We start from the raw sequence: 576,716 nt of genomic DNA, 5'->3' as shown, positions 1-576,716 counted from the left end.
TCTCAATCCTTTGACATAAGGGCGTACCTGAATTTCCCCGTGAGCCCTGTTTTACATATTTTACCATGCTTACTGGGGCTCATGCGGTAATCGAGATAAGCCCTTACATCAGAGGGACAACAAAAGGGGCTGTAATTTGCAATAGGAACTACATTTCTAGCCCATTTTAGAGACAACGCATGGCCATCAATTTCCAAATGCAGATGGATGTTTCTATGCATGAGTCGGGAATGGTAGTTCCAAATTGCAAAGTACAGTCCAAATAATCCTCGCCCTTTTCAGGCCAGGTTCGCGGTGCACCATGCCCGTGTTACGCTCGAAGCAAATTTCCAATTTCCACAATTTTCGTTTCAATTCAATTTCCACCAAACAAGGATTGGTTTCTTCAAGGCTGGATTAGCGCCGCGCCAAGGGGCGAAAATGCTGGATCAGGAGTCCCAAATCCTACAATTTAAAGGTCCTGTACGACACCCAAAATTCCAGGCTTAGGGCCTCTCAAGATCCGTCTTTTAGACTCCAGAGGCCCTGGAGGATCTGAAATTTAAAAAAGTAGCCAAAGGACCCGTAGGGCTGGAGGCCTGCAGCGGGTGCTAGAACTTTTATAAAATACTTAACGCACTTTTCCGGCATTTTTGACCTCTTTTTCCTCTCTCAATACTTTTGTGACGAAGATTCCTATCATTTAACACGGAGAAACAAAATTACGTAACGATCTCTTCGAGCCTCCCTCCCCCTATAGCGTTACGAGAGTTATGAGCCCCTAAGAGATGTCATTCAAGAAAGGAACGACATTTACAATTAGGAACTACAATTTCTGATTCATCCATAAAAACACATATTTGCTAAGAGACGCTGATGGTATATTCATAGGTATTTTCCGTTTTGTTCACATAATTTGCTCCGTAATTAGATCTAAATTATCTGAAAATTTTACGATAAAACATTCATAACTCTCCCTAAAAACAAACATTTGATTGGAGGAAATTTGGCAACTCTCGAATGGCCATACGGCGTTTTTTCTTAGCAGGGCAGTATACTGCCGTGCTAAGGAAGAACGCCGTATGAGCTTTTAGACGTTGCTAAGTTTCCTCCGATAAAAACCAAATTTACTGGGGAAATTGCGAATATTATTTTCGAAAATTTTTAGACAATTTTGCACGCAATTTACTCAAAAACATCTGAACTTTTCAAGGAAAAATATTCATGAATGTTTTCAAAAATTATATGTTTTATCAAGGGAAATTTGGCAACTCTCGAATGTTCATACGGCGTTCTTCCTTAGCACGGCAGTATAAGCCGCGGAGGTTTTCGCAGGAACGCGTGCTCGACGTTGGAGCGGCGGCGGTCGAGGCGTCGCGTCGCCGTCGATTTTGGGCGGGGCGGGGGAGGGGGCGGGGGTGGAGAGGTGACGGGAGTGGATCGCGGTGACAATCGAGCTCGGAAGCCCCGCCTCGCCGGGCTCAAGGCGAATGAAAACGAGTGACGCGCACTGTCGCATCGCCGCGCTTCACGGCCGACGAACGCGGATCAGGAGGTTTTTTTTTTCCACCCGGATGAACCGTCACCAACTACCTGAATCGCGGAGGATTGGTCCTATCCGATTCGGACCAATCGAGATCGGATGAGGCTCTGAAAATGGAGATCGCTCCGGCTGGATTGAGAGGGCGAGAGGCTAAGTTTTGGTGAGATTGGAGGAATTTGGACCCTGTTTATCCCGGCGGTCGACAGTCTGCCACGGGAAGCAGTCTTTTTTAGCCAGCATTTAGACATGTTTTCCAACTTTAAACCGCCCGTAGAAATGGTCGAGGATACTATGCCACCGCTCCTCAGGGATCGTTCAAGTATTACATAACTACTAAAAGAGGAGGGGGCCGGGGATTACTTGACGTAGTCTTAAGAACCAGTGTTGTGTCGTGAGCTCTCCATTTGAAAAAAAAAAAAAAAATCAAAAAAAAAAAAAAATAAAATAAAAAAAATAAGTCAAAATATTGCAAAATTTTTTACCTTTTCAGGTTCACTGTCATTTTCCAGAAAAAAATTAAATCGAGGGAAAGGGGAGAGTAAGTCTCGGGCCGGTCTTCCATAATTCAGAAAGGAAATGAGGGGTTTTCTTACGTGTACCTTACAAGGGGGAAGGGGGTAGAAAATCTGGCCATAATGGCTTATGTAATACTTACACTTTTTTTCAATTTAAAGAAAATTGGGAAAAGTGGCTTTGACCCTCTATCTGTACTATCAATTTAAACAAAACTATATAACCACATCTATCCTTGTGTCTCGTAGCAAAAAGGTACCAAACTTACCATTTTTAAACAATCGAGTTTTTATAGTTTCGAAGATCTCCAGTGCGGTTTCTATGTGTGTAAAAAGTTTCCGATTAGTAAATCTATTATAATGAAGTGCCAAGCAACAAAAACGGCACGAGGAGTTGAGAAGGGATCGGTGTGAAATACTCTTTTGTCTCCCCCTTCATCACCGGAGCCCGTCGCGGCGCGGCGGGTTGAGTGCATAATGAAGATGAAAATTAGGTCTCGAACGAGATCGACTCGTAGCTGAGGGCTGCGGATCAGGTGGGCAGGTTATAAATCTGGCGAGGCACCGAGGTGTACTCTGAGCCGCTTTATTAGTTATTAATACCAATCCTATCGCTCACCCAATGAGCGTGTCGTTCAGCGCACGGGGGAGTCCCCCACCCTCCCCCTCGAAGAACTCCCTCTCCTCACCCCTCTGCCTCTGCGGTCGGAGGGAGGGAATGTGGAACGTGCAAACAAATAAATCTCGTGGCGTAAATAAATAAACAATCGGGTGCAGGAACAGGTGAACTTTTAAGCTTCAACCAGCGTTTACCCCTTTGGACTTGGTAGTATATCATTCTTTGACATTCGAGCGCCGAAACCTTTTGGGTTTAAAAGTTGATTCTCCTCGTGATTCACCCAGCTCTGATGTTGAGTCCCTAGCGTTACACACATGGAAAAAGAACTTAACTCCGATTGATTATTTAGGAGAAGTTCAAGTATTATGTAAACCGTTTACGGGAGAGACACTGAAAAAAGTGGGTCGACAGTCAAGATTCTTAAAAAATTTGACGGGAAAAAGTACTCTTGATCTAATCGGATTTTTGCTTGAGTCGAAGGGAAATCCGCTTAAATTAAGAGATTTTGGCTCTCGACTCAAGCCAAAATCCGACTGAATCAAAAGTATTTTTTCTTTTCAAATTTTTAAGCGTCTGGACTCTAGATCCAAGATAATTTTTTTCCAGTGAGGAGTTTGCAGAGTTTCTCTCGAAATTTTACAAGTGGAGACTAAGACAGGAGGAGGGGGGGGGGTCAAGTTTAGTTTTACGGAATCCCCCAACTTAAAAAAAAAATATACATTTTGAACGAAAATAATTTTCTAATCTATTTTTCAGGCTTTCTCCCCTTTTCTACCATCTCTCCCCTCTATCTACGTTTAAAGAATTTTTCGCAGGAAATGAAAAAAATACGAGGAAATTAATAGTCACGGAATCGCAAGTATCGTGTTCCAGCAAAAAAGATTTTATATCATCTTATCATGCTAGGATCGCGCGCCTATTCTGCGAGTCTGGAGCCAGCAGTTGAATGCCCGATGACCCAAAAATTAATGCATCGTGCAGAAATTTACTTCAAGCGGAAGAAAAGCGGTGGATTTAGGTTAAAAAAACCAAGGCTGCGTTCATGCGTGCTTTGCGCGCTGCATGCATATAAATTATCATAATTTATCGCCCAGGAGCCTTATATTACAGATTTATAGTGGAACTCGCGGGGTTACTTTTGTCTTGCTGCGCCTTTACAATGCTCAGTGATTTATGCTTCCATCAATTACATATTCGTATAATACCATTCACAGAGTAATTACTTACGGCTGTAAGGTAAGTTATTCGAATTAAATGGCAAATTTCAATTTCAGGATTCCTTCGAGCTCTCCTGATCTGATCTGAGCTGTAGCAACGCAGACTTGCTCGGTCATTGCAGAAATTCTTGGTCGTTGTAAATAAGCAACGTGTGACATGATGCGTTTCTCCTCAAGCATCAGATGAGCATCAAAGAGTTACAATTATAAGACTGAGTTTAACAGAAATGAGTTTTTTTTAAAGGGGGGGGGGGGGTGAGTCTGAATTATTATTGAACAGGTGTAAATATTTCCCTGTTGAAAATGTCCAAGTCGAAAAAAAATATGTTTGACACGAAAATAGTCAAGTCTCATGAAAGAGTAAAACTTCAAACCTCTCTTCCTCAGTTCAAGATATGTCTCAATGATTTTCTTTTAACATTGAGATAAGTTGCAGAATTTAGAATTTAGCACCGTGCGCCCTCGCGCTAAAGTCTGAATAACTGAAGACAGGTTATAGGAGTGAGAAATAAAGTTCGCCTTCAACTCGATTGACGCAAATTGAGCGGCTCAGGAGTTGATATAGTTGTATCACGCATTTTGAGTTTGCGCGATGTTCGAAGGACGAATGACTTCAATTTTAAGCTTCAAGTTTTCGATATCTATCGATGCGGAACGTCCAGTAACATTTACTCGAATCTCCCCCACAGAAAAATATTTTGATTTTGAACTTTGTCCGATGCACTTCATGCATTTAATACAAAAACTTGTTGCACTAAAAGTATTCAACACACATCTACACAACAATTTCCAAATAGAGGAAAAAATGGGAAAATGGAAATGGTATGCTGTTCTAGCACCTAGGACGTCAAAAATGTGTCTGGTGATCCCAAGATGCCTGCCTTGACTACTCACGCAGTTAAATTTACATTCAAGGATGTAAAGCTAACTGCGGGGCAGTAAAGGCTGCATCTTGGAATCATCCGACACATTTTTGACATCCTAATTGCTAAAACAGCATATGATTTTTTTCAGCGGAAATGTAATATTTCTTTGATTTCACCCATCCATAAAATAGCGACATGCTCCAGTGCGGAACGCGCACTGGCGCCTACAAACCTAAGGGATACTTCACGCATTGCATTAGTTCTTTACCATATTACCGTTGTTACCATTTTAAAACGTGGAGGTATACCTTAAGGTCCTATATTCCAGTTTCCATTACACGGGAGCCCGATGATATGTTCTCCCGAAAATATTTGCCTCTTAAAGTTACCAATCCTTCATTACTCGGGACGAGTTCAAAGATATCATGCATCCGTAATGAATTGCGGCACGCCTCCTCCAAGCGTCGGAAGAACCACCGGTGGATACGTGAGATATTGCTCCGGTTTACGCGGACCATTCCGAAAGTTCTCCTCGTGGCGGAGGAAGGTTAATGACGTCAGCACCTCGGGAGATTTCCCACAAACGGCGGACCGTTCCTCGTCCGATAATTGGTTTCGATTTTTGAAACGGAGTCAGGAGCGGAGGGATAATGAGGGCCAATTACAGGACGCTGTTAAATGCGGTCGGTTCGGTCCCTGCCGACTCCGGTCGTGAAGACGGGAACAATGTGCGTTGACCACACGTCATGATGTTTGTGGCGCGCTGTGCTGTGGTCAGCCGAGAAGAGTCGTAGTCGGGCGAGAAAATTCGCTCCCGCGTTCCTCGCATTCGCACAATTACCGACGATCGTGATTAATTCTCCACTCGCTCGCCATCGTTGTCAGCTTCAGACTTGGCCCTAAAACAGACCAGTATAACCATGTTTTACCATGTTTTTACCATGTCACCATGTTTTTTAGATCGACCAAAACGATATTTTGATTTAAATAAACTAAAATCGTAGGTTATGAGACTTCAGGGATCAAAAAAGGGTCCTGCTGTCCGGTATCCGGTCACTTTTTCTCACGTGAAGTTATAGGAAAACGTTTTTGCGCCAAAGGCGGGAACGGAGTCGCAATTAAGCTTTATGGTGAAGATGGAGAGGAAACCTTCGGTTACAGCAACCTAGCTTATATTCAAAATTGCCCCTTCTTCATGACTAGAGCTTCGGTGAAGGAAACAAGTCTTGGTATAGGTTCCAAAAACTTTTGTAAGGCTTATGACCAAAAACTTCAGTTCCATGTGAAGCAAAGTTTCTCCGGATAAAAGTCAGAAGATGATAGTAGTAGAAATCAATCTGGCTTGTTGCCCAATGGAATAATGATCTAGGGTGATATTTTCAAGAGCTAGAAAAAAATGTGGTGACTTGAGAGGACCCGATTTTAAAAACTGAAAAATGTCAAAAATACTATATAACTTCAAAAAGGCACACGTCATAAATTGTGCTTAAAATATTCATTTTTTATATCTATTATCTATATAGTTAGAGTTTGTGTGAATCGCATGGTCGATTCTTTTTAGGTAGGGGGGGAGGGGATCAAACGAAGCAAAAATCTCGACAAGAATAGGAACGGTAAAAATAGTCCGACTGTTATCTGTCCTCGTAGAAGTATTTCTTACCGCAAGTGTCCTTACATGCACATGAAGTGAAAAGTGAGTAGGTCCAGCGGCATGCCACCGCTATTTCCATAAAGTTACGAGCCGTTCCCCGATTCTCACACGATACGGATGCAGCAGCTGTCACGGCCGGTTGTCGGCCGGGCAAAACGCGCCCCGGATCGCCCTCCAATTCGGACGAAATCCCGCTCAATCAGGCAACGCTGGCAACAGCAAGTGTGACAAATTGTTTTAACCTTTCAAGGTTCATCTTCTCGATGGCGCCTATATGCTTCTTTAGAACTGAGGAACATACGCCTGGCTCTACCCCTCCGCCTCCCCGCCTACCGGTTGTTTCTCTCGCTCTCTTTTCCTCTGGCACGTGTGCTGTTGAGTCTATCTTCGTCGCTCATTAATGGCTCAACTTTCAATTGAATCCTGATCATTTTCGCCCGGTCTATTTTCGGCGGCCAAGCTGCTCTGCTAAGTAGGAGCCGCATAACTTGCGTGGAAAACTAACGGATATATGCGGTTTAGGCGTGGCACGACAACGAGCTCGGTCGAGGCGGCAAAGAATGGCCAGTAAGTGGCTGGACGTGGACAGTTCAGCACACGAAGAAATGATATGTTCGAGGTTGTCTAGTTGAGATGTTATATTTTTTTTCTTGAAAAATTTCAACGGTCACTATAAACTACTCATGAAAATTCCTTGTAAAAGCCCCTGCGCAATTTTTCTGCAATTCCGAGGTTTTTCGATTTTTTCGTCCTGAAAAATATCGAAATTTCAATACCTGTAAACTCGCACCTTTTTCTTGTTCGTTTCAATTCTACATTTTGATCACATGCATTGAACATTCGGTTGAATGTCAAAAAGAATTAAATCTCTCAGTTCGAAAACGACCCATCTCGGAAAAATAAAATTTTTCAGGAGACTATAAAAACTGCGTAACAGCCAGAAAAGGCATGTTTCTTCGCAAAAAAATTAACATTGTAAAAAAACCCGGGTCGGATCGTTTTCAAACTCAGAGCTTAATTAAAACTTGATAAAGGTTCACCACAGTTTAAAAAAATGTCAAGATCCTTGATGGGGTTTGATACTCAATAGGATTTTAAATATGTATAGGTTTGCTATATTTTTTGTGTAATCAAGCTGGCTGTAAAATTTATTACGTAGTTTGGCAACTATGAATGGATTCTTACCTACTTTGTTTGTGCTTGAAAGTACGTGTCTTTCATTAATACCCAATTTCGGTGAAAGACCGTAAAATAAGTTTCGACAAAGAGATTTAGGGTCTGTGCGGATAGTGCGGAACCGCTGCGGTGGTGGGTCGATGAACCTCCGATAGATAGAGCTGCATTCAATCGGCTGTAGACGCCGCCGCCTCATGCGAACGCATATTATGTGCACATGTGAAACCGTGATTCTCAGCGTGACACCTCCTCAAAGATGCGTAAAGTTATGCCACATTCGTACAGGATTTTTCAGAATTTCTCATTCAAAAATACCCTTATAGACTCAGTCTATCAGCGGGCTGATTATTAAAATTGATAGAAAAAGCGATAGATAAAGACGAAAAAACGAGAAGGAGGCAAAATTTTTGCACAGCTGTTGGCGTCGAGTTTGTGTCCGACGGATCCGATTTTGAAATTTCGGCGGAAAATTTCACGGTGCCTTAAAAATAAGTTGCGGGTTTATAGTTAATTTTGGTTCAATTAGGGGCGTTGGATTGTAGGTATTTTAATCTGGCAAATGCGCACACTTATCATGGCAGTTTAGGATTTTGAAAAGATTTGTCTAGAAACTACGTGTTTTGACCTACAAACTTGAGACAGCTGGCCTAGTTCGCTTTGAATTTTTTGGGCGTATTTTGTTCCACAATTTTCGTAGACCACTCCTTGAGGCTCTGGTATCAATAATGGTTTTAAGTTCCACTGGATTTGATACATTTTCCCCTGGAAGATCTTAGTATAAGTACATCCAGTTATGATTCAGCTTTCTTCTCGTAAAGAAGTTCCATGTCTCCATGTCCGATCCGTTCTTAGAATCAATCGAGTAGTGTTAACCGGACCGAAATCGGAAGAATTTACTTATGACATTCATTGGCTTTAAAATTTAAATCCCCTCGTGCAAAAGCTCAGCACTCCTGAACAACACGAATAGCTTGCAGCGTTTTAACGTCCGTCCATAAAAGATGCGAGGGCGCAGTTTGTGTCGGGTTCTCTTAGCTGACATCGCGAGGCAGTCTCGGATCATCATTTTATTGGGCAGTTTTTATCCTGTATTTTGCGGACTCTCGCTGGTCTGCGCATGCGCTGCTTGACAGATGGTGCCGGAAAAGGAACGTATGCTCCTTCGCATTTGCCGATCCTGGTTAAGATACAGAAAAAAATTGCAATTTTCGGATTTTATGCACTGCTTGGATAATCTTGGGACACAATTGAAATGAAGTGACATGCCTACTAGATTTGAAAGAAAAAAAACTGAATCGATTTTCGCGTCCGTATAGGGTGAGAAGAATCACAGTCATTGGTTTGCTCACGATATTTTTTTGGTGACTTTTTACCGAAAATTTTAGTATAAATCTCGATCTTTTACAGTTACACGAATTGTGGAAGTGCAAAAACATTCTAAACATGTCATTTCTCGACCAAAAATCGTCTTAGGAAACACGCCGTACACCATGCGATAACTTCGAGAAAAATAGGTACAAAATCATTCAAAGCTGGATAATCAAAATGAATACATTTACTCTGAACTAATCCATGTGTGCACTACTTTAATACATTTTAGGAGTAACAAAAGAAACCGCATTTCTTCCCTGTATTCAGAACAGATTATTAAAGGTACAAAAAATTACTGAATCCTTAGTTCCGGTTTCATTACAAAAAGCTCAAAGAAGCTTATTTCATAGAGAAAAAATTTTTGATACAATGCATTATATCGTATTCTCTCTAATCATAAGAAAAAATTATTTTTCTGGGAGAGGGACCGCAGGAAGTGTTTTCTGTCCAACGCATACTGCAAAACTCGGTCGAAAATTGAAGGATATGAAGTGCAACACGGCAAGGGGGCTTTGGACTAGGAGTCGGATTTGAGCTCCTCGGCAAGGTTATTAACTACCTTTTTATTACCTTTGTATTCGGCGCGCCCCACCACACAGTACACAGCAGAGCCACGTCAAAAAGCACTTGGTCAAGCTATTAACCGATCATCTTCGGTAGATGCGCGAGATTCGCGGCGATGGGTGCTGGACGTTGCCGGTGTCTGTTGAGCCCCGTTGTTGGATGTTGTCTGTCGGGGGAAAGTGGCTTTGCATCACCGTTGCCGCTTTTCCATTGTAGCTAGGTTTCCACGGACAAAACCTGCTTTCCGGTTTCGGCGAGGCGCCTCTTAATTTTTATCAACAATTCAATTCTTGTGGCTCCTGGAAAAAATCACCAGAAGTTTCTTGGCGTTTCTGCGGAAGTTTCTACTTAAATCCCTGAAATTTCGGGGAATTTCGCCAGTTTAATCCCTCAAAAATTCGACTCCTCGATCTTTAAAGTTCCTGCAAATGTTCCCTCTTTTTTCCCCGGAAAGTTTCCACTACAATCTCTGAAGTTTCTTGGAGAGTTCTCAATATGGTTTCTTGAAATTTTAGGACAGTTCCAAATTCGGCCCTTGGAAAGTTCTCCCCTTGATCGTTCCCGTTAAGTTTTCCTTTCGATCCCCGGAACTCCTAGGAAAGTTTCCACCACATGCCCTTAGAGTTACCGTAAAAGTTTTCTTTCCGATCCCACGTAAGGGTTCTCTTTCGATCTTTGGGAAAGCTCTCCGTTCGATCTCCAGAGATGAACTTTTCCATCTTAATCTCTTGAGTTCCCAGGAGAAATTCCATTTGAATCCTAAGAGTCTGGACGACTTTTTAGTTGGTGCCCTAGGAGGATCTATATGGCAACATGAGGGAAGATCTAGTGTGCAAGAAAGTTGAGGATCTGTTGGTGGAGATGCTGGGGCGCAGCGATGAGATCGAGGCGTCACGACCCGGACTCGGCGGTGCCGCGCCGCCGCGGAAACCTCACCATCCGGACAGAGCTAGTTTCGGGAAAGCCCGCCAGACGGCAGCACTGCACGAGCGTCCCGGCTCCGAACACTTCCGCTACTCGTGACTGCGGCCTCCTACGCTGCTAATTAGCCCTCTGGCCGCTCTCACACTCAGCTGTAATTATCCTCGATTATTACCCCTCCCCCGCCGCAGCTCGGTCGTGCCCGGCAAAAACAACGTATCTGCATCGGCTTTTCACTCCGATTACGCGATTTTCCCCGCTATCACCTCCCTCGCAACCACCTCCGCCTATCATCTCATGTAAGTTGGGTTGTGCATATCGGGTACGGGTCTTCTGCCCGCTCCTCCTTGGTAGCCTTGCTCGATATCGCAATGCACCCGAGTATAAATTGGCGACTCGCTTTAAGTTCGTGTGGAATTCGTCGGGCTGGTGCGTGAGAAACTCAACCTTTGACGCCCCCCCCCCCCCCCCCAACAAACATACCTACTTTATTCGCAGAATCAGTATGACGTAGCGCGGAAAGATAAATATTTAGGTCTCGTGGTTTCAAAATATTCTTGTTCCTTTTGAAGTCGTCAGAAACAAGCTTTGCTCCTTTAAATGCAATTTGACAATATTACAGAAAACTTGTACAAAATCCATTCCAGACTGATCGAACCATTTTTTAAAAGAAAAAATAATAATAATAATATGAAACCACGAATCGTTTTGAAAGCATCGATTATAGGTCAATAAAAGTCGAAAAACACCAAGTCATCGAGGAGACAAGGTTTACTTGTAAAAACCTCTTGAAACTTCATTCAAAGTCAAAGTAGTGCAGAGAAGGGTTCTTTAATCTCTCTGCAGATGGACTAATGTTGTGAAACATTCTATTAGTTGTATCTGCATGGATATGCTCAATACCTTTTCAGCATCTTGAAAACTGATTAATGTATTTTTCGGCAATCGCTTAATCCTCCATGCAATGCGTGGTTGAGCGTCAAATCTCGCTAAAACCACCCTCCGAACTTTAACTCTAAAATACAAGCAATCCTTTATATAAAAGGTTCCTCCTGAAGTATCCTATTATACATGGACATATTTTGCGTAGATAAGGTATAAGGTCATCTGTTATTGTTATACATCCCTTATGAGCTCCATGCAGTATTGGTTTTAATTTCATTTGTGTCCTTTAATGTAGACGGAAGATATTACACTCTACCTTAGTCTTTGAGTATTTAGTATAGTTTCTGGTCAGAAATAATGCTTGACCTCTCGGTCTGCTCATGAACCTATTAATATTAGTCTAATCACCCTGCAACCTTATTAAATTAGAGCGGAGCCTTACCGTGAAGGTTCAAAGGGAGGGGGCGGCCGGGGCTCTGACAAGTTGGTGATGAATGGATAGCGAGAGAGATTAGAATGAAATTGTCGAGGCTAATGAATGGAAATTGTTGACTCATGAAGCGATGCTCACCAGGACGGAGCTGAGCGCGCATGCGCAGTGCATTTATTTACACGCAACAGTGGGGATGGCTCTTGGATGCCGCATATTAATAACCGCTCATAATGATGATTTTTTTAAGCACGTACTAAATAGGAGGAAACATAAACTCTGGATTCCACCTTTTTTAATGATTCGCTTGATGGTAACCGCGGCTATTAGCCGGCCGAGACGCCTGCGAAACCGTTTTCAATTGTGCTCCGACTGAGCAAGGAAGGAAACTTGCTGCGCGTCTACTATTCCCAGTGCCGGCTCCTGGAGCTTGCAAATCTCCGGTGGACCCTGCGTCACGGTGGGTCTAACGCTTTTTGTCGCGCTAGATTTCCTAACCTTACTCTGACATACCCATGGGTGCTGTAGTATGATGGAATTTAGAATTAGGGTCATACTCATTGGGGGGGGGGGGGGGGTCTAAAAAACACGTATGTGCAACAGCTGAGGACTCTTAACATTTATTACCTGGGGACGCTTTAGAAATCAGCAGCAAAAGATAGTAAGAACATAGGCAAGAGAAGAAAAAGTGGTAGAAGAGAAGAAGAAGAAGAAGAAGAAGAAGAAGAAGAAGAAGAAGAAGAAGAAGAAGAAGAAGCAGAAGAAGAAGAAAAGGAAGGAGAGAAGATGAATATGAAGAAGACGAAAAGAAGAAGAGTAAAAAGAAAAAGAATAAGAATAAGACGATGATAGAGAAGAGGAGGAATTCAGTTCGGAACAGTGGCGGAAAATGAACAAATAATCAATCAATCAAAAATTCTAAACTAAGGATTGGAGGGAACTATTGTGATCTAAAAAAAATGAACTATCTGAATATTAATGTGTTAAGTGCCAAATAATAGAATTTGAACCTCTTAATCCGGTTGGACTGATAGAATAATAAACTACTGAATAAATCTATATTGTAAACCAATCAAATTAATACATATAACTGATACACCAAGTGTATGTTGAGCTACAGTGGTATGCAAATAAAATGGATGTACAGCACGAACTAGTGCGTAGCATCAATTTCCTTTGTGTGAAGAAGCAACTAGGGTTGGCTGAAGTAAGTGCTAAATTTTTTGTCACACAAAAGAAACATAAACTTTCGACCGATCGAAGTCTGCAGATTGTCCATTGGACCAAAGACAATGCATGCAGACACGTAATGGAGGAGAGGGTAAGGTAAAAAGGCGCCGGGCCGCGGTTGGCACGCGAAAAACTATGCGGAAAATGCTCTGAACGGTAGGCTAGATCGGAAGATAGGTGTAAATGTGGAGGAAGAGACCAAAAACCGCATGCCGCGGCTTGTGGGGTGGTCGCCGTGCTCGTCCGCTCAGAGACTTTAACGCAGGGATAGGAAAAGTAACTTGTCAATCACAACGCTGCACGCGCATGAATCCTTCGATTAAGGGGCGTGCACTACGTTGCCATATATATCATTAAATTGACTCTTTTTGGTTTATATGACCATCAGTAAGACGTCATCAAGACAGTGCATGGATCAAGATTTTCCTAGGGAGGAATGTCTCTTAACATAAATCGTAAAATCAGAATTTTAGTCGGAAAATATGCCAAAGTTCCAAAGCATGAGATGAGAGGGGTCTAGTTCCTTTTCGTACCAATTAAGATCAATTTGTCACATTTAAATCCAAAATTTTGAGCTCCGAGAGCGGAAACTCCCAAACCACATATCTCGTTCGCGGTGTCTAAAAGTCGCCTTTCCTATTTTTTTTTTTTTTTTTTTTTTTTTTTTATTTTTTTTTAAGGAAAACAAATTGACATTATTCCTTGAAGTTTTATTCAAGATTTTCTTCGCATAGAGAAGAAAAATCACGGTAACATTTGAAAATTAACGTTGTGTGGTTCTCCATTAAAAAGATAAAGTATCTCAAGAAGTCTCCAACGTCGTAAACCGAGATTAAGGGTTTGGGAATTTCACCGTCGACTTTTCTTAAAATATCGTACTTGAACTCATGAGTTCAAACTATCCTAACTCCGATTTAGTTAAATGGTATTTGGACATTTTGGCCACCGAAAAGTTCGTAAAACACTCTGCCATATTTTCTTACCAAAAAATTGAACGATTCGGCCGCCTGACGCGGAAAACCGCGTCTTCTTGAACTCCATCCTATCCATGCATTCGGGCTAAGACGTTCAAGAGAAGGCGTGCTACACGGTTTGTAGGAAGGGCGGCCGACCATAATTCTATTATTTCCTTTTTTAATCATCGTCCAATACGCCGCTCTAATCACTAACCCATCCATGACGGTGTTCTTGATTGATCTCACTAATAGTTTCTCGGCAAATTAATGAACTCAGTCGAGCGAAGCGCAGGATTGGTTTCGTTGCGTACATTCATCGGATTCATCACCACATATGATGTAAATTTTGCTCCTTAGTCTAAAAAGATTAGGGGGTCGTTCATAAAACACGTAGCGATACTTTTTGGAGTTTTTCAACCCCCTCCATTACCCCTGTTTTTGCTTTTTTGGCGCAGTTCCTATATCTTTCAACATGCACGTAAAAGCCGCTCGACCAATCTATCCCAACCCCCTATAGCGTTTTACGTTATGAATTGCCCCTGGGAAATTTACAAAACTCAAAGGATTCCACAAAATATTTATGGTATATATGACTTAAACTGTAGTGGTTGAAAATTATTTGTCACATGATCGTGTCGAGAAAAAGAATATGAGGAGAAAAGGAAGAAAGAGAAAAAGAGGAAGAAAATGTGTTCTCCTCCTACGGATCCCTGCTGTTCTATCCCACTGCAATCATTTAACAATACTAACGTTCTTATTTAGAATTTTTTGAAGTTAATTCAAGTTATTCCGATGCAACCCGGATTTTTAAGCAAGAAGGAGGTGTATTTATAAAATTCGTGATGATTGCAAGGTTATACGTGCTGAAGCCAATTTTCATTTATTCAGCATCGCTATTGAACTATTCTCAGTGAGGGCAGGGTAAATAAAATCTATGGCAGGCGTCACAATGCATGTCTTGGAGAAAAAAATCAGAATGATGAAGTGAAAACCGCTCTGAGTATGAGACTCAGCGTCGACACCCAACCAAAATCGATACCTCTAATGATAGAGCGGAGTGTCTTTCAAAGTTCGATCCAAGATCCTATTTGCCGTTTGATGTTATTGAAATATATCGATCCGGTCCTCTTCGAGTAAAGAAATCGCTTACGTAAACCGGCTCCGAGGCAGACCTCGATCACATATTGATAACCGTGACATCAACTATTTTATCGTACGTGAGGAAAATCAATGTTTAACCGTGCACTCTCGCGTCACCCATAGCTCATTTTCCCTCCGACATGAGTGTCAGAGGATGGATTTTCGGACGGGTGTAAATGTGAGGACCTGTGGAAAATTGGATTTTCAGTTACAACCATGAAACCACGGTACTTAGCGGGTCTATCGATAATCTGACATCTATGAGGCCATGACTTTGCCGTATTTTCCTTTTTCCGTCTCTCCATACTAGCACTCACGAAACGGTCAAAAGATGAAGTGTGGCCATAAGATTCACAGATGAGGGTAAACTTGCCTAGAATATAATGAAATAAGATCCTTTGATGTCAATGAAGCTTGTTGTCAAGAGAAAAATTATAATGCGGTGAAGTAAAAATTTGGAAGTTTGGAAGTACTCGTATTTTACGGTGTATTTCAAATTATTGATACCACTTGATTAATTTGATGATTTTGCCTCACGATTGCCTCATTAATTTGCCTCGCGTATTTATTCTCTGTCCAGACGTCATACGTATTGTATTCCTGATACCTGGAGTTTCATTTTGTCTCCAAGACAAAAATCTAAAAATTAGCTCATATTGTTACAAATATAATTTTTTTTACAATATTTATTTCCTCGTAAAAACTATTCAAACTAGAAAGTCGGATAGCCTTTTCTTTTGAAAAATCTGTCTTCAAAGTTTCCAGTTTGGGAAGAAATATTAGGTTAATATGGACGATTAAATGAATTGACATTAAACTGATTCTATATTCAAACAATAAAAGCATAAAAATAAGTCGTGTTTCATTTGTGTGAATTTTGAAAATTCGTAAAATATAGATAAGATAAACTATCCAGTGGATTTTTTTTCTTCATTTTAAATTAATCGTGATGCAGCATTGAATCCGTCAAGAGATTGCGATATTTAGTGAAAACAAATAGAAGTTAATGCGTGATGTTTTGGTGTTCGTGATTCTGTGTAATTGAAGGAAGAATTTATCTTGAAATTTTAAATCTTCCATTAACCTAGACAGGATTCAAATAAAGTAATTTTCTCTATTCATTCATTTTCATAGATTTTACTGGCGTTCAAAACAGGTGCGTTAACGGGTTTCGCGCAACGTCCAACCTTCTCCCCGAGTGCTCTTTTGTCGCTTTTTCTTGCTCGTCGTTCTTAGCGCGAATTAAATATTCACGGCTGTCAATTTAATGGGAATTATCCGCTGGGCCGCGGGCACTCCACGTCGTGACATCTTTATTATTATGTTAAGTGTTTTCATTATACTATTAAACGATCCTTTCCAATAAACAAGGACCTTCGGAATAAAACGCAGATTATCAAGCCATGCTCGTGTCATCGCTTTGATTGGGATTCGTTCTATGATTTGCACGAGGAACTAATTATTTTGCAGTAAACTATTTTCTTCTTCAAATTGTCAGATTCTCTGTAATACTCAATTTTCAACTTATTTCTCAAACTTAAGCTTTTAAGGATCTCAGGATATCATGAGCCAAACGGTGCAAATACTCGGTGTTTACGTGAGGGCACTCCAAACAATTACTCCTTTAATTAAAGTAGCAATGCGGACACATCACACACAAATATATAAAAGCTTTTAATAAGTGCAGTCTGGCACACCTCTAAAAGTGCGAGTACATAATCTAATAGAGGAGAAAAAAATCTAAATAAGCACATTATCTCATTATAAAAAGTGACCATTTTTTATTAAGCAAGCATTATATTACCAAAAGCTCAATCTTCCTGCCTCATCTATAATATAAAATTTTAATCTAATTTTATTCCTTCAAATTGGGCAAACTGGTCTTAACATTTGGTTCGATGTTTGTTTGTGTATGATTAAATCTTAGTTTTTCAAAGATGGTCATCAGTTATTTAAATATTGAGTGTTTCGTCCAATGATAACTGTTTTATGAGTTTTATCTTCTTTCTGTTTCAGGCTGTAAAAGTTTTTTTAAAAGAAGTGTTCGAAGGAATTTGACGTATTCGTGTAGAGGGAGTAGGAGTTGTCCGATAGATCAACATCATAGGAATCAATGTCAATATTGTCGACTAAAAAAGTGTCTCAAGTCCGGAATGCGTAGGGAAGGTAAGTCATCGTTGTAGCAACATTCTTCTATATTCATTCACCTCTCTTCTTTTTTTCTTCCGTCATTCATCAGTTTTCCTCTGGAGCTCTTCATTTGAGATTTGTTGCAATAAAAAACTCTTGGTATACATTCTACATGTATTTCCAGTGTTGACTGGATCGGGAATGAATGAAATCCGATGTGCTCCATTGATTAATGAATGCTGCAAATGCGTTACTGCAATGTTGTTGAACGCTATAAAAATAATCAACCATAAATAATCGACGATTCATTGATAAAAAAGAGGGTCAAATGTTTGAAATTCGAATTAATTTGATAGCTCTTCAACTTTGATCTGGTGATAAAAAAGGCAATATCCAATAACAGCAGAAATTAGAGATTACTCGGAAATCATGATGAGTATACCATCTAAAGTATTCACGGGAAACAATATGATGAGACATTAAATTTTACGCTATGGAAACACAATGTTGCCAGGAAATGTCATTATTCTAATGTATACTTATTAAAAGTCGTGGAAATGTCAAAATAAAGTGTATTTGCATCGAATAGTGCATTGACAAAACTTAAATGAAAATATCAAAACAAAATTCGAAGAATACACAATTTCCATATTTTAATTTTTATTAAATCTAAGTTTGACTGTCATAATAACAGGCAATGCTTTAACACTTCTATTTCGATGAAATCTCAGTGGCTACTCTGTAAGGATTTATGGATAGCGATCCTATTAGCTGATTCTAAAGATGGTAAAAACTTATCCGCTGCCTCCTCTGCAACTTTCGCCAAAAATTAATTCGCACACATTTAGTTGGACAGGAGCAAATAATTTCCATCATTCTTGACTTTTCCCGGTAGAGCGCGGGCTGGCTCTCCTTCGAAGCTGTATCCGTTCGGTTTGTGGAACGTGAGAAAAAGCGAGATTCTCGTGGATGCTCCTCCATGAGCGCACCACGCAGCGTTGGTCGCATCTCTCGCGGCTTGTCCATACATCTAAACGCGCACCCTCATTCATAACCTAAAGCTTCCTGTTGCCAAGTTTAAACCACTGTCCCAAAGTGAGCAGCTTAAAGATCGAGGACGTTCAACACGCACAGCTGAGTTTTAGTTTCCTAAATATAATTAAATTCGCAATATTGCGATATCACACTAAAAAAACAAGATTGTTTTAAAAATGCTCCATTCTTAACTCCAAGAGACGAATTTTTAGGGAATCATTGACACATGTTTTGGTATCAGTTTTAGAGCTTAAGGGTATGCCTTGTTCATGATTTCAAGAAAAGTTTGTTATTTCAGTTCTAACGGTTCTAATAAGGAATTATTATGTGTAAAAATATTATTCTAAAACCCTTCTTTTTAAGAACACTTCCTAATTGTGAAAAAATATTTAATACTAATTTTGAGATGCATTTCAAAATTATTTTCTAATAATTTTCATAGAGGAACGCGACTTTAAAACTTGGGTCATTGGATGATATGGACATTTCTAATTAATTGTGCTGGTGCCCTCCAATAAATTAGGTTTTTAACCCTAATGTTGCGGTTCTATCACAATCAATTAAAAATGTCCATATCATCCAACATTTTTTTTTTTTTTTTTTTTTTTTTTTTTTTTTTTTTTTTTTTTTGTGTTCTGCGGCACCCAAGGTGGTTTCCAGAATCAAATTGGGGTAGCACCACAATTTTAGGAGATAACCCTAATACTTTTTTTTCCGTGAGCTGTTCAAAATCAGAATTGCGTCCTAACGAAGTCTCGAAAAGCCGCGTTTCCGGCAAACTCGGCAGCCCGGCGCGAGTTTTTCTAGCAATCCGCGCAAAAGTTGACGAACGAGAAGTTCTGGACGAGGCGCAGCGTACGGAGTCTGGAACGGAGCCCGCTTCCTTTCGTCCTGGCCTTTGCGCGCGATAAACGACGCTCCGCAAATGAGGCCCGACGCGCGGGTCCAAAGGTCGTGCCGATAATTAATTAGCACCGACGACTTTATTTTAATTAGCGCCTTGACACCGCCAACAACTCACCGGGCTGACTTTGGCAACTTCGCCCGGTCGCCGGGACCCGGTCCGCTCGATCCTCGGTTTCGGACGTCTGGAGTCTGGAGGAACCGACCCTGACCGCCCTCGTCCGCTAACGACCCGGCTGGACGGCCACTGATCGATGCATATCGTTTCTAAGGGAGAGTTTCTATGAGCGAGAGTGTTTGATCAAATGTCATCCAGTAAAAAGAGTAATTAACCGAGATCAAAAGCGTGGAGACCAGTTGATTGGGTCAGTTGCGACTGTCGTAGAATCATGTTCGCACATGGTTGAAATCGTCCGTTTTCTGGTTACGAATCAATTTACCGGATTAATTATTGAATTTGATAGACACACCAATGAACAAGGAAGACAAATGAAAATTGAAGCGACCCTGTTGGTTGGATGAGGCGATCGCCATTCACCAAGGGGAAATGATTGACTGTAGAGTCCCTCGTGGGGCACCGTTCGTTAGTTTCTTACTTACCTCCTTTGTCGATTGCAACCCCCCACTTAACAACCTAACAACACCAATAACAACAGCAGCAAATTAATCGGAAACGGTTACTGTGTTCTTCCTCCCATATTGCTGTACCAAATGTTGGCTATATACATTTTCTCACCGTGTCGATTTGCTTAAAAATTCAAATTTAATCGGAGGTGGATCGTAAAATTTTCCATGTTAATGGTCCTTTACTGAGGCCTCAACTTTAACAGCCTGAGCTCGGGTGTGGATTTTAGACAAAACCAAGAGCCCAATCATGTCTATGGCGAAATTCCACAAGTGGAAATCGTTTTTCTGACGGAAAATCCTCGGCACTCGCAGAGGCATTATACGATGTTATTTTTTCATAGATGTGCGCATGCGGAAGACATTAAAACCCTCTCAATCCCCGTCCCGGTGCGTAACGTCCATTATTCGAAGAATACCCGCTCCGCTGACGCAATCACACAGAACAATAAGGAGAGCCACTGGAGTAGAAGAATTCTTTCTCTCGGCGATAAAAAATTCAGGAAAAAAGTCGAGGTGTCATGAAGCGAGTCTCGGGAAAAAAACGGGACGTCAATGCTGATGAGGACGATGGACATCGGTCATTGGGCATCCGCAACGCATCGTGAACACTTTTTTCCCGGGGTTTCCCCGCTTTTCCCTCCGCCCCCCTCCGTCTTCATTAAGAACTTTAAAGTTAACGAGATGCTTACCCCCCCCCCACCCTCTCACCCCCATATCTACGTGCTGTCTCGCTCGAGAGCATTCGCGCTTGCTGTCTCACTCCAAAAAACGTGTCCACGTGGGGCATGTATCTCCTCGCGCCGCTGTTGCCAGATTGGACCACATTTTGCACTGAGAACTACAATTTCAGCTCATTTTAGAAACAACGTATGTGGTAGCGTCCCTGTGTGGAGTAAGGCTGTCGCTCCTCGTTGCAAAATGAAGTCTAACTGAAAAGCGGTAAACAAACCATTTGTATCTACATTGAGAGATTCGAAAAAAGTGACCAACCCAAAAACCACGTGAAATAGTGTATGATTCCTAGCATGAGTATGCCGGAAAAGGAACGCATTTGGATTCGTAAGAAAAAGAGGATTAGGAGAGAAAGAAAGGAGGAAGGAGAGAAAGAGAGAAGGAAAAAGAGAAAGAAAGAAGGAGGAAGAGAAAGGAGAGAGAGAGGAGAAGAATGAGAGAAAATAGAAGAAGAATTTGACGAAGAAGAGAAGAGAAGAGGAATAGTATGATAAAGGAGAGAAAGGAGGAAGAGGATCATAGAAAAGTACAAAATAAGAAGGCAAAAGATAAGAGTATACGTTTTTTCTGTTCCTTGTTTCCTCTACTTCATCTGCTATTTTCTGTGCAATGCTACTTGATTCAGCCTCTTCAAGTATTTTTTCTTCTTTATATAGAATTAAACTTGTTTTTTGCAGATCTGGCAACCTGCCACCGTGACGGCTCACGGCTCGTACCGCTCTTTTCTACAACTTGATCTTTATTCATTCGTATAAAATCAATTAACTCGCCTACAACTTTTTTGCCGTCTTTTTCATTCAGCTATGTAATTAATATATTTCATTTGTAGCACTCGTTTTAACGGACATACCTCATCCTCCTATTCCGTGTCTTTCCTTCCTCTTTGCACATCTCTGTTCTTTTATTTGCCTATAATCAGGCGTTGAGTTCCCTCGAGGCAACGTTTAATGTAATCTTGAATAGAATCAAATACAAAATGTTACCATGGGTGGTTTCACTTTAGAATTTTAAATTTTCAAAGGGGCCATATTAAGACAAACATCTATAAGTCCGGTCAAAGCACGGCGTCGGCGCTTGCGATGAATGGGAAAATCGTAAGGAATGTGCTGCGTAATCCTTAGACATTACTTAATGGGATCTTAGGAAGGGTTCATCTCCACATCACCTTATATGAGCACGGAAAAAAGAGGTAGGGTTTAAGCCCAAACTTGATTATAGAGAGCCTAAAATTGTGGGAGTACCCCAATAAATTAGGTTGATAACCCAACTGTTGTGGTGCTACCCCCTAACTCGAGTCGCGGTACTATCACAATTAATTTAAAACGCTTATATCAGTCAACAAATCGGGGTAGTACCACAATTTTAGCGGATTACCCCTAAAAAATGTTTCTCTGCAGACAAGATTCTCAGCCGCAGTAATTCTTGATTGTTCTCACAAAACCAATCAGTGATTTTCAGATGTAACACCACCCGCCTTTTGTATGAATTACAAACCTTTCATCAAAAAAATGTTTGCTAAGAAATGTGGTTCGAGCAGACAGCCAAAAACTTTTAGTTCGTTATTTCTTACGTTAGGAGACATCTCAGGAGAAAATTCTCTCTGGCCTCGGTCAGAAATGGAGCTCATTTATGTCACAAGGATTGGGGACTCAAGTATTCCATCCTATATACAAATTCGCGAGATGTACGATAAAAGCCATGAACTTCTCTGAAACGAATCAACTTTCAAGCCCCAAAAAGTTCTCAAATTTGAGACACTAAACGGGGGATGTCCCGCGTGTTTAGACAGTTTGTCTTGATTTAGAGGTGAAGAGGTGGACTCTCTCTCATACTTGTGAGCTTTTTTAAGCTTGGGTGTTAATCGGAAAAGAACAGAGGCATACCTACGCACGACAGTATTACGATTATAATCACTTCCACTGGAATCTTACAAAAACTTCATTGAGTACTTTGGAAAGTTAGCCCCGATTGGCCTATGTTGAGTGCCCACAACTTCTGCCCTATTCAGCTTTTCTCGGGGGCCAGTCATCTGGCCCTAACCCAGGGGATGTCGTGGTGGATTCTTCTGGACGTTTGGAGTCTGACGGACAAGAGGAAGACGCAAGATTTTGATTAGCCGCACAGTGGATCGAGTCAATTAGAGAGGTCGGACAAAATTTAAAAAATTTTGAACTCCGTTCACACAGAATTTACAGGCTTTAAAAGTGATTCAATTGGTTTTCTCGTGAAAATTTCTGTAAGAGATACCCCTTAAAATTTAAAATTAAACATCAAAATTTGCAGTTTCAGTTTTAAAACTTCCGTATCTCTCTGATTGACTCGATCCAGTGTGAGCCGTGAGCACAGGGCTCCGGAGAGAGTGGTCCGGTCGTCCGGTCGGTCACCGTAGTGGTCCGGGTCCGGGTGCGGGTGTGTGAGTGAGCGCTGCGCTGGTGGGCGTGCGCGGGCTCGTTGTTTGTGCAATAAGTTACCTATCATTTCCGAGGCCTACTAGATCAATCATACAAGTGTGAATGTTTCTCAGCATCCATCCAGACCGACCGCGCCATACCCGGCTCCCCCGCCCCCCGCCACCCGTCCACCCCCCCCCCACCGGCCGGAGACCTACGGCCATAAACTCATTTATTACATTCCGTGGGAGAGTGAGGCATAAAGCACCGCAGACCCAGACGCAGCGCCCGTACTCGCGCATCCCGCCAGGTTGTCACATCTCGTGTCCTATTTTCATTTGTGCTCTAAAGTAGGATCCCTTAAAAATTAAGAAAGCTCGTAAGCTGGCGTGAAGTTGGCTTACTGTTATATCTAGGCTACAATTGTTAAGTCTAGTCTGAAACTTAAAGAACAAAATTTGGACTTTTTTTTAAAAAAAAATAAAAACATCAATTGAATCGGCTCGTGCGAAAACCGCTAATGTCCATTTTTTTCAATTTTGAGATTTTTGGGTTAAAATACCCTTGGAGGTCAGACGCACTCATTAATGTAGTGAAAATGTTTGTTCCTTAGGTTTGAAGCCCTTTTCAGGGGGAGCCGTGGTCCGAATCATGCGAAAACCGCTAATGTCCATCTATCGTTGTATGCCTCATTACTGTACAACAAACCAAAATAAAAAAATGTCTCCTGGACGACATTAGGTGATCTTTATGCATTTTAAGGCGCTGAATCCGAATATGACCTCCGTTTTTTTCCATCACCCTCCAATTTTCCGGAAAAGCCGATTTTACTCGGAAAAATGATCATTTTTGGGTATTTTCGGTGTTTTTCCGACTGTTATCCCGATTGCTAAATTGGAGGGTGATGGAAAAAAACGGAGGTCATATTCGGATTCAGTGCCTCAAAATATGTAAGGCTAACCGTATTTTGCCCGAAAGGCATACTGAAAAATATGCGTTTTCGATTATTTAGAACCGACCATGCACGAATCATGCGAAAACCGCTAATGTCCAGTTTATTGCTGGTAGTGTCGTGATGAAACTTGCTATGAGTGCCGCAATTGTCAATAATTTTAGTTTTACAACTTTATTTGAATGATAACCTACCGTTTTAATATCTTTAGAATGAATTTTGAAAGTATCAAACGGCTCCAAAACTCGGCGATTATCACGAATCATGCGAAAACCGCTAATGTCCAGAGTCTTTTCTTTTTAATTATTCCGTCCCAGACAGAGGAGGAGCTGGAAACTGTTATGGATCCTTTTCTACAATCCTCTCCTGTAATAATTAACTTCTGAACATTTTTTAATTCCGCATTTTAAAGGCTTCTACAGTTTTTTGCAGTTCTCTCAAATTTAGAGAAAATGGACATTAGCGGTTTTCGCACGAGCCGATTCAATTGTGCTCGAAACTATATTCAGCCAATTTTATGGACCTTGTCGCCATATTAATCCTCTCAATAGACGGAAACTGTGTCATTCGCTGATTTGTTGCCCCATTTCCTCGGTTCTGAAGTCATTCACTCTTAGTTTTGGATCAAAGTAAACGAACAAGATAGCCAAAGAGCTTTAGAGCTTTAGCTAGAGTTAGTAGACTCTATTTCTGACATTGGAAAAAAAGTTTTAGTGATACTGAATTTTAGAATTTTCAGAGAGTCTGCCGCTTCTCATAAGCCTAGTGCCAGTAGCCAGGGGGGTAGCAGTCTCCAGCGCAAATTGTTCCCTCGGTTAAGAAATACGTACATACATAAAAGCCGCTTTAACAGCGATCATGGCCTTCTGGGATGCCTAGCCCCCAAAGTCTCCTATACTCCCAAAGCCCTTCAGGGAGTTACCAATCCCTCATTTCCTCTAAAAGCAGGGGGGACTGGCGAGCGGGGTCGCTACCCTTTCACTAGGCATCTCCTTTATCTTCTCCCAGGAGGCGCTCAATCAAGCATCTTCTTCGGCAGCCTTTCTTCCGTCATCCTGTTAACATGACCATGCTCAAAGACTTCTTCCATTCAGAATTCCTTCTAAAAATTTCGGTCTCGACATGGCTCGAGAAGGAAAAGGTATAGTTTGAAGCTATGGAGTAAAAAATCCGAATATTCATTTCAGTCAGCAACATGGCGCTAACGAATTCCTCACCAGCCGGAGTGGACGCGGCGCACGGCGTGCTTGCTGACTAGGGGGGGGGGGGCTGGGGGATGGATGCGGGGGGTACGGTGAATATTCCTCACCTCATTTTCACCTGCGTTTTCCCTCGTTTGGCGACCGGTCGCGGCCGAGCGGCCGCCCAGCGTCTTCTTTCGACAAATCATCGGCTCCTTCGCGCATTTCTATCGCGCGCCACTCATTCGCCGAATTTTTTCTCCCCCCTCCCCCTCCCCACCGTCACCGGGTCTTCACCGCGTGTTTCCGCCATTTCTCTGGCCCGCTTTTCGCGGTTCCCACGGCTCAAGGCCTCCGGACGCGCTCACTGACGCTCGGGAGCGAGACGCCGGAGAAATATGCGAAATTATTCACGGGATCGGTGATGGCTCGCCTCAGACTATTTTCGTGGAGGGCTTTTTATTTTTTTAGATTCAAGGGAATTTGAGCTCATGTCGTCGTTTTCACACGATATAATGTAATTACATTTCGATGTCGCCGAATTTCTCTTCGCGTCAACCGCATTTTTACGAGGAGAATCTTGGCGTTTCTAAATGAAATTTTCACTGATTTTACTTCCGATCTCTTGCATGAATCAGTCAAATTTTGGACAAAAATTGCGCAGGTGCATTTTTGTGAAATTCTCCATTACCTCGGAGTGGAGTTTCGTTCCTGCGTTCGAAGAACGACGATATGTCCGATTTTGGCTCATCTGACCGCACGAGAGTCCGTACTTTTTGTGCCTCGCGCGACCGGCCCGCTCAATGATGAACTGCTCTCTAACACTGCCGTGCTAAGAAAAAACGCCGTATGAACTATCAGGCATTGCCATATCTCCTTCGACGATAAACGAATTTACTGGAAAAATTGTGAGGGTTTTTTTCCGAAATTTTCAAACTCTTTTCCTTGCAATTTTATCTAAAATATCTGAAAATTTCAAGGAAAAATATGCACAACTTTCCTAAAAAAAAAAAAAAAAAAACATATTATATCCGGGAAATTTTGGCAATTCTCGATTGTTCATACGAGGTTCTTCCTTAGCACGACAGAACAATGCACTGGAAAAAAAAGTAGCTTGAATCTAGAGTCCAGACTCTTGAAAACAATGACAAGAAAAAATACTCTCGATTCAATCGGATTTTTGCTTGGATCAAAAGGAAATCCGCGTAAATTAAGAGGATTGGTTCTCGATCTAAGCGAAAATCCGATTGAATCAAGAGTACTTTTTCTTGTCATTGTTTTCAAGATTCTGGACTCTAGATCCAAGCGACTTTTTTTTTCTAGTGTGGTCATTCCGTCACCTTTTTAAAATTCCAACTTTTCTCATTCACCTTTCCGATGCATTCCTGAAGTCGAGTCATCGATACTTGCGGTTTTCCTCCTCACCTCATGCTCACCACTTATCGGAACGAATGATATCGGGCCGGGGTGATAACGGCTTAGTGCTGGATCCAAACCACGAGCCTGGCCATTTGCCAGCGAAGCCGCGGATTCGCTACCTGTGCACGATTTGCGGTGAGCGCAAGGACCGGCTCCTCCACTTCTGTTCGCTGTTTACACGATTAAAAAGGAGCTTAAAGCGGTGCGGCGTCAGTGTCACCGATGACCCGAAATAGCACCCGTTTCCTTCTCATCGGCCAATCGAATGGATGTATTTATGCTCAAAGGAACGACGTACAGGTAAATTAAATCAAAACACCTGAGTACTTGCGTTCTTTAAAGCTCTGTTCATTTGGACCGCGTTTAGCAGAAAGGAACGAAGCGACATCAGCTATTGCCAAATTTAAGTGGGCGATTTAATTTATTACCAGAGAAAATTTGTGCGGATTCGAAAAGTTTAAGGAATTTGCTTCATACTATTCAAAATATTCACATAAATTTGCACAAAAATCGGGACAGTTGTTTTTACGTAAAAAATTAAATTGTCCGATTAAATTTGGCAACGGCTGATGTTGCTCGGGTCCTTTTCCTCTGAACGTGGTCCAAATTGAAAATATAATTAAAGACCTGGATGAAATCTGGTCGTAGGCAAACAATAATTGTATTGTCTAAGAAACGACGTTATGAGCTTCAATTTCAAACCCATGTAGGAAGGCTCTTTTTGCAGAAATGCGTGGAATTATAGCAGTGGCGTGGCGTGAATAATCGATTATCGATAACTCCCCATTTGAAACTATGGTAAAGAATCGATTACTAAGGTGTTCGCTGCGAACACCCTGATAATCGATCTTTTTTCATAGGTTTAAATGGCATATAACAATCGATATATCGCAATTCACGCCACGCCACTGAATTATAAATCCTTTGCAAAAATCACACTTTGCATACCTTCATCGAGATATAGAGATCTGAACTAAGCCACCTTGCAACTAGCCGAGTCCTCGTAGGCTGCGAAATCGCGAAAAAATATTACTTCAAACGTCGTCAGTTTACATGAGAACCTCTGCACTATAGACATCCATCCCGATCAACTGTGTTGCCGGAGTTTATACAAATTAATGCAGAATATATGATTGTGAATGAAGGAGAAACGCGGAATTCTTCGAAGAAGCGGCAAGCAGCCCCGAGCGAGAACCCGACGAGGATTCGATTAGCCGGCCGCTCATTTGTTAATGATTCTTCTCAACATTATCATTAAATAGGAGGAGATGAGATGAGGCCTATTAATCAGCGCCAGCCTCCTCCATTTCTCATAACCTGCCTTTTTAGTTTTTCGGCGCTTCGGACCAGGAATGCACACCCGGAGAATGTCTAAGATAACTTCCTGCTGAAACAAAGAACATTCCTCCATCGCCGGTTCCTGCTCCCCGCTGTAACTCCTAGTTCGTCCTTCATAAACGTAACTCCATTCGGCGATTGTAAAACTGACCGATTTAATTCGAAAGTAATTACCTAATTGTAGCCAAACCACGGTCATTTTGATAATTTACCTTTGCTTTTTTAATACTTGCTGTAATTATAATATATTATATATTCTTCCTCACTAGTTCAAAAATGCACCGCGACTTGTTTTCGTTTCCCTTATCGTAGTTTTGTGCTTTGTATTTTCTTATATTGATACGCTGAAGATGTTTCCGAAATGCATCCATAAATGAACAGTGAATTAACATTTCTAATCGTGGTCGGGCTACAATTATTATTTTTTTCAATTCCTTGGAAAGTTACGCACTATATGTGATTCCATACGTATGAAAACAAATTCTTCTTCTTTTTTTTTACAAACGTATGATTGTGTACATACTATTTGTCCAAAACTTTGCTGATTTTAGTGAGGGACTAGACTGCAAAATCAGCGAAATTTTCACTAAGAAATGCTCAATTGTTTTGCGGTAGAAATACCGTTTGCGAGTAGGAAAGTTCCAACGTTCAAATTTAGCTACGTTTTTGCTCTAGGAAACGACAAGTTATGCATTAAGAATACATCATGATCTTTGAGTCATTGGAATTGGACATGGTCTGATATTATCTGACCGAGGAGTTGGTTTTTATGAATTTGCGCCAGAGTTTCATTGCTACTGGGCTAACCTTATCGATGCCCAACGCGAGTTTTTTGACGCATGGAGACACTATTTGAGAATGTTTCTACATGCTGAGCCACGCGAGGGATCTCCAAGACGGCAAAATGAGAAACCCACCCTGGAGACTTTAACGCAAAGGTAGAAAAGTAAGCGTGCCGACAAATGCGAATTGCTTGACACTTGGAGACATTATTAGTTAAAAATTTGTTCCATCTGAACTTCACGAGAGGTCAACAAGACGGCAAAATGTAGAAATCATTTCAGAGACTTTAATGCAATGGTAGAAAAGTAGACGTGGCGATTCTTGAAAAGTGACAATTTTGATTTACCTCCATCTAAATGTATGCAAAACAGTCGATCCTTAGTGAGGCAGCTAGCCTCACCTAAATCGATATTTTTAATGGATATAAATGGAGGAACAACAGTGTTGCTAATCTGCAAAATTGCCACTGGAGAGAGACGCGGAGCAAAGTTGGAAACGGTGGCTAGCCCTAAAAATAGGATCCTCTTGGGTATGAGCATGTTTATACTAAAAGGAACTATATGCATAGAGATTGCGCATGTAACATAGTTCCTTTCAGTATAAATACGTCCAAATGCACGAGAATGTACCGTGTTCATGCTCGCACAAGAATCCCCGACTCCCGATTTTCGAACGCAACGTGGTGCACGCGGACAGCGTATAGATACCATCGCTGGAATCACGTTTTGCATATTTTCTAAAATATATTGTAGAAGTGACGATATTTTACCCGCCGCAACTTTCTATAATTTACCAAGAATTGACAACGGCCCCCTGCACCCGGCCTCCGGATCCCCCGCTCCCAGCCATCGTCCCCGGGCTATTAACATTTTTCGCAGTTGTCCGTCGTCGCACAATGCGCATGCGCCGAGGCGACCGCGATTTCCTACTCAGAAACGTGCCAGATTGCCTTTTTAAATTGATGTTTTCCAAGAGAGCAAATCATTGAACTGAAGTGAGCTATACGGTTCACCCAAACATTTCACATACGATTCAACTGAACTTTCCCATTGATGGTAAAGTTATTGTTTTTGAATTAAAGACAAACTCATTTGAATTTAAAAGAGTTCTTTAAATAAAAAAAAAATGCTCAGCTCAAACAAACTCTCTTCAAATCAAAGAGATTTTTTTTAAAACTAAAGATAAAAAATATGTTGTAATCATTGTTTTTGAGCAATTAATCTAAATCTAATCTAAGAATTAATTCTTTACAGAATCTACACCGTATATTTTGCCTTTCATCAAAAACATTGGAAATCTCCTATTTCATCAACTTTTTTTAGAATGGAGAATTTGCATTTAAATGTTTTATTGCTTCGTCTAAAAGTGCATAAAGAGCTGATTTTACAGTATTTTTTATAATTTTTTTCTATTATGGAAAAAAGCATAAAAATAGATTTAAAAGTGAGAAAATGCACCGCCTAATGACGTCATCTGGCGGCATTTTCCATTTAAACACACGTATTTTAGCAGAATAGATAATTTGTCATATCTTCTCCATCAATTGTTCAATTCATGAATCACGGGTATCCTCGTGTTCATTTCACTCAGTAGATTCCACTTCACTGGAAGAAAAAAAAAAAAAAAAAAACATATTGGATCTAGATTCCAGACTCTTGAAAACATTGACAAGAAAAAATACTCTTGATTCAATCGGATTTTTGCTTGAATCAAAACGAAACCCGCTTAAATTAAGAGGCTTGGTTCTTGATTTAAGCTAGATTCTGATTGAATCAAGAGTACTTTTTCTTGTCGATGTTTTTAAGAGTCCGGACTCTAGATTTAATGTGTTTTTTTTCCAGTGTTAAATACGAATTTCATCAAATTTCAGACACCTACAAATTCTCTATTATTCCCGTACATAATGGGGTCCAACCCCTAGCGCTTCAGAGGCGCCCTCAAGGAATTTGTGGCCAAAATTGGCAAGACTGACAGCACGTTTGCACGGCACGGCTCTAGCAAGATACCATCGAGTGAGGACAAAATCGAGAGTGAGAATGGTGGGCTCGGGGCGCGCGGAAATCCGTCAACTTGGAACTGGCATTGTTTGCCGGATGTTATCACAGTCTATATCGATCGACCACGATCGGGACTCATCCTCCCCCCCCCCCTTTCCGTTCATGGGGCTCCTCGCCAAATGTGGGTGGAGGAATTCCCCGGATAAACTCCGGGAAAGTTAAAGTTTCAAGCGAGAATTTTGATCCGCACGGAATCAGAGATAAGCAAGAATGCTTTGACGAAGACCAGTGAGCAAAGGCTAGTCTCGAGTGAATAAATCACATCACAAAGTGTTTACCCCGGGGGGGGGGGGGGTGATACTCGACACGAGTCATACTGTGAACTATTTTTATTTTCATTATGTGAATCTCAATTGTTTTATACCGGTGAAATTTTGTGAAAAAACACTGGGAAAAAAACACATTGGATCTAGAGTCCAGACTCTTGAAAACGTTGACAAGAAAAAATACTCTTGATTCAATCAGATTTTTGCTTGAATCAAAAGGAAATCCGCTCAAATTAAGAGGCTCGGTTCTTGATTTAAGCAAAAATCCGATTGAATCAAGAGTATTTTTTCTTGTCGATGTTTTGAAGAGTCTGGACTCTAGATCCAATGTGTTCTTTTTCCAGTGCATATAAGCCAGCATGCAAAGTAAAGTTTCTCCTTTATCTCTGTCATTTCACGTGGAGAGAAAAATGTAACTATTGTCGTCTGAAAAATACATTTTTACGCGCATTTTTGTTACTCACAGGAAAAATATCAACACTGCCATTGCCGTGACTATAGAACAAGGATTAAAAAAAAAAAAAAAAAAAAAAAAAAAAAAAAAAAAAAAAAAAAAATCGAGGAGGAAAATCAATACAGGGACATAAGATAAAAAGATGTAGGAAAATTGCGATCGGAATGGGCGCTTATCCAGCGATGCATAGAAAAATCAGGGAGCCCCATACGATGAGTTCTCCCGGTGACGTCATCGATGGGGCCTCCAAAGGCGGGAAATCCAAACTCTGATATTTGATTATCGCGAGAGTCACGTGATCCGCGGGCCCCAAAGCCGCTCGCCGATCAACAAGGCTAGACGCGAGGCTACTCCCCGCGATTAATCCCTAAGCGATTAATTTTCAGCTCGCGCACTGTAATCCCGCGCAGCCTGTAATTATTTCCGTCAAACGGCACCGCTTTCCTGCCGTCCTACGGAGAACACCCGTAAGCCCATCCCAGGATGATCCCCGAAGCGCCTAACGCACTCACTAACCGCAGCTCCGTTCGAGATCTACTTACTGCTGTTTCCCGGAGCACGGCAGTTTTCCCACTGAGCTGGTCGATTTCACTCAAGTGAGTGCGGTTGTGATTCGACGGAAACGCAGCCGAAGGAAGAACCGCGTGGGACAAGTACGAACCCCTATGGCGTTAAGTGGTTTTTGCTGAGCACGGCGGAACATGGGGCAGGTGAGCGGGCATCGCGCCGCACTTCCTCCGGAGTGGTGCAGTATGTTCAGTGGTCAGGTCGAAGCCGACCGTAACCCCTGCTGGTCAGCCACCGTGACCTCTCTGCAATTAGTTCATCCCGCGTTTAAACGCCGACAACATGTCGTGCTGCATGCTGCATATCGCTGCGAAGAAAGTACTAGGGGGTATGCCCCCGGACGCTACGTGGCACAGCCCCCAAAGGACTGTCGCAGGCCCCGTGAAATGGACTGCGTTAATCAGAAAGGAACCGAGACACTTCAGCTACTGACACGTTTAATTGGGCATTTTAATGTTTAACATGAAAACGATTGTGCGGATTTTTGTGGCAATGTCTGTGAATTTCCTGTATAGTACGAAGCAAATTCCTTAAATCGTTCAAGGAATCCACACAAACGTTTTGTAAAAAATTTAAACCGCCTACTTAAATTTAGCGATAGCTCACGTGGCTTGGTTCCTTTCTGCTAAACGCGATTCTTCTTGCTAGGATCGAATATTTGATTCCAGCGACCGAACTTTTTTCTAAGAAGAAGAAAAAAAAGCAATACATTTTAGACGAATGAATCAAACTTTTTTTTCAGTGTCTAACAAAATTGATAGTATTCGCAACAGAGTTGACATGAAGTAGAAAAGGCTCAAGATGTCAAAAAATCATGGAGGTCCCTGCATGACCTCGTTAAAGCTTTACACGGCGTCGAATCCACGCTAGCATTAATCTGGCCGGAGATGGAGATGGTGAAAAATGACGGAGAGGGAAATGGCTCCTTAATGGAGAAAAAAGTCAAGATAACATCACGACTTGGAGCCGAGTACGTATTGGCGGGTCTATTAAGTTATTATCCTTATTCCTGCATAGAGCAGAGAGCCGCACGGCACTGACCCCGGGTTAAGCTAGATTTATTCGTTTGCGATAAAACGCATTAATTTCATCAAATTGGTGCATATTTTGACTTTAATTTATTCGCCGGGGAATGCGCGTATGGGACCGCGCTCTCCGGGGCTAAGCTCAACAATCACTCATTTGTAATCGAAAAAGCGCACAATCTAAGGATCTCCGGAGAAACGGAGTCCGCGCTCTCCGTGATTTATGCTCCCGGGCCCGATGTCAAAGCTAACCTCACCCACCTACCGCTCCCCCCAAGTTGCCAGATTATCCCTTAAGTAGTCCATATTCTGCTCGAGGCATTCGAGACAGAATTAACAAGAGCACCTTTCTTGGGAAAGTATGCACTGAAAAAAAAAAAATCTCGGTGTATTTACTAAGAAAAGGGTAAAATTACCAAGAATTCAGGGTTCTATTTGATCCCAGTTTTTTCTTGGTAAAATTACCATATTTATGGAATTGGTAATTTTACCGAGAAATCTCGGTAAAATTATTGACTTTCTCGGTAATTTTACTGGATCCCGGTAAACTCGACAATATTTTTTATCGACTGTGGTAGAATTACCGAGATAAAATGGCGAAGTTACCGGGAATTGATTACCAATAAAAGTGGTATTCTTACTCTAGAAAAACAGTAAAAATACCGGTTTTAGGTAAGCTTACCAGTCTGTCTTGGTAAAATTACCAATAATTGGTAAAAAAAGTGAGATGGTAAAGGTACCAACGGACCTTGGTAAAAACGCCGAGAATTTTTTTTCAGTGTGGACACTCAAGGATCCACTTCTGATACTTCCTATTTGATTCCTTCCTGTGATCTTCTTCCAATTTTAACCAAAAGTAACACAAGAGCACAAATTTTTTTATCAGTGTAGGAGTTAATCCATAAAACTTTCCTCTCTGCATCTAATAGGTCCCGTTTTTCGAATTTTCATTTCATCGCTTTCTCCCGATGTCTTGTCGATGTTTTCAAGAGTCTGGACTCTAGATCCAATGTGTTTTTCTTTCCAGTGTATGGAGGAATAAAACTTCAAACCTCTTTTCCCCAGTTTCAACCAAGTGTGGTTTGGTTTCTTTCTAACAAACTCTGTCCAAAATGGTGGTTTTTGTCGGAAAATCGACAACGATGCGCTCCCCCGAGTTTGAGCCGGTCCGCGGTCCAGTTCCGAGCCGACATCTTTTTATGCGTGCGGTCAACTTTTTCCCGGAGCTGATGAAGTGGCCGCGCCCGCGCCTTCGCCCGCCGTGCGAGAGCGCAAAAACCCCGCGAAATATTGCGCCCCGCCGGAGGTCAACTTTTTCCAGGAGTCCAGGAGTGATGGACGAAAGTCCGGCCGCGGGAGTTGGGAAAACGCTGTCCGGTGTCCGGCCCAAACAGTTTATGAAACGGCTTTCGCCGTTATCTCCGCCGCCGCCGCGCCGCTCCTTCCTCGTTTAAATATTCAATTTATTTTATTCATGGCTATAGAGTGCTCATGTTGATCCCGAGTTGTTGAAAGTGAGCGGTGCGGTTGTGGCCGTTACGACGGCGGCAGGGGACTCGCGGAGAAAGGTGGTGATAGAATCTGACTAGAAACATACGCGTGTAATCCGCATCTTCGTATCCTCCGGCCGCTCAAAATTCGTCGCTCCTATCACGTAAGGGCGTATCTCTCTTCCTGAATGAGCTACGGGAAGCATTGAGTTAGACGAAGAACGAGACTCATACTGGAAAAAAAAGACATTGGATCTAGAGTCCAGACTCTTGAAAACATTGACAAGAAAAAATACTCTTGATTCAATCGGATTTTTGCTTGAATCAAAACGAAATCCGCTTAAATTAAGAGGCTTGGTTCTTGATTTAAGCTAGATTCTGATTGAATCAAGAGTATTTTTGTTTGTCGATGTTTTTAAGAGTCTGGACTCTAGATCCAATGTGTTCCCCCTCCTCCCCCCCCCCCCCAGTGTACGTGGAAATCCAGATACGCCTTTACGTCGAATCGCGGGGGACCTGTATGCAGTCTAAGATTAAGCACCGCGTAGGACATGTAATCCTCATCGTAATTTCATTTAAAATTCGTTAAACATAATGGAAATGTAAGGCTCCACGACCACCGGTATGCGATTGTTCGAGCAGCACAATAATAAGACTTGTAAAATAAATTGCGAGTTCGCTTGCTTTCATTTTTCATCACCTTTAAAAACCGTTACATTTTAAACGATCAGCTGGGATTCTGATCATTTCATGTATCAAATCCTCATTATTCTAAATTTTTAATACATAATTCACAAAATCACTGGTCAATTTTTAGCATGGGGGTCTAAGTAGTACTTCCAGTGAAAAGAAATCAAACCGCACGATCATATCACGATCCAAGTTTGGAAAATCGATTTTACCTTTCTTTTCAGGCCACCTCCAAATAAAAATTCAATAAAAATGCGGGCACAAGATCCGTTTCTTTGGCGTCAGTTAACCCACGAGGTAAGAAGTGGGGGGGGGGGGACTGAGGTCATTCAAGTAGTTTGAGTTTTCTGTAAATATCATTTATTTCTCACTCGATAACGTAGTATCTCTCTAATTGGGATCTGTTTTTCTTCGGCTTTAAGAGCCCAACAGATGGCCGAAAATTGAATAGCCTATCAGAGAACAGACATGGCAGCACTCTCTTTAAATACATTCTCTGGAAATGGGAGTTTCCGACCACGATACTTCGAGGGATACTTAACCTTTTTCCTGAGCGCAAAAGCGTAACAAACTTAAAAGGGTCTGTTCGTATGATTTGTTTGGATCCAATTCGATATCCCCGACAGAGATACGAGTTAGGCTCGAGACATTTTACGAGAAGTCATCACCGAGTGTCCCTCCGAGTAAAATCAACGATCGCCGATTGATTTCACTCGTAAAATCAATGATAGCCCATTGAATTCACTCGTGTGTAATTTTCTGGCGAGACCGATGGTCATGCAGTCGCGAAAGCGCGAGACAATTTACTGCGATCAAAATCGTAACGTCTACACGGTAGAAGCGAGGCGTCGTCGGCGAGCGAGGGCGAGCATAGAATTGACTAAAATCCTTGCCATATAGCGAGAAAAAACACGCATTTCCTCACTAGAACCAACGTAAATTGATTGATTTTTTAGTAGAGTTGGCAAGGTGGCGAACAATGGAAATCGTGACGAGCCGGAGGACCAATCGCCGGGCGCCCGCCGCCGAGTTGGAGTAATTAAAATGTGAATATTTAACAGGGTGACGTCATATCTGTGTCAGCATAAATTGAAAAGAATGTCTTCCGATACGAGGCGGCCGGGGAGAAAACGCGTATGTGGAACAATCAGAGAGTTAATAGAGACAATCAAGCCAGTTGATGAGACCTCCTCCGTGCTCGCAGCAATCCATCGATGCCCCCCCCTTTCATAGCCCCCCTTTCCATAACCCCCGAGCTTCCACCCCCCGCAGCTTTTTCCGTTAATTTTCGTGGGAGCAGGTTTTAGAGGTCGCGTCTTCGCTTTGACGGACCATTACCCGTAGCTGAATAATTACGTCTCCAAAAATATTGATTATAGGTAATGTAATGTAGTGATAATATCATACGTCATATAAATACGTCATGTATTGTCAGGTAATTCATCAATAACGGATAATTTCCTCTTTAGTTTTTCGTAATTTTTTTTTTCGTGTTCTAATTTTTACCAATTTTTCAACAGTGTATTGCTGATTTTGGCCAGTGGTCCGTCAAAAGTAAGGAATACTACCTGTGCTGGAAGTTCTCCCTCTTTCGCAGTTTACAAATATTTTAAAAAAAAGTACAAATTGTATTATATCTGGCGTAGGTCTGCGGGGAAAAAATTAAATAACGGTAATGGTCATACATTCCACAATTAGTTTGAAACTTATTCACTTGAAATTTTACTAATTGAAATTTTATGAAGTTTTGCCATCCCGTTAAAATGATAGAACTCTTTTTATTCAATGCATTTACTAACCATTAAACTCGTCGCCTGTTGCCGTTTTCATACCTTCAAAATACAGTAGATGTTTTGCTTTGCACAATTTGAGTAGCGGCAAGTTTTTTTTTTTTTCTTTTTTCTTTTTTCTTTTAACGATATTTTACGCCAACCGAATTCCCCTGAGAATCTTCACCTATCCCAACAAGGTATCACACAACAGTGTATTTCTCGGGAGCCATAACAATCCGAGTTCCGTTTCATAACGTGTAAGCAATTACTGCCGATGTCCATCGGAAATGTGCGCTTTTTTACTACTTTCAGAAAACTTATAAGCGATCCTCCGCCTGCTCACCACGGCAGCTTACGAGCTTTTAGTTTTAATAATTATTCGAGTGCCTCCTCGGATAATTATATTTAATAAGCCTCATAACGCCGCTCTATATCGGGCAAACGAGCGGGAATCAGGTTAAGAGTGTCATTGACTCTAATGATTTTGAAAAGCGCGCCACAGCTACGTTCAAAATGATCGCGGGCTCACCGCAAAGTTATCGCAATGGAAACGGCCGAAAGGTTAACTGAAGTTGATTGCGTTTAAATAATACTATAATTATGGGCCATTTTGCGATACTTCCCTTTTTCCCTCGGTTTTCCCGACGTTCAATATTTTTAGCGTTCTTAGTAAATAACCAATTTGACACAACTCCGGCGTTGTCTGTTGCCATATCGCTTAAAAACTTTCATGAAATGAAGCAACACAACATTCAGGTCCCGAGTGATTTTGCTGAAATACCGGTTGTTTGTTTCCATTTTCGGCAACAAACGAATCTATAACGCCTAGATGTATATTTTAGCTAGCTATTTCCGAAAGATTTCTTATGAAAAGACTTATTTAAATGTCAAAGTGTTATGGCACCTACATGGCAAGCATTATTTAGTCCGATACAACGTTAAGGATTCTCACACTAAAACTCTCGGCTTCAATTCAGTAGTTTTAAAAGCGAATTTATCGTGAATTGTAGACCAAAACGTGAGACTAGATGTGATGATTTCGGGTTTTGGTAAAATTTCAGGGTAAGACTTGTATTTCAGGAAAATTGTTTCAATCTCATAATGTTTGCTTACTTTCAGTACACATTAATAAAATGCCCTGAAAAATTCTTGCTGCTTCATTTGGCGCCTGCCTGTCAGAAAAGATTAGCGTCTTAACGCGCTTGCCAAATTCCACTAGGCTTTGCTCGCAGGTTTGGCGTTAGAATTTAGTGGCTGAGTAATTCTTCTTCCGTATACACTTGAAACAACGAGTCTCCTCATTTCTTTCATTCCGAGCGTGTCTTTCTTGCAAAGTCATTCATCAATAAGATTAAAGGAGTTTTTACGTTCGCAGTACGAAACAAGAGGTATTTTTCCAACGATAATTATATAAATCAAATGTTAAAATAAATATACGATACGAATAAATATACTATGCATACCAAATAAATATTTTCCCTGGATAAAATCAAAAGTACAGCCTATTGCTAGTCAGTTGATAAAACCCTCCCTTTTTTCAACATTGCCAGTAGAATATTTTCCGTGTATTTAAAGTTAAAAAAAAAATCAAGAAGATAAAAACTCCTTGCATTGGTCAAATTTTTTTTCATCTCATTTTTTTTACAAGTCATTTTTTCCTTCTTCTTTTAACCGAGGATCTTTTGATTTTAAAACAGTTCTTTATCAACTTTCTAAGAGACAAAAAAGGAAATAATAAATAATATTGGATGAATCGTTAGAAAAAACCCTTTTTTTTACCGCACTCAGAATTTTACAGATGACCAAACAATTGCTTATAGTCAGTAATCTAATTAATTTTTACACAGGTTCTTTTAAATGCGGACCAAATGTGGCAATATCAGTAAAATATACCAGAAGCCGCCCGGGAGGAATTAAAAGTAAGTTCCTTGGGTCAAACCTGTGCCCCTCCGTTCATCCTCGCGGACGAAACGGAACGAACAAGTGGTCACCTCTCATCGAGTGAGTGTATGTAAATCACCCCGCGCAGTGAGAAACAGCCCCGAACGCGAAGCGCGCCCCAGTATTCAAATTAATAACTTAGAGGGCCGAAAAGGAGACGAAATTTTCCCAGAAAACGAGCGAAATGACCCTCCGATTCGCGGGGTACTTAATAAGGCCCCGCGAAACAAAACGCGCTGCATCTCGAGGGATGGACAAGACTCACCCCAGGGACGAGGGGAGAAGGTCAAGAGGTTGCAAAGGTGGCGGAGGTGATTAGCCGGGAACTAGATAAACCTGATCGATCGCTATCGGCCGGTTTCCGATACGGGCCGCCCGTGGGAATGTCCACTATCGGGACCGGCCCCCTGCCCTCGGGTCATCCCTGTGTCTTCCAGCTGCCGGTTTTGTCTTTGCCCCTCATTAGAATTTCTAATGCGCGTCTTCGAGTTCGATCCCCGTCTTAATTTTCCGACTTCGATTCCGGCCGATCAACCCCTCCGCAGAGTGCGTGGCCCCGTCCCGTATGCATTATTCAGGGCTTTAATTTCAGGGTCATATCCAGGGCTCGTAATTACGGCCCGTCCCGGGATCCACTTTCGGGTCACACATATTGGTCACCGGATAAATATTTAATTGATATTTGTCCGGTCTCGAGTCCTCGCACAACTGACCGTGTGATCTTTCTCGCTTTCGATGATAGCAGGGGATGATATGTGGGGTTGATTTATGTCCTGTGAATGCGCGATCGCGTTGGCCGTTTGGAAAGTCATAAATTAACCAAAGTAAAGTGTACAAATTACACTGGTGGAATGATTTCTTCAAAAATCTACTTTTTAAAAAATTCATTAGTAGTAAAAAAATTATAGTTAATAATAGAATATAATTCAAATTAAATCTTAAATATATTGAAATAAATAAATCCTAAAACTGATCAACTGAATTAAATATGAGTAATGATTGAAACATTGCACCTCTATTATCAGGGATGAGACAAATGTTTTCTTTTCTTAAAATAAGAAGGAACACTGAAAAAAAAAGTAGCTTGGATCAAGCATGATAATTCTTGAATTTGCCGCCAAGAATTTTCTTTATCTTGCTTTAAGCTGACTTTTTCTTGATTCAAGAAAAATAATGCTTGGGTTAAGCAAAAAAGTAGCTTCTATTAACCAGCAAAATTCTTGATTTAAGAAGAAATACTTCTTGGCGGCAAATTTAAGATTCTTTTTTTTCCAGTGAAATATAATATTTCTTACCGTTCAAGAGTGAAAATAAAAAGTTTTTACCTAGGTTTTATGCACAGAAATAATTTTTAAATATGCTGCTTCTGATTCCAATTGCTCTTAGAATTTAACACATCCGTCATGTTATTAGTATACTTGCTGATTTCAGAGCCCGATTTATCAGCGCAACATGTTATTTTTTTTCGAAGCTAGCGCTGCGATTCACCTTCACCACGAGGAAAAGTTCCACGCGGGTTGCGCATGCGTAGAGCCCAGCAGACCAGTACTGCGCCGAAGCGAGCTCGCTTCTGATTAGATATTAATGGTTTCGTGTAAACACGTGTTAAAGGCCCGAGTTCATTTCCAACCCGGATCGTAAAGTCGTGATTAAAATGACAACGTGATTGATTAATAACCTATCAGCGGGTCTCCCATCCAGCGTCTTGCGGTCAGCGTTGTCCATTCTCCTTTAAAGACTCTTCACTTTTTCGCCAGAGTTCCGGGGGGTTTCTGACAAATTGACAACATATCGCTCGCACTATCGATATTTGTCTCCTCCCACAATGATCGATCTTACGACCCCTGCTATGAGCTTTCATGCAGTAGTCTCGAAAGTTCTTGATCCTTCTAGGAGTGCTCATTAAATGCGTGGCGGATTTCGGCAGTTTCTTGTCCTCAATTTGGATTGAAGTTAGCAGAAAAGAACTGCCCTCCCTGCTTTCGTTAAATTTCCTTTTAATGGAGAATTCGCACGCAAATTTTTTATTGCTTCATCTGAAAGTGCGCTTAAAGAGCTGATTTCACAATATTTTTTATAATTTTTTTCTGGTATGGGAAATAGTATAAAAATAGATTTATAAGTGAGAAAATGCACCGCCCAGTGACGTCATCGGGCGGCATTTCCGATTTAAACACTTGTGTATTAGCAGATTAGGTAATTTTGTCATATCTTCTCCAATAATTGTTCAATCCATGAACTGAGGGTATCATCGTGTTCAGTTTACTCAGTAGTTTCCACACGGGTCAATACAACACCAACTTCTCGAACATGCCTTTTGGAAGGAAGAAGAAAGAGAAAGAAGAAAAAATAACATTCATCCGGTGTTCCATCGAAATAAGTATTTTGTGACGTCATCTTAAAAAATAAATTTAGGTACATGGATGGGCTTGCTCCTACTGGAACTGGAAACCTCTCTTCACACACAAGATCCTAGGATCGTTGACCATGGCGTCCTCGTAGTCGTCAGGACAAGCGTTCTCGCACAAGGAAACCAGTAAATTAGTGCAAATGTCCGAGCTGACGCCGGTTTGTTAGTGGCTATCTGCAACCTCACCGAGTTCACCGTTGCCAGGTCGCTCAAAACGTTCCTCCGATGTTAACCTGCACGGAATCAGCGCTTTCTCAAGGCGGCGCGGCAACACTGGGAGGGCCGCAATAACCGAGAAAGAGGTCCGTAATCGAGGATCGCGTCGGTTGTAGGAGTATCGAGTGTGCATGCGCGGTGCATCCCGGGCGCTGTTGTCGGGCTTGGCGGGGGTCCCGCGGGCCCCCGGGCCCCCCGGGTGCGGGCCCCGGAGATCTGGCGAGGGCCCGCGTCTCATCAGCAGGGACTTGGTGGACCGAAGACGTGTACCGCAGTTAAGGCCGCGTCATGGGCCGTGGCCAATACAATTACACTGACCCAAATCCCGGCTCAGGAATTTCTCCCGCGCAGCTACCCAAGGCTCCCGGCAAACGGCTCGGCGACAAATGCGCCTGTCTCATGAGGAAAATCAATTCCGAAGGGAAGAAAGTTCAATTATCCAAGTTTCATTTACGTTTAACTTAGGCCTAACGGGACGTATTTTTAAGAGAGGATATTAAAAAGACGAGGCGCCTTCTCTTTTTGACACGGAAAAAGAGTGTTAGGGATTATCCCCTAAAATTATCGTACTACCCCAATTTGTTGGATGATATCAGTGGCGTGGCGTGAATGATCGATTATCGATATTTCCTCATTTGTAGGTATGGTAAAGAATCGATTATTAAGTTTTTCGCTGCGAACAACCTGTTTATCGATCCTTTTCCATAGGTTTAAATGGCAGATCAATCGATATATTGCAAAGCACGCCACGCCACTGGATGATATCTAAATATCCAATTAATTGCCGTAGTACCACAACTCAAGTTCGGGTAGTACCGCAATATTTTAGTTAGTAACATAATTTATTGGGGTACTACCACGATAATTGGAAATGTCCATATCACCCAACAAACCAGTGCTCTTTTTGTCCGTGGGATTTGGACCGAATAAAAATTAGATCCTTTAGTGGATACCTTTCATCATTCTTCTTTTTTTGTGTGGATAATTTCACCTATTTTAACCTATTTTTTCCATTACAAAGCCATAGTCTCAAAAAGATTCGAATGTATTTCCTAAATAACAGATTTTCATTTTCTCACGGAGGATAAGGCCCTTTTTCACAGAGCCGGTCACCCATTAACCTTTATGGAAATAGAAAAACGAAAAAGAGTACTCAAAATTTTGAAAAGAAATCTTATGTCTGTTCTATATTATCGGCACACGTCCATTAACATCATGTATTTGAAATTTGAAAATTGGATTACATTTGGCAATTAGGAACTATAATTTCTGCCTCATCCGTGAAAACACTGATATGCCTCCCCACCAAAATGCACCATTTGTGATATACACCAATGGTGCATTCGTTGTTTCTCCACTGAACCGGAAATTGTAAGTTCCAAATTTCAAAATGTAGTCCATCTATCCTCTAGTATACATGTTTACTATTTTTAATTTTTTTTTTACAAAACTCTGCTTCTGGGAAGTGCGACTGCACTCTCTTACGAATGCAAGGCTTCCCGTTAAAACTCGATCGATTCCAAGAGCGCCGGGTAAAGATCGCGTGAAGCGTCGGAAAATGAGAGCGCGTTCCTCGATCGGGATCGAAGTCCCTGATCGGTGCGATCGGCGCGGTAGTGATCGAGAAGCGAGTTCCGTGCAAGACCCGATAATCGGTGGATTTGTAGTGGCACTCCGGTAATGATACCGCCCGCCGCCGCTGCCGCCGGGGGGGGGGAGGGAGGGGGTGTGCAGAGGGGGAGGAGAGGGTGAAATAGTACGAATGTTAAGTTAAAACTTAATTAGGAGGCTGTCGGAGAGGTAGGATGACTAGTTGCTGTTCTCCTTGTGCACGATTCCCCCGCCAGTTGCCGCGTTTAGCCGCATTTTCACCCGGCATTCCGTAAAAAAAACCCATACAGAGACAATACTTATATGTTAGAGACAACGCACTGAAAATCTAAGCAATTTTATTAGGTCAAGCAAAAGGTAAGTTAGGGGTACTGGAAAAAAAATTCGCTTGGATCTGGAGGCCAGGCTCTCATGTAGAATTATTGAAAAAAAAATACTCGATAGGCACTCGCTGGTTAAGCGAACGGACACCTCATGCGCCTTCAATTCTTTATTCTATGCAACGCAGACAACGGTCGAGCATGAATAGTTGTATCCAAGGTGTTGACTTCTCTGTATAAGTTGAGGTGAGTCCTCTCTTGTCAAGCGAGTTTTGGCCCATTAGGTTAATCAATATCACCGAACTATTTGCTCAACTCTTCGGTGATCAGTCATCATTAGACGAATCTGAGCGTTGAATTCCGGAGGTAAAATTCACACCATTTGGCCTTGTCTCCTGGGGAAGTTTCGCTGAATATGTCCCAGGGAAAAATCTGACTCGCGGAGTTGGAAAAAATACTGAGTTTGTCAATACTAATTACAGTACCAAGCAGAGTCCTTGTGGAGTTCTTAGAACGACGTAAAGAGAAGGAGAAGACATTTTGTTGTTTTGGTTAATGGGAAAAAGCTTGGAAGTCTCCTCACTGCAATTCGAACTTGGAACAATTCCCAAGAAACGTCCCGTGGAGACAAGGCCTTCGGAAGGTAGCAGAGTGGGGTTGAGGTCCCTAAAAATGCATTATCTCTGGCCGCATACCTGTTGCGGACAGGAGTTTTTGGGAGAATTAACGAAGAAATACATACGAATCAAGTTCAACGGGTATAGGAAAAATCGAATGGGGAAAAAAGACATTTTTCGAAAGATTCCCTTCCGCGTAGACTTGTTTTTGAACTGCCTTTCTCCTGTGAATATGATGACCCACTCATTATGGAAAAAAATCGGGGAGCGTTTGAAATTGGCGAGGTCCGGCGCGACATGGCAATGGACTGGCGATCGCAGTTGCTTCTCCGGAGCCCTTTTGTTCGGAGCAGGACCGGGGAGGCTCACGACGCAAAGCTCGGAGCCCGATTGAGTCGGTGGATGTTAAAAGCGAACACAGCCGGTATCTCAAGAGCCCCAAAAGAGGACATGCTTACGGAGCTCACGGCTCAAGAGGAACCGGGCTTGTTGGGTTTCAACATGGGAAGATTCGATTGTTCTCCGGGCCAGGCTACGAGCAGGATCCAGGATCCTGGATGTTGCACCGAGCACGCCGATCGGATCCTAACGAGTCCGCGCTGTTCCAAAAACCGCTCAACTCCAACGCGAACCCCGCGTCGATGCGTTGTTCCTGCTTAGCGCGGTCACTCGCGAGATTATCTCCATCAACGGGCAGCATCAATATCTCTCCGCGCGCTCGCCCTCCCCGCCCGAGCGAGAACCGCGTAAGTTGAGCGGGGAACGGGCGCACATGCGCGGTTTTCGAACGGCACCGCGGAGTTCTCACTCCCGACCAGCTTTCGAAATCATTCATAATTTGAAAGCTGAAACCCATTCCGTTGACTTACGCCCCGGTTCAGCCCCCCGGCTCTTCCCCCCACCCCCGAGATCCTTCGATGGAACGTGTTTGCCGGCTCTTGGACGCGTTTGGCCGAGATGTGGCTTTTCTAGGAGACGAGACTGCCGTGATCAGGAAAAGCCTTGTGCTTTGCCAAATTTCCTCTGATTTCCTCTGTAACTTACGATGAACATTCGCATCTTTACCTACATTCTTCTCCTTCCTGCTCCTCCTCCTATCATCATCTTTTTCTCATTTTTCTCCTTCCTCTTCTTTTTAATCTTCTATTCCATTTCCTCCTTCTGTCTTCTCTTTTTTCCTTTACCTCAGATTTACTTTCCTATTGCTTACTTTCTTTTCTTTTTCTCCCTCTTCCTCTTCTTTGTCTCCCTCTACTCTCTTGCTTCCTCTCCTCATATTCTTCTTCTTTCCCTCTATTCGTATTTTCTTCTCATTTTCTTCCTCATTTCTTTTTACTTATTTTTACTCGTCCCTTTCTCCGTCTTTGATCCTCTTAAAATTGATCGGCGGGAGAGGGTGTGCCAAAACTGCTTTTTGCGTCGATGACAATGTCCTCAGGTGACGACCTTTTCCGCAAGTGGATTTGGTCGACTTTCTCAACCAGATCGGCAGGATTGCAAACAAAAGGAGAAAAACGCTCTGCTGAAGTCCCAAACTAAACTCAGTTGCTTGATGAATTTGGCAACGTTTGCATCATCACTTTTAACCCCTCGGGCGTGGTCGAGATTTATACGTGGTCCAATGCTGCCAACATGAAAACCAAATGTCGTAGGTGCACCGTCGCCCGGAGGGATTTCGTATTGTCGTAACGGAAGTTGGCAGTAAGTTAAAAACTTCAACCAAATCCACTCGCAACAATTCGTCTCCTGCTGCTGTCGAACTACCGAAACTGCAACTTTCGCCTCGAAGTTGGTTGTTTCACGAATGTGAGGGCTTGGGCGTTCGGGGCCGGGCCCATGTGGCAGCATGGATGAGTGGTGAGGTCCGTGCGGAGTTGGACACCGAAGAGACAGCGACAGCGGTGCGATGCTGCCGACGCCCTCCGTCGTGACTGACCGAAATTTCGATCAAGATATTCGACATGCACAACTTAAATCGAATTACGTCAAGTGTTTCCGCTTATCAGTTCCCTGCCACACCCCCATCCTTCACCGCGCTTGTCCCAGGCCCTCCTTTCCTTCTTTCTCACGCAATTCTCCCGCCGAAGATCTTTAATTACGCGCCGTGCCTCGCCGATATCACCATCGTCCAGTCACAATGGGTCAGTTGCAATGGTCACAGAATCGCATTTTGATGCTTTGAGCTTATAGATTGCAAAAAATCATAATATCTACCCAAAACGCATAGTTCTTACATCAATATCAACGGAGATAACGTCATCCATCTCACTAGTATAAATTCCATGGTTTCTTCCACTTTTTATTTATTATTCTAGGTTCACTGAAAACACGAATGAAACCAAGGTGGAAGAAGCCATGTTATGCATACCACTGCGGTGTATGACGTTGTAGGCGTTTTTTTAAGGGCGACATCTACGTTATTATTTGACTTGAGAACATGCTCGGACTTGCTGTGAGAAAGTGCTTAAGCTTGGATAACAAAATGAAAAAATGTTGATGAAGAGGTCTCGAAAAATAGATCATCCTTCTATAGCATTTATTTGACTGGCTCGGAGACTTAAACGCAAGGATATAAATGTCGAAATCGTTTGAAAAGAAAATTACTTCTAGGGGGTGTTTTAAAACAATGTTGTGTATTATCCTTTACACTATGTGAATGATTTTTTCATAATTTGTTCAGCTTTACTTACATATTATGGTGTGTCTTGCTCCTAACCGCTCCGCGACTATTTTTTCTGCCTTTTCTTTCTTCGCAATAGGGAAGTTGAATGTATTTTGTCCTTTTGTAAACTCTTTATTTCTCACATGAAAAAAGAGAGGCACGAGGAGTTAAAAAGAGCTGAATGCATCAATCAGGGATGCACTTGCCAAAATCGTCTTCTCCTCATTTTCTTGTACGAGTAGATCACCATACAACTCGCAAAGAAACGGTGAGTTCTTTCCGTCATTCCGTTCTCGATAGAGTCCGAGGGGAAGAAAGAACGCGTAGAAAGCCGGTAGACCAGACACCCGTCAAGCGCACTGCAAGCTTGCGCAATGAGGGAGCCAAACTCCACGGCTGCAAGTCTGATCTCCGATCGCGAAGTTTGTCATAATTGCGAACACACGCACAGATTTAAAACACTATCAATCAAATATTCAATCAAACGTGCCGCGCGGACTGTTGCCACATTCTCGCGATTGATGATTATTTTTGCGAGGTTTCTGCCAATTGTTCGATCAGTTTTACGACTGTGACGATGTGTACCACCGCTGCAGCCGTTTGGCCCTGCAGCAGTGCCAACTTTGCGGATGCCAAATTGTGCGATTTCAAATGATCTCCGACAGAGGAGTCTCAAATTATATTCGCGAAATGGCAAACTCACGACTCGACGCCATCGTGTGTTTGTTTTATGATCATTAGAGATGTATTGTTTCATAATTCCGTATTTAAATTGGTTCCGTCTGCGCAGTCGCACAACGCTATTTTTCTGCTCTAAATCAAACAAACGTTATTAATTTGATTTCGCGATCAATTCGCCACTGGTGGTGCCATAATTTACAAGGCGAAGAGCTCTGTTCACTTAAACGATTGAGTTTCGATTATTTCCATTCATTCAAAGGGTTGTCGTTAAGCGATCTATCGCATATAATTAAAGGGAGGTCGTTACAATAAATCATCTCGTTGGGTATCTGGATGTCTAATGGTAGTAACAAGCCTGACCTTTGGGCTTTGTTAGCGGTCTCAAGGCCTGGCTAATGGGGAGCCCATTGATTTATTTGCCAAATCTTAAGGTAGAAATTCTTGTGTGGCCACTGGCCAGCTCACTATCAAACGACACCCTGCTTGGATTTACGTTACGGGGGATTATCCAGAACTTTCAGAATCGGATCATGTTTCTTTGCAGTCCAAAAAATAATGTCAAGATCCTGGACGTGACATTCCAAGAATTATGACATGATTAAATCGTATTTAACAGAACGTCTCTTCACGTGAAGGAAAAAGATGAAAAAAGTGAGGTGCTCAATGTTAGTGTGTGTATTTTGCAGTAGACATATGCCTCAAATTAAATTCAGTACATTGCTAAACGCGAAAATTAATCTAATTCTACCTAAACCTCCAGGATTTGTTGTTTCATCGGCCAAATTTCACACCCGTATAGTTTATACTTACAACGATCCCGTGATAGATCCTCCTTTCATTTTCTTTAAATACTTTAACAATATTAATATTAGTCTCAGTATTATTATTATTAGTCAAGTATTAATATTAGTCTCTCTCTGGAAAAAAAAGTCTCTTGGCTCCAGAGTCCAGACTCTTGAAAACTTTGACAAGAAGAAATACTCTTGATTCAATCGGATTTTCGCTTGAATCAAAAGGATGTCAGCTGAAATGAAAAAGCTTGGCTCTCGAGTCAAGCAAAAATCCGATTGAATCCAGAGTATTTTCTGTTGTCAAATTTTTTAACAGTCTGAACTTTGGATCCAAGAGACCGTTATTCTAGTGATTGCTAAATTTTGCATTGCCATTTGCAATAATTTGAATTTTGACAAATGAAAGACGTATGTAATTATATTCCTTTGAAATTCCTAGAACTTTAACCAGAGCAAATTGTCGAGTTAAGTAGTTCTACAGACGAAGGAGCCCGCGCATGGGTGTTCGGGATGCGTCCAGCATGTGGGCCCGACACACGCGGGGAACCTTGCAGTTTCCATAAATCTCCGAGTCTCGTTGGAGACATCTGCCTTTCTCTCTGCCCGGGCGCTTTTTACGCGATGAGTCTTCCCTTACTCACGAGAGTTAATTGTCAATTGGAGTTTGGAAGTAGCATCGTATCTGCGTCCCCGCTGAGGCTCCATCAGAAAAGCACTTGAGGCCGTCCCGAGGCTCGTAACGCGATGCACCCACGGCCCTCCCGCGAAACCCCGTCCAATTAGCCAGCGCGTCACCGGCGCGGTAGCTCCGCGGTCGCCCAATTAGCGGAGATGATTCAACCGCAAATAGCCGGAATCACTGCCAAACCCGAATAAAACAGACAGGCAAATTGGCGAATTAAAAAAGTGACCTTTGAAGCTACCAAACGACGAGCAGCACTCGTAAAGTGGCGGATGTCGCTTCGGGATGGACATTCACTGTCTTTACGTCACACGCGGGTTCAAAACTGCCGTACAGTGTAAAAACGCCGTATGAGCATTCAAATGTTGCCAGATTTCCTCTCAGAAAATATTTATCCTCGAAGAAAGTTATGAAAAAAATTTCTGGACATTTTCTCAGGCATTTTATTTATTCGAATTACGAACCAAATCCGCTGAAAAATCGGAATACACAAATTTTCCTGAAATTCGTGATTTGTCGAAGGAAATTTAGCAACGCCTGGTGGTTTATACGGCGTTCTTCCATAGCATGACAGAAGCGCATGATGAGTGTCCACTATTATATCTACCTGATTGTGGACGCTGTGGACTGCAAGGGGAAGGTACCTTTGTAACGCCCTATTGATATACCAAACAATTCTTTAAATCTACTGCAACATGGTAAATTGATGACTCTAATGCGTAACTCATAGCACCGTTGTAAGTCTTTGCTCATATGCTTTATTTTTTAAAGAAAACTGACCAGCATTTCCTATTAAAATTAACGGTGAATTTTCCTCACTCGTTGTGAAAAGTGCACAAAAAATCGCAAGGATACATTTCGATTTTTTTTTTTTTTTTTTTTTTTTGAAGAAAATAAAAATATGATGAAATGCAATAATAATAAAAATCCAATTGTGTTACGCATTTTTTGCGTTCAGCCATCTGAATAGTTTTTGTTACTATTATTTTTACTTCACTCATTCAAATACACACAGAGAAAATGTATAAGGATTTATTTTAATTAGACATCCCTTTCCGAGAAATCGAATTTATTACATTTATCATATAATATCATATCAAATTTATCCTGAGGATGATTGAATATTTCATTGCTGCTTTTGTTTTATTGATCTGACGGGTCCTTTATTTATTGATGATTTTGTATGCTCGGTCTTAGGTATCCTGCCCACAAGGCTATTCTGAGCGTTCTGAGAAGAGGATGCACATATATTTCAATATTTTACAACTTTACGATAGAGATAAGTATTTTCGACTTAAGCCATTGAAATTTCACAACCAACCTAATCTGCAAACACTTGCCTGGCAAAACGTTCACCCCGACAATCAGTCATCATTCGGCTAATTTTATTCTCAACAAGTTGCTCATCGATCATCACTGAGCCAGAGCTCCAAATTTAACTTTTGCCGCACCCTGTTGCAAAGCTTCAACTGGACTGCATATTGCAATTAGAAACTATAATTTCTGGCTCAGTTTAAGAACAACGCAAGTACCATTAGTTTTCCTAAGCACATAAGAGTTTTTACAGATGAGCCAGAAATTATGGTTCCAAATTGCAAAATGCAGTTCGACTGGTAGAGCGAGGTCTCTAAAATGCATTGCATCTGGCTCTACTAATTTCTCCTTTCGCAGCTTTTTCACTCGCGGGTGCGTCTCCCGTTGGCCGCTTACCTCGGGTCTAATGGTTACCGTGTCCCTCGGTCTAATCTCACTACTCGCGGCTTTTACTCGCAGGTGCATCTCAGTGGCGTGGCGTGAATTGCGATGTATCGATTATTATGCCCTTTAAACCAATGGTGAAGAATCGATTATTAAGGTGTTCGCTGCGAACGCCCTGTTTATCGATCCTTTTCCATAGGTTTAAATGGCCGATCAATCGATATATCGCAAAGCACGCCACGCCACTGGTGCATCTGCCGCGTAAAAAGCCGCATCGCCCTGCGCAGAGAGGAGGAGGAGGAGGGGGGGAGTGTGTGTTTTGAGTTGGGGTCCGAGGGAACCGGTACTAGGATGACGAAGGTCCCGGCAAGTGACCTTAAAACCCGTCGCTGTTCCGACGTAAGGACGTACCTCAATTTCCACGTGAGCCCTGTTCTCCGTATAACTCTATGCTTTTCGGGGCTCGAGTGGAATTAAAGATACGTCTTTCTGTATGAGGAGCGATGGACTGTGGAGCGAGTGCCGCGCGATGCGCGACGAACACGCGCGCGGACGAGCGACCACCAAGACCAAGTGCAATCTTGGTGCCGGGTCTTCCTCGAGCCACGGACATCCCCCCCCCCAGACCCCCCTTGGACCCCCCTCCCATCCCGGGTCTATGGACCAGTCCGCAATATCAACGTGCAGTCTCCTCTTCGCGACTCCCTGCAGTCGTCCTAGGTTGTCGCTTTTCCCTCTCAATGTCCATCCATACAGAGGCAAAGCCGTATTTTTAAGCTCTGTTTGCACGGTCAAAATGAGCCGACCAAAAGCCCTGGATAGACGATCAAATTCCGAACCAATTCCGATCAAAAGGGACAAGCTGATGACTGATGGTCACCATCTACCATCAAATTTTGACGGGCCGCACTTATTTGTTCAAAGTAAGATCAGAATAGAGTGCCACCATTCATCATTTCCTGCCACAGGAAACATTTCTGCCAAATTTTCATTTTAGAATGAAGCAAATTAATGAGTTTAAGACTGATGACTCTCGACACTTTGATGCTACTTTGATCGGAATTAGTTCGGGAATTTGATCGTCTATCCAGGGCTATAATGGGACATTGATGCAATTGTTGAGTGTTGTCCATCAAAAACCAAAGGCGCATCTTTTTTTTATTGTCATGTGCCGTTGACGAAGTATCAAGTGTATGTCTTTTGATACTTGATTCGCGATTTATGTTAGTAAAAAATAGATTCGCATCCACAATGTCTACATGGGGAGAGTATTGCCATCTCCATCCTGTTACCACAGAAAGCGTGCGCCGCTCTCTGATTGGTCGACAAAGTTTAGGCTTTTTAAATAGTCCCTCCGCTCCCAGTTAAGGACCAAGGTAAACAAACAAGACGGCGACAGTTTAGATTAGATAGGAATTTTTTTTTTATTTTCAACTTCGATATTAAGTTCTGAACAAATTTTCAATCTCAAAACGCCAGATGAACTGCCTTAGGCGACAAGAGCGTGTAAAATGTTTCACCTTCAGACTCGTTATTCTCGATATCATGAAAACAAAATTACCTATATAAATACATGCTCCTGGATACAGTCGCAAAATTTGGATGCCAAATAAAAAAAAATAATATTTTCAAAATGCAAGATGGCAACGATGACTCGTTGTTATCCGGGCAGATTAAACTCGGCGTGTTTTATTCGCAACGAGAAGAAATGCGCATATATCTTCGTCGAATCTGTCTTTGTGTCGAGAAGCGCATGCACCGCGCGCAACTTTCATTAAAACGCCGCGATTCAACGAGCTTTCGGTTTTCCTGGCGCCCAGCACCGAGTCACCTCTCTCGAAGCTCAAAGCTCAGAGCTTAGTGCTTCGAGCCCAAACTAGCTACTATTTGGAGTCACCCGTTAATCATAATCAACAGGTATGTAAGTGGCAAGATCTCATAGGAACTGAACTTGCTCAAAATTTTGAGAATGTTTAATCGGTTCTGATATCTTGGAATCCTAGATATCTTGGATTGGTTTGCCAAGGAAATGGGCCTGTTGCAAACTTCGAAGCTAGAGCTAAACGAACAATTTTTCTTTGTAGAAAATGACTCAAAAATCGTAATGAATCATCGAGAAAGTCAGCAATTCACTCCTAACTTTAAAAATTGTATTTTATCGAAGGAAATAAGGTCACGCCTATAAGCTCATATACTGGGTTCTTTCTGAGCACGGAGCTTGCACGGAGCACTGAAGCTTTAAAAAACGCATATATTTACGCAAATTGTGAAGTTAGGAGTGTATTTCAGACTTTTTCGACGTATTCATAGTGATTTGATGACATCGTGAGAAATAATTCTTCTCTCCGCACTGATAGCTAAAGTTTGCAACAAGCCCATTCCCTGAAAAATTGGAAGGATCATATTCACAGGTTTCCTTCAAAAAATGTATTTTATCGAAGGAAATAATGTAACGCCTATAAGCTCATATACTGACTTCTTCCTGAGTACGGAAATACGGCGCTGCGCATGCGCAGTGGAAAAATTGGAAGGATCATATTCACAAGTTTCCTTCAAAAAATGTATTTTATCGAAGGAAATAATGTAACGCCTATAAGCTCATATACTGAGTTCTTCCTGAGTACGGAAATACGGCGCTGCGCATGCGCAGTGGAAAAATTGGAAGGATCATATTCACAGGTTTCCTTCAAAAAATGTATTTTATCGAAGGAAATAATGTAACGCCTATGAGCTCATATACTGAGTTCTTCCTGAGTACGGAAATACGGCGCTGCGCATGCGCAGTGGAACTCGCGGCCGCGGGAAAGGCGTGAAGCGAGACACGCGTGATGGGGCTTCATTGATACACTCTCGAAAATTAATTCCAAACTCGGAGCCCGCCCGGGCCGGCTACCGGGGGATTTCAATTTTGATCTCGGTTGTAAATCCCACTGGCCAAATGGCCCATATGCACCGGGCACAAACAACGGGCAGTTAACCTGCAGGCCACAGGTCAAGCCTACGAGCGAACGCAGCACGCAGTCGCTTCCGTCTCATCCTTGTTGTCGGACTGTTTCGCAAATCGGTCGTGATTTTAATGTCTCCTCATTCAGCAGCTTTTGTTGAATTTTCTCGGGGACACCCTTAAAAATTGATGGCATGACTCAGAAAATGCGAATCTCCGATAGTGATGTCATAAATCACCGTTCAGGTTTCATTCTTATTTATAAAAACTTAACCAACAGTTTCTATCGGAATTTTTGGTGAAGTTTCTTCACGTATTTAATGGAAACGACAAGAAAGTGCAAGGAAACATTTTTATTAGTTTGCCCGGAAAAAAATTAAAAAAATTGGTGATTTCAATCACGATTCGTTGTTATTTGGACAAAAAAACGTACAGCTCTATCCCAAGGTGGAAGCAACATACTTTTTTTTTTTCATGATAATTTTACTTTGTAATATTTTTCCCTCAAATTTTCCTGATTTTTGTTGGCAATCAGAGGAAAAATTGGTAGAATTTTAATGTATGAAATCCCAATGGTTCCTTAATAATGACAATTTGCGAGTTGTAATTTTGCAACGTTTAAATTTGATCGCGTTTTTTCTGGGGAAAGACGAATTGGGCTGAATTTTGCAGTTAGGAACTAAAATTTTTACTCAACCCGGCGTAATAACATTCATATGCACAGGGAAGCTATTGGCACATACGTCGTCTCTAAACTGAGCCTGATGATGTAATTCCAAATTGCAAAATGCAGGTCCAATTGAGAAACGTACATATTTCGGAAATAGCCATCAAAATATTCTGAAGTTATGAAGAAATGATAATGTGATGAGAAAATTTAAACTTTACGGGTGGAAAATAGCCTCATTTTTTTTTATTAAAAAACAGAACAAGTTTTTCTTTTGCGAAATGCAGTATTGGTCACATTCTTAAAAATGAGACTTCACGCCACAATTGACTACATTGCGCTTTAACGTCTCAAGGCAGTGCCTATAGGGAACAGGAAGAAGGAGAGGAGAGAGAAGAAAGGCGGAGAAAGAAACAATAAACTAAATCACGATGATGAATGAACATATTAATGACAGTCACATTTAAGCAGACAACACTAATTGAAATACAAATACTAAATTATTTGCATACAGGGTGTTCCAAAACTACCTAATCGTATTTGTGCCACGCCTTTCTTGGCCGTTTCTACTCCACTCGTTCGATCTGAAAGATTCACATATGGAGGTAGGAACCAATAAAAGATACAAATTCGTGAAGCAGCGCGGAGTTTCTGATCGCATGTAATTCCACATTTTGATTGACAATTGTGTTCCGATTCTTTCTCATTGGTATTTCCTGTCATTCTTTTCTTTACAAACTCTAGTTTCTCTCTAATTTGACCTTTCTCTCTTTTTTGCAGGTATGTACTTCAGCCAATTATTTTTCTCCATTAAATTACAATCATGACGGTATGTAGAACAATTTAATAAAAGCCTTTACTTTTTTGTATAATTAATGATTGAAGTTATAATTCACATACAGATGGTGAAGTTATAATTCACATACAGATGGATTGAAAAATGAAAATTTAATCAGTGAACTGTTGCAGAGCCGCTTGGACTACACTTTTTGCTCCTCCTTTTGCCATTCAAGAAAAGGCGCGCAGAAAAGACATAATTCACGGTCATTGAACATTAAAAGTTACTTCAAAAATTTTTATTTTCTCACGACGAGTTATTAAATTTGTTTCATTGGAAAGAAGAGAAGGGCTCAGATCATGAATTTGTAAAAAGATCTGCTTACGAAAAACAGGGCACAGGCAAAGAAAATAGGGAAAAGAGCTTTTACGACCAAATTAACAATGTTAGATAGAAAATATTTACTGGCATTGCAAGAGTAGAGAGTAAAGTTTTATAATTTCATTTTTACGCGCGTAATGCTTCAAGGCTAGTTCTATTCAAAACTTCAATTATTCCAAAAATGTTCATGATCTGGATCCTTCGTTCGGCACTCGCGATGCCCGATTTTATGAGGTGTACAGAACTATTTTCGAAACATTCTGTATTGAAACGTAAAAGATGATTGAAATCGATTGATTAACCACAGATCATTAACTACGATGGAGCGAACCCCTTTGATCCCCTTCCCTCCTCCTTTATCAGATATAAATATGGAGAGTCCCTCGGGGGCTTAGCGAATAAGTGACGCGGCGCGGCGCGCGCGCAAATCCGCCTTCAGGTCGCAATTAAGTGAAATCTCTATTATTTAGTTGTAAATTTAATAATCCGGCCGCTTCCTGGTGCCAGCCATAAATTAGAGGCTCCCGAAGTGATTTGTAAATTTATCAAGCACTTTCCGTAACTCCCCTGTGTAAGCTCTGTGGGTGCGGTGTCGAAATGCAAATTGTATGCTATCGCTGATTATAAGTTTGAATTATTGCCACTCCGTGCGCTGAGGGTGTTCCTGGTTTCCTTCGACTAGTTGGATTCAACAAGGTTTTTAGTGGTGATTTTGTCCCTTGTTACTGGATCTTCAAAATGTTTTAATACTTCTTGTAGTCCTTTTGCTAAAAGAAACTGTGAGTGACCGTTAAAAAACATAATATTCAAAATACTTGAACATAAATTATTGTCACCACTGCTAACGTAGCATTTACGAACATATTGGCACAAAAAAAGTCCGAATGAAAATCAAACGAAGTCAGAGATACGACGATTTGTAGTTAAGAAAACTTCTAGTTTTGAGGGAAACAGAAGTCAAGTTTAAAACAATTTGGCCAATATTACTTTTAAGGAGAGTACTTAACAGATCCGATGTAGTCTCCGAGGTCTGAGATGTTTGCAGGAATCCATCTTCGCAAAAAAAATGAACCCAACTTATTTTGATGTCAAGGGCGGAAAGAAAATCGTTATGGCAAAATCTTGCTATTCATATGCGCCTAAAATGTTGCGATCGCTTTTCACACCTCTACGCTAAGAGCCTCCATATGTTCGCGCACATAGTTTTTATCACTATCTCTTGCCATTTCTGCAACATCACAAAGTCACAATCAAGAACATTCAAAACTACTTTGTGTCACTTCCGCATTCAAACTAAAAGGCCACTGACGCGTGGTGCATCAATGGGTGAGCTAATTTCTTGTCTCTCCATACTCGAATATCCCTTTGAAGTTCGAGCACGTGTTTTAATGTTATTATTTTATCGCTGGTTTTATATTGATAAAATATATAGGCAACACTTTCATTTTGTGCAAATGTTGACAATGTATTGCCGAAATATTTTTATCCAAATCAGGTAGTGTCCGACTTCGCGGTGACATAGACGTAGCACCTGACCAAAATAAATGGGCTGCTAGACAGAAGTAAGACCTAAAGCGCCCCAGTTTGCGTCTAATCGGAAAAATTGTATACAATATATATATAACTTGTTAGTAAAAATACCCAAAGATTACACAACACAGCGAGAGGAGCGTGTATTGTCCACACACGATCCAGAACTTTCAAACTTTCCACCATCGCTGAAAAAAAGAAGAAAACTCGGTCATTACAAATCAATCATTCAGCAAATAATTAGACTTTTGTTTCAACAATTTTTCTCCCTTCTTTGATACCCCGTCTCTATACTATAAACTTGTCAAAAATATCCAGCACGAAGAAAAAATTATTTCATTGTAAGACTCATACTAAAATGAGTTGAATATCATGAAGAAATGTAGAAAACACGAGTAGAGAAAATTAATTTCTGACCTCGTTCAATGGTCCATTTCAAGAGAACCAAATGCCAGATGAGTTGATCGGAAGTCGATCAGAGGCTTAATAAAGCTATACCTGCGACAGTCCGAGAATCACTCGGAGCCTGGAGGCGCTACAGGTCCGTCCGCATTACACGGTCATGAGCGGCATATCTGCATACAGAGCGCACTATCATCTAAATCACACACTTCGCAAAGGTCCTTAGTGCACCCAGAACCGTTGACCTTTTGCTTTTTAAGATTCACTTTCTAGCGTCTTCGTGTGTGGATGTTTTCAGTCCCGATGGGTCTCCCACCGCGACCAGTTTCTGCTATTGTAAATCATTCGCTCGGCTAGTTAATTCTACCGGTTCCGTTCATCCACGTCTTCTTTCCCACTTGGCGCCGCGAGAGGTAGGCAACTTCCTCTACGAGATGGTTATCGAAATTTGAACCCGGGCGGTGCCTCTGTCCGTACGCGCTATCTGTCACCATACGTGTAGCTGGTGACCGGCCCAAGAAGAACAGAAACTTTCGATTTGTCCTCTGTTGAACATTTTGCTCGCGGAATCGAAAGAGGCAAAATTTACGTCGTTACATCAAATTTCACTTTATATTCCACTCATCGAGATAATTATCAGTCCGAAGATAGCTTTCACTCATTAATACAAAGATACTGAGTATACATATGTAACCTCTGTGATAGCGGGTGGTTTCTTACTGCATTATTGTACCTAAGTATAATTATGATACTTGTCACATTATAATGTTATACATCCCTATGAGAAAACTTGACTGCACTCATAACTTTAAAATACGGGTACTTGAGTCTCGCCAACAATTTTTTAATACTGCAAGCCAAGGAATCAGCATCGCGCAGTACAAGTCTTAAAGATACCACTGAAGTCACGATACAAGTATGAACGTTGCAGAGTCTTTTGGAAGGGACAAAACACATCGAGAGCTGCCGAAGCTCGGCTCACACATCTGAAGTATGAAGCACCTCGGTGCTAAGTCTGGAACTTCTATGGAGTTAACCGAAGTACTGAAATTCTTTAGATGTGTGACCGGAACTTCAGCAGCTAGACCTTAAGTTTTTGAACCTCGAGCCAAAAGGTTCAGAGTGACCCGATGGACCTGAGGTTGATGTGACCTTAACTTCGGGTTCCATGCATGAAGTTAATCCCACCGAGCACGCGAGGGTAATGTTGACATGAAACTTCAAACACTACCCGTTGAAACAGTATTTTTCGTACGTAATTGAGAATGTTGAAAGACCCATAGTCTATTACCTCTCGTGCGTTTTCCATGGAGCCTGCACGCTGCACAAGACGATAAAAGCACCTATTGCTTTGTCGCGAACTTTTATCGTTGTGGGTACTTTTTCCGAGGCTATGACTTATTCTGTTGCGGACTGGAAGTTGTCTCAATCACCTAAGAATCTGTTGGCTCTCAGCGAGACCTTTGAAAGACCTAACGAGGCGAGTTCTGTTCGCAATCGCAGACTCGACCGGAGTGGGGCGAGTGTGAGAAAAAATTAACCGGAATCCACCTTCGTCCGGAAAGATGGTCGCTCAGCGAGGAATAACAGTGAATGCACCGATAAAGCTGCGGTAAAATTGAAAATAACGTTGAGATATTGATTAGAATTCAATTTCGTGTCGTCGAGGTGGCACAGTTGCCAAGTCTAGAGGAAATCATACATTTTTACGAGCTGAGCCAGGAATATGCGAAATTTTCATCGCCTCACCTCCTTCATAAAATAGAGTTGCATGAAAGCAACAAAGGCTTTTTGGCTGCAATCTTCAGTGGCATTAAGTTGCATCAAAGCAACAAATAGATTTTTGGAGGAAATGTGAGGGGGTTCAAAGCTCAATTTCCAACTTTTTCGTATCGGTGGAAAATTTTAAATCAAGGTTCTTGACGAAGATCACTCTCCCGTGAACCAAAGAATAATGCGCGGGCAATCAGTTTCTGTTACAAATTACAGGGTGGATGCTGCAGTGCAGTCCAACGATTTCAAGTCCCTACCAACGCAGGTTTTAACTATGACAATCTTCTTTGCAAAAATACGGCGTCATCAAACCGTCACAATTAAAGGTTGGTTTGATAGCGGCTGGTTGAGCATGTTTCGTGCCACAATTTTTGTAAAACACTTTTCTAACAGATAATACTAGTATCTCAATTTATATTTGGCCTGGCTCTTTAGGTCAGTTATAAGTGGTTTGCTAGGAACGTTTTACTTGGCGGACATTTGCTCGATTTTCTTCTTCTTTTTTTTACACTCGGTTGGTATTTGGCTCTGTAGTGTATTTTTGCGGCGCTGAATCGCTCGGAATCGACTTTTTCTTAACATATACTAAGACCCAACCTAACCCAACCCAATTGCCTATCCGAGCAGACAGGTTCGTCGTCTCGTTAACGATAACTTTTTGCTAAAAACTGGCACCCCTGGAGAGTATAGGGTTCAGGTGAAATGATGTGGAGGAGGATTCTAGACATCGGCGGTGCAATATGCATTTTGCGCGGCGCGGCGCGGTGTGAGGAGGAAATGAGTTGGTCGATGCTAAAACCTCACATTTGCATTTTCCCTTGAGCTGCCGAGTCCATAAAAGCGTTCACATCCTAGGGCCTAACAGAAAATGTGAATACGAGGTTTCAACATAAACCGATTCCAATAAAAAGTTGCCTCGAGTGATGATTATAGTCAGTCGCGGCCTCCTCGTCCAGTTCAACCATAGATCAATAACCGTTGCCGAACTTATTTTAAAATTCATAATAGTAAATATACCTTGATGGGGAAGTTAAGGCGTCCGGCAACACTGCGATAATTCTCTCGCTCGATATTTCACCCCACCTGCTGACATCCGAATAAAGCTGTAATCTTTGTGCGTTACCTCATCTGCATAGAATAAATGCAATTCCAGGTGAGCGACGCCTTACGCAGTTGAGGAAACGGTTAGGGGAATAATGCTCAAGTTCTGCGCGCGCATGACCAAGTTGAGAGAAAGCTCCTGGGGGCCGTCCATAAATGACGTCAAGTACTTATGGAATAGGGAGTTACTCCCCCGCCCTTATAAAGGAGGATGGGAGGGAGAGGGAGGGGTCGAAAAATCTGACAAAAACCTAACTTTATTGCTTAGAGAACGCGGAAGGAACAAATACCCCCCCCCCCTAAATTACGTAACGCTCTGAAGGGAGAGGGGGGAGCGTTAGGCCATTTTGTTTTTACGTGTTAAAAGATGGAGACCTACGTCACAAAAGCGTTACAAAGGAGGGGGAGGGGGAGGTACAAAATGCCGAAAAAGTACGTTGCGTAATTTAGGAACGCTTTATAAGCTTAATTGTCTGGATTTACAGCAGCCGAGAAGTTGTTGAAGTAGCTTCAAATGGTGAACAATTGAAAATATATTTAAACTTTAAATTGTAATGAGGCCGAAAGAATTGGACAGCGGTTTTTTCATAAATGTCTTCTTCCCAGTAATTGACCATAAGGAAGTTTTAGTATGCTCTCACCGGCACCGTAATTTTTCATGATGAGTCATAATGTGACAGGAGGTATACTTCAGAAGCATCTGCAACTGTGACAGCAAGTATATCCTCGGACTCTAAATGAGGTGCACTGTAGGACGCACGTATAACCATTAGCGAGATTGCAAAACTGAAACAAGGAGAAAAAAGTTGATGATTTGCATTCTCAGAAGCTAATTGCCTCCTTTTTATTGTGAACTAAAAAAACTGGCGAATTCTTTAAGTATGAAGTATTCATACTAAAAATTTTCCAAATTCCATTCAGTTGATTTTCTCAACAAGTTTAGATAAGCTTTATCTCATCATCCCTTCAGGAATGGGGTTCGGGAGCTCCCACAGTCTTGTCTACACTGATTGTGAGAAAAATTGCATCTCAGATCAACAGGATCTCTTGTTAAGAATATCGCCTAACTATCGCCTAGACTATTGCCTCTTGTTGATACAACAGGAAATCTCCTTCTTTCACTAAAAAAAAAATCTCGGTGTATCTACTAAGAAAAGGGTAAAATTACCAAGAATTCAGGGTTCTATTTGATCCCAGTTTTTTTCTTGGTAAAATTACCATTTATGGAATTGGTAATTTTACGGAGAAATCTCGGTAAAATTATAGAACTTTCTTGGTAATTTTACTGGACCTTGGTAAAAACGCCAATATTTTTTATCGACTGTGGTAGAATTACCGAGATAAATTGGCAAAGTTACCGGGAATTGATTACCAATAAAAGTGGTATTCTTACCTGGAAAAACAGTAAAAATACCGGTTTTTAGGTAAGCTTACCAGTCTGTCCTGGTAAAATTACCAATAATTGGTAAAAAAAAGTGAGATGGTAAAGGTACCAACGAACCTTGGTAAAAACGCCAAAAAATTTTTTTCAGTATTCAAATAGGATTCCTGGTGTTTTGAGGAGACGCGTTGTGACTGTGAATCAATCGTTGATTTTCTTTTTCAAAAAATTCTAGGCTGAAGAGAATATGTTGAAAATGAAAGTCGCCGAACTTTGTCCCTAGCATAGATTCTTATAGAGGAATAAAACTTTAAACTTCCTTTTCTCAGTACAGGATCTTTCTCTCCGTCAATGTTTCCCGATAACTGCACGTAAACGCATCTCGTTACTTGGTGACGTGCAATTGGCAACAGGGCGCGGTTTTTGCACGGGAGCAAGTGCGTTTCTAGTAACACCAACTCAGTGTAATTAGCGGTAATGAACAGGAGAATCGTCGTAGAGAATAACAAATTGTCGGGGAGCGACTTTCATGCTCCTCCGCGCCTGCAAAGGTTTTGTTTAGTATTCTCCTGTTATATTGTTCTTGTCATTATTGTAAAGGACGAGCGTAATGACTTCGGCCGTTACTTTGTATTCATCATTTTTGCTCCCCGTCTGCCGGAAGATGTGCCAGCATGATTTGTCCGTTTACTCATTCGTCGTACACAACTCGCATTTCAATAAATCTTACGTCGCACTCGGTTCTGAATGTATTTTAATTCTGCAAGTTTTGAACTTAACTCGGACGAGCCCTCTAATCTATACGGATATAAAACACATCGCGAGAGGACTTTCATCAGTGCCCTGATGGCGCACCGAAAAACAAGCGCGATTCAATAAAGTTTCATTTTCATCACCAAGACACAACCTTTTTTTTTAATCCTCAAACTTTGGTTTGTTGCCGGGCGATCATTTTTTCAATGTTTGAGTGTTCTTACTTTAAATGATGCAGAATATGTCGTTTCCTTCACGGAAGAATGTAACTTTAATTCAATGTTGCCAAATTCCCTCTTGCATAACACATTTTATCCAGAGAATTTTGGGCATTTCTGAGTGAAAGTTTCCCTGATTTTTCTCCTGATTTCAAGTAAAAATCAGAAAAAATTGGGGTAAAATTTCACAGGGACATTTTTGTAAAAAATGGAATGATTTTAGTCAATTCGGCAACCTTGGAATTAAGTTACGTTTCTTCGTCCAGAAAACGACGAGTCAATTCTCCTGAGCTTTGTAGAGCAAAATGTTATGCGTCCGCGTCTATGCATTTTATGCATCTGTAGAGTTGAAATATTTTCGGTGTCATCCTCCAACATTCCTCCAATAGAGGAATTTTTTTTTCGAAAGAAGTGACGCTCTGTGACGCTGAATCACTCTCCTCAGCCCTTCAAAGAGTTGTCTATCCATTTCATGTAAATCCCTCATCCAAGTCCCTTTGGGCTCCTCCTATGGTGCCCAATCAAGCAACTTCTTCAGCAGCCTTTCTTACATGACCCTGATAACATGCCAGCATCCTAGACTCCTTTCGGCTAGATCAAATTCATACCTGATGTAGATCCGTCGACCGCTGTGCTCACTGCTCGTTGCAAATAAACGCCTGTGTGAAGTGACCAGAGCCCAGCAGGAACCAAACGTATGGCACACACGCACACGCACACGCGACGCAGTCCCGATAAATTCCCTCAATTTATGCACTATTACATCCTCATAACACCGCATTAATTTAAACTGCCAGAGATGGCACATGGAAGCTACGGCGCTGAGCAATTAATTGCCTCCGCAGAGCTAGCCTTCGCACGGATGCTCAAAAGCTTCGACTGTCAACTTTGCGTCTTGCGTATTACCAGAACCTCGTCAGCGTCTTCAGAGACGCGGTAACGAACACGAAGACAAACGTCTTAGAGCGCATCAGACTTCTGCGAGACGACCGGAAAAATATGTCACTTTGAATATCTTTCGAAATCGATAAATCTTTCCAATAAACCTGTCCGGGAACAGTAAGTAGAGAGTATATGATTAGCCACTTATTTTGTCAGTGGAGCTTTTGCATGCCGCTGGGGATTTTTAGTTTAAGTCCACCTAAACTTTCGATGAGAATATGACGATGCCATTAGACTTCTTTGAAACGAGCTCTCAAGCTTCGATAAAGTTTCCAAAGTTCAAAGATGGACCCAGATACTTTTTACAAGGGGGCGGAGGGGAGGTCTGAGGGGATTCTTCAAGAAATTTTTCAAAATTTCAAAGCATTTAATAAGCATTTTGAGTCAATTTCGTCATGAACAATTGCCAAATACAAGCGTACCTCCTTCTTCTTCCCTTCGCTCCTCCCGTCTTTCTGGTTCCTTTTTCTTCGCTCCTTTTTTTGGGCGAACTTGAGGGGTGCACGCCCCCCTTGAGTCCGCCTCCGTCAATGTAGAGATTATGATTGAGAAGATAGCTTACGTTATGATGAGAGTCGTTAAATGATCATTTCTATTTTGACGAAGACGAGAGACTTCAGACGGATCTAGCACGTAACCCATTTGGATCCCTCTGAGCCAGATCGAGCTATCCACATTCCAACTTGAGTTCTAGGACGCATTAATCCCAATGCAAATTAAAACCCATGTAAAAATGCATTCAATTTGCTCTCGCTTGATGTCTGCATTTTAAAGACTGCCCCGCGGGTCTCGGACTCGGAAACGCGTGGCAAAATTACACCTGGCAGCGATCATAAACCTTTATCAAACATTCGCACGGCACCGGGCGATTTATTCGCGCATGCGTGGGGTTCGCAGCCCAATAACTCACCCGACGCGAATTTCGCGCCCAATCGTTTAATGACCGAGCAAGCGTCGGAATGTTACGTTACCGTGATCTTGCGCCGCGTCTTTTCTCCCCCATTTTTTCACTCTCCTTTTTTTCCGCTCGTGAATGCGGTCATAACTCACCGGCGCGCATTGGTAAACTACATTCATACACGCGTACCGCAGCGCCTCGAGAGATCCGCAAAAAAGCGTATCGCATTGATAGATGACCCCTAGGGTGTATGTATTAATATGGAGTTGAGGGTTCACAAAAATGAAGTTGGGTTTCTTTCGCCGGAGCGAGGGGTGAAGGACTCGATCCTTCGCCGTGGTTTCTGCCACCGCAGGCGTCGAAGGGCTGTCTGACACCTCGCCGTGTTGGACGCTAATGGTGAATTTGTGTTCGAATCTTGCCGAGCTCCTTGTGCGGCCGATAGAAATATCAAATTCCAGCAGCTAGTTTGACATCAAATCGGACAGCAAGCCGATTTGCAGTGCGGCGTGAGCCTTCAATTACAGAGGAGTGAACCTCGTCCGAGGTTCAAGCCGAAATACGATTGGACTTTTTCCACTCGAAGCGGTCCAATTGCAGCGTCGATACTGCCTTCTTTGGAATCGTGAGTGTGAAATGGTTCATGCCTGAAAATGTCCTGCGTCAGTTTCATGCCAAAACTAGACAATGGTGACCGGTAGGAGCTATTACTCAATTTGTCATTGAAACGTGCTGACTCTTGAAAAGGCTCTTATGTAATCTAAATTTGTCGCGATCGCGAGCTCCGTTCTTTTTAGAGAAGATTATACAAGGACAATCAAGTGAGCATTATTCTTAAACTTAGGAAAAAAGCTCGGTCATAAGAACCGAAAGCACGCTGTTTCATGCAGGCAAAGCTATTCGGTCCATGTAACCGTATTTTTGGTTCTAGGGACCACATTTTTGGCTCATGCAGCCGAACTTTTTCTGGAGTTCGGTCTGATCTGTAAGCTCGGTCACATTACCCGAGAATACAGTGCCTCGAAACCAGAGTGGGATTTTTTGAACTCAGTAGTACGGGTCATATGTAACGCCGTACCTTCGGTTAATACGACAGAAATTTTTCTTCAGCGTGACAGAGTTTGCATTCATTTTTCTTCGACGCAATGTGACTCTGAGAAAACTTAATACCTAAACGGGAAAACAATAAAGTTGTGTGCTGAAAGCAACTTACAAATTGACAAATAAAATCAGAATCAGCAAATAAGACGTCGCTTCATTTTTTTTCATGTTTGATTTCTTTGAGAGGAAACTAAGGAACGTCCTGACGTGCCTGAAGTTCATCTGCTTTGTCATCTTTTTTAGAAGTATACCATCAAAGGAAATTAATATACGTGTAATGCAATTAGGCTAATTCCGTAGCAATCTAATCAAACCTTTGCTGAATTGGTTCATATAACTTTAGTGAGAAATAGAAACTTTGAGATCTGTGATTCTTTTGAGAATCAGGGTTTTAAGATCGCTGTTAATTATGCAGAATTTTTTTAGTTAATACTGGAACTTACGTTTTGAATTTCGGGCGAATTGGCTCCTTTTTCGCCCGAAAATCTTATGCCCAGTAAAGGTGGGAGCGCGGTGCAAGGTCGGAGCCAGGCCGAGACTGATCGTAAAAATCGGAGTCGGCAGATCTCACGGTCGATTTGAGCATCAAATATTCACAATTAACATAAAACGGAATGACCGCATCGCCCTGCACAGTGCCGCGCCGCGCCGCGCGCCGGGGCCACACTCCGAATTTCTCGCGTCCGCACGGCACCCGACATTTTTACGATACTCCAGCTAGGTTGCTAGATCTAGGATTCTCAGCTTCAAAAGTTTCGTGAGCCAGTTGCACTCTTCATTCTTTGCGAAGGAAACTGGATCCTCAGATCAGTGGCGTGGCGTGAATTGCGATGTATCGATTGTTATGCCATTTAAACCTATGAAAAAGGGTCGATACCCAGAGTGTTGGCAGCGAGCACCTCAATATCGATTCTTTACCATAGGTTTAAATGGCATAACAATCGATACATCGCAATTCACGCCACGCCACTGCCTCAGATTGTCTCCTGTGCGCTATGAAGAAAAAATCCTCCACACAATGGAGTATCGTAACACAGAGTTCAATTTTAGTTGTGGCAAACAAAACGAAAGGTGTTCCACACGACGCTTGGAGCGAGTTTTACAAAAACGTACCGAGTCGCATTTTGGAAAATTGTGAGTTGGGAGTAGTTTTAAATCCAACTAGTCATAAATTTATACTTCTGAAAATGTACAGACCTAAAAAAATTATTCTGAAAATAGTCGTTAACATTTTGTTCTTAACATCGAGTCGTAGAAGGCGAACATTGGACGCAATTAATTCAAACTTACAGAAAATGAGGTTTTGTTGCTTGCATTGAAATTGAACGAAGTTGGGCGTATTTACTCAATTTAATACTAATTTTGTGCATTCCACTCGGAAAAATGGAAGGCGCTTTGGTTTTCTTAATATCATCCTGGATACAACTATTCGTACTTAAGGGATGACCGTGTTGCATAGACAAAAAGTTGAAGGCGCCAGCTTCTTAATTACGGTTTTATTACAATTCACGATCGGTTTGGCACTTATGTACGAAGTCTTCACATTACTGATAAGTTTTGATGCTTGGCGTCATCCTAGATCATGTTCCGAGTCAATTTTTGAAACAACAAAATTTCACTCCTGATCGCTACCAATCGACCGAACCTCCTTCTCTCCGAATATGAATTTTGCGAAGACCCTGAATTTGATGTTTAGTTTGGGAAGAGTTGGCTAACCTTTTCGGTTTACCCTATTTTGGACTCTCGTCCGTCCACACTCGAAACGGTCAAGTATTGGCAACAATACCCATCAATTCCGAGTTGCCGCCATTTTTTTCTGATTCCCTCGGGTCTTCACTGAAAAAAAAACTCCGGCCGTGGAAGCCGTAATTACGGGCTGTACAGCCACGCCGTCCACTTTCCAGCCTCAGCGGTCGAAAGTTTCGGGTGTAGCGCCCGGAGTCGAAGCTACGGCTCCAGCACCCGGAACTTTCGGCCTTAGAGCCCGGAACGGACGGTATGTCTACATAGCCCGTAACTTTTTTTCCAGTGTTCGTTTAGAACTTCGGCCAAACTTTCTCTACAAAAGCACCACGCCTTTACGTAACGGCAACGATTCCGCGAATTTTCGAGGCGGATCCGCAAGTGTCAACAGCGGCGGTAACATGACACCCCGTGTTTTCACTCACCCGGGGCGCCGTGTCGGACGACCGGCGGGATCACGGGGCGGCGCGGCGCTGGGTGTTGCAAAAGATTCAGTTGTCGGACACGGGTACACCTGTTTGTTTATCTGCTCGGTGTCTACATGCAAGAACCTCCTCCGTAATTGCATCCAGTAATGCATGTTCGTGTAGTACACTTGAGTTTCGGCGGATTCGGTTGTGCGGTTATCGGGTAATGGAACCGCCGCCGCGCCGTCCCGGCCTCAGCCATCGCGCCGCCCGCCGCTGCGGCACGTCGCAGTTAGGACATAATTTAAAGCGCTTCGGACATCCCTGTTGTCAAGTCGGGCATTCGTGAAATCATTCCTGGAAGTGCATGTTTAATTTTGGTTGCATGCATTAGCCCCAGTCTCGTAGATTTTGCTTTTCTTGATCTTCGGATGTGGGATTTCTGAAGTATCGACGGTGAAATTCAAAATCAAAGAGTACAACGCTACTGCTATATACTTCTTATAATAGTTGTAGAGGAAAAATCAGGGAAGATTCAAAAAATTGACACTGAATATTTTACCACTTAAAAAATGAAACTCCTATGTCAAGAGATCTGCCACTTCCACTGGAAAAAAACACATTGGATCTAGAGTCCAGACTCTTGAAAACATCGACAAGAAAAAATGCTCTTGATTCAATCGGATTTTTGCTTGAATCAAAACAGAAAGCCGCTTAAATTAAGAGGCTTGGTTCTTGATTTAAGCTAGATTCTGATTGAATCAAGAGTACTTTTTCTTGTCGATGTTTTTAAGAGTCTGGACTCTAGATCCAATGTGTTTTTTTTTACCAGTGTCACTCACTGAGGTACGCATTTCTGTAGTTTCACCGTTGATATCTCAGGTATGGGCGTAAAATATCTAATTAACATGGTGGAAGAGTGATTTTGGGCTTCACGGGCGTTCTCATGGAGGTGCAGTGGAGCCCCCCCCCCCCCCCCCGGAAAATTTGTGATTGCATTCAGCCCTTCAATACCATAACAAAGAGTAAATGAATGTTTCGCCCCCCTCTCTGCAAATTTTTTCTGGTGACCCTTGTTTCGGGAACACCCCCAGAGCACCAAGAGTGATGAAATTAGTCCTCCGAAAACATGTTTTTCTGCGGCATGAAAATTGTTATCAATGAAAACACAACGTATAGTACCTTTTTTTGCACTGTTCCTTGCAAAGCATTGTAAGTCAGGTGCTAGGCTGACTTGCCAGGCTGAATACCTCAACGACTCAATTTTTTAAAATACCACTCGGATCTTTCTTCTTGGATTCATTCAATTTACCATGAAATCAAGGCTGTGAGGTGAAAAATATGACGACATTACCCATCAAACGGCAACAGCAGTTTGTGTTAGGCCTTCACTTGTCGTGTTCATGCCGGGATCGCGTCTTCACTCTCCCGTGTTGCCATTTACGGCAGTAAATTCGTAATTTCCCGGCAGGAAAAAACTCAACGTTAAGGGTACGATCCGCACAAACGGCAAGGCTACCTTCGAATCCCGAGTTTTGCAGGGTTCTTGGCTGTCTTGCACTGGGTCGCAGCGGCAGAGCCGTGGTCCAACTGTTTAACTGATCGACCGAGTGACTGACTAGCCAAAGCCACTCATTTGCATGCCATCAGCGTCCACCGTGCCATGGTTCGTCCTCCCATAATTCAGTGTTCTTTCATTGCAGTTACTCGTCAAAATTTCAATTTACCTACCTCACCGCACAGCGCTCGGTAACGCTTCGAAATTGCGTTATTTTTCCTCGGTGATTCTGAGTATCCTCTTTACATCCAGGACCGTAAATACACTCGTATACTCGTGTATCCGTCTTAGTCATTTCCTTTCCTCGGAGAGATCCTATATGGATTGCATTTTACAGAAAGGAACCAAGAGCATTGCAATGTTGCTAAGATTATATAACTTCTTTTGGCTTGGAAAGAAAAACCTGATCATCTATAAAAATTGTCTATTTTACACGCTAAAACCTGTAAATTTAAGACAAAAATGTCCATGTAAAAGTCATATTTTTGCACGATTACAGTAGTCTTATGGGAAGGGTGAAGTGCCACAATCTTAGCGACACGGCGATTCTCCTAGTTCCTTTTTGCGAAATGCAATCCATATAGTCTACATTACAAATAGTTTAAGGAGATCGCAAAAGGTAGCATCATGAAAAGACAGTTCCTTCGAAATTCGAGTGAAACCAATCAAGTTTTGGAAGTGTAGAATTGCATAAGATTGCAGAATTAAATACCGCAGAAAAAGAAACGTCTTTTAAAGGCACACTGAAATCAAGAAGTGCTCCCTATCGACTGAGCGCTTAAAATACTCCTCGTTTCTCTTCCTTTCTTTTGGAGAGCGGATTCGGGAATCGGCGGGAGGAGTTGAGGTATTCTCCAAATTTCGGGCGATGTGTCAATTGCGCTATCAAAAAGTTGATTGTCCTTACCGGTGATTCCGATTTGGAGTCCATTTATGAGGAAGATAAACAGCAAACAAGAGGTGTTTTGGAGAACAATTAAAAAAAGCCAGACGGGAGTATTGTGTTGGGCCCGGCTCGGGCCCGTCTCTCGGTTACCAATTGTTCATCAGTCACCCGGGACCCGATGATTGATGAACCGCGCGTAAATTTTCCAAACTCCTTCACGGCGAGCACGTTTATATGCTCGCCTCCGCCTCCATCACCCCTGGCTCATTTTTTAATCCCCGCCACTCTTGCCAAACAGTTTCGATAAAAAGTAAAATTATCAAAAAGTTATCCGTTGAAGACAAAAAAACATTAGTTCCAGGAAAATTTCGGAAGGAAAAAATTCAATAATTTTGCATGAGAATTAGGACACAATATACATTAAAAACCTGTTTTTTTTTCAAACTTTTTTATGACCCTTGAATATTATGACTATATTCGTCGCTTTTTTCCGACGTTAAAAACAGGATGAAAGTGAGACCGAGGCGTTGACAAATTTATGATCTGGCACCATTGCGTCACTGCTATGGGTCGATTTTTGAATCATTTCCGAGCATTCTTCATAGATAAATCCCCATCTCAGCAGTGCGAATGCCAATGCCCAACAATCAAGGTCATTTATGACGATTAAAACATTGATTTGCTGGAGACTTAAACGCAAGGATAGAAAAGTAAACCACAAATACTCAGGAGAAATGCGTTCGTTGCTGGTCAAACAGGGTACGAGGACGAAATATTAGTGGTTGATTTAAACAAGTAAAGCATCATTCCATGAAATATTTTCAAACGTGTGAAATTGCCCCCAGAATTTTGATCTCTTATGTGTCCTCTTTCGGCTGATAAGCCAATAACCGATCGGCAAAACACGCTACCGGAAAGCTATTTAAATTGATCAATAAATCTATCTATAAGCTATCTATATAGCTATCTATCATTAATGAGCTATCTATAAATGAGTGGACATCCGTGGTTCCGTGGACGTCATCAGAAAACTAGGGGGCACGCCTCCTAAGCCTACCCCTTCGCAGTCCAACCCCTTATCGGCCCCTCGCGCCTCCGGCGTTATGCGTTACTCATTATACACTTATGATTTTCTATTATAGAGTTATGAAACACAAGTTCATCGCTACGATTTTAAAATGTTTCCTTATAAGACTGCATATTTATGACAAAGGTAGCTTCAACCATGCGCTTTTACTTAGTTACACATTTAGATTGCAAAAAAGTAGACAAAAGCTATCACTGCTCGCGATTATTCGGAAAAACCCCTGCGAGCTGAGGCAAAAACAGCGGTAAAACTTTTCCGCCTATCCAGTATTTGGTTGAAACTTTACAGGGTGAGGCGCTTAAAAGTTATAATACATTTTTTTTGGTGGTATAAGCTATTTTCCTCAATCATGACCCTTAGAAATATCGACCCTCGAGGGGATAGGCAATAGATCGTATTCGATACATCAAACAGGTGAGATTGTATCGATATCGATTGATTCAAAACATAAACATAGCCTCAAAAGTCAATTTAGAAATCGGAGGGAACGGGTCTTTTGTAACTGATATTTTATTTTTTTGAAAACCAAATGCCAATGCAAAGTGAAATTGTTAGAAATTTTCTCATTTTCAGCTTTTCCAACTTAAATCCTAATAGTTTGGGTTGAGGTTATGTTCTATTGTTTTGAACCAAACGATGCATCGAACCATTATCGAATACGGTCTATGATAGAGTACCTGTATAAGGAGAGTACCGACAGATCGGTTCATGGAGGGCTTAGGGCCCAAAAGTGCAGCCACCCTTCTAACACTTCTAACGCACAAAATTTCACTGCCAGTCTGCAGATTCCAATTCTAACCAAGATGGCCAAGAATGTACAGAAATGAGCGTTCTTCCGCGAAATTGAGTAAATTTATGCAAAAACTGAGTCAAACACGTGCTTAATAAAGGACGGTTCGTAACAATAGTATCAGTAAATCGCTCTGGATAATTGAAATTCATAGGTTGGCTGCCCTTTTGGGCCCTAACTTTATGCGCGGAGGCATCGGTGAAGGCCTGATGGACTTTCGGAGTTTCAGATCTGTCGGTACTCTCCCTATACAGGTACTCTAGTCTATGACCCTCATTGGGGCAGGTCCATCGGATGGCGCGACGTTACTGGAAGCCTTCGTGGAGCTCAGGCGCTTTGGATGAACTCTCGGACGAGACTTCTCCGGGTCCGATGCACATGCGGCGATAATTTTCAATTTATTGGAACAACTTTTGCCCGCCCTCCGCACTTTCGATGATCCGAGGCGATTAGTCGCGCTCGGAGCAGAGCGCCTCGCACGTCGCGGCGAACCGAGCGAAATTCCGAAATCCGGGCGCCAAGAACGAAACGGTACGGACCACTCGCATCTCCACGATCTCGCCCGTTTCCACGCAGCCGGGAAGAATAGATCTGAATTTCTTCCCAAGTGTCGCGCCTCGTACCGGAGGCGCGCGCGCAATCTTTTAATTGAAATACATTTAAGACGTAATAAATTACAAGCGGCTCCATTAATTATACCTACGCCAAGCTCTTGTCTCTACGGCAACGTTGCCAGTGGGTCTGCTTCAAACTTTGATCAAGGGTTGACGAAAACAAACGGAAACAAATTTTTTCCGAAGAAATTAACCCAAAATTGATGCCCGGAGATTTAACCACTAGACTGCACGCAGGGGCGTGTCCGTAAGATCAAAATAAGACTTTTTTTATTTTAAAAGTTTTACTTAAAAAGAGTTTGCAAATGGGACTTATCTGGACGTATTTATGCTGAAAGTAACTACGTGGAAGTGGAAAGATGGGGTGTGCTCGTGCAAGCTGCCTAAGAAACAATGTAGAGGTGGATATAATTCCTTTTGAGAATATGGAAAATCGGGATTTTACATTAAATCAAAAGGAACTGAGCGCTAACTCGTGAGCCATGGACTTGTGACAAGAGCCTTGTGGACGGCGTTCATGAGTCAAAGAGTCCTGCCACCGATCTCCCCGTCCTGCCCGGTTTCGGCCGTTACCCCTGACGTCACTGGCGCTTTTAAGGTCCCATTCATTCGTATGGCCCTTAACTAACGAGCACTCCCCATCTTTCCGCTTGTACAAGCTCCATCTAGCATAAGCACGTTCATCTTTAAGAATGCGGAACTGAGAACCCCGATTCAACGCTCATGGCAACTTTCAGGGCTCTTCAAAATTGTCGACTGTTCAGAGGTTTTTCCACATGAAATAACCCTAAAATTAGTCTCCACACGAGTGAATTTAATTCAGGTACATTCGCCAAATGGATACTTAAGCTCTTTTAAAAAAACACAATGCAGACATGATCCGATCAAAAGTATACGTATGGTTTAGAGCGGGAAAAATTTAGCAACATCGCAGGTTCTTCGTGTTTGTGTCGTGACATTTACCTGATAGATAAAGAAAAAGTTAACTAGCCTAGCGAGCGAGTACAGCACAACCGAGGAACCATCGCCTATCTACACTTCTACCCGGCCTTGATCGGAGTGTTCTCTTGCGGACCGGAGGTTCACGTGAGACGTTGGGTAGGCGAATGCAGTCCGACTACGACTGTTTGCGTTTCTGCAGGACCCAATTCTAGTTCAGATGTATATCTGGACGAGACCGCTCCGGGGTGTCGCTAACCTTTCAACATTTATACCGTTTTCTTGAAAATTAAATTATTAACACGTGCTTTATTAGCCGTCCGCACTCTTTCCCTCTTCTTGCCCTTTTTCCTCTTCCCCGCTCGCCGGACGTTTCCCGCGACTCGCGCGTGCCAAGTCGATCAATCGGCTCTCGAGCACCGCGCATTCCGAAAACTCGGCCCGACGCCCGTTCAATGCTAATTAATTGATATTGACTTCTCCGTGGCCGCCGCGCCGATCCGAGGGGCTCATTCTTTTCGCCGGATTTATCTTTCACGCGCTTTCCTTATTTGGCGTTTTTATTGCCCGGGCTCCGCGGCGCTTGCCAGCGGATCCGCGGTGTGAATCAGGGCCTCCGGCTAGCCGCTCGATTCTTCGCGATCGGGCATTCCGATTCCGACTCCTTGACCAGTTAAATTTTTCCGTGGCAGCTATTTTAGACTTCCACTATTCTTACTTTCAGTTTTTCAAGTTTTGGGGAAATTTATCATCCGGGCTCCCGCTTGTATTCTGCCGTGCTAAGGAAAAACGCCGTACGAGCAAATGAGGTGAGTAGTGGCGTGGACGTGCTTTGCGATATATCGATTGATCTGCCATTTAAACCTATGGAAAGGATCGATTCAGGGTGTTCGGAACGAACACCTTAATAATCGATTCTTTACCGCAGCATCAAATAGGGAAGTATCGGATCATCGATCATTCACGCCTCGCCACTGGAGGTGAGAATGTCACCAACTTTTCTCTCAGAAAATATTTATTTTTGAAGGAGGTCATGATTATTTTGCCTTGAAATTTCCAGACACTGTAGATAGACCAACCGACATAATCCTTTTATAAATTGGAAGACATTTTTCTAAAAAAAAAAAAAAAAAATGCGAGATTTTTCAAAGGAAATTTGGCAACGTCTGAAGGTTTATACTGCGTTTTTCGTAGTACGGCATTATTGCACAGGAGAACTTTACCGTTTTTTTGTCTTCATTCCTCTCTGTAACGATATTTACCTCCAGAAATTGCGTGGCCCCAAAAACCCTCCCCCAACACTAACAACGGCATCTCGCCGAAAATATGACTCAAGAGTACTTTTCGGCTCAAAAAGTCTGTAAGTATTTTTTTTTTTTGGCGAGAAGGGGGAAAAGAACAAAATATCTTTACGAGACGCTAGACGAGAGGTCAATGTTGTTTCAACGAGAAAACCCTGCTGCGAAATATTTAACAGGAATTCCTGTTGATCCAACAAGAAATATTTTCTAGGTGTAATACTCGAAAGCTCTCTTTGATATCTACACCTACTACAACAAGATACTTGGTGAGTAAAAATAGTTTGCCAGGAATCTGCAGCTCAGTGCCAGTAGCTCCTCGAGTGGTACCTCGTCATGAAAACAAGTTTTTTTTAATTTTTTATTTATTTTATTTTTTTTTTTAAATTTTTTTTTTGTTTCTTTCAAAACTGGGTTAATAAAGAGAGAAAACTTGGGCAACGCGCTGGAAATTCCGTGTGAATGAACTGCGATGCTACGATTTGGTTTTGCGCTAGCATTCTTCCACGTCTCCGTACTGCATCTGGGAAGAGCTGACTCCTAGCACCCTACCGCAATGAAATTATAATATTTTCTAATTTCATGGATCATCCGATGTTGTCGACACTGGAGTTTGACGTTGCAAAAATATATGCCTATAATAGAGACTTACGGAAATTCCATGGAGTGGTTTCGGAGGTGTGGCAAGGACGCAAATGATTCCAAAGGTGGATTAAATGGGAATAAGTTCGATTGGCGTCCCTCCTACTATCTGGGGGTGTGACGCTTCAGCGATTACCGATATTGCACGCCACGCGGCTGAAAAGCTTTCCTCGCTCAGGAGATTATGGAGGTAACTCTTCTTTTTCATGCTATTCCAGCAATCGCTAAGTGCAGTTCATAGAAAACAGTACTGCATTCAGAAAGGAAACTAGTTGTGACAGTCGCGTCTTTTGATGCATATGAATGAAGACAGTACTGACATCAAAAGTAATCACTGGCCGGGATGTTGATCACTTGCACGACGATGTTATTTATGAAAAAAAAAACTGTTGTTTTTAATAAAAATTATGATAAAAATGACGGAAAAATGTATTTTTAATTCCTTCATTTTTCACTTGAATCCTACATTATGCTGAAAGGATTTGTCGTCCTTTGTAATCTAAAGTACTATTGAAACGAATGAAAAAAATCAATATATATTTTAAGCTATGATTCTTTATTTTCATGGCAAATCCAAGTTTCAATTTTTTTTTTTTTTCCATTCAGTTTTTATCTTCTGTTTCTTATAATACACATTTTAATATTATATATTGAATATTCAATTTTTTTCGTTGTTTATGTGTCACAGCCATATTTTTAATGATTTTCTCTATACTTCCGTAAATCTATCATCTAAAAAATGAAAAATACCTACCTACCTAAACATCTCAACTACAAAAATCTTTGGCCGTTTAACCACATGCGTGCATGATACGCAAAATACACCGCTCTGCATTTTCACGCCTTCACAAGAAAATTAGAAAATCATTCCTCAGCCCAACACGATTTGTAATCAAAAATAGGCTCAGAGAGGTAAGCTTGTATAAAAATGGAGAAGTGGAGAAGAGAAAAAGAAAGTGATATGATTTATACGATAGGGTTCGTCGGTGGGAAAACGCATTAATATTCCACGTCTCACCTGTAAGGATCAGACTCGAGCTGATCGGTAAGAGGGCTTTCGAATAATAGAGGGAAGAATTGACCTTCCTTAAACGGGACCCGTCTAAGAGAGCCCAGCAAGAATTTAACATCATTTACATCATCCGCCCGGCTAAAAGGCTATTGTTGACACGCAAACGCACATCTTGACGCTGGTGTGAGTACGGCCCAACCATGTGTGGGACAGAGCTCCCCGCGGTGAGATTAGGTCAATAATTAATTTTTCCCTTTATTCCTTAAAGGAATCTTTGAATAGGGGTCCTGGCATTTCTGACACAATATGTAATGCCAGCGCTATCCCTTTTTCCTTTGATTCGTCCACGGGAGGTTTCAGGGTAAGTTCCGAATTAATTATCAATTTAACGGTAAATAATTCCGCCTGGATCCTGAGCAAGGTTTTGTTAAAACATTCGTGAGAATATTGTTGGGTTTATATTAAATACATGAAGTTCTTGGAGTCGATACATGCTATAAATGTATCATCGCAGACGTGTGTTTTAAAAGAATATTGGCAGACCGAAAAAAAAAAAAAAAAAAAACCATACGCACTTGCGTGAGCATTTTTAGAAGATATATAAGTTAGAAAATAAAAGTTTGCAAAATTTTATGAAATATCTTTGTTGGTTTACGTTTTTATGGTTAAAATACGGAAAGAATTGAATATTTCAAACTAACTCCAACAGAATTTCTAAATCAGAGGAAAGGAAACTTGGGGAGGCTTATATTGCGATCGCAGAGAAAGAATGCTAGTGCATTTCAAAATGATGCGGTTAAACTGCATCCTTAGAATTTAATCCGAGTGGTAAAACGTGGACTAAAGTAGTCTTCAGCAGATATCATCAGGCGGAAATAGTTGTCAACAAAACAAATTATGGTAACTGGCGAGATCTGTCGGCAATTATGGGTCGGATCATTCTTCGCGGAAAGCATCTCGAACTTCACCCCGTTCAGGAGGTGTTAGAGCAGTTGGTAATCAGCTCTTGATAAGCGAGCCCGTCTCACGGTAGGCAGTTTTCATATTTCTAATCGGACAAAAATCAGCTCTGGGGACTCACAGTGAAAGAATATATAACAGACCTTAATAGCCCAAACATCAGCTATTGCGAAATTTAATTGGACAATTTAATTTCTTACACGAAAACGGTTGTGCGGGTTTTTGTACAAATTTTAGTTAATTTTCCACACGTTACGAAGCGAGTTCCTTAAAAGTCTCAAAGGTATCCTTACAAACGTTCTTTTGTAAGAAATTAAGTTGCCCAGCTTTTGATAACAGCTGATGTGGCCTCGTTCCTTTTTGCCTAACGTGGTCCTTTAAAATAAAATCAAAGAAACCTGGTCATAGGACAAAAAATTGCAATTGATGGATAAAGCTACAGACAAAAAAGACATAAGGAGTATGGAGCAATCTTATTGCTTGAAATGAGTGGTTCCTATGGACTAAGGGAGAAAATGATGGACTAACTGTAGGGTCTTCCGTGGGTTGCCGTTAGTTAATCTATTACCTATATCCTTTTGTCCATTGCAAACACACGCTTACTTCAAGAGAATCGCCCTTCATATATCCTTTTTGTCCTCTTTCTCTATAGCTTTGTCTACCAATTTCAACAATCAGCCCGCTGATCACTTTAGTTAGTTTGTCAGCGCGATTTCTAGAATATACTTTCTTTGCGTCCGAAATGAGGTCGTTTTCGGGGCCCTGTGCGTCGGGACTTGAAACGAGCGTCTGCATGAAGCAGACGACGAGCAAGTTGAGGCGACATCAATGAACAAAACGGAAGCTCCGGGAATTAGCAGGAATCCTCAAGTTCAAGCTAACAGGACTCCGAGGCCAGGCACCCTGGTTGTCGTTGTCGTCGGTTTCGCGGCACCGTCGCCGCCGCCGCCGTCACCGGACAGCTCAAAGGGACGCAGCGTCGCGACGCCTCGGAAATCTCCGCGCCCGCAGCCTCTGTCGCCCTCCGGACCCGGGTTGCCGAACTTGGGCGGTTGCGGCGTTGCGGCCTCACCCGGAATCTGCTCTGTGTAGGGCTTTTCGTGCAAGGTCATCGACTAGTCCTTCCTTTGACTATGAAGGACTCGTACATGCATACACGGAATGAAAAACTTCGGTCGCACAAACAGTTCAGAGGGCTGATCATTGAAATTGATAGACAAAGATGACAAAAATGATATGGATGGGATCCTTATTGGTGGAAGCGGGTGGTTGCAATGGACAAAGGACGTAGGTAGAGAAACAACTTAAATCGGGACTAAGGCCGCAAATAATAAAAAGAACACATAAAATAAAATATAAAGTCCGGGACGTTTCACAGGGATCACACCCGCATTACATTTCCAACCGACCAACAGTCACAGTTGTCGGTACTGAGCTCCAGTATGGTGAACCGGGGGTAAGCACAACAGACCGCAGGTTGATTTTGTTCAATGCCGTCCATGTAATGTACTCCTTTTTGGACGTAATTGGCCGAAACCAATCAGTGTAACTACATCGGCGGGCTGATTTTTGAAATGTATCGACAAAGCTATAAACAAAGAGGACAAGAAGGAAATGGAGCGATCCTATCGGTGTAAACGGGGGTTCTTATGGACTAATAATAAAAAAGAAAATAATGGACTAACGATCTTGGTCTGTAGGAGGTTGCCGTCAGGTAATCTATTACTTGCTTCCTTTGTCCATTACAACTATCCACTCCCACCGATAACATCGCTCCATTTTCCCTTTGTCATCTTTGTCTATCGCTTTGTCTATCAACTTCAATAATCAGCCCGCCGACATCGCCTACTCTCTGTTCGTGTTTTATTTATTTTACAAAAACTGAAGAGTATTTTGACTTGAAATTTTTGTGAGCACTTAAAAATCTAGGGAAAATCACTGCAAGGGTTGCTTGGTTTTTCCGCTGAAATGTAATACAAGAAAGAGGAATGTAAGCAATTGGAAGTACAGTTAGACTGAATTTGACAGCGGGCTGATCATTGAAATCGATAGACAAAGAAGACATAGGGATTATGAAGCGATCCTATTGGTTGAAGTAGGTGGCTCCTATAGACTAAGGGAGAAAATGATGGACTAACTGTCGGGTCTCTCATGGATTGTCGTTAGTTAGTCTATTACCCACATCCTTTGTCCATTGCAACCACTCGCTTACACCAGTAGGATCCCTCCATATCTCCTTTGTCTTCTTTGTCTATAGCTTTGTCAATCAATTTCAATAATCGGCCTGCAGCCAACACGAAACCTATGTTTGATCCTGCTTCGGGTATCATCGGCATTTCTTCGGGGGAATGCGATTTTCCGAACTGGCAGCATCGGCGATGGTCCATCGGTGGTGGTTTGGCGCGTCGCCGGCTCAACTCAACGCACAATCAGCGTTGAGGGCACCGGTGTCCCGTGTAGCCGTGTTCTCGCTCACCTTTTTAATTTCGTTTGATTTACTGTGACTTAATTGTCAATTAAATTCGAACCCTGGGTTTCGCTACATCCACGCTTTAATTGGAACAACGCAACATGCGATCTCCCGTCCTCCGCTGCCGCGATCTTCCCGATCCTACGCCAGGCTTGCCAAATGTGACCATATGGAATCTTCTACTAATATCACCTGAAAATTTAGCTGTTGTCTTCCCTTTTTTTTTTGCTAATTTCTTTAAATTTCAGTACACGACGTTTTTACACAAGTGAGTGATAGTATTAAAAAGGAAATGGAGGTATTGCAGGTGTCTGAAATTTGATGAATTCCGTGTTTGAATAGACGCTACCAAGTGAGCTGAACACGAGGATACCCTCGGTTCATATAAGTTGAACGATTATTCGCTGCTAAAATACATGCGTTTAAATGGAAAATGCCGCCAGATGACGTCAATGGGTGGCGCATTTTCTCACTTTTAAATCTATATCTATACCATTTCCCATTGCCGAAAAATTACATAAAATACTGCAAAATCAGCTCTTTAAGCACTTTTAGATGCAGCATTAAAAAATTTGCGTGCAAATTCTCCATTGGGCATATGAATGTCTTACTTCATGTATGACCGAAGTTTTTAGCCATGGGAACCCGGAACCACCTTTCGGTTAGCTGTTTCTAAGTTCGGTTTTCTATAATCAGAAACTTCAGTTATCTGGACGGAGAAACTATGGTGCTCAGTACAAATTGCACTTGTAATCTCAGTGCACGGTAACTTCGAAGGGACAGAGTAGTGCATTTCCACGGGTGGACGGTGGAGGCATTTCAACAGCATTCGTAGTAAAAAACTTGATTACACAGCAAAATTTCTCGAGATACACGTCAACGGATTGGATAATTTTTGATTTTCTAATTGTGAGACATCCGTGCCTGCCATTTTGTTTCAGTAAGAGTCATCTGCATCCGTAACTTAGCAACTCTGTATCTTGGCCGGAGGATCGAGACGTAAGCCTTGTCCCCCATGTCTTCGTAAGCGCCGCCTCACCGCGGCTGCTTCCAGTATCATTTCATAGTCAGATTCGTATCTGTGTACTTTGCAATGCTCTACCGCGCTTAGGAAAAACAACGTATGAACAGGCGAACGTTGCCAAACCTCTTTCGATAAAACACAGATTTTCGTAAATTTTTTTGAATATTTTCTCTCTCAGTTTTTCCGTAGTTTTCTCTCGCAATTTGATCTACAGCATCTTAAAATCTCAAGGATAAATATTCATAACTTCTCGATACTATTAATGCCCACAAGGGAAATTTTGGCAACGTCCGATGGCGCATGTGGCGTTCCTCCTTAGAATTGCAGTACTATTGCGTTGCGCGTCTCACCTTGTGTACAGCTCACGTCTCCTTTGCTTTGCTAATATCGCCGACGCGGGCACGACGCGTCGAACGTTTTTAAAAGGATCACGAACGTTTTGAAATGAAGGTGAAAACCTTCATCAAAAAACTGCATGAAACGTATATTCCATGCGTTTGTCTCACCATACACTTTTTCGTGATAAATATTTGCAGTATCCGTCATCATGATTCAGTAATGATTACACATGGACACATGGTTTTTGAGAGGCGCAGTCAAGGGGTAGCCGTAGCGAAATTTTCAACTTTCTTACATTCCTTTTACCACCTTTTTTCTCTCCTTTTCATTTTCTTTTCCTTTTTTATTCCATCCCTGGTACTTTAACCGACGGGTGCAAGGTATCTCAATTGTGATGTTTCAATTTACCCTATCCTGCTTTATTTTGCGAACAGAAACAATCCAACTTTATAGCTTGAACTTCATGAAGAACACTCTGCCAACAGAGAAGAAAAATCAAGAAATTTAACAAGAAATTATACGTTGACTAATTTTACAAAAAAAAGTTAAAGTAAAGCAGGAAATCTGCAACGTTGCAAACAGAAACGTGGTTTCAGCAAGCTATATGAGGCCGTATATAAAATACGTAACGCTACTTTTTTTCTCAACTCTTTTATCCCTTGCAATGGTTCTGTAACGTATATATCCTTATCCTTTAACACGCAAAAACAAAAGAAGAGACGCTCTCCTCGACCCTCCTCCCGTCTATTGCGTCACGTATTTTATGAACGGCCTCTACTGCCAATGCAATTCCGAGCCGCACCAATGAATACATCAAGTGAAATTTCGATGCCTTTTAAGGGGCAGCTCAAAAAGGCCGTAGACAGGAGAAACAGAGCGGATACCTCACGATGCGCGAAGCACGTGAATTATGATTGGTTCTACGTTACGGCCTCACCTATTCTCATCCTCCTCCGCGCGTACCTCGAGTTTATAAATCAAAATCCGTGTTTGGCGTCACCAAGCCTTCGAATAACGTGACCGGGCCGCCGTTTTCGACAACTTTACGGTTTTCGAGACCGTAAAATTCAATCAAATCACCGGCCTCGCGGAGCACCCATGCCGGATTCCTTACTGAAAATATCCCTCGACCCGGCGTCGCACAGTTGACCGAGTTCATGTAAGAAGTCGGACAGAAATTTGAAACTTTAAAAGCTTATATTATATCTTTAATAATACCAAAATAAAAAGGTTGAAAAATGGTTTCATTGGTTTTATCGTAAATTTCTTTTATGAAAAACTCGTTTAAAATGCACAATATGACGAACTAGACATCAAAGTTTGCAATTTCAGTCAAAAATTTTACGTCCGACCTCTCTCGAAAGCTGTTCTATTGTGCGTCGTCGAGCAATAATGGTGCTATCTGACGTAGATATGGTCGAGGGTTATATATATGGGTCGCATGTTTCAGCGAAGAAGATATACGGATACGTCCCTCTATGCTGCTCTCAGATGCTTTTATTAATAAATATTCGCTAAGTTTACCCGCGCAATACGGATAACGTTGCTCGGGCTCACAACGCTGGATTTAAGCTCTCTATTAAAACCCGGTGAACATTGTATCGGGTCGTTAAAAATATTGGCTTTTGGTCGTTATGGGTTCGCTTGAGCATCGATGTTTCGTTGAGTAATGGAACGCGGACTTTCGGCCGTTTATAATCGTGTTGCGCCTTTATGTCAGATCTAGAGAGAAACGGCCTGTACGGTGATTCATAAGAGCCGAAAACAGAGCCGTACGATGTGCGTGAGGATCTCCTTTAAACATTCAGAAATTGTTCCACTCGTTCTACAGCATGCACTGAGGAACGCAGAAACGAAATATTTCAGACACTCCGGACTAGGAATCCGAAGATTTAGAATCCCGAGATCTAGACGCCGTTTGCTGCATCTACTACGGTCAGGTGACTCTTAACTGTGAGGATCAAACGTTAATGATAATGTCGAATTCAGTGGTTTGTATGGAGAGTCGAGGCTGTTGATAAACTTTTTTTTTTGTTATATTTTTGCTTCTCAACGCATTGCTCAACACATTTTTACGACAGTGCGAATTTAATATTGATGATCGCTACAAATAACGTTCGTTGCGTGAGTAGCCTGTCGAGCACCGTTTTTTTTTCTCTCTCTCTGTAAAGTACCATTTTTTCTACCGCAATTGGGATGTTTTTGTGTGAGACGACAAAATTATAAATATTTACACGAAAGCATTTTTATATTTTCCAACGTACTGACGTACTTAAGTCATACCTAAGACATACCTTTTTATAAGGTTTGTAAAAATATTTAGGGGAAAAAATTGTAATACTGTTGCATTGGAAGTGTGTCATCGAAAACATTCCGACTATCTTGATGGATCTTAAATACGTCGAGAAATATCGCTGATCCACAGGAAACGATGGCGAAATCGATACGTTCCCGTGACGTTGGTACGAAACAGTCAATTTCCAGTGCATGGAGGGTTGTATCAGCTTGCAAGAGCCGTTAGCGGGGATTTCTTGGCAAGGCACAAAGACCCAGGAACGGGGCTAAAGAAGTGTTTAAATTAGAAAGAACAAGTGATGCACAAACAATGTTGCAGAAATTCATGTGGGCAAGTACCCGCGGTCATCGGGCAATTCCTTTCTCCGGCCCGAGATCGGTCGATCGCCCGGCGATAAGCTCTATTGTTCCGAGTTAGTGCCGTTTAAAATCGCACACCTAACCGTAGGCGAAGCCCATCCGCGAGCCGAACGGTTATTGAGTGTCAGTTTCCACGGGCCGATCCCTCCTTGAAATACGAGCGGTTCCCTGCGTACGCAACTAAGTACAGTCGTACGTCCATTCAAGCGTGGCCAAATTGCCTCTGATGAAGTACGAATTTTCTGGAAAACTTGTGAATGTTTTTCGCTTAATTTTCCACAGATTTTAAATCGCACGAAAATCCATTGCCTCTGCAAGTTTCAAGGGAGATTGGGCATAATTTTTATCAAGATTAATTATTTCGTCCGGGAAAATTTGACAGCATTTGATTGTCCACACGTCGTTATTTTTAAGTGGTTCGTGTTATGAGCACTACCACTGTAAACAGTTCAAAATCTCGATATACTTGTACCACTCGCTGTTCGGCTAATAGCGCCCTACTGAGCGTCATTTCTGTAACCCTATACGCTCATATTTGTAAACTTGCTCACACGGCTGTTACAGTGTTACAATAGTTATATATGCAAATCTGCGCCCACAGGTGATAATTTCGATTGTTTCTCTTTTATAATGTTCAGAGAAAATTTCTCCCTCTCGTTGATTGTTGCTCTCTCTCTCCTCCCCCTCCCTCCCCCCTTCTCTCTCTTCTATACACAATTTCTTTTTCTGATGAGTCCTTATACTCTCGTCTGTCTCCCTCAAATTTCAGCATTTGCCTCCATTTGGCTCTGTTCTTTCTTGTTCTAATTTTCTAAAGGGTTGATTTTAGAGTTTTACACCGGATGAAAAGATATCGACATTGCCGTCAGATACGAATTTTTGAGCGCTTATGTCGCTTTTACTATACCCCCTCGAAAGTAGCATAGACGAACAGGGCCGGATTTAGGGGGTGGCCACATGGGCCGCGGCCCATGGCGGCAAATTTAGGGGGCGGAAAATTTTGCAATTTTTTTAAATGCAGCTATAAAGAAAAATCGGAATCAGAAAAAAATTACAAACGAGGAAAGGTGACAAAATCTCTCATTTCCTGAGAGTATATTTCTAATTTTGTCGTCTTTCTGTGATACAATAGACAGCACCTTTCATTAGTCCATTTAAGACTAAGAGAGAAACCGAACACGGAATTTGGCCTGGAACGGCGCGGCGCAGAGAGCAATGATGACGAGGACTTTAGATGAAAAGGAGTAGCCCTCGGTGTGGCGGTCGGCATGTAACACATATTAGCGCCTACAAGACTGCATGAATACTTCACGCATTGCGTCAAAGACAGTGCGTCGCTGCGGTCAGCAGCGCGTGAACGCGCCTACAGACGCATGATATCGCATGCGTCAAACACATGCGGAGCAGCGGTCGCGTGACAAGACATAGCTGTGGAATACTTCACGCATTGCGCCTAACACAGTGCGGTCAGCGCGGCGCGGCGGCGGAAGTTAAAATTATTAAACCACATTTATATTTGTTCTTTCATAATTTTTTCGTTCATTTCATATGAATGGAAGGCCTTGTCCACACAGAGATAGGTTTACGGAACTTAACTTTCGCGCCAAGTTCCGTGAACTTTTGCTAGTATAGTGTTGACAGGGCTTCGCCAAAAAATGTGTCCAACACGAGTAAACGCGTCTTATGAACCCCTCCCCCTCCGGCACGTTCACTTGATTGTTTTTATTGATGTTTCAAAACGTATGAGAAGAGGGCGGCAAATACAGGCGGCCATGGGCGGCAAGTAAGTAAATCCGGCCCTGTAGACGAGAAAAAAAAAGTTACAGCGATTCCCCGACTGTTAGATCTCGTATCCAGGAAATCTAGTTGCTGTGCCTACCCTGCCTGCAGAGTTTTTTTTTTATCAAACGTTGTCCAATCTTACTGGCAAAAATTGAAACCTCCAACCACTATCATTTGCGTTGACGAAGTTCCAAAACCCGCGAGCAAAGCGAAAAGGGTTGATTCGGGTCGTCTGCGTTGAAAGCGCTATGAATTTGAAAGGCCAATTAGGATCTATTATGACGCAGGAGGCCCCGACTTCGTCACATAAGTCACGAGCGGCGTGGGTCGACTCCTTGGGGGTGAAAGTTTGCTTAAAGGGGTTGGGGCGCTTGAACTTCTGCCAAAACATTCGCTTTTGATTGCTCAAGAGTCAATTTCCAAAACCTATCACGATCCCTTGACCGCGCCGCGCCGGCCGTGTCAATCTGCTTCCCGCCGGGAAAAAAGCGATATGAATATTCGAACGTTGTCAAATTTCTCGAGAATCCATTTCCAAAGTTTTACTGCTAAATTTTACTTACAAAGCGGAAAAATAGTCCTTTTTAAAATGTCATGCTAAAAGCCTCCTTGAAACTTCCCTTATCACAATGTAAACCGTTTGGGGTCCCCTTAGATTTAACAGGGTGTCTACAAGTCCGGAATTAGTACTGATTTTTTAAGGGCGGACCTTAAGTACTGAAAAATTCCGAAAATTCCGCAAGAGGGTCCAGAATTGCTTTCATATTTTGTTAAATTTGTCGCAATTTGAGCGAGAAATTCAAATTTTTGAAATTTTTCGCATTTCGTCAATTGGAGGTACTGAACACTAAAAAAAGAAACTCCGGCCGTGAGAACCGCAATTACGGGCTATATAGACATACCGTCCGTTCCGGGCTCAAAGGCCGAAAATTCCGGCTGCTGGAGCCGTAGCTTCGGCCTCTGAACCCGGAGCAATCGAAGCTACGCCCCCAGCAGCCGGAATTTTCGGCCTTTGAGCCCGGAACGGACGGTATGTCTATACAGCCCGTAATTGCGGCCGGAGTTTTTTTTTTTTCAGTGAAAAAGTACTGAATTTTCCTGCTGAGGAAGTACTGAATTTTTCGGGAATAGACTGAAAAAGTACTGTAAAAGCACTGATTTTTGGCCAGCCTATTTAAGTGGACACCTTGTTTAAGGAGGACTGTGAATACGACGCTAGGACTGCACTCTGTCAGATTCGTTTTTAAGCGCTCAGCCGATAGGCAGCGCTTTTTGATTTCGACTTGCCTCTAGAGTACTAGCATACTAGTGCTAATTCGTTTAAATGGCGCACCAGCTCATCGATGTGTAGGCTTTTTTTTGGGGGGGGGGGGGGGGTCCAGTTTTAAAATAATAAAGCTGTGAAAACCCGAATTTTACGCTTTTAACTTAATGCGCAGGTAGTTTCGATCGTTTGTCTATAAGAAAATTTCTTAGCGGTAGAGTAATTCTTATCGAAATTGATCGTTGAACTCAAATGAAGCTAAAAAAAACGCGCCTGATGAGCTCAACGGTGACTATCATTTTCGGGAAACGAAAAAAACGCGTTTACGGTTTCCTTGGTAACCTTTGTTTGCTATCAGCTGATGTTTTATTCCATTACTCAGCCAAGTCGACGGAGTTTATACTTCCTTTCTTCACTAAATACATTGACTAACACCTGAGCGCTTTTCTAATACGACAGTATAGATCGTATTCGATACATCAAACGGGTGAGATTTTATCGATATCGATTGGTTCAAAACATAAACATAGCCCCAAAGTAAAATCAGAAATCTGAGAGAACGGATCTTTTGAAACCCATTTTTTTTTCTTTTGAGTACCAAATGCCAATGCAAAGTGAAATTGTCAGGAAATTTCTCATTTTCAGCTTTTCCAATTAAAATCCTTAAAGTTTGGTTTGAGGTTATGTTCTATTGTTTGAACCAAACGATACATCGAACCGTTATCGAATACGGTCTATTAGAACTTTCCCGCTTGTTTTGTGTTTATAAATGTGCTGACAAGAGTTTTTTCTTGTTTGTTTCAGCTGTGCAAAGGGGGCGAGTGCCTCCGAGCCAGCCCTCGGGGCTCCCGGCGCAGTTCGCGCTGACCAACGGGGACGCGCACGCGGCTGCAGTGGCGGCTGCCGGCCTCAACGGCCACCCTTACCTCTCTAGTTATATTTCAATGCTGCTCAGGGCCGAACCTTACCCGACGTCCCGCTACGGGCAGTGCATGCAGCCCAGCAATATAATGGGAATAGACAATATATGTGAATTAGCTGCCAGGCTCCTCTTCTCCGCCGTCGAGTGGGCCAGGAATATACCTTTTTTCCCTGATCTCGAAGTAAGTATCCCTTTCCTCCAGGCAGGAATTTTCTCGAATCAAAGGAAGTTTAACACTGAAAAAAAAATCTCGGTGTATTTACTAAGAAAAGGGTAAAATTACCAAGAATTCAGTGTTCTATTTGATCCCAGTTTTTTCTTGGTAAAATTACCATTTATGGAATTGGTAATTTTACCGAGAAATCTCGGTAAAATTGTTGAACTTTCTCGGTAATTTTACTGGACCCCGGTAAAAGCGCCAATATTTTTTATCGACTGTGGTAGACTTACCGAGATAAATTGGCAAAGTTACCGGGAATTGATTACCAAAAAAAGTGGTATTCTTACCTGAAAAAAACAGTAAAAATACCGGATTTTAGGTAAGCTTACCAGTCTGTCTTGGTAAAATTACCAATAATTGGTAAAAAAAGTGAGATGGTAAAGATACCGACGGACCTTGGTAAAAACGCCGAGAATTTTTTTTCAGTGAGGAAAGCCTCTGACACAACATTAGAGCAGAAAAATATTCAGAGCGTCGAGTAAAATGACTTATAATGATAATGTAAATGGATGGATTTTCCAAGGTAATGATTTATAACGAAAAAGGTCGGCCAATAGGGTTGTTTTTGTAAATATCATATCCACGGGAGTGATTTTGGCCGCCATCTTGGATAAGAGGTGGCTTTTTGAAAATTGAGAATGCCAACATCGGAATTCTGTTTCTAGACATCAAGACGAAGAGATTAAGACATCTCCCACACTTCTATCACTAATGGTGCCACGGGATGACATTTGCGCCTGCACTAGTAACAAGATGTCGAAAGGAAAATTTCGCAATTTGAACAAAATAGCAGTTACCGTCCTGAAAATTGGACCAGAATACATGATACTTTCCTAAATGTTAGAATCTAATTAATTCTTTGAGGGTATCTATTTACCCTGGAGTCTGCTCTGAAAATCCCTCAAAGTTACAAAAATTTTCATTTTATTATGTTGTTTGTATGATCTCCTTAATTATTCATTAAATTATGAGTAAAAGATTCTCACAGTCAGGGACTGTCTTCTCCAAAAGGAAAAGAAGAAACAAAAAACCGCATAAGAAATAATGATGAATACTTTGCGGTAGCTCCGTGTGTAATTCTTTGTAGGAAAATAAAGAAAATTAGATTCTTTAAATTTAATTAAGTTAGAGAAATGTTAAACAATTCAAGCCTGTCAAAGAATCTTGTGAGACAATATGTTGTTCAATACTGTTTCAAAGGAGCTATAAACCTTATCCTACATCGTCAGTATTGTAAGAGCGTCCGGTGGTTTTCCACACTCATCTGGACTGCAAACTCTTGTGATGGTAATTACTGGTCATTTTTTTTCAGATGACAGACCAAGTAGCTCTTCTGCGACTCGTCTGGAGCGAATTGTTCGTGTTAAATGCTTCTCAGTGTTCAATGCCTTTGCACGTTGCGCCTTTGCTGGCAGCAGCGGGCCTTCACGCCTCCCCGATGGCCGCCGACCGAGTTGTGGCCTTCATGGACCATATCCGCATATTCCAAGAACAAGTGGAAAAGCTCAAAGCGCTTCATGTAGATTCTGCCGAATATAGTTGTCTCAAAGCAATAGTTCTATTCACTACCGGTGAGTTCAATACCCTTATTGCTCTCTTTACACTTACCTTCAAAATCCTCCTTAACTATTCGCCTCTCTTCAACCACACGTGGCAAACCATTGTACAGCGCATTCTGCTGTGCTAAGCGAAAACGTCGTATGAGCAGACATTGCCAAATTCTCAGTGATGAAACAAGAATTTCCGAGGTAACTGATGAATTTCCTTCTTCAAAATTTGCTGAGACTTTTATTCGAGATTTCATCTTAAATAACTGAAAATTTTCAAGAATGATATTTATAATTTTCTACAAAAATAAATATTTTATCGGCGGAATAAAGCAATGTCTAAATGTCCATACGGCGATTTACCTTAGCACAGCATAATATAGCAAGAATAGATCCGTAGTAAAAATTGAAGTCGACTACGAGTTGATGATTTCTGCCGTACTAAGGGAGAACGCCGACTGAACCCTCGGGCGTTTCCAAATTTCCTTTGCTAAAACAAGAATTTTCTGGTAAACTTCTGAATATTTTCCCGCCAGTCTTTCAAATAATTTTTTTCGCAATTTCACCTGAAATTCCTGAATATTTCAGGGGAAAATATACATATCTTTACTCAAAAATAAACATTTTATCGAAGGAAATTTGGCAACTCTCGAATCTTCATACGGCGTTCTTCCTTAGCTTGGCCGATTTGTACCCAGCCACTTCATCCATCCCTCTCAAAAATTTAGTTCCAAAGTTAGTCGATTGAATTTCAATCGAGATTCGTCATGTCCTGTTATGTCGTGTTATTCTAGATGTATTTTTTTTTTTTTTATATTAAAATGTTAAGGATATTCCAAACCTCTTTATATGACAAAATTTAAATCATACGGACCTTTCGAAGAAAAGCTGTTTAAAAAACGATCGGGAATACGGTCTTTAAGACGCGAGAGATCTAAGACGACAAAAGAAAAACCGTGGTAAGCACGAGTCATTTCCCGAGGATAAAAAAAGGCGCGTGCCGTTAGAGCCCGCGCCAAAAGGGCTCGAGTCGAGGGTGAAAGGGTGGAGGGGCAATTAACGCGACACTTGCCGGGAACGCAGGGAATAAAAACCGCGATTCCCGTGGCGGGTCCAGCTCGTACACAGCATCCGGTTCGATTCGCACTCGCTTCAAGCTCCCACGGTTGCAACATGGTCAAGAAGATTTCGGATCTTTTGAGCTAGAGTCCCTTTATACTGAGAGTCAAGACAATTTGAATCCATTTCTGATTGGTTCCCGTATTTTAGGCCTCCACAGTGTCACAAACGGGAATAAAGATTACATTTTCACCAATTGCAAAGATTATAATCTGGAATGGACCAGGGAATTACGGGTTCGGCAAGGAACAAACGGAATGAGAGGAGGAACGGAGAAAGGCATTTGAGAATGGGCCGATCAAAGATTACGAAAAACGTTCAATTTCTGTAATCTTTATTCCCGTTTGTGACATCCATGAGCCGAATTGTCCTGACTCTCAGTATAAAGGGACTCTATTTTGAGCCATTTCAAGGAAATGCTTGAGGAATGAAAATAATCGGTTCCGCGAAATCCTTTCTCGATTATTGTTGAAGCTTTTATGGAGAAGTTTTCAATCAACAAAAATTTCACAACATTTATGAACGAGCTACTATATCCCTTAGAATCTTAAACCTAGGAATAGTTTAAAAAGGTCAATTTTAAAAAAAAAAATGGCAAACAATTTTTCAAAAAAAGTTTAAAATATCTCGAGTATGCGTTTGATATTGATGAAAACCTAGAAAGTACATTTAGAATTTAGGGAATGATGAAAGAGAATGAATATTTTTCCCCGTGTCAGGTCATTAGATTCAAAAAAAGTTCTCAAAGCGTAAAATCTCGAAACGATTATGCGTGATAATAATGTGCATGGTTTGTGGCCTCGTGAAATTAGAAATCGTAGAAACACTTGAAAATTTCTCGTATCTATCTTTTTTTCTCTTAGTTTTCAATTGGTGGTATAAATGTAGACCCAAAAAAAAGATTATGAGTAGAATTTGGTTTTCATGCTCAACCCAAACCAACACTGCTTCAATTTTGGAAAAATAGCAAAACAATTATGGGGATTGGATGAAGAGAGTTGCGATCTGGCAGTGAAGCGCTGTGGGAGCGAGGGCGCGACAGTGGACAGTGGTCAAGAGAGCCAGAGGCCTGGAAGCGAACTTTTAATTAAATGTTGAAGCTAAAAGGTGTTCAAGTAGCATCTTCACAATGCCCATGTCCCCAACTGACAGGTACACACTGGGCCCTATTCAGCTGTCAGTGGACACGCCGTGCTATCTCCCCGTTTCCTGCTCCCTTGCAGAACTGAGCCACTGATCCACTATCTCCTCACCGTTGGCTACTCTGCGGTGCCGCGCCGCTCCAAAAAATTATTTTAGTCCTAATTAGAAACAGAGACAAATAGCTTCAATTGCCTCTTGGTCACATGTGAAAACCTACACAGTATGAAAAAGTTGCCAAAACTTTGTGTCAATATGGGGAGTAAATTGTCATAAAAGTGATAGGATGGAAAGAAAAGACCATGGACAGATAGAATGGAGACGCGTCGTCTTGGAGGCCAAAGCCCACCCCGGGCTGTAGCGCCATCAGTAAGTAAGTAAGTGAGTAAGGAGTATGGAGAGTAGAACACAAGCTTTCGGTTAACATCTTTTGGTTAGTTATTCTTCGATTAAATTGACCACGGTTAAATCGACCAGATCGTCTGGTTGAAAAACTGGAAACCCGCAAAGTTCAGGCACGAATGGCTAGGATCAAACCCGAAACTTGCAGTTGATTATTATCCAGTGCGCTCGCCACTCCCATAGTTGTAGTCGATGTATGAAAATATAGAAAATGTGGTCATCAGAACACTTTTCTTAATCCTGAGATTAAGTTGTCTTGTTGCTTTAAGTAAAAAACGCAACAATGTATTTTGTTGATCTACCAGATTATTTCAGTTGATCTGGCCAATAGGAAATTAACCCAAAGTAACCAAAAATATGGAAGCAGTGGCGTAACGTGCTTTGCGATATATCGATTGATCTGCCATTTGAACCTATGGAAAAGGATCGATAAATAGGGTGCTCGCAGCGAACACCCTGATAATCGATTCTTCACCATAGCTTCAAATAGGGAAATATCGAATCGATCTTTCACACCTCGCCACTGTATGGAAACTTTTTGTTTCGGAACTTCAACCCTTGAACAACTCGCAACCGTTGAATAGCCCATTGCTTAACATAAATAAATAAGCGCGTTTTATTTTCTGGGTTCGACAAAGCTCGACTTTTCCTTTGGCTAACGCTATGCATTCAAGAAATTTTTTTTAAATTTTTGTCCAAATCGGCAACATCGTCTTCCCGATGGTGTTAGACCGGTCGCCTCAACGTGTTTGATAACGCCGGCGCCAAGAACAGCCGATGCCACCTAAGCCCCGGCAGAACGAAAGGTCTCCATCTCCGTTCACCCCGCCTTTGTCGTGGGCGACGGCAGGATGTGAAGGAGTTCGCCGGAGCTTTTGCAGGAAAGTCGCAGAGCTTTTCGGTGGCGGTTTGCAAACAGTCGCTTTTGTTAGGATAATGGTTATGGGGAGAGAGGCGGTCGGGAGTTGAAAGGTTCGACTCTGTCGCGTGCAACACTTGTAGGGCATCATCATAGTACGTGCTGAAAAAGAGGCGAGAGCAGAGGACAATGTAGAGAGAGGTGCGGAAAGTTCCCATTTCCGTCTTGACCCTTTCGCACATCTTTTTAACGTTTATAGCGGTAACAAAAGGAAAAGGAAAGAAGTGTAATGTTATGAATGGGCACAGTTGTCAAACACTTTGTAGGTTCAGAGCGGTATGAATGGAACTACTTATGGTGAAAACGCGTGAGGGAAAAGTTTCTCTTGAATCTTTAAAAGTATTCAAGGGCAACATCTACCATTCCTTGATGAATATTGAAACTATATTATTAAAACTGTATTAATATGGTTCAAGTACAGAATTCCGGGGGGAAACGTGGCATATTCTCCAAGCTTGTGTGGTTAGTTTTTGACACGCAACATGCAACAAACAAAAAGGTCAGAAATTCGCAGAAAAGGGCATCATTTTTCTCAAAACAGCAGTAATTACAACTCTCTCGCGGAATTATGTGGATTTACTGCTGTTTTCCTATTGCCAAAAACGAAATCATTTTTTGCTTAAGTAAAGATCTCCTCATAGATTTCGTTTCTATAAAAACTATAGGGAGTACGCACCCTTACCGCTTTGCGGTCCAGCCCCCAGAAACGCTTCGCACCTCGAGCGTTACATGTTACTCTCATGATGATTTTACATCTTAGAGTAGAATGAGAGGAATTTGGCTGTTTTAGATGAATCGGACATTTCATTTAAATTAGATTATGATAAGATTACGAATTATGATGGAATCTCAATTTCGGAAATTTTGGCGTTACTGCAGCACCCTTGAGTAAGACGATAGATCCGGCAACATGCGTCATAAGTAGCCATTAACCCTGGCATTGAACGTCAATTAAAGAGCATGCGAAGCATGACGACGGCGGCGCCATCTGGCAACGACGGCCGTAAGCAGGCATTGACGGGCATTGATGAGCCGAGCGATGGGTGATACGGCGGACAGGTGAGACACACGTGACTTACCGCAAGCCCGCGTCGCGACCACGTCAAAAGGAGACCACGTCAGGCTCCAAGAAGTAATTTGAGCATAATTTCAGGATGAATAGAGTCGCAGGGCTCCCCGCGGCCAGGCCGACGAAAATCCCACCGCCGGGCGGCGAGGCAGGGATTTTCGGGCGCATGTTGTGGCAGCGCCGCTCCGCGCCTCGGCGTTCTGTCGCGTCGCGGACAGTTTTTCTTCACGTGATGGTATTCCCGAGTAATAAGCGTGGGAACCGAGTCACCGACGCATCGGCTCTTAATTTAATTGCGCCAGATTAGTCCATATTCCACGCTCGCGATCTGCTCCTTCGTGTCCGGCCAATTCCCTTCGTCCCTCGCCATCGTTGTCCGTCAGCCTTGCCCTAGCCGCGAGCTATCCAGGGAAATTTTCGGCTCCAGTCAGGTGCCAGCCCTGGTCCGTGATGATTCCTCAAAACCAGATCCAGGTACCAGTGTCTAAAAAGTAAAAACTCTAATCAAAATCAAACTTTTACCATCGAGAATACGTGTACCTATTAAGTAGCCACTAATACTGGCCCGCTACGGAAAAGAGCAGTAAGTGCAAAATGCCCGTAGGAGCCAAAAGTCGTAAAACATTCATCGGAGTATTTTGAACAGCATGGCACATGTACTGGGCGACAGCTGAAAATGACTCAATATGACAGGATATCTACAACTTTGCAGACCAAGATACGTGTTTCTTAACTCTCATCGTGAAAATATTTTCGACAAAGGTTCAAGCAGCCAATGTACGTCTTTGCAGGTGATTGTTGCAATTGATAGACAAAGCTATAGGCAAAGGAGACAAAGGGAAAATAGAGTGATCCAATCGGATGAAACAGGTGGTTATCGTAGAAAAAGAGGGAAAATGATGGTCTAACCATAGGGTCTCCAGTGAGTTGCCGTTATTTAGTCAGTTTCTTACCTCTTATGTCCAGCGCAATCATTCGATTTCACCAGTAGAATTGCTCCATTTTTCCTGTGTCTTCTTTGTCTATAGCTTTGTCTATCAATCTAAAAAATGAGCCTGCTGGACTGTTATCAACAGAGATATCTCTATTCTAGGATACAATGGATGACGTTTTTAACCTCCATTGATGCATTGATTTATTTCGTATTTGTCCCTTCAGTGATTCTTGAACGGCAGAAAGGTTGGAGAGAAGAAGTGCAGCGGTTTATCGGAAGAATACTGACGGAAGCCCCCAAAAAGGATTTTCTTGTTTAAGCGGGAGCATAAAAAGTGAGCACTTATGAAATTCCCGAGGAAGTTTTCTGGAGAAGGGCATGAGTGTCTGAAAAACGGGAGCAACAAATCTAAGCCGCGAAAACTTGACTGAGAGAATAAATCAAGATAAAAGCGCCGAATTTATGAAAGGTCAGGAAACTACACGGCCCCGAAGTGAGGAGGGAAACTTAATGTATGCCGCTTTTCACCCCTTAAATATGCACCCTTGCGGTCGCCGTTAATTCTTGCCCCGCGCATGTGATTCGTTACACATACACGAGCAATGTATAATTTAAACACACCAGGGAAAAAGGGGCAAAAAATTCGCCCCTAAACCACTTTTTCACAGCGCCTTGAAAGTGCCGCGGGGCTGTGAAACAATCGCGCGGATAATTAACTTGTCTGAGTCCCCGAATGTCACCGCTAATAAGGGCTTGTGCGGGCTGAAATTTAATTCCCCGCATTTCCTTCCTCCGCCATATGTATTATCTCCATTGATTTCTTGAGGTTTCTCCCCGAACTTTTTATCATTATTGTTCTCGTGGAGGCTGGCGTAGTGACGATCTTTTCATCGTACGTAATCTCGCGTAATATTCTCGATTCCTTTCCACAAAAGTCATATCCTCCTTGACTGCACCGAGAATAATTCTGCAGCGTGCTTAGGAAAAACGCTGTGTGAACATTGAAGCGTCGCCAAATTTTCCTGATAAAATATGAATTGTTGAGGAAAATTATGATTTTTTAAAATTGAAATTTGCAGATAATTTACATTAAAATCGTTAATAGAATTCGTCATTAAATTAAATATAGAATAAACGAGCAGGAGATTGTGCAACCCCACATTCGAGTTACGTGTTTTCTGATTTTAGGCATTTAGCAACTTAGGTTTTTAAGCCCACCGAAGGAACAACACGTAATACACCGAAAAGTAATCATTTGGAAACTGATAATTTCGCGACATACCTGAAATATTGATATGAACCGTCCGTTAATTTGACTACATTCTGAAATTCGGAACTACAATTTCTAGCTTATCTGTAAATACACGTATGTCCATATCCTGGTAAAAATTGGCAGTAGAATGTGTGTTCCAAAATACTATAGACCTAAAGCCGGCTGTAAGATTTCCAATAGCTTCTGTAGCCGACTGTACAATATCTTATAGCCTTTTATAGCCGATGGCGATTAAGCAACAGCCAGACGATAAAGTTTATGCTAAACGTTACTAAATACGGATACTAGGGCTTAGTTAGTTTTTGGAATACCGCTCTCTTTTTGTGCCGTAGTATCTTGATTTAATTTGCGAGGAAAGCTCCGTACTTTTGAAGGATGCCTGTCATTCTTAATATGTTGGAGCGCCTTCAATTTCTTATGTTACTGTGCAATACCTCTGGCGTGAAATAGTTGCTTCAGACGCCGTGGCGGGCGGGCAGAGAGCGCGAAACGCGCATTGGCGCCTACAAACCTAACAGGGATACTGCACGAATTGCGCAATGCGTGAAGTATCCCTGTTAGGTTTGTAGGCGCCAGTGCGTCGCCGCGCAATGCGTGAAGTATCCCTGTTAGGTTTGTAGGCGCCAATGCGTCGCCGCTCCGCTTTGTGTTAGGCTCTAATATTTAATCTCGCGGAGTCAGCGTTTTTCAACTCATGATTTTGAAATTTTTGCACACTCTGTATGGACCATCTCATTTTAATTGATGAAAAAACAATATGTTTTAAAGGAAAATATCATGTGTGTTTTGTAAATATTAAGGTAGTTCCGTATCAAACTTAATGATTTCCAAAGCACACGAATTTCTACACAATTTCTTATAGCCTTTTATAGCCAATGGCGATAAAGTGTAAAGCCCGGCGATAGGAACTATAGCCCGACTGTATACTTTTTTATAGCTTCGTATAGCCCGGCCATATGATTTGCTCCGCTTTCTACAGCCAGCTATATGATTTTCAATAGCCTTCTTTAGTCGGCTATAAGAACTCCTATGGTATTTTGAAACGCAGCTCGTATCGCCAATTTTTACCAGGGTAGGGAAACCAATGGTACAATATGTTGTTTCTAATGTGAGCTAGACATTGTGGTTCCTTATTGTAAAATGAAATACAATTCAACGTCGTGAGTTTGTGAAATTTACAGCCACAGCTTTCATAATAACATTTTAAAGTTGGGCCACATTTACAAAAAGGAACTACTATTTCCAGCTCATTTTAGAGATAACGTATATTATGCCATTAGCTTTCTGATAAATACACTTGATTTTACAGATCAGTTAGGAACAGTTTCCTCTATTTGAATAAGGAACCGTTCGTCACGCAGATTTTGAATATTCCGGTTGTTAATTCAGGACATTTTTTCGGTGAGAAAAAAAGAATCTTAAATTTGCCGCCAAGAAGTATTTTTTCTTAAATCAAGAATTTTGCAGCTTAATAAAAACGACTTTTTTGCTTCACCCAAGCATTATTTTCTTGTTTCACGAAAAATTCAGCTTAAATCAAGATAAACAAAAATTCTTGGCGGCAAATTCAAGAATCATCATGCTTGAGTCAAGCACCTTTTTTTCAGTGGCACTTGAAAGCACAAAATCTCAGCGCGTCAAATCGGGCTCAAACCAACGTTATCGACCGAATTAAGGGAGAGAGAGCCAGAAAAAAGGAGGGATGAAAGGAAAAAGAATTAAAAAGCAAAATGCGGAAGGGATGACTGGCGGCGATAGGCGGCGGCGGGAAATTCGGATTAAAGGAGCGAAGGTTGAGGCTCGGCGTTTACACCGCAGACGTGTAAGTGAGTAAGCGTGGCACTTATTGTTAGCGGCGGTATATTTGCTTAAGAATGGGGTTAAGTTGAACAATGGGAGGTAATAATACGAGTGAACCAGAGGAGCAAACCGAGATAAGAGCCCGGAGCCGGAGTCTGCGGAGAAACAAGAGGTGTTGATAAAACTTGGCCCTTTCCACGCCGAAGGGATGCCGATAAGGTTGCGCCTCACCCCGGCCCTGCGCCCTGCCCGCGCCGAACCGCGCCGCTTAACTCTTGCCCGATGCACTCACCCCGGCATCCCTCCTCACACATGTTCGCGGGTCTCTTCCTCTTAAAACTCTAATGGGTTCACTTGCTGTGAGATATTTTGTTTGTTAACACCTTGATAGCTTGATGCAGCCCCGCAACGCGCCACTTTGCCACGTCTCCTCGAAAACCACCCCTTGCCCTCGTCCTTGTCCTAAGAGCCCCGTCTGCGGGATGATAATCGGCATTGATAGACAAAGCGATAGACAAAGAAGTCATAGGGAACATAGAGCGATCCTATTGATTGATGAGGGTAGTTGTAATAGACTAAATGGGAACATGATGGACTAACTATACGGTCTCTGGCGGGTTTCCCACCCCTTACCCTTGTCCTAGGAGCCCCTTCTGCGGGGTGATTATTGGTATTGATAGACAAAGCCATAGACAAATAAGACGTAGGGAACATGGAGCGATCCTATTGATCGAAAAGGGTGGTTGTAATAGACTAAATGGGAAAATGATGGACTAACCATACGGTCTCTGGAGGGTCGCCGTTAATTGTCTAACCTCCTTTGTCCATCGCAACCACCCACTTCCACCAATAGGATCGCTTTATTTTCAGTTTGTCTTCTTTGACTATAGCTTTGTCTATCAATTTCAATAATCAGTCCGCTGTTAATCTCCAGCGCAGTGGAGTTCCTAGAGTTCAAGCTGACCGTCTCGGGTCTTCCAGATCCGAGGCCTGTCATGGTTTGGTCATAGGGATTGAGTTGTAGCAACGAGAGAACTGGGGAGTTTTTGAAGAAACACGTATGCTTCGGCCTAGGATTCGGAACATCTGTCAGATGGGGATGCATATTGGAACTTGGTAGAGGACGAGCATAGAATAAATAGGAGGCGGATGAAAAAGAAGATAAAAGGAGGGGGTGGAGAAAGAGAGAGAGGAAGAATATGAAGAGAATAAATAAGAGGCAGATAAAAAGAAGAAAAAGGGAAGGGGGTGAGGAAAAGAAAGACGATGAAAAAGAGGAGAAAGATAGAGAAGAGGAAAAAAACTCTTCTTGCTCATTTCCTCCACCTCTTTCCTCTTCTCTTATTGAGTCCCTTCTCGCCGACCACCGAGACGCCAGGACGCTGAAGGGTAGAAACTTCGCCGAGGGTATTTCGGGCCGGGCTGGCAAGCGCGAGAGGGAGTGGGCGCCTTGTCGCACGGGTTGCCGGATGCCAAGGGGTGAGACAATTTCATTTTCATAAATTTGGATTTCGTTTCTCCTAAGTGCTCGCTCATTCCCCGCGCCTTCCGTCCTTGCTCTCCGCGAATATTTCAGGGTCGATCTCGTCGTGATCTTATTCAGGGCCGCCGCCTCGCCACCTCTGTCTTCCCTCGCTCCACCGTTGCCATGCTGAGCATTTTATTCGGAGACGTGACTCGTGTGTTGCAAAAAAGACCAGCAACTAAATCGCAGGGCGTAGCGACAAAAAAATGTCAGCATTTCTCGGTCTTTGGGTAAGATCTTTTTTTGCGTATTTCGATCTTTTAAATTCGAGGACAACCTCGGTGTTTTCCGTCAACCACCAGTTTTTCGGGACAGCCACATTTTCCAGTAAAATTCTGCAAGAAGCTACTTTTGCCGCTTTGAAAAGAAACAATATGAAAAGTTTTCCAGCTTTAGAGAGGCGTAGTTCTATAGAGTATTTTGAGCAGCTGAATCTGAAAATTATTTCTATCGCGCTCCGAACTCCCAAATGAATGAATTTATTCTGAAAAAAATGTTGTAGACTCTTGAAAGAGCAGCGCACGTAAAACGTAAAAAATTGTTGGCAATATTAAAACTGTGTGACTCTTGTTGAAATGTGTCAAAACAAATCGCAAAAGACAAAATATTGAAGAAAACCAGCATGAAAGTTATAGGAAATTTTGAAAATTATCAACAGGTGTTATTTGGAATGGAATTTTTATGAAAGAAATGTGTGGTAACATTATTGCACGATATGAAAGCTTATTCTTGTGTGTGTTCTATTTAAGATGATGCATGGTGTGAATATTGAGTGATTTCTTGGGGCTATATGGCACGTATGGTAGTAATGCCTTTTACGTTGCTCATTTTCGTCTAGATAGCACATTCTGAAGCTATGAAACTGTTCTTTTGGCCATTCCGAGAAGTGCCTTCTCATGCTCATATGATCTTTTATCCTCGATCTTCGCCAAGGTTTGTTTGCCCGTATTCATTTGTTTGCAGTGTCGCAAACTTTGCCGAACTGTTTCGCGACCCTTTAACAAACGCTCATCATTAATGGTAAAGAATTCAAGCTTTTAATCACAATCGCCACGTGTTCCATATAACATAGTCACTAAGATTACAAATATGGCTTCGACGCGAATAGAAATTAGTGGGCCACCTCTACCTACATTCATTCTTTAAAGATCCATGTGGCTAAATGTAATGAACTTTTTATAGGATGGGGGCTAATTTAAGGGTTTCACTGCTCCACCGAGGGGGAAAAAATCTGCACTTTTCACTAGTATCTTGTCAATTTAGAAACTTTACATGGCTAGTATGCTTGTCGAAGTATTACAAATTGATGGCTAAGGAACAATACCACTTAACTGACAGTTTCGAAGAAAATGAGTTAGTGACTCTACTACATTCCACAGCATGAAATATGCAAGCTGACGTTTTTTTAGTTTTTCCCAATCCTACGTGGGAGCGCTGTAATGACGATGTAATTTATAAAAAACGTTACAAAACTTACCTCAAAATTACAATAATGACGAATTTTTTTCTACGTCCTTTAAAATCGTCAGTTTGCAGATGGGCAGTGTTGTACCTTACCCATGAAAATGGATTACCAGTGATATCTCCAAAATCGCCCGTTGTTAAGTCTGGTCAGCTCCGTCGATTCTGAAATGCATATTTTTTCAATGAAGCGATTTTTATTCGTTCCGTTGTTTTTCTACGCCGCCCATTTACGAGGGTGGCAGCGGGCAATCCTTTTGTACGGCGGTTTATCGCACCCGGGCAGTTACACTGACCGCTTATGAAATTAGAGACGCCTCAATCAACGGATCTCAAACAATCAAGCACTAGAAAAAGGGACCCAGTTTTTTATTTGCGATCCCAATCCCCCCGGAATATTTTTCCGGGCAGTGATTATCCAAGTTATCGCACAAAAACGCCGCACAGTGGATCGAGGCAATGGGGAGGGCGGACAAAATTTGGAAACTTTAAACGCTTATAACTCCATTTATACAAAACTTTGAGGTTCTGCGAGTGGTTTCATTGGTTTCCTCGTGAAATTTTCTTCTAGAAGCATCCCTTAATCTCTAAAATGTAACGAAATTAACACCAAACTTTGCAGTTTAAGTCCAAAAAATATGTTTGACCTCTCCCATTGACTCGATCCACTGTGCGCCGTCTGGTGTCAGTGGTGGCGCGGACCTTTTCCCCTTTTCATTTTGTATTCAGAAAATGTCGCGACTCCCCGCGGTCAGCACCTTGGTAGCAGGTCGATTCTTGAACTGCTATCGAATGCCCTGTATCGATAGATAGAATTATTAAGATAGGGGGATCTAGCAAGGTCTTACGATAACAGTGCAGCAATCGACCCGCAGGTTAGGTGGGACAGCAATATTTCTCTTCTAAATTTCCGAAACCAATGCATTTCACCCATTTCCTAAAGAACAATAAGATTCTAAATCTACAATTTTGACATTTATCGATAGATATCGATCGATTGCATTGACATGCCAATTTTCGATTTGCTCATTTTTGACAGCGTGCGCCAGTATTTTTGGAAAAAACCTATATAGACATGCGCCCGTAGCTCATAAGTCAAAAAAAATTGAAGATTCTTCTTGTAAGTTTTTTTTTGGTTTTTGTTTTTGTTTTTGTTTTTTAACTGCGGACTACGAACGCCTTTCTGTTGAGGTTGCTTTTAACAAAAGTGACGTACTTTTGAAAATGAGTAAATCTATAAAATTGACGATCTTCGATGTATAGATCAATTCCGATACATCGTAGACTTTGAGGGTTTTTGAGGCATTTTTCTGATTTTTTTTCCCCTCAGGAAAATTGACATCCTCGCAGAAGAAATTTGACGGCGTTAAGCTGAATTGACGGATTTATTGATTGGTGAAGACAATGCCACGCTACTGTCGTATAATTTCGTGTGATTTTTGTCAATGATTAGTCACTGCACAGCAAAAAATCATCAGAAACCATGACAGCCGCGAGTAAAAAGCTTTCATTGAGCCTTAATGGCGTGAGTAGTTATAGTAACTGTGACCAAACATGGGTGACATATTAAGATCGCGTGACGCGGTGAACTCATCCCTTCCATAAAATATCATACGCGAGGATACAAAGCTCATGACTTTCAAACTCTCGAGGCAATTACTTGTCTGTCATATCCTGCTCGGATACTTTAACCCACCAACCCACGCATGCTTTCATTTATTTACGATTTTATCGTTCAAATTATCCTGTTAGACCTGCAGGGAAAACTTTATTAGCCAAAATTAATCGAAATGCTGCGAGGTTGGATGGTTTCAATGGGATCACTATTATGAGGTCGTCTCAGAATGATCTTATCAATGGTCGCAAATCACATATCCATGGTGAAACTCCCAAATCTCGGCTTGTGACGTTCTAGACTTTCTGTCATACTTTATTTTTGAAATGGATGAATTACTCAACGGCAGTTCTTTAAAACATTCTTGATTTTTTATCTTTGTGCAAAAGGAAGTTCCGTAAAAACTTTAAGGAATAATGTTGATTTGTTCTCCTTCAAAAAAAAAAGGAGCGGAGATTTTGAAACATGGCAAACAAGATACGTGGTTTGGGATATTCATCGTCAATATGTCAGTTACGGATCTTCAAAATTTCCGATCCTCAATTTTTCCTGGAAGGAGTATAACCAAAATTTTTGTATTATACAGGTTTGAAGGATATTATTGAGGAGTGAAGAAGAGCGTGCATAATTTTTGGACAAATGAGTCAACATTCCAAAAATTAAAGTATAGCAAGAAATCTGCAATGTCGCTAAGCAAAGCACGTGTCTTCGTAGCTTCACCATGAATATGGTTTTAATTTATGATGCCGCGAGTCTCATCCTTGCTTCTAAGCCACTCGAAAAATATTCGAATCTAAATTTTCCTATTTTTTCCTTACGAATTCAAATGTCAAATTATCTCATTAACTGCGACCACAGAATGGGCTCATTACATTTAAAATTCAAGGAGCTCATGAGTGTAGATTTTTTTTCTCTCTCCTCCTTTTGATTAGTGAGTTTTCAAGTTGTATTGATGGAACAAAAAAAGGACTTCCACATGCAATGAAAATGAAGAGAAGGAAAAAAGTTGGAAAAGAGCGCGTGTATTTCCCCTTTTCATCTAATGCAAAATTAAAATCAGAAAAAAGTGATCGGAGGTGAATCAATTTGAGCTTCGGGTCTGCTTGTCACTACGTTTCAATTTTTTTTTTCATTTTTCCTAGTTAGCGGTTCAAAATGTCTACTCGGAGTCAAAATCGCAGATTTTTTCGGAAGTTTTCGTTCTTTTTTCCCAGGAGCTTGCTGGGAGTGTTCTAGAAAAACATCAAGTTTTCAGCTTTGGCTGCTAAAATGTAAACAAACGCGGCACCAACATTTTCATGTTTGATAATAACTAGGTCTATGAGTAGTTCAGTACTAATCATTTTTTCGTGGCTAAAATGTCAAGGCGAAGCAGAGGGCGTCCTTTCTCTCTTTTGTGACCTAGGTTTTTAGTTCAAACTTTTCGTTATGAAAGAAATATCAATGCCATTAACCCTACACGGGTACACTTGCGCAACATACTGCTATAAATTCTAAATGTAGAGTTGAAAACTACTATAGAACCTTTTTAAATTTGGTAGAACCTCTCGGGTTCATAACCGTATGCCTTCTCTTCCCCACCCCCACGTAAAATCTGTCGAGTACTCGAGTAATTGAGCAATTTACACCAAAGATTGAAGCATAATATTCGGACAATAAGCGTATAATTGCGCACGTTTGTTATTCACGTGATCAATAAGAAGTTGGCGAACATGTAAAATATAATGGGTGGCCAATCGCTAGTTTTGTAATCTGAAAACCTCAAATGTATGCGTGTAATTAATTTTAAAAGTGGTCTGCATAAGATAAACATACATATATCTTCACGGCTATACTATTCAACGTCTAAACTATTCAACGGCTATACTGGATTTCTGGTTATATGATCCCCAGGAATCCTATTATCACCAGTTCCAGATTTCAGTTGAAGTTAAGCACACATCTAGTTGCGTTTACCCTAGCCGCATGACAAGAAGTGTCAGAAATCTACCTATCTACCAGACGCATGCCTTAAACAGTTTCACCAATAGATTTCCCAAGGATCGCACCCACATAATCAGATTTTTAGTGACTACCGACAGTTTTTCCCGTGTTCCTTAGATTTTAGTAGAGAATTTTCTAATTGAGCCACATTTTGCAAATGTATGGATATAACGTATGCGTCATTAGTTTCCTTATTCAGATAGGTGTTTTTATGTATGAGACGGAAGTTGTAGTTCCTTATTGCAAAATGCAAACCAATTGTACCTCCTTCGCCGCAGTGACGTTCTACCTTTCTCGTCCCACGAAAACATGATCTGAAAGCCGTTTTTTCTCCTTTTAGGTAGACGCAAAGCCTTGCCTAAATACTAACCACAAAACGTGGAGCTATTACGCAACTTACGTAGGTAGTAACAATTCATTTAATTACGGAATCGTATGCCAGTGAGTCGGTGACGCAGTGCCGGGCGCACTTCTAAACCACGTCATTCTGTGACGTTCGCGCCGATTTCCAGTCTTAAATTTCACTCAAATCAGTGCGCATTTCGATCACAACCCACGAGGACTATTCACTTCCATTGAGCATTTTTTCCTGGATAAGGAAAGTTTTTATTAAATACTCTTCCCCTTTCCTGTAAAAAAACATACATGACTCGTTTTTATACCGACTTTAGTATTGGATTATTTACTGTATTTCAGCTACTTAGCTGAAAAGCTATTAATAAAATACTTTTTTACTGATTGTGAACTCATACGTAAGCAATGTATAGTTTTAGAAAACGAAGAGTACTTTTTCTATGATCTTATTGAGGTACATGAGCAATAACCATGGTAAGTTCAACAATCTATAATTGGACCAAATTCATCAGAAAGGGTCCAACCCACATTTTCGAAAAAATTGAGTTAAGAATGTTTTTGAGGTCTACTAGTAGTTGACTTTCTCCTGCCAAAATCTGAAAGTCGAAAAACAGAAATTAGTTTGTGAAAAGAGGGGTTAAAGTTTATTTTCTACATTGAGCCTTATGCAGGAATAAAACTTCAAACCTCTCAGTTTCAACTTTAAGTGGGTTGGTTCTTTTCTGTTAAATTCGGTCCAATTATTGTATAATCTACCACATTAATAAGAATAGTCTTCTAGTTATAGGCCTAGGGTCTCAAATGAGCCGTTATAGAGAACATTTCTCCCCCGCTAAAATTCGGGCCCCACAAGTAATCCAGATCTCTGAATTCCATTCACATGCAAATCAGGCACAGGCCAAGAGGTAAGGGTGCCCCCCGGGACATGTTTTGCACTTTTTCCTCCTTCCAGCGATGGAGACAAAGAAAAAAAGGGAAGAGAAAAAAAGAAACATGCAAATCAGGCTGATATGGAAACTGCACTTTTTATGGCATTTTTTCCTTGACACGTTCCGTTTCCCATCGTCAGTGGCTCAGATGTTCGAGGAAAACCTATCATCTCGTGTTGATTTTCTGAAGAATACGGTCGATCCGCGAAAAATCTGCCACGGAAATGAGTCAAATAAGAAAAAAACCGGGTCGCAAAATAACATGGAGTGTGCGTTTTCGCGAAATTGATGAATTCCGCGAGGAACAATACTGACGCAAATTTACTTCATTCGTTATCTGCGAGTCCCCCAAAGCTCTCAGGCACGTCATCCCAGGACACTCCACCTTTGTTCTCTTGATGGGGGGGATTCCAAAGCTCAATGCGTGCAGCGAAATCAATCTCTACTCTTTACAGATGATGCTGGCATCGCCGGTTATGGAGGAGTAATTGTGGACGCTTGTTTCCATCTCCCGTAAATTTTTTTAGGATTTTTTCGGCAGCGGCTCAAAAGGAATTTTCCACCCAATGAAGTCACTTTGCCGTTGGCCATCAAAGACTAAGTTTGCCTCTTCCAGCATCAATGTCGGATTTTTTTTGCGTCATGCGTCGTCAGTTTTCTAAAGCTGGAGGTATATGGAAGAATGGGGTACTAAGAGACGCACGAATTGAATTTAAGAATACCTTTAATGAATCTGACAGGGTTGTTTTTTTCAACTAAGGTCCTTCTCTACAAATTCTTTTTTTTTTCAACTTTTACTTTAAAATTTCACTCTCTCAAAAAGTAGTCAACAATGATGCACAGTATACGAGGAGCTCATGGGAGGTACCTAGTGAGTAATGAATCCACGAATGCATTGAAATAGATTTAATGAGGAGCAGAATATGACCACTCTCCCACTTTTTCAACAGCAAAAACAGACGTTTTATTGCATTGAATTTGATTAAGCCAAAATTTTCCCTGTTTTTTGGAGAAGGAGGGAGGCGGGGGGGGGGATATTTTTTCATGTTCTCGATTAATTCATCGAAAAAGCTTGTTATAACCGTCTTTTTTCATTAAAAATCTCCTTTAATCACACGTTAGACTAAAAACGAAAAGAGAGGTAGGGGGTCGTTGAATGATATGGACATTTCCAATTAATTTTGGTAGTACCCCAATCAATTAGGCCACTAACCTAAATGTTGCGGTACTGCTAAAATAAATTTAAAATGCCCGTAACATCCGAAAAATTGGATCAGCGCCACAATTGGACGTTTTTCTGCTAAACGGAACTATGTGAATTAAGACATGAGCCCTGAGACCCACAAGAATATATGCTCACGTCATAATGCACATAGTTCCATTCGGCAAAAATACGTCCAATTTTAGGGGACAACCCATGGCACTTTTTTCCGTGAGCAGTACTCTCAAAGGAGCGAAGCTATCCTACTCTGAACACAGCCCTCGCTATTGAAACGATAAGATGGTAAAATTAGTCGTGACAAATGACAGGGAACGAGTATGGTTGCATATTACCGCGGACGGTAGAAAAGGCCGAGGAAAATAAATTAAAGAGGAGTTATGGAGCCGCAACGGCCGGCCCGGGAACAATGGGTCAAAATCGATGGATGTGGGATCCAGCGCACCTCCTTGGCGCGGGCCGGACGGGCCTCAATCCTATACACACGGCCGAGACGGGGGAGGACCGGACCGGACTGGGGACCGGGGCGCTTATGATAGATTCGAGGACCATCCGCGGAAACCGTCCTTCATAAAATATGAGAAGGAGGATTTTATATTAAACGCCAGCCGAGCCTGCGAGTTAAAGCTGCGGATCGCTCTTTCTCGGGTCTAACGGCGTTGCCACCCGAGTCAGATTGGAATGTCACCGAGCTAACACGCTTCATGGGAGTCTCGCTCCAGCGGGCTGATTATTGCAATTGATAGACAAAGCTATAGGTAGAGAAAACCAAGGGAAACGGAGGGATCGTATTGGTGGAGGCAGCGGGCTAATTATTGAAATTGATAGACTAAGCTGTAGACAGAGAAAACCAAGGGGAATGGAGGGATTGTATTGGTGGAGGCAGCGGGCTAATTATTAAAATTGATAGACAAAGCTGTAGACAGAGAAAACCAAGGGGAACGGAGGATTGTGTTGGTGGAAGCAGCGGGCTGATTGTTGAAATTTACAGACAAAGCAGACAAATGAATATGAAGGCATCCTATGGTGGAAGCAGGTGGTTGAAATGGAAAGTAGAAGTATGTTATAGACTAACTAACGGCAACCCACGAGAGACCATTAGATAGTCAATCATTATCTCCCTTAGTCTATAATAACGACACATTTCAATCAATAGGACCGCTGGATACTCCAGTCCTTACGTCTTCTTTTTCTATTGTTTATCTATTAATTTCAACAATCAGCTCCTTGGTGCCTCCTTTGTCTATAGCTTCGTCTATCAATTTCATTAATCAGCCTGCAGATCGAAGTAATGCTAACGTCGCCTCTCCACGACGTAGGGTGAATATATTATACATTTTCAGAAGATCCCGTGCTCTGCACAACTCGCGAATATCATTCCGGTTTTTTGGGGGGCCAAATAGGCTCCGGTATGATTTTCACTCTGAGATCCGTATAATAGTGTGGATCTCAAATGGAAACCGGGTGCTCAAGAATCACCGCAAGTTTCCTCCAGGATAATCTCAATAACATACTTTCAAAATTTCCTCATCAAATCCCTCATTTCCAAACGACTCAATCTCCAAATTTTATTTCTTCTCGTCTTCCTTGCAATTTTGTGTACTTCTCTTGATCTCTGCTCTAGGTGTTAATGTCCCAGCTTTGTTAGAAACACATATAAATAAATGTATAAAGCAACGGCAACGCCACAAATTGCCCTTGGAGTACATCTCCGATCGCCGGGATAACGTGGCAACCGTGTCTCCGGCCTAAAGTCATCTTGACATTGTAAGGATATGGTAATGAGTAAGTCGGCAGTAAATCACAGGGACCTATTGCAAACCCGTAAATCACCTAAGGGGGTGTTTTCGGGCGGGGGTCTTGCCGAATGACAGGTCCGCTCGTCACAATGATAGCCAATCAATAGCCGCCACGTCACCCGGATCATGGCATCGGGCCGCGATCAGCGTGCCTCGACCTCGCCCCCGCCCCCTCCTGGACCCAGGAGGAGGGAGGTATGTACATCGTTCTCGGGTCGGATAATCGCTCTGGCCTCCGAAGGTCGCCCCCGTGCGGAATCCACTCCGGGTATTTACGTTTTATGACCTTGAATATGCCAAATATTAGCCTTTGACCAACCACTTTCCATTTGAAGTTATCGCTGAGGTAACCGCACATGTGTCCATCTTAGGGGCAGTAAAAAGAATGCATAGTTAATTTTAAGCTCCAGTACCACGTAAGCTTCTATACGGAGAAGTGGAATTGAGCTTGCCTTTCGGGGTCTTACAGAGGTTAAAGGGGCGGGGAGTTCACCCCAGTCATACGAAAGTCGCCTAGTCTTTAAAACTAAAATTATGCATGCTTCACGGAGAAAAAAACCTCGTGCGTGGGACCCGAAGTTTAGGTCATATGGATCTCTGAAGTTTTCAGATTGAGCATCTGAACACTTTAGGTCTAGCTGTCGAGGTTCGGATCACACATCTGAAGCCCTTCAGATGTGAGAACCGCAGTTTTTCGGATGTGAGAACCGAAGTTTTTCAGATGTGAAAACCGAAGTACTTCAGATGTAGGAACTGAAGTTTCAGATGTGTGATCCAATTCTCAGCAGCTGGACCTTAAGTGTTCGGATGCTCAATCCGAAAACTTCAGAGATCCGTATGACCTAAACTTTGGGTCCCACGCACGAAGTTTTTTCTCCGTGTTCAATAGGAGAATTTTTAGACTGATGCAAACATCTTCTTTTTTTTTATAAAAAAAAAGGGTCTATAATATTATGATAGGCTGACTCTTCGATGACAAAGAGGTGGTAGAATACGCAGAGGGATGATCCAAGTCCAACTATCTTGTCTGTCTAGCCAATTTTGTGTGTCCGCCCATTAACTCGAATCAATGATTAATACTATGTCGTTGATTTTGGTTGCATTGTTAGTGTAGGGTGTGTAACATAACCTGACAGACGCAGGTAAAGGCCGTGTGCTGCTGCGCGAATTAATCGTGACGCGCATTCAAGGGAGGCCGCAGCACCGCATCGGTGGGAGAAGGATGCAGCGTTGATTTCTGGTCGTGAGAAGTGGACGGGTGGCAGCGCAGTGTTGTGCTATAAACAGGAATAATACTTGTTTTATAGATTCGCTTTGTCGTGGCAAGATTTCGCCCCTACGAGAGCAACTAGTTGTCATTTCAGTCTTTAATGTCACTCAATCGCTTCACTTTCTGTGGATGAGTCTTCAATAGCTCACTCTATGACGTTTTCCACCGGACAACTTTCGCTGACGGCTAAACATGAACTCCCCAATTTAACTCCACTGTGGCGTTTTTCCATGTGTATGGAATAGAGAAGAGTCTTCTTGGAAGGCATGGGTCATTTGAGCAACTCATCGAATCGAGCTTTGATCATTGAATCGTGTCTAGAGCAAAAAATTATAAGATGTCACCAACTTTTTATGACCAATATCAATAGGTAAATCACCTTTTTTTGATTTCAATACATGCATGCATAAAAGCCGCTTTCACGGTGCTCTCTGGTGCTCCTAGACACCTAGCCGCTAAAGTCCCGTATCCTCCCGAAGTCCTTCAGGAAGTTGGCACTCCCTCGTTACCTCTAACATCCCCTGTCACCACCCTTTACTGGGCGTTCCATTCGTTTTTTCTCAGGCTGCTAAACACAACCAGGCATCTTCTTCGGCAGCCTTCTTCCGTCATCCTGTTGAAATGATCATCATACCAGACAAGCGGTTTGGTCATGACGTCGAATAAGATGTCATTTTCGACTCCCATATGATCTGAAGCACTGTATCATTACGGATCCGACCTCATCTACAAATTCAATAAATATACGTTTAAAAAAAACTTGCCAATAAACAATCATGTGCTTTTACTATCTAGCGGAGTTGGATGTTGATGTGCAACTAAAACCTAAGTACTTTATTCAAATGGATGAACTTACCTAAAGGCCTATCAGAGCCTTAATTTATCCGGAGTTAAGAATGCTTAAGTTGGCAACGGTGAAATCCACCTCCACCCGAGGAATGTTGCAGAGCCGCTAATGGCCACAGGGCACTGGCTAGCGGTGGGCCGTCGCGTCGCCCGCCGAAGCCCACGGGCCCTCTTCCTCAGTGCTGCCAACAATGACTAAGTTTTCCTCAGATTTTCCAAACGTACGATGGGCTTTTTAAACCACCCGCAAAACTCGAGGCTATTACGATTCAATGGATCAGTCCGGAGTAAAATTTCTCCAGGAACATATTGGTAACGCTGATTTTACCTAAGATCAATCCCAAGCCAAAGCCACGGAGCTCTTGCATGTCACGGACGGGTATTTGTGCTTTGAGTGAAATTTTGCGAGAAGTACAATGATGCCACTGGTTTTTTCTAAAAGTAACTCCCAAGGAGGATTTCTACCATGGCAGATTCCTGTGGAGAGTCGTCGCAGAGCGCCCTAGCGCGCCGTAAAAGCGGCTCATACATACACAACTCCCAAGTCATAAAAACTCCTCCAATCTGTGATCTGAATTGAAGGAATCCACGGCCTTTTTGGGGAGTCCAGCACTATATCCCGTCCAACTCTCCATGCACCTTCGGGGAGCGAATATCCTTGAAGGGTCGCCAATTTGTGTGGGGAATCCAATAAGGGTCAAAATGGTAAATTCATAACCTGGAGCTACGGCGATCCTGACTCGGGGGGGGGGGGGGGGGGAGTACCAAGGATTCTCTCAAGTACGGTTTCAAAAGACTCATTGAGCTTTTTGTGAGTTCAGGATTTCGCTCTAGAGATAATGGAAAAAAATTAAGGGTGAAGTCCCAATTTTCTGGTGGGCCAAGTAATACTATTTCAAATTCTAGGGGAGGCCAGCGGACTGATTTTCGAAATTGATGGACAAAGCCATAGACAAAGAAGACATAGGGAGTATGAAGCGATCCTAATGGTTGAAATGGGTGGTTCCCATAGACGAAGGGAGAAAACGATACACCAACTGTCGGGTCTCTGGTGGGTTGCCGTTAGTTAGTCTACCTACCTCCTTTGTCCATTGCAACCACCCGCTTCCACCAATAGGATCTCTCCATATCTCTTTTGTCTTTTTTGCCTATAGCTTTGCCTATCAATTTCAATAATCGGCCCGCAGGCCCCCGTGGCACTTAAGGGCTTCGCCTAAACCCTGATTGAGGAAAAAATCAGCGACCTTGACAGGCTGTCCGTATGATTTTGAGACGGTAGGCTCATCTGTATGCAGCCGTTAGGCGATCGGGAAAGTGACGGCAACCGGGGACGACGGGGACGGTATCCAACGGGCTTTCACCGGACCGAGCGTCGCGGTGCACGCCCCCCCCCCCCCCCCCCGCGGACGCCGCGACGCCGGGTCGGAGGTCGCGTCAAATCTTCAGCTTTGCTCACTTACTAATCCGCGCTTATTAAAAACACGCGGTTCTTGCGCTTTTTGTGCCGGGCTTTGTCGTCGCTCGAACTTGAAATCCTGCGTCTCCGTCGCGACGCCGCGCCGGCGGCGCTTCCAACTTTCTCGCGTTTAAGCGCCGCCGCCTCATCGAGAAAAACGCACCTCCGTAAGCCGCCCAGGAATGCAAAGTCCCGGCGCGGACTTCCTCCTACATCGGAGAAGTCGCGCCAAATTGCCACCGGTTACTAGGCGTTTAAAAAAGCTTACCTGGGGGATCCCTGAAGTACCTGTCAGCTGAGATCGCGCGTGAAATTTTACTCTAAAATTCAGGTGAAATTTTAGAAATATGAATATTTAGAAATTTCACCGGAAAAAAAAACACATTGGATCTAGAGTCCAGAAAAACATCGACAAGAAAAAGTACTCGTGATTCAATCAGAATCTAGCTTAAATCAAGAACCAAGCCCCTTAATTTAAGCGGATTTCGTTTCGATTCAAGCAAAAATCCGATTGAATCAAAAGTATTTTTTCTTGTCAATGTTTTCAAGAGTCTGGACTCTAGATCCTATGTGTTTTTTTTTTTTCAGTGTTTAGAATTTTAGTGTTGCACCAAACAGCATATCTCTTTGAGGGAAAACTGTGCTCACATGAGCTTTTCCCCTCTGTTTCGAGATTTTCAGCTTTATGCTGAATTTTTAACGCACGTTGGCAAAAAACTCCAACATACTGAAATTTTAGGGTCCGAATCTGTTTACTTTACAAAACAGTTACTGTCAGGGATTAACATTAATCCACATGATTGATTGATGATCGAACGGGGTGATTGAGGATAGCTCCATTTGCTTGCGGGAATATCCTAACAAAAGTAGAAGAAAGAGGTTTCTGTAATTTTTCCCGTTAACTTACTTTGAAATTAAATTATAGTATTCCTGAAAAACTTTTGAAAAATGATTAGTTTTCCATAAAAAATAAAAAAAAAAAAAATAAAACTTTCATTTGGAAATTTTGCAGCATTTAAATACTCTTACGGCGTTATTCCTCGGGCCGCTTGCGTTCATGTTCTCTCGCAGGCTGGCTTACCATAGGTCGGTGTTATTACTTCCTTGATAAAATATTCTATTCTCTAAAGATCTGGCGATCTGATCTTGCGTGGAACGGACGACAACAGCATTTTAAACCCAGTAAAAGTCCGCGGTGAAAGTTAAGGCCGTAAAAAGATTGAACGAATCCTTTTAGTGCTTTACGCAACCACCTAAACTGCTCGTTAAGCGGTGTGATACCTTTCCAATTTTAACACCCTCACTTTTTTCCTCCTCGATAATAGATGTATTGTTTCAGGGCGTGCAGTCTCGCTCATGTTAATACTTGAGGCTGTATTGGCCAATTTTCCTTTTGAAATTGTACCATTGCAGGTGTAATTACGCGTTTGTGATGTAATTTAGGCATACGAATTGAAGGCTTACCATTTAACATCTCGCACTGAAAAAAAATTCTCGGCGTTTTTACCAAGGTCCGTTGGTACCTTTACCATCTCACTTTTTTTTACCAATTATTGGTAATTTTACCAAGACAGACTGGTAAGCTTACCTAAAAACCGGTATTTTTACTGTTTTTTTCCAGGTAAGAATACCACTTTTATTGGTAATCAATTCCCGGTAACTTTGCCATTTTATCTCGGTAATTCTACCACAGTCGATAAAAAATATTGGCGTTTTTACCAAGGTCCAGTAAAATTACCGAGAAAGTTCAATAATTTTACCGAGATTCTCGGTAAAATTACCAGTTCCATAAATGGTAATTTTACCAAGAAAAAACTGGGATCAAATAGAACCCTGAATTCTTGGTAATTTTACCCTTTCCTTAGTAAATACACCGAGATTTTTTTTTCAGTGTTCATTAGTGAGTTCCCGCGCTCGGGATAGTTTCGATCTCGATAACAACGGTCTAAGTTTGGATGTAATACACATCAATATTAACATTTGGTTTAAATATAATTTCTTGTTTATGTTTGTCAATGTCCTGTTATGTCAACTAACGCTCTGAAAAAAGAATAGGACACCAGAGGAAATTAGGCAATGGCAAAAGCCAGTGGCGTAGCGTGCTTTGCAATACATTGATTTATTTGCCATTTAAACCTACGAAAAAGGATCGATAAACAGGGAGCTTGCATCGAACAACTTAACTATCGATTCATTACCATAGCTTCAAATGGGGGTAATATCGATAAATCGATCGCTCACGTCTCGCTACTGGTAAATGCAGTTGAGTTAATTTTGGTGATATCTGTAAAATTGTCCTTCCAAGTACAATAATTTTCTACCAAGACAATTCATAGGTTACAAGTTTTGAGTCAGGTATCTCGTTACATTCGAACGAATACAATTTCGTGGGATCCTCACTTCTTCCAGTTATTTGAGCTAGTTTTAAATCGCAGAATTCGCTGATAACGATTTGCGAATGTATTTTGTTGCAAAATCACGTGATCAATTGCTCACCTAACCATCTAAGTTTCCAATTATAAAACAGAGATTGAATCAGAATACATAACCGATTTGGACAAAGTTAAACTTTGAGCTTTGATCGACCTCCACTCTACTGAGCCGATCGCACCTTTTCTGAGTCGAGAGAGATTTGACACGTCTCTCATTCTCTTGTTCATTGGATTATTCTTTCTCTGCAGAATGATGAGCAAGAAGTTTTCAGCTGCGATAATATGAAAGAGATGTTATTATTCAAAATACTTTGAAAATAAGGGGGAATTTAGATTACAGTTATCAGTGGAATAACATAGAAAAAATGGAGAGAGTTGATAACGAAATCGCCAGATGAGCCGTTGATGAGCTTTTGAAATGATTATTGAAGTCGGTGATGAATTTACGTCGTCTTTCTCGATAATAAATAAATTTATTTCATTTACTTTATTTTGTCAGCGTGCACTTTCTTCTCTTTCATTTTGGACCATTGTTATAATTTTTCTCATGTTATAACCTTTCGTAACTCATTTTTTTTAAATTCTTGTGATTTCCTTTTGCTAGACGCTATGTTGAATTGATAACTCATTTAATTTTTTATTGGTAATTAAATGTTCGTGAGCTGTTACATTTTTTGACTCTTTTAATTTTGATATCAACTCCTGGAAGGGTGCAATTCGACTTACTCGACGGTCATCCGTGTTGCGTAAAGCGTACTCGAAAAATGAAGGCGCGTGCACAGAGGTGACAGTAGTGTCCATGTCGGAAACCGCGCGAGCGCTAATTGGTGGGTTGAGAGCGGCGACCCAAGACGGGAGGGTGGAAGGTTTGGGCAGAGGGCAGCAGGGCAAGAGGGCACCCGCACGGCGAAATGTCAGACGAAAATGTCAGCGGTGATGTCACACTTTTCTTGGCTTTTTCGCCGGGTTTTTGGCACCCGATCAACTTCTTTTCATTCTTGCCACATTTTTCCGACTAACCTTTATCCGTCCCCTGCTCCTCCACTTGCGCCGGCGTTTCTTCGCCCAGTCATTTTGAGCCTCCCCCCCCCCTCCCTCATGATTGACTCGATCGATTACTTTTTCGCAAAAGGTAGATATCTTTCACCGAAAGATCCATAGAGTTTGCACATATTGAATTGTTAAGTTTCTACGTTTCGCACACGAGCGCGGTGTATTGGCACACACTGTACAATGTGAGTTTATTTTAACGCGTTTTTTTAAAAATTTTTTTTCATTAATAAAATTCAAAGTATTTATCGCTACATTACATTTACAAACTTAATTTCATCTTAACACTTGCAAAAAAGAGCCAACATCGATGTCGGTCAAATTAAGCATCGAAATCAAGCTTGTCGTGCGGCAAATAATTGCATAAAAATGTGCTTTTTCTGATATACGAAACTTGTGAACACGTTGAGAAAATGTCAACGTACTCAGAGAATTTTTCATGATTTGGAAACACATCCTTGCGATGTATCGTATTCATTCAACATAAATAAACTAAAAAGGTGAAAAAAATAAGAAATATAATACACAGTAATTTTTCAGAAGATATTTATTTTTTCAGAAAGTCATGAATGTTTTTCTTTGAAATTTTCAGACACTTTCGATCAAATTACGAACAAAACTCTCTCGAATATAAAAATATTCACACATTTTTCTGAAATTAGTGTTTTCTCGAAGGAAATTTGGCAGCGTCTGAAGGCTCATACGGCGTTCTTTCTTAGCACGGCAGCTCACCCCCTTACTAAATCCCATAAACGACGAGAAGCTACATTTTGGCTGATCAGTTGATTTTGGTCTCACCGTGCCTTGAGCGAGAATTGGCAGGTAAAAAGCGACGCCCATCCCGGAGTGGCGCGGCGCCTCTAAACTTCGAGGGGGGGGGGGGGGGGCCGAAATGCACTCGGCCTCACTTTGAACTTTCGCCCGAAGCGCCGCGACGCTCTGCCGCGCCGCGCCGCGCTTGATATAGATCACCGACTCGCGTTGTCGTGAATTTGTCGCGTTGAACGAGACAATGACTCCAGCCAAGTGATAGAAGCTCGTCGTTTCTTTCGGAAAACTTCGGGATGGGTCTGTTGTAAACTTTTGCCAGAGCGAAAGGAGTAGTGATTTCTTACCTAGAGTAGCTCAAAATTGCAAAAAACGCATCATAGAAGTCCAAAATTCACTCCTGAATTCACAATCTGCTGAAAACTGCGAATTTTTGAGCTGCGCGTTTCAAAATGTGTACCCCGAGACTTAATTAGATGAGTTGGATTACATTTTGCAATAAGGTACCACTATTTCTGGCCCATTTTAGAAACAACATGCATGACATTGGTTTCCCTATGCAGATATGTGCTTTTATGAAAGAACCAGAGATAGTGGTTCCTTATTGCAAAATGCAATCCAGTTATTCTCGTTTTTAGCTTTGAGTGGAATTGCGAGACCAAGGTGACTCACGTGTATCAAATTGCGTCTTTGCTGAGGGTAGCCCAAACCTCCAAAAAACGCACTTTTTACCCGCAGATTGTAGAGTTATGAGTGAATTTCAGACCAGCCCGATGCGCTCATCGCCAAGCCATTTCCTTTAAGGTGCGACATGCTTTCACACTTCAGCAAAATTGTGCAACACACTCATTCTAAATCTCTTCGACAGGATAAGAAGGATTCAGGTATCATCAGTGCCAACTTAAACTGCATCTTATCGCGTTAACAAGGAAGACATTGGGTTTTTCCTCGTACGTTGGCAACATTGAGGGTTCCAGACCCGGAGTCCGCGGGCTGCCCGGAGCAGGCGATTGGGTCAGCGACCCCCCGACCCGAAGAGGCTCATGTAGCTCCTACTAACCTCGCAGAAAACATCGAGTCAGCTTAATCTCGTGTGACCTACAACCTGTGCCTGCATCGTCTTCAAGGTCGCTTTTAAGCCCCGCCTTAACGAAATTCCCGCTTTTGAACCTCCCGCCAAACTGCACTGATGGCGATTCGATCGCATTCTATAAGTTCGCATCATTCAACCATGGGCTCATCTGCATCGCGATCGCACAGATAATACACTTCAGAGACCCCGCACTGCTATTCTCCATAGAGTTAATAGAGTGTTAATGTAAAAGGGAGAGCTGGGACCACTTTTAAGCATTTTCCAGGTCCCGAATTTCGAGACTCCTGTTCCATGCCGGGTCAATTTTTTGATACACAGTCGATTGCTTGCGATTTACGGGGACCCGGTCATCCAATGTAAACAAAGAGGATAGGAATCACGACGTATTCTACATCGCCATTTTGGATCGAAAATTTATGGAAAAAGTGACCGAAGATCGGCCCACGCCAGGCTCGGAACTCGTCGTCCAGGACATTGTCCCAGCTCTCCCATTCACATTGCCACTCTGTGTACTCTATGCTATTTTCTGATGTTGTATAAGTTGCCTATGGCTTATTTTCAAATGTTTAGAGTAAATTTCAGGCGCACGGATGTTTTTTCTACGGATGCTAGATTTTTCCCTAGCAGACCTGACGAGGGAACAGGTGGTCTCGTATGAGCATATATATAAATGGGCAATCTGCGCCCTTTCATTCGGTCCAATCCGGGAGCAGATCAGTGGCGTGGCGTGTTTCGCGATATGTCGATCGATCTGCCATTAAACATATGGAAAAGGATCGATAAACAGGGTGTTCGCAGCGAACACCTTGATAATCGATTCTTTACCATAGGTTTAAATGGCATAACAATCATTATATCGCAATTCACGCCACGCCGCTGGAGCAGATTCTCAATATCAAGAGTCACCCGTTGATATTATTCATATTTGGACGAATTTATGCTGAAAGGAACTATGTCTCACGCAATCCCTATGCACATAGTTCCTTTTAGCACTAATACGTCCATTTATCGCTCCGATTATCGCCGGACACCAGGTTCCTTGTAATCCCGGCTCTCAGCACCTATATCTTCTGAGGCGTGAGACGATGACGCCGCCCGCGGCTGTTTGCGCTCGGCATTCTTCTGAGCAAAAACAACGTATCGACGTTCTTCTGAGCAAAAACAACGTATCGACGTTCTTCTGAGCAAAAACAACGTATCGACGTTCTTCTGAGCAAAAACAACGTATCGACGTTCTTCTGAGCAAAAACAACGTATCGACGTACGTTTTCCATCACGCGGATGCGCGCTTTCCGCATGATCCGCAGCCGAGGGCTTCCGCCCAATCCTCGGCCTAGGATACACTTTGAGATGAACTCTGCTGTCCGGAAAAGTCATGCCTTCCAGAGCTTAAGTAAAAATGGAGTTACGACGCGTCTTCATCAAAACGCCGATGTTTGCCAGCTTAATGAAGCGACGCCTTGAGTGTAGGACTGAAGCGATTGCGTTTATTCCATTATGGGACGTATACACTATTAAAAATGAACCCGTTCAATGTGCTGCGACAAGAATTCTCGTTAAATCAACGTGAAATCTCTGTAAATCGACTGGAAATGATGGGAAAATACCGTTCTCAATGGGGAATTTTCTTTTATCTCAACCAGAAATTCCTGTCCCTTCGACATTTGATTTTTCTCTATGTAATACCGATCGGTCGTGGAAGAAACACGTGCATTATAAAGGTGCCATTTCTGAAGGAATGGTGGTAGTTTCTTAATAACTAGGGAACTCAAGTAATTTCGTCAAATATTTATATGCCATTTTATGAAGATTTTCGCTTTTTCTGAAACTTTTGCTTTTCAGAACGATATGCGTCGTCGACAATAACGTAATGGAGTTACGTCCTTGATGGTCAATTGTCAACAATATTCAAAGTGGTTACTATGAATCGAATGGAAATCCATCGTCAAGCAGTGGCGATTCCCATATAAGTTGACAATTCTGGTTTTTGTCTTTTGTTCTTTAAGATGTGTGTAAAATAATAAAATCCAACTCCTAGGAAATTACAAACTGACTGATATTTTCCTTCGAAAATAATCAAATGTATTTTGAATGACAATGATATATTCTTTTGATTCCAATGAAAGTTTTATAGAAATTAACTGGATGTTTTCTTTTTGTTACAGGTAAGATTCCAGTCAGTAACTGCATGAATACCATACAAAAGGACGCGCGGAATTCACCGTGCGTGAGTAGTATTTATTTAATTTTCATCTGAAAGATTCATTTTAATATGCTCGTCTTCGTCCCGGAGAATGGGCGCCAATAGACTTGAAGGTGTCTTTGAACGAACGTTGGTGTGCATGAGAAGGACAACTTTAAAAAACCTTAATTCTAAAAAATCTACGGATGTAACTAAAATCCGCCTAACTACAACAGAAATTGCCTAATTTCAATTCATTTATTATTTTTTCAATAAAAAACAAAGCAACACTCTAGCCTGAAATGTAAGTATTTTTAGAAGAATACGAAAGGAATCCACAAGAAGTTTCGAGGTGGCTTGTTGTTTGGGTGCTTGTTTAAAGAAATACAATGTGAGAGGAAATTGCGCAACTTGGAATGCAATTAGGCTGCTTCTACTTAAAGTCGTTCAACTGAGCTTCAAATGACGTTGTAAAAAAAATGCGGCACTCTCATTGGTCGACCAGTTCTCTGGATAAGGAAACAAAAAAGAAGCCACTTTCTTACAGTTACTGCACTCTCACTCTGTGAGCACTGAGGACAATCGGGCCGGGAGGGAGGAGTGCGGGCGTGCTTGTCATGAAGGGAGAGGGCGGGGGAGGGGGGGGGTGGGGGGGGGGTAAAATGCGCGTAAGGTGATGGGAATCGTCGGTAGAGCAGGGCGACGTGGCGTTTGCACAGTTAGCACCGATAAACAAGAGTCGTGTCGATATAGGTGAGCAGGTTAGCAGAACTCGTTGGCGTTGGGATGGGATGCTCACCCCGTTAAGGAAGAACCACTCAACTCCCATGGAAATAGTGAGTGGATGCGTGGTTTTTGTTTAGAGCTCCGCGGCTCCCAACGCGACAAGCGCTCGCTGCAACCGGTTGCTTCTAGCTCCTCTACGGCTCCTTCGCACATGTTGCCACATTCCACACGAGGCATTTAAACCGTGAGTGTTTGTAAGGCGCAGAGTAGATAACTATTCATACATAATTGTGCGGAATTGCCTACAGTGGTCTTTGAAGGCGAACCGTTCGTCTGTTTCAAGAGGGGTATTGTTATGGTTTAGTCTCATATCGATATCGATACTCGGAACCTCCAGCGACAAAGGTGTCGCTTCACATTGGTTTCAAGTTTAAGAAAGTCCAGAATAGCTTAAAAAGAAATAAAAAATACATCAACTGCTCCTCAAGCTACTCTATGACTCAGTTTTTGCTCATATTTTCAAGTCAGTGGTGATCCTGTGACATCCTTTCATGGCTGTGCATTTGTCCATGAAGTCTTGTGGATTCCTTTCTGTGAATCGAATCTCTCTCTCTAAAAATCTGATAATAGTTCGAGTGTCATACTGTCACAGGATACCACCATGTGATGCCATTTGACATTTCAATGTCAACCAATCAGCTGCAAAGATATATCTTGGAGCAATTATCACAGCGGTGGCAAAATACCTACCAAAACACATGCCTCTAAATATGTTCCATTTGTAGGTTTCAAAATGTTCGCTAGTTTTTAATTTTTGCACACAAATCCTCCTGCTGAGCAAAATATTTAGAATAAATCGTCAAACACCGGAAAAAACAAACAACATGTTGAGCAAAAACGACAACTAGGCCTTCTTCGGATACTGAATGTGACGGGAGGTTTGTAACGTCGCAAACCGAGATACGTGGTTTGATAATTTTACCTTCATAATCAAATTTGTCTCCATTTTCTTCAGTCTTGCAGCCGACGAATACGCGAAAGGGGGCATAGTCCATCACAGCGCCTGGATGCAACTATTCGCGCTCCATGGATGCGCGGGTTGCACGAACAAAACCTGAAGGCGTTCTGATTTTTCGTGCTCGCACCGAAATGGGCGCAATGCACATGTTGCGCTGCGCCGTCGCAACAAACGCTAATCAAACTGTGATTCTCCTAGCGCATTCAACTTTTAATCGAAATTCGACGAATTAAAATGAAAGTGTCGGGTGGAATAATTATCTCCGCGAGAAGAAATATAAAATCCCGGCGATCTTTTTCAGTGAGTTGACTCCTCTGGTACAAGAATCAATTACCTTTCGCTCAGATTTGAGCAGCAAGGAGAAATAGGAAAATGGGAGGACCACGATTTTTATTTCCATCTCGCACTGCCGAAAGAGCGAGCGGTCAACGGTCAGGAAAGCGATTAGCTGGCTCCCTGGATCCGCCCTTTATTGGTATATGATCCGAGGCGCCCACCAATAGGGCACAGGGCACGCGCGGGTATTAATGAAGAACAGCGGAATTTGACGGTCTGCCGCGCCGCGGCTCCGAAGGTCAAGTTGAAATATTCGACGAGATGAAACCCGCCCGATCGGGCAAATAAACAATTCAATTAAATAAAAGGGACAAGGAAATAGAAAGTTGATAGGGCGGCGTCTTCGGAGAGATTTATCGCGCCAATGAAAATGGGCAGGAATCGTAGAGTTGGACGTATTCGTGCTGAAAGGAACTATGTCTCGCGCGAACCCTATGCACATAGTCCCTTTTAGCATGGATACGTCCAGTTCGGAAATTAATGGAATGACCGCGAGCGCGGAAACGGCTGCCGAACTCGAACCGGTCGGGTCCCAACGGAACGTGCTGCAAAACGCATCGCGGGCCGTGGAACCGGTTGCCGCGGCCCCGGTCCCGACCGGGCGGGAGCGCTTCAAATTTCCGCCGCCCGATTCATCACTCAGCGACAAAAATTCTGACTAATAGGGTCCCGGCCCGGGAGGGAAACAAATTGCCGCATTCCCGCCGCAGCTCCATTGATCATGGACTATAGGAACTCGGCAACCGGACGGAATGCATCTTCTTCGTTGCCAAACGCTCTTCAAGCACGATCCGATTTTTTTCTCGCATTTTCCGCGTTTGCGTAGGTTAAATTTTCGATGCCGACGACTTTTATAAACGCGAAGTCCCAAGTTGGGTTCAATTGATTCGTACTTCAGTACATTGATTTTGAAAGTTTTCGAACTATTATCTATTTTATTTCTACATTTTTTGAGGTAAAAAATACTTCTTTTTTAAATTTTTATCCTTTTAATGGCACTTTTTCACCCTCCGGCATCCTCAACTGCCGTATATAACTCCATCAAAGACGATATTGATTCAGCTTATAGAAAGTTTAACGAGTTTTAACTGTGGAAGTAACCAATTTTGTCGTCTGATCAACTCTTGGCAAGTCACTGGCCATAATCCGCAAAAAAGGCCGATTTTAAGCCATTTTTGCCAAATTTGGCAACTTTCGAGCGACAACTTTTTTATGAAATGTTCACATTCGGATTCAGCGTCAAAAATTACATAGAAAAGCATGGAATTAATGCTACCCGGTGTTTTTGGATGCTAAAATTTATATCTGCCTGGACTCAACAAGCGTCGTCACTCCATAAAGCTGTTTAAAAAAATGGTCATATCTCGCGAACAAAAAATGTTCATGCGAGCTACAATATATCGATAGATGCGGCATTAAACGAACTATCGATGAGACAACTTTTTATTCAAATAAAAGTAAAGCCCTTTTGTGATAATTGCGGATTTGTAAAATTTGTCGAATTTAAAAATCGAAAAATTGGCAACAATGCATGTCAAAATTGATACGACATTAAAATCATTGACATATTCTTAAATAGCCCATTTTTTAAAAAAAATTTCGTCCAAACCGCGACTTCATAGCTCAATTTTAATGCTACTTACAGAATTTTCACGTTTTCAATTTGGCAACGCTGTAGCGCGCGGGAAAAATTTTGGGTGAACTTGCCAATGCCGGAAAAAGGCATGTCTTGTGATAAGGAACAACATATCCAACTCCGGGCAAAATCCATGAGGGGGGCCAAATCCCCGATTTTGAATAACCCTCTTTTCCTCAGATTCGGGAGAAAAGTTAAAGTACGAGGTCCGATTACAAGCCTCCTTTGCTGTGTTGCTCATGCAACCAACAAAAAGAAGACAAATGAAAACAAACTTTAATATGGTGATATAGCAAGGAAAAAGGAAGCGCGTTGACGACGGCGCAGAGATACAACTATTCGTACTTAATGGATGTCCGTGTTGCGTCTGCAAAATTGAAGGAGCTATGGAGCGAGGCGTAAACTCGCAATGCTGCCAATGAAATTTCCCTTAGATTCGGGAGAAAAGTCAAAGTAGGAGCTCCGATTGTATCTCCTCTTCATTTTGCTGTGTTGCTTACGCAGCCTTTGAAGCCACACCAAAAATAAAACAAACGAAAACAGACACAATATGATGATATAGCAACGAAAAAGGAAGCGCGTTGACGACGGCGCAGAGATACAACTATTCGTACTTAATGGATGTCCGTGTTGCGTCTGCAAAATTGAAGGCGCGATGGCGCTAGGTGTAATCACGCAACGATCCGCTCTATGTTGCCAATAAGGTGTCGTTTAACTTCGGAGGAAAAGTTTAAAAAATAGCCTCGAATACGCCTCCCCTGTATTCGGTTTCGTCGACACTCGATTTTTTTCCTCTTTCAATTTAATTTCTGAGCCTTTTTTTTACAATGTATTTGTACAGATTAACAGCCTATTTTTTAGTTCACATTTTTGGAGTATTAAAAAAATATGACAATACCCAAGAATTTCAGACACAATGAACAGTGAAATATGAGTGCGTATAGGTCTGCCGAACAAACCATTGCAAGACGGATTCTGACGTGAAACCCCAACATTCCAATTCTACTCCGAAATCTGGGTGCCAAGGGCTTTGATTTAGTAGATGGAGAAACTCCCAGAACGTTGACACGCCGCCACTAGATCGGGTCTAAAGTGAAGTCCACCGTCGAGTCCACTTTTTCCACGAGCAGAGAAGGGCGCGTGAGTCTGTAAAAAATATTAAAAAAATGAAGTGAAATAAAATGGGAAAAAATTAAAATTGTTACATTGACTCTAGGCAGCGCCTATCCGTTCTGTCGGGTTCAAGCTCATCGCTTCGTTTTGGGAACGAATTGTGTTATGCGGCCATTTTGACGGCTGATTAGTTGCGTGAATATGTGATGCGGTGTTGTCAGCGTGAGTTGAAGCGAGACCAATATTATGGTAAATCTGAAGAGCCTCCTTTCAAAATCTGATAATGAAAAATACACTGGTCATACCTGGAGAAAGCATTTTAAATAACTTTTCACCTTAATTTATCGTCCGCAGTTGAACAAATTATTTACGAAGATTTCTTAACATTTTTAAGTTGTATTTCATACTCGTTTGTCTAATTTTAAGATTGGTATAAGTTTATTTCCTAGGCTAAAAAAGGAACCATGTGCATAGTTTTTTTGTACAACATAGTTCCTTTTCGTACAAATAATTCCGACTGTGATTCTTAAAATCAAATGATAAAAATATGTTTCAAATATTTTTATTACAATTCAATTGAAACTCAAAGTCCAATGAATAAATAGTCTTTATAATTTTGAAATTATCTTAATTGCCATGATAAGTTTGAATATTGAAATAAATTTTTTAGAAACAACACATATTTTTAAGCGGAAATTTACGCTGATAAAGCTTTTTCCTGTGGTGTATATGCTGCGGTATAAGAATAGCTAACTACTCTGCGCCTTGTGAAAGACGCGCCTTGTTTGGAAGTGGAGTGATAATATTGGATTTGCCTTGTACGACCGACGTAGGAAAATGTGCACCACATGTCTTATCAAAATTTTCAATGCTCTCATCGTGCTAAACTGAACCTAGGAGAATCATTTCAGCCTAAAAACCTGTAATCAGACCTGTTCGTAACCTGTAGCATATTGAAAAAAGTGGTAAGGAAAAAGTTAAGATTACGTCATTTAAAATGTCTCTAGTCAACTTTGCCATTCTTAGTCTGAAGCCATACGCATGTTTCTTTTTTGTACTATTTATCATTTTCTGAGTATTAGAATCAATTTTAAAGTTCCAGACCCTCCTTCTATGCCATGCCTAGGTATAGACTAAATATTTTTGTAGAAGTTCGGCAACTTGGATAACGTGATGGTCTCCCTCTAACAACATTAGTGATGCCCAGGTAGGCCTGCAAGAAAGCAGCGTCTTAAAGCCTCGCTTCTGCTGTCGGTTTCATTCTCTTTTTTATGATGGGTTATTTTTTTATGCGTTTTCTTAAACAGGGAGCAAGAACAATTTCCGACTCTTGGCGATTCTGGTGACCTCGCGCTCTCCCGCCTAGCTCCATTTTATCATATTTTTCGGCCTCGCGATAATTCTCTCCTTACTTGAAAACGTGATGTCTTCCTTCATGCGCATCATTCTTTCATACGCTAATCGAATGCGTTATATTTATTGGTGTATTTTCCGAAGAAAATACACTATTTTATTTGTTTTGTTTTTCTGTAGTTTTTGGGGCAATTTTGGGGGCACTTCAGTCCATTCCATCTGGTTAGCATTACATGAAAAAAAAATTTTCGATCACATCGGGGAAAAAATGTTGGTTCAAAGTTTAGTATTTAAGCATCCTGTGCTTTGAAATAAATGTAAATGATGCCTTTTTCTGTCCATCCCTTCCCACAACTTAATTAATTGTTGTCTAAATAAAGTAAATCTTTTCGCCCACTTAGCGTATTCGTAATGCTCGAAGGACATCAAACAGAAGCAGTCAGTTTTCATAACAATAATAAGGATAATTCCCATCCAAATTTTTCATTTTGCCTTTCAAATACATGAAAACCACTGGGGAAAATGTCTCTTTAATAGTTACAAAGTATACTGATGGCTTTCCACTTTTGATTTCAAATATTCTTCTAATCCCAGCCACAGTGCCTCAAACATAAATCTAGCTTCCTCAGTAATGAAAATGATCCATCGTATTTAGAATTAGGCAAATTTACTTAAAATCATTCATGTCCGTGCAGCATTTAATTAAGCGCAAAAGCAATTCTATTGTTCTCTGCAATCTAGCCAGAGGGTTAAGGGTATAGGTGTAAGTAAGTTGCATCAGTTATCATGTTATCAGGTAGAAAAGGAAATAGATCGGCATTATTCCTTGCTGTTAGACATCAATGTAAAATATTATTTTGATTTATGAAACCTCGAACCCGATAAAAAGATTTGCCAGATTCAATGATTCGAGTGACGCAACTTTTTTATGAATGAACCTCATAAAGTTTAACGAGCCGAGTAATACATTTTTCTAAAGGGATTGGAGGGGCGGTTTTCAACTTCTTTGCAATATGCGAACCGCGCCGCAGATAATCGGACCCTTGATCTGACGGCCTTTGTGAGAACCTTGTATCTCCCCAAGATTTCCATCTTACTCACGTGGTTATTGCTGAGCACAGAAGCGACATGAATGACTCACTATTGTCCAGGGTGCTATATTCTCTTAAGAATTTAGTCTCGTTTCGGGGATTGAAGTCTATACGTTACATTATTCAGGCTGATCCTACATTGTCGCAATTCATGCTAGAGTATGAATCGATACACTGTAAGTTTTAGAGTGATTATTTCAAAAGAATCTAATTTTCAGGCTCTTATTATTCGGCGATCAAGGAGACTGCATAAAATTATCGTTGATAACCTAAAGATCAAAGAAAAATTAAAGTCCATAGGAAATTTTTGGGTCAAAATACGAATTTTATCTTATTTAAAATCCAAGAAGTTGTCAGAGGAGCGACGATAAATACTCAATTTCCCGGCTTTTTTCGAAGAATTTTCCGCGAAGTTTGGCGAGCACGCGCATCGGTGCCCGCGAACCGTGGTAGCGCGTATCCATGCGTGAGTCATAGCGGGAAGAACATGCGTCGAAATCGCGGAGGGTTGCCAAATCCCTCGATAAAATACGCTATTTCATCAGGATAACACCTAATATTCTGTCGATTCGGCGGGCAAGCACGAGACGCCTCAAATGCAGCCCCTTTCGGAATTAAAGGCGCCTGAAAAAAGCGAAACATTGTAGCGATGACACCGCGCCAGAGGTGTTGGCCGCCGGGGTGGGGGGGAGTGAGGGGTGAGGGGCTTGGGTGGCCTTTAACACAAAGGGCATCCGCGATATGGTAATACTGTCGCGACCTTTGAGTGCTCTTTGCCACTAATTAAACCGACAAGACAAAAATACCCGCTGCATATGCATCGCCCCCACCCCCCTGCCCCAGGAGTGTATTGGGCACAGCTTCACTGTTTAGCGTGCAGCGATTTTGTTTCTCCTCTATTTAAAAGCATGAAAATAATCGATTCTAATTCGGGAGTCTCCCTCAAAATCGATTGTTTCGCACACGTATAAATGCACGAGAGCCAACTTAAAAGGATCTCCATCGCAAGAGGGCGGTGAGTGTAAGGTTGATGTAGGTGATAGTGTCAAAAGACGAGATATTTTGTTGCGGAAGAAATTAAGTTTGATATCGAATTAAGATTTTATTCATTTTCATAGTTTTAAACTCACGATTCTCCTCATATTTCTGTAGGAAAAAAAGAAAGAAAAAAAAAGATCCAATATCACACCGCAAATTTTTGGTTTTTTCGTACCTTCGTGTCTTTATGTATCGAGCAATAATTCAATTTCAAGAAAAATAAAATCTGTAGAAAAATCTATAGCGTCGCAACTCAATATACGTAATTTTGAACTTCCACCAGGGATTTTCTGATTCGGAAGTGAAACCTCGGAAGGACAGACTTGAAGTGCTGTAAAGACGGAGCATTTATTGTTAAAGAAGGAGAATTTGAAAATTTCAACAGTTTTTTTGGCATTAAATGCGACATTTAACCTGTAATTTTTATTTATCGTTATATATCACAAACTGCAGTTACATCATACTTTTGCTCCGTTTCAATAATTTTATCCTCTTTTTAAAAAGCATTCGACTGAATCACTCTGCTTTTTACTCTCTACAGATATTTATTCGAGTTGTTTAGCTCATGCGGTATTTTTTGCACCCTACAACGAACTTCCCCACACCTGCAAATTCTATTTTCATACCGAAATAATGTGACTTCATCAGAGGCAAGATGACCACAAGAAGCAGGAAACATTTTTACTGGCTAAAGTTTGTCCTCAGCACAAAGGATCGAAAGGATTAGGGTCTCGCGAAAGGACCTTATCAGTGGCAACGCTCCTGGGGCGATAATGAATAACGCGTTCTTACGAGCCTGCGTTATTAACCGTGAAACCCTGCATGGTCGCCATGGTCGGCTGCAGCACTGCCTTGCCGGGCAAAAACCGCAAATCTGCACAGGGTCTCCATCGGAGATAAACGGTTCTGTTTTAGAGGGACATAGCACTTACCACACAATAAGCAAGCGATGCATAAAATACAACATTTGATCTTGATGTCCAGTCCCGGGCTCTCCCGCGTAATTAAAATGCTAAATCATAAGCTTTTCAGCGCGGTGGTTCCCCGCGCGAATCGATACTTTTCAATAGCTTCTTACGTTGGAGCAACGCGAGGATCGAAAGTCGATTATTTCGATACTTCCAACGTTCGTTTATGGAGAGGGTCGAATCTCCGGGGCAACGCGGTCTTCATCTTTGATAAAACCACGGCTTTATAACCGTTTGCGAACGTTTATGCACTTTTAAACCGGGCACTTTAATGATGCTGCATAAATGATGCGCAGTTAATACGGCAATTTCAAACGTCGTGCTCTACTGAGACCAATCGTGTTATTGTTCGGGCTGCCAGGAACATCTCGTCGGATGGAAGCAGCTTTTGAATTATTTTAAGCCCTCAATGACCAATAATTTTAAACCACCTGGGGCGAAATTCTAGACCTCATTGCACTCGTTTCAGCGAAATTGATCCATTTATTCAAAGAGGCTACCTTCCTTCCGGGCAAAGTTAGTCGAAATAGAGGGGAAAATAATAACAAACTGCAATATCTAGGGAAGAGCCAGAGTGCATGTACACGCACTCAGCAATTCAGCAAAATTAAATTGTACAAATAGCATTTTTAAGAGTAAAAACAGCAATGTATGACTTGTATGAGGTGGTGAAAATCGCAATATTGAGATTGCTAAAGTAGCGATTGATTTTAGAGTGAAGTGAAAATCGCAAATATTGAGATTTGCTAAAGTAGAGAATATTTTAGCATGGAGAAAACCATACGTTGCTTCGGCAAGCATTTTGCAAAATTAGCGAAAGTTTTAGCAAGAACAGCATAAACTAGTAATGTTATTTTCGCAAAATTATTATAGTTTGCTATTTTCGCTCAGTAAAATTACTATTTTTGCAAGTTGTTTTGCCGTCCTCGCCACGAGGGTGGGCATTTTAGCAAAAACAGCGAATTGCAGAAATCGCAAACCATTTTTTGCCATTTTAGCAAATATTTTATTTTCTGTGCAGCTGAACCGAGTGAAGGTGGCCGAGATGCGGCGATCAGCTAATACTGCTTCTTAGCCGCTCACATTGCCTATCGAGGTATTGCAGGCGAACTGATTGGAACGAGTGAGAAACAATTCGAGTGACGTAGTGAAGCACTTATTTTTCGGAAATTTTCCGGGGGAGGACTCCCGGACCCCCTCTTCCTCTGAGGGAAAATCCCTTATAGACCTAGAGAGGCCCCCCAAAATCATGATCGCCTCTATCTTTCTCGATGCCAGTCCCTATACAGGAGACCAAAAATACATCAATCAAAAGTATTTGGACTTACGCCCTTCTACCAGAGACCGATTCAATAATTTTTTGTAAAATTTCTCGTTTCGAAATCAAAAGCTCAAGCGTATCCGAGCGTGGATGAGTGGAGCTGCGCCTAGTCCAGGGCCCGAGATAGGAGAGTCGAGCGCGGGATGACCTTTGAACCTTAACAAGGCTGTCTGCGGATCGCGCGGTTTTCTTAATGAATGACGTTTATCATCCGTAAATTGAATCTAATTGCTACATCACTACATCGGGCCCCGCTCCATTAAAAAAGAAGATATTCGATCGGGCGTAGTACTACTCTCGCCAAAAACGTGCGCGAAAACAGGTTCTGTTTAGGCTCCCAGTAGTGAGCTTTACTTTGGGATCCCTCGCCCCCCCCTCCTCCCCCCCCCCGGCCACCATTTATAATCCGTTAATCCAGTTGGCACGCACCGGAAAGACTTCTGCCCTGTGGGTGGTCTGCGAGGAGCGAAGGTTCCACCGTGGAGTCACATGGCGTAAGTGCCTCAATTGAATAATACCGCAAAGGATTGTGCTTTGAATTTCAGTTTCCTCGGTCGTGCAGAGCTTCATTTCCCTGCATCTATAGTCTTACACTTAGTGTTTTGCCGAGGGTAAGGCGCATTTTTTTTTTACTTTCCGCCTACTTTTTTCACCAAGAAAACGGAATGTCCGAATCAGAGGCTTGGCTCTCGATTCCACTTGAATCAAGAGTATTTGTTCTTTCCTTTATTTAAGAGTCCGGAGTCCGGATCCACGAGAGTCTTTTTCCAATGTTAATCAATTGTGAACGGAGAAACAACTTAAAACGGGACTAAGGCCGCAAATATTGTAGTATTATTTGCGGCCTTAATCCCGTTTTAAGTTGTTTCTCTGTTAATGTTTTGGGCCGATTAAGTTGTTTTTTTCTATCAATTGTGAACAGCACACACATATCGACGGTGAAACTACCAAACCACGTATCTCGTTTGCGGTGTTTAAAAATCTCCGCTCACATTTTATTTTTTTGAAGTAGACCAAATCAATATCATTCCTTGAAATTTTCACAGAATTTTCTCCGCACGAAGAGGAAAAATCACGGAAATTTTCAAGACTGGACGTTAAGTAGCTTTTCATTTAAAAAATAAAGTATGACAGGAAGTCTGCGACGTCGCAAACCGAGATACGTGGTTTGGTAGTTTCACCGTCGATATGTTTCGCTTACAAGTGGACTTCGAGACTTCCCATTGAATCACTGGTTACCCTCGTGAAATATTGAAGAGTTAAGATGTTTCGTAGAGCTTCAATCCATACCTTGTTGCAGACCCCCGATCCTCAACACCATGTTTTTTTTTGGGGGGGGGGGGGGATACCTCCTTAAAGGAGGAAACCTCGGCGGATAATTTTGGCAACGGTAAATCTTCCCTTGGCGCGGACAGAGGGGGAGGCGGGTGAAGGTTCAGCCGGGGCCCGGGACGAGGAATTTGGCGGTATGCCGAAGAGTTGGCCTGGACACCCCGAAACGCGGTTCGACAAGGAGAAGGCGGGTCGTCGAGCTCGTTTTGTTGACATTTTCAGCGTTTACCCATTCATTTTTTAACCCCTCGCCCTCGCCCTTCACCCGGCCGCGCCTCCGTGTCTCCCCGACGCGACACCACCCTTGACTCTTTGCACCTCGCCGCAGCCCCCTCGGCCAGATCCCTCGAGCGTCGACACGACCCAGGTTACGACTCTCGGGATCGAGGGATCTTCCCGACATCCCGCTCCGGCTCCGGGATTGACGTCCAGAGAGATCCGCCTTGCTAAGGAAAAACGCCGTATGAGCCTTTAGACGTTGCCAGACTTCCTTTAATAAAAACCCGCAAGTTCCTGAAAAAAATTTGAATATTTTTTTTCAAATTTTTAAGATAATTTTGTTCGTAATTTAATCTAAAATATCTGAACATTCGACGGAAAAATGTGCATAACTTTCCCCAGAAGTGAATGTTTTATCCGGAGAAATTTGGCAACTCTCGAATATCCATACGGCGTTTTTCCTTAGCACGGCAGAGATGGATTCGGGCACTTGGCCCGTGTTTCCCTCTACATTTTGTTGCTCTTCGCTGACGTGAAGGCGGACCTCAATTTCCACGTGAACCCTATTCTGACGTGCTAAGGAGGAACGCCGTATAAACCTTCGAGAGTTGCCAAATTTCCCTTAATAAAACGTGTATTTTTGACAACATTCATGCATATTTTTCCCTAAAATTGTCAGATATTTTAGTTTAAATTGCGTACAAAACTGTCTAAAAGTTTTCGAAAACAATTTTTGCAATTTTCCCAGTAAATTCGATTTTTATCGGAGGAGACTTGGCAACGTCTGAAGGCTCATACGGCGTTCTTCCTTAGCACGGCAGTATGGGTACTCTCGTGCGAGTTAGCCTACGGACCTAACCCAACGCAAGGTAGTTGCGTACCGTGCATCAATACCGTTATCTGGCTAAACATAAAATTAGTCATAAAAATACATAAAATCAACAACCGAATCGCTATCGCTTTAAGACCCGACATACTTTACCAGAAGTTTCAACTTTAACGACAGAAAAATTTTGCGACTTTAGCGATAATTTCACCTAGATCCTTCATTAAAATATTTCAGCGCCGATCAGATAAAAGTTTTTTACAGTCCTTGCATGTCCTGTCATAGGCAACTGGCTTCGCTTCTTCCCGATTCAAATGCCTATCGAAGAATGGACGCACAATTATCCAAACGCCAAAATATCATGAGACCTGCAGCCCCTAAGCTCACGAAGAAATCAAAGCTCAAGATTTCCCGATGCTCACGGCGTTTCTCTCCTCCGCGCACCGCGTTTTTATGCAGTTTACACCATAACTCAGACTCAACAGCCGCGATATATATAGGCATATTAGTCAGAGTGGACAATACGTGACACCGGAGTATTAGTTATGTGCGAACTCTGGCTCTTGGAGTCTTTGATTCAGTCGGTTTCCGCTGCACAATTCCATCAACTCCAGTTTAACGACACTATAAACATAATCTGACAATAAAATTGATCGACACACTCGATTATAGATTCACATTATTACTGTCAAAGCGGCCAATATTTCGCTGGCGCACCACGCCTTCGGTAAACATCTTATTACCTAACACATTATTATTGTTCGCATTGACTGCCGCGGATATGTGCACCCAGTTGGTCTCCGTTGGTGTCAAACCGACAGTAGAGGCTGTTTAACTCGGGGTCAGTGTGTGTTTTCACCCGGCCGGTACGATTTCTTCCAACCTCATGACCCGCGGTATACCTTGTTCCTTTGCCAATTCGGGCATCAAACCCTCCAAATAATGAGCAGAGACGCATACGACTTCGTGGACATGGCAAAAGGCGACTCTCCACACACAACAAAACACGCGACTTGACACGAGGGTCAGCGAAATAGATGTCAGGTCACACCTCAAACCGGTCTCTGTGTTTCTGTCAGTTTTTCCATAATTATGGAAATTATCCGTTGCTTATTCGTCTCGGAGCGCATGCGCTCATTTTTAGTAATAGGCACAAAAGGGGCCGTTCGATAAACACGTAACGCCCTAAGGAGAGGGGGTCTGAACCTACAGGAGGCGTTATCGAGGGAGGAGAGTGTCCATAGCTGTGTCATGTAACGCTCAAGTGGGCGCGTGGAGTCGATTTTCCGAAAATCCCAGATAAAAAATCAATACATCTTCCATCCAATTTTCATTAAAGAGCGCTAATTTGGGGGGAGTCGAACTGAGCGGTAGGTAATTTTTTAGGGGGTGCATGTAGACCTGTGCTAGAGGATCACTAACGAGAAGAGGAGGTGTAAAAAAATCCTATTTTCAGTGTTACTTTTTTTATTGGCAGCTCCGAGGAGATAGTAGTGCTTGCATCACTTTTTGATGTTTATAGTGAGTTAAGCCCCAGAAAGCTCCAAATTTTTATTTGGTTGAATAAACAAAGTATCGAGAGGTTCAGTACAGTCAAGAAATATACCTCTGTAAGTCAAACAATTTTATACTCAAATTAGATCACTGATAATACAAAGAATTAAATGGGCTATCAATAATTTCTGCAGTATTCGCCTCTCCAAATGAAAAATCCTTAATTTTACTTAAATTCCCATTCAATTGGCGGTGATAATCTGTCAAACATTATTATATTACATTATTATAATTTAACATATTTTTTGAAGCATTTTTGGGTATCATATGTATCTCAAAATACTATTGTGAAACGGAGTATCATTTATGATGAGATTGTTCCGTTGAACCATTTTTTCTGCCATTTCAAATACCTATTCGTCGTCAAAGTTTTGCGAATAGTAGGAATCTAACAAGCTTACTAATTTTTTGCACAGAATTTGCAGCACCATGCAGTGCAATGAGAATGTGTTAAAAATTGAAACCTGTTTGTTTCCTCCTCCGGTGCTTGGGTACTCCTGCAGAGAGGACATTGGGCGAATAGCAGTATTATATGGAGGAGTTGCATTACTGATTTCAACTTTCTCCGTGCGGTATGACTAAGCAATGAATCAATCCCGAACCAGCTTTTGCATTTTCATCACTCGCCGTTGAACAAATTAAATTACCAGTCAGAGTCCACGTCGAATTTATCGCGGCTTGACCTAATTTTCACAGTGTAATTCAGGGTCTCATGATCGAAGCGCTTAATCGGCCGGACACGAACGGTCATGCGCGAGAATTTGAATTTTTAGACCGGACATTGATTTTTTCCGGCTATCCGTCATCAGAAATTAGACACTGCGTGGAACTCCCTCAATGTCACTAGACTGCTTTCAAGTTCAACGCTCAGCCTAGTTCCCACTCATATGTGTCTTGACGCAGTCCATATTTGCATGAATTCCGATGACGGTTTGGCAGATTTCACCGCTCAGAACACTGATTCCGCCAGATTAAATGTTACTGCCTAACACAAAGCGGAGTGGCGACGCACTGGCGCCTACAAACCTAACAGGGATACTTCACGCATTGCGCAACGCTTGAAGTATCCCTGTTAGGTTTGTAGGCGCCAATGCGCGTTTCGCGCTGGCTGCCCGCCTGCCGCGCCGAAGCGTGCCACGGCGCTTGAAGCAACTATTTCACACCAGAGGTATTGCACAGTATCATACGAAACTGAAGGCGCTCTAATATATTAGGAATGGCAGGCATCCATCAAAAGTACGGAGCTTTTCTCGCAGAATAAATCAAGATACCACGGCCCAAAAAGAGAGCAGTAGTCCAAAAACTCACTAAGTCCTAGCATCCGTAATTAGTAACGTTTAGCATACACTTTATCGCCTGGCTGTTGCTTAGTCGCCATTGGCTATAAAAGGCTATAAGAAATTGTGTAGCCGGCTATAGAAGCTATTGGAAATCTTACAGCCGGCTGTAGGTCTATGGTATTTTGGAACACAGATTCTACTGCCAATTTTTACCAGGGTGAAATTCATTTAGTATTCGTAGTTGGCGACTTCGCCGCATTTTTTAAATACGCAAGCTGGTGTTTTTAGTTTTTTTCCAATTCTGCATGGAAAGTACAGTGCACTAAAGACACTGCAATGTTTACCAAAGTCTAACCTCAAAATTACAAAATTGCCGATGTTTCTTCTTTTTCCGAAAAATGTGTCAGCTTGCTGATAGACGTCATTGTCCCCTAGCCATCGGTGCGTCTCTTCCGGGAGGTGAAGGTACCAGGTACCCCTATCATCCGAATCGGTTCCACCAACTTGGCAACCGTAAATTACCGAGCGACTCAGTACCGCCTTGAGTGCATGTTTCGTGATCAATGGAATATACAGAGAGGACTTTGGATTCCGCACAGACTGATCACGTTGTCGGATGGATCGAAAAATTCGGATTCTTCTCGGGAGGAAATTGCGCTTTACGGGCACGATTCGGGCCGGTTGCCCGGTTCGACGGACGGCGATGGGGGACGGAATAGCCTGTCTGAGTAGAATGCACTCCGATGGGGTGGTGGTTACTGGACACTGCAGCACCTAGTATCATTACTAATGATAGTCCGCGCACTTGTACAGCGCCGATCGTGAACCGCGGGACAACGTGTCTACAAAAAGTCTCAACTTCGAGAGGCGCCCTCAGATTTTTCTCTTTCTCTCTATTTTTAATCAGGGATAGAACGGAATTCACTCTTGCAAAAAAGTTCAAGGTGGATCTCATACAGTTGGCTGATTATTGAAATTGATAGACAAAGCCATAGACATAAAAGACGTGGGGAAAATGGGGCGACCCTATTGGTAGAAGCAGGTGCTGCGATGACCGAAGGTGGTAAGTGATAGACTAACTAACGACAACCGACAAGAAACCCTATAGTTAGTCCATCATTTTCCCTCTAAGTCTACGAGAACTACCTATTTCAAGCAATAGCATCCCCCATATCCCTTTTGTATTCTTTGTCTATAGCTTTGTCTATCAATTTCAACAATCAGCCCGCAGAATCATGTTTTAATGGTTGATGGATGAATCTAACGCTGCTGTCAGTTTTGCGCTAGTCACAGAATCGTATTTTGGTAATTCCAGTTTATAGACCAGCAAAAACTAATACATCATGTCTAATTATTCCTTTTTTCCTCGAGCAATTATGACGTCTGAGAGTGATACCACTATTCGGCCACGTGGGAACTCGCGTTGCCTACACCGAAAACTGAAGGCGAACCGACAGTGAGGTAAAGTCGTCGCTTTCGCGTATACCTTGTAGTCTCTTCGATGTGGAAAATGCAGTTATATATGCAACCTCATTTATAAATTCGGAGTGGAAGGAACCATGGTGCATCTTGAGCGGTCGATGGCGCCATCTTATGTGTCCTCCATAGGGTTATATTTCCCTTAAAATTTAACCAAAAACGTGGCAACTAGGCATATGCACTTGTTTGCTATTTGATACGAAATTCGACCACAAAATCGCAATGCGGATGGTTTATAAATTACGTTTACGTCCTTATTTTCTTTTCCGTTTTTTGAACGTTCAAAAAGCTTAATAGTCTTAAAATCTGCACAAATTTTGGAGCATGCTCTCCGAATGTTTCTACCGTGTGCGGGGTGGAATATATCTGAAGTGATGAGAAAAATGATCGGTTTCTCGAACAGCTCATTCTGTCATCTCTCATCTGTAATCGTTAGGTTGGTCGAGCCATCGCGTATTGCTTCCTTTTTTTTTTGGGATACGCTTATGTATCTTGATTAACTTGGAAGAATAGATGAATGGTGGAGAAGTGGAAAAGGGGGTGAAGACAGGGAGCCGCTATCTCCTTTCCGATCTAACTATGATAAAGAGATGTTCGGCATCGTAAAGTTGCCATACTGTCCAGAAATGTGCACTTAATGTGGACATTGAAACTGTGCACAGCTTGATAATATTTTCTCAGTCTATTTTCATCACTTTGCTGCTTCGAAAAAGAACGTTTAAAAAAACTGACAAATTTCCACAGTATTATACATATGGTTAAGTATTGGTTAAGTATTGTTGAAATATACGTCAATCCACCTGATCCGAGATTTGTATGCGTTGATTTTATCTTTGCGTCGTAAAATTATCATCGCTCACAACCAGTCTAGTACCATCTGTGCTGCGCATCAATTTCAGTCAAATTTGCATCTTGATGTTAAGATCACAAAATTCCCGTTCATTTGTTCTTTCTTTTAAAATAATTAATCTGCTGAACAACTATTTTGCGTAAAAATTTAAGATATATCGCCGAAAAACTATGGAAACTCAACGAAATATCAAATTAAGAATGTCTGAATTTCTCTGAAAATATTTTTTTCTTAAATGTTTAGGATTTATGACGTTGGAATTAAAAATAAACGATCTAAAAGTAATTTGAACTAATCGTCGGAATTGACTGGTCCCCTCTGCATCGCCCGCATTTCAATTCTCAATCGATCCAAGCCTTTGAATATAGGTCACACACTCTTCAAAAGCCATTCCTACAAATTTGTTGTCATTTCACTATACTCGATCTTCTAGCACTAATATAAAATTTCTTTCACTATTTGGCAAAGCCAAGTAGCGGACAGAAGAATTGTGCGACGGTAGCTCTAATTTATGGATATCGACCGGGAGTCTTGCAACAAGAAACTTCTCTCACCTTTGACACCCTATTGAAATTTATCGTATTTCCGGCGCCCCTCCCTCTCCCCCCCCCTCATCGGCCCCATCCGATGACTACAACTTTCTTTTCTCTCGGCAGTTGTTAGTTTTTTGTTTAATTATAGGCGGGAGCTGTAGCGAGCACGCGAAAATGCGTCGCGCTCAGTGTGAACTACACCCGCGGAGTGATGCCCTGTTTCCGGTGTCATAGTCAGACGTTTCCCTTTTTTCTGAAAAACGCCATTCGGCCATTTTATCGATCGCCGAGGTTCCTCACCATGTTTTACATGAGATGTAACAAAATTTGTGCCGATACGCGAAGCATAATCTTGCCATTGAATCTTAACTGAAAACGTTGCTGCTGGGTGATGTAACTTTTCGAAGTTCCAACATTGTGCTGGACAATTTTGGGATATCCGGCAACAATAAGTGAGAAATTTTTGGGACGCCCAAGCATCCATCCAAACTTTTTTGTAGCCGAAATCTCAAATCGATATTCTCGAAAAGTTTGAATCGGTCCGTTCAAGAAAATTTGAAGAGAGGGCTGACGAAAGTTGTACGTTTTTGCGCAAATCTATTATAGTAAATAAAATTGCTGATGAATTTAATAAGGTTTTGAGCAAAATTTAAACGTATCAACGCAAAAATAAGTCTATCTTTGCAGAGAATTTTCGGCAAATCTGGCACACTCTTTTTGTCCATGAAGTTTCGACAAAACAAAAACTGTGAGAAATCGTCACACGTGGACAAAATTTTCCCTTTCTTTCTCACTATACAAAGCTATTTTTCCAAATCAATATGATCCAATCAAAATGGGACATCGATGCAAACTTTGAATGTTGCCCATCTAAATTAAAAGGCGCCTCTATACTCTTTGAGAATCACGAACAGAGTATCAAATGAGAGGTATCCGATTTATGTTGATCAAATAGGAGAGGCGCCTCTTAATTTTGATCGGCAACACCTTAGCTATCGCAACGATGTCTTATTTGACCGTTGAAAAATAGCTTGACTGCGATAACAACTTTCGCATACGTGAATTCAACAAAAATTTTACACTTGCGATTCGTAAAATACCGTCTCTGTTTTTTTCCCCTCCCGTGCACCATAAACCGGACCTAGTGGTCCACCCCAATGCTGTGTCACGGAAGAAAGTCGTAAGTACATTTCTGCTCGAGCCACGGTTAGCACTAGATCTTATGTGTCTTGAAGCTCAACCGTGAATGCACTTACAGCTCTTTTCCGTGACACGGGAGCCCAGATCCAACAGCAACCTGACAGAACGCCTGAGGGCACACTGGCCAGGGCTGCAAGTAATTAAAGGAGTCCTCCTGCACGTGATTGAATAGCGGGGGAGGGGGAGGGCTGCCGGGTCAAGAGCGACAAATTCCTGTAGGGTCAAACGAGGTGTCCGCTGAAACGGCGCGTTGTCTCCAAGGAGGGTGTCGTTTTTTGTGCTGCGGTTGCGGGGTGGGGCGGGGAGGCAGGGACGGGTGGCAGAGGGGTCCTACCCTTGCGTCGACACGCGCTACACCGCAAATTGTATTAGCGGCTCACCGACCCCCTCCCGGCTTCAACCCCTGTGACATTGATAACAATTTCACATAGATCACGAGGCGCACCAAGTGCTTTTTATGTCGCCCCTCGTCCCTGTCTCGTCCCTCCGCCGCTCGTAAATCCCTTCATCGCGTATGATAATAAAACTAAGACTTTTATCTTCTCCTTGTACGGCGGCATGCGATCTCTCATTGCATCGACACTATCTCTGATGCCTCCGAAAGATCATTTTCCAAATCGGATTTCCTGGTGTCAACTGTCGCCGCCCAAAAAATTGAGGTTAATGGTGCGTGAAATATTACTTAGGCCGAGTTCAGCTGAAAAAACTTGGTACATTGATGTGCATAGTTAATAAACCACTCATCTACATGGACAAGCCAACGGTAGTTATATCGTTTCTGAAATACGCCTGAAAAGTTGGTTCTTGTCCGATGAATTCGATCAATTCGTGACATTGAAGCGCATCAATATTGCTACTTTCTGTTGAGAGGGCATGGCATGCGTTACTTTCTGTTGAGAGGGCATACGTTACTTTCTGTTGAGGGAGCATACGTTACTTTATGTTGAGAGGGCATACGTTACTTTCTGTTGAGAGAGCATACGTTACTTTCTGTATTGGGGGTGGTTAAATTAGCATTTTTTTATTGTAAAATCTACATCGAAACATGTCGGACGCTTTTTTCAACCACCAAATTGCTGAATCAGCCAAGTCATTTTTTTCCGTGTTTTCGATTAAAATTGCAATTTGCGAGGGCAAATTAGGCAACAACGAAATGCAGTTACGTTCTTTCGTCCACGTCTCTCAGCCTTAGCCCAGCGCGCGACTCGCGGGAGGAGGAAGGCCCCGACGAGGTAACTTGACAGCCGAGATAACTTGGCGGCTTAAGCCATTAAAAAAGCCCTTACGCGCGATCCATGCGATCCATTCATGAGCAGAAATTAACAATTGTCTAAGGACTCGGGAATCGCCGCCGCGGCAGTGACAGATCGACCGCGCGCGCCATTACGTCATTCACGTCTATAAATCACGGATTACGCCCCCTCCCCCTCCCCCTCTCCCTCTTCCCTAACCCCCCCCCCCTTACTACCCGCCCGCGGTCCCAGGAGTTAATGAACAGGTATTTCACAACTCTCGATCGCCGCGTCCCGCCCCGTTAATATTCCATTCAGTTGCCGAGCGCGCACTCAAGTGCATTAGCGCGGGTGCGAATTCTGGCAGATCGGATACGTCGTTTTGCCCCCAATACTGTCGTCCTCAGAAAAAAACGTCGTATGAATATTCGAGGGTTGCAAAATTTTTCACTGTGAAATGTTTTTTTAAAGGAGTCATCAATATTTCCTCCGGAAATTTTAAGGGAATTTAGATCTGATTGCGATGCTGAAATCCTGAATAATTCCTGGAAAATGTGGAAGGAGATTCTTTCACAGATTTCCCCGAAAATTCGTGTTTGTCAAAGGAAATTGACAAAGTCTGATGAAATTTCGAAGAAAGAAAGACCCACGCGGTTGGTTCAGTGTATCACACAACCATAGAAAGAAATATGAGAAGTTAGTTTAAAAATTTATTGCAGTGAGGAATTGATGCTATCTTGTTTAACACTAAGTATCATTGTTGTGCATTCTGCGTTAGCGACTTGAACACTTGATAGAAAAAACAACCATTATTCTCAGATAACACAGACTTTTTATTTTCACGGCGAATATTGAGCTCGAGCCATGTAAATCTCGAAGGAAGTTGGGATGTAAGTCGAAAGGTTTTGAAGTTTCTCGATTTTTAGGTTTTTTTATTTTATTTACTTTCTACCCTTTTTCTCTCTATCCACTCTATCCAATAGTCTTCCACAATCCACACTTTTTCCCCTCGAAAATTTCAAAATGCCAAGAAAATCGCTCTTTAATCTATCTAGAGACTGCGTATACGTAGATAGTCATCAGAGGTAAAAATTTACCTACCCTTTCATCCTACCTAGCGTTTCAGCACTTTGGCGGAAATCCATCCTTCCCGAGTCAACCGCAGAGCAGAGCCACGACGCGACGTCAGATTTTGCGCGAAGGAAAAAAGACGTAAGAAAATTTAGACGGTGCCAAATTTCTGTTGATATACACTGAGTTTTTTAGATGAGTTAGAGTATGGCTTTCTTTGAATTTTTCACAAAATTGTATCCTCGATTTAATCAAAATTGGCGTGCAAATTCAAATAAAAAATGTACACAAGTTCTCAGAAGAACGAATATTTAATCGAGTGAAATGTGGCCGCATTCGAATGCGAATACGTTGTTTTTCCCCTGTGGCGCGGTAGAGTAGTTGGAATTAGATTAACGGATATCGCCGTCCAATTACAGCTCCGGCTGTAATCATAGCTAATGCCGGATCAGAACAAAAAATACTGCAGCTTCTGCCAGACTCATTACCTTCCACGACTTCCAAATCGCTTGGATGACAATACGACTGTGGTTCAAGAAACTCATTCCGTCTCAGGATTCGCCTCTTCGTTCGCTAGGCGACTTACACTTAAACCGCGTACGTACGGAAGGTTTCAATTGCAGTTACGCGCTTTTCAATTTTATCCTGGTTCGTCCGGTGCTCTTCAATGTGCCGATAAAATGTGCCCTACTTCTGACTGCTGTCATTTCGGATAATAAACACCCCGGCTGCCCTGCGAAAGAAACCTATCGGGAGATTAGCGGTGACTGGACACAAAAATAGGTTAAGTCGGCACGCTACCGACCAGTTGCACTTCTTCGGCCGGCTGATTGCTTCAGAACATAGGTCATTAAGATTCCTCCATTGTATTCTTTAGTTTTGCTGATTCAGTCAATTATGTGGCTCAATAGTTTATTACAGAACTGTACCTCGGCAATGAATATACCGCGGTCTCTTCCACCTTCGTGCAAGGGGTGCTAAGCAGCCTCTGGAGATGTTAGTTGATGTTGCAATATTTTTATCACTGGAAAGTCCGCACATGAATGGCACCTGTAGTTTCTCGGTAAGTTCCCTCTAAAAAGAGTACTAAATTCCGCCTACATAGCTAGCATAGTACTTGAGTTGACTGGCAATTTTTAAAAAAGGAAAAACCAGCAAAAACAAGTCGCAACCTGGAGAGCTTCTCGACACCTTTGTCTCCTTGCTCCCCTACATCCGTGCTGATTGCTCCGCCATAAAGGGACTTAATTATGGAACGAGGAACTACAATTTCCAGCTCACCTCAGGAACAATGCATGTGCCATTAGTTTCCATATCAGTGATCTTACAAATACATCTAAAATTGTAGTTCCCAATTGCAAAATGTAGTCTAAATATCATGATAAGACGAGGGTGAAAGAAACTATGAGTTCAACCACTGCTTTGAATTTCGTCACCACTAAAAATGTTCCCTAAAAATTCGTATTTTGTCAAAGAAAACTTGGAAATTCCTGAGGTTTACACGGTGTTCTTCCTCAGAACAGCATAATTATTCTCGAAAAGAATAATTAAATATATAGAAAGAAATATATCTTTTTTAATGTCAATGGGAAAAAACAACCGCACTTTTATGCTTTTTCTCAATCATAACTCCCCTGTCAGATTAATGGAATAAATGGATCGCTTATGAGAATGACGTAACTGCCAATGATCATCGAATCCATTGCAAGCGCATAATTTCATAACCGTCCAGAAAAATGTCCTTTTCGTATACGCACAGCGTCATCTAAGTTGTCCTTCATTCCTCAAAGATAACGAAATGAGCAGCCGCATTTTTAGTGCGTTTTATGTCCGTCAAAGTTCTTTATTCGGATAATGGATGAAACCAATCGGTTTCAAATCGGTATACCCGCCATCAATTTTCCAATACAGGCGCGTCATTTTTATAGCTGGACAGAAATAGGCTTTTTTGTGCGTAATGCCATCCACTTGTCCTCAGTGATAACGGAGTAGGTAAGCGACTGCGTTTTTCATTTAGGTCCATCATAACTCTCGTCGGATCGATCGAATGAAAGAAGACCGAAGGAAAAAATAGAGGTTAATTGCGGAGTCGGAAAAAAGAGGGAGCGTTCGAGCGCACGAATGCAACGCGCATGTCGTTAGAATCGCATCAAAGGTACCCGGCGGGGGAGTCTAAGAGAAAGAGGTAAAAAAAAAGTGGGGAAAAAAGCTCGAGCGGCCGTAATAATCTTGTTAAGAGTGCGGAAAAACGCTCGTTTCTTGGTTGACTCACGTGAGATGCTGGCCGGAGATTTTCAACTAATTTGAAATGATCTCATCAAGGGAGCTGCACAACACCCAGACCCCGGGAACGAAGACGCAGCTCTGGCCCATTTAAGGCCGCACGCTGTGTTGTCACTTTGAGTTGCGCAATGGAATGGAGCGAAGGAGAACGTGGAAAATGGACGCAAGACACCCGCGTCCGTAAACACCTAAAATTGCACGGAGTTTTTTCTTTAAATCATTCTGAAAAGTCCCTGCGTTCGAAACTGGGAATGCCTGATTTTTCAATTTTTCAATCATTCATTTTAACCGATGCAATGTTCTCTTTTAAAGTCACCAAAATATCCAACCCCACTTCGAGCGGAAAAATCGAGCCAACAGATTTTGTGACGCCACAAGAAAGACTAACTGAAGTGTGGATTACTGAAAACCGTTGCTTTAATCGAGGCTTGGTTCTATAACTGAACTTCCAAACTGAAGGGTTTCAGGTTTCATCTCAAGGCTGTGGCGTCCGGGGGAAGGAGGGGTTTAGGGGGTTTGCGTGACCACCCCCTTGACCATAAACCGAAAACGCCATTTTTCGTGATATTCAGGACTTGTATTGCCATTTAACCCCCCCCCCCCCTCCCTCCCACCGTGAGAAATTTTTGATCGTAGACCACCCCTTCTTAAAAAATGTCTGGCTATACGATGCTGACGCAAGGGCGTTTTAACATGACTCCATGACATTAAGGTCCAGTGTTCTGGGAAAATAGAGATTGCTTATTGAAATAAAATGTAGGTAACTTGAAACGTTTGTAAAAGCCGATCATTTCAGCATCTGATTCCTTACAAAATGTAGATTAGGCAACCAGGCAGCGCATCTGTATCGCCAGCTCCGCCTGGAGAGGGCATCTCCGATTGTAAGTCACGCGAGTGCCAAATAGCCAATATGAATGCATGCACAACTGCGCACCATAGTCGCAATATCGGACGAGAAACCGTGTATTTCGTAGCAGTAGAGTGTAGAGATACGTTTATTTACAAAGTGATTTTGGCACCTAGTTGCTCGCGCTAAAATTCAGCCGTACACCGTTACCGGGAACCGCGGGTTTCCTTGCGTCCGTCCCTAGAAAAAAGCACTTAAGTTCGAATTTCCCACGAATCAGAAGCTAGGTTGCCGATTTTTGAAAAATTCACCTACTACTTTTTCATGAGGCAGCAACTACGGAGTTTCTTTTTTAAGGGACGCTCAAGTATTTACGTGAGCTGCTCAAGGTGAGGGAAGGGGCAGGAGCTTGCTTTACAAGGCTTATCGGGGGAGGGGAAATGGGGGGGCAGTCTAATTTTACAGGAACATTCGTCCTTCCTCCTTATTTAAATTTTACATGAACATTTTGGCCTAGTTTTCCTCACAAAAGAGTATGAACCCAGCAATATTTTACCACCTTGCTGTAAGTATATATAGCAGCAAGTATTAATAATTTCAAGTCATTTGCTTAAAACTTCAGTCATTTTTTTGGCTACAGGCAACCCTTCAAACACTAAGATGGCTGAATCGATTGAAGATAGATCCCCCAATTTCTCCGATGACTTCGGATATATTTAATACGGAAATTTAAGGATGCCTAAGAGAGAACAAATTCATCATATACGCTTCGAGCGTTCTAAGTTCCACAAAGATCTGAAATGAGCAAAATGTCTCCTTTCTCTACACATGTGCATATATAAAATACACTGTACTAACTTCTTAATTGTAAATCTTAGTTTTACAAAATGCAACTAATGTGTATAATGGGCGAAGCTTGAAACAATATGAGTCTCCGAGATCTTATTCCTCGACGCAAGAAAAAGTGGAAAAACAATTAAAGGAGAGCGTGGTTCATTCCGCGGAGAGAAGTTTAGCTTATCAGATATTTCGGGCCGACGAAAAAAAGTCTAATTGCAGTTGCACGAGAAGAATAAAACAAGCCATAAAAAGGAAGGAAGGAGCATTATGCCGGAAAGACGCGCCGTAAATCACAACTGTGCGCCACCGAAATTAACCCCGCTTTTCTCATATTTTAAGGTTACGTAGCGCGGGCATGGGGCATGGGGTCTTCGAAAAAAATCGACGTAATAGGAAAGATGATAAAGAAGCAAAAAGTGGCGGGTGAGGGTGAGGGTAAACGGGATGAGAGGTCCCCAAAGCGATGCGCTCGTTGCCAGATTTAGCTTTCAAATAGACTTAATTATGCCGGACGATAATTCCTAAATTTCAGCGGGAAGTCATCACCTTCCGGCCAAAGTAGCACAAGCGGCATGCGACGTTTAACAATTTCCACCGCTATGTTATTTTTTTACAAAGAAATTTGTCAACGAAGCCGTCCAAAATTTCACTGAATTTTCTTTGTGCTGCCGATGAATTTTAGTGAAATTTTCAAACAGATTCAAGCACCAATTTCTCTGTAAAAAGTAAAATGGCGGCGGAAATTTTTAAACGCCGCATGGCGCTTGCGTAATGCGTATGTGATACTGTGGTCGGAAGGTGACGAAGTCCTGATTTACTAGATCGTATCATTTAATTAAAAGCCCCTAAAAAAGGAGTAAATCTAGTAATTTTCAACCCCTGAATAAATGTTATTAATTTTTGTAATGATGCTCTTCGCAGTACTTACATTGTGTTTCGTCGCTTTAAACCATTTCACATTCGTATTTTACATCTTTTACTGTGGCAGGTCATGGTAATCCCTTGTAAGGGGGCACTCCCAAAGGTGAAATCGTTAATTTTTAATTCAGGCTCGTAAAAAATTGTCCTCCTTTTGATGCTCTGTCTATGATCTTAAATCTCTCTTGATCACAACAGAAATCATATGAGGCTGCCAGGCTGCCACGAGGCAATGAGCTGAAATTGAAATCGAACTTGTTTTATTTGTACAGGAGCCTTTTTGAGGCTCAGTACACGTCATATTCACATTGTAAAGAAATATAGTATTTACATTGTACATATCTTGGAGAAAAGTGTAAATAAAAAATGTGTAATAAAGTGTGTGAGAAGGAGCGTATATATTACAAAAGAGGTTTGATTATTTGGTTTTGATAGGTTGATCTATAAATTCTTTAATTGTGTATCCAGGACAGCTTTTAAGTGTTTCTTTCGGAGCAATACTAAATTTTTTCGATCCCTCATTCTTCAGTAGTATCCTTAGGAGTTCTAGGAGAGTGGAAGGACTATTAATACGGCCCTCTAGGGCCTCAGTGTGGCAACACGGTTGAAGGCATGTTAAGAGTGGGCTACAGAGTTTGTGTTTTCATTAGATCAGCATCTTCTGCAAGTGGAGGACTGAGGCTGAGGGTCAACGCAAGTGGCTCAGACTTGGACGACAGGGGCGGGTAGCGGTGGGGCGAGGGAGAGGGGGCGCCCTCCACGGCAAGTGCATCCCTTCCTGGGTTCCTGTCACCCATTGTCCCTCCAGCCCTGGCTCTTCATTAATCCTCTTAAGCTGTGCGGTAATATTAAAAAAGCCACAGCGCGGATCGCTCGAAATTGCCTTATTTTAATAACTTCCAACTCAGAGCTGGATGCTTAGTTCCGGACCCTCTCAACGCCGGCGATTGGTAATACTAACCGGACTCTTCGAATGACTTGGGGTTCCGTCTGTGTTCACTCTATCGGGTGACTGAGGATCGTCATTGATTTAAAAACACAAGTTCACATAGTTTCGTCTGATCCGTGTATTAAAGTCTAATTGCGTGGCGTCGTCGTTTGATAACTGGCTGTCGAATCGTCGTTGCCCTAGATCAAAAGAACGTATCTATATTAGGACGTATTTCTGCCGTACGGAACTATGTGCAGTATGACGTGAGTCCTATTATGTGTATATTCTCATGGGTCTCAGGGCTCATGTCTCAATGGACATAGTTCCATGTGGCAGGAATACGTCCTTTTCAATGTCGCCAATGCCCTAGGAAACTGCATTTCTATCAAGAGAAGCTCGGGTTACTCTAACTGGAAATCTCCTTGATTTTTCATCTGATCCCATGCAAAAACCAGACACATTTTGAACAATAATTGCGCAAGTACATATTTGTGAAAAATTGAATTGTTTGAGTCAATTTTGCAACCTTGGAGTGAAGTTACGTCCCATCGTCAGGATCACGAACAAATTTAGCCATTGATTGTCAAGGGGATTTGATATTTGGATAGCTGTTCTCGGTACTTGATATTAGATCCCGTGCGTGGACACTGCCTCTGTACTCAGCATCCAGTGGCGATTCCTGCAAGTTGGCAACATTGTTTTTCCTCCATTTAAATGTATGTAAAACAATCGATTATTAGTGAGGCAGCTCGCCTCACCTAAGGTCGATATTTTCAATGGATTTCAATTGAGGAAGAACAGGGTTGCCAACTTTCAGGAATCGCCCTGTCGGCATCACACATCCATCCCGCGTCCAGCTTCAAGTTGGAACGGTGAATGACGAGGCAGGTTTGTGGCGCGGTCTGACTTGCCCTACTGAGCGAGAACCTCTTAACTCAAACTATGTTCTTATGTAAATCCGCGGTTTTCCCTCGGTCCAGAGCAACGACAGCGGCTAAACGTGAGGCTTGAAAGGAATTCCAACGATTAGCTTTTCTTCACCATTAAACAGATCGATCATTTCACTCCTGCCGTCCATCAATGCGCCTCGTTTGTGTGTGTCTGAGCCCCCTCAACCCCCCTTCCCAATACCTTTCTCGACAATTTGCTCCCCAGCACGGTTCCCTCCGTTGGTAATGTGTGGTAAAATAAGAATCAATGGATATTTTGCGAGGAAGCGAAGTGACGCGAGACTCAGTCAAAAATACAATTTGCTGTTGATTAAAAAAAAAAAAAAAAAAAAAAAAAAAAAAAAAAAAAAAAAAAAAAAATGAAAACATTGGTAACCGGAGCTCGTTTATTGCCACGCATTCACAATTAATAAACAATGTTTTTGTGTTTCCAGTGTAACATCCTAGATTTCATTTCCGGCAGATTCCGTTCGTGCCAAGGGCACCATTTCAGATAGTTTTCGAGAAAAAGGGACCTCGAGCTTAAAATTAGTAGGAAAAAAAGTAAATTTGACAACGCAACATACAATTTTCTCCTTAAAGATGAGTTTTAATCATCGCTTTATTTTGAGAACTAGATACCACGAATGCAAACCACATCGTTCAATCTCAAACTGTGCAACTATTTTAACACCAACGGTCCACTTTTGCCTACTCGTTCAAACGAAGGCGAAACAATATGCGTGGCCCAAGGCTCAATTTAACTTCACTTCAACCGTTAGACGAAATGTTTACGGTATAGCTGTGTATTTGCTTTAGCATTGAATTCCTCGCCTTAAAATCCGAAGATCTGTGGCTAATTTTGCAATTTTTGTTCTGTATGTTCCAGGTATGTTCAAAGTTTCACATTTTACTTAAGAGTAAGCCGCGCAGTAAGTACCCGCCAATATTCCTCCCCCGGTTCAACATAACCTTTTTAGGATAAATTGATAAACTCAAAACAATCTAACCCTCAAAGCGGGCAAGTGAACAAAATAAGCCTTCCCCCTCTAAAAAAAAGAACTGGATCGTATTACGCGTGCAAAGCCTACAAAGCAAAGGCGCACGGGTTAAGCATTCAATTAGCCACAAGTATTTGTCTTGGCACGTTCCTAACGGGAAGTTTAAAAACACGCGAGAAAAAAAACGAGGGGAAAAAACGAATCAATTCAAGAAAGCAGCATCCCTTTAACACCTTAAGAGCCCTGCTATTATTCGGTCCCTCGCTCCCTGAGGGCGAAAGGAGGAGGGTAAACGCGGTTAAAGTCCTGTTCGCCGGGTACATGCTCGTTAAGTGCCTTCCTCACCTTTAGCTTTACCCTTGGCAGACGTTCCATTATTTTTAACTTATCTTCTTATCAAAGTTTTTAGACTTATCCACTTTAGTGATACCCTTTTAAGCAAGGGCTTAATAGCGCTGAAATTCAGCGGCGTCCTCCGGCGCGGGCTCCATAAACACGTCAGGGTGAATTTCAGGTAGTTCAAAGTGTTGCTCCACGATTTCCGTCTGAATTGTAACGCACTTTTCGCGTTCCCGAGGGCCTCGCGGCGGAGGTCTCCAAATTGGGGCACAATCTTGTTTCATCCCGATTTCGCTCCTGCACCCCCGTAATCCCCGCCGCTCGGGGAGCGGAGCAGAAAATTTAATGCTGTTTTTTCAGCGGGTGGTGTGGGTGATGTCGAAAGTTTTCGTGGTATAATATTCACCTCGGCGCTTTCACTTCCAAGAAATTTCCTCACGTGTACGGTTCTGAATCTTCAAATACACGTTTAAAAAGGTACAGATGCGGCTGATGGTCGAAATCGATAGATAAAGCGATGGAGCTAGGAAACAAAAAGGAAATGGGGTGATCCTATCGGTGGAATCGGGTGGTTGCGATAGACAAACGAGTGCAATAGTCGCGTGCTCGGTAGAATTAAATATCAGCTAGCGCCGACACAATATTATTTCACTATGAAACCTAAAAATCGAGTTATGTAGCATTTCCTTGGGGTCAGCTAAATGACGTAATATTGCTTTTATGATTTGCTTCACCTAAAACCTCGCCTCTTATCCTGAGATTTTAAAATGCCCCTAGGGGTCCCCATTGACTCCATAATGGAAGAGGGCGAAACAAGCATTTTCGGGGGAAAAAATGATTTTCGAAACATTTGATGAAAATGCACTTTTAGAGAGTTCTATACATGACCATAGGACAGTATACGGCTCTTCCGATCCTGAGTGTTTGATTTGATATCGCCCGCTGAAAATGACTTCTTCTTTTTTTCTTTTTTTTTAAGTTATTTGAGGTCTTCAATCCATTAGAGGATTCTGCAATCTTGAATGAGCATCGGGTTGAAGTTAGTGCACATCCATGCTCCAGGCTTTCAAATTTTCAGGGATTAAGGCCGAGTGCGGCGAATTTTTCCCCTCAGCCCTCCTCCCCCAAAAAAAGGCCGAGTGGAATCTGTGGATCGGACTTGTTTGAGCGGAGGCTGTTGGAGGACCTTAGCGCCCCGAGCGGGCGTCAAGTGAAAATTTACGTTGATCAGTAACGTGCTTTTGTGGGCGAAGATTTAATTTCGCCGGGATCGATGGTATCAGCGCGAGGAGTAGTTCTCTCGCGGCGAGACCCGGAGGGCACGGCCCTCGCCGCTCCATATTTCTCAAAAGTTCACCGGCGCAGCGAATCGGGCTCTGATTTGTACCTTTTGTCTGGAAAAGATGGTAGATGCTGCTGCCCGATAAAAGGCGCAACAATAAAGCAAGAGCAATGAAATAGGAGGCTCCGCATAACCTAGGACAAGACGCTGCGTTCCAGTATGGCACGACGAGCTCCGAAACGTCCGGCCCGCTCTCCCAGTCGATGACGTCATCGGGGGTCGGCCTCTGGACGGCCGGCCTCGGCGGGGGTAGCGGACGTGTGGTTTGAGCAGCGCCGCGGTGCCCGGCACAATAATAGGGAAAATGATTTAGCCCGCTCGGAACATGACTTGCAGGCTCCTCGAGACCGCTGTTAGCGGAAAGTCGTGATTTTCGCCCGCAGTTCCCCGCGAGTTTGTTTCAAGGTAATATCAATGTTATATTACCCGTGACCTAATATTAAATTGAAGAGTCGACGCGTCGGTCTACCCGGTCGTGCTTCGCTTTTCCGCCGCGCGCTCAGCGGCAGCGCTAGTGCGGCGCCCTGCTGTATTCGCCGGTAGTCCGAATTCCGAGCTTTCGATAAGTCCATATTCGATCTACCCGATGAAAATAAAGGAACATATCCTCGAGTTTTTCTTCGACTCAAGGTCAATAGGTTCCGGGTTCAAATCCCGGTAGTTGGGTTACATTTCCACGGAACGGACGAGTTGAAGTGCAGAAATAGATTCTAATCGGCCATAATCTCAGGAAAGTTGAAAAGCCTGGGGCATGAATGTGCCAAATTCTCTCTGATGTCTACGGACAATAAATCTCTATAATGAAACGCATATGTCTACAGATGACTGTAGATTCCTAACTTATTGAATAAATAATAAAAAAAAAAAAAAAAAAAAAAAAAAAAAAAAAAAAAAATAGAAGCCAAACCAATTGCAACAACTATATAAAAAAGATTTTTTTTATTCTTCCTCAGATGAGGATTTTTCTGCCTTAAAGGCACCCAGCGACTTCAAGTTAGAATCCTGTGTTCAACATTCATTTTATTCGTCAATGACGAATTCGCTAATAATGAAGCGTAAAGTACTTCATGACTTTCAAGTGTGAGACGTTTTGTTTAGGAGAAACCCTTAGACTCATATTTGACCACCCTCGCTTAAATAAATCGTGATTATGTGCTGAAACCAGCGAATAGAGATGAACGATGCTTTACCCGTCAAGCTTACCAAGACCTGTTTCTTATCGAAGTCTTCGGTTGTCTGAATCTATAAGCTCAGTTGTTATGACTAGAAATAGTAGCCTGAGCCGAAAACTTTGGGATCCCATATGAACTTTTTAGTCCTTGTAACCGAAGTTGCTTTAAACGTCCAGTTCGGGCAATATTATTAGTCATGACTTCATCTGAAATCTGCTTCCAGCAGCGATCGAATCCTTGCGAGCATCTCAAGCCGAACGGAGCTCGCTCATAATGGAGCTAATTATTTGATCGATGGGCTCTTTAATAGAGGTGACTCTTCGCTCAGCCACGCCACTTGTATTGGCTTTAATTATTCGTCTTGTGTCTTGTTCGTGCTATGTAAATTCTGAGCAGCCCGCATCGCTCCCACTGAGCAACCGCCTCTCATTTTACGCTCGATAAAGCTGTAAGGGCTGGCAATCGTTTTATGGTCGAGTTAGGTATTAGTACCAGAAAAACAAACGATCCGTATTTAAAGTGAATTTGCACTGAAAACGATCAAACGTCGATTTTCGTTTAGTTCATCACTAGTTTTCCTTTAAATTTTTCGTAGAAAATTCATCGTGTCCAGAGGCTAACTGTTCCTCTTTTTTTCAAACCTGCAAATATGAAACGGACAAATTTGCCTTCACAAGCTCGATTAGGCAAAACGAGCGACTAATTAGGAGCAGCGATAGTTGCATGTGGCAGTTTTTCAGCAAGGACCCTTAATTGAAAACACAGGGTCAGCTCTATGACAGCCTCAAAAACATATTAGTAAGATCTGGACGAAATAGAAAAATTCCATGGACCACTTCTCAGAACACTAAAAATTCTATAATGATCCTAAAAATATAAGCTTGAATACAGCTATTAGCTGTCCCTGCGGACTATATCTAATTCTGTATCTTTAGTCTATATCTAAAAAAGGCGGAGACCTTTAATGGATGGTTCTCTGCCCTCTGTGCTCCACAAAGCACTCCCACTAAACCGATCACTGAAACAACTCTTTCGCCGCCATTTCCAATGTAATATTAAAGCTTATATGCGCCTGTACGTGCTTTAAAGAGTGGTCCCCTTCTAAGAAATACACTACCGTGCTGAGTAAAAACGCGTATGGGCAATTAAAAGTTGCCAAATTTGTTCTCAGAAAATATGCATTTTTGAGGAAAGTTGTGAATGTTTTTCTTTTAAATTTTCAGACTTTTCGGATCAGATTACTAAGTAATCCTCGGAAAAATCAGAGGGGAAACATTCACGAATTTCCTTGAAAATTCGTGATTTGTCGAGGGAAATTCGGCAATGTCTAGTGGTTTATACGGCGTTCCTCCATAGCGCGGCAGTGTACCCGGCGGGACGGGCTGGACCAATGTTAATCAATACCGGAGGGGCGAGAAAAAACCAATAAAAATCGTGCCAAAACCAGAAGTAATCGGATCGCACGCAACTCGCTGGACACTTAGATTTATCGATTTAATCCAGCGGCCATAATCTCTCGGCCCGGCGCAGTGTTACAATGCACAATTACGTATCGCAGAAAGGTGACTTCCCTTTCTTGCACCCGGGGAAAAAAGTAGAACAACTTCATCGGGGATATGTGCGACGGTCGGAGGAAGAAGAAATCCCCGTGCTTGGAAACAACGCCTTATGAGCCACCAAAGGTTGCCACATATATCCCCGATGGAAGTATACTTTTTGCCCTAATTTATGCACTTTTTCCTTCGGAATTTTCACAGGATTTTTATCACGATATAATCTATTGAATGTAAAATTGCCCCACAGAAAAGTAGGTATCTGGATAACGATAAACATTCTTAACTTTCTTTCGAAATTAAATAATTCGTCATAGGAAATTTGGCAATCCTGGAATATCCATACAGCGTTTTTGCCTGATGCAACAGAAATACGAGTGGATTGTAATAATTAAAATAGCGCATTGTGCGAGTGAGCGGGTGACGGGTTGCCACTTGGAGGTAATTGTTGGGGATTCTGCAGGTAATCGGGGGCTTTTTGGACGCGAGTTGGCAACCCTGCCGGCGTATTAGCCCGCGAACGATCCGTCGATAAAAGTTGGCCTCCGATCGTTTTTGGCATCCGAGATCGCCTTTGTTTCGCGGACGGAGTCACGTTCGGTGCAAAAGGCTTCCACGCATGTTGCCGACACAAGAGCCTTTCGCTCAAGCAGGTCTTCGCGCCAAAATTTAGGACTTTATTCATATGATCGGTCGCTCCTGATTGGAGCTTCCTCAAATTTCGAAAATAAGAGACACTCCAACACACGTTGAAACAAACAATGTGGTGTGTGTGGTGATATAGCAAGGGAAAAGGAAGAGTGTTGACGACGGCGCAGAGATACAACTATTCGTGCCTGATGGATGTCCGTGTTGTATCTGCAAAATTGAAGGCGCGAGGCGTAAACGCGCAATGAGCTGCTCTACGCTGTTAATGATGTGTCACTCAAATGCGGATGAAGAGATAAAAAACGAGGCAAGATTACACCTATCCTATTTTCGGCTGTTTTGTTCAAGTAGCCTTTGAAACACCATTAAAAATGTGTAAGACAAACGGAATTAACACAATTTGTGGAAAGGGAAACTAAAATAGCGCGACAATGACGGCGCAGAGATACAAATATTCGTGCTTGATTGATGCCCTCGTTACATCTGCGAAACTGAAGGCGCGATGGCGCGGTGGGAGGCGTGAGCTCGAAATGCTGCCAATGAAGTTTCCCTTAGATTTGGGAGAAAATTCAAAGTATGAGGTCCGATTGTATCCCTTCTTCATTTTGCTGTGTTGCTTACGCAGCCTTTGAAGCTACACCAAACATACAACAAACGAAAACTGACAAAATATGGTGATATAGCAACGAAAAAGGAAGCGCGTTGACGACGGCGCAGAGATACAACTATTCGTACTTAATGGATGTCCGAGTTGCGTCTGCAAAATTGAAGGCGCGACGGAGCTAGGTGTAATCACGCAACGCTCCGCTCTATGTTGCCAATAAGGTGTCGTGTAAATTCGAAGGAAAAACAGAGTAACTCTAGAGTAACTTGACAGAGAGAGTATCGCTATTTGGCTGTCGCTTTTCACTGGCTCCTTCATATTTAGATTCATTGAGCTCTTAGGACCCGAAAATGGCGGACACTGTGAGTAAGTGTAAATACAAAATTGCTTAAAATGTAGTTCTTTTTGCATATTGCAACGAGAACTTTACTCAAATGCATTGTAACGACGTATTTACACAGATTTAGAGCTAATCGTGTGTTGTTTTCGAGAAAAGTCATATTGGATAAGGTAAAGGTGGCAGCTAGTCGACGGTGTCCGCAACCACGTATCTCGGTTTGCAACATCGCAGACTTCCTGTTATCACACCTCATTTTTTAAATGGTGAACCACTCAACGGCAATTCTTGAAAATTGCTGTGATTTGTCTTCATCGTGCGAAGAAAATTCTGCAAAAATTTACAGGAATGATGTCGATTTAATCTTCTTTAAAAAAAAATTAGGATCGGAGATTCTCAAACACCGCAAACGAAATACGTGGAGGAAAGTGGAGGGCGAGATATCCATGTCGCAGGCAAATGGTGAAGTCAGGCATTTTGTCAAATGCCTAGGCAGATAGTTAAATTTTGACGGTCTATACAATTTTTTGAATTTATGGCAAGGAGCTCGCAAGTTTTCAATATTTTTTGGAAAAATAACTCATCAAACCTACGAATTCTTCTTGTCTCTTCCTCTTTATTTGCCTCTCATATTTTTAAATGATGAAATCCTAAAAATTCTGTATTTTATGACATACTGAAAATTTCCAGATAAGTGTCTGTGCAGGAGCTAAAAACGGTTTAAAATACTATTGTGCGATGCAAATTTTTACTGAGAATTTTGTCTTACAGGAGAAATTAATTATTTTGTCAAAAATTAGGATTAGAAGCAGAATTTCAATCTAAGTTAGAATATTTGACTATTTGCCTAGGCATTTGACAAAATGCCTAATTTTACTATTTGCCTGCGACATCCATACTCCCTTAACCGATTTATTCTGGGTTTTCCGACGGAAAAAATCGTCAAATCGGCAACAAGGTGGGTGGAAATTGATATCCAATCGCGGATATTTATCACGTGCGAAAGCGCGCATTACGGGCACACTCGGACGGTGCCGGGGCTGGCGACCGGCAAGAGGAACATTTCGCGGGGTCCGGATAATTACAATGTTGGCGCGGGAGCCGAGTTCGAGTCCTCAGAACCAGGACCCGCAGGCCAGCCCATTAAAGTCCTATTAAAATATCTAACATACATGAACCCGTGTATATAAATATGTATATCGCCATATATTTAATCTGATAATCATCCGGTCGGGGTGGCCGTGGCGATGGTGTTAATCCGTCCGCGATTGATGCCTTAATTACATGCTTTATGTTGGTAGCACTGCCCACAGATTACGCCCGGCAAAAATCGCGTACCGTCCATGGACACCTTCGGTAGCTCGCGGTCTTTTTGCCTCATCTGATGGATTTTCTTGCCTGGTTTTTGCTCCTTTTTTTCTCGAGCTTTATGTGTCGCGTTGAAACAATGCATGTCCTGGCTTTTATCTGCCATGTCCGAGCGGGCCTTGACTTTTGTCAACGTGATCTGTGGCCATTGCGGTGGGTGAGATTTCATCGGGTTCGATCGATTTACTTCTTCTCTAAATGGGTATAAGCGTTTCGCCTACCTTGAAGAACTCGTCACTTTTCAATGTAGAATGACTTAACATTCTGGAATTGGCAGGACTGTCAAGAGTAAGCCGCGAAATTATGCCTCACAACACATGTGATCGCGTCGAAATTTCATGCATGTTTAAAACGGGGGACATGATGAAAATTTTCGAATTCAACTCATGAATTCAAACCGCACAATTTTTAAAAAAAATTTTGGACGCAGCTCACATTTCAGGAGGTGTAGAACTAACAGTAAATAATGTAAGTTTCACTAATATGTTTACCAGACTTTATTGTGCCATAATTTGAAAAAATTGTTTTGACTGGCTCTACGTACCATTATCCCTTACAATTTTCTTTTCTCTTAAATACGGTTAGTGATTTTTCAAACTTATGTTTCCAATTTTTTGCAAATTCTCATTTAGGCATTGCAGATTCTGTATCATAAGTATAATGCAATAATCTAAGGGGGCATCTAAGGGATCTGGGTCTTCTTTTCTCTCATGATTTGAACGTTTTCCGCGAAAAAAAAACGTCATTTCCAGCAGTTTTCGATAATATTTTAACCCTTTGACCATCTTTATGAGAATTTTTGAATCGTATACAGTCCGCCCATGAACATTTACTGGCTTTGCCACTATTATTTATAATTTGATAGTCATAAACGATTTTTAGCATTTGTTGGAGATCTACAAGATTTTTCCTTGTGCATCGGAAAATGCCACTTAACAATGTTGACTGCTTCTTTTCGCAGGAAAAGTAACTGTTGTGTTGAAATTTTGAAGAGTAGCGATGAAAAAATTTCGTTCACAACACCCATCATCGGTGCCAAACCAACAAACAGACGCCTGCGTGTGAATTACCAGTCTTTGAGCTTCGAGCTAGCGAGTTAATTTAACGAAGCAAGGGAGTTTATGGGCGCGCAGTATGCCAGATTTCTCTAAAATTGCATCAAATGGACCGATCAATAAGACTTGCTTTCAATTCATGAAAATTCTAGTCCGCTCGTACAAAATTTGCGTTAAAAATGATGACAAAAATGTAAGACAACAATTCGTCAAAGAGGAATCGACACTTTTCTATAATTTTATTCGCATTCATGTAGAAAACGATGTCCATTGTTGATAAGAACTCAAATCAAGTCAAATTTGATTTTGAACAAAAATAGCGGGTTTTTCGAAAAAATTGTTTAAAAAGCATAAAATGTACACGTATGCAGAATAAATAAACGCATAAACGTAACACGTACAATGTAAATGGCGCGTATAACACGATCTTCATATGACAAACGCAAAAAAAACACTTCTTGTGACGTCACGAAAACCATTTCCCGTACTGTTCGGGTCGGATTTCGAGTCTGCACTGAAAAAAAAAAGTTACGGGTTGTATAGACATATCGTCCGTTCCGGGCTCAGAGGCCGAAAATTCCAGGTGCTGGAGCCGTAGCTTCGATTGCTCCAGGTGCCATGCCTGTAACGCGGACAGTATATCCATATAGCCCGTGAAAGTACGGCCTCCACGGCTGGGTTTTTTTTTTTTCAGTATTGTGCTGGTTACGCGCTCATATTTCCATCAATTTCCGATCAAATGGTGACTGGTGCGCACCGTCTACCATCAAATTTCTGCGGTCTGCAAAAATTTGATGGTAGATGATGGAGCTGTGGGTCTCATCCTTCATCTGATTTCCACACAACCGTGCGTATTTCATAATCAACACGCTGTTTTAATTAATTTTACTCATCAATCTAGACAACTCTCGATCGCCAGCTTGGTCATCATTTTAATCGGACTTTGACGGAAATTTGAGCGTGTAACCAGGCCATAAGGCCAAAATTTGCACTGAAAAAATATGCTGTCTTAGCATCTAGGATGTAAAAAATGCCTTGATTGCCCACGCAGTTGAATTTGCATTCACAGGATGTAAAATTAACTGCGGGGGCTGTAACGGCAGCATCTTGGGACCACTAGACACATTTTTGACATCCTGGGTGCTAAAACAGCATATTATTTTTTTCGGTTTGGGGAGCTACGTTGTTTGCCCGATCCGTCAACAGAGCGCGCGGGCGCCGTTCACAAGCCGTGGCATCTCATGACATGGTCAATAGGCGAACGGAGGAGTCGCGGGGCGTCCGCGTCGCCCGAGATGGGTATTAATTAGTGTTTTAATAAGCGAAAGGGTTGTACGGCGCAGTGGCGACTAAGTGCTCTTTCTTAATGGTGCTTTGTAGTGGCCGGGTAATTGGTAAATTAGTGGACTCATGAGGTCCCGGCCCCGGGCTCCGCTGTTTCGCCTGCCGCCCCCCCCCCCCCCTACCACCCACCCCGGATTTTGTTTGATGACACTGAATTGAGGAGACGAGCGCCTCATTGGTTTCTAATCATTCTCTTGCCCTCCGCAGATACTCCTTTTGGACACTTAATCCTTGGCTTCAAAAGTTTCAGACGGTGAATGAGGGAGAGTGTGATCAATTCAACCGCATACTTTGCTGATTTGGTTTCAACCGCGCTATATAGTCGAGTTACCCGGAAATATGTTTCTTACGCCGAAAAAAAAGGATGCCGATTTAACATTCTGGATGTGAAAAAGTGTGCGACAACTCACAAAGCGCTGAACTAACCGCCACAGCAGTAAGTTTTACATCTTGAAATTGCGGAAGTATGTTCTGTAGTAGTTAATGCAGCGTTTTGTGAGTTGTCGCACACTCGTTTACCTCCAGAATGTTTATACTTATCATCCGGCTTTTTTTTTCGGTGTAGTTGGTGTTCAAAGTGGCTAATAATATCAATGAGTCGATCATGTTCTTCCCGCAGACTATACGAAGTTTTACTTTGGTAAAATGTAATCTCACATTGTAAGGAAATTATACGATTAGGACCAGAACTCCGCTTTGGTTTTGTTATCTTTGTCTGGTAGATTCAACTAGAATGAAGGTTGAACTAGCTACAAAGTTTCGCTCTAGTTTTTCCATCAGGGGCATCTTGAAATTTTACCGGGCTCACAGAAAAATTTGCAAAAAGCAGCGAAGAGTCTGGAAGCATGCGGACATGGAGTAAATCTGCTACGAAGTTTGTCGCTGGAAAAAAAAGAAAAAAAGGGAATGATATACAAAAATCACGCAAATTGAAAAAAAAAACATGTCCGTGCGGCTCTTTCTGGAATTTGAATTGAATGAGGAGATATTGCTTTGTGTGGCTCTTATCCATCAGGATCTGGTCCTTGTACCCCATATCCGGTGCTGTGAATAATGAGTGCAAGTCTGAAACGAATTAGAGAGATCACCGGACTAAGTGAAATGCGAGAGGTGCAGTCCTCCACACCCCTCGGGCATACCATGCATTTGAATCTCGCGCTTTGACTCTTGCGCTGCGGGTTGCGTTAAAAATAAACGCAGGGGAATCCGCGAATTCCAACTCTGCGCTAGGTTATCAAACGCTTGGCGTCCGATCGCAAACTTAAAGCGATCCAGAAAAGTGCGAGAGGGCCATTAGTGACTTTTACTGATTGTGATCAGTGGTGCCAAATCTCGCAAGAATTATTCGAGCTGCGGCGGAGCTCGATGTGGAAATTCGGATCGTTGGCAACTCCGATTAGGAAGCCAAATGGCGACTGACCTATGACTGGTGACCACAGAACCTTGCCACTAACGCCTAATTGAACCGTTGTTTTTTCCATACCTTTAGATAAAAATAACCTGTCTCGCGCTGAATGCGAGGGTGCCTTATCGTGTTCAGAGACAATTTATTTTAGACACCCACTGCTTTCTTCCCTAGTACCCCTCTGTCCGGTTCGCTGGGAGATGAGTAGTTGATTTAATACTTTACATTCGTGAATGATAAAAAAGCTCGAAAATGTTTCATAAACTATTCAGATGTATGTCCTCCGAGGTATAAGTTTTATCCAGAATTTTTCGAGTTAGAATTTTTTCACATGGTATGAGGATCAAAACTTCAGACATCTTTTTTGCGTTTTTAACTCCAGGCTTCGTTCCTCTTTACTTTGCACTGAAAATTATTTAGGTGGACTACACATTCCATAAAAGTACCTTGTACAATGTACATGTGAATCTCTCCTGTGCAAATGACGTACCCATGCTGATTCGTACTTCGTCTGAGTTTTTTTCCCTCCTTTTTTGACCTTCAGCGACACTGAAAATGTGAGTGCTCTGGAGCACGCAAGTTCTTTGTTTTGAACAGCCAAAGGTCAGGTCACTCGAAAATGAATTACCTGCCGGATAATGCAAAATCACTGTAAAAACGACAACTCTGACGGTGACTGTGCTTCCCCTCCCCCTCCCCACCGATTGGGTCCCAGAAATTTTTTCGCTCCTCGCAACGCAAACATAGCACCGCTCGTCACCTCTGCTCCCTCTTTTCCTCTCTTCGTCGCTCCCCTGACGCATTAGCGAATGTCTATTTACACGTGAGCCCCGGAGAGCATGTACTCATACAGCGACCAGGGCTCACGCAGAAATCGAGCTACGCCCTTACGTCAGAGGAGGGACGAAGTTTGCTAGTGAGCCAGGCTCTTTCTCTCTCATTCTTCAAATATTAACACTTCATATTCTGAGACGCCAGTGCTCTGTTAGCCCCCCCCCCCCCCCCCGCCACCATTTCAGTCACGGATATTTTTAGCCCCCTCTCCTCCTCTATCTCTCTCTCGCCCGACGAGTGTATGCCGACTGAATATGAAATTTCGTCCATTTTTTCCCCTTCGCAGCCATTTTTACTCATACCAACAACTGATTGGAGCACTTTGAAAAGTGGGTGGTCACCTGTCGCCATTGATATGGTTTGGCGTGCGGTGAGTAAATCAAGTGAGAGATTGTGAGTGGTGATCACGACAACAAAATATCATGACTTTCGGTTAAGACGCCTTCATTACTACAGTCAATCTGAGATATTCTGTCATAGACCTAGATTCACGCAATGCTGTATTGAAAATGCAAGAATAATGTTCCTATTTTTGATCGCGCCTACACAATGGGCAGAAAGAAATACATCTTTTAAAAAAACACACAGCAAATTCCGTCCATGAGAATTGATGAACTTCTGAGAGTCAAGAGGAGGAAGGGGCTGCAGATTTGGACCCATGAAATTATTATACATATGTGAATAAAACGTGTAGACAAACGGTACATCTATCAGCGATAGTGTAATCATACGGTCAAAAAATGTACGTCCTGTAACTGAGAACATCAATGCAGGTTTCAATGGATTCTTCCTTTCATGCATACATGGTACTTAGAGCGAGAATATGTTATACTGAGAAACACAATTTCACTGCGTAAATGTATTTATCGTATAGTAGCAATGGTATACTTAGCTCGATACAAAACAATTTTAAACATTTCAACCAAAAAATTGTCCTTCTTTTGAAACATCCATTTTGTTAGGGTCACTTCGATGTTGGTCTTTTTTCTTACATGCTAATGTGCATTACGCAGCGCATCATTCCCTTCCCTTGTTTGAATAATAAAAAATCAAATCCAGTTTCTGTAAGGGGGTTGTTGGAAATTTCTCTTTTAGGAGTAGAGAAATCTTGAAAATTGCAGAAAATTACCATTTTGAAGGAGGAAAAATCAGGCCTTGGAAAAAGCTGACCCCGCCTCCGTAGCCCACCTTGGCTACACCGCTGAGTAAAGTATGCCATCACTTTGTTCTTGAGCAAGACAATACACATTTTCTGTCATCTGATCGCTCTAATTAAAACGTGTTCCATATTGTGCCTTTTTCGATGTTCATACGTTAGCATATCCGTGCTCTTAATTACACGTAAAAGAGGGAAACAAAGGGTTCCGGAGCGGCAACGCTGAAAATAAATGCAGTGATGGGTCTAATTAAAGCGTGCTCTCCTGTGCTAACGAGAGTTTTTAATCTGCATCTTTTCGCCCAGATCTTAGCGATACATCTGAGAGCTTAAGATAATTAAGTTTACTCCGATGCAGACTGCAAAGTTAGGTGACAATTTTTCTTTTGTCTCGTGTACCTTCGGCGGGAAGAAAAATAGAAGCGCGAGCTAAGTTGAAAGTTTTTGACTTCGGCAACTCGCGGGCAGACAAAAGAATCAAAGGGGAATTCGCAACCGTCGTCGCGAAGTTTCAGCGATCCGACCGGAAAGGTACCTGATTTGATAATATTTTAATTACTTAATTCCGGTTTTCTTTCCTCCGCTATAAATATTCAAATAAAAACTTTCGTTTTAATATTAATGCCGCGCGCGTGTATCAGTTTATTTCAAGCCTTCGAGGACTGCTTTTTTTCCAAGACGAGTTCCCTCCTCGCTTTTCGCCACCCGCTTTTCGAACTTGGCTGGGGTTGCGCAAGGTTGCAGAAACTTCCAGGGGCTCACTTCTGTCCCACAATCTGAAACTCGAAAGCGTTCCTAACTGATCTTTCATTTCCTCGACGTATTCGTCAGATTATGTTGATTATTGAGGTTGGCCACGAACGAGTCAGTGACGAGGTGTGAATGATCGATTTTCGATGTTTCCCCATTTAAAACTATGGTCAAGAATCGAGTTTCAAGGTGTTCGCTGCGAGCACCTTGTTAATTGATTTTTTCCCCATTGGTTTAAATGGCAGATCAATCGATTTATTGCAAAGCACGCCACGTCACTGGAACGAGTCGCGAGTCATTCGCTGAATTTAAAGCTGCAGCTTCAAATTTGTTGCGAAGAATGTTCTCTGTCAGACTCACTGGCTATTGATTGCGCCTTCAGTTCGTAGGTAAGGCAAACGTGGGTCCTCGAGCGCTGCAATTGTAGTATGGACAGTATATTTTCTTTTGAAATGCGGATACATTAAACAAAACCATAAGTAGAACCGAGAAATTCAAAACAAAATTCTATTGTCAAGAAAATACTTCCTTTTTCCAAAAAAAAATTGGAATGTCTCGTCGTGCATACAGGGTTTTTCCGTATCACGATTTATTCTACCGTTCTATGGAAGACGATCCCTAAAATAATCAGACATCGCCAAATTTTTCAATTAAAATATGTATTTTTCAGGAATGTTATTAATGTTCGTCCCGGAAATTTTCAGCCACACAGCAGAAAATGTTTTCTGAAAAAGTTTAAGAAAAATAGGCATAAGTTATCCCAAACATCCGTGTTTTATCATAAGAAATTTAGCATCATATGACGGTTTATTGGCGTTTTTAGTAGCACTACATAATTACAGACGTTTGCACGGTAAACGGTTCGAACCACCGTGTTCAATGAATAGGGCGTCGTTTCTCTCCTGCAAGCGATTCCATCGATACGATGACTTGTGCGGCGTGGCATGCGTGTTCGGGGTTTCACCTGCGCCCCCTCCACCCCCTCCATCCCTCCGAAGCGCCAACCGTAGACGTGGGGAAAAACTTGAGCTTAACGGGAGTGATCGAGCCAATAGGTCGCTTTGCAACGCCCTCCCTGCGAACGATTGGTTTTTATAACCACTTTAAAACAGCTTAGCTCGTTCCAACCTTTTTCCCGACCATTCCCGGGCCCACCCCCTCATCCCTGTTCTTCCCACTTTTTTCCCCGGAGAAAGTTTTCAGGTGATTCTCCTTCCACCCTTCTTTCTCTTATTTCTCCTGTTATTAACCGCGCCCTTCTCGAGTTGAGCCCTTGCGAGAGGATCTCTTAATGAAGGGTCTGATGTGACGTCCCAAATTAAGGATAAGGCCTATCTCAGGCATTAGATGGTGGATACAGCTCCTCGTCCTTTATTCTGTCCTCCTTCTTGACTCTTGTGAAAGGGTTGAGTGGATGGCAGGGTTAATAGTTACCCAGAGTTTAAAGAAAGGACCATGATCATGAACGGTTGAACCTCAAGTGATTGAATAAAAATCTGAGCGTTATGTCACGAGGTTTACTCAATGGCTCACAAGTATTTTTCTTGTTTTAACGGTGTAGAGTTTAAAGCATACACAAAGAAAAAAAAAACTGGGCTATATATGATCCGAATCGTTCAATAGACACTTCTCGCCTCAGAAGTCTATGCCTTCAGTTGAAAGAATCGATCAATCTGCAGTTGACAAGACTGAACTTCAGTTCTATCAATCGAAGTCTCAGTTCGTATAAATAGTTCAATAAATATGGAACATGTTCCACGTGATTCCGAAGTGTGCGAATGATCCCACTGTAATTCGCAGAAATGAAGTTTCCTATTTAATCGAATGTATATGACCATTCGAAATAGGGACCAAAATTTACGGGAGGGGGCAATTTTTGTCGAATTAGGTTGAAAAATTGAAATTTAAGCAGTCAACGATGAACATGGATCCCAAACAAGGAGTTTTGAACAAACTTATAGTAATTTTTTCTCATCGTAGAATGTAATATTGCGTTGAAATCCAAGAATTTCGGAACCCGAAACATGAAAGTAAAAGTTCAAATACCTTTTTCTCGCAACTACACTCTATTTGAACTACAAACTTCAAACTGCCTTAATTCAAATTTAGCTGAAGATTTTCGTCCGTTTCCAGTGCAAAAACGTCTGCAAAGGCAAACCACTTTTGGCAGCGCCTGAGCCAATATTTCAATGTTGTTTTTCTTAACAGTAAAGATACAAGAAAACAAAGCTGCGTCGTTATAGGCGTTTAAAAGTTATGACTCTATGTTTAACTTTGTTACAAACGTAGTATTAGCGGACACACGCCCTTGCTTTGCGGCCACCAGTCAGAATTTATTGTTCGAATCGAAGGCCGAAACTTCCGCTAAAACACAGCTTTAAGAGGCCTAATTAAGTGCGTATCAATCCGTCGGCAAAGGCCAGAACCAAAAGCCACATTGAAGGTGATCATACAAGTAACTTTCACCGTATGAGCGACCAGTGTTGCAACTTCTTAATCATACATACTAAAATTTACATGAAAACGACGAATTATGCTCGGAAAATCGGCAACGTAGCGCCGCGACGCACTGTAAATTACTTAGGCAATCCTTAGCTCTTATTTATTAATCGTTGGAACTATATGTGCAAGGTGTGGGTCAGCAAATGTGCAAAGCTCGGAGTCAGCAGTATAATTTCAAACTCCCAACGCCGCATGAAGCGGACCTTAAATTCATATTTATCGCCCTTTATTATAGGTGCGTTTGAATTTAATTCCTCGTCTTGTAGCTGGTATATTGTTGTGCGCAGGCTGAGACAAATGATCCTCATTGTCAGCAAGAAAATCGAGACTATATGAGCGCGTGCGGTTAACGCGTTCCTCTATTCTCGGGATCCGGGTCTCCAAGGCCCGTTCAATGAGGTCTCGCACGAGGAGTGAGAGAGAAGGGGGAAAAAATAAGCGGGGAGCTGAGCCTTAGAGTAGAGCCCAACGCCCGACGGGGTTCTCAAGTATAAAATTGTAGAACGTTTGTAAGCGGTAAGCGGTAAAAGGAAGAGATTTGAAAAATCGAATGATGAAACTTGTCAGAAGTACGAGTGCCCAAAGTCCGATCTTTACCGTGGAAGGGACCGCGGGTGCGAAAGCAGGCGAATTCTCACAAAATTATTGATTAGGGTAAAATTTGAAAACTCTGGAACTTTTCGAAAGAATCAGATATTGCGGAAAGGAAATACTTTTAATGATAAGGGCGGTTTTAGAGTCCACTCGTCGAAAAACTTTACAGATTTTTACACTTAAATGCTCACCTTTTAGATTTCAATGGCTCACGGAATATTTACTTGATAGGTTCCGATAAAAAAATTTAAAGCTGGTCCGAGAATTGAGAGTGTGTAGTATTTTGAAAATTTTGAATAGAGTCGTCTTAGGAGCAATCTTGAGCTGTTCCTCGTTCAGCAAAACTCTTCACATTTTTTGGAGGAAAGCAGCCCCCCTCCCCCGTAGGAAAAGCGAAGAAATGGTACATGTTAAATGCAGCGGCGAATAATTGTAACCGTTTTATAATTGAAGGTGCTATATTTTAGTGTATTCCACTCGATCGAGAATTATGTGGCCTAAACTAACTTCATCGTAACCACACAATTGCAATGGTCCGTTCCGAGTTGTTCTTCGTTTAAACCGCAAAACATTAAAAAAAACAAACTACTCATTCGGTGATCGACGGTCTTGCACTTAGAGGCCGTTATCCGGAAGCTCCATGAAACTCACACTCTGTTTTGATAATGGACTAAGATGATTTCGATTCCGGCCTCTACAGGGCCGAAAAAAGTATCGTCGGGGCCCGTCGTACGCGCACGGAGGTTCGTTTCGAAAAAGAGGGAGGGCGGCCTAATTAGAGAATCTTGATATGAAAGTTTGCGCGCATCAAACACGAAGTTAATTGTAATGAGTGGTTGTTGGCCTGTTATACATTTATCTCATGCGGGTCTTAATTCCCCGCTGGACGCATCCAGCGATGCCATACCGCAGCTTTTCACTCCCCGAAGGAGAATTTTGTCGATGACGTCATCTGTTGTCGTGGGCGTCCATATATATTTTATGCATTAGTAACTTGAGATAAAATGGTGATGGTTACATCACATCAAAAAAAAAATGCGTATTTTCATTGCAGCTGAGGACAATATTCATTCATATTAGAGACTTTGAAATGTGTCGATTATGTGTCCAAAACGCAACCACGGAAGCATGTTGAAGATAGCACCTAAGGCTGTCTTGCCTATCACTAGCCTAACCAGTGTCGGTCTTGCTCAAAAATTATTGGGTTGCTGATATGATATCTTTTGGGGTCCCTCTTTTCGAGAGGTTTCCCCTAACTAACCTAGAGTCCTCCTCTATGAGGATTTTCCATTTTCCTCTATGAGGATTTTCCATTTTCCTCTATGAGGATTTTTCTATGAAGATTTCCTCTAAGAGGATTTTCCAGGGTCCAGGGGGGAACCCTGCCGGAGCCCCCAAAGCCACCCGTCAGAATTTTTGTGGTACCAGGGCCGGATTTACCTACTTGCCGCCCATGGGCCGCCTGTATTTTTCCGCCCCCTTTTCATTCGTTTTGAAACATCAATAGATCGTATTCGACAGTGGTTCGATGTATCGTTTGGTTCAAAACAATAGAACATAACCTCATATAAAAATTTTAGGATTCAATTTGGAAAAGCTGAAAATGAGAAAATTCCTAACAATTTCACTTTTCATTGCCATTTGATACTCGAGAGAATAAAAATTTGATCACCTAAGACCCGTTACCTCAGATTTCTAAATGGACTTTTGAGGCTATCGGTACATATTGAATCAATCGATATCAACATAATCTCACCTGTGTGATCTATGTCGAATACGATCTATAAAAACCATCAAGTGAACGTGCCGGTGCGGGGGAAGGTGAGGGGTGTACGAGACGCGTCTACTTGTGTTGGGTACATTTTTTGTGAAAGCCTTGTCAACACTGACAAAAGTTCAGTTCCGTAAAACCATCCCTGTTTGGACAAGGCCTTCCATTTAAAAAAAAAAAAAAACGAACCAATTATGAAAGAACAAACATAAATGTGGTTAATAATTTTACCTTCCGCCGCCGCTGCGCCGACCGCACTGTGTTGGAGCAATGCGTGAAGTATTCATGCAGTCTTGTAGGCGCTATGCGTTTCAAGCCGACCGCAGTGTGTTTGACGCAATGCGTCAAGTATTCATGCAGTCTTGTAGGCGCTATGCGTTTCATGCTGACCGCCTCGCCGCTCCGTTCCGGGTCAAATTGCGTGTTCGGTTTCTCTAACTCGACTAATTGAAGGTGTTGTCTCTTGTATCGCCGAGAGACGACAAAATTAGAAATTACTATACTTTTACTCTCAGGAAATGAGAGATTTTGTCGTCTCTTCTCGTTTGTAATTTATTTTCTGAATCTGGTTTTTCCTTTCTTTTTTTGATACATTCAAAAAGATTGCAAAATTTGCCGCCCCCTACATTTTGCCGCCATGGGCCGCGGCCCATGTGGCCACTCCCTTAATCTGGCCCTGTGTGGTACTACAAGGTCCGAGCCCCCTAGCCAGACCGCCCCTGAGCCGTATGGAAATGAACAAGACCTTTTTAATATCACTGAAAATTAAATTTGTTAATTTTTAATCATCCGCAAGGTTTCTGAAAGTCGCAGTGTTTTCCGCCCAGACGCAGCCGAGCCCATTTTCTCAAAACTTCATTTTTGCTCTTTCGGCTTTTCTCTATGAACGGCAGAATAGCGTGCATAAGACTGATTTCTGCGACGCAGAGAACCTTCACTGAGAGAGTATGGACATGACGATTCTTAGAGCCCAAAAGGACGACAACGTGTAAAACGAAATTAAATCACCAGAAAAGTGCCGCTGCGACCCTATGCATTTGAAAGATAATCAATATGGCCGACCATTGTAAAAAACCGTCTTTAAGGATTAAGACTTTAAAACCGAGAAAATTTATGCGAGATTAAAGTTTTACGCGTGCTTTTATAATTTTGGATCAGTGTACCTACTCTCACAGGTAATAAGAATTGTGAAAAATTAGTACCGCTGGATAATTCTCGTTCATAGGTTGACTGCCCTTTTGGGCCCCAAGAGAAACATGACCTGGTCAAACCTAACCTCCAAATTTTTGAAGTGCCCATACTCTCCCCATAAGGGTATTCTAAACAAAGCTCGGCCTTGCCCACGTTGCGCTTGGCAACGTGGGATGAGCGTTGTATCCCCGTTTAAACGGTTAATCCTCTTGGTTAATCTCTTTGCGGCGTGTCCCGATGCTTGTCCCGGGTCGCACAACCAATCAAAACCGGCACGCCATTCAGTCTCCGGCCCTTGACCGCCCCCCTCCCGTCCCCTTCCCCCGAAACTCATTGAGCTCCCAAAACGCATCCCTCCTCCACCGGTCGGCCGGCTATTTTTGAGGATTGGGCTTTAATTGTCGCGCGGAAATGTTTACACTGCCGGGTCCGGCCATTAAGCAAGCAACTCGCCGCGGCCCGGGCCTTACGCCGCCGCTGATAGCTTTACCGTCGCGCTGATTGAATTTTGCGGTTTTTTGGCGCTTTGACCACCTCCGGTTCCCTGGGGCGGGGGAGGGGGCGGCACAGCTTTACGGAGCCGCGCTATCATGCGCTCTGGCCGCGTTTTTCGATACGCGTAGTTTTCCGTCGGTACCGTAAGCGTAAACGTATTCGTTTTACGCTGAACGTATACTTACCAGAATCAACATATGAGTGAGAAATTGGTTGTAGTGCTGATGGTGGACGTTAGAATTAGTAAATTCTAACTTTCCACCCACAAAAAAAAGAGAAAAAAAGTTCAACATTAGCACAACCCTGATTGGCCATTGAAAATGATGTCATTAGTCGATAAATGAGTTATTTTGGATTTTACAAATAATTAAAAAAAACCCACCCTGAAACGCTGTATTTTTACCTTTGTCAAGGACAGTTTAACACTTCGAGAAATCTTTTCATCACATGACATTGTTTAGTGACCAATTTGATGCAAGAAGCCTTGTTTCTAGCAAGGGAGGTCGAATTGACTAATACAGGAAACGACAATTCCTGAGGACACTCGGACACCATGACATCTGGGAGTGAGTTCTGAAATTTTTTGTGTTCCATTCAAGATTTTGATAAAGAAGCATGCGTTGAGGTGCTTCTTGCTTTTTGACCCTAACTAGTGGTCCACTGCAATTTGGCTGACAACCGCTGACCTCGGTTTTTGATTTGTTTGTTGCAGACGCTCCAGGTCTGAAAGACGTGGGGCACATCGAGTCCCTGCAAGAGAAGTCGCAGTGCGCCCTGGAGGAGTACTGCCGGACCCAGTACCCGAACCAGCCCAACAGATTCGGGCGACTTCTACTCCGGCTCCCGTCCCTCCGAACGGTGAGCTCGCAGGTCATCGAGCAGCTCTTCTTCGTGCGACTAGTCGGCAAAACCCCCATCGAGACCCTCATCAGGGACATGCTCCTCAGTGGCAGTAGTTTCAATTGGCCCTACGTCAACTCCATGTGACACCAAGTATGGAGGCAGCTCGCTTCCCCTTAGGCTTTAGGTGGTCCCCGACCGCAGACGAACCCTTAGTTTTCCCCAGTGGCGTGGCGTGAATAATCGATTATCCATATCTCGCCATTTAAAATTATGATAAGGAATCGATTACTAAAGTGTTCGCTGCGAACACCCTGATAATCGATCTTTTTTCATAGGTTTAAATGGCATAACAATCGATATATCGCAATTCACGCCACGCCACTGGCTTTCCCACAAACTCACTTCATCATACATTGTTGAAAATCGAAGACAAATCGAGAGCCTTTTTTATTTATAATGAATAGATAATTTTTACTAGGCCGAAGTTTGGGTTCTTTGCGCCGGTGGATTATTCAAATACTGCAAAATATGGCAACGTTTCCAATCACACGATTTTAATTTCAATGATTTTTCTTCTTACAATAATTGGAAATGCTGTTTTAAATTCAAACATCCAAGGCACAGATAAATTATGGGACACCGTAACTCACGATCAGACAAAAAAAAACCTAAATTCCTACAATCTATGGAAAAAGAAAATATTAAGAAATCACGTCTGCTTCCTTTACGATACCGGTGATATCCATTTCATCATATTTTCCAGTCCAGTAAAATCTAAAATGTTATCGCCTGAACACTGTTACATTACATAAACGACTAAGCAAAGGGAGAGGTCTGAAAAATAGCGATCTGAACTGTTGTTCCGTGTCTGTATTTATTAATTTATTTTTATTTTTTTTTCTAGTTACCTCACTTGATGCTCACACATAGTTGCTAGGTTGTATGAAACAATTGCCCAATTTTTCTTGTGCTCAAGGAAAATTTTTGGCGTTTGATATTTTGTTCAATATGACATTTACACCTCGCTAAACAACTTGCATTTCTCTTCGACATTTGATTAAAAGAAGAAAATAAGATAGGGTTTTCTCATTTATTTCACGGGAGTTGAAGCTATGTGACACTTACAAAAATTGGGGCTTTAGGGCCGCGGTGGTGTTACTCATTTTAACCCGTAACTCTAATGTAAAGTAGAGTTCCTTGAGAAAATTTTCATAATTAAAAGTTGCATTAGAACGCGGCAGCCTTTTGAAATTTAGTCCGTAGTCAAGGCTTCCCCTGAAATAAATGAGAGTGCAGAGTCAGGCACATGCTTTTAATTTTGAAAAATTGTCCTGTAAAAGTAAGCACAACGAAAAACATAGCAACGATTAGAACGAAAGCAAGAAGTAATTCAAAAGTACCCCACAAAATATGTAGCTACCTCTTCCTCAAAAAGATTTTAATATTTTTAGGGTTTGAAATAAAAAAATACAAGACACTTGAAGTCATGCTCTAAATTGCCTTAAAAATCAAAACTTGATTAAAAACTAGAGAACAGTAAAAGTATGAGTCTTCTAGCTGTGGCCTGGAGGAATTTTTAATACCTGAAGTAGCATTTTCAGAATTTTTCTCAAGTCAACTTCAGGCAGCATAAAGGGGACACTGCGAACCTAGAATTACTGTGTTCTAAATTTTGATAGTAGGTACGATACTTCTTAAACTGATGTGCTTACGAGAGGAGCTCAACATTTTTGAGGAGAAGTCAAGGTGTTAATGTACCTGTGCGTCTACGTAGCCAAAGAATCACTCTAAATTAAGGAAATTGAACATAAACTTTATAAAACTTAGCCTATGAATATTTCATTTTGTATTGAAAGTGTATAAATAATTAATCGTTGTGTAAAAAAGACATAGTCTCTTGAGTGAGCTTGAAACATTTCCCTATACCCTGTACCTTCATTGTATAATCTTATTCAGCTAGGATGACATGTTTGTGTTCATAATATCATCAAAGCATGTGGAATTTGTATGTATGTCACTGACAAATGTTCTACTTCTGAAATATGTCTAACAGTGATGATATTGTAAAAGTATGTTTGTCTCTGTGAGAACTCATTTCATATAAGTGGTAAAACTAACAGAATGTTCAGGTAATTAATTCAGTGTATAATTAGGCATGAAAAGCATTTTATGAATTGTTTTGGAAAACAAATCGGGAGATTATTAAATGAGATTTTTCATTTCTCAATTTCATTAAATTAATGTGTTTTGGTCAGAATTCCAAAGGAAATGGCTATTTAAAAACATTATAAAACATTAGGAAATAACATGCAAAAATGGCTCCGAGAAGAGCGAAATACACACATTTGAAAAGAAAAAACAACGTACTGTAAAAAATCCTCTCCTTCTCTCTACTTTTGACGCCCAATGAAAAAATTACTCGTTCCAAAACTCGGTTCAACACCATACTAGTGCCTTAGCTTAGTTTAAGAATATCAGGAACATTTTAATTATCAGATTTGTAATAAAATAAAACTTCTCCAGCATTAAATAATTAATGAGTATGGTGAGTGGGAAAAAACACAAGAAGGATTGAAAAATAATGTTAAATCTTTAATATACTTCTTTTCATACTGTTTTCATTCTTTTCAATCGTCAATTCGACGCATTCGAAGAGAAAATGTATTTTAGGCGAGCAAAATTATCTTCCTATCACCAATTCTTTCAAAATCGAGCATCCTCATGATTTTAGCACCAACATGTTACCTGTTTCTCAATGGTATACAGATAAAATTCACTGTAGGATAAAAGTTTCAAGGAAAAACTGTCCCCAGGTTTTATCAGGTTTGCTTTCTCTTTACAAAAACATATATTTTAATCATATTTTGGTTCTGTACTAGTCCGGGAGGTCGCTGTCATTTTGGTGTCCCGCTTCAAAATTGACAACTTGTTGAAAATCCATAGAGCTTTTCTCCCTGATCTCAAAACCCATTGTCGGCCCAAAGCAGACTTGCGGGCCGATTATTGAAATTGATAGACAAAGCTATAGACAAAGAAGACATAGGGGGTATAAAGCAATCCTATTGGTTGAAATAGGTGGTTCTCATAGACTTAGGGGGAAAATGATAGGCTAAATGTCGGATCTCTCGTGGGTTGCCGTTAGTTAGTCTATTACCTACCTCCTTTGTCCATTGCAACCACCCGCTTCTACCAATAGAATCCCTCCAAATCCTTGTTGTCTTCTTTGTCTATTGCTTTGTCTATCAATTTCAATAATCAGCCCGCTGGGGCGCTCTATCGTAGTGAAACCTCCGGGCAAACCTCCTGCAGCTGTGAAACGCCCCAGCTCCGCTTGGGTCGACGACAGGTTTTCAGATCAGGAGGAAAAGTTACATTCAAAAAACGTTGTTGCCCTCATTTTGAGATGAGACATTTTTCCGGCATTTTCGTCACGTTTAGAGCTCTACTGGTGGTAGAAAGTTCCAGGTGCGGTTAGGCAAAAAACAGATTTTGAGATCAGGGAGAAAAGCCCTGTCGATTTTCAAAAATTAATCCATTTTGAAAAGGAACACAAAAATGGCAGCAACCGTAAGGACTATAAGGTCAACTCCTTAAAAAAAAAGAAAAAAAAAAAAGAAAGAAAAAGTGGACTAATGGTCATTTTGTTGATCCGCAAATGCTTAGTTATTTAAGTACATCCTGTCAAATATACGGTAATAATAACTTTCCTACAAAGATACTCTTCAAAATGATTAATAGAATATTATAGCTAACAGGCAAATCAGAGACGATTATTTTTTTGCAACTCTGTTTTTACTTTATTTACAGTCATTATGTATAATCGATTCTAGGTGAGGTAGCCTACTTTTATCGATTATTTTACATGCATTTCCGTGGACAAAATCCAGTGTTGCCAACTTGCAAAAATCACCAATGAGACAAACACGAGTCATCTTGAATAATAATCAATGTCAATAATGTTGTTCACTGTAAAAATAGGTATTGTAAACGTTAGTCCGAATGTTTTTAGTTAATGATGATCAGTGAAAGATAATTTACTTGGAATAGAATTTTTTACTGTAAAATGTACATGTGTTTATAATTCATTTAGTTTATACTGTACAGATAGTGGTATTCATACATTTTTGATCGAAAACTGTGCATTCTTTTGAATTTTCGTTGTTTCCTTATTATTATTTTTTTTAAATATGTTAAATATAGACTGTTTGTATGAAAAAATATTTTACTTTTGCTACCGTTTTTTTCACGGCACCCTCACACCAAATGAATGGTGGTTTCCTATTTAAATCTAGCATATATCATTATAACATCACTCAAAAGTTTTCCAATTCAAAGAGGTTTAAGGCTATAGGCCTTAGTTATTCAAGTATTTTCAATTTGAAAGTTTACTTTAACAGAAATTTCACTGTTTCGTTAAATTGAATAGAAAATTGCCAAGATTTTCCGGCAAAAAATGAATATAGTTTAGAAGTTGCATGGCGGATAAAATTCTAGGCTCATTGCATTCGTATCCGGTAAACTGCTATTATAAATGGACAGAGTTTAACAGAAAGGAACCACGCCACATCAGCTATTGCCAAATTTAACTGGGCAATTAATTTTTTTACGAGAGAATTTTTGTGCGGATTCCTTTACAATTTTTAGAGAATTTGCTTCAAACTATGGATAGTTTTCACTGAAATTTGCACAAAAATCCGCACAACCGTTTTCATGTAAAACATTAAATTGCTCAATTAAATTTGGCAATAGCTGATGTGGCTTGGTTCCTTTCTGTTTAACTCGGTCCAAATTACCAAAGCTAGCGTCGTTTCAACCAGTGGTGTGGCGTGCTTTGCGAGATATCGATTCATCTACCATTTCAACGTATATGGAAAAGGGTCGATAGCAGGGTGTTCGCAACGGAATTTTAATTATAGATTCCTTACCGTAGCCTCAAGTAGGGAAATATCAATAATCGTTGACGCCTCTGATTTCAACCCAAACCCTTTACCACCACATTGATGTTGACTGAGTACAAAGTACAGTCCGATCATGCTGAAATCATTCTCACGACACAACTTATATGAATCTACCAATCAGACTAATCTCAAACTAATATCGGTATCAGTTTAAACCGACTTTATTACAAATTCTTCCATATATTTTTAAATAGAACCTGAGTTGAAGGAGACACGCATTTTAACTGCTGAATGTACTATGAAAATTAAAGCGCTACGCATTGAAATTGTGAGCGAAATTCAGAGAGATATTATGATTTTGCTGGACATCGTTAGGCCGTGGGCCTTTTTAGCGCCTGACAGGCTGCGATGTAGAGCGTAAAGTATCACGAGATAATGAAGGAGAGGTCCTATGTCAGTCCTTCATACAGGCAATCTAAAAGTCCCACATTATCCAGCTGTACCTAACTTGACAGCTAAAGTTTTGGATTGAATTTTTAGTAATGTTTTTAAGTCAAAGTGAACTACTTTTTGCCTACCAAAATTTGAGCCCCCCCCCCCTCAATTTTATTACAAAAAAAGTTAAGGGAGAAATCAGGAGCGTAAACCTTACCTTTTTCCCTTTTAGAAGCAGCCCTTATTTTTTAATCGATCGTCAGGAAAGGCATGAGAAAAATAAATAAGTAAAAATAAATTGTGGAAAGTTCAGGTATAAGTTCAGGTAATATGATAATATATGTATGCTCAGAATTATCGAGGAAATCAATAGTGATGATACTTTACCATGAAAAAGAAAAAAAATGTTATTAAGACTTCACGAATTACCGATTAAATAATTGAAATCACTGGATAAGTAAACAAAAGTAAAAATTAAAGAAGAGATCAATTGATTTGCTCAAGGTGTAGCACAAAGGAACGTGTCACAAAGTCGCAGAGAAAATCGGCCTGTAATGGTCGGAGAGGAAAGTGGTGAAAGGGCGGAAAGAAAAGGTGTGAAAAGGCAGAAGAAAAAGCGGGGTTGAGTAAGACACTCTTGGGTGGTGTACACTATTAAAAATGTCTGAACACATTGCAGCCTGATTGTTGAAATTTTTTGTTTGTCGGGTAGACATAGATGACACAGGTTGAAAGGCGGAGCATGATTGAGTCCAGCTATCTCTAATCACTGCTTTATTTTGTTATTTAAGTTTTATTTTCAATCTTAGAAACACGCTCCTGCAGTCTGGCCGTTTTACGCTGAATCACCCTGTGTAAACTGATCACCTAAACAAGTTTTATCTGTACTCCCAACGAGCTATAAATTCAAGACGAAAATTACCTTTGAAAATTTACATTTTTGCACCACTCAGTATTTTGTCGCATAAACTTTCAGTTGCACAATCCTAGCAACATTGGAATGCTCTTGGTTCATTTTTGCAAAATGCAATCCAAATGTAGTCTTCAGGTTATCCTTCAGCTTTGCCGTATAGGCAACATACATACCGCTGAGCGTGAATAGTTTTTTATTCTAAAAGCACACAATCATATCACCAGTCTATGAGCTCTGATCGAACTGAGAAAAGGTACTGTTCACCCATCGGCAGCTATCGTTCTTGACGGCGGCATGCCTTACTTATCACATTTTCTGACATCATGTGAATTTCTTGAAGTTCCACTCTTTTATAAGTAATATTTAATCACTCCAACCAACAAAATTGCAATCTGAATATTATCAGCTTGTGTGAATTACGAATTTATTGGATTGATTCGATAGTTTTCCTTTTTTTCTATTTGTTGTCTTAAAAATAATTATTCTAATGAACCAGTAAAGGTTCCATAGACTATATTTCTTTTAGAGGCTATGAAGTGATACTTATTTTGAGGTCAATCAAATGCATCTATAAAAATGCAGGAGCAAAGGAAGAATCACTGCTGACTGGAAACAACGAGAGCACTTGTTAATTTTTTACTTTCTCGTTTTTCCCCAATTCAAACTTTTTAAAAAATTTAGTTCTTTCTTCCAACTTCTGGGTCCGTTTTTAGCTTTAGAGTGTCCCGCTAAACTACCCCTGACGGTTATTATTCAATTGCAGAAATCCGGCGCAGGCCAAGAAAATGCAAGAAAACCTTTGATGAAAACCTACCGGACGTTTTGACGTGAAAAGGAAAATATATAGCTTTGCATGGAAACTGGTAACACTCCAATTTACTTGCATATCATCTTAACATGTGCGGTGGTATTCAATTTCGAGTCGTATGAGACATACTGCCATGCTAAGGAAAAACGTCGTATGAACATTCGAGAGTTGCTACATTTCCTCCAGTAAAATTTTTATTTTGGAGGAGAGTTATGAATATTTCATATTGATATGCTCAAATGATGTAGATCTAATTACGAAGAAAATTCTCCGAAAAATGGAACGGAAAATATTCAACATTTTTCCTGAAAATTCGTATTTGATCAAAGGAAATTTGGCAACTGACGAAGGTTCATACGGCGTTTTTCCTTATCACAGCAGCATACGTAGATATAATAGCAAGTGGTTTTGATGGGTAAATTATTTATGGTTAGTTGGTGAGTACATTTATTTGAAGGTGCATCAACAGGACAAAGTCGTTGAAGCCGTGGGAAACAGAAATCAATACAGTATGTCCAGAATGTCTATGAGAACGATAGAAGGAAAAGGGAGCTCATAAGTCTATTACTGGAGAGTCCATGCTTCCGTGAAAAAAATATGTAAAAAACAGGAGCAATCCGAGCCTGAGACAGGTAAGGCGTGGAGACCCAGCGAAATTAAAAGAATCAATTAGATAGCGCTTAAAAACTATTTTAAAAAGCCCTAAATCTAATCACGTCCCGGCAGAGCGAGCCTAAATCAAAGAGAGAAAGCTTCGATTTTCGAAGGACTATAAATAACAGGAGCTCTTTGATAATCCACCGGGGAATACGACAAAAGAAAGCAGAAAAAAAGAAACGAAAACGTAATATGAAAACAATTAAAGATAAGAGTGGAATGAGCTCTTAGGTCCATGCACTGAAAGTAATGAGGGGCGGAGGGGGGAAGCGGGATTCCGACAGACCTCTCAAGACCTCGGAGAATTTTGCAATTTGAATTTCAAGTCCATTGAAAGGGAACTGCTGGTGAAAGAGAAGAAAAAAAAGAAGCGGGGGGCGGCGGGAGAGGGCGCGGAGGGGGACAAAGAAAGACATATGAGTTGGTGGCCTGTCAACAGAAGGCAGAAATAAAACACAGCAGTGATCGGGAGCAAGCTGTGGTAATTTATGGAGAGCGGTGTAATACATCGGCCGAGGCTACGAGACCCGTGCTTTACATGTCACCGTGGACAGCTCCTGGCTTACCCCCAAATTCCTTCTTACTTTGATTATCGATAAAATATGTGTCATTAGAAGGTGCCTACCGTAACTCAATTTCTTTTCAACTCTGCCATTCTTACATTCCTCCGCGCCCTCCCCTCCTCGCCCGCGCCGCCCCCAATCCCGTCGGAAACATTGTGCCGCCGTGTCTGTCCCTTCTCTCCCTGTGTCTGCGTCTTGTACGGCTCTTCCTCACTCTCCACTTATCAGATCCACCATTTTTTTCAGCTCTGAAAAATTGCGACCCAGGAGGAGTTAATATGGACCGCTCTTTTTACGTCACGCAAGAAAGGAGCCCGTTTTACGTCACGAAGAGTGCGTGACGAAAAGAGAGCGAGCTCTCAACGTTAAGTTATGTCACGCAAGAGTGGGGTTCGTTCAAGTTTGGCAATGGTTTCCATAAAATATTAGCTAAAATTTGCCTCTCTCTAACGGATGAAGCGGGTATGTTACAGAAAGTTTTATGGTTTTTTTTTTTTTTTTTTTTTTTTTTTTTTTTTTTAAAGTTAGGGTGGCGTAGATGCAACAAAATCCAGAAGTAAAACTTAATACTGCAGGGATAAGTTCCATAGGTAAAAATAAGATTTTTTTCTTCTTCAATATTCCTTTCCAATTGTACCTCCAGTATAAGCCACGGCCTTCCACATTTTCGGGGAAATCGTTTAGCCTTATTCGTATAGTTTGGCAACGGATAGACCGATACTCATAAAAAATGGCTTCTCCATAATTTTTATCGCTGACTTCATTCGTAGCCTTACCTTGGGCACGGGCTTTTTTCCTGGTTGCTATAGCAATGAGATTTGCTCTGAGAATTTTATGAAAATCAACCCCGAATTATCAGATAATCTCAGTTTTGTCTACTTGCCGCCATTGGGCCGCCTGTATTTTGCCGCCCCCTTTTCATTCGTTTTGAAACATCAATAAAAACCATCAAGTGAACGTGCCGGAGGGGTAGGGGTGCATAAGACGCGTTTACCTACTCGTGTTGGATACATTTTTTGCGAAAGCCCTGTCAACACTACTAGCAAAATTTCACGGAACTTTGCGCGAAAGTTAAGTTCCATAAACATATCTCTGTGAGGACAAGGTCCTCCATTTATAAGAAATGAACCAAAAAATTATGAAAGAACAAACATAATAATGTGGTTTAATAATTTTAACTTCCGCCGCTGCGCCACGCCGGGCTGATCGCACTGTGTTTTGGCGCAATGCGTGAAGTATTCCTGCAGTCTTGTAGGCGCTGCGCGTTTCACGCCAACCGCTCCTGACCGCACTGTGTTTGACGCAATGGGTGAAGTATTCATGCAGTCTTGTAGGCGCTAATATGTGTTTCATGTTGACCGCCGTGCTGAGGGCTTGTCCCGTTTCTGAATGGACCCCCCCCCCCCCTCTTGAAGAATTCGTAGCTACGCCACTGGGGGGGTCTACGAAGCCCAACTCACCCGCGAATTTCGGGGAGGCAGAGTTGCCCTGTTGGGGTGCTCCTGGAGAATGGAACAAGAGGAACATTAGAGAGAAGCGAAGGATGCCCACTCGAATTTGACACAAAAAAGGACCCCGGGTTGAAGAGCAGGATTTCTGGGACGCAGCGGCGGGGTGGCGGGGCGACGGGTGCTGCGCATACGGGCGAAATATTGGCGCTATTAAAAAGAATCCCGGCGAATGTTAATGCACGGAGATAGCGGATGGAATTCTCGAAAGAAAGTGATCGTCATTACGCTGAAATGGCTGAAATGGCCTCTCCCATCGACGAGTCGCTTCGGTGCAGCATTGTCAAGGGCCATTGTAGCCGTGCGCCCCCGCCCTGCCCCGCTCCACCCCTTCCCGCCCCCCGCGAGCCGCGTGTCCCTTTTTAGCCGATCCACTTGTTCATCTGCTCGTTTGCTCCACCACCTCCACCACCTCGAGCACTGCCGTGCTAAGGAAGAACGCCGTATGAACCATCAGGCGTTGCCAAATTTCCTTTGATAAAACATTAATTTCCTGGTAAATATATGAATATTTTTCCTCCAATTTTTCAGATAATTTTGGTCGCAATTTCATCTGAGGTTCCAGAAAATTTCAAGGAAAAATATTCAAAACTTTCCTACAAAATAAACATTTTATCGAAGGAAATTTGGCAACTCTCGAATGTTCATACGGCGTTCTTCCTTAGCACGGCAAAGCAGCCGACTCCTCAAGCCGCTCCTGCTCCACCGTCGCCGTATCATCCTCCTTGTCTTAACGGAAAAGTTCCTTCATTCACCTCTCACGTAAAGCTATTATCTCGTTCAACCACTTGTCTGCTCCTCCGCCGAGCTAAGCAACAACACCCTATCCACGTCTCGACGTTGCCAATCTTCCCGCGCGCGACAAAATAGCTCCTCAATTTAAGATCATTTTCCCCCGGTAAATTCGTCACGGTCTACGGGGAGATTGATCTTAAAGAATTAACAAAATCTACAACAACCCAAAATTTAAGCAAAATCTTTTTTAACTATGTAGAATTTACTGCTGGTACACACTTTTTTCGAGTTCTACTGGACGGATTTCCGACCACTCTTTTTTGTTTGATGTCATAGAATTGTTTTTGGCTTTGGACAAGAGGATTCTTAAAAATTCTGAAAATTGAAATTTGTCTGAGTTAATTTTTTTTTAAAAAAAAATAAAAATAAATTAGCAAATGAGATATTTAAACTCACTGGGGGGGGGGGGGGGGGGGCTTCGTTTTTGTCTAAGAATATTGGGAACCCAGCATTATTCTATCATCTTAGTACTCCATCACACTAATTGGATTAAAGTTTGCAATAAGGAACCGCTATTTCTTGCCCGTTTAGAAACAACGTACACACCATTGGTTTCCCTACGCAGATATGTGATTTTATGGAGGAGCCAGAACTACTGGTTCCTTATTGAAAAATGTAATTCAATTAACTATGATAACTTTTAGTGGATAAAATTGACCTATATTTACTTTTGAATTCTCTTTAATTAGAGTCTAGCCTTTGTTATACCTCATCGTCGATTGAGATTCTACCAGAGGAACACTGGAAAAAAAAACACATTGGATCTAGAGTCCAGACACTTGAAAACATTGACAAGAAAAAGGACTCTTGATTCAATCAGATTTATGCTGAAATCAAAAGGAAATCCGCTCAAATTAAGAGGCTTGGATCTTGATTAGGCAAAAATCCGATTGAATCAAGAGTATTTTTCTTGTCGATGTTTTTAAGAGTCTGGACTCTAGATCCAATGTGTTTTTTTCTCAGTGAAGTTGTGCAACGCTCCAATGCTGATAAGACGTTTTTCCGTGGAACTGGAGACCTCTTCACGGATGCACTTTGCCTCATCCTCCTTCCATCTCCATCCCGCTATCCTTCCGCATCCTCCCCCTCCCCCTCCCCCGCCATTAGCTACCACTTCCACTTCCGCTACCTCGCTAATGCCGCCTCCCATAATAGCCCGCTCGGCTCGACCACGATCCAAATGATGCGGCCGTTTCGGATGAGCACCAGGGTTGCCACCCGTCGACTCCTTTCAGAGGCGTAGAGTGAATTGCGATATATCGATAGATATGTAATTTAAACCCATGGTAAAGAATCGATTATTAAGGAACACTCTGTTTATCGATCCTTTTCCACAGGTTTAAACGGCAGATCATTCGATATATCGCAAAGCACGCCACGCCACTGACTCCTTCTGCTCCGCGGTGATGGCACTCGAGGAGTCGACCTGCCCAGTCTGGTCACCCTGACAAGATCATTCGCTCCATCCTTCCGAGTGCGGGATAACAAGTGACCAATTAAAATGACTCTCTTCAATGAGGTCAGCTTGGGGCGGGATCCCCTAGCAATGACGTCACTGCTTTCTGCGGAGCTCCAGTCGTGGAAACCGTGATTCTTCACCGAAAAGCTCGTAGGGATACTGCGGGGTGCTCCATCAAGTGCAGCCGCTGTTCGGCTCGACCTCTGGCGGGCGCTTCGCGACGACTTCAAATCTGGATCGAAATTCGAGAATGTCAAGACAGAAAGCTCATGTAGAAACTGTTACTATCGGAGACGAAAAATTGTGGGAAGTCGCGTAGGGTGAATCGGGACGTATAGTGATGATAAAAAATGAAACTCTGGAGAGTCACAGAGCTTTAGTTTTGTCGTCATTGTCGTAATTGTTGTACACTGAAAAAAAAACTCCGGCCGTGGGAGCCGCAATTACGGGCTATATAGAGATACCGTCGTTCGGGCTCAAAGGCCGGAAATTGGCTGCGAGCCGTAACCGATGAGTCAAAAAATGAAACTCTGGAGCAGTCACAGAGCTTTACGGTTTGTCGTCTATATAGCCCGTAATTTCGGCTCCACGCCGAGTTTTTTTTTCAGTGTAGTTGTTCCTCTTTTTCTTCTCCTCTTCCTTCTTCCTCCTTTCCTTCCTATTCTTATTCTTCTGCACCTTCTCCTTCTTATTCTCCTATTTCTCCTTCGCCTATTTGTACTTCACTATTCTTCTTCTCCATCTTCTTCTTCTCTCCTCCTCTCCCTCTTCTTCTCCTCCTTCTACCTCTTCTTCTCCTCCGTCTACCTCTCTCTCTCTTCTTCTTCTTCTTCTTCTTCTCTTCTCCTTCTTCTTCTCATTCTTCTTCTCATCTTCTGCTCATCCTTCTTCTCCTTCTTCCTCTCCTCATTCTTTTTCTCCTCCTTCTTTTTCTTCTACTTCTTTTCTTCTCCTTCTTCCGCTCCTACCTCTCCTCCTGTTTTGAAGTATGAAGATTTGATAGAAACCAAGAGCACAACCGATGAAGCGCACTTCAGATTATTACGTCAAACCCCAAGGTCCATCACGGGTAGGAATTTATGGGCACTGGTGCAGCCCTGCTTTTATTTTGTTGGTTCTGGATGTGCAAATGCTGGCAAATGTAAAACAACGGGTGCCCAGTGGGAGGTCAACGAGCTAACCATTGTTTGCGAGCAGGAATGGACGAACGCGGAGCTGCATGTAGCTTTATGCAACACCTCTCCAACAGCGATACGAGTTAGTGGCTTCCGATCTAAGCTTCGGGAAAATCCAACCATAGTCGCCGAGTTGTAGCGTAGCCCAAGCAAGAGAAAGGAAAGAAAAGCGCAAAAGCACCAAAACCTGCTCGGACAGGAGAGCCATCAAAGACTGCGCAAGGAGAAAAAACTTTCCTCTTAGATTTCAGGATTCGTGCCAGTGGAGCCAGTTGCACAATCTTAGCAACTCCTCCAGGTTCTCAATTTCTTCTCTTTCTCTTACGTCGATATTGAAAAACGCACCATGGAGGGTTTTTTACAGTTTCTAAGCGAATTTGCAACGCCGCAAAGAGTTCGATCGGAATCAACGACACCGACATCGGACGGGAGTCCGCAACAATCGCGGAAATTCATCGGTCACTTTGTGCTGAGCATAAACCACAAGATTTTCTCTCGTCTGCACGAGTTTCCGCACGCACGCCGTTGCCAATTTTAGGGGGAAATGCACGTTGTTTTTGATTAAAAAACTCCAGAAGCTTTCTTCAGTGCGGCAGCGGTTATTCCCTGTAACTGAAATTACGTGCGGCTTAGAAACTCTTGCTAGTCTTAAGGGAGATGGGAAACGCCACCGTGGTATATCGATGGTAAAACTGCAAACACGCTTAGGTACATCGTTTGCGGTGATTATGAATATCCGCCACTATTTGGACTGCATTTTGCAATTTTGAACTATAAATTCTGACCCGGTTTAAAAACAACGCATTTGCCATTATAATTTCCCTATGCACATAAGTGTTTTTTCAAATGAGCCAGAATTTATAGTTCTAAATTGCAAAATGCAGTCCATTTCATGTTATCAAAAGAGAAACGAACTGACGCCGTTGCTTGAAATTTTCACCGCTTATCTTCTTTATAACAGAGAGAAAAAAGGCTTCATTTGAGTGCAAGCAAGATATAAAATTCAATCATTTTAATATTTTAATATTGTGCGGTCCGTTTCGCGTTGTGTCTCTAATCGCTTCTCTGCGAAAGACAGAAGTGTAAGCACCCGCTTTTATTCTGGGTCACCCTACCTCTGATAGCAATCCATGATGCTCGGCCACATTTCGGATTTGAATATATCGCTCAATCGGACGAACAAAAGAAGAGCCCTAAACGAAGGAACATGATTAAATCGAGATGGCTAAGGCCTAAATATACACAGAGGATCGGCTCAACTCGCAATGGGATCTTCCCTTTATTTTGTCCCTGGACCTCCTTGATGATGCAATAAAGTGGCCTCAGTCCTTGGTACTGGCCATTGTTCGATCACCCCCGCACCCCTGCCTCCCAACCCCCCGCCCCGCGAAGGCGACTTTTACGATGCGTTGAATTTGCATTATGAGTTTTGCAGCATACTCAGACTCGGTGAAACGCTACGCCCTGTAGGTTGATTCCTGAAAGGGTCTTGAGGCCCTCTATGTCCTTTCGCCCTTGCAGAGGGTCTAATGTTTTTTGCACGCCAACACTTTTATCAAGTGCGTGTAAGTATCATACTGTTCCACAAGAGCCTCGAGCATGAATTTATATAATACGTAACTTCATAAAATGATAACCCGAATCTGTCAGACTATAGAAATATATTTAGATGCTCTAAATTGTGGAATGGAGAACTACTATTTCTGACTCGCCCATAAAGGCATCGATTTGCATAGGAAAACTAATGGCTGCACATAATTTGTTGTCTTTGAAATGAACCAGAAATATGAGTTTCTTCTCGCAAGAGGTAAGAGGTATTGTCTCACCCCAAGGGAGTTGGAGGATGGATAGACAAACGTAAATCGAACTTCCGGATACTGCGCGGGGAGGTCAGCGGGCTGATTATTGAAATTGATGTATAAAACTGTAGACAAAGAAGACAAAAGGGATTTGGAGGGAGCCTGTTGGTCAGGGCCGGTTTAAGGGGGTGGCCACATGGGCCGTGGCCCATGGCGGCAAATTTTGCAATTTTTTTAAATGTAGGTAAAAAAAATATCGGATTTAGAAAAAAAATTAAAAACGAGAAAAGGCGACAAAATCTCTCATTTCCTGAGAGTGTAGTCATTTTTAATTTTGTCGTCTTTCAGTGATACAAGAGAGAGCACCTTTAATTAGTCGAGTTAAGAGAGAAACTAAACACGCAATTTCGCCTGGAACGGCGCGGCGCAGAGAGCAATAAAGACGAGGACTTGAGATAAAAAGGAGAAACCATCGGCGCGGCGATCGGCATGTAACACATATCAGCGCCTACAAGACTGCACGAATACTTCACGCATTGCATCAAACACAGTGCGGTCATTGCGGTCAGCGTGAAACGCATAGCGCCTACAAGACTGCGTGGGTACTTCACGCATTGCGCCTAACACAGTGCGGTCAGCGTGAAACGCATAGCGCCTACAAGACTGCGTGAGTACTTCACGCATTGCGCCTAACACAGTGCGGTCAGCGTGAAACGCATAGCGCCTACAAGACTGCGTGAATACTTCACGCATCGCGCCAAACACGGTGCTGTCGGCGCGGCGCGGCGGCGGAAATTAAAATCATTAAACCACATTCATGTTTGTTCTTTCATAATTTTTTCGTTCATTTCTTATGAATGGAAGGCCTTGTCCACACAGAGATAGGTTTACAAAACTTAACTTTTGCTAGTAGTGTTGACAGGGCTTTCCCAAAAAATGTGTTCAACACGAGTAAACGCGTCTTATGCACCCCTCCCCCGCTGGCACGTTCACTTGATGGTCTTTATTGATGTTTCAACACGAATGAGAAGGGGGCGGCAAAATACAGGCGGCCTATGGGCGACAAGTAGGTAAATCCGGCCCTGCTGTTGGTGAAAGCGGGTGGTTGCAATGGACAAAAGAGGTAAGTAATAGACTAATGGCAACCAACAAAGAGACCCTATAGTTGGTCGATAATTTTCTCCCTTAGTCCATAGGAACCAACCTTATCAACCATTAGGGTCGATCCATACTTCCTATGAATTCTTTGTCTATTGCGTTTTCTTTAAATTTTAAAAATCAGCCCGCTGATTCCCTAAAACCCCTCATAGTCGCAAGTATCTCTCGGAGCAGAGGAAGGCTCCCCGATCGATCCCGGCTCCGAATCGGACGTATTTCTGTCAAACGGAACTATGTGCATTATGACGTGAGCCCTGTTATGCGTGTATTCTTATGGATCTCAGGGCTCATATCTTAATGCACATAGTTCCGTTTGACAGAAATACGTCCAATTCGAGTCGATCGGCGCGAGTTGAACGGACCCGAGAGCGAAGAAAGGAAAAAACTCGGCGAGGGACGGGGACGGGGGCGGGAGGAGCCGGGATTTTCGACGAGGTGGATTGATTACAGTCGCTCGGTAAATGAGTTTCGTGGCAGACAAAGTGGTTGTTAATTCGATTAAAAAGTCCGCGCGACGGGAGTCGGGGAGGGGGGGGGGGGCGATCGAAAATAGAAGCAATGCAATTGCACCGAGGAATCCCAACTCGAGAGTCGAAACATCACATTAGCAAATCAAACAACGGATGCGCTCGGTTGCCGAAAGTTGCGAGTTAAGGTTCAGATACACGATCAAATTGAGCCATCGAACTGAAGCTCTGATTGGTGGAAAAAGACCTGAGGTGAGGATGTGACCAATGAGAGGCCCAATTTGATGGCTCAATTGGATCGTGTAACTGGGCCTCTGCGCGTAGTGGCAGCGAGTGCAGAATCGATGACCGCATCTGCGGGAGTCGTAATTTTTCACTCTGGAAGTTTGGAGGGACAATATGTAAGTGTACGCGAGAAAAGGACCTTGGTTCGCAAGAATTCGACATTGAATTGCTCCTACTCGTGCGAAAAATGTGAAAACAAATTGTAAGATTGTTAAATGCAAAAATTTTCCACAAAGATGTTAACATTACGCCTTGTCTCCTCGGGCCGTTTCACTGGATTGGTCTCAGGGAAAAATCCCACTTGCGAAAGTTGGGAAAAATGTTGGTTAATCAATGTTTTTCCCAGTGCCAGGTATGGTCCTTGAGCCTCCAGGACCAACGAGAGAGGAAGAAGAAGTGGAAGCAAATTGTGTGATATTTTGTTGTATTCTCGATTGGTCGTGTTTATTTAATTAAAATTAATTGTGGAGCGCAGGGCTGGATTAAGGGGGTGGCCACATGGGTCGCGGCCCATGGCGGCAAAATGTAGGGGGCGGCAAATTTTGCAATCTTTTTGAATGTAGGTATCAAAAAAAGAGAGAAAAAAATCGGATTCAGAAAATAAATTACAAACGAGAAAAGACGACAAAATCTTTCATTTCCTCAGAGTAAAAGTATAGTAATTTCTAATTTTGTCGTCTCTCGGTGATACAAGAGACAACACCTTCAATTAGTCGAGTTAAGAGAGAAACCAAACACGCAATTTGACCTGGAACGGAGCGGCGCGGCGGTCAGCATGAAACGCATAGCGCCTACAAGACTGCATGAATACTTCACGCATTGCGTCAAACACACTGCGGTCAGCAGCAGTCGGCTGGAAACGCATAGCGCCTGCAAGACTGCATGAATACTTCACGCATTGCGCCAAACAGTGTGGTCAGCAGCGGTCGGCGTGAAACGCATAGCGCCTACAAGACTGCATGAATACTTCACGCATTGCGCCAACACAGTGCGGTCGGCGCGGCGGTGGAAGTTAAAATTTTTAAGCAAATTTATGTTTGTTCTTTCATAATTTTTTCGTTCGTTTTTTATAAATGGAAGGCCTTGTCCAAACAGGGATGGGTTTACGGAACTGAGCTTTTGTTAGTGTTGACAGGGCTTTCACAAAAAATGTACCCAACACGAGTAAACGCGTCTCATACACCCCTCCCCACCGGCACGTTCACTTGATGGTTTTTATAGATCGTAATCGACGGATCACACGGGTGAGATTATATTGATATCGATTGGTTCAATATGTAACCACAGCCTCAAAAGTCAATTAGAAATCTGAGGTAACGGGTCTTATGTGATTGAATTTTTACTCTCTGGCAATGAAAAGTGAAAAGAAATGTTCTCATTTTCAGCTTTTCCAAATTAAATCCTAAAATTTTTGTTTGCGGTTATGTTCTATTGTTTTGAACCAAACGATACATCGAACCATTGTCGAATACGATCTATTGATGTTTCAAAACAAATGAGAAGCAGAGGGCGGTAAAATACGGGCGGCCCATGGGCGGCAAGTAGGTAAATCCGGCCCTGGTGGAGCGTGTTCAATTATTATCTTAATCCGGGTTAAATAATCGATTTTTACTCTATTATCTTCCTGCGCCAACTTGTCGCAGGAATGTGAGAGCCCCGTTCCATGGAAACGGTAACTCCGGAAAAAATCCCGGAAGTTTCATTCCTGCGATTCGAACTTGGGACAAATCCCATGAAAACCTCTCGTGGAGACAAGACCTTAGAATTTGATAGACGGAGGAGAAGAAATCCTGTCAAAGGGGGCAGAGCCCTTTCGGCCCTTAGGAGACGATTACGAGGTTACAAAAAACTTCCGATTTGTGTAAACTTTATTCCCATTTGTGACATCCATAAGCCGCGTTGTCTGAACTCTCTCTATAAAGGACTCTACATTAGCCTCATTAAAATTGAAGGTCCTCACTCTCTGAAAGGATGTGTCCCATTAAGGAGGGTATTTTGGCCCTAACTTTGGTCGAAAATTGAAACAGCTTAGAATAATGTCATGTATGGTCAAATCGACTCTTAATCATCTACCCTGTGAGAACTTGTCCTTATTTGAGGTGTTTTTGAAAGGTTTTTGCCTGATTTACCAGCGCAAAGTAGTGAAGTTTTGCAGTTTTCTCGAATAATTGCTCGTTTTCGGTCCTAAATTAGATTGTTTATGTATGAGCACAAGCGACTGACACTTTCTCCTTTAAATATGTTGTAATGGGTGTACTAAAGATTAACATATTTAAAGAAGAAAGTGGTAGTCGCTTGTGCTCATACATAAACAATCTAATTTAGGACCGAAAATGAGCAATTATTCGAGAAAACTGCAAAACTTCACTACTTTGCGCTGGTAAATCAGGCAAAAACCTTTCAAAAACACCTCAAATAAGGACAAGTTCTCACAGGGTAGATGAATAAGAGTCGATTTGACCATACATGACATTATTCTAAGCTGTTTCAATTTTCGACCAAAGTTAGGGCCAAAATACCCTCCTTAATGGGACACATCCTTTCAGAGAGTGAGGACCTTCAATTTTAATGAGGCTAATGTAGAGTCCCTTTATAGCTAGAGAGAGTTCAGACAACGCAGCTTATGGATGTCACAAATGGAAATAAAGTTTACACAAATCGGAAGTTTTTTGTAACCTTCGATAATCGTTTCCAAAGGGCCGAAAGGGCTCTGCAGAAGCTTCTTTTGCCAGAATTTCTCTGGGTTAGTTAGGGCCAAAATACTCTCCTTAATGGGACACATCCTTTCACTATCTCAACCTCCATTGGGAATTGAACTGTCGAGTGGGCAACAGCGCGGACGGGGAAGCGGACCAGGCAGAAAGCGTCTATGGAAGCGGATTAAAAAATTGCCGGGCGAAAAGAACAATAAGTGCGGGTGGGTCGGGGAAGACTCGACGACCGCGATCGCCCCAACGCGACGCCCTGTCGACCTGGATGCTCCAGCAACCCCTTTCCCCCTCTGCCCCTCCCCCCTGCGGTCCAGGTGGACGTGGAGGGGATCCGCCGGTCCGCGTGGAAAGTGATTAAAGAAGAGTTAATCATGAAAATCATGACCAAGGCCACCGTTGTCGGCTCCCACACTTTAAGTCAATTTTGCATCTTCCACACAAGTTCTCGAAATTTGAGTACCTGTAGGAGAGTATCAACAGTCCGGAATAGAAATTCACTTATGCAGATTCTACTCGGCCTTAATCCCTAAAAATTTGATGAGCGTAAGGCATGGATGTGCAAAAAAAAAAAATCTAGTGTGTAGATGGCTGTACACGAAGAAAAATCTGTGCACTGGGAAAAAAACACATTGGATCTAGAGTCCAGACTCTTAAAAACATCGACAAGAAAAAATACTCTTGATTCAATCAGATTTAAGCTTAAATCAAGATCCAAGCTTCTTAATTTGAGCGGATTTCTTTTTGATTTAAGCTTAAAACTGATTGAATCAAAAGTCCTTTTTCTTGTCAATGTTTTCAAGAGTCTGGACTCTAGATCCAATGTGTTTTTTTTTCCAGTGTGGCTTAGAAAGCAACTAGTGGTTCATGTGGAACACCACTAATAATCGTAAATGAACTAATGATTCTCGGTCTGTGATCCATACTGAGGTATCTCGTACCATACTGTGGTATCTCGTACCATACTAAGGTATATATACCATCACTAAGGTATATGTGCTATATACTACTATTAGTGGTGTTCTGTGTGAACCACTGATCGGTTGATAAGCCATGGCTTTTTCTCAGTGTAAGTCCTAACGGAATATAAGCCAGCAGAAAAAAATTCTACTTAGACCTCCCTCTAGAAATTGGGAGAGATTGTCATACATGAGAGAGGGACTTATCTTTTATCGTCGAAATGGGTCCCTGGACAAAATATAAATTTAGGTAAGCACTATGCAACATGTTTCCTCTTCAAAACTCTACGAAAAAAGTAAGTATGATTTTAAAAAGAGCACATGCAGGTGACTTTTTTCTGATCCAGAATTTTTCTAGTCTTGGAGCTTCAGAAGTCCCCCCAAACCTCCCTCGGCGCTGGTGGATTCTTTGAAATGTCCTTCGTCGGTGTGTTTTTCTGAACCTCCCAAAGCCCCTTTGATGAGCCCTCAAAAAGTTCCTAGTTCAGCCCACTGTATATGCTATAAACGATACAGCGATTCGATCCCTGACTTTTTAAGGAGGTGTAAATTAAAATGACTGAAAATTTCGTTTCATTCAGTACTCACGCATGGTACCATTAATTTTACTTGAAAATATAATAAAATATGTTTGAGTTAGTGTTGGTAACCTCGCTGACCGCAGTTGGTATTATATAGCAACTTACACCATACCACCAACTATTTAGTGCCCCAATGTTTTTAACAAAAGGACTACATTTTGCATTTTGGAATTACAATTTCTGGCTCAGTGTAGAAACAACGCATAAACCATTTGTTTCCTTATGCACATAAAGTTTTTTTTACGGATGAGCCAGAAATTGCTGTTCCAAATTGCAGAATGAAGTCCAAATTAGGTTGCTAAGTACTACAAGTTGCTCAACAGGACTACATTTTGCGACCAGGAACTATACGATTTCCGGCTTAGTTTAAAAACAACGTATACGTAGCATCAGTTTCTCTATGCACATACGTTTTTTCACGGATGAGCTAGAAATTGTGGTTCTTAATTGCAAAATGCAGTCCACCTCCTCGGTCATCTGTCATCATCAGGCTAATCTGAGCGTTTTCTCATGAGAGTACTTTAAGTTTTAACACTACAGGGAAGATAGCAGTGCAGGGTCTCTGGTTCTCTACACTGGAAAAAAAAAGTCGTTTGGATCTAGAGTCCAGACTCTTAATAACGTTGACAAGAAAAAATACTCTTTATACAATCTGATTTTTCCTTGAATCGAAGAACCGAGCCTCTTGATTTAGGCGGATTTCCTTTTGATGCAAGCAAGAAGTCCGATTGAATCAAAAGTACTTTTTCTTGTCAATGTTTTTAAGAGTCTGGGTTCTAGCTCCAAGCGACTTTTTTTCAGTGTAAAATATATTGTCTCTGTATGCAAGAGCTCCTTTTTAGGGAAGATTTGACAATATTGTGACAGATTATCGAGGAAATTGAGAGGAGGAGGGGGAGGGGGAGGGATCGGGTTCGAGATCTTGGTGCCGGTCGCGGATCCGTGGAAGAACTTGGACTCGTGGGTAAACAGAACAATAACAGCCCATGGTGCACTCCTCGACAAATCCGCAAAGCAAACAGCGCCTGCCATCCGCCATCACGCAACCAGTCAAACAGACTCATCAACTCCTCGGCTCGAGCCCGGCGTATTTGACTTGTGTTAAACCAATACCAATACTCCTCCCCCCCCCCCCCGCCAACCCCCGTCTGCCGTACCTACCTACGCTCAGTCGGGATCGACCAAGACGTCTCCAAGACGAAACCAAAGGACCGTATCAGAACAGTTTATAGTTGAAAAATACTGTAACCTCTAAGATTTAAGTTATTAGAGAAAAAATAAGTATGCATTTCCTTGGGCGAATTTTTTCGCATGGATTTTCTCAAAATTTCTGACTTACTGACAACCTCCGTTGCGACAATACGGAATTCCATTTGATTTTAATGCTGGCAGCAATGAAGACCACATCTAAAAATTCTCGACCCACCTCCAAAAGTGGATGAATGCAAACGTTGGCCAGAATTCATCAATCAACGGGATTTAGTTATTAACTTCAGCAGAGCGTTTTTCTCCTTTGGTTTGCAATCCTTCCGATCTAATTGAAAGAGTCGATCAAATCCACCCGCAGAAATTCGCTTCATACTGGAGAATTGGTTGTTTCTTACACGAAAGAGCGATTAAATCTGTTTTTGGTAGAGGGGCGCACGCAAGTTCATTTTGATTTTTTTTCTTGTCTATCTTTTTCTTGAATTTTTGGCCACTGAGGGGTGATTTATAAACATCTTGAGAATTGTTTTATTTACTGTGGGAAAAAGAACAATGCGCTAATTTTCTTCCTTTGGTAATGTCTCCTTGCTCTATAAGATAGGAAAAACTGAAAAAAAAAAAGAAGAAAAAAAACTTTGCTTTAGTGGTCCTAAAATAATATTTATTGTACTTCCTACCTATTAAAAAGATTAACACCCAGATCATTTGCATGTAGCAATGATTCTACAAAACCAGAGAAGGTTACCTTAACGCCATATGATTTCGCCTTCAACTTTTCGTATAGGCAACACACGCTCCTACGTGGTCGAATAGTGGTATCATCGTGGAACGGCGCGTTCGGTTGGCGCACACTCCAAAAATATGTTTTTATCAAACCGGAAGAGGTTAGTCGAACGTCATATAAGTTCCCCTTCAATTTTAGCGTAGGCAACACAAGCTCCCACGTGGTCGAATAGTGGTATCATAGTAAGTATCATACCCCATGTGATAATCGGACGGTCTCAGTTGGTGAATTTATTGTAGACACGATACCTTTTGTAAGAATCCCGTTAATTTGAGTACATTTTTTTAATGGTATCCTTTTAATTCGAATGGTCAGTAGGTAACGAGAGTGCCCGTCTCACCCTGTTTTCCACCAAACTGTTTTTTTTTCTTTTTTTCTTTTTTTTTCATATATATATGAGGACTTATCTGTAACAATAGCGGATGTGAAAAATTACCTTTTCGAAACACACTCAAAAAACTGTTTTGGCATCGAGAAAATTTTGAGAAAATACTTGAGATGTGATCTTCCAGATCTGTACATTATGCCAGAGCCTAACATATTAAATTTTTGTGTGAACAAAACAGTTTTTTAGGCGTGTTTCGAAAAGGTAATTTTTCACATCCGCTATTGTTACAGATAAGTCCTCATATACTTCCTGTCCAAGTTGAATATGAAAAGAGAATGGAGATGGCGGAAGAACGAAAGAGAAGGGATAAGAAAAGGAATAATAAGATAATAAGTAGAAGTAAACAGAGGTATACAAAAGATAAAAGAGGAGATAAAGAAGAAAAGAGAAGTAAGACGGGGAAGAAGAGGAAAATGAAGAAAGAAAAAGAAGAAAAAGTAGAGGGGAAATAGAAGTAAGAAGAGGGAGAGAAATAAGAAGAAAAAGAAAGAAATAGAAGTATGAATTAGAGAGGGAAAAGATAGAAGATAAGATGTAAAAAGAGGAAGAATGAGAAGAGAGAAAAGAGAGATGAGGAGTTGAAAGGAGAATTAAGAAAAAGAAGAGAAGGGAGAGGAAAATAAGAAAGACAAAGGAAGGAGATGATAAAAAGCTTGTGACAAAAAGAAAAATAATACACATTCAAATTAAAATTCAAAAAAAGAAGGGAGCAGAAGAATTAAATAGGAACTAGAAAATAGAGAGAAAGAGATGAAAAGAGAAATAGAGAGAAGAAGAAGAAGACAAGAGAACGAAGACAAGGAAAAGAGAATGAGAAAGAAGAAAAAGACAAGAGTAAGAGGAAAAGGACAAGAAGAGGAAGGGAAAGAAGAAGGAAAAAGGAAGGGGAGGGAAGATAATAAGAGGAAGAATAAGATGAAGAAAAGAGGAAAAATATAAAGAGAAAAAGAAGAAGAAAGGAGAAAAAGGGAAAATTCAATTTTTTAAAGTCACCTCATAAAACGCATTTTAGTTCGCGTTGGACAGAAATGTGCAGTCCTCAAAAGAATCCTTTTCCCGTCCACGGCTTTTCAAATCAACTTGCTGTTTCAGAGCGCCTTCAATTTAGGATGATACAACAAGTGTAACGTATAATTTCAAAAACCGCAGTTGGATTAGAATCAATCGGTTCTCTTGAAATTAGACTCATTAAGCACAAGAGCTAAGATACGTAACACCAATTTCGGCTTTTTCGACTCCCCCACACTTCCCTTCCTCGTCGTAATGATTTTGGGACGCAGGTCCTCATCCTTTAACACGTGAAAACGAAATGGTGTAACGCTCTCTTCGACCCGCCCCTTCCCTAGAGCGTTAAGTATGTTATGAACGGCCCTTAAACCAAGATCGTAGTTGAATCATGTTTAAGTTGCAAGCAAATGAGATCTGATGGAAATTAAAAGTTTTTAAACGACAAGACAGCTTATTTGAAAAAGTACTTCGTCACTGTGAATAATCATTTTTGCATGGTAAAAACTATACATTAAACGTTTTAAGCTCTAAACGTCATGGATATGTATTGAATTTCGGTGGAATTTCCGTTATTGCGCATTTTTATCTTTTCTAACGCAGAGAGATTGGAACAATAATGTCGAGATTAGGTTGTAAATGATGGGTCCTTTGCAGGCCCGCCACAAGGAAGGGTCCCTGGTGCCGGGGCCCGGGCCCCGAGCCCCGGAGGGGGCCCGTGTTACCCGTGACAAACCACTACGAATTCACATGCAACCCTTGTTTCGTAAGAAAAAGTGAAAAATTTACCCTAAAAATTTCGCAAAAGGTGAATAGATTTTCAGAAACACGCTGGGGCACTGTAGAATTCTTCTTAAATTTTCAAAGAAGTATACTTCTTGGAAAATTTCTATCTATTTTCAAGATTTTCAGTACAGAGGAGTATTTTTAGTAACTGCGTTTCATTTTCTTCCGTCGTCAGATGCTAAGAGTCTCCAGTCTGGGCATCCTCGACTTCAATGGCTCATGGCTCAACTCCCTTGCCATAGACAAACGAAGGGGGAGTCCAGGGGGGCCTGGCCCTCATAGAACTGAAAATAGTATCATATGCCCCCCCCCCCAAAAAAAAAAATACAATAAAAATTTTCCAGATGTTTTGAATGCAACAATTCGCAAGTATTTTGTGCTGAAAGAATAAGAAAAAAAAAAAAAAATTATTCCGCAGAAATTGATGGAAGCTTCAAAATGCGTCCAATTAGTCGTATAAATTCTAAAATTTCTCGGATGATGCCCCTCGGACCCCCACCCCCCTCCGTGCTTGGGGCCCGGACCTTTAAACTGGTACCAGGGCCCGAGATGGGATGTGGCGAGCCTGCATGAAGGCTATTTCCATTTAAATCTTCCGTCACATTCATACGGCGCAATGATACAACTATTTGAACTCTCCGAAATGCGAGAGGTATCACGCCGCGTTTGAAGGCGTTTACAAATCAGCCAATATCCGGATTATCGTTTTGCATAGTTCATATTCTTTTGTTATATTCCGTACCACTCTTTCATTTTCAATCCTCGTAGAAAAACCACCCATTTCCTAGATACAATTTTAGCTGGGGCGCACTTCAGCTATGCATTCACCACTGCAAAAATTTCAAAGGGAATCGACAAGCCCAGCGTGCATGGAGGCTATCTCCATATGTCTGTGAAGTTAGCACCCCGACTTTTAAAATTTTAAATTTTCTCTTTTGCTCATCATTGCTCATCATTTGCTCACCTCGAAAATCGTTTTCATTTTTTTTATCTCAGGCATGTACCCCTCCCCCCAAAATCGAACTTGAACTTTCAGAGAGGTCATTGACCTTAGCACCCCCACTTTGTCCGATTGACCTGAAAATGGTCTCAAACGACGCAGAATCATTTGCTCACCTTTGCACAGCCCTTAGTTTTTGTTGCTCACCCTTCCGTCCCCCCCCCCAAAATGAGAGGCGGCATTTGGGGGACACCAAAGGAAGCACCCGCACTTTGTCTGATTGAACTGAAATTGGTGTCAAACGACGCAGGATCATTTGCTCGCGTTTGCTCAGCCCTTCGTTTCCGTTGCCCGAATCCTACCTCCTCCCGAAAACGAATGGCGGTTGCGAACATAGTCGGTGCGCTTTGATGTGCTTCAAAATGCCGCCATTCGATTCGAAGGGGAAGTGGGGGGTGAGCAACGGAAACTAAGGGCTGAGCAAACGTAAAAAAATGATCCTGCGTCGTTTGACACCAATTTCAGCTCAAAAAGACAAAGTGGGGTGCTGCCTTTGATGTCCCCCAAAATGCCGCCTTTCATTTTTGGGAGGAAGGGGGAGGTGAGCAACAAAAACTAAGGGCTGAGCAAGGGTGAGCAAATGATCCTGCGTCATTTGAGACCATTTTCAGGTCAATCGGACAAAGTGGGGGTGCTAAGGTCAATGACCAATCTGAAAGTTCAATTTCGATTTTTGGGGGGTACATGCTTGAGCAAAAAAAATGAAAGCGATTTTCGAGGTGAGCAAATGATGAGCAATGATAAGCAAAAGAGAAAATTTAAAATTTTGAAAGTCGGGGTGCTAACTTCACGGACATGCGAAACCACGTATCTCCATTGCGGTGTTTCCAAATTACCGTTCTTATTTCGTCTCTTCCATTAGAAGCAATCCAAATTTACGACTTTAAATTTTGACCCAAATCTTCTTCTATGGAATGCGAAAAATCATGGAAAATTTAAGTTTCATGTTGACCAGTTTCTCGAAAGAAAAATAAAATTTCTAAGGAAGTCTGCAACATCGCAAATGGAGAAACGTCGTCTCTCATTTTGCCCAAAAATACGTATGTATAAAATTGAAGGCATTACGACTGGCCTCTCTCAACTTATATTCGTCTATATCGATAAACTATGGGACGCGTTTGCTACGGCGCCTTGATATAACTATACAAACTCGACGGATGTCCGTATTGCGTTCAAAAAGTTGAAGGCGTTTTGACTTCCTACGCATTATACCTGTAGTTGATTCGATTGACAGACGCGTCGGTCGGCGCTGACGGGGTCTTGATGCAACTATTTAAACTTGATGGATGTCCGTATCGCACCGACTGAAATGGTAAACCAAAGTCTTTGAAGTTAGCGCTCCAACTTTTAAAATTTCAAATTTTCTCTTTTGCTCATCATTGCTCATCATTTGCTCACCTCAAAAATCGCTTTCATTTTTTTTGCTGAGGCATGTACCCCCCAAAAATCGAACTTTAACTTTCAGATAGGTCATTGACTCTAGCATCCCCACCTTGTCCGGTTGACCTGAAAATGGTCTCAAACGACGCAGAATTATTTGCTCACTTTTGCACAGCCCTTAGTTTTAGTTGCTCACCCCTCCGTCCCCCCCCCAAAAAAAATGAGAGGCGGCATTTTGGGGGACATCAAAGGCAGCACCCCCACTTTGTCTGATTGAGCTGTAATTGGTGTCAAACGACGCAGGATCATTTGCTCACGTTTGCTCAGCCCTTCGTTTCCGTTGCCCGAATCCTACCTCCTCCCGAAAACGAATGACGGTTGCGAACATAGTCGGTACGCTCCCTTTGATGTTCGCCAAAAAGTCGCCATTCCATTCGGAGGGGAAGTGGGTGATGAGCAACGGAAACTAAGGGCTGAGCAAACGTAAAAAAATGATCCTGCGTCGTTTGACACCAATTTCAGCTCAAAAGGACAAAGTGGGGGTGCTGCCTTTGATGTCCCCCAAAATGCCGCCTTTCATTTTGGGGGAAGGGGGAGGTGAGCAACAAAAACTAAGGGCTGAGCAAGGGTGAGCAAATGATCCTGCGTCATTTGAGACCATTTTCAGGTCAATCGGACAAAGTGGGGGTGCTAAGGTCAATGACCAATCTGAAAGTTCAATTTCGATTTTTGGGGGGTACATGCTTGAGCAAAAAAAATGAAAGCGATTTTCGAGGTGAGCAAATGATGAGCAATGATGAGCAAAAGAGAAAATTTAAATTTTTAAAAGTCGGGTTGCTAACTTCACGGACATTATCTCCATTTAAATCTTCCGTCACATTCTTACGGAGCAATGATACAACTATTTTAACTCTCCGGAATGCGTGAGGTATCACGCCGCATTTGAAGGCGTTTTCAAAACAGCCAAGTTCCGATACTCGGAATTATTGTTTTGCATAGTTCATATTATTTTGTTTCCATTTCTAACCACTTGTATAATTATAATCCTCCTATAAAAACCACCCATTTGCTAAATACAATTCTAGCTGAAGCGCACTTAAGCGCATTCATGACTGCAAAAATGTTAACGGAAATCGACAAGGCCAGCGTGCATGAAGGCTATTTCCATCGTAATCTTCCGTCGCATTCTTACGGCGCAATGATACAACTATTTGAACTCTCCGGAATGCGTGAGGTATCACGCCGCGTTTGAAGGCGTTTTTCAAATCAGCCAAGTTCCGATACCGGATTATCGTTTTGCATAGTTCATATTATTCTGTTTCCATTTCTAACCACTTGTTTAATTTATAATCCTCCTATAAAAACCACCCATTTGCTAAATACAATTCTAGCTGGAGCGCACTTCAGCTATGCATTCACCACTGCAAAAATGTCAAAGGAAATCGACAAGCCCAGCGTGCATGAAGGCAGGCCCGCCACAAGGGGAGGATACTGGGTCCCTGGTACCGGGCCCGGCCCGGAGGGGGCCCGTGTTACCCGTGAAAAACCACTACGAATTCACATGCAACCCTTGTTTCGTAAGAAAAAGTGAAAAATTTACCCTAAAAATTTCGCAAAAGGTGAATAGATTTTCAGAAACACGCTGGGGCACTGTGGAATTCTTCTTAAATTTTCAAAGAAGTATTCTTCTTGGAAAATTTTATCTATTTTCAAGATTTTCAGTACAGAGGGATATTTTTAGTAACTGCGTTTCATTTTCTTCCGTCGTCAGATGCTAAGAGTCTCCAGTCTGGGCATCCTCGTCTTCAATGGCTCATGGCTCAACTCCCTTGCCATAGACAAACGAAGGGGGAGTCCAGGGGGGCCTGGCCCTCTTAGAACTGAAAATAGTATCATATGCCCCCCCCCCCCAAAAAAAAAATAAAATAAAAATTTTCCAGATGTTTTGAATGCAACAATTAGCAAGTATTTTGTGCTGAAAGTAGAAAAAAAAACATAATTATTCCGCTGAAATTGATGGGAAAATCCTTTATGGAAGCTTCAAAATGCGTCCGATTAGTCGTATAAATTCTATAATGTCTCGGGGGATGCCCCTCTGACCCCCCCCCCCCTCCGTGCTCGGGGCCCGGACCTTAAAACTGGTACCAGGGCCCGAGATGGGATGTGGCGGGCCTGGTCCTTTGGTGTTTTTACTTTAACTTAGATTTTAGAAAATGTTTGTTCTTGAAAAAAGACATGAATATCTTTATCAAAGTAACAGAAGGTCGATGAATTTATTCAAAATTCTTTCCTCCCCGTTATTTAAAAAAAAAAAGATTAAAAAAATGTGACGTCCGTGACACCAAGTTTGCAAAAATTGAAAAAGAAATCTCAGTAGAAATTTGAGCTGTTCTTAACGGAAAATTCATTCAAATAAAATTTCATACCTAGATGACGGAAATGTCGTGCGCAGTTACAGTCGTATTTTGCTGTAATGTTTCTTGAAAAAATGAATTCCCGGAAACAGCACTCATTTTCTCAAGTCCTTGCGACTGTTCATCGTTTAAAAGTTGCTCGAAATAACGAGTTTCCGGAAACAACATTCTACTTTTAATTCCGCTTTGAAAACGTTATGGCGAGATACAACTTTATTTCTCAAAATCCTCCACATTTTATGAAGAGGCCAACTTGATTTATTCATTTATTTTGTATTTGAGAAGGGAAGGGGGTTGGTGTTAGACCGCCATTGTCCCTTTTTACAAAGTGTCATCTGAGATCACCTTCGAGCCTAATTTGCTCTGCGGTACCTAAAAAATGCAATTAGACGGGAGAAAGAGGTATGATATTCGATAGCTCAGTAAACATTTGCCTTTTTATTTTGATTCAAAATAATTCAATTTCTTTTCAAAAAGGAAAGACAAACAAATTAGGTATAGAAACATGCATTGCTTTAAAAACTGGAGGAGCAAAGCTTTTGTCCAAAATGAAAACGACATGATTTTACTCTATACGTTTTTTAAAACTTCACCTTATTCTCATCTAAACAACGTTCTCGATCACGAGAAAACTTAATTACTTTTGCGCTTTTTTTCCAAGCATGTGTTTTTAATGATATGACACAGTAACTCTGAAAAAATTAAAGATAAATTTTAGCTGGTTCTCTTATAATAGAAGATTTATTTTGTTTGATAAAAATAGAAACATCTAAAATTGAGTTACAGCTATCTTATTTTGGACAGTAGAGTGACTGATGCAAAAATATATATTTCATATACCGATGGCCTAAATGTGATCCCGCGTACCTATAAAACTAGGGGTTTTGATTTACTGGCGCTTATATAACATAGGGGCCACCGTGCATCTACTCGTATGATATTACTACTCAAAACACACGATACATTTTTTATATCGACACGGAAAAAAAGAGTACGGGGTTGCTGGATGATATGGACATTTCCAATTAATTGTAGTAGTTCCCCAATACATTCGGTTACTAGTCGAAATGTTGCAGTACTACCACGATTAATTGGAAATGTCCATATCATCCAATAAATTGGGGTAGTCAATAATTTTAGGGGAAATGTTACCATTGAATAGGGAGGAAAAAAAGTCAAGCTGTTTCTTGACTCTCCTGATAAGGCACAGTGGTCTTGAAGCAATAAAAAATGCGACAAAAATGTATCCAAAAACGGTTTGCAGGGGGTGAGTCTAAGGTACGTATGGACTTAAAATCGCTACTTGCGCACATGACACCTTCAGAGAGTCAAGCATGTAATGAGCTGAAATCAGCACGCACAAAATATTTATAACAACAATTGCTGCAGACGCAGCGGAAGGCGAATCGTTCAGTTATAAAAAAGAGTATGATAGGTAGTCTGCATGTACCAAGAGGGTATGTATTCAATCAACATGAATCGAAAGATCAACACTGACTCAGTGGACTAATAAGTAAAAATCGATCAAAGTCAGTAGAAAACGTGCATTTACTATATAAAAATTTTAACTTGCGATATCTCGGAATTAGTATCAGCTAAGATTTTGATTTTTCGCGATTTCAAGTCCACACGTACCGTAGACTCACCCCCTGCAAAACGTTTTTGGGTACATTTTTGTCGCGTTTTTTTTTTTTTTTTTTTTTTTTTTTTTTTTTTTTTTTTTTTTGCTTAAAGACAACTGTGAAGTAGGGACCATGGAGATACGTGGTGTCACACTTTGGCCGTCAATATGCGTTTTGAGGTCATGGCTGATTAGCAGGTAAGTATACTATACTATCTACTTCAAAAAATATCAATTGATTTCCAAAAATATAATGGTATTTAGTCGGAACGATCTTCTTAATATGAACAATTAAAAGTGGAACATTGAAATAGGAATGTGTTAACAGGATGAAACGTTGAAGAAATTAGATGATCAGCTTGAATACTTAAAACTAATTGAAAAATTGAATTATACAGCGAGTCAAGAATGAACTATGACCATAAAGTATAACAGAGTTACGGAGGCGATATGCCTCGCCAGCGGAGAAAAATTAGAAGTTTCCATCAATTTTGAGGGCTAATGACAACATTCTGTCGAAAGAATCTGAATGATTTAAAGAAATGCAGAGCAATAAAATGATAGCAACTCTTAAACAATGATTGGTGATATTAAAAATGTATCTATACGGGAAATAGACGTGTGTAAAACTATTTTTCTGTTGGAATATTCAGAGCACTGACTCCTACCAACCTTTTAGAAATCATCAGTGCGTAAACTGCCTAAAAGTAAGCTTATCAGTGATTGAATAAAATTATGCAACGAACACACTATGCCTCATTCAAAATGTGGAACATAACAAGAGAGAAAATAAAATTTGTACTTTCAGGGAATTAAACACGATCTTAATTTTACGACAGCTAGGGATAATGAGTGGTCACAATTTACAATAACATGAAAGTTAGGTATCACTTAGAGGTAAATACAACCTGTAGGCTTTTCAATAGATGATAGTCAACTATGTTCAAAGCATGGGCAAACCACGAAAAAAAAAAAAGATTTCCTTAGAAAATACATAAAAAATGGTTGGAGTACTAACGAGTGCAATTATGATCAAAAATAGAATTTTCCTGATGCTAACCTTTATTATGGTATTTCGTGCTTAAAATGCATAATGGGCCAATGCATAGACAATGTACGAATTTAAGCACTCTGATATACGTTTCTAAACCAAAATTTCACGGAAAACACGATTTTTGTATAAAAAATTACTGAAATCAACTCCTAACTAAGATAATGACGTTTTAATTTTACATTGGTTACAGGAAATTTAAATTGCCCGGCCACAAGAAACTCAATACTGTACGTGAGTCAAATCGTGCCTTACAACAGTTTCGGCAGACTTCTCGATCGAGCATTGTTCCTTTCCCAACCTTTATCGTTCAAAGTGTAGGTAACAATTTGTTACAGCTGAGCCAAAGCGTCATAATTGAGGCTACCGTATTTTCGTATTGCAGCGACTACCACAGTAACGTTTAGTGTGCGATTTGACTCACGCAGACCATTGAGTTTTCATGAGCGGGAGGTTTGAATTCACGCTTCAAGAAACATTAAATCTCTTGGTTAGGAGTTAATTTCAGTAATTTTCGTTGCGCGAAATGTGTTCTACGTGAAATTTTGATTATGGAACATGTATCAGAATGCTTGATTTCATACCTTGTCTAGTGGTCCTCACAATTAACTTCCACTGGTTGAGGTATTTTAAGCATGCACAAAGAGCAAAATATACACTTCGTTTCACTTTTAACTTTCCTCTCACGTTCTTTATCACCGAGATGATATTACTGATATATTGATGGCCTTTTTTTCCGAGGAAGTCTTTACTATTTCTCATCCTTATCATTTATTCTTTTTATCCTCTTTTTTTTTTTGCTAATAATCTGAGTAGGTATGGTGAAGCTCACTCGGAGCACCTTCACAAAAGGATGAAGAATATTTGCTGATTAAATTTTCAGACTATGCTCATGAACCCCTATTACTGATGGTCATTCTTCTGAGATTTCTTTGAAACTTACAAAAAGAAAAAAAGAAGAGGAAAAATGAAAAAAGTGGTGCAAAAAATACGAACGGTACAAAACATTTCCAAAATTTAAATGAAGCTCTTTCAGAAGTTTTGATATGCTACGGAAACCAGTAATGAAAAAAAAGAAAAAAAAAAATCGTAATTTCTACTGAATGGTTTTCTGATTTTGGACTCGTCTAGATGAACGAGAGAGAAAACACTTAAAATCCTGACTGTACTTGACATACCGCAGTAAATTTGAACCAAAAGCATAGTAAATGTTGCCTGAATCTGATCATCGGATTACTATCACTCAGTTTTCTGTTTGATTGTGAGTCCGAAATCAAGAAGAACTTACCATACTTATTTTCAACGCGGTCTGACCGCTCAAGTAAAATTAACAAGAGAAATAATAATCCCTGAAGAGCCTAAAAGTAAAGAATGACAAAAGCGGGATCAATATTTAGTCATCTCAGCCACTGACTAGTCCTGAGAAACATTTTCCTGAGCTATAAATTCATTTTTCTCATCTTCATTCTTTCCTCAATTTTCCGCATCTTGGGTACAAAGAGTTAAACCTTCTGCAGCCCGGAAAAAAACTTTTAGATAGAGATCTTTGATCAAAATGTACAGAGTTCTTTATACAGACACTACCTCACACTGCAAATAAACTTTACATCCACACAAAGTGACAAAATGCATTTGTGATCATTTAATCATTTTATAGGAAAATATACAGACATTTGAACATTGATGAGACCCATGAAAAACTTATAGCTTAAATTTCGGGCTACTCTCTTGAGTCAAGCGGTAAACGCTCCATGACAAAATTGAAGAGAGATTCCATACAGCTCCAACTGGTCATTTCATGTTTGGGTGTACCTAAACACAAGAGAGTAATATGCAAACATTAAACGGTGCTCTTTCACGCAAAATATTTTCATGGTTTATACAATCTGTATAATACAGAGAGGACCCGGCAAGGGTTCTCAAATAAAGTGATTCCCTACTTCTCGTAGCCTCGTGTCTTTTCTAAATACCGGTGACAAAGCTTTGCATCTTTCTGCTTTTCACGAAAATGTCAGGAATGTAAGGAAGTAGTTACTGCTCCTTGAAAGCTGCATTTATACGTCTCGTTGATTAGATTCCCTGTTTCCTGAACAGGCACAGACTGGTCATGTGGGACTACTGAGACTTTCCTCGGTGGGCCGGCCTCCGGTCTATCACACAGTGGCGGTTAGCCTGTGTCACACTATCAAAATACTCCATCAAAATGTCAAGGTCAAGTGCTGTGATTGGTCCACGTCATCGAATAAGCCAATCACAACACCTGACCTTGATATTTTGATAACTGGTTTTGTGGTGTGACACAGGCGATTTTTAAAGGTTGGCAGCACTGTTTTTCGCCCATTTAAATGTATGAATAACAAGCGATTCTTGGTCGATTGGCAGCTTGTCTAACCTAAAATCCAAGACTCGAAGTACAGTCACGCGTCTCAGTGTTTAAAGTAGAGTATCTATTTTTTGTTCAAAATTCGTATTTTGTCGAGGGTCTGAGGAGTTTAAAAAGCGTCAAAGCAAACTGACTCACTATTAGGGTGGTTGTGGCCAGTTTGATTTTACGTATATGGCGTAAAAATCATGAAATTTGGTTGCATTCCTCCAAACGATCAAATGAGAAAATAAAAAAGAAAGGAATAGAAAAATAAATTCATGAAGAAATAAACAAGCAGTTTCAACACAAACAAAATGAAGAGCACGCCAAAAACAACAAATGGACGTCAATTTTGAGCCTGAACAGAAAAAAAACAGATACCTGGATTGCAAGATTGGATAATTTCGGAGGCGCCAAGTATCGCTTTCGGCCACTTCCGCCATCTTAGATTTATTATTCTGAATATTTAAGTTGAAATTCAATTTTCCCGTCACAAAATTCCATCTGCTACCAACCAAGTTTCACGATCGCATATCGTGCGATTAGTAGGACTCCACACAGTGGTAAACGATACCTGTCAATTTATATGCGGCGGTGCGCCTTCATTTCCGTCTGATACCGTGCAATACTTCTGAGGCAGAATAGTTGCTCCAGAGCGCCTTCATCAGTAGCGGGTCAACTTGACGGCGGAAGATCACGATTACCGCTAAGATTACAATCTAGCGCGTGCGCTGTTACACAGTTTCTCATCACCGAACGTGAGGTAAAAGACATTCATACCCTAATTTGCGACGTTGCAAGTAGTTTATTGCCGAAAATTCTGCCGTGCTAAGGAAAAACTCCGTATAAACGTGCATGGGTTGCCAAATTTCCTTTGATAAAACACAAATTTCCTGATAAACTTAGGGATATTTTTCTTCTACTTTTTCAGATAATTTCGCTCATAATTTCAACTAAAGTTCCTGAAAATTTCGAGGAAAAAAATTCATAACTTTCCTTAATAATAGACATTTTATCGAGGGAAATTTGGCAACTTTCGAATGTTCAGACGGCGTTCTTCCTTAACACGGCAGAATTATCAAAACCCTCGAAGTAAACGGGCCCGAGGAGTTGAAAAAGGGCCAAAGCAAACTGAAATGACATTCAGTGTCATTTTCAGTTCGCTTTTGTGCTTTTGCGTCTATGTGCTGTAAACCGTAATGACTATAGATTTGATCATACTCTGAGCGATCAAATGGTGGTATCGTGGTAAAACGGCACGCTCACTCGAGACACACACACAAATTAGAGTTTTTCACCAAACGGAAGAAGGTTATTTTAACGTCATGTCCATTTGCCTTCAATTTTGAGAGTAGGCAACACAAGCTCCCACGTGGTCGAATAGTGGTATCATCCCCTATGTAACAGTCAGACGATCTCCACCAACTCGGCCTCCTGTGGTGTACCCTGTGCCTAGTAGTTGTAGCGCTAGCTCTACGATCGGGAGGTCCGGGTTCGATTCCCGGCTAGGCGACCCGAGTTCGATGGTCTCAAACAATGGTTGCCTGGGATTGGTTGTTCAGTAGGGACGGAAGGGGGCCGGGACTAAAAAGCGCGGGATTAGCCCTTGTAGGCTACTTGAAGTGGTAAAAAAAAAAAAAGCTAATGTATTGTGAACACGATAACACAAGCAGAATATGAAATAGGAAAGAGGAAGAATGGGAAAAGAGAAAGGAGGAGAAAGGAAGAGGAGGGAAGGGCGGGGGGTTATAGGACATTTCGTCGACGATTTTTTGTCCGCGCACCTGTTTTATCCAGTAGTTTACGTCCACGCGTTTTTTCGGAAGGGGAGTTTTGGTCCACTTACCACTTGAGACCCAAAGTTAATTGGTCCACATGTAAATACAAACGACAACTGCTTACGACGTTTTTGGATGAAAATGTTTAATGTCTTGGAAGAATGAGGATTTGCTTGTTTTTTTTTCTTTTTTTTTTTGTTTGTTTGCTCCAACGGAGAAAAATATATAATTGAGATTTTTGGTAAAGATGAGGGAGCGTCATTTCCATGAGAGAAAATTCACTAAAACTCTCTACACCTCTTTGGTGCAACAGGACTCAATTATCTTTCAAGAAAATCCCATATTTTTATACCTGAACTGGAAAACCTTTTGACTTGCCTCAGCTAAAGGATCTCATATTTTTCCTGTGCATAATAACTTCGCTTCGGCACTGGTTTGCCGCAGTGCTTCGAGCTACTATTTTGCCACGGAGGTGTTGCACGGTATCATATGAGATCGAAGGCAACCCAACGTATCATGATTGATGGCATCTTTCAAAAGCGCGAAGTTCCCTCGCAAATTAAATCGAGTGACGACAACAAAAAGAGAGCGGTGGTCGAAAAACTTAATGTCCTAGAATCTGTATTTAATAACGTTTAGTATGATTTTTAACCTCATTAGAGGAACAAATGACCTAATTTAAGGAGAAATATCCTTAAATTTACCGCCGAGAAGATTTCCTTATGAGTTAATAAAGAAAATAATGTTTTCCTGAAAAAGAAAAGATACTTTTATAAAAAGGAAAGTCACTTACATCAAGCAGAAACCCGCTTTTGTTCACCTTATTTTATTCTTGATTCAAAATGGAATCTTCTTGACGGCATACTCAAGAATGTTCCTTTATCTCTCTTATCTCGACTTATTTTGAAAGGAAAGTTCCGTACTTTTAAAGGACGCCTGTCATTCTTATTGTTGGTATTTTGGAGTGCCTTCAATTTCGTATAATACTGTACAACACCTCTATTGTGAAATAGTGAAGCACCGTGGCACGTGGCACGCTGCGGCGCGGCCAGCCAGCCAGCACGGAACGCTCATTGGCGCCTACAAACCTAAGGGATACCTCAAGCATTGCGCAATGCGTGAAGTATCTGCTTAGGTTTGTAGGCGCCAGTGCGCGTTTCGTGCTGGCAGCACGTCACATCACTCCGCTTAAAGCAAGGGCCTATTATTTAAACTTGCGGAGTCAGCGTTTTTCAACTCATGATTTTTATATGTTTGCACACTCTCCATGGATTACTTTAATTTAAATTGATAAAAAAAATATGTTTATGAAAGGAAAATTTAATGTGTGTTTTGTAAATATTAAGGTGTTTCCTTGTCGTATTTAATGATTTTCAAAGCACATTAATTTTTCCTTTATATTTTGTGCTTTTGCTGTGCTGCAGCGTGGTGTGAGCGTAACTAAACGCTCAAAATAGGACGTATTTGACTCTGAAAGATCAATGTACAAATGGGCTAAAACCGAAGATTGCGTGCCTCTCGGTTTTTTCCCTATTTTATTCATTTGTGCACAGTTTCTTTGGACACAACTACTGCTAATTGACTTTGATATCGATGCCATCGATTGGAAAAGGTTTTACAAATATTTGCCACGTTTTAAAAATGTAAATGTTTTGAAAATAAAGTGATATTTTCATTAAAAAAAAGTATTTATAAGGTTTATTTTTCATCGAAAATTTTGAGGATGGAAATAAAACCAAATATTCACCCATGACAATTTAAAAAGATTGATCAAAAGAAGGAAATAACATTTCATTTAAAAAATGAGTTACCACAACAACTCTCCCGTCTCTCTCAATTTTCTCATTTGATTATTGTCGATATAATTTTACGGACTAAAATATGACACTTGGACCAAGCCACTGTTGCTTATTTCACGCGTGGACGTAAACTACTGGACAAAACAGGTGAGCGGACAAAAAATCGTTGAAGGAATGCCCTGAAACCGAAGGGGAAGAGGAGAAAGAAAAAGAGGAGAAAGAAAAAGAGGAGGGAGAAAAAGAGGAGGAACAAAAAGATGAGGAAAAAAGAAGGAAACAAAGAAGAAAACAAAGAGAAGGAGTAGGAAGAAGAAGAACAACAACATCATCATCATCATCAGGGGCGATGCGAGAATCATTAATTGCCGATATTTACTCATTTGAAGCTATGGTGGAGAATCGATTATTAAACAACATTTGCAAACATTGCAAACATTTCTAAGCACCCCTTGAAATGTAAAATGTGACGAAATACACTGGTAAAAAAAACTTCTTGGTTCAAGAGTGCAGTTTCTTGTCGCCGGATTTAAGAGTCTGGACTCTTGTTTCAAGCGGATTTTGAATTGAATCAATGCAAAATCCGCTTGAAACAAGAGTTCAAGACTCTTAAATACGGCGACAAGAAACTGCACTCTCAAGTCAATGCACCGCGGCATTGGTCCAAGAGGTTCCTTTTACCAGTGTAAATATCGAAATTTGCAATTAGAGTAAAAAATTCCATGTCCAACCTCTCTAATTGACTCTTTCCACTGTGTGCCAGTGCGTTTACATTTTGAGCGAATGCACGTGTGATTACGATATTATTCGGTCGGATGACGATTCGGACTGACATGACGCTAAACAGTGACGACATCAGCATAAACGAGCGGTCGCGGGACTGATAAACGACCGTGATACTCTCGCAGTTTCGCATCATTTGAAATCATTTACCTCACGACGCAAAATACGCGAAAAACAATGTTAAATTCTTACGTCCGCGGAAATCGATTGAAAGTCAGAGAAGAGATTCAAAACTAGGAAAAAAGAAAAGAAAAATTCACCGGGCTGTGCGATTCACACCGAAAAAAAATTGAGGTTCACTGGGGAAAAAAACACATTGGATCTAGAGTCCAGACTCTTGAAAACATTGAAAAGAAAAAATACTCTTGATTCAGTCGGATTTTTGCTTGAATCAAAACGAAATCCGCTTAAATTAAGAGGCTTGGTTCTTGATTTAAGCTAGATTCTGATTGCGAATCAAGAGTACTTTTTCTTGTCGATGATTTTAAGAGTCTAGACTCTAGATCCAATTTGTTTCTTTTCCCAGTGTTGATTTAACATTCAGGGTGTGAAAACAGTGTGCTTAATAGAACTTATAAAATGCTGAATTGCCCGCTACAGTATAGTTACTTTAGCAATGCCAAGATGTAAAACTAACTGCGGTGGCGGGTAATTCAGCATTTTATAAGTTCTAGCACACTTTTTTGACATCCAGCATAATAAATTAACTTCACTTTTTTTTGGTGCAGAAGAGAACCGTTGTAAAGAGAACGTGAAAGCTTGTCCCTCGACTCTGAGCAACCGAAAACTGGCGGCGAATTAGGATGTAAGAGGGGTTGTAGCCACTTTTTGACGGTCACCACCTGCTGCACACTGGTTGCAGAAAATACCACAAAAAATCCGGATTGAAACGAGTTTTCTCAATAACAACGTATAAAGGGTTAAAAAAGCGAAGTTTCATGCGATCTTTCCGGACTGTTTGTCACACAACTAGGAGGCCACGCAAAACATCTAGGACTGGTTTTTAAAAACTCACTTTTGAGATTTTTAAATGAATGATCAAGCTTCTACGTTTCAAGTCGAATTCTTGGTTTATATTTGCGGATTGCACCCTATCAGCCTCAGGAAATACTATTATTAAAGTGGCCGCGGAAATATTGTATCTGAGTTTTCTATTTTTTGCGGATTTTCTTCATCAATTTTGAGTAAGCAACACGTGTAAATTCGCAATTCCGGGCTGCAATTGTGTTGTGGTTTTAGTGAAGCGCTAGCTGTATGATCCGGAGTTTCCGGGTTCGATTTCTAGCTAGGCAACCCGAGTTTGATAGTCCTAAACAGCGGTTTGATGCAGCACGGACTATGAGGGGGTTGGGGCTCTGAATGAAAGCGCAGAATTACCACTTGTGTGTGCATTTGAAGCAGTAAAAAATAAATAAATATAGGTATAAATACATTCCGGGAATGCAACTTAACCTCAACTTAAGGACAATTTATTTATTTTTGCTGATTTTTACCGACTTGCCATGGTTTACTTTCCCCATAACTTGACCCGATTCATCATTTCCCTCGCGGAACGTAACTACATTTCAATGTTGCCAAATTTTCCCTTGCAAACTGCATTTTTACGAGGAGAATCATAGGCATTTCAAACCGAAAATTTCATTGATTTTCCTTCTAATCCCATGCAAAAGCCACAACAATTGTGAACAAAAATGGCACAGGTGCATTTTTAAAAAAAAAAAAAAAATAGAATTGCTCGAGAACATTTTGCAACCTTAGAATAAAGGTACGTTCCCTCTTCCGGGAAATGACGAATTGTACGAAACGCCATAAAACTTTAATCAGCAAAAAAACTACATGAAATTCAATTTGGCATCGCTGCACCGGGCATGACGTCAACGGATATCGCGACCAGCGATCAGACCGCCGTGCCGGGTGAGACGTCATCCAGCGGGTCGATTACGGTATCGTTCTGTAATGACCTTGATCGACGGAGCCCTATCTCAGCAATGCTATTAATCGATCGCGATCGATTCAACAATGAGCCCGCTGGCAGGCGTGGCTCAAGATGTAACGCAACTGCACGCCGCAGAACGTCGGCAATAAACAACGCCGTCCAAGCCGGCAACATCGTACCTCACAACGCTGCCAAGTCGCGGCGGATCCCCTCTCGTTCGACCCGTGGAAACAGCCAATCCTCTTGCGAGTTGACAGCGCTGTTTCGGAGTGACGTCACTGGGCTGAGCGAGGTCGCCATCGCCTGTCGCGGCCGCCCCACTCTTATCGAACCAGTGCGTCCGAACTTCTCACTCCACACTAGCGCCTGTTACAGTCTATATTCTTTATCATCTATGCAATTCTCTTGAATCTAACGTGTAAAAAATAATTAAATAAAAAGGACAGTTTTAAAACGCTCGTGATAAGCATACCGGAAAATAGCAACTCCAGCGATACTACTTCCTAGGGTAAGTTGAAACGTTTGTTTACTCTCGAGACGCGTGGACTTCTCTTTGTGTGCACGAGGTTTTGCACACCGAAAAAGAAGCCTTCAATGACGTCACGTGATCCACCAGAGATTGTTCTTTCAACTGCGGTTGAAAACAGCGTTGCCAGATGATGCATTTCCAACCAGGATACGGAAGAAAGGCTCCTTTTTGAAAATAATGAAGTCTTTCACTATTGGTGGCGAGGGAGGGGTGGGGAGAGGTTAAGATGTGCCCACCAATGAGAAAGACGGAATTTACGGTGGATACGGTAATGCTCCTATCAGGACTCACCGTGTGATTTACTCGGTGATCCAAAAATCTCGCACCACTAGCACCAATAAATGAAGAAAAAAAGTTATTCTTAATAAAAATGATTAATTAAAAAAATACTGGTGTATCCGTCTTCTGGTAGCCCTGTAACTTTCGAAAGAATTGAGATGAAGGCTTAAAATTTTGTGAGTGTGTTTACGTCAAAGGAGACAACTTTTGAAACCCCCCTAAAATTTTGAAGGGATCACCTTCGAAAAGGAGGGAACCATTGGGTTCTTTAAGTGGCGCAAGACTTATGGATCATCCTGTATATGGACCAAAAGCGCGTCGCGCACCGTTCGAAGATTCTGACGCTTCTACATTTCCTCAGATAAAAATACGTATTTCCGGGGAGCTAGTCGATTTTCTTGGGTGAGTTTTTCAGAGAACTTTTTTCGCTACGCAATGAAGCTTGCGTATGTACCTGAACGTTCCGAAGAAAGATATTCATAATTTAGCTCAAAAAGAAATATTTGATCGAAGGAATTTTTACACGGCGTTAATGCCTACAAAGGCTACAGTCGCTGGATTTTAAGGAATAACAATTAACGTAAGAGACCGTGACCTATACTCAAAGTTCTTAGGTGCGAAGCAACTCGACCACCGTTTTCGTGGTACGGTATCACTCGGAATTGAAGGCGAATTTCACGCACCTCGAGTTATGCCGGAATCACACGCTGAATTTGACAGCTGAATATGGGAGTCAGCAGTCATCGCTCAACGGCTGAAATTTCGCAAATTCGAGTTATTTTTATCCAGATTTGTATCAAATCTATTCGAATAGTTCAGACAAATCCGACATTATCCGATGGTCGCTGAGCCTTGTTGCTGACTTTTGCGCGCGACACACGCAAAATTCAGGGATCGGACCGATGACTTTCACATTCAAGCCACATTCAGCTCCCACATTCAGCGAGTGATTCCGATGTTAGCAAGCATTGATCTGATAAGTTGGTGCGTTAAGTTCGCCTTCAATTTCGAGTGATACTGTGCCACGCACGGGTGATCGAATAGTTGCTTCGCGCCTTTGTATGTTACGTTGCGTATAGGTCGCGTACACTTACATTATTATTCCTTAAATGTCTCACTGCCACTGATATGCCTAACGTGACCCAATAGGCGCAGGCGGTCAGAAAATTGGACTACATTTTGCAATTTGGAACTATAAATTCTAGCCCGGTTTAAAAACGACTTATATGCCATTAGTTTCCCTATGCACATATATAAGTGTTTTTCCAGAATTTATAGTTCCAAATTGCAAAATGCATTCCAATTATCCGTTGATAATGATTAGGTTTTCAGAGATGGCACTGCAAGCAGACTGACTGTCAAACGGTAAGATGCCGCTGTTTCAAGAGGCATACCTCGTGCCATCCCTCTAAAAAATATAAGAATCGTAAAAAACTCGCCTTTTTTCATTTACATATCTTGCAGATAATGATCAGTAAAAAATTGTGTGCAAATTTTATGAAAAAAAATAAATTTAAAATTTCTAAGCGACTCATTATGTACCTATTCAAAGTTTGCGAAACTCAATTTGGGATCCTCAGTTTCGCAACTAAAGTTTAAGACATGGAGCATAACATCGAACATCGGTGACTTGAAAACTTTCACCCGCTAAACTGCCTGTATCAGGGGGATTCCACCTAATTTCAATGGTCAGTTTCGGACTGAGCACCAGTTCACGGATTAGCCACTTGTCCACACACGCTTTCTCTATGTTCCTACCAAACTTTCTTGCATTCACAACTAAGTAATATTCACAGCAATATGATGACGAGGGTTCCTCACAGCTTATCCTGGCAAATCTTTCCCTGAGATCCTGGCTCCAAAAGTTAACAGCGAAAAAGTGTGATTTTGCATTCCTTGTCTGAGGATTGAATAACAAGACAGTTGGAGGAAATACTCCCTTCACTTTTGACTCCCACAGATGGAAAATCGTCCTGTTCTTAATTTGAGGCTCTTTTAAACTTTTAACCTTTAAGATTTTAAGCCGCTTAAGGGTTTGGCACCCTATTTTTATACATACTGCCGCTTTGTATTGGTGTTACAATTTCATACCTCTTCTGCTTAGGCCTTACTAAAGACTTAAGTTTCTTCGTTTCCCACCTTTAGTGATAAAATCAATTTTCAATTTAAGCACATTAAATCATTTTTTGATTATGTATAGCTAATGAATCTCAATGATTTGGAGAGCCTTTTTGGCGAGTTGATTGAGCAATTCAATACTTCCTCTTCATTCCTCGTCTACCACTCGAGCTGTTTATTTGTTTTTATTTCCTAAATCATTTTTTCTTCTCTGTTGCAGCTCTCTTTTCCTTCATGACGTGATTCAAAATGCCGCACTGTTCTGTTCCTGGTTGTCATGAAACCTCAGGGAAGAACGAAACTAGAGAGCGCAACATCTTTTTTCACCGATTCCCGAATCCTGAGAAATCACCTGAGAGACTCCAGCTCTGGGTTGACTACTGCTGCAGAGATAGGTTTAGACCTTCAAATAACGCCAGAGTATGCTCAAAACATTTCGAGGACAGCAATTTCGACACGTCTCAGCTCTTGAAAATCAGGTTAATGCCACATGCTAACTTTCAAGGACCAAAACTTAGGCCTGGCTCAGTTCCTTCCATCCCTCCTGAAGTTTGGAGCGCTCCTTCATCGGATGAACCTTACTGTTATAGCCAAACGCCCACAGAGGAGGAGAGGAAAGAATTAGTCAATCAGTTGTTGGGTGAATCAAGCAACTCTCCTACATATGATAATACTCATTTACAACACCATGAACCAGATGACTTGGATCAGGAGGACACACACTCAATCAGTTCTCATGAATATCAAGATGACTCATATGCGTTACCTGCATCTCATTTTGTTAGGATTGAACTAATGACAGAAGAGCCTGATCCTGTTGAAAGTAAACCATCATCAGAAGAATTTAATCCCATTAATGTTGCACTGGTTTTGGATGAGGCTGATGATAGTTCTGATGGTGATAATACTAAATCAATACAGTGTGAGCTGGGGAAGGAGATCATCAGGAAATTACCAAATTCAAGGTGTTGCACCCCAGAGCCAGAAGTAAGCACAACTACACCCGAGCTTAAAGACAGAAATCAAAAGAGGAAGGCTATTTTTCAACTTTTCTCTGATTCTAGCAAGACATCCAAAAAACGCCCTGCCACCACTCCTGCTCGGCGCCCTGGCTTGAGATCGCAGAGGAATAAAACCTCTAAAACTGGTCTTTCTAGATGATATCTGACAAAATAGTTTGCGTTTTCTCTGCTCTTCTTCACAAATTAGTTGATTTAAATAGCAATTGTTCCTAATTTTTATTTCGAACAGACAATTTGATGGTTGCATTTCAAAATATTCATTTTTTTTTAAAAAAAAAAAACAAAAAAAAAAAACAAGAAACAATGTTCAGAACATATCGGTTCTATTTGGCTGTGAAAATGTGAATCTCATTAGGTAAATAATTTTGTAAAATAAAAAATTTAAAAGTGCATATACTTTAATTTTTCTTGTTACCTAAGTTCAAAAGATAAATGTCTGTAGATAATGCCTGATGTGCACAGTCTAGACAAGAACAAGGCCATCACCCCACCACCACTTCTGCATCTGGTCACAGTAGGTTTATGATGTTGGAAGTTGCTTACAATAGATGTGAAACATCAAAAATAAACCACTTTACATACCTGCTGATACTCGGGTAACATCTTTAAAATCACTTGCGTCTCTGATAGGGGCATCTAATGGTTCGGTGCTTTTGACCCAATTCCGACTGATCTGTAAAAGACAAGAGAGGAGGGCTCCTTTAAAAATAAAACTTTTAATGCGCATCGCGGAAAAGTCTGAACATATCCTAGTAGCATTGGTTTAAAAAAGAGGTTGAAAAAAACTTGCAAATTAAACAAAAAAAAAAACCCTTAAAAAACCCTCTATAATGGAGTGAGGAGACTCTCTCCATTTTTTTATACATAGGAAAAATACCTAGTGCACTTATAAAATTTTTTGGTCACTTTATTTTAGTAAATTTTAAGAAAAAACTCACATACAGTTTTATCTTTTCATGTTGCATATTTTTCGCTTTACTTATTTTGTGTTCAGCATCTGTCGGTATGAGTGAGTTACAGGATTCAACAAAATGTTGATGCCAATTTTTTTTTACAACTTTTATTTTTTTACTTTAATGGCACTCTTCCTTTAATGCTAATTTCACATAAAGTTTACCTAAAAAAGAACAGTAACAGTTCCCTAATTTGTATATTTCAACAATTTTTTTATAGTTCAAATCAAGTACCGCTTTGGATGCAGAAAATGCTTAATCATGTACCTAGGCGAATGCATGTGAATGTGGAGAGGCTTGTTCAATAGAAAGAAGGAAAATTTTCAAGGGTAAAAAGACAAAAATTAAAAGGGGAAAATAATCATAACTTTGGAAATCGAAAGAAAATTTTGTGGGAAGCCGTCAAACAGACACATGAAAATGTGGACACTTGGAAGATTCTGCATCCCTGGTCCAAAAACAGTCAATACTATTAGACTATTGTTCAATGAAACGCTCAGACAACCCTGTTGATGTAACTTACAATTTTTAAGAATAATTTTTACAGTCAGTTGAAGGTAGGTGATAGTATCTTGGTTTTCCAAGGCCCGCCCCTTTGCCAGCTTTTTGCCGATCATTTAGTTTTCATTTTTTTCACCATTTAGTGCTGATTAATTCTGTTGCCCAATAAGTGGCCTTGAAATTACTTCTATGTGATTAAGTAATAAGCATACTAAGATAGGTTGAATTTTAAGCTATCAATGCTGATATCATAAAGTTATTTTTATAAATTTAATTTCACACATTCTTTTTCACTGCTTTTGCATTTCCGGATTTTTCCCATCTTCAAAGCAACAATGCAAGTCATTGGCTAACGAAATAGTCTTTTGTGTTATTTGTAGTTGGTAATTTTCCTTGAAAAATAGGTATACACTTAGAAAATACGGTTACCTGAAAAATACGATTTTGTAGACTGGAAGGTAAATGACTGTTGTTTGAAAACTGATGGTGAACTGAGTCAGTAAGGGCTACTACAAAGACACGATTCATAAAGTCTTGCTCAAAATGTGAGATCTGAAAATAAAAGTTTGAGAAAAATGAGAACTGATAAAAGGATATGAAGCAAAGCGAAACGATTATATTCTTTTCAAAGTTTAGGGTGAACAATTGATCTTTCGTTAGCGGCTGTTCTAAGGCAAGTAAATATCCTTGGTTACCTTTCTTGAGTTCATGTGGCATAACTATGCAGGTTTTACTTCTATTTAGAATAATGAAGAAAAAGAGGAGAAAAATAATTCCGCAACTTACTTAAATTTAAGATTTTACATGAAACAAAACAGAATGAAACTTACTAGATTAAAAATCACAACACCACCATAACTGTGACCCACTAGAGCAATATTAGCGGCTTTGGAAGGTTGAATGTAGTCTTTCCACACTGATATTGCGTGTTCTTCTGGACTTTCACTTCCCTGAAAAATTAACCGGTTGAAATAATGGAGAGCAAAGCCACCATGGAGAGCCAAGAAGAAGAAAATCGAGAAAGTGTAAACTGCTAGAATGAACTCTTCTGAGAATTGCTTAAAATCATATCATCTTCACCAGCTGATATCTTAGGAACAGACTGTCCAAAGGCAGGTACTTCAAAGTAATATCTCATGATTATGAATTGTAACTGCTCACCAAGTTTGAATGAAATCGGTGATGGTCAGGTACTGGACCTGATCGTTTTGATGTAGAGTTATCTAATTTTTCATTTTTACTGTCTTAGAGAGCGAATGCTTCACTTCAAGACTTCTGAGCAATTTTCAGAGTTATTTTTAGAGGTTCCAGGTATTTGCCACTGGTAAATGTCAATATGACGAAACCACTAGAGGAAAGGCTGAGAAGTTTTACAAAAATAAATACTCGAGGCAAGATGCAAAACAATCAACTACAAGTCCTAAGTTAGAAAAGTAGCTTACTACAAGCTGCTTTTTTATGACTAATTCAACGGTACACATAAGTATCGTTATGTGACAATAGCCACCTGCTCTTAGAAAGATACCTTATTTTAGAGCCTCTCTATAACATATTAAAGCCAGATTGTGAAAACTGACTTGATGGTAAGCAAAATGTAAAATTGTAAAATAATGCTTTGTAAAAGAATTGGAATAATGAGAAAAAACAATGAGTCGAGGAAGAACTCATTTTTAAAGGACAAGAGCTCAAGAGGCAGCACGGTGCATCAAATAAAATAATATCGGCCAGCGCTGAATTTCTTGGTGTTCCTCAAAATGCCATTCAATTTGAGTGTGCCTGCCATTCTTAGTTGAGAATACAAACCTTGATGGAGGATTTCTTGCCATCCAGCACCTTCCAATTATCATTTGTATTGAAACATATGACTCCAAAACCTAATTCTTTAGCTTTCCGAATATACGGTAGCATTGATCCAGAATCAATACTTTCATTGATTATCAAACTGAAATCAAAACGAGATGGATTAGACACAGACAAGGTAGAGAGGAAATGATAGACCAGGGGTTAGTACGTGCGCAATTAGACCAGTAACAATTATCTTAAATAGAGAATAGAATTTTCTTAAAACATAATTAATTTAAATTAAGTACTGAGCAAAAAGAAGGGAAATTTTCATCTGCTTTCCTCAATTCTTGAATTTTTCAGGGCAAAATAAACTCCAATAACTACTCCTATTCACAAACCTGAAAAATCTGATGACTGCATCATAATTCTTGAAAAGAGAAAAACTTGAGAATTGATGAAGATGGGAAGAAACTAACCTAAGGAAAAATTCATGATTCAATATAAGAGCTGATTACCGAGGAAGAAACTTGGAAAAACAACAAAAATGTTGATTCAAAATATTTTGGAGGTGGTGCACTCTGTTTTACTGGGAATCTCTCAAAACATTTATTAGCTCACCTTCGTGCCCATTGACCGACTCTTACAACTCCATTCCCATGAATTAATAGCATTAAATTTTCCTTCTTCAGGGCATTTTTTGTGCAGTAAATAAAACTTCCTTCTTCCTCTGCAGAATCCTTAGGAACAGGTAATTTTTGCAGCCCTTCTTTTTCCAGGAGTACGTAAATATGTTCTGTTATGAGCTGGGAAAAAAACAAGAAGAAATTCAATTGAACGTTTTCGGCAGAGCAGAGAATATAGAAAAAGTTGAAGAGAACAGACACTCTGCTTTGGTTTCATTTGGTTTGATGTCATAAGAAGGGCTTGGATGACAAGGTGCATAAGGGCAGTTTTTGAAAAAATTGAGATACGTATTAATGATTTCAAGTATAACTAGTCCTCATGCATATTTTATGAAAAATTTACTCTCAAATTCCAATCTTCAAGCATCAAAAAGTCAGTTTTAACTTTCTTTCCACCATAGGGGTCCATGTAATTTTGAAACTTCAAACACATATTTCTCAAAATAGCAAAACCTGCTTTTATGCACCTTGTCCTCCAGACCCCTCAAATGATTTTTATGGGATTCAGAAAGAAGATTCAAATGTAATACATGTATTAATTATCATTACATATCATTTCTTGAAGTTCTCAGACCTCTAAAACTTTCACTTCATTTCTAAAGTTAATTCTAGAGATACACCAGACCAATTTTCATGATATGTACAACCATTCACGATCATTGTCTGTAGATGAGCTATCATTACTTTCAGTTAAGATTATTTCACAAGTTTTATTATTATTATTCCAGGATTAATAAGTTTTAATTTTTCCCATTTAATATAAGTAAAACGACTCAATTCAAAATTAAACAAAGGTTAAAAACGTTAAAAACTTGCTTAAGACAACTTTAACAAATTTTGTATCAATGAAATTCGAACCATGGAATTCATTTAAAGTTGTCACAAGAGAGTTTTCTAACGCTTTAAACCTTTGTTAAATTTTAAAGTAAATAATAGTGCTTGTGCAGAAAAATTGCTCTCATTCAAATTAATTTAAAATGTAACACAACTCAGCCTTTTCACATCTGTTCTCAGAGACTTACCAGACTGATTTTCAGTACCTAATTTTTGAATGGACAGCAAGTTGAGAGAATTGACACATTGCAACTTTCACATACAATTAAAGAGTTAGACGAGTTAGAAATTTTGAGAGGTTTTTGAATTAATTAAAAAACTGCAGTCCAAAATGACTTGACCTGTCATTTTGTTGCTATGCACAGTAGGCTACATGATTGCATGGCATCTCACTTAAGTATTCTCTACCAACACCATTCAATTTTCACTTTACTATGGAATTTACTTTCATAATGTAAGCAATAAACAAAATCTCTTGCTTCTGAGCTGTTTTTGGGAACTCTTGATGTAATTAACAGCTTCTATAAGAAATTTAGACGAAGTAACGTTTCTTGTACTGCTTCAACTCTTGTTTTGTTGGGTGGTTCATTAGATTTCATATTAATACTTTAGAATTCTTCAGAGTAATTTGAAATAGATTCAAGGGTAAAATCGGTGATTTGCACAGGGGTTGATAATCTTCCGAGCTTTTCAAGAATTGCTAGTTCAGAGTTGAGCACCTTCCCGGAAAAGAGATCACTTTTTTTTCAACTTTCACAATCTGCAAAATCACTATTTACCATCACAGCTCTCCACCAAAGGTCTAATTTACTTATTTTAAACACTAACTTTTGTACGATTTTGCGAAATGGGCTGGAGACAAAATCATAATTCGCAAGGTGGAAAGCATTACTTTTATTTATATTTTACTAACGAGAGGGGGATTTAAAAAAATAATGATTAATGAAAGAGCCAGACGCTACATAGTACCTCTCCAAGAGCTTCATATCGGCGCTGATTGTATGTGTGATCAGAGCTGACATTAAAATCGTATGGAACATCTGTAAGTTTTCCTGATTGATCCATTTTCCTCAACTTGCCATCTTCATTGAAATCATATCCAAAACCACGGATTGTTGTGGGAAAACTTGTAGTTCTTCCATCACTTGTTGACTGGCCATCCATTATTGAAGTTGAAGAGTGCTCCAAGAACTATAAATTAAATCAGATTAAAACTTTTTTTTAAATCTAAATCTAAAAAATGTTTACCAATGAAAAATGGAAAAATAGAATAATGATTAATTACTTCAATCTTCATCAAATAAATTAAGTATAAATTCAAGGGCACATGCTACAGATTTGATTTTAGAAATATTTTGATAGAGCCTGTTTCATATATGTTGATAGTTCCATTTGTAAACGGCTCACTTGTGGGCATTAACTGGTAACCAAGGATTGCACCAATAATTATACATTGCCGAAAAAACCGCCATATAATGTATACATCATAGAAGTAAATAACTAAAAACTTGTCAGATGTGGGGTCTAAATTTAGTGAACGCAACTGGCTTCGACAATATACTTATGCCACATCTGGATGAAAATATTACATTCTTGTACGTGCATTACGTGGGAATACAAATTTAGGACAGCTCTGAAAGTCAATGATGGAGAGGGTAGGTCTTAATGCTGTTAAATATAGATCCGCAGTGAAACAAATCATGTACACTAAACATAGGTAACTTCGGCAGTCATTTAAAAGGTGCACGAAGTACAATCATTCTTTCCAAATATTCAGATTATTTTCTCATGGAATGGAATACTAATGGAAGTGAGTATTTTTGTATAATTTAAGGAAGAGGCGACAAGAATAATTCCGATTGACTGAACATTCAGGAATCAGTAAATTACTTAGCAACACTTCCTGAACGCATCGCATGCCAAACCATGCAGTTTTAATGTCCTAAAGTGCGAGCATGAAATTTGCGCCACACATCATACAATGATATATGGATCATTTAAGTATAATTTTCTTCTATAGATTTCAGGATTTGGAAGGTGCATGCAAACTGAGCGCTTCGTAAATTCAAACGTGGTGGGATACTACTTACCTACCTCAACCTTTCGACGATGAAAAATTTTAATCAATGGCACTCGAAGTACCGAAACATTGAAAAAGCTGACCTTCAAGATATTCTAAATCACTTACCTGAAATGATGCAACTACTAAGAGTTTCAGGGTAATCACGCGAAAAATGTTTGGCTACAGCTTTAGAATTCACAAGCAACGCAAATTCGCCATGTTATTATTGACGTTTGTTATTGTTTACGTTCTTTCCCGCTATCATCAATTTTCAGCTGACAATCAAGGATGCACGAGTTTCGAAACAAACCCAGTTTTCCCAATTTTTCCTTGAACATCCGAGACATCTGAGGTGTCTCTAACTGTTCGATTAATTTCAATCTCACAACAAAGATTTTCAGCTTGAGGGAAACAAAAATTATTTATGAATTATCGAATTGATTCTCGTTGAGTTTTAATCTACATATGTACATCCTCAAAGTGTTCATAATCATAATTCATAAAGGGGAAATGTATTATTTTTTGAAGTGGTAACAGTGCAAAATTTAATCTCCCCTCCCTCCCATCGCCGGGTTGTTATCACTAAAATTGTGCGTAAACACTTCTCTAAAATCATAAAAAATTGTTAATAGGTGTTGTTCCGTGCATTTACCGTATGTATCAATTTACTTTGTCTTGTAGTCGCGATCGCCATCGGTATCAGTCTTGTCCCGACTTTCTGTGTTTCCTCAGTGAGAGAACGTGCTTTCAAATCCTTATCAGTAGCTCTACTCAGCCAAAAAATTTACTGTTTGCTCGTACTTGATCTTCTTCATTGTCCTCGACGTTTTGGAACTTACTGTGTCACTCAACAGGAAAAAGAAAAAGTTTTGTCAATGACCATAACTTAGGGTATTCAACACCTTTTCCCAGTTGATGGAACTTGTCTCGCCATGGCAGATGACTCCAGCGCTTGGGATGACTTGATGGAATTGCCAGCCGATCCACCAGATATGCGGCTAGTCTGTCTAAATTGCAGGTGAAAGAGACGAGGCTTTACCCTCTTTTTTTTTAATTTTAATTGGTGTTACTTTTCACCCGTTGACTTTTTCGAAAATTCCCAATAAAACAGACTGATTCACTGAGCAGGAACATGAGTGAAAATTTGCTTCAATCTTCGTAAGAAATACACTTCAATATCCATTGGAATTCTCAGGATGTATATGTTTGTAGCGTCACAAAAAGACTGATGTCCTCCATCAACTCTGTGCACACCAATGATACTATCACAGGATATGAAAATCATGTTATGAAAGATCACATCTTAAGGATTCAACCATTCTCTAATATTATATTAACTGCGTCACTATCTGCTTAAAAAAGGTCTGCTCTTGAGCATGGCATGGCTGGACGTGTAATGTGGAGGTATGGCGTGCAAGTTGACAACCGAAGTTGACATCAAAATTTGTTGAAGAAACTAAGATGTATTTCATTTCACAGATACTTACCTATGCCACCTTTGGTTGCCAATGTGCGCTCCTGAAATGATTGATATACATGACAGCGCCACAGCTGCTTTCACTATCTTTGCTAAATCCCAATTTTATTAAATTTGAATTTCAGAAGGTATCTCTGAAAAAATAGTAGAATAAAACAACCAACCAATCCGCCACTGAAATTACCCTTTGTCCAGAACTCTTAAGACCAATATGTGCTAATTATTGAGAACCACCCTTGCTCCAACGTTCTCCTTATTCCACAAACTCAATGAAATTCAAATTCCTACGTACTTAAATAATTTTCCATGTGACCCAAAACCATCAATTGTGGTTATAGTAACAACAAGAATAAATTACTTAATAACACTTTTTCTTTCATATGTTTCAGTCGACCTCAGTCTGTATGCTGGTGCCCTTTCTTACCTGTTTCTCCACTAAACCCAAACTGTCGTGTCGTTCTCCTTCAGCACCCTGCGGAAGAAAAGCGCTCAGTTCGAACAGCACCAATTCTTTCTTTGGCCCTAGCACCTGGAAAATGTTTAATTTTCAAAGGAAAAAAGTTTCCGCATGCAAGGTTGGTTTCCTTTCTATTATTTTCCCCTTCCCTCTCCAAGTCTCCGGATAACTATACTTACAGATCTGCTAAATCTCAATTTTTCAGAACTTATGTAAAATTCAAGGAGGCTGAAAAGTTTTCTCAAGGATGCAGAAAATGCTGAATTCCAAGATTCCTAAATCATGTCAAATCAGAGAAGAGTTTATGAAATGCAGGAAAAATCATACTCTCAAAAAGAATCTGAAATCTGAAACTTATCAGATTGTAAACCTACAAATCAGCCACCCTTATTCATTAGAACTCTAGTTTTCCTTTTCTTTCAGTTTCGAAAATACTTGAGTCAGTGATGCCAAGGAGGTTTTCCTTTAAGGCGCATATTTAACTGATTTCATAGTAAGCCAGCAACCAAGAATTGTATTTTGCTCAAAAGAGCCGAGTTTTCTCTAAGTAATAAACTGTTTCCATAATATGAAACAAAACATTCACAAACCTCTTTTACAATTAAATCGATGTATGCGAAAATGTCCGTTGTCCAATACAGCGTTTCATAATTGCCGTGGGTTTTTTTGTCCCACGACACTGATGACTAGGATCGATCTCTTTTGTAAATTTTTAATTATACTTAGGGGATTATTTATAAAATTGTTCTACACTCCTAACGTCTTTAAACCATCCTGTGTCGTTAAGTTACAACAAAATTGTCCACTCAAATTCTGAAACACTGTCTTGGACATCGGACGTTTTTGCATATATCAATTTAATTATTAGAGTGTTTTGCACAGCAAGATACTTTGTACAGTGCAAGACCAAAATGAGAGTTTTTCTGTTTTGAGTGTTTCTGTAATCTATTTTTTTTTTATTTGTAAATTACCTATTGACATTATTTTTTCTGCTCGCTTTTTAACTCATCAATTTTTCCCAGACATGAAGGTTTAGCTGACATTTTGGCATCACCCAACGCCATTTTACTCTACCCATCTTCCACATCTGTCAGTATTGAAACTCTAGATTTAGTGTCACAGGATTCCGAGAAATTCTATGATCTCGTGTTAATTGATGGAACCTGGCCTCAGGCCAAAACTATATTCAATAACTCTCCTATTCTCCGTAACATGAAACAAGTAAGTATGATTTAGTAGGTTGCTTTAATTATATCTATATTATTACTAAAAGGGAGAAATTTCAGTGAAATTTATCAGGGAAACATCTGGCAAAACATGATATGATACCATGGTTCACTGGGGAATTTATTTTTCATTCATTAAAGTACCTATGCAGTTTGAAAAATGTACCCTGGAGAAAAGCTATTTAAAACTGCAATCTTCCATTTTCATGATACAAAAGTACCAGATAGTGTCATAGTTTTAAGCCCTAAAGTGGCACAAAAGTTCTCTTGAACACTCCCAGTTTTTTCTGAAAGATATTCTTCTTTTAAAATTTTCCACTGAGATCTCAAAATCTGATTTCTTATTCCAACTTCACAAAAATAATTTTATTGATAATCTTGCCTCTATGGTCTGAGGACCTATTTCCTGTTGACGGTCAAATGTACATTAATTTTAGGCCCGAATGTTTTAATTTTTGTCATACATATTTGGACATTATCTGTTGTTTGTTGGTCTGATTCAAATTTCTGAGGTGACAAAAGGTTATTTAATTTACTTGTTATTTTCAGGTTACTCTGACAAATCATGAAGGAAGTCGGTTTGTGATCAGAACACAGCCGACAGATAAATGTCTCTCTACTCTGGAAACAGCAGCCAAAGCATTGGCTCTCCTGGAAAACTGTCAAGAAATCCAAGAAATTTTACTGAAACCCTTGAACGCAATGTGTGATTTCCAACTAAATCATGGGGCCGTCACTCACCACAGTAAGGAATTTTGCATTCAAAACCAGATATATCCAAAACTGGTTGGCAAAAGACTCAGTAAATTAATGAGGAACGCATGCAAAGATAATAATTGAGTGAAGAAAAACTGAAACCAGTAAAAACTGAGGTCCTCTTTAATTTTTAGAGTTAAGCAAGCACATACGTGTTATTTTCTGACTATATGCCGGTTCTGTTTTTACTCCAAGTTCTCTTTTCTCCCTTTTTGTTCCATGTAAGTAATACCTTATTGTATTACTTATCATGTATTAACATACATGAACAACTTTTTTCGACTTTCCTTTTAAATAAAAATATATTGTAAACTGAATGAGATCCTTAGTTATGGAGGGGAAAAAGGCTTGTCTGATTTGTATTATTTTTCATTGAGAAGAGCAATTCATTTATTTTTATTTATTGTATTACATTTATTGTAATGTTGTATATAGAAGAGGAAAGAAATGTTTATATTGATTGTTAATTTATTAACTTAACAATAAAAATTGAGTTAATTACACAAATATAATTTTCTGTTTGACATGTTTCACTTTTCCAAAAAAAAGAAGAGAAAAGAAAAGAAAAAGAAAAAAAAAAGTCTCTCCAAAACTCTGTGGTAGGTATGTAGAAAATATGGTAACAGTACAAATAAAATACCTTTCTCAAAGCTGATCGATACCTTTCTTCTCAAGTATTCAGCTGTTAAGTCCAAACTGATCTAGAATATGTATAACCATCGAGTTTTGCTCTATTGACTTTGAACTTTGAATTTGCTGAATGCAAAATTATTCCATTTATTAGACACCTCTCCCCCTTCTTTGATTATTGACTCTGTGCCTTGAATCTACAAAGAGTCGAGACGATCAGAGATCTGGGTGTTATTTTTTACTCTAATTTCTCCTTTTCTGGCCACACTGGTTTTGCCGATGGTAAATTTTCCAAAATTTTTGACTTTATTGAAAAAGTTAACTAACTGGCCACATTCTGAAGAACAGAAGAAAACTGTAGCAAGGCTAAGTGGCATTTTATGATAACAAATATCAGGATATCTGGGTCTTCTTTTCTATTTGATCTGTTCCTTCAGTCTTTCAGTGATTTGATCACAGTGATTTGATTTAATGGCCAGTTGTCTTATGCGGAATTGTCCACCATCTTTCTTCATTGCAAAGGAAGGTTCACAGAGAGCTCCATTCAAGATACAGATTCCTTATTTGGTACATTCATATGCTGTAAAATATAGTCTACTGCTTCCTTAAAGCTTGGGAGGACTTGAAAAGCTGGTGGCGAAATTTTTTCCTCATCTCCTGGCCGATATTTACCAGTCTTCACCAGGATGCCTTTCATCCCCAGTTTTTGGGCTCCTTCGATGTCATCAATCACATCCTGGAAAAGAAACAGGTGAGAAAAAAGTACATATTTTATCTTAGGTTGTTTGCATTGAATACTTCAATGATATGATGCCAAAGTAAAAGCACGGAGCGCATATTGTGACTTCAATGTATGATGTTTACAAGGCCGTTCATAAATTACATTCTGTTTTGAACCCTCTCCCTCGCTTGATCATGCGTTCATCATGAAAGTCTGAAGCTTTGGAGAAAATTACATATGTCTTGCTATCCTGAACCTCCCTCTCCTCAAGGGTAGAAAATATTCAGAGATCCATTCTAGGTGATTAATTCTTTGCCAAGACCAGTGTTTCAATCTACCAAGAAGTTCGGGGACCAGTTTGGTCAGCTTGATCAATATTCAGGGGCCAAAATGGTACTTTTTTAAAACATTTATGATGGGAACCAGACGAATTTTGACACCTGCAAATCAGACTTCTCCTAACTGATTTCATATTCTTAGATCCTCTTTTCACCTAGCTGGATCCTCTTCGAGGGGTCCTTAGTAGATGTTAGTATCATAGCACGTAGAAAATTTGAATTGATCAAAATTGCAAATTTTTCTCTTGTGCATCGAATTTGGAAATTTCCATTATGTTTCCCATGTTTCACGAGAGCAATCTTGATGAGAGCACAAACGATGCTTGGTTTCCAACATTATCTGGTGGTTCATCGGTGTGACATACGAAAGAAAGTACAACTTACGTCTCCAATCATAACTGCTGCTGCTGGATCAATCTCTCCAAGCGCTGCTTTGAAGAAGTCAACGGATGGTTTGCCAACAGTATCTGCTTTGCAAGTTGCAGCATACTCTAGTCCTTTGACAAACATTCCAGGCCCCAACGCTAAACCATCAGGTCTTTTGAAATATCGTGCTTGGTGAATTGCAATCAACTTTGCTCCAGAGAGTAAAAGCCTGTGAGTTGAAAACCTTCAAGTAATTACATAAGGCAAAACATAAATCTACCCAATTCGTATAATTTTTTAGGTCTGAAAATTTCCCAAAAATACATGAGACTGCTGAGAAAGACCAAAACATTTTAGCCTATCTTCATGAGAAAAATTATATTCTGTTCAACATAACAGTGGCAAGTGTAGTGTGATGATAAAGAAAAAAAACATCTGTGTTGCAATGAACTGCTTGTGTTTTAGATGTTTTTTTTTTGGCATGCTACAAACAGAATGAAATTGAGGAGTCTTCGGCAGATTTTCAATTTGACTGTCCATTCCTACATATGTGTTAAATTTTACACTAGCTGTGGGGTGACTTCATGGTTTCAATATGGTAATTTTTACCCTACAGTTGTGCATTCAGCCCTTATTTGCAAGGAGAGCTCAATTAAACGGTGGTGGACTATCTAATAAGTCTATCACCTCCATAAAAAAACTTAATTTTATGAGCCTTTTGTGTCACTTAGAAGCTGATTTAGATTTTAGTATCATTTTTCTTGCACAAGTTTGGTATGCAGTACCTAGTTCGAAAATCCTCTCCATATGGGACAAATCCATTCATTCCTCACATCAGTTGATTCAAAAACTTAACTCAGTCAGTAAGAAGGTGAGGAGGCAGTTTTTTTTTTCTTCAAAATTGCTTACATCTTGAAGAAGGGGGAAAAGTATACCTAAAAGCTTTGTTCAAATTTTCGTAGTGAAACTGATCAGGAGCTAGTCCAACAACAACAGCATTATGGTCCGATGTGACATTTAGATGGGTCCGGAAATCTTCTTCTGCCGCTTTGTCGATGATCAAGAATGGTCGTAGGTTTTGGGACGTAACCAAGTCATTTGCAGCCCATAATGAACTCCAAATTTCATTCACATCAAGTTCAAAACCCAAAGAGGTGAGCCGTTCATGAAGAATCCGCCGACACTCTTTGGTCGTGTTGGTGACAAATTTTACTCTCAAATTTGCTCCTCGCAATCTAAAAAATGGAAGAACAAGAAATGAATGAGTGCTTATGTGGCTTTCTCAAACACATTAAAGTACCCCTACCAACTACTCAACATCACTAGTCATTTTTTCACATTTGTGAAAAATATATTATTCATTGACTTCTGGACTTTGAAGACATGACTTTGACATGTCTCCTAAAAAAAAATAGGAGAAAAACTATTGAAAGGATACCTCCTGTTCCATGAAGGTACTTAAAATCATTCATACACCACCTTAAAAAAACCACCTGATCAAAGGTTTTAAAGATTGTTAGATACCTGTTTTAGTGATAAAAGATCAAATTACTGATTTGACCCGTTCTCAAAATACAGGAGGCTAATGTAATTTGGCAATTAATAGCAAATTTTGCAAGGAACTTTAAAGCAATTTACTTAAGGGAAAAATTAATAATATGCAAAAGTCTGAAATGTTCTTACTTTTTCAAAGCTTCCACCGCTCCTGGAATGGCTTCATTGTCAACATGAAGAGTACCACTTAAATCAATGAGGACTGCTTTTAACTTTGACATACTTGGAAAGTGTACTTATCGATGAATTCAGATCCTGTAGAAAACCCAAACACTTGATTCACTAAAAAGAATGATTACAGCAGACTTGAATAAGATGACAAGTAATTGGACGATAAAGTTTACCTGCAATGTAGTTATGACCAGAGGGGTTACTGACAAACAGTGATGTTTTCAACTGACTGCGTCATTTAAAAACTGCGGTACTTAATGCTAACATTTGGACCATTGAATCTGCCTGCACTGATGGCAGCGCAGCTACAGTATCTGTGCTAATTAATTAATTTTGTTATAATGATGCGGAGAAGACAGAGCAAACATGAGTAGAGAAAGTTGATAAGAATCAAGCAGAAAGTTAGTCCCTCAACCCTCGTTAGCGTTAGACCCATTGATCTCGGATCTCATGTAGAGGAATAACTATACACATTTCGTCTTTAAAATTAAACACGTTGACTTACCGGCGTATGAACACAAAAATTTTGCATAATAGTAACTTACTGAACTCACCGGATTTGAATTGAAAATATCAACTCAAGAAAAAAGGTCAAGGCACGGCATGGAGTTTGTTTACATTGAAAGCTAACCTCAAAAAAACTCGTGACGTTTGGTTTGTTGACAAGAAGTGTGTTTAGTGATAAGAAGACAGTGACAGTTTTGAAGCATTGAAGTGAAGGAAGGATGGGAGCCGAATGAATTTTTATTAATTTTTATGGGACAGGATGCTAGTTTCATAGAAGGAATAGATGTACTCATGCCAATTAAGATAGTTTGAAGTCATTTAACAGTTTTCACATGTGAATTATGTTCCCCTTAAGCTAAGCCGTATTATGTATGGTAATGACCATCTACTCATTTTGCATTGAATTTTTCCATCTTTCCCTTTTTGGGGGTCTATTTAGTGATAAACGACCCTATGGCTCCCAACATTTAAATGATTGGTCTATCCTGGATTCAATACTATGAAGTTCGGCGCCCTAATGAAAGACATTGGCGCAATGCGCAGATTCTATGGTAAGTAACTTCACCAATTTATTTATTTTAATGACACATCTACAATATATCAATTTCAGCCCTGTTTCCCACCATGAGCATAGCTCGAGGTAAGTGGCAGATATGGTCTAATCTCTCTTTTGGTGAATTTTTATTTATTAAGTAGCTAACAAATGCCGTAAATCGGGATAACACCAAAACTTATTTTGTAGTATTAGACTTCAAATTTTTAGATCCAACGCTGAACAAGGTTTTGCACTTTTGGAATGCATTACTTAGAAGACCAGCTGTCTTCAGTTTAGAATCGAAAGTCCATAAAAGAATCAAGTTTGCAGGTCTTCTTTGGCATTCTTAAAGTATGTAAGCTGATATGGTTTGTAACATAGCAAATGCACAATGTTGAAAGAAATGCATACTAGGACTGTGTAACAAACATATCATGCACCATATCTGTAATAGCTCAGTCTGCCAAATATGGCATTAAAGTCCATATCAAGTAATAGGTACTGTCAGCAGCGTTAGACTTGTGCACTGAGAGAACTGCCAAGGCAAAAATTAATGAGAATAATGAAAAGCATGGCAGATTTAACAAGCATGTAGATGATATCAGTATATTGTCACAAGTTAAATATAAAATGATTCAACACATTTTTACTTCACACATTTCGAGACCTGACAGCATGCCCTAGTAAGAATGATGAATAAATCAGTGTCATAAGTACTTACTTAATGCCAGCAAAGCAGTCGAAGTTTCTACTAATTTCAACTGACTTCAGAAATTAATTTACCACTAACCAGAATTCCAATGCATACATTGGTTGCAAAATTGCTGAAAGTTATAGCCACAAATAAATAAAAGGCACCATTTCCAAGGGGCTCTCATATCATGAACTGCCACTAATTTTAAGTCTCATGATGTAAAATTGCAGAAAATATGAGGTGTGTTTTCAAACCAAACTCCAAGGAACTGTCAGCAGACGCAGGATTACTCTATATCATTGTTCTCCTCTAATTTACCCATTTATATGTGGTGATGGTTAAACTTAGATGAGCACCTAAGTTCTCTTACCAGAAGATGGTTTATTTTACGGATGTTTCTCCTTTTTGTTTTGTTACAGGAATTTTAAGTCTCCTCGCTAAACTTACAAAGCGGTGTGTTCTAAGAATAACACGCGACCATTTTTATTTCATTATTCAGTCGGAAAACTGGTCTGTTACTCAGCATCTTCTGGTCTGGGCATATATTGAACAAAACAAATTTTTTGATGTCTATAATTTAACTGGCGTTTCAATGCATACAACTGATACTGGTGAAGTCCTCAAAGACGAGATCATGCTAGAAATAGTACCAGGTAAGTAATGAAATAATATTTTATTGAATTGAATGAAGTTTTCTCTTAACTAAATTTTTATTGTAAACTTTATTCAGGTAACGCAGGAGTATAGTTAATCCACTCACCCTATAGTTGAGCTATGAATTCTAGTCAGCGTCTTTTTGTTACATACAATAACACTGTTGGACTGCGTTTGAAAAAACTGAGTGTCTAGTAACAAAATAATCTTTAGAGGTCTTGACTACTTTAAAATTATTGATAACACTGAAAGTTTCCAAATGCTGGAATATTTATTTTCCAGGTTGATTGCAGTATGAAAAAGCACCCAAAGGTTATGGAATTTTGGAGACTATCATTTTTCACGAATTCTCTGTTTCAGATATGATGGTGGGGTCTTTGAAATGTTTAAAACCAGCATCATCCAAAAGCATAGCTCAAATTAAATCTTTAAAAATCAAGCTAACAGATAAACTCTCTCCTTGTCTCACTTTCAATGTGGAAATGGTTTGTACACTCTCATTGTTTGACTTTTTAAAATCAATTTTGCCGCTCTCAGATTATTGTGCTTTAAGCTCCACTTCATTGTTTTGTTTTAGAAAGGAGAGAACTCAACTATTTAGACATAAAATGCAACTTTTATCATTCCAAGATTTTTATTTAAAAATCTTATACTCATTCATTTTAATCCCTGGATTTGACTGTTTGCTGTTCAAAACAGTATGCCCAATGTTCAATGTTTCTTCAACCCCTACCCTCTGGGGGGCTGGATAAGAAAGTTACAATTTCTTAAGTTCTCTAGTTTCCCTCTACGGAAGCAGAAAAGGCGAAAAGATTTCTGTCCGTGCTCTGTTCTGAGGTATAGGATCTACATAAATCCTCTTTTCCTCCCTATTTTGAAAACCTGGCTGGCTGACTATTAGTTAGGTGGTCAAAAAGCTTCTGCATCCCAGGTCTTTAGTGTCGGTTTGAAGCCGTAATGTATTTAACTATCTTTGAATAAAAAGGGCAAAAATAGCATTATAAGCATAAGCATAGCTACGATTGGCCATTTTTAGCAAGTCCTAAGCAAAATATTATAAACTCTATGTTCTTAACAACTATATCCTGGTTGAATGTGGACTAATTTCTTTGTTCTCAGAGCTCAGCTGCAAATAAATTTGTGCCCGACCACGTGATGCATGATGTTCCTGTGACTGTTATACCAAGGAAAGACTGGGACTATTATTGTAAACCTCCTCCTCAAATCAATTCTGATGTGAGTCCTTTTATCATTGGGCAACTTTTTTTTTTACATTTTGTTCATCGAATGCAACCCGTGGCAGCAGATTTAAAAGTGATGACTTTCTTTTTTACATTTGAAATCTAGAGGAGGCAAAATTATAAATCTTGCCCTGATTTTGCCGGGGATCTAAAATCCCAGATCACTCCAGGCATGTACCATTATCTAACGTCATAGTGTCACTATATCACCTATGTTATGTACCTCTATTGAGAGATTAGACAGAATTAATATTATGTGTAGTTTTTATATGATACTTAAATTAAGTTTAAAGAAACAAAGAAACTCTTTTAGCACTAGCAGCATGTTCCACCAGCAACTCAATTTAATAGCAGATGTAATATTTGTCTTCCAGGTAGTGTTTGAAATGCTGAACATAAAAGTATTCAGGATAATAGTGGAGAAAATGAAGAAATTAAGTTCATCTGTAAGGGTTACTGTGAAATCAGACAGTTCACTAATGCTACACGTAGAAAAGATTGATGTCAGTGTCAAAACATACTTTCAAGACATACATTTAATTAAACAGCCAGGTAAATCATCCACTTAATTTTTAATATCGATATGTGCTTTCGTTTTCTGTCTCTCATTGTTGATAGCTGTTCGCAAGGAAAGAATGTTTGATAATTAAAACTACATTCGCGGCAGATTTTGGCACCAACAAATTGGGTGGTTCCACCAGTGAGAGGTACGTTCAGTCAAAAAGAGATGTGATTAAATCAATGATACCTCCGACCAGTACAATCTCATTTCAGTGTGGTTCAACCACGAAATTTAACTACCTCTCTTACATTTAAAATCTTTTTTCTGAACTTTGAATTATCGAAAGGAGAAAACTTACGACTAGTTGATTTCAAAAGTACCCCTAACTTCTTCCGACTAACTTCCCCCAATATGTGACAGTGGATTTCTGTCAACTTGAACCATTGCATGTCTTCATTGTTAAAAATTTCCTAGTTTTATGAGTTTCCATGAATGTTGTGTAGTATTATATGAAATTTAAATGTTACAGATGATGGTAATTTCGAAATTTCAGTTCTGGTCGACACAAAGAGATTGTCTCATTTTCTTACCTCTGATAGTTCTGTGCAACCACATCAAGTTCGCTGTAGTGTAAAAAATGGAGAACTGTTACACCAATCTATAAAAGATGAAGGCTTTGCTTTCAATTATTATCTGCCTGCCCTTGCTGATTCCTGATTAATGCATCTAATCTTTTGCTCCTCTCTTCAATTTTTCCAAAACTCTGCCCTTTTTTCCATTTAATTAAGTTTTGTAAGTAATTTGTAGTAACAGTCATTGATAGTTGTATAGTTCCTCTATTTTTTTAATACTAGGATTGGTTATTATTAAAAGAAAAAAAGACCTATGTACAGACTTGATGTCTTCTGATTTTTTTCAAACCTTTTCAATATTCTCCTAAATGTCTCCCACAAACAGGAATGTAGCTATTCTATACCCTCTCACATATTTACGGCTGTGCAAAACCACTTATCTCCGTTTGTGACGTTGCCGACTCCTTGTCATAAGTACTTTATTTTTACTTTGGAAAACTGGTTAACATAATTTTTTGAAAACTTCCTTGATTTTTCCTCTCAGCAGAATATTCCGTATGAATTTCAAAATAGAAAATTTGTTTGTTTCTCTTCAAAAAAATAAAAAAGGAGTGGCAATTTCAAAACGTATAGTAATGGAGATGTGTGATTTCGCACTGTGACCATCAATATGAGTCCTAGGTTAGGGTTTTTATGCCTCCTCTGACATAATTTTTTAAAATACCTTGAAAATGCTGTAAGGAATTTTTAAAGTAAATTATCAATGTCTAAACTGAAAATTGCATCTCTCAAATGCAGTATTTCAAAATTTTCGATTAGGTACCTTGTATATGTTTCATTCTTCTAAATCTTGAATATTGAGCATAGTAATTCCTTGAAATTTTCTGTGAATATTTTTAAATGAGTAAACAAGATTCACAGAATATTTCAAGGAAAGATGTTTGCCAGGTTACCTACTTTTAAAAAAAATAGATTTTGAGCAGAGATTTGCAACGTTCAGGTTGGATTTTCAAATTGTTTTACTTTAGTAATTGATATTAAAAGCATTTTTGTTGGAAATGGGGAAAGAGGAAGTTTAAAGAAGCGGCTGAATATTTCAATGTAACAACTGGTGGTTGTAAAAATTAGGTAAGTAAACAGGTAGGTATTAGGTGGTTAGGTAATTCATTGATGACCAAAATGCATACCTCTGTTCGCAACGTTACAGACTTCCTGTCATACTTCAGTTTTTCCTTGGAAAATTAATCGTCATGTTTTCCTGAAAACTTCCTTGATTTTTCTTCTCTATAAGCAGGATATATCGCTCTAAATTTCAAACGAAAAAGGTGGCTTGTTTTTTCAGAAAAATACTAAATGAGAGCTGAAATTTTTGAAACATAATAAAATGGACCTATTCATTTTTCGACTTTAGCCATGAATATGAATTTGCCTGAGGAAATTATTCTACATCACAATCAAAAAATTTAAAAATAAATATTTGATTCAACTCTCGAATAACCCATTACTTAGGTACTAAGTAGTATAGAGGTGTGAAATTGTGATTCTTAGGTGATCATTTGTTAAAAATAAAAAATGTTTTTCTTCCAATTTAGTGGGTAAAATGTTGTATTTGAAACCTAGCGTTGTTCTGCATTATTATGTAAGCAGCTGAGCGGGCACTGGCTCCGTTTAATTTTCACTGTCCACAAGACCTATTTAAAACCTCAAAAATTATCCGATCTCATTCAAATTTTACTGCAAAATGTTTCATAATGCTCACCTACGACGATTTCAAAATCTCCCGCCACCGACATGCGTCAATTCGTAAATTCGAATATTTTCCATTTTTCCCGCCAACTTTTGAAATTAGTCCGTTACATGTTTTTGAGGTTAATCGTTGTTGTTTTCAGTTTCTTCGACTCAAGTTACAGGATTTTGGAAATTTCGTGTGTTTATATCTAATTGTTCGAGCATTTTTTACTTTTCAGTGTTAGTGTACATCATATAAATTTACTAATTAAGTTTCTTATGAACTGATATTTATTAGTAATGTAAATCCTTCTTGTATGGAATTTCAAGATTCACTCCTGTGGACTGTGGATTTGCCTCCATCAGGTAACAATGAGCTTATTGTCCCTGCATTATCGGTTTTTTTCTTTTATTCCAGTAGAGCCAAGAGTCTTACTTTGTGGTATTTTGATAAATCACTAATGAAGGAATTAGAACTGATAATTTCACTGTTTATACTCATGGCACCAGTCTGTGTTTGTGCCGTTAGTGGTTGCTTTGTTTGCGCTGTCAATTCAAGCAGCAGTCAAGCTGCCCATGAGTATGTTTGTGACTGAACTTTATCATCAAGATCTTGTTGATCTGTGATCTTGTTGCCAAACGGTGGGTAGAGGGCATCCGTGAAGAGATGGACAGATGCCAGCTTCCGGAGGATCTCTACCATGACAGATTCCTGTGGAGAGTAGGCGTCGCAGAGCGCCCTAGCGCATCGTAAAAGCGGCTCATACATACATACATCTTGTTGCCTTAAAAGTCTATAAAGTATTTAAGAACCAAGTTACTATACAAAGTGTTGTTTGAAACTCACCACTAAGTCACATCAAGTATGTTTACTTTTCAGTTTCTGTAGATGGATGTGCATTAGCTGCGAAACACACATCGAAGCAGCCAACAAAGTTGGCTGAAATTCTTACTGGCTCGTCTGTTAGCTCTCAGGAAAAAAAAAAACAAAAGCATGGTGTCCATAAGCACAATCCACCAATCTGCTTCATCCTAGGCACATCAGTCAAATTAATTTAAGATGCATAATTGTTAGTCCTGACAGGTTATCAATGTCTCAATTTTGCTACCAATTGTTACTCAGACTTATGGACTTACCGTTTAATGTTCAGTTCAACCCCTGAACGTAACAGAACAGTTCAAACCATTCTTGGAGATACTCCAGGAAAATGGAAATGTTTGGCATTCATCTGAAAACATGCAATTCAAGTATGAGATAATTCTGTCTGAGTAGAATAACGCCAAAGTAGGTAGACCATACTAAATCTGAGCAGAGTACCTCAAATCTTTGTGGTAGAAAATACTATGATAATCATAAGCATTTTGGCTGCCCTCTTGCAAGGATATCAAAGAACCTGCCAAAGTTTCTATTGGTTTAAAAATAAATAGGTACTTATTCTTTGCCAGTGTTTAATTCTTGTATGCCCTTGTTAAGGGTTGCAGAATCTTGGAATGCTTTGTACGTAATGTGCTCAATTATCTACTGGAGATTCTTGATGCCTGTATAACTTTGATTGTCTACTGTGGTTGCATGTCAACTTTAAAGTGCTCTCACCAAAGTTAAGTCACTCATGTAGAATTTCAGATCAGTCCATCCAACTAGGTACTTTTAACCATGCATTATCGATAAAAACCATTTGTCTGATTGTTTAATATTTTACCTCAGCATTTCATGATTTTTATCAGGTTCAAAGACAATTTCGGAAGCCTGAAGACAATTTTTTGGCACCTATCTGGATAAGAGCTGGTTGGAAGTTGATAACTTAATATAAAAACAGAGTTGGAGACCTTACGCCTACTCTAGTTGGAGACCATCCCAATCAAGACTATCAACAGATGGCAGAAAAAGTGCATGGACTTCAATATTAGGTATTGAAATATTCTCTCATTCTAAGCTTAAAAGCAGTAAGTCAACCACAGTGTCCCAACTAATTCTCAGGTCTAGTTTATATACATATTGATGACCTAAATGCAAAACCTTGTACCTCCGTTTGCGGCATTGCAGACTTCCTGTCATAAGTAATTATTTCTTTGAGAAACTTGTCAATGTAATTTCTTGAAAATTTTTCTATCTAATAATTCTTCTCTGTCAGCAAAATATTCTCTGAACATTTCAAGCCATAACATTGGCTCAGAAAAATTAAATAAGAGCTGATAGTGTAAAACAATGAAATAGAGTTTCAGGGTTTTGCACTTTGGCCATCAACGTATCTAAGCTTCTTCTTCAGCGTACGAGGGCGCTCTGTGACCTTTACTTGGCATTTAAACCTATCCTCCTCCAGATCATCAGATGAATGATACCTTCTGATCTCTTCTTCCACTCCCTGCCTTCAACCTTTTACAGGATGCCCACACTGCCTTCTTCTGAAAGAACACTGAGAGCAACCTAATCGAATACTTGTTTAGGGAACCGACCATCCACCATCCTTTGCTCATGTCCTCACTAAATCAATTTACTTACGTACCCAGTTGTTGATCTATTTTTTTCTTCCTTTTTTTTGAGGCACAATTTTCATCCAGCATAAATTTTGAGACTTTTACCTTTACACAGCAATTTCAAGATCAACCTGTAAAGATCAATGATACTACATCAAATTGATGAATAGGTTAAATAACCGTTTGCGTGAATTGTCATAAACCTGTGGGAAGATAGTGTTTGATCCAGCTCTTCAAGCTAATTAGCTTGGGAGGCATAGCGTAGCTCTTATAAATGATCACTCTCAAACTTAATGTGATACACCTTACTGCAAAACTAAATTCAAAAATGAACTCTCAGAAACGGCAAAAATCCTAAAAAACACAATACTCAACCGCACAACTAGACAGGATCACCCGAGCGCTCAGGGTGTCAGACCACAACAACGTAAACCTAAAATAAGCGCTTAGTGGACTGCCCAGAACCAGAGCTGAAGCCAGCGGAACTTTACTCTGACCCCGAAAAGCTGGCCCTGAGACATCGCAAACGCATAAAAATTCGCCTTGAAAACCATGTCCACCGACTTCTCTTCCTATGCCAAGATTGCAAACATGCACTAAATACAAAAAACACACACGATTTCCCAGAAATTGTGTGTGTTTCATTGTAGTATTACCAAAAATGAATATCCTCTAAGTAACAGATAAGAATGATACTGAGAAAGAAAAATTTCAGATTTATTGCACAGCTCTCATTAGAATACACTTTGTGTTCCTGCGTTCTCGGCTTTTAATGAGGACGCAATTTTGCATTTAAAATACTTTTCTTCCAAATGTGATCTGATTCTAAGACAAGTCATGACTCTTTTTCTCTAGGTATGAAGGAAACAGTCTAATCATGGAAACGAACTTTAAACCCCAGGATGGAAATTTATCAGACCAGGAGACAGATGAGCAATCCTCCACAACAGGCGACTCCTCGGGACTCTATGCATATTATCCCAGCATAGATTTTCCTTATAGCACACGAAAATTCAAAAGGTAAGCATCCAACTTATTTGCATCAACCCAGTGGTAGTCTGCAGATAGGCAGCAAGTCTTATCAATCCAATGTTTCTGCAACCCCGATAGTCTTATAAATCCTGGTGCTTTCAGCATTGCCTTGTCTATATTTTGGGATGTCAACTATTAGTCCAGTCTCTGCAGTTCTTTAATGGGTGTATAAACTCTACTTTTCCTTCGCCTTATGTGATGGGGCTTAGCAAAGTGTCCTTTGTTCTCTGTCCGGATGTTTTCGACAGTTTTTAGATTTGTAAGATATAATCCCAGTGCTATGGGAACACTGAATCTTTTGTTTCATTTTGTCAAAGTTTGACATCTCTCCTCATGTTTTTTTATCTTTTGTTTAAGGCAGATTAAGCCAAAGTGAAAAAAACTCTAAGTGTTTTTGCAGTGTCTTTCAAGTGCGTTCTTCATATTTATGGCTGTCCTGTCATGACATCTTTTTTCATTTGTGAACTTCCCCTATAAAAGGAACTTTAATGTCAATAAACTGAAATTACTACTATTTTGGGGGTATGTCAAACAGACATTTTGGCATCAAAAATACTTGAAAACGTTAGGTAAACTAAACTGGAGTTAAGTATGATGGTTTGAGGCTTGCTGTCTGAAGAAAGTTGTGATTTTACAGAAAAACTGATCAAAATGTTTTATCTTCATAACACTGTCACCTTAAAATGGCGTTTTATGTTCTCTTTTGGCTCAGAAAAAAATAAACTGCTCTTGAGTTTTGTCATGTGGTATACCAGAGAAGTTCCATTAAGGTTCCTTTACTTACAGATGGTCACTCCATGTTTCTGGAATTATTTCAAACTGATAATTCATTGACTACTGTTACAATTTTAATTTTTCAGTTTGCTATGTGCTAAAATGAATAACATTTTGGAAAATATAAGATTTCATGCCATCCTACTCACAAAGTTTTCAATTAAATAGTCGCGAGAAAGATATGTCATCAGTAAAGTGTCAGTATGAATGAACCCTCTTATTAAAATGCAGCTTATTGATAAATCAATGTTAGATTTAATGGTCTTTTTTATCAGGGAATGGCAGTAACTTAATTCTAATTTACTTTCAATTCTGTTTTACTTTTTTCAGTCGTTTGGGTAAGAGGAGACACACGATAAATCCATTTCGAATCTCCACTGATGTGGTGGAACCACAAAACGAAAAAAATAGCTCAGGCAATAATTCAAGAGAAGACAGTAGCAGTCTTTCAATCTCTCGTGACCTGAACCTAATGGAAAAGCAACAAACGAAACCAGCAGAATTTGAAGATTCTCTGTACACCCCTGTTGTGAGGGTGGAACAGAAGTTCTCAAATCTGTACCTCAGTGGAAACAATCAGCCGTGGAGCCAATCAAAAGAGCCATTGAAACAAACATCTACCAACATTTTTAGAGGGAACACAACGACCCTGAACAGTCAACCACCTCATCAGCCTCCTCAAGGAAAAAATGTGTTCGGGTCTATCAGTCTAAATTGTCCAAATTCTAAATCAAATCAAATGTCTAAACCAGTCAAAAATGAGCCAGAAACTCAGCGTGCAAGATTAAACATTGACTTGGATGCACGGAATTTTATCAACATATTTGACATGCCATCTGTGAAATTAGCTGAAACACCACCCAGGTTCAAGCCCTCTCTTAGTCTTCCTCAGTTGCGTAATCCCAAAGCTGGAAATCCATTTTTCGATTCAGCTCCTCCTGCGGCGAAGGATCTGTCAATTAATACTTCGCCCCAAGAAACTGCGCCCAAGGACATGGATTCAGTATTGGATTTATCGATGGATAATCGTGCCAAAGGAGCTAATCTAAATCAGTTGAACACGACTGTTAACACCGCTTCTTTCAAGCCGAGCTGCAACTCTTCAGTCATCGGTGAAATAGATCACGAGGGAAATAAAGAAAACGAAAGGATGGCAAGCAAGCTCCCAGTTTCGAGAGCACCTTTGGATTCAAAACTGTTGGCGAAAGAAATATTCAAAATGCCCTCAATGGAAATTACCCCCATGAAAGCACCTGTTTCTAACTCTTTCAAAAAACCAGCACAGCCTTTAACTACAAACGCTAATAGTTCTAGTATTCCTTGTTTTGTCTCACAACCACAGATCATAAATCCTAACTTTGTCTTACCGAAATTGAATCCACGACCGCAGAGCAAACCCTACTCGTTTTCATCAGACGTTGCCAAGTTTCGTCAAAAAGAAGGTGGGCCGAAGGTGACCATCCAAAATGCACCACAGCCGTCCAATCCTAGCAGTACTCCGTGCATTAAAGTGAACAACAGATCCTACAATATTCATAGTACCATTGGAAAAGGAGGCTCTAGTGAAGTCTACAAGGTAAGGAAGTTTATTCTGATTTTAAATTTTACAAATTTGAACAGTCATACCATTTGTTAGAACCTCGGAAGAATCCTCACAGAAAGAGGGGCCCATTTCCTAGCATATCCAAAACTGAAATTGTTCGAAAATTGTAAGGGTGACTGTAGAGCATTAAAACATTCAGTTTGAGTCTAGTGATATTAAATATTACGGCACAGAATTGGTTGTCTGGCATTGTTCAGAAGAGAGCCAACTTTTCTGGCTAATTTTAGAAAAGACATTTGTATCATCAATCTCCCTATGCAAAAACTTGTTTTATAAATAAGCCAGAAAAGTCAGTTCGATACATTTTGCAAAATCTTTACTTGATGTGAAATCTCCAAGATTAGAAGTATAAGTGAAAAATGAAATGCCAAATTTCTGTTTCTCTTATCAAGAGATATCCTGTTCAAATCAAGAAACATGTAATAAGATCCAGTGTATGTCTAATGCACATTCATGCACTTTTCAATCATCTGCAAGATTTATTCATTAACCCAATAGCATACTATAGCCCATATTTTCATCAAATGCACATTGGATCAATAACTAACCAATGCACAGCTTCTCAAAATCTTGTCTTTTAGGCATGGTGTCCAGAATGGGGAAACCCGGGATTTATAAGGGAATGAAAATTTACGTTGAAAATCAGGGAATTTGTTCCAGTAACCGGGAATCTCTTCTTCTACCGCTTAGGGATCATTTCGTTTTCAAATTTGGCGGTCCAATCTGACCAAGCGCTATTATTGACTTCTTGAATTAAACATTTGAAGCTTCAAATCATCAGAGGAATAGAGAGGCTTTCATTGACCAGATAATATAAACATCAGGAACGCTATTGGAATTAAAGTTCTGAATGAGCGCCAAAGAAATGGCTGAAAGATGAATTAAAATCGATATTCATGCATGAAACTCTGGGGAGTTATATTATTTTCCCCCAGAAAATCCCGGGGAAGTGGGAGAAAACTTCGGTTTCTCATCATCAGGGAATGAGCTCCTGAAAATCAGGAAGAAATCAGGGAATGAGCCCTGTTAAAAATTCTGGACACCATGCTTTAAGGTTGGATCCCCAGATTAGAAGAAAATAGTAAAATCTGAATGTTTAAAATATAATGGAATGCATGGTGAAATAACGAAAGTAGTACAGTAGACTCTGGATTATCCGGATTAATTGGTGCCGGACCCGATCCGGATAAAAAAAAATCCGGATAATAATAGGAAACACAAACACCACCAACCAACCCACAGTATTCTTATTATGTATACATCATGTACATACCAACTTAAACGGGCTTGAAGTAGGCAGTCAACGGTCTCTGCCTTTTAGAATCCGCGTGTTTCTTGGATGCCAAATCCCAGGGGAAAAATGGGTTAGAGCCCCCTCTGTCATTTCAGGGTCAATTATTCCCTCAATAGCTGTCATATATTGGGTCCATTTTAATTTCAGAATGGGTCCACTAACTGGAATACCTTGCGATCTAGCTTGGTTCAGCCACAAAAATAAGGCTTCGTCTACTTTTGGGTACTCTGCAGTTTCCATTGTTTTACGATTTTTTAAGGAGTTGTTATCAACTTGCTTACATGGTTGCAAAATCGATTCGGATAATCCAGAGTCCGGATAATACGAAGCCGGATAGTCCAGAGTCTACTGTATTAGCTACCCGTAAACTGAGTAATGCTGTCTCTTGGAATGCACACCGCCAATAGGTATATTCTTGGATTCTAATGGCATTCGTTGATTATGTCACAGGTGGAAGATCCTGGCAGCAAATCTTTCTTAGCTATGAAAGTTGTAAAATTAGCATCAGTCGATGAAGCAATTGCTGAAGGATATATGAACGAAGTTAAACTCCTTGAGAAATTACAGGGCTGCCCGAGCGTCATTCGCATGTTTGATTAGTAAGTTCAAAAATTCATCTAAATTTTATATTCTTTGTCCTGAAAAAATAAACAATTCTCGGATTTTTTAACTACATTCGCTCATTAAATAAAATAAGGAGCATAACTCAGCCGCTTTTTTTTGCTAAATTTCAATAATTCAAAGCTGATTTTCATCTGTAATTATCCCCACGATACTGTGGCAAACTGGGTCTGCTGCTCACATTAATAGCGGCCACTTGAGTAGACTTTTCAAAAGTAAAATTGCATAAAAATGGCAAGAAATGAAGGTAGCTGGCACTTAGATGCGGTATTGAAAACGTATACTGACCAACCAATTATTGATTGGAGGAGTACATTTTACAGATTCTTTAATTAGATTTTTCATGCAATTTGCTTGACAAAAAATTTACTCAGTTGGCTTCATCTCTTGCTTCTTTCAGACCAATCGTGACTTTTAAATAGTGATGTTATGTAATGACTATTATAATCTAATTTCCTCACTTGATGAGCACTGAGCAGCAGCTCATAGGTTAGGACTACTGTCTTTCTGATCACCACACACGTACACCTGTCCACGAGATGAAAGACATAAGTGTGTGTGACACAAGCTGATACTGGATTTTCTAAAGGGTGATCAAAAAGTACCGCACCAGTGGCATCCTCGTAACTTTTTAAAAATTGTGATGGAGACTAAAAATTTTGAGAATGCTCCTATGTCAAAGGAAATGACTGTTGAAACTCCACAAAATTTTAAGCGGATTACCCTTAAATGGGACAAAAACCGTAGAAATTGAAGGGATGCTAAGGGATTTTTGGATCACTCCGTATGTCCTTGCGTACATTTTTCTATAAATGCGAAAAGATAACTGATAAATCTCTAAAGCTCGAAATTATAGCTTGACTGATCTTTTCTTAGTGTCAATATAATTTTATTGGTTCCATAGTTTAATAATAGTGTGTTTTTCAGTGAGTACATCCAAGAAACCAAAAAACTGTACGTTGTAATGGAGTTGGGCGAAACAGATTTATCGCGACTACTGAAGGACATCAAGAAGACAAAAGAGATTTCTCCAATTCGGATCCTTTATTATTGGACAGAAATGCTCACCGCTGTACAAGAAATTCATGAAAAAGGTAAATAACTCATTTTGATCTCGAATCTTACTTTCCTATCGTCATCACTCTCTGAAAACCAAATCACAAAACCTTAAACTCTGTGAAGGTTTTTTGGTAACTCTTTTGTTCATTGACTCTTTTTGGAGAGTTGCAGAAGAGTCTTAAGTAAATATAGAAGTATGAGACTCACTTACATGTATGTAATTTATTCTAATGTTTACTTGATATGAATCTCTGGCATTCCTAGTGCAATTGATTGCAAGATAAAAATCGGCCAAGCCCGCTTACTACAAAATTTTCTGTCGTCAACTTTTTAAAAATTTCTACAGCCATTATTTGCTTAACTTTAAGCTTGTTATTAGGCCTTTCTCCAACTCTAAGTCAGGCCCGGAGCAAAAAATTCCTTGACGCAATGTTCCTTTTGAACCCGACTTAAATCAGTTTTTTGAGCTTGAGACTTCAGATAGTGTAGTATTGCAGGGAAGATGATCCAGGACAGCAAGAACCCAAAATGCCAATAGAGGTATGCCTGGCATGCCTTAATCACATTTTGACTGTAAAACAAAGTCAGGTAAATATTTTTGTTGATCCTCCCCTTTTTTTCAAAGAAAAACAACAAAAAAAAAAAAAACTGAACTACAAGAACAAAAAACTTTCAAGCCTCACGAAACCTAAGTCTTCTACCAGACTTAATTTTCCTCCTTTATCTAAACTCTTCCCTTTGAGGAAAGAAGAAGAAAACAACCTTTTTGTCTCCAAGAAATTGAACTTTTCCTCCTCTGAAACGCTCTTAAAATCGAAAGTAACAACCGAATCTTACTGTCTTCACTCGTTCCTTGGGACCAGGTATGACTAATCAAGCAGCATGGAAGTTTTTGCTCCCATGTTAGGGCAGAAGTTTTAAAACTTTTCTTGCTTCTGGTATTGTCAAGTAAGACTAATGGGTTTTTGGCCTTGCACCTCTTTTACAAGTCTTGTTTCTCTTTTTTTCATTCTTCAAACCAAAAAGCTTGGCCTCAGGACTTGCTTCCTGTATTCTATTGCTATCTCTCACTTTCCAGGAATCATCCACTCAGATTTGAAACCAGCCAACTTTCTCTTCGTCTCTGGAAGACTGAAGCTGATTGATTTCGGTATTGCCTCTTCATTGCAAGGCGACATGACGTCCGTGCACAAGGATATTTGTGCGGGAACAGAGAACTACATGAGTCCAGAAGCAATTAAAGATGGTACTGGTGGCAATGACAAAAAATACAAGGTAACCTACCCAGACAATTTGCTTGTTTGAAAAAAAGGAAATAGAAGTTAATGGTAACAAAAATATGTTAACAGCTCCCTATAAGAATGCAGAAACTTTTACCATCTCATGCCATTCTTTAAACTTTAAAAATAAACTGATACGATCAGCGACAAACAGTTATGTAAAAATTTAACAATTCAAACAACAAATAACAAATTCACCATGCTCATCTATGAACAGCCAAAACAATATTGTAAACTGTTGTGATAATGACATAAATTAGAGTTTTCCAAAGTACAGCAAACAAAGAAAACATGAAAATCATTTCATGAAAAATCAGTATTTGAAAGTGTTATTTGAATGATATGAAGAATGTAAGTAAGTACCAGATTTATGTGTATGTCTAAATCATAAAATGTAAAGTTTCTTGAAAAGTCACTTTCCTTTGTTTCAGATATCATATAAATCAGATGTGTGGTCTTTAGGTTGTATTCTTTACAATTTAATTTACGGGAAAACTCCTTTCTCGCACATCACCAGTCACTGGGGAAAAATGTATGCGATTATCAGCTCAAGCCATAAAATTGATTTCCCCAACCATCCAATTCCCCCAATACTACGCCAAGCCATGCAACGATGTCTCATTCGGGATCCAAAGCAGAGGCCAACAGTGAAGGATCTCCTAGATGGCGCCTCTGGGTTTCTGTTTCAGTCGCCATGCGTCTACTCCTGTAAAGATCTTCCTCTCAAGATACAGCAATCACTGCCACAGGAATGTTGGCTGAAAATCGCTCATGTAAGTACCTTCAATTACTAATTCAAACTCTAAAGTAAGTAGGTATGTGGTATGACGCAAAATTGAAGGATAATCCTAGCTTTTTGCCTATCTCAAGTCTCTGGTTTACATGAATATGTTGCTTGCATCAACATTAAACTCCGTAGTTTGTGGGATATTGATGTAAAAATTCACTTAAAAATTCGAAGATAAATAATAGCAGATGTTCCTGAAAATTCATTTTTTAATAAAGGAAATTATGGCAATGTCTAAAAACTTTTACGGTGTTCTTCCTCACCTTGGTAGTGTACTAAGAATCCAAAATTATGAGCAACGAAAGGAATATCTGCTGTTGCAGTTGAATTTTTTTTTAATGTTGGCACAAAAAATTTTTGAATGAGACAAATATTTGTCCATGTTTGTAAACAAAAATATTTAAAATTGAGTTCTCTAAGGAGACACTCCGCAATATCCTAAAGAATAAGTTTTAAGCATTTTTCTTTATTTTTGTGCCGAAGAAGGGCATGAAGTTGCTACCTCTAATCCAATAGTGAATTAAATGCAAAGTCACAGAAGCAGGATTTAATTGTTTAACCTAATGGATTGGCAAAAAATAGCAAGATCTGTTCAATACTAACCAATACTACTACCCAATACTAACGGAGATTTCCTCTTTCGAACGCACAGTGCACGGTGTATGATGTCATCCAGTGTGGTAGTATGCAGCACGGTTTCTTCCACCTTGGACTCGTCAATTAATGCTCCACGTACTTGCTTTGGTTGCTCGACTTACGAATGATCTGAATTTATACTGAATACATGTATACTTAATACACATATACTCAATATACGTATGAAACCAAGGTGGAAGAAACAATTGTATGCACCACTCCAGTGGATAACACCTTACGTTCTGTTTTTCATAGAGCAATATCTTTGTTAATATTGGATGTGGAAACGTGATGTTTGTATAAATCAAATTAGAACTTGCTGATCTTTAATCTGAAATCATTTAAACTTCTTCCTATGACTGGCACATCTGACCCAGATTAAATTCTGAACAGGGCAAATTAAACCCTCCGATATATATATTCTCAGAACCAAGTTTTTTTTTTTTTTTTAAATGAGAATCCCGAAGTGTCTGAAGTCTAGTTTAGTTTGATAGTTTTTAGTGTTTTTTGTATTATTATTTCCTCAGGAATTTTCTCTGTGCAGTATTACTTATATTTTAGTCTTGAGTTCTTCAGCACTAAGGTCGATGATTCCTTTGTCTGAGGACTATCACAAAAAGTGGAGTAAAAAGGGAATAAATTTCCGTCAGCGTACACAATCCAAAACTATTAGAAGTTTCCTTTATCTTTATCTTTATTTCTTTTGTTTTTTTGTTGCAGCTTTTTCAAAACCAGTGAAGTCGATGGAAACTTAAAGGAAATAAATCAGTAGAACCCTGAGAGAATCCTGTTTGACCTGTGATCAACGATTGTAAATATTAGTTTCAATTATATCTAACTGCCCTATTTATTTTACTTATAAGGTTTTTTGATATCTTGTCATCGAGTCCTAGGTACATTTTTTTTAACCAGAAAAATTCCTTCTTGGACTATTGGCAAGGATAATCAATTTTATTTGATCTCTGTGCTTTGTGATCGGCTTTTTTGGTTTTTGAAAGAGGAATCTGAATGAGAAAGATATTGTAAATAACAAGCCAGGCACACTGCTGTTCAAAAGAAAAAGTAATGAACGTTTGGACTTTTCCAAATTTCCCCTGATGAAATGCACATTTTCTAGGGAACGTGATCATATTTTTTGTCTTGAAATTTTCAAAAAAATTTATTCGTCGTCCAATCTAGGGAATCTGAAAATTACAAAAGGAAAAATATTCAAAAATTTCCTCTAAACTACATGATTTTCCCAGAAAAAAGTGGCAAGATGCGATTATTCTGCTTTTCCCCCTGTCACAGCATTATAGCCTTCATTTTTATTTTTTGAATATTAACAATAGTTTTACATGCGGATTATTAGATTGAAATATTTCTGAAAGGGGTAATTTTTTAGAAAATATCTGTTCAAACAACTAGATTGTGTTTTGCAAAGAAGAACCAAAGGCTCCATGATGCTGAAAAGATTGTTGAGCTTCTTGTACTTCGTTAAAAACATTTGAAAAGTTGAACAGCTGCTATTTGTACATGAAGACTGAATGTAATCAGATTTGAAAATTGCAGTGTTTGTTTGTTGGTCTTTTTATATTCGTATTCTCATTCTTTTACTGCACCTGAAAAGGTTGCGCTATCCTAGCAACATTACTGGGCTCTTGATTCCTTTTTGCCACTTAAAAGTTGATTGTACTCAGCGGTGACTATTCTGACTGTTCACAACTTGAAATCCGTTTACTAATAGACTTTTAAAGGGAAAAAAACCAAAGAAAACAAACCCAGAAAAATTCAGTTCTGATCTCAGATTGACTGAAATGAATGTAATGATCAATGACGATCCTGATAATCATCTATAACTAATAAAACGTGCTTATTCTGCAGGCCTTCCCTAAAATTGGCAGGAGGATATGGAGCAAGTTAACAGAGATGCACCAAGTTTTTTTGGAAACAGGAGGTTTGTTCGTTAAATTCGTTTAGCAGAATATCAAGGAATTTCTTTTGAGAAAAACATTGCATTTCAAAATGTTTGATGTTAATTTACTGCGGCATGTTTATTTAGTTAAGTCTGAGCAATGAAATGAAGTTTTCTGCAAGAGGAATTTTTTTATCCGTGTTTTCAGTGGCATGGCTCTGTAGTTGATTCTTCTGCAGATTCATCGAAGTCTGCAACTGATAATGAATTAAGTGAGAGAGAAACCAAGTCCATCGCTCTTATGTAGAATTCTGCTCACCAGCTAGCGAGCATACTCCTTGTTTTCACAAAAGCTTGATATATTTCTATTAATTCAGTCCATGTTGAGGTTTATCCTCGTTTATCTCCACCTTTAAGAAAATCATTCTTGAAAATGCTTACACGAAGGTCACTTTTAACATAAAGGGGAAAATGCTTTTTCTCCCGCCATTACCTGGCTCAGTGCTTTTTTTCCACCTTTTTCTTCGACTCGCACCCCTGATTTTAATCAATGTATGAAAGATTGTAAAATATAAGGGATTTTTTGACGTGCTTACTTGCTTATTTTTTATAAGGCTCTCAAAATTTTCTTTGATCAGCCTCGTTTTAATGTGATGATAAAATTTTTTGATTAAGGTCTAGCCAAGTAAATGCTTTTAAATAAGGCATACCAATACCCAAAGTGCAATACCACTTATCTCCAATGCGATGTTTTAAAATTCCCGTTCCTATTTTATTTTTTTGAAGAGAAACAAGGATACTTTAAAGCTTGAAATTTATAGAGAATATCTTCCTAACAGAGAAGAAAAACCAAGGAGGTTTTCAAGAAATTACGGTTGCAAAGAAAAAATAATGTATGACTGGAGGTGTGCAACTTCGCAAAAGGAGATACGAGGTTTTGCACCAGGCCATTGATTTTTATTATCATTTTTTACAGTCAGACCTCAGTCTAAAAATTGTACAATCATAACAAAGTTTAGTAAATTGTATAATTCTTGTAACACTTCCTATTTTGTACATCTTGTTGGTTTTTATATTGTGTTTTTAATGTTTGTCTTTCACTAATTCTAACTTTTTTAATTTTGGATTCAAAAATTTTTTTTCCTCATCTTCAGGTTAATGATCAAACTAAAAATAATTCAATAAATATGATCAACGATAAGCTTTAAAATTACGGACAGAATGTGAAAAGGAAAACAAATCGCATAAAAAAAGGAAGAATTGAAATTTATTCTCGTCTTTTTCTGCTAGATTAACAGATCCGGAACTTCCCTCAAATAGTGTACATAACATATGTAATAGCACCTTTGGGGAAAAGAAAGTTTGAATGAGTCAGTGGTGTCTAAAATTCATTTTCCCTAAATACTGAGCGTTTAAATAATTTTTTCGAATTTTTGTAAAACAGAAAAATCAATTTTGAAGTCGCCTAAATATGGACCCATTTGAAATTATGCTTTTGGCGGTCTGATATGACATAGGCAGGTGAGGAAGTCCGCTTTTGCCGATTGGCTAAAACTCAGTCAAAGATGTGGCCTAGTTCCGCCATCACGACTGTTGACCTCTCATTTGTCAGATTTTAATCAACTTTTTCTCCTCTAGGAGTTCTTCTAAAACTTGTCAATGGGCTTTTTTGGTTTTTTTTATGATACTTACAGAAATGTAATGCCACTGACCCATTTTTGAAGCCAAGTGTTTGCTTCTCTGTGTCTTTCAGTTCACACTTACCACTTTTCCATCGTACAATACCCACATGTGTCAAATCCAGTATTAAACACAACATCTATTAACATCCAGTATGGTAAATTCCACGTTGGAAAGGTATTTTTCAATGAGCTACTTTTTCTTTGATGAATTTATCAGTATCGTGTATCTGAGAAAGAAATTTCAGTACAACTGACCAGTAATTTATAGAATATGTGAATCCATTTTCATAGTCAGTTTAGTTTTATCAGAGATTGTAAATTGAAACTGACTGATCTTGAAGTGAATCCTTTACCCTAATTTTGTGCTCTTGGGTTGATGCTTGTAAAATTGATTGCATGAAATTATCCTAATGGTGGGAACCTAATTGGTACCCTCTCCTTAGAACTATGTTTTTGGTCCTCCACTTTCCCTTAGACATTTTTCCTCGAGCTTCCTTGAAAAATAACAGTTTTTGAGTTTAAAATTTTTGAATTATCGAAAGACAACTGTACTTATTAATGTATATCTCTAATACCTGTGCACATTTTGTTCAAATTTGAAACTCTTCTTCCAATAAATGACTGAAAATAAGAAAAAACAGAAGTTCAATGTTTTACTTGTTTCATTCATATTTTCAAAAGATAGTCCAACTGGGATCATTTAACGCTTATACTCGTCAAATTCAGCCAGAAGATCGATCCTAACCCGCACAAAATTGGGGACATCATCAGTCCTCTCTTGAAATCTTTGTGTAAGTGTTACGCTTCGTTGGCAGAATTCCCTAGACCGTAAACTGAGGGATTTTTGTTTGCCCCGTCCACGGAAAAAAATGACTGTGCGCGGATAGCCATCTTGGTTTTGTCAATTAAAAGTTGGTGCTGTATACATGAAAAAATTGATAGAATAACCAATGGCATTGTATTGTCCACAATGTCTTTAGGGAAATCAATCATTTTCAATTAGTTCCTACTAGCTATTACAAATCTGTTCACCGAGACAAAATTGATGGTAAACTGCTCAATCAAGTTGACTCATTGCACCAAAGAGTGCGCTTGCGCTTCACCTATCTTGTTTTTGGTTGATGCTACTCGGTTAAGTGGGCTCATTGAACTACAGAATGCGTTAGTGCAAATTATAAACTTGTTGATTATGAAGGTCACCATCTCAGATAACTCAATTAAAGTATTTTGTTAGTAGTCTGCCCCGTCAATTTTTTACGCTTTACCAACATTGAGTCACCAAAGATAGCAATCAGATATGGGCTGATTAGGGAAAGTATGTTGATAAATTTTCAAGAATTCATATTCAACCCACCTTGTGTGACTGATAAGCGTGTAATGTTCGTGGAGCGTACTCCTTTTCCAGTCCCTGGCTCGGGTGACGGTAAAGTCGCCGCAGAACTATATGACTTCGCGCAATTAATTATTCTTGACTCTGCTCAGTTTTAATGATAATTAAAGGGCACTTATTACGACAATTCAGAAACTCGGACGATGTTAAATTTTTCACTGATTTAAAAAAAAAGGATTAAAACGAACTAAAATATTCATCAAAACCAAAAATTATTTCATTCTAAAAGTAAAGTATACCTCATATCGTAATTTTTGAGGGGAAAAATAAAACTAACACTAATAGGAGGTAAAAATAGGGCCGCGAAGCGGCCCATTGATGGCGCAGAGCGCCTTCAGGGGGTTGGACCGCGTAGCGGTCAGGGGGCATAGTCCCCTAGTATTTGACTATTTGCCTAGGCATTTGACAAAATGCCTAATTTTACTATTTGCCTGCGACATATCGATTGCAGTGTTTGAAAATTTCTTTCCTCCCCCCTCCCCTTGGCACCAAGTTTTACGAAAATCCGACGAGCAGGAACCGAGATAGCGTTTTAGGCCACACCCGCCACCTTGGTTTTTCGAAATTAGACTGAAAATTCGAATTTAATCGATGGAATGGGAGCCGATGTATCAATTTAGTCTACGTCCGCCGTCTTAAATTTTCAAATTCAGAAAAATCAACCTTGAAACGCATCATACCCAAAATCTAAGCTCAGATTCGGCTTCCTCGTGAAAAATCGATGCTATTTCATGTATCATTTAATACCATAGCATAAAGAAAAGAGGGTAATCGTAGGCGTAAAGATTCTATCAAAGCCGGCCGGTATGCGGAAGTAGGCACAGAATCCAAACGTTTGAGCTACGCCGCCAGGCGCCAGGCGCCAAGCATTTGGTTCGTCCGTTTCCGAGAAAACAAACTTCTTCTTACTCATCAGCTGACCCACTCCGAATCACCCATGTTGCCACGTCGGACTGATATGTTAGAATCTACACGCCTACGTTAATCTCTTTCCTTCATGATATGGTGACATATGATACATGAAATTGCATCGATTTTTCACGAGGAAGCCGAATCTGAGCTTAGATTTCGGATATTATGCGTTTTAAGTCAAATTTTCTTTTATCTATTTTAAATCACTCAGGAAAATTTGCGGAAACTCATTAGAATAACAGTGTGTATTCTTTTAAAAACATTGATCAGAAATAAAACATTGACGGTATTTGAATCCATTAATCTCCGAGATAACTTGAACACGGTTGTTCTACGACTTTTTACGTACGTTGTTTTCTTCCGCATTGGTTGTCGGCAGCGTAGTGGCCAAAGGCCCCTGGTACTAATAATAGTTTTCAAAATCAATTATTTTCTACATTCAAAATTCCAAGGTAATGGCAGAAATTTATCAATTGTTACTAATGTTTTAACAATGTTTCTTGTCAATTGTATGCTGTCGTTAAGCTAAACATCGCAGGTTTACCAGTAAGCTAGGCATGCACTATATTTAACACCATGTCAAGGCTTCAGTACTTTAGAGGGGTAATTTTTTTATTTTCTATTCTACATAATCTCACTTGTTCAAGTAAGTAGCCTGGGATTATTTGTCCAATGCTAGAAGCACTTTAGCCAATCATAAAAATAATCCTAGTTTGAAAATTTTGAATTGATTCTCGACATGAAAAGAAAAAAAGAAAAAATAGATAAATAAAATGCAGTTATGAATAACAACGAAGAGATATTTAATGAAGTATGAAAATTAAAATAAAGTGACTGAATTAAAGTAAAAAAATAAAAAATTGCAAGAAATAAAATAAAGTAAGTAACGGTAAAATACAGGGAAGAAATAAAGAATAAATAATCAAAGAAAAATAATATTAAGTAAAGAAAAAACAATACAGTAAAACATTAAATTAAGTAAAGAAACAAAGGAAAAAAAATTAAGATAAAGTAAATAAATAAAAAATAAATAATCAAAGAAAAATTATATTACGTAAAGAAAAAAAACAAAGTAAAAAAATTAAAATGAAGTAACGAAATAAAATAAAGTGAAAAACTGAAATAACGTTAAAAAATAAAATGAAATACAAAAATTAGAAAAATGAATGAACCAATCTCAGTATGTAGATTGAATATCCTGGTTTTCCGTTCAAATCGAAGCTATGTACAGGTTTTTCGGTCAAGATTCTCATCATACTGTATAGCTCAATCGTTAGGGTCTTCGGCTAGGGTTAGATAGGTCCCAGGTTCAATCCCCGTGGTAGGCAAAAAGATTTGATAGGTCGGATACGACTACAGCACCTCACAATAAGTACTGCAGTCTCATTTTACTCGATTTCCAAATTTATTTACGCGATTAACCCTTTTCCACCATCCCCTAGCTGCGAACCCCGACATTGCACACCTTTGTATTCAATTTTTTTAGCTGTACGTTTCACAAGAAAAATATCAGGTTCTCCTTGCTTTCATGATTGATACACTAAACATCCGGATGGGTCAGTTTACCATCTTTGAAGGTCTATCTCAGCAACGTTGTGCGGGACGTTTACGGAGGACGGCGCGCCCGCCCAGCAGTGTTGGTGCGAATTACCATCTTTGTTGTCAACGCCTACCTGATCGCGGTTTGAGGTTTCTAACCATCATATCATTTTGCTCGTAGCAAAATTGTTCTCAGGGGTCGAATCTGGGAATCCAAGATGGTAAATGTCACCTACTATCTGGCTATAAGCACCAAAGATTTTTTTCCGTGTCCGCGGATTGGCCATCCTCTTTGCCCAGTACGATTACTGACCGATGTTTTTTCCAGTCTGTGAACAAGGCAACCAGTTAGCGGACTGGCCGGTCTAAAGTCTGAAAATTACGCCGATCGTTAAATTTAGCCGCAATCCATACGCTAACCGACGAATATCCCCCTCTAACCGAACCGATTTCTGACGAATATTGCAAAAGTATCAAAATAAAAACCAATACCATTTATTTTACAGGTTGCGTGAATCAGGTTTGCAATTAATTTTTATTAAATTTATTATATGAGTTTTCAATAAAAATTTACGAGTTTATTCTACAAACCTGGTATCTAAGTTAACATAACTGGTCAATAGAAATTCGTTTTATCGAGACAGAGATGAATGAAACGAACAGAAAAAGAATGATTCTCGGCGGAAATATCCATCAAATTTTTTTTGTACACACAGTTTTTTAGAAGTTTCGAACTTTCCGGAGTGATCGAAAATAAAATCGCAACAAATTTCGACGCGATATTTTCGTTCGGTCTTTTTTCTTTTCAGTAAACCAAGATTAATTTTATGCGATTCAAGTTTCAGAATCGCTGCATCGTTTGAACATCGTCCGAGTTTCTGAATTGTTGCAATTAAGATACATATTTACCCTGTATTGGGATAAAACTGAGCAGGGATCGTCACAAGATTTGACACGTGGACCTAGTTCTGCGGCGATTTTAGCGTCGTGCAAGCCAGAGAAAGGACTGCGGTCGAGTGTGGATTTTCACATTGCGTTTGGTGCAATGCGAGAAGTATTCACGCGGTCTTGTAGGCGCTAACATGCGTTCGACGCCGACCGCACTGTTTGGCGCAATGCATGAAGTATTTCTGCAGTCTTGCAGGCGCTGATATGAGTTTGACGCGATTATTCGAACTCGCCGTAGGATAATCGCGGCATCATACTATGGGGCTTAAAGGTCCATGCTGTGTTTCGATGCCGTATGAGCACTTCAACGTTGCCTCGTCTCTCCCAATAAAATATTTTCCCTGAGAAAAGTTAGGAAAGGTCTGTACGTTCGCTTTTTTAGATTGAATGGATCATTAGACGAAGTACGAATTTTAGCACTCTGATACGTGATTCTTCACCAGAATTTCACGTAAAACACAGTTCGCGCAACGAAAACTACTAAAATCAACTTCTTGATAAGATATTAACGTTTTTTTTTTCCATTGGTTATGGGAACTTTGAATTGCCCGGTCACAAAAAAAAAAAAAAAAAAAAAAACCATACGTGAGTTGCGCTTTACAACGACTTTAGCAGAGATCTCAATGGAGAATAGTTTCTTTTTCACACTGTGTTGTTCAGTGTGTACAGCTTGAGCTGAGCTTTAAGATTGAGGTTGAAATGTTACCCATTCATCGGCACTTGAAGACTTAAGTTTTTTTTTGAAATTTTACAAAGACAAGGACGTCAATGACGAGAATTTAATGCATTTTGATTCTGCTTTCGCAACAAGAACACCATTAATGTGTAGTATAATACTATGTAACTTGTGCAAAATGAATGCCCGACGTAGAACCTCAGTTGAGTCTGCGTCTCCCAACTGTAGGGTGGGCTGTAGGTCAAGTTGTAACGTTTACTCAGAGTCTAGGTTTCTTGAATTTTTTCAGTTGCTTCCAAGGGTTCCTTAGAACATCTGGGACCATGTTTGAGAAACTCTGTAAACTTGGGAAACCAGGTATTCTATGGGAAATCGGCTGGAAAAAAATAAATAAAATAAAATTATTTGAGGCCAAATTAATAGCAGCAGGTATTGGGAAGAGTGCACATCTCATTGTTTTAAAGGAATGAGCACATATTAGAGCTGCTTTTAGAGTCTTTTCTACAGTCCATTTAATTGACAGTCCTGTCTATTAAATGAGCAAAGCTAGGGCTATTAACCTGCAAGAATCGTTACGTACATCCTGCAAGATTTCCCATTTTAAGCGGTCAGCCGACATAGGGAGTACTTTTAGTGTATTTTCCGAAGGAAAGATACACTATTTGATTTCAACTTGCCTCTAGAATTCTAGTATAGGTACTAGTAGCAATGCGTTCAAAAGGCGCACCAGCTCGACAACAAGACTGCAGAGAGGGGCCGAACTCATTTAGAATAGAATAATCTGTGTTATACCTTTATAATGCTTCTGATGTGTCAAAACACGGAGGACCATAATCTTTTTTCTATCATTTGTTTCTTTAGCGGTAGTATATTTTTCTCAAAATTGACACCTAGTTGAAATTTGGGTGAGCGAAGTATTTTATGTCGACGATGCTCATTTTCTTCGGGGAACTTAAAAGCGCGCCTAAGTACATAGAAAAGCTGAGCGCTTCTCTAATACGAACATATTAGAGCTTCCCCGCTTGTTATGTGCTTACACTCTGCAAGAATTGCCACTTTTTATACTTTAGACTCACATCATCAGTAATCTACATAAAAATAGCCACGTAGGAACACGAAATTCATAGGGGCACATTCATCAGTCAAACCCCCCCCCCCTCTTTGAACTCATTCTGTGTGAAAAAATACCCCAAAAAGTCTTTAATGAGAGGGGTCATAATTCTAAATTTACGAGGAGGTCCTTGGTCCACTCCACGAGAAACCCCTCGAAGGTCAAGACTCACGAGGGCAATTAACTGCATTACATACTGCAACTAGGAGTCAAAAAATATCCTATATCCGGCCCAAATTTTAAACCACCCTTTCCGAAGCACTGACACATTTATATTTAAGTTCTGATGTGAAAATGTATTTAGCATGAAAGTGCCTTACCAATTGACCCTCTATGTACGTTTTGATCAACTTCGTCAGCATTTGCTGTAATATGTTTAATGGAATCAGTGGTGGTGGGACTCCAATGTTCTTTGACAAAATTTCACTGACAATTCCCGTTATCGTTGTTACCGATGGTACCTGAAAAGTAAGCGTTTCACTTTAGAGTCGTTAAAATAACATTTAATTAAACAAATTCTAATTTATATTTAAAAATACCCTACGTCATTCTGAATGTCCAAGAGTGGAAACAGCGCTTTTGATGAGATTTTTCCCTTCGTGTATATGATAAGGATTTCTGTTTTACAGAAAATAGCATTAATAGCTATGACGTAATGTCGACATCCTTTTCTCGAATTACTAATACATTTTCAACCCAAAAATTTTAGGATTTATCGAGCGGTTCGAAACAATCATTTTCCTTAAGTTATACAAACCGTCATAATTTAAAAAAATGTACCTGCTGTGGTGCTCTTTTGTGGAGTTTCTGAAATAAAAACAGAAGACAAATATTAAGCACTGAATAATACATGTATAAACATTAATGCATACAACATTTTGTTTTGTGGTCATGAAGTAATCCTTGAAAGAAAAATTAATTTATGCTCGTCGCGATGAAAATTCTCAAAATTTGGAACAACAGAGATCCGTGAATTTTTTAATTAAAAAACATAGTCAAAGAGTCTCTGCGCAGAAAAAATTTAGTTATGGTTTTTGGGAAGTAGCCTCTGAAACTTTCCCAGAAAGGGATTGTAGGATTTTGATTTTTTTTATTATTATTTATTTATTTATTTATTTTTTTTTTTTTTGAGCAAAAAAGCATTTGACACAGAAACTTAAGATTGAAAGGCATATCACTTTCTGCCTATTGCCCAGCAAATTTTAGTACCATGCCGTGTACCTACCTAAGTCATTTTCTGAAGCGATCACATTTTACTCACTAATCCACGCTGTTACACTGTTTATCGGGGTTTTAAAATGATGCAACTATTCGTCCTCTGAGGCCTCGCTAGGAAGTATTTTCTCGCAGTGAGGGCGTTTTCCGTTCGTCGTCAGTCCTCAACAGTCATAAGCAATCGCAGTACTCTCCAATATACGTGCTGCTCCTCTGTTGATTGGAGTTTCAAATGATGCAACTATTCGGCCTCTGAGGCCATGCTAGGAAGTATCTTTCCACAATGAAGGCGTTTGTGCATTTATTATGCTTCGTCACTCGTCACAGCCGTTTGTCGCAACATTAACTGTCAATAATATGTGAGCTTGTGTTGCTTTGTAAATTAAGGGCCGTTCAAGCATTACGTAACGCACTTTTTCCGATTTTTTTACCCTCCTCCTTCCCTTGTAACGCACCCAGGACGCAGCCCTACACCCCCCTCTAGAATTACGTGCTACTGGCCTGACCCCTCCACCCCCCAAAATTAAAAAAATCAAGAAAACGCTGAGAAAACAGCTTGTGAAAAATTCGAGAAGGGCGGGATTTTGAATTTTTGGAACTCTTTTTTCAAAGTTTTTTCCTCCCGGCTCGAATTTGTTGTGACGCTGGGCTTGACTCCCCCCCCCCCCCTTGTAACGCACCGTAACGCTGGCTCAACCCCCCCTCCCCCCCAAGTGCGTCACGTAATACTTGGACAGCTCCTAATGGGATGTCTTGGGAATGGAGTTGTCGCATAAGTTGAATGTATCAATCATCTGAAAGTATGACGTTTCGAAGTTAGGAAGTACGAGATTAGGTGTCAGGTAGAGGGAACTTTGTATCGACAAAAACGGCAAATTTTGACGCTAATTGTAAAATCGGCAACTTATTCTCTTTTTTTCCGAACCATGCTTTCGCGCATCTCTTTTTGTTACCAAGACGTAAACCCTCAATGCAATTTTCAAAATTCGGAAGTCGATGTTTTTAAACTCCCCTTACCCTCCCCCCACCCCCTCCCGGTGCCCTCTGGCACCCTCACACGAAAAGTACCTAAATTATTTGCTCGTGGCAGCACACCTGCATATAAGTGGCAATTCTGGAGAAGTAGTTGGGGATCGGATCGACGATAGATTGGACATAAGTGGACAACTCTGCAGCGATGTTGAATTTGGTCAAATCGTGGAGAGCGGGCGCGGCTGACGTCATCTGGGAAATGGCTTGGTGGAAGAAAGGGGCCACGGTGGAAGGAAAAGCGATGTAGATCTTGAAGAGAAACAATGTGTTCGACTGCTCCTCCCTTCCGAGCCGATTCAGCTCGTCCTTGAGCTTCGGCAGCTCCTGGAAGAGAGGCGTGAAATCAGGGTTGCTGTAGACGGCCTCCAGGGGTGGAGTCTGGGGTTGAGCCGGTTGAGCGCTCAAAATGTTGAGTGGTGAGAGCGCGTTGGCTGCCATCGTTGCCATCGTCCAGAAATCGGTTGGTGCCGTCGGTGGGTCTGGTTCCCGCCGTCCCAACTTTTCGTCTGCATCCAAATACTCAGCAAGTATGACATTGATGTGGACCAGACACAGAGCCGCCACCTAGAAAACGGAGAATTTTCAGTGTCATTAGGCGAATTTTTGCGAGTAGATTTTCGTGACTTTTTAATTCAAATCTTAATGAAGAACGTTTTTTTCCGACCCAATCCATTTGTCTGTTGAGCTCATCAGCAGCCAGTATCAGAACCGAATCCAAAATTGAAGGTGAAAGTCAAGTTCATGAATTGAAGGCTATTTCAATTGTAATCTTCCGTCGCATTTCTAAGGCGCAATGATACAACTATTTGAACTCTCCGGAATGCGTGAGGTATCACGCCGCATTTGAAGGCGTTTTCAAAACAGCCAAGTTCCGTTATGGGAATAATTGTTTTGCATAATTCATATTGTTTTCCTGAATGGCCTTCCTGAATGGACGTGACTAGTGTTGCTCCAAACAGCGTATCTCTTTGAGGGAAAATTGTGCTTGTGTGTGAGCTTTTTCCCTCTCTAATGAGATTTCAGTTTAAAGCTGAATTTTTTACGCACGTTGGCTAAAAAAATCCTATATCTCGTTTTACGAAGTGCGTTCACCGCAATTGATTGGTCATATTATTTTGTTTCTATTTCTAACCACTTGTTTAATTATAATCCTCCTATAAAAACCACCCATTTTCTAAATACAATTCTGAAGCGCACTTAAGCGCATTCATGACTGCAAAAATGTTAACGGAAATCGAAAAGGCCAGCGTGCATGAAGGCTATTTCAATTGTAATCTTCCGTCGCATTTCTAAGGCGCAATGATACAACTATTTGAACTCTCCGGAATGTGTGAGGTATCACGCCGCGTTTGAAGGCGTTTTCAAATTAGCCAAGTTCTGATACCCGGCTTATCGTTTTGCATAGTTCATATTCTTTTGTTATATTCCGTGTCACTTGTTTATTTATAATCCTCGTAGAAAAACCACCAACTTGTAAATACAATTCTAGCTGAAGCGCACTTCGGCTATGCATTCACCACTGCAAAAATGTCAAAGGAAATCGACAAGCCCAGCGTGCATGAAGGCAGGCCTGCCACAAGGGGGGATACTGGGTCCCTGGTACCGGGGCCCGGGCCCCGAAGGGGGCCCGTGTTACCCGTGATAAACCACTACGAATTCACATGCAACCCTTGTTTCGTAAGAAAAAGTGAAAAATTTACCCGAAAAATTTAGCAGAAGCTGAATAGATTTTCAAAAACTCGCTGGGGCACTGTAGAATTCTTCTTAAATTTTCAAAGAAGTACACTTCTTGTAAAATGTCTATCTATTTTAAGATGAATTTGAATGGATAACTATTCGCGCTCCCAATACTGCCGTGCTAAGGAAGAACGCTTTATGAACATTCGAGAGTTGCCAAATTTTCTTCGATACAATTTTCAGTTTTGAAGAGAGATATGTATAATTTCTCTTAAAAGTTTCAGATGACATAGATCTAATTACGAAGAAAATTCTCCAAAAAATCGATTGGAAAATATTCACATGTTTTCCCAAAAATTCGTATTTGATCAACGAAAATTTAGCAACTGAAGGATGTTCATGCGGCGTTTTTCCTTAGCACGGCAGAGTATGTTTGTTGCCTCTGCGGCAAAGAAGGCAAACTTGTTTAGAAGACAATATCTATCAATAGGTTTTCCAATAAAATCTTAAAGAGAGATTAATTGTGATATTTTCGATAAAATTCTCTTCCCCTTCATTTACTCTCCCGGTTTTGTTATTGGTTCAGTCAAAGCACTCAACGAGTCACCAGTGATTATGTTTATTTGATAGCTTACTATTTGTGCTCCTCCATGGATTTGTTACTTATCCGGAAAAAAACTGGAGGCGAACTTAAATTATGGACGAAGTCTATCAAAAGTCGGGGAGGATCTAAAACTTCACGGAAAAATAGTGAAGTTGATTTAACATTATAAATGAACAAAATTGTACCAGAACTTATAGCATGCTGAATTACCCGCTATGGCAGTTATTTTAGCAATGCCAAGATGTAAAACTAACTGCTGCGGCGGGGCGGGTAATTCAGCATTTTACAAGTTCCCGCACACCTTTTATACACCCAGAATGTTAAATTGACTTCACTTTTTTATCGATGTTTTTCTGCATGAGACGCTTTGACCAGATACTCTTTCGTGATAAAGATCTCACAGTAAAATTGCAATAGTTTCATTTCCTACTGATCCGAACAAAGACGAGTCGCAACTTGGCATGTTTAAATGTCATTCTTCAAAATTACGATTCAACAACATAGACTAAAAGATTTTTGGAATAAATTCGTTGAAAACTCGAGCCTTTCAGTATATGGATTTCGGAAGACATAATTTTGATCAACCAATTTCATAAATTGAAAAAGAGAAAAAAACTCACCACAGGCAGCGCAGAAGAAAAGATGCGACATTTAAGAGCGGCCATTCCGTGTGCCATTGGCGCCGATGAAAAATTTGAACCAAAATCCTAAACGACAAGAGATATATTTTTGGAAAGTTTTCGTATTGATCCAAGTGCGAATTAGGGGTTTACGTCATCGCATGAATATACATACCAGGTGGAGCCGTGATTATTATATTGGCAAGGTCTGTATCGCCATCCATCATCATGAGCTCAACCAATTTTCCTCTCCAAGCAGCTGAAATTTGATAGAAACCAAGGCCCACCCGATCACAGATGTGTTGATTACAAACACGCACTTCTGCTTTTTCACCATCGATATGTTTATCCATGTTGTTAGTATCCTTTTCTTCCTCAATAGCCCCCCCCCCCCAACCACTATGATGGGAAGTGTAAATTCGTATAAACTCTCCTCCTAGATAAAATCAGTTAATAGTGGAGTCAAATACAGTACCACGATTTTCAATGCACTACGCTCAATACGGTATATAAAAGTAACTTGTTATTTTGAAAAAAAAAAAGAAAAAAAGAAAAAAAAACCTGGAATGAGGTGATATTTCGATGGCCAAAGTGCAAAACCAGCGTTTCAAAAGTGTTTCTCCTATTTTATTTTTTCGAGGGAGAAAGCCAAACATACAGCCTGAAAATTTAGAGGTTTCTACCAAGGAAGAAAAATCAAGAAAATTTTCGATTTGCTGCTACGTCTCCGTCCATGGGTAGAAGAATCTCAATGATGAAAAACTCAAATGATGGCCCATGGTGCCCTTTTCAGATTAAATTATCGATTTATTTGAAAAAAAAAAAAAAAACGCTTCGGACAAAGGAGAAAAGGCAGGTGAATTTCTACAAAATTATATCGATTAGTTTGCCGGTTGAAAAATGAAGTATGACAGGAAATCTATAGGATCTCGAACCGAGACCGATGGGTCGTTTCAGAATTTAGCGATGCATTACTGTTCACGACGCGGAACACATTATCGGCTGTAACCAGATAGGTATTGTTGAGGGCTTGGGGGATCAATGTTCTCTCTGCCCTTTCACCTCGGATAAGTGCCATGGTGTCTGGCAAGTGCCACAGGCTCGAAGAACTGGTTATTCAGCTCCTCTAGCCGTATAATATCAATTATACTGCACGACGAACGCAGTTTTGACTGCACCATGCGCCTCCGCAGATTTATGCATGTACCTATGTTGTTTTACTTTCAGGCGTTGTCAGATTTGATCAATGGAATTTGTTAAAGAGTATCCTCAAGACCATTCACTCGTGCGAGCGCTCTACAATTCTGCCGTGCTAAGGAAGAACGCCGTACGAGCCTTCAGATGTTGCCATGTTTCCTCCGATAAAAACCGAATTCTCTGGGAAAATTGCGAATATAATTTTCCAAAATTTGCAAACAATTTTGCACGCAATCGAGTCTACACTGAAAAAAAATTATCGGTATATATTTTTTTTCAGTGTAAGATATCTGAAAATTTCAAGGAAAAATACGCATGAATGTTGTCAAAAGTACATTTTTTATCAAGGGAAATTTAGCAACTCTCGAATGTTCAAATGAGTTCTTCCTCAGTACGGCGGAATTGTCACATGCGGCGAGACTTAAGTATTGCGTTATCTTTAATTGAAGGCGTTTGCCTTGCTGAATTTTCCGCACTGTTCAGGGGGTGTGGGGATTTGCACGTCCGACTAATTTGACTCCGGAATGAATGATATTAACACATTCTACTTACTACGAATGCTCCTAATGTTTATTATAAAATTTACCATCCGCGTGGTTTTGTGTAGGGAACGATCATGCATTTTTTTATTTCCTTCAGTCGCAGCTCGGCGGGCGAATGGGCTGTGCTGCCGCGGAGGAACGTCGTATAAGCATTCGAATTTTCCCGAATTGCTTCTCAGTAAATATTTATTTTTGATGAACGCCATGAATATTTTTCAAGAAAATTTTCAGACACTTCAGGTCACACTACGAACAAATTTCACTAAAAAAAATAGGAAGAATCTTTACAAATTTCCCGGAAAAGTCGTGATTTGTCAAAAGAGATTTGGCATCGCCTGGAGGCTCATACGGCGTTTTGCCTCAGCACGGCAGTACGAGACAAGGAGCGATTGCCTCTCACCCCCTTTCTCTCAAAAATGTCGATGCTTTTTTTAAATGGTCATACTTTAAATGAAAACACCCGATAATTTCGTTCTAAAGATACCTAATTTTTAAAGCTTTTCAGGGTTAGAACCCCCAAACCTCTTTGAAAAGAAACCTCTCAAGATCTTAAGATTCTCCCATCTTAGCTTTGCACAAATCCGACCCCGTCAAAGTCTCAGCCCACGCTTTGCCTCTCATTATCTTCTTATTCAATCACTCTTTGTCCCCATCCGTATTTGACATTGAATCTTATATTCAGTGTGCGGCTCAAAGAAGTTTCCCGCATTTTCTATTTTCAATACCCCTCTTTCGTAACCGAATCTATAAACGATCAATGATTTGTTGCATACGCAAACCGTATACTCGAGGTGGTATTATCAATTTTGGAAAAAAACGTCCTTTGTCATTTGAAGAGCATTTAATTTCAATTAAACTTTTCCCTTTATCAAAATACCTCCATCTTCATACTAAGCAGCAGGACGGCAGTTTTCCGGAGTTATACGGCTCCACTTTTGTCGATGCGGCTCCGCCCTGTCTCGAAAGTTTCGTGATTTTAATTTATTTAAAGCCTGCCCCGGAAACTTTTAATCCATTCATAATCCGTCTCATTTCCCGTCTTTTGCTCCAACTTTTTTTTTCTCACTCGGGTCGTTTTTTTCGGCCGGAGAAGTTGCCTTCTCTACGGAATTCACATTTGCCTCACGGGTCGCCGAGAACTAAACGACAATGCGCGATACTTTTCGCTCCCAAGTCCTGCGGTGAGCGACTTATCCAACCAACTGAACACACAATTTCACGAAAGACTAGACGGTTTCGACGATTTTGTCCATCATATACCTATTCATTGTATATAATTAAGCTCTGAAAAAATCCGCACCTGCAATGAGCACCAGTGACGTGGCGTGCTCTGCGATATATCGATTGATCTGTCATTCTAACCTACGGTTAGAATACGATAAACACGATACGATAAACAGGGTGTTCGCAGCGAACACCTTAATAATCGATTCTTTACCACAGCTTCAAATGGAGGAATATCGATAATCGATCATTCACGCCACGCCACTGATGAGCACGTATCGAGCGCATTGTCTAACCGAAACAAGCTTTGAATAAGTTAGGTACCAAAAAGAGTTCAAGACATTTTTTAGTTAAATGAGGCATTGAAAGTTTAAAAAAAAACTTCTCTGAAGAAATGGATTACTTACTCGACACATCTTAAAAATTAGTGAGAAACATGATTTTTGATTTGCACGCATACGTCACGGAAAATGGGAAGGATCGACAAACCTCATTTCCATCTCAAGGGAAAAAATCTTTACGTTATTGTATCATGAAATACCATTTTTTGCCATGATCATTTAGAAATGTGTCTATAGTTGGAAAGTCCTTATTTTCGTAACAATCATGACGGATTATCCCGTTTTATTCAACAAAGGACAAATTAAAGATAATACGCTCGGTGTGAAAAGCTACTTAGTGTGATGAAAAACACGCAATTTTGGTTAACATGCACCTAAAGACACACCCTAAGACGACCGTTTAGTACGTATCAAGAGTCATATCGCCCAAATCAGGCTATTTTTGTACATTGCGTAGATTCAAAGCGTAATTTACGCAGAATTTGCTAGTTTTCAGAGGGGTCCAAAAACAGTTCTTGCAAGCCCATAAAAGGCTTCAACGCTACCCCTCCAAGTTTAATGTTCATTTCATCATATCATAAATTATAAGGGATGCTTCTCAGAGGGAATTTTACGAGGAGACCAGTAGAGCAACTTTTAAACCTATACGTTTTGTATTATCGAAGCTGTAGAGTTGCCATATACTGTCTGACCTTGTGTATATTATTATAACTTGCTCTGTAACTGTTCCGAGAGAGGCTGAGCTGTACATTGTCGCGACGCACAGTGGATTGAGTCAATTAGAGAGGTCGGACATGGAATATTTTACTAAAACCGCAAATTTTGATGTTTATAACGCCACATTTAAAATTTGAAGGGGTGCTACTAGAAGGAAATTTCACGAGAAAACCAATGGAACCACTTTCAGAATTTCGAAGTCTTGTATAAACGGAGTTATGAGCGTTTAAAGTTTCCACATTGCGTCCGACCTCTCCCATTAACTCGATCCAATGTGCGACGCGACTATTTGAAATTACGCAATCGTTATCTATATGATCGATTCGGGAAAAATGTTCCTCAAGTTGAAAACTCTAATTGTTCAGTGCAGTGAGGGTTGAAAATATCGATTTTGAGTTCCGATGCTGCACATGCTCTTAAGAACATAAAGTTCAAGTTTCAAGCCATATGTCATAGCATTTGACTTTAATCGATCCCAGGGGTGGCATTAAACTCCTCCTAAGTCCCGGCGGCAAGACGTCATGTCATTTTTTCATTTTTTTGATAGTGTTAGAGACCCGATGGCAAACCGACCCACCATTTCAAGTTCTAATTAGACTTAAGCCTTGACTTAAGTTAGCCTTGACTAGCACCCTTTAACAGTGCTACCACTTCCCGGAACTAATGCCGAATTTTTAAACTTTTGAGATTTTCCTAAATTTTTCCTAGAACTTCCAAAATCTCCAAAATGTTCCGAATCTTTTGTATTTCCGGAGCCTTCTTGGAAATTTTGAAAAAAATAAAAAAATATCCCGGAACTTTTGACGGTTATGGAGTGAGAGAAATCGGAACACACTGAAAAAAAATCTCTGTGTATTTACTAAGAAAAGGGTAAAATTACCAAGAGTTCAGGGTTCTCTTTGATCCCAGTTTTTTCTTGGTAAAATTACCATTTATGGAATTGGCAATTTCTCGATAATTTTACTGGACCACGGTAAAAACGCCAATATTTTTTATCGACTGTGGTAGAATTACCGAGTTAAAATGGCAAAGTTACCGGGAATCGATTACCAATAAAAGTGGTATTCTTACCTGAAAAAAACAGCAAAAATACCGGTTTGTAGGTAAGCTTACCAGTCTCTCTTGGTAAAATTACCAATAATTGGTAAAAAAAAGTGAGATGGTAAAGGTACCAACAGACCGTGGTAAAAACGCCGAGAATTTTTTCAGTGCAAAAAAGTTCCGAATCCCGGAACTTTGGAATGGAATGGACATGGAATGGGAGCTCTGTCCTTTAATGCTGTCCTAAGTCGAATCGAAGAGGGGATGAATCTCCACTCTTGGGGTCGTCGGGCAACATGGTGTGAAGTTGGGATGCTCGGGGTGAGCCGTTAGAGAATTGATGCGACTATGCGTGGCGATGCTGGGTGCCGGCGGCGGCGGCGGCGCGGCGCGAAGTCGGCGGGCGTCTGGACGTCTCGCACAGGTCGCCAAGACCGGTCGACCCGAGGAGCCTTACTCTTTTCCGCCGGTGTCCCGCGCCTCGCACTCAGTTACAACCCGGCTCTCGCCCTCGCCAAAAGCGGCGCGCTCTTCGCGGATTCGGATTCGCGACCACGTGTTTTTCACGCCGCGCTGCTCTCGCGATCCCAACCGGAAACCGCTCTTTGCCTTTGAAATCTTTGAAAAAGATCCGGACCATTTGAAAGCGTGAGTGAACACGTTTTGCCGTTTGGGTTTCACCCCGAATTCCCGTCAACTTTTGCGAGTTCGTGCGTCTATTGTCTCCGCGTTAATCGGTTCGATTCGTTCGTCGAGGTTAGGGTTGGATGATTTTTAAGACCTCTCCAAAAAGATTGATCCATTTCCTGTCCAAATTTTATGTAAAAAATCAAAATTGATGTCGATCAACACCTCGGAAGGTACGTGCGGAAACGTATGTATGGAGTGCGTTCTAGTGTTCTAGACTAGACTTACGGGCCAGTGTAAAGAAAGAGTTAAATTCTAAAAAAAAAAGCTTTTTGTTAAAAAATTAGTTCTCACAGTTTATCGCGATCCTCGTCCTAACTGCTGATGAGGCAGGCGAATGAATAGACGTGTAAATGTGAAGCAGTTAAAGTAACGTGCTAAAGTCATTTGATGATTTCATCGTCCATTCGCAAGACCACTTCTAGCGTGCATGGCTAGTTCATCCTCTTTTTAAAAGGTATGTGTTTTACCTAGTCTCCGTAGTTATTAAATACAAAATTTGTTTACGTATCAACGGTGTAGGCTCAAAAATGCGTATCTCGCTTGCGGTGTTTCAAAATCTCTCCTCTCATTTTATTTTATCGTAGGAGAACAAACCAACACATTTTCTCGGAATTTTTCACCGCATATTTTTTTTAACAGAAACGATAAATTAGAGGGAAGTTCTTAAGAAATACCTAACTTTGAGTATATAAAATTTAATATGACAGTAAGTCTGAACCATCTCAAACCGACTTACGCATGCATTTTTGCAGTTTCATCTTCGGTGAGGAGCATGATGAGTGTGTTGATGATGATGGTCCATCATGACGAAGTGACTGATGAGAGAGTGAATGTCAAGTGGAGGAGATTCTCGATCGTTTCTTAGTAATACGATTTTTTACTTTACGTAAACATTCCTATTTCTGTGTAAGTAGGTGAATACAAATGAGTAAAATAAATTTTTGGAGGCTCGACTATCTCCGTTCGATCAACGCATTGACCATCACATTTCGGCGGTGAAACCACCAGATCACATATCTCGTTCAAGGTGTTTAAGAATATCCGCTTCCATTTCATTATTTTGAAGGAGAAAAAATCAATATCATCCCTTGAAGTTTTCACAGAAATTTCATCGCGAAGAACAAAAAATTCACGGAATTTTGAAGAATTGACGTCGAGTAGTTTTCCAAGTACTGCAGGATGACAGGAAATCTGCAAAGTCGCAAACCGAGATACGTAGTCTGGTAGTTATACCATCGATTTGTATGGCAAGCTTTATAGTTTTTTTTTTTGCTAGTGTAATAATTATTACTCATACTTTCTGATATAATTTAATGACAATAATACGAATAAAAAGACCCTGGTAAAAATTGGCAGTGGAATGTGTGTTCCAAAATGCTATAGACCTAAAGCTGGCTGTAAGATTTCCAATAGCATCTGTAGCCGGCTGTACAATTTCGTATAGCCTTTTATAGCCGATGATGATTAAGCAACAGCCAGACAATAAAGTTAATGCTAAACGTTACTAAATACGGATACTAGGACTTAGTTAGTTTTGGACTACCGCTCTCTTTTTGTGCCGTAGTATCTTGATTTATTTTACGAGGAAAGCTCCGTACTTTTGAAGGATGCCTGTCATTCTTAATATGTTGGAGCGCCTTCAATTTCTTATGATACTGTGCAATACCTCTGGTGTGAAATAGTTGCTTCAGACGCCGTGGCACGCTGCGGCGCGGCGGGCGGGCAGAGAGCCCGAAACGCGCATTGGCGCCTACAAACCTAACAGGGATACTTCACGCATTCCGCAATGCGTGAAGTATCCTTGTTAGGTTTGTAGGCGCCAGTGCGTCGCCGCTCCTCCGCTTTGTGTTAGGCTCTAATATTTAATTTCGCGGAGTCAGCGTTTTTCAACTCATGATTTTGAAATGTTTGCACACTCTGTATGGACTATTCTCATTTTAAATTATGAAAAAAAAATTGTATTTAAGGAAAATATAACGTGTGTTTTGTAAATATTAAGGTAGTTCCGTATCAAACTCAATGATTGGCCAAAGCACACGAATTTCTATACAACTTCTTACAGCTTTTTACAGCCCATGGCGATAAAGTTAAAGCCCGGCGGCGATAGGAATAATAGCCCGACTGTATATTTTTTACAGCTTCGTATAGCCCGGCTGTATGATTTGCTCCGCTTTCTACAGCCAGCTATTTGATTTTCAATAGCCTTCTTCAGTCGGCTGTAAGAAATCCTATGGCATTTTGAAATGCAGCTCCTATCGCCAATTTTTACCAGCGGAAATAGACATCGGCCACGGGTATAACCATATGCACCAGGGCAAAATGCTCAGAGCGACATTTGTGATTTAAAGACCGTTGGAAAGTCCGATTTTGCGACTCCGACAAAATACGCACTTTATAATTGCCTGAAGAAAAAGTCGAAAGTGTATTATTTCATTTCCGTGGCAGGAGAGGATATAATGCTCGATTTTAATCAGATGTAATTATAGCCCCCTTGCATGAACTGTAAAAACTTTGAATAATTTTTTTCTCAAATCCTATTTTTGCGTTTTAGTTGATTAAATTGCCAACTTCGAACCGACAAACCTCCGGTTCAACTGGCATCTTTTGCAATTCTAGTACATAGGCAGTGCAAGTAGAGCTTACATTATACTTCGATGTAAATCGCACTTTGCAGTATTGTAAGACATCGATGTCAAGAAATAATGGAACAGAGACACATTCGTTCTGTGTGTGAGTTAGAGGAATACTGTAAGCAAGGAAAAATTATCGAGGATTGGTACAGGCCTTTAGTTTCCGGGAATATTGAGCAGGGAGGAGAGGAGAATACCGAGGAAGGCACGAATTCAAAGTTTCAAGAAGTACCGGATGAAAACGGGAAAACTTGAAGGAAAACAAAGCGTATTGACTCACTCACTTCGTTTACTCAACTTCCTCCGGTGAGAAAGTTTGTCCTGAAAAGCTGTTGGAATTATTTGGTCAGAGAAAATATTGAAAGTCGAAAAAATATTGAACAAGAATTACCCGCGACTCGGCGTCAGTTTACATGGAGAAGGCAGATCTTGAACTTGAGCGATCAATTTTCTCTCCTCCTCGGGAAACTCACTCAGAGAGCCGAGGAAACTTCCTCGACTCAACCTGAAAACATTACCGTGAAAATACGCAGAGCCCACGATTAAAGTAATTAGTCTCCTATTTTATTTTATAGAAAAAAAATAATGAATTAAGTAGGAAAATCAATTAGAACGAACCGTATACATGAATAGGTGGTTCTTTTTCATCTTCATTTTTGTTCATTATTTTATTTAAAAAAAATAGAGTTGTGCATGTTTTTAAGGTGGACAATGAAGAATAAGGATACATGACAGGAAAAGGAAATTGAGTCCGACACTCCGCGGCGTTAAGCATAAATTAAGCGAATCATCGATTTAAAAAAAAAAAAAAAAAAAAAAAAAAAAAAAAAAAAAATCTGTGTAAATATAAATAGTTGTTACATGTTATTGATTAGATCTTTGGTTTTTAGTAAATTAGTGGGAGTGAATCATTTCATATTTTGTGACCTGCATGATAGGAGGCTGTTCAAGAATTCTTTAAAGCGTTTTGTCTGATTCAACTCCCCCCCCCCCTCATCCGCGCACAGTACCCATAGGACACTTTCTCGCCCCTCTCTTAAGAATTTCGTAAAACTACTTTGACAGCCCCCCTCCCATTTTTTTTTAAAAAATAGAAGACACATGCTTGAAAAATAGCCCAGAGATTTTTTTTTATAAAAATCTTACTTTTTTTTATTTGGATGCTTACGTAAAGCTTGGTTAAACGCCCCTTCCCCGTGTAAGCCCCTACATGGCAAACTCAGACCCTCTCCCCCTTTAAATAGCTATATATGAACGGCTTCCAGGTGCATGACGCGGGTGGAGAGGAATCGAAATTTCGAATGTCAGTTTGCGACATAATTTATAGATGACCCCCAAAACTTTATGCTCATCACAATGAATGCCATGCAAAAATTCAGACTAATAGCTTCTCCTAAACTCGTCCAATTTGTCTTTGTCAGAAGCAAGACATGTTACAAATACCTTCGACTCCTTCGGAGCCCTGAATCAAACCTTAATTCCATATTTGAACCAAGATAGCTCGAGTAGGCGAAGGGGGTCTGGGGCTACCCTCGGAACATTTTAGAATTTAAAGTATAAACAGTTTGAGTCAATTTCAATATGAATAATTACCCAGTGTTAGCATATTTCCTTCTTCTTTTCTGCATTCCTTCCTTCTTTTTTCCTCCTTTTTTCCAGGTAAACAGGGGAGGGGGCGTGCGCCCCGCTACACCCCCCGGATCCACCGATTGTTATGTCTAAGATTCAAATCGTCACATTCAATTAGCAAAGCATCCGCGTAGATCTATAGTCGCTATTTGTTTCACGACACAGAAAAACGATGTATATCGATTTATTCTCATTTTTGTAGCATTGAAAGTGATCGTGACACTGTTATTGTTTGGGCCCAGTTTGATGAAACGGAGAATCCTCGTGGTGACGTCATTACTAATAGCGTCGATCAGCAAAGAGGAGAGACGCCGCCGCTTTGAAGTTCCCATTTTTCAGCGCGCCCCAAATCATGATGGTGAAGCAACAAAGGTACAAAGAGGATAAAAAGATGAAAAGGGTTGCACAAAATTGAAGGGGAAAAGGTGAAAACAGTAGAGCTAAATGAATTATACATTATAGCGGGAAGATATATTTTCCCCGTGTTTTCCCTGGAGAATCGCGAAGTTGCCGCAGTTCGTATTCTCATTGTTCTTCGGGCGGATTTACTTAGTCAGAATCAGTCTGACTGCATTTCACGTTGGCTAATCTCCCTCCAATTTTTATTCTCTTAACGGAGAGCTAAGTGCAATAAGGCGTTGAACTTTCTGTGAAATTCCCCCAATTCTTGAGAAAAATACCCAGTAAAGTTTACTTAAAAATTGTGGAAAAAGGGTTCCTTGGAAACATTTTTTTTATCAGTTTTCGTAAGAATTTTTGGAGAGTCGTTTCAAGAGATCATAGCTATTAGAGCTGTCAAACAACACAAATTTAGCCTCAATGAAAGCCTCGTATGTAACTATACCGAATATTTTCTCTATTTCGATCAAACTTCGTGCATGAGACTCGAAGTCAAGTTCATGTGGATCTCTGAAGTCTCAGATCAAACATTCGAGAACTCGAGGTATACCTATCGAAGTTTTGGGTCACACATCTATAGTCCTCGGTAGTTCGATTGAAACTTCTACTGAGACAGCCGAGGCACCAAAATACAACAGATGTGTGACCTGAACTGCGGCAACTGGACTTCAAATTAGATTACATTTTGGAATTAAAGGAACTTCAATTTCTGCATGACGCATCCGTAAAAACACTTACAGTAGACTCTGGATTATCCGGCTTCGTTTTATCCGGACTCTGGATTATCCGGATAGATTTTGCAACCATTTAACTACGTACGCATTCCAACAAGTGAGCGGATCCGCGGAGAAGCGGTCGCAAGGCATATTGGCGCCTGCAAGGCTGAAGGAATACTTCACGCATTGCGCCAAACAGTGAGGTCGGCGTGGAACGCCTTAGCGCCTACTAGATTGCATGAATACTTCTCGCATTACGCCAAACTCAGTGCAGTCGGTTAGTTAGCCTAAAACGCACATTAGCGGCTACAAAATTGCATGAATACTTCACGCATTGCGCGCTTTAATCGTTGTATTGTAATTTATCGTTGTCGGCTGCCATTCACAATCACCATTGAGTCGTTCAGTTTGTCGTTATAACCTTTTAAAATAGTGTTGGTATGTACATGATGTATACATAATAAGAATACTGTGGTGTTGGTTGGTGGTGTTTGTGTTAACTATTATTATCCGGATTTCTTTTTCATCCAGCCCAGCACCAATTAATCCGGATAATCCAGAGTCTACTGTATTATATGAATGGTACATACGGTTTCTAAACTGAGCCAGTTCTTTATTCCTATATTACGCGAATTTCAGGTCCCTCCAGGGTGAATATTTTCATGAAAAATAAAATCTTGAAATTTCACGTGAAATATTTCATGAAATTTCAGATATTTACGAAATATATTGAAAAATACCGGTTCCTTTTCATATTTCGCAAAAGGTAAAAATTATGACTTTCTTTTATTTTTGTGTGTTTGAGTGGAGGGTGCATACTCTAGCCTCTGAGAAATATGAAATTCTCGCAGTCTTGTGAAATTTCCTGAAATATTCCACTGAAAGTTCCCATCTTTCATTTCTTCTTCACGTTTCATGCCACCCTGGGTCCCTCCGACGCATTAAGTTTTCGTCTTGTGCGAGCTTTAAACTAAGAATTTGTCGATGGTGGGGTGACTTGAAAACGCTGGAACGGCTGAGCTGGATTGCGCGACACGGTGCGAGGCTCAGTGTCTTAAATATGTTTTGTCATTTATTACTTCATTCAAAAGAGCGCGGCTCGGCTGCGACGATAATGTCACCGATTAATCGTCGTGTTGTGTTCCCACCGCCGCCGCCGTCGCCGGAGACGACAAAAATTGATCCGTCGTGACGCCTCCCCGGTCGCCACTGGTCGTTGTCGAACGACGTCTCTCGTTTTCGACGCCCAGTAAATTCTCCCGCGCTCAGCGGGGCAACACCAGTAAATTGTTCTGAACCCTCTTCACCGCGCCGCACGGTAGATCGAGTCAATAGGAGAGGTCGGACAAAATTTGGAAACTTTAAATGCTTAAAACTCCGTTTATAAAAACGTTGAGGTTCTAAAAGTGGTTCCATCGGTTTTCTCGTGAAATTTTCTTCGGTGAGCCCCCCTTGAAATGTGAAATGTGGCGAAATATACATCGAAATTTGCTGTTTTATTCAAAAATTGCAAGTCCAACCTCTCTAATTGACTCGATCCACTGTGCGCCGCGCCGTCCACCGAACATTCGTTTTCAGAATCATTTATCGGCTGGCCGGACTCAGAATCTCCAGGGCGTCACGACTCCAACGATGAGCCGCATTGGACCACATTTTGAAATTTGGAACTATGATTTAGACGGATTTCTGCCAAACGAATTATGTGCATTATGACGTGAGCCCTGTTATGCATACATTCTTATGGGTCTCAGGGCGCATGTCTTGATGCACTTAGTTCCGTTTGGCAGAAATACGTCCAATTCAGGCTGATCTTTGAAATTATCTACCTGCGTAAAGAAACTCATAGCAGATATAGGCGTCACAACTCTAAAAATAAGCCCAATTGGACCACATTTTGCTATTGGGAACTACAATTTCAGGCTGATCTATGAAAGCATCTACCTGCATAGTGAAACTCGCTGTTTCTAATGTGAGCCAGAAATTGTACTTCCTGATTAATTGCAAAATGCAGTCCAATTGAACCACATTTTGCAGTTGGGAACTACAGTATCTGGCTCATCCGTTAATACATCTATTTGAATTGGGAAACTAACAGTGCATACGTTGTTTCTGAAGCGAGCAGCAAACTGTAGTTCTTAATTGCAAAATGTGGTCCAATTTATACCGTGTCAACAAGGGGAGCAGTAGGTGCAAAAATTGAATAAATTTTGAAATCAGGATATACCATTTCTGGCTTGGATTAAAAACAACGTATTTACCAACCTCCTAATGTAAATTTTTTATAAACTACTCAATGCTTCCTGTTTTTGATTATTTGTTTCAGATGAGTGCAAAATTCAGCTACCAGAAAAATGTCAAGAGATATTACCACACGAAAGTAGGTAATCATGAGTTTGGTGCATATTAAAAGTTAATATCACCAACCCGTCTTTTACATGACAAGTTCGCGCGTCAAGAAAAAAACATTTGCTGTGATTCCCGTGGAAGCAAACAGAGTATCATGATAACGTCATCATGATTTATTGGTGAGTTTTCCAAAGCTTTTCATAACCAATTTTTCTCAGTGTATAAACAAGTGAACCTACTTCAAAATCTATTCACATACATTTTTTCTGAATGCTTTCTCTCCCGCATCCTTAACGTCTCCGTTGGATAAAATTATAGCTGGAACGCCGATAGTTGGAGACTCGCAATTTGCGTGAAAATTGTTCTTTTTTTTATACTCCTCCTAGGAATTTATTACAAAATAGAGGTAAGGTAACCATCTAAAAAAGAAAATTTGGAGACGGAGGCCTCCAAGCATCCCTGAGTGGGAACTAAAAATTTTGATCCACGCATAATATAGACTTCTTAAAGATGGAAGCACTACCAAAGTTTCCTTTCCCTATCTTGAAATGTTCAAAAGTTGACCGCTACGCGAAGTGTACGTTCCAACCAAAAGGCATAATTTTTAAGGGACGCATGCTCTTGGGGGTAGGGGCGGACACAGCTAACCTTCTGCCCCCTCCTAGCCTAAACTTTGCAGAATGCGTAATGAAAAGGCACAAAAGTGACTTAGCCTTTAGTATTTACAACATGGCATTAAAGTCACAGCAATATTGAGCATTGGACAGTAGGTTTCATGTAAGAATTTGGATTCAAACCTTTATGAATGTTTAATGTGAGTTGTTGCGAAATTTGAATCTCTAGTACTCTTTCGAAGACATTGCAGCGAACTACCTGGTGTCATATTTCGTGGCGCATTCTGTTGCATTGATGCCGGTGGCTCGACGTGCTTTTGGAAGAATCGATTAATATGCCATTCAAACCTATGGCAAAGGATCGATTATCAGGGCGTTCGCAATGAACTTCAAAATAATCGATTCTTTACCACAGCTTCAAATGGGAAAATATCGATTACTGCGCCTCGTCGCTCACTGATGCCATGGCATAACTTTAGGTCTGTACAGCTCTATCATATCACCAGTAAGATAAAAAAAAAAAACTGAAGAAAATTGAGTAACCCACGTCGGTGTTTTCCACCTCTAAGCTTAAAAAATTGTGCTCCCCTTCGGAAGACTGCAGATTTTCATTAAAAGCTTTTTGATGACAACAATCCTGATTGACAATGACCGTTTCGGACAACCATGATCAAAGCGACCCTTTCTTTCCTGACAGTCTGCCAATGAATATTCCAATTTTACGCACGAAATGCAACATTCTTGTGCTTCTGATCACATTATTTTTGTCTAATTGTATTAATGTAGTCTGCCATAAGACCAAAATAATGACCCTTTGTCTTCAAAACAAATTTCCCAAGTTGTGCTTTGCCATCCTAAGGAAAAATACCGTATGAACATTTGAGAGTTGCCGAATTTCCTTCGATAAAATATGTTTTTTTGAGGGAGTTTACGCATATTTTTCCTTGAAACTTTCAGATAATTTAGATTAAATTGCGCACAAAATCGTCAAAAAATTTTGGAAAAAAATATTCGCAATTTTCCCAGCAATTTTAATTTTTATTGGAGGAGACTTGGCAACGTCTGAAGGCTCATACGGCGTTCTTCCTTAGCATGGCAGTGAGCGCTGGCGTCATTTCTTCCGCGTTCATTCATGTCTAAGATCGGGAGTGAGAACCGCGCTGTGCGTTGAAACTCTGACCCGGAGCTCCCAGCAGATGTTCTCGCAGGGCGTGGGATTTTGAATTGGATGTAGAGAAAATTGCCTGTCCAAACGGCGGCACGGCGCAGCATGACTTTTGCTGACGCCTCGCTCTCATCTGCAATTTTCTTGCAGCGGAAATGCTGCCGCTCAAAAAAATAAGTGGGCCCGAAAACCAATTTCAGTACTAGCTGAATTAGCGAAAAAGAAGGAGCTCTGCTGAGAAAACATTCGCTACAATGTGCACTGAGATTTTCCCTGGCGCGAAAAATGAGCGCAGGTTGTCACATTTTCGAAAAATGGTGTGCATGTGAACGAGCAAAAAATGGAAGATTTAACGCGTTTTGCCTTATCTTGCAAAGAAAACTATTCAAATTATTGTCGATGTTGATATAATGGAAACTACGCACATTTCTGACCTTCAGCTTTTTTTTTTTTTTTTTTTTTTTACACCTTCGCTTTTACAACGAGTAGCGGGTGTGTATGACAGTGTTCGAAACTCACCGGCGCCAACGCGCCAAATGCGCTTAAGAAATCGGCCATGGCGCCTAAAAAATGAAGGCTCTGCACCAACGTGGCCCCGAAAAATTGCCCCCATGAATCTGGATTTTCACCGGAAGTCACATGAAGAAAGGAAAACAAATCTACTTGAATCGAAAAAACTCAGAATTTTCAGCACTACAAGTGAAAGTTTGCTTTTTCTATTCTTCTTGATTTCATTCTCAGTGCTTTTGTCTTCCCCAATTTACAGCTACTTACTAGTTCTGTTACATCTAGTTCTGTTCTAAAACATCTTGCGTCTAACTTTCCACTAAATGCGCCGTGATATATAGGCAAAAAGTCAATTTGGCCCCTAAAAAATCTTCAATGGCGCCTAAAAATCGGGCTTGATGCGCCACATGGCTCCTAAAACTCAAAGGTGAGTTTCGAACACTGGTGTATGAGGAGGTCATTATTTCAGGCTTTTTATGGGTATTGAAGGTAAGGGAGAGGGCCAGAATGATTGCAAAATTCTGTAGTAGGGTGATATGAGTCTACTACTGCCTAGCTTAAAACATTAGAGCATGATCCTAACCGTACTTCTGCCACAAGCAACTATCACTACTCCTAAGCCACTCACATTGCCTGCTGAAGAAATTGAGGGCGAACCGGTCAGAGTGGGTGCAAAGAAGTATAAAATCTACGGATAAACATAACTAGTAGCATTCTAAACAGCGTCACTCTAGAGAAGAGAATTTGCATCACGAAAATAAATAAAAATGACATCATTCGTATAATTGAACCTCAGCTTAACCAGTGTCAAAACTACTTCTTAAGATCTTATTCAGGGGGTAATTTTTGGAGGTTTCATGGTAGGAATCATTTTTTACGCAATACTCCAAAGAGCAAGCATGTGACTTTTTCCCCTCTTCTTCTCTGTAGACTTTGTCTATTGGCCCATCCTGACGTTCCAAATTTTCATCACCGCCGCGAAAAAAATATCCGAAAAATCTTCAAGAAAGAAGTTTTTGGGGAAAATTTTTGCTGCAAAATGTAGGAATCCCGCAAAACTCTACGGCTTATTCAACGCATCGGTTCTTAAGGTGGGACGTGGTTTTCAAAAGTGGCATTTAGTCAGGAGGCAGGTCTGTTGGAGGGGTGCCATTACTAAATAACGTGTTGTCATTTACGTTAGGTGTATGATGACACAACATGATGAGGTTATCTTTGGTTACTCATTGTCAATCCCCTTCACCAGGCGAGTCTGATTGAAATTCATATTGATCGTTAACTTCATGATTCATACAGCATTATTCCTCCACATCGATGTGGGTGGTTAGATTTGTATAACATGCGTGCTTATAGGTGCGCAATGCACAACTGAGTCAATAGCTATTTTTATTGCATTGTCCATGACATCGTGCAGCTTTCAAATTGTGTGAGCAATAAAATGTGTCATTTTATATTCGCGCTTTTTGAGACCGCAATTTAGAATTCAGATATTATTATTTCCTCAAACGAAATAGCAGTGGCAAAAAATGTTAAATTTGTAAAAATTTGCAAAAAGCGATCATATTTGCCTGGTTTTAATTATTGACCGTTATTGCCGAATCATTTAAATCGTAATGTAACTTGAGAATGCAATGACACTCTTCTTACCCACATAGGCAATGATAATCCATTGAATCCTCATTTTTTAACTTTGGACACTTACGTCATTTGGAAAAAGATCGGTTCACTTGTATGAAGTAGAGCCAAAACAACGAAGCAATAAAAAATGTTTCAATCTAGTTTGATCGTCTGACATCGGCAAATTGCCACCGTACGGTAAATTGGACGTATTTCTATCAAACAGAACTAAGTGCATTATGACGTGAGCCCTGTTATGCGTGTTTTCTTATGGGTCTCAGGTCTCATGTATAAGTGCACATAGCTCCGTTTGACAGAAATACGTCCAATTGTTATTCTTTGCAGTGATTACTCAGCACCACGCGCGCAAAATTATCTAGGCGTTGGTCCTAACACATGAGAGTTTCATGACCCCTGTTGCATAGAGTACACCGATTCTAAATCCTTCAGCCCAATAATTGAATTTCAAGTAGACCAGTGCACTACTTTGACCTCACACATAGCCATGGTTGTCGATTTTCAATTCAAGGCTTTCAACAGTTACGAAACTGAAAATAGATTGTAACTCAAGTGCAAGGATTGATGCAAAAGGGAAAAACAACGCAAGTGTGGGTGCTTTCGCGGTCCATTCGTCTTCCCTCTCACAAAAAAAAAACTTGACTACATTTCAATGCTGTCAAATTTCATATTGCATTTTTGCCAATAGAATTTGCGCATTTCTTACTGAAAATATCACTGATTTTTCTTCTGGTCTCATGCTGAAGTAAAAAAAATTCAGACAAAAAGTGCACTTGTACATTCTTATGGGTAATCAAATAATTTGAGTCAATTTTGCAACATTGGAATTGAGTTACGTACCTTCGTCCCGGAAACGACGAATTATGATGTTATGTCGCGAATAAAATACCATATTTCAAACGACTTTCTCCGGTCAAACGTGAAGACAAGAACGCATCTATCATATTACACTATTACCTACATACTCGATGATGTGGCATTTCTTATTATGATGCTGCAAATTTCCCAAGAATCTAAATTACCTAATCGATAAAATCATCTTGAAAACAAAGAGCAGATTCCCTCTTATTGAAAAGATTGCATTTAATTTGGTACCAGATTTTAAAGCAAGGGGGCTTCCTAAGGAAAGTACCTGTTTAATGAACGACTGAGATACAACCTAATTCCAATTTGCAGTGATCGAGGAAAATAGCGATTTTATCGGTTGATTATTGCGATTATATCGCTGGCAATTTACCGCGATATCATCGAATAAAAAATTGCAATTTATGGCGATTAAATCGCTATGTATCGTAATTTTTTTTTTAGATAAAATCGCGATCAATTTTCGTTGATAAAATCTAGATTAAATCGCAATACTTCGCAATTTTTCTAATAATAATATTGCGATAATTTGCCGGACGATAAAATCGCGATTTTATTGCAACAAGATCGAGGATAGTCGTTTAGATGTTGATGATCCCAGCTATTTTATCGCCGATAAAATCGCAATGTATCGCGACTTTTCCGTTGGGAAATGCTACTTGGGATACATAGATATTAGATAAGATACCTCTATTACAGAGTTCACTTGACTCGATCGTGCAGGTGTTCAAGAGGTTTATAGGAACGACATCGGGGAGAAGCTCAACGATTTTTGGTGAAAAGGGAGGAAAGTGGTGGAAATTAGAAATTCGACATGTCCCGGGAGTTAAATTGACTTGAATTTTTTACCCGGAAACAGACGGAGGGTGTATCAACTTGCCGGTGCGGTGATTCGGAAGGGGATGATTTTATCGGATAGGACGATGGGAGGGGGAAGTAGATAAGACAAAAAGTTAGATTGAAAAGGAGGAAACGGTGGCCTGGTGGGTCAGATATATTGCCGTTTTCAATTATTGCCGGAGTCTTTCCAATTATAAGGCTGTCAATGAGCGACGACGTGGTGGTGGCTTGTGTTGGTATTTTCTTCCTCGATCGTATACTCCCTTGCTAAGGAAAAACGCTCTATGAACATCCCGACGGTGCCAAATTTCTCCCGATACTATACGAGTTTTCTGGGAAATTTGCAGATTTTTCCACTTGAATTTTCCTAGAAAGTACATTCGCTTTTTGTTTAGTTTTTCTGGAAACTTCGATCACAAATGAGAAGGCTCCTAATGGAAAGACAAAAGACCAACCATTTAAACTTCTCTTATGCGCTACTTTTTGTCTCTCTGAAGGATACTGATCCTTCTTTCTAGAATTTTTTTTTTTTTTTTCAATGAAGAGAGCAATGTGTATCTAAGTTTTTGTCCTCGTCTAAAGGTTATACACATCCCTGCGTTACAAAACTTACGAAAATGAGAGGTAAAACTTTCAAAAGTAACCTAACATCTACTTTTTTCTTCTAGGAATGTCTCAGCTTTCCTTCATTTTCTCGGAAAAGAGCGTAAAACCAAAATTTTAAATTATCCTTAAGGGTGCTAATAATTCTCCCACCAAAAAAAAAAAAATAAATAAGAAATTTCAAACAGATAACACCGATCCCTTGAACACCCCGGGCAATTTTTAGTCGTATTGCTTGACGAGAGGGTCAGTCTTTGCCCCTCCTGTAAAATTTGGTCTCACAGGCTTACGCCCTCCCATCCGAAACCTTTTTAAATATTCATTAGATTTCTCAAAAATTAGACAATCTATCAAAGGAAATTTAGCAACGTTCGATTGATCATACGGTGTTTCTCCTCAGAGTGGCAGTTTAGTGCGTGGTCTCCAACCTCCACTCGGGTGAGGTGCTCGTCGTTGTGCGCGGCGCGCGGCGTCGCGCGTTGGGGGTGGAACACCGCGCAATTCCCCACCAGCACCCCCCCCCCCCCCAAGCTGGTCTCCCGCTGGCGGCATTTCTAAATCTTCTCTCTCTTAATTCTTAGCCGGTGAGTTTCAAGTTTTCAACACCCATCCCAATCGCCGCAAACGGGTTCACGTTGCCGCCACCTCGTGCCCAAAATTATGTTAGGTTGTAGGTAATGTCTAGTTAAATGATGTGGCATTGTGCTTGTCAGCAAAATATAATAGAACCGAGAGAGTGTTGCCTCAAGTGCCGAGTAAACTCCGCTATAAGGCGTCAATTTTGAGAACTGGCAACGTTGTCATACTTTTGAACAATGAATTTCTCGGAAAATTTACAATGTCGCGATTAAAAACCGTAATGGTTTACTTCATCGGCACATGAGGCAAGGCGAAAGCTTCAGTTAGTGTCATATGGACGGTGAAACACCCAAACCACGTATCTCGTTTGCAATGTTTGAAAATCTCGACTCCTATTTTATTTTTATACAGGTGAACGAATCAACACCATTTCTTGAAGTTTTCATAGAATTTTCTTCGCGCAGGAAAGAAAAATCATGGCAGTTTCTTTAAAAAGGACCGTTGAATAGCTTTTCATGTAAAAAATAAAACACGACAAGAAGTGTGTAGGTTTCAGGACTTTTGTCAACGATTTTTTGTCTGCGCAATTTTTTTGTCCAGTAGTTTACGCCCACACGTAAAATAAGCAACGGTGACTTGGTTGAAGCGTTATATTTTAGTCGGTATGTAAAATTATACTGACGATATGGAAATGAGGAATTGATAGAGAAAGAGGTGTTGTTATAGTTGCTCATTTTCTAAATGAAATGTTATTACTTTCTCCTTTTGAATCATCTTTTTAAATTGTCATTGGTGAATATTTGGTTTTATTTCTATCCTTAAAATATTCGATGTACAATATACCTTATATGTGTATAGGTACTTTTTTTTATTTTTTTAATTTTTCTTTACGAAATTATTTCTTCATTTTGATAACATTTATATTTTGAAAACGTGAAAAATATTTGTAAAACCTTTTCCAAGCGACATTAATCTCAATGAGCCGCAGTTGTGCCGACAGAAACTGCAAAAATGAATAAAATAGGAAAAAAAACCAAGAGGCACGCAATCTTTAGTTTTAACCCATTTGTACATCGATCTTTTGGAGTCAAATACGTCAAATTTTGAAGGTTTGGTTGCGCGTACACCTCGCTGCAGCACAATAAAAGCACAAAATGTAAAAGAAAAAATTAAAGTGCTTTGGAAATCATTAAATTTGACACGGAACCACCAATATTTAAAAAACACACATTATATTATTATTCTCCTTTGATAAATTGATACATATTTTTCCCCATCAATTTAAATGAGAATAATCAATGCAGAGTGTGCAAACATTTCAAAATCCTGAGTTAAAAAACGCTGACTATGCGAGTATAAATATTAGAGCCTAAGAGAGCGGAGCGGCGTGCTGCCAGCGCGAGAGGCTCACTGGCGCCTACAAACCTAAGTGGATACTTCACGCATTGCACAATGCTTGAAGTATCCACTTAGGTTTGTAGGCGCCAATGCGCGTTTCGCGCTGGCCGCCCGCCCGCCGTGCGGCGGCGCCTGAAGCAACTATTTCACAACAGAGGTGTTGCACAGTATTATACGAAATTGAACGTATTAAGAATGACAGGCATCCTTTAAAAGTACAGATCTTTCCTCCAGAAATTAAGAAATGAAAGCGTTCTGTCATTTTGAATCCTCGAAGTATAGCCCACCGCGTCGTGGCGCCGTGAGTGAAGCAGTAAGTGCCTAGACAATCAAAACGCCTTCACCTTCAAACGAATGCAATACGGGCATCCGTGGAGCCCGAATAGTTGCATCTAGGAGTTCAATTAGTGTTCTTCATTTACTTAGTGTTCGTCACTAACTTTTACTAACTGAGGGTATACTTTGCTTGTTTCGCTTACATCCTAATTTAATTCTAGCACTGCCTATTGTACCGGTGAACTATTCCGCATTTTGATCGCGGCATTGTCACTTCTCCGAATGATGCTTTGATTGTTTAAATGTACAAAAAGTTGCCACCCTAATTTAATTCTAGCTTTGGCTATTGTGCCGGTGAACTATTACTGATTTTGATCGCGGCATTGTCACTTCTCCGAATGTTGCTTTGATTGTTTCAATGTATAAAAAGTAGCCACCCTAATTTAATTTTAGCTTTGCCTGTTGTGCCGGTGAACTATCACTGATTTTGACCGCGGCATTGTCACTTCTCCGAATGACGCTTTAATTGTTTTAATGTATAAAAAGTTGGATGCGGAGTGCGGCCACTACACTCTCAAAGTAATTTCATGGTGAAATTTGGGGCAATTTCAGGGCAAATTTGAGCGGGCGTCTCAACATATTTGTATTTTTTTATTAATATAGATTTTATTATATTTTATTTCATTTTTTGTGTGGAAGACGTAAGGGATAGGTACCTACCATCGGATCCAAAATGGAGGTGCGTTTGGCAAGAGCGCCTCCGCGAGTTATTTACAATGCGAATTACGAATCAATACAAGTGTCCGTCCGCGACCCGAGCGATACACGAAGAAGACAAAGCGAGCATCCCATTTTTTACGACTCCGAACGCAACGGCAGGCGGTTGGACAGGGACCAGGGAACCGGAGGAGGCCACGGCCCTTGGGCCGCAGACCCCGGGACCGGCAAACCCTTCCGTAACACGATGACCGATTAAAATTACCACAGACATCACTCCACCTACGAAACTGAATTTGCTCATGCGAGTAACGCTTTGTTGTCAACTCGCCACTTAGATATTTGAAAATCAACAACTTACTTGAAAAATGGGCCTGCTGCAAAATTTTGTAAAAGCGAAAAGAGGAGTTCTTCCTTAAGGAAAATCGCTTCAAAATCAAAATCTGAGTGAGCGTATGTGTTGAGAAAGGCTAAAATTTACTTTCAGCCCTTGTAAGTATTATGTAAGACGTTTTGGCTGAGTATTTAACCCCCTTCTCCTTTCCTCCTTCCCCCTGTAAGGCCCCGTGAGACAAAATCTCATTTCCTCCCCTTTTTAAACCAACGCGAGACTGGCCTGACTCCAACCTTACTCCCAATTTTTCAGAAAAAAGGGTTAACCCCGAAAAATAGCTGAACAAATTATTTTTGCAGAAACATTTTTTTTCTTTTTTTCTCTTTATTTTATATACATATTTTTTTTAAAAAAAATAGGAGTCTTATGCAGGAGTGTGCTTGAACCTCCTCCCCCTCGTAAGACCCTATAAAGCAAGTACGAAGTCCCTTTCCTCCTTAAGAAGCTTAAGTGATACTTAAACGGCTCCTAACTGGTACGCACAAGCAAGTTTACTTGTGACCAAAAGCCTGGCTGCCTACATTCCTTGCGACAGGCGTGACAGTGATATTGATTTATCACGACTCAATGAATCTTCTTGACGCCATTCTAACGCTTGTCAAGCCTCACCCTCATTCCCTTCATACTTACATGTGTAAAAAAGTAAGTTCTCTCGACTAACATTTAAAGTTATGCTCTCATGACCTACTCCGCCCGACTAACGTCACTGCATTGAAAGAAAACGCTGCAAAATTGCGCACACATATTGATCTCTCTGTTTCTACGACGAAGCGACACGAAGCGTACTTTGGAACAAATTGTTGAAACAAGTTTTTAAATGTAAAATAGGATCATCTTCGGTCTAAAGAAAATGTTTGGTAGTGGAAAAAATTTGTCTTAATTAAAGAATTATCTTTATATTATGTAAGAAATTTTTGTCAGCTTACGCATGTATCACCTATTCGCATGACTCTCTCACCCTAGTGGCGACGGAGACGGTATCATTTAATTCTATTGTACTAATTACTATCCTAAAAGTATCCCTCCAAATCACAAGCAACTAAAGACAAACCAAGAATGTCGATTTCATTAATGCGGATGAGACGTGACAGAAAACATTATAAGTGCTAAAAGTGATTTACTGTACTGATTCATGGGTATCAAATCCACGTTTTATGCCAAGGTAGGATTGAATGCATAGTAAAACTTAGGGATTAGAAACAGATTTGTTAAAAGCCTCTTCGGCAAGAGTAGCTGCTTGGTCGGGTTGAGGGAAAACGCTTAATGAACATGCCAATGTTGTCAAATTTCTCCCCATAAAAGATGTAATATTGAGGAAAGTTATAAATATGTTTCCTTAAAATTGTCAGATCTTTTAGTTTACATTCCGAGGACGATTCGTTGAAAAATTGAAAGAAAAATATTGACGAATTTTCCCTGAAAAATCCCATTTTACCCCAGTATATTTGGCAACGCCTGGAGACTTACATGGGGTTTCTCCTTAGAACGGCAGTACTGGCTGGGAGCCATTAATGGTGCAACAGCTACAGACACATCTGGACTGACAATCTGGTTAGCGCGGTGATTAAGGAAAGCCGTTTAATTTTATTTACTGCTAATAAACTTCAATTCAATTTTCAAATGAAAAAGGGAGGGTAAAGCGACAATAAATCCACAAATGCATATACGAAGCCAGTAAGATGTAAGCGTTACATCATTTCCATCGTCAAAACCATCTCCTTAAAAGAGCTTACAGTGTTTTTTTGGTCCTTGGTCGGTGTGACATCCCAAACTTAATACGGCACTTTTCGAAGGTCAATAATTTATATCTTGCATTCTCAGGGATACTTCTCACCTCCTTAAATCTGATGATGCTCGAATGCTATACCAATTAAATGACAGATTTTTCCTTGGTTCTATCTCAGATTAAATTATTCTGATGTATCATGTGAGGGGCTTAGAGGACAAGGCGCATAAGTGCAGTTTTTGCTATTGCGATAAATACGTGTTTGAAGTTTCGAAATTATATGGATCCTAATGGTGGAAAGAAAGTCCAAACTAGACTTTTTGATGCCTAAAAATTGGAATTTGAGAGCGAATTTCACAGAATAGTATAAAGACTAGTTTTACATAAAATCATCGATATATCTCAATTTACTTCAAAAACTGCACTAACGCGCCTTGTCCTCCAAGCCTCTCATTTAAGATTCTCTAGATTTGAATAAAAAATACAGTTAAATTTGTCCTCCAACCCGCCTTAGCACCAGTCATCATTACAATTTTCGGGTTTGCTCTGGATTTACTTATTGTATTACACAATTTAAAAAACCGTTTATCTCAAAATTTCACCAACTTTCCGCTTTCTGAACATTCTTCACGCTCTCCTGATACACTTCAAAATGAAGAGACAGCCCATTTTCGAAATTATCTATTTTATCCCGAGTTAAAAAGCCCTGTTCTCACCAGAAACTGTTGCTTTTTTGGTGTTTTTCAGTTTGCTGTGGTTTTTATCGTTGCTTGCATCGGAAGGGGGTTATCATGCAGCAAGAACGGTCTATAAAGGTAAGCAAAAATACTCTTCATTTATTGATTCACCATAATCAGATTTTTCATATTTTTCTATCTGTTAGATGGGTAATGCGTCAATGACCATCCCGTCCACAAGGAATCAGCCGCCATTAGCATCATCTCTTCTCACACCCTTCGTGAATCAAGGGGGCTTATAACAATTTTATGACCCGGGAAAGTGGTTTAGAGTTAAAAATTATGACGAGTCCATGATATAAACCTGCAACCATAATGTTGTCGGGCTGGAATGTTAAACTTGCCTTAGTACTTAAGCACTGCCATAATATATCTCTCCCAGAGTACCTAAATAATGAGAGTATGGGCAGATCACATCATGGAGGGCTTAAGACCCGAAAGAGTAGCCGACCTTCGTACACACAAAATTTCGCTGCCATTCTTCAGATTGCAAAAACAACCCGAGCTGGCCAAAAATGTCCTTAGGTGAGCGTTCTCTAGCAAGAATTGGTAAATGTATGCAAAAATTAAATCAAACTTACAAGACAAGCTTTACAAACTGCGCTACACAAACGACAGGTCATAAAAATTGTAATAATAAATATTTCTGGATAATTTGAATCCATAGGTTGGCTGCCCTTACGGATTCTAATTTTATTCGCGGAGGCATCGGTATGAGGTCTGATGAATTTCGGAATCGGAATTTCACACAGGTATTCTACTATCTTTCACAGGGTAAAAGAGTAGAGAGAGAAAAAAACGGAGACACCTTAAACGCGAAACCTTAATTCCCAAATTTTCGTCCGTGGTGAAAAGCACCGAAGTAAGTCATTGGCTTCCCTCCCTCACCGGCGCGGCTTAGGTATAAACCCCGCCACCCCCACAACCACCCGCCTGCGAAACTCTTCCACTATCTTCAGATTGTGCTTTTCAGCTTTGCGTTTATGAACCCGAAAGATCGCGATCATTACCTCGGCAATTTGATAACGTTGCTCTGCAGTTGATATGTTGAACGGATTGTAGGCTCTGGCGGTCGGAGAACAAGAGAGAGAGGGGGCAGGTGCCCCTTCACCCCCCGGATTAACTTTAGACCGATTGGAGACGAAAGTTTAAACTTCCGAGACGTCGTTCAGCTCAAGTTCAGCAACTTGCAAGTATGAAAAACTTAAGGTTCTCGGTCGAGTGTAAACGCGGGAGCCAACAAACCACCGGAGGATTTTAAGAGGGTTAACAGTTAAATTAAATCTCGTTCTTATATGTTTAATAAAAATGTTGTGCCTATAGTGTCTTGAATAATTGAAAAAGTATAGCGGAATAATTCCGGTCTAAAAGTTGTATGGATGTAATTTGTCTATTGGTGTTTGAAAGTTATATTAAATATTTAATATCTATGAAATTGAATTCTCGTGCATGTATTTGGTATCCCTCCAATTGAGGTGTTGAGTGCAGAAAGGGCATTTCTCGGTTGCGGTGTTTCGACATCTCCAGTTCGAATTTATGTTTTAGAGAGGAAACTATTCTGTAAATTTTATAATATCAAATAGTTTTTTCTTTCCACCAAAATTTTGTCCATTTAAAGGAAAATAATTGCGTAAATTTAAATACTGCACATATATTGAGTATTTTTACAAAGAAAAGAAGAAGATGCACGATTTTGAAAACACTGCAATCGCGCTGGTTCTTTTTGCTAAATGCGATCCATGCTGCGATGAAATCACTTAAGTCGATCCACAAGGCTGATGAATCGTGTTCATAACATATCTAGTAAAGCCTACTCCGCGAACGAAACGATTGAAACGGTGTTAATACCCTGGTAAAAATTGGCAGTAGAATCTGTGTTCCAAAATACCATAGACCTACGGCCGGCTGTAAGATTTCCAATAGCTTCTATAGCCGGCTACACAATTTCTTATAGCCTTTCATAGCCGATGGCGATTAAGCAACTCACAGCCAGGCGATAAAGTGTATGCTAAACGTCACTAATTACGGATGCTAGGACTTAGTGAGTTTTTGGACCACCGCTCTCTTTTTGGGCCGTAGTATCTTGATTTATTTTGCGAGAAAAGCTCCGTACTTTTGATGGATGCCTGTCATTCCTAATATATTAGAGCGCCTTCAGATTCGTATGATACTGTGCAATACCTCTGGTGTGAAATAGTTGCTTCAAGCGCCGTGGCACGCTGCGGTGCGGCAGGCGGGCAGCCAGCACGAAACGCGCATTGGCGCCTACAAACCTAACAGGGATACTTCACGCGTTGCGCAATGCGTGAAGTATCCCTGTTAGGTTTGTAGGCGCCAGTGCGTCGCCGCTCCGCTTTGTGTTAGGCTCTAATATTTAATCTGGCGGAGACAGCGTTATTCAACTCATGATTTTGAAATGTTTGCACATCCTGTATGGATTATTCTCGTTTTAATTGATGAAAAAAAAATATTGTATTAAAGGAAAATATAACGTGTGTTTTGTAAATATTAAGGTGGTTCCGTATCAAACTTAATGATTTCCAAAGCACACAAATTTCTACACAATTTCTTATAGCCTTTTATAATCGATGGCGAAAAAGCAACAGCCAGGCGATGAAGTGTAAAGCCCGGCTATAGGAACTATAGCCCGGCTGCATAATTTTTTATCGCTTCGTATAGCCCGGCCGTATGATTTTCTCCGCATTCAACAGCCAGCTATATGATTTTCTGTAGCCTTCTTTAGCCGGCTATAAGAATTCCTATGGTATTTTGAAACGCAGCTCTTATCGCCGATTTTTACCAGGGTAGTCTTGGACAGATAAAATGTAGCGAACTGGGGACGCAGCTTAGCGGCGGCCAAAATTCACACATTTCCGAAGAGCTGGCGGGCAGTGGAGAGCTCGCAACTTATTGAATACTTATTTGAACATGGGAAAGTGACTCGCACAAGATTGCCAAGGAGAGGCCGGGGAGGTTGAGATTTACGACTGGAAGAAGGAGTCTGTGGTACTCGCGCAGCGGAAGCTTTGCCCGTTTTTCATCAAATCTCTCAGCGCTGTGCTATTCCAAAAATTGTCGACTGCCGTCCCAGGACAGCCGCTTGAAATAGTGGAGCAACCAGAGGCTGAAACTTCCGTAATTTAGGAAAGAAACGAATTGACGATTTATGAGCGGGGGAGGGGTGGCTCTTTCAATTTTCGTGCAAAGCAAAATCTCGAAAATCTGACGTGTTGGCTGAATTGAATTTATGACAATTGGTTCCTCGTGGGAGAGGTTTGCGTATGACACCGTACAGTTTGCAGCCGCTTGCCTGAGAGTCTAGAGTACCTCCATACAGAGATTACTGGTACTGGATCTCATGGAGCAACTCGAGATAAAAAGGAAGGGTTATCACTATGAGCTTGCGTGAAGCTTAAAACTGAGGCTACGCTGAAAATTGAGGGCGAACTCACAATGAGCCAAAGTCGTTACCGCTTCACGGTTGGTGAATTTTTCTTACCATCCTTCTTGAATAATCCAGCCATCTGAGAGTGATACCACCATTCGATCGCGTGGGCGCTTGTATTGCCTACACTGAAAACTGAAGGGGAACCGGCAATGAGCTAAAACGCTACCGCTACAACCTCTACACCACACCACAACCGTCAATTAATACCCATCATGTATTACGCTAGTGACTAAAGATCAACCTTGTGGGGAAAAAAATAAAAAAAACTGTCACTACGTAAGTCATATACTTTTAACTTCTGTTGTTGTTTGTCTTTGTCCTTCCTTCCACTATTCCCAGCAAGCTTCCTAGCTCGGTTTATTGCCTCGGGACATAGTTTTTTTTTTCCTTTTTTTTCAGGTAAGTAGGCTACTTTTGCCACCCAACTTTTTTACGGGCAGATTACAATCTCGCCGTATCGGAAAGAATACCTGTTATCGTTCTTACCGAGGGACAATAATGATCCCTCCAACAAGAGTAATTTCCTTTTTTAATAAAGCTAATTGAAATGGTCGGGAAACGGGTACATATATTTCCACCGTCACAGGCGGCAAAAAGTAGTTTCTCATAAATCAAGCGAATAAGTTTTTATCCCGCCGACATGATTTAAAAACTACCGGCGACATGACCTCAAGCAAGTGCACTACCCCACCCCCCTCCGCCGCAGCATTCACCCCGTGTATTTACTCAACCGAGCGTAATCTCGTATAGAAACCAACTTTCACTCGACTTCCACCCCCCCTCCCCACCCACCGACCCAAAGTCGTGATACGCGGAGAAAGAAAGGCTGGGCTCTATTGTACCCAAAACGGCGCCATGACCAAGTTGTCCATTCAATGCGACATCGATACTGTTAGACGCGGATTCATATTTTTCCCGTAGATTTGGGAATGATGCATCCCGGATAAATTAATTTACTTTGCCGAGTAAACTATCCTCGGCTGGCAAACACAAAAATGAATTATTCCCGTTGCAACTTTTCCAGTCAATTGTTGACCTTCTCATCGCTGCACTTAATAAATGTGGGCTCCGTGGCTGGCGGGCACTGCCATGCAGCCCGTCTCCTCTCTCCATTGGGGGGCTGCCCAGGCAAAAAGGTTTGTTCTTCAAGTTCGTATCTTGAGCTTTGCAGTCTCCATACTTACTCCTACTCGTTCCAATCATCTTCTGTGTCTCGGGGTTTCAGCTCTCGGTCAATGTTTACTTCACCATTATTTACAGATCAGAGGATGAAATTCACCATATTTGCCAGGACTCTCAAAAAAAAAAAAGAAAAAAAGAAGGAAGAATACGAGACGAAACCAAAAATTTTGAGTCGCTGAATCGCATTAAGGTGATTCGATGGACGCCATATTTTGTGTCAGAACGGCATGTGATATATCGCATCAATTGGTGCCATTTTTTCAGCTACTCGTCATTTTTATCGTTATAAGAAATTCAACGTAATAAAGACGTGTTTTTTTTAGAGAGAAAACATCGCATTCGATACTGATATGGAAACTGCACTCGAATGCGATATTTTCTCTCTAAAAAAACCACGCCTTTCTTACGTTGAATTTCTTTGTTAAAATTCGGAAATGAGTGCTTTAGTCTCCTGACAACAGAATTGCGATCTCAAAATTGGAGAAAATTGACGAGTACCTGAAAAAATGGATCCAATTGATGCGATATATCGCATGCCGTTCTGACACAAAATATGGCGTCCATCGAATCACCTTAACCTCTGTGTGAGGAGTAATATAAAAAATTCAAAACGAAATAGCTTTGAAATTGAAATAGAGCCTTCATCCATCATCCATCCAAAACTCAGCAAACGGTATCTACTCACTATGTAATGACAAATAAGCAAAAGGCATTCGTCTGGATTGATAAATTAAGGCAAACCTTGATGGACTAAAATATGATCAGTAACTCACAGACTGGTCATGATTGGCAACAGTGCTCTTTTTTCAAGTTTGAAAGCAAAAAGAGAAATGTCAAACTCAGCAAATTGTGTATAATTCAGTGTGCATAATATTTGCAGGCTTTCCTAATTTGAGACCTGCCGGACAACTATTCAAACCATTCCATGTATTGACCATTGTTGAATCGGTGACATCCTTTATTGTATACGCAGTTTTTAAATGAAATAATATGCGCTTGTTTTGCACTATAGGGGGCCTCTTGTCTAAGTCTTGCCTAAAATAGAGCCGTTATTTTTTTTTTTTTTTTTTTTTTTTTTTTTTGGTTATGCGTTCAAAATCTGCGCGCATACACCAGAATCCTCAGTGTGATCTGCTGTAATATCACTAGTTAGAACTAAAGTCATTATGAGGCAACTAAAATTCCTCTAAAAAGAGACGGGCACCCAGTGATATTACAGCAGATCTCTCTGAGGATTGTGGTGTCTGCGCTCAGATTTTGGAAACCACCTTGGTTGAAGCATAACAAAAAAAAAAAGAAACCTTCCTATTTTAGGCAAGATAGGAAGGTAAGGAGGCATTCTCACCTCCATCTCCCTCCGAGGATCGTAGATACAAAAAGAGAGAGAGGGAGTAAAAATTTACACCATGTACTAACACACGTCAGCTCTAGGGACTTGCGGTGCACGCGCGAAAAAGGAACTACACCAGAGTATACGGATGGATGTGATGTTGTGATGAAGATAAGCTCTTTATTGACTTGGCGTGTCATTTTGAGGCGAGTCGGAAAGGCCCCTATCATTTTTATTCGTGTGCTTTGCACATCCGTACAACAAATCGAAATGGAAATGAATCCAACCATAGACGCGCCATCGTAAGTACCCGTGATATTTTGCATCACTGCCAGTTGGTTCGAATAAACTTTAAATTCCAATCAGAGTTCGGTTCGAGAACAAGGCTCTTTAATGAGAGCGCTTATATACTTCAATCAATGAAAGACACATCTCGGTGAACATTGATTACTGTTTCATCAAATTTATGAACTGCTATTTTGCGAAGCAAGTGTAGTGTAATGCGTTGAGCGCAGTGGCGTGGCGTGAATGATCGATTATCGATATCTCGCCATTTGAAGCTATGGTAAAGAATCGATTACTAAGGTGTTCGTAGTGAACACCCTAATATTCGATCTTTTTTCATAGGTTTGGGTGGCGTATCAATCGATATATCGCAAAGCACGCCACGACACTGGTTGAGCGTAGACTGAAGTATCCACTCATCATACCGGTCGATGAAAGAGGCTGAGCAGACCCTACAGAGATTCGATGATCACTTCTAGCGGATTAGTAGACCGTACACTGAAAAAAAAGATTGGTAGAATTTACCATTCCTTCACGCAGTATTTCACACAGCGTCAATTTAGAGTCAATTCTGTCAGAAAAAAGGTAAACGCTACTATATACTGGTATAGGTAACCATTCCTCTGGCAGAATCGACTTAAAGATTAGTAGAATTTACCATTCCCTCACGTTGTGTGAAATACAGCGTGAAGGAATGGTAAATTCTACCAATCTTTTTTCAGTGTACCTACCTCAATGGGAATCAAGGTCTAAAAGAATTGCCGATTATTTGCACCTACTTGATCCTACTGGTTAAGTTACTACGGGTGGTTGTTATGGGCTGAGGGGGAACATGATAGACTAACTAAAGGGTTTCTCTTGGGTTACCATTAGTTAGTCTATCACTAACCTCCTTCGTCCATTGCAAACACTCGCCTCCACCAATGGGACCCCTCCATATCCCTTTTGTCTTTTCTGTCTATCGCTTTATCTACCAATTTCAACAATAGCCCGCTGTTGTACTTTATTTTCTACATTGAAAACTATTGAACTTCATTTCTTGAATACTTCAGCGATTTTACTTTTCCATGTGAAGAATATTCTGTGAAACTTTTGACCGGGATGTTGGTTTGTTCTCTTTTTAAAAAATAAAATAAAAGCGGAAATTTTGAAACACCCCAATTGAAATACGGTCTTCGATATAGGGCCTCCCTAAAAACATGGGCTGTTTAAGGGACAACTATGCATATTCGACCCTACCGACATTTTCCCCTGATCGATCTGGCAATATTAGTCCCGTCGCGTCGGTGAAACGCACCTAAGGTACAAACTTCACTGGCTACATTATACAAACACTCAATATCCGTGCATTCGCATGCGGGCACTGCGAATTAGCGTCGAGCAATATTGGGAAGTTCTTCATAATCCAAGAATCTCGCACTTTAGCGAGTTGTAAAAAAGATGTTTGCTCTCGCAGCGGCTTCCTCAAATTTCGTTCTAAGAGCTCCCCTCTCGCTCGATTTGCGTGTTGTTTGGAGCCCCTTGGTTATTTATTACTTCCTGAGGATGTGTATCTTATCGCACTCCGAAAAGTCAACGCGGAAAATTCGCACCATGCAAAGTTGGCCATGATCACTTGAAATCTCAAGTAATATCGTACCGCCATTAGCTTCGACCTTCCAGGGTGGGTTTTCAAGGTGGTCAATGTGTGTCCTTGTTTCGAGGATTTCCATTATTGAGGGATGTGCAGGGTTTGAAATATGCCTCTTTGATTGCCATGTGTGACTGAGTCAGGAAAACTGTAACTTAAGGTGAGAGGAGGGGAAGAAATGACTATAAAAATACCTAGTGACGTAAAACTCAAAACTTTTTTACAGTCATTATTTCAGTTAAGACCTTTAAAAATTCATAACCCCTTCTGTATCTTAACGATTTCGATGAACCAATTTTTTTACCCCTTCATTTTACTCCTCATTCTGTTGATGCATAAATTTTTTTGTTTACAAGGCGTTCGGTGGCATTTGCGAGGTATTATCAGTTTCGAGTGGACTTACAAAACTTTTCATTACCCTATACGTGTTTCAAGTCAACGGGACCAGGACAAAAACTAGTATAAATGAAAGTTCATTCCTCTGTATTTTTCCTCCGTGGAAACAAGATCCTCTCGGCGTCCTCGCAAAGTAGACAGCTAAGAAATAGATTGTCTCCTGAAGAAAGCCTCATGCAGTTATCAATTTGCCAGCGCAAAGATGGAGAGGTATCGGAGAAGATTATGAGTGTCAAAGTCTCAACCATCGTTATCCAATGTACATCTCAAATTGAAAGCCACCCTCGTTGGAGCAAAGTTTGAAAATGAAATAAAACAAAAACTCAGGACTCCGCAGACTTAATTCAGGGCTCAGCGATGGCAGGGTTAAGTTTGATTTACTTCCACTGAAGAATTCCTTTGCAATCGGTCGCAGGACAAAAGAGGAGCGAGGGAAATTTTTCTACACCAGTGCTGCCACGAAACAGCAGTGATAAATTCAGAGCTTATAACTTGTTGTTTCGGCTTTACCTAGTAACACTCGAATGCTCCTAACTTAACATTAGTAGTCGTTCATATCTTTAGGAAAAGAAAGGGGAAATTGCATTCTCTGTGGAAAGTCGTTTTATTCGGTTCATTATTCAGGGTAGTGCTGAAAAATAATTAGGTTTCAAATTATGAGCGATTCTAAAAGACTAAAAAATAGCTGAGTTCCTGAGGCATTAAGATGAGTGATCGAGTATAACTTACGACCACCTACTTATGGACGTCATTTTGGATAGTAGACTCACTATTTCTGGCTTATCCATAAAAGCCCCTATCTGTACAAGGGAAATAATGACACTTTTGCTGTTTCTAGGAGGAGCCAAAAACAGTAGTCCCTTTTTGAAAAATGAAGTCAAAGCTTTAACTATGTCTTAGGTTCAAGGGCCGAGTTCTAGGGCGAACTCTACGTAAATTTCACATTCAGGAGCTTCTACCCTCTACTCTTAGGCCCAATAATAAGGCAATTAGTAGCAAAAAAAATTTTACAGGAATGGTACTCGGAGAAGATAATTTGTACGTTGGGCCTGAGGTCTTTATGTATCTTTGAGGTTGTTGGATTTTGCATCCGAAGTATGAAGTATTAAGATCATATGGATTACATTTTGCAATAAAGAACCACTATCCTCGGCTCTTCCTTAAAAGCACCCTTCAGCATTGGGGAACCAATGGCATATATTTTGTTTCTAAAATGAGCCAGAAATAGTGGTTCATGATGCAAAATGTGGTCCATATATCTGAAGTGCTTTGGTACTTTGGTTGAATCTTCTATGGGGTCAACCGAAGTGCCAAAGTATTTCAGATGTGTGATCCGAACCTCATCAGCTGAAGATTAAGTCTTTGGATGCACGACCCGAAAACTTCAAGGATTCATATGACCTGAATTTCGCACTAGTCTCTTGCACTAAGTTCTTTCCTCATCCCTATTGCAAAATGTAGCCCAGTTATCACCGGCAACGCTGCATTCGCGGCTTAGAATCTGTCGGGTCTCGCTTAAATCTTGAGCAACGAGTCTTGTTTTTATGGGGGTTTAAAGTCTCAACTAGTTCGAGGCTCCTTGATTTGTTGTGATTGCTGACTTTGACCTTATCCCTCCCAACCGCTCCTTTGCCGTTCATTCCTGTCGCATCGCGTCCCCCGTCCCCTTCGATTTAGCGTCTGGAATCCTTCCCCGACCACCCTCGCGGGATCACCCCCAAACCAGGATTCTGCTGCCTCAGCTCAAGTATCAAGCGCGTCATGTGTTATTTGTGGCGCTCGGATTTTGATTCATCGTCGGTATGGTCTGAAATGTTCCTGCTTCCTCGATTCTTACAAGAGACAATTCTTGCTCTCCTTTGCGCTTGTGAAAGGTTTCAGTCAGGTTGGGAAGGGTCGAGTTATCGAGGTCCACCGGTAAGCTGGCCGTAACCTGTAAGTGTGGCCATTTTTCCGAGATGGATCGACGGCCACTTAGCCCATCGGTTGGGACTGAACTCATTGTTGCATGTATTGTGTTGTCAGTCTACACTCATGCAGAAAAAAAAGTTCGGTCGCAGGGATGGAATGTCGGTTTATATTGAACACTGACCTTAATCGGTTTAGGTGAACGAAGTTTTCGATCATACAAACCGAATTTTAATAGGCTGAACCGTAGTTCCGTTTCCGTCACCCAAAATTTCGGTTTCCTCAATCGAAAAGAGTTCAGTGTTCACACTGAACCCAACATTTACCGGGTAGTTTAGTGGCAATTTACACCGAGGGGTTTCTTTCCCCCTCTTCAATTGAAGGTGCATTTCACTGCAAGCAGGCATGGTACGCATCAAACGAAGGTGAAAGGATTATGAGGAAACAGATACCTTCCCGCAGTTTGGAATTTCAATATGTTGAGCGCCAACACGCATTAGTTTATTTGCCCCTGTCACAACTTGAAGCCCAGTTACACACTGGAAACCCTTTCTATGTTTGAGTCACTGACCTTAAAGATCGCGTATGTCAAGCAAAGTTGCAAAATCGGACGCCATTGATGGATTACTTTACTCATTCAATGCCCACGTCTAAATTTCGAACAAAACATTTATGATTTATTTGGACGGCACACAGAGGGGTCGAGTCAGTTAGAGAGGTCGGACATGAAATATTTGACTAAACCTGCAAATTTTGAAGTTTCTTTCTTCAAATTTTAAATTTTAAGGGGTGCCATTGAAAGAAAATTTCACGAGGAAATCAATGAAGCCACTTTCAGAACCTCGAATTTTTGTATATACGGAGTTATAAGTGTTTAGAGTTTCCAAATTTTGCCCGACCTCTCTTATTGACTCGATCCACTGTGCGGGATGACACGATGCCTAACTGCCTCTCATGCTTCATTTTCTTTGATAAGATTTTAACAACGAGAAGCCTTGAAAAATCCAGTGGATTCCCTCTAGATTATACTGAGATAAATTTTCCAGTTGATAATTCCTGAAAACAATTGCCGTTGAGCCAACTGGGATTCTCTTTAAATAATGCGACAGGCCGTGAGGACGTCTCTTTAAAAAAAATAGAAAACCGTTTTAAACAAAGAGATTTCCTGTTGATTCAACGAACATTTCTGTATGAGGAATATTAATTAAAATTTCTGTTGATCCAACTGAAAATTGTTCTCTGTGTACAAAAAATATAATCACAGAATTCCACGTCATAATGATGGATAACCTTCTGTCGTAATAAATTAAACGCAGAAGGAAATCAGGCAACGTCAAAGGAGTTAGGCTGATTTCGAGTAAATCCGTCCATGTAAGTAGTTGGTGGAGGGAGAGGGAGTGAATTCTCATAATCATTTTCAGTGATAAACATTGATTCTGCGTATAAATCATCCTCCCTTTTGAAATAAGTCTTTTCACGTGATCAAAACTCAAAAGTGTAAGTTCTTGACAATCAAAGGATAGAAAAGAAAAAACTGCGAGATGAATACATTTTCAGCGGTATCCTCATGAGGTGCGATTGACGGGAGGAAGAGACAGTAGAGGGAGAGAAATGTCGGGGAAAAATAAGGCGAGTTGGGGGAAAAGGCGAAAGTTAGTGCTGAATGTCAGAATGAGGTTCATTATTTTGAACTTATGGATCCGAACTGGAATCGTATACATTACTAAGGTTTAAGCTAGGTTGCCAAAATGGAGTTCAAAAATTTCATTTTACCTCTGTTTTATACTTTAATTAAATCAGGTTTCATTCCTGTTTCATGTTTTTCATTCACGTGCTTCTATTCTAATCAGCTGTAATAACTAGAGTAATTGTCGATAACTACATTTTGATATGACGTGACTCAATTACGGTATTTCAAAATCTCCGTTCCAATTTTATTTCTTGAGAGAAAAACTAACGATATTATGGCTTGACATCTGCACAGAGCAATTTTGGTAGAGTAAAGAACATCAAAGAAATACCAAGAAATATCAAGGAATCATTCTCTCTTAAAAATATAAACTGCGAGAGAAATTTTTTATGTCTATTAAAGCACGCGAATTCAGAGTTTATAGCCGACAATATTATCTTCTCCTCATAAAGCAAATTCATGCCTTATTTTTTATAGCTAATATGGTCACCTTGTGTACATTACATTATATTATTAATACATAATAATTTAACGGGGAATCAAGCTTCAATCTTGCCATAGGGCATATCTTCGGCTGCTCTAATGATTTCTGAAAGTTTTTTATCATGCTCGTTCTGATATTTCTTTTGGGCTATAATTTTTAGAACGTTCCAATTTCGAGTCGTTCTCATTTCATAATTTCAAATTTTTTCTCACCTGAAGTAATAACTTTATGATTTCTGGTGTAATTCCTCTCTTTTCCTCAATTTCTAAAATTCTTCTAGCATTTTGAAACCTTGGACAGCCAAATGTCAATGATCTGGCGTATCTCTCATAGCACAAAATATACATAATAATGTACAAAAATATACAAAAATATAGATTGAAGTACTAATTATTCTAAATCTATACAGAAATTGCTAAAAATAACCGTGAGCAGTGGCCCACTGCGTTAAGGAATAGTCTGGATAGCCGGGCCAGGCTCTCTTCATAGCCCGTCATTTGTTTGATCCCATGTCATTTATCACTTATAAATCTGGCAGCGTGCAAAGGTCACTCAAAGCGAAGGTGGGCATGTGGGAGTAAAAAAGCACCGTAATTCTGGGTTGAAGGAGGGAGCGGCCCGTACCTTTCTCCTCAACGGCCGGAAAACGCAACCAATTATAGAGATCTTTTATTTCTCCTGCGTCCTTTTTTTGTGCCCGCATCCGCGAAGTTTTTCTGCATCGTTGTTTTTATAAATTTTTGATGAGTGTCCCTTTTGTTGGCAACGGTGATTTATCTGCCGCGAACGTCTTATCTTTATAATTGAACACACGTACCTTTAGCGTCCTTCACAAAGCCCTACCCCAAGCTGTCTTCGTATGATTCATTTTCGTGACGTCATAATCCCAGATACCCGAGCTTGATTCTTTCATTGAACTTTCAGTGAAACGATTTTCACCCCGTGTCCTGAGAGTAACCGCTATTCCGATGCAACCTTCGTCGCTACTTGCATCTTTCCTTGATATTTCAGAATTATTTCATTCTACCTTGAGAGTGGTCGTAAGTGTAAGATGTAAGCGTCTATATTTCCATGAGAAAGTAACGCAGTTAGTCATTAAGAGAAAAACAAGTACACTGAAAGTGCAAGGAAAAATGTATTTCCTTCATTTCTTGGCATTCGCAACAAGGATAGCGGCTGATTGTTACAGTTAATAGGCAAAGATATAGACAAAGAAGACAAACGGGATATTGATGGATTCCTATTGGTGGAAGCGGAAGTTGCAATGGACAAAGAGGATAGATAATAGACCAACTAACGGCAATCCACGAGAAATTTGTCCCCATATATTGTCCTATATATGTCCATAGGAACCAAGTATTTTAACCAATAGGATCGCTCCATACTCCCTAAGTCTTTTTTGTCTATCAGCTTTGCCTATCAGTTTCAACAATCAGCCCGCAGGTGGGCTGAGTTCAACAGAAACACTTCAAGTCGCATTGAGTTTGAACTGAGAAAAAGTGTTGCAGAATTGTATCCCTCCGTAAGACACAAAGTTAAGGGCGGAGCAATCACGGCTGTAAAGGGTGATTTTTCCTTTTTAATAAATGGAGGCGGGTGATGACACGGGTGGGGTAAAAGATTTTTCGAGTAGATTCATGAATTTATTACTTGGTAGCAGTGCGTCAGATACTCAGATTTCCGCTGATGCCGTGCCTTGGTCAAATTTTCCACGCCTTTTTCCGCACAAGCCAATCAAACATTCGTTTCAGTGCAAACAAAATGTCCTCGGTAAACAACATCTTCGATTTTGACTAATTAACGTATGTTTCTGCCTGAAAAAAGAGAGTGACAAAATTACACGCGCAACTTTTCATGCTCCGAATCGCTCGTATTGTCATCGCGGTTATTGCCTTTGTTTAGGTTTTCGATGTTCGATAAGAGAGGTATATTGTTTCCAATTAAGAAATCGCATCAACCGACGAGGGCTCCTTAACTTGTGCGAACTTCACCAAAAATAAACGCGCTTATGGTATTTCTTACTAATAATGCACTTTCAATGCTTCCACTTAAGCCTTTTTGTATATAAATGAACACTATTGGCCAGAATGTGGAATTACGTACATCCATTGCGATTTTTCAAAATTCCCGCTCCTTTTTTATTTTTTCGAAGAGAAACAAGCCAACACTACAGCTTGAATTCATACAGAATATTATCCTGAAAAAGAGAAAAACTTGCGGTAGTTTTCAAGAAATTGCGTCAATTAGATTTTCAAAGAAACAACGTCGCACACGTAGATCCGTAGTTTCGCACTTTGGCGATCGATATGTAAATAAATATAAGTAAATTAGCTGAATTTTGTGTAGTTTTCTTAATTTTTTATTAGAGTATATAACAATGGTATGTACAGGGTGTATTTGTACAAAAAACTTTAAAATCGCAAGTTGAAAAACGCTGACTGAGCGAGTGAGACTGACCGCCCCAAACATAAAGCGGCCCGCTCGAAAATCACGGCGCCTGCAAGGCTGCATGGATACTTCATGCATTGCGCGTACAGCTCCGCGCGGTATGTTGACGCCTACAAGTCTGCGAGAATACTTCACGCATTGCGCTTATAGCAAGGTGCGCGCTTTAATCTTCGTGTTTTGTTCAAAGTGTCAACAACGTGCAACAATTGAACTGAAGCGCCAAGATTGAGATTGTCATATATTCATCCGTAGAGACTGTTACTTGAGGGAATTCGATGGCCGCCATATTTTGTGTCAGAACAAAATTAGACAAATCGCATCGATTATGATTCCATGTTCTGAGGTACTTGTCATTTTCATTGAATTTTGAGACCGTATTTCTATTGTCTTTCTATTGTGTAACTTGTTTGGTATGGTCATGTCAATAGGATGACGGAAGAGAGGCTGCCAAAAAAGATACTTGATTGGGTTCCTCCTGGGAGGAGGCGTAGGGGACGCCCAGTGAGAGGTTGGCGACAGGGGGTGTTAAGTGAGATGAGGGAGTGTCAACTCCCTGATAACCTGTGGGAAGACCGAGCTTTGTGGCGATTAGGTGTCGCAAAGCGCCAAAGAGCGCTATAACAGCGACTCGTATGTATGTATTTCTATTGTCACGAGATTTAAGAATTCTTTTACCAAATTTGACGAACAAATTTAAAATAATAAAGGCACGGTTTTGTTAGAGGAAAAATATCGTTTTCGAGTGCAGTTTCGATATCAGAATCGAATGCTATATATTTCTCCTTCAAAACATCTCTGCCTTTGTTACGTTGAATTTGTTTTTTAAAGGTAGGTGAATTCTTAAGTCTGGTGGGAACAGAAATGCGATCTCAAAACTCGATAAAAATTACAAGTATCTGGAAATACGGAGCTAATCGATATCTATCGCTGTTCGATGGACTAAATCATATGTTACCCTGACACGCCCATCGAATCACCTTAACGTTTAGTGTGCGTTTGAATCAAGTTTTTCTAATGAGGAGGGAGTTAGAAATATGCATCGGTAAATGTAATATCTTGTTTAGTAGTTAATTTCAATAATTTTAAAAATCGTGTTTACGTGAAATTTTTCCGTCTGAGAGTCAATGAGAACCTCACCTACTACTAAAATTTGTTTTTTCAAAATCAGAAGACTTGTCAATAAAATTTCACGCTTCGACACCAAAAGATTCAATTTCCGAAAACTTCAGTTTTGCTCTCATGCAATGCCTCTCTTTGCGATCACAGCGGTGCAGTGAAGAGTCGGACAATCTCTTACCTGTACTGCTCTCTGTTGGCGCAGTGGTGAAATTCAACTTCGCTCTCGCAGCGCTAGACTGCACCATCTGAACCTGTGTACATTTTCCTACTTGGAAAGCTCGGGGAAACCTCGCAGTATGAAACGGAAAGCGGCAATGACAAGAATGCAGTCTTCTTGAACATTGTAGCCAAATTCTAAAAACCCCAAAATCAGTCGCTGTTGCAGAGTAAAGTCGCATTATGATGATGAGAGTTGTAAGAGCAACGATCCTTTTTACTCCTTGTTTTTCATTAGACAAATTTTCATTCCAGCTGAGCGATGTAGCAGACCTATTAGACATAACTGTCGTATGTATTTTGCAACAACCGCTGAATTTTTCATAAACTCATACTCTTAAAAAGACATCCAAAAAAAAAAATGGCACCAATGTTTTTAGAGACCATTTTTCGAAATTTTTTAAAGTAAAAACTAGTGGTGAAATTTCAGTAAAAAATTGATCAAAGAACTTTCAAAAGACAAGCAGCAGTTTTTTGACACTTTAAATGTTTACAAAAATGTTGAAAATGTCATTTTTCAAAGACTTTCTCCAAAATTTTACTACTAAAACAACCGAAACGAGTTTCCTTCAAAATTATTTTTCAATGTCTACTAAGAGCTTTTAAAAAGTGAGTTTTAAAGATGATTGTTGGCAGGGTCATGGCAACGCGTGAAGCCTTTACGTAAATCACCACTCCCGATGTATGCAAGGTAGATTCGACGGAGGCTAGGTTTGTGGACGGGGTGGAGGGGTAGGGGTTGAGGCTAAATAGCACGAGAGGAATTGGTAAATTTTCGGCGACTAATTGGACAACTGACACAGGTCGGTGAGAACAAATCTATCGGATACGCATTACGTTCTCATCGGAGCCGCAATTAGCGCGCCAGATTTGGGCCCTCGCCATGCCCATTCCCCATTTTACTGCCGTGCTAAGGAAAAACGACGTATAAACATTCAGATGTTGCTAAATTTCTGCAATTCAAAATTAATAATTTTGAAGAAAATTATCACTATTTATCCTTTGATATGTAAACATACTTTAGCTAGATAGCATATTGTACACTGGAGAATTCAAAAGAAAATATCAACAAGTTTCCTCATAAGTAATTCGTTTTTATCAAAGAAAATTTGGCAAAATCTGAAGGCTCATACGACGTTTTTCTTTAGCATGGTATCATTGCCGAAATGACCATCCATGGCATGCTGTCCGCTACTGCTATGTGTTGTATACTCGCGTTGGACTGGGCTCAGCCGTGAGCCACTGCCTACAAATTGCTGTTAATGCATTTCCACAGTTCTTAGTCCCGGGGTCAATGCATCAATATCTCACTCACAATAAACGCTAAACTTGTTCAGAATGTTCAAATTTTCTTATCAGTGGAAAATTAGCGAATAAAATCGATGTCAGAAACGGTGAATTCAAACTTACCGCTAGCGATGGAACATAAATCAAAGTAGGCCTTATCGGCCTTTGGAGAAAAACATACATCGACGGCGGTGTAAGTTCGCAACCACGGATCTTGGTTTGCGACGTCGCAGACTTCTTGTCATACTTTATTTTCTCAACAGAAAACTACTCAACGGCAATTTTTTAAAACTGCCGTGATTTTTCCTCTCCGTGCGAAGAAAACTCTGCAAAAACTTCAAGAAATGATGTCAATTTTTTCTCCTTTGAAAAAGTAATATAGAGGCGGGGATTTTCAAACACCGCAAACGAGATACTAGGTTGCGGACTTAAGCCGTCGATATGTGCTTAGTAAGTGGCTAAATTTTGGACCTCGAAAAAAAATCCTGCTCTCTCAATTTTGAAGCAATGAAGTGTACAACAAAGGAATTCCAAACTTGTCAGTCAGGGGAAAGTCAGCCACTTGGTGGAACATTTTTCGCCATTGTCAGAATTGGGACCCAGAACCTATTGACCGAGAGGCAGACACGCTGCCACGCAATTTTTGAACTAGAGTACCTGTGTGAGGAGAGTATGGACTTGTCATAATTTAAGAGGCTAGGTCGTGGAGCTCTTGGAGCATTTCTCATCCGATTTTTCTGAAAATTTTGTTTTTAATTTGACCTAAAACGTCTGAAATTTTCAAGGAAAAACATTCATGACTCGCTTCGAAAATAAATACTTTTTAAGAAGAAATTTGGCGGCATTCGTATGTTTACACGGTGTTTTTACTTAGCACGCCATTATTTCTTTTTAACAGGTCCATACTATCCCTGCATGTACATCCTTTAATTTGAACGGGCCTCCAAACTTAATTCCTGGAGTTTACGCTCCTGCGGTAAGACGGCACACAATAGGTCGAGTCGAGGTTGGACATGACGTTTTAGACTAAAACTGCAAATTTTGATGTTTATTTCGTCACATTTTAAATTTTAAGAGGTAATGTTAATAGAAAATTTCACGAGGTAATCAATTGAACCACTTTTAGAACCTCAAAGTTTCGTATATACGGAGTTATAAACTTTCAAAGTTTCCAAATTTTGTCTGACTTCTCCTATTGACTCGACCCACTGTGCGGCAGAGATACGCGCCCGGTGAGTGACATATGGACGGAGTTAAACAGAAAGGAACCAAGCCACATCGGGATCGAACGAGAAAAAGAGGCTTACAAGTTTAGCTCCTGCATAAGACTCAATGTAAAAGATAAACTTCCAATTCAATTTCTGCAAAATTTGCTCCAACAAAAACTTTGAATTTTTGGCGATAGATAGTAGAGCAGTGGTTGAGTTTGAAACCACTCATAACTCAATTTTTTCCAAAATGTGGGTTGGTTCCTTTCTGCTTAACTCTGTCCATATATTCGATTTGTTTATGATTTCAGGGAACGTGAATTTGCTGGACGCTGTGACGGTTTTGACGGACACCCGGACGAAAATGGTGGACGGGCCGGATGGGTTCCCGGTGGTGGAGCTCCAGCCGGGCTCGGACAACAAGCTCCCGCAACGGATGCTTCTGCCGGACAAACTGGACGCCGAGTTCGCCATCCGCATCGCCGCCCGCCTCGACTCCCTCAAAGGCGGCTTCGTCTTCGCCATCGTCAACCCCCTGGAAACGGTGAGTCAGGGACCTGCACGGACATCCACAACTGCGGGGCGATTATTGAAACCGATAGACAAAGCTATAGACAAAGACGACTAAAGGGATTTAGAGGGATCCTATTGGTGAAAGCAGGTGGTCGCAATGAACATAGGGGTAGGCAATGGACTAACTAACAGCAACCCACTAAAGACCCGACAGTTAGTCCATCATTTTCTTCCTTAGTCTGTAAGAACCAACCATGTCAACCAATAAGATCGCTCCACACTTCCTATGTCCTCTTTGTCTATCGCTTTGTCTATCAATTTCAATAATCAGTCTCCTGCGGGCTGATTAATGAAATTGATAGACAAAGTAGTAGACAAGAAAGACATAATCACGATCTAAACTATGGTGAAACTGCAGAAATGCTTATCTCTGTCTCCAGCGTTCCGGACTTCCTGCGGGCTGATGAAGCGATAGACAAAAAAGACATAGGAAGCATGGAACGATCCTGATTGGAACGGGAGGTTGTCCTAGATCGAGAGGAAAACTGATGGACTAAGTATAGGGTCCCTTGCGGGTTGCCGTCAGTTAGTCTAATACCTACCTCCTTTGTCCATTGCAACCACCTGCTTCCACCGAAAGGATCCCTCCGTAGCCCCTCGTCCTCTTTGTCTATAGCTTTGTCTATCAATTTCTATAAGTGGCCGCTGGACGTATTTCTGCCAAAAGGAACCAGAGAACGGTGGGGAAGAAGGGGTATGCCCGTAAGTCGAGGGTCGTAGGAATGAATAGGAATTATAAAGCACCAGAGACGTTAGTTGCGACTAAGTAGTCGCTCCTGTTTCGCTATTTCCCTGTTGAGTCATTAACTCATGAGCCCTGTTCACAACGCTCTTGTCACATGCCCATAGCTCACGAGTGTCGCAATCAGTGGACAAAGTCCGGTTTGATAGAATGTAAAATCCCGCTTACCCCACTTTAACACTGCTCCTTATGCAGCTTTTCCCTGGTAAAAATTGACGATACGAGCTGCGTTTCAAAATACCATGGGAGTTCTTATAGCCGACTAAAGAAGGCTATTGAAAATCCTATAGCTGGCTGTAGAAAGCGGAGCAAATCATATGGCCGGGATACGAAGCTATAAAAAAGTATACAGTCGGGCTATAGTTCCTATCGCCGGGCCTTACACTTTATCGCCATTGGCTATAAAAGGCTATAAGAAATTGTGTAGAAATTCGTGTGCTTTGGAAATCATTAAGTTTGATACGGAACTACCTTAATATTTACAAAACACACATTATATTTTCCTTTAAAACATATTGTTTTTTCATCAAGAGCGGAGCGGAGACGCATTGGCGCCTACAAACCTAACAGGGATACTTCACGCATTGGCGGCGACGCACTGGCGCCTACAAACCTAACAGGGATACTTCACGCATTGCGCAATGCGTGAAGTATCCCTGTTAGGTTTGTAGGCGCCAATGCGCGCTTCGCGCTATCTGCCCGCCCGCCGCGTCGCAGCGTGCCACGGCGTCTGAAGCAACTATTTCACACCAGAGGTATTGCACAGTACCATAAGAAATTGAAGGCTACTCCAACATAATAAGAATGACAGGCATCCTTCAAAAGTACGGAGCTTTCCTCGCAAAATAAATCAAGATACTACGGCACAAAAAGAGAGCGGTAGTCCAAAAACTAACTAAGTCCTAGTATCCGTATTTAGTAACGTTTAGCATAAACTTTATCGTCTGGCTGTTGCTTAATCGCCATCGGCTATAAAAGGCTATAAGAAATTGTACAGCCGGCTACAGAAGCTATTGGAAATCTTACAGCTGGCTTTAGGTCTATCTCTATAGTATTTTGGAACACACATTCTACTGCCAATTTTTACCAGGGTTTAGAGCACACTCAATCTTTACCACTCGCACATCGTTCTGTTTGGCAGAAATACGTTCTACTAATCGCTCCTTGAGTAATCCTGCCGTGCTAAGAAAGAACGCCGAAGGAAGAACATTCGAGAGTTGCCAAATTTCCCTTGTTAAAAGACGTATTTTTGACAACATTTATGTATATTTTTCCTCGAAATTTCCAGATATTTTAGACTAAATTGCGTAAAAAATCGTTTGAGAATTTTGAAAAATAATATTCGCAATTTTACCTGTAAATTCGGTTTTTATCGGAGGAAACTTGGCAACGTCTGAAGGCTCATACGGCGTTCTTCCTTATCACGGCAGTATCATCCTTGTCCTACAGACCCCACGGATTAGAGGCCAGGCTCGCAAGCTGAGTTCGCCTTTGAAACATCTTGTTCAATTTTACGTAAAAATTCGATAAAACTTCAAAAAGTGTCTGAAATTTCATGATCAAAAAATAATAGCGGAAAATGTCAATATATGGATATTCCAGGCATAAATTTCATATTCTTATTTTTCATGAAATTTTCTGTCTCAGGTCGCAAAGAGCACAAAGCGTACGGAAAGTCGTGGGACGCCGACTGCATAGGGATGCCAATTTTTTAAGGCATTTGTTTAATTTCTTTTATTTTTATAATATTTCAGAAATCCCGTTTTTTATTCTCTTCTTCTTTCTCATCTTCTCCCTACAAATCACCTACTAATCGCCTTATTTTTCTTCGTTTTTTTTCTTTTTCTTATTTAGTGCTTTTCTTCATCCTTCATCTCCTTTTACTCAGACAATTGCAACAATCCATCTGGTCGGGCCCGCAAACTCGAGTTTGGTCAAGCTCTCGTTTCGCGTGTAAGTAGCCGCTCGGCACCTACTGATACATTTTAGCGCTTCACTATCATACTGGAAGTCATGATTAAATGACATACAACTATACATGCTCAAGAGCTGTGCGTGGTGCACAAACAAAAATGAAGGCGCTTCGGATGTTTTTTCCCATTCAGTAAACGTGCATTTAGCAGCACCATGCCAGCATAAATTCCAACGTTTTATCATTTCCGTGTAAAGGTAGACAATGAGCCAGTTGAATATTTATTGAATTAATTGCTGCTTTTACTAGAATTGATTATTCATAATGGACGCAACTGGATGGGAAACATTGTAGCCAACTTGAGACAATCACCTTGTAGTTACTTAAGGAGAAAATATGAAGGGGCAGTCCCTACGTCTAAATAAAAGAATATCTGGTTTAGTATTATATTTAATCATCGCAAATTCAATTATTTCTAGGAAGAATACATTTTAGAGAGTCTGCACTTAAAAATCTAAATAATTTATTCGGTTCAGGGAAAAGATAAATTCAGAAGTCATTGCCAGATTCAGCCTAATGATGGTTGCTGAGCTACTTATTGACCAAATAATTGCTCATTGCAAAATGATGACTTATAAATGTCCGGGTGAGCACATTTTGGTCATTAATTAGTCATCATCAAGCGAATCTGAGCAATAACCTCCAAGATACCATAAATAAGTCTAAAATGTACGTATTATCCCTGAATTTAATTCATTCATACATCGGCACAAGGAGGCAGCTGCGCATCGAAGTGTGCAGAGGTGTGCATAAGTATCGAATTGAAGGCGACTCTATTGAACGCGAATAGTTCCAATTTTACATTCGCGTGGTTACCACGGTGCCAGCTTGTGCGACGATTCGCATTTATCACATCCGAGGAAAATTGATTATCTTCCCGACACCCGATTTTCGTGGCACTATCGTGCAATTGCGTCGAGACTTCGGAGCATCTCGGCCGAGCGCGCCAAAGTCTGGAAATCGGACCATTAAGGAGAAATACTGCGGTTATAGCCCGCAACTGCTTTTTAGCTTTTTTATACACAATTGCTCAAGCGTAGCGGAACTGCACAATCGATTTGGGGATAAAGTCAGAGCGAAGTTACCGATCCTCCGATTTGCTGTTTATTAATAAGACATACGGATGATGTTCCCTTGCACGGTTGCAATGCCTCGTCCTAAAATCTAAGGTGACTCGCCAATCAAATTCTGTTTATATCTGCCAATACTAATGTAAAAACCAGAAATCAGAGCTTGACCAGATGCAAGTTTGGGGGCTCGTCCGTTGTTGTTGTTCTTTAATGGTTTTTTTTTTTTTTTCATACAAATGAAAATGATCAATGATTCTCATTGTAAACTATATATTCTTCATCGTCAAACGCACTGAGTTGAAAAATGATCACATTTAGCAAAAAGGAACCAGCGCGAGTGCAGCGTTTTCGAAATCGTGCAACTTTTGATTTTCTTTTAAAAATATTTAATGTAGGTACAGTATTAAAATTTACACAGTTATTTCCCTTTAAAATTAACAGTTTTTGGTCCTTTACAGTTTGGCCATTTAACTCATCTACTAAATAGTAGCATAGCAAAAAAAAAAAGTATCTGTAAATAAAAGTAAACTGTCAAAATCGAAATTAAAATCATTAGACTTACGAAACAATGTGAAACAAACAATAAAACAACAAAATACAAAAACAATGCGAAAACAAAATCTTAAAAACAATGTGATATTCTGGGAGATTTTTTAGGTAATTATGAAAAAGCAACATTGTTACAGCACTGTGATGGCGCTGGTTCTCTTTTGCGAAATGCGATCCAACTATAAGTCGACAGCTACTGAATGAATTCATGATAAACTATTTTCAAGTTTTTCTCAATTTTAAACCATATTTTTGTGATCGACAGGTTGTGCAGTTGGGTGTAAGATTAGAGCCAACGAGCGAGCAGTCGATGAATGTAAATCTCTACTACACCGACCCAAAGCTGTCCGTTTCCCAGATGATAGCAAGTTTCACGGTCCCTTTCAAGCTGAGAAGATACTTCGAGTTTCTTATCCGCGTGAAGAAGGAGGAAGTCGTCTTAGCCTCGTGCAAAAAATCCCAGGAAATCCGAGTAAACCGGGTGCCTATGGAGCTTGTTTTCGATTCAGCCTCAACTCTGTACATCGGTCAAGCAGGTCCAATCATTAACTCTCCGTTCCAGGTACTTACTATTTTTCTTTTTTCTCTTTTAATTTTTTAGTAATCGAGTGATTGGACCGCGTTAAGCAGAAAAAATTCAAGCCAGATGAGCTATCGCCAAATTTAGGTAATCGAGCGATTTAATTTCCTACATGAAAACGGCTGTGCGGATTTTTGTGCTTTCAGTGAATTTTTTGCACATAATACGAAGCAAATTCCGTAAAACTTTCAAAGGAATCCGCACAAACGTCCTTCTGGAAAAAAAAAAAATAAAAATTACCCGGTTACATTTGGCAATATCTGATGTGGCTTGGTTCCTTTCTGCTAAACGCGATCCAATTGATCGTGATCTTCTGTCCTTCCAATAATTTTATTAGATGAAGACACGTCAAAATTCCTCAAGTTTGTTCGGTGTGTACATTTTTTTAGATTCGCAACGGAATATATTACATCACTTACTTGATTAGATAGAAAATGAATTTATCATGTTATGAACAGTCAGAAAAGGGTACCATTTGTTTTACACAATTCAGCAGTAGGTACGGCTCTGTCGCGGGATAATGTGATTTACTGCTGTTTGGTTAGAAACGATGCCAGTTTCTACTTTCGACTCTCTAACAACCCTGGTACTTCGCAAGCATGGCGATTTTTTCTGATTTAGCGCAATAGCTCAGTTTATTAACATCAGACACATACATATAGGTCGCTTTGTAGCACTCTCTCGCGCTCTACGACTCCTAACCTCCACTGCTCTCTGTCGAACCACAAACCTTGTGGCAATGAGCACCTTAACATTTCTGCTTCAATTCCCTCCCTCCAACCTCTCATTGGTCGCCCTCTGCGCCCTCTCGCAGGAGGAACCCAATCAAGGACCTTCTTCGGCAACCGTTCTCTTGCCATTCTCTGAACATGACCATACCAAATAAGCTGTTTTGTATTAAGATCAGCTCATTGGGAATTTAAAGAAATCTAAATTTGGTTGTTACTGCTCTCTTCGGTTACTCTAGTGCAGGAGCAAGGGTCTCTGGACCTTCATCTTTTAGGATTTGCGTTAGCAGCTGATTCTGGAGCTGCGGTTGCCAGGACGAAGATCTCCTCGCCCTACTGAGCAAGAAAAACGTTTCTCCAATGGGAACCATACGTGGATACGTGGTTCTCCGGGCCGGTGAATCAGAGCCGTTTTATGAGGGCTAATTTGAATAAGTCGAGGACCTCATTGTTTGTAAAACAAGTTGAGTCGCTGCCCTCCCCCTCCCCCACCACCGGCCGATGCCCCGGCCCCCGGCGCTAGTCTGGCAATGGGCGGAAAACAAGAAGGGATACATTCGTTCTAAAGTTGCCGCTTCTAACCGAATCCTCTGCCTCCTCGCCGGTGGGCCGCGATCTTTGCTGCCGACCGGACAACGAGGAATGCGCAGCGCATGCGCATGTCTCGCCGACACGGGGCTAACCTCATGATTACCGTCCAGAGTTCTCCTCCACTCGCTTGCAGCTACGAAAGAGGGATTGTCTGTTTTGTGTGGTCCTCGTGCTTATTGAAATTGATTCCCTCAGCTGAGTGGTTTTTTTATGCACCGTCTAGCCGCGATTCACGCTATGTGGTACAATTTTTTTTACGGGAATCGCAGCATTCTGTATTGACACACAAGGAAAGGAAGAAATGGACTTTTTTATGCTAAAAGCAACTATGTGCAAGGGGTAAGATGGGATGCGCTCGCACAAACTGCATAAAGAACAATGTAAAAGTGGATATAGTTCCTTATGATAACATGGAAAAGCGGGATTCTACATTAAATCAAAAGGAATTGAGCGCTAACTCGTGAGCCGTGGGCATGCGACAAAGAGCCTTGTGGACAGGGCTCATGATTTAAAGAGTCCCGCCATTGATCTCCTCGTCCCGCCCGGGCTCGATCGTCGCTGCTGACGTCACTGGCGCTTTTAAATTCCCATTCATTCTTATGGCCCTCAACTAACGAGCGCACCTCATCTTTCCTCTTGCACATAGTTCCATTTAGCATAAATACTTCCAAATATTGTATTTCCTTCGGCAAATACACTAAGAGAAGGATAAGGAGAAGCAGAGGATGACGAAGAACAAGAGCTAAAAGAGGAAGAAAAGAGAAAAAAAGAAAATCTTGCAGGGTTTTGGCGCGTATACGTAGTATACCGCCTTTGCGATCGTTTCGAACCCTGCTCGATACAATAACCGAGTCCCTTAGTTCCTTACCGAAAAGTGACTACCGCGAACTTCTGAGATTTTCCAAAGCGTGTAAAAAGTTTATTTATCCATCAATAATTATGATTTAAAGTTGTTTCTCATTCTGGGGGTCGCTAGTTTATGTGCAGTGAATACCAAGAGTCTACGTTACTTGGTTTTTTTAAAAAAAGCCTAAGAATGCGACGCGCTGATTTAAAATATGCATATATAAGCAGAATCAAGCGAATTGATTCGAGGATGGCTGAGCAGGTCGGCACTCTCGGAATGAGAATTTAACTCCTCCGTTTTGTTCAAAACGTTGCTTTGACAGATCTGTAACCTCGGTTATACTTTTCAAAAGTTGGTATCTGTTGAAGCATATGCTATGCTAAATGGTCTCCGTGGCGACCACTTTTTCTCTTCATCTTAACCCAATATATAAAAAAAGAAGTCCTGCTTGTATGATTCTTCCAGTCATAATTTATCCTTAAAAAGGTATTATTAATAAAAATGTGTTGATTTATCTATACTTAATATTGTTGACCTTTTTTTGAGCTCAACAAAGTGGTGACCCCGACGTGATTCTTTTCTCAAAATCTAGAAAAGAACTAATCATACTGTTATGTGAAGTTAATTCAAAGAGTGGGTACATCGACCTGGTATATCAAGTTTCTGCGATTTTTTACGGCAAATCGGTAGATTTTCGGGATGTGGATTGCTTACTTTCAATTCATGAATGAATAAAGCATGGACATGGTTGAGCTTCTTTGCATGAAAAGACGTTTAAAATAACAAAATCAAGACATATTTAATACAATTGCATTTATATCGAGTCAATTTCTTTTCAATAATATAACGGTATTTATAATACCGGTAATTTGGGTATTTTAGCCCCAAAATACCTTTAAATCGACTTTATCTTCTAGGAGTTCGACAGAATTTTTCCTTTCTTCGCTTAAATTTTTCCGTAGCACTTTTCTTCAAGAATCTGATACGATTTTGCTTGAGGCAGATCAAAAAACTTAAATTTGTTCGGATAGCTTTCTAGATTCACAATACACGGTCTCGTGAAGGTGCGTCGTTGACCTTGCAGTGTTGGATCGTGAATTCTCTTGTTGTGCTGCTTGCCTTTTTTGAAATCTCTGTAAATGAAAACTAAAGGGGTTGATATGTGCGAGTTAATGACGCGCCTTATCAACACATTGTGTTGGAGTTCACTGCTTGTTTCTCTTTCTCTTCTTTTTCCTCGTGTCAAACAAGATAGTGTCAAAATTTCCACGGTAACACCCATGCAGCGGGTCGATTATTGGAACTTTATGTTTGTCGAGTGCAGGTTAAACGGCGGATTATGATTGGTCGGCTATGTCTGATCGCTGCTTTGTCGTGCCTTTGTCAGGTGAAATTCACGGCAAGCTAAAGGCACCTCTTGAGTTTCCGATAGGATGTCGTCTATTCCACCTGACGGCACGACACAGCAGTGATAAGAAACAGCCGACCAATCACGCTCCGCCGTTTAACCTATACGTCCGCCAGACAAACACAACAAGTCGGTCATTTTGAGTTCACGAATGACGTTTCCAATGCTCATGCTGGGCATTGGATGTTCTCCCAGTAAAGTGTAAAGTCTCCAAATACGTACTTCACTTCAAATTAATTTTTTTAAATTATAAGGGTTCGAAAAAATGAATGATCATTTAGGTATTCCTTTGTAACCACCACAGTCCTTTTCTTTGATGATTGTCCCAGTTTGATTTTTGTTGCCATCTTGAAGTTTTGTGACGTCAGGCGGGTACCACTTTTGCCAGGCGACTACCGAATCTGTAGCACGCATTTCAAATCTTCGCCTGCTCTCAACAAGATTAGAACAAGATGAGGACGAGAAGCATTGTTTGATAAGTGAGATGACGATGAGATATAAATTAGATATAAATGATCCGTCACATTCCTTCCTAGAAATGTGCCTGTTCCAGCTGAATTTAGTTTTTTATTTCTGAATGATGAAAGAATCTCAAAGGATCGAAATATGACTAATTACTAGCTCTGTAGCTTGCAAGATAACGCCCTTACCTGAGTTATGAATTTTTCCAGTATCGTTGAAATATAAGTAGAGTACCTAGTAGCGGCACCCAGTGTCACAGTATGTCATACCTATTTGATGTACCTAGGTAATTCTCATCCAAATAAGAGTAGAATAAATATTCACCTTCATTAACACCAAGTAGACGAAAGTTCCACTGTGAACTTAGTTGGCCAATAAAAATGCAAACAATGAAGCAATTATTTTTATTTCCTGACTCCAAATGGTAAGAATTATGGTAAGAACTCTAAGGCATAGTAAAAACTGTATTTATCATTCCTCAATAAATACAAGGTTGACTGTTTGCATGGAAATGATAGTACATTAGTTGGCGGCTTATCTATTATTCTAAACTTTAGATTAAGTTGATGAAGGTAGCAGGTTGTTGTCAGCAAGAGCTGTTGATATGAGTATGTAGTTTAGAATGGTCAATTTTTAATTCTGCCAGAGGAGCATCATTAGTATTTAATACAAAACTCTCAGGGGTCTCTGGATACTATGCCACCTCTTATCAAGAATGTTTATGCTAATTTTGTTGCTATGTGGTGATGGGAGAGATAATTTCAAGATTATTTTGGTAAAAGTCGGACAAATATGAGGATGCCAAGTTTATAAGAAAATCTCACAAACCAAAGTGAACATTGTTTCATGCCTCTGCAATTTTCAGCTTCGGGCTAGGTTCTCGCAAGAAGGTCAGCACAACGCGCTGATCAAACTTTTGTGGAATTTCTTGTTAATTTTAGAATGTGTGCCAAAGTCACAGTAAGTATTCCACAAAAATTGCAAATCTGAAAAATCTAGAAAAATAACAAGTACCTCTCAGCCTCCGCGCAATTCGCACCCCAGCTAATAAATGTTGGAGAATAGAGAACACTTTACCCTCAAAACATTACTCGCACTGATTTTAAACTAATATGTAATTATATGTGTACGATGGTGGATCTGAGCTGTACTTACTTACCAAACTTTGTTGAGCGAAGTTGTTACTTAGGGGAAATTCATTAACTGCTGCCAAGGATTCACAAACTCTGACCTTGATAAATATTTCCGACATATACTTGAGATACAGTCAGATGTTTGGAATTCTGGACATTCAGTTATTGTTCACATACAAAAGAAATTGACTAACAAATACAACCGTTTTATATTTACATAACTGCTCAACAGAACATACCGACAGTTGTGATTAGTTTCTCGACAGCACTCTGATAGCGGTAGGATAGCTAAAGGATCCCTACCCTGCGGCAAAAATGGAGTTGATTGAAATTTTGATTCACATGGTGCTAATGCTGTCAAGACTCAAGACAAAATTACACTCCACGCACAGTCAAAGAGTATTTTGATAAGTAAGATTATCCATTAAGGAAGTTGCACAAATCACAAATCAAACCGAAGGACACGGACAAACCAAGGAGCCAGCCATAGCCAGCTCAGAAACTCGGCAATTCAGTTTCTCTCACTGCAAAAGGTGGAACCATCCAAAGTACCATCAATGTTAAGTTGAAGGGGTGAATTACTTAGGTATTTAAAGAGTGCTAAGTCATTTTGGGACTTTTTCGAAGAGATTTAAAGGAAAAAATTGGAAAATGCTCAACTATAAAATGAACGTAAACAATCCGCCATTGTATCAAAGCTGACGCACAAATGAAACAAGCGCTAAACACAAGGGTAAAAAGTACATACGTAAATTGATTTTGTTTTATAAGGAAAATGGTGAAAAAGTTAGGAAATTCATATTGGAAATTGAAGCTTTAAGATATAAAGAACTTCAGATAATTAATACAGTTTATTTAGAAACGGAGTTAAAGAAGGCAATTAAGTTAAGGAAACTCAGAAGGAACAGGGTATTTTGTAGGAAAGGGTTGGTATGTCTAGAATTGAATCGACGTATCGACGTATCGAACAGCGACTATCGATAGTCTCGAAAAACCCCTGTAAAATACGCACTAATACGATAAGCGGTTACATCAGATCTTATGGGAGCGCACTCACACATACAAAAAATCGCTCTTTCAAGCGATTTTTTACAAGAGAACAGAGGAAAATCTCACTAGCGATCGAGATTTTACGAGATTTTACATTGATTAAACGGCCCAGAGTGAAAGGAAAGTTCTCTCCAGTTGATCACTGGGAGAACAAAATTTCAATAATCGGCCCGCAGGTCCATAGGAAACGTTTTGCCCATCAACGAAACCGCACAATGAACATTTTGAGGATATTTTGGGAGGATGTAATAAAATGGAAGCTGAAGAAATTGATGAGTGTCTTAGGTGTGTGTACTTACACATCTTTTGTGGAGGTTGGATTCTGGATAATTCTAGTAGAATAGTGACATTGAAGTTGCCTTGATAGGAGCCTTAAACAGAATGAACATTTTTCTTTGACATTACCGCAGATGTGCCTAGCGGGAACTGCATTAAGCATTATAGGGAGAAATAAAGAGCAAGGGGTTGTTGGATGATATGGACATTTCCAATTAACTGTGGTAGTACTTACTCCAATAAATTAGGTTACTAACTCAAATTTTGCGGTGCTGCTACAATTATTTGATAATTTCTATATCATCCAAGAAATTGGGGTAGTACCGCAATTTTATGAGATGACACCTGACACTTTTTTTCCGTGAAGGTGCGCATTAAGGTCAATTTGCTCTAATGAGTCCCACGTAAATCGGAGGATGTGCATAAACTAATTGGGTTGGATTTTCGTTGAACCTCATGTTGTTTTTGCGGGAGGCATGCGCTTGTACCTGCAGACATGACTTTTATGGTTACCTTCATTCATTTTTTGTAACTTACTGTAAGAACTTAGCAAAATTTCAGGCTAAATCCGTTGAATTGTAATCTAGATGCGGATATTAGGTGGATATTATCCAAAAAATTAGGTTACGTCGAAGTCACGAAAGTAGCGGGCTGAGGGGTAGAGTCAGCGATTGGTTTAGGGTAATGGTTATGGGTTAAATCTCAGGTACACATTGGCTCGTTCATAAAATCAGAGGTATCGAAGCCGATCACCCCTTTAAAAATAGACTGAGTAGCTCACCTGACTCCGCCTTTCAGTGCGGACTACTTATAGTGCTGCTACTAAATTTTTTTTTTAAAAAAAAAAAAGTAAATGAGGAGAGGGAGAGAGAGAGAGAGAGAGAGAGAGAGGAGAGAGGGGGAGAGGGGGGGGGGAGGGAGAGGGAGAGGGAGAGAGGGGGAGAGGGAGCGAGAGAGAGAGAGAAAATAATTGAACCTGAACATTAAAGAACTAAAAAAACACACCATTATTGTCAGCCATACATAACGTAACATAATCATAGTGTGTTGTTAAAACGGGGATGAGCTTGGTCAAAGCGTGTTTATTACGTTTATTTTTTTAAAATTTGAGTGAGAGCCACTGTCTTGGTGCTCATTACGCTCATTATTACGTCCACGAATCGAGGGTATTTTATTCCAGCTAAAAAGAAGCGACTGTTTATCTGAGGTCCCAGTTTTGACTCCGAAAAGTTAACAATAATCTTGACTGCACTAACTCCTTTTATTTATGCTAGCGCGTGGCTGCATCAACCCCCCCCCCTCCCCTCGCTCTCTCGACTATCCTCCTTTGTATTCCAACTCTCTCCAAACGGAGTAACTTCATTAAAATTTTAAATTACTTCCCTTGAACAAGTAATTAATAATTGAATAAATTACTCCGACGCAAACCTTTAATTTCACGAGACGAAACTCCTAACAGATTTCGCTTCTTTTAGTGAGTTAAATGTAGTCAAAATTAAAATCATCCTACTCAACGCGTTTGTCACCCCTGTAATTAACTGGAGGGTCCTCGGTTTTTTCGCCTGTCGCGATTTTAATTAACGGAAATCTTTTGATCGGATCAAACAGAAACTCCGTTTTACCACCTTCGGAACAGTTTGTTTCCGTCCCAGCGATTTTGGTTCGTATATGCACTCTTTATCTTATATATAAAGTAAAGGTCAGTTTTGACGGTTTTCACGAAATGGAGGTCGTACCCTTTGTCCGATCTGCCCTAAAATTTGTGTACAGGTCCTCTCCAGTTTGGTGGGTGACACTGGGTACTTCAATTTTATCCCGGCCGTGATTTCGGGATTTTATCGTCAAAAAATGGGAAAATTGGGGAAAGGAACGGGCTCAGGGTTGCTAAGCAACCGCCGCCGCAGCATCGCTGTATATGCAATTATCGATACATGCGATTATCGATACATGCGATTATGTATAATGTACAGCCAGCCCTGTTTTCTATTCTTTTCCTGTTATCTTTGAAATGGGGCAAATAATTAGAAGCGCCTGATTTCAAACAAAATCAAAGAAAATTTAGACCCGATATATTCGTTTATTCTAATTTCTTCATTATTTTCATTAAGATCAAGATTCATTAAGATCAAAAGCGGACTGATTCCTCGAAACGGCCGGGAAAAATCATATTTACACCGAAAAACGTACAGGATTGCGAAATCTCTACAATCCTGTAATCCTAGGATTGAATGCTCACGGTGTACACTGTTCGGAAATTGTGAACACCGGGATTGATTCAACACCAAGAAAATACGACTTTTCAACGAATTGAGCGCGCACCGTGGTAAACGCGCAATGCATGGAGTATCCTGCAGACTTGTAAGGCGCTATACTACCCGCCGCGCGCACCGTGCTGTACGCGCAATGCATGAAGTATCCCACGGTCTTGTAAGGCACTACTATGCTTTCCGCGCCTGCCGCACTGTGTTTGGTATGATTTTTAAAACTTGCGGCGTCGACGGTTTTCAACTTATGATTTTGAAGCTTTTGTAAAGTTTGTTGGATTTATTGTCATTTCAAATGATAAAATATTACAGACTCAACTATTAGCCATCAGACTCGCACCGAGTCACGTTGAATTGTGAAAAATGCACGTCATTTTCTGTGGCGTGGCATGTTTTGTGATATATCGATTGAACTGTCATTTAAATCTATGGAAAAGGATCAATAAACGGAGTGTTCGCAACGAACTTCACTTTAATAATCGTTCTTTACCATGGCTTCGAATGTGGAAATATCGATAATCGATCATTCATACCTCGCCACTGGTCATTTCATAAACTCGTCGGCACGTAAAAGCACACCTCTATAAGGCAATACCACGCAGTAACCACGCAACACCACAAATCGGTGCGTGTATTTAAAACTCCTTCAATTTCGTGGCTATGCAATTTGATCTCCGAGGAGTTAAAATAGTTGCTTGATGTAAAAGTATGCATACGGCTACGGCGCAGCACAATTAAATGAAACTGCTGGTTTTTAAGTCACGCGTAACCGGATTCTCTCGAAGTGTCTTCACACTTCACTTTGTCAAGTTTGAGATTCGAGTCCTCAGAGAGTTGATATAATAGCTCATAATCAGGAGTGTGGGAAGCTTTGGAATATATTGATTGATCTGCCGTTTAAACCTATGAAAAAGTATCGGTAAAACGGGTGTTCAGAAAGAATACCTTAACAATCGGTCCTTTACCACACCAGAAGTAGCAGTTCCCGATTTCAAAATGTAGTCCAATTAAACCACACGTAACATTAAGGAAATTTTATTTCTAACTACACTGAAAAAAAACTCCGGCCGTGGGAGCCGCAATTACGGGCTATGTAGACATACCGTTCGTTCCGGGCTCAAAGGCCGAAAATTCCGGCTGCTGGAGGCGTAGCTTCGATTGCTCCGGTTCAGAGGCCGAAGTTATGGCTCCAGCAGCCGGAATTTTTGGCCTTTGAGCCCGGAACGGACGGTTTGTCTATACAGCCCGAAATTGCGGCTCCCACGGCAGGAGTTTTTTTTTTTTTTTTCAGTGTAGTCCATAAAATCACCTATCTGCAAAGAGAAACTAATGACACACAAATCGTGTGTGAAATCAGCAATTTCCAAATGTAGGTAGTCCAATTAGAGTACACGCAAGAGTAAGGAACTACTATTTCTAATTAGTCCATAAAATCACCTATCTGCAAAGGGAAATTAATGACACATAAATCGGGTGTGAAATGAGTCAAAAATAGCAGTTTCCGCTTTGAAAATGTAGTCCAATTGATCGAGATCCAATGCGGTGAATCGGGATGTTTCATGCGGGGAGTGCGCGCAGCGAAATGATGAACGAGGAGCAATGAGGGTGGAAAAACAGAATTGACTGCGCTGCTCGGAGCCACAAAACAGCTCAGCTCAGAGCCGCTTCAAGAGAGAGTCGGTGCGGCACAAGTGACGCGAAATGATATCGCCCCAAGTCAAGCTTGAGCTTCGCATCATCCACTCTCACCCCCGCGCCCTCCTTTTTTGTTTGCAAATAAATACGTTTAGTTTATCTTTGGTGCGAGTTAAATTACACGACACTTAACATCTTGCCTCGCAATCAACACTGAAAAATGGAACCGTTTATCATCTTCCCTGGCTTCGATCCATATTCCGGAAGCGTATGAGACAGTAGCGTGGCGTGCTTTGCGATATATAGATTGATCTGTCATTTAAACCTATGGAAAAGGATCGATGAACAGGGTGTTCGCAGCGAACACCTTAACAATCGATTCTTTACCATAGGTTTAAATGGCATAACAATCGATATATCGCAATTCACGCCACGCCGTTGGTATGAGAAGCGTGCGAGCACGTGAAAAGAGAGCTCAAGCCAGGATCACCTGCGATAATGATTCTTTTCGTCGTATTTTTCGGTTTCTAATATAGGTGAACGGTTTATGTTACCGTCAGATGAGGCGCTTGGAGGACAAGGCGCACAAGTGCGAGTTTTGCTATTTCGAGAAATACGAATTTGAAGTTTCGAAAATGCATGGATCCTTATGGAAGAAAAAAACGTTCAAACTGACTTTTTGATGCCTATAAATTGGAATTTGGGAGCGATTTTTTCACAGCTTATGCATGAAAACTAGTTTTTCTAGAAATCATTATCTCTTTTTTTTTAAAAAAAAAAGCAAACTGCACTTATGCGCCTTGTCCTCCAAGCCCCTTAGATGACCTAATGTTGTTGCTGTAACAGCGCACACTGGAAAAAAAAACACATTGGATTAGAGTCCAGACTCTTAAAAACATCGAAAAAAATGCTCTTGATTGAATCAGATTTAAGCTTAAATTATTAAGATTAAAGATTTTCAGTACTGAGGGATATTTTTAGTAACTGCGTTTCATTTTCTTCCGTCGTCAGATGCTAAGAGTCTCCAGTCTGGGCATCCATGACTTCAATGGCTCATGACTCAACTCCTTTGCCATAGACAAACGAAGGGGGAGAAGCGCACTTCAGCTATGCATTCACCACTGCAAAAATTTCAAAGAAAATCGACACGCCCAGCGTGCATGGAGGCTATTTTCCATTTAAATCTTTCGTCACATTCTTACGGCGCAATGATACAACTATTTGAACTCTCCGGAATGCGTGAGGTATCACGCCGCATTTGAAGGCGTTTTCAAAACAGCCAAGTTCCGATACCCGGATTATCGTTTCGCATAGTTAATATTCTTTTGTTATATTCCGTACCACTCGTTTATTTTTAATCCTCGTAGAAAAACCACCCACTTGCTAAATACAATTCTAACTGGAGCGCACTTCAGCTATGCATTCACCACTGCAAAAATGTCAAAGGAAATCGACACGCCCTGCGTGCATGGAGGCTATGTCCATTTAAATCATCCGTCGCATTTCTAAGGCGCAATGATACAACTATTTGAACTCTCCGGAAGAAACCCTATTCGTTACCCTAACCCTTAGAGGATGCTTAGCGCTCTTAAGAGGCTGTTTTTTGGGTCATATTTCACAAAATCAGGGAAAGTAGGCTCCTTTTGAAGTTATTTTGCGTTTATAACCGTAAAAGTCATGGAAATTTCAAAATTAACCATAACAAGACATAAACACTAACATTGTTGAAATGGAAATTTTCACAATTTCATCACGTAATATTAAAAATTAAAGTCAAATTTCAAGAAATTAAAGAAAAAGGGAAACCTAGAGGTTTTTTCACAAAATGTTCTACATAAATAATTGAAATCGGCTCGGTATATCTCCCTAAAAATTTTTGACAAACAGTAGAAAAGTGGAGAGTCAGAGAGCTTAATGCAAGAGTTGATTTAGTTTAATTTTTTCTGCGGAAAAGTTGGATGTATGATTTATATTCGTGGCCATTATTCTCGATTTATCCATCCCTGAAATTTCAAAACGTATAATTGCGCCCTAATTATTTTGGTTTCGCTGAACATGATAGGTTCAGAGGAGAATCGCCAATCCATCAAACGATGAAGAATGAGCAATCGACAGCTGTTGGAAAATTTGACGCGCGGCCGAAAAGAAAAGCACCTTTAATTAAAAAACGCTTTGAAAACGCGTGACAGGGATCCGATGCAAGCTGGGGGCACCATAAGCTTCCGCCAGCGACCAATTATTACCCCCCGGGATGAAACACGCTCAAGTGATTATTCCGGAAATGCCTCAAAGAGTCTGGATTAATTTTTAATTATCGCGGAGCACCATGTTGATTATCGCAAATTCATCTCATTAAAAATCGAGTATTGAGAGATTCCTCAGATGCGCCGTGTATAATTTGATTTTCATCATATTTTCAACGAAAACGGAACTATTTTCCAGATGAAGTCTTGGAAATTCAAATGTGTTCATCCCCAAGCAGAGTTTTAATGTCTGTCAAACTTTCCAATTGCACATCAAAATTGTATAAACAATCATCAGCAAACGCATGGAAGAAAATGTACTAAAGTACAATGGGGACGGCTTGTGAATATTTCCCTCGTCAGATTTCTTTCGAGGCGAATGGAGTTTCTGCTGTCCCGATGGAATTCTGGTAATAATTTCCATAACAAGAGTCTCTTTAGGACTACAGCATTTCCTCTCGTCTCATAAAGGCATCCGCCGAAGAGATTCTCAACAGGACGTTCCTATGAATGCGTTTGGATGTTTCTCTCAGTGCAATCTTAAAACCTGTAATATCATGAGTATTTAGATTTTTACACCCTAAATGTATCCAAAATACACGGTAATAAAATTCCAAGTATCTTTAAAAGGTCATGAAATCTGCAAACAAATTTTTTTTGAAATCATGAAAGATTGATTTGTAGGGTCGTAGGATCGAACGGTTGATTCGTGTGATCAGACTTTTTGATCAGTTCACCCGATCTCTTGAACCGGAGGCTAGATCCTGTGAACCAACATTACCTTCAAATAGACCGGTTTGTAATGACCGATGTATGGAATACCAAGAGTTACGCCAATAGATCAAAGTTCCTTTTTTTTGCACTGGATGACATATAATTCGGTTCGGCGTGGAACCGAGGCGTTTCTAATTTTGCGGAAAAACTGCGCTTTTAGAACTGAGTATTCTTCGGTTTGAGAGTTAATTTTTCGCGTTTTTCATGTACGCATCGTGTTCTACGTGTTAAATCTTTGCATATGTTTGTATTCGAAAGCAGTGGCGTGGCGTGAATTGCGATATATCGATTGTTATGCCATTTAAACCTATGGAAAAGGATCAATAAACAGGGTGTTCGCAGCGAACACCTTAACAATCGATTCTCTACCATAGGTTTAAATGGCATAACAATCGATACATCGCAATTCACGCCAAGCCACTGTTCGAAAGTCAAAATTCTTTCATTCTTTAGTGACCCATTCAACAGTCTATTTTTTAGGTGTTGCCAAAAAAAGCATTCTCCTCAGGAAATATGTCTTTCAATAATAATTTTTCTATTTTCACTATGCTCTTCCGAATTTCCTCCCAATTTTTCTTGAGCAGTTTTGTTGTTCGGCAAAATGTCTCTACGGATATGGATGTTTCCTCAGAAATTTTAAAACCACCTAGTGCAACACACACACACCCACAAAAAAAGAAATAAAAAAACAAGAAGTGCGTTCCATGAACAATGCCTTCATGGAAATCAGAAGAAAACGGCTTGAGCGCATTAAGCGCAGGTAAGAGGGAGAGCGGGGCGGTGAAGTGGGTGGTGGGTGGGACAGGGATGGGGATGATTTTGCAAAGACCATGCGTCCCTAATAGCTGCAACTGAACAGGAACCCGTGAGGTTAGTCGCAACCCGTCCGTGCTCGCTATTGGAGTTTCGTCGCTCAGCTTTTCCACGCCGGAAACATCGCGCGCGATTTCCCTCGTTTCCCGCGTTCGCCAGGCCGGCCGACCATGTCACCATACGCTACATCCTCGGTTTTAATCGCTCCCTCGCTTTGTACGGCAAAGCGCTTCTGTTAAAATTGTTTCTCGTCTAATCATTGACAGATGTTTGAACGAACCAATGCACAGGGTAAATATCAAAGCACACAATATGTGAAGGGCCATTCGGATACAGGGCACTTGGACCGCGTTTAGCAGAAATAAACCAAGCCGCATCGATTATTGCCAAATTTAACCGGATAATCTAATTTTTTACAAGAGAACTTTGTCAGGATTCCTTCGAAAATTTTCAGGAATTTGCTTCGAAATACGCAGAAAGTTCACTGAAATTTGCATGAAAATCTGCACAACCGTTTTCGTGTGAAAAATTAATTTACCCCATGAAATTTGGCAATAGCTGATGAGGCTTGGTTCCTTTCTGCTTAACGCGGTCCACATATGCATAGCATCGTTTCTCCCAAGAAAGAATGTCACTACATTTCAACGTTGCCAAATTTCCCCCAGGCAAGTTGCATTTTTACCGGGAGACTCTTGGGAATTTCTAACTGGAAATCTCACTGATTTGTTCTGTGATCGTAAGCAAGAATCATAAAAATCTTGGACAGGAATTGCTCAGATACGTTTTTGTGAAAAACTGAATAGTTTGCGTCAGTTTGGCAAACTTGGAATTGAGTTACGTTCTCTCGTCCAGCGGGCCGATTATTGAAACTGATAGACAAAGCCATAGACAAAAACGACAAAAGGGATTTGGAGGGATCCTATTGGTGGAAACGGGTGGTTGCAATGGACGAAGGAGGTAGGTAATAGACTAACTAACGGCAACCCACGAGAGACCCGACAGTTAGTCTATCATTTTCCCCCTTAGTCTATGAGAACCAACTATGTCAACCAATAGGATCGCTCCATACTCCCTATGTCATCTTTGTCTATCGCTTTGTCTATCAGTTTCAATAATCAGCCCGCAGGAAACGACGATATGTCGCAGCTAAGATTGTGTAGCTTTCGGTGCGTTCTTCTGTCTAACAGGAGTTTTTAATTTTATATGTTTGCCCTCGGAAATATTTTAATTTTGTAAGGTCTATTTCCTGAACAACCTCTGCGGGGTTAAGCTAATTTTGAAGAGAAAGACCAGTGAAAAAACAGTGAAGTTGCACGCAATCTTAACAACACTAGATGGCGCCCCATTCCTGAATGGTCCCTTCATGGGTATCCTCACCATAGCAAACTGAACTGCCAGAAAAGTAAAAAAATAAACGAATGAATAAGAAGTATGTGTTCAAAGTTTACACTAGAATCAATAAGTCCAAACTGTCTACTCACCGATAGTAAAAAATAAAAATAAACGTGGGTCAAATCGATCGCTAGAGTGCAACCTGTCATTTTAAAAGTAATGAATAAGCTTGTAGTATGAATAAACGTGGCGTTTTTACTCCGGTGAAGGGATTAAGTATTTAAGCTTGCGAAGATAATTTCATTGCATTAAGATATTGATTTTAATCGTAAAGAACGGAGAAATGAGTTCAGTGGCAGATTTGATACTGGGAAGACTTGGTTTTTTTTTTTTTTTTTTTTTTTTTTTATTTTATTTTTTTTTTTTTTATTTTGGCGAACGTGAAGTTTAGCTAACAAAGGCCAAAAAAAGATCTTTACTCTTATATTGGTCGAATCTGCCAATTCTTATGTGCTAATTGAACTTTCCGTGAAATTTTGATGTGGGAACGTGTGGGGTGGGGCGACACCCTGTATGTTTTAGACGTTTTTAAGGGAACTTTTTCAATTAAATTTTGGTAAATATCTGAAATAAATTTCGTCCATTTACAGAGCACTTTATCACACAAGTTTGTTTTCATTGGCAGAATAAATGCAGATTCTTGTAAGTGGCTTAGGTCCATCATTTTTTTCATTCCACCTTTTGTATATTCATTTACAAGCTTGATTGCATTGACGGGAGATGCATCTATTTACTGGGTACCTGTGAGGACATTGCCATTCATGTTCAATGCGAATAGGAAAATTAATTAATTTTACTTGCACATTTAACACATTTCTTCAATCATTTTTAAGTTAAAGCCCTCCAATTTTGAACTTTAAGAGTATGTATAAGGTGGAAAATATTCAAATACTATATTTCTGTATTCACATTTTTAAGTATGAATTTTTCGAAAAAAAAAAATTGTTTTTAAAATATTTTGAAACCTCATAGTACACTTCATTTATTGTCATTCAAGGTACTCATGAAGATTTTCTTTTTACTTCGGATTCTAAACATGTAAACGTATACACGAAAAATACGCTAACCATAAAACTAAAGCCGTCGCGTAATTCATTTTTAAAATTAATCCAAACTAAATTTAAACCATCCGCTTAAATTATTCCCTGAGGACTCATTTTTTTTTTCTTGATTTTTTTATTTTATTTTAAAACCCATATTAGCCCAATTTTCTCTTTTTATGTTTTCGTAGTTTTATGCCATGACGAAGACGCGAGTATCATGTGCCATCAGAACCGGTAATATATTAATTTCTGTTTGTTTAATTTTTCCTTGGTACCTCTTTTTCCCCATCCAATTTCAGCACTTTATGCGTGTAAATAAAACATGAAATCAGCCGATTATAATTGATTCATCCGTAAACAATCATAATTTAAATGCCGCAATGGATGTCATCAGTGAAATGACACTGCCCGTTCAGTTTTGGTCGAGCGCATGACTTTTCAAGCGGCACAGAGGCCAAAGACAGGACAAAGTGCTCGGGAACACGGCTCACCCACACAGTTCGACGTAAAATCCGAATGCGGAAGACTCCAAACGATTTGACATCACCCAACACTGCACCGGTCATAAGTGGGAGACAGAACATACAGTGTACCTAATCACCGAAGTCGTTCATCCCTCCGCGTTCTGAATGCTGAATCGGATGAAATCGTCGTTCGAGGCGCCCCGGTAGATAACGAGGCGTTGTTCGGGTTGCCCGAGTCGAGCTTTGAAGGGGTCGGAATGACGAGGTGCGCGATGATAACCGGTGCCGCGGAGGTGGTGTCACGGCGGGTTCGGAGGGTCTCGCGAATGCGTGCGTGAGAGGAGCGACCTCATCGACGGGCGTCGGATGGCGATCGTATTGTCGGCCAAGTGGAAAGTGCTCACGGGGTTCTTGTGCATCGCCTTCATTTTCGGGTGTGTTTTGATGGTGAACAGCGTCGTGGATTGGCTCCAAGAGACGCCCGAAGCCGCCCATCCGCGTCTCCATCACCTCACCGGACGCCTCATCAGCAACAAGGTCACGTATACTCTCCATTTTTAAATTTATCCCCGCGCGTCCCCGATGGGGCCGCCGCGTGTCGGGCGGCAAGCCGGCAAATTGAGTCCCGACCTAGGTTGACAGGCACTTTATCCCAACGCACCTTCAGAGCTCCACCAGTGACGTGGCGTGCTTTGCGATATATCGATAGATATGCCACTCAAACCTATGAAAAAAGATCGATTATCAGGGTGTTCGCAGCGAACACCCTAGTAGTCGATTCTTTACCATAGTTTCAAATGGCGAGATATCGATAATCGATCATTCACGCCACGCCATTGAGCTCCACCAAGTTCTAGCGTTGCTCACCCCTCGAAGAGGACGCATGCACCGTCAGGAATGAGTGAAATCCAGAGCAGTGGCGTAGTCGAACATTTGTCACACGGATAAAAAATTTCGGGCTATATACCTCCGCGTTCCGGGCTCAGAGGCCGAAAGTTCCGGGTGCTGGAGCCATAGCTTCGATTGCTCTGGGTGCTACGCCCGGAACTTTTGGCCTCTGAGCCCGGACCGCGGACGGTATGTCTATATAGCCCGTAAGTACAGCTTCCACGGCCGGAGTTTTTTTTTTCAGTGCAGGAAAGGGGACAGAGATGGGGGTCCGATGATGAGGGACTCCTAAAAATTACGAAAAATGAGGTTTCTTGAGGAACAGTTTCCGAGGGAAGACGGAGGGGAGGGAATCGCTCCAGAGCTGGAAAAATCATGATTTTTCCAACCGTAATCCGCGGCTTCAATTAATTGGTTTTTCTTTTTAAAAACTACGCATCATGCGGCTCCTTGCACTCCAGAGCATATTTTGCGCCCCACTGAAGACCCGACTGATACGAATGAAGACTAAAACCCACCCCGTGCACAGAAAAAAAGTTGTAGGGGTCAGGTCTCAATTTGGACATTTCCAATTAATCGTGGTAGTACCCCGATGAATCATGTTACTAGCGCAAATGTTGCGATACTACCCCAGTTTGGTTTTCGGTACTGTCAAAATTGATTCGAAATGTCCATATCATCCAACAAATAGGGCTAGTACCACAATTTTAGGGGATAACCACTAACACTTATTTCCCCGTGTATAAACGCGGGGAAAACATCCAAAAGGGGTGGATTCCGCTTCGTGCCCGCATATCACCCCGGTTGTTTGGGGATCAAGATAGGCTCCGGAGTAAAATGCACACTCCTGGAGTTTTGACAGAGTTGAAAAGGACATCGCATGTGGCGGAGTCTCGCAAAGAGTGGCGTACGGCGAAATGAGGATGAAATCATTATACCACAGCTAATTGATGGGTTAATTCTGCATCAGTGGGCGCTAGGACCACCGGTATAGTTAAAATTATAAATTCAGTAAAATAGTAATTTAGAAAAATATTAGTAAGGTATAATTAAAATAGAGCTTTGTGGCGATTAGGCGTCGTAAAGCGCCAAAGAGCCCTGTAAAAGCGACTCATATATTATATATATAATTAAAATATCCTAGTATTTTGTACTTTTTACATTCCCTTTTCCAAACTCTCCCTCGTTTTTCAAATGTATCCTTTTGGAGGAGAGGCAGGAAATGCAGCCTTTCGACGCCTCCTAATTTACTATATCTTTCGTCACTGGTGGGATTCATTGGAGTGCACTCCCGTTTGTTGAAGTGCCTTTTCCATGATCCGCATTGAGATACCTGGGAAGTTTCCAAAAAGCAACCTTTCGACTTTTGTTTGGACTCGAGCGCGGTTGCCGAATTGTGAGAAAATTCGGGGGTGGATTTGATGGTCGGAGGCTGTGGCCAGCTCGGGGGTCGAGCCTTTGGATGCGGGCAGGGTAAAGGAGGGGCTTTGAGGGTTTAAGCTGCGGAGTAAATAACACCCTGACCGCACTCCTCTTTCCGCAAAATGATGCAGAGTGGGCCAACTTTCCCGCGCCTTCGTTCCGCGAACTGATGCAAAGCGTGAAAAATATAGTCGAGCCAGCCAACTTAAAGTTCCCTCGCAACGATGCAACACTTTCAAAAAACCACTACATTCAAGGTATTCAACTCATACAGAAAATGAGCGCAATTCATCCTAACAGAATGGGAAAAGCGTAGTAAAACTTTGGGGAGATCATGAATTTCTCTGGATTTTTTCAACGGTTTTAAGTTAAAATTCATGGAAAATGGCTAACCCCTATGATCCCTAACGCTATATTCATTTATGACCTGAAAAATATATCAATATATCAAGCCGAAGTGGGGGTTTTGAGGGTCTTTTTTCCGAGTTTTTTGCCTTGAAAGATCTAAGACCCCCATAACCCCCTTTTGACTCGAGATATTGATATTTTTAAAGCCACGAGTGAATTCAGCGCTAAAAAATTGTCATGACAAGCCATCTTTGAGCCTATATTCAGTAAAATTCATGGTTTCTTTGAACAATCGGAGGGTCGTAGCAAGCGCTCGTAGCTCTTTTAGGGGGCTCTTTTGGGAAAAAGACTTTATACTTATATGTAGAAGAAAAATGTGCTCTCTTTACCCACACAACACACCCCGTAATACCACCGTTTAAGCAGATGAAAGTCCAGTAAGTTGACAACAATACTCCAGTTAAATCCATTGAAAACATATATTCCAGACGAGACAGGCTGCCTCACCGAGAAACGATTTTTTAACACACAGTTAAACTGAGAAAAACAACGTTGCCAAATTGCAAGAATCACCACTTCGCTCAACCCTTGAACACCCTGTATCGTCCAGGATGATGACGGAGGTGAACGCCGAACGTTTACCGGGATATGAGGCATGTGAGGAGGGGTGGAGGAGGTCCCGCGGTTGCGGCCAACTCGGGGACCATTGATTGGACGAGGAGTTTCGCGGTGGGCACAAGGCCCTGCTCTACACTCCAATCACGCTGATTCCGATCGCCGTCTCCATGCTCCGCTACTTTTTCGCGAAACACAAGGAGCAATGTTAACCGCAAAACTTACGTCCCTTTCCGCGGTGAATTTCCTCCGCGCTCATCATCTCGTTGAGGATTTGGAGCCGTGCTCTTTGACTACGTCACCGTCAAACAGCATCATCGCGTTGACCGGAATCCGTGCCTCGCACAATGGAAAGTCGACTGTTGAATCGATATCGAATGACCTTGATCGATAGAAAGCGTTGCTAAGATAGGGATTTATCGATCAGGATTCGATTGTTGAATCGATATCGAATGACCTTGATCGATAGAAAGCATTGCTAAGATAGGGTTGTATCGATCAGGATTCGATTGTAGAATCGAATGAGATCTTAGCACCGCAACCAATACACGCAGTTTTGCAGTTTCGCGTCGATATACGTATTGTGTGAAACAAATCCGTCATCATCACTACACTATTAAAATCACGGAGCGAAATATTGTGCCGGAGTCCATGCAGCGCCCAAAAACCCCAAGTGATATGAAGACGAAGTAAAATTAGCACCGTCAAAGCGTAAGATACCCCAGAAAAAGAGTAGATTTAACGCCGTAATAGTGTAAGTCCCTCGCAATAGATTTCGCTCTGCATTCATTTCACTCGGGGGTTTCTTCTTTGTCTATTAATTCGTCTATTGCCTTGTCTATATCCATTTCTATAATCAGTCCTCAGAGACCCGGAACTCCTAGTTTCAATTATTTTCTTCGATTTCAGACAGCCCGATGAAGCCCAAGACGGCCAAGGCAATCAGAAATGGATCCCCTAGTGTCCACACTCCCTCCTGAAAGACTTCAGCTGCACGGAGGTGAAATCGCTGAGGTCGCGAATGGAGGTCGGCTCCGGCGAGGACCCGCTGAAAAATGTAGTTTTATTTATCACGGATTCCAGCGCGGAGTCTGAGTGCAGTTCCGTTTCCTTGGGATAGGTCCCTGGAGGAACAGTCGGATATCAGCCGGCGCGAAGTCGCTGTTGTTTGGGCCCGCGCCCCGGGCCTCCACCGCACCGCAAGAAAAAGCACCTATCTCCAACCCGAACCGAGCCTCGCCGACGACCCGGCCTCATCCGTGGCGGGAGCCGTTTCAAATCGTGCATAGGTCCTTATGAGCCGTGAATTTTAGGGTTTAAGGGGCCGTAAAATTGCGTTGCGTCGCTATGCAAGTGACACCGTTTGTTTTCGCCTCGCGATTGCGTCATTATTTACGAGCAACAATAGGCCATCCCTCGCCGAGACGCCTTCCCCCCCCCCCCACAGTTCCCCCTCGTGTGGCACCGCGATGCTTATTCGGGGGGCATTCAGCATTGGTGGCGGCTTTATTTGATCTCGCGGAGTTCAACCTCAAATCGCCGAGATTTGCATATTTTCAATCTAAAATTTTATGTCGCATCAGCACAGTCATTGATTTCGCAAGGTGAAGTTGTCGCGTTGCTCATGATTCATCTTTGATAAGTTCTTCAGTAGACTTGCAATTTTTTTTCAGATTTTTTTAAATATTAGAATTTCGTTTATCCAGGTATCGATGCCTGTCTCAACGCGCAAACTGTCTATTGTTAAAGAAGAGAGCAATGAAAGCATAGATAAAGTTTTGAGAAAATTGTACTGGTAGTGACTCTCCGAAGGAAAGTTTGTTTAAACGAATCCACCATGTTGAATGAAATCGTTTATTCCCTTCTAAAGACAGAGAGAGAGCGAGACTCCTAAAAAAGTGTTGGAATGATTAAAAATTCACGAAAATTATCTTCAACTACCAAAAAAGGGTCTGAAATACTTCATTTCACGCAAGACAGGAGCACGTGTTACATTCTGCATGCTTACATTGTTACGTTATAAACACAAAAAAGCATTTAAGGTCCGGAATTCAGTTCTTGCATGCATGGCCGGATTAAGGGGGTGGTCAAATGGGCTGCGGCCCATGGCGGCAAATCTAAGGGAAGGCAAAAATTTGCAATTTTTTAACGTGTAGGTTTGAAAAAAATCGGATTTTTAAAAACAAAATTACAAACGAGAAAAGGCGACAAAATCTCTCATTTCCCGATAGTATAGTAATTTCTAATTTTGTAGTCTCTTAGTGATACAAGAGACAGCACCTTCAATAAGTCGAGTTAAGAGAGAGACCAAACACGCAATTTGGCCTGGAACGGCGCGACTTAGAGAGAAATGATAACGAGGACTTGAGATGAAAAGGAGAAGCTCTCGGCGCGGCGATCGGCATGTAACACATATTAGCGCCTACAAGACTGCACGAATACTTCACGCATTGCATCAAACACAGTGCGGTCATTGTGGTCAGCGTGAAACGGATAGCGCCTGCAAGACTGCGTGAATACTTCACGCGTTGCGTCCAAGCAAGTGCATCCAGTAGCGGTCGGCGTGAAACGCATAGCGCCTACAAGCCTGTCGGAATACTTCACGCATTGCGCCAAACACGGTGCGGTCTGCGCGGCGCGCGGCGGAAGATAAAATCATTGATCCACATTTATGTTTGTTCTTTCATAATTTTTTCGTTCATTTCTTATGAATGGAAGGCCTCGTCCACGCAGAGATAGGTTTATATGGAACTTAACTTTCGCGCAAAGTTCCGTGAACTTGTAGAACTAGTAGCTACTTGTAGTAGCTGAAATTATGGAACGAATCGATGCGATGTATCGCACGTCGCTCTGACACTAAAAATGGCGTTCGTCGAATCACCTTAAGACGGCAATAAATAGCTCTCTCCCGGAGTAACGTGGACTTGCTGCTGTTTCGTTTAAAATGCGGTCATTTTCCGCCCAATCATTACTTTCTGAATTAAACCCGCCGAATTTTGAAGGAAACTCGCTCTCGAAAATTTGGGCGTTTCCGCGCTGCCTTCGGTAACACGCGGCAGCGTAAGTTCTTTGTTGCAAATATTTGAGCAACTGCTCGGACGATAGCACTCTCTTCAAAGTTGGGGCATGATAAGGGAAGTTCAGCCGTGTCTCGGTCTTGTGCGTCAGGGAATTTAAGAGCAACTCGGGGTCCACCTCGACAGGTCGACATTGCCCTAACAGTGAGAGCCGAGCTTACAACAACTTCAACAACTTCTACTTGAACTTGTCCAAATATTTGAATACTGTGTCAGTTAAGTCAGCGATCGTTCCCTTATTTTTAAGGTAGTCGACGCGAAGACCTCGCTGGGGGTGATTCAAGCAAGTTGGCAGCACCGTATATTCGCCATATAAATTTACGGCAAACGATTGATTCTATAGATTGACCTCTGATGTCGGGAACTGATGTGAATTTGGATAGTTTCAGTCGTGTCTTGTGCTATGATATGAAAAAAAACTCAGAAAGTTGTCAAATGATATATTTTTTGAAGTTGGTGGAAAAAGCCCGTTTTGTACGAGACGATTTTTATGTTTATGTTGCTTACAAGTAATTATGAATGTCCATACTCCAGAGATATTCACTTACTTTATTGATTACGAAGAACATATATGATGAATAATCAGCATTCGTATTGGTTAGTTAGTTAGTTAGTTAGTATATTTTGAGACATTCAGCGTCACAGGCTATTAACGTCTTTACAGAGAATTTTGAAAATGGGAGTACATACGAAAATTTAGATGTTTAAATTAAGAGAGGTGAAAAGTTTCAGAATTTTGGTAGTAATATTGGGTTCGTCGCATGTAAGTGGGTTTGTATTTCTGTTGATTGTAGGGGAGTAGATCTTATTATTATTATTCATATACTTTATTTATTTATATACACATTACACATGATCCCAGCATCTACTTGTATAGAATAAAAACCTCGATGAAACACAATTAAACTTTTTGGTTGGAAAAGAAGGTGCAAGAAAATTCAAAGCTAGTACTGATCCCAACAAATTTAAATTTTCATGAATGCATGTGACCTTTATTGCCAGTACAAATGAATAAAACTCACTTATTTTGATGTTGAAGTTAGCGAGCAGAATGTTTCAATTTAGTATTTGAGAAGCGAACATCTATGAATTGATTGGTACTTATCTGAATTAAACTGTGTATGTGCGCAACAATTATTTCCGCCACCCTGATGTCTTACCAGTTTTCAGGGGAATTTTCGATACTTCCTCTGCAATATTCAACACACCAGTGATGAAAAAGCGCTTAAAGTAATGAAGTGGGGGAGATTAGTCTTTGAACGTTTTATTTGTTCTGCATGCCTGAATGGCAAAATCAGAACGGAACACATCGAGCAGAATTATGTGCGTTTTACTCAGCGCGGCGCCGTGTTTATTGTTCGTCATAAATGTTGCCACTTCTATCAAAAAACAAATTTTAATGCATATAATTTCTTTTTATGCCACAATTTATTACACCCATTCCGTATTTGACGGGGTTTTTTCACAACATTTGATTTTAAAAAGACTGAAGTACCTCTGCACATAGAGTATTGCAATAGCTATGTCGCTTTCCGATCAGTTTAACAGTAATAGACTTTTCGGGGGCTCTTAAGGACGAGCTGAAACAAAACCAATTGAGAGAAATTCGTTTTATCGAGAAAATGTTGATTTCGAGAAAAATGGGGGAAAGGCACAGGAACCTCCACAAAAAGCACACCTTCACTCTGATTTTTGCTTGATAATACATATTTTCACGAAAAAGAAAATAGTTTTTAATCGAAATGCTCGATGCTACTTTTTCAACCTCGGTTATCAATCTCTGATAAGCACACTATGTAATACTTTTCTCGATTTTATAAATGCTTAATTTCAATTGAAGAGGTGTGAATGACTAAAGCTGTTAGGTCACCTCTTTGAAATAAATGTACACTACTTCTACTACTACTTATTTAGTAAATAATATTACTGTCTTAACAAAAATTCAATCCAGTTATTGTGATATTGCAAGCGGAACATGATTTTGAATGAGAGGAAGGATTGAAAACTGGCGATTGTTAAGAGAGTGAGCAACCCTGTTCCTCCGGCATTCAATTTTATTGTTTATCATCTTCAATTATTTCACTCGTAGCAGCTTTCGTGTCTTTATTTCATTTTTATCGCTTGGAACAAATTTGTTCAACTCATTCGGTCTATGAAATGTTTGAACCTAAAACGTCCGCGGGGATGGCAAAATGCGAAGGGTTTAATTCAAAATAGCCGGCATTAAATAAAAAAAAAAGAAAAAAAAAATCTCGCATTGCCTTTAAATGTATTACGAGTAATATATATACTCACGTTATAACAGGGCTATCTCCTGTTCACGATCATACTTTTAATGAATACTGATAGGATAGAAAAAAATAATTAGAATAAAATATAGAATTAAAGTAAAAGGAACCATGTACACATCGACGGTGAATCTTCAAAAATGCATGTTCCGGTTGCGTTGTTAAAAAATTTCCACTCCTATTTTTATTTCATTTTATTTTTTTAAGATGGCTTTATTTGTCGGTGCCATACCCTCAAATAAAACGTTGATCGTTGGTGCCGTACCTTCAACTAAAACTTCATGCGTTGTTACCTTCCTTCAGGCCCACCACATCCCATCTCGGGCCCTGGTACCAGTTTTAAGGTCCGGGCCCCAAGCACGGAGGGGGGGGGGGGTCCGAGGGGCATCCCCCGAGAAATTTTAGAATTTATACGACTAATCGGACGTATTTTGAAGCTTCCATAAAGAATTTTTCCATCAATTTCTGCCGAATAATTATGTTTTTTTTCTACTTTCAGCACAAAATACTTGCGAATTGTTGCATTAAAAAAATCTGGACATTTTTATTTTTTTTTTTTGGGGGGGGGGCATATGATACTATTTTCAGTTCTATGAGGGTCATGCCCCCCTGGATTCCCCCTTCGTTTGTCTATGGCAAGGGAGTTGAGTCATGAGCCATTGAAGTCGAGGATGCCCAGACTGGAGACTCTTAGCATCTGACGACGGAAGAAAATGAAACGCAGTCACTAAAAATATCCCTCTGTACTAAAAATCTTGAAAATAAATAGAAATTTTCCATGAAGTATACTTCTTTAAAAATTTAAGAAGAATTCTACAGTGCCCCAGCGTGTTTCTGAAAATCTATTCACCTTTTGCGAAATTTTTAGGGTAAATTTTTTACTTTTTCTTACGAAACAAGGGTTGCATGTGAATTCGTAGTGGTTTTTCACGGGTAACACGGGCCCCCTCCGTGGCCCAGGGCCCGGTACTAGGGACCCAGTATCCCCCTTGTGGCGGGCCTGCCTTCATGCACGCTGGGCTTGTCGATTTCCTTCGACATTTTTGCAGTGGTGAGTGCATAGCTAACAGTGGCGTGGCGTGCTTTGCGTTATATCGATTGTCATGCCATTTAAACCTATGGAAAAGGATCGATAAACAGGGTGTTCGCAGCGAACACCCTAATAATCGATTCTTTACCATAGGTTTAAATGGCAGATCATTCGATATATCGCAATGCACGCCACGCCACTGTTAACTGAAGTGCGCTCCAGCTAGAATTGTATTTAGCAAATGGGTGGTTTTTCTACGAGGATTATAATCAAACAAGTGGTTAGAAATGGAAACACATTAATATGAACTATGCAAAATGATTAATCCGATAACGGAACTTGGCTGATTTGAAAACGCCTTCAAATGTGGCGTGATATCTCACGCATTCCGGAGAGTTCAAATAGTTGTATCATTGCGCCGTAAGAATGTGACGGAAGATTTAAATGGAAATAGCCTCCATGCACGCTGGGCGTGTCGATTTCCTTTGATATTTTTGCAGTGGTGAATGCGCTTAAATGCGCTCCAGCTAGAATTGTATTTAGCAAATGGGTGGTTTTTCTACGAGGATTAAAAATAAACGAGTGGTACCGAATATAACGAAAGAATATGAACTATGCAAAACGATAATCCGGGTATCGGATCTTGGCTGATTTGAATACGCCTTCAAATGCGGCGTGATACCTCACACATTCCGGAGAGTTCAAATAGTTGTATTATTGCGCCTTAGAAATGCGACGGAAGATTACAATTGAAATAGCCTTCATGCACGCTGTCCTTTTCGATTTCCGTTAACATTTTTGCAGTCATGATTGCGCTCATGTGCGCTTCAGGTAGAATTTTATTTAGCAAATCGGTGGTTTTTATAGGAGGATTAAAAATTAAACAAGTGGTTAGAAATGGAATCAAAATAATATGAACTATGCAAAACGATTATTCCGATATAGGAACTTGGCTGTTTTGAAAACGCCTTCAAATGCGGCGTGATACCTCACGCATTCCGGAGAGTTCAAAAAGTTGTATCATTGCGCCGTAAGAATGTGACGGAAGATTTAAATGGAAATAGCCTCCAGGCACGCTGGGCGTGTCGATTTCCGTTGACGTTTTTCCTCCTTATCCGTAATTAGAATGGCTTTTTTACCGTTAGGCTCTTTAATAGTGAGTGTTTCACAGGCGCCGCATAATTAGTTCGATACCCCAATCCTCCACCAAGAGGACCAGGGTTTGATATCGGAGTGACGTCTCGTAGACGGGCTGCTTTCACCGCAATTTTGAGCCTTATCTGCCATTCTCATGGGTGGTTCATACGTCTAGAAGCCGAGGCCTGTCTTCAAAATTCCTTTCAGGCAGAGGTTCCAATCTGGGGTCCGAAGAAATGCTAAACTTGTGACTGTGCAGTCCCCCATGCGGTAATGCATCTTTGCCGCTAACTGTAAACATTTCCGTTACGGTGACTTTACCTGATTTTTTTATACCGCTCACAGAAATATTTCTATCAATAAGGTTACTTGACTGGGTAACTCCCGAAATCGGTACCTGAAAAAGGAAAAAAATCGCTTGTGAAACGATATTATCATGCCAATAAATTGTCATATCGGTGGTGCATTGTTTGTACGAGTTAACAAGCAAACGTCATCTATAGCAATCTTTTGGTATCATCTGAAGGAATTATGTAAAAAACACGGAAATATTGGACGCGCACTGATGTAACCACTAACGCAACCTCGTTCATATACGCATCAAGTAAGCATTACATTGGTGCACTACTGGCAATTGCTTGCAGTAATGTGTGCAACCAAATTCATCCACACTAAACATTAAAATGACTACTCTGCCACGCTAAAAAATGTACGCCGTTTGAGCCTTCAGACGTTGCTAAATTTCATCTGATAAAATTTGAATTTTCAGGGGAATCTGTGAATATTTTTCTTAAAATTTCTCAGAGAATTTAGCAACCGGATCTAAATTATCTGAAAATTCTAAGATAAAGTGCTTATAATCCTCCTCGAAAATAAACATTTCATCGGAGGAATTTTGGCAACTTTCGAATGTTCATACGGCTCGGCGTTTTTGCCTTAGTACGGCTTTACTGGCCACTAATTGTGCATCCTTTCACTCTCATTCAAACCAGCTCGCCTCCAATTCTGAAATAGGCAATATGAGCGGCTTAGGGGCAACAGTAGTTGCCTAGAGTTAGGACACGTTCGATTTCCAGGTAAACTATTTCCCAAAATACGGTATCACGAAATGAGTCTTACAATTAGTGCGGGGTCTAATTCTGCCTCTGTAGTTATTGGTGAAATTCATCGAGTTCAAGCTGCCGAATTAATCGTTGCGAAGCCACGGAGGCTCAAGTTAATTACGCAGCAAATGAAGATTTACGAGCAAGACGTTGCGAATAAATGAGCGTGGAGATTTTGGGATGCGAGATTTCATGGATACCGTGATTGGGCTCCGAATTCATCGCATTATCATTCTCATAGCCACACTGATTAGAATACCGGGGTTGAGGATTATACAGACGGACCGGACCCATTAACTCTCACTATACTCCGCAGGAACATATACTTTCAAGCAAATTTGTATGATGATGTGTTTCCACGGTAGAACTTGCATTATCTGCTTTGATATGGATGGACAAGAGCGAGGAAAATCAAGGACTTCGGAGGTAATACCACGAGTACTCGGAATTTTTCCTGCACTAAAAAGAGTGTCTCGTTTGAGGAACAAGTTATTCAGTTTCCTAAACCGCCGTGCTGAGGAAGACCGCCGTATGAGACTTCAGACGTTGCCAAATTTCTTGAAAAAGAGCACTTGAAATTTTCAGCTTAGAACTAATTGACGTCATCGTGTTCTGGACGATAGCATCCTTTCTGTTTGAGATACAGGGTGATCCAACAGTCCCGCACCTACAGCACCAGGTATCACCTGTGTAACTTTAGAACGAATTGGGATTCAGACTTGAAATTTTGTAATTGCTCCTCGATTAAAGTAGACGACTTCTCGGAACATCCAAAATTTTGAAGGGACCCGTCAAAATAAGGACAAGAATCTTAGGGGTTAGAGCGGTAGTGCAGACTGCAGAGTAGGAATGCGGATTTTCCATTTCGACATTCGTTTTCGACTGAAAACGAATTAACTGATCAGAAAAAAAATCAATTTTTTATCACAATTCATCGGCCGAAACTATGTAATTCTGCAATAGTTGGAACTTTTCCAGCTGCCGAGGCTATTCTCAAAGGCTCAAGCCTATTCAACAGACATTTTTCTTTCCTGTTTCGTGAAGATTTTTTTCGCCGCTGAAAAATCGTCAAAATTTTACGGAAAATGGAATCTTATTTATCAGAAAAATGAAGCATCTCCAATAAAGGCTGGAAAAATTTGATTCGTTCGAATCGATAAGTAAAAATATCGATTTTTACACTAAAATCGATTCAGTTTTTATCGATTATCCCCCCCCCCCCCCAAACAATCTGCATCCTCAGCACGGGGGGTCTTCGTATCACCGTGTAGAAGTCCAGGAATCATACGTAAGTTGTAATGATATGGAAAGACGTGCAATTTACCTGATACGAGTAGACGGAAGTAATAAAACTTGGAGGTTGTTGCGAGGCGGGTCCTGTCCGCGGGCCAATTGGAGATTTCAACCCCCTGCATCTACTGCATCTCGCTTTGTGTACGTAAGGACGCTACTGCAATTATCCTTTTGTTTTCCCTCCTTCCGCCGGCTCCGGGCACTGCTCTTTCGTAACATCATTTTCTTCTCTCGTGAATACTTTCCAAACTCCTGCTTTTTCCCGAACGATTTAGTCGCCGGAAGACGCTGGCGGACTGACTCGGGTGTTATAACTGTCGCTAATGGCGCGCTTTCCCGTCCGGGGAAGAACCGCCGATCCTCTCCAAGTTCGAGTTGCAGTTGCGCGATTTCCCGCCCTGCAAACAACTCCAGTTCTGCCCTTGCGAAGGAAAAACGCCGTATGAACATTCGAGAGTTGCCGAATTTCCCTCGAAAGAATGTTTATTTTTGCGGATAGTAATGTATATTTCTCCTTGAAATTGTCAGATGTTTTCGATTAAACCGTGAACATACACAGAAAAAAAATTCTCGGCGTTTTTACCAAGGTCCGTTGGTACCTTTACCATCTCACTTCTTTTACCAATTATTGGTAATATTACCAAGACAGACTGGTAAGCTTACCTAAAAACCGGTATTTTTACTGTTTTTTTCAGGTAAGAATACCACTTTTATCGGTAATCAATTCCCGGTAACTTTGCCATTTTATCTCAGTAATTCTACCACAGTCGATAAAAAATATTGGCATTTTTACCAAGGTCTAGTAAAATTACCGAGAAAGTTCAATAATTTTACCGAGAATTCTCGGTAAAATTACCAATTCCATAAATGGTAATTTTACCAAGAAAAAACAGGGATCAAATAGAACCCTGAATTCTTAGTAATTTTACCCTTTTCTTAGTAAATACACCGAGATTTTTTTTCCAGTGTATTCGTCTGAAGAATTCGATGTGAAATATTCACAATTTTCCGAATAAATTCGATTTTTATTGAATGAAAAATGGCAACATCTGAAGGTTCATACGGCGTTTTTCCTTAGCGCGGCAGAGTTCCGGGTCTGACACTCGGTGCTCGGGCATTAATGTGTCGGACGTGACACGTCGCGAAACAACCTGGGCTTTTTTCAACCAGGTTAATGTCTTCCTCGTCCCGTGGCTAAAAAACTGAAAGCCCGCTTATTTTCCTACGTGCATGCACAGTTGCAACTTGCATTTTTTCGTCAACTCCGTGGCTCGATCCTTTCACACCGTGGCAGGAAAACCTGAAAAGCTGGGAACTGCACTGAAAAAAAAATCTCGGTGTATTTACTAAGAAAATGGTAAAATTACCAAGAATTCAGGGTTCTATTTGATCCCAGTTTTTTCTTGGTAAAATTACCATTTATGGAATTGGTAATTTTACCGAGAAATCTCGGTAAAATTATTGACTTTCTCGGTAATTTTACAGATCCCCAGTAAAAACGCCAATATTTTTTATCGACTGTGGTAAAATTACCGAGATAAAATGGCAAAGTTACCGGGAATCGATTACCAATAAAAGTGGTATTCTTACCTGAAAAAACAGTAAAAATACTGGTTTTTAGGTAAGCTTACCAGTCTGTCTTGGTAAAATTACCAATAATTGGTAAAAAAGTGAGATGGTAAAGGTACCAACGGACCTTGGTAAAAACACCGAGGATTTTTTTTCAGTGTGTTAGAGCATTTTATCAGGTCAGGTAAATCAGGGTAAAGTCAGGAAACTTTATGAAATAGACAGGAAATTTTAAAAACGCTCCAATACGTTCGTATTGATGAAACGCTTGGTTGTTTTCTATGTAAGCGCGTTTTTGAGTTCCCCTAAGAGGCTGATCACCGAGATGAAAGGACCCACAGCCTAAAACAACCATCAAAGAGAAAACTACATACTACCTACCAGTAAAATAATAAATTATAGAAAAACGACCATCGTCCTCATCCTGATATCAGAAGCGTTAAATGAAGAGGTGTCACAGAATAATTTATTCATAATATATTTTAGGACCTTGCCCCTCTTCGCCATATTTTTGTTGAGCTGGTGCGTCATTTAAACGCATTGCCACTAGTATACTAGAAGTCAAGAGGTAGATTGAGATCAAAAAGCGCACCTCATCGGCTGAGCACTTAAAATAAACAGAACAAGAGGACATTATTACCATGGTCATTTTTTTTACAATGATGATTTGTAGTTGCGGAGACGATATAACCATCACAACTTTTAGGCCTTTTCGGGGGAACAACAATGAGAAAGCTACATTTTATTAGCATACCTCAACGCTCCCAGCCTTCTCCCAGAAAACAGACTCTTGACTTGAATGACTCGTTGAACGATCAATGCGGTTCATACTAAATGTAATGGGGGGTAAAACCCCTGGCTGCTACGGCTATGCGCCTCGGCCCCCAATGAACGCAACATGCAACACGCGCATGTTTGCGTCATGTCGCAAACATTTGAAGAGCACGAGCTCATCTAGAGATAACACCTGATGATGGTGTCCGGCGATTTGGTAAAAATTAAAGGAAGCTCTAAGTTCTGCGACGCTTGGAGCAAACTTCAGGAGAGAAAGTTTTTGTTCCTGGATTTGATTTTGAGAGACTGCATCGTCGTTAATCAACAGGATGTAAGAGAAATAAGCGAAAGATTGACAAGGCGTTAAGACGGTGGATCGATCATTCACTGGATGGGGTTGACGAACCGTCGTTAGTTCCGGAAGTTCTATTTGAACTCTGGATTTGAAATGTAGAGCTACTTGTTTCTAAAGGAATCTGTAATTTGAATTGCATTTTGCAATTAGGAACCGCACTATTTCTGGGTCATTTATAGAATCACCTATTTATGTAAGGAAAATAACGGAAGTTAAGTTTTTTTTACTACATTCAGGCAAAAATTGTCTTTTCTTATTGCAAAATGTCCATTTGGATTACATTTTTCAATAAGCTATTCTAATATTTGACTCATTTAAGATACATATTTGTACTTTATTTTTTCACGCAGGTAGGCGCCAGAACTGACGAGCCAGAAATAGTATAGCTCCTCGTTGCAAAATGCAGTCCATTTGTACAATACTTTTGAAGCTGGAATTACTATCATCGCAGTTTCGCTAAAATGTGCAAATTCTAGTTTAATGGAAAATAAGTGAAAGGTAATCAGTTAATAAACTGACAGGATAATTGTCTCGTTTAAATGAGTTTTTTCAATGAACAAATATAGAGACAATTTAAATTTTCAGGATCTTGCTTCACACCTACCTATTTGCTGGTTCGCGAGAAAAGAATACAAATAAGTCAGCAAGGAATTAGATAACTGGGATAAAATATAAGTCGTGCAAAGCAAAAGAGGAATCAACTAGAATTTGCATAACTTCAAACCATATTATTAATAAAATTTGACTCGTAAGACCTTGATGGACGCTAAAATATAACATCTAAGCGTAAGAGCAATACAAAACTGTGAGAAAAGAAGGTCGAAGTAAAATACGATTCTTTCTAAAAAGTGTCTCAACATCTAAAATGGCTAAAATGAAACGTTCTCGAGACATAACGGAGCGAAAAATATCTTAGCAAAGAATATCCCACGCCGAGTACTCAGGAGTTATTCCCGAAATAATTTCCCATCAACAACACTTCCAATAAACTTCCGCAGGAAATCCGGTAAAGTCCCGAGGGAGTAAGTGGTAATTTCTTGATTAAAGCGCGCGCGTCCACACAGCCCGAGTTTTATTATTTCCCATCACTCTCCTGCGTAATTGGACATTTCGCCCAACAAATTCTTGTAATACCGTGCTTGCATGAGCACTTTTACGAGAATGTGCATTGAGACAGCGCGAAGCACATGTACCTATCCTGCAGTGATAAGGAAAAACGCCGTATGAACATCTAGACGTTGTCAAAATTCATCCGATAAAAGGCTAATTGCCAGAGAAACATGTGAAAATTATTCTTCCGATTTTTCGAATAATTTTGTTCACGATTTTATCTAAGGTATCCGAAAATTTCAGGGACGAATATTCATAATTTTTTGCAAACATGAATATCCAGTCGGGGAAATTTGGCAGCAATCAAATGTTCACACGGCGTTTTACTCAGCACAGCAGAATTCACGAGCTAGAAGACGAGACTTTGAAATTTAGATGACATGAGCTTCGCAAGTGCCTCTTCCTCATCGGGAAGGTGATAAGCTTCTTCTCAGATTTATGATACTAACTCATCTGCAAGCAAAAATTCCATGGTGTAAGAGCTTTACCTGAGGCATTTCATTGCCAGTAAAAAAAGGTATATTGACAGAGTTTCAGTCACCGCATAATCATAACTAAAAATCACGCCAGGCGTTTATTATGCACTAGCACTAATAATACAATGTCAAAGACCTGCTTCAAAAGTACTACAAGACCTTGCCTTACCTTACATTAGGACTTTACCAATGGCTCCAACTTCTTCTAAATTGTAAAAAATTTTATTTTTCTTGCGTAAAAAAGCGTTTTACCTTTGTATTCTTAGGAAGCTTTCCTCTTTTGGGACTGACCTAAAAGAACGTGAAATTCTCAACCATTGATGATATCTGATGGTCTTCGTATGCGTTTGACATCGTCCTGATTAATCCCTTGTAACAATACCTTTTGAAAGGCAGTGTCCAAAAGCTCCTAAAATTCTGTTAAATTTTACGGAAGGATGAACCATGTAGGAAAAAAATAAAGTGTCCGATAGCGTCAATAATAGCTTATAACCGTTGATACGTAAACCGTGCGAATACTTGTAGCAATGCGATCAGAGTTGTTGGTTCGATCCATCGACACTAAGTGTCGTATTTCTCCGCTTGTATATCGAAAAAAAAGCTGCTGTAGTCACATCACTCACATCCCGGATATAAAAATATGTGCGAGAACTCCTGAATGCTGATATAACACTCTGGCTGTTAAAGTAACATCCTAGGATGTTAGGATGTTTTTTTTAAATAGCCAAAGTGTTAATAACAACATTCAAAAGTTGTCGCACATATTTTTTACATTCGGGATGTTACTACGGCAACTTTCTTTTCGTTTTAAAATATTGCGTCAAAAATGTTCGAGGCTTGCTCCTTTCTTTGCTCTTATGTTACGTGAAATCACGTACAAACCTTATATTTTTGGATGGTAACATCGTAAGGGGTAGAACGCTGCTGTATTACAAACCAAGCATGTACTATTGAAGTATTGAATTTTTTTTAGGAAACGATCAACATCGAACCAAACCAATCTAAAACTCATTCTTATACAATGAGACCGTAGGGCACGAGGAGTGTATTGCTAACTCTGTTGCACAACTCGTATGCTAGGGCATTCCCTCTTCAGCGAGGTATTTTCAACAACTCTCGAGTAAAATACGAAGCGTTTACTTAATGAGATTTTATACACATTACTCTAAACACCCAGAACGATAGCATGTAAAATACTCGTAAATACACGGTGGATCTCATAAAATTTTGATTTTATTACCGGTCAGTTTACCCCAAGTCCGATATAACCAACTCGAAGGTGGATTCAAGTTAGCGGAAACTTTAAAGCACTTGAACTCTTGAGGCAAACAACCATGCTGGACATGCATGCTCGTTTAGCTCGCAATTAACTTGTTGATCTGAAGAGCTTACCCTCAACTGCAATAAATGTTGCTTGTTGCAATATTTTGTTCGGAGAGGATCGGAAGCCAATTGCTCCCATTCACTTGAGACCATCATGCAACTTTGCCAAACACCACATTCTTACATTTTTTCTCTACACCAAATGCGAACGTTAATTCTTCCACCCTATGTTAAAATATACCTCATTTCAAGGATTTCTAGCTTGGGACATTCTGAATGTGTTTCCAAATATTTGTCATTACTTGGCAAATCAGAGTTCTTTTAGACTACAGTCATGGAAGTTGCATTCGGGGTCCAAGACTGTCAGATTGAAATAAAATTTTACATCCTCTATGAACACACGATCGAACTGAACCACTCACAAAGAGCCTTACACAAAAACGGTTGTATGTCCCGTAGCTCTGATTGCTTCCAGTTTTTATTATAATACACCTTACAACAAAGAGCCCTATTTCTGGAGATTTCAAGTCCCTAAAAAATGTTACCGCGTAATGGCAGCTTTGCCCACTTGCCTCTTAAAACATTCGATGAGTTTTAATTCCATGAGGTTATTTGCTTGCGTTTTGCACTCAAATTCTTTAAAATTTTGAGCTTCCATTTGGTTTTTGGTTTCAAAATTAGGTATTATACATTAATCATTACTATGCAGCAGGATGCTTTCGCAGCGGAGGGCTACCATAGACGCAAATTTCTTACGTGGATCCTGAAGTAACACGGACTTTGTCATTGCACTAATCGTGAATTTGACGCCATTTTCTTCTACAAAAAACTCACTATCATTCCAGCTTGACTTTTGATGGCTAAATGCAAAAGCACGCATCTCCTTTTGCAACATTGTTTACTTCCTTACATACTTCCTTGATTTATTTATTTATTTGTGGCAGACTAGTCGACATATTTCCTCACAACTTCTGGATTATTCTTCTCTTATATCACAATATTCTGTACTTTCAAGATATAAGGTTGGTTTGTTTCTCACCGAAAAAATAAAATAGGAGTGGTATTTTTAAAACATTGCAATGGAAATATGTGGTTTCGACCATCGTATCCGTAACTAAAACATCATGAGAAGGTAGTTTTGACAACACTGGATCGGATTTTAGAGGTTATCGACTGGAGAATTTTATCTTAGAGCATCAGACGGCACAGGAGGAGGAGAAGGGTGGCAAGGCGTGCGGGTGTGATGCACGAGTGGTGTCTGTGGTGTGCGGGCTTATCCGATCCGAGGTGGGATTTTGGCGCGGTTAATTCGAAACAGATGCCTTCGAAGAGACGGTTAACGGGCGCGGATTATGTGCAAATAAGGGCCAGTGTTTTATTGCCTCAGCGCCGCAGTCGCGTCTTGGATCATCCAGTGGCGTGGCGTGCTTTGCGATATATCGATTGATCGGCCATTTAAGCCTATGGAAAAGTATCGATAAACAGGCTGTTCGCAGCGAACACCTTAATAATCGATTATTTACCATAGCTTCAAATAGGGAAATATCGATAGATCTCAAAGCACGCCACGCCACTGGGATCATCCTGACCTGTGCCGCGAATGTATAGAATCGTTATCGAGTGACCCTTGATCGATCAATCCCTGTATTTGCAATGCGTAGATTATTTATCGATCAATCATTCATTGATAGATTTATCGATATTATTTGACTGTGCTAAAAAGAACTATGTGCATATGGGGTTTGCGTGCGAGACACAGTTCCTTCTAGCATAAATATCCATTTATCGGTCAAGATCACTCGATATCGATTCAACAATCGAAGCTTAGGCCTCACTCGAGTAGTCAATTCTAGTCATCCAAAATCTAGGTAATTATCCCTCGAAATCGGATTTTTTATCCTCCCTGAAGGATAGCTAGATTTCATATTGTTAGGGGCAGAGACAAGAGACATTGCTATCTTGGCAATAGTAGAGGCCTTAGGAAGTCAATTCTTTAGTCTCGTGACAAGAGGGATGCGATCTCAAAATTCGATATAAATGACAAGTAGCTAAAAACATGGAACCATAATCAATGGGTTATGCCTCATGTCGTTCCGACACAAAATATGGCGGCCATCGAATTCCCTTAAGTAACCGTTTCAACGGATAAATATATAACAACCTCGATCTTGGCGCTTCAGTTCAGCTGTTTCATGTTGTTTGCACTTTAAACAACGCAGAATGGGGATTACGACGATTAAAAAGCGCACCTTGCTGTAGGCGCAATGCTTGAAGTATTCCAGCAGTCTTGCAGGCGTTAACATACGCTCCGCGCGGAGGTGTACAGTACACGCAATGCATGAAGTATCAACCCAGTCTTGCAGGCGCTAGGCGTTTCGCGCCGGCCGCACTGTATTTTGGCAATCATTCACACTCGCGCAGTCAGCGTCACGAAATATGACGTTCATCGAATCACCTGAACTCCGAAAGCATGCTCCGACTGAATATTGCGATTCGTTTTGTCCTCAGATTCCAGATGTTCGCCCGGGACTTACAGAATAGTTCCTCGTCAGATCTTCAGTGTGAGTATCTGATGTGCTGCAGTGTGATGTGAAGTTCATGGATTTTTGATGAAACTTCTCAGAAACCAGAAATCGTTACATGATCGATCAATCATCAAATCGCGCTGTGAAGAAATACTTTATCGGTCAAAGCACGACCATAATAACGGACATCGGGCAACAGCCTTGCGAACTTTGAGCATTAATAACAGCTGACACTTAAGCGCTCTCAGATTAGAACGGCACGGAGCGCGGATGGGGTGCTGTCCGTATTTGACCAAAAGCAAGAGCAGCGTCAGAGCTGCCAACATTCAAAGGCGGAACACTATCTTCCGAGCGGTCTTCTTCTTACTTTCTGATCGGAGGAGTACTCCCCATTCCCGCTTCCTCTCTCCACCGCCGCGTCCAGGCCCAAAATTGCAGAGCTTCAGAATTTCCAAGTGGGCTACTCTCCAGCTCATACATATTTACGGCCGTCATAGGATCCGACAGTTAAAAGCGACTTGAGCTCAAGGCAAACTTCTGCAACTTACCCAGAGATTTTCGGCCTCCTTGACAAAGAAATCTACCCTAAGCGTGCCCATGGAAATTGAACGAATTAAACCATAGTTTGGTTCGACTCGTTCAGTTTGCACCGAAAAAAAAAATATGAAAATTCTAGAAGGCTACCTACCCCCTTCGCAGTCCAACCCCTTGAAACGCCATTTCGAAAGAAAGCGCGTCGTTTTCAAGCCTCGCCTTTACATCTTTTTGACCAAAAAAATATTAGCAGCAAACTCGTATGGTATTAATGTTCTTTTTGACCAAAATAATAGGTTCATCCCACAAAATATACAAAATCTTAGATATTGGTCGATGGACGAAAAAATTCCGAGTCCAAATTTTGTAAGAAACACGAAACATGTATAAGTATGCGATGTACTGATATATAGTTAGTCAGTTAGTTATTTTATTTTTAGACATTCAGCATCCTAGGCTATTAACGTCTTTACGAAAAATTTGGAGGATTTATCGAAGATGAATTTATATGTGGATACGTAGAAGATGGATCGATATACTCTATTTATCGATGCTTGATCGATATAATACATACATTGATGTTCTATGTGCGCCAATTCGAGAAAAAGTCACTCTTTTTTTAAAGACAACGCTTAAAGTTGTCTGCACGTACCCCACATGTCTAGGAAGTAAACGAGTAAAAAGGAGAATGGTAATTATTATGAAGTGAACTATGAGACGGCCGCAAAAACGCACTTGAAGACACACAGCGGACATGGAAAAATGCAACGTTGGTGAAAGCTGCAGAAATGAAACACTTAGCAATTCGGCATCATAAATCAGGTTTAGCTCTAAATTGAAACTTAATTGAGCTCCAAGGGAGTAATCTCGAGTGCAACTATTAAATGGGCGGAGCGATTGGGATACGCGGAAGTCGTTGTTTGATCCTTCTCTGGAAATCCCATTGAGCTTTCATACGACTGCAACAATCCAGAAAAGCTCTGTTTTCCATCAAAAGCTATAGATACTAGCATCCCACGCGTACACTCAGTCGTAGGTATGTCCCGAATGTGCCGCTGTAACTGCTCGAGGTTGAAGTGAACCAGAGACTCCACCAATGAAAGTGACGATTCTTGAAATTTGGCGACACTGTTTTTCCTCCAGTTAAACGTATGCAAAACAATCGATTTATGGTAAGGCAACTTGCCTTACCTAAAATCGATATTTTTAATGGATTTAAACGGAGGAAAAACACTGTCGTCAGCTTGCAAAATCGCCAGTGACCATTGGACCACTCGACAGGGCACGGAATTATGAACATCGCAATGTCCACCCGTCGTCATCAAAATTTCAAGTGAAAGACAACGGACGCACTAGATAACTTTCCGCACTTAATTCGTAAGTGGAAAGTAGAGGAAGAAGTGCAAGTAAGAGAAAGTAGTTGTCATTTTAATGTCACCTCATACCTTCCACTCCTAAAAACCAAAATATAGGTACACCATTTAAGTCGAGAGCTAAACTGGTATAAATGCAGTTCAATCAATCGTTCTCCTAACGAAAGAACGTGACTTCATTTCAAAAGTGCACCAAATGTCGCAAATTGTATTTTCACTAAGAAAATCGTGGGCATTTTTACCTGAAAATTTCTTTGATTTCTCTTCTGATCTCATACAAAACTTTGGAGACAAATGGCACAGGTACATTTTTTTAAAACATTGAATTTTTAGAGTCAGTTGTGTACCCTCGGAATGGAGTTATCCTCCGTGCGGAGAACGATGCATTGTGATGCGAAGTAGGAGCTTATGGAATTGCAGCAGACGTTTAGATGTTATCCCGGCCGGTTCAGTAACGGGCGACGTTCCAGCACACGTTACATCAAGCGTCGACCCCTGAAAACACCACATTCGTGTCAAGTGGGTTGCGCTGTGTCAGTGCAGCGCCGTGCCCGCAGGCAAAAAGCACGCAGGACCGCAAGGAGGGTGCAGAGATGCACGGCGCGACATATCGCTCTGTCTCGGGCGTGATTCTAATGACAGCTTTCGGCCCGTCTGCAAAATTCAACGGATTACTTGGGAGGGGGGTGCATTGGAGGGGGGCTGGGAGAACCGCAAACGCATTAATTGACGTACCCGATCTGAGAGCCTGCTCGGGTGGCGGGAACAATTTAGCGACTACTGGAGCGTCATGGAGATAAATGACTCACTCTGCCATGAGGCCGGGCCCGACTTGCAGAAGACACATGTTAATGATGTTAATTACGAAATAACATCTTATTAGCATCCTTTAAACTCCGAGTGTGTCGAGCGTGCTGTTCCGTTGAGTAGTTCCAGTCTGGTGGGCTTGATTAAACCTATGCACGAGATTAACTTCTGGTCCATTATCCAAGATCCAGGACTAAGTTCTTGTCGTTCATTCAGTTGCAGCAACTGTGGAAATCAGATCGAGATATCGATTCAACATGCTACAAGCAGATAGAAAAATTACATATTTTAGTTCGTAAACGGCCCACCCCAAAAAAATGAAATGTTTCAGGAGATGATAAAAATCACGCAAAAATGAGTCTTTCCACGCAAAAAAAATTAACATCGTAAAAAACCCGAGTTGGGTGGTTTTCGAACTGAGAGATTCAATCACCAACGCTGCAGAGAATGGAAGTTTTCATCGGTGAGTTTTCAAGTGAGCAAATGCACCACCTTGGTGGACCCAGAAAAAGCTGAAGAAGAGGGTCATTTAGGACAAAATGGCAGGCCTCTTGGAAAATTTTGAAGTGTAAGCCAAGTTGAGATGAACATTTATAAAAATTGATCTTTCAATTCTTAATTTTTTTTTTTTTTTAAAAAAAAAATCATTTTTACATGCAGTTATCAACAGCACCAATAGTTACTTTTTGAGTCAATTCCACTTTCCAATGTATTTGATTTTTTTATTATTTTTTTCTTCGATCGGAGCAAAAAATTGTTCATCCAATAATCGACTTGCAAACACGGACAAATATTTTCGTGTTGATAAATTCCCTTTGCGGATTTCTTTTTGAGACAACCGGTATGATGTTTGTCGTGATATGAGTTTTGTTAAGCAACAGAGATTAGTTCGGAATTCTTTTAAAAAAAGTGTAGAAGTCTGAAATTTTCTTTTACATGATTTTATCCTGAGTTTGTCAATATGCATTGTAAAAACTACTAGGGTGTGCGCGCGTGTGTTTGTGTTTGGCGCAATAGTTGTCGAAGCCAGTTTTATGTTGCTTTCTGTTTGGAGACGCTTAAGCGATGTAAGAGCCAGGCTGGTGCTGGGGGAGAGGGGGGGCTGGGGGGCTGGGGAGCCATATTTCGAGGCGATTGATAGAGGACGCTGCCACCGCTGCTGCTGCGGGAAATTTAAGAAAGTCAAGAGCTGCTTCAGATTAATGGCCACCAGTTCCCTTTTTACGCTCCGATATACCTCGGGTTCTTTTTCACACTGTTTAATATCCTGTCTCACAAAACGAATTTTCATCCAGACCAGCCTCCGGGTCTCGTACTCTCATCATCCGAGTCGCTCGCTTCATCATCTGGGGTTCATTCATCAGGAGCAAACTTTTTTGCGGGAGGAGGTGGAGGGTGGCGGGTCAGATTTTTAGAAGGCCCTCGGCTGAATTCCCAATGAAAATCCGTATAAATTCCTCTCTGCATGTTGACTAGTAGGCACGACGTAACAGATGACTTCGTTTTAAGAGTAGTGCCATACCCAGGGCTGTATTCGAAGTCGTTACTCTAGCAGCTCCTTTTCTGAGGGAACTCCATATGGTTTACATTGTGACTAATGAGGATTTATAGGGATCCTTAAATGGTAAAACACACTCTTTTAAAAAATCTTGAGAGACTCAACAGAAAAACTTTAGAAATAGATCAATATGAGAGATGACAATGATTTGCCACCATAGCTAAAAATGAAAAAACGGAAGGAAACATCCTATAATCCTTATAAAGTTTTCAATAGATGCAAACCCACCTCAAAACTTTCAAAAGTAACAACATTTTTCTGATGTATTTTAATTTTTGGTATAGGACCAATAGTGTAATGGGCCTGTTGCATGCAAGAGATACAGCCGTGCGAATAGACTTTTTTGGGGTTAAATGACACGAAAATTACGATGGTCACATTAAAAAAGTCTGAAATACACTCCTTACTGCGCAATTTGCGTCGTTAGGAACGCGCTTTTTCAAATTTCCCGCGTCTGGGGGCAGTTTTCTAACGAAAACAATTAACGGCAACTCGCGGCTATTTCCGGTCAACTAAAACTGACAACATAACCTAAAAATCGGAGCTCGTGGTATCGTGAAATGAAATGTAGAAGGATTGCGTTGGATATTTAAAAGTTGATCGATTTGGTTACCGCATAAAGCGTATATGGACCACTATCAGAGATCACGTTGGGTTTGTAAACAAACTGAAGGAAAAAATAACAACAACAACAACGACTCGGCATCTTCCGGAAATCACCGAGCCCGCCGTTTGCTCGTTTCCGGTGATTAGAAAACTGCCCCCAGACGCGGGAAATTTGAAAAAGCGCGTTCCTAACGACGCAAATTGCGCAGTAAGGAGTGTATTTCAGACTTTTTTTAATGTGACCATCGTAATTTTCGTGTCATTTAACCTCTAAAAAGTCTATTCGCGCGGCTGTATCTCTTGCATGCAACAGGCCCATTAAGTGTCTATTTTGAATGTCATACTACATGTACATGTATTGTTCCTTAGCTAACGATTTCCAAAGTTACATGGCTGAATATTATCCGAGGTTTGCGAAAATTTTCCTTTTCTTGATGCTAACATGTAAAGGATCTACATGAACTTAGACTAATCACATCGTAAACCACACGAGGCCTCCTATAGAAAAAGCTGCTTAAGAAACGACTAGGAAGACGACCCTAAAACAGCTCAAAGGGTTATGAGCTTTCATTGAAGCCGTGGCATGGGATGTGTGAAGACGGCAGGTCTCGGTAGCCGAGGCATTTCTTTTGTTCAGCTCTTTCACCTTGCCGCAAGGCAGGGAGTGCGGCACAAGGCGGCGCGGCGTTCAATAGTTAACTGACTATTATCAGAGCAGGCTATTGGCTGAGTGTCGTTGTTGCAAGAGTTAAATCTCGCCCTAAAGACGTGCAAGGAGAAGAAAACTCGCCCTTATCTCTCCGCCCGATCAAAACGTCAGGAGCTCGTGGGCGCCGCTAGGGGTCGCGGGGTGGGGCGGGGGTGGGGGAAATTACAAAATACGCCACACACAGCTTTTTCTGCCACGCTGGTCGGGCGCCATCCTTCATTATAACAGCTTTATTAAATTATTGCATTTGTAATTGCCCGTATAATAAGGAAGTTGGCAGAATTATAACCATATTTCACGCTTTAGCGACCGGATTCCTGCGTAGCTACAGGGGTGGAAATCGCGCAGGAAATCCCGTTGCCGAATTTTCCCGGGAAATTCCCCGCGTTCCTTTGATATTAGCTCACTTTTCTTTTCGGATTTTAACTCTGTCGTGTTTTGCCTGCTGTTTTGAGTGGCACACGTGCTTACCTATTGAGTCTTCCCGAGGAGATATCTTAGCCGTTTCGACCCCAAATATTTTTGCGAAATGTCACACCTTAGAGGTGATCCTTCTGAGTGTGAAAAACTGTATATGCTGTAATAAATCACATTTATACAGAGTTACAGAAACATCGCCCTTTACTCAACGACTATCATAAATATAAGCTTTCATGACATCCTAAATTTTCGTTCTCTGTCGTGGTTTGTTCCGGAGATCCGTCGCGCGCTCTGCGGCGGAAGTCTTTACCGAGTAATACTAATTCAATTTGAGTTGTAAAATTATGCTTTATGAATTCAATTAACTGTTCAAAGTACGTAAATCAGGATTATTTCCATAGTTCGTACGGTAAGGGTAGGTTCCAAACTAATATTATACACACGCATATTTTGTATGTTTTCCTTCGGAGCTCGGCTGATCTTAATCCTTACATTTTAATAGGTCAAAGTTTATCAACAACAAAAACGGGCTTTTTAGACCCCGGATAATTTAGCCTCAGTATCTTTCAGGAAAAATTATGATCACTGGAGGATCCATTTCTTATGAGCCTAGGCCTCATGGAACTTTCAGCATTAAAAAAAAAAAAAAAAAAAAAAAAAAAAAAAAAAAAAAAAAAAAAAATGGACGTTCCACGCATCTTATTCTAAAGTGTAGATAATGAGGTTTCATTTATTTATATCACCGTGAACTTTATTCAAATACACAGATAGGCATATATTTACTCAGTTTTGAAACAGATTTTGTCCATTCAATAAAGGAAAATCAAATTTAACCTCTCCTATTGGCAACGTTGATAACAGGTGACGCAAGCGATAGACAGTTATACATGTCTGTTTTCATGGTTACTTTGAGTTAATTTTTTTCGTTTTAGCTTTTTTCCGATCATTTCGAGCTCTCATCCCGCACCATCGCGCCATCGCGCCTTCAATTTCGTAGATACGACACGGACATCAGTCAAGCACGAATAGTTGTATCTCTACGCCGTCATTATCGCGCGCTCTTCCCCTAGCTTTGTCTCCAAGTTGTGTTGGTTCCGTCAGACATCTCGCGCCATCGCGCCTTCAATTTCGTAGATACGACACGGACATCAGTCAAGCACGAATAGTTGTATCTCTACGCCGTCATCAACGCGCGCCCTTTCCCTAGCTTTGTGTCCATGTTGTGTTGGTCCCGTTTGTCTTACTTTTATAGTAGTGCCTTTAGGGCTCTGAGCAACACTCAACACAGCCGTAGACAGGAAAACGTAATTTAACTTCATTTTTTTAAACTGTGTCACCGAATTTAAGCGACATCTCACTAGCAGCATGGACCGGAGCAGTGGCGTGGCGTGAATGATCGATTATCGATATTTCCCCATTTGAGCTGTGGTAAAGAATCGATTATTAGGGTGTTCGCTGCGAACACCTTAATAATCGATTCTTTACCACAGGTTTAAATGGTAGATCAACCGATATATCGCAAAGCACGCCACGCCACTGGACCGGAGTCTTGCGAGTTCACACTTTACGCCATTGCGCCTTCAATTTTGCTTATGCAGCGTGGACATTAATTAAGCACCAAGTAACTATATCTCCACGCTGTCACATCCCGCGTTGAAGTGTATCTCATTTTTGAAATTTGAGGGAAAAAAACAAAAATTATTATTATTATTTTGTTGCTCAAAATATGCTATGATTTGTCCAAATCAATCATCCTAGCAATCATAAAAAAACAATGGAGCGCATTTTAGACTTGCTAAATTTTCATTTTGCCTTGATTTCAATCGATTGCGTCTCTCCTTCCCCAACTCCTCAGTCATAACCTTCAGTCAACTCGCCCACCTAATCAACCACAGTGTCCAAGTTATGTCACTTTTCTGAATAAATGTGCTATCCTCTAGTCTTTCCTGAAGAACTGTCTTGTGTAAAAAAATCTTAGTCTATCAAGTAGTAACATGATGAGATTACGGCATAATGCATAACGCCTCTCGGTGAATTAACCGCGAAGCGATGTGACTTTGTCGAGAGTGTTTGGAAGCACCACTGGACGTGAGTGAATGATTGGTTGAAGTGCCTCAAAAATTGAGTGAAAAGAAAATGACTGTAAGGCGTTTCTGCAGGAGCGTCACAAAGGTCAGAAGTTGCGCATTCACTTGACATGCGGTCAGCCGTAACCGCCGTTAACTGTCGGCAATCTTTGTCGCAAGGTGAAAAGAACCGCGGTCAAAAGTCGCTTCGTGTTTTATGAGCTCCTCTTTTTTTATCCTCCCACTTTTTCCCCAGCTTCTCTGGCCCTATTCACAAATTCTTTGGGCTACACTTAAAAACGATATCAAGCTTATAGATTATACATTTTAATGTTTTATACATCGATGCATTTCAAACCCATCTTTCGAAAAGAAACTTCTTCTGCGAACTTAATCGGACTCGTATTTCCAGGGCAATGCGAATGAGTCAATCTTAGACGTACTTGGACGTACGTAGTGTACAACTAAAAAGCCGTAGGATTTGGATCCAAAGTGTTCCATCAAAAAATCATTATTTCAAAATAATTGATCAGAGGCCGAACCTTAATTAAAATTTTTTATTCATTGCCGTGGTCCGACTTTAATCAACTATTTTAAAATCTTAAAAAAACCAGGCACTAAGCGGGTCCGTACATAAAAAATCATTCTCTGCGATAATCTGGAATATTTTACTCCGTGAAAAACAAAGGCCACTGTTCACTGTGGAAAAAATCCTCGGAAACCAATTGAATTTTCTATCATCAGCACCTCTGCAGGCTTTCTTGTATGATATGAAAAGTAAGAAAAGCTGAGTCTTCCAAGTAAGGTTTTATCGTTGATAATTTGTTGAGAACGTTTACAAAACAACGAGAATCAATTGTTGAAAGGTGAAGCAAAGCGCGAACAATAGAAACGCCATCCAGAGGTCACAACGGGCTCACTCATTCAATGAAGACCACTGTCATCCGCAATTAAACGATTTTCCACGCAAATAATCTTCCCCCTCTTTCACTTCCGTCTTAGTCCATAATCCTCTCTCGGCAAGCTTGCGTTGAATGGCACCGCTTGAGGAGATCGCTGGCTTGCAAAAAAATAATAAAATGAGGCGGGAAGAAGCGCTAAGGATGATCCATCCTCCGGAGACTTGAGCAGATTTTTCCTAATCACCAAGAAAGCGAAGTTTCAGGTTTTCATCTCTCAGTGGCAAACATTCCAATCAACGGGAAGTTTATTAAAAAAATGATCTTCTAGGTGACTGCTGCAGGTTGATGCACATTTGACAGAATAGTAAAAATTTTTGTTTTTTTTGTGTTCTTCGTATTTCTTTCTTGAGAATAATCGACGAACCATTTCGTCGTTTACAGGACGAAGGAACGTAAATCCATACCAATGTTGCCAAATTGACTCAAACAATTGATTATTTTACAAAAATGTACATATGCAATTTGTGTCCAAAAATTTTCTGATTTTTTCATGAAAACTGAGGAAAAATAAGTGAAATTTTCAGTTAGGAATGCTCAAGATGCTCTTTGTTAATAAGAAATTTACGAGGGGAAATTTGGCAACATTGAAATGGAGTTACGTTCTTACGTAAGAGAAACGACGCTTTAGCCCAAATGTTCTATCGAGCCAAGAAGCCGGCGATTTTATACATTTTAACATTTACCCAATGAAATGATTTTCTTTATGAAAAAACATCCAAATTGACAAAAGCGGGTTTTTGCTGCAAATCAGGTAATGAAGTTGAAGTGGTATGATTCAAGCTGTGGCAGTGAACAGCTGGGTCATAAAACGAGTACGCCACTGCATTTTATTGCAGCACTTGTGTACATTTTCAGTTTCACTTTAAAACTTAAGAAAGGAATTAATTCTTAATGTATTCATAGCTTGCCCTTTTAAAACAATAAAGGTTCAGATTAAAGTGAATAGCTCTAATTTAAAAAATAAGCAGTCGAATGTATACGTTTACGTGCGTCATATAATTTGGTAGAATGCATATCTTTGATTGACGAGAAACGTAAAGAGGAGATCTCATTCATCATCGATTTCACTGAAACTCAAAAATCTTGAAAAACATTATATCCGGCTTTAATTTAGCTCATTGTCGCAAGCTTTCCAGTGATTGAATAGTGGCATGATTCTCAGATGTCAGGATTGCTTAGGAAAGGAAGTTGGAATAATTCACCAAGCGTGCTGTACGGAGCGGTGACTTCACCTCTTTGTTGGTCCGCCTTCAATTTTTAGTGTAGGCAACCCGAGCTCCCACGTGGTCGAATAGTGGTATCACTCTCAGATGTCAAGATCGCTCGAGGAAGACAGCAGGAGTAATTGATCCAACGCCCAACTAAGACGTTTGGCGTGGATCGTTGATTTTACTGTATTTCTTACTTTTTGCGAGATAATTTGCTTCCTGTAACTTTGATATCGCTCTGTGGGAAAATTGATATTCTTAAGATACTGTATATGCGTATTGACGTATTTGTATTATTTAGGAACAATTAGCACATAGATAAATAAATACAAAGCATACATTTAAACACATAATTAAAATGTATCTACGTAAAAGTAGTTTTTTAGTGTAAGCAGGATCGGGTTCCTAAGTTTCTTTTACAACCAGTTAGGCTTGGGTCATCCGTGCAAGTAGTAACTTTTACCCTCCAGAGATTTCTATAGTTCTTTTGTTTGTCACTTCGTCTCCTCTATTTGTTCACATTTTCACCTCTAATATCATCTGAGCCTTTAAGCCAGGACCCGCAGGCACTGAGGTCCGGGTAGCAATCGCGGCCCTGCCATTCCACTACCCGGTTAGATTGCCGCGCGGGGGGGGGGGGGGGGGTGTGTGTTAAAAAATAGGCCAAACTGCCTCATGCAACACATGAGTGCAGATGCCCCAAATTCGGCCATTTCGTGATTACAACCCTAGTCCTCCTACCCTTGAATTTCTGATCATCGCGAGACGACTGTATTTCAAGACCAACCCGAGTGACCTACTATCGATTCCAGTATGTTAACTTTAAACTGGGCTTTCTGTCGCTCGGCAATGCTTCGGCCCGGCGCACAGTGGATCACGTCAATTAGAGGGGTCGGACATGAAATTTTTAACTAAAACTGCAAATCTTCATGTTTACTTCGTCACATTTTATATTTCAAAGGGTGTTTCTAGATGAAAACTTCACGAGAAAACCAATGGAACCATTTTCAGAACCTCCAAGTTTTGTACAAACGGAGTAACAAGCGTTTCAAGTTCCGAAATGTTGTCCGACCTGTCCAAATGACTCGATCCAACGTGCGGCGTTTTGGCACGGGATCGAGAGAGATTCTCGGAACAAGATGACAATGAAGTTGCATCACACGGAGGGGGTGGGGGAAGAGGGTGAATGTCCCTCTCAGCTGTTGATTAGTCAGTCATGCCGATGGCATCGGCGGGATCTATTTCGAAGTGCCCGGGGCCGGGGGCCCCCCCGGGAGAGGGGGGCCGGCCGGGCACGGCATGGGCAGCCGATGAGGCATCACCCTCCGTGGCTGCCTCAGTCGCGTGCTGGCCCTCGTCCTCGCAGTACCCTACGCCACGCAGCATCCGCCCCTCGCGGACCGCGCCATAAATTTTGCGTCGTTATCGCGTGAGAGAAACCCTCGTGCGTGTCCGTGTTTTCGCGCCGGACTACCGTCGATTTTAGTGCGCGTGACGTTTCAGTGATAGTGTCAGTGAGGAATTTCCTACCCTTCCTCGTGCCAAGTTTGTTCCTTCGACTCGACATTTTACTTAATTTTAATTTAGGGTGTTCAAATCCAGGGTGCGAGCGTTTTATCAAATCAATGAACCACTAGCCAGGGTACGGATTCAAACACCGAACGTGTCGACGACGAGACTGCAAAAATGCGGGAATCGGTTTGCGACGATGCAGATTTCCTGTCGTAATTTATTTTTTAAAGTGGAAAACCACCGTCATTTCCGGAAAAATTCTGAATTTCCTACTCTGTGTGAACAATATTCAGAGGATTATTAATAGTGTTGGCTTGAGTTCGTGTGCTCCGTTGTTTAAATTAAAACGGGAGCGGAAATTTGGAAACACTGCAAACGAGATTCCCGTTTTTGCAGTTTCACCGTCCATGTGTTTTCCTCAAAATTTCACGCATCATACGCGACACTAAAAGAAAACTTCCAATCTTGACTCATCAACGAAACATTTGCGGTTGTAATTTACCTTAGAATCAATGAATTCAAATTTCCCGCTCATGGAAAATCCGAAATTAACAAAGATCAAAGCGGGCTCTGAGAACTGTACGTGGTAGGTGGTACCAGTTGGATTTCACACGCATTCTCTTCCTTCTCTTAAATGCAAGGTACCTCCATGGAGTGTCCATGAACAATACACTGCAAAAATATTTTTTTCCGTTGTGGAAGATACTGAAATCTGTCTAGTAATCTGGCGCAAGAAGCGTTTAGTTTTTTTTTTTTTTTTTTTTTTTTTGTTTTTTTGTTTTTTTTGTTTTTTTGAGCGGGAAATTTAAATCGACGCACATGAAATTCAACGTGTTCCCTTTTTAATAAGTTGAATTTGAAGATGTTGAATGTATATATCGTATTTTACGTGAAATTTTGATGAAATTACACGTATTGGCGTGCTCATTTCCGGACCCTGTCCAGTAGGCCATTGCAAAATTGTGCTTTGGATCCGAAAGAAATTTTAACGGAGATCAAATGTTTGGAGGGCTCTAACCGTTAAAATTCCAATTACCAAATTACAAGGGAAAAAACAAGCTTCATTTTAAGATGTATAATTTTATCACAAACAGATTTTTTAAAAACCATCGCCAATTTTTCTGTTATGATTAGGTGTCACGTTCAAAAGCGTAGGTCAAAAGTAATCAAATTTAGCCCTGGTTGTATCTACTACTTCGGTATATTTTGCAATTAGAAACTAGAAGTTTCGGAGCAGTTTAAAAACAACGTATGTACCATCAGTTTTCGTATACATTTATGTGTTTTTATGGATGAGACAGAAACTGTAGTTCTTAATTGCAAAATGCAGTCCATTTGTAAAGTGAGATGGTACTTGCACACCGCTTACGATTGCATTTTCAGAGTTATATTAGGTATATCATTTCGTTCAGGTTGCATTCGATCGCAGAAAAGGGTAACTGTTAACCTTCTTAATGTAGGAACAAATGAAGTACATAGAAAAAAGAGCAATAGAATGGTGCTATTGCACGACTTTTTACGAAGGTTCAGTTGCATCGTGCGTGTAAAATGGAACTTTATGAGCTTTTCTGACTGAAACCCACTCAGTTTTGAAAAATTTGTGAAATCGTGGAAGTAATCATTATCATGCTTTGATCATTATTAGCTGAAGGAGCAATCAGCCTGGGTTTTTGATCATTCAGCTCAAGATCCTATTACGGGTCGGATTTTCTTGCGAGATCTTCATGGATTAATGTCAGTCAAAGATTCAGGTACCATCGTGACGTGCGTCTTAGGCTGAAAGCATCACTAAATTTCTCGTGATAACTTGTTCTCCTCCTCTCTTATCTCTCCAATTTTATCCGTCTGTATCAAGAAAGCCTAGCGATACAAAAAGACAGGTGTGTGCATAATAATTTTTCATCTATTTTAGAAAAAATATTAGAAATATTTTTTTTTAAATTGAGTCGGACAAAAAATGTCAGTTCGCTCTACCGAGGGTGACAAAGGAAAAACAAAACAAAACTAAAAATAAATGCTCAAGAAAATAAAAAAACATTTAAATAAAAGGTAAAATCTGAAAAAATTGATAAAATACTTTAATAATGAGCTAATTGTTTTCCGATTTAAGATTAACAATACTACCATCCCCTAGAGCAGTAGCGATTCCCATTTTCCTTGATAACGGCAGTTACTGAAATGATCCTTTTTTTATTTGATATGGTCAAAACTAAATCTGTTTAATCGTCAACAAAAATCAGTGAATACCATTAGTCTGCCGTCACCCAGTTGCTGTAAGCTTCGTTCAAAAATAGCAATCATACTCGACAGCAAAAACCAGCGTTTTATCCTAAGATGTACCATTTCAGAGCTCAGAGTCAATCATGGAGATCTCCCACGCAATTATCCACCGACGGATGTGATTTAATTCTACGAACTATGAATATCCTCTCGATTAAAATTCAATAACAACCACCCTGCAAGGCGAGCCACAAATCAATCATTCCTGAGCGAATTCAAATCGGACGCTCGTCTATAAATAATTCTTAAACAGTGAGCAATTTGATAAAGCAGTCTTCAATTTTCTCCGTCCCCGCAGTTTAGGCGCTCCCTCAAGAGGAGAAAATTGGAGCCCCCTCTTTACCAGTCCCTCTTCACAGCTGGAAAGTTTTAAACACAGGGTCTGCTCAAAGTTTGCTCTCAAGTTTTTTACTCGATGAGCTTGTCCGCAGATCCTCGGCGAGAAACGCGCATCGGCTCGTGGTTCCCTCACGAGATGCGCGGTTCTTGCGGCACACCGGAGCGCACCGTCGCCGCAGTCGACTTTATCTCAATTTGAAATTGAATCCGAGTAATAATGTTCGTACTCAAGTAATTGACTCGTCGGGACGGGTTGTTTCAAACCCTCCCCCCCTTCACTCCACTCTCGTCATCCCTGGAGCCGCGGTGCCCCAGACTTTTCAGCCCAGAAATCGGTCGCGAGAAATCTCGGTGGTTGATGAGGATGAGACTCTTTCCTTACAACGTTAACCACCCATCCAATTCAACTTTAAAGTTGAAAGCTGTCTGTTACTGTCAATTTTCTCTCTTGTCTCTGTCAATCTTGCTTGATGCATGTATATAATTGGCAAAATCACAGACGTATCGTAGAACAATCGTTTTACTGAAACATGCCCGTTGACAAGAAAACCTCAATTCGCCAGCGGGCTGGTTACTGAAATTGACAGACAAAGCAATACAATACAGGGAAAATGGAGCGATCTTATTGGTTAAAGCAGGTAGTCGCAATGGACATGAGAGGGAGATGATGGGCTAAAATGATGTCTCTCGTATACGTTGCGTTAGTTACTTGAGGGTTATTCCGTGCCTCCTCTGTCCATTGCAACCACCCGTTTCCACCAATAGAATTGATTCGTGTTCTTTTGTCTGTCGCTTCGTCTATCACTTTAATCACTTTCAATAATCAGCCCTCAGAAGTGCAAAAAATTCACAACCTTATGTGCCTGTAGACTGGCGGCAAACGTAAGGCAAATCTTAAGCCATATGAGTCAGCTTTAAGTATAAAATTTGGTTTTTAATTTTTACGCTCCATACTTTAAAAAAAGGGACAAATCGCACATTTAACCATAAAATCGTGCATTTGGCTATGAGGCAAATCGGGAAAAAACCGTGAGGCAAACATTTCGGATTGCGATAAACGGTATTGTAAGGAGAAACTCGTATAATTCGAGTGTTGTAAAAGTTCCCCTAGTATTGAGGAACATTACAAATATTCTACCGTAGAACGTGAGGATGAAGAGCAAATATGTCTCGCTCTTTTGAAAACATCATATATATAATTACTTCCCCTAAGCGGATAGGTGCTTTTACGGATAAGGCAGAGATAGTGATTCCTTATTGCAAAATGAAGACCAAATGATGTTTTGATGTGTCCGACAGTGCGGACGACCTGTTTTTCTTTTGAACGGAGGCAACTATTTCGATTGTCACGTTTCATTTTTGCGGAGAAAAATACCGAAATCACCGCGCGAGGCGCGGGAGGGATGGAAAAAGCGAAGTAGAGAACAGGAAAAATGGGAGTTGGGAGGCAAAAAGAAATGTGAACAGCGCTCTTCGTAAACTAACTCGACGAGATCTTATCATCCTGTTTACACTTCTTCATGAATGGGCACGCTTCCATTTTTGCATTCTGCGATCCTTTTGTGAAACGCCCCTCTACCGCCCTCGACTCTACCCAACATTCACCGATTTCGCGGGAAATGTCCAACTTTTACCCCGCACGAACAGTTTTTTTCTTTCTTCATCTGATTTCATTCTACATAAAAGTCGTTCCCAGACCCGCCATTCTTGCCTAAAAACTTATCATTTTACTCGCCATCTTTAATTTACATATTTTTCCTCAATAGAGATGGGAAGGCCATTGTATCGATGCAGATGCTTTCAAAATGTCTATCGATTTGGCAACAAGTGCCCGCTTACAAGCAACCTATTATCATATGGTTTGAATTATTTCGAGATGCCAACAATGTGGGGACGAATTTGAATGGGACAGACCCTCTAAGCTAATAACATATTACATTAAATTTTAAATACGCTCGACTGCGCTCGTATCGAGGCACGCAGTCTTGCGTAGGAGGTAAATATGAGTTGTTTCTTGACTTTGACACATGGCCCTTTCAATTTTTTACGCCGGTAATTGGCCCGGCGACGAACGCAGAATACTCAAAATCCAGGTGTGGTGTCATCAATGACCTCATATCTTCGAAAGAAATGATCTGTACTGCGTTATACATTTCTGGAAAATTATACTCTGTAGGAGAATTTTATTTCCACGTCTGTCTTCGACTCCAAATTTTGAAGTATCTCGTTCTGAGAATCTGCTAAGTTCATGTTTAAGAATGGAGCGTAAATTGGACTATACTGTATATGTAATTGACTTTAAAATGGTAAAGAGAAAGATTAAGGGCAAGATCCATGGCCAAACGTTGCGCGCAGGAGGAGGGAAGGACAGTTTTGAGTCTAACATAACGCACCAAGTCATATTTTGGAAATGAATGAGTTGGTAGTATTTTTGAATACAACCAGTCACATTTCCGCTTGTCAAAAATTCAAAGTCGAGAAAAAATATTTTGAACATTTTTCATAGTCGATAGGAGGACGATGAGGAGAACTTGTATGCTTTACATGTACAGCATTGTCTCTTTGTATAGCATAATGAATCTCCTCATCATTTTATTTAACATCGTTATATGCTACTCCGCCTAGTATGTTCAGGTATTAAAATAGTCGTTAAACTTGATCAATAACATCAAGTCTCATGGAGGATGAAAAAACTTAGAACCTCCTTTTCCTGGTTCAAACATGATTTGAATCGAGTCCAAAAATTCAAAACTCTTGAGAATTGTGAAAAATTGCCTCGTTGTAGAGACATTATTTTTTGTTTTATTGGAGAATAGTAGAGAGGTAAATGACAGCGTCAACATTTGTCTCTACCAACAGCCCTCGAAACTGTCGATACCTCGCGGAACAGCTAATAAGTGCATGGTATGAATAATTAAAAAATAACCGGTAAAATTCGCAAAGGGGCTTCAATAAGGTATGAATAAGCGTCAACTCCGTTACTTATTATCCTCTCAATTCTTCATGAAAAAAAGCGATTTGCGAGAGGGAAAGCTCAAAGACCAACTCCAATACCGACCAAAAAATAAAATCACCAACCATCCAATTTGAATAGTGCAGCTCTCGTCACAACTTACCGAGTGAGGCGCTTTCGCGTGCACCACCGATAACGCATTCCTTTCATGTAACCGCTCGAAAGATTACCAAATTGTTGGCGGAGTCACAAAGGGACTTGAAAAGGCGCAGATTTTTGCCAAGGAAGAACACAAAGCCCGACGTTGCCGTTCCTTCACAGAAAACTTTAAATCCGGTTGTTTTTCCACGAGTGAAATCGCCTAATTTTCCAGCCTCCGCGACCGGGGCGTAAGTGACTCGGGGTGCGCGTGTCGCGGAACAATCAGTCTAGGCGTATATGAATAAAATACTGGTCCAAATGCGACAGCCGCCCCCAAATCGCCCCCGTTTCGGAGCCTGTGAGCGGCGTGTATTGTTGCCAGATTGTATTGAAAAATCAGCATTATACCTGCATTTAACCTAGTGTTAAATATACAGATTTGTTCACAAAATCTGGCAACTCTGGCGGCGTGGTAAAAGAGGCACCAGCCAGGTGGCTCCGATCCCGATCCTGAATATTTTACACGCATCCTCGGCCCGATTCCGCCCCCCAGTGCCCCCTGCCCCCCCTCGTCGCGAGGTGCCCTCATTTTTGGCTCCTTCTAACCCCGAAGTTTCCACACCTCTCAGCGAATATCCGGATAATGCGCCCTCCAATTACTCCGTGGAAACTTTGGCGACGTCCAGTTTGGACGGAGTGAAGGAGCTGCATCCTGATTTTCATTTTTAGCTGCGTTACGGGGTTCCTAACCCTCTGAAATATCTTATCTAGATTTTTTCTCCAATTTCAAATCCTTGAACAACCCTTAAACTCCAACCCTTTGTATTTTGAGAAATTTTCACGTATGAACGCCTTTTACCCAAATCTGCTTAAGTTTATGAGACAGTGCCTGATTTCCTTCCATGTTTTCTTTTTTTTAACAGAAAACTAGGGAGCATCCTTTGAAATTAAGGAACTATTAGTTAAACTCACCGCGCCACGCTAGGTGAAATCTAATCAAACTTTTGCCTGCGTGCAATCGTGACATTCGAGAGTGATACCACTATTCGATCACGTGGGAGCTCGTATTGCCTACACTGAAAACTGAAGGCGCGCCACGCTTGATGAGTTATTCCGGCTGTTATCTGTCTGCATCAGGAATCTTTTCAACCAAACACATCTCTTAGCATTATGACGCCTTCATCAGTCATCATGATGCGAGGATGAAATTTGTTGCCCATGGCGAAATGGTAAATTTTCCGCGTGACTTGCATGCCTCGTATGGCAATAGTCGGTTCAGTGCTATGTCTCCATTTGAATCAGATTCGGTTTAGGATCCAAACGCAGCGCGGAAAAAAAATAAAAACGCCCTCACAAACGCAGGAAGAGTTCCCACTTAAATGTAACGAAAGAGAATCGTTAATTTTATTGCCAAGGCTCGTAAAATGATGTGAAAATATCGCGCGGCTGCTCAGCCGCAGCGCGAATCATAAAACTTCATTAGTTATCATTTGCTCTCTTCGTTTCATTCCCCTCGCCGCTCAGTGGAACGAGACATAGGGAGAAATCGGACACGAAATTTTCGAAAAAACTGGAATTTTTTACGTTTACTTCGTGACATTATACATTTTAAGGAGTGCTTCTGGTGGGAAATTTTACGAGAAAAACAATGGAGCTATTTTTAAACCTCTACATTTAGTATTATCGAATTTATAAGCTTTTAGAGTTTCCACATCGTGACTGCTCTCTCGCTCCACCGTGCGTTCTCCTCCTTTGAGAGGAGATCGACACTCCGGCATGACTTAATAAAAGGCCCTGGTCGACCTCCTGACCTGTGGTTTTTGTTAGCGAGATACGCTTAATGAAGAGGAGGGTCGTAATTGCAAGCCCCTCCCACAACTCTCCGATTCTACCATTTTATGACGACTGTACTCGAGGGTAGGATTTCCAAGTTGGTCTCGGTGCGCATTCCTCAGCCAATTTTTAAAAAATTTTGCACTTGACCTGTTTTACAACTGGTGTTCACCTCATCAAATGAACCTACTCGAAAATTCAGAAATGGCCCACTTAATTATACCAGCACACGTCATATTTCGCGAAAAATATGATACTTAATGCCACTTCTTGAGCCCAGAATCCAATTCCGAATAGATCATAAAATGGTTCTTTGATATTGCATTGTTCCACCCTCTAAACTAAATCGTGGCGGAAAAAAGTCGTTTCTTCTTTGATAACATTTCTAGCACGTACGTGAATTGTCTAATTTCTCATCATTCTTCTTTGATTTACCATGGGAGGTGTTAAATAATTTTTGTCCTGAAATTTCATTGGACTCCTCTCGTAGGTAGGATCCGTCGAATCTTGACGTGTGTTTTCAATACGTTACAAAGGTAGGCTCAGCCATTACAAACGGAAAGAGGAGGGGCAGCGTACACTACTAACGTGGTGAACGCTCAAAAACCCAGAGATTTTGGTTCGTTTTTAATATTGTATCATAATTAACGTGCCCCTTTCAGTACGGAAGTATTACACTGTAGAGCGTTTGATTTGTGAAAGTGCAACCGAATGATAGATAGGTAATTCCGAAGCTTACATTACGAGGAAAATTAGTTGGAGTCACCTTTTCATGCGACACAACTCATTTTTGATTGATGAAAAATCGAGGAGAAAATAACGCAAAGCGAAAGCAAAACTGTCCCGGGAACTGCTGAAACCAGCTGATTTCCCGTTCTCGAATCCGGTCTGCATTGATAAGTCAGCGATTCTGGAAGTGCACGTTTGAGTGCGGGTAGACGCGCGGCTGTCAGAAAAATACGCGGAAGATGTAACTTTCATCAAGTAATTGGTTTTCCATTCATTTGCTGTCATGAACGTCGCGTCGCCGTTCCTTGTCGCACGAACCTTCGTGAAAACTGAGACTTTCTAGGAAGAATCTTCCCCGCTGCTCGACCTTTGAAAAGACGTTCCCTCCACCTCTGCCTGTTAAGGCAAAACGTCGCACGTACACTCAAACGCTGCAGAATTTTTAACCCCCCCCCCCCTCCAAGCAAAAAAAATAGCGAATCTGTTGCTCACAAGATACACATAAATTAAATCATGAAAATAAAGATGCATGAAAATCATGAAATGCAAGAAAATAAAGAATGACTTGTGTCGTTTCTGAGAAGGAAGTCATATAAAAAGCACACCTAAGAAGTCTGAAATCTTTTCGAAATAAATTTGAATATGAACACCCTGGATTTCGAGAAAAACGAGTCAGTAAAAGCTGTTCCAGAAGGAAAACTGGCGGTCACTTATGGATTCCACCAAAATAAACTTAAATGTGGAAATAAACGATGACTCGCTACGGTTCATTAGAAATGATAATCAGAAGTTTGTAAAGCTTCCAGGACTTTATGCCCACCTACCTTTCGTCCATTAAATAAATGTCCACCCCTATTTATGTCCACTAAACGTTAAGTCTAGTCTTTATTAAGTCCACATGATTTAATGTCCAACCATGCAATATGTCCAAAATTGTCCAAATTGTGGACATGTTATGTCCACATTTTTTTCTTCTCATTTAAATGACAGGAACCACCTCAAAAATAAATGCATACTACTACTTACTACTAGTTAGTTAGTTAGCATATTTTAAGACGTTCAACGTCACAGGCTATTAACGTCTTTACAGAGAATTTTAAAATGGGAGTATATACGAAAATTTAGATTTTCAAATTAAGAGAGGTAAAGAGTTCCTTCATTCTTAAAAAACATTTCATTCATGAGAACAGACTCTAAGAGCAGATAAAAACATATGTTCATGTGTACACTGTACGTATATGATAAGATGAAAACCAAAGCGGAAGCCTAGGAAACGCTCCAATGCCAAATTAAACATTTTTCAGTAACAGATGCAGCCAAAATTGAAAGTCCTCTTTAACTAGTTATTTCGTGCGCCTTCAATCTTGTAGGATACTGTGCAACGCCTCTGACGCGAAATAGTTGCTTAAAGCGTTGCGGCGCGGCAGGTAACCAGCGTGACACGCGCATAGGCGCCTACAAACCTAACGGGATACTTCACGCGTCGCGCAATGCGTGAAGTATCCCGTTAGGTTTGTAGGCGCCAGTGCGCGTTCTGCGCTGCTATCACGCCGCCCGGCTCTAATATTTAAACTCGCGGAGTCAGCGTTTTTCAACTCATGATTTTGAAATGTTTGCACTCTCTGCAATGATTATTCCCTTTTAAACTGATTCAAAAGAAATATATACTACTGGAAAATATAATGTGTTTTTTGTAAATATAATAGTCGTTCCGTGTCAAATTTAATGATTTCCAAAGCATTCAAATTTATTCTTTTATGTTTTGGGCTTTTACTGTGCTGCAGCGTGGTGTAAGCGCAACTAAACGCTCAAAATTGGACGTATTTGACTCAAGAAGGTCGATGTACAAATAAGTTAAAAACAAAAAAATGCGTGCCTCTTAGTTTTTTTCCTCTTTTATTAATTTTTGTATAGTTTCTTTCATCACAACTACGGCTCATTGAGATTCATATCGATGGCATTGCTTGGAAAAGGTTTTACAAATATTTACCACGTTTTAAATATGTACATGTTTTTAGAATGAAGTAATCAATTTCATTTAAAAAAAAAAGAATGTGCATTTAAGGCATATTTTATATCGGAAATTTCAAGGATAGAAATGAAACCAAGTAATTACCAAAGACACTTTGAAAAGATGAATCAAAAGAAGAAATTAACATTTCATTTAAAATATGAGTTACGATAACAACACCTCATTCTCTCTTAATTTTCTCATTTCGATATTGTCAATATAATTTTACACACGGACTAAAATATGACACTTGAATTTGATTTTAGTGGACTTTACATTTGTGGACTTAACTTAGTGGACGTTTAAGTAATGGACTTAACAATAGTGTGGGCTTTAGAACTGTGGACGTAAAAATTGTGGACGAAAAGTCTGTGGACGTAAAAAAAGTGGACATAAAGTCCGTGTACCGTTTGTAAAATCATTACTAGAAGATCTCTGAATCCTTACATTATCATTGTTTGTCAAAGTTCGTTCTTCCGTTCTGCTGAGCTGACTTTCATGATTTTTGCGATTTTTACAGATGATAGTCCCTAAATAAACCCGCTATATTCAAATCTTGTAAAAATGACCCAGGTTTTTACATATAACGTGAAAAAGTTGTGATTTATCCCATTGAAAGAATGTAATTTGCCATTTTTACCACAGTTCGTTCTGAGAATATACCAAGCTCATTTTCGTGAATTTTGCGGCTATAGATCCCTAGATGATCCTGGTCTTCTTATAGGTTCACCCACGGTAGCCCACTTAGATGAGCGGAGCGCCATTTGCGGGTTGCGCTGCATAGCGGCAAGGGGGCTGAATTTCTAGGAAAAACATTCACAACTTTCCTGAAATTTGGTGTTTTGCCGGGAAAATTTGGCAACGTGGCAATGGAAGTACGGCGTTCTTGCGTAGCACCGCAGAGTTAGAGATGTCGCGTTGCTTCGTCGCGAAAATATCGTGCGCTTAAGCATTTATGCACGATGAACACGTAAGATGGTAACAAGGAGCACAGGAGCACACTTATTTCTTCGCTGGGAACCCTCCGAACAATGACTGGTGCTTATACGATACACGTTGCAACGGTGACACAACAATAGCGTTTCCTCTGAATAATTTGTCTCCATCCCAAGTAGTTTTACGCTCAATACAGGGTGTTCGTAAAGTCCCCTCCCCCCCCCTCTAACTTTTGACCTAATTGAGGTAGAGATTTGAAACTTGGAGGGTGTTCCTAGATCAAAGGGAGCTACTTTTTGACCCCCCCAAAATTTTGGGGGGCCCCATTTTGGGGGGGTTACGGACCCTAACTTTTAATTTTCAAATGAGAAGACCCCCTTTGTGATACCTCGTTCGAAAGAGCATAAAAAAAGAAAATTTTTCGCGCAAACCGGAAGTCATTATCTCAAACCGTTTCAAAATGGCGGCCGGTCAAAGTTCCAAATGGCCGAAAATTGGCACCTCTGCTATTTGCACATGGATTTGCTTGAAACTCGGTATCTGGGGGTATTTTGGCACGAGAAAAACGAATTTAACGTTAGATTTTCAAAAAAAACCCTAATTTTTTCAAAATGGCGACCCGTTTAGGCTCAAAAAGGCCGAAAATTTGACAAACTCGATTTTTTTGCCAATGGATTCACCTGAAACTCGGTGAAATAACGTCGAATTCCTTTGTTTCCCACCCAGATACCCTCAAACACCGAGTTTGAGGCGAATCTATCGGCAAAAAGTCGAGGTTGCCAATTGTTGATCATTTTGAACTTTAATCGGCGGCCATTTTGAAAAATTAGGGTTTGTTTAAAAATCTAACGTTGAATCCGTTATTCTCGGGTCAAAATACCCCCAGATACCGAATTTCAGGTGAATCCATTGGCAAAAAAATCGAGTTTGTCAAATTTTCGGCCTTTTTGAGCCTAAACGGGTCGCCATTTTGAAAAATTAGGGTTTTTTTTGAAAATCTAACGTTAAATTCGTTTTTCTCGTGCCAAAATACCCCCAGATACCGAGTTTCAAGCAAATCCATGTGCAAATAGCAGAGGTGCCAATTTTCGGCCATTTGGAACTTTGACCGGCCGCCATTTTGAAACGGTTTGAGATAATGACTTCCGGTTTGCGCGAAAAATTTTCTTTTTTTATGCTCTTTCGAACGAAGTATCACAAAGGGGGTCTTCTCATTTGAAAATTAAAAGTTAGGGTCCGTAACCCCCCCAAAATGGGGCCCCCCCAAAATGGGGCCCCCCCAAATTTTTGGGGGGTCAAAAAGTAGCTCCCTTTGATCTAGGAACACCCTCCAAGTTTCAAATCTCTACCTCAATTAGGTCAAAAGTTAGAGGGGGGGGGAGGGGACTTTACGAACACCCTGTATATGATGCTCAATTCTCCCTAACTACATTCTTGCCAGTCTGCCTATCTGCACATTTCTGCATAGTTTTGTTGGATGAAATAGAATGATTATCCTATATATTAAAACACAAAGTTCCGAATCTTTGGACATTAACTTTGAGTGAACCACCGTACCGATTTGCCTGATCTTTTTTTAAAATGAAAGCCCCTGAGCTGTATAGATTTTCAGGCTGTAATTTTTTTTTCGATTTTCTCAAATTTTCTCCTATAATTTTCTTAAATTTTCTCCAATGTATTAAAACTGAGGTCCGAATTTTTGGACGTTAAATAGACTCAACTAATTGCTCCGATTCCAAATAAGCCACTGCACCACCATTGCTAGCTGTGGAGGGCGCCCGTTGGGCGCCCGGAGCAGCTAGTTAAAGGTTAATATTCTCCTTTTGAACACAATGATCGTTTGCACCTTTTTGATTTGAACATCATCTATTAAAAAACGCAGATATATTTCACTTGAATTTGAAACGAACGCGATATCCCATCATTAAACTAACATAAAAGTGTATTTGTGTTTGATAAATTATAAATTTGCCCTAATAGTTTCGACACCTCTCTGTTTCTGTGTTAATTCCGATCTGTTTTTGGATTTACGTTCTATAAGAGCGTTGTATCGTCCAAGAATTTGTGCTTGCAGTGCGCGCGTGGGAAAAAAGAAAGTTAGCAAAGCCTAAATCTGTGTAAAACATATTTTCCTAAAATGGCACTCGTTACGAGGTAGCATTTTCGACATAATTTCCGCAACGATCGCACGAAAATTCGCAATTTCGGGCTTTTTCAGTTGTGCGAGAATTTGTAGATTCCGATGAAAAATTTCAGTGTGCCATAAAAGAAATCCGATCTTTGCACTATTCAATTTTACTTTTTTCAAGTTCGTATCAGTTTTGTGCATTAAGGGGAGAATCCCTGAGTTAGCACTTAGTGATCAATCAACGATCTACTTCAAATGCCATATATCTGTTGTGATTTGCGTAAAACGGAAAGTTATGCCTTAACTGAAGTTTGTTGGCAAATTTGAATTATGTAATGAAGATTCTAATCAGCCTGTTCTTGGCTCTTTTGTTGAAGGGTGCTCTTAAAGAGGTCAGACTATTCAGCTCTGCTGACGTCACTGAAGAACTATGTCCTAAATATTTACAGGTAAGACATATTTTTTTCTTACTTTTATTAATTTACTTTATTCTACTTTTTATTTATGGATTTATTGCTTGCCAATGATTAGCAGTTGTAGAGTACATAAATTGGTAATGGGGATTTTTTTGATAATGAAAGGTGATGGGTGATTTTACTGGAAACTTTGTCTTTTTTTAAGAATGGCGATAATTCATTTTATATTCCTTACTCACTCTGTAAGAGCGGGATGGAGTTACATCGCCATAAGAGTAAATCGCACTGCTTCGTCATATTAAGTGAGATTTTTGAGAGCAATGGGCCAATTGCGTCGGTTTACAGAATCGTGTTTGGATGGTTGAAACTTATAAATTGCAAAAAAATAATAGATCTGTCTAAACGCCAAGCTTCTACGTCGAATAATGACGGAGATATCGCTCTTCGAAAAACACTATGAATGGCACATGGCACACCATGGTTTCTCGCACCTTGGTTTCATCCGTGTTTTACTTTAAGCAACCATTGCAAATGTGTATCTCACTGATTGACGAAACCAGGGTGGAAGAAACCATGGCATGCGCGACTGTGGCGGATTGTATCATACGCCGTGTTTTTCCATGAGCGATATCTCCGCCAATACCAATTTGGCGTAAAAAGTTGGCATTTGAGAGGATCTTATAATTTTTTAGCCAATCTCTAAGCTTAACAATTCTATGGATAAAGCAACTGAGAGCTCATTATTGAAATTGATAGACAAAGCAAAAGACAAAATAGACGATGGGGAAAGGGAGAGATCCTAATGGTGGAAGCGGGTGGTTGCAATAATGGACAGAGGAGGTGACTAGTAGACTAACTAAAGGACTCACGAGGGACCCCATAGTTAGTCCATAATTCTCCCTTATTCTATATCAATCCAGAGTGAGTCGGAGTTTTGAAACATCAATTAAAACCATCAAGTGAACGTGTCGGAGGTAGCGGGATGCATAAAACGCGTTTACTCGTGTTAGACACATTTTTTGCGAAAGCCCTGTCAACTTTACTAGCAAAAGTTCACGGAAACTTTGCGCGAAAGTTAAGTCCCGTAAACCTATCTCTTTGTGGACAAGGCCTTGCATTTATAAGCATCCAACGAAAAAATTAAGAAAAAAACAAACACAAATATGGTTTAATAATTTTAACTTCCGCCACCGCTCCGCGCTGACCGCACTGTATTTGGCGCAATGCGGGAAGTATTCCTACAGTCTTGTAGGCGCTATGCGTTTCACGCCGACCGCTGCTGACCGCACTGTGTCTGACGCAATGCGTGAAGTATTCATGCAATCTTGTAGGCGCTAATATGTGTTACATGCCGGCCGCCGCGTGCCGAGGGCTTCTCCTTTTCATTTCAAGTCCTCGTCATCATTCCTCTCTGCGCTGAGCTCCAGGCCAAATTGCGAGTTTAGTCCCTCTCTTAACTCGACCAATTAAAGATGTTGTTTCTTGTATCGACGAAAACCAACAAAATTAGAAATTACTTTACTCTCAGGAAAGAGAGATTTTGTCCCATTTTCTCATCGATAATTTTTCTTTCTGAATCCCATTTTTTTTTGTACCTACATTTGAAGGAATTGCAAAATTTGCCGCCCCCTAAATTTGCCGCCATGGGCCGCGGCCCATGTGGCCACCCCCTTAATTCGGCCCTGTTGTGTATACATTTCAATAATCTGCCCGTTGATCCATTAAGGCTCCGGGGGAAAATGCACTCACGCTTTAACTTCGAGATTTTCAACAGTGTAATGAGCGAATTTTTCTATCATTCTCGTTGAGTCTGGTCCGGCGCGATGATATCCGTGGAAATTTGTCAAATTGGCCAATGAGTGGACTGCGCGAATTGGACAAGAACACGCGATGACGTCTGACGGAGGCAGCTAGTGGCATGAGCGCAAAATCAATTTTGCGCGAGCGCGCGCCGCCGGGGTGGCCAAATCCTTTTTCCAGCGCGTGGAATAAATAATTCAAGGCGACACTTCCGGCTTAGGAGTAAGAGAGAAAAATCGAGAGAAAATCTAATTCGAGGCTCCCAGGGAGGAGCAAGAGTTTAAGTCCTTCCGTTTACAAAGGTTTACGATATTGGCCCGACGGTTTCTCATTGAGTTAGCGGAGTTATCTTCTGCCGGCTTTTTCCTCCGACTGCGCCCCAATCTATCTCGGATAAAAGGCTGCATCATTTCAAGCGAAACATATAAAGAGGACCTGTCAAACCCACCGGATGGTGGTTCACTGCCACCGCTGCATCTTAGCGCCGCGCCATCATGCAACCCGCCCAGCACTGAATCCAGCCTTGCCGATTTTTACTACAATTCGAGTATTTTGTATTTTCTCCTCTTCCAAGAAGGATGCTGTTGAGTAATTTGGACCGCGTTTAGCAGAAAGGAACCAAGCCACATCAACTTTTGCCAAATTTAACTGATGCCATTAAATTCTTCACAGGAGAACGTTCGTGCGGATTCCTTTGAAAATTTTACGGAATTTGCTTCAACCTGTGCAGAAAATCCACTGAAAGTTTCATAAAAATTCACACAACTGTTTTCATGTAAACAATTAGATTGCTAATTAAATTTCGCAATAGCTGATGTGGCTTGGTTCCTTTCTGCTTAAAGCGGTTTATTTTATAGTGAGATCGTGAGATCCATTTCTGATTGGCTCAGCTATATGAAGCTGTTATTGGTCAAAAAGAATGACGGACGTTGCATGCAGATAATTGAAAATGACATGAAATGAGGTTTCATTTGCTTGTATCATTGCCAATAAACAATATACACATTTATTTATTTTTTTATCATTACATCATGGCACGAAAGACTATAAAAATTATGTTTACCACCAATGCGGCCTCAAGACAATGAACAATATAGCATTTTTAACTACTAATAAAGTTTTTCCAATTTTAGCTTGGATTTGTGATAAATTCAGTGCTCATGTTGTGCGTCTTCTGTAAAGAATTTCCTTACTTCATCATGTGATGCTCACTCAAACTCTCTTGCGTCTCTATTAAATTTGCGTACGTTAAAACAGAACAAACTACACTCAAACTTTTACAAATGTTTATCCCGTTTACTTTTCCGAAGGAACGTTGACCCTATTATTTGAAAAATCAGGATGAAAGCGTCACATGAAAAAATAGCATTATAGCTCACAAAAAGGAACGAGGAGGTAGAATAGTGCTGGAGCACACTACATTGCAATAAAGTTAATGCAAAAAAAAAACAAAAAAAAAAATAGAATTAGGGTCATAGAACCTAATCACCTGTTTTTTGGGGCTTCGATTTTTCGCAGAAGAGTATGTGGACCCAGCTTTATTCAACCACCCTGTTACAGTATTCGGGACGAACTTTCTAGTTTACCTGGACTGAGAACTTCAATGCTCCACATGAATTGAAGTTGTTTTTTTCCTGCTTGAATAAGAAAATGGGAAATTCTAACTGAATTGGCAATATTGTACCGCGATCGAACTTTCGAGCGGTCCTTGATTAAGAGCAAATACAAAACAAAACTCGAAGCCGCGTCTAGCCTGAGAATCACTCCTCAATGTTACGTTCGTACAACCCCTTCGGTCTGTGTCCCACGAAATCGCATACCTTCATGGGTTTCCGACTGTTGCAAGTTACGAGCAGCTGTCTCTGAGAGGTAACGTCGTCAATAGTTTTGTCCTACTGAAGTTCTGTAAGTTGACCTGGAAAATACATGAATCGGTTTCTGGTAGAAGGTTGTGAGTCCAAAATTTCCGAGGGGCACTTACACATTTTCTAAGAATGATATTTTTATTTTTTGTTAACCTACATAAAACTCGTTCTCATAGCGCTCTCTGGCCCTTTGCAACACCTAGCCACCAGAGTCTCCTATCTTCCCAAAGCCCTTAAGGGAGTTGGCATTCCCTCATTTCTTCGGAAACCCTCTGTCGCCACTCTTGCACTGAGCGTCCTCTTCGCCTCCTCCCAAGAGAGACCCACCCTGGTGAAAATTGGCAGTAGAATCCGTGTTCCAAAATACCATAGACCTACAGCCGGCCGTAAGATTTCCAATATCTTCTACAGCCGGCAACACAATTTCTTATAGCCTTTTATAGCCGATGGCGACTAAGCAACAGCCTGGCGTTACAGTGTATGCTAAACGTTACTAATTACGGATGCTAGGACTTAGTGAGTTTTTGGACTACCGCTCTCTTTTGGGGCCGTAGTATCTTGATTTAATTTGCGAGGAAAGCTCCGTACTTTTGAAGGATCTGCCATTCCTAATATGTTGGAGCGCCTTCAATTTCGTATGATACTGTGCAATACCTCCGGTGTGAAATAGTTGCTTCAAGCGCCGCGGTACGCTGCGGCGCGCCGGGCGAGCAGCCAGCGCTGAACGCGCATTGGCGCCTACAAACCTAACAGGGATACTTCACGCGATGCGCAATGCGTGAAGTATCCCTGTTGGGTTTGTAGGCGCCAGTGCGTCGCCGCTCCGCTTTGTGTTAGGCTCTAATATTTAATCTCGTGGAGTCAGCGTTTTTCAACTCATGACTTTGAAATGTTTGCACACTCTGTATGGATTATTCTCATTGTAATTGATGAAAAAAAATATGTAGTAAAGGAAAATATAATGTGCGTTTTGTATATATTAAGGTGATTCCGTACAAACTTAAGGATTTACAAAGCACACGAATTTCTACACAATTTCTTATAGCCTTTTATAGCCGATGGCGAAAAAGCAACAGCCAGGCGATAAAGTGTAAAGCCCGGTGATAGGAACTATAGCCCGGCGATATAATTTTTTATCGCTTCGTGTAGCCCGGCCGTATGATTTTTTCCACTTTCTACAGCCAGCTATATGATTTCCTATCGCCTTCTTCAGTCGGCTATAAGAACTCCTATGGTATTTTGAAACGCAGCTCCTTTCGCCAATTTTTACCAGGGCAATCAAGCATCTTCTTCGGGAGCCTTTCTTCCATCATTTTATTAACATATAACCATACCAGAAAAGCTGCTAGGTCATGACGTCAGATACGATGTCATTTTGACCTCCATGATCTTGCGCTTTCTTTCATTTTTTATTTAATTTTTGAAAAAAGAAATATTTTCAATTTTTATATTTATCTGAATGAATATTGCCAGTAGAGTTCGAATCATCTTGAAAATCAACCAGAGTATGCGGATGTAATGTAAAAAAGACTAATATTATTTAAGGGATGGAAATCAAAGCAACCTAAGTTTCATTCGATTTTGTAAAAGCCGTGAATGAAACTTATCATAGTAAAACGAGTCTCTTATTTTTACTCTTTTTAGTATGATATATTTCTTTCCATATTTTTTGTCATAATTTTTAAATTTAGATTTCGGATTTGTAATTCTTTGACCTTTAGATTGCTATTCAGTATTAAAAAAATGTAAGTCTTCAAAGCAGTCTCCGATCGCACTTTAAGATATTTTGAATATGAGATTTTTCCTTCATTCGTCTAACTTCTAGCAACGTCTTCACTATTTTTCTTCACTTGCACTTTTCGCCAACCACTCCCGGACCATTCATAGCGTCAAGCTATTGACCAGACGTAATCTCTTTGGCCACTCTCCAAGATGCTGCTCAAGACAGGTTACAATGAAATTCATTGAACGCTGCGCCAGCACCTTAAATTACGCTTAAAATAAATTCGACATCCCTGGCTCATAAAATAAGCGCATCTGAATGATAAACTAGAGTTAATCAGTTTTATTGTTGCCGATAAAGTATACGCTCATTTTTCGGTGGAGACTGCTCCTCCGAAATGGCGTGTCGCTCGGTAGGTGTGTGTTTACGCAAAAACAGGCGCGAGGCTGATGGCTCGAAAACACGTAAAAACGCATCGTATCTGCAGCGATCTTAATTGGACCGCGATCGGGCGTAAAAAGTTATGTGCACCGACACGATAAACGCCATCATTTGGCTCATTTTTACGCTCGCTCCTGTCCGCATTTGTCTAGTGCGCCCAGATGTGGCCCGGGAAATCCTCGTGGGAAATTTCTCACGCGTCAACGTGGCATCACTGCGTGCAACGCCATGCCAAGGATGAATATGCATACCGCTCGTCTCTTTAATCGCGCCGGACTCCGCGGAGGTGGCGAGTCCGGGATTTTTTGCATTTGTATCGCCCCGCGAGAATGTCGTAAATACCCGGATTAATTTTACGATCGTTGATCGATTTTTGCAGCTGTGTCGAGCTCACGGACGCGGTGAGTCTATGCAGTTGTAGTTAGCGCACAGATGTGAACTCGTACACATTCCAAAATTAGTCCGTTGTGGAAATGTTGTTGCCTGGTCCGGACTGTCATAAAAAGTGATGGGGTCAGGAATACGAGCATGAAAAGCTGAGAGGTTTTTAACCGGGCCACATTTTGCTTACGATAGGGTTCGGGCCATCTTCGTTTTTTTATGGAAAGCATAAACACATTCGGGATTCTATTCTAAGAGATGTTTGAATTTCAGACTTTTTTCCTCGCGACATCCTATCCACTCTTTGGACAGGCCCCGCGCCCCGTAGGCGTCGCGCAGCGAGTGCGGCGTGTCTAGAGAGTCAAAACGCCTTCACTCCCTTGTGTATGCAACACGGACATCCATGAAGCCGGAATAGTTGCATGTTATACTGAAATTCATTTTGTATTTGTTGTATGACACTGACCGAAGCTTTAATCGTTCCTTTTACACTGTGACTTACTTCCAGCGTTGTCTGTTCTGCCGATGAAGTAAACTATCACTTTTTTACCGCAACATTGTTAATTTTTGGAGGAATGCATTGTTTCAATGTATTAAAATGTCGCCAGTCCTTAAAATTGCCAAAAGTTATGTATCGAAGAATGCATTCTAAAGTTATTTTTAATCTATATTCGACACCAACTGAGGGCGCTTTGCTTGTCGTTTCCTGATTTGTAACTCACAAGGAGTCGATGAAAAAAACAACAACAAAGGAATCGCCAAATGCTCTCGCACGATCAAATGCATTTTTTCCTTCAATAATTACGACGAGTGATATGTTCTCGACCTCAACTGTTTCATGTGATTAGTGTGTGTCCTGTCACCAGTGTATTAATATTATTCCATGTTTTAAGCTTAATTTTTAAATATTCCAATGCAACATTAATTATGGATGGTAAACGAAAAGCATTGTGAACAACTAAAAATGTACATGTTTGTATTATTCCTTTGACATTTTATGTGCGAGCTGTTGAAGAAGCATATACCGGCCGGCTTCGATCAGTTTCGACTCCAGAACAATAACAAACTATCCTCGCTTCCCGTATGACGCTTGCTGCGAGTGTGGGATCGAAACCTCGGAGAGTATGAGAATAAAAGGAATGAGAACCAGCCTAGACCTTAAAATAAAAAGCACACAGTCTCGAGGCATTTCAGTTTTCGTTTGGATCTGGTAGCGCTCCCCGTATGGAACGAAACATGCATTTTAAATGGAGGTGCCTTGAAATTGGAACGCTCGTAGCGGTAATCGACTATTCATGTAGTCGCGTTTAGATGCTTGGAGTACAGCCAGCCGAGCGATTATAAAATTTTAAGAAATCTCTCATCGCTCGACGTGAAGATGCATGCTCATTGCTATGCATTCTTCTTAAATTTTGTTAAAACTATCATTCATTTGCGGAAGCTATGCTTACGTGAGTTACTGCAAAAATAGAATGAATTGACTAGGGCATGGTGATGCATGCTGGTTACGATTGAAACTATCTATTTGAATCTTACGCTAAGGACTTATCAGAGAATGATATGGACAAAATTAGGCACCGTTTTTCTGTTCCATTTTAGTTTTACTCTCCAACGAGAAGAGTGATGAAAGTGTTGTCCCTCCTATAATGCGCAATGCTCAAGAGGGATTCTAAGTCTCACTCACGTTTTAATTCGTAATTACAATGTTACTTTTGAAGCAACAATTATTTTGGTCCTGAAAACAAAACGGCATTTTTATTGGGGCCTTTTCAGAATTGTTATTGAACTTGCCAAAAAATAATGGTAGAACATTCGACCAGTAAGTTTCGTAAAGAGCAACGATTCTTCTTTCTCCTTGTCCATCGTAGCATTTCATTATGCATGTGCGATTTCGATTTTTAAAAACTCTATTTGTCAATCCAACGCAAGTAATCGAATCGAGCATTTTCAAAAGAGGCCGAATTTAAAGATACCTTGATATGTCATATGCAACACGATCCTACGTGCCTGTGGGGAATCTCTGTAAGGATTTTTCCCCTCTAGATTTCTTTATTGAACGTATTTCTATCAAACGGAACTAAGCGCCAATTTGAGTTCCTTTTGAGGAATTTAGAATCCCGGGTAGCGCGTTCTGTCAAACGGACCTAAGCGCCATGGAAAAGCATTGCGAGTATAGGACGGAATAAGCCGGACGCCCGATTCCGCCGCCAATCCAAACCCCCCTCTACCTTCCTCACCCTATGGCGCTTAGGTTCGTTTGATAGAAATACGTCCTATTTAAATACTCCTATTTCCTCCGACTGGAAGTCATTTGGGTACTGTGGATCATGGTGTGAGCAGATAGCGTCACTAGATTCACCAGTGTTCTTAGTTCCAAAAAACCAAAAATAACAAATAAATGTATCAGCAGACGATTTGAGCTTCAACTCGTTTGAAATTAAACGCTTCATTATCTTTCACCGCAATACTTACCATCCTAGGAAGTCATCGATATGTTAATACCGCAGGCCTGTCTTAAATTAACCCGCATTGTTTCCCCGACATGAAGTTCCGAAACGTCAAGACTGAGGAGGAATCGTAACTCTCAAGTAATTTATCGGCAGAAGGAATCAATTAAAGTCCTGCAGGAAAAAAATGCTGAAGGCGAGGCTGACCACAGTCTGGGTTGGGCCAATGTCAAAAACGAGTTGACGCGTTGGAAATAAAGTTTCAGATTCAGAGGGCACTTGTTCTCGTCACTTTTACAGTGACAGTTAACTCGCTTATTTAATTGGCTCGGACCTCCATAACTTCATCACTGCCTCCAATTTACACAGGTATGTGGCGTTGAAATTGTGTCGTAAAAAAGATTAAGGATGTCGTATGAATGAAAATATTCCTGTCAGTTACGAAAGACCTCACTGCTTTTGATTTGAAGATATGAATCTTTTTCCAAGTGGGGAGTAGGATGGCCTCCCAGTGATACCCAAATACTTCAGCACATGTGAGGTTATTATTTGCGCTACCAGTCTTACCTCGCAACAGATATCGAATTCTCAATAGGTATCGATTTATTCTCACTGAGAACATTCAGAGAGCATTTCGACGGTGAAACCCCAAACCACGTATCTCGATTTGCGACGTTGTAGACTTCTTACCATACTTTATTTCTTAAATGGAAAAACACAACGTCGATTCTTTCTCTCTCTGTGAAGGATATTCTGTGGAAACTTCAAGGAATGCTGCCGAATCATCTCATTAAAAAATAAAATTGGAGTAGAGATTTTAAAACACCGCAAACGAGATACCTACGTGTTTCGGGCGTTTCGCCGCCGATGTGTCTGTTCGGCGTTATTCAGCACAATGAAGTCGCCGCTCCTTTGATAAAAGGACGTATCTGAATTTCCAAGTGAGTCCTGTTCTTCGTATAATTCTATGATTTTTTGGTCTCATGGAGGAATAAAAATACGCCATTACGTCAGTGGAGCGACGAATTGTATCAATTTGGATTAAACTATATTACCTCCTTCCATGAAAATTAATTGATACCCTTGAGTTGGCCTTTAATAACGCGATGGCAATCTGAATAGCTTGAGAGCACGAGTAGTTGCGCGCAGTACTGCCGTAATAGCGGAGAGAGCAGTAAGTGCAAAAATTAAGTTGTGAGAAGAACGGGCTCAGAAGTATCTGACCAGAAAATTTTATTGAAAGAGGCCTCCGTTGTTTCTCATATTATCACTAATCGTTCGAAAGACTCCTAAAAATTGTTTAGATGATTGAAAATAATCCACTGACTTTATTTCAATTACGCAAAAAGGGTATTTTTCATTTTCATGCTAGGTTATTGTACGGCAAAACAGCCGTAAGTGGGATTTACAGCATGGTTTCGTGGTTGCGTTTTGGGTACACAAGGCAGAGGAGGGCGGCACTTTACTGGAAAGCACTGTTTTCATTGGCTCTCTGGAGTAATATTGTCACTTACTGCTGTCTTCCCTGAAACTAAGTCATTTTTTGCGCACTTGCGGCTTTCTCATGTGTCTCATCGTTTTCACGAAAATGTGATGAATTTTGCTGTTTTATCGATTTCAGTGATTTCATTTGAAAAAGACTGAACGAATTTTGAAGGAAACTCGATTTCGAAAATTTGACCCTTACTGCTCTCTTCGCTATCACGGCAGAGTAGTTATGTCACTTTTGCGCCGCCCCGACATGAATCACACGTTAGTTTCCTACTGCTTGTCTCTTATTCCGTCGAGTTGGCCTTCAATAACCGTGATGGCAATATGAGCGACTTGGACGCACGAATAGTTGCGCAGGGTGATGTTCCCACCTCCGCTCAGGCCGGCAAGGAACACACTATAATATCCTGAATTTTCGCACTAACTCGTCCCCTTTGTGTTAATACTTACCATGATTCCAAAAATCATGAAAAATATGTTTTTTATCTCTAATTATTTTGCTGTTAGGGGCTCCTTGTTATGTGAAGTCGTACACTCTTTATCCCAAAGCTGGCAAATTGTCTCAAACAATTCAATTCTTCAGCGTGCCACCTATTTTCAGAGTTTGCTGATTTTTCCGTGTGCAGTCAGAGGGGACTTTATGAAAATTCCCAATTTGAAAATCCTAACAGTTTCCTGATGCATTTCGCAAGGGGACATAAAGCAACGTTGATACGTAATAGCTGCGTTGTTTCGTCTAAAGGGATGGCTACATTTCGGATATGCTACGCATTAACTGAATATTTGGCATCATGAGCGATGAAGGTTACAAAAGAGCGAGACCTCGAAGGGCTGGATGTGAATGCAAATCGCGGATCGAAGTCGGAGGGACTGGGACTGCTGAAGGAGCTAAGTTGTGAAAAGGGGTTTATCCGAGTTTAAAGTCGCGAAAAAAGGGTGGCAACGGTGACGTTGGCCGCGGGGAGGGGGAGGGGGGGGAGGCAGGGACACCAGGAAAAGGGATCGGCGACACAAAGGCGCAAGGAGACTCGCGCGAATTAAATCGCAAGACGCATCCAGGGATTTAGATGACGTCGTGTCGGAATCAGAATCCCGTCGATTTCTCCGTTTTATTCCGAAAGCAGGTGGGTCATAAATATTCGAAGGGGGTGTGATTGTTGAACAGAAGTGGCTCATGCTCGAGCAAGGACAATATATCTATGGCCAAAGTGCGAAACCACATATCGACGGTGAAACTACCATACCACGTATTTCGGTTTGCGACGTCGCAGACTTCCTGTCATACTTTATTTTTTAAATGAAAAACTACTTAACGTCCAGTCTTGAAAATTTCTGTGATTTTTCCGCTTTGTGGGGAGAAAATTCTGTGAAAATTTCAAGGAATGATATTGATTTGGTCTACTTCAAAAAAATAAAATGTGAGCGTAGATTTTTAAACACCGCAAACGAGATACGTGGTTTGGTAGTTTCTTCGTCGATATATTAGTTTGCGACGTTGTGAACGTCCTTTCATTCTTTGTCGTTTCTTTTGAAAACTCGTCATCCTAATTTCTTGAAAACTTCTTTGATTTTTCTGCTCTGTTAGCAAAGTATTCTGCATCAATTTCAAGCACATAGTTGGCCTGTTTATCTCCAAAAAAAATAAATAAAAAGGACATTTTGAAACATCGCAATGAAAGATACGCGATTTTGCACTTTGGCTATATATGAGGCCTTATATGTAACAATGGCGGATGTGAAAAATTACCTTTTCGAAACACGCTTAAAAAACTGTTTTGTTCACACAAAAATTTAATATGTTTGGCTCTGGCATAATGTACAGATCTCGAAGATCACATCTCAAGTATTTTCTCAAAATTTTCTTGATGCTAAAACAGTTTTTTGAATGTGTTTCGAAAAGTTAATTTTTCACATCCGCCATTGTTACATATAAGTCCTCATATATTTTAGAGGAATATCACAACCTCACGAAATATTACACAAAAATTTCCAATAATTCTTACGCACGTTTCTTTCGTTTCATGCCTTCTTACGTTTTTATGATTAAAAAAAATTCTATAGGATTCTCTGATAATACAACTCCACGTTCTATCCGTATCACTGGTTGCTTTGGATTTTAAAATATCCGCAAAAATCCGGCGGCCCCGCAGAATTTGGATTTTTCATTTTTCTCTTTTTCCGTATTTTCCTGCGTTACTTATACGATGCACCTCTATATAGATGCTAACACCAACTGCTCCCCAGCTCCGAGCCGCTCTTTGCGCGACGCCGGCAGGCGACACTTGTTGAGTAGGCGCTGCACTGGGCGCATTTGGCCGCGTCTGAAACAAATTGTCCTCCCTCCGCCAGGAAAGTTATTTCCTGCCTCTTATCTCCGTGACATCTGCAATATTTCTTAAAGCTGCGATAAAGATCTGGACGCTTTTTCCTATGCTAATTCTCAACCTCCCGTTATGAGCGAACGGAACTTAAAAGCTCCAGGATTTTTTCTCGTAGGGATTCGAGGCCCCTTTGCACGCGGTCGCTTTCGCAGTGCACGTTATTTCCACACGTGCATACCTATTAACGTCACGACTCACGAGGTAAATGTTGAACTACACATTGGTGCTTTTCTTTCTTCCTCTTCTCATTTTTCCTTTTCCCTTTGTATTTTTTCGAAGCCATGAAGTTGACTAGTATCTCTGAAAAATCAATTAGAATCTGAAATTTTGGAACACTACAATGACGGTGCATAGACACATGTAATCAGCTGCACAGGAAATGTACTTTTCCTACAGTACTCAACTACATAACTTTCCATCATCATTCTCATTCCGAGGTCTTGCCGGAGATCGCTTCTCGTCGTTTTATAGCCACTTGCGATAGTCTTGGCCAGAGCAACCAAGACGAAGGGGGAGATCTTTGAAGTGCTATAAAAGTACTTATGCTGAAAAGAGAGGTGAAGTACTTCATCTCAAGTTAATATAGATTCCAGTTGAAGATCATTCCCGTCCCAGAGCTATCAGAAATGAAATAAGCCGGGTAAGTGCCTGATCACCTGCCCGACAAAAGGATATTGGTCAGTCTACACTGCGCAGAATTAATGGCTAAAAGTTATGCGCTTGCCAGGCTTCATTTTCCATCATATTTTTTCATTATTTTTAAAGAAGAAGATTACTATTGACGACCATAACAACTATTAATTGACTATTAACGATCATAACAAGCGTAAATACTTAAAAATATATGAAAAGGGTTCCTCAAAACATTATTTTCGATCTATTTTAGGAGTTTTTGTTAAGATTTTTGATGGTTCTTGTCGATAGGGATATAGTGTACAACAGACTAAGTCAAAGTAATCTGTAATATTAAATGGCCAAGGAACCCAACGAGGATGCTTTTATATCGACAAATAGAGTCAGCTCCAAATTCAAAGACCCAGCCGCAGGTTAGTTGAAAGCTTCAGCGCAGCTGGTCGAGATATAATTAAGTTATGCAGCCCTTCTCTCGACTAGTTTGATTACGTTGATTACACGAACGAAACGAGGCCGATTATTTATTCACATCGACAAGATTCGACTTTACGAATACGTTTAGAGTTTACTGACTCCGCACGGAATCGCTCTGAGTCTGGTTGAGAGATGCGCAAGAGATTGTTCAGCAAGTCGAGTTTAATCTTTGTAATAGCACTTGGAATGTTGTTGATAGGTAACAAAGGTCTCATCGTTCTTGGTCCCAAATTTTGAACTTTGCGGTTGTTAAGGCGAAGTTGTGAAAGAAACATTCCCGGAATACGTCCGTCAAGAAATGGTCCTTCATCCGTGGCTTTTCGATATCATAGGAATCATCAACCGCGATTCTCCTTGCTGCGACCAAAAGCTCTTAAAATCATTTTGATGGTGAAGCTCCTAAGCCACGTTTCCGACGTCGCAAACTTCCTGCTGTCATACTTTATTTGGACGTGTTTATGCCGAAAAGAAGTGGGGACGTACGTGCGGGAAAGATGAAGTGCGCTCGTAAAAACTGCATTAGGAACAGTGTAAAAGTGGGCGTGATTCCTTAAATCAAAAGGAACTAAGCGCCTCAATAGTCATGAGCCGAAGGCATGTGACAAGAACTTTGAGGACATCGGGCTGATTATTGAAATTGATGGACAGAGCGATAGACAAAGAAGACTTAGGGAGTGTGGAGCGATCCTGTCGATTGAAAAGTGTGGTTCCCATAGACAAAGGGAGAAAATGATGGACTAATTGTCGGGTTTCTCGTGAGTTGCCGTTAGTTAGTCTATTACCTATACCGTCTTCGTCAATTGCAAGCCACCGCTTCCACCAATGGGATACCTCCATATCCCTTTCGTCTTATTTGTCCATAGCTTTGTCTATCAATTTCAATAATCGGCCCTCTGGGCTCATGAGATAGAGAGCACCACCGTGGATTACCTCGTCCTTGTCGTCGACGTTGACGTCACTGGCGATTTATAATTCTCATTCACTCTTACGGCCCTCAACTGACGAGCACACTCCTTCTTTCCCACCAGCCTCTGGTTCCTTTCAGCATAAATACGTCCATTTTGGAAAGGGATAACTATGCAACGAGAATTCTTCATAACTGCTGTGATTTTTCTTCAATTTGTGGCAGAAGTTCTGTGAAAACTCCAATGAATGATGTAGAATTTTTCCCTTTTGAACAAATAAAGTATAGGAGCAGAGATTTTAAAATACCGCAAACAAGTTAAAAAGTTTTATCGTCGATATTGAACATAGTGACAAAAATGCCTTACGACACTTTAACGGCCCCCTCTCGCGAATTATTTCGTGGACTTTTACGAGCTCATCACCAGAAATCGACAACGAATAGAGCGGGAAACTGGTTTATCCGATGCCTCGGGAAAACCTGACCCTGAGACGCGGGTATTCGACTTATCGACTCATCGACTTTGTTTACGGCCAGCTCCCGATCTTGGCTATTTATTGCAATAAATTAATTCGCGAAATGCGCCAAGACACAAGAGACGGAGCTCTAGAGGCAAACCGCAGACTGCGAATTTAATTCAAAGTAGCGCGACGGTCCCATTGCCGCGCTTACCGAAATACTGATTTAACAACCGCGTCGTTCGATACATCGCCGTCAAATTAAATGATATAGATCAAATCAGCTGATTTGTTCTGGTTAGAACCATCGAATATATCGAATATCGGAAGACGTAGTCTCTGACGGTGTCTATTATTACCTCTTATCATTTGAAGCGTTTCCGTTGATAGGGTAGGTATATAACGTGTTACATTTAAAAGAGAAAATGTGGCCACATCTCGGCTCACAGCGAGAGATGAGTTTCCTGTCAACGGAACCGCATTCTAGGCACTCAGGGTTTAGGCCCCCGAATTTGAGATCATCAGATTTACTCGAGAAGTCTCTTTAGTCCCAGACCGGGAATTCGCGCCGGTTATACTTATGCCTTGAAAGGAGATTATACTAGACCTTGCCAGTTGCTCATATCTGGCGACGTATTTATCTCGGAAGGAGCAATGTGCGAATGAATGAAATTAATAATTTTCGTGTTTCTATAGCTCCTTTTGGTTTCATTGATTTACACCAAGTTTCTCTCAGGAAATTTTCGTCCGATTTAAAGGTGGGCAAAATCACAGCAGGCAAGTTTAAATGGAATTTCAGTTTTTAACGAAGTAGCAGCCACTAATTTTTAAGTATGGATTTTTTTCCAGAGCACTCCTTTTCCCCCTTTTTTTAATTTAGATGGGATTCTTACCTACAGCGGGGTTCTCGAGTGCACATTTTATGTACCTATTTCTACGTAAAAGATTCGAGGTTGTTCTATTTCCCATTAGATATAACACTACATCAGATATTATGATCCATCATTTTATTGATGATACAGTATAGTATGTGAGCCGCTCCAAAAGTGGCAAAAATTTAGTATCCCTTCAATACGGCTTGATATCTTTCTATTTAAACCAATATAATTTCTCCTGTAAATCATAAGACAAATAGATTAACTATAAAACTACGTCAACTTCAACTATAGCACAAGATTAATTTCTCTTGCTTCTTTCTTCGTGGTATTTCTACTGGGACCAAAAGCAACGTAATATACCTAGAGCATCATTTTTTGAAGCTTTTGCTACTTGAAGGACTTCCATCACTTGACCCTTCAGAGCGAAGACGGATGACGCGGCAACTTTGACATTGTGTAGCTCCTTGTGTAAATATTTCTCCGACATGCGCTTTGTACTGTCTTACGGAAAACTAATCGTGGAATTTAAAGTACTAATTTTTGTCTTGATAAATGCATTTCACTCTGTCGAAACATAGCAAATTTTAAGTTTTTGCATCCCAAACAATCGGACAATATTGCTGTGAATTGATTTGTGTAAAACATTTGCATTGCATGAGCAGATAGAAGTCTTTTTCAGAGCTTTCACTGGAAAAAAGTTTTACTTTCAATGGAGTGTTCAAAAGATAAGACAGTAGAAGGTTTTACCTCTGATCCCCCATCCCCTCTGTAGGGGTTTAAACTTGGACGTATTTGTGCTAAAAGGCACGAGAGATGGATAGTAAAGAAGGAGTGTGCTCGTTAGTGAGGGTTAGGTGAGGGCCGTGAGAATGAATGAAAATTATAAAGCACCTGTGACGTCAGCGTCAAAAACGGGGGCGGGAACGCTCTTAATCTCATGAGCCCTGACCTCAACGCTCTTGTCACATGCCCACGGCTCATGAGTTAACATATTTTGGCGCTTAATTCCTTTTGATTTAACGTCAAACCCCACATTTCCATTTTCCCAAAAGGAATCACGCCCACTTTTACATTATTCCGAAAGCAGCTTACACGCGAGCAGGCCCTTTCTTTCCCACATGCGCCTCTGGTTCCTTTGGGCATAAATGTGTGTATGTATAATCCGCTTTTACGGCGCGCTAGGGCGCTCTGCGACGCCTACCGGCCACAGGAATCTGTCAAGGTAGAGATCCTCCAGATGCTGGCATCTCTCCATCCCTTCACGGAAGCTTTCTGCCCACCGTTTGGCTGGACGCCCTCTCCGTCCTTTTGGCATGAATACGCCCCCTTAAAAGTTCGTTATTTTTAAGCGTCTTACATGATATCGTATCACTGCTGAAAAGATGGATAAGAGAAAACCTCTTTCCTTGGAAAATGATACTGCCATCAGACGTGACCCTGTTTAAAATTAACTCAAAACCTCCCAAGTCCACGGTTACAGCAAATCGATGGGTAAAATTGAAAAATGTGTATTTTCACCACGTCGGTATAATAAAAATGAATGAAAATTCTTGGCGTGGTCGTTAGATTGCGCCACGCCCGCGGAAGAATTCATGCGAGACAAACCGGCCCCGGGGACCGACCGGCCGCCTTTCCTAATTCTCAAATTCAATCGAAACCGCCGCGAGTTTCGTCGCGGTTTCACTCAGAAACTGTGAAACCTCAACCCTTTCAAAGGAATCGAGCCGGAACGAAACCCTAATTTCCCTGTGGTTTCAGCTGGAATCGTATCGAGAGGGATCCTTCCTTGATGAATCGAAATATCGGCATCTTCAACAGAGCACTGCCGTTCTAAAGAAGTACGCCGTATGAACCTTCAGACGTTGACAAATTTCCTCCGACAAATCACGGATTTTTAAGGAAATTTGTGAATATATTTTTTTCGATTTTTCAGAGAATTTCGTTCGCAATTTGATCTGAAGTGGCTGAAAATTTCAGGGAAAAATATTCGTAATTTTCTTCAAAAATAAATATTTTCTAAGAGCGAATTTGGGAACATTTGAATGCTCATACGGCGTTTTTTCTCAGCACGGCATTGAACAGTGGCGTGGCGTGCTTTGCGACATATCGATAGATCGGCCGTTCAAACCTACGGAAAAGAATCGATAGACAGGGTGTTCGTGACGAACACCTTAATAATCGATTCTTTACCATAGCTTTAAATGGGGAAATATCGATATTCGATTTTTCACGCCACGTGACGCTCCGTGACGGCATAAGAGACAGGATGTCTATCGAAGGATGTCTACATAAATAGATCCGATACATATCAAGATTCATGTATGTTGGGCCAGTCGGCACGAAAGGAGACCGCCAGCTTCGGATGTCTCATGAGTAGACACATTTAAGCAAAAGGAGTCCATCTATATCTGGAAAAATATATGCGCAAAGACAAAGTTCCTGTTGAGTTAACAAGAACTCAAGGCCGGATTTAGGGGGTGGCCACATGGGCCGCGGCCCATGGCGGCAAATTTAGCAATTTTTTTAAATGTAGCTATAAAGAAAAATCAGATTCAGAAAAAAAAAATATAAACGAGAGAAGGTGATAAAATCTCTCATTTTCTGAGAGTATAACTCTAATTTTGTCGTCTTTCTGCGATACAATAGACAGCACCTTTAATTGATTGGTCGAGTTAAGACTAAGAGAGAAACCTAACACGGAATTTGGCCTAGAACGGCGCGGCGCAGAGAGCAATGATGACGAGAACTTGAGATGAAAAGGAGAAACCCTCGGCGCGGCGCGGCGGTCGGCATGTAAAACATATTAGCGCCTGCAAGACTGCATGAATACTTCACGCATTGCGTCAAAGACAATGCGGTCGCAACGGTCTGCAGCGGGTGGCGTGAAACGCATAGCGCCTACCAGACTGTTTGAATACTTCACGCATTGCGCCAAACACAGTGCGGTCAGCGCGGCGACGGGAGTTGAAATTATTAAACCACATTTATGTTTGTTCTTTTATAATATTTTCGTTCATTTCTTATAAATGTCCACACAGAGATAGGTTTACGAAACTTAACTTCCGCAAAAAAAAATGTTTCCAACACGAGTAAGCGTGTCTTATGAACCCCTCCCCCTCCGGCACGTTCACTTGATGGTTTTTATTGATGTTTTAAAACGAATGAGAAGGGGGCGGCAAAATACAGGCGGCCCATGGGCGACAAGTAAGTAAATCCGGCCCTGATGCAGGAACTTCTATTAAATATGCCGCGACAGGGCTTTCTTTCTGAAATCCGGGCCGGATTATTGAGGGTTGCTCGTGAGGAGCAGCCACGGCAGGCGCCATCACATCAAGGGTGCTAAAATGAAAGGATAGATAAAATATATTTAAACAAGGAGGGAACTAATGAAGCAAAACGATGGAGTTTGCCTTCAATTTTGCTTCATAGGCAACAAACATTCAGAAGAGCACGAATATTTGTCTACTCGAAAAATTTACATTAATCCCGATCCATAAACTTACTAATCAAATAACAAACATAGCTCACACGAGTACCGCCTTCAATTTGACCTTGTAGGCAACAAACACACCGGGGAGCGCGAATAGTCATCTATTCGAAGATAACTAGGTATGTCACTCCATGAGCTTTGGTAACGGTAGATAACGTCCTTGACGACGCGCTTCACTTGATAATGTATTTCTGGCATCATGCTACGTACAAAATTTTGACCTTGGACCGTCCTTCTCCCACTTCGCTGTAGTGGTAACCGATTACACTCGTATAAAATAAGCTCTACGACAAGATGAAATTGTAAAATTTCATCATTTCAACAACGTTACATCTGTGCCTGTCAGTGGAGTAGCAGAGGGTGATGGGTGATCAAAGAAATCTTGATCAACCCCCCTCTCAGACTGTACGTTGTACGTCCAAAGAATTTCCCTCCAAAATACGTCTTTTTCGTGATTTTGAGGAATTTCTGAGGTGCACTCCCTAGAAAAGTCTTTACCGTTGACCCCCGCTTCCCAGTTAAAATTTCTGGCTGCATGGTAACCAATTTTTGTATAAATGTGCGCTAAAATAAAGTCTATAACTCTTGGGTGTTGTCACAGAGTTCTTGTGGAAGCATAGTGGTGCTGGACTGGACGACTGGGTGGTCGATGACTAGGGGGCGGGGGCGAGGTTGGGGGAGGGGAGGGGAGGCGCCCCTAATTATTCGTATGTACGGCGATCCCGAAACAAATGTAAAGTTATGCGGGAGGAGGCGGGTGGGGTGATTTGGACGTTTATTAGTCGGTGACCGGTGGACTCTGTGTGCACGGTGCCCGGTACAAGTACAAGTACTAAATCCTAGGAATACTAATTCGGCTCCCGTAAACAGAAATTACCTGAGCCAACCAATAACATCAAGAGTCGGGGCGAGCTCGACCCAGCCTCCAGCTCTTTCCCTCCCCTCCCCTTCATCCCTTACCATCACACTCCGCTGCCATTTCTCATCAAGCAGGCTCCCGCCTTTGTTTGTTTTTCTTGTCGAAACTAATTACGTATTCCTCACGCTTAAAAAATCCAATTCCTGTCCTCTATGCGGTCTGTGGCGGTCGAGTTCCGCCGCGGTCGGGCGGAAACCCCGAATCCTCGTAAGGTTCTCGTGGGAGATACGTGGTTCTCGCCGAGGAGAGTCGAGATCCTTCGTGTTCGTGGAGTGCGCGGGTGTGTGGGTGAGCAGGAGGAGGCGATTTGACTCGCGGAATCGATATTAATCAATTATTCCGCCGTGAAATGAAGCGTGTCTGTAGCTTTTAATGGTTTTCAGAGTCAACAGCTGAGTCGGCACGAGTCCAATTTGAGTTATTTTATTCCAGTTCCCTTCTGAGTACACTCGTGTGCCTACTGATTTAGGAGATGAGTCGGTCCATCACTCGTGAAGTCTAATTGACGTTTTGATTATTTTCATCCCGATTTATTTCTAATGTAGAAATTAGATAAAAGAGAAGCTTTTTACGAAGCATTTTCGCTCATTTTTTTCTCCGAAATTTTAGGTTAAAAGTTATGCATTTCATAGTTACGCTTGGACGTATTTGAATCCAAAAGAATCATCTTTACAATAGGACCGCGTTAAGCAGAAAGGAACCAAGCCGCATCAGCTATTACCAAAAACGAGCAATTTAATTTTTACATGAAAACGATTGTGCGTATTTTTGTGCACATTTCAGTGAATTTTTTGCTTAGTGCGAAGCAAATTTCTCCAAATGTCCAAATAATCCGTACAAATGCTCTCTTGTAAAACGTTAAAGTGCCCGGTTTTTGGCAATAACTGATGTGGCTTGGTTCCTCTCTGCTAACCGCGGTTCAATTGAGACGCGGCTCTGACACGATAAAGGTTAAAATTTTTCTTAAAAAAATGACAATTTGGGGGGGAGGGAAGAGGAGGTTTCTCATGAAGAAGAATCTCTTAATTACCTTGAAGAAGAATTTCATAATTACCTTGAGCAAGAACCATCGCAGCAAAAACCGCGCAAAACCAGCTGTGTTTTTGCGGTGGGGTGTTATGCAGATAGCCCCGTCCAGCCGGAACAGCAGCGAGTCTGGGTGTAGGTATCAATGCTAATGTTGGTCGTTAAAAATAATAAAAAATAAATAAAACTGAGAGGAAGTCGTGCTTTTCAGTGAGTGTTGATTCGGGGTTGTTGATCAGAAGTCATCAGCTAGCGGACCTTTGAGGTGAATATACAGTCAACACCCGCGCGCGCGGTCACTTCAGTTCGAGCGTCTGGAAGGGACTACTATCAAAGCACACCATCAAACATTAAATTTCGGAGTGTAGTGGTTTCGTATCTGTCATTAATAAAAGTAAAAAAAAATAAATAAATAAAATAAAAATGAATAGCTCCCAGAGGAAATAATTCAATTTTTTATGAGGTGCCTCAGGATGCACGATTTCAACTAACAGTTTTTTCAAGTCTATTATGATGCTTACAAATAAAACATCCGAGTCTGGATTCCCATGAGGTGCTAAAAACGCTGCGTTGTAATAGTTTAGAGTTGAAGAAGGTAAAATAGGGCAACCGTCCCATTTTGACAACGAAGTAGTGGGCGAGAAACGCGGAAAAGGTGGGAAGTCATAGCATCTAATTTATACTTGCTTGTCATAAACCTTCGCGGCAGAGCTCCCTTGATGAGCTGAGGATCATAAGCGTCTATAAAAATGCAAGCTCACGCCAGTGAAAGTAATACCGTTTTTTCCGGTTAGCCGTTCTTTAGTAGGAGGGATTTTTTCCTGCCTCTTTTCCACCCGAGTGGAAATGCAGCGCGACCAAAAATATTTGAAACTAAGAAAGCTGTGAGCATAATGTAGTTTTCTTCATTATAACACGCTGTTTTAGATGAAAAATCTACATTATGGATGCCTTTCATGTTATTAAGTAATGCTTTCAACTAAAACTAGTTCTAGATAATATATTCTGTAAAAAATCCATTCCCAAATTCCAATTTTTAAGCATCAAACAGTGCGAGTTTGAACTTCATTTTCGCCATGAGGCTCAATGTAATTTTGAAATGAAACTCGGATCTCTCAAAATATCAAGAACTCCTTCTATGCGCCTTGTCATTCAAGTCCCTCAATTAATGTAGTCGAAGAACTACAAAAAAAATTCAAAGCATAGTTTAAAATTTTATCACGATGCATTATGGAATGTAAGATGCATGATGCCTTGAAAAAGGTAGATAACTTGCTCTTTTCGTGACTCGATTCAAAACCACTTTCAGTCATTCTCATTTTTGCCCTTTCAAAGATTTCATCCATTTTTACCTCAACTTATCCCAAAAACTCAAAATGTATTTACATTTAGCATAAGCATCAAACACACGCACAATTCCACGAAATCACCATGGGTGATCTCTTTATCTACTTTGTGATGTGTGTCACGAGAGGAGGAAGAACAATGAAAGTGAATCCAAGCGAAAAGATTAATTGTTGCATATCACTCCAAAAATTTTAGAGTCAAAAAAAATCTTTATACCATTTTGTTGACTATAGTGGCAATGAACATATCGATGGCTAAAGTCGAACGATTTGTTAAATTGCCAATTCGTTGTTTGACAGTTTGTCTCCGCTCATGATTCATGTTAAAAGGAAAACTAACATGACAGCTATATTGAAATCTTCAGTGAATTACATTCACTCATGAAAAAAAAATCACACGAAATAGCAGGGAAAAATTTTGATTAATTTTCCCTGAAGAAAATAAAGCACATTTTAGATTTTATCGATAAGAGACTCTCATCAATAAGAGACTAAAGGCACAAACGTTCTTGGCCTTAAGTTTTAAAAAATGACAGTACCAATTATTTTGAGAATAAACCTTTCTCTGAAAATTATGAATCTGGGATTTTCTCTGTCATCCCCTTAATCCTGGTATCAGGACCGCAAACGAAATGTAACCCATTGTGTACTGCTTAATACATTCACACTACAGCACTGAAGTCGATCCATGGCAAGAAATTGAATTTCGAATAAATACAAATACGCGACGTAAAAAATAATGGGAAAGGGGACGGACGGGCAGTATTGCATTGTGTATTGCCGCGTTAACCAGTCAATGCTGGCTCGATCCCAGACGGGGAGGGTTGAGGAGCGAAGGAACGGGGGATGAGGTTCGCCTAGGAGCGAGGGAGGCACGCTTGAGTAAAATTGAACATCCGTGAAATTATGTGAAAGTTCTTTAACTCGCATTTTCAACTTTGCAACTCCCGCGTTTCTCCGGCAGTTTGCCAACGAGTTAAGATTCTTAATTTGAAATGTCTTGTTAGCTACACCTTGCTCCGAATTTTGGCACCCTCTCTATTCACGGAGCCGACCCTCTACGACGAACGTGTTATCGCGAATTTCTTCTTCGAAATGTTATTGTAGCTTATTACTACCTTAAAATGGTCAAAAAATTCGATAGGCTGTGATCATTCCTTGTTACGATATAGCGAGAAATACAGTATTTGAGTCAACCAGTAGAAGTTTTATTTGCGTTCACTGCAAATCGTAAGCCGAACAATTTAAAAAATTGAATATTTACGCAATTGCATAGTTGCAAGTTAGCAACTCTCCTTCGCCACCATTCAATTTTTTTTTTTTTTTTTTTTTTTTTTTTTTTTTTATCAGTATTTGTTCCAGGCTTGAAAGCTCTTTATTTAAATCCATTGAAAAGAACCAATCCAAAGCATTATTCGGACAATTTACAATGTTGCGATAAAAATCGGTAATCGCTCACATCTTCGTCACAATACACAAAGCTGGAATTAAGTTACGGTGTAAGAGAAACCTGCACACTGTTCTTAGTTAGCAACAGATGCGACGAACAATGTACAAATTTCACCCGAACTTCTGGATGCAACTATTCGGGCTTCATGGATGTCCGTGTTGCATACGCATTGAAGCGAAGGCGTTTTGAATGTTCAGGCACTCACCACCTCACCCGCGGCGCGGCGTCAACGGTGAACTTTACTGCGAGGATCAAAAATGGTGGTGAATTCTTCGTTTAACAAAGATTTCTCTCAGGCTCGAATTACATACAGGCATAATTGCAATTGCACACAAGCATAGGGTGTGAGTATCTTTTGTGCTTCAATTTTGATATTTGATGTGCTGAGCACGATTTGTGGAGAATCTATTCATACATTTCTTCAAAGTATGAAACAATAAAGAATTGAAGGCATTCTGTCATTTTAGATCCTCGCGCGCTGTGAAGTCTGTCGCATAATAAGACGAGGTTCTCAGAGAGGTTAGTCATGAACATTTCGACTGAAATTGCAAATTTCGATGTTAATTTCTTCACATTATAAATTGTGCATCAGGTGCTTCTTGAAAATCAGCACATTTCAATCAGGCTAGTTGAAAGTTAATTTCCTTGGATGTTAAGTTAGTCAATCATTCTCCGGGATCGAAGGATTGCCAATAGCTTTCGATCCTTTAAAATGAGAGAGGGTAGAGAGGGAGTGAAAAAAGGAGAGAGGGAGGAAGAAATGCTACCAATACACGCAACGCGTGCTTTGGACTGACAATTCTCTATGAATGTGCATTCAAAAATCCAGATTGATCGGAATCCGTTACTGTTTCCAGTTTCAGTCCAGCTGGTTGAATCGTTGCACTAAGTTCGCGCTTTTGAACTCATTGGAATTTGAATTATCCATCGAACTGAAATTACTGGGTGAATGGGAACTCAACCGAAGATTTTCAAGTATCGTGTATTGGCATTTTCTCCGTCAGAACTGTAACGAACTCCACGCCGGGTGTAGGTCAAATTGAGCAACGACCCTTTTCCAAGTGCCTTTTTCGAGAGTCGCGTTTCCAGCGTTTAACATTTGAAACTTGTGTGACGTATGCAAAGACAATTTCAAAGACTCACCGACTGTTAACTGTTGACGCGGCGTTTGAATGAGGCTCGAATTGGATTGTAAAGATTGAATACGCGTTGACCCGGCGAAGTCACGTAGTCATGAAGTCATCAATAGGACAGCCCAAGTCCCGCAGCCGCAACGCGCGCTCTGGATTATTTTCTCCTTTGCCCTCACGTTTCACAGCCCGGCAGCTCCAGTTGCAACCTCGCAGATCTGTCAAATTGCTGGCTTTTTGGGGGTTTTTTTCAACTCATCATCCCTGATAAAATTGGCAGCAGAATGTGTGTTCCAAAATACTATAGACTTAAAGCCGGCTGTAAGATTTCCAATAGCTTCTGTAGCTGGCTGTACAATTTCTTATAGCCTTTTATATCCGATGGCGATTAAGCAACAGCCAGACGATAAAGTTTATTCTAAACGTTACTAATTACGGATACTAGGACTTAGTTAGTTTTTGGACTACCGCTCTCTTTTGTGCCGTAGTATCTTGATTTATTTTGCGAGGAAAGCTCCGTACTTTTGAAGGATGCCTGTCATTCTTAATATGTTGGAGTGTTTTCAATTTCTTATGATACTGTGCAATATCTCTAGTGTGAAATAGTTGCTTCAGACGCCGTGGCACGCTGCGGCGCGGCGCGGCGGGCGGGCAGAGAGCGCGAAACGCGCATTGGCGCCTACAAACCTAACAGGGATACTTCACGCATTGCGCAATGCGTGAAGTATCCCTGTTAGGTTTGTAGGCGCCAGTGCGTCGCGGCTCCGCTTTGTATTAGGCTCTAGTATTTAATCTCGCGGAGTCAGCGTTTTTCAACTCATTATTTTGAATTGTTTGCACACTCTGTATGGACTATTCTCATTTCAATTGATGAAAAAAAAAATGTTTTAAAGGAAAATATAATGTGTGTTTTGTAAATATTAAGGTAGTTCCGTATCAAACTTATGTAATGATTTCCAAAGCACACGAATTTCTACACAATTTCTTTTAGCCTTTTATAGCCAATGGCGATAAAGTGTAAAGTGTGAATCGTCGTAATTCGATCGACACCGATTCGATTGACGAATGACTGAACAACGAACGTCGATTTAATCGAAATACAAAAACGTAAACCCATCAATACGATTCGATCGACAGCCGTCTATAGATCGACAAACCCGTGAATCGATCGAACTGTGTCAATTGAATCAGTATCGATAGAGTCGCTATCGATCAGTTCACGTTCTTTATATTTTTCGATCGATTCGTATCGATCGAATCCATACCCTCCGCTCCTTTTTACCAGTGGCGTTGCTTAGTTTGCGATATATTGATTCATCCCTCATTTAAACGTATGGGAAATGATCGATAAACAGGGTGTTCTCAACGAAGATCTTAATAATCGATTCTTTACCGCAGTTTCAAATGGGCAGATATCGATCAATCACGCCTTGCCTCTGCCTTTTTCCGCATCTTTTACCGTACACCGTGCACTTTCAGAATGAAGCTACAAAGTTGCAACACTGCCGCCAATCGCAATGAGTCAAACAAATATCTAAAGCAGCGCCATGCCCGTACGAGTTCTTGTCTCCAGGTGGTATAGCATACTGCCTCTGAGAGGCGCTTGGCTCCTATTAATGTGCGTGTTTACCGTAATTTAGGAGCATTTCATGACCTCTTCATCAAACGCGAGCGGAGATGCTCTCGACTGAGATGAATGATTTCCCTGCGTAACGATCATCCGTCACCGTCCTCGCGACTTTTCATCCTCTCAGTTTGTCACCGCAGCTTCCAAAGATTCACCCCCGCCGGAGGGAGGAAAACGTTGCCAAGGCTCAGAGGAAAATTTGAGAGATGAAATTCAAAGCACCCTTTTTTTAAGATCAAATTTCAAGGAAATGTGTCTTCCTCAAGCAAAAAAACTATGATGGAGCGCCAATAGCTGAAATTTAAGCCACGCTTCTTATTTATTTAAGGTATCGCGGAACATAAGGAAGAGTCTTTAAATTTAAAAAGAAGCTGGAACTATTGTAGGATTACCACTTATTTCGGCTATAAATCGTCGTAGGGGCCGTCCCTAAATTAAGTAACGCTCAAAGCGGGAGGGTGTTTCCCAGCGTTACGCAGCATTACGGGGGGTGGGGTTGAGGGTGTATAGATCGAAGCTTTACGTAACGATTTTAAGTGATTTTTCTTTTTCGAGTTTCTGTAGAATTTTTCGTCGGTCATCTGTAGAAAATTTAAAATATCTTAAAATTATTCTGTGTATAGCCGCACTCGAGCGCTTCAAAATGTACAGAAGACTCCCTCAATTATTGCAGCATTAATACCAATATTTTTTTCACGTGAACGAATATCGTTGAAACTGTGAATGGCACGGAACCTGGGACTGGGGAGAGATAATAAATACAATCATTATTGCAACTGTGAAATAGCCAATTAAACTGTCGACCCCCGCTTGATGTTTGTTTAAGAATACCTCCAGTGCAAGCCTTAATTAGCGCCGATACGTAAACGTAACTAATTATTGATGGCAACCGATAACGTTTGCAACAGCAAATCGACAGCGATGACAAAAGAAACTGAAGCTCAGTGCACTCTGCACACCCCTGATACAATTCTTTCACCCCACTTGAACTTCGATACCAACTGCAGCAGCATTTGTAGCACGACGGACGTCAATGACAATTTCGCTGGTTAGTGATTATTATACCTACATTCTACTTCCGGCAAACCATAACAAACTTGTAGAGCGAATTCCACTTATCAAATCAATTGTGACAAACCAAACAACGTAGTTCAGCTTGCAAAGTTGTAGACAGTGTATGGTTTGTTTTAAAGCCGGAATCCAACGGTTTCTGAAATTTTATGTGAATTTTCCGTGACCATCGAGACTTTTGATGCGAAAAAACTTGTCAGATTCTTTTTGAGTGTTGACAGAGGAGGAAATGAAGAAATAAATATGAGTGCTTCGTTTTCCGATCCAGAGATGAATGCACTCGTATTTGAGCTTTGGTTTCGATTGAAAATGCCGGATTTTTCGAACAAAACGTCCCGTTTTCGTTAAGTTGTTTTCAGTGTCGTTTTAAAATTCATCATCGTAAATGAAAAAAAGAAAAACGAATATACTGCAATTTTTTTGAAGCCTCGCTTTCGAAAAAAGAAAAAAAAAACCGATTCCTTAACAATTAAACCTCGAGAAATGCAAAACTGAATTTGAGTTGGCAAAAAATAATCCTCTTAATCTATGAAATTTCTAATGTGTTAGCTCGTTACATAGATAATTGCCGTAGCAATGCATTTCTCTAGTTTTAAAACAATCCTAAAAAGTGCAGCTGCTACCAGTAACGGAAAATTTTCTATTATGGTATACCGCTCAAGAAATGCAATGAAACTGATTTCATTTACGATATTTTTCTTATCGATCAATTCTTCATTTTTCCTAATCATTGTTTTTTGTGCAATTCAAAAATGCATATAATCTTATAATCTATCAGTCCCTTGCAACTATAATATGTTTGAACTTTTCACGTGAGAAGTCCTCCAAATTTAAAGCAAATGTACATACCTAGGATTGAAATTAAAATAGAGCATTTTATAATTCCCATGAAATTCAAGGAATAAAGAATAAAGCGGTTCAGATATTTCAAACACGGACCAATCCGACGCGAGAGGGGCAGGGCAGGCGAGGTCGCAGTTGCGAAAGAAAAGGAGTGCAGGAAACGAGTGAAATAGTGGAAAAGTTTGAAAAATAAATTCTAATAACCCTAATTGTTCTCGTGCTTTGACTTTAAGATGCCTGGCTAAGAGAAATAAAAGCAGAGCTTAAAGCTGAGATCGGCAGAAGCGAGTAGGGGAAGGAAGACTTGGACTCGCGGAGAAAAATGCATAAAGTGTGTAATTGGAGTTGCCGCTTCCGGCTCGGAGCGGAAAATGGGGCGTCCGGCCACGAAAACGGTGTGTTCTTTCCGCGGGGCCAACAACTGAGGACACCGCTGTTGCTCTACGTAATACACGTGTTTATGCCCCGCGAAAACGCTGATCTTCGCCGATCAACGCAGTTTAGTCGGCCAACCTCGACTTGAGACGCTCATCCCTTCCGGAACATCTGCTCACCCGTAACTCCAATTTAATACCCCTGTTTTTCCTCCTTCGTTAAGGTAATAGCTCCTGCCCCTCAGATTTCAAGAACCGTTCGCGCATCCTATCGCCTTGCCAATAGGCAACTTTATCTCCAGCCTTGTATATCGGTCCCTGAAATATACGTTCATTTCCCGGGTTTTCTTTTTAAACCAAACGCCGTGACCACCCTTGTCTCTCAAAAGCATCTCAAGCGGAGAAAGCATTGAGTTATGTGGACAACAGGGTAAATTGCGGAATTTAGTTACGTCCTTATATCAGGAAGGCAAAAAACTGGTGAACAATGATACACTCTTTCATAAACCGTGACATTTTTAGAGCAACAAAAATCAACAACTGATTGTCAATGATAGTTTTGGTGGCTGGAAATGTTTCTATTTATGAGTTTTCCTATATTTTGACCCCTAACGAGAAGATCCTCTAAGGTCCGAGGGTTGATCCGCTCATTATGAAGCAGATTATGATGTAAACTGTAATAAGTACAAAGCGGTAAGGAAAGTAGGCTAAATGAACGAGAGGATATAGCGGAGGAAGGAGTTGAAGGGAAAGGGGAAGGAGAGCGTTGAATAATGAGTCGAGTGGGTACTCAAACTCATCCAGCCTCAAGCTCCGTTCATGATCAAAGAGCCTCGATCAAAAACATTTTGAACATACACACGTTACGATTAAGGCCAATTTTCTTTCAATTTCTTGAAAAGTGTCGCTCGTTAAGAGCAAAATCCTTTTTTCTGGGATGACATCATTAATGGAGAATTTGCATGCAAATGTTTTACTGCTTCATCTGAACGTGCTTAAAGAGCTGATTTTACAGTATTTTTTGTAGCTTTTTTCTGATATGGGAAATAGTATAAAAATAGATTTAAAAGTGAGAAAATGCACTGCCTAGTGACGTCATCTGGCGGCATTTCTCATTTAAACACAGGTATTTTAGCAGATTAGATAATTTTGTCATATCTTCTGCAATGATCGTTCAATTCATGAACCGATGGTATCCTCGTGTTCAGTTCACTCAGTAGTTTCCATTTAAACACGAAATTCATCAAAATTCAGACACCTGCAACTTCTCTATTCTCATCAGCTTTTGTCAGTTATCAAAGGTGTCTATCCGAGGAAAGCATAATGGAGCTCTTGCATGTGTCAGGAATTAGCGATTTAAATATTCGTTCCTGTGTAAAATTTTGCAAGGAACACGATGGTGTCTCTTTTCTCTGGAACAAACTCCCAAACTCACAAAAAGCTCATAAAGTTGAGGCCGTAACGGAGGAGATATCCCATGCTGTTCTGAAAGTCCATCTCTACATCAAGTTAGACTCCCTATGCAACGATAGAGAGCAAATACTTTAACAGGGTTGCCGCATTGTTCGGGGACTCACGAAATGCGCATTGGCGCCTACAAACCTAACGAGGATACTTCACGCATTGCGCAATGCGTGGAGTATCCCTGTTAGGTTTGTAGGCGCCAATGCGCGCATCGCGCTGGCAGCACGCCGTGCCGCGCCGCTTCGCTCTGTATTTGGCTGTAATGTTGAAACTCGCGGAGTCCGCGTTTTTCAACTTATGATTTTGTAATGTTTGCATTGTTCTCATTTGAATTGATGAAAAAAAAAAAAAAAATGTATCCAAGTAAAATATAATGTGTTTAGCATATATTAAGGTAACTCCGTGTCAACTTTAATGACTTCCAAAGCACTTTAATTTTTTTTTTATATTTTGTGCTTTTCGTGAGCTGAAACGTGGTGCACGAGCAACGCTCAAAATTAGACGTATTTAAAGATCGATGTACGCATGGGTTAAAACCAGAGATTGCGTGCTTCTCCCTCTTCTCCCTCTTATATTCATAGGATGCTAGGACTTAGTGAGTTTTTGGACCACTGCTCTCTTTTTGGGCCGTAGTATCTTGATAAATTTTGCGAGGAAAGCTCCATACTTTTGATGGATGCCTGCCATTCCTACTATATTAGAGCGCCTTCAGTTTCGTATAATACTGTGCAATACCTCTGGTGTGAAATAGTTGTTTCAAGCGCCGTGGCACGCTGCGGTGTGGCAAGCGGGCAGCCAGCGCGAAACGCGAATTGGCGCCTACAAACCTAACAGGGATACTTCACGCGTTGTGCAATGCGTGAAGTATCCCTGTTAGGTTTGTAGGCGCCAGTGCGTCGCCGCTCCGCTTTGTTTTAGGCTCTATTATTTAATCTCGTGGAGTCAGCGTTTTTCAACTCATGACTTTGAAATGTTTGCACACTCTGTATGGATTATTCTCATTGTAATTGATGAAAAAAAATATGTAGTAAAGGAAAATATAATGTGCGTTCTGTAAATATTAAGGTGATTCCGTACAAACTTAAGGATTTACAAAGCACACGAATTTCTACACAATATCTTATAGCCTTTTATAGCCGATGGCGAAAAAGCAACAGCCAGGCGATAAAGTGTAAAGCCCGGTGATAGGAACCATAGCCCGACTGTATAATTTTTTATCGCTTCGTGTAGCCCGGCCGTATGATTTTTTCCACTTTCTACAGCCAGCTATATGATTTTCTATTCTATCGCCTTCTTCAGTCGGCTATAAGAAGTCCTATGGTATTTTGAAACGCAGCTCCTATCGCCAATTTTTACCAGGAAACGCATCGAAACTGACTATATGATCGTCATCCTTTCGAGATTTTTATCTGGATCGAATGACGAGAATTCTTTCATCGGATCCTCGCGCGCTCGTTCGGTGAGTTTATGAATGTAATGCGGACCATCCGATACCTGTGGCATTATATTCACTGAATGGTCGTCGCTCTAACAAAAAGCCATTGTTGACCGTGGCAGTAATACACGTAATGTGCTAATGCGCGGCGCCGGTGGCTCCTTGTAGATTCCACTAAGATTCCTCGAGATAGCGCAGCTCCTCGAACGTGATAAACTCTGCGCGTTGCGATGGTGTTCACAACGGGGGCTGAAGGGGTCTGGGGGTGACCCAAGCTGGGACCTGGATACCGTTTGTTTCCGCAATATAAATGCACCTTCGCCGTGTCAAACTAATTATCATTTTGCTCAACATGTTCGTGCCGTGCACGCGGCCTCACAATCACACCAAGGTAGGTCTCGCAAGCAGTGTTGCAATTTTTCATGAAAAATAAAATATTAAAATTTCATGTAAAATATTTCATGAAAGTTCAGAAAATTATGAAAAATATTAAAAAAATATTTTTCTAAATTAAACGCAAAATTAAGAGAAAGGCGATTGATTTTTGCCTTTTCGTGGTTTTTAGTGCGTGTTGCATACGCAGCCCCCGTAAATATGTTTCATATTTTCACAACTTCGTGAAATTTCATGAAATGTTTCAAGAAAATTTTCAATGTTTCATATTTTTCACTTCACCCTTGCAACATTGCTTGCAAGTAGAGATGCGGATTACGGAACGAAGCGTGTTGCAAAATTTTCTAGAGTAGAAAGAAGAGTTGTTTTTAGGAAAATATCTCAAAAATCACGAGCGCATTGGCAAAGTCTAAAATGCACAATCGGTGTAAGAAATTTACGTTTTTTTTTAGCTTCACGCCTCAAAAACGACACTGCCGTAGGTGAAAATTTCGTCGGAGGACTCCTCCCATTCAACCCCTGGTGCCGAATTTTGTCGGTCTTTCCACCGTACTTAAGTATGATTAAGGCGAGTCTTGACTGCCTTTAAGTCCGGCTTAGCGTTTCTGATTGGCCGGTGGTGCGGTTTGGGCTCATCGATGGTTGTTGCATCTCCGGTGAGAGAGCCGACAAAATTTCGTCCCTGCGCCCTAGTATGCTACGCAATATTCATTACAGCCGACGCCAATCCACTAAAATACTTGTGACGGGACGAGATTTGAACCACCTGTTAACAACTGGCGAATTTACATTTACAATTTCTTCGCGTTGATTAAGATCTGTCTTGATTGACCTCGTGCTTCCCTCGATTTGCGCACGGAAGCTTCGCGTCGGCTATGTTGAATATTGCGAAACAACTTAGTGCGCAAGGGTGGAATGGAGAGACTCCTCTAATGAAATGTTCACCTGTGCTGTATAGTTTCACTTTTGAAGCGGGAAGTTAAAAAAAAAAAAAAAATTCTCACGCATATCCTGAAGTTAGGAGTGCATTTCAGACTTTGTCAATGGCCTATCATTGTGGTTTTGAGCCATTTTCTGTAAGAAACTACCCTTGTTTTTGCTCAAGCAAAAGTTCGCAATAGGCCCAGTGTATGAACTTTCTTTTTGTTGAGAAAGCGTCACGATATTTCATAGAATAACTGAATAAGTGACTTGCAACAATTAACTAAAAATTCAACAAGGAACTGTGACGTGGCCAGAAATGTTAAATTTTTGGTGTTGAGGGGGAGGAGCTTTCGGACCAAACTGTCTTATAAGGGGGGCCCGTTCCAAAGTTATATAATTCCTGATTATATCAGATACCCTAGACCCGAATCCCCCCTCCGCCCAGCAAATCTACCACCTAGAGTTCGACTTAACAATTTTTTTCAACATTTCGAAACTAAATTTTTCCTATTCCCATGCGTCTTATGCTCTTCCGAATTACTCATTACAAGAGTCAGAAAATGTCATGTTTACTCCTACAAAACGCAGCAATGACTCTGGTAAATTTAACGCAAAATTAGGCTTAGAGAAAGATAGAACGCCTTTCAGTTTAGAAGCGTACGCTTTTTAATATTTCACATTTCATTCCTTAAATCATCGCTCCTTTCACGTAAGGGCATATCTCGATTTCCGCATGAGCCTTGGAAAGCATGGAGTTACATGGACAACAGGGCTCAAGTGCAAATCGAGATACGCCCTTACGCCAGAGGAGCGACGAAAATGCTAGTGCATGCTCAACCTTTCAAATTTATAAACATCGGACCTGTGTGTTGAATATACCATAATAAGCACATCTTTACTGACAGCTGAATTCAACGACCGAAAACTCACCAGCGGACTGATTATTGAAATTGATGGACAAAGCTATAGACAAAGAAGACATAGGGAGTATGGAGCGATCCTATTGGTTGAAATGAGTGGGTCCTATAGACAAAGGGAGAAAGTGATAGACTAACTGTCGGGTCTTTCGTGGGTTGCCGTTAGTTAGTCTATTACCTACCTCCTATGTCCATTGCAACCACCCGCTTCCACCAATAGGATCTCTCCATATCTATTTTGTCGTCTTTGTCTATAGCTTTGTCTATCAATTTCAATAATCGGCCCGCAGGGGTGCCTCGTGCCCGCGGTGGTCTTCACGATTAGTGGTCAGGCGTGAATGATAGATTATCGATAGATTATCGATATTTCCCCATTTAAAGTTATGGTAAAGAATCGACCATTAAGGTGTTCGTTGCAAACACCCCTATATCGATCCCTTTCCATAGGTTTTAATGGCATATCAATCGATGTATCGCAAATCTCGTCACGCCACTGTCCAGGATTACAAGCACATACATATTTTGACGGTAATTGAGATATCCACACAGCGTTCTGGCTCAATTTCGACCGATGATTTAAATGGACCTGCCGTGGAGTCCTAAAAATGTTCGGGCCAGACTTGACCATGAAAGGGAATCCATTGAAGAGCTCTTTCCAATCATCGCTGCGAAATCGTCTTCTAAACCCTCGTTTCAAGACGAGCTGTCCTTCCGGAAAATACTCTTTTTGTAACCTTTTGGCAACGCCGCTTATAATGTGAATCAAAGACCCCCGATTATGCTTGTTCTGTTTTTGTTTTATTTCATCAGGCTTGATTTATAATTTGTTCATTTCATAATTTCCTCGTCCTTCTCGCCTCCCCTCCAGCGGTTGTTCCTTCATCAATCATCGGGGGACGGGTCTTAAGTTTTATTCTCTGGAAATGCATCACCGCCTTTTCGTCGCCTGCTTTAAAAACAATTGAATTTAATTATAAGCCACCTGCTCGCTCTCATACTCAAGACCTTAATGTAATTGTGTATCGGGCATTAGTGAGAAGATCTTCCTATTTTCAGTGGAATTTCTTCGCAGAATCAGCCAAAGAGTAGAGGATAAAATATGATATAATCTCCATACCCTTGGTTTCTGAGGTTCACACTAAAACGGTCGATGACAGCAACCTGCAGCATTATGTTCTTCAGAGGGTGTAATGTCTGTAATTTGCGTAAGAATGTGAATTGCATGTAAGAATCCAACGTAAGAACTCGTCATTCCGACAGTTGTTCTCCTACCGTTCTGTTAATATTGAATTGTTCACGCTCATTACCGAAATACAATAAAGCGTAAATTTTTTTTAAAAATAAGGCTAAAATCTGTTGTCGATGAATTATTGAATTTAGCCATTTTGTATTAGTCTTAAGACAAGAGATTGTTGGGATTCTTATTACGTTGAAGATTTTTCGTGACTTTTTACAAAATAACGGAAAAATTAAAATTCTATTGTTTAACGGAACCAATAAACACACTTTTCGACAAACTAGTAATAAAGAAAACAATTTTTTTATCTTTTACGTACTAATGAAACTACATGGTACTAATCATTTGAAAAAAAGAAGGGAAAAAAAAACTATTTGCGATTGAACCAAAACATAAGAAACTGCGTACGCTGAAGAAATATGTGTATGGAATTATGGAACTACGTAGGAATAAGTATACTTAGTAAGAAATTTTTTAACGAAGTTAACATCATGAGAAGCAAGCATCCAGCAGGTGGGCGCAACTGAGTTAATATTATGTTGATTTCTACACAAAATCCATAATTATTTACACCATAAAGGGACCGGTAAATAAGATTTCAAACGCATGATTTGAGGATGGTTTGGTGATTAATAAGTAGTGAGTTCAGTGAGGCACCGCGCGAGCGAGATAGCACTTTAATTGAAATAAAACTGGTTCTTAAGAAATCTAGCGCAGTTATTGAAGCGTGCTGTTTTGGGTGCACAGCGAGAGACCTGTCTTGGCAAATGCATCTTGAAAAATATTCAAATGTTGCAAAATTTCTCTCCATAATAACTTATCTTTGAAGAAAGGTGGAGAAATGGTGCTGGGTCCACACCATTTCGCGGGGAAACAAAGCCAAGAAATACCAAAAATTAAAATTAGAGTCAAAAATAAATTTTCAGAACTCTAATGCGCACCAGTACGAAACTGAGCGAAAACTTTCCCCGCGAAATGGTGTGGACCCAGCACCGTTTCTCCACCTTGTTACATACAGTTCGGGTCACTTCTTGGTTTTAATTTGTTTCATTTGAAGAAAGGTATGTATATGTTTTTTTTTTTAAAAAAAACTTTCAGACACTTAGTAAATGTATCGCAGTCACTGAAATAACAAAAGAGCGTCATTATTCTAATGAGTGTTACGTATCGCTTCCTGAGTGCTCTGGAACCTCGTAATTCTGCGTGACAATATTGAATACCCCCAGAAACACTATTAAATAGCCGTAGAAATGTAAGTTCGAGATGGCCTCCTTCTTTGTGTATCTGAGGGATTTGCCCTTGAAAGCGCGATTTTGCGACCAGCTCATCTGATCAGCTCTAGATCACTCTTTTAGATTTACTCATAAACGCTGTTGTGCTGAACTAGATTCATGAACTAGGTTATAGTGACTTTTCATGATACAAAACTTTTTGGATGTTTCTAAAATTGTAGACTCTATCAAGAGTAGCCCAAACGATAGTGAGTGTTGACTTAGTGTGTTTACAAACCCGACCGCGCGCCTGCCTATCTCAGCGAGTCGATATGAAAAACACGAAAGTAAAGAAGGCGTTGATGCATTATCTTTACAATCATTAGACGCAAAGTTCGTTATGACGGAACTTTAATTTTCATTGAAATAGGATCTTAAATCCCCGGATTCGGAAGTTTTCCCTCGAAAAATATAAACAGACCGTCTTTCGTACCTGCCGATGGAACCATTTTGAAAGTTGCACGCTTGACGTCTGATACACTTCCGTTTGTTTTCCTTTATAAAGTTGTGAAGTTTAATTAAAAAATCTTATTAAAATTTCAAATCTTTTAGACGGCCCGCTGGGATGGTGTAATAATGCATCTCTTTTTGAACGGTGTTGCCACGCGATACAGTGAAAATTGATTTTCTTTTAATAATGGGAAATAATTTTTTTTATTTTAAAGCTATACATTTTGGAATTTCGACTTGTTTTTCACATTCTTTCCCCGAAATGGGCTTTTCTGTTAATGAAGGGAGGGTCGGGGGAGGGAAGGAAGAGCTGCGATTTCTAATCGCTCTATCTCCTCTTTACAGATCCGTTCTCAAAATATATGTAGAGCAGAGTTTTCATTTTCTCGCCGCACAATTTTATCAAATAAATACAATTTCATGACAATCGACCGCTATTCACAGGCTTTTTTAAAAAGGAAAAAACCTTGTTTTTTAGGTAAAGTAATGATTTTGTCGATTCCGATTAAAGATTGAAGATTTTCTCCTGCTCTCCTATATATTTGGTATGATCCGAATGTAGTAAAAAGAAGCTGTTTTTTTTCTTCTTTTTTTAAAGGAACCTCTATATGAAGAGGACGAAGGTCAGAAGATCCTAATTGCAGTGCAACGTTGGAAAACTTTTCTTTATATATTTATCTACTGAAAGGTGCGGTTACAACTTTTTGTTGTTTGAAGATTCGTTGTGAATTTATTCCAAGGAATCCACTCTAATTAACAGCATGAAAACTCAATTTCGACTTTTGGCAAGATCTTTCTTCTCGCGGACGATCCCAACTGATGGCGTTATCGAGAGAGAGGTGAAGCAGGATTTTTTGCAAAGACATACATGAAACGCGGACTGCGAAACGGATGGGACTTGGCGGTGAAAAGCGGAGCTTTGTGACACGAGGCCTTTTCGAGGGAGATGGAAGCATGGAAGTGATATTGCATGAAACGTTAGCATAACCATCATCCGAGTTAATATATTATTCAGAGCTCCACGATAACAATGTTAAGCTGGGTCCGGGTCGGCCTTTACTGCGCCTTGCCGCCGCCGCGCCGCAACCCGCGCTGCGTGGCGGTGCAGCGCGGTACCTGTGTGTGTCTCAATCAATTTCTTGCATTCTGCCAAGCAGCAACTCTCTCCCGTCATCGCCGAGTTGACATGAGTCCACGCCAGCGACGTGGTGTGCTTCGCGAAATATCGACTGATTTATGCCATTTAAACCTATGGGAAAGGATCGATTAACAGGGTGCTCGCAACGAATACCTTAATAATCGATTCTTTACCTTATCTTTCAAAAGGGGAAATATCGATAATCGATCATTCACGCTTCGCTACCGGTCCGTGCAACGGCGATTAAAACCATATCAGACCTTTGCAGCGAAGTGTTCAGAGAAGGTGCCACGGTAGTTTGACCCCCTCCTTAGATCCAGAAAAAAGCGGAATGAAGGAAATCAAGAGAAAAGGTAGAACAGCAAAAGGGAAAACGTATACAATAACTTGTCCAGCATCTAGAAAAAACTAAGGACAAGCTACAAACTTAGAATTTTATTAATTTTTTCTAAAGTAAATCGATTGGCTAATCTCAACACTCCTTTTCATTCGTCATTGCCTTTCCCACTACCGTTTCTCACTGAAATGAGAATTTGTAGAGTACTCAGCGAGTACGGTAAAGTAAGTCAATTTTTCAAAAAAATCAAATCTCGTGCCGAATTGTAAAGAGGTACTCTGCAGGGGTTAATTCTTTAAAAATTTTCCGAGGAAAAGAGTCCTTTCAACCTCGCTCATTGTCCTTGAGGGGAGGAAGAGTTAGATGGCCTCTATCTAGATTCTCTCTAAGTGTCCATTTTAGAGAATATGAATATTTCTCTGTGAAATGATAAGATACCCCAGATGGAAGTCTGAATATGAAACTGTAGAGGAGATTGACGAAGTTCTTAAAAAATTCGATTTTTATCAGCAGAGATTTGGCATCGTTTGAATGTTTCCACGTTGTTCTCCCATAGAAAGGCAGATTAGTACTTGCCTTTGAAACACATTTAAAATACTAGTGGCTTAGGTAAATTAATGTTCATGTACTCCAGCTTCCAAGAAAGGAACTTCGACACCCTGAAATAACTTAAACTCTTTCCATCGCTCACCTCCCTGAGATCGCAGTTTCTTGGAAACGCTGTCAATGCTCGTAACGTGGAGATTTTGACGTGTGACGGGACTATAGGAATCTCAATCCTGGAGGTTCTCCGGGAGCCACAACGTTTGAATGTGCATTTTAAGTGGGGCTTTACATCGTGGGAGATGACCGCTCATGAGGAAAAAGTGGGTCACTCGGCGTCAGGGATGAGGGAGGCATTTAAGGGCGCGCACATGGAGGAGTGTGTTGAGATGCGGGCTTAAACACAATCGACATTGCAGCAAAACGGCCGTCGGGGGATCGCACCGTTGTCAGCGTGTGAGGCTAATGAACCCCTTTCAATACCACAATCCCACTCTCTTAATAGCACCCCACACAAAAAATTGATTTTTAAAGGTTGTTATTTTTTATCACCAAGGAACACATTTTTAAGAGATGATTTAAAAACTTTTTTGAACAATTTAAAAAAAAACAACTTACGCATTTTTAGTCCTGAAAAACATTTTCTAAGACCTAAATTTTTTTTTTTTTTTTTTTTTTTTTTTTTTTTTTTAATTTTTGATTATAAAAATAAAGTATCACGATAGAAACGAGTAAAAATCATGGGTAAAATAAGACTAAAGTAAAGAAAAAACACTAAAAATGCAGGACTTTCCAAGCCTTCGTTTTCAGCTGGCAAAAATATTAAAATTGATATCAAATTCGGTCGCAACGTAAACCCCCCGTTGATATCAAGCAACCACTCGAAAGATAAACAGACAATTTGAGGATACTGGTCACCTACCCGCAAACCTAATAAATGAGAGTAGGTCTGTAGGCAACCCCCACTCCTGCATTTATCTATCCGCGAATACGAATAGAGGACATACGCGCACGTGCCGAAGCCCTTTTTTATCCATAAAAAAAAAAATCTGTCATAAGCAGCCTCTAACCCCTCCACAGCCGCCCGGAAGTTGCAAAACTTGTCCCTATCTATACGATCATCTTTATAACACCTCTAGTAAAGCTAGGCACAGTTTGTTTTTTTTCTGTCGTATATTCATTTTTGGGCTTGGCACTTTTTTCTCCTCTTTTAGTTTTTGAGGCATTCATTCATCGAAATCGTATTTTATTTGATGAGAGCGAGCGCTGAAATTTTAATTTTATAGTGCCGTACGCCGCGGCCGCCATGGTTTTTTTGGCCAACACCTGTAGTCTATTATTCACTTGAATATTCCAATTGGAACCTCTTTAGGTAATAAGACCCAATGCTGTCAGTTCAGAGCACGGAATGTATTATTCTCGTACAGCACAATGTGGCATACTTGAATGCGTAATATGGCAACAGCGTGGGGGCTTCGGTGGTGGAATACCGCAATAATATTTAGCCGAAGCGGAATTATAAATGCTCTCGGCTATTAGCCGAGCTTTAGGATGTGTCATTATGGCTCGGCTCCCCTTGCTAATGGGCAAATGATATCTGAAAATACTTTTATTCGCAGCGTCAGTTGCTTGCAACGATGGTCAGGGAGGTTTCCGCTGGAGTTCACTCCTATGGAAGTGAATCATTTGGGGTAGTTGCACGATTTTTTTTAAAAAAAAAAAATGCATCTTCTAAAAATACTTTAAAAATTAATACTTGAATTTTCCCGTTTTTCCTTTAATCAAATCTTAGCTGAGAAAATTAAGTTCAAACTTGCCCAAAATCTAACCCCGTTTTAAACGGAAGTATATCGCGCCAACAGTTGTATGACGTCACAGAAAGAGTTAACCGCCGTGTGGTCTTTTCAGCCGCCAACTGTGCCTCAATCACCACGTATGATTCTTGAATAAAAAAAGAAATTGATTGAATGAGGACGACAACCTGAAAGTCCTCTAGTGTAACTCAAATTGCATACCCACTAAATTGAAGGAAAACTCCGGTTTTCGTTAGTATTCACTCCTTCAATCCCATCAGTTTTGATCGATCAAAGACACTGATTGACACTGGTTTAACAAATACCAAATTCTTCAATGATTCAATGATTGTCCCTATATCCAGCATTTTCAGTGTCTTGTCTTAATTTAAACAGCCCAAGTGAATCTTAACTTGCAAGGGAAACTTTGTTTGAACTTCACTCTTTGAAAGATTTTAGCACGATGTCTTGTCGCGCGACAAAGCGCCCCTTCCAAGCGTTCTTTCGACAACTGCAGGATTTAAGTATTGCATTCGCCCGAGGAGCATGTAAAACGCCTAAGAAAAGGATACAACCGGTGGGGGAAGGGCTAGAACAACCCCCTCCCGCCTACCATCGGTAGGAACGAGGGCACTTGAGTGGAAGAGTCGAAAAAGTGAACTGGAAAGTTAGTCGGGTAATAATTAATGAGGCGGCAAGACGAACTCATGAGCTAGTTAGTTATCTGCATGTGATACGTTCAAAAGTTAATGCGACAGGTAGCGTTTGGTGCGGCCGTTGCCGTAGCCGCGCCTTCCTTGAGCAGCGATGCAACCAGCCCGGCGTGGCGTGGAGGCACCCGCCAGGCAGGGAGGCACGAGTCAAATGCAGACCCTCACCGTGCCAAAAAGTTGCGATATAGTTCGTTCTAGTCTGGGGTGGTTACCCGTGAGAACTTATTAACTTTGCTAGCTCAAGTCGTTAAGTGGTGTGTGGTATGCGGCGAAACCGGCGCTGAAACGCCCGACTTAAACATGTTCATTGTTTACTCCCAACTGCTTATTGCCGTAGAATTGCCGCTTCACACTTCTAACACCTTCCTGATGTTGGATATTTTCAATCAATTTTCATTGAAATTCGATTTTTTAACCGAGAAAGGCGATTAAATCGCATCGATTTTATTACGTCGATTTTTTCCATCGAAATCGGAAATCCCGATTTTTGCTACCTGAATGTACTAAATCGGCATGTGAGCCGATCTGTGGACCAAAATTTCAGCAAACTTCCCAAAAATTATCATTCTTTTTTTAAGAGTGCTAATTTTGCACCTTCGTAATTTCCTATTTTGTGGTCACGATTTAAATGGATGGAATCGGATTCTCGAAGAAAATCGAGTCGATTCGATTTATCGATTTTTTTTTTAAAAATAATCCCTAACACAACCTCACCGTTTGATCTTTTCACAGCTGATATTAACTATTTTGGACATAAATCCCTTGACCTACTTTTGCGCTTCTACACTCTTAAACCAGTTATAACCAACCAAAATTACTTTCCATTTTCTCAGCTCCCTTCCAAGACCGCAGTATCCCTCGGATATAAAGCCTAAAATACAACATTAAAAAAAAAAAATAATAATAATTTTGAGTCAAATTCTATTCCTAATCTATGATCCGATGTACTGATAAGTCTAAGAAATTCAGGTACTCTTTCGTTTGCCCATCTTGATTCTCCGTCTGTTGTGGACAGCTCTGCGCGGCGTCGTCGTGTCAATGTTACTATCACACTCCGATGCGGAAACTTACGGCAAGTCCGGCGAAGCGATTACGGAGGGTGTTCTCATAAGTGTCACTTCTTCGCGGAGGAGATTTGTAGCAAAATACGAAATCAATAATGACAATGACAAGTTTGATAGGCACCTGCAGAGAGACCGGCGACAGCCAACGCTATGGCTCAGGCACCCAACACATTTCTATCCCCGTTGCCCTGCAAGAGGATTAATCCTCCATAAGCTCATGTCTGCGCTCCTCACTGTTTCTAAGCTGCATTATGGGCCTTAATTCATTTTTTATTGCTTGTCACCGAACCGCCCCCCAGTGGTTCGAGTCAATAAGAGAGGTCGGACATGGAATTTTGGACTAAAATTGCAAATTCTGATGTTTATTTCGTCACATTTTCAACTTTAAGGGGTGCTCCTAAATAAAAATTTCACAAGGAAACCAATGAAACACAGTGGCGTGGTGTGCTTTGCGATGTATCGAATACTCTGCCATTTAAACCTATGGAAAAGTATCGATAAACAGGGTGTTCGCAGCGAGCATCTGATCAATCGATTATTTACTATTTGTTCAAAGGAGGAATATCGATAGTTGATCATTCACGCCACGCTACTGGTGAAACAATCTCTAGAACTTCAAAGTTTTGTATAAATGGAGTTATTAGCGTTTGAAGTTTCTAAATTTTGTCCGACCTCTCCCATTGACTGGCTCGATCCACTATGCGTCCGTCGCATTTTCCCTCTGGTTTCACGCCTGCAGCGCATGAGCTTTTGTTGAAAGAAAGACTTAACGAAAAAGTAAAAATCAATATTAGGTAAATGTAATATTCATTAAAATTGCCCTGCGCCTTCTCATTGATATACTTTTCGATATCACTGAATTACTTCTTTATTATTTCCGCCATTGCAGTTATCTGATTCGAAATGCTGGCTATTCGTGATTGTTCTTGACGTGTTTCTACATTGTTAAAAGAGAAAATACATGTATTAACTCACTCCTCCACGTCATATGGGGTGTTGAACTCTAACCGTGAGTTTCTGATATACGCGAGTTGAATTATCGGAGGAAACTTAGGGTAGAGTTCAACCTCACATACGACGTGGAAATAATGAACTCACAAACCCGTTTTTTACAGTGTATTGTATTCAAGAACGAAGGCATTTGTTCCTCCTATAGTAATCTCATTGTTTATTTGAGATTAAAGAACTCGGAACAGCCTGCACTGAGGCAGGAAAAATTCATGGAGGGACGTAATTTGAGGATGGCAAGGAGGAGATAATGCCCCCTCCTCCTGTGTATTTGAAAGTTGACCCTCTGTCGGGCAATGTAGATTAGTTATGCTCGATTTTATTTTTAGGAAATCTCTCGAGTCATTTTTTGTTTTTAAGTTTTGCTCCCTTCCCAAAGAAAGTTTTGCCTCCTAGAAATAATCTCGCCCACGATCCCTATGATTTTCTTCAAATGATACCCCTAAGATAATTGAAATCATAATTATCATAATAATTGAATAAAAAATATAAATATAATAAATATATACATAATAATAATAAAAATGAAATATAATAATATAAATATTAATAATCATAATAATTGAAATCATAATCAATTGAAAAAATAATCTTGAAACTTTCGGTACGTCGTAAAACAGAGAATTTTAAAATTTCAACTTTCAAATGTTCGAGAAGTATTTGAATGGGAAAGAACACGGAAATTTCGCGGATTTGACGAGTTATTCTTCCCAAAATATTGAAAACCCGTGAACTCCTCACCATAAATTTACAGAATTCCATAAACTATCAAAATTTGACTACCAGCCTAGGCATTTGATAAAATCCTTGATTTGAATAATTGCCTCTGACAGATACATTCTCATACTGCCGCGCTAGGGAAGAACGCCATATGAACATTCGAGAGTGGATGAATTGCCCCGGATAAAACATGTATTTTTGAGAACGATTATGCGTGTTTTTTCTTGAAATTTTCAGACATTTTATACGAAATTGCGGACAAAATCGTCTGAAAATTTCAAGAAAAAACACGCATAAACGTTCTCGAAAATCCATGTTTTATCCGGGGCAATTTGGCAACTCTCGAATGTTCATACGGCGTTCTTCCTTAGCACGGCAGCATACAGGTTATATGGAGAACAGTGGCGTGGCGTGAATTGCGATATATCGATTGTTATGCCATTTAAACCTATGGTAAAGAATCGATTACTAAGGAGTTCGCTGCGAACACCCTGTTTATCGATCCTTTTCCATAGGTTTAAATGGCATAACAATCGATATATCGCAATTCACGCCACGTCACTGATGGAGAAGGACAACGTTGTCACTCTGCAAAATCCGCCAATGTACAGACTAACAACAGGGAACAATGACTCTTACGCAAAGGTGGAGACGTCAATTTCAAATGGCGCGAATCTCAAACGCGATGATCCTTTCTTTTTTCACTTCAAGAGCTAAAATTCTGGCGTGGCTCCTCTCTCAAGCATTCGAAAAGCTCGGTGAAAGAGCGAGGGCGACCGCTATCAAAACTTTTCAGTCATAGATTTCGAAGGGTGTAATGATCAACAGGATTTATGAATGTAATTAACTTGTACCTTTTTTATCTCTATAACGGAGCGGTCATTAAAAGTTTTTGCTGCAGGGAAGCTGACTCCAACGCCGTCGTCCTAAGCAGAAACAGCTCATTCAGAGAGAGAGTTTGCATCGGAGTCAAGTGGTTCTTTGTTCAACACGGTAGAATAACGAGGTAGTTCATAAAGCGAGGATAATTCGGTATAGTCGGTGAAGCGGTTATGATTTTGCCGCTGGGCTTACCAAGAACCGCTCTCCCCAAACTTTCGAAGAAGAAGGAGCTTTTGTGAGTGAGCTCGATGAGTCAATGGCTAGGTTTTAAATATCCATCATGCAATTCATCGAGCAAAAAACAGTTTGTACGGGGAAAAATACTTCCAACCGGAGAGCGGACTGCAAATACCAAAAAATCAAATGAAAAATTGGGAAATTTCGAAATATTTTTTTAAAATAAGATTGATAAGATTCGATAAATTTATTTAAAATGTAAAACGTAAAAGAAAAAATAACACTATTCTGCCCGGCAAATCGGGATACCCAATTATTCTGCCGGATCAGACTTGAAAAAAAAAAATTATAATAACACAAAAAAGAGTAATAAAATAAATGCAGTGACATAAATTAGAACTAGAGAAATACACAATTTATAAAAAGAAAAGTCACTTATATCAAGCAGAAACCCACTTTCATTTAGCTTTTTATTCTTGATTCAAAATAAAACCTTCTTGACGGTATACTTAAGAATGTTTCTACCTAAATCGAGTCACTTTTTTCTCTAATGAAATTCAAAAATTATGCCAAACGTTATTAAATACAAATGCAAGGACTGAGTGAGTTTTTGGCCTACTGCTCTCTTTTTGTGCCGTAGTATCTTGATTTATTTTGCGAGGAAAGCTCCGTACTCTTCAAGGATGCCTGCCATTCTTAATATGTTGGATCGCTTTCAATTTCGTATGATACTGTGCAACGCCTCTGTTGTGAAATAGTTGCTTGACGCCCCGTGGGCCGTGGCACGCTTCGGCACGGCTACCGGTCGGCCAGCGCAAATCGCGCACTGGCGCCTACAAACCTAAGGGGATACTTCAAGCATTACGCAATGCGTGGAGTATCCCTGTTAGGTTTGTAGGCGCTAGCGCGCGTTTCGCGCCGGCAGCACGCTGCTCGCTCTGTGTTAGACTCTAACATTTAAACTCGCGGAGTCAGCATTTTTCAACTCATAATTTTGAAATGTTTGCACACTCTGCACAGATTATTCTCATATAAGTTGATGAAAAAAAATTAAAGGAAAATATAGAGTGCGTTTTGTTAATATTAGGGTGGTTCTGTGTCAAATTTAATGATTTTCAAAGCACTTTCATTTTTCTGATATATTATGTGCTTTTAAGTGGTGCAGCGTGGTGTACGCGCAACCAATCGCTCAATATTGAACGTATTTGACTCTAAAAGATAAACGTAAAAATGGGTTAAAACCAAAGATTGCGTGTTTCTTGGTTTTTTCCTCTTTAATTCATTTTTGTTTGTTTGGTTTCTTGTAATACCACTGCGGCTCATTGATATTAATATCAATGCCATCGCTTGGCAAAGGTTTACCACGTTTTAAAAATGTAAATTTCTTTAAATGAAGTAATATTTTCATTTGAAAAAAATTATGAAGTACATTTTATATCGAAAATTTTAAGGTTAGAAATACATCCAAATATTCACCAATGACAACTTCAAAAGATGAATCAAAAGAAGATAATAACATTTCATTGAAAAAATGAGTTACCATAACAACACCTTCTTTTCTCTCAATACTTTCATTTCGATATTGTCAATATAATTTTACATTATACGCGCGGACTAAATATAACGCTTGGACCAAGTCACCGTTGCTTCTTTTACTCATAAACGTTAACTACTGGACCAAAAAGGTGCGTGGGTGGACAAGAAATCGTTGACGGAATGTCCTGAAACCGTATTTTCGTCGTATCGCTCACGAAAGAACGTTACTAAACCCCAATGTTGTCAAATTTCATCTTGCATATTACATTTTTACGAGGAAAATCTTGGGCTTTTCGTATTGAAATTTCACTGATTTTTCCTCCGATTTAACCCAAAAATCAGAAACATTTTAGACAAATATTACGCAGGTGCATTCTTGTGAAAAATCGAATTGTTTGAGTGAATGTTGCAGTCTTGGAATGAAGTTACGGCCCTTCGCACGGGAAACGACGTATCGTGGCAGTGGAGTAAACTATTCCTAATTTTTATCGCGACATTGTCAATTTTTCGAATTATACTTTGATTGTCTAAATTATATGATAACTTTGACGTCCTAAAATCTTGGGATGCGGCCCCTTCCCTCTCTGATCTAGGGACGACAAATGTAGACAAGTCGTCTCATGGCCTCTCAGAAAAATTTCGAACGCGCATCTCTCCATTGTTTCGCGTTTATCTTGCAATATGGTTGCGTCTGTGAGGTAAGAAAGTGAAGGGAATTCTCACACGGAGAAAAAAACTTCGTGCGTGGGACCCAAAGTTGAGGTCATGTGGATCTCTGAAGTTTTCTGATCACGCATCCGCAAACTTGAGGTCGAGCTGCCGAAGTCCGGGTCAGACATCGAAGCACTTCGGTATGTACGGGAGTAATTCAGATGTCTGACCCGAACCCTTCGGTATAAATCGAAGTACTTCAGATGTCTGACCCGAACTTCGGCAGCTCGACCTCAAGTTTTTAGATACGAGATCCGAAAACTTCAGAGATCCATATGACCTCAACTTCGGGTCCCACGCACGAGGTTTTTTTCTTCGAGCAGCACCACATTTCTGTATTTTACTCCTGAGTTATGTGAATTTTGTTTTCTTTTTAGGGGGCTATATGGTTCTAGAGTAAAATGCATTCTGAATATCGCTCAGATTCTGACAGTACAAACACTCGAGGAGTCACTATATCATGAACGATTTTTGACGGGAATACACTAACCTGTTGGCAAAAGATGCGTGGAACATGCGATGCGCACATTAAAAACGCGGAAAAGTAACTTAAAAACCGAGAATCGTGCGGTCCAAAAAGTGCAACTTTTCCGCATACCTAAAACGCACCTAATCAAATGATGTCACTCGGCACCAATCAGAAGCAAGCACGGGTTTTGACAACTTCCTTCAAATGTTTTTCTACTCCTCATATATGAAAACAATCGGAAGGTTGAAACTTTATCTTCAAGATGAAAAAATTGAACCTCATCCATGTTAACAATCAACAATTTCACGCTTCATTATAACAATCATCAGTGGAAAATAAGAGGAGATATCGATTTGAATACCGTAGCACATCACTTCCATCATTTTTCCGCCATTCCGGCTCGTTTGAGACTCCTTTGAGTCTGTGGACTTTTTAAAAGAGGACTTGTCTAGGGTTTTGACTCCAAAAATACGCAATATATATCATTACGTACCCCATTCAGCTGGTGCATTCAAAATATTATATCAAAAACACAAAGTTTAGGGACCAATTAATTACCAATAAACCGTAATTGGACTTCATTTTGCTATTTGGAGCTATAAATTCTAACTCATCTGAAAAAAACACTTATGTGCATAGTGTAACTAATGGCACATACGTTGTTTTTAAACCGGGCCGAAATTTACAGTTCTTAATTGCAAAATGTAGTCCAATTGTTGGGAGAGCTAGAGTTGGCAAAAAAAATGAAATAAGCAGATAAAATAAAACATAGGAAATCATTGTACAAAAGCCGCTGACGTGGACGAAAGCATTTCATTTTCTTCACTTTAGGCTCGGGGTAAAAGCTGATGGAGGATTGGAGCGTGAGAAATGTCCTCATTTTTTTTTCTTTTTTTTTTTTTTTAATTGAGGACGAGTGTTCCAATCGCTCTACGACTCCATCGATCAATGTTGAGCATGAACGGAGCGCGAAACCCGGGAATCCATGTACTGGTATGACTGAATTAGCATTCGACTGTATTGGAGGCTATTAGTTGGGCACGGCACTGAATCCACCGTGACGCGTCATTAAATCGCTTGACATCCACCACGGACGATGGCATACTGACGACGCAGCACCGAACACCCCGTTGCCGCGTTGAGCTGGCAACAATGGGTTTCGTTCCTTTTAATGTACGTAAATCATTCGATTAACATCGACATCGAAACAGACTGCTTAACCTAGAGTACCTATATAGCGAGAGTATGGACAGATCGCTTCATGGAGGGCTTAGGGCCCAAAAGTGCAGACATTCCTCTAACCAACTTCTAATACACAAAATTTACTGCCAGTCTGCAGCGTCTGCAGTTTCCAATTCTAACCAAGATGGCCTAGAATGTACATAAATGAGCGTTTTTCTGCAAAAATGAGTATATGTATGGAAAAAACTGAGCCAAATAAGTATGCTTTATAAATGACGGTTCCTGACAATTGTATTAGTAAATCGCTCTGGATAATTGAAAGTCATAGGTTGGCTGCATTTCTGGGCCCTAACTTCGTTCGCGGAGGCATCGGTGAAGGCCTGATGGATTTTTGGAGTTTCATGTCTGTCTATACTCTCACTATATAGGTACTCTGGCCTAACCCAAAGAAATATCAGAAATCCCAAAATAACTATATTTTATTTTTAATTTTTTTTCTCATATTTACCAATTTTCAAAAATTGCCGTTCCTTTACCAAATTTTAATGTTGCCGAATTTCTCCTCGTATATTACATTTTTACGAAGAGAATCTCGAGTTCTTCTTATTGAAAATTTCACAAATTTTTCCACTGATCTCATGTCAAAATTAGACAAATTTTGAACGAAAATTGCCCAGGTACGTTCGCTTGTAAAAAATCGAATTGTTTGAGGTGATTTTGCAATATTGGAAGAGAACTCCGCTCCCTCGCACGAGAGACGACTATATGGACTGCATTTTGCAATTATTGGAATTATAAATTCTGGCTCTTCTGGAAAAACACTCATGTGCATAGGGAAACTAATGACACATACGTTGTTTTTAAACCGGGCTAGAATTTATAGTTCCAAATCGCAAAATGCAGTCCATATATTCCTCGGGGATATTCCCACGCTTAAACTTTTAGTCCACTTACACCCAGTCCTAGGTCGTATCTGAAATCAGCTCCTAAGCTCAAAAAAAGCTCTCAAGTGGAGGCTAACCGAGAGTCCACCTCTACATCAAGACAAACTCTCCATGCAAAGATAGGGAGCAAATACATTAGCAGTGATGCCGTGATTTCAGTTTTAGTCCCCAAATAAAGTGGCAGCTCTGTCAATGTATTTGTTCCCTATCTTTGCATGGAGAGTTTGTCTTGATGTAGAGGTGGACTCTAAGGATAGCGTGGGATATTCCCTTCATTTTGGCCTCAACTTGAGAGCTTTTTTCGAGCTTGGGAGTTGATTTCAGAGAAAACCAATGGCACCATCGTGTTTCTCGCGACCTTTGACATAAGAATCAATAGTCGGATCGCAAATTCCTCACACATGCAACATCTCTATTGGGTACCGAGACATTACAAAAAATGCCCGTCTTAACTGCTTGCCTCGGTCAGCTGCTATGAATCCTAGGGTAATTTGGCTCAGTCAAGAGGACTCGAATGCTTGCGGCACGTGGCGCGCTTGAGAAGACGAGCCGTGGAACACCAGAGCTGTAGTTCCCCGGAGCCGGCCGACAATTTGTCCGCCCGAGGAATACGGGGCCTGGAACCGGAGGAACGGGGACCGGGGACTCGAGCAGAAAAGGGGCTGTCTTCCCGCCGGGGGAATTTATCGTCGGGCGAACACGGACATGGCACGCGATTCTGATCCCTCTGTCAGCGGTTCCTCTCATCGCCCGCACCGTGCCACGCCGTCTTCAGCCACGATCCCACAGGCAGCACCCGACGACTTGAGTCCCTTTATACTGAGAGTCAAGACAACACCCCTCGTGGAGTCACGAACGGGAATAAAGATTACACAAATTGAACGTTTTTCGTAATCTTTGATCGGCTCATTCTTAAATTCCTTTCTCCGTTCCTTCTCGCATTCCGTTTGTTCCTTGTCGAACCCGAAATTCCTCGGTCTATTCCAGATTATAATCTTTGCAATTGGTGAAAATATAATCTTTATTCCCGTTTGTGACACTATGAAGGCCTAAAATCCGGATAACCAATCAGAAATGGATTCGCATTGTCTTGACTCTCAATATAAAAGGACTCTACCGACGACAAGTCATCCGCGCGGCTGGCGAGCGACCTGCTTATTGTTCAGTATAAGGCTATCTCTGCCGTTCACGGGAAAAATGCCGTAACACCACTCAAAATATTTTCCTTTTTTCCAGCACCTACTGCTCTATTACAAGAAAATTTAATGCAAATGTTGCATGTGTGAGGAATTTGCGATTTGACTGTTGTTTCTTATGTAAAAGTTCGCGAGAAACACGATGGCGCCACTGGTTTTCTCTGAAATCAACTCCCAAGCTCAAAAAAAAGCTCTCAAGTTGAGGCCAAAATGAAGGGAATATACCACACTATCCTGAGAGTCCACGTCTACATCAAGACAAATTCTCCATGCAAAGATCAGGAGCAAATACATCAGCAGGGTTGCCGTGTTTTTGGAGTCCCCTAATAAAGTAGCAGCCCTGTCAATGTATGGAGAATTTGTCTTGATGTAGACACGGACTCTCAGGATAGCGTGGGATATCCCCTCTATTTTTGCCTCAACTGGAGAGCTTTATTTAAGCTTTGGAGTTGATTTCAGTGAAAACCAGTGGCACCATCGTGTTTCTCGCGAACTTTTACAAAAGAAACAACAGTCAAATCGCAAATTCCTCACACATGCAACATCTCTATTGCCATTGGGCTTCAATGGAGCGGAGGGGTTGCATTGCAAAAATGAAGGATGGATATTCGTTGGGTTTTTTGTGAAACATCATTTTGTCAGAAAAAAGTGTAAAAGTGTTGAATGGAAATACGGCGTTTTTAATTTGGACGGCAGATTTGTGTTGCCAACGTCTGTCTGTTTATGTGTGGCGACGAAGAAAAATAAAAAACCATTGGACCCGCACCGCTAGCCACTTGGACTTCTTCTCGCGGCCAACTCCGCGTCGCGCTCTGATATCGCTGTGAAACCGTGACTTTGGTTTGATTTGCCATCCAGTCACTACGCCACGCCACCGTCTTCAACGAGCGTCCTTTCATTTGCTCTGTTCTCATATTGTATTCGTTTCCACTAGTCTTTTTTGTAGTGGTGGTTCAAAGGATATGTGAGTAACACAGCCGAAGATAGGAGGAACGTAGTCCGGCCTAGTTGTTTAACTTTTCTCCCGAATCTGAGCTTGCAGCATAGAGCGCAGAGCAAAGTATTGCGGGTGCACGCCTCGCGCCGTCGCGCCTTCAATTATGCAAATGCAACACGGAGATCCATCAAGCACGAATAGTTGTATCTCTGTGCCGTCATCAACACTCGCCTTTTCCTTTACTCTGTTTCCATTTCGTGTTTGTTTACAATTGGTCCTATTTGTAGTGATGCTTTAAAAGCAACGCGAACAACACAGTTGGAGGTAGGAGAGACTTAATCCGGCCTCGTTTTTTAACTTTTCCCCCGAAAAGTAGCGACAACGCTTCATTAGCAGCATAGGGCGCAGAGCAAAGCATTGCGAGTTCACGCCTCGCGCCCTCGCGCCTTCAATTTTGCAGATGCAGCACGGACGTCCACCATGGACGCATAGTGGTATCTCTGCGCCGCTGCGCCGGATAGTATCTTATAGATACTTTCTTGTGCATGTGCATCCGCCTCGTCTTCACGCCGCACAGTGGATCGAGTCAATAAAAGAGGTCGGACAAAATTTGGAAACTTTAAACGCTTATAACTCCGTTTATAGGAGACTTTGAGATTCTAAAAGTGTCTCCATTGGTTTCCTCGTGAAATTTCCTTTTAGAGACACCCCTTCGAATTTAAAATGTGACAAAATGAACGTCAAAATTTGTAGTTTTAGTCAAAAATTTTACGTTCAACCTCTCTAATTGACTCGATTCATTGTGCGCCGGATATAGAGCACTTTAATACACTCGTCCATGCGTTTGCGGAACTAGGAATTTCCTATGGAGCAGGCACAAATAGGCACCTCATCATAGACGGCTTTTTCAGTTTCGAAAGGGGCCCCTGGGGAAATTACCGAAAAATTGATTGAAACCAGGCCCCCACCCCTTCTCCACAATCACCTCATGGCTCCATACGTGGGTCAAGATCTCAAGTAACCACTACGTATCCTCTCATATGGCCGAGCTGTGCAAGATATATTTTTGAAGGGCTTAGCCATATTTAGCTACAAGAGGCTGTCTGAAGTATCCACCGTTTAAGGCATGGATACGATTTTAGGATCGGAATTCGATGGCTGAGTCGGAATACTAGTTATGCTGTATATCTCATTGAAGTTTTCACTTTTCAGTATAACTATTAAAATAAAAAATTAAGAATACAAGTCACATTTCAAAACTATGTTTAAGTTGTACATAATTTCTGCTCTGAGCCAGGAGTATATTATCATCCAGGTACATAACAATAACATACCTCTGTTCCACTATTCTCATTTATGTTTTTGTCTTGTCTGTTGCAGGTATACTGTCAATGAAAAATTAATAAATGAACGGTGGTAAGTGAACGTCTTCGAGTTTCAGGGACCATTAAATTAAAATGCGCCCGATTCGGCATTATCAATATTCACTCACATCGATATTAGTCTCTTTTCCCTGATAAAAGTATTTACTTTTGAGAAAAAGGATGTAAGGATAAAAGCGCTTAGTCAGTCTATGCTCACTGAAATCATTATTGAACTAGATTTTATCCGTGGTCAAAGGCCAGCGAGACGTGACTAATAATTTTGGAAGAATCAACTTATTTACATTCTTGGCATATCGACGGTGAAACTACCAAACCACGTATCTCGTTTGCGGTGTTTAAAAATCTACGCTCGCATTTTATTTTTTTGAAGTAGACCAAATCAATATCATTCCTTGAAATTTTCACAGAATTTTCTCCGCACGATGAGGAAAAATCACAAAAATTTTCAAGACTGGACGTTAAGTAGTTTTTCATTTAAAAAATAAAGTATGACAGGAAGTCTGCGACGTCGCAAACCGAGATACGTGGTTTGGTAGTTTCACCGTCGATATACTCACTACTCAGTAAGGACTCTTGCCACACCTAAGATACACGGTTTTTAAAAATGCAAAATACGCTGCATGCAATGGAGTTGTCAAATACACGGGTTTTTCCTTACTTTTCAAATCTGTGGAAATGTTCTTGCGGTTCTGAGGCCCTCACATACAGATATTTGGATCAAATTTAGAAATACAGTCAGTTGTAATCGTGTATTAAACATTAAGAGTCATGTTTTCGTTTGGATCAAACTCAATACTGTCTATTGTATCAAATTGGATCCAGACAAAAATATCTCTAGCTGCTTTCAATGAAAATAACTCGATGGGAACCTATCAAAATATTCGATATCCGCTGTGACGTATGGCTAATAGCTTCTATGACAGTGCATCTCGACCGCAGCGCAGCACCCCTTAGCCGGGCTGATAGGCTCAAACCCTCTCCCACCGTTGCCCTAGCATCCCTCACTCCTCAGATACGAGCGGAAAATTTATGCTCTCCATGTCCATCTGTCTAAGCACGTGTGACTGCTCAAACATCCCCGCCAATGTAATCAATTCGTATGAGCCGCGACAATTGGAACCCATGAATACGTAATTCCTTCATAAAGTGTTTTGATATCACATAAATTTTCGGTGATTATGCTGCGTGGGAGGAGATTTAGACACTATCTGCATGAATAATCCGTGTCTGTTTTTAACGTGGCAGTTAAATCATGTTGAACTATGCTGTTTAATAGTCGTGGTAAACAATCAAATTGAGCTCGACCAATAAAACTTTAAATACGTCATGAATTATATGTTACTCTCTCTATAGGGATTCTGTATGTCGATGCAATCCCCTAACGAGTTAATTATTTCGGATTCTCGACGAATTTGTTTTGCCCTTACTAGTGCTCTCGTCATCTTCCTCTTCTCCTTCCCCTCGAATTCTCTTATTTTGCAAAATCCTCCGCGTACTTTGCTAAATAAATTAAAAAATGAAGAAAAAAAACAAGCGGGGAAGTTCTAATACGTTCGTATTAGAGAAGCGCTCAGCTGTTTTCTAAATAGACGCGTATTTAAGTTAGTTGGTTAATTTATTCAAAGACATTCAGGATCTATTTAAGTGTCCCGAAGAATACGAGCACCGTTCACATGAAAGACTTCGCCCACCAAAATTTCAAGCATCAAATTTTAGTAAACCATGTGCTACTGCTAAAAAAATTGATTACAGGAAGCTAGTATCGTCCTTCATGCTTTGACATCAGAGGCATTAAATAAAGGTAATATCACGAAGTAATCTATTCTAAATATGTCAGCCCTTTCTCCGCCAGCTTGTTATTGAGCTGGTGCGCCATTTGAACGTATTACCACTTGTATACTAGAATTCTAGAGGCAGGTTGAAGTGAAAAAGCGCTTCCCAATTCCTCCACACTTGAAAAAGGAATTGATGATTTTTGGTTTTACTATTTGCCTTTTATCCTTTTTTTTGCTCAACTTACCGGAATTAAACTTGCATTTGTTTGGCCTGGGGCTCAGATGGTCATTTGGCAACTGAGCAACCGCGCTGTAAAGTTTGAGAAACGTTTGGTTGGTCTTGTGTTAACATTGCGCCTCGGTAGACAGATGGGCTGTTCCCAATGGCCGTCTTCGATTCGGGCTGCGAGAGTTTGTCGTCCAGTCAAGTGATATTAATTATTATATTGGAATTCCTCCACTACAGTAACGAAAGTCAACAAAATGAAAGTCGGCCAACAGCTTGTTTCCCAGCCTCGTAGCCTTGAGAGAGGAGCCATTCGCAGCTGCTTGCTCAAGCTCAAAAATTGAGAACTCCTTCTGAAATGAACAGTCTGTGATCGCTAAATTTCATCGCTCCTTGAAACCGCCAATTCAAATTAAATTGAATGACCAAGCAGCCCTTAAACTTATTTCTGATGATTCCCACTGGCACTAAACTGTTCTGTGATGTCGGTATCCAAGCGTCACATCTTAATATTTGAAGAAAATCCCATATTCCCATCGACAACAACACTTCAACGTGAAAATTAATATTGTGTTGCGAAAATTAAATGCACTTTTAATAGAATCTGTACTAAGGACATTTTTCCAATTTCATTCTTTTAAATGCTTGTAAATCAATCGCCGCCTTTCGAAGGGGACTGCCGCAAGTAGAATCGATTGTTTACAACACATTTGCATGGAGCAAAAAAGTGTTACCAACTTGCGAAGATCTCCAAGCTCGCACGCTGGGAGATAAAAGAATCGGATAAGGGATATAAGAAACGGATAAGAGAGCCAGGCATGAACCTTGGTGCAAAGCTCCGTATTTGAATATCCAACGACGACGGTCGAATCAAAAGCTCGATCAGGGCTGATGCATAGATTAGATAACCGACTAAAGGAACAATACAAACACCAATAAATTTCGTCGTTTCATTTAATCCCCCTTGACAAATACAGCCCCCTTTCCCTCCCCCGACCAGGAGAGTGGAGTTTACGATTCCGGTGAATGCAGAAATTAGAATTGGCGCAAGAGACTGGCGGTTTTGCACCCATTGAATTTATATTCCACCTTCCGCGAGGTCCCCATGTTGCATTCTGAAGCAACCTGTACTCATCCTTTATGCCTTGAGCCTCCTCTCAAGCTTCAGTGGGTAGCCGTTCCCCCAGTGCGATCGTTCCTGTCCACACAACAAATAACTACAGTCATAATGCAGTATGTAGAGGTTGAAATTGCCTTTCGGGTGACTGTAGTTAGGTACATAGTACACGGGGAAACTGACGTTTGAACTTTTAGAGTCGTAATCCATAGATTTTTGTTGAGCAATAAATTGATTTTGCAACAACGTGTAAAGTTTCATTGAAGTAAAGGCGCGTCAAACCGATATTATAGCGCTGTAATGCGTAAGATATTGTATGAAAAGGTAGGCCCGCATAGCAAAAATTCGTCCAGCCAACTATTCACCAAAATATTCATCAGTAAAACTTGGTTCTTACAAGTGTTTCAATCTATATTATTGTTGCGATGTGTTTGCATCATTTTGACATGATTTTCGGTTAATGGTATTTTGCAAATTTCAAATCAACATTCAGTTCTTGACAATTTTATTAACATTCATGGTTTTACAAAGTCCTCGAGTGAAAATAACCGGACCTTCGAGCAACGCAAAACTTATACCAAGCAAAATAATATAAAATTAAGGGATTCGTCAAATTAGTTCAAGCAAAAAATGTATCGTTAGGTTACTTGTCAGTGTCCAAAGATGATTTTGGAAAACTCTATTGCATTCAGTTCTCTCATTTCTAGGTTATTCTGGAATCCGATGTTTTGGAATCTGCATGCAATTGCATGTTTGTTCAAAATTCGCAATATTCCATTGATCTAAAATTATCTTAATATTTTGGAAATAAATAGCAAAAATGCCTTTGATTTAAGTAGCTGTGAGACCCCAATTTCGTTATTGAATCCAGTGGTAAATAGTTGGCTAAACAATCTGTGTTAAGCATACTTACGTCATAACATGATGCCTACATGATTAAGACTTCTTGAATTAAAGAGCAACAACTCCGATTTGCCGCGCCTTCAATTTTGCGTGATACATTATACGTTGCCGCAAGGTTGGTTTAGTTGCTCAACGAATTAGAACCTATCTAAGCACATACCTAACTAATGTTTTCGTTCGGTGTATACATTTAATCAGTGATCAAAAGTGGCAATCCTACGCCAAAGGCGTATTCTGATTGAAATGAAATGAAACTCATTTGAGTGGGTAACTCATAATTACCAAAAAATAAACTGTTGAAACAAATCGATGTGTGCTACTTTTTTCTCTAAAAACATTGAACGAAGCTTTTATCCGCTTATTTATGTCGGGGCAATAATTTTGTTTCAGGATATTCGTGAAAAAGTTTTAAACTTCTTTTGTAATCTGATGTTTTCCTGGTAGAGCGAAAACGAGAATATTGTGTTTTCTTTTTTTCTCAAAATCCGACGCTCCGGGCTATCTGACAGGTACCTTTCAAAATGTCGTATATCCTCCTCTATTTTTAACCTCTCTTTTCTTCATTGTAAATTTTTTATTCCCTCCTCACCACTCTGGAAAATTATTTCATGATCGAAGCGTATGGCTTTTTCCTGTGCGTTTTGTCCAAAAGTGTTTCCTGTGTATTTAGAAGTCGCGCAAAATTTTCCCTCTCGATCTCATAAAACGAACGAAATACTCACATTCTATAAATGGACAATATTTAGGCAAATGGCCGATGTTTTCAACAGAAAATCAGCCAAAAAATTGCATAATTTAAGATCTGTACAGTGTACAGTTTTACGATGTACTTGTACATGTAGCACCCACATAGCAATTGAAAACTGCACAGTATAGAAAACTGAGGCCAGTAAGTTTTGGTCAGTAAAATTTCAGATTTTCCCTTAGAAATGACTTGATTTTTTCTTCTTCCCCAATAAAAATTGCTTGATACTCCATGCATGTTGATGAATTTTTCACCCAAATTGAAGAAAAAAGCAAGAGGGCTATATGTTACTCTTAAGGAAGCAAAAAGACATCTTTGTTTAGACACCATTCAAAATCACCACAAAAAACTATGTCCATTAGTCTTCTCTCGGCTGTCGCTGTTATATATAAGAGAATATACGATCTGTCAGATATGCTTTCACTCTCAAAATACCGTGGATCAAAAATGTCTGACGAGTGAAATCTGCATTGGGATGCAGGAGGGGCCATCGCTTACGTCTTAGCTCAGAATCTTCACTTCAAAATCCACTCTGACACATGCACTGCTTTGCGCACCTTTCAAGTTCTGAGTCAGGGTTGCCACGGTCAGGAAAAACTGAAAAATTTCAGGAAATCTAGAAAAAGTGTCAAGAAAACAAATCACATTTTAGTAACCGCTCTCCAGAATGTGCTTGACATTCCAAAGAACGTATGTTGCCTAAAAACTATTTCAAATTATGTCTTTTTTTTATGTGTCATCTGAATATCCTTAAATGTTATGGGATTTCATCAACATTTGTTAGGAAAATCAGGGAAACGTTGGGCATTGCAATTTCGAACTTCTGGGGCTGTGCTGAAGACAATAAGAACTAAACCCAGTTGCTTGATGAATTTTGGCCAACGGTTGCATCCATCCACTTTTCATCACTTTCCCTTCGGTAAACGGGTGGAGAATTTCGGATATGGTCAGTAAGTTTGAAAACCAAATGGATCGCGTTAAGCAGGAAGGAACCAAGCCACACCAGCTATTGCCAAATTTAATTGGGCACTTTAATTTTTCGCATGAAAACGGTTGTGGGGATTTGTGTCCTAATTTCAGTGTATTTTCTGCACAGTGCGAAGCAAATTCCTTAAAATTTTCAAAGGAATCCGCACAAACTTTCTCCTGTAAAAATTGCAATTGCCTAGTTTTTGGCAATTACCGATGTGGCTTGGTTCCTTTCTGCTAAACGCGGTCCAAATGATGTAAGCGCACCGTCGTATAACGGATCAAGTCAATCAGGCAAGTCGGACATGAAAGTTTTGACCAAAACTGCAAATTTTGATGTTTATCTTGTCACATTTTAAAATTCAAGGGTTGCGTTTAAAAGAAAATTACACGAGGAAACCAATAGAACCACTTTTAGCGCTTCAAAGTTTTGTATCAACGGGGTTATAAGCGTTTAAAGTTTCCAAATTTTGTCCGACCTCTCCTATTGACTCGATCCACTGTGCGTCGTCACCCGGAAGGGATTTGTTGTAACTGAGGTCGGCAGTAGGTTAAAAACTCAGCCGAATCCCTTCGCGGAAATTCGACTTTTGTGTTAAAGCCGGCGCAGTTTGGCGACACTTGAGTCCGTGCCCACGATACAGACCGCGCCCGGGTGCCTTCTGATGGTGTATTGAGCTCTCGACACCTCGGAATATTCCGTATCTCGCGAGGCGTCCTCGTCCGGGACCGGGCGCCGGAGCCGGAGGCGCCGGGCGGATTACAAATTCCGGGTCCGCGTCCGATTTGTAAAACATATTAAAATATGCAACTTCTGCCCGGGAGGACCTCCCGTAGGGGTGGGATGGGGGTGGATCCGTAAAAAAGCGACGCGGATAGGGTAGGGAGAGTTGGGAAACGTAAACATGAGCACCGGCGGTGGTTTCCCGGAGGAGATCAAAAACCCGGCGTTAAAAACATCGCACTGATGTTTCGACCACGATCTGAATACGAGATAGGAGCCCGCGCGGCGGATCTAGGTGCTACGTCCGCTGAAGCTTTTTCCCACAATTGCTGTCGAGAATTCGCAGATTAGAGCTCATGCTTGTTTTTGCCCCGATTTTCGCGGCGCCTTCCCCTCTCCCTCTCGTCAGCCGGTTTTTCCTTCTCCGCCCCGTGAGATGAGCACCGCCGCCGCCGCGCCGTGCTCTTGCGACCGACTAACGATTGAACGCATTTAAGCGAAAGGGCGCTTTTTACGATGGGGGTTTTTAACAAGCCCGCATCTGCATCCGCCCGATGGCTCTCAAGAGTAAGATGCGCACTCTCTCGAAAGAGAAAGTGGCGAATTTTTTCCACTTCGGGTGAAACTAAACTCAAGAATCACGGAAAAAAGTGTTAAGAGTTATCCCCTAAAATTTTTGTACTACCCCACACGGAGAAAAAAACCTCGTGCGTGGGACCCGAAGTTTAGGTCATATGGATCTCTGAAGTTTTCGGATTGAGCATCTGAACACTTTAGGTCTAGCTGTCGAGGTTCGGATCACACATCTGAAACTTCATTTCTTACATCTGAAGTACTTCGGATGTGAGAACCGAAGCTTTTCGGATGTGAGAACCGAAGTTTTTCGGATGTGAAAACCGAAGTACTTCAGATGTAAGAACTGAAGTTTCATATGTGTGATCCAAACTTCAGCAGCTGGACCTAAAGTGTTCAGATACTCAATCCGAAAACTTCAGAGATCCATATGACCTAAACTTCGGGTCCCACGCACGAAGTTTTTTTCTCCGTGCAATCATCTGAATGATATCGACGTTTCCAATTAATTTTGGTAGTCTTAATAACAGTATAAATAGAATGATCGATTGTAGCCCACGTCAAATAACCGCTTAATGATGTGAACACGTGACTCTATTATTTGAGATGAGCCTTGTCATCGGTGTCGCCCCATTCTTCATGGAGCTCATGACAATTTAGAGGTACGCCCTCACGTCCTATCCTAAGAGCGAAGATTTCTAACCCAGTTGCCATGTAATGGATGATGTAGTCCCAGTGAAAAAAGTATAAACTCCTGTTTGTTTAGGTCATACTAAGATTAGAAGTTTCAGCCATCAGAGCTGTAATGAAGAAGTCGCTTCGAAAACAACGTTCGAACTGAGCAAGATTAGTCCGATCAAGAAAACAAAATCATAAAATTGAAATACCGATTTTAACTGAAATAACTACACTTGTTTTCTTGCATGTGACAGGTTTCCCCCCCCCCCCTCTCCTTCTTTTTTGCGGAAATTCCAAGTTTTATTTTGTGTTCTGCTTGGCTCTCAGGGCGCAAGCTTGAGGACCCTAACTGGATTGAATTGATATCTTGCAACTGAGACGCGGAGAATGGGATAGAAGGCGCAAAAATTGGAAATAAAATACTTTTATTCACTAGTGAAACAACTCCCTTGGTGAGTCCTTTGAAGAGCGAAACCTTCCTCGCGACAAATTGATAGACGCCCCACTTTGCACTTTACGTGTACGTGTGAGTGTCGTGCAATATCATTTGTCATCTTTTTTGTCCATCATTTCCCGCCCTTCTCATCTTTATACGTGGAACAAAAGTCTAAAAGTGGAAATAGATGCTATTATTCGGTGAGTTTATACCCCAGTTCTTTCTCTTTGCCACTTCATTTTTTTTGTTATTTTCTCGTGTACGTACGTTTCCAATCACGGCAGGCGACGAAACGAGGAATCTTTGAAGTTTGTCTGTGATAATAATCCTGGAGATGAGGATGGATACTAAAAAAAGGGAAGGGAAACATGGAATTAATTCAATGACTCCTGAGCCTATTTCAAGAACTAATATACGCATCTTAAAAATACTCAGTTTTCAAAAAAAAAAAGAAAAAAAAAAAAAAAAAAAAAAAAACTTATTATTTCAACCCAAAAAGGTTTACGTACTGACAGAGTAAGTTGATAGTGAAAGTATCGTCATGTGGCTATCGCTTTTGATTAGCTCCTACATCTTGAACCTCATAAAGTCATTAGGACTCAAAAATGGCGGACGCTGTATAAGAAAATGTAAAAACAAAATGGCTTAAAATGTACCTAGTTTTATTTTCAAATCGCACGAGAACGAGAAATTCACTAAAATGCATCGATCATCAAACGAGAAATTCACTAAAATGCATCGATCATCAAACGAGAAATTCATTAAAATGCATCGATCATCACGACATATTTACACAATTTTACGGCTAATCGTGTGCCTTATTCGAGGTATATCATTTTGGATGTAGTAAGGTTGGCAGCAAGTGCGGTTAGTGATAAACCGTCAAAAGTTGGCAATGACCCTCCTTCCATCCTCAAAAACCGAAATAAAGCGCCGTCATTTTCGGGTCCTCTGACCTCCATGGGGAGTTAATATTCTACCTTATTAAAACTATTTCCACCAATTTATTACATTACATTTTTTTCATTTCAACATTTTTCTGTATCACAGATAGTTCAACAGTTTTTGGTGGTTTAATGGGGTTAAATAATTGCGTTTTTAAAAAAATAGTAGGTTATTCTTCTATAGTCAAGGTACCTGGCGAGGTTTCCATACTCTTTTTATCAAGTTACTTTGCGTATTGATATCATAGAGTACATAGAGTCGGAATGTAAGTGGGAGAGCTTGCGCCATGTTCTGCTCGACGAGTTCCGAGCCCGGTGTGCGGGGTCACTTTTTCAATACATATTCGATCCAAAATGGCGGTGTGGAATATGGCCGGGTTCCCGTGTATCGCAAAAAATCGATTATGTATCGAAAAAGGGACCCGGCGCGGCGCCGCGCAGGAATCTCGCAATTCGGGACCTGGAAAATGCTTAAAAGTGGCGCCAGCTCTCCCACTTGCATTACGACTCTGTGTACTCTATGATTGATATCGGCTGTATACTAGTCGGTCCATGGAACCGTACCGTATACCGATACCCGTATCCTATATTTTTTTCTCGACGTATCGAACGAAATCAAGCTCTTCCAATAGGTACTTCCACTGGGTATAAATTAGTAGCCATCAAATAATTGATACTTGCCCTCGTAAGTAAGTCTGTATGGGAGGCAGGAGTGTGGCAGGTTGTGCTCTGCTGCAGTGCGCCGAGATTAATACGAAATTTCGCCCGGGAGCCAGAGCGTCCCCCTTCCGGGAAGCTGTTGCAGAGATGCAAATGGGCCATGACCGAGTGAATTAGATTAATTTCAGTGCCGGAAAACAAGGGGACTAAGCGGTGCAGATTGCCCGTCGTGCCGGCTACAGCTACACTCAAGTTGGGCATTCCTGGTCCGCCTCCGATACTCCAGACACAGCCATGGCTTTGATTGTTTTTATCCTCCCCCCCCCCCACCATTCACCCTTCCCCATACTCATTCCCTTAAGAAACTTGTTGAAACCGCTCCAAAATACATCCAGATGCATGAGTGCGGGATAATTGGACGATTTCAACCAGAATCAACCTAAGCTGCCAAAGTTGCCTGATTCCCCCTCATCTCCTATGATTTCCACCAAAACTAAGCAAAACTTTGACCTGGAGTGGAGAATTTGTACGCAAATTTTTTTATTGCTTCATCTGAAAGTGCCTAAAGAGCTGATTTTGTAGTATTTTTTATAATTTTTTTCGGTAATGTGAAGTAGTGCGAAAATAGATTTAAAAGTGAGAAAATGCGCCACCTAGTATCGTCTTCTAGCGGCGTTCCCCATTTAAACGCATGTATTTAAGCAGATTAAATCATTTTGTCATATCTTTCCTAATAATTGTTCAATTTGTGAACCAAGGGTATCCTCGTATTCAGCTCACTTGGTAGCGTCGATTCGATCATGGTATTCATCAAAATTCAGACACCTGCAAATTCTCCATTGTGTGATTTATTTCTTTTTACATACGTATCAGCCGCTTTCACAGCGCAGCCTTGCGCTCTGTGACATTCAATCGAAGGGCGTTTATATTCAGTAATTATTCATAACGAAATTGACTCGAACTTTGACTTCGGTGGGCACCTTTCATGGTGGGCGTTTCGACGACCCTCATGATGGGGGCACTGTTGCGAATTTTTCCCCTCATCCCAAACAGGGCCGGATTTACCTACTTGCCGCCCCCTTCTCATTCGTTTTGAAACATCAATGAGAACCATCAAATGAACGTGCCAGCGAGGGAGGGGTGTAAAAGACGCGTTTACTCGTGTTAGACACATTTTTTGGGAAAGCCCTGTCAACACTACTAGCAAAAGTTCACGGAACTTTGCGCGAAAGTTAAGTTTCGTAAACCTATCTCTGTGTGGACAAGGCCTTCCATTCATAAGCAATGAACGAAAAAATTATGAAAGAGTAAACACAAATGTGGATTAATAATTTCAACGTTCCTCGCCGCGCCTCGCAGACCGCAATGTGTTTGACGCAATGCGTGAAGTATTCACGCAGTCTTGTAGGCGCTATGCGTCGCACGCTGATCGCACTGTGTTTACCGCAATGCGTGAGGTATTCATGCATTCTTGTAGGCGCTATCCGTTTCACGCTGTCTGCAATGACCGCACTGTGTTTGATGCAATGCGTGAAGTATTCGTGCAGTCTTGTAGGCGCTAATATGTGTTACATGCCGATCGCCGTGCCGAGGACTTCGCTCCTTTTCATCTCAAGTCCTCGTCATCATTGCTCTCTACGCCGCGCCGTTCCAGGCCAAATTGCGTGTTTTGTTTCTCTTTTAACTAGACTAATTAAAGGTGCTGTCTCTTGTATCACTGAAAGACGACAAAAGTAGAAATTACTATACTCTTAGAAAATTAGAGATTTGGTCGCCTTTTCTCGTTTGTAATTTTTTTCCTAAATCCGAATTTTTTTATACCTACATTTAAAGAAATTGTAAAATTTGCCGACCCTTATAGATTTGCCGCCATTGGCCGCGGCCCATGTGGCCACCCCCTTAATCCGGCCCTGATCCCAAAAAAAAAAACCAAAATTAACTCGAATTGTATAATAGATGCTTTTAAATTTCGAAAATTTTCTAGGAAATACCCCTCGGACCTCCCTTCCCCTCCCCCCCCCCCCCGTTCAAAGTGTCTGGATCCGCCTATGCACTGAAAGAAGTATTTCCTGCGGGATCTCCGGAATATTTTGTCTCTGAGCAGAGCGGATCCCCCTGGAAAAAGTCTTAGATAGAGCGTTGCAGATATTCATTAATTATCGCGTAATCGAAGGAAAGTAGGGAAGACGGTGAAATACTGCCTTGCACAGTGGACAGTTTAAGTAGAAGCAAAATGCAGATTTCACTTGTGCAAAAAGTTTCGGGCGTCGAGGGAACGGGAAAGCTAGTTGTTTCCTAGAGCCAACATAAATCTGCCCCGGGCGGGCGGAGGGCGAGACTCGAGAGCGTGGCGACCTCTTGTCCCAGTGAACCCGGCATGATCTTTGCTCAGTTTCGACCCAGGACCGAATCAACGAGAACTTTTTCCCCTGTGCAAAGCGACAGAACTGCGACAAGCAAGATAAACCTTTAGCCTATTTTCTGCTAACTTAAAGACCTTACGTCCACGTCCGCCTTCCTAGAAATCTCAGCTCGCCGCTGCTCCGCTCGTACAAGGCAATGCCTACCTCGTCTAATCAAATTACATACTCCGACTTTGAAGTATAGATACTTTTACAAGCTCCTTCGGCCTGATGTCATTCGAGCACGTCGAATTGGAAAACAAAACAGTGTAGCCTCCTATTTACACTGTAAACCCCACGGTTAACAAAACAATTGTACAGTTAAAAATCTCGGAGTGACTCTCATTCCGGAGACATTTTGATCCCCTCTGGGAGGGTGGGGGTGGGGGGAGATCTTAGTGATACGGAGCACGGAGCGACGTCTGTTTTGGCAAAAGTGAAATCAATTCACAAAGCGGGATCAATTATTTTTGCGGAGAGAACTCCACTCTTATAGAGGGGATCGTACTCTCTGTTCATACCATTCAGGTTTTCTGGGGGCAAAATATGCTCCAAAATAAATTCGACGAAAATGAAGGGGCGCTGTGAGTGGAATCTTTGTGAATTCAATTTTTTTGAAATCCGGTATCAGGCGGCTTTTTTGCATGATTCATGCATGAGACTTTCGGGGTTCCCAAAAAATTGTCGATGCGGCATGTAAACGATTCAAATCAAGGCCGGATTTAGGCGGTGGCCACATGGGCCGCGGCCCATGGCGGCAAATTTAGAAGGCGGCAAATTTTGCCATTTTTTCAAATGTATATAGGTATCAAAATAAAAAAAAAAAAATTACAAACTAGAAAAGGCGACAAAATCTCTCATTTCCTGAGAGCTAAATTATTAGTGTTTTCCAATTTGTTCGTCTTTCCGTGATACAAGAGACAGCACCTTTCATTAGTCTAGTTAAGAGAGAAACCAAACACGCAATTTGGCCTAGAGCGGCGCAGAGAGCAATGATGACGAGGAGTTGAGATGAAATGAAGAAGCCCTCGGCGCGCCGGTCAGCATGAAATACATATTAGCGCCTACAAGACTCCATGAATACTTCACGCATTGCGTCAAACGTAGTGCTGTCAGCAGCGGTTGACGTGAAACGCGTAGCGCCTACAAGACTGCATGAATACTTCACGCATTGCGTCAAAAACAGTGCGGTCGGCGCGGTGGAAAAATTAAACATATTAAACCTCATTCATGTTTATTCTTCCATAATTTTTTCGTTCATTTCTTATAAATGAAAGGCCTTGTCCACACAAAGATAGGTTTACGAAACTTAACTTTCGCGCGAAGTTCCGTGAATTTTTGCTAGTGTTGACAAGGCTTTCACAAAAGATGTGCCCAACACGAGTAAACGCGTCTTATGCACCCCTCCTCCTCCGGCACGTTCACTTGATGGTTTGTATCGATGTTTTAAAACGAATGAAAAGGAGGTGGCAAAATAGAGGCAGCCCAGGGGCGGCAAGTAGGTAAATCCGGCCCTGATTCAAATTAACAGAAAATGAGATTTTATTTCCGTGCAGTGCCTGAAACTTCACTTAAATTACATAGTGAAGCGTTTTAACTCAGTTGTGAAATCAATGTTGAGCTGAAAATCCTCTCGATGCGGATACTATGACAAAATAGGCAACCAATGCAGTAGCTGTCAAATTTTAGCACCCCCCCCCTTTCTGCCACGCCATTTTTTCAGAATCCTGACAGTTTTCGTGAGGCTCAGTGTCCAAACTTTAACCGGTTTCCGTCTAAATTTTACTGGAGATCTTGATACCAGGTCTCAATCGACCCGCCATCGAAAAAATAAGTGACGAGGATGATTGAGGGATTATTGAGGAATTCCCGAATGTTGGTAGCCTGTTGATGAGCGAAGAAAAACATAAACAAAAAATTCGCAACTCTACGTTGCTTGGCTTTTGTTCTTGCGCTTGAACTCTCGTGAGTAAGCGCGGCGCTTGGGGTAGGACGTATCTTCGTAAATGACTCTTGTAATTTTAATGTTTCACTGTTTGCTCTGCAAGGGAAGACGGAGAATGAAAAGGCCGAGCCTTTTTTAATCTTCCGACGTGGAGGCAGCCGTTTCTGCTCGCTGTTGCGGCTCCACTAAAACAACTTACTGCTCAATCTTCCTCTTTCGGCTCACCCAACTCAATTATAATGACTCCGAAAGAAAAAGAAAAAGAGAAAGAGAAAAAACCTCCGTATTAAAGAGGTTTGCAAGCGAAAGAAAAGAGAATGCTCTACGGTTCTTCAGTTTGTATCTTGAGCCTTTTTTTCCGACATTTTTGGTATGCCTTTCCGTGCGGCTCCGTGTTCTGCCTTTCTCGCTGAGGAGTTCATTTTTGCGTGTACATTTTGAACGTAACTTTATGCAGTAGTAGTGGTAAAAATTCATTTATTTTTGAGCGTTGCCTCACCAGCTCTGGCTATCTACACCTCTGTGATACGAGAACAAAATAAAAATTAGTTTTAAAAGAGGACGGATGGAGGATATAAATAAAACGGTAGAAATTTTGAACACGTATCGAGAGGGGGAAAATCCAAAAATTAAGGATATGGTGAACAATAGAGAGATACCAAAGTTCAAGAGCGGATCTCTGTCGAAGCTCAAATCTTACTGTAGGGATAAAGAAGTAGAATTGCTTGTCGATTGCTCACAAAGATAATAGAATAGCTTATAAAAAACAATTAAAAAATTGGAACGTCCTATTCGAGATAGGTGATTTTTAACTTAGAGCAGCTCTGGTGTTTGTCAGTACGTAAATTCAACGTGCACGTCTTACTAGCGAAAAACCCGTGATAGAGGTCATGGGTCCAGCTATTTCGCCTCAAATTGCAATTCTAATAATTGAACGCTTCCTTAATAATAGGGCAAATTACTGCAATTCACCTGGGCAATACACCGGGATTGTTTCGATCGAACTATAAAATGGAACCTATGTTTCTGTATAATATATAAGAGGTTAATAATGATTACGTCCGACTGTTGTATGGGGGATGATACCACCATTCGACCACGGAGGAGCTTGTGTTGCCTACACTCAAAATTGACGGCAAACTGACTTGACGTTAAAGCAACCTCTTCCTGTTTAGTATAAGTAGTCCTTATTTGTGCAGGTTCCAAAGAGCGCGTCATTTCACGACGATACCACTATTTGACTACGTGGGAACTCATTTTGCCTGCACTAAGACTTGAAGGCGAACTGATATGGCGTTTATATAATATTTTCCCATTTGGTAAAAAGCTACTTCTTGTGTGTTTCGATTAAGCGTACAATTTTACAATGATACATTTATTTCAATTATTACTTCTCATTTCCTCTTTCTATTATCTTCGTCCTCTTTTCCTCATCATCTTCTTTCTCATTTTTTCTCTTTCCTCTCTCTCTTTTCTTCATCTTCTTCTTCTTCCTTTTTTCCCCCTCATCCATTTATTTTCTTTTTCTCTCATTTAATTTTCCTCATGCATTCTCGTGTAGCTTTTTTCCCTTTTTCGTCCTTCTTACTCCTCTTCTGTCCTCTTCTTCTTCTTCTTCTTCTTCTCTTCGCGAACAACTGTGGTAAGGAACTGTGACTGTGGGAAAAAATGAAATAACTCTAAAGGAGATCTATAAAAAACTCTAATCCTGTGTACATATAGTTTCTTTTTCTCCTCAATGCATTTGAACGTAGTTCTTAAAAGCATAAAAACGCCTGATTTAGCGATATACGCATTTTAAAATCAAAGGCTGCATTTTTTTGCCGCTTCGTGATAATCAATATTCTACATGATCCCATCTCTATTTACCTACAGGCAACAGCATGCAATTTTAATAAATTCTTTTCTTCAATTGTGTCGTATGTGCGCTGTGTATATGAAACCAAATTCGCAAAATCAATTTCTCGTTTTGCTCAGGTGCATCGAACAGCTTGCAGCTATGATGAATCTGGAAACAACACTAATTATGCTAGAAATCTTAGCGATTCATAAAATGACTGCATGAACACAATGACATCCTCACTTAATTAAAACCATGAAATAAACATTCAATATTACTTACTGCAACCCTCACAGCGCATGAACTTCATTTCGCAATTAAAACAGACTGAAACGGAATTAATCAATGCGAGTAGGGGGTGAAATAAATAGCTTGATTCATCTCGAATTAATGTGCAATGTTCTAATTAGCCGAATTTTATGTTGAAAATCAACTCCCATCCTGGATTAAAAGGGGATGGTGAAAGACCACGCAACCATTTTGACGTTTCGACGAAGCCTTGCAGGCCTTAATTCTTGGTAAAATTCGGAATACGTTATTTCATTCGCTCAAGTGGATTTTAACAATACCAGTGTAAAACACGCAACAAGGCCTCTCGCAAAAATTGAGCACTTGTCGGATCTGTTTGTTTCACGTGTTCAATTTTTCTGTAATTGAAAAACCAAAGAAGTTTGCCCCCTGACCGCTTCACGGCCCAACCCCTCGATGAGTCACGCGCCTCAGGCCTTATCCGTTGTGCGTAACCATTATGATTTTACATTATAGAGTATGATTTTTGAACCGCGTTAAGCAGAAAGGAACCAAGCCACATCAATTATTGCCTAATTTGATTGGGAAATTTGATTTTTTACACGGAAATGATTGTACAGATTTTCGTGCGATATTCAACAAATTTCCTGCATAATACGATGCAAATCCTTTAAAATGTCCAAAGGAATCCGCACAAACGTTCTATTGCGCGGAAAAGAAAGCTGCGGGCCGTATAGACAAACCGTCTGTTCCGGACTCAGAGGCCGAAAGTTCCGGGTGCTGGAGCCGTAGTTTTGACTGCTCCGGGTTCTGCGCCCGGAACTTTCGGCCACTGAGCCCGGAAAGCGGACGGGATGTCCATATAGCCGGTAAGTGCGGCTTCCACGGCTGGAGTTTTTTTTTTTCAGTGTGCAAAAAATTAAATTGCCCAAGTCAATTTGTCAATAGCTGATGTGGATTCGTTTCTTCCTGCTAAATGCGATCAATTTAGGACGTCCGAGTTCTAAGCACTCCTTAAGGAAGCGCTTACAGCGCCTCGCCACGGCAAGGCAATGCGGGCCCTTAACCCAATCGGAAGCCACTCGGAGAGAGGGAGAAATTTCCAAGTCGCGATCGCACAATGTAATGAGCATTAACAAGTAAAATCCCACGCATGTGTTTAAACCCCATATCGAGTCAGCCTCGTTACAGGTGCTGCGGCTTCAGCTCTCGCGATTCGATGCATTACCGGTGCGGATTCTGAAGGATAGCGAGCGCTATGATTGGGATCCATCGTTGCCATTCACTCCACACAAAACACCATAAAGCGGGCTGATTCGACGATGGATCCGACAACACTACGGAGATCCACCGGTAAAGAGCGCCGTGCTGAGCTCAAACCACGTACGTTCACGTGGGATAGGCTGGATCTTGCGCGCTTTTGAGCGTGCACTGCGGTGTATGCACTTTGCTTACCACGAGGGTGGCTCGCATGAAAGCGCATCCTTTTATTATTATGCTGTTACATGCCCGGCAGGGGGAGGGGTGGGGAGGGGGGGCCGGCGCGAATAAGCTGCTGTACGAAACTTTCCGGCACGGGGAGAGTGCAGGTCTTAGCCGCGCAATCTGGCTCACGGCTCTCGGATTTAAAAGCAATTACTTGATAATTAGGAAAGTTGGGAATTGCGAGAGGATTTCCTGTCATCGCCCTGCGATTCACTTCCGCACTGGGAAGGCGCGCGAGCGCCCTGGTCTTGGCCGCCCCCGAGGATTTTTACCTAGTTTTCCACATAGCCCACCTCCCCCCCCCCCCTCGCCCCCCGACGACATTCGCAATGAATGAATTTCCGCTTATTTTGTCTGATTCTCCAACTTAACTGCCCTAGCACACCGCCAACCTCAAGTTGAATTGGATGGAATCAACCAGACCAGACATACCTATCTGCATTGGGCCTTTTCACTGGCGCAAGTAAGGGGGGCCCCGAGACACCCCCCTCCCCCTCCGAAAGTGTTATCCGTATACCAGTAAGGTTGTGATCTTGTCCAGTCGCTCATTTTCTGGTGAAAATGATCTGAGGCCCGTTTATGAATGAAATCTGAACAGGCCTGAAACTTACACGTAGGGCTCTCTTCAAAACACTAGGGCTGTTCATGAAATACATGACCCTAAAAATCGGATATTTTTAATTCATCTTTCTCTCAGTAACGCACCTTGAACACAGGCCTAGCACATCCCTCTACAAAAGTACGTAATGCCTTATTTGATGTCAATTGGCATTTCATAAGACATTTCGGATGAAAAGTTACAGTCCTGGAACGATTTTTCAGCTTAAAACTTCAGTGTTACGTTACACAGCTCTACACTCCTCCTCTTACCTCGTAACACACCCGCAACGTATGCTCAGACAGTTTCTGTCTCTCCTAGAGCGTCACGTCCTATATACGAACGGACTCTCTCAATGTAAGTAACACTGGTTTAGTCAACGCTATGCATTAAACCAATGAAGCACAATTATTATGCTACCCATCACCTCCTATTATTCCGCTTTTTTTGTTGTTCTTTTTTTCCACCTCACACTCCGGATATACACTCGCGCGGGACGATTTAGTTAGCTCCACACTCGAGAGTTAACTAGCAGCGGAGCGCCGCGATTTAAATCGGAGCGCTTAAACAAAATCGGCCCGGCGGAATTTATTCGGCCCAGCCGGAGTTCTCATAATTGCCGCGAAAATCGATTCGGCGATTCCCTCCGTGTGCGAGCGTTTTATGCAAATCCGCAGCTAAATCCGGGAGCCTATCAGCTTCCGATAATAAACGATCGGGCCGCCAAAGCCGGCGGAATCCTTAATTGCAACTCCGCGAATGCCGACCGAAAACAGCGTATTCGCACGGAGAGTCCCCGGGAGTCACCGGGCATTCTTTCCCCGCTAGCGCCGATTTTATATCGTTACGTTCGATTTCACGCTTAGCTTAACGCGATACTTTTTTCATTACTTGCAGCGGCCAAGACGAACATGGCCCGACAAGCAATTTCCCGCCTTCGGATCATCTCGTTCGCCGTAAAAATTACTTCATTGACTCCGGACCTGCCTTGAAATGGGCAATCGTGTGAGTTTTACAGGTTTCAAGTGTCTCCGGGAACTATCGTTCGCTCCGAGGGCGAGAAAATTAAAGTAGCTAATAACCAGTAGCGTTTGACTTTCAGAAAAATTAACCCATCATTGAACTAAACGACGCTTTTAAATAGCTTCCTTTCAAGCTCAGCGAGTGAGGTCACCAACCCGTAGCCACTATCTTCAGCCCTCTGGGCTCCTGCAATCTCACCCGTTTCAAAGCTGAATGTATATCCCCTCGTCTGCTTCATTTCACTGAGTGATCAAGATCAACTTGCACTAATACTCTTTGCAAATTTTCACATCACGATATCGGATTGAGGGATGCGAGTTTTTTCAAACTTTACGTCTTTGAGCCTAACTGAATGGTGGGAAATCAAAACCTGCTGAGCGCCACCGGGTGTTGCCAAAGATTTTCCACAGTGTTCCTCGTTGTAAAGAAACCTAAATTCATTCACTTCATGAATGTTTTATCAGGATATTTTCCATAATTTCTGGTCTTATTTTTATGTCATGGATTTTATTCTCGAGACATTAAATTCCTATTAAATCAGAGAAATGGTTGCACAATCTTAGCAACACCTATAATGGCACTTACTAGGTTTTGAATTTTCTTTTTTTTAAGGAGGGCCGGTATCGATAGGGGCCGTTTTTGGGTCCACTCTGAATTTTCCAAACTTTACGATTTATTTGCGCAATGAGGGTATGCAGTTCACGAGAATAATCATGATTCTGTCATTTTTGGTTTCTTTTTGGGTCTAATTCTGGCTTTAAAAATGGGTCTAGAGACTGACTTTGGCGGAAAATGCGAGTTAGGAGGATTTTCGGTCGACTGCTAAAAAACGGATATTTTTCGCTAAGTTCGGCCTTTAGACCCATGTCAGGGCCGATATCAGATTTGAAAAGAGACCAAAATTGACCAAATCCGATGCACTCTGTAAATATGGACATTCAATTCACAAAAAAACTTAGAGTTGAGGAAATTCAGCTTGATTCGGCCCAAAAACGACCCTTATTGAGACCCCTCCTTAGTGTCTGCCAAATCTCGAATGTTTCGTCTTAAAGACTGTGTCGTATACAAGACGAAAAATAAGAGCACAGTCGATGTAAATACGTCGTCACCTTCCAGGCAAAGTATCACAAGCGCCATGCGACGTTTAAAAATTTCCGCCGCTATTTTATTTCTTTACTGAGAAATCGTTGGTTGAATCTGTTTGGAAATTTCACTAAATTTATCGGCAGCACAAAGAAAATTCAGTGAAATTTTCGGACAGCTTCGTTGAACAATTTCTCTGTAAGAAAATAAAATGGCGGCGGAAATTTTTAAACGTCGCATGGCGCTTGTGATACTTTGCCTGGAAGGTGACGACGTGTTGATTCGGGTCGGTAGAAAATTCGCTTAGACCAAAATGGACGTATTTATGCTAAAAGGAACCACGTGCATAGGGTTTACGTGTTACATAGTTCCTTTTAGCATAAATACGGACGAATGGGCCAAAAGTGGCGACGTGCGCGGCCCCATCAGTGGAAAAAGGAGGGTAAATAATATAATTGAAAGAGCGCGTCCAAACAATCAAACCCGTGTTTATCTTTCAACGCCCCGACGTCGGTGGTAACTTGTAACCCAGGGCTAGTAATTTTTCGTGGTCGGACATGATGCGGTGAGGGAAGTGGGTTTAATTACAGGGAAGATTTATCTCGGGAAATGTACGCCCATCGACCCCCTCCCCGCCCCCTCACGACTACCCCTCACGTATTTTGGCAAAGGATAGGTGGCAGGCCTAACCCTTGTTCGCGGATTCGCAGCGAGCGTGCCAAGGCGTGGTATGGACACGCGATATTAGATTTTGTCTGCGTGGGTAAATATTTGCAAATCCAGATATTTGGCTCTTCGAGACGGAGAACAAAAAACCGGGCATGGTTCCCTCGTGCTTGGATGCGGGCTCTTACGGATTTTCAATGAATGAAGAGGGTCCATTCAGTAGCCAAAGGCCTCGTTTATCGTCGTTCTTCAAAAAGCCCTTTTTCTGGTGTGGGGTTCATTGTGAATAAGGGACGTTTAAGGAGGCCGTCAAAGATATCATCATATGTAGGACAGTTTTTACAAAAATTGAGTGAAAATCAATATATTATAACTTTGGAGCCGGACTTAGGAACATAAAAATATCAGAAGGCTACTCAACTGTGCTACAGTTTCGCTAGTACGACTAGAAAATCTCATAATAGGTATACTTCGGCGTGTTATAGGATAGGTACACTGTCTCATTTTATTTCTTCAAAAGATGAATTGTCCTCTTTTTGTTCAAAATTTTGTGTGATTTACACACAAAATTGTATTGTCCCTAAAAAATTTCAAACTTAAACGTCATAAGTATTTTTCTTAATGGGGGAAAATCCAAACAAAGGACGACTCGTGAAAGTAAGTTAAAGGAAACTCTACAAATCAAGCTCAAACACTTATTGTATTTTGCAATTTTTAGAGCTGGCAACGTTGTAATATATTAAAACAAATCTGCCGCGAAAACAATTATGTTCCCGAAATACATGATCAAAAAATTATTCCATGAGTAGACTCTGCCGCAGTCGTCGTTTCTAGATCAGTTAGTAAAGGGGCCGCACTGCGCAGCGCACATTGCTATACTGCATCTAAACAATCAAAGCATTTTTCGGAAAACTGACAATGTCGCGCTAAAAATTAATGCATTTCTAAGAGATATATTTGTAGTAAAAATGATCAGTTGAGGGCAATCCGTCTCTCCGGATCTTTGCAGTACTGCCAGCCAGCGCCGCACAAATGAACCAGCCTGTATGATGAGGTCAGACATGATACGGAGACTTTAAAAGCCGAATCTTCGTCAATACCAAACCTAGAGGTTTAAAAGTGGTTCTGTTGCGGTTTCCTCGCTTAATTTACCCTAGAATCCTCTCTTAATATTCATAAACTGACGAAGTGAACATCAAAATTGCAGTTTCAGCTGAAAATATTGTAGGTCCACCTCTCCAACTGACTCGTTCCACTACGCGCTGCAGCGCCGCGCCCTCAGATGAAGCGTTGAGCTCTTGGAGAGTCAAAACGCCTTCGCTTCCGTGCGTATGCAGCATGGACATCCATGAAGCTCGAATAGTTGTATCTACACGTTTTAATGAAATTCGTTCTGCGGCACTAGCTGAGGGCGCTTTGTTTTTGTTTCTCTTACGCCTTAGCTTAATTACGACGTTGCCTATTGGACTGATGACGTAATCTATTACCTCCCGATTTGTATGTGTAATATTTCCTCTTATCTTAAAGTCGCGCGTGTTTTTATTTTTGTTCCCCATGATATTACAATCGTTCCGTTGCTTTCGCTATGGGATTCCCTATACCTCTGCGACCTTGAGCGTTTCGCCCAGTCTCCGATTTTTGGTTGATTTTCCGATGTATCAAAAACCGTTGTATTTTTTAGCCAATCATGTCTCTACGTCAAGTTGTGTTGATTTCTAAAATTCGCTTTCAGCGAGTTTTTTTCCACCTTGAGATGTCGTGTCTGACTGGTAAATCTGCGCAGAACCACGAAGTTCCGTTTTTAGGCAAATTCTTTTTTTTGGGAGGTTTTCATTGGCTATTTTTCGCCATCAGTTTTCTGTTCGTTGGTGCAAAAGATCGCCTACCTCGTTGCTCTTGAGAAGCCGCCATTATCCCACCTCAAATTTTAAACATAGATATAAAGAAATAATAACCATCGTACAAGGCGGAAAATTGTTCTGGAGGACCCGTTACGGATATATGAGCCAAAATCAGAACTCGATTGATGGATTTAATCCATGAATACAGAAATATTGCCTCAGTTTACTGCCGCGATCGCAAATGCATTCTGACATGAACCTTGTGACACATGACAGCATAGGTAAACAATGTCTCACAGAGTAATGGGCTTGATCCGTTTTCTCTTACCACGCCAGTGGCCGAACCGTTGAAATCTCAAGGACGTCTTTTGTGAAGCCCCGCTCAGCGTCCGAGATCACTTAACTGTTCTCTTTTTCTCCTCCCATATCCGAGCGGCGAGATAGCTCAGATAACTACAACACCGTTCTGACCCTGGGAGAGTGTCACTTTTTGTGGGAGCGGGGGTTCGAATCTCGTAGGGGACAGCTAATTTTTACTGGTTGTATTGAATGTTTTAGACCAATAATCTAACAATAATTAATACTTGGCAACTTAGGAAGCACATAGGTCCCTTATGATGCGTATTCGGGCATATGTGTAGAGTAAAAATATCATACGTAGGGTGTCCCAAAAGTACCGGGACTGGTTCTGTAACTTCAAAAGTAAGATAGATGCAGACATGATTTTGGTCTCATTTTAAAGATCAACTCAATACCTATCGATTAAAACCAAGATCAGCTCAATCGAATAAAAATTGACCGAGTTATGACAATTTGAAATTAGTGAGGAAAGTTTACCCCTACGGTTTTTAGGAAGATTTTTCGCTTACCAGGATTCAAAAAGTTAATATTCGTATCCACTTTCCTCCGAATCTTCCATAATTTCCTTTTGCTTTTCAAAGTACCGTCCATCAAACCGGATGCACTTTTTCATGCGCTCTTGCCACTTATCCAACATTGTTTTCCTGAATTCTTCCTCTGGGATGGAGTTGAAGAAGTTTTGAATTGCATTCTGGATTTCGGTCTTCGATACGAATCTTCGTCCGCGAAGCTCCTTTTTAAGCGTGGGAAACATCCAAAAATCACATGGAGCCAAGTCAGCGCTATTAGGGGGATGAGGGATTGTTTCAACTCCATTTTTACTCATAAATTCACGTGTTAAGCTCGATGTGTGAGGCCGCGCATTGTCTTGATGGAGTATCCACGAAGCTTTCAAGTCCGACCGTTTCCGGGAAATGTGCATTCTCAACTCCTTTAGTACTTTGCAATAATACGCACTGTCAACTGTTGTGTTTGATGGTACAAAATGTTGATAAATGACACCTCGAAAATAAAAAAACACAATAAGCATCACTTTATCGGCCGACTTTTCGATTTACGGCGATGAAGAATCTTCCTTAAAAACCGTAGGCGTAAACTTTCCTCGCTGATTTCAAATTGCCATAACTCGGTCAATTTTTATCCGATTGAGCTGATCTTGGTTTTAATCGATAGGTATTGAGTTGATCTTTAAAATGAAATCAAGATCATGTCTGTATCTATCTTACTTTCGAAGTTACAGAACAAGTCCCGGTGCTTTTGGGACACCTTATGTATACTTTACGCCGAAAAAGCGAACCTGAAACTTAAATGCGTTAACTTCCGAAAACCATATATAATCCAACGAAAATAAATAATTGGTACATAACAGCTTTCTTGTATGCAAAGAAAATAATTAAAAATGTTAAAAAAGAGATGTCAACACAAAATTACATAGCCCCTTCAATTCAGAAGATACTACAAACGAACTGTACCTTAACATTTTCATATCCCAGAAGCTAACGTTCCCATGACGAATATTGCTATCGCTAGCGATTGCAAATCCAACTTGTTTTATTTTGATTTGTTTTTTATTTTATTGTTTTCTACGTTCCCAAGAAAAGTTTTTTAGAGACCCCGCGCTGACTTTCTAAGCTATGGAATTGGGTAAAGCACTAGAGCAAAAATAAGAGTTGTTTCTTATAGATAATGCCTCAAAAATCACGATGAGCGCATCGGCAAAGTCTGAAATGCACTCATAACTTCACAGTCTGCGTAAGAAATTTGCGGTTTTTTGAGCTTCCCGCTTCAAAAACGATACTACGGCACAGGTGAACATTTTGTAAGAGGAGTCGTTCCATCGTCGGCAATAATCATCATGGCCGACGCCAATCCGCCAAAACACGTTTGATGGGCGAGATAACACCGGAACTGGATTAGACCAGATAACAATCGGTGTGTTAACGTTCATATTTTCCACGCCCGAATTGATTGACCTTGAACTCTCCTCGAATTACGCGCGGAACTGCGCGCAAGCGTCGGCCATGATGAATGTCGCCGACGATGGAGCGACTCCTCTAACAAAATGTTCACCTGTGCCGTAGTATCGTTTTTGAAGCGGGAAGCTTAAAAAAACGCAAATTTCTTACGCAGATTGTGAAGTTATGAGTGCATTTCAGACTTTGTCGATGCGCTATTGTTAAATTCTGAGGTCAACATTTTTTTCGCTTCGTAATGGTTGATGAGCAACTAGTTCAATTAAACATTGCCAAATGATGACTGATGAATGTATGGAATAGCACTTTGCTGGGCTTTTCGCACGATAGGTTGAGGTTGCAAAAACCACTCGCTTAAATTTTTGAGCATCAATCATCATGAGGCGAATATGAGCGTTGAACTTCAAGAGTAATATAGCATTAAAAGGAAGATGTAGCAGTGCGCGGTCTCTGAAATATAGTCTCTGTCTTTAAACTTTTGATTTTTTTTAAAAAAATTCTATTCTGGGGGTTGACTATAAACCACAGAACAACGAGAAGTCATACTCGAGCAACGATCCGCATTGTTAATTTAATTTTAAGTATTATTTGAATTTTCATTATTTAAATTTATATTATTTTACTTTTTATTATTTAAATTTTTTATTATTTTACGTTTTATTATTTAAATTTTTATTATTTTACTTTTCATTATTTAAATTTTTAATATGTTACTTTTTATTATTTTAATTTTTATTTTATGTGGCCCACTAACATGCAAAGCATTCAAATAGCAACCTCCTCCAATGTTGCAGGCGGAACTAAATGACGAATCAGCTGAACCCAGTGACGTGCAAGACACTGAGTTCCCATTTTCAGATGCAGAGGCGACCACTGTTACTGTAAGTCTTTCCTCCGCCCCCTCTCGGTGCTTGGGTTTCTTCCCGGTTGCTTTTGGTTTTCCACCCTTTCGCTTCATCTACATTACCTTTACGAGAAGAATATGGATTTCGAAAATTTGACACCTACTGCTCTCTTCGCTGTCGCGGCAGCTTTCCCTATTAAGGTACTCAAGCTTGCTCAGCCTCGAAGTTCTCCTGCATGACCGATTCAGCCGTTTCAATCGAAGTTCAGTGAATTTTCTCTTTTTATGAAGCAATATTGAAGACTTTCTTGAAACTCCTGTAACCAAAATAAATCCATATGCGATAATCCACAGGAAATGAGCTGCTTCAGGATATGATTACGGCTACGAATCTCACACAGCGAGAGAAAAAGAGGTTTGTTCAATTAGGAAAGAAAGTAGAAAGGGAAGAGTAGAAATTTGAAATAATTGACAAGTTGCTTTGTAGCCTGGAAGTTGTGGCTGCAGTAATCTCAGTAAGAGAGTTGACGCTAAGCGCAAGGGCGGAGGGCTAAACCGCTCTTTTTTCTCTGAGACTCGCCTGTCGGATTTTCACTTGCGACAACTTGGTGGATCAAGTTTTCGCCAAAACCCGACTTCATCGACCCTTTGGAGAAAAAAGAAACTTAATAGAATCCCCCAAGTTTTCGCTCGGGTGTGAAGTGTCGCGGGCTTCATGAAGCTCTTCCGACTAAGTTGACGAACTCTACTCCATTCGATAACTTTCCTAACATAGAAGCCTTTGGTTTTCCGTGAAAGCTGGCGACGGTGCTTTCCGAAAAAGAAAGTTTCGTCAAATGTCCAAATGAACTCCCTACTCCTGATCCATTATTGTGCACTGCTCATCTCTGAGTAAAGGGAGAACAAAAGCGCATAATTTTTTGTGTGCATGTTCACGTTCCGCTATAGTAATGGCGACCTAAGTCTAAGTCAGGAAGCTACTTTCTCTTAATTTCCTTCAAAGAGGTGAAGAATTTTAGGAGACAGCAACTATCCATTTTATTGACGTTATCCGTAGCATTTTTTTCAAACTCATTCTTAGTCATCATCTTACATCGGTACTTTTTTTTTTGGCAGATCGAATCTGTATCACTGACTTTGGTTTTCACAATTATTGTCTATTTTTAATATTCCGTGGTGAAGAGCGGGGTTTGATCACACATTATGAAGAGGTATCCTTTCCTTGAATTGAAAAGCGTCTCGCATCATCAATGAACGCCTTTTTCACGCAAAATGCCGCTCCGAGTGCCTTTATCAAGTGCACGTTAAAACGTGGCGGGTTCTGATAATTATTAAAAAATCGGCAATTTGCTAGACACAACAAAACTAGCTCAAGCAATTTTTGTGTTTCTCATTTTAAAATGTTGCATAGCAATGAAGATTAAAAACCGAATGCGATTGAAGTGCCCAATTTGAGATTTGGTCATATTTCTGCCAAACGGAAGTACGTGCAATTTTCAAACTTTTAGTGGAGCAAGTTTTGCAAAAACCAATTTTTTATACATACAAGAAGGACCCTGTTTATGTACAAGGGAAATCTTGTATTTGTATATTATCAGTATTTTATCTTGCACAATGCATATTTGCAAGAAAAGTCTTGAGGCATACTTCCTCGGCTCCTGTTCTATTGATTTTATCAAAATTTGGTATTCTCGTGCACTTTTTGATGGGAAATTTGACTTTCTGGTCAAATTTCTAATATTCGGAAATCCAAGATTGCGGATGTGGTCTAAATATATCTCGGATGAAAAACTTTCAATTTTTACAATAGAGCTTGAAACCACCCTAACCAAAAACGAAGTGCATATGAACATACCATCCTAGAATCCAGGGGGGAGGGGGGCGTAGGCCATATGCCCCCCCCCCCTTGTTCGCCCGAAAAAAGAGGAAGAAAAAAGGAACAAAGAAAGAAGGAACGAACGAAGGAAAGAAAAGGAAAGACGCAGGGATTTGGCAATTATTCATGATAAGTTGATTCAACTGCATATTAGATGCTTTAAAATTTTGGAAATTTTCCAAACAGAGCCCTTCAGACACCCCTTAAGCCCCCCTGAAGTGTCTGAATCTGCCTACACGTACTTAAATTGCACAATCAATGATCGAAACATCGCAGATTGGACACTAGATTGCTGACAAAGACAGTTTTTCGGGGGGTACAAAGTACTTTCAAATTTGACCCTCGAGGGGCAGAAAATGGCCCTAAATGGGGCAGGTCTTGCGCTTGAAAAAGTGGCGGGTAGAAAAAAATAATAAAAAAGAGATATCTGACGTGGAAGAACAGGAATTGTGATCAGGACTTGGAAACTTGCGAAGAGCCCGCTCGTGTGACCCACGCGTGCACCACTTCTCATCCTCCCGCCCGGGTCTTGTCGTTCCCTTTCCAATCTCTTTGATTGCGTTCTGTTTTGTGTTATTTGATTTATTCCGTTACAATATTTTTGAGCGACGGAGCACCGCTTTTATGCTTTGCCTCTATTCAGCTTCAATGAATTCGCTCGCTCGCCGAACAACAACTTATAAATTTTGTTTCCGAAGCATGCAAAGAGCAAGAGGACTTTTTTCACCGGAACATGCCGACTCCTCACCCTTGTCCCGGACTCATCTTATCATACCGTGGATGTTGCATTTCAGCCCTTCAACCTTTACTCCTCCCGATGGGGTCATGCTTGATTTATTCGTTAGATTCCCACTATTCCCGTCCTCTCGTCGCAGAATCTCAACCGGAACCATTTTCCACCGTTTTATCATACCAGTGTCAATGAGGAGTCAATAAGAAATATTTGAATATTTGACAAAGTCTGAATTGGAAGAAAGTCACGTGCTAGCTCTTCAAAATTTTACGTAGAAAAGGATTCTTACAATGGGAAGATCGGATTTTAACTCCTGCGGGCTGATTACTGAAATTGATAGACAAAGCTATAGACAAAGAGGACGAAGGGAAATTGGTGCAATCCAGTTGGTTTAGATGGGTTGTAGTTTTAGACTGGGGGGGGGGGGGGGGTGATGGACTGACTATAGGGTCTCTCGTATGTTGCTGTCATTTAGTCTATTACTTACCACCCTTGCCCATTGCAACCACCCGCTTCCATCAATAGGATTTCTCCATTTCCCCTCTTTTTCTTTGTCTACGTTTCAAATGAGACGTGTTTTTTTTTTTTTTTTTCAAGAAATCTTGGAAAAAAGTTCAATTATTTAAAAAAAAAAAGTAAATGTATCGATGCATACTTATAACAAATAAATTTTTTATCTCCAATATTTTTTTTTATTCGCAAAAATATGCTTAATACAGAAAAAATATTTTCTCAAAATTCATTTATTTCGCCTCCTCCCATAATTAACTCACGTAGCACTTGAACGGCCCCTTATGGACACCTGTTCTTTAATTATGAGAGGCTCGCTGGCTTGCGTCTGAGCCTCGACCAAAAATGGGGGGCGGGGACCCGGGAAGAAAACGAGAGTAGAAATATGAATGCACGGAGCGAGTCATTCTGCATCATGATGAGCGAAGAAAAGCAGATAAAATTTCATTAAATATTCAGCTCGGAGCCGGATCCTGGGGCAAGAGGCTCCCGGTTGGGGAGGGGTCGTCCGAACCGGGAGCCGGGGCTTCGGCGCTCCCGCTTTTTATGAAGTTGCGGTAATTTACGCACTCACGCGCTGTTCTTTCCCGTGTAAATATTTATACTAGGATCCTCCGAATGAAGGAATGCAATTTACGCCGCTAAGGACTCGGCTTATCTTCGCTCAAACTCCGAAAACGCGTATCTTCATTGTGGTGTTTCAAAATCTCCGATCCTGTTATATTTTTTCCCAAGAGGGCCAAACCAACGCCCTGGCCTGAAATTTTCGCAGAATATTCTTCACCCAGAGAGGAAAAATCATGGCAGTTTCAAAAAAACGACTTCGAATAGTTTTCTTTTTGGAAAATGAAGTCTGGACGGGAAGTCGGCGACGTCGCAAAGCGAGATACGTGTTTTTGTAGTTTCATCGTTGTTACAGGGATTTTTCCTTGCCTCGGCCTCGGCATCTATCTCGTCGCCCAACCGCGCCGTACAGTAGATCGAGTCAATACGGGAGGTCGGACAAAATATGGAAACTTAAAAAGCTTGTAACTATATCTGGACCGCGTCAAGCAGAAATGAACCAAAGCCACATCAGCTATGGTCAAATTTAATGTAATAGGTCAATTTAATTTTTTACACGAAAACGGTTCTGCGGATATTTTTTTGCAAATTTTAGTGAATTTTCCGCACAGTACGAGGCCTTAATTTCTTAAAGATCTGCACAAACGTTCTCTTGTAAAAAATTAAATTGCCGAGTTAAATGGCTGGAGCGAATGGCTGTGGCATTTTGTCCCTCCATGCTAAACGCGGTCCATGTATACATAGCGTTGAAGTTTTGAAAGTGAATTCCTTGGTTTCCTCATAAAATTTTCTGCTATAAGCAACCCTTAAAATTTAAAATTTGGCGAAATAACCATCAAAAGTTGCAATTTTATGCAAAATTTTTCATGTCCAACCTTTTCCATTGATTCGAACCACTGTGCGCTGTGGCGGGGTTGGAGATTATTCACTCTACCGCGGTGCAACGGATCGGATGATGCGCGGCTTAACGTGTAACGCGGCTCAACGTGTAACGCGCCTCTAAAAACCCCGGCAAAAGTGTAAATACACCACTAAAAAGTTCCTCTCCAGCACCTCCTCCTCCTCGTTCTTATCAACCTCCCGCTCCAAAATTTCACCCCTCCCAGCTTTACTGTGATCCAAACACTCGCTTTTTTCCGCCTCGTCCGAGCACGTCTCACACTATTAGAGATCTCGGAGTGAAATTCGGAGTGCATTTCACTCTGGAGCCTATAAATATTACTAGAGGGCTATGCCCCCTGGCCGCTACGCGGCTAAACCCCCAGAGGGCGCTTCGCGCTCTCTAAGGCCTACTTCGACAAAAGAACGACCATAAAAAAAATTAAAAGAATCTCATACCTGACTCTCATTTGGACGTATTTCTATCAAACGGAACTATGTGCATTAAGGCATGAGCCCTGAGACCCATAAGAATATATGCATAACAGAGCTCACGTCATAATGCACATAGTTCCGTTTGATAGAAATACGTCCATTTGTCCAATCTCCTTAATGCCGGGAGCGATTGTACCAATAAGAATCGTATGAAAAATATCGTCATTTATTTCAAATTTCTTGCCAAGACTGAAACGAATCGGTAGAAACGGAACGGAGCGTTTCGTCGCTCTTGGATACACAGTCTGTAGCAAAGGAGCGTACCTGCGATTCACTTACTTTACCCTACTGACGACCAAGATTCGGCATTTCCTGCTTGGCTCAATTTTGCCCCCCTTTCTAAGCCCCCTGATCTGCTAGAAGAAAAAACTGGGTCCTATTTTCAAATTCTGATTACGACGGGCTTATTTAAGGGCTATCACCTGTCGATGCATGACCGCAAAAATCATGAAAATTGGCTCAGTAGAACGCTCAAACGAACCGTGACAAAAAAATAAAATTTACATTGTTTAAATGGGAGAGTTCGCAACTTTACCACGTAATAGAAAAATAACCTGGGTCATATTTTCAAATTTTGAAAATAGCGGGCTTATCTAGAGACAATGACCTATCGCTAACCGCAAAAATCATGATTATGGGCCCAGGAGAACGCTAGAACTAAGCGTTACCAGATATGCACATTTGAAGGGTCTCGGAGATTATAGTATAGAAGATAAGGCGATTGTGAGACCTCCAAAATCCTTTTTTTCTTTCTTGTTTCCCCCTTCAAAATCATGATTGTTTTGAACGCAGTGTGGCACATTTCACGCAAACTTAACCTTGGCTTCTCTCGAATTTCAAAAATTAGAGACACTTCAACACGCGTTGAAGGCGACGCAGAGATACAACTATTCGAACTTGATGGATGTCCGTGTTGCGTCTGAAAAATTGAAGGGCGATGGCGAAAGGCGTGATCTTGCAATGCTCCTATTTATGCTGACAATGAATTGTCGCTCAGATTCGGGAGAAAACCTAAAAAAGAGGCCCGCTTACGTCTCTCGTATCTTCAGCTATGTTACTCACGTAGCACTTGCAGTACCACTACAAAACAAGCGGGAAAGTTCTAATACTGTCGTATTAGAAAAGCGCTCAGAGGGTGTTAGTAAATGTATTTAATGAAGAAAGGACGTATAAACTCCGTCGACTTGGCTGGGAAATGGAAATAAAACATCAGCTGATAGCAAACAAAGGTTACCAAAGAAACCGTAAACGCGTATTTTTGTTTCCCGAAAATGAGCTCACAGTTGAGCTCATCAGGCGCGTTTTTTTTTAGGCTTCATTTGAGTTCAACGATCAATTTCGATAAGAATTACTCTACCGCTAAGCAATTTTCTTATAGACAAACGATCGAAACTACCTGCGCATTACGTTAAAAGCATAAAATAAAGTTTTCACAGCTTCATTTATTTTAAAAATGGACCCCCCCCCCCCAAAAAAAAAGCCTACACATCGATGAGCTGGTGCGCCATTTAAACGCATTAGCACCAGTATACTAGTACTCAGGGGCAAGTCGAAATCAAAAAGCGCTGCCTATCGGCTGAGCGCTTAAAAGACGCACGGAAAAAACAGAATATACAAGTAGAGCAATGGAAACGAGGCGCGTGGATGACGGCGCAGAGATACAACTTTTCGTACTCGATGGATGTCCGTATTGCGTCTGAAAAATTGAAGGCGCGATGGCGAGAGGCGTGAACTCGCAATGCTCCGCGCGCTCAATGTTAGGTGTCACTCAGATGCGGGAGAAAAGTTGAAAAACAATAACCTTTTTCAGTGTTTGTTTCCTTTTTTTTTATATTTATTTTTCGAAAACCAAAGCTTTGAATCAGTTGAGACCTTACGCAAGGTGAGTTTATAGTAGTTCGCGAAACCGTTTGATTATTTAGGTTGGTTTGAGGACATTTTGTCAACGATTTTTTGTCCGTGCACCTTTTTTGTCCAGTAGTTTACGCCCACACGTAAAATAGCAACAGTGACTTGGTCCAAGCGTTATATTTTAGTCGGTATGTAAAATTTTACTGAAAATATGAAATTGAGAGAGAAGGAGGTGTTGTTATGGTTGCTCATTTTCTGAATGAAATGTTACTTTCTCCTTTTAATTCATCTTTTTAAATTGTCATTGGTGAATATATGGTTTTATTTCTATCCTTCAAATATTCGATGTACAATATATACATATGTATAAGTACTTTTTGTATTTTTTTAATTTTTTTTTTACGAAATTATTACTTCATTTTGTAAACATTTATATTTTTAAAACGTGACAAATATTTTTAAAACCTTTTCCAAGCAATGGCATCGATATTAATCTTAATGAGCCGCAGTTGTGCCGAAAGAAACTGCAAAAATGAATAAAAGAGGGGAAAAAACCAAGAAGCACGCAATATTTACTTTTAACCCATTTGTACATCGATCTTTTAGAGTCGAATACGTCAAATTTTGAGCGTTTCGTTGCGTGTACACCTCGCTGTAGCACAGTAAAAGCACAAAATGTAAAAGAAAAAATTAAAGTGCCTTGGAAATCATTTTTGACACGGGACCACCAATATTTAAAAAACAACACACATTATATTATTATTCTCCTTTGATAAATTGATACATATTTTTTTTCCATCAATTTAAATGAGAGTAATTATTAATGTAGTGTGTGCAATCATTTCAAAATCATGAGTTAAAAGACGCTGACTGTGCGAGTATAAATATTAGAGCCTAACAGAGCGGAGCGGCGTGCTGCCAGCGTGAGAGGCTCACTAACGCCTACAAACCTAAGTGGATACTTCACGCATTGCACAATGCTTGAAGTATCCACTTAGGTTTGTAGGCGCCAATGCGCGTCTCGCGCTGACCGCCCGCCCGCCGTATGCGAAGTAACTATTTCACAACAGAGATGTTGCACAGTATTATACGAAATTGAACGTATTAAGAATGACAGGCATCCTTCAAAAGTACAGATGTTTCCTCGCAAAATAAATCAAGATACTTATCGTACACAGGAAAAATCTAAGAGCCTTTAGATGAGGCAAATCAATAGGTTCATCCAGTTCAGGTATAACAATGTGGGAATTTTCAGAAAGATAATAGGTGTAGAGAGTTTTAGTGAATTTTGTCTAATAAAATTGACGCTCCCTCATTTTTACCAAAAATCTCAATTATATATTATTCTCCGTTGGATCAAACAACCCCCCCCAAAAAAAAAAAAAAAAAAAAAAAAAAAAAAAAAAAACAAGGAAACCCTCATTCTTCCAACAGAGAAGACCTCTCAAACTTCCTCATTCTTCTCATTCATTATACATTTTCATCCAAAAACGTCGTGAGCAGTTATCGTTTGTATTTACATGTGGACCAATTGACTTTGGGTCTCAACTGGCACGTGGACCAAAACCTCCGTGCCGAAAAAACGCGTGAACGTAAATTACTGGAAAAAAACAGGTGCGCGGACAAAAAATCGTTGACGGAATGTCCTATAACCTTTAGGTTAGGTCTCTCTCCGGGCAAACCTGTTTACCGGCCACCAAGTAAATATGTCCGCATACGTGGTAAATTTGAAAATACGTGTTACAAACTGTGCAGGTTTCACGCTAAGGAGTGGATTTCAGACGTTCTTGAAATGTCTAACGTGATTTTCCGGCGAATTTTCCCAATGAAAGTGTGTTTCAGTGTCGTGTATTCTATATCTCTTGCGTTTCATGATTTTTCGAATGAAAGGCGACGCCTAATGGCTCCTACGACGTTCTTACTTAGCACGGCAGTGTAAGAGTGGTTTCGAGACGTGCACGCATGTTACGATCGTGAAAACACGTATTGTAAGAGGGACGCGCCACGCTATCAGACAAGGAAGAATAGGAGAAAAAAATCAAAATATAATTTATATGCTCGATGAATGATTTAAAGCGTGTGGCAGGGAGTAGAATTTCTCAAAGAGGCACTAGGGGAAAGGGGCGTATTCGGAGGGGGCAGGGAAAGGCACGCTTCACGAACTCTGTCTTTTCTCCGGTTTTTTCTCCGCTAGAGTTACGCGCTTTTCGCTGCTGGTGATTCTTGCAAGTTGGTAACATTGTTTTCCATCCATTTAAATCCATTGTGAATAATCGAATCTAGGGAAAGCAACCCGCTTCGCAAGGTATCGATTGTTTTGCATACATTTAAATGGACGGAATCCCGTGTTGCAAACTTCATTGAGTCACCACTAGTTGGACCGCGTTAAGCAGGAACCAAGCCACATCACCTATTGCGAAATTAATTTAGGTAGTTTAATCTTGCACATGAAAACGGTCGTGCGAATATTTTTGCAAATTTCAGTGAATATTCTGCATAGCACGAAGCAAATTCCTTAAAATTTTAAAAGAAATCGGCATAAACGTTCTCTAGTAAAAAATTGAATTGTCCAATTAAATGTAGCAATACCTGATGTGGCTTGGTACTTTTTTGCTCAACGTGGTCCACTTAGTCCAGTTAGCAGGACACTAGCGTGCTCAAGATTAAAACCACATTACCTTCCGAACGTTGCCAAATCTCCTTTTATAAACCACACATTTTCTGTAAAAACTTGTAAATGTAATTTTGCCAACTTTTAAAATAATTTGAATCACATTCTAATTTTAAGTACCGGGAATTTTGAAGGAAAAATTGTAAAAACTTTTTCCAAAAAATGAATATTCTATGGGAGGAAATTTGGTAATAGCCGAAGGTTCATAGGGCGTTTTCCTCAGATATGTGAGTATACTGCCGTGCTAAGGAAGAACGCCGTATGAACATTCGAGAGACGCCAAATTTCCTGTAATGAGATGTTTATTTTTGAGGAAAGTTTTGAATATTTTTTCTTAAAATTTTCAGAAAATTTAGGTCATATTCCGAACAAAATTATCTGAGAAATTTGAAGAAAAGTATTCACCAACTTTCCTGAAAATTGGTGATTTGTCACAAGAAGTTTGGCAACGCCTGAAGGTTCATTGGGCGTTTCTCCTCAAACATGTGAGATAGGAGTATAGTCCGAGCCCTTAAATGTGAATACGGCCGCCGTGTCGATTCCTGGACTCTAACGAACTGAGCCCCCTCCCCTCCCCCCACCCCTTACCCCTTACCCCCGGGTCTTTCACGTCTGTTGAGACGGCTCGATTTAATTTATGGGTAAACGGAAGGGATATTGCGGGGGGCGGCCTCGAGCTTCTGTTCCCGATCCCTCCCTCCCCCGCAGGGTGGAATAGGGGGAGGGGGGAGTTTCTGTCCCTCCACGGTTATGTATTACGAAGATAAACTTGGTAATCCTGAGCTGCTGGTGCGTAATAGTTTAGTTCTGTGGTGTGTCGATATCACCCGTCCGGCATTGGCAGAATCTCAGGCGGGGGACGTCAAGTGAGCGTTCTCCATAATTATTGTCCGAAGATGTTTCCTCCGAAGCTACGCTCACGGAACAGATTCACTTTATCTCATTTGTCACTCAGCCATTCGATGGATCACTGAACAAGGAACGAAATGAGGGACCTTAATGTATTTTTCATCCTTGAATTTTCACGTCGAATACGTGGAACAGCTTTAAGCATTTCGTTCTCGAGAATCTGGTCTGAGTTTTAAGATCAGAAGACCGAGTTTTGATATCTTTCAATATTTCTAAAAACTGTAACTATACAAAAATAGAAATTTTTAATTTATTTCATGCCGGCGTTCCGATGCCGTATTGGATTTTGCGAGATGCTAAGCTGGGCTCACTGTGGAGTGTAGGTAACCTACTGATGAAGTCTAAAAAGACCTAAAATGTTTTAGATCTCTCTGCGTAACTTCAGCTTAACATTCCACTGCATCTGCCTGAACTGAACACTCTTCCCCCTCCCCCTCAGGCTTGTAACTGAGTCTTGTAACTAAAGAGTAAGAAAATTTCTATTTTTATTTTGCCTGTGGCACTGTGGCCTAATATTAGGTATTTAATTTATTCGAAAAAAATATATAAAATAAAAATAAAAATAAAAAATAAAAAAAAACAAGCAGTGAACTCCAACACAATGTGTTGATAAGGCGCGTCATTAACTCGCACATATCAACCCCTTTAGTTTTCATTTACAGAGATTTCAAAATAGGCAAGTAGCACAACAAGAGAATTCATACGATCCAACACTGAGAGGTCAACGACGCACTTTGACGAGACCGTGTATTGTGAATGTAAAAAGCCATTCGATCGAATTTAAGTTTTTTGATCTGCCCCAAGCAAAACCTTATCAGATTCTTAAAGAAAAGTGCTACCTACGTAATAATTTAAGCGAAGAAAGAAAAAAATTTGTCGAACTCCTGAAAAATAAAGTCGATTTAAAGGTATTTTGGGGCTAAAATACCCAAATCACCGGCATTATAAATCCCGTTATATTATTGAAAAGAAATTGACTCGATATAAACGCAATTGCATTTGATATGTCTTGATTTTGTTATTTTAAACGTATTCCCATGCAAAGAAGTTCAACCATGTCCATGCTTTATTCATTCATGAATTGAAAGTAAGCAATCTACATCCCGAAAATCTACCGATTTGCCGTAAAAAATTGCAGAAACTTGATATACCAAGTCGATGCACCCACTCGTTGAATTTACCAACCAATTTCGTGAGTGCAAATATGTAAAAATCAATATGCTCTAGTCATTTTGGGTGCATTTACTTTTCATGAAACAATAGTAATTTCAATCCCGAAAAACCATCAATTTTCCGTATAAAATCAAAAAAATCGAAATGTGTCGACTTACTGACGTGAACATTGGATTCTACGTGTAAAAATACTCACGTATCGATATGCATATCAGGAAACCAGAACCAGAACAGAAACCATGTGTGGACACAGTTAGCAGTCCGCGGCAACATCCATTCAACAGAATAATGGTAAAAATTAGATAGGATTTTAGCCGCTTTGCCCGCCTCTCCTCGTTATTTACAAACCGTTCCTATACTCATCTCAAAATTTTTCTCAGAGCTTTGTGTTATTATCAGCTTCCATTTAAATCCCGGTTTGATGACCGAATCGGCTGCCCAAAAAGCAAGCCATTTTTGAAAGGTTCTATGAGAAATTCGTGATATTATCGGCTCTCAGGAAATCACCCCATGGCTATAATTGGTGGTATAAATGTTTGAGTGCTTAAAATAATCGTATTCAAGAAACTAAGGCATTAAACTATGGAGTCAGTTTCTTTTTAATAATATAACGGGATTTACTCCCGGTGATTTAGCTATTATAGCCCCAGAATACTTTTAAAGCGCCTTTACTTTCCAGAATCTTGACGGAATTTTTGTTTAGCTTAAACGACTTAAAAGACACTGTAGTTAAAAAATATAAAGAATTTTCGATTTTGACAAAAAAAAATGTTCGTTCAGGCACACCGTGTATTGTATGTAGTACTGCTGCTATTCAAACCTTATCTTCAGGTCAAAATTCTTACAAGGAAGCCCCTTGCAAGAGGCGAATTTTTTGTAATTTCTCCCAATTTTTTCTCCGTTATATAATTGAATTGCTTGTCAAATTCTGAGGTCAATTATATTTAATTGTAATTTATACATTTCTTTTTTTCCCTTCATTTTATTTTTTGTCTGGAGAAGTTTCGTTGATTTCTTCGAATTTCGAATACTGTAACTTCTCTTCTATTCGGCCGATTTTTATGTATGAGACCTCTTTTAATTCGTCTTTTAACGGAGAGTAAGGAAAAAATTGCTAAGTACACGCGAAACAATTTTTTTTGAAAATTGGACGAATCCTAGCGTGACGGTGAAATGGGTAATCAAGCGTAAAATCAAGGGTGAGGGTCCGGATCGGGTCGCTCGGGAGGACAAAAGACACTTCCTCGCCGTCGGGACAGAGGTCCGGTGTGCGGGGAGGAGAAGGGTAAGTGGTTTTCTGTAAAAGCAAACTGATTTCTGTATGTGTTATGGTTAGCACATGGTCTAATGAGTTTTGAGGCTCATCACAGATTGCACTTACGTCTATCCTGGGTGGCCTTCGCTATCAGAGGAAAGGTACCAACTTTTGAAAAGCCTACCAGTGGTGTGGAGATCTGTCAAAGCAACGTTATGAACGAAACGGAGGAGTAAAATTCTCATTCCTAGAGTGCCGGCCTGGTCAGCCATCCTCGAATCAGTTCGCTTGTTTCTGCTTATATATGCATATTTTAAATCAGCGCGCCCTACTCTTAGGCTTTTTTTAAAAAAACCAAGTAACGTAGACTCTTGGTATTCACTGCACATAAACTAATGAGCCCCAGAATGAGAAACAACTTTAAATCATAATTATTGACGGATAAATAAACTTTTTACACGCTTTGGAAAATCTCAGAAGTTCGCGGTAGTCACTTTTCGGTAAGGAACTAAGGGACTCGGTTATTGTATCGAGTGGGGGGTCGAAACGATCGCAAAGGCGGTATACTACGTATACGCGCCAATACCCCTCCGACATTTTCTTCAGAGTCCATCCACTTTAGGTATGAGCGATTGAACAGCTTGAGTTGAATTATTTATTCTTTACCTGGGATGAAATATCATCTTCGTCGTTGTAATTGTGCAGCTTTTTATATTAAGTTTGCAGCAGATGTTGCAGCAAATAGCGCAATGCGATGGGCCATCGTTATGCATTCCAGTCATTCCACGAGAACCTTTCTCATAGAATACTGCTTTGGTGACAGAAAAATAATCAAAAAGGCATCGAAAATAAGGAACCCTTGATGAAACCTTGAGTCACTGATTAAAAAGAACTCATACTCATAGATAAGGTTCGACATGATTCCCATATACCAAAAGGAATACTATATTAAAGGCTCGCGACTCGCGACTATAAGTTGAAAGAACGATGTTTCAGATGCGCTGGTGACTATTCTCACCGGTTGGCAACACTGTCTCTCTTTGCGTTTAAACTCAATTATAAAAATCGATTGTAGGTGAAACAGACTGTTTTGCCCAAAATCGATGGTTTAATATAGATTTAAACGAGTGAAAAACAGTGCTGCCAATTTGCACGACTTCCCACTGCATGACACAGAACCCCGGGCCCGAGGCTGTTCCTGTTAAAAAAGCTTTCGTGAACCCAGTGTTCAATAGCAACCCTAGCAAGTGTGCGGCTATTCTGTATTCTTAACGTTTTGAAGGTTAAATAGAGCCGCCCACCGGAGGCTAGTTGTTTTGCCATCGTCTCCGTCCCTTCTTGACAATGTAAACTAGACACAGGACACTTTTGCGCTCCTCCACTCCGAGTTGTAAAAACAATGTCTCAGTCTCATCGAGTCATCTTTTTTAGGGGCTCGCTTTGACAGTACACTCATAATTTCACCCACAAAAAGTTATTATTGAATGCAGCGGCTATTAAAATAGCCGAAAGCACACACTTCACACTTCCTGTTTGGACGAGAATAGACGAATATCGATCAGCTGTTACTCTCATTCATTCTTCGATGATGTTCACGCACGTCACGACCCGTTACTACACTTTTTTCAGTTTGACGTATGCATGGAATACGGATGCATGTCTATTGGGGCTCTCTCTCTCTCTCTCTCCCTCCCTCTCTCTTTCTCTCTCTCTCTCTCTCTCTCTCTCTGAAAAATAATGGCATGCATTCGAAAATTTGTCGATCGAGTGTCGGCACATTCATTTTTTCAAACGTCTAACGGTGGTTGTTAAACATATCTGGACTCAGAGATTGTTCAACTTCTTTACCTTTGTTCATACTTATGGGCATGTCTTCTCGCTGTCCTTACTGACTGAAGGCTATTTCCATTTAAATCTTCTGTCACATTCGCACGGCGCAATGATACAACTATTTGAACTCTCCGGAACGCGTGAGGTATCACGCCGCATTTGAAGGCGTTTTCAAAACAGCCAAGTTCCGATACCCGGATTATCGTTTTGCATAGTTCATATTCTTTTGTTATATTCCGTGCAACTTGTTTATTTTTAATCCTCGTAGAAAAACCACCCATTTTTAAGTACAATTCTAGCTGGAGCGCACTTCAGCTATGCATTCACCGCTGCAAAAATGTCAAAGGAAATCGACACCCTCAGCGAGCATGGAGGCTATTTCCATTTAAATCTTCCGTCACATTCGAACGGCGCAATGATACAACTATTTGAACTCTCCGGAATGCGTGAGGTATCACGCCGCATTTGAAGGCGTTTTCAAAACAGCCAAGTTCCGTTATCGGAATAATCGTTTTGCATAGTTCATATTATTATGTTTCCATTTCTAACCACTTGTTTAATTAAAATCCTCCTATAAAAACCTGATTATCCTGACTATAAGCGTTTTATAGATCCTGATCTCACCATTTGCTCATGAAACATACTAATTTTCCTCCCTCCTCTTTTTTGAGGGTCAATTCTGAATCTGAACCCTTTATTTCTCTTTTGTGCAGGTTCAGGAGGATGATCTCAGCTCAACAGACGATGACCATGGTAGAAGAGAGAAGATTCCTGATTTTCCGCCACCCCCACCGATTGATGGAAGTAAGTTGATTAGCTCGCATAGACACTCTGCTTTCATTCTTTCGAGGTTTTTTTCTTCTTTTTTCCCCTTGTTTTTGACAGTATTATCCAAAGTATAATCTATAATGGGTATAGAAATTAACATTGCGTGAAAAATATGTATAGGTCCTCAATCAATAAAGTAATGAAAAGTTAATTAAAACTAATGAAAAAGTTAAATCCACTTATTTGGGTCATATGAGGGAGCACCATATCTAAGTGTTCTATTGAGCACAAATAATTTAACACTGAAACTGAGGGAAAACATTTTCAACTAGCTGTAATGGGTTGTCATGAAACCTCACTTTCTTTCGTGGGAAAACTCGAGGTATCTGAAATTACCAATTCTTTTTCCATCAAAGACTAAGGAACAGATTCCTCTCATAAATCAAGATCATCAAAATTCCAACTTAAAATCTGCTTTCTCTTTTTTTCAGATTTCAGACTAGGACTCAAAGGGGAAAAAGGAGACCGAGTAAGTACTTATGTCAGATTTTAGCATTGCTTTTTAAATGCCAGACAACTCGTAATTAGCCGGGTTCTTGTTTCCAAGAGACGGCGCTACCTGTAAAGTTGGTAATGGAGATTAGACGAAGTAGCCTCTGCAGCATTCACACTTGCATAACTTACTCTGCTGTGTGCTTCATGCTTTCCAATGTAAACTTCTAAAGGGGTCAAATGGAAAAAGTGCACTCAAAAACAAATAACTCTAATGTAGAAGTTGTTTGTTCCGTGAATTTAAATTAACCCTCTCAGTAACACGACAGCACCGGGAGCTGCCAAACTTGACCATGTTGCAATGTCTTACCTCGTACGAGCATACTTTTCAAATCGGTCCAGCGGGCCGATTATTGACATTTATAGACAAAGCTATAGACAAAGCAAACGTAAGGAGTATAGAGTGATCTTATTGGTTGAAACGGGTGGTTCTTATAGACTTAAGGGGTAAATGATGGACTAACAAGCGGGTCTCTCGTGGGTTGCCGATAGTTAGTCTATTACCTACGTCTTTTGTCCATTGCAACCACCCGCTTCCACCAATGGGATCCCTCCATATCCTTTTTGTCTTCTTTGTACATTGCTTTGTCTGTCAATTTCAAAAATCAGCCCCCAGGGTAATGTTATCTCTCGCTCAAATAGGTGAATCTCGAAACGAGGACAAAACGTAAAGTAATTCTCTATAAATCACCAACGACAAAAATATGACCTCATCTTCAATTCTTCAATAAAAGGATGAAAGTAGATGCTGGTACCCAAGTAGCATCGATCAACGGAAAAATCGCGATATTTCGTAATTAGATTACGATTTTTTTATAATTTTCTGGCGACGAAATCGCTAGGATTATCAACATCTGAGCTATTATCCTCGATATTTTTTCAAATTTATCTCTATAAAATTGCGTTCGAAAGAATCGAAATTTTATCTCAGTTTATCTTGATTTCTGTTCGTTAGTATTGCGATAAATCGCCGTCGGTAAAATCGCGATTTTATTGAAAATTGTGCGATTAAATCGCAATTTATTGCAATTTTTTATCCGATAATTTTACAATAAATACAAGTAATAAAAGTTTTTAAGACACTGAGTTTTCTAATGAAAATATAAAGCATGACAGGAAGTCTACAGTGTCGCAAACGGAGATACGTGGTTTCGCACTTTAGGTCCAGTTACACAATCAAACTGAGCCATCAAACTGAAGCTCTGATTGGTGGAGAAAGACCTGAGGTGAGGATGCGACCAATGAGAGGCCCAATTTGATGGCTAAATTTGATCGTGCTATTGACCCTTGAGGCCATCGCTATTGTTGAGTAAGACGAGTAGAAGAATTCTTATTGTTCCTAATTTCCAGTTCAGGACATGTCCCACATGACGACGGTCTTCTTCTCCCTCTTGTGAAGTTTACGAAACAGGAATGACAAATCTGAGTCAAATTACGTGTGCATCGTAGTACACTTTTGAGAAGCAATAAATCAAAAACGCGTAAAGTACAAACAAAGATATAGAAATTATCAGTGAATTTCAGATTTTTTGGATGCGCTCATTGTGATTTAAGAGTAATTTTTTCAGAGACAACTCTTCTCTCTGCTCCTGCATAAAGTTGCAACCTACTTTTTCTTCCGAGCGAGGGCTTTTGACCAAGCTGGCAAGCCTTGCTCATCAGGAGTTTTGCTTCAAGTGGCTGGAGTGGGAGTCTATATCATGTTTATTTACTTTTGCAGGGAGAATCGATCAGAGGACCACCAGGACCACCAGGTCCACCGGGACCACCAGGTCCGCCTTTCTCCGGCGGCGAGCACAGCGAGGACATCGGGTCGGGAGATGACGAGGTGAGCGCCACAGAAAATGTGCTTATGCCTGCACTGCCGTGAAAAGGAGGAACGCCGTATGAGCCTTCAAACATTGCCAAGTTTCCTTCAATAAAAACCGAATTTATTGGGAAAATTGTGAATAATATTTTCCAAAATTTTCAGACGATTTTATTCGCAATTTAATCTAAAATATTTTAAAATTTCAAGGAAAATTATTCATGAATGTTGTCAAAAATACACGTTTTATCAAGGGAGATTTGGCAACTCTTGTATGTTCACATGGTGTTTTTCCTCAGCATGGCAGTGCACCGCAGCAAATTCATTCAGTCCGTTCATCTTTAAAAGATTCCAAACGCTAAAAGCTAATGAGTTTTGAGATAAAATAACCGAGGCGCTTAGAGAACAAGGCGTAAAAATGCAATTTTTGCTATTTCGAGAAATACGTGTTTAAAGTTTCAAAATTACATGTTGTCTTAGGGCGGAAAGATAGATTCTACCTCTTATCTCTTACCCGCCAAAAATATGCAAATCCATAAAAAGAGACTTTCAATAAGAAAACTTCTGTTCGTAGAGCTCAGTAAACAGCAAGCATTTGGATGAAATTCGCAATTTCACCTTAACTTATGTGTTACAGACGCTTGTTTTGTTTTTTACCGTGTGCACGAATCTAATGAAATATTTAAAGAAACTTTTGTAAATATTTGCCGCAGGAAAGGGGAGTGCAATCTTAATTGTTGCGCAATTTTATTCAAGGAATATCTTTCTTTTCAACTCTAGAAATAGTTTGAGATAGCCGCATTCTGCTGTCACGAATACCATATTTCAAAAATTTCTTGTATCTTGCAATGCCATCAATATAGATTTAACGCCTTCAGTGGAAGAATGTATGCAATATGCAGTTCTTCGTACAGTAGTATCCTGTCCAGGTGTGGGCGATTCTGAGAGGGATCAGATTGGTTGGTTATTGAAATTTATAGACAAAGCACTAGACATAATAGATGGAGGGAAAATGGGGCGATCCTGTTGGTGGAAGCTAGTGGTTGCAATAGACTAAAGAGGTAAGTATTAGAATATAACTCACCAGCAACGGACAAGAGACCATGCAACGGTTTGCTCACCATTTTCCCCTTTATTCCATAAGAACCATCTGTTTCAACCAATACGATCGCTCCATTCTCTTCATATCTTCTTTGTCTATCACTTTGTCTAACGATTTCAATAATAAGCCCATTGGCGGTATCTCTACGAATACACAACATTCCTAGGTAATCACTCAGGCTACGCGTCGAGTGAAGAGCAAATTCGAAGGTACATTGTACCTGCATTTTGACCTGACGGAGTAAGTAAATTACTGGATTCTCTCACCGGATAACGAGAATTCAATGGATTGAAACGATTTTCAAAGAGACTCCTCGGAGCGGTGCAAGGCCAGAGGGCCAGGAAGAGTCTCTATCAATATTCAATGCGAATCTCAAAGGACTCGCGGATGGAGCGACCAAGGAAGGAGGGGGAATCTATATTTCACGCCTGCCTCGCAGAATGGGTCTCAAAATAATCCTTTATGCCTCGAGACAGGGAGTCCTAACGAATCGTATTTGACGTTTCCTCCAGATATTGCGAATGTATCTCTTAATGATTTCCCATCCCTAATGGATACATGAACGTAAATTTGAAGGAATTTAATGCAATCTTGTCCTTTCCGCGCTTCGTTTTGGCTTTTATGAATGCGTGAACATTCAAGGATGCGCCGCATGAAATTAGGCTTAGTGGGATAACTCAATTTTCACAGGGTTTCGTATCCTATGGACTCATCCAGAGGCTAAGTTATTCTTGCATCTTCGACTTATCGATTACTCGATGTCTCTTAGATGTTTCCAATTTAAACGATAAAACATAATCTCCAGGTCCAGGTTATTTTGTGAAGTTCCTTGTGATGGTTCATTACGACTTATTCATTAACAAATCATACCTCAATCAAAGACTCATCAAATCTGAAAAATGTTGATTTTACGAAACATTTTTTTTTACATGCGAGTTTTAAAATTTAATAAAATAGATTTTCTGACTATTTCCCTCGTAATATTTTTTTTTGTATATACCTTTTGATTCCATAATACGAGCAACTGCACATGAAATATCCAATAAAAGGTTTCCTGATTCAGTTTTTTTCATCTTTTTTTAACACTTTTGTATTAATTCCGTGAATCCAAGTGCAACAGCCATTGCAGATAGGGACGTTTTCCAGCAGTGAGGAACGAGCAAGACCAACCTAGAGAAAACTGGTTAGCAGGGCGAGACTTTGCATTGAGTAGGAACTCCAAAAAAAGTATACCATTATTTCTATTCGTGGGAACCTCTTTCATCTACACTGCAAGATGAATGCAAATCATTCGGTGAAGACCCCTTTCAGCTCTTTAGAGACCGATGGGTTGTGAAATAGATGAAGTAAACCGATTTAGTAGAATATTAAGACGAAAACCCTCCTGACATTTTAACTCTAAGACCACTCGTCAAGTGACTAAATGATGAATGTATACCTCAGCCTGCAACATCGACATTTCTGGGCTGGCTCGCAATATCATCCTACTTATGAAATCTGTTTTTCCTCTCTTTGTCAATAAAATTGATTCTTAGTATGACTTTACTTTTACTCCACGCTGCAGAAAATCAAGGATTTAATTGTTAAGGTGAGTGTAGAAACGATAACTTTAAAAAATTTCTTGCTTAGATTTCAAGGTGCCAACTTTATTTTCACCCAATCGCAGAAAAATTACGACAGATTTTAAAGTGTTTAAATTGGTGTAACCACAAAAAATAGGTGGTGGAAAATTTTCAACGTCGCAAATTGAGGTATGAATGTTAATTACCTCGCCGTCGGTGTTGAGAAAATGTGTAACTTCGCATGCGCTAGAGTTTAATCTCACAATCAGCGGTAATCGTGATCTGCCATTAAGTTGAAGCGACACTGTCGAAGGCGCCCTGAGCAACTATTCCACCATAGAAGTATTGCGCAGTATCAGACGAAAATGAAGGCGCGCTGCGGTATGTGAATGGACCACAAGACAAGGTACAAATTTAAGCATTCTGATACATTTTTCATAACCAGAATTTCACGTAGAACACGATTCTTGCATCAAAAATTACTTGACTCGATTTCAAACTAAGAAATTAAAGTTTTTATATTACATTGGTTACGGTAGATTTGAATTGCCCGGTTGCAAAAACTCAACACTTTACGTGCGTCAAATCGCGCCTTACAACGAGTTTAGCAGGCTCCTCAATCGCACATTGTTACTTTCCCACCCTTTATCGTTCAAAGTGTAAAGAATTTGCTATAGCTGAGCAAAAGCGTCAAGATTGAGATTGCCATACTTTCGTATAGCAGAGACTGTCACTGTAACGTTTAGTTTGCGATCTGGCGCACGTAGACTAATACGTTTTCATGAGCGGGGGGTTTGATTCCCGTGTCAAGAAACATTAATTATTTTGTTAAGGAGTTAATTTTAGTAATTTTCCTTGCACGAGTCGTGTTTTACGTTGAATTTTGGTTATGAAACATGTATCAGAATGCTTAATTTGCGGTACCTTGTCTAGTGGTCCATTCACCGGTATCGTTTACCAGTCGTGTAGAGTGCGGACATGAAAGGTTCCAGACTCTGAAACTATACATAGTTGAGAGTAGAGTCCCTTTATACTGAGAGTCAAGACAATGCGAATCCATTTCTGATTGGTTAACCGGATTTTAGGCCTTCACAGTGTCACAAACGGGAATAAAGATTACATTTTCACCAATTACAAAGATTATAATCTGGAATGGACCGAGGAATTACGGGTTCGACAAGGAACAAACGGAATGAGAGAAGGAACGGAGAAAGGAATTTAAGAATGAGCCGATCAAAGATTACGAAAAACGTTCAATTTGTGTAATCTTTATTCCCGTTTGTGACTCCATGAGGGATGTTGTCTTGACTCTCAGTATAAAGGGACTCTACGCGAGCCTAAAAGGCCGTATTTCATTGCAAACTATGAAGATAGTGCACGTAAGAACATTGATGGATCATGCGAGATTTCCACTTCTGACATCCGTGAGTGCGAGCATAAAGAAGCATAAAAAATCCAGCGGCCATTGTGTACAAGTTATTCACGTGTCCCTCCTCCACAATAAGAGGACGAGACAAAGCCAGGTCCTCCAACGGATGCTTACCTTCATCAGAATATTTTCCCGATAATCTTTTTTGCCTGAGCATCCAATCCCCCCTTCCACGTCCCCGCGAGGCTATTTTCTCTCATACTCAGCGTGCACGTAAAATCAATGGAGCTTGCTTACGTATCGATGTCAAGGGGGTGGAAGAAATTGAGAGGGTTATTATGGCGCGTTAAGGTGGCATCTGAAATTTGCAAGCAATCGCAGTTTGTGGGACAGCTTTTGGGTATCTGGGAGGGTAAACTCGCCAAGAACTTAATTGTTGTGAAGGTTTCCCTCCTGTGAAACTAAACGTGAAGTCGTTTATGACCAGGGTGTTTGATGTTTTAAACTGCTTTGGAAAACAATTTGAGATACATTAAGGAGTTTTGGTTAGGTTTCAGTTCGAATTCATGACTCATGATAATTTCAGTTTTTGGTTAAATTCTGGTTCCTGGTCGATACAAAATTCAATGTTCAATTCGGTTCAAGTTCGAACCGAAAAACGGAAATTATTTTAAATCGAAATCAAAGTTTGAGGCTGTAGAAAAAACACACATATATAATATAGACTCTAAGTATGAAACACAAAACCAATGTAATATTTCTTGTTTTAATTTTCTTTTACTGATTTATTGCGCCACGCGTGCAATAACTGTACACTAACACTAATGACTGTACAGGGTGTTTCAGACCACCCGTACCAGGCCTTTTTCTCGGTTCGTATAGGTCGTACGAAGTCGAAGACCGCGGGGTTGAATAGGGAATTGACCCCAAGGAATCCGAATTTCGTGGTCCCGAAACCCCCCCCTTTACCCCCCAAGGGGGTACCCACCCCCCCCCCCGGTCACGATGCTAAAAGTCACGGTTCCCGACCGAATTGCGGATAGATCGCATCAGAATTGAAAAGCACGGAAAATTTCACGTGGAATTGACCCCTTAAAATCCAAAATCGGACCATCCAAGGCCCAAATTTAATCCCCTAAAGAGGGGGACAGTACCCCCCTCCATAATTTCTCTTTGGTCTCAAAATTGACGTAAATTCTCCAGAAAAAGACGGTTACCCAGGTAATCGACCTCGAGAAATCCAAATTTCATGGTCCCGAAGCTCCTCTAGCTCCCCTTGGGAGTTAAACGGGGGGGCCCAATTTTAAAAATCGGGGCTCCTTTCCGAATCGCAAATTGATTGCATCCAAATTGAGGAGCAGAACACATTTACATCTTAAGTGACTCCTAAGAGTTCTAATTGACCCCCCTGAACGGCAGAAAGTAACCCCTGAGGAAGGGGGCCTCGCCCCCGCCAAAAATTTCTTAAGATTCCTCTTTGGTCGCAAAATTGACGTCGATTCTCCAGAAAAAGATGGTTTCTCATGTAATCGACCCCGAGGACTCTAAATTTCATGTTCCCTGAGCTCCTCGGGGTCGATTACATGAGAAACCATCTTTTTCTGGAGAATCGACGTCAATTTTGCGACCAAAGAGGAATCCTAAGAAATTTTTGGCGGGGGCGAGGCCCCCTTCCTCAGGGGTTACTTTCTGCCGTTCAGGGGGGTCAATTAGAACTCTTAGGAGTCACTTAAGATGTAAATGTGTTCTGCTCCTCAATTTGGATGCAATCAATTTGCGATTCGGAAAGGAGCCCCGATTTTTAAAATTGGGCCCCCCCGTTTAACTCCCAAGGGGAGCTAGAGGAGCTTCGGGACCATGAAATTTGGATTTCTCGAGGTCGATTACCTGGGTAACCGTCTTTTTCTGGAGAATTTACGTCAATTTTGAGACCAAAGAGAAATTATGGAGGGGGGTACTGTCCCCCTCTTTAGGGGATTAAATTTGGGCCTTGGATGGTCCGATTTTGGATTTTAAGGGGTCAATTCCACGTGAAATTTTCCGTGCTTTTCAATTCTGATGCGATCTATCCGCAATTCGGTCGGGAACCGTGACTTTTAGCATCGTGACCCCCCCTTTACCCCCCAAGGGGGGTGGGGGGGTTTCGGGACCACGAAATTCGGATTCCTTGGGGTCAATTCCCTATTCAACCCCGCGGTCTCCGACTTCGTACGACCTATACGAACCGAGAAAAAGGCCTGGTACGGGTGGTCTGAAACACCCTGTATATGACTGTATACAGTAATTAAAGATCGTGGGAAACGACGATTTTTTACATTTTTATTGAAGTATCTCGAAAACAGAGACCTCAAATATCGATATTTCTTTTCCTGGTCAACCTCAAAATATATAAAATCGAATCATCAACATTTCAAGATACTCAACTTAAAATTGACCAACAATTCTCAAAAATGACGGGGAAAGACAATTTTTTACATATACTAACTTATCAAAGTATCTTAAAAATAGAGGCTTCAACCATCGCTGTTTTCATTCCAGCAGTTCAAATTTATGGTGTTTATAATCGAATGGTCAACACTATTATGTACTCATCAACATATTGAGGGCCTCATAGCAAACCGGAAATGGGCCAAAAATGCTCCATAATGACGAATAGAGATGATTCTTAACATTCCAATCAAAGTACTCCGAAAATGGAAACTCTAAATTTCAATATTTCTCTCTCAGTTCAACCTTAAAATGTGTAAAATCAAATCATCAACATTTTCATACACTCATCGATCGTTTCAGGGGCTTCTATCAAACCGGAAATGGGGCGAAAATGCTCAAAAATGACGAAAAATTCAATTTTCACATCCTTAACGAAGTATCTCATTACAATCACTGCTGTTATGAATTTTATTTCTCTACTTCAAACTCAGGATGAATATCTTCGGAGGATTATTAACATTTCACAGCAACTTAACCGGAAGCGCACACTTACGGGCAAGAGCGTCAAATTGAATTTCGCGGCTAATTTTCAAAACTCGCGAAATTAGAGTTTACGGTGGCGTCCGCCTCGCAGCGCTTCGTGGGCTCCTGCAAAAGTAAACAAAAACATTCCCACGTGTCTCCTGTCTTTCTTCTTTATTTTTTGTATCGGGCTCCGATTCGGAGTTAATTCATCTTATTTCCTTTCCTGTTAATAATTCTATCAAGATTTTTAAGCCTTCAAAAGTTTGATGATCGTTTTTTTAAATTATTTTAACCATGGAACCACGACTTTCTTAGTGTTAGTAATGTAAGTTTCTGTACCGATTCATTGCATTGCCCATTACTTCTATTATTACTTATTTCTATCCCCAAATTTGATTAAATAAGTATGTTACAAATAAAACACAACCATACCTGAAATTTGCATAAGTCCATAACTATTTTGAAAGTTCCGTCGCTAAACATTATGATACTGGCTGCTAGCTTTTGCATGTTTGCGACCGTTGTGAAGATTAGAATTCTGTTAGGGTCATCTGCACCAGAATCATGCATTAAAAATCTCTGACCAGTTTTTGTCCGTCGATACCTCCGCGGGATTTCGATGTCATTGATTCTCTTTGGCAATGGAGGCCGGGTTTTATTTTGAACTCGATTGACTGTTCGACGGAGATCATTTCTCTCGGGCATCATTGCTAAAATCTCTTCATTGTCTATTGTAGCAACGTGATCCCTCACTATGTTACTTGCTCCTTCGTTTGGTGCATTTGTTGCATATTCTTTTAGCTGAGACAAGAACGTTCTCACAGCAACACTGGCAACGTCAGGCGCATGTGTATGCTTATGGCTCCCGCTGGTTTTTATTTGAATATTTTCCAAATTTCCTGTTGTCGAGCATCGAGCGTCACAGCTACCCCTGTTATGGCACCTCCAGTAAATTACAGAGTTCACTTTGTTTGCTGAGTGAAGTTGATACAGAAAGTCATCATGAATAAGAACAGGTTTATTTTTTCGGCTTTTCAATAGCCTTGGGTTCGCCATCACAAAAATCACAATAAAATCACCAATTTTTTTAGTTTTCACCAATTAGTTTAGTTTAGAATCATAAAAAAATCACAAATTGTAAAATTTTGCCCCTGTAATTGGTTTTACCGCATTTTTTAACAAACGAAAATTTTACAAAAGCCAAAAAGTTTCACAACAGAGGTTAGTTCAAGAAAAAAAGATTCTCAAATCTTCCCCGTCGTCTCCATGGATTCGAATTTATTTAGTATTCAAGCCGACAATGTCGCCACCTTCTAATTTTTTTGCAAAGGGAATGGACTTTTGGGCATTTTTGTCTTTGGCCAAAAAACCAGTATTGGACATTTAAGATACTTGGACATTTTTACAATATGGACATTCTTGCTTGTTGGACATTTTTTTTTGGACATTTTGACCTATCACCAATAACTGACCGACTAACATCATCAGTTAAATAGTTTTTTTGAGGTCCATCTTACTTACTGTGTTCCCTTTTGCTTGTAGCTCCTTCCTGCCAATAAAGAATTTGACGGTAGACGTGGACTAGTCGGGCCACCAGGGCCTCCTGGAACATGTGCCTGCAACTTGACAACTCTTTTCGGTTCGAACAACATACCAAAACTCCTGCCAGGTCCTCCAGGAATCCCTGGAATAGATGGCAAAGCTGGACCTCCGGGGACACCGGTTTGTATTTCTATATTGCAAACTATTCAGTGTTAAGAGTTGTTACTTAATTTCAAAGAAGAAAAAAACATTAAAAAACTGTTTAAATACTGTAAATAACAGGATGGTAGAATAGCGCTGCTGTGGTAGCGAAGAGAGCCGTATGTGCATTCTGAAATGAGCCTCGAGACACATAGAAGCATGTGCTAACTATAGCTCACATAGAAATTCAGTTGCGGCTCTCTTCGCTATCATGGCAGAGCGCTGGGCTTACATAGTCTGTGGGGAAATGAGCGCTAGGAAAATCAAAATCAGAGTCATGATGAACTCCACTGAGTTGCCGTGTTCAACTTAGGAGGAATAGCTTTCTGAGCAGTGTTTATTTCAATTTTGTAGTCTATGAGTCTGATATCAATCTCTGCTCCTTTATACCTACACGCAGATTGAATGGAAGTAGTCCCTTACAAATATGATTATCTCACTTCAAGTACGTCTACATGAATAACACAGCCAAATTTAACAAGATTTCACAAAAAATAAATACATCCCACCACCCTTTAAGTAAGAACTCATGGCGGGTGGTGCAACCAAGGAAAAACAACACTAACAAAATAACGTAACTATAATCACAGACTCCAACTGCAAAAATTTAACAGAAAGAAACGATGAAAAAACTAATTTAGATGATAATTTAGGCAATAATAATAATAAAAAAAAAAAGGTTTACAAATATGAATGAAAAGCGTGAAGGAAATTTAGAAAATTCAGAAAAATTTAGAAGAATTTACAATTTTAGATAACAATTTTAGGTACAAGAAATATATCTCCCATGGTGTCTATCCATGCAAATAGATTTCTTTCGCACAAATAGGTGGACATGTGGGTGTCTAATTACTCCAGTTTACTCTCTGAAAGACACTGATTCAAGACAAACGCCGAGAGTTATGCTGCGATAGTTTCCATTGCTTAGCAAGAAAAGTACACTTAGATGTAGGATTCTTGCCCACTTGAATTTTCAAACATAATTATTCATTTCTTTGTGTGTGTTATTGTAGGGATTACCAGGACCTCCTGGAGAGCAAGGAGCAACCGGTCTTCCTGGCGAAAAAGGTGATCGTGGAGATGTGGGGGCTCAAGGTCCAGAAGGGATCCAAGGATCTAAAGGTATCATTTTTAGTTCCTAATTTGAAGAACTGGTCGGATTTAATGGGTGCCAGCCTAACATTTCCTAATTTTCTTTGATTTTTTATTTTTTTAACAGGTAACTAATTGTAAGTAACATTGAAACTTGAAATTTTGGAAGATATTCGCCATAATCTGGATTGAATGTACAGGAAAATCAAAGGTGTAGTAGTTTAGCTTTTCGTTTAAAAAAAAGAAATGAGAAAAGTCGGCAACATCAAATGCAGTTAGGTTGACTCTGCTTTAATTCGTCCAAGTATTCCTCTCATTTAACTGTTAAATTGTTTTCACCCATTCCAGACATCACCTCTTGGGCTGGTGCATACTGCATGAAGAAATAAGTCACCATTGATAGTCTCTGTGGGCTAGCATAATTAGTTTTCTCACTCTCCTCCTCTAAAAAAAGGCATCGGAATTATTGCAAGTTATTCGCGCTATGTTATTTCTAGCAGCAAAAGGTCACAGTAACTAGTCTGTTTTGATCGTAGAATTTTCTCTCGCGTTTTTTCGAAAAATCCCATTAACCTTTTGGATCCTTTAGTTTACCGTAGGGCTGATTATTTTTTTAAATAAAACACATCTCAAGATGTTCTATTAAATAATTTTTCATTTTTTAGGAGAACCAGGCGTTGATGGGGCGCCAGGTTTGCCAGGCGCGCCCGGGCCACCAGGTCCTCCAGGACCGTATGAAGTATCTATCCATGACGTAAGCTTTTCATCTTCATTGTTAATTCTTTGATATTCTATTATTACCTTAAAATAAGGTCACTTTTATTTGTACATTTTATTTGAGGTGTCTCAAATCTGCTCTCAATTAATGCTGAAAATGTAATGATTTTAAGAAAGCGATGAATAATAATACATGAGCAACTCAAATTTCACTTACTTTTAATCATAATTAGGAGCATTTTCTATTAGTTAATTGAGCAAGATCTTTTAGAATTCCTTAATCTGTTATTTCTCTAAAATATTTTTTGTTGTATTTTTTAAAAAATTGAGACCAGCAGAATGTCTGTCAATCTGATATTTTCAAAATTGCCTCATGGATCAGCTTTGTCTCAAAAATATGTCTTTCATTTAAATTCATACATTTTCTTTCTTTTTTTTCTGCTGCAACTTCAGCCGAGTTGGAAACCAAGACCAATTTACAAGGTAAAAACTAGATTCAATGAACTTAGATTGAAAAAGCATCTTAAATGGTGCAATGCGATCTCTGAAAAAAAAAAAAAACCTAATTTTTCTTTTTCAATCAAAACTTTAAAATAATTTATTAAAGAGCAGTCCCATACAAAACTAGCCTAATCTTGCGAAAATATAATTTTTTCCTATCATCATAAAAATCTCTCGTACTGTGCCAAGCAAAAGTGCACTGTCCACAGAGCACTTACCCTTACTTAGAGTTTCATTTCAAAAAGAGGAAATGGAATTGTCGAGAGAATTTAGCCTCTGTCATACCAAAGCACTGATACTTTTTTACTTTTAAGTTCCAATCAGTTACAAGATTGTGCCAACGGAGTAAGATCTTGAAATTTCAATCATAAGTGAATTCTTTGAACTTAGATGAAATTAAATTTCAGGAGTCTGGAATGATAGGACTCGGCTCAAGTCTAGACGCAACTCTTGGAAGACCAGGAAGTCCTGGTCCTAAAGGAGAGCCAGGTATTGATGGAGCGCCCGGGCAGAAAGGAGATCGTGGAACTGCAGGCGCCAAGGGGGCTAGAGGTGAATCAGGTGCTAAAGGAGCTAAAGGTGATAAGGTTTGTAAGCTTGACATATTTCCCTCGCTGTTCAGCTATCAGTGACGCATCTTTTAGAGGTGTGATTTTAAGGTGAAATCATAGAAATAGAGCAAAAATAATAGGATCAAAATGGCAAGTTCATAAGTTAAGTTTCAATGGAGTATAGGGATGACACAGTTAGAGAATACCAGGGGGTCATTCCACGCCAAATCAGACCAGTGACTTGACCTGACCCCTTCAGAATTGCATGAAATTTGGCACACTCTTTCTGTTTACTGAGCTGAGTTGAAAAACGTAAATTTTAATTTTTTTGGGAGCCCCGTTCAACTTTTATTGAGCTTCCAAAGTTCGGGCAAATTGACAGATGTAGCACCTTTAAGAGGCTGTAACTTCAGAACGGTTGATCCGAGCCGAGCCGTTGTGGTATCAATGAAAAGCCCCTTGAATGCACTTTTTATCCATGTATAACACAATTTGACATAACTTCAAATTTTTTTGTTAAAAAATTGTAAAGTCGAAAATTGAAATATCTCAAAAAGGGGTAAATTAAATCGCACGAAATTTTGACTGAAGGTCGGTCGTACCGCGAGGAATCCGGATGCAAAAATTCAGAGTGGAGACTTGATGGAGTCAATAGTTATGAGCAAAAAACGTTCGTTTTTCGCGGTGCGAAAGCTCGGCTGTTGACGCAAGCGGCTCCCAGCCGCGGCGTTCCGAGAATATTCCGGGCAGCCGGCGAGCGCCGCGTATATGCTGTGGCGGACTTCCCGACCCGGGCGAACGAGTTCCAGGAACGCCGCGGCTGGGAGCCGCTTGCGTCAACAGCCGAGCTTTCGCACCGCGAAAAACGAACGTTTTTTGCTCATAACTTTTGACTCCATCAAGTCTCCACTCTGAATTTTTGCATCCGGATTCCTCGCGGTATGACCGACCTTCAGTCAAAATTTCGTGCGATTTAATTTACCCCTTTTTGAGATATTTCAATTTTCGACTTTACAATTTTTTAACAAAAAAATTTGAAGTTATGTCAAATTGTGTTATACATGGATAAAAAGTGCACTCAAGGGGCTTTTCATTGATACCACAACGGCTCGGCTCGGATCAACCGTTCTGAAGTTACAGCCTCTTAAAGGTGCTACATCTGTCAATTTGCCCGAATTTTGGAAGCTCAATAAAAGTTGAACGGGGCTCCCAAAAAAATTAAAATTTACGTTTTTCAACTCAGCTCAGTGAACAGAAAGAGTGTGCCAAATTTCATGCAATTCTGAGGGGGTCAGGTCAAAAAGTGCCAATTTTTGGTCTGATTTGACATGGAATGACCCCAGGGAATGTCAGCGAATTTTTAAGCCAAGGAAAACCTGGAAATGTCAGGGAGAATAATGAGAGTATCAGGAAATAATTGTTAAAGTCTTCTTTATTTGCTTTCTAGAATCAGTTTGAAGTTTAGAACACTAATTTTTGAGTGATAAATATTTTAAATTTTGTCTTTTTTATCATCTGGCTCATCTGCAATGTTATCAGGAAATTTCCCCCAAAATGTGTCAGGAAAATGTCAGGGGAATCCATTGATTGGAAATCATCATAGAAGATGCCATTCACCATCTTTTGAAGGGTAATATTAGGTCTGTTGAATCTGCAGAAACAATGTTGGTACTTATTGAGTTCAGCAATTCCGTGAAACTTGAAAAGAGGGTTGACTAAATTGTGCAACAGCACATTTTTTAATGGCCACTATTCATCAGTCTCTTGTAGTATCGTACTCGTGAATGATATCTTCTGGAATTCCAGGGACATCCAGGTGCAGCTGGAAAACAGGGGTTCAAAGGGGAACCAGGAGTACCAGGAATTGATGGCGTCCCTGGTACCCCAGGAGAAAATGGCCGTCCAGCAGAAAAAGGAGAAAAAGGTTAGCTATTTTAATTATCTCTGGAACCCTTATGTTGTCCATTGTTTGCCCCAGCACAGGACATATCACTATTCCCAATTATGAAACCAGTTCATGATTGGCTCCTAAACAAAGTGTGAATCAAAGCTCTGCCCAACATGCTTACTTTCCAAAATCCCATTTTTGGAAAACGAATCACATGACAGGAAGTCTGGAAGGCATAAGTATTTTTAATTATCATGGGTAAAATTGCATAAATACAACAATATTTGTCAATTATATCGTGTAGATCTGATTTCTATTAATAATAATAATAATTAGAGTGTATTCTGAAGGTAGTCTGAAAGTGAAACTTACATAGCAAAAATTAAATGAATCTTTAGATTTACTGTAAGAAATCGAATCTGATAACTGCAATGATTGCTATGAAATGACTTTTTGAAACCATCCTAATTCCTTTGCCCCAAGAAAAATGTTCTGTTATGTCCATTCAATCAACTGACGTCTCATATTGTCTGTATTAAAGGAGACACAGGTTTGCCGGGACCTCCAGGTCCACCAGGTCCAGCAATACCAAGATTTGGCTCAGATGATGAAACTATTGCGTCTCCCCAAATCGGTAAGATTTATTGTGTCTTAAATTTACTTATCCATGCTTATAAGTATTTATTTTATTTATTTTATTTTCTTTTATATTTAATTAAAAATTAGTTTAAAGTAAACAGCAAAAAGTACACATTTATTTTTCCAATTGAAAATTTAGCTCTTGTAACTACCAACTTTAGGGCAACAAATAAAACTCAATATTTAAATTATGAAAAAAAGAAAAATAATGTAAATGGTATAAATATCAATATCGTGAAAATTTAGGTGCTAGGTCAAATTTAAGCACCAAGTCAAAAATTTAAATGATTTCAAGTTAAAATGTCCAAAAACGTCAGTGCCCGAAACTTTCTTTTCGCCCAGTGAGAGAGAGAAAGAGGATGAATTAAAAAAAAATCTAATTGTAGGTATCAGATGCTAGAGCACACCTCTGCAGTGCTCGTCTTTCAAAGCTGACATTTTCAAGAAAATTTCCATTTTATCTCAACACCAATTACCTAAAAGAGCTTGTTAAAAAATGATAAAAAAGCACCCTCTAAAGGTTTCAGGAAATTCCATCAACGATTTTTGTCTGCGCACTGTTATGTCTAGTAATTTACGTCCTCGCATGAAATAATTAACAGTATGACTTGGTCCAAGCATCATATTTCAGTCGGTACATAAAATTATATTGACAATATCAAAATAAGAAAATTGAGAGCGAAGGAGGTGTTGTTATGGTAATTCAATTTTTAAATTGAATGTTACTTTCTTCTCACAATTCATCTTTTCAAATTGCCATCGGTGAATATCTAGTTTTATTTCCATCCTTAAAATTTTCGATATGAAGTATACCTTATATTTCCCTTTTTTTAAATGAAAATATTACTTCCTTTTAAAAATATAAACATTTTTGAAACGTAGCAATTATTTGTAAAGCCTTTTTCAAGCAATAGCATCGATAATAATCTCAATGAGCCGCAGTTATGTTGAAAGAAATGTAAACAATAATGAATAAAAGAGGGGAAAAAACCAAGAAGTACGCAATCTTTGGTTTCAACCCATTTGTATATCGATATTTTAGAGTCATATACATCCAATTTTGAGCGTTTGGTTGCGCTTACACCTCGCTGCAGCACAGTAAAAGCACAGAATATAAAAGAAAAAATCAAAGTGCTTCGGAAATCATTAAAGTTGAAAGGGAACTACCTTGGATTTACAAAATACACATTAAATTTTCCTTTAATACATATTTTTTTTTTCCATCAATTTAAATGAGAATAATCCATGCACAGCGTGCAAACATTTCCATTCCATGAGTTGAAAAACGCTGACTCCGCGAGTTTAAATATTAGAGCCTAACACAAGCATGTTTGCAGCGCGGAACGAGCTCTGGCGCCTTCAAACCTAACAGGATACATCACGCATTGCGCAATGCGTGAAGTATCCCAGTTAGGTTTGTAGGCGCCTACGCGCGTGACACGCTGGTTGCCCGCCGCGCCGCGGAGTGCTACAGCGCTTCAAGCAACTATTTCGCGACAGAGGTGTTTCATGTTAAACGTTACTGAATACAGGCACTATGATTAATTTATTGACACATTTTTAGGGCCTAACAATTCAGACATGCCTAGTAACCTACTAATTTATCATTTCTTTAAACTTCCCTAAAATTGTATATTGCCTGTGTTATAAAATAGGGATGTACACCTTCTACCTCTTTTAATTTTTTGCAATAAAGATTATTCTGAGAACCATGTTTTGTTGCTAATTCTGTTTTGACTATTTCAGGCAGAGAAATGATTTATGCCGGTGAAAAAGGTGACAAGGGTGACCACGGTGATAAAGGAGAGCCTGGTGAACCAGGTTTACCTGGCATGCCTGGCACACCGGTATGTTCACTACTTCTTTTTTTAATATCAATGTAGTGCAATATTATAAGTCAAGTTTGAACATACATAATGGAAACATAACAATCCTTTGGAGTGTTTCCTGGTTCTTTCAACAGTATTAGTGTTACACTCTATTCAGCTGGGAAGCTGAGAAAAGTTGGAATTTTCTGTAAAGAGAAACTTACAGAGAATTAGGGAAAAACCTTGTGCTTTAGTAGTAATAACTACTAATACTATGTATTAAATTAATGTAGAAAAACTTGTGAATGTTAAGAGATGGGAATTTCAGACAGAATTATAATGCACAGGATAAGAAGCCTCTCTAATTTTTTTTAAATTTTTTGTAAAATGCACTCCGGTACTTTGTCATCCACCAAGACTGTCACATTTCCTTTGTTTGTAATTTTTTCCTCGTTTATTTTAATTTTACCTTTTTTGTAATTGTTGAGTATCCACTATATTTGTACCAGTAACCTATCCAGCCCCCACTGAGACTATTAAGTTAATCCATGCTAAAAACGTTGGAGGAAAACAACATTTTTAAAAGCCAATAAAGTTAAAGTTCTTTCGAATGCAACCAAGATCAGTTTTCTAGCACCAGTCTCAGTTATCTTGAAACAGCCTTTAAATTTTGATGTCAATTAATTATTCTGTTTCTTTGATTTTTTTTTTAACTGTCATTCACTAGGGAGCAAAGGGCGATCTCGGATTGGAAGGTCCACCAGGGTTGCCAGGAGTACCAGGAACACCAGGACCTGCTGGACCAGTCACCGTTGTGAGTCCTGATGGAGAAATTGTTACTGTCAAAGGAGAAAAGGGAGACATGGGCAAGCGTGGTAGAAGAGGGAAACAGGGCCCACCTGGACCCCAAGGCCCTCCTGGTCCACCGGGAGAATTCGGATTGCCGGGTAGACCGGTGAGTATGCACACTTAGATTACTGGAAATTCAAAATATCTCATTCTCTAACATTGAACACAAGGATGGAATTCTGTTTTTCTGTTCGAAAGTAGCCTCCAGCTTTTTGTTAAGTTACCTGTGTGAACAAGGGTGACATATATTCTCAGGAACTTTTGTGTACTCAAAAAAAAAATTGTTTGAATCTTTCCCTTGATTCAAGGTTGCGAAAAGTTCTTAAGTTCCAAATATTTCTCGCAATACAGCACTTTTGTCTGAGGCCCATTTTTTTGTACGTTCCTATTGTAAGAGTGTCTAATTTCTTGGAAAAACGTACAATCAGCTCCCTCTCTTGCCTTAAATTGTAAAAAGTAGGAAAAAAGGTCATCTTTCCCCAAAATTGCCTCATGGGCCTAAATACACCTCACGTCTGCTGCCACCTGTAGTTTGCAGAATTGAGTATTTTTGCAGCCTTATCCTATGAATAAAAATATTGAAAAAGGAAAATTACCAAATGAACAATAATATGTTTCTTAACTCACATTAATTTATTAATCTATCAAAACCACATAGTTACAGTTGTTGCCTTTATTACTGAGTAAATAATGTCACTGTATTTTTTTTTTGTGCCTTACCTTCGGAAAATTGCAGAAGGTAAATGATCTTTTTCTATTTTCTCATTCGTATTTTTGAAGAATTAAAGGCTTGCTGAAATTTGTTTTTGATGAAACAATCTGATGTTACTTATTCAACATGTTTTCTCTCAAAATACCTCTCATAAAATAATGTCAGTTAAAACTCGCAGCAGATAAGTTTGAAGTTGTTTACTTACGAGTTTTCACTGTCACATGAAGTACCTAGATCATTTTACAAATATCGATGTACAGCAGCCCTGCTGCCCTCGGTCACGTCTCAATCACTGTTGGACTTAGTAAGCGCAGTTGTGTGCACACAGAAAGTGAACAACCGCTAACTATTATCCAATTGATTCTCTAAGAAAAGAGATTGCTTGTGATGTTCACTCAAAGTCAGGATGTTCAACAAACTTTTAGATGCTTTAGCTTTAACTCAATTTGCTCATTCTGCTGTCATAAAACTAGATCTCCCAAACTGTAGTAATATTTTATAATTATCTGGTTTGGTGGTGATATTTCAGTGGAGGCCATGCATGAGACCATCTCAACATTGACCTTTATCCCAAAATGATCCAGCAGTATTCAGTGAAAATCTTAATTCAAGTATTTTTCTAGTAGCAGTGGTAAGCTGCTTAATTTGTTTCGACTCATCTGTATCCCTCCTTTTTCAGGGTTCACAGGGGCGACCTGGGATACCAGGGCTTCCTGGAGGGCCACCTGGGCCCAAAGGAGACAAAGGAGATTCAGCTTTGGTAAATTAAATAATTTTAAGATTCTTGTTATTCAATTAAATTAGATAGATCTCAGACTTCTTTCCATCATTGTTGCTATTTAGGCCAACCAAGTGAAGTAAATATGGTTTTCTGCGTGACTGTCTCTCACAGCTATACGCCTTTTCATTAAAAAAGACCACTTGTGAGAAAAGGAACGTTGGTAACTAGTGTCGAATTTTTCATTAGAGCGATTTTTGTCAAATTGAGTAAATATCTCCAATTTGTGTTTGTGATTAAAAACATTAGATCGAGGATTGACTAGGTATTACATAATACAAATACAAGAGAGTATTAGAAAACAAATTCATGTACAGTTTAGTTCATTTTGTGCCAATAGAAGATTTATAGCTATACTTTTGATTGTAACGTCAGCTGAAGTCACTTTAAAAGGGAGTCTTAAAATAGTTAGAATTTGATCAATGATTAGAAGTTGTTATTATTTTTTAAAAAATTTTCTTGGCAGATGAAAGGAGACAAAGGTGAACCAGGAGAGGTAGGCTTTCCTGGTCAGCCCGGTAACGTAGCAGAATGTTCGTGCACACAGGGACCTCCAGGTCCACCTGGATTACCGGTAAGTCTCTTCTTTTAAAATTATTTTTCTGAATGTCTGTTGCATCAGTGTTTAAATTTTTTCATCACTGATAGTTAAACCAAATAAATACTTTTTGCATGCAGATGTAATGTCATTAAGACTTGGATCTCAAAATTTTTTTTCAGCCAATGGATTTGTCTATCAGCATCAAATTACTTCACTATTAATTTGAGTTTATCAGTACTTTATACTGTTCACCAATACTTCGGAGAAATTTCAAAAAAATCAGACTACTTTTTTATTATCTTTTTTTCAAGTGTAAATTTTATATCCGTTTCAAATAATTCTAATTAGTGCCTGCAGAAAAACAGAAAAACTGCGCAACTCTCTCTTCAAACCTTCCTGTCTATTTCTGTACAAAACTCACATTCATTTAAGGAACTTTCATAGATGAGAGACTTTAATTTTTGCAATATCTTACTTGATTCTGTTTTCTTTTAAATTCAGGGATTGCCTGGACTTTCAATAACTGGACCCAAAGGAGAACCTGGAATGCCAGGATTGTCGGGCAGGCCCATTTATGGAGAATCTAGTCCTCATTCTCATTATGGCAAACCTGGTAATTTTTATTTTTTGAAATTTTTGTATCAATGTTTTTTTGTACTCGGTCATTATTTTTTTTTTTTTTTATTTGCTTAGCTCAGCTCTTAGTCGGGTCATCCAGTTGAATGCATCTCTAAATGACAGCTATTATCACTTTATTGGAAAACAGAGGAAACCTTACGAAACTGTCCAAATTATTTCATACTTTAAGGAAGCAGTAAAGAATCAGCCCACGTTTTCTGACAAAACATAATTTTATCAGATGTCTAAGGAATAGATGATTCTTTTAATTCTTTGATTCAGAGAAATACTTATACTCTCTGAATCATATCGATCAGACTTGATAAGACTTACTCCTACCTAGGTTGCTGTAATTTTCTTAAACACTGAACCCTTTGTACCTCAAAAATTTTTGCAACAGTTAAGTTTACATTAAGTGAGATACTTGTGCGTGTAAAAAAGTTGGAAAGTGGCTGTATCGTACATTCAGCATTGCCTCTCAGAATCGTTCTCTCAAAATATTTTTCTCAGAATTATTTCCAAAAATTTCTCAGATACTGATTTTTCCTTAAATTTTAATAATGTAAAGTCTGATTCTACATTTCTTAACTTTGTAGAATTAATGTATACTGTTTTGTGTACAGCTTGAGTTATCTAATTGTTGATCTTTTAATTCACATAAGATGAAGATTGATCAGATTGAAATCCCTTGTTTTTAATCCATGAAATTGAGTAAAAAATAATATAAAGAAGTCACAAAAATTGTTGAAGTCAATGAAAGAAAGTTTTTTTCTCTTTTAAGCGTGCTGTTTGATCCTAGAATTAAATACAATCATTCAGAATTTTCTATTTATGTCTTTGCCCTTTCATGCTGCGTCACTTTAAAAGGAATGAGCAGCTTGGAAGAATTAAGATCTTTGTCAGGAAAAACCTTGCAAGAAGTGCGGGAGGAGTCAGAGAGTAAGTGTAATAGTCTTCCCAGATGTTTTATTGACTACTTGGTCACACATTTATAATCGCCTTTTTCTCGAAACCACACTTTTGGAATCAGAACTGCCTTAACACTGGTTTAGTTTGATGTTCTTGGGCTTTCTCTGTCCCAAAACGTTTGTAGAACATTTCTCTTTGCTCTTCTATCAGTAACTCTCTATGTTTTTTGGAGATTAAGGTCTCTTTTCCTGTGGATAATCACTTTTGAAAACATGCTGAATCCTTTATGCAGTACTAAGAACTAGCTTTTAAAGCTTTCACTCAAAGGCAGGTGATAGATGATTGGTTAACATAATTTTAAGCAGAAACAAATAAAATCTGTTTCTGGGTCTTTAATGGTGAAACTCAAATTAATTTAAAATTCAGCGCTTATTTATGCACACATTGTCACCTTTCTAACATCATGTCTTCTATGTTAGGTGCACCAGGACCTCAGGGACCACCCGGGCCCCCAGGACCTCCTGGCCTACCTGCTGAGTCCTCTCAATCTTCGCGTAGAGTAGGTTCTGGAGCAGTTGTATTTGAAACGCTCGACCAATTGCTTCATGTACGTATTTTTATTTTTTTATTGAATAATAATTTAAGTAAACCTAAGTTTCTCAGTTTCCCATTTTTAAAACGATTAAAGTTGTCCACTAAGATCTATGAACAGGATTTTCTCAGCCAGAGAAAACGGAAACGTCAGGAAATATGACAGGTGACGGGGAAAAATTTTTAAATTGTCTTTCTAGAATGTATTTGACGTTTTTAATGACAAATTTGAGTCCAAGTCTGGACTTTATGTTTTTTAAACTATCCTGCAAATTGTCAAATTTCAGGAAATTTTACCAAAATTCGTCAGGAAAATTTCAGGAAATTTCATTTGCCAACCTGTGCATCAACCCTGTATGAACAAAGTTAAGCTCTCATAATTTTATCTACGCCGTTACGTTCAAATCTTTAAAAGCTAGTCGAAATAATTCCAGACACGAATTTTATTGTTGTTTATAACTTTTTAATTTTTAGTGGCTTTCAGAATTATTTTATTCTGAGGAAAGTGAATGGTGGCTCGCTAAAATGACTGCAATTAATTTTTGGCAATTTTAAGTTACTAGTGTCATGACACTCATTAAGAGGTTTTCTATACATTTACTTTAAAAAAAAACAAATTTCAAGCTCTCGAATGCAAAGTATAGCCTACAGCTTGGTTCTCCCTCAGCACGCTCATAGATAGACTTGTCATGAATGTCATGACTCTAAAATAATTCAAAATCGCCAAAAATGCATCCCGGTCATTTTCGCAGACTGCCACTCAAATAGTGCATCAAGTAATGAGTTATTAATGACTGTTGAAGATTAATGAACTCTAAGTATTGCCTAACTTTACCTTAAATTACCACTTTGCAATTATCTAATCGACATTATATTTAATTTCAGTCATCAGCACCATTGGGGACCATAGCTTATATTATCATAGAACAAACACTGCTTGTTCGTGTGAAATTGGGATGGCAGTATATTGCTGTAAGTATAACTCATTATTTTGAGGTCTTTCAAGAGAAAATCTTAAAAAATTGGGGGAAACGGTAAATCCTGGCACTGAATTTGTGTGATTATTGTGGCAAATCTTTACTATGTACTAATCTAGGTGTGTTACATTTAAAACTCACCATCAAAATTATTTTTCATATTTCAACTTTGTGATGTACGTATGACTCCTACTGCCAATGCTATATTAATTTTTAAACCAACTTGGTGGCAGAAAAACAAGTTTTGCTGTTTCCAATGGGTCAATTGTCCTGGTCACAGAATTGTGTTTTGATGCTTAGTTCGTGTTGATTAGCTAAAAATGATAGGACCTGTCCAAACTGCAACTTTCTACGTTCAATATTAACCGAGATATCGCCCATTGAAAAGTCGGGCTTTTTATATCATCCACCGCGGTAGTGACACCCTTGGTTCCTTCCACCTTGTCTTTATCCAAGTTCCACGTTGAGTAACCAATGCTTCACTGACCGATGAAGGCAAGGTGGAAGCAAGACGGGTGTCACTACCGCGGTGGATGATGTCAAAAACCCGATTATTCAAAGGGCGATATCTCGGTTAATATTGAACGTAGAAAGTTGCGGTTTGGAAAGATCTTATTATTTTGAGCTAATCTGCAAGATTGCGCATCATAATACGATTCTCTGACCAGGGCAACTGACCCATTGATTTTGATAACAGGACGCACTTTCCATCAAAAATGGGCCAAGTGCTAAAAAATAAAAAATTGAATTAGTTGCGGTTTTTTTTTTTTAACAATAACGACATGTCACGTATTGGGCTTAGTGCTGCCAACACTAGGGTACCTATATAATACAAATAATGTCCAACAGCTGTCTAGGTTCTGCAGCGGAAGTTGTCGGAAAGAAAAGTGTGAATAACTCAAAATCAACTTTTCGTTGATATCTAACTTCAATATCGTTAATCTTGTTATGATTATTTTTTTTTTTTTCAGTTGAGCAATTTAATTTTAGAGCCAACAGAAGCCCCGATTCCTCAAGTCCCATCTTCGCCACCACCAACAGCAGCTCCTCGTCTTCCTTTGGAGTCATCAAATTTGATTAACAATGACCCATTACCAAAAGAAAGCCATAGTGTATGTATTCCTATTCATTATCTATCTTATCCTCCGCTGTTTCTCTACTTCACATATTTTTTAGCTTCTCTCAGCTTCTTACAGCCTATCTTATTCTTGCTCACTTTCTTGTCCCTGATTTTTAGTGAGAATACTTTACATTCTATTTTTAAATTACACTAAGAGTATTTTTATTTATTTATTTATTTTTAAATTTTTCTGGTCGAATTGTTTTCTCAACTTCGATCCTGTAAATTTATTAAAAAAATTGGGTGAAGCAGCTTTCAAATTTGAGATAAAAGTGTTGTTATTGCATCATAAAAATTATATCCGCAGTGTCTCAAAGGGAAATCTGATTTATTTCTTTGTAATGAAAATCTTTGTATCATACAAAGTAGCTCTAATAGCTATGATGTGATGTAAACATTCTTATTATTCAATTCTCCGCCAAGAGGTTTCCAAGGCATTTTAGCCAACTTTTGACCTCCTGTAAGGTAACCTCTACCCCCCTTTTAAATCACGCAAGCCTAGCTTGACCCCCAAAATTTGTTCAAAGATAATGCAGAAAACCTAAAAAAATTGTTTTCATTAAAAAAAGGTTTTTTTTTTTTTTTTTTTGCAAAGTGGGAGGCTCCCGCAAGCGTAGGCCTGACCACCAAACCAAGCTTAGACCCTTTCCCCTCCCTAGTGGCTTATGTAATATGTGGTCTGTCCGGAAAGTATCAGGACTTTTTGATTATCTCGGAATGTAATGCAGATAATGAGCTGAAACTTGGGTTGGATTTTGCTCATGTCCTCTCCAATACAGCCACACAATCGGGCTTCCACACCTTTAATCAGTCGATTGCAATCAACTGATCAAAGTGTGTGTGTCAAGTGCTATCGTCGCGTTTTTTTTTTCGTGAAATGACCGAGCGTGAAGATCAGAGAATTTGTATTAAATTTTGCTTCAATCTTAGAAAAAACTGCCAAGGAGACCATGAAAATGATTCGGACAGCTTTCGGCACTGATTCTATGAGCAAGAGCAATATTTATGAGTGGTATAATCGCTTTAAATCGAGTCGTGAAACAGTCGCTAGTGATCCGCGGTCCGGGAGATCTTCGTCGACGAATGCTCCCAATAACGTAGAAAAATTTCGGGAAGCTATTGCCCAAGACAGTCGGTTAACCGTGCGGGAACTGGAAGAGCAGCTAAATATCCCAAAGACCGTCGTCGCGGAAATTTTAACTGAAAAACTCGGGTGGAGCGGTGACTGGATGCTCCAACATGGCAACGCTCCGGCTCATTCCTCCTATCTTGCGAAACAGTTTTTGGCAAAGCACGGTATTCTTCTGGTTCCACATCCTCCATACAGTCCAGACTTAGCTCCTTGCGACTTCTGGCTGTTCCCAAAGCTGAAATCTCCAATGAAAGGGACTCGATTTGACTCCATCAATGACATCAAAGAGAATACGACAAGAGCGCTGAAGGACATCCCAAAGGAGTGCTTTTTGGGCTGTTTTGAAAAGCTCAAAAATCGCTGGAACAAGTGCATTGTGTCTTACGGAGAGTACTTCAAAGGAAATTAAAGCCACAATGTCATAGGTAAAATCGATTTCTCAAAATCTGAAAAGTCCTGATACTTTCCGGACAGACCATGTATTTAAACAGCTGTCAAAGTATTTTTTTCTCATATGTTGATGAAATGAAAATGATTTTTCATTTTGAATAATATTCTTATCACATTCCAAATTTTGGTTCCTCTAATTCTTAAATTCATTGATTTTCATTGCTTGCCTCTTCAGCGACATCCAAGAACGGTGAGTATCCATTTTACAATTTACATTCAACTTGAACTAGAGCAATTTTATTAAAAATGTCTACGTCTGAAGAAAGGAAAAAATAAATTTCCTCAATATTTGTCCTTTTGCAGCTCTTATCAAACTAATTTAGTCCATGATTACAAAGCAAAGGCTCACAAATATAGCATTTTATTGTAGAGTGAGAAATGTGAAACGTGATCTTAAATTTTAAGATATAGAGGTATCACTTCTCAAATTCATGCAAATATTTACCAAGTTGTTAAGGAATATAATGAACTTCTCTTGGTTCTCTCAACTCTTCTTTATCGCATTCTTTTCTAAACTCTCAAAATCTGGAGGTGGATTTCTTATGGATTGAGGTTTCCATAATTTTACTGTATGTTAACATTTTTCATCTTATTTATTCTCCCATTTTTCTTCAGCTTCGACTTGGTGCTCTGAATGAACCACACTCGGGAGACGTTCAAGGCATTCGAGGGGCAGACTTTGCATGCTACCGCCAAGCAAGACGATCTGGACTGCATGGAACTTTCCGAGCCTTCTTGTCATCAAGAACCCAAAACTTGGACTCGATCGTGAAACTCTCAGATAGAGAGCTGCCTGTGGTAAATCTCAAGGTGAGGACTCAAATCAAGGCTTCAAAAGCTAACTGTAGACTTTTAATTTTTAAGTAATTCTCGGGGTAAATTGAATATTTTTTTATCGTTTTGTATGCCAAAATTCCTCCTACCCTGAATCCCTGAATTACAATTTTGAAAAAAAAAAATTTCTCTAATGATTTTTTTTTTTTGCTTTAAAAGCGGGGAGAAAACCGAGTTCCGGCAACTAGGTACTGCTCGCATGTGCCAGGAACGGGCGGCCAGTCCCACCCCCTGACAACCGCAAGCAGCTGACAGGTGGTTCGAGAGGGTCACCCTAGGGTGCGTCAAAAAAAATGAAAGTCTGAAATGTTCCGCTCCCCAGGCGGCAATCGATGACGTTTGGTAAAAAAACATGTTTGCCAAAATTTGGGCCAATTTCAACCATTTTAAATGGTGCCAAAGGTTAATTTTGTGATGAAATTATGATATTTTGGTTTAGACCTCGATTTCGTACAAAAAACTCGATTTTACGCTGAAATCGTGCGTTTACGAGAAAAATGCCAAAGAACTCGACTTGTAGAGGATGAAATTTTACACTAGAGGGACGTCTTTGTAACCGATAAAAATCAAATTGAACTGGAAAAACTCAACTCGGTATTTATTTTTTTGGTCCTCAGAATTTCCGAGGTCTTACAAAGTAGAGGTTTAAAAGACTAATTTTTCACGAAAATTAGTCGAAAGAGGGTATAAATGAACTGTAGGCAAGTGTTGAGGATGCAAATGTCATCAGAACTTCCTCAGTTTCAAAAAAAGTTCCAACAATTTTGCACAATCCTCCAAAAAGTGTACGGCTCGAGAAGCAGGATCGTGCTATAATAGTGAGGGGAAAGTGCGGTTTGACCGGGAGAAATTGCGTAACAAACTTTCCCTATGTAATCGTCATCAGTAGGTCCCCCTGAACAACTTCCTGAAAGTTAAAAATGGCCCGACCCCGGAACACCCCTCAAAAAAGTTAAAATTGAAAATGGCGTCCATACTAAGAGGGTCCGGGAAATCGGTATTTTAAAATGCTCATTCTGTCTCATCATGTTAGGTATCATTTCCTATGTAATTTTGGTCGTAAATTTCATTAAGGAATTCCACAAGGTTCTCCGGCCAAAGAAGGCGCTCCAAATCAAAGATGGCGGCCAAATGTGAAAGGCAGGAGGTTGCATTTTTTTAAATATTCACCGAAGGAACAAGGAATGTGAAGTGTCATTATTTTCATGTATTTATGGCCAAGAAACTTAAATTTGATGTTATAAACGTATTTAATAAAGGAAATTAAAGGAAACATACGACTACCGAGAGAAACGTAAGCTCAGAAGGGGCCTTGCGGAATTCATTTATGAAATCTACGACCAAAATTACATAGGAAATGATACCTAACATGATGAGACAGAATGAGAATTTTAAAATACCGATTTCCCGGACCCTCTTATTACGGACGCCATTTTCAATTTTAACTTTTTTGAGGGGTGTTCCGGGGTCGGGCCATTTTTAACTTTTAGGAAGTTGTTCAGGGGGACCTACTGATGACGATTACATAGGGAAAGTTTGTTACGCAATTTTTCCCGGTCAAACCGCACTTTCCCCTTACTATTATAGCACGATCCTGCTTCTCGAGCCGTACACTTTTTGGAGGATTGTGCAAAATTGTTGGAACTTTTTTTGAAACTGAGGAAGTTCTGATGACATTTGCATCCTCAACACTTGCCTACAGTTCATTTATACCCTCTTTCGACTAATTTTCGTGAAAAATTAGTCTTTTAAACCTCTACTTTGTAAGACCTCGGAAATTCTGAGGACCAAAAAAATAAATACCGAGTTGAGTTTTTCTAGTTCAATTTGATTTTTATCGGTTACAAAGACGTCCCCCTAGTGTAAAATTTCATCCTCTACAAGTCGAGTTCTTTGGCATTTTTCTCGTAAACGCACGATTTCAGCGTAAAATCGAGTTTTTTGTATGAAATCGAGGTCTAAACCAAAATATCATAATTTCATCACAAAATTAACCTTTGGCACCATTTAAAATGGTTGAAATTGGCCCAAATTTTGGCAAACATGTTTTTTTACCAAACGTCATCGATTGCCGCCTGGGGAGCGGAACATTTCAGACTTTCATTTTTTTTGACGCACCCTAGGGTCACCCACACCCCGCACACAAGAGATCTCTACTGATCTAAAAAAACTCTTACATAATGTAATTTGATTTATAAAAGGAAAATTTCTTTTGATCATGAGCCCAACTTCTCATTAAAATTAAAAAGATCAAACAGAAGAAAATCAGAATTTTTACTTTTCGCTTTCTAATTTTCAGGGAGATATTCTCTTTAACTCGTTTATGGATATTTTTGATGGCAAAGAGGGTTTCTTCACCCATCAATCAAGAATCTATAGCTTCAATGGAAAGAATATCATGACCGACCCTACATGGTATGTATAAATTTGCATGGAGTTTGTTGTCTTTCTCATTCGATTCTTTTGTTGTTGCCTAGTCTATCATCTGTTTTTTTAATTGCTAATAAATTATTTAAAACAAATGATCAGAGATTGTAAGGTTAATAATAAAGTCAGAGATTGCAAGGTTGACAAGGTTATACTTATGAGTTTTGTTCATATTCTTAAAATTTCTTTTTTCCCCCTTTGTGAGCCTCAATATTACACGAAGAAAAGTCAATAGAGATACTGTGGCAAATGTAACAAGTTTTTTTTTTTTTCCTGTTTGTGAAAAGTGTACATAATCAGAATTCTCCAGTCTCAAAACACCACTAGTGATTTGAACTTCAGGGACTGAGATCTGACATCACTAGATAATTACAGTGACAACTCCTTCTGTAGCCTGAACAGTTTAAGGCTTAAAAAGAAAGGGAATAACATTCTTTAGTTACTTGCTAACATTATCAAATATACTATATAATTCATACTTGTTTTCCATATTATTATTTACATTTATCAATTTTACCAACTTCGTCAAGCCCTTCATAAATATACTAATTTTCTAAGCTCAATGGGTACTCTTATGGCAGGATGAATTTTTCTGTTTCATTCTCATCAAATTCTTATACCTCTGTTTGTTCTTAGGGTTCAAAAGATTGCATGGCACGGTGCTTACGAAACTGGAGAGCGGGCTTTAGAAGCCTCTTGTGATGCCTGGAATTCTAACTCAGGGGATAAACAAGGTCTAGCGTCTTCTTTGCTGAGTCACAAATTATTGAGTCAAGATAAATTCTTGTGCAATAACAAGTTTGCAGTCCTGTGCATAGAAGTCACTAGCCAAAGCGCCGAAAGACGTCGCAGAAGACGAAACTTAGAAGTCGATGCCACGGATGAGGATGACGATTTTGAGCTCCAAATGAAAGAAGAGCAGCTTCAAAGCCACTTGAAAGACATTATTATGGAATAAAATTTTTCGATCAAAACATGCTTCCACCAAAAAGGGCGTGTGTGACCATCCACAGGAAAAAAGATCTCAAGTCACAAAAAACTAGTTACAGATATCAGAGCGTAGATGAGTGGTTCACAAACTTTTTGAGATAAAAAAGAAACTCTTAAAAATATAGAGTCCAACAAGTTCATAAAACATAGTTCTGAGGAACAGATATAGAAAATTCTAAGCCGCCACATTTTGAGTGTAAAATTATGATCCAACTTTATGTTCCTTATCAGCACAAAAAGGGAAAATATCAATATTCAATTTTCTGACCCAACTCAATTAAAATATCATCTAAAGGATAAGGTTCCTTTTCCTGTGGATGGTTACATATCTGTTACCGAGGACTTAGGTACCATATACCAAAGCATTAAGTACCTCTATGTTCTACAGAGGCTCATCAACTAATATCAGTGATAATTGATTTTTTTATCTCTTTTATACACAAACTAGGAAATTAATCAAAGATTATTACTAAAATATGGACAAGTTTTATTGTCCAAACAAATCGACTGTTCCGTTGATATTAATTTCTCTCCCTTTTTATTATTATTTATTTCCTTTTCTTTTATATCGGTAGGTATTTTTCGACAAGAACAAAATCTGTGCAATTTAAGCTGAGGATCAATGATTGGACTCAATTCTGAGGGTTCAAATTTTTTTGAATGAGTTTCTTTCGTTTGCATGCTGATTCATGTAGCTATAAGTACATATCATCCTTTTGCAACTCAAAAATAAATAAAAAACTAGGTTTTGCATTTAAGTAAAGGATATTTTGAGTTACCATTGACTGTGCAGAGTGGAACCTGTGCAAAATAGACAAAATTGCTTGTAATATTCTCGTGAACCAGCTTCTGAGTAGTGTAAATAAATAAACCAGCTATTCAATAAGTTTTTCATAACTCAAAGCCGTTTCATCGGTTCTTTTCAGGTTGTAAAACTTAATTTATATGTGTATTTGAGACTGATTTCATTACTAGTCTTAAAAAAATCACTTATCTTTTTTTAGTCTGACTCGCAAAGCATTAGCTTAGAGTAGCGAACACCATGAAATATCTTGAAGCCCTGTTGCTTTTCGGAATTCTGGCCAATCAAGATAGAATTAACAAAGCCAAAAGTGTTTAATGATGTCCGTGTTTCTTTTTTTTCCAACAAACTTTCTTGAAAAAAAAAAAAATTTTATGCCAAATATCCGGAAACCACCAGAATGCTTTGAACAAAGGCCAGAATAATTTTCCAGTATCATCAGGCAAAATCAGTAGGTATTGAACGGCCTTCATTAAAATCAGCATAACTACATCAAACATTGCCTAATTTTCTCTGAAACTTTTTTTTTTTAAACAGAAAACCAAGCAACACTAAAATCTGAAATTTTGTGAATATATTCGTATTCTCCCTAATCCAGGATTAATTCACAAAGAGTTATGCAGAAGAGTGATGTTTTAGTAAAAAGCAGAACATGAGAGGAAATGAGGTCAATGTAACATGCAGTTAGGCAGATTCTGGCCAGATCAGTCCAATTTTAAGAGACAAAAAAATACCCGCTATATTCTGTAACTGTTACTACTGTTGTTCCCTGGATTAAACGCTTAACTGGGGCCTTGTCTCCACGGCATGTTCTCATGAGATTTTTCACAGGGTCAAATCGCGGGGAAAAAACTTAGGTAATTACTTGCAGTTGCCGTCTCCACAGGGTGGGGCTCCAACGTTCTTGCGGCAAGTTTGTGTGAGAAGATAAACTGATAAAAATCGAGTATTTAAAGGTAATTAAGGTAACTTGAAGTTTAATTAAAGTACCAAAGACGATTGACAATGAAAAAAATTACTCAAAGTAAAGGAACATGAACAATCAAGAGAACAACTAAGTATCACACAATTCGCTCTCACCTCTTATTTTTCTCTCAGTTGGTCTACAAGCAAAAGCTCTACAGGAACCAAACTTGGTACTGCAATTAATATCGAGTAATTCAATATTTATTGAAACTTTGTAAGTTAAACAAAAACGGCCCGCAGAGACAAGACCTACTAACTGAATAGTTTTGTGGTGTAGTAATTTCAATAATTTTAACGATAATCAACATTTTGAAATGTTATAAGAAACTCAAGCTGAAGTTCACTGATAACCAACATGTAGATTTGAAAATATCGTTCCCATCAAAATGGCAACTCATTTTATATGTCATCCTTTATGAAATTGTATTTCATTGAACTGAAAAAAAAAAAACATTTCTGCGATACTTAATTTTAATTATTTTACCAGGAGTGTGAACTACTGCCAACCTCTAAGTTAATTTCACTCTTTTTTTAAAGTTATCTGTGAGTTATTTTGGTTTAAAACCTTTGGTTTTAGAATAGAGTTTGCATACTTCTTTCAAAGTGAAGATTGAATCTAAGTCAGGCTGTAAATACCATATTGTTTTCAATTTTTTAGGCTGATGAAATTCAGCCCAATAAGCCAGCCAGAGAAAATTACCTGTGTTCTTTGATGTTATTTCAGGGAATTCTAAGTGGAAAATAATATTAGTGAACCGTTTTTTCGGTGCTTTTTTGAGTTTTGAAGAAAATTGAATCATATAGTTCAATAAATTAAAGGATCTCCTCCTTTCTGTAATTATTTTCTTGGTCTTTTTCTAACTCGCCAAACCATTCTAGTCACTTCTCGTGCCAAAAAAAGAATCTGAGCTCTTGATGTGCCTATTATGGTACATTATAAGACTATGAATATGAATATTTAATATTTAATTTAAGGAGTCAATTCAAAAGCATGTCTATCTTAAAAATGAGATGGCATTTTGTACACTATATGATTCAATTCTTCTGAGCTTTTTGATTCAATTCTTTAGTGTTTTACCTCCGAAGTGAAATTCAACTCAATTTTTGCCAAGTGCACAAACTCTATCAGTCTCATACTCATGTCTCATCATCATAACTTTTTTTATTCCAGAATTTGGAAAACTTATTCCGCAGTGCGTTTACATATATAAGGAACTCAATAATTTGGCGATATTTCTATTTTGAACCTACCCAGGCAGTTATTGAATAATGTAACGGTTCCTATTCTTAGGATAGAGTATTATTTATTTAGCTGGTAAAATTTTTTATGAGTATTCTAATTTCCTGTGTCAAATATTTAAGGTTTCAGCCATTACCAATATTTTAAGAATATTTGTTAAATTCATACAAATGAGAGGCCCTGTACATATTGATATAGGCTGAAGCCATTGAAACCAAACACCTAGCTATTAGTCAAATTTCCCAAGGCTTATTTTCATCCTTCCGTTACTTTCTCTGTTATAATAAGGTAGAGTTCAACTCTCGTTTTCCTTTCTTTTGCTAAAATTTCATATGGATGGCTTAAGTTGAAAATATGTATCTCAGATTGCAATATCGCAAGTCACGGCTTGTTTTTCATTTTTTTAAATGAAAACGAACCGACAATTTCTATCAAAATTTTTTGTGAATTCGTCCCCTTCCAGCCATGCGAAGTTTCAAAATTTCCGCCGCCATTTTTTTTTTTTTTTACAGAGAAATTGTTCAACGAAACTGTCCGAAAATTTCACAGAATTTTTTTTGTGCTGCCGATAAAATTCAGTGAAATTTTCAAGCAGATCAGACCAACAATTTCTCTGTAAAAAATAAAGTAGAGGCGGAAATTTTAAAATGTCACATGGCGCGATTTCTTTGAAGAAATTATCATAGTATCGAGATTTCAAAGCATTGAAATTGAGATATGCATTTTCACCGTACAGCCATTGATACTTTTTTCAGATCAGCTCTTTTTGTTTTGACAAAAAACGTACCAGATCATTTTTGTAAGTTTTCTTCTGTCCAAGCTTTTTAAATAGGTGTTCAAAAAGTTTCTCCTCTGTACTGTTTTTAAAGTATTTAAAACAGATACTATTTTCATCGCTGTGAACAGTCAAAAGAAGTTACACAAAGAGGTGGGTTGGAATTTTATCTGGATTCCATCATATCTTGAAAAATTGCCCTCGGGTCTTTTCATTTATGTTTTTCAAGTCTAACTTAAAACCATACCTCCTCAAAGGAGGGACTCACCATTAAACTTTTTGGGCACAGAAAAAAATATGAGATTTTGATAAGTACAAAAAATAAAAGCTTTAAGTCAAATTAAAAAGAGGAATTAGAATTGAAAAATATGATAACAAGTGTACGGATTTAATCAGAGTCAGCCTCACTACTGCAGACATTGCTTACTTTCTTTTTATGTATTATTTTGTAAGAGATAACTCTCCGATTTAATGAGTACATTTTTTACTATCGAGGCAAATATTACAAAAAGTTTCAAGGTTTTATGCAACTTCGATCTCATTGTTAGTCACAAGGAGTTACAGAGGGAATCAGGCAACATCAATAATGCAGCTAGGCAGATTCTGGTTAAATCTATTCAAATAAGAACTGAAAACAATCAACAATATCCCATTTAAATTTATATTTAAACTTCTCTTTTTTCAAAATGAAACACTCCAACCTCCTATTTTGTAAATTGAATGTTCAAAATCAAGACATTAGATTTTTAGAAACCATTTTATTTCTTTCAACCCCTCTTTTTTGTGCAGAGCTGTTCCGTTTCATTCAAAATTATCTTGAACTTGAAATTAGGTCACTGTAATTTTATAATGTGTAAGTGTCATTGTAAATAAGATCATTTGTAAATATAAAGTCAATTATTTGAGAAAAACCTCTCTTTTACCATTTGTTTTAATCACTGATTTAACCCTCTTATAAGCAGATGTTGAATTTTTTTGCTAATTATATTTGATTTTGCATAATGATAATTAGCTGTAAAGGATTTTGGAAAATTTCGGAGTACACTAACACATTCACAACGAGTTTTTGAGAAAACCTGTATTTCTTGAAAAATGAAAATAACAAAAGTAAGTTTGCACATTACAGAAAATCAAAGAAGCTTTCAAATCCAAAAAAAAAAAAAAAAAATTAGGTAAAAGTAATTAATATTTTGAGAATTTTACTAAAAGAACTCAATAAACATCAACAGACGTTTCACTTGAGTTATTGAATGATGTGGTCAATTACCTTGGAGACAGCACTTTCACTCAAAATTTTAGGGTTAAAACTTAAAGACAAAACAAACTTAATTTGAAAACTTGAACACAAAAAGAGAACATACTATAGCTAGGCACAATTTTTTGTAGCACGGAAATTGAATTAATGTACGTATCACAGCCACCTTAAATAAACGATTCTTTTTTCCCACCTGACGGTCTCAAACGGCAAAAGCTTACTGGCTTAAATAATTGAAAAGGGCAGCATTTAAAAAAAAATATTTAAGTTCACACCAAGAGAGCGATTAATTCTGTACATAAAACTGCATATAATAAACATTCTGACAATAAAAAAATGAACAGGATAAATTTTATTTCTTATGCAGTAAATTTGTGTAAATGGATGCTAGATTTCATCTAAAAAAGAAATTTCAAATAAAGGGAAAAAAATCTGAATCAAAGCTCGATTCTCACGGCCACAGCCCAAACAGAATGCTATGGTGCTACTGAGAGCCAACCTCTGTTGTTGTTTTGTTGTGGAAAATGAAAGTTAAAAATTCGTCCGATGATGAGAGACACAGCATCTGAAAAAGGTACACAAATGAGTTTGAGAAATTTCACTGACTTTTAAAATCTGATGGACCCATTTAGTTTCAAAGCATTCTAATTTAAAATTGTAGGCAGATAGAATGAGATGGAATTCCATCAGTCTATGGAAAATATGTATTCCCGGAAGCCGAGGACAAAAGGGAAAGTATTCATTTCAATTGATTAGTTTTGAAAGTCACAGAATCAAGCTTTGATGGTTCAAGCTTAAAGATTGACAAAAGTTAATAAGATCCGTCCAAGCCTCAGAACTCTACCTTCAATATTAACAGAGATATTTCCCACAAGAAACAGACTACAACAACATCCAGACAGCCATTCATGCATGTTTTACACTGAGCAACCGGAGCGAATACATGTATCACTGAGTGATTAAACTAGAAAAAACCATGGTATTCACTACGGCAAATTTAATGATATTATTTGCTGTGTTTTTTATGAGCGATATCTGCGTTAATACTAAACAAGGAAACATAGCGCTTGAACAGATCTAAATCTTTTTTCCTAATTTAAATGGTGATCCGAAAGTATCGCACTTCCCATTTAAGCCTCAGGGATCTTGTTCTTTGGCAGAAAAGTCCGTCTAGAATCCCAGGTGTGGTTCCCTTTGACCAAGGGGCATTTACAAAATTTCAAGTCTCTATCTTAATTTTTCCACGGGTTGCAGAGACGCTGCCTGGTCCTAGTGGTATGGGACTTTTGGATCATCCTGATAAGCTCAAACCATCAAAACACAAGTCTGTGACTAGCGCAATTGACCCATTTATTGAAAGGATAATATAATTATGAGGATTACCTGCAAGAAATCTGCATCAATAGTTTTGGCATAGTGTTCCCATTGCATTAACTGATTCATCCTGAGAACGTTGGAGGTTGTAGAGCACTCCTCGTCATCGAGGGAGATTTGGCAGTCTCGGTCGTTTCTCATGAACATATCATCTTCTTCTTCTTCAGCCTCTTCAACATCAGGGACGCTCCCTGAACCAGAGCAAGTGCAATTGAGCATATCATGGGTGCTGCTCAAACAATCTGGCTCATAGCGGAATAAATCCTGAAATCGGTTGAAAGATTTGAAAGTTAGTATAAATTAAACTCAAAACGATACTTTCTGCACACTTCAAAGCGTCATAAATCCGGGTTTGGTTTACTTCCAGGTGTTTTCGGTCTTGAAATATTTGTAGAACACTCCTCTATGTTCTGGTATAAATAAACCAATTTTGAAATTGTGTGAACTCAGGACCCTTTTCCAGAGCGCAGTTGCAACTAATAAAATAATAATATTATAACAATTGTTAATTTTTCATGGAGTACAAAATTTAGACCATGTCAAGTTTCTTATGTACTAGGTACATCAATTAAGTATCAATTGAATTAAAAATTAAAACATTCTTTTAGTGAGTAAAATACCTTTACATTCTTTACATTTTTCATTACATTTTTGTACAAAATTCAAATTGGATGACGGCATTATCAAATCCTTTCATAATTAATGGCCAATTAAAGGTGAATTTTGAATGAAAAAAGTATTACAGAGAAAAATTAGGACTCCTCCTTTCCATAAGGAAAACAATCGACGAAAATGTTTTCAACCAGTAAGGCTTGAATAGGATTACTGATGGATACAAATTATTTATTCGAACATCAATGTAACTTACTTTTAACTCTTCAATTGACAATCGAACATGAGAATTATTCTTCGGGTCTACAACAGCGGAACTAATTCCAGTTTTGCTGATCTGTCTTTGCAAGATCTTCTCTTCGATAGTGCCCGCGGAGAAAAGCCTATAGATGAAAACGGATTTCTTCTGACCGTCTCTCCAAATTCGAGACATTGCTTGCAAGTCTGTTGCAGGATTCCAGTCAGAGTCAAAAAGAACTAATCTTGAGGCTCCGACTAGATTTAATCCTACACCCCCAGCTTTTGCACTGAGCAGAAAGACAACTAGAAAAAGAAAGAGAAACAAGTTGAAACTCAATACAACTAGCTTGTAAAGTGTGTACCTGCCTAACACTGTTATGAATATTATCAGAAGTAATATTTTTGTGATTGAAGGAAATTTAAGCTTGATAAAATTTAAAATGTTTGCAGGACATGCTTCGAAATTGCTGACACGGTATTGTACGTAAATATTCTAGATTGCTTGGTGAAAAACAAATTGGGGGTTTTTTCTTGCTGATTTTATTTACGATTCATGCTGCAAAGCGCCAAAACGAATGGCGAAGCTTGAAGTGCACCTGAAGAATGGCTGTGAAGAGGTACCATAGTGAGACAACCGTATGGAATTTGAGGATAAAAGACAGATGAAAATTACTTGAACTGGAATAAGAAGGGGTTGCAATGATTACATTTGCATCTAGATTTTTAGGGTTGCATGATGACGTAGAGAGTTTGAAAAAAAAGGGGCAAACCCTTTCATCATGAGGTATAGGAGCCTGCATGATAAGCAAATGATTTTACTCGTACTTACAGTGATCCTTGTCAGAGTTGAATCTATCCACTATTGGGATTCTCTGAGCTGCTGGGGTTGTACCATCTAACCTCAAATACTTATACCGGTTTCTATCACAAAGAGTAGCCAGCAAGTCCAGAGTCTGTGAGGAAAATTTTAGAAAATTGAATTAAAAAAAATCACACACATATTGAGCAAAATATTGTAAAAATAGGTCCAATTTCTGCAGCTTTGTGGCTGTGACAAATAAAACATGCAGACTTGAAAAAGAGTTCAGACCAAAACTTGGATCAATAAGAATTTATGAAGACTCAATTGGCTTTTGCCTATGTATAGAAAGTCAAAGATTAGATAACAAGATGGTAATGAAAGAATTGACGCCAATCAGCAACTGAATTTATTCCAAGCTCTGTTAGTGTCTTTAAGGTGATTTAATGGACGCCATTTTTTGTGTCAGAGTGAAATGCGACATATCGCATCGATTTGTTCCATAATTTCAGCTACTTGTCATTTTTTTTAATTTTGAGATCGCATTTCTGTTGTCATGAGACTGAAAAGTTCATGTACCAAATTTGACACAAAAAAACTCAATGTATTGGAGGCAGGGTTTTTTCAGAGGAAAAATAACGCATTCGAGTGCAGCTTCGATATCAGTATCAAATGGTATATTTTTCCTCTAAAAAAACCCTGCCTTTATTACGTTGAATTTTTTTGTCAAATTTGGCACATGAATTCTTTAGTCTCATGACAACAGAAGTGCTATCTCAAAATTCGAAAAAAAGGACGAGTAGCTGAAATCATAGAACGAAGTGATGCGATATATTGCACGTAGCTCTGACACAAAAGATGGCGTCCATCGAATCACCTTAACCACAAAGCAGGTAAGTTAATAAACTATTAGAGAGCAAATAGAATATCTGTTATTTTTATTTAGCGACTGTGGAACAGAATGCAAAAATTATTTGGTAGGTCTACCGTTTCACTCTAAAATTTTGCAAACTTATTGGTTCTCTCGGGCTCCAGCCATGATAAATTTTACTCGGGGAAGCTTCAGCGTATTTTAGCAGCTAGATATAATGCAATTCTTAAATTAAAAGTCAACTTTTAGAAGAAGAACAGTATAGTTTGTCCCTCCAGACATTAATACAAGGTCTACAAGCTTGATGAAGCTCTCCAGTAAAATATTTTATATTTGTGACTCTGTGATTACTAATAAAATACTATTAAAAAAACAAAAGAATGGACTTTTGAAAAATGTGATGAATGATGAAGGTATATAAATGATATGATGAGTTAGAATATAAAACACGGATCATCATCAACTACATAAAATTGGAAAGGAAAAAAACTAACTTGAGTAGAATATGAGACCAGGACGATTCTTTCCTTAGTGGTTGCTCTTAATTCTGCAAGAAGGTTGTCTATGACAAGGAATTTGGAAGAATATTGAGTCAAAGGTGTGTCCGATTCCGTTTCCTCTTCGGGTAACATATTATTGAGGAAATTTTTCAAAGATTCCTGAAAAAATAAAATTAAAAGAAAAAATAATAAATGAAATTTACCGACAGATTTGAGTTTATCCTGCTTTCTTCCTATTTTAATAGTTTTGCATATGCAATTAAAGATTGACAAAAACAAACATGGAATTGTTTTCTTGGCTCAATACTCAAGTAAAAAAACTTAAGAACAATGTGACATATTTCTTAAATCATGCTTCAGGTTTGGCGAATATGGAAAATAGATGAGCGCTAGTATCTCAGTGAGCCATAGAGGTCTACGGCTCGTGATAATTCTTCTGGAACTGAAGTTGATAACTTTTGGAGAAGTTCTTATTGATGAAATCAAGGGCTTCCAAACAATTATTTAGGAACTTTGGGAACCTACAGAGATTTTTCAATGACTTAAACATTTTTTAAAAAGGCCTTGAATAGGATAGTATCAAGAATAGAAGTGTCCTATTGCAATTTCATTTTACAATGTTCCCTGAGAAGAGAGCAATGGATAACATCAAACCGATGCTTTTCAACATTATGACTCACCTTCTGATGTAACTTTCATTACATCAATCATCATAGGTTTTTTACCAATCTTCCTCCTTGAAAGAAAGAAAAGAAAAAAAACACCAGATGATATAAAATTATATGAGTTCCAAATGAACTTGGACAATCTCTCTGGACTTGACAGTTCAAAAAGAATTCAAGTACAAAATTGAAGAACTTTCAAACTCATTACAGACCCTGCAGTTATTGAAAATTTTGGGCAAAATTGCAAGAAGTAGGACTCCAAAAACTTTCATTACTTTGTTGTTGGTTGATTAGTCTGTCTATAATTGCATTCCATCCCTTGAATTACCCCTTTCCTTTGGATTACGGTTTTTATTTTGTGGATATGTTGCATAATTACATACAAGCAGAGCGTTTTGTGAGAGGAGAAAAAACAAAACCCAATCCTACCTCTTGAAAATAAAAATCCTCAGATTCTTTCCGTTTCAGCAAGAATGGATGATTACATATTTTCTTCAGGGCTGTGATGACCGATAAATGCTTTATACCTGAGTCAGAGCCAGGCGCAGCTAAGTTCCGATCTTCCCAGTATTGAACGGTGGCTTCATAAAGATCTTGCTGAAAAAAATTCAAACACCCAAAATCAATGATGAATACAGACTTTCACTTAGCTAAACACAATGCCACAGATAAAGAAGTCTTAAGTTTGCCAAATAACCAGGCTTTTAACTTGAGAAAAAAAAGAAGGAGGAGAAAGGAAGAAATGAGGAGAGAGAGAGGAAAGAGGAGAAAAAAAGAAGAGAACCATACCAAGCAAATTCAAATTATTTCTCTTAACTTCACTTGTGTACAGTAAAAATTGTTTATCCTTAATTAATCTTAAAGGAATATTGAAGAGGCATGACAAAATCTTCACCTGAAGTTTAGTTGAGGAACAAAATATGATCATTTCATGTTTATTCGGCAAATATTTGTCATTTACATCCTGTGTTCTCCGGAGAATGAAACCACTGCTTAATTCATTCAGTTCTGCAGCTCTCTCTTCACCTAGCTCCTGAGCATCCTGGTCTATGCCTGGTTGACGAGAAAATGTGATAGGGTCTGCATACTGTCTCTTAAATTCTGAAATGGTTTTAAGACAATGCAAAAAATTAGGATTAAATTTCGATGAAGTGAAAATAACATACATACTGATTCAAAATCAAGACTGAGCCCCCGACAAATAAGTGTTAGCTGGTGATGATGGTATTAAAAAAATTATAAAATAGAAGTTTACAAAGTGCATTCAACATAGAGAATTGTTACTTCCAGCACGCTACTTCTTCATTTTTTTTCCTTCAGTATTCTTGAACGGCAATTTTGAGGCTCTTAGTGCATTTTATGTTTCTTGTGTATGCTAAATTGCAGGTAAGTAGATAAATAACACACAAAAAGTGAAAGAGGACAAAACTGGCTTTACCTAGTGGTGAACCTAGTATTCCAGGATTGACAAAATTGACTAAAGCATAAAATTCTTGAAGATCATTTTGGATCGGAGTTCCTGTCAATAAAATTCGCCGCGAGCAATCAAGTTTATTCAAGCACTAAAAATAACAGAAAATAAGAGATTAAACGACTTGACTTTAGAGACACCAGAGGATTTTTTGTTGACTGATGAACAATTGATGCAATTTGAAGAGAGCACTAATCTCAGATAAAATGTGACTAGGTTTAAATGAGGCACAGATTCTACTAAAATCCATTCTGGTCACATTTTACACTATGTGGTTTCCTTTCAAACTTTGTCAACCATCTTCTTTCCTGACAAACTGTTTGGTGAAGGTAACGATGCACAGAGGACGCGGCTCACGCAGTCCGATATGAATCGTATTTATGCAAACCTACAGATTAAGTACGTAGGTACAAAAAAGAACGATACTGAAACAGCCGATGAAAATCTTCATTACGTCAAAAATATGTTAAATGAAAGGTCATTACATAAAGATATTCATTGTAAAATTTAAGAAATATTCATATAAAACTAAAACTTTGAAATCTCTTAAGCTAATGCTTCCTTCAGCATCTGGTGAAATTAAAGAAAAACCAGAATTGTAACGGTCATCTTTTTTTATTTGAGCTAAAATATCATAATCATGCATTCGAAACCTCATTTCAGAACATCAATTTTGCCAGTGCATTTCGTCTGACTTTTTAACTCTCTGCATCTCCTTGAGTCAAGATTTAAAAAATTGTTAAAATACTAAAAGCTAGAATACATAATGTTCTTCTTAGGCTTGTTTACAGTTCACCGACTATACATGACTCCTGACGATGACTTACTGCATTACTAAGCCTTACAAGCCCCTAAACTCAAAATTAAACCTACAAGGAAACTTGAAAGAGTTAAGAGATACTTACTGTTGCAACTTTGATATTTGTATTTTTCAATCGGTGTCCTTCATCGCATATGAGAAGATCAAACTTGATCTCACTTAAGTCTTCAGCCGATTTAACGTACATCTCGTAGGATATTATTAGAACAGGGTTTCTGTTCGCTGGTAACTTGCAATAATCACGGGCTTTGTTCTTCTGTAAAGGGAGATGAAATATGAAAATGAGATTTTCTATTTTTTAAGACATGAAGTTCATGCAAACTCGGAAAAAATGACACAAGACAATTGGACTGCATTTTGCAGTTTGGAACTACAGTTTCTGTTTCAGTTTAGAAACAAGGTGTATACCATTAGTTTCTCTATGCACAAAAGTGTTTTTACCGCTGAGCTAGAAATTCTAGTTCCGCATTGTAAAATGTAGTCCAAGTAGCACTAAGCGACAGTTTGTTTCAGATTTGTAGAGGAAAAAGGAATTTTTAGAGTTAACCATATAACGGGCTTGAGGGGAGGGATTCACTTGAAATCAGAATTGACTAAAAGCAGCAAAATAAGTGACGGCGGGTAAGAGTGGGGAGTAGCAGAGTGTCTATTCTCGGCAGATCGAGGCATTAAGCAACGACAGCCTCTACTGCGTCAAAACAAAAGCACCTGCGAGGACATGGATGGACTGTTATACTAACGTTTCCAAGAATTCCTTGATTGTTCAAAAAAAATTTTCAACTGTGTGCTGCTGAATTTTATTTTAGCTAAGACCCTTGATAACAGGGAAATTATATGATAGACAAAAACTCAAACGTACTTGGTCAACAACAAAGACTTTGATTCGGTGACTGCCTAGCCATCGTATGAATTCATTCTGCCAGTTTTTGGTTAAACTGCTCGGTGTGACAATTAGAACCCTTTTACACAGCGGCTCACCTTGATAAAAGTTTTGTCTGAGCATCGTCCTGAAAAACATTGCAAACAGTAGTTGAGATTTTTTTTCTTCTTGCATACAATAATTAACTGAGCGATTGGATCTTGTGTAAAAATGCATTACATATATGATAGTGGTTGAAGTAAAGCATAAGCTCAAAACCAGGGTTGGAAAAAATGAAGAATTTAAAACAAAATCTGATGAAGTTTACCAGCGCTGTTGCCAGTCTTAAAAATGATACGCTTCAAAAACTCATAATGGACCACTAGATAAGGTACCAATTCAAGCACTCAGATACATGTTTTTCAACCAGAATTCCATGCAAAACACGATTCTTGCATCAAAAATTACTGAAATCAACCCCTAACTAAGATATCAACATTTTAATTTTACAATGGTTGCAGGAAATTTCAATTGCCCAGTCACAAGAAACTCAATACTCTATGTGAGTCAAATAGCGCCTTACAACAGCAGTTCGGCAGTTGCAGTTTCGGCATGCTTCTCAATCAAGCACTGTTCCTTTCCCAATTTTTATCGTTCAAAAAGTAGACAATTTGTTACAGCTGAGCCAAAGCGTCATGATTGAGGCTACTGTATTTTTGTATTGCAGAGACTGCTATGGTAACGTTTAGTGCGCGATTTGACTCACACAGACCATTGAGTTTTCATGAGCGGGAAGTTTGAATTCATGAGTCAAAAAACATTAAATATCTTGTTCAGGAGTTAATTTCAGTAACGTTCGTTGCGCGAATTATGTTCTCCGTGAACTTTCGGTTGAGGAACAAGTATCAGAATGCTTCATATTGTACCTCGTCTAGTGGTCCATTTGATTGATAATAACAATTAAGACTTGAAATTTTGACCCAATGTTCTTGAGAGTATTGCAAAGCATTTTTTTTTAAAATCTGAAAACAGAGTTTTTTGAGTAGGTACAGATAAGTTTTTTGTTGTACTGAACTATTCCCGTTTCCACCCTAAAAGTACATTTGCCTAAATTAATCACAAGTATACTGATTGAAGAGGAATTACCAGATTACTGTGATGGATTGAAGAGTCTTTCCAAGGCCCATTTCATCTGCAAGAATGGCTCCGAGGTAGTTGATATCTCTCACTCCAGAGACACAGCTGAATAAAAATTTGACACCTTCTCTTTGATGATCACGAAGCACTCGGAGTAAGAATGATTCAATTGAAACGTCTACCACGGGCCTATGATTTTCATTAAATTTCCACTGGAAATTCAAAATTTCATTAGGGAATACAGTCAAACCTTGGTTATCCGACGCTCCGTCATACAGCACTTCAGTTAAATGGCAAATATTCTATGGTCATTTTGGTAATTTTCAAGGACATTTTTTCGATCCTCAGGCCAGTTTCTACAATTTTTTGTGTTACTTCTGATGTATTGTGTAGATTTTCAATTATTTGGCACCAGCCTGCGCAACGCGCATTGCAGGATAACCAGGGTTCGCCTATATAACTGTAATGTAGTGCTAATGAATATACAATGGTATGTACTGTTTACTGAGAAGGCCATGAGAAAAAATTATACAAATGCTAAAATGAAAGGAAAAATTACTAAAACCAAGCATGATGAAAAAAAATTAAACCTTTGACTGTAGTAGAGTTTTATCTTATCACTGATAAAATATGATATTATCACTTTTCAGTGTGAAAAACTTTTCGAAACTAGCCAGACAATAAGAAAAAAAGGCAGTATATAATATATGACTATTCAAAGTGATGCAATTGGGCAGATAACACACTACTGAGACAGACAATAAACTATTTATTTACTCATACGGCAGGATTGGCTTATTTTATTGTGAGCCATACATAATATTTCAGAGGCCCCGAAAATTTTTTATGACAAAGCAGGAAACGTGGCATTCAGTGAGGACTTAATAGACATTACTGCTGCACTAATTTTACCAATACAATGTTAACTCAAAGCCCCTAATTCCAGAGCACAAAGCAAACTAATGAGGTTACAACAACTGGATGAAACATTCTTACATATGAATACTTCAAGCCATGATGTAAAGTTATCATAAAAGAGTTATTAAGAAAGATATAGTTAATACAGTGCACTTAGTATAGTAGTCAGCACAGTCAAAGAGTTATTATGTTACTTGGGAGTTATATGCCATTGTGAAAAAAATTGAGCTTAATATTTTTGTCCTTGCAGACCTCAATCAATGACAAGAAATGCAATGATCATGTAAAAAACGAAGATTTTTAAAAGATGTAATTGATAAATTTCTTACCTGATGTTCATACGATGGTTTTGGTAACACCAAAGGTTTCAGATTCTGCATGCTAATGGCAGACTTCCCACGACTGAAGAGTGGCACGCACCTCTTTGCTGTAGAAGCGACAACTTTTGGGTAGCTGCGGGTCTTCCACTCCGGCGATTTCTCTGCTGAATCACTGACCTCTTGTAAAATCTCCACTTCTTTGGATGCAATGACGAAACGACTTCCACTTTCGACGGAATCAATTTTAGATCGCCCTAGCACCATTCCATTGGTTTTCTTGAGCTCTCCTACTTTAGTTTCTACATTAAACTCAAGGATGCCATCTTCCTCCCATGTTTTATTCTTCTTCGTCGAGACTTTCGCCATCATAACATTAAATTTTCTGTAATTGTAAATTAAATTTCTAACTTTTGAGATTAATTATAATTGCTGATTTAATTTATTTACAAATATTACACTTAAAGACGTATGTACATTTAAAAGGAACAGACAAGACCTCACCTAAAATTATTTGATGGGTTTGCCGTATTGCATTCAGTGCTTTGAGAAACATTGGAAGGCAAAAAGTCTGGAGTAGGGCTCAAGTCTTCAGATTCTGTTGGAGTTGAAAGTAAAGCTAGAACATCTTGCACTGATCGCTTGCGGGTGACTTCATTTTTTTGTTGGGCAAGAGCTGAAATTTTTGTAGACATAGATTAAAGTTTATTGCAACACCAGGTTATAGTTGAAAAGAACAATAGTAATTTTAAGCAAATGGATTCAGGTCAAATTTCTAATTCCAAAACAAATTTTCAGATTTCAAAAATAAAAATAATAGGTGCATGTATTTTGCTTCTCCTTATCAGAAACCATTTCACAGATTTGCGAAAATACATTTTTTCTTAGGTATGTTTTGCTACTTTTAACTAATAATAAGGTAAAGGATCCGTCAGAAAAAGTTTATTTTTCTTCGACTAAAATTGAAGCATTGAGTGCAGAACTTTCAGCTGTCACTTATCAGTTACACTGTTCCAGAATTTTTACTGCTCATCATTACTTCGAGTTCTCTGACCCCCTGAATTTTCATTTCTTATCACACTGCGTTCTGCCGTTCTACTGGGCCAACTGCCAACTTCCACGATTTTTGTACCTGTCCTGTAGAATAGCCCCTAGCCTACTCTGTGAAGATTTTGGAAATATGATCAAAGTTTCTATACATCACGTGATGAAAATGTCTTTAAACTTGGAAAATACTTCAGAAATTTACTTACAGGGTGCACAAGAAATTAGAGAAGTGGTTGGAGTTGATAGACTTCCACCTGATGAGGGTTCCACACAGGTACTTTTGAAAGTCGTAAAAAGGCTTGGCTTTGGAGCACTGTTTACAATTTCTGTATTAAGAGGCTTTACTTCTGTTTTAACCGTCTGAAAAAAGAAAACCATGAAATTAAAATCCAAATTAGCATCAGAAAGGGTTTGCAGCGCATTCAGATAAAATACCGTCCAGTACTGTAATAAAATAAAGAGACCATTACATTATGAAAACAACGTGTCACGCACCTATAAAAGCCAGCAAACCAAATTGTTGCCCTAACAAGAAATTCGTTAGGAGTAAATGCACTTGTGACCATTGACAAGGCTTTTTTACACAAAGGCAAAATTTTCAGGAGAGCTATTTCTGCTGTGGTAAGTTGACAGATTGGTCAGATTAGCAGAATCAGTCTAACTGCATTTTGCGCTGCCTACTCCCTTCCAGAGTTTTAAATTTATGTAGAGAGCCAAAAGACATAAAACCTCAAAACTTTCTGTGAATTGCCCTGGATTATGAAAAATATACCTACTCACAAAATTTTAAGTCAGAATGTTACTTAGTTTTCTGTTGGAAAAAGAAAATGAGGTAAGGTTTGATGTAGTTAGACTGATTCTGGTAAATTAATAAAACTAATAATTCAGTTTTCAAAAAAAAACATGCTCTGGTTTCTAGAAAAATACCCTGCAAGTGGTTAGGTTTATATTAATTTCAATAAGAATTGCAAAACTAAATTTCGTTTTGATAATTCACAGATCAGAACAAAGTAAATTAAACCTTGGATGGCTTGCCCTCAAAATTAAATTTTTTAAACTACACACTTTGAACTTCAATTGCGTCATCTTCATGCTGAAATTTTTGTGAAATAGTCCTCTTAGCAGTGGTACCAATCCCTTAAATTTGAGGTTTCCACCAATAAGGAATAGACTCTCCTCTGGATTTTTCCCTAAGAATGCCCTGCCATCTTTCCTGCTTTAGCCGCCTCCATTTGTATGTTTAATTGAGATTATCTTGGCTCCTATCGGATCAAATCACCTAATTTTTTGGTTTTGGCCTTAATGATAGCTGATTAAAGTTTCATTCAAATGTACCGAGAGCCAGTAAGCTCCTATCGGTGAGCAGGGCTTTTGCAGAAAAAAATAATAATCACACCTCTGGAGGTTCAAAGGAACTGGGAGGCTTGAAGTGTTTCCTGGTCATTGGATTTATTTTTGGAAAGGTAGTTTCGGATGATTCGTGCAGATTTTGAGTTTTGGAGGATGAAACACTGTTAATCGGACCCAAAACATCAACGACTTTCCCTCCGATACTTAAATATTCTTCATCTTCCAACATCTCCATCTTGAAATTTGCTTTGGTCCCTAGGATTTTGCCTTTATCATCCTTCAAAGTTGCTAGTTTCTCATCTAGGTCGATCAGCAGCGTTCCATCGCCATCCCAGGTTTTGTGCTTCTTTGTGCTTGGTCTTCCAAAGACAACTTCATAAATTCTGGAATTTTAAAATTGGACACTTCAATTATAAAAAGGACTTGACAGATATCAAACTGTTTTTTTTTTTTTTCTTTATTTTTATTTTTAACCATGAGGTAAAATGAATTAAATCACAATAAGGCATCAGCGTTGATGACAGTTTCTAATTCCAGAAACAAGGACTTCCAAATACAACGATTTCCAAGACTTAGAAAAAACAGGGTGTCTACAGACTGAAAAGAAAGGATTTCCCTGCCTTTTCCAAGTTTCTCTTGACCAAATAATTCTTTCTGATTTTCCACATTGACAATTCGCATACTTAGAACTGAAAATTATCGACTTATGACATTAATTTCACTGCTAATGCTAGAAAAATGTGAGCATTATCTCTTCAGATGTTAATCATTCAATGGACTAGAACTGCAATTATTCTTCATCAGAACTTATATCTCTGTTCACTATTTAAATTGTAACTCAGAGCATTGAACCCCCAACCAGATTGAGACTCAGTTTGATTGTGTGGGCAGTGCTGATATTTTTTCAGATTTCAAGTTTCAAGATAATCTTTCTGATGTTCTTCACAAAATTCCATGACATTTACCTGATTTTCCTGACCAGATAAAATTCCCCAACAGTTTAATAATTGGCGTAAATTAATTGAAAACTGTCACCACCCTTTTTTTCTCCATGGGTGAAAAAGACATGGAGTCAATGAGTCAAATATTCAATGCTCATCCTATCAGCGCTGAAGATGACTTTGCACAAATCACTTCAAGCATTCAATTGTATATCAATCAATCAATTGTACCTATAGCGATCAATTGTAATCAATTAATTGTACATACTCTTGAAACTTGATAAAGATTCATGAAAAGAGCAACAAAGTTAAGAGGAAAATAAGTCAAATCTGATATTTTGAAATCAATGAAATAAGGGGCAAATTAAAACCTTGTATTATTGGCTGTTTTGCTTGATTCTTGATGGTGATAACTGCTGGACGAATTGATGTTGGTCGAATTACAATTTTCAGCATCATTTTCGAATTCACTATCCAAGAAAGCTGGGTTAGGCTGCTTAGCAAAAATTTTTTGCTTAGAGCAAAAATTGTTCCCTGTTGTTGATGACACAGATGATCCTGTAGGGCGGAGAAAAAATTAATGGTTTCTGCACTTAGGTTGCATGCAAAGAGTAAAGGCTTCATTATAAAGAGGGTTAAACCCCCCCCCCCCCCAAATATATATATAGAAAACAATGCGCAATGAAAGGTATAAAAGTAACATTCTGAGTAAGGTTGATACTGTTTCTTTCAACGAAAGATTTTACAATGCTCCGAAAAGTTAATTAATTTGAACAAATTACTTGCTGTAACAGATGTTTTCGTTTAAAAAATTTGGAAGTTCTACAAGGAAATTTTTGAGCCGTTTCAACTAAAATGATCTTATTTTAATTGAATGAGAGAATGACTGAAGAGATAAACCGCAAGAAAATGATCTTTGGTGAAAAATCAAAAATTGAGTCACACAGGAGTCTGAATTTTAAAAATGAAGACTGCACTTAAATGCCCCCCCTTTTAGCTTGTTGAGTTCCTGTGAATGATTTGATCATAGTGTAGAAAAACAATTTAAAAAATTAAAGTGAAGAATTATTTGTCTCACCGGCAAATAGATCCTCTGTTTCAGATGTTCCATGGTCATTGAGCCTCTGTTTTGGCTTGACCTGTAATAAAAAAAAAAAAATTGAGCTGCGAAGATTAGAGTAAATCACACTATTACACTAAAACTATCTTAAATGTCACAGGCTGAAGTTGCTCCCTTGTGTCGTTTAAAATGTTAGTGACGTGCAACAGCTGAGCTGAAGTACAGAGATTGAGGTTGCCATATACCGCAGAGACTGTTATGATACAGTTCAATACATGATTTGACTTGGGTAAAATTTTGCTTTTACATGAGCAAAAGGTTGGACTTCACCCATCAAAAAGCGGTAAATATTCTTATTAGAAGTTAATTTTAGTGATATTCATTGCTTGAGTCGTGTTTTACAAGAAATTATGATAATAAGATATTTCAGGCATAACTATCAGAATGCTTAAATTTGCACCTTGTCAAGTGGTCCATCATTAAAACCAAGTATCTGCATTAATTAGTTGATTGATTCAAGCTTACCAGACTTGTCGTCCTTGACGATTGGACTTGACAGGGTTTTTTTGAGAGAGGAGGATTATACAGATTTCCAGCGCTCCTTTTTGATGGATTCTGCTTAACAGGCTGACATCTATTTTCACTCAGAAGACCAACGACATCAACAACCTTACCACCGATGTTCAAGAAATTGCCACTTTCCAACTCATCAAGTTTGAATTTGCTTATTTGGCCTAGGACTTTACCATTACTGTCTTTCAAAGTTGCTGTGTTTTTTTCCACATTGACAAGCAATGTGCCATCACCATCCCAAGTTTTGTGTTTTTTTGTGCTTGGCTTCCCAAAAACAACTTCATACAGCCTGGGAAAATGGTAAAAAAAAAAAAAAAATGATAATAAGATAACCAAGTTAAGTTACAAGGGTAAAAACTCTGAAAAAATAATATAGTAGTCAATCAAGACGTAGATAGCTAACTTGCTCATCAAGGCAAGTAAAATATTGATGGACTGCAATATTTATCTACTGTATTAAAAGGCATGACATAATTCTTTTGGAGCATTATCCACAATATTAAAAGATAAAATGTGTACCCAGCATGACCAACAAAAAGATAGTACACAGCCATAGACTCCTTGAAGAAAACTGATTTTAGTGAGGAGGAGCAAGGGGGGCTATTCACCACAAATCAATTGATTCACAGTGGTTTTTGCACACACGTTCGGTATCAAGAGAGATTTTCTCAGGGTTTTTCATGAAAATAAAGCAGAGCTGCTGTTCTACGACCAATTTGTTCTTAATTTATTTTGAAATAATATTTAAATGAATGTAACAGAAAGTTTCCTGGGATGGATGTTACTTTAAACAAAATTCTTTTCACATTGTGCTTTGCTGATAACCAAGTGGTTATTACTCAGGATGATGCAGAATGCATGGATCAAAAGATGCGGGAATGGAGCTTAGAAGTGATAGAAGTGCTTAAATCAGCAAGGACGACATGACAGCGAGAGGATATCGGCCAAATATTGAGTTAGAAGATGGCTCAGATATCAGTGCCTGAGAACAACAAAAATACCTAGGAGTAAGCTTCACATCGGACGGCGGAGGCAAATTCATTATGTGCTTGTTAAAAATGACAAGACAAAGAAGTGATCTATCCCTGACTGACAACTTACTTTTCTGTTCCTTGAGTTGAGCTTGGACTTAGTGCGCAAGGATTGCCTTGAGCTTTTTTAGCCTCATCGGAAAATGGTGAAGTTGAGAGGGAAAAGTCAGTATCCGAGTCTTGTGAATCAGACAATAGACTCAGAACGCTTTCTCTTGATCGAGCAGCTCCTGAAATATTCTTTTCTGAAAAATTTCGTCCTGAGAACAAAAAAAGAGGCTAAATGAGAAAAATTCAAAGACACAAAATTTTATTGAAAACAAATGGGCATTTGATCTTTCAATTTTATCACAATATTTTAGCAGCGAAGGGAAAACACCAAAAAATGCAAACTAACTTGCAAAAATAACTAAGCCTCTCACCTTGAGGAGTGGGGCATTTACCAGATGAGTAGTATGGCAATTTTTAGGCGACACAAAGGTAATTGAGCCTGGAGGATCTTTATTTTCTACATTTTTCAAAATGTAGGAATTCAGGAGTGCAGAAAACACTCAAATGCATGAGCCTCAGCTTATATGATCTGAGAAAATTTTACAAATGAATTTTTTTTGTTCCTTATATCTTATATTTTTTCCCCTCTCTGAACCTTTAGAGATAAAGAAAAACAGAAAAGCGCGCTGATTTTAGAAATTTTTGGGCTCAATGTGTGTTTAAGATCATTGAGCAGAGTGGGGGCATTTATCATCAATAAGGAAATTCAAAACCTAATACTGCGACTTTTTTCCTTACCATAGAACAATCTTCACCTCTTCAGATCTGTTATTGAAAGACTGCATAGCTGAGATCAATGCCTGATTATGTTTTGGCTGCACACTTAATTTTGATTATAACTTATCCGTGGCATCCACAAAAAAGTGCTATTATCCTGACCTGTTTATAGTTGGGAAACACAATTCCATGAGTTCCCAGAATAGGTATATACCCTTCAGAATATGAGCTTGAATGATTCAAAAACCCTTGGTTAAGATGCTAAATTTTTGTGTCTTTCAATGACTTCTTGGGAAATCCAAAAATTTTTTAGGAAGAAAGCTACAGATGAAGTCTTACCAAACGGCCCAGATGGAGCTTGCGATCCTGTGGCAGAGTTTCGAGAAGGTGCTCCAGACTTTCGCATTTTCGAGATCTTCAGGTAATGCTGAAAAATAATTGGAACATTAAAAAATTGTTTTGAATCAAATACCCCACCTCAGTGACTCCTGAATTTTTTCACTGTACTATCTCTAAACTCTTCAGGATAGTCTCTAATGTTGAAAGGTTCATATGAATAGACTGAATTCTAATTTTTTAGCTGTAGATAGTGGATAAGATTTGGTGCAAACTGAAGGTTCAACAAGTTATGATGCATTGTCTCATCCTCTAGCCTCACTTTCCAGAACTTCAGTTACGCATCGATCATTACCTATTTAAATCTGTTGCGTACTAGTTCCTAAATAAAGGGACTCTAGTTCCTAATATTTTGGAGTCAATACCATACATGCTGCTAAACGTTGTATCATTTTAGAATAAAACAGAAATACTATTGTTCAGATCAATTTTTAAGAAAATACTTAATGATTTTCATAAACAAGAAATGAACTATGATTAAGTGTTGGAGTATTTTGATTTTTAAATGGAACTTTTAACATACCTGCTTGGGATATATCTACTGTGCGAAAGTATTGAGCAACGCAAAGCCTATTTCTTCATTTTAGTGGATATAAATGAAATATTCTATGCTGTTTTTAATTAATTATGATCATGATCAAAAACTGCAGACGGATCACGGATTGATAAGAATTTTTCATCATGGTTTCATTTGTTTACTTTCGACTAGAGTGAAATTTGGCGCGAAAAAGGGCATCCATCTTGAAACCAACAGTTTAAATTTTACACTAAAAGTAATCTACTGCGGACAGTAAAAGTTGCAACAAAGTTTAATAATTTTTCGAGGTTCGGCGGCGAGGAACTAATCTTTGAATTCATATATATTATTTTTACATTTATTTAGCATTTGAAAGTACTTAAATGCATTCTGTGAAATAATGGAACGATTATATATTTGTTTGTTTTTCTCAGTTTTGAAATTAGAAGTTGCTAAACTTGAGTGTCATTCACTTTCTTTTACACTGTTGTCCGATTAACAACAATAATACTGATGCCCAGCTTTTTGTAAAGTAAATTTAAAAATGTTTGTGCAATTTGACAACGGTGTGCTCTTATTTTTGACATTTGGCCATGATAATGACGAAAATTCGTGAAATGTGATGTCGAAATGCTGTGTTCATGCCGCTTTACGTTTACATAAAATATGTGTTCGCAACTGTGTGGTTTTGGATTTCTGTTGTTTCAATTTAAGTGAATTTATCTACCGCCCCATGATAAGTGTTATCCGTGTTATGCTGCGTAATTTATTTCTTACACGCCTCAAAATTTCTAATGTTTGATCTCGGCTCCCACGATACGAGATATCGTGCTTTTAGCGGACGGCTCACGCTGAAAGGCGAGGAAACGCCGCTCCCTTGTACACAATTTTAGATTTGACTTCTTATTTATTGTATGATTAGACGATACTACACTGTTTCAAGTCAAGTAGAATCCCAGGAATTTGCTCCTAGCTGAAAGGGGTTCCTAGGTTTTGGGTTTTGCCACTCATCGTGCTTTGACAGAAATATTTGTTGTCAAGTTTGTAATAAACCTTTGGATTCATTGCAAGTTCTTGCAGACCTCTGATTCTCCAATGCACGAATTTTGTTCAGTTAAATGAGCGTACGTAGTTAAACTCAAAATGGAACCGGCTCTGTTTAACGATCATCTAGAGCGCCTCAACTTGGAAGATGAGGGGTAAGTCACTTCTCCATCAACTGATAAGATAAAGCTTCCACTAATCTTGCTACCTACCAACTCACCTTTTTGAGTATATTTCTACTCCAGAATCAGTGAAAACATTGTAACATTAGCTATTGACGCATTCTGCTAACCATTCAACTGTATAGTCTCTTTTATAGTCTCAGATCGAATAGCTTTGAAGATGTTGAATCTCCCTCAGAGCATTTATGATTCATTGTAAGTACATATGTACCTAACTAGTTGACCATTTGTCTTTTTTTATTTGCATTGGCAGCATCATTTTTATTCTTCATGGATTCGTTTCACTGTCCATGGGATATCCCTATCCAAGGATGTATTGGGCGTAACTGATGCAATAGAATTTTTAATGTAAAATTTACAAGTGAATTGTCCTTTTTTAAAGGTGAAATTTTAAGTAGGGCTAGAGCTCGCGCATCGTATATTGAGACAAATGTCAAAGTATTGTTTATGTCACCATTCACCAGTGGTGCCACCTGACTACATGTATTAACCTGTTGAGTGGTGCGAATTCAGAGCTAATCGGAGATTGACGTTTGTCTCAACATACGATGCGGGAGCTCTAATAGGGCTAGAGTAGTGCTTGAAAGCTATGCATTTCATCCATAGAGAAAATACTGAAGGTGGCGAGGCAACCTTTGTTTATTATACAAAAAAGGAAACAGGTACCTATACACGGCGTTTAGATAAATTCTCAAAATTGTGGAAGTCAGGAAATCCTTCTGATTGCATGTTGCAGCGTGCAATAATAAATATTGCTGTTCATTATGTAGCTCTGCTACCTCTCCTTAATTGCTTGTCTAATGGATTTTCATGAATTTTCAGGAGTGATACCGATGAAGGTAACTCAGTAGAACCCTTACATGTTGATGACATATACGATGATATTTTAAATGATTATGATGTTTATGGCTCTACTCCAACGCGTACTCGGATTTCAAGAAAATTGAAAGAAAGGAAGCAATGGGAGAAAGAGCGAGGGTAAGCCAGTTATTATTACTTACCCACCTAACCTAATTAGGGTCTTCACAAACTTAGAAAAATTGCTCGCACTGTCAAGCAGTGCCTCTGTGACAGCGTCTCATGAAATTCCCAAATTGAGATGCGATTCTAAGCACTTTCCAGACAAATAAGTAATACACCAAATGGAAAGCGCAGTAATTGTGCATGTAATACACCGAATGGAACTATACACAAAATTTACATTTAATACAGGAGCATGATGAGGGGAAGGGGGTCAAAGAATCCAAAATTTAGCATTCCATATTTTATAATTAGCCCCTAATTTCCCTTCCTCATTGATCATTCTAGACAGGCAAGGTTGAGAGCAGTGGTTCAAATTATCCTAAAAGTAACTCTCCACCCCCACCCCCCCAACGAAAAATGTATCATTTAAAAAGATAAAAAGGAGGGGGTAGATGAGAACGAAAAGGATACAAACAGAATCTCTAAGTCTCTTTTTGTGAAAGTTAAACTCAGGTGCAGTTCAATTTATTAATCTAACAATTTAACAAGTTCTGTACCCATTCTGGAAATGCGACTCATCAAATGAATGTTAACATATCTGTGGAGCGGATGACTTCATCGATGATTACAGATCTATAATGAGCCAATAGATCAGGAGCTAGAATTAGGTGAAGCATTGCAGAAAAATATTTTCTCAGTAAAATTTCATGCAAAATACAGCGCAAGCCTGCTTGGTAAGAAAATCAAAATCATCTCTAGCCCATCTGACCATTGAAAAAACAAAATTAATACCATCGCTTCCAGTAAAATTGTCTGTTTCCTTTGGTACACAGTCAGAAATGGTCAATAATTATACAGCAAGCTGAAACATTTTACTTTTTGCAAAGCAGTCCAAAATTACGCGAGTAACCAGCTAAGTTAACTCAATTACCCATTGGTTTTTTGATAAACAAGAATTTTGAATTGACACGTATTTCCTAAAACTGCTAATTTTAAAGTATTAGTTGAATTCTGAAATTTGAATGGGAAATGAGTAGTGCTCAATTTTTTTACTTTGTTTTTTAGTCTATAACAAGATGCAAATAGTATTGGAAAAACTTTACGAATTCGTCTCCTTTTTACAGTGAAAATATTACTCCCTATTCCTCCCGGAGTTTGATAACATGAAGCAAAATGAGTGTCTTATTAAAATTTTAATGTAAAATTCAACATGTTATTTTCTTATGCCATTGAAAATGTCTACTTTTACAGGATAGTGAAGCCGCAAACCTCAAAAACAACCAGAACACGGAATAGTTCTGACCAGCCAATATTTGACTTGGACAAAGGAGAGAGTAGTGGAGATGAGACTGATAGCCGTAAGTAATGTTCTTTTTAACAGATTGACTTGACATGTCAGCTCAATGGGAGTGGCAGTGACTGGTCCCCCATGGATGTAGAAAAAAGGCAAAGAAAGATGCAAGCTGATACATTCAGAAAACTTGCAAGAAATTTAGGGATCACAATAAAACAACAGTAGTACACTCTGTAAGATTCTGTGTTAATGTTTAATTTCACGCTAACAATAAGTCAACACACAGTGCCACCTCCGCTCTGATAGCTACCAAACTATGGTTTATAAAAAGGTAGAGAAATGGTGCTGAGTCCACACCATTCAACGGGGAAAACAAAGCCAAGAAGTTCCAAAAATTTTGACTAGAGTCAAAAATAATTTCTTTTTAATTCTAATGAGTACCAGTTCACAACTGAGGGGTGAGAGTGTTCAGCTCAAGCAGTTTGCATTGGAATATTAGGTTGAGATCATGCTGAGAGATTTATATCGGTTTGAGTCTTTTTAGACGTCATCAGTAGATCACACTCGTCAGTGAGCCCAACATAGTATCCCGCAAAACCCAAGACAGCATTAAAACACCATCATGAATATGCCCAAGGCATGACACGAAAGTATGATCCTCGCAGTATCTACCATCGCTGCTAAATGGCCAATATAACGCTGGTCGACATTGACTTGGTGTTGGAATCCTAGGACCAGGCCCTGAGAGTGACTAAGCAGTCAACATGTACAAAATCTGTTTTATGCTATTAAGAAGTTTCAAAATGAGTAGCAAAACAAGTTAAAATGCTCCTGCAATTTACATTCAACATAACTTTAGTTATTTGCAGAACATGTGTAGTTGGTTTTAAGTAATGGCTTTTTCAACCTTGTTAATTTTCTTTCTTTTATCTCGGCCAATTGAAATACAAACTGAGAATTCTGATGAACTCGTTTACATTAATTGAGCAAGATTCCGATAAGTTCAACATATTGTACATGAAAAAAAGACGAAGGAATAATGATTTGTAGTGTTTACAATTTTTACCCTCTCTCGTGATCAGTATTTCTACCAAATAGAACTATGTATAGGTGAACAAGATGGGGTGTGCTCGTTAGTCGAGGGCCATAAGAATGAATGAGAATTATGAAGTGCCAGTACTGTCAGCGGCAAAGAGGCCGGCGCTGTTGTCGGTGGTGGCAGTTACTTACTCATGAGCCCTGTTCACAGGGCTCTTGTCCAGTGCCCAAGGCTCATGAGTCTCCTATACGGTTGGCACATAGTTCCGTTTGCTGAATTGGAAAAGCAGGATTTTACATTCTGTCCAGTTGCTCTGAGCATTTAATTAACGGGAGTAGCAAGAGCAAAATCTTAAAGAGTGAAAAATCCTGAGAACTTAGTTTGAACTGGTACCATAATAATATTCTCTGTCTGTAAAATAATAGCAGCATATTGGTAACAATCATGAAGTTAGACATACCTATTTGTGTTTGATAATCTATAACCTCCAAAAGACAATAAGTAAGTAAAAGAGACAACCTTTTTCAGTTTATATTTTGATTTTGTTTTCCTCCCATATAAATCTTAATAATAATGGATACAAATTTGAAAAAGTATAATAATTACAAGGACATAACATGTTTACATTGACTAAGAAAAGAAAACCCTTTGAACAACTAATTATGTGTTCTAAACAGCAGTAAAGACAAAAAGGAGAAGAGGCTTATGTAAAACATCAAGCACCGACGATTCAGAGAGAAAAAGTTCATTTTTCATGAAAAGATAGAATTTTAATCCAAGCATTTTGTATGCTATTCTTCTCCCTCAGAAAACTTTCTTGTATCAGGGGTCTGTAAACATTGCCTTTTCTCTCCTTGAATGAAATTTCGATTCAAGATGGCTCTATTCTGGAAGTGAACAAACATCAATATTTTGAGCAAAGCTTACTGAAATTGGGACTTCACTCTGGACATCTTGCTGTAACGGAAAAATTTGGCATATTTCAGTTGTCAATTCCTGGAAAATGTGATTTGTCAATCCTACCTGTATAAAAACCAAATTTTACCAGTAAATGACAGATTCAATTTGTGAAATTAAACAGTAATGATCAAGTTTCTCAGACATTAGTTTAGAATATTTAAAAGAGTTTTTCAAAACAAATCTCTGAAAGGTGCATCTTACTTGTTTTTGTCAAAATTTACAAACAACCAGTATTTTAGGAAAAATTTTGAGGGGAAGAGATATCTCATTCATTACTCAATATCTGCAACATGTAGGCTAGAAGGCATGTTCTGCTGTGTTAAGAAGAAAGATGTTGGGACGTTGTTGAATTTTTTTTAATTAAATGTGAAACTTCCGATGAAAATTGCGTGTTGGTTGTAGGGAAAATTGTAATCGCAATTTAATCAACGGGCTTCGAAAATTTTTTAGGAAAAATCTTTTTACTTTTTTCCAAAACTGAATATTTGATTGCAGATATGGCATAATTTGAACATTCATAGGATGTTTTTCTTAAGGGCAACAATGCAGGTCTCCTACAATAGATTATTTACCCCTTTATTGTCGTTTGGACCACATTTTGCAATAAGGAACTATCATCTATAACCATTATACAAACAACAATCGTTTCATTAGTTTCCTTGTCCAAATAGATGCTCTAATAGATGAGTGAATATGTATATGATGAGTAAATAAGGAATGGAGATGTTGCATGTGTGAGGAATTTGCGATTTGACTTTTGATTTTTAGGTAAAAGTCCGCGAGAAACACGATGGTGTCACTGGTTTTCTCTGAAATCAACTCCCAAGCTCGAAAAAAGCTCTCAAGTTGAAGCCAAAATGGTGGGGATATCCCACGCTATCCTGAGAGTCCACCTCTACATCAAAACGAACTCTCCATGCAAAGATAGGGAGCAAATACATTAGCAGTGATGCCGTGTTTTCAGTTTTGAAGTCCCCAAATAAAGTGGCAGCCCTGTCAATGCATAGAGTACATAGAGTCGTAATGTAATTGGGAGAGCTGGCGCCACTTTTAAGCATTTTCCATGTCCCGAATTCCGAGACTTCTGTGTGACGCCGGGTCACTTTTTCGATACATAATCAATTGTTTGCGATACACGGGTACCCGGCCATCCGATGACAACAACAACAACAACAAAGGAGATAGGAATTACCACGTATTCCACACCGCCATTTTGGATCGAAAATGTATCGAAAAAGCGACCCGAACTCGGCGCACACCGGGCTCGGAATTCGTCGAGCAGAACATGGCGCCAGCTCTCCCATTTACATTACGACTCTATGTACTCTATGTGTCAATGTTAGATAGTCAATGTATTTGCTCCCTATCTTTGCATGGAGAGTTTGTCTTGATGTAGAGGTGGACTCTTAGGATAGTGTGGGATATCCCCTCCATTTTGGCCTCAACTCAAGAGCTTTCTTTGAGCTTGGGAGTTGATTTCAGAGAAAACCAGTGGCACCACCGTGTTTCTCGCAAACTTGCACATAAGAATCAACAGTCAAATTGCTAATTCCTCACACTGCAACATCTCCATTTTAGTTCCATATTGCAATATATAATCTTTTTATTGAACATTTCTGTGGAGCCTTTTACAACAGTTTTGAATGATCTCACTTTACAGAAAAATCAACGAGTAAGGGGAAGAAGCGGCACCTAAAGTTATTACGTGGCTCAGAGAGAGACTTCAAACTTGACTTCAGTGACATGAACCACTCTTCAGCGCCTTTTTGCGAGATAGAGGCAGAAATGCCAGGCGAGGCCGCTCCCACTATCAAGGTAAGAGCCTGAATTTCAACAGGGCACTGGGTGATTGTGGCTATGTTTCTGCATGTCACCTGGAAATACCATATTGAATTATTGACTGCAGAAAGATTAAAAGCTGAATCACTGTATGTCAAAACCTAATCTATGATTGATAAAGCACCACCTTAAATTGTAGTCAACGAGTCCTATGTTAAGAGCTGCAAACCTCTTCTCAGTAAGGCTGTTGTCACGTCAGTCGGAATATGGATATTTTTTTTCAAAAAAAGGCTGAACTAATTTTCTCTTCCAATGCTGCCATTTTTGAGAATTAATTCCAAATTTCAGAACGTTTTTCAGAATCTGAAAGGCTCGCCGAATTTTTCTCACTCCCTAGAATTTTCTGTTTTCCTCCTTTTTCCTACCATTAAGAGTATATTTTGGTCAATTCTCACCTATATTTCGGTCAATTCTCACCATCATTTCGTTTTTGGAAACGGACTTTATCTTGGGTTGATTCCTCCATCCCGTCTAGTTCTGTTTCATTTCTTTTAGAATTAGTGTGTCCTAATCTGTAGCTAAAACGTGTTTCCTGCAATCCATGAATTAGTTTCTCATTTAAATTCATTCCGTAAGTTCACCTACAAAAGTGCTATTCTTTTCATTTGCTCCTTTCTTTTTTAGTTTAATGTTTTTTTACCTTGGATATTTTGAAAAAATAAGAAAGTTAAATAAAAAAGTAGAAAAAGTTCCGAATCTTGGAACATTTGTTCAGTCAGACTGTATCTTTTCAGTGCACCATCCTCTAAAGCTCCTTATGACCAACTTTCTGTTGAGGATAGTCAAAACTTTAATTTTGATGGGCACTTAGAATATTCTTTTAACATAACACAGTATAAACAGATAAAAGTAGTCATAAAATAAATAAAAGAAAATATATAAAAATGATTAAATAAGGCTGAATATGAAAAATATTCATTTGTTGAATGAAGCAAAAATGACTGGATGTCTTATGTAGGTATGTGTAACTGATATTTAGATTTTTAATTTTTACAAAAATCAGATCTCTTAAAATTTATCCTCAAAATACTTTAAAGTAAAAAAAAATGTATTTCCACAGAAACTTCTCTTTTTCTCTTTTTTTTTGTCATCGGTACTTTGATGTACTTTTTTGTGTTCATCTGTCAGTAAATTTCATTAACCAACTAGCGCTGGAGCTACCTTGAATATGAAAAACCTGGGAGGCTGAGATAACCAAGACCCTACTGTCCTACTGTAAAAAATATTAGATTTTTTAATCCCAAGGCAGGTAATAAATTATCTCCCCATGAGTAAAAAGTTTATATTGTAAAGAGGTGTGTTTCATCTCGATAGCCGAAGAATAAAACAACTTTTGTATGACCTAACCAATATGAAATGTTCATCACTTAATAATAATTCAGTTCTTTTCTAAAAATTGTATTCAAATTTAAACAAGTCATGAAAATATTTTGAATTATAACGTTTTGATAGACTCTCATTTTATCTGGTCACTTTATCCATGCAAAAAAAAAATCAACATAACTGAAATTTTTGCCCTAATTTTTAGAGAATTTTTTAATTACAGTCAGGATTTTTTTAAATTCTTTTTTCATGAAGTATCTCACTCTCAAATATTGAAACTCAAGCATAGGTGTTTCAGCTGTAGGCAGTGATATCCTGCAGGGGGGTGAATGTCAAAATGCGAGAAGAGATAATGGCTCAATCGTATTTTGGCCCTCCTGAAAATATTGTCCTGTCAAGTGAGGGGCCCTTGTGTCAAAGCTTTCATAAGTGCCCATCCAGCTAGGCCAGAAAATACCTAATTCTGTGCACTATTATGCAATGATGATCTCTCTCCAATCATCAGAATTGTTGTTATCTTAATTAATGCCACTTCAAGAGTCGTCAATTGAGATTAATACTTCTCTTATCTCTTTGAAGCCAACTCATTCCATCTCATTTATTTTGCGGTCTCTTACCTTTACGACACTCTCAACTCAGGCAGATTCAGCTTCAACATTTTTCTATTTATTACAATAATATCTTTTCTCCCTTTTAAATCACTGAATTTCATACTTTTTAAAGGAAGTCAATTTTCTCATATTTGTGTACGAATCAATCTCTCAACACAAGTACTTTATTGTGTAGTGGTGTGACATTTTTGGATTTACGGTGTGAATTTTGGATAGTCAACCAAATTTATTATAAGTTTCAATTTACTTCCAAAGAGGTGTGAGGTTTTGCCAGTTTTCTGTGGTTTTAAACTTTTAGTGCATAGATTGACTTTTTCCTATCAAAACCTGTACTAATTAACCTCAAAGTAGTGTTAAGTGAATTAATCAGGGAATTAGTTTCTCTTACAATGACAGCAATGGACTGCATAACGGTATGACTACAATTTTTATGCTTTCAATTCCTTTAAACTACTCTTAGTTCAAATTAAAGTGGTTAAAATTTTGGTTTATATATTTTAAAATCACCTCATGGCAAGTTCTGAATTTTTTTTTTTTTTTTTTTTTTTTTTTTCTTTTTCCAAATGGATTATTTTATTTTAATTTACTAACAGCAAAGACTAAGATATCTCCTTTGTTCCATGCATCAAACCTTCAAAAAGTTTACGTTTTCTTATGAATCATTAATAGGCTAGCGTAAAAAATTAGCGAAAAGTGCTTCAAGCTGCTGTATCCAAGCAGCAGACATAGGCACCAATTAGACGTCTCATTTTTTAAATAAGTACAAACAATAGTTTGTGCCACCCGATGCAAGAATTTTTCCCTTACCAGAAAAATTTTAAAATCAAAACTCTTAATGATTTAAGTTTTTCACTTACATTGTGGTCGTTTGGATTTTCGAGGGGAGTCAGGGTTGGAACCGTATTTCACTCCCAAAGTATCAGCAAACTTTGAATATTTAAAACCAGGTCGATTTTTCTTCCTACAAGTTACTGAAATTTTCCCAGGGGGAAGCATCAATACTGCTATAACACCAAGAAGTATTGTCAGAATCAGTGCCTCCATTGTTGACCCAAGGAGAGGAGTGCTGAGGGTTTTACGTTCTCCTAGTTGGTTAGCACTTATTTTGATCACGCGAACTGACAAGGAACACTAAAATTTTTATTAATTAAGAATCAGTAAAATTTCTCTGGAAAGGCAGAACCAAGAGCTCAACAGAGGCCAAAAAACCTGCAAACTTTGTCATTCTGCATTATGTCAGATCATTTATTTTAATTTGATTTTTTTTTCTAAACTTTGAATTTCACCTGGTATTGATTTATCCACTTGTAGCCATTGATTCCCAAATATTTGAGCTTTCAGCATCTATTTCAATCCGAGACTGCCGTGAAAGTTAACTCTAAACTTCTAAAATAGCTATATTTTGAGAAGATGAGAATACTGCCAATTTAAAAATACACTGATCTAAAGATTTAAAAGAAGAAAGAAAATTAAAAATTTCAAGTCATCTTAGTTTCCATGGTAACTGAAATTCAATAGGTATATTGAGGTTATACCTCCAAGAAAGACATCAAATTGGAATTTTAACATCATTAGTAGTTGCTGGTACATGTTGAGGCTCTGAGGATAATCTGAAGTGTTGTCACTCAGGAATTATACACAGGAACTGTCACTCATGAACAACTGAGGTTTTAGCAATTAATGTTTTCTACCATGGAGGATTATTTTTCTCAAAATAACTTGGTGACACGAATTTGCTTAGACATGCCTTATGGGAACATAGAGGTCCTTCAGTTTCTATGCAAGCCTTTTGGGGGGAGAAGGGGGGGGGTCAAGTCAAATCCAATGTAAGTGTCCCACGTAAAAAAGAAAAAAGAAAATCCATTAAAAATATTTTTCAGACATTTTTTGTTTTTCCGTTGTTCTCTGAAACAATAAGAGGGGGGGGGGGGGGTAGGCTAGTCCCAAAGGTACCTTACAAGGAGGAGCGGGGGTCAAGAGCTGACCAGAATGCCTCACCTAATACTTGGGTTACCATTTTCTATTGCAGATCTGTTGGATTGCATTTTGCAAAAAGGAACCACTAGCATTGCAATGTTGCTAAGATTGTGCAACTTCTTTTGTCTCGGAGGAAAAACCCGATTATCCCTTAATGGTTTCTATTTTACTCGCTAAAAACTGTAAATTTAAGAAAAAAATTACCATCTAAATTTCATAGTTTTTCACAATTTCTGCAATTTTATCGCAAAGGATGAAGTTGTACAATCTTAGCATCATTGCAATGCTAGTGGTTCCTTTTTGCAAAATGCAATCCTGTTGATCCTGGTCTCAATCCACTGCATTTTACTCTATATTTCAAATGAGACCATTATCAACTTGATAGGCAAACAAGTTTTTGGAATACAGCCTTAGACCAGGTATTTACAGGACAGCCTTTTTGTAATACTTGTGCCACAAAGCACCCTGAAACCCAGCTTTTCCAACACTGAAAAATCAGGATGGTCACTATCAATTGCAATTCTTCACTTTTTACCTTACAGGTGGAAACATGCAAACCCTTCATGTGCCTTTCCTCAAAACTAGTGCTGTGCCGCAAGTCAGGTCAGAATGTTCCATGCAACATAGATACAGCCGTCAACCAAGACAGGCTGAATTTTCATCAGACGCTCTTACGAATAGGGAACTGTGACAAAGTATATGGACAAGAGCACATCAAACAGGTACGTAGTCTCTTTTAGCTCTTTGCGGCCTAAACACGGAATCGCACGATTTTCTCAGGGATGATAGAGGGTCTTCCCAGACACTCAAAACTGGTCATATTTTTTGCCTAACCCCCAGGGAAAAGGGGGGAGAGGGGGTCAAAGTCAAAACCTTTAAATTAGCATAACTTCTCAACGGTTTGTCGTAGAAAGATGATCTTGGTGTCAAAATTTCCAGAAAAATGAGAGCTTTCAGAATAGTATGTATGAAATTAATAAAATTTTAAAATTTGACCCACTTTTGGGGCATTTTACAAGGTCCCCCTTTCGTAAATTTTCGTTTTTTGAGATTTTCGGTTGTTCGGTTCGCACGGATTAAAACAAAAACAATTTCAAATGAAAGTAGAGCGTTTAAGCTTTAAAACAAGCCCAAGATGATCTTGGGGAAACGATTAGAAGCGGAGTTATGAGTCTTCAAAGTTGACGCGGCGCGCGGGAACCTTGTATGTTCCGAGTCTCAAGGTCACCTGCGCGCCCCGGATTGCCTGCAGGTTGCAAGTTTTTGTGTTTTTATGCTTCTGTAGGTCATTTTTAATGTAAATCATTCAATGAAGATAGAATAATCGAAATTTTTTAATTTTACGGGAGGAGCGAGAGGGGGCTTAGAGTATCAACCATTATGTCCATCATACCTCATTAAACATTTGCTGACGATGACGATTCTGCTCTTATAATTTAGAAGAAACCATGGACCCTCAGTTCAAATATACATATGCTCCATACAGAACTGAACCATTTAGAAATTATAACCCATTGATGCCAAATTTTGGGGTACCCCTAATTTTAAAATTTTTTAATTGAGCTATAAGCTACAGCGCTTGACGGAACTCACTTGGTAAAGCCAAATAGTTTCTCGTAGAAGCAGACGAGCTTTGAGCTTCAAAACAAGTCTCAGTTATTCTTGAGGGGGCTATTTGAAACGCAGTTAAAATTTTTTGACGTTAATGTGGTGTACCTCGCCGAAGGCCCATTGTGTAAAATTAAAAAATTCTGATTAAACTATCTTCATTGAATGATTTACATTAAAAATGACCTACAGAAGCATAAAAACACAAAAACTTGCAACCTGCAGGCAATCCGGGGCGCGCAGGTGACCTTGAGACTCGGAACATACAAGGTTCCCGCGCGCCGCGTCAACTTTGAAGACTCATAACTCCGCTTCTAATCGTTTCCCCAAGATCATCTTGGGCTTGTTTTAAAGCTTAAACGCTCTACTTTCATTTGAAATTGTTTTTGTTTTAATCCGTGCGAACCGAACAACCGAAAATCTCAAAAAACGAAAATTTACGAAAGGGGGACCTTGTAAAATGCCCCAAAAGTGGGTCAAATTTTAAAATTTAATTAATTTCATACATACATTCTGAAAGCTCTCATTTTTCTGGAAATTTTGACACCAAGATCATCTTTCTACGACAAACCGTTGAGAAGTTATGCTAATTTAAAGGTTTTGACTTTGACCCCCTCTCCCCCCTTTTCCCTGGGGGTTAGGCAAAAAATATGACCAGTTTTGAGTGTCTGGGAAGACCCTCTATCATCCCTGAGAAAATCGCAATTGTCTAAATTCAGGCAATGGAGAATTTGCATGCAAATTTTTTATTGCTTCATCTGAAAGTGCTTAAAGAGCTGATTTCATAGTATTTTTTATAGTTTTTTTTCTGATATGGGAAATAGTATAAAAATAGATTTAAAAGTGAAAAAATGCACCGCCTACTGATGTCATCAGGCAGAATTTCACATTTAAACACACGTATTTTAGCAGATTTGATCATTTTGTCATATCTTCTCAAATAACTGTTCAATTCATGAACCAAGGGTATCCTCGTGTTCAGTTCACTTTGTAGTTTCTATTTAAACCAGAAATTCATCAAATTTTAGACACCTGCAAATTCTCTATTGAGACATCTGTGTCGGGTGGCGTTTAATCAATTGTTTTAAGAATAGGTATGAAATAGGGTGCTGAAATCTCATTGGCAATTTTCACTTTTTCCTATTTATGTCTACTTGTTTGCTTTTATCTTAATCCTTACCATTGCCATCAAATTATGACTTCATACTGCAAAAGTGGTTAAAAGTGATCCAAGATAAATCTGATCTTTGTTGTATCGAAGATAATCAGTCGCACAAAGTGTAATTGAACAGGATCATCCAACATTCATATATTGATTAAGATCAGCTTTTTGTGTCTACTTGACACATTTTATCATTATTATGCCGTGCTTTATTTTCATTTAATGTTACGTCCCAAAGCAAGCGTCCTGCATAACAATTATTACGTCTATTATTCTTGGCGAGCTTTTGCTCCTCGTAATATTTTAACTTTAGTGGCTGCTAAATAGTCAACCATAGTTATAAATATCAGGCTTTTTGATCCAATCAATATCATAATTTTCAAAACACTGTTTCAATTTCCAATTTAACCTCTTAAAATACTGAATAGTGTACTTTTATTGTGTGTTTTTTTGTCCCTTCTCATGATACACAGCAAATGCTGGATGCAGAAACATGTATGCCACAAAATGACGTCTGGCAGAGCGAACTGAAAGACTTGCTTTGGTTGGAACTTCGGGCATACTTGGCAGATCGCACGCCCAGTGAGCAGGATCAGTTTTTCTGTAGAGAAAGAGAAGGAATTGGTGATTTACTTAAAAGTATCATGGAATTCAGGCTGGATGAAAAGTCTGTAGTTACAGATGCAGAAAATGGTGAGGGCCAGAATTTTAGACATGTCCTTTTATTCTGTATAATCTTGCTGTCTTGTATTCTTCTATTCTTCCAATACATTTTCATCATACAAAGGGGAAAGTCTGGGAATTCGAATATTTGGAGTCAGGATAAAGCCGGAAAAGTCCAAGAATGAGAACATGAAGCAATCGGCACATGAAGAATGGAAACCGTGAAGTATTACATGAAAATGAGCAAAAAAGTTGGCTTGTTCTCCTTCGAACAAATTTTGGAGTGAAGGTTTTAAAACATCACAATTGAGATGTAAGTTTTTTTAAGTCTAGCCATCAATATGTGTAACTATCAATGGGAAAAAGGATCCGATTTCTGAAAAACTAAAAATGGGCCACCAGACAAGGCACTAATTTCAGTTTTCTTGCATATTTCTGCTTTAAAATTTTACTTAGAACACGATTCATGCAACGAATATTACTGAAGTCAATTCCTTATCAAGATATTAACGTATTTACTCAGTAATGGTTACGAAACAATTTAAATTTCTGCTCTCAAAAAATTTCCGAGTCTACAAGAATCAAATCACGTTTTCTAATGGTTTTGGCTTGCTACGGAATCAATCAGTGTTCCTTTCCTGCCCTGTGTTGTTCAAAATGTAAAAAACAAGCAACAGTTTAAGAATGACAAAATAATTTTCATACCGCAGAGACTGTTATGGTAATTTTTAGTGTGGAGCCAAACTCAAGTAGATTATGGTTTTTTCAGGGACGAGAAGTTTGAATTCGTTAACATCAAGTTAACATCTTCATCAGGAGTTACTTCCAGTAATTTTCGTTGCACAAATTGTGTTCTACATAAAATCTTGATGAGGTCATATTTATTATTATACTTGAGTTTACACCCAGTCTCATGGTTCATTGAGATATTGGTATCACTTACAAAAATAATGTTTTCTTACATATTGGCACTTACAGATATACTGATAAGTGTCAAATCAAACAGGGCTATAACAGTTTTCAGTTCAAAAATTGTACTTTTGAGCAACAATTATTTTAAACTTTATAAAAATGAAAATACCAAGGCATGAAGTTAAAAGCTGGTTTTCATCCTCATCATCTCATTGTTTTAGATGGTAAATCGCATTGTTCAAAGTGGTGTTTCAAAATGTTCTGTACGAATTGTCAAGAGGTCCAAAATGTAGCCCTGCGGCGGATAGAATCCCTTCTTTTTAAACTGGAAAATGCAGCAGCCCTTTATCCCTCAAGTCGAACTTTCGGGATCCACTATCCACTGTATGTCAGCAAAGAGTTCACTGCCAAAGTCAAGGTAAGGCTCTTTCAAGTTTCAGTGTTTAAATATGTTTTAATCTTTCTGCTCAATCACTTACTTTTTCCAATTCTGCTGATATTGCTACTAGAAGTACATTCTTCTTGCACAACTTATCAACCAGCATGTAGAATTTAACAGAAGGTTGGGAACCAAAGCAAGAGATTTAAATGGATTTCATTTTGCAATTTGGAACTACAATTTCTGGCTCAACTTAGAAACATAGAGTACATAGAGTCGTAATGTAAATGGGAGAGCTGGCGCCATGTTCTACTCGACGAATTCCGAACCCGGTGTGCGCCGAGTTCGGGTCGCTTTTTCGATACATTTTCGATCCAAAATGGCGGTATGGAATATGTGGTAATTCCTATCTCCTTTGTTGTTGTTGTTGTTGTCATCGGATGGCCAGGTACCCGTGTATCGCAAACAATCGATAATGTATCGAAAAAGTGACCCGGCGTCACACAGGAGTCTCGGAATTCGGGACATGGAAAATGCTTAAAAGTGGCGCCAGCTCTCCCAATTACATTACGACTTTATGTACTCTATGCCTAGAAACAACATATGTACCATCAGTTTCCATTTGCACATAAGTGTTTTTACGGATGAGCCAGAAATTTAGTTTCTAATTGCTGAATTCAGTCCAAATGTTCATCTATTCATCAAAGTGTGCAATTTTTTTAAATTCAGTCGAGCAATTGGTCTGCATTTTGCAATTTGGAACTTCATTTTCTGGCTCATTATGGAAACAACATATGCGCTATTAGTTTTCCTATGCAGATAGGTGTTTTACATATGAGCCAGAAACTGTAGTTCCTAATTACACAAAGTAGTCCAATTGGTCAGATATAACTGGAATTAATCTAACTACATCAGACATTGCCTAGTTGCCTTTTATATTTTATTTTTCAACGTACATTTTTCATTAGCCAAGATAAATGTACAGAAAGTGTCGAGGCATTATGTTGTTTAATTCTCTGTGAAAAAAAAAATTAAAAGAAAAAATAAAAAAATTAGAGGAAATTAGGCAACATGAATTGCAGTTTGATTGATTCCAATTTCATCCGTTCAATCTTTCGGCCTCGGATTTGACATAGATATTTCACAATTCTCTGTAATTGTAAAAAGAGCATCATTGCCAAGTGGGACTCTAACTATGCTTTCATATGTTTATGATCTACCTATGTATAGAACCATGATGTTCTGAAGGTAAATGCCAAGTCCTAACTAACTTCCTAACTATCCAGCATGTCAGGAGATTTTACCAAAATATGTGAGAGAAATCAGGGAATGTCATTTTCTGAATTTGTTGGCAACCCTGGATAGAATGACTGTTTAAATTCTAGGGCTCATCTCCATTTGCAAATCTGCAAAAAGTGGAAGGTGTAAGGACCTCTCATATTTTTCCAAGTTCTTATCTCGGTGGCCAAGCTATCTCCAAATAATGTAGGATTTCAAGTGGAGTATCTAGCGTCATTCTCATAATCACACCATCCGTTGAAAAAACAAAATAAATAAAAGAATGAAACCGTAGATAAAGATTCTATTTTTGCATGCTCACTATGATTTGTCACTTTGAGCTGAGCTTTACATTTTTCAAGCACTTTTAAATCAAGTGGCTCAGGAACCTTTCAAACTAAACTGTTGAATTCTTGAGATAACACCCTCTCCCATTCGCCCTGAAAAATTTGTCAGATTGTTCGTAAGCTGAAAGGGTTAGGATTTCTATAAATTTTCTAAATCCTCAATTAATTTTCTGTAAAATGATAAATACCCAGAAGGCAAAGCGTAATTAAGTAAACAATGATATGACTCTATTCCAGGTTTTTTCAACTTTAATCTTTTTATTTATTTTTTTGCTTTCCTTTTTTCTATATTCCAGACCATGTGTTTATGGTACAATCTAATCAAGCATATGAGACTGAAATTTCTGATCCTCTGCAGACAATTGATTCAGGCAGAAGAGCTGAATTTCTCAAATCCAAAGCAACTTTTAAAGTAAGTATCCACTTTTTTGCTAAAATACCTTGCATTGTGCAAAAATTACTTTTCACTTTAAAAATATGGAAACGTTAACTTAGCCTCAGCTATCTTTTTTTTTTTTTTTTTTTTCTATGATTCACTCTTTGTTTATGCTGTAAGTTGTACAAATTGGAGTATGAAAAAATGAATGAATAAAATAAAAAAGTAAGCGTTAAAATGATAATATGGTTCAATCTGAACATCAACAGGGGGAAAAGTCAGTCGTTTGGATGATTTTTTGTCTCATAAGGGATGAACATCATGTTCAGAATTCGTGTTAAGCTGACTGTGTTTGCACTAGAGGCGAATTTAATGTGGCAGTAATGTGTCAAATGCAATTATATCGAAGCTAGGTCAGCGTTTATGTAACAAGGTGGTAAAACAGTGCTAGGTCCACACTATTTTTATTTCACACCCAGCACTATGTCACCACCTTATAACATACAGTTCGGGCCACATTTTTATGTTTTTTCTTGTTTGGGTTCATGTTTCACATAGTATTAGCACTGTTTATCAAAGAAAATGTCAATCACGGGAGTGTAGTGACATATGTTGAGCTCCGAAAGAAGAGTTTGTCAGGTACTACTCTGATCTGTGTACAGAGCTGGGAGTCATGTCGCTTGATACAATCAGTAGCGTTGCCAGGAATTCCTTAAGGGAGTGGGGCGAGGGTCCATTTACATTATTTTTTGTATGTCCCTGATAATATTTTATGTCTGCTCTCCAAAAGTAAAAAAAGAGGTAAAATTAACGAGGCTAAGGGGGGGGGGGGGGGTCCAGACCCCTGGACCCCGCCTTCCTTGTCTACACGACTGGATACAATAGTGATTGAATCAAGTATAAATGCGCCAATTCAACTCCGTGTGTTCTATTTACAACGTCAAATTGAATCCGTGTCAAGTCTAAATTGAATCAACAGAACTTAAACATCCTTGGGAGGAATGTGGAATTTAGGAAGGAAGCACTATATGCCCAAAGCAAATTTTTGAATAATCAATGGTGCTTCACCTAAAGTTTTAGCTGCCATCTAACCTTTAAAACTGTTCACTTATGATTTTGTCCATTCTTTTTTTATTTTATTTTATTTTATTTTTTTTTGTAGCTCTGTGAGTAGCGATAGTCATGGATCCTCTTTGTCAATGTCTACCGACCCATCAGAACCTGCTACTTCAAATCACTCAGACGAAACAACCGCTGACGAAGACTTTGAATATAATTTTTCTGGATTATATTTTTACCGAGTAGGAGAGAAAAAATATGAATTAGACTATTACAACCTGCTGCCTGATATTCGCCAGCATTTTCACGAGAATGGCAATAATCCCTCGCAAGATCTCAAGTGCTCATTCCCAATGAGCGCCTACAGGTATGTAGTTTTTCTTGTCGTTCATTTTCCTAGGTTTTACACAGATGAACCAAAGTTTATCAGTTCTTAAGTCATGAAATGAATGGGTAAATAGATAAAGTCTAATTAAATATCTTTTTTCTGTTCACTTTTTCTTCCCCAAAATTTCACGGGAAAAATGCCTGCATGAAAATGTTTGAAATCGACTTCGAAACTGGATTACTCAAGATGCCCGTGGAACGACTCTGGCGCTAACCATCTAAATCTTATGTCTGCTGGACTAATGCAGATGGAATCTTGGAGGTTAGGAAAGAAAAAGAAAAGTTTTTTTTTCTATCTTGTCATCATGTCTTGTGATTTTGCCAAATTTGAAAGTACATCAGCTCATTTCAATGGCATTGGCGTTTCAGTATTTCTTAATGGTCGGCAGTGGGGTGGCCCAAAGAGAGACACAAAAAAATCTAACTGAAATAGATGAACAACCTAGCAAACTGCTACAGACTTTCTGTATGTATTTCAAAGGAACGAGGAGGATAAAAATGCTTAACAATGATAGGAATCACGAGGGAGAAAAAATGTACTTGATTGTTTGTTTATTCAAATTAGGTTTTCTAACATTTCTTTCTTGGCTAATCTGGTCGCTAGCAAAGAAGAAAAACTACCCACAGACACTGGAAATTTGAAAAATCTTGTTACAAACTTCGCAAGTTGCTTACTGAAGAGAATACATATTTCAGACTTTTTTGATGCGGTCATAGTGATTTCTAAAAATTCATTAGAATAATATAGGTCTCCCTAATTTAGCAAAAATCTAATTTTTATCTCCTGATGTGTGTGCCTAAATAAAACCAAAAATGGCTAAAATGAAAGAGCACATGTTTAAGACCCTCTTTCTCAACTTTCGTTTCTAGATAAAATGTTCCCTCGATTTTTCTTAAGATCCTTTTTTGAGTCCATGGCAGTTTTCGAAATGAGGAAAGCATTCCTTCAAAAAAATTCTCATCTTATACCTGGCAAATTTGAAGATTTTTTTAAAGCTTATTTTTCACTTTTGTATGTTTTTTCCCCCCAGGAAGTACATCAAGAACAACTTAAAAACCAAAGGAATCAAAAGAGCATTTAATTTCATCGAAAAATTAGAAAATACTGTTTTGCAAAAAATTAAATGGTCCCTAATGGAATTAACCGAAGAGGTAGGTTGATTCAATTATTTTATTTTTAATACAATCTCCTTTTTGGAGCTTGGTACAGGTCAATAATACCATTTGAGGTAAGCAAAAGAACATCAAGAAAGTAAAGTTTAAAAATAAAAAATACTCAAGTGATTTTTTAGCTTCTGAAAAATAAGTACAAAATGACGAAAATTTCAAGATAAATTTAAAACCAAAACTTAGACAAACAAGTTCATTTTCAAATTCATTTTTATTTTATAACCTGTATTCCTGACTTATTATCAGAAATCAACCACAGAATGCCATTTCATATTTCTGTAAAAAAGGAGTAATCCCTTCTTTCTGTTAATTTATGTCCGTTTGTTTCATTTGAACTAGGAGTGGGAAAAAATTGAGAACACCAGCGACAACTGTGATATTAGTGAAGAGCTTGAACTGAAAAGACACGGTATGTGCAGTGAAGAAGCCCAATCATTATGCCTACCTGGATACCGTTCTTGTTTCTTATTTATCGCCCGAATCCCATTGTGCGTGATACACACTTTTCTGTTGATGAGGCTTAATATGAGACCGGAAAAACCTAGTTTGTTGAGTATTCGCCAGGTATGAGCTCAAAATTCTACTCACTTTTTTTGTTTATTGTAGTGTATTTGGTTTTCTTTTAGTTGTGTAAGCCAAAATTTTCTCATAATCACTCGTCAGTGACTTGCGCCTCTAAGCATTTAAGGGCATGTCCAACTGTCTCCTCGACCTTGCAACTGCCAAAACAAATGTTACTAAAATGTTGTCATATTAGTTTTAGCAGTAACGTTGCGGCCACGTTTTTGCAACCATTTTTTACTGGACTGGTAGCTTTTAAAAAAATGAAAGTATAGATTTTTATCGATTTTTTGTTAACTTTTAATTTCATTCACTTCTTCTGGTCAAAATCACCGTAATAATATAACCAAGAAGATTCTAAATATCATCTAACATTCTAAAATATAGCATTTCCAAGTTTAAGGTTTCTGATTCCCTTTTGTTCCTCCATTCATTCTCACGTTTACATCTTTTTCAAACTTTTCTCAAAATTTAATGAATCGAGTACAGAAAATATGCAAGTAATGTAAAATTCGCTTTTCCTAATTTTTTTTTTTTTTTTTTCTTTTTTTTTTTATTCTGCGCAAGGAGCATTTTAATTTTTTAGTTCTACCTCCTCCTCTTTTCTATTATTTTCAGTCGATTTCATTTTCCCTCCTCATTTCTGTTTAGTTAATCTGTGAATTGAAAGAAGGTTTGAGGCTCGCTGTAACCGTTCGGAAACATTACTTGGAGCAGTTTGAGGCAGCCACCCGAGGTGCTCCCCCAGATGTTAAGGTCGACTCGTACATTGACTCGTTTGACCAAACAACGCAGAATGTCTTAGAGGTAAGTTTCATTTTTTTAAGAATCCAATCATTAATTCTGTTACATTGCCTAATTTATTGCATGTAGTCTGCTTTTTGACTGACTCATCATTCTATTTCTGAAGAGTTGGAGTTATTTTTATTTTTATTTTTTATTTTTTTTTTTTTTATTCATTTAAATTACAGTATCATCTAAATTCATTTTTTATTCCAGATCTATTTAAAATATCTGTATCAGTGGGTGTCTATGATTCAACAAGAGCAGGTCTGGAAGAATGTTCTGGAAGAAGAATGGGGTTTTGCCAAAAATATCTCTCCTCACATTCCTGGTGGTTTAGCCCTGGTGGGCAGTAGTTTTTGGTAAGAATTTTCTTTTTTCATTTTATTTAGTATATTTTTAATAACATCCCTGTAAGACTCATCTTGAGAATCACCACTTTATTTTGAATTGCTGTCAGCAGTTTACGTTTACAATAATTCTATCAAAGTTCTTAATTTCTAATACTCTCAAAAATCTATGAAAAGCATTTAAAATGCAAAATTATGACTTCAATCCGCCCTTCCCTCAGCAACTAATTCTCTAAGATCTTTCTTTTGAAAGTGAAATAAGAATAAATTCTTCTGAGATCCGCACAAGCAATAGTTCTAAAAATGTACATTATGCACATTTAATGTAATGGGGCATGCTAAGGATGTCGGAGTGCAAGCCAGTAAAATGCGTCTACCTGTTACAAAATCTAAGCGCAAGTGAGTTCAGTGATATGTAATAAACTTGTTTAAGTGGAATAAAAACCTACCAGAAAAACGAAAAATCCAAGTTCAGAATGGAGAAACTGCGAAAAATGTAGTCTAAGTTTTGAGGAAATTAAAGGAAAGAAAATCAGTGTAGAAGACCTGTTGTGCTTTATGTTTTGAACGAGAAAGGTAGATGTATGTCTTTTTTGTAAGTGATGTCAGACTTTTCATTATTCTAGTCAGTGTGTAAAATGTTTTGTTCTTCCGTTCTCTTTACAGCCTTGTCGCTCGAACAATTTTCCAAGGAATTGACAACCTTTTTCGCTCTAGTGTGGATGAATTGGTCAGCAAGCTGAAAAATGCCGGTCCATCAGAAATAAAGTAACTTTTACTTATTACTAAAAATATACATGAAGCACTACCACTACTTGTTGGTAGCTTGACACTTAAGTGTTTCAGTATCAACTGTGGTTGACACCTTATGAGTGAAACGGCTTTGAATAAATTTATCATTAATGCTCAAGTTGCCATGCAATTCAAGAAGGATTTTCATTTTTGGCTCATTTTTCGTTTCATTGTGTCCTTAGATGTTTGCAAACTAGATTTATGGCTAGCAAACCTGAAATAGCTATAATCTAAGTATCAGTCTTGGAACAGAGTGGAATTTTTTTTTAAATTTTTTAAATGGTAGATGTAAAAGCTGATTGCCTATCCTGAAGTGAGGGATTGGAAATTTTGTCTCTCCCCTCTTGCAGGAGCCAATATTTCTAATTTTAGGATAATAGAGTATGTAGTCGATTTTTAACATTTACAATTTGTGTTTGCCATTGAAATTTGTCCTGCCGTGAGCTAAAAGTAGATAACTTTTATGTATTTTGATTACAGGCATGAAATGTTCCGAGCGCTCAGAGCAGTTCAGTCTTTAGTTGGCATAACGCGAGAAAGAGCATTACGCTCCATATGTCTTGTGAAAATTCTACGCAAAGACCTCGAAAATGTTGATCAAGAAAACACCAGACTTTCTCTACACTACAATGTGATTACAGATGCCCTTGTTCAATTGAAGGTAAGCAGTCATTGAATATCGAAGTTTAGTAAAGTTAGTTTAATCTAATTTTAGTAAAATCTTGAAAACATTGGAAATTCACCAAAAATTTAATGATGACAATTGACAATAATATAAATAAATAATATGTTGATTGGAGTGTTGTTGGTTGGTAGAATTGCCTGGGCCCTACAGTTCAAGAATCCGTTGTTTTAAGTATGTCAAGTATCGTCGGGTCATTTCTCAGTATATTGATCATATTGATTAATTTGTTTGTAATTGCAGTTTCCAGTTTTTCATTAATTTTTTCATGTTCTGTTTATCTTTGTTTTAATTTATTTTACTTACATTAAATTTTGATCAAAACTCTTAATAAATCTAATAAAGTATCGGCTGACTTTACTCAATGCCAATGCCCTGTTAGTAATACTGGCTACTGAAACTACTCCTGAAGATAAAAGATAAAAAATTATAAATTTCTCGGTGACCAGTTTCTACCAGCCAATTCAGCAGTGAAAACTTATAAAATGTAAAATGTTCATCAGGAACATGTCAAATAATATGCTTAGTTGCAACATTATGCTACATTAGCTTTCAATGGCAAAAATGTGCAAAATTTGAAACATAACATCTTTTTTGTATAATTTGCTTTGTTTTTGAAGAGTCATTTGTTATTTTTCTTTGCCACCAATAAATAAATATTCCTAATTTCCAAGAAATAACTATGGTTGAACAACTTCAACAAACTTCTGGCGAACTTGTGTGCAGTTATTTGACAGCCTTAATTTTTGCTTCATGCAATTAGTTTCAAGCAAGCCTAAATTATTTTGTTGAACTGACTGTACTCTGTTTGCAGAACCACTTTGGCTAAAATCCAAAACAAATCTACCTGTCCAGGCAAAGTCTTATATTTGTGGTGTGTCTCTGATGTATTTTATCCTTCAAATTCTAGTTGTCATAACGTTTTCATTTTTTAAAATATTTCTGACATCCATATCCTTTTCTGATTTCAGCAAGAAACGTGCACTCTATGCGTGACAATAAAATATGTAGTGAAGCAAATAGAAAATTCCTGCGTTATTCCTAGTTCCCTGGACGAAATTGAAAATTGTGCCTTGCGGTCTCGAATTCGAGAAGTACTCAACCAATTGTTTAAGTTTGCTTTTGAGGTAGGTTATTCTATGGTTTCATTTATCTTTGAAACATAAGAGGTCTGTTGAAAGATCCAAGAATTGCCTTTGAAATAGGTGTCTCTAAAGTAAATATTAAGGGGAAACGAGTTTCGAAGCTTTGAAAAGTTCAAACTACCTATTTAACTGAACAAAAGAGGCTGGAAGTGCTTTGTCTTCCCCAATTCTGTTTGAAAGCACCTCTTTTACTGACTACACTGATGAACTAGTGATGTATTAAATTATTTTTCATTGTGCTTTTTCGTGTGTTGCAGTATTACAAGGAAGTTTTTCGAATGACCTCAAATTGTATGCATACTCAGTTTTCGGAATGTATAATTGGTTTGGCCAACTTATGGATCAATTTCGTCAAAGAGCGTTGCGAACAGGGTAGAGGCCTGAAACCAAAATGGGCGACTCAGGGACTGGACTATCTTGTCGTAGCATGCGATCCTCAACATACTGATTACCTGTCTGATGAAAAATTTCAGGTACTCTTCTGATCTTAGTCTTTGCTTAGAAATATTGAACTTTATGAGGGTAATACCTAATATTTACTTTCAATCATCTGTTGTAGTTTTTGGTGGTCTGATTTCATTACTGAAAGGTTTGGAGTCTTATCAAGTAGAGTTAGGTGTTCAATGACTAGTTTTTCTCAAAACACTAATTTATCATACATTAGTAAGAGAACAGAAGTTAAGGATTGACTAGTATTTCTCTTTCAACTCTGGTTGATGCCTCATTGACCTAAAATGTTTTTCTCTTTGATTGCAGTCTTTCAAAGCAGCTGTCGAAGATATCATCGATTATATCGTTGGAACGCAAGATAACCATTCTCCTCATATATGCAAAAAACTTCTCTTCAACTCATCTCCAAGAAGTCAAGCGTCAACTCCTCCAATTTTCCCGGCAGCAGGAACTCCACGATTCAGGCGGCGATACGATGGTAGTCACTCAATCAACGGTTATGAAAAACGGTATGATATACAGAAATCACAAATGAAGGCTTTGATGCAAATCAAATCCAAAAACTCAGCCCTGTGTGAAAAGACCAAGAGTGCTCATTTAAATGTAAATGCCATCAGTTGTATTTCAGAGGTCCTTTAAGTTAGACTAGACAGGGATAATGCCATGTGTCTGTCTATAACAATAAACTGAAAGTAGCAGATTATATCCGAGTCAAATTTTTGTGGATTGTTTGAAAAATTTGAATTAAAAGACCTAAGAACATTTACATTATCCGGTGAAATTTTGCAGTTTTTGCGCATTGTCTCTCTCATTCTTTCTTTTTTTTTGTAAAATATAAGTGTAGAGGGAGGAAAATTCACGAACTTTTCAAGATGATAAAGTATGCTTTGAAATTCATAATCACCATTGTTTGTCAAAAGTTTCGATTTCATACGCGTTTTGCCTGTTCACCGCTTGGCTGATCATGGGAGTCTCTGATGATGGTGGGATGGTAAACGGGTGGAACGAGTCCAAAACCCAAACTTTTTAACGGACATGAGTGATTATATTTTTTAAAATGTTTAAACTTAGTCAACGTCAAGTTAGGTCATTTATACAGAAAATATTTGCCCCAAGTTTCAACTTTTCCAAGCAGAAGTTGGGAATATATTGTCTTACATTCACTTCGTTTCAATTATCTTCAATTTTTCTCTTTAGCTTCGTGTAGTTAGTTAACCACTTTTACCTCATGTGCCCATGTTTGTTTCAGGTTATCTGTCGAAAGCTGTGAAAACTCTCCGTCTCCGGAAATTACTTTTGGTAATTATTTTATAGATGTGGTTGGTAGTAAACCCTTTCATCAAGCTAATCCTTCACTTACACCCCAACTTATTACTCATTAATTTAGCATATCTTTTCCCAAAGTCTGCGCCATTCATGAACACCACTGCCATTGTCTAGAAATGTTCCTCAATTTTTTCAGCAATTTAAAAATAGCAAGACAGAACAAATCTTACCAACCGACCCAAATAAATCTAGTCCTTGATTGAACCTTGAGGGTATCAAACTCTTTTGTAATGGTCAAATGTCTCCCAACTGTTAGAATTTTATAATGTATATTTGCAGAATGTTTTGATAAAATTGAGATTTTGATAATAGCAATAGATTAAACATTTTGAAATTGGTTTTTTTTCAATAATTTTCAGTGTTCTCTTGTGTCCTCCCAAAGAAAGGGAAAATCTATTTTTAGCAGCAATTGGGGGTGTTAAATTCTCAAAAGACAAAAATTAATTAGCTTCTAAGAGTTCAGCTTCTCTCTCGGAAAATGGGTTTCTCCTTTTATTTGAAGTCAAGAGAAAATTGAACGGGTATCGTTAGCTTCTGCAATCGGTACTCATCATATTTAATTTATAGAAAAAAAAAGAAAAAAAATTTAATTTATGGATTTTACTGCAGGAATACAAATAACATTTATGGAATTCAAAAATCAGTGTAAATTTTTGTATTGATTTGAGAATTAAACTCTGAAATGTTCATACTCAATCTCGTATCAGCCTTGATACTTCATCGTAAAATTAGATTTCATCTTCGTTCACTTTTATTATTTTCTGTTGTTTCCCAGAGCCACTGTCACGTCGCGGTAGAGTTCAGTCAGCAGTTAAGTCACTTGATAGTGCCATTGAAAAAAGACTGAAAAATGAGAACAGGATTGGAGAAGTCTGTGAAACCTACAACTCCACACTCAATATTCACAGCTTTGTCAAGTACCATACCATCAACTTCAGTTGGCAGCGTGGGATCAAAATCGGTAAAACGTAGTTCCTTTTCATTTCCTCAGTTCCCCTGTTATTTCGCCTCTCTTCCCTCTGGAGTTGTCAATTTGAACCCATCTTTACACTACTTTATTTTATTTGGGAGCTTTGAATTAGTAAGTAATTCAATCTTCACTTTGAACATTTCATGCATCGCAATTATATAGATCCCGAAACTGAGAGCATTTAAATCACATTCAAGAGAAATATGTGCTGTCAAAAATTGTTTACATATTGTGCATCTAGCATTTTCAAAATCGTAACAACATAAAGTGTAAATATGTATGAAGTCGCTCCTACAACGCACTCTGGCGTTCTGCGACACCCTAACGCCACATATGCCTCTCCTTGAGGTTGTCGGGCAACTGACGCTGCAACATCAAAATGTAAAATCGCAAAACGTATCATTTTGTAAAAACTTTTAATAATGTGAAATGAAATCATCGGAGAGAAACTTATTCCCCTCCATACGGACTATCAAAAGCACTGCATGAGCTGTGACATTATGTCGGTAACCATCTCAGCGTTTCCATACTTTTTTTTTAAATTTTTGTGTATATTTTATTGAAAATGTTAAGGATACATCCTCATAATAGAAGACCAAAAATTCTAAGAGTAACCCTTGACACACAAAATAGAAATACAAAATAATAAAAAAAATGTTGGAAATTTTTTTGGAAAACTTCTTTGGAAAGCGTGTCAGTCGACCTTTCAGGTTTCCTTCCTTTTTTTTAGCCTTACCTTTTACGTTTCTATCCTTTTTTCTTGTATTTTTAAGCAGAAGAGGCATAAATGGTAACATTTTTAGATAATTCTTAGTTAGTTTGTTAATAATTAAATGGGCCACAGACTCAAATTGTATTTGTTAAACTTGGCTCATAAAACTTACTGCTCCAAATAATGGGAAGTTGGTTAGCGCTCATTTAGTTATTGAGAAGTAATGAACTCTGTAGGAAATGAATGTGGATGCATCATGATAGAAGCCCTAAAATGTTTGGTTTGTGTTATTAGGTCAAGGCAGATTTGGCAAAGTTTACACTGTTGTCAATCATGAAAACGGTGAGCTTTTAGCAATGAAAGAACTTCAACTTCAGCCCAACGATCACCAAGCTGTCACAAAAGTGGTCCAAGAGCTAAATATCTTTGAACGAGTCAACCATGAAAATCTGGTCCGTTACTATGGTGTTGAAATTCACAAGGTACGTTACAGTGGCATTACATAAACTCATCGAAATTGTCGAAAACAAAAGTAGCAGCATTTTCATTTTGTTTGTAGATTTTTTTTTTATGCAGGTAGAAGAGAAATGTTTTGAGAGAGATAAGTAATACATTTTCTAACTTGAAATGAACTTTCCTGTAAATTTCTTCTGCACTATTGATGTTTTAGCCTCTTTTATATCAGCCATTCATATGTTGTTTTACAGTTCCAACATTAAAGTTTTTCTTAAATTTTGTCAAACACTCAAAGTTATTTTTTTATTTATTTTTTTCTACAGATATGTAACATAAAAAAGAGTTGTTTTGTATTTCTTTTATGTAATTTACGATAAATGCATACAATGAATCATGTAAAACTTACAGGTAAATTGCGCAATAAAAAAGAATCTACCAAGATTAGCTAATTTTCCTTAATTAGTGATTATTTTTGTCAGAGCATTGTTTCAGGCAGATTACCACTTCTTCATTCTACTAGTGTTTTAAAAGTCAACTTTTATGATTAAATTTTCAGGAAGAAATGTTGATTTTCATGGAGCTCTGTCCTGAAGGAACTCTAGAAAACTTAGTTGCCAGTATTGAAGGTGGTTTCCCAGAGTCCATCATCCGAGGATATATGCGCCAGCTTGTTGCAGGGGTTGATTTTCTCCATCAGCATGGAATTGTGCATCGTGATATAAAAAGTAATAAGCTCAACTTTTTCAATATACCATTTGTTTTATTTTATCTCCGAATTTTTTCAAGTTTTTCTATTTTTTTTTTTTTTTTTTTTTTTTTTTTTTTTTTATTGATTTGCGCCAGTATCAAAACATATTAGATATCAAGTTTCTAGGCGAAAAAATTTCGTACACTCTCTCGTGGAATATTTTAATCTATTGTTCAAAATAATCAAAAAAAGGTTATTTCCTTCACAGCCGTGTAAGCTGTCTAAAGCTTTTAGGCTTTGCCACTTTATGAAGGGGGCAAAAAGCTCCAGGCTATCAGACATTTCATGCAGTTTGAGAACCATTTCCTTATGTTTTCCCCTAACAATCCAATGATATTCAAGCACAACCTACAAAGTTTAAAAAATCAGTGGGTTGCACAAATGACTCTATTTTTTAATTTTAAGTCCAGAAATATTTCACATACCACCCTCCAAATTTCCAACTTAAAAAATGTATGTTTGTTTATTTATCCCTTCATTTATTTTTTGCCTCAGGTGCCAATATATTCCTAACCAAAGAAGGGCGTTGTTTGAAGCTTGGTGATTTTGGAAGTGCTGCTAAAATGAAAGCACATTTGACTGTTCCCGGGGAATTAATTGGCTTCGTTGGAACGCAAGGTCAGTAATCCATCCCATTTTTCTTGTAAAGTTTCTGCATTTTTTTTGCCTCTATAAACGAATCCAATAGCTAGCCATAGAGACTCCTATTGAAATAGTACTGCAAATTACTGTACAATAGACAGGAAATTGTACAGAGTGGAATCACTAAGTAATCCACGTCCAAACTGCAAGATATTATTTAATGATTAATTGACAGATTTAATCAGTGGTGATTCTTGAAAGTTTGCAACACTGTTTTTCCTTTATTTAAATCCATTAAAAATATCGATTTCACTGCCTCACCAAGAATCGATTAAATATTTTACATAAAGTTCAATGGAGGATAAACAATTTTGCCAACTTCCCAGAATCACTTGATGAACCTACCAACATCAGAAGTTGCCTAATTTCCTCTTATGTTTTATCTTTAAAATCGAAAACTAAGCAACACTGAAAATTTGAATTCTATGTATATATTTTCTTATTCAAGGGTCAACTCATATATCGACGGTGTAAGTCGGCAATCACATAACTCGGTTTGCGATGTCGCAGACTTCGTATCATACTTTAGTTCTTAAATGGAAAACTACTCAACGGCAATTCTTCAAAAGTGCCATGATTTTTCTTCTCTGTGCGAAGAAAATTCTGCATAAACTTCAAGGGATGATGTCAATTTGTTCTCCTTTAAAAAAATAACATAGAGGCGGAGACTTTCAGACACTGCAAATGAGTTATGTGATTGCCAACTTACACCGTCGATATAGTCGTTTCTATGCATTAAATAGTTTTGTTTTCTGTCAAAAAACTAAAACAAGAGAGAAAATTAGGCAGTGTGAAATGTGCGTAGGATCCGCACACTTCCATCCTAATAAAATGTTGTTAGTTCACTATACATTGAACCTAAACTATGTTAAATATGGACTATACAACTTCCAATTTAAAGCAAATTGATATTAGTATGTCAAAAATATCAGTTTTCATTGAAAATTGTTGCAGTTCTCAAGATGCATTGTTTCAGAATTAAGTAAAATAAATAAAAATTAATATAAATTGGACCGTATTTTGTAGTTAGGAACCAGAATTTCCGGCTCATCCGTAAAAGAAACTTATGTGCATAGGAAAACTAATGGTAATAGTACATATGTAACTGAGCTACTAATTGTAGTTCCTAATTTCAAAATGTGGTCCAATTGATTCAACTCTATTAGATTTATTCAAATCTCTATGAAAGATAGCCGTGTATAATCTTAAAAGGGGCAGAAAAGCATACTGTAGAAATCCCCTGATTCATTAAGAATCATTGTCTCAACATTCCTGATGGATTAATTCTACAGAAATAAAATCTCAATGAATAAACTTCATAGGAATCGTGGACATCAGTTTCTGGTAGATTAACTCCCAGGAGTAGATGTTTCATTGATTGAGTTTTGATAGATCAGTCCTGGCAGAAGTTTATTTTTGATGGATCAATGTTCTAAAAACTATTTTCTGATCCATTGATTTTCTACCAATCTACTCATTTTCAAAGTTTTCTAGGAAATATACGTCTGAAGTAATAGAAGGTTCCAAGTTACATGACGAGCATACAGCAGGGGTAGATACTTTAAATTTGAAAAAAATTAAATAAAAAAAATTAATTGAAGCAGGTTTTAATAAAAATTCTTCATATATTAATGAAACATCATCTGAAACTGATGTGTCAAAATTTTGGAGAGCAGAATTTTGAACATCTCATTGAGTAATTGCCTAATTGCTGAGGAATATAAGTGTTTGATTGCTCTATCAGACGATCCTGATAATGTGTCTGGAACTCGCAATTTTATTTCAAAGAGAAGATGTGTGGCTGTTACTCGGAAATAGAATATCAATGTTTTTCCTTTGTCTTTTTACAGCCTATATGGCACCAGAAGTTTTCACCAAAAACAACACTGTAGGACACGGTAGAGCTGTTGACATATGGTCCCTGGGATGCGTCCTTGTAGAAATGGCATCTGGGCAAAGACCCTGGGCGGAGTATGACTCGAATTATCAAATTATGTTCAAAGTCGGCATGGGCGAAACTCCGCATGTCCCAGATTCTTTGAGTGACGAGGGCCACAGTTTTGCCAATTTATGCTTGCAGCATTGTCCCAAAGATCGAGCCACAACCACCGAACTCTCTCAACACTTGTTCTTAAAGGTATGGATTTATTAAGCACGCGTACTATGTTTATTCCCTTCACGGGCGTAATAGTTTGCAATGAAAGTTGACGGTAATCTTGGGCTCAAAGATTCCAATTCAGTATCAGAAATACGCAAACCTAATTTGACTGATATCCAAAAAATTGAGCCATCCTTCACTCCTGAAAATTTTGAAATCGACTGTGCAACTTGGTTTTCATTTTCCTAACTGTACAAATTCATTACCGTTTATTTTTATGATTCTCCTTCTTTCTTATGAGCCATCCTTCACTCCTGAAAATTTTGAAATCGACTGTGCAACCTGGCTTTCATTTTCCTAATTGTACAAATTCATTACCGTTTATTTTTATGATTCTCCTTCTTTCTTATGAGCCATCCCTCACTCCTGAAAATTTTGAAATCAACTTTGCAACTTGGCTTTCATTTTCCTAATTGTACAAATTCATTACCGTTTATTTTTATGATTCTCCTTCTTTCTGGATAAAAAAGTGTAGAATAAACTGATTTTTTTTTTTTTTTTTTTTTTTTTTTTTTTTTTTTTTTGTAATTTGTTAAACTCGCATTTAAAGCTATAAATATATTAAACTTTTTTTTCCAAAAATCAATTTGTATTTCATTCTGGTTTAGGTTAAGAATCAAGGATTGGAGGATGAACATAATTCAGGAAAGCTGAAAGCATGCAGTATTGTAACTGAAACCCGGTCCTTTAGCCCTTACTTCCTCTATAATTTCTAAAGTGTGCTCATTATAAATTGTTTCTTTATTCCGTTTATTTCTAAAATTTCAGATTGATAACGACTAGGAAACTGTGGTGCATCTACAAAAAGCTCTACATACCTCTGTGAACCTTGGCTACCGCTTCATCGGCCGAAACTGACTCCTAGCATATTACAGTTCAATTCAAGCACACCTTATCAAGGTTTTATGTGTTTTTAGATGTCGTATGAAAGCTGAAATTCAGTCCTTTCATGCCTGGCCTACATATCATCGGCTACAGTCACCTGCAAAAATGGCATGTAGACACAACCCTAAAGCAATCCTAAGCATCAACCAGCTAGAAAGTTTATGCACAACTCTGTATACAGCTTAGACAAGCTGTAACCAACCCAAGTTAGTTTAGAGTATTTAGCCACCCATAGTTCATTCAACACAAAGCTTCTACAGAGAAAGTTCAAAAGACTTTGTTCCGGAAAATTTTGAAATAATATCAATCTATCGCACTCTGGTGTTTTTTCATAATCATAGTTTCCAGCACTTTTCAAGTTTCCTCTAATTAATAAGTGAAGTAGAATATAACAAACTAGAACCATTTTCAATTACTAATATTTTCAAGGATGATGCATGCTTCTTAAATAAAATTTTCTATCATGAAGTTTCATTCAAGTAATAGCAATGGTAGAAAATGCAGTATCTTCTTTTTGCATTGCTACATATTTTAATAACTTTTTAAAATTTCAATTTTTATCCTCCATATGCAACTGATAGTTATTAAAAGTTCTGACATCAGTTATTTAAGTCAGTATTGAAGAATATATAACAATTATAACATTCCCCTGTTGTTAGTTGTGTTTATTGGAAGAAGTGCAGGGAGGTTAATATTTTTCTGATCTCAGATCTTGTTTTACACTTGTGGTTGACTGTCCAAAATACTAAATGATCGATAATTACATATATAAATAATTTCCGAGACGATGCTAAAGCTCCTTAAATTTTTTCTCCTTTTTTAGTTTAGAAAAATGTGTACAATACATTAAATATCATACACACCTTTTCATCCTGTTTTCCATTCATCGTTTTACTTTATAAGTAATTTATTTTCTTAGTTTTTATCTATCCATTTGTTTTAAACCCAGTGATCAAAAAAAAAATTGTTACGTTATTGTTCAATTGAAAGCTTTCATGCTGATTTCATAACTGTTCTTGTGTTGCACACTACTATTTTTATTGACTCGATTTTCCTTGATATCCTCTCTCTGTAATTCTACAGACTTTTTTGCTGTTTTTCTAGTATCAGTCATCATTTTTATTTTGCTGAGGAGCGAAGGCCTCTACTTACCACTAGTAGTCGTCATTGTTGTCAAATATTAATCTAGTTTTTTCTTTTTTTCGTGCTGTGCCATTTGCTTTTCTCTTGCGTTTTCTCTCCTCTTCTCTTGTGCACATAATTATTACTCTTGGATCTTCTGAAAATATTAGAAATTAGCTTTGAATATTTGCGTGCAGCTAAGTAGGTATCAACTACCTAATAGAATTACATATATGCACCGATAGTAAAATAAACAGAATCACATAACCAAATATATTTTTAATTTTAACTATCTTTTAGTGTTCTGTAACTTTCCACTGAGCTTACTGCCCCAATTTTTAGTAGATCTTTCTGGTTCTTCTAGAAGGGCACCCTCTTTTTTTTCCTACTGATATAGAAAGTTTTCTTTCTCTCCAATCAGTGCACTCAGTCTTTTTTTTTCTTTTCATAGGACTGATTTATTCTGGGGTCTTTGTAAAAAAGAGCACTCTTTTGCCGTCAAATATGTATCCTGCAAACAACATTTATCTTTTTAACTATTTTCTTTTTTCTTTTATAAAAAAAGACATATAAATCATTTAGACTCCGTGTTAATAAGTCTGCCCAGCAGTTGAGAAGTTGTTTTTATCTTAAAAAAGTGTGCCTTTGAATCCTTTTATTAATTTATTTTCTTCAAAAGACATTCACTCTTTGTACCTTAACTGTCAGTTTGTGTTTACTGTACCAAGCAGGATAGTGATTTAAATTGGCTCCCAACTTCAAGCATCCTCCTAGAAATATTCTTAGTTTGTAAATTTTTTATCCCAAGGCTGGGATATAGTATTACTGACAATTTTACAGTCAATCCCTTGTGAAAAGCAATCAATCCCTTGTGAAAAGCAATCAATCCCTTGTGGATTGCAATCAATCTGTATACGGAAGAAGCTTTTAAATATTCAAATTAGTTTTCTCATTACTCCTTCACACAAAATGACGTTTTAGATATTCCTTTAAGTTTTGTGTTTGCAAAATTAATCTGTAGGGGGGATATATTGAAACATCACATCTAGAATGGATTTTGTCACGTATTTTTCAAAAGCTATAAATTAAACCAATGTGTTCCATGCCTTTCGATTCTTTTTGCGTAAAGGAAGATAGTTAAAACTTGTGAATTAAATATTACTGATAAGAATTTTACTCACACCTATCTCTCTCTTTTTAATTTCTGATCAAGCGCCTAAATTTTGAAAAGCATTTATTCCAGGCCCTCATGTTTCCTTTTGTGGAAAGGATAGGAATTCTGTGCAATCAGAAAAGCATAAATAGATGTGATGAAATCCCACTGATAGTTGTCCAAAAAATGTCTACAAATGCCTCACAAGAGCAACCAAAGATATTTAAACAGATATTTCAGAATTATTGTTACTCCATAGAAGAATATGCACACTCTTCAAGATCAGCTATTGGTCTTCTGATCATTCTGATCCATCACCAAGCTTTAATAGTTTTTAAACAATTTTTTTTTTTTTTTTTTATATGGTTCCTGCAAAGTCATATTGTTCAAGCAAACTCTTGCTCATAAACTTACTGTTGTTTCATTATAATTATTGAAAGTTTATTGTTATTAGCTTAAAATAACTTTATTTTGGTCTCATTTTTATTTTTACTTAATGTTGTATCAGAAGATGTGAGAAATCATATCATTATTTTCAAAGCTTTGACTTTTTCGGGTACATCCTGAAATAAAATTTCCGTTTCTAAACTTTCCTAGTCTTATTATTTTGTTCCTACCACTCACTTAGATTAAGGAAGTATCGCTCAGCAGCCGTGGAAAAATAAAATCTTAACCTTTGCGCAGCCAGAGAAAATATCAGGTTGAGTAAAAAATTGAAGCAATCAAAATCCTTTCTAGAACATTCTTAAATTAATTATCTATTAATATAGCTTGATTATAAATAAATTTGCATAGTTTTAAATGGGCAAAAGGGACCCCATTTAAAACTATGTAAATATATCGATTCTGGGAGCCGGAGCTTGATCCTGTTTGGCGAACGGTGGCTTTGCGAGATCGATATATTTGCATAGTTTTAAATGGGCAAAAGGGTCCCCATTTAAAAGTATGTAAATATATCGATTCTGGGAACCAGAGGGTGATCCTGTTCGGCGAACCGAGGCTCAACGAGATCGATATATTTGCATAGTTTTAAATGGGCAAAAGGAACTCCATTTAAAACTATGTAAATATATCGATTCTGGGAGCCGGAGGGTGATCCTGTTCGGCGAACCGAGGATCAACGAGATCGATATATTTGCATAGTTTTAAATGGGCAAAAGGGACTCCATTTAAAACATTGTAAATATATCGATTCTGGGAGCCGGAGGGTGGTCCTGTTCGGCGAAGCGAGGCTCAACGAGATCGATATATTTGCATAGTTTTAAATGGGCAAAAGGGACTCCATTTAAAACTATGTAAATATATCGATTCTGGGAGCCGGAGGGTGGTCCTGTTCGGCGAACCGAGGATCAACGAGATCGATATATTTGCATAGTTTTAAATGGGCAAAAGGGACTCCATTTAAAAGTATGTAAATATATCGATTCTGGGAGCCGGAGGGTGATCCTGTTCGGCGAACCGAGGCTCAACGAGATCGATATATTTGCATAGTTTTAAATGTGCAAAAGGGACTCCATTTAAAAGTATGTAAATATATCGATTCTGGGAGCCGGAGGGTGATCCTGTTCGGCGAACCGAGGCTCAACGAGATCGATATATTTGCATAGTTTTAAATGGGCAAAAGGGACTCCATTTAAAAGTATGTAAATATATCGATTCTGGGAGCCGGAGGGTGATCCTGTTCGGCGAACGGTGGCTTTGCGAGATCGATATATTTGCATAGTTTTAAATGGGCAAAAGGGACCCCATTTAAAACTATGTAAATATATCGATTCTGGGAGCCGGAGCTTGATCCTGTTCGGCGAACGGTGGCTTTGCGAGATCGATATATTTGCATAGTTTTAAATGGGCAAAAGGGACTCCATTAAAAACTATTTAAATATATCGATTCTGGGAGCCGGAGGGTGATCCTGTTCGGCGAACCGAGGATCAACGAGATCGATATATTTGCATAGTTTATGTAAATATATCGATTCTGGGAGCCGGTGGGTGATCCTGTGTGGCAAACCGAGGCTTTGCGAGATCGATATATTTGCATAGTTTTAAATGGGCAAAAGGGACTCCATTTAAAACTATGTAAATATATCGATTCTGGGAGCCGGAGGGTGATCCTGTTCGGCGAACCGAGGCTCAACGATATCGATATATTTGCATAGTTTTAAATGTGCAAAAGGGACTCCATTTAAAAGTATGTAAATATATCGATTCTGGGAGCCGGAGGGTGATCCTGTTCGGCGAACCGAGGCTCAGCGACATCGATATATTTGCATAGTTTTAAATAGGCAAAAGAGACTCCATTTAAAAGTATGTAAATATATCGATTCTGGGAGCCGGAGGGTGATCCTGTTCGGCGAACGGTGGCTTTGCGAGTATGAAGGGCCGTTTGTAACTAAAGATACGAATGTTGGCAATATATAAGAAATGATATAATATATGAAATATTCAAGATATATATGAAATTTTGAAATATATATACGGAACTGTCGCAATATATGAGAAATGTGACAATATTTAGGAAATTGACTCCAAAATATACGGCGAAAATCGTGCAATATATAAGAAATGTGTCAATATATAAGAAATCGACTTCACAATATATATGGCGAAATTCGTGCGATATAAAGGGTAATCCATAATCCCTTTCTATCGCCTCTAAATGTTTACCTAATTGAGGCAAAGATTTGAATCCTGGGAGATGTTCTTAGGTCAAAGGGAGCTACTTTCTGGCCCCCTAAAATTTTCCGGGGAACCCTTAGGGGGGAGGGGGGACGGAAACCAATTGTTTTTTCAATTGAGAAGACCCCCTTTGTTGTACCTTGTTCGAAAGAGCATCAAAAAAGGAAACTTTTCGGGTAAACCAGAAGTCCATATCTCAAACCGTTTCAAAATGGCGTTCGGTTAAAATTCAAGATGGCCGAAAATTGACACCGGCTGTTTGTCGATGGATTTGCGCGAAAATCGGTATCTACGGGTATATTGATAGGAGAAAAACGAATTTGAAGTTAGATTTCTAAAGAAAAAAAAAATTCCAAAATGGCCGGATTTTTTTTTTTTTTTTAGAAATCTAATTTCAAATTTGTTTTACTCCTATCAATATACCCGTAGATACCGATTTTCGCGCAAATCCATCGACAAACAACCGGTGTCAATTTTCGGCCATCTTGAATTTTAACCGAACGCCATTTTGAAACGGTTTGAGATATTGACTTCTGGTTTACCCGAAAAGTTTCCTTTTTTGATGCTCTTTCGAACAAGGTACAACAAAGGGGGTCTTCTCAATTGAAAAAAACAATTGGTTTCCGTCCCCCCTCCCCCCTAAGGGTTCCCCGGAAAATTTTAGGGGGCCAGAAAGTAGCTCCCTTTGACCTGAGAACATCCCCCAAGTTTCAAATCTTTGCCTCCATTAGGTAAAAATTTAGAGGGGATCGAATTATGGATCACCCTTTATATCGCACGAATTTCGCCATAGATATTGTGAAGTCGATTTCTTATATATTGACACATTTCTTATATATTGCACGATTTTCGCCGTATATTTTGGAGTCGATTTCCTAAATATAGGCGCTGAATGTCTTAAAATTATAATAACTAACTAACTAACTGTCACATTTCTTATATATTGCGACAGTCCCGTATATATTTTTCAAAATTTCATATATATCTTGAATATTTCATGTATTACATCATTTCTTATATATTGCCAACATTCGTATCTTTAGTTACAAACGGCCCTTCATATGCGAGATCGATATATTTGCATAGTTTTAAATGGGCAAAAGGGACCCCCTTTAAAACTATGTAAATATATCGATTCTGGGAGCCGGAGCTTGATCCTGTTCGGCGAACGGTGGCTTTGCGAGATCGATATATTTGCATAGTTTTAAATGGGCAAAAGGGACCCCATTTAAAACTATGTAAATATATCGATTCTGGGAGCCGGAGCTTGATCCTGTTCGGCGAACGGTGGCTTTGCGAGATCGATATATTTGCATAGTTTTAAATGGGCAAAAGGGACTCCATTAAAAACTATTTAAATATATCGATTCTGGGAGCCGGAGGGTGATCCTGTTCGGCGAACCGAGGATCAACGAGATCGATATATTTGCATAGTTTATGTAAATATATCGATTCTGGGAGCCGGTGGGTGATCCTGTGTGGCAAACCGAGGCTTTGCGAGATCGATATATTTGCATAGTTTTAAATGGGCAAAAGGGACTCCATTTAAAACTATGTAAATATATCGATTCTGGGAGCCGGAGGGTGATCCTGTTCGGCGAACCGAGGCTCAACGATATCGATATATTTGCATAGTTTTAAATGTGCAAAAGGGACTCCATTTAAAAGTATGTAAATATATCGATTCTGGGAGCCGGAGGGTGATCCTGTTCGGCGAACCGAGGCTCAGCGACATCGATATATTTGCATAGTTTTAAATAGGCAAAAGAGACTCCATTTAAAAGTATGTAAATATATCGATTCTGGGAGCCGGAGGGTGATCCTGTTCGGCGAACGGTGGCTTTGCGAGTATGAAGGGCCGTTTGTAACTAAAGATACGAATGTTGGCAATATATAAGAAATGATATAATATATGAAATATTCAAGATATATATGAAATTTTGAAATATATATACGGAACTGTCGCAATATATGAGAAATGTGACAATATTTAGGAAATTGACTCCAAAATATACGGCGAAAATCGTGCAATATATAAGAAATGTGTCAATATATAAGAAATCGACTTCACAATATATATGGCGAAATTCGTGCGATATAAAGGGTAATCCATAATCCCTTTCTATCGCCTCTAAATGTTTACCTAATTGAGGCAAAGATTTGAATCCTGGGAGATGTTCTTAGGTCAAAGGGAGCTACTTTCTGGCCCCCTAAAATTTTCCGGGGAACCCTTAGGGGGGAGGGGGGACGGAAACCAATTGTTTTTTCAATTGAGAAGACCCCCTTTGTTGTACCTTGTTCGAAAGAGCATCAAAAAAGGAAACTTTTCGGGTAAACCAGAAGTCCATATCTCAAACCGTTTCAAAATGGCGTTCGGTTAAAATTCAAGATGGCCGAAAATTGACACCGGCTGTTTGTCGATGGATTTGCGCGAAAATCGGTATCTACGGGTATATTGATAGGAGAAAAACGAATTTGAAGTTAGATTTCTAAAGAAAAAAAAAATTCCAAAATGGCCGGATTTTTTTTTTTTTTTTAGAAATCTAATTTCAAATTTGTTTTACTCCTATCAATATACCCGTAGATACCGATTTTCGCGCAAATCCATCGACAAACAACCGGTGTCAATTTTCGGCCATCTTGAATTTTAACCGAACGCCATTTTGAAACGGTTTGAGATATTGACTTCTGGTTTACCCGAAAAGTTTCCTTTTTTGATGCTCTTTCGAACAAGGTACAACAAAGGGGGTCTTCTCAATTGAAAAAAACAATTGGTTTCCGTCCCCCCTCCCCCCTAAGGGTTCCCCGGAAAATTTTAGGGGGCCAGAAAGTAGCTCCCTTTGACCTGAGAACATCCCCCAAGTTTCAAATCTTTGCCTCCATTAGGTAAAAATTTAGAGGGGATCGAATTATGGATCACCCTTTATATCGCACGAATTTCGCCATAGATATTGTGAAGTCGATTTCTTATATATTGACACATTTCTTATATATTGCACGATTTTCGCCGTATATTTTGGAGTCGATTTCCTAAATATAGGCGCTGAATGTCTTAAAATTATAATAACTAACTAACTAACTGTCACATTTCTTATATATTGCGACAGTCCCGTATATATTTTTCAAAATTTCATATATATCTTGAATATTTCATGTATTACATCATTTCTTATATATTGCCAACATTCGTATCTTTAGTTACAAACGGCCCTTCATATGCGAGATCGATATATTTGCATAGTTTTAAATGGGCAAAAGGGACCCCTTTAAAACTATGTAAATATATCGATTCTGGGAGCCGGAGCTTGATCCTGTTCGGCGAACGGTGGCTTTGCGAGATCGATATATTTGCATAGTTTTAAATGGGCAAAAGGGACCCCATTTAAAACTATGTAAATATATCGATTCTGGGAGCCGGAGCTTGATCCTGTTCGGCGAACGGTGGCTTTGCGAGATCGATATATTTGCATAGTTTTAAATGGGCAAAAGGGACTCCATTAAAAACTATTTAAATATATCGATTCTGGGAGCCGGAGGGTGATCCTGTTCGGCGACCCGAGGATCAACGAGATCGATATTTTTGCATAGTTTATGTAAATATATCGATTCTGGGAGCCGGTGGGTGATCCTGTGTGGCAAACCGAGGCTTTGCGAGATCGATATATTTGCATAGTTTTAAATGGGCAAAAGGGACTCCATTTAAAACTATGTAAATATATCGATTCTGGGAGCCGGAGGGTGATCCTGTTCGGCGAACCGAGGCTCAACGAGATCGATATATTTGCATAGTTTTAAATGTGCAAAAGGGACTCCATTTAAAAGTATGTAAATATATCGATTCTGGGAGCCGGAGGGTGATCCTGTTCGGCGAACCGAGGCTCAGCGAGATCGATATATTTGCATAGTTTTAAATAGGCAAAAGAGACTCCATTTAAAAGTATGTAAATATATCGATTCTGGGAGCCGGAGGGTGATCCTGTTCGGCGAACGGTGGCTTTGCGAGATCGATATATTTGCATAGTTTTAAATGGGCAAAAGGGACTCCATTTAAAACTATGTAAATATATCGATTCTGGGAGCCGGAGGGTGATCCTGTTCGGCGAACCGAGGCTCAACGAGATCGATATATTTGCATAGTTTTAAATGGGCAAAAGGGACTCCATTTAAAACTATGTAAATATATCGATTCTGGGAGCCGGAGGGTGATCCTGTTCGGCGAACCGAGGATCAACGAGATCGATATATTTGCATAGTTTTAAATGGGCAAAAGGGACTCCATTTAAAACTATGTAAATATATCGATTCTGGGAGCCGGAGGGTGATCCTGTTCGGCGAACCGAGGCTCAGCGAGATCGATATATTTGCATAGTTTTAAATAGGCAAAAGAGACTCCATTTAAAAGTATGTAAATATATCGATTCTGGGAGCCGGAGGGTGATCCTGTTCGGCGAACGGAGGCTTTGCGAGATCGATATATTTGCATAGTTTTAAATGGGCAAAAGGGACCCCATTTAAAACTATGTAAATATATCGATTCTGGGAGCCGGAGGGTGATCCTGTTCGGCGAACGGTGGCTTAGCGAGATCGATATATTTGCATAGTTTTAAATGGGCAAAAGGGACTCCATTTAAAACTATGTAAATATATCGATTCTGGGAGCCGGAGCTTGGTCCTGTTCGGCGAACCGAGGCTCAGCGAGATCGATATATTTGCATAGTTTTAAATGGGCAAAAGGGACTCCATTTAAAACTATGTAAATATATCGATTCTGGGAGCCGGAGGGTGATCCTGTTCGGCGAACCGAGGCTTTGCGAGATCGATATATTTGCATAGTTTTAAATGGGCAAAAGGGACCCCATTATAAAACTATGTAAATATATCGATTCTGGGAGCCGGAGGGTGATCCTGTTCGGCGAACCGAGGCTCAACGAGATCGATATATTTGCATAGTTTTAAATGGGCAAAAGGGACTCCATTTAAAACTATGTAAATATATCGATTCTGGGAGCCGGAGGGTGATCCTGTTCGGCGAACCGAGGCTCAACGAGATCGATATATTTGCATAGTTTTAAATGGGCAAAAGGGACTCCATTTAAAACTATGTAAATATATCGATTCTGGGAGCCGGAGGGTGATCCTGTTCGGCGAACCGAGGCTCAACGAGATCGATATATTTGCATAGTTTTAAATGGGCAAAAGGGACTCCATTTAAAACTATGTAAATATATCGATTCTGGGAGCCGGAGCTTGATCCTGTTCGGCGAACGGTGGCTTTGCGAGATCGATATATTTGCATAGTTTTAAATGGGCAAAAGGGACCCCATATAAAACTATGTAAATATATCGATTCTGGGAGCCGGAGCTTGATCCTGTTCGGCGAACCGAGGCTCAACGAGATCGATATATTTGCATAGTTTTAAATGGGCAAAAGGGACCCCATTTAAAACTATGTAAATATATCGATTCTGGGAGCCGGAGCTTGATCCTGTTCGGCGAACGGTGGCTTTGCGAGATCGATATATTTGCATAGTTTTAAATGGGCAAAAGGGACTCCATTTAAAACTATGTAAATATATCGATTCTGGGAGCCGGAGGGTGATCCTGTTCGGCGAACCGAGGATCAACGAGATCGATATATTTGCATAGTTTTAATGGCAAAGGACCATTAAACTAGTAAATATCGATTCTGGGAGCCGGAGGGTGATCCTGTGTCGGCGAACCGAGGCTTTGCGAGATCGATATATTTGCATAGTTTTAAATGGGCAAAAGGGACTCCATTTAAAACTATGTAAATATATCGATTCTGGGAGCCGGAGGGTGATCCTGTTCGGCGAACCGAGGCTCAGCGAGATCGATATATTTGCATAGTTTTAAATGGGCAAAAGGGACTCCATTTAAAACTATGTAAATATATCGATTCTGGGAGCCGGAGGGTGATCCTGTTCGGCGAACCGAGGCTCAACGAGATCGATATATTTGCATAGTTTTAAATGGGCAAAAGGGACCCATTTAAAACTATGTAAATATATCGATTCTGGGAGCCGGAGGGTGATCCTGTTCGGCGAACCGAGGCTTTGCGAGATCGATATATTTGCATAGTTTTAAATGGGCAAAAGGGACTCCATTTAAAACTATGTAAATATATCGATTCTGGGAGCCGGAGGGTGATCCTGTTCGGCGAACCGAGGCTCAACGAGATCGATATATTTGCATAGTTTTAAATGGGCAAAAGGGACTCCATTTAAAACTATGTAAATATATCGATTCTGGGAGCCGGAGGGTGATCCTGTTCGGCGAACCGAGGCTCAACGAGATCGATATATTTGCATAGTTTTAAATGGGCAAAAGGGACTCCATTTAAAACTATGTAAATATATCGATTCTGGGAGCCGGAGGGTGATCCTGTTCGGCGAACCGAGGCTCAACGAGATCGATATATTTGCATAGTTTTAAATGGGCAAAAGGGACTCCATTTAAAACTATGTAAATATATCGATTCTGGGAGCCGGAGGGTGATCCTGTTCGGCGAACCGAGGATCAACGAGATCGATATATTTGCATAGTTTTAAATGGGCAAAAGGGACTCCATTTAAAACTATGTAAATATATCGATTCTGGGAGCCGGAGGGTGATCCTGTTCGGCGAACCGAGGCTCAGCGAGATCGATATATTTGCATAGTTTTAAATGGGCAAAAGGGACTCCATTTAAAACTATGTAAATATATCGATTCTGGGAGCCGGAGGGTGATCCTGTTCGGCGAACGCGAGGCTCAACGAGATCGATATATTTGCATAGTTTTAAATGGGCAAAAGGGACTCCATTTAAAACTATGTAAATATATCGATTCTGGGAGCCGGAGGGTGATCCTGTTCGGCGAACCGAGGCTCAACGAGATCGATATATTTGCATAGTTTTAAATGGGCAAAAGGGACTCCATTTAAAACTATGTAAATATATCGATTCTGGGAGCCGGAGGGTGATCCTGTTCGGCGAACGGAGGCTCAGCGAGATCGATATATTTGCATAGTTTTAAATGGGCAAAAGGGACCCCATATAAAACTATGTAAATATATCGATTCTGGGAGCCGGAGGGTGATCCTGTTCGGCGAACCGAGGATCAACGAGATCGATATATTTGCATAGTTTTAAATGGGCAAAAGGGACTCCATTTAAAACTATGTAAATATATCGATTCTGGGAGCCGGAGGGTGATCCTGTTCGGCGAACCGAGGCTCAACGAGATCGATATATTTGCATAGTTTTAAATGGGCAAAAGGGACTCCATTTAAAACTATGTAAATATATCGATTCTGGGAGCCGGAGGGTGATCCTGTTCGGCGAACGGTGGCTTTGCGAGATCGATATATTTGCATAGTTTTAAATGGGCAAAAGGGACCCCATTTAAAACTATGTAAATATATCGATTCTGGGAGCCGGAGGGTGATCCTGTTCGGCGAACCGAGGCTCAACGAGATCGATATATTTGCATAGTTTTAAATGGGCAAAAGGGACTCCATTTAAAACTATGTAAATATATCGATTCTGGGAGCCGGAGGGTGATCCTGTTCGGCGAACCGAGGCTCAACGAGATCGATATATTTGCATAGTTTTAAATGGGCAAAAGGGACCCCATTTAAAACTATGTAAATATATCGATTCTGGGAGCCGGAGGGTGATCCTGTTCGGCGAACCGAGGCTCAACGAGATCGATATATTTGCATAGTTTTAAATGGGCAAAAGGGACTCCATTTAAAACTATGTAAATATATCGATTCTGGGAGCCGGAGGGTGATCCTGTTCGGCGAACCGAGGCTCAACGAGATCGATATATTTGCATAGTTTTAAATGGGCAAAAGGGACTCCATTTAAAACTATGTAAATATATCGATTCTGGGAGCCGGAGGGTGATCCTGTTCGGCGAACCGAGGCTCAACGAGATCGATATATTTGCATAGTTTTAAATGGGCAAAAGGGACCCCATTTAAAACTATGTAAATATATCGATTCTGGGAGCCGGAGCTTGATCCTGTTCGGCGAACGGTGGCTTTGCGAGATCGATATATTTGCATAGTTTTAAATGGGCAAAAGGGACCCCATTTAAAACTATGTAAATATATCGATTCTGGGAGCCGGAGCTTGATCCTGTTCGGCGAACCGAGGCTCAACGAGATCGATATATTTGCATAGTTTTAAATGGGCAAAAGGGACCCCATTTAAAACTATGTAAATATATCGATTCTGGGAGCCGGAGCTTGATCCTGTTCGGCGAACGGTGGCTTTGCGAGATCGATATATTTGCATAGTTTTAAATGGGCAAAAGGGACTCCATTTAAAACTATGTAAATATATCGATTCTGGGAGCCGGAGGGTGATCCTGTTCGGCGAACCGAGGATCAACGAGATCGATATATTTGCATAGTTTTATGTAAATATATCGATTCTGGGAGCCGGTGGGTGATCCTGTGTGGCCAACCGAGGCTTTGCGAGATCGATATATTTGCATAGTTTTAAATGGGCAAAAGGGACTCCATTTAAAACTATGTAAATATATCGATTCTGGGAGCCGGAGGGTGATCCTGTTCGGCGAACCGAGGCTCAACGAGATCGATATATTTGCATAGTTTTAAATGGGCAAAAGGGACTCCATTTAAAACTATGTAAATATATCGATTCTGGGAGCCGGAGGGTGATCCTGTTCGGCGAACCGAGGATCAACGAGATCGATATATTTGCATAGTTTTAAATGGGCAAAAGGGACTCCATTTAAAACTATGTAAATATATCGATTCTGGGAGCCGGAGGGTGATCCTGTTCGGCGAACCGAGGATCAACGAGATCGATATATTTGCATAGTTTTAAATGGGCAAAAGAGACCCCATATAAAACTATGTAAATATATCGATTCTGGGAGCCGGAGGGTGATCCTGTTCGGCGAACCGAGGCTCAACGAGATCGATATATTTGCATAGTTTTAAATGGGCAAAAGGGACTCCATTTAAAACTATGTAAATATATCGATTCTGGAGCCGGAGGGTGGTCCTGTTCGGCGAAGCGAGGCTCAACGAGATCGATATATTTGCATAGTTTTAAATGGGCAAAAGGGACTCCATTTAAAACTATGTAAATATATCGATTCTGGGAGCCGGAGGGTGATCCTGTTCGGCGAACCGAGGCTCAACGAGATCGATATATTTGCATAGTTTTAAATGGGCAAAAGGGACTCCATTTAAAAGTATGTAAATATATCGATTCTGGGAGCCGGAGGGTGATCCTGTTCGGCGAACCGAGGCTCAACGAGATCGATATATTTGCATAGTTTTAAATGGGCAAAAGGGACTCCATTTAAAAGTATGTAAATATATCGATTCTGGGAGCCGGAGGGTGATCCTGTTCGGCGAACCGAGGCTCAACGAGATCGATATATTTGCATAGTTTATGTAAATATATCGATTCTGGGAGCCGGTGGGTGATCCTGTTGGCAACCGAGGCTTTGCGAGATCGATATATTTGCATAGTTTTAAATGGCAAAAGGGACTCCATTTAAAACTATGTAAATATATCGATTCTGGGAGCCGGAGGGTGATCCTGTTCGGCGAACCGAGGCTCAACGAGATCGATATATTTGCATAGTTTTAAATGGGCAAAAGGGACTCCATTTAAAACTATGTAAATATATCGATTCTGGGAGCCGGAGGGTGATCCTGTTCGGCGAACCGAGGCTCAGCGAGATCGATATATTTGCATAGTTTTAAATGGGCAAAAGGGACTCCATTTAAAACTATGTAAATATATCGATTCTGGGAGCCGGAGGGTGATCCTGTTCGGCGAAGCGAGGCTCAACGAGATCGATATATTTGCATAGTTTTAAATGGGCAAAAGGGACTCCATTTAAAACTATGTAAATATATCGATTCTGGGAGCCGGAGGGTGATCCTGTTCGGCGAACCGAGGATCAACGAGATCGATATATTTGCATAGTTTTAAATGGGCAAAAGGGACTCCATTTAAAACTATGTAAATATATCGATTCTGGGAGCCGGAGGGTGATCCTGTTCGGCGAACCGAGGCTCAGCGAGATCGATATATTTGCATAGTTTTAAATGGGCAAAAGGGACTCCATTTAAAACTATGTAAATATATCGATTCTGGGAGCCGGAGGGTGATCCTGTTCGGCGAAGCGAGGCTCAACGAGATCGATATATTTGCATAGTTTTAAATGGGCAAAAGGGA

General features: G+C 39.9%; 11 protein-coding genes and 1 long non-coding RNA gene across 31 annotated transcripts in view; 7 read left to right on the top strand and 5 right to left on the bottom strand.

The window, feature by feature from the left end:
* svp (COUP transcription factor 2) overlaps positions 1 to 175,614 on the top strand; it is a 189,738-nt gene extending 14,124 nt beyond the window's left edge. Inside the window, exons 2-5 of one of the 2 annotated variants that reach the window (XM_019050553.2) lie at positions 17,077 to 17,226; positions 87,644 to 87,942; positions 89,294 to 89,552; positions 171,264 to 175,614. In XM_019050553.2, coding sequence (XP_018906098.1) covers positions 17,077 to 17,226; positions 87,644 to 87,942; positions 89,294 to 89,552; positions 171,264 to 171,538 — 983 coding nt within the window. In that variant the 3' untranslated portion in view covers positions 171,539 to 175,614. Of the gene's footprint in view, positions 1 to 17,076; positions 17,227 to 87,643; positions 87,943 to 89,293; positions 89,553 to 120,149; positions 120,287 to 171,263 lie in introns of those variants that run through there. The other variant, XM_072306179.1, reaches the window with a different exon arrangement.
* Positions 175,615 to 203,196: 27,582 nt separating this feature from the next.
* Positions 203,197 to 223,961, bottom strand: LOC109036355 (cotranscriptional regulator ARB2A homolog). The gene is made up of 8 exons (XM_019050536.2): positions 223,748 to 223,961; positions 222,529 to 222,750; positions 220,661 to 220,845; positions 220,061 to 220,199; positions 219,088 to 219,207; positions 218,687 to 218,809; positions 217,386 to 217,476; positions 203,197 to 206,009 (listed from the first exon to the last, which is right to left on the bottom strand). Exons 2-8 carry the CDS (start codon positions 222,721 to 222,723, stop codon positions 205,918 to 205,920), a joined length of 945 nt encoding a protein of 314 aa, XP_018906081.1. The 5' UTR covers positions 222,724 to 222,750; positions 223,748 to 223,961; the 3' UTR covers positions 203,197 to 205,917.
* On the top strand, positions 212,913 to 217,195 carry LOC109036356 (uncharacterized). Its single transcript, XM_019050538.2, has 2 exons — positions 212,913 to 213,363; positions 216,002 to 217,195. Exon 2 carries the CDS (start codon positions 216,031 to 216,033, stop codon positions 216,940 to 216,942), a length of 912 nt encoding a protein of 303 aa, XP_018906083.2. The 5' UTR covers positions 212,913 to 213,363; positions 216,002 to 216,030; the 3' UTR covers positions 216,943 to 217,195.
* Positions 223,962 to 224,170: 209 nt separating the features above from the next.
* On the top strand, positions 224,171 to 227,949 carry Dtwd2 (DTW domain containing 2). The gene is made up of 4 exons (XM_019050543.2): positions 224,171 to 224,639; positions 225,488 to 225,673; positions 226,578 to 226,776; positions 227,331 to 227,949. The coding sequence occupies exons 1-4, from the start codon at positions 224,554 to 224,556 to the stop codon at positions 227,619 to 227,621; spliced, it is 762 nt and encodes a 253-aa protein (XP_018906088.2). The 5' UTR covers positions 224,171 to 224,553; the 3' UTR covers positions 227,622 to 227,949.
* A 34-nt stretch (positions 227,950 to 227,983) lies between these two features.
* LOC109036359 (haloacid dehalogenase-like hydrolase domain-containing protein 2) lies at positions 227,984 to 231,984 on the bottom strand. 3 transcript variants are annotated; one of them, XM_019050540.2, is made up of 5 exons: positions 231,872 to 231,984; positions 231,276 to 231,401; positions 230,528 to 230,827; positions 229,611 to 229,821; positions 227,984 to 228,903 (listed from the first exon to the last, which is right to left on the bottom strand). In XM_019050540.2, the coding sequence occupies exons 2-5, from the start codon at positions 231,365 to 231,367 to the stop codon at positions 228,712 to 228,714; spliced, it is 795 nt and encodes a 264-aa protein (XP_018906085.1). In that variant the 5' UTR covers positions 231,368 to 231,401; positions 231,872 to 231,984; the 3' UTR covers positions 227,984 to 228,711. The 3 variants fall into 3 exon arrangements, with proteins under 3 accessions (XP_018906085.1, XP_018906086.1, XP_018906087.1); XM_019050541.2 differs by having other exon boundaries at positions 231,863 to 231,937; XM_019050542.2 differs by lacking the exon at positions 231,872 to 231,984 and adding an exon at positions 231,823 to 231,841.
* A 31-nt stretch (positions 231,985 to 232,015) lies between these two features.
* Positions 232,016 to 236,344, top strand: Hus1-like (Hus1-like checkpoint clamp component). The gene is made up of 6 exons (XM_019050539.2): positions 232,016 to 232,375; positions 233,473 to 233,706; positions 234,068 to 234,192; positions 234,827 to 234,943; positions 235,323 to 235,500; positions 235,980 to 236,344. The coding sequence occupies exons 1-6, from the start codon at positions 232,324 to 232,326 to the stop codon at positions 236,165 to 236,167; spliced, it is 894 nt and encodes a 297-aa protein (XP_018906084.1). The 5' UTR covers positions 232,016 to 232,323; the 3' UTR covers positions 236,168 to 236,344.
* Positions 236,345 to 237,879: 1,535 nt separating this feature from the next.
* Positions 237,880 to 254,561, top strand: LOC109036373 (dual specificity protein kinase Ttk). The gene is made up of 9 exons (XM_072306178.1): positions 237,880 to 238,116; positions 239,476 to 239,658; positions 241,081 to 241,245; positions 242,362 to 243,607; positions 245,379 to 245,527; positions 246,477 to 246,643; positions 247,687 to 247,883; positions 248,320 to 248,661; positions 250,032 to 254,561. Exons 2-9 carry the CDS (start codon positions 239,642 to 239,644, stop codon positions 250,047 to 250,049), a joined length of 2,301 nt encoding a protein of 766 aa, XP_072162279.1. The 5' UTR covers positions 237,880 to 238,116; positions 239,476 to 239,641; the 3' UTR covers positions 250,050 to 254,561.
* A 3,880-nt stretch (positions 254,562 to 258,441) lies between these two features.
* On the bottom strand, positions 258,442 to 265,016 carry LOC109036349 (uncharacterized). Its single transcript, XM_019050521.2, has 5 exons — positions 264,612 to 265,016; positions 261,774 to 262,274; positions 260,244 to 260,270; positions 259,784 to 259,924; positions 258,442 to 258,728 (listed from the first exon to the last, which is right to left on the bottom strand). Exons 1-5 carry the CDS (start codon positions 264,666 to 264,668, stop codon positions 258,612 to 258,614), a joined length of 843 nt encoding a protein of 280 aa, XP_018906066.2. The 5' UTR covers positions 264,669 to 265,016; the 3' UTR covers positions 258,442 to 258,611.
* Positions 265,017 to 270,110: 5,094 nt separating this feature from the next.
* Mp (collagen XV/XVIII-type protein multiplexin) lies at positions 270,111 to 510,346 on the top strand. 13 transcript variants are annotated; one of them, XM_019050525.2, is made up of 31 exons: positions 270,111 to 270,817; positions 278,061 to 278,262; positions 290,149 to 290,216; positions 309,081 to 309,313; positions 313,941 to 314,237; positions 378,194 to 378,265; positions 458,220 to 458,306; positions 473,729 to 473,819; positions 474,275 to 474,312; positions 476,056 to 476,163; positions 478,809 to 478,832; positions 484,673 to 484,852; positions 485,887 to 485,995; positions 486,631 to 486,719; positions 487,136 to 487,165; positions 487,591 to 487,770; positions 489,541 to 489,658; positions 490,164 to 490,256; positions 492,008 to 492,108; positions 492,797 to 493,024; positions 494,310 to 494,390; positions 494,875 to 494,982; positions 495,451 to 495,562; positions 496,435 to 496,506; positions 496,956 to 497,083; positions 497,953 to 498,039; positions 499,016 to 499,156; positions 500,922 to 500,936; positions 501,362 to 501,556; positions 503,880 to 503,995; positions 504,644 to 510,346. In XM_019050525.2, the coding sequence occupies exons 2-31, from the start codon at positions 278,252 to 278,254 to the stop codon at positions 504,963 to 504,965; spliced, it is 3,534 nt and encodes a 1,177-aa protein (XP_018906070.2). In that variant the 5' UTR covers positions 270,111 to 270,817; positions 278,061 to 278,251; the 3' UTR covers positions 504,966 to 510,346. The 13 variants fall into 13 exon arrangements, with proteins under 13 accessions (XP_018906070.2, XP_072162271.1, XP_072162268.1 ...); XM_072306170.1 differs by lacking the exon at positions 458,220 to 458,306; XM_072306167.1 differs by lacking the exon at positions 478,809 to 478,832 and having other exon boundaries at positions 270,114 to 270,817.
* LOC109036354 (DNA repair and recombination protein RAD54B) lies at positions 509,845 to 528,459 on the bottom strand. The gene is made up of 21 exons (XM_019050535.2): positions 528,308 to 528,459; positions 527,728 to 527,815; positions 526,691 to 526,880; positions 525,542 to 525,878; positions 525,035 to 525,095; positions 524,328 to 524,514; positions 523,062 to 523,398; positions 521,872 to 522,025; positions 521,123 to 521,294; positions 520,631 to 521,003; positions 519,393 to 519,595; positions 518,247 to 518,394; positions 517,473 to 517,643; positions 516,535 to 516,658; positions 515,992 to 516,197; positions 515,526 to 515,693; positions 514,426 to 514,590; positions 513,091 to 513,214; positions 512,278 to 512,564; positions 511,419 to 511,673; positions 509,845 to 510,600 (listed from the first exon to the last, which is right to left on the bottom strand). The coding sequence occupies exons 2-21, from the start codon at positions 527,792 to 527,794 to the stop codon at positions 510,520 to 510,522; spliced, it is 3,810 nt and encodes a 1,269-aa protein (XP_018906080.2). The 5' UTR covers positions 527,795 to 527,815; positions 528,308 to 528,459; the 3' UTR covers positions 509,845 to 510,519.
* A 441-nt stretch (positions 528,460 to 528,900) lies between these two features.
* Mekk1 (mitogen-activated protein kinase kinase kinase 4) lies at positions 528,901 to 564,400 on the top strand. 3 transcript variants are annotated; one of them, XM_072306163.1, is made up of 25 exons: positions 528,901 to 529,500; positions 530,350 to 530,505; positions 531,742 to 531,848; positions 535,444 to 535,598; positions 540,076 to 540,255; positions 542,777 to 542,996; positions 544,100 to 544,296; positions 546,179 to 546,294; positions 547,421 to 547,684; positions 548,736 to 548,856; positions 549,214 to 549,438; positions 550,087 to 550,242; positions 550,435 to 550,580; positions 551,235 to 551,336; positions 551,841 to 552,021; positions 553,014 to 553,169; positions 553,445 to 553,660; positions 553,944 to 554,146; positions 554,887 to 554,936; positions 555,739 to 555,924; positions 556,940 to 557,127; positions 557,658 to 557,826; positions 558,345 to 558,467; positions 560,342 to 560,628; positions 561,418 to 564,400. In XM_072306163.1, the coding sequence occupies exons 1-25, from the start codon at positions 529,445 to 529,447 to the stop codon at positions 561,430 to 561,432; spliced, it is 3,975 nt and encodes a 1,324-aa protein (XP_072162264.1). In that variant the 5' UTR covers positions 528,901 to 529,444; the 3' UTR covers positions 561,433 to 564,400. The 3 variants fall into 3 exon arrangements, with proteins under 3 accessions (XP_072162264.1, XP_072162265.1, XP_072162266.1); XM_072306164.1 differs by lacking the exon at positions 528,901 to 529,500 and adding an exon at positions 529,579 to 529,722; XM_072306165.1 differs by lacking the exons at positions 528,901 to 529,500; positions 530,350 to 530,505; positions 531,742 to 531,848; positions 535,444 to 535,598 and adding an exon at positions 537,529 to 537,969.
* LOC140226012 (uncharacterized) lies at positions 533,341 to 539,152 on the bottom strand. Of its 3 annotated transcripts, none has more exons than XR_011900811.1 (3): positions 538,414 to 539,152; positions 535,476 to 535,657; positions 533,341 to 533,846 (listed from the first exon to the last, which is right to left on the bottom strand). It is a non-coding gene; the product is annotated as an uncharacterized lncRNA (long non-coding RNA). The 3 variants fall into 3 exon arrangements; XR_011900812.1 differs by having other exon boundaries at positions 533,341 to 533,710; positions 538,414 to 539,129; XR_011900810.1 differs by having other exon boundaries at positions 533,341 to 533,780; positions 538,414 to 539,127.
* Positions 564,401 to 576,716: the final 12,316 nt, after the last annotated feature.

Source organism: Bemisia tabaci, chromosome 1 (genome assembly GCF_918797505.1).
Source record: "Bemisia tabaci chromosome 1, PGI_BMITA_v3".
Classification (NCBI taxonomy): domain Eukaryota; kingdom Metazoa; phylum Arthropoda; class Insecta; order Hemiptera; family Aleyrodidae; genus Bemisia; species Bemisia tabaci.
The sequence above is the reverse complement of the archived record's forward strand: the minus strand, read 5'-3'. Positions and strand labels throughout refer to the sequence as shown.

What these genes read in the sequence shown, in the direction of transcription:
- LOC109036373 (XM_072306178.1), top strand. An exon ending in ACAAGAAATTCATGAAAAAG is followed by an intron (nt 246,644 to 247,686) that starts GTAAATAACTCA and finishes CTCACTTTCCAG; the next exon opens with GAATCATCCACTCAGATTTG. An exon ending in GCAATGACAAAAAATACAAG is followed by an intron (nt 247,884 to 248,319) that starts GTAACCTACCCA and finishes CCTTTGTTTCAG; the next exon opens with ATATCATATAAATCAGATGT.
- LOC109036356 (XM_019050538.2), top strand. Translation starts at nt 216,031, where the DNA reads ATGCCGCACTGTTCTGTTCCTGGTTGTCATGAAACCTCAGGGAAGAAC.
- LOC109036354 (XM_019050535.2), bottom strand. Translation starts at nt 527,794, where the DNA reads ATGCGAAAGTCTGGAGCACCTTCTCGAAACTCTGCCACAGGATCGCAA. An exon ending in AACAGAGGATCTATTTGCCG is followed by an intron (nt 524,515 to 525,034) that starts GTGAGACAAATA and finishes TCCGCCCTACAG; the next exon opens with GATCATCTGTGTCATCAACA. An exon ending in AGGATTTTTATTTTCAAGAG is followed by an intron (nt 514,591 to 515,525) that starts GTAGGATTGGGT and finishes TTATTTTTTCAG; the next exon opens with GAATCTTTGAAAAATTTCCT.
- Mp (XM_019050525.2), top strand. An exon ending in ATGAAGTATCTATCCATGAC is followed by an intron (nt 486,720 to 487,135) that starts GTAAGCTTTTCA and finishes CTGCAACTTCAG; the next exon opens with CCGAGTTGGAAACCAAGACC. An exon ending in AAGGAGCTAAAGGTGATAAG is followed by an intron (nt 487,771 to 489,540) that starts GTTTGTAAGCTT and finishes CTGGAATTCCAG; the next exon opens with GGACATCCAGGTGCAGCTGG.
- LOC109036355 (XM_019050536.2), bottom strand. Translation starts at nt 222,723, where the DNA reads ATGGATGGCCAGTCAACAAGTGATGGAAGAACTACAAGTTTTCCCACA. An exon ending in GATATGAAGCTCTTGGAGAG is followed by an intron (nt 220,846 to 222,528) that starts GTACTATGTAGC and finishes TTTTTTTCCCAG; the next exon opens with CTCATAACAGAACATATTTA. An exon ending in TACAAAATCGTATTTTTCAG is followed by an intron (nt 217,477 to 218,686) that starts GTAACCGTATTT and finishes TGTCTTTTACAG; the next exon opens with ATCAGTCGGAATTGGGTCAA.
- LOC109036359 (XM_019050540.2), bottom strand. Translation starts at nt 231,367, where the DNA reads ATGTCAAAGTTAAAAGCAGTCCTCATTGATTTAAGTGGTACTCTTCAT. An exon ending in AATTTGAACAAAGCTTTTAG is followed by an intron (nt 229,822 to 230,527) that starts GTATACTTTTCC and finishes TTCAACTCACAG; the next exon opens with GCTTTTACTCTCTGGAGCAA. An exon ending in CAGCAGTTATGATTGGAGAC is followed by an intron (nt 228,904 to 229,610) that starts GTAAGTTGTACT and finishes TTTCTTTTCCAG; the next exon opens with GATGTGATTGATGACATCGA.
- LOC109036349 (XM_019050521.2), bottom strand. Translation starts at nt 264,668, where the DNA reads ATGGCACACGGAATGGCCGCTCTTAAATGTCGCATCTTTTCTTCTGCG. An exon ending in ACAAAAGAGCACCACAGCAG is followed by an intron (nt 259,925 to 260,243) that starts GTACATTTTTTT and finishes CTTACTTTTCAG; the next exon opens with GTACCATCGGTAACAACGAT. An exon ending in CGTACATAGAGGGTCAATTG is followed by an intron (nt 258,729 to 259,783) that starts GTAAGGCACTTT and finishes ATTTTTTTCCAG; the next exon opens with CCGATTTCCCATAGAATACC.
- Dtwd2 (XM_019050543.2), top strand. Translation starts at nt 224,554, where the DNA reads ATGGCAGATGACTCCAGCGCTTGGGATGACTTGATGGAATTGCCAGCC. An exon ending in AAAAAGTTTCCGCATGCAAG is followed by an intron (nt 225,674 to 226,577) that starts GTTGGTTTCCTT and finishes AATTTTTCCCAG; the next exon opens with ACATGAAGGTTTAGCTGACA. An exon ending in TTCTCCGTAACATGAAACAA is followed by an intron (nt 226,777 to 227,330) that starts GTAAGTATGATT and finishes TGTTATTTTCAG; the next exon opens with GTTACTCTGACAAATCATGA.
- Mekk1 (XM_072306163.1), top strand. Translation starts at nt 529,445, where the DNA reads ATGGAACCGGCTCTGTTTAACGATCATCTAGAGCGCCTCAACTTGGAA. An exon ending in TGGAGATGAGACTGATAGCC is followed by an intron (nt 531,849 to 535,443) that starts GTAAGTAATGTT and finishes CTCACTTTACAG; the next exon opens with AAAAATCAACGAGTAAGGGG. An exon ending in GCAGCGTGGGATCAAAATCG is followed by an intron (nt 555,925 to 556,939) that starts GTAAAACGTAGT and finishes TTGTGTTATTAG; the next exon opens with GTCAAGGCAGATTTGGCAAA.
- Hus1-like (XM_019050539.2), top strand. Translation starts at nt 232,324, where the DNA reads ATGAAGTTCGGCGCCCTAATGAAAGACATTGGCGCAATGCGCAGATTC. An exon ending in CTCCTCAAATCAATTCTGAT is followed by an intron (nt 234,944 to 235,322) that starts GTGAGTCCTTTT and finishes TTTGTCTTCCAG; the next exon opens with GTAGTGTTTGAAATGCTGAA. An exon ending in ACATTTAATTAAACAGCCAG is followed by an intron (nt 235,501 to 235,979) that starts GTAAATCATCCA and finishes TAAATGTTACAG; the next exon opens with ATGATGGTAATTTCGAAATT.